The sequence below is a fragment of the Bombus flavifrons genome, chromosome 18 (genome assembly GCF_040668555.2).
Source record: "Bombus flavifrons isolate JBK064 chromosome 18, iyBomFlav1_principal, whole genome shotgun sequence".
Classification (NCBI taxonomy): Eukaryota; Metazoa; Arthropoda; class Insecta; order Hymenoptera; family Apidae; genus Bombus; species Bombus flavifrons.
Window position 1 is genome coordinate 1,020,370 of NC_138459.1, and position 576,716 is coordinate 1,597,085.

Genomic DNA, 576,716 nt, shown 5'->3' on the forward strand with positions numbered 1-576,716 from the left:
CATACAGCGATTAAATGTACAGAAATAAGCCCTGGCAAGGAGATATGCAGGGAGTGTGGAGGGAAGGACCACACGATAACAACCTGTACAAACGCGCCATGCTGCGCTATCTGCAGCAAGGAGGGAGGGGGGACCAAATTCGACCATGTCACGGGGTCGTTAGCGTGTCCCGGTTATAGAAGGTTAATTAGGAGAAGATAAGGAGCCTACAAATCAATCTCAACAGATGCAAACTAGCGCAGGATCTTTTGGGCCAGAGTGTGATGGAGCTTAGGCCGGACATCGTTATTATTTCCGAGCCAAACAGACAGCTCCCATACTGGTACAATGATGACAAAGGTGATACATCGATCTGGGTCACCTGCTTTAAGGGGAAACTCCCAGACGAGAGTACAGTGACAAGGGGAGAAGGGGTAGTGGGTATCGGTGCTGGTGATACGTTTTTTTATCAGCGGATACTGCTCACCCAACATTAGTAAGGAAAAATTTTATGTATATATTGACAAGCTGGCAACGGTGATTAAAGATGGAACCAGGAAATATGACAAAGTCGTCGTTGCTGGCGATTTTAACATCAAATCGACTTGCTGGGGAGGTACGACCAGTGACAAAAGAGGGAGAGTCTTGATAGAAACACTATGTGGTTACGGAGTGTTCCCACTCAGACACAACCAGAGATATACATTCAGTCGGAACGGGAGGACGAGTTGCCCTGATATAATCAGCGCATCGAACAGGGTCAACGAGACACATACGGGGAGCGTGGTTCTAGAATGGTACACGGCCTCGGACCACAGTTATATTTTGCACGGTTTTAGATCAAGGACGCCAAGAAAGAAGACAGAAATTTACAAGTATGCAACGAAGGACTTAGTGCCGGATGAAATTTTAAATAAATTCGACGACATAATGAGGGAAGACTTTAATAAGGTGGATGACGAGGACAAGGACGACCACCTGCAGAAAGGTATCGTGGCAACGTGCGAGAGTAAATTGAAGAAAGTGTGCGATCAATAGGAAGTACGCAAATTACTGGTGGAATCCGAGGATCGCGGAATTGAGAGCACAGACCCACAAAGCATTGAGTAGAATGACGAGAGAGAGGAAGAATGGATATGACAACATTGACCTATTCATCAGTGCCAACAAGGACATTAGGAAACAGCTGCAGAAGGAGATCGCCCGAAGCAAAGCAAGAGCGTGGGCGGAATACTGCAAGATATTGGAAAGCGACCCTTGGGGCAAACCCTATCGCACGGTGATAAAGAGGTGTAAGAGTAAGGAGCTAGCGAACGACATGCCGATCAGCATGGTGGAAGAAGTCCTGAACAGGTTATTTACGATTGGACACTGTCCTTCCCGTTACGAGGGCTACGAAGAGACAGCGACAGAAGAGGGCAGCAGCGACACTCTCATCATCGATAAAGGCGATGTCGCTGACATTGCAGGAAGATTGAATACGAAGAAGGCCGCAGGAGTGGATGGTGTCCCAGGCGAGATTGCGAGGCTGATAGCGAGCCGTAGGAGCGAGCTTGTGACCAACGTGATAAATGGCATTATCGACTCAGGACGGATACCCGAATGCTGGAAGACGGCCAGAGTGGTACTACTAAAGAAGCCGGGCAAGGACCCCAAACTCCCGAACGCGTATAGGCCGATAAGCGTACTCCCAGCCATGAGCAAGATATGGGAGAAGTGCCTCAAGGGCATGATAGAAAGATGCATTGGGGTGGATCCGTTCCATAGAAGACAGTATGGATTCAGGACGAGGAGGAGCACGGTAGATGCCATCACGCAGGTGATAAAGTTTGCCGACACCTGCGAACAGAAGAGGGTGATCTGCGTGATGATCTCGCTAGACATCAGCAACGCCTTCAACTCGCTGAGCTGGGACAGCATAAATAACGAACTGGACAGGAGGAAACTACCGTGGAAGTTGAGAAGACTGGTCGACAACTACCTGCATGGGAGGAGGATTATTGTGAGCAACCAGCACGGAAAGGTGGAATATGAAGTGGCGGCGGGAGTGCCGCAGGGATCTGTTCTCGGACCACTCCTGTGGAACTTGGTTTACGACCGGTTGCTCGAGAGGCTCGACAACATGGTAATGGTTAGGGCAACCGCCTTCGCGGACGATTTGGCCATCACGTGCGCTGTCAGGAAGAATGAAGGGGCGTCAGCGAAGGTCAGCGCCATGATGAGGATCGTCAACGACTGGTGCGCGGGCGTCGATCTCACGCTGGCAAAAGAGAAGACGCAAGTGATGTTGATCATCGGGATGCGGGTGCCGAGAGTGGTAGGACTAGATTTGGGTACCTCAGTCACCGAAACGGTCGCGTTGATAAAATATCTGGGAGTCACGATCGACTCACATAGGAAGTTTGACAGACATATTGAGACAGTCTGTAGTAAAGCCAAAAAATTCCGAAGAAGAAATAGCACCATAGATCGGTGCCGAGGTGGACGCCTGAGCTCACACGAGCAAAGAGGAAAGTCTACCGGGCAAGGAGGAAATTCCAAGGGGCTAGGGACCCCGCAACGAGGGAACAGGAGAAGCTGCGGTATAGAGACATCAGGAAGGAGTACGTAAAAGCCATCACAAAAGCCAAGATACAAAGCTGGAAAGAATTCGTATCGAAGGAGGGCAATAAAGAACCTTGGGGCATTGCCTACCGAACGGTTACGGGAAAGCTAAGAAGGGAAGAAACAGTGTCGACTCTGCGGACGCCACAAGGGGACACCTCCAACTGGCGAAAGTATGGAAAGTGGGGAACGTCATCGCTGTCCCGAAAGGACCAGAACGGGATAAAAGTAGCCCGAAGTCCTACAGGCCGATCTACCTGCTATCTATAGTGGGTAAATTACTGGAAAGACTAATGGCTACTAGGATGGCAACCATACTCCACGATCACGCTTTAACCTCGGACAGACAATATGGATTTCGTCCCGGAAGATCCCGGTGGACGCGATCACCAAATTTCGCGAGAAAGTCGAGCGAATGAGCGAGAGAAAGTTGTTCTCGCAATCCCACTCGACATATCTCGAGCTTTTGACAACGTGTGGCGGCCAAACGTATTGCACGAGTTGAAGAGAAGAGGCTGCCCCGACAACCTATATCGATTGACGAGGAGCTGCTTTTCGGACAGAACCGTGCAAATCGCGGGGAAAAATGAAATCGTCAGCAAGCCCGTTACGAAGGGATGCCCGTAGGAGTCGGTATTGGGTCCAAGCTTTTGGAACCTTATATTCGATGACCTGCTGGCTGAACTTATGACAAGCGCGACAGAATGTGAACCGGTCGCGTACGCGGACAATATAGTGATCCTGGTCGCAGGAAACGCGAGGATTGAACTACAAGAAAAAGGACAAGAAGTAGTCACACGCATTTCTACTTGGTGCGCCAGGAAGAAACTCTCGTTGTCGGCGGAAAAAACGGAAATGCTACTCGTCAAAGACAAGCTGAACGCGGAAAGACCACCGATCATCAAGATCAACGGTAGGAGCATAAGAATGGGACAAGCGATTAAGTACCTGGGAGTGTACCTAGAAAGCGGCCTGAAAATAAACAGGCATGTATACGAGACTACGAAAAAGTGCCAGAAACTATTCAACAGCCTCGCGAGAGTGGCCAAGGCGAAGTGGGGACTCGGACACACGGCCATGCGTACCTTGTACAAAGGGCTGTTCGAACCGATAACCACATACGCCGCAGCCGGCTGGAGCGACCTGTTGAAAGGAAAAGCAAAGAGCATGCTCATAAGATCACAGAGGATGGCACTCCTCCGAGTGACAAAGGCCTATAGAACAACATCAACAGAGGCACTCCAGGTCATCGCTGGAGCCATTCCGATTGACCTCCTGATCGAAGCCAGAACAAGAATATACCGAAGGAAAAAAGGGCAAGACGATGCTAGCAGCGAAAAGGCAATCGTCAAGCAAGCAATAGAGAAGTGGCAAGAACGCTGGCAGACCACGCGAAAGGGAAAAACGACTTACGCGTACTTCGACAGCATTAAGGACAGGCTTGAGAACCGCTGGGTAAGACCCGACCACTATACGACACAGTTCATCAGCGGCCACGGAAATTTCAGCAGTAAACTCAAGACGTTCTGTCTGAGCGAAGTAAACACATGCGACTGCGGCGAAGAGGAAACCCCTCATCACATTCTCGAGGATTGTCCACTCTTCAACGAAGACCGTCAAAAATTGCGGAACGCAATACAACAACTAGACTTGGACTGGCCAGAAGAAAAGTGGGAGTTCGTAACAAAGGACGTATACCCCCACTTCCGCCAGTTCACAAGGGGCGTTCTGCAGGCAAAGGAAAAGAAGAAAAGGAGAATTCTGCGAGAGATAGAGGGCACCCCGCTACAGGGACGACCCTCAAGGAGAAGATCAGCACAACTGAGTGAACCGACATACCGGCCTCCAAGACGGAGTCCAAGGCTGGCACGACGACGACGACCCGAACAGAACGGAGGGAGAGAAGAAGAAGAAGAAGAACCCGCAACGCTGAGCATACAGTTTTACCAGCTAGCCCGAGACGGTCCATTGTTCGCGTTCCCTCGCAGCCGAGACAACGCTAACGGCTGCTACCCTACCCACCATTCCGAAGTAGTAACATTACAAGCAAGAAAAATTACGAAGTGGCCGAGATCTTCCTTTTCTTTTTCCCTTTCCGCTTTGGTTCAGCAGGACGACTCGAGTTTCCTAGATTACCGTCGCGTCGATGACGCGATAATGTCTAACTTCGGACACCATTATTTCAATGCTTGCTCCTAGAGTGGGAACAAGCCTGGATCTAGGGGAAGAACTCGATAATGCGGGAGTCCTATTGCTGTTCGAAGTCGAAGTTAAGGCTTCGTTAGGGCATATATATGTCGGAGATGAAAGGAAATCGGAGCCTTCCCTTTGGATCTTCGGGAAAATTCCTTAACACCGTAATCTAGATTCTACCACAAGCGTAATTAAACAATTGTCGTCATTCGATCCGATTGTATTTGTTCTAGGTTTGCGATAATGAGCTTGGGCTCGAGGCGACAACCAGTCACGGAATGGATGCTTTGTTTAACAAAGATATGGAGTAATTCTATAGCTCTCCTTAAAAGAAATATTTTTTTTATATTTATTTATTTAAATTTTATAATTTGTCCAGTAGGACATTTGGTAAAATGTTATATCTTGGTGTTGTAATAATATAACATGTGGGTGGTTACCCCCAGCGGGGTACCATCTTCGTGTTTGTTAGGTTGTGTCCTTTGTGAGATCTGTTGGGTGTTTCCATTTTAGTCCTCTTTCTATGTTTGATGTGTTGATCGTTTCCGCTGCTAGCCGATTCCGGTGCGTTGCTACTCTTTCTCTGTACCTTCTTGCGTATCTACTAATCTCCTCCTTGACCGTTGGTATTCCAAGGTCTTTCCGTATATCTTCGTTTCTGACGTACCATGGTGCGTTTACTATTGTTCTGAGGAGTTTAGCTTGGATTATCTCTATTTTGTTTATATGGCTCATTGCTGCTGTTCCCCATAGTGGTATTCCGTACGTCCAGACTGGTTTTATAATTGTTTTGTATATTTTTAATTTGTTTTCTATGCTTAGTTTGGATTTTCGACTTATTAAGCATTGCATTTGTCTCCTTGCTGTCTGTATTTTGTATATTATTGATTTAATATGTTGTTTCCATGTAAATCGAAATCTAGGTGGAGTCCTAGGTATTTGACTTGCCTTGTTTGTGTTATTTGCGTGCCGTTTAGTATAATGTTTGGTGGTATCTGTTTTCTTTAACTTTCTGTTTCTTTAACTTCAGAATATGTGTCTTTAATTTTTATTACATAAGTTCTGCCGCTTAGGTACGATTAATTGGTATATTTATTCCGGGAATTGTTTCCTGATTGTTTGTAGAAGGCATTCGTGGTTTATTTTGTCGAATGCCTTCTCCATGTACATAAAGAGGGCTGTACAGTATTGTTTACCTCCTAATGCTGTTATTATTTCGTTGGTGAGTCTATGCATTTGCTCTATCGTAGAGTGTTTGTTTCTGAATCCAAATTGGTGATCTGGTATTAATTTTTCCTTCTCTAATATTGGTTTTAAGCGGGCGTAAATTATTTTTTCTAATATTTTAGATAATACGGGAAGTAGTGAAATTGGTCTGTAAGATGCTGTTTGGTGTGGGTCTTTGCGTGGCTTTTTGGTGTGTGCTAGTTTCCATAGTTTAGGATAGTATTGGATTCTCAATATTGCATTGTAAATTATTGTGATTAGTTGCAAACTATTGTGATTAGAATTTGTTGGTGATCAGGATAGTGCTTTAAAAATAATAAAAAAATTTGATGAGATGTATATGAAGGAATCAGCAGCATTGTAAATTTGTATAAGAAGTAGACTAGACATGATGAGGCTGAAGGACTTTGAAGAATCAAATTCATTTTTCACGGAATTTGAGAAAACGATAAATGAATTAAAGAGTGCTGGTGCAAACGTAAGTGAACGCGAAAAACTCGACTACATGCTGAAAACACTACCAGAATCATTGAGCTATATTGGTGACTTAATCGACTCAGTGAAAGAAAGTGATCGAACATGTGAATTTTTAAAACATAAAATTACAATGTGGGAAACGCGTAGCAAGAGGGAAAGTGATAGGACAAGGTCAAATGTATTCAAAGTTGAAAAAAGGGACATAAAGTGCCATGGCTGTGGAAAGTATGGCCACGTGGTAAGAAATTGTACAAACACGTGCAGAGGCGGAAACAATGGCGGAAATAACCGAGGAGCACAATGGCAAGGAGGTGCGTATCAGCCGCAGCAGAATAGGGGTCGCGGCGGACGAGGTTTTGGCCAAAGAGGACGAGGACATGGTCAACGAGGATATGGTCAACGAGGATATGGTCAACGAGGATATGGTCAACGAGGACGAAGCAAAGGTTGTCAACAACGCTACAACGGGGCAAGTCAACACGACGCAAATTATTCACACAACGAGGGCTACGACGACCAAGAAATTGGATCTTTTCTAACGAGAGTAGAGTGCGAAAATAGTAAGAATGAAATTACGGTATATACTAGCGATACGCGAAAAATAGATTGGATATTGGATAGTGGATGTTCAGATCACATTGTAAATGATGACTCTTATTTTGTTGAATACGAAAATTTAAAAAACGCGGTAAATGTAAAGTAAGGAGACGGTAGAATTTTAAAAGGAACAAAAGTCGGAAAAATTTTAACTTATTTTGAAGTAAACAAAAGGAGGATTAAAATTATAATGTCTAATGTATTTTATGTGAAAGAAATGGATAATAACTTGATTAGCTATGCGAGAGTAACGAATGAAAATAAGATAGTCTTAGCAGGAAATATTTCAAAGGTATATAACAAATACAGAAAGTCGATAGGGATCGCATTCAAAGATCATGGTTTATATAAAATAAGTAGTTACATTGAAAGGCGAGAATCTCACGCTAAAAATGTAGGAAAAATGATAAATAAGGAAAAATTTCACAGGATCTTAGGGCATGTAAACTTTAATTATTTAGATACAATGTGTAAGAAAAAATTAGTCGAGGGAATGCCAGAAAATTTTGAACAAGTACAATTAAAATGTGGTACATGTATCCAAAATAAAATGCACAATTTACCCTTCCAAAATAACCGTAGTAGAGCACGCGAGATTTTAGAATTAGTACATACCGATTTAAATGGACCTCATAAAAATACCGGGTTTGATGGATCTAAATATTTCTTAACATTTATAGACGATTACAGTAAGTGCGCATTGATTTATACTTTGAAATCAAAAGATGAAGTTTACAATTGTTTCCTTGATTATATAAACAAAGTTGAAAATCTTACTGGTAAGAAGATGTAATTTCGACCAATCGCGGGGAGACGCAATCGCGAGGAGAGACGTCAACGGGAGTCGTAAATTCCCGTTACGATTATACTAATCGACACCACGAGTTGATCGATCCCCTGATTTCCGTTAGGATAACAGGGGTGATTAAGTTTATACAACACTGTGATTCACAGAATTATAAAATATATATATTTCCAACACTTAGACTACACTGTTGAGTAGATATAAATCGTCGATGACAACTTGTCGCACGAAGATGAGATAGATATGAATAGTAGAGCAAGGCTCTTACAGTCGAATTTCGTATGTTAGTGGACGTAGCACTAGAGGATACTTGATAGACGTTAGATTTTGATGCTAGACTTCGACGTTCTAGTGTGTAGAAGAAGTAAGTTGACTTGACCTAGCGGTGTTGACGAAATAAGTTGACTTGACCCTCCTGATGTAGCAGGAGAAGTCTTCGACTTGACCCTCCTAGAGTCGTAGGAGAAGTGATGAGTAGGAAGCCTCCTACCAACGTGGTTCGTGAGTGACCTTGTGCCTGGGAAAAACCCAGCCTGTTCTATTAGATAGCTATTCGGTTTTTCCTAACGGGTACGTACCCGCTTTCTCCGTGTTTTTAATTGCGCCTAATAAACAAAAGGACATCTCTAAAAACCAGATGTGCGTCGAAAATATTTTTAGCCTTAAGAAATCTTTCAGGACAACGGATTGAATGAAGACACATGTGTACACAATGAAAGAGAAAAGTTATGGTTGGTCCTTAGGTTTATTGAGGGTCGAAATGACGTTACGCAGGCCATCGGCTGCCCGGTCGCGAGAGCTGCAGCGCCGATGTTTTAGGCGACGTAACAGAAGATAAAGAGGTTAAGATGCGATAATGGAAATGAATATATGAACAAAAACATGTACAATCTAACTAGGGAAAAGGGAATTGTCGTAGAACCACGTCCACCTTATGTTCACTGTTAAGGAAATCAGAGGATTTGGAAATACAAATAACTGACTTTATTTCACACACAACAGCTATACATCTATATTACACTCTGAAGAACGTCTTGCACGCACGCTTGTCGCCAACCGACTCTCCAGAATCTTCTAACGGCAGTGTTTTGTCTCAACTAAGACCTGGACGCCCTCTGACCCTTACACACACACTCTCATGTACAGTGTAAATGTATCACTTCCCTAACATTCACGAATTAAATGGAACAGCTGAGCGCTACAATAGAACAATCATGAATTAAACTAGATGCTTATTACATGATTCAAAGCTGAATATTAAATATTGTCCGGAAATAGTTGGAGCCGCGGCGTACTTAAAAAATAGAACCATTACAAACACATACGAAAATAAAACACCATTTGAAATATTTTTTAAAAGGAAACCGAATATAAATAATTTAAGATTGTACGGAAGTAGAATTTTCGTATGAATACCTGAAATTAAAAGAAATTCAAAATGGGACAAAAAAGCAGACACTGGGATACTTGTAGGTTATGAAAACAATGGATATAGGATCCTAGTTAATATTAAAATTATAATTGCATGACACGTAGAATTTATAGGTGAAGATGATAATTTAGTAGGATTTCAAGGAAAAGATGGACCAGACAATGAAACAGAAAAGGATTTTGACGAACATTCGGATTCAAACGAAATTCATGAAAATGAAATAAATGACGAAAAGGTCGAGCAAGTTGCAATAAAAGAAGAGAGAAATTGAAGTAACGAATCAGAAAGAAAACTTGAGGACACAGAAAATAATTTGAGAAGGTCAGGACGGGAAGGAATGAAACCTCAAAGATATGGCCAAACGAGCTCATATTTCATTTATGTGAGTGTAGTTAGCGTAGACAGTCCTCAAACCTATGAAGAAGCTTTAAGTGGAGATAACAGCGTTTCATGGAAAGAAGTAAATGGATGTAGAAACACCTTCCCTAAACGGAACTATAAAATTGGAAGTATTTGAAAAACAACCTATAGGTTACGACGATAAAAGCGGGAAAGTATGCAAATTATCAAAAGCGTTATATGGATTGCGTGAAAGTTCAAGAGCTTGGTATGAGTGTTTCGACGAGTATATGAAAAATTTTAGATTACTTTTAAGAATGATTTAATTGACTTATAAAAGGAAATAAATATGCAGCACAAAAAATTAAGGAGGTGTGTTGAGATATGTATAATTTTCTATGCTGGACTAGGTTAAATGCGTAGTAGAGATGATTGTGTGTGACTGTAAACTAGTCAGTCGGTTAAGAGTCGGGTATGAAAGAAAGTGCTGAGACGCGTGCAAGTGTGTATCGATGAATATATAAGGAATCGTCCATGAAATAAATATATTACTATTTTAATATTAATCCTCAGTATAAATTTAGTGTTCCTATAACATTATCTCGGCTTCAAAGATCCACAATTCTCAACAGTAAATATATACAAAACAATAATCAAACTGTTACGTCGCCTAAAACATCGGCGCTGCAGCTCTCGCGACCGGGCAGCCGATGGCCTGCGTAACGTCATTTCGACCCTCAATAAACCTAAGGACCAACCATAACTTTTCTCTTTCATTGTGTACACATGTGTCTTCATTCAATCCGTTGTCCTGAAAGATTTCTTAAGGCTAAAAATATTTTCGACGCACATCTGGTTTTTAGAGAGGTCCTTGGGTTTATTAGGCGCAATTAAAAACACGGAGAAAGCGGGTACGCGCCCATTAGGAAAAACCGAACATCTGTCTAATAGAACAGGCTGGGTTTTCCCATGCACAAGGTCACTCACGAACCACGTTGGTCGGAGGCTTCCTACTCATCACTTCTCCTACGACTCTAGGAGAGTCAAGTCGCATTCTTCTCCTACGACTCTAGGAGGGTCAAGTCGCAGACTTCTCCTGCTACATCAGGAGGGTCAAGTCAACTAATTTCGTCAACATCGCTAGGTCAAATCAACTTACTTCTTCTACCTACTACAACGTCGAAGTCTAACATCAAAATCTCTCGTCTATTAAGTATCCTCGAGTGCTACGTCCACTAACATACGAAATTCGACTGTACGAACCTTGCTCTATTATTCATATCTATCTCATATTCGTGCGACAAGTTGTTATCGACGATTTATATCTACTCAACAGTGTAGTTTAAGTGTTGGAAATATATATTTTATAATTCTGTGAATCACAGTGTTGTATAAACTTAATCACCCCTATTATCTTAACAGAAATCAGAGGATCGATCAACTCGTGGTGTCGATTAGTATAATCGTAACGGGAATTTACGACTCCCGTTGACGTCTCTCCTCGCGATTGCGTCTCCCCGCGATTGGTCGAAATTACACAAACCAATCTGGACATATGGAGTCCCACTATGGGGGACGGCAGCAATGAGTCACATAAATAATATAGAAACAGAGCAAGCAAAAATTTTAAGGACAATAGTTAACGCTCCATGGTACGTCAGAAATGAAGACTTACGAAAAGATTTAAAAATTCCAACAGTCAAAGAGGAAATCGCTAGATATGCAAAAATGTATAAAGAAAGACTTGTAACACACCCAAACCAGATGAGTGCTGAAACGAATAAAACCATAATAGAAAGAAGACTGAAGAAGAAGCATCCCGCTGACCTCACGATAGAAATAAAATAAACAACTTGGAAGATGGAACCCCGCTGGGGGTAACCATCCACATGTTATATTATTATACTACTAAGCTATAATATTTTACCAAATGTCCTACTGGACAAATTGTAAAATTTTAATTAAATAAATAAAAGAAAAAAAAAGGAATTTCATTCGGGGCCGAGGTGAAGGTAGCGTGACTGAAGGACGACAAGATAACAGAGGCACGTTAGAGCACGCCGTTGATATTATACCCGCGTCGTATGTCACGTTATCAGGGAACGTGCATGGAATGGGCCGGCACCCATACTCCAGACCTCCTCCGTTGAAATTCAATTCTCGTTAACTTACCGTGCCGCAATTGAAACGCAATACAACCGTCGACCTGATAAATATGGCTAGCCTCTCTCCCAAACTAAATTTGATCGGACACCTCTGGATTTTATTAAAATTTCCTTTACCATAGGATATGTATTGGACAGAGGTCCATTTTTCTTTAGAGTGCTTTCTATTTTGCCATTAAAATCTATAACGTAGTAAAAAGTTTTCTCTACTTTTCGTTCGTGTTTCACTTTAGGTGATCTTCGGCAACACTGAACAACTTTTCATACGTTACCACACCGATAAAACTTTACTCGAGATTGTAACTGGTGGAGTTCTTTTTGGAATTCCTCTAATTCGATGTACTTTTCTTTTCTTCTTTTCCACTCGAACGATCCATCTTAACGTACTTCAAATTAAATTCGATAGGAGCTTTGGTTTAAATTTCAAAATCCAGGTTATTGGCAGAATTTGTAAAATTGTATTTCTTCTGACACAAAGACGCTTCATGTTTCCATAGAGAGGATTTGTTTTAGCGCAGTCACTGCTGATTGATCATCGCGGTGAAAACAGGATGGAACAGCATAATCCGACAAATACGTCGTTATTTTGTAGTTGATGGTTCAACAAAACAGCTTCAATCTTCTAATTAACGACGCTTGTACAAAACGTCTCGAATCAAAGTGCTGTATACAATGGCACCAGTTCACTCTATTTCGAGTCCCGAGTATACAATGACATAATTTTAACTTCATGTCGCGTCTTTTAATTAACGCGAGTCACACACAACGTTTCGAATGCGAGAGTGTTGGTTCGTACAGCAACAAAGGTTGTACGAATGTCGTAGTTTACACGGGGAAAGAATTTACATTATTTTCTGAAAAATGTAATTTATTAAAGAATACCTACACTTTCAAAAACAGTACATATCGTACTACCAAAATCTACAAATTTCCCGAGCAATCTATTAAGTTTACCAGCTTTCTAATTTTTAGAAAATACAAACGTTAGCTTTTATAACTTGTTCAACTATTCGTTTCGGTGTACGGCAGAACCGGTGAAAGCTCGTAAAAATAGTTCATTTTCCCACTGTGAAACAACCAATTTATTCGATTACGCGCTGCAACTATTCTATGATATAAACGTCAATTCTTATTTCTTTATAGAAATTCTAATACGACAATTTTCATTCGCGCTTTCATAGCGATACATATCGTTCTTAGACTCATGTTCCTCTCGATTATCGAATTGTACGATCGGCACTGTGATGGAAATGAAAATATTTATTTACTCAATATTTAACGTAATAGTTTAATTGCACATTACAAAGCATTATCGTTCCCGTACAATTATCTTTCGACGTCGTTAATCGATAGCTGGATAAGTAAATATATCATCTCATAATGAGAATTGTAATTACGATCCATATTTAAATTAGTCATCTGCCAAATATGAAATTTATCAAATAATCATTCCACGCGTGATAAACGAAATGAAATTTTTTTATCTCAATATCAGATACATCAATAGTTTTATTCATTTTTTAACGGATGTCATAATTATTATATCGAGCGGACGTTTAAACGAATAATTATAGCGAATAAACATTGCAATAGAAGAAAAATGACCAATATCAGACCAATTAAAAAAAGAAATTGCAACGTTTACTTGCCCTCGCTTCATTTATTTTCTAACTTCTTCAAACATTTACGCTGACCAAAAACAATTTATAAAATATGAAGATCCGCAAACGCGCACGTCGAACGAAAAACTCCCTTTAACAAAAAATTTTACAATAATGAAATAAGGTAGTGATCAACGTACTTGATAAAATACACTCGCACGAACGCATGCACGCGCGCGCGCACGCACACACACACACAGAAACATATACGTATATGAAAACACATAAATATAACGCGTTCAAAGGAAAGCAGACAAATTTATTACTCGATGTATCATAATTTTCATTAAGCTGTTTCAAGCGGCACTTAGTAAACGACACGATAACGCGATTAGATCTCTTTATCTCTTATGTGAACAAAACGATGTATATTAAATAAAGTTTGAGACAGTATGGAATATCTAGTTCATTCGTTTTCTGGCTGGTCGTCTAGCCTAGAATGATTGATATATTCTGCTTCAACAAACTGAGACCATCGCAAACGATAAACAGGAAGCGCCTAAGGCTGACACCCAAACTTCACTCAATGCTCGATGTTTGGGTCGAGCGCAGTTCGTACTAGGTCAGAAGCGTTGATTTGTCTTGTAAAGTATATTTCAACATATATCGATACATCTCATGCGTGTCATGGAAAATGCGAATACATGACTTAAAGAACACTTTGAAATCATTTGCTTCGTATGTGTGTGTGTGTACTTGGCATGTTTATTATACGTCTCAATCTAGGCCGATTCTTCGGTATAGTACCGTGAAAATTGATTTTCAAACGACCTATAAATCGAAAAATTGAATATTCTCTATGCTTTTATTTTATGATTATCTTAATTTATCCAAAGAATCATGAACACATGCGAAAAGTCTGATCCGATGTATCGCGGTCGTGCGCCTCGTCAGCGGGCGAATCGTGCGAATGAACGTGTAGCTTATGTGCGTGGAGATGTGATTCGTAACTGAAGCCTTCGTTACAAGTATCGCATTTGTAAGGGTACAATTTCCATGGTTCGTCCGGATAATGCTCCAACTTGTTGTGATGATAAAACTTGTACATTCCTTGAAACGACTTACCACATATTGCGCATAAAAAATCATTACCCTTGTAATAATACGTGTTATGCTCGACTAAACGTTCGTAGGATTCGAATAACAAATGGCATATATTACAGATTGGTTTATCTTCCACAGCGCAATCGGAATTCAGCACCAGCCTAAAATCTTGCCCAATATGCAAGTGTCGTTCGTGAATTTGAAGACTCTGTTTCTTAACAAATCCTTGATTGCAGAACTTACAAAAGAATTTGTAGTTCACCGAACACGAAGGCGCATGGGTAGCAAGCATATGAAACTGTAAGAATCTTTTAGTGGAAAACATCGTGTTACAAACGTTACACTTTTCTGTGGCTGTTTGGCGATAGGTGCGCTCGTGTATGCACAAATTTTTAAATGTTCGGAATTGTGTTCCACAAGTAGTGCAAGGAAACTTTGTTCTGTTCACCTTGTCCGCTTGGTGACCCTTTACGCGTGCAATCCCATTAAGTAACCTTCTGCGCTTTGCAGCTGTATCGAATGACGAAGACAAAGTATCATCCGTAATAAGCGTACTCGTAGTCAAATAATTTTCCAAAGATCTTGTCGTCCCACCCGAAACATCCGACATTTGTTCCAAATCAGGTGACTGTACTATGCCGAGTTCCATGTCACTTGGTTCTTTCAAGGACCGAGACAAGTGGTTTACACAAGGTACACGTTGTTTATTTCTTAAGACTTTCATTCGACGACATACATTCTCGTGTTGTTTCAAACATGAGTATAGCCAAAATCGTTTGCGACAACCTTTGCATTTGTGCTGTTTCTTGAATGCATTGCAATTAATTTCAACATCAACCGGTGGAGCGTCCTTTTTTGATCTTACGGTCTTCAAACAATGCAAAATCATGTGCCGCTTCAACAATGCCGACGTGCCAAACTTCTCATAACACACGCAACATTCCCTTCGTTTAAACACAATATGCTGACGTAGATAATGAGTTAGTAACTTATTCATGGACGAGTAACGCGCGTTGCATATGCTCGAAATGTAAATCGTATGGAACAATTTCATGTGCTCGTGCAGGTTCTCCTTCGAAGAAAACGATTTTTTACAAATATGACATTGAATTATTTCCAGCCGATAGACTTCAAAGTTCTTTTGAAATTCAACCGATTCCTGTTGAGGTACGATTAACGTATCAGCGAAAGATTTTACAAATTCATTGAATCGCTTTGACGCAATCGTGTCAGCTTTCAAAGGCAAGTTACATGTCGAGCTTGTTTCACGTAAACCTTCAATTTCCTCTTTCACATTTTTCGATACTACTTGTTTGAAAGCGTCTTCGTTTTCCTTTTCGTTTTCGTCTTCGTCTTCGTTTGACACATAACTAGTAGGCTCCAAGAATTTGTCGCATTTCTCCAAACGGACCACGCATTCTTTACACTTAGCTTCAGGTGCAGATCTTCTACTTTGGCCAAATATATAGGGGGACTTGTTTCTTTTAAAAGATCGTCTTGATCTTCCAAAGGTCTCAAACTCCAATAAATCGTAAAAATCATATGAAGAAGAAGAACATCTTTTCACTGACCTAAGATTATATGGCGTATAGTGCGAGGTATTAGAGCTTCCAGGTTCAGCTTTTATTTCGTTCCTTAATAAAGATATCATTGTTTTTAAATTCACATGAGTTTGAACAAATGGTCGTTTCCTAACAGGAGATTCGATTCGCTTAACAGAAGTGGACATCTGAATAACTTCTGCAGCCGTTGATGTCTTGTTACTAAATGTGTCGAGCGTTGAAGTTGGAACAATAGTCGCAGTAACAGGAATATTCTCCGTATCGATCAAATTTTCCGGGTTAACCAATTTGTCATTCGGTTTGTCTTTGTACGGCGATACGAAGTCTGTAAGGACGGTCTGCTTCATTCTTTTCGAAGGTGTACCATGCGAATCGTTTAACCATTTCGGGTGCGTAGACTTGATATTGCTGCTCGAATCCTTGGTGGGTGTCCTGTTTGAACTATTAGATAGTTTCAAAGGTATATTTATTGAGCTATTTACGTTTTTTGGGCAGGGACTGTGTGAAGTATTTGATTCTGCCATAACTACACCATCCGAATGATTCGACTTTCCTAACGATTCAGGAGATGTTTTCGTGATTTTGCTTTCACCAGAAAATATTGCGTTCCCATGTGCATGGAATAAATGAGATTGGATATTTCTTTTATAGGAAAATCTTCGGCTACAAAAATTACATCTATATCCAGTCAATTGTTTCGAATAACACCGCTTCTTTAAATGACGTATCAAGGAAATATGCATAGTGAAAATCGCAGTGCAATTATTACACTTAAATACATTACAGGTATATAATTTGTTATGCTGATCAAATAAATGTTTAGTTTGAAAAGTTAACAAACAAACGTTGCAACTTCTTCTGTTGTTTGAAGGTACTTTATGTTTACTTTTTCGTTTATCAGGATCCAATTTCTTATTTTCCAGATACGTACTTTCTTGAGGAAACGCGGATTCTTTGTGTTTAGAATAATCGTCATCCGAAGATTCACCTTTAAACGTCGCTGTTTCATTCTCATTCCCTGTATTCGTATCAACTGGCGACAAATCATCGCAGATCTCTGGATCGATTGGCTCTTCTTTTATTCTTATTGCATAGTCAGAAGGCTGAAAAAAATATACAAACCTAACGTAATATTCTAAAAAACGAAAAATCTATGAAACAGTCCTAGTCTAGTAATTGAAGCCAATCGTGCCATAAATATCATGGGTAGGATAGAAAGCTACGTATAAAGCTACAGAACTAGATATTAGAAAGAACGGTTTATGACGCCATGTTTATGAGTTATCCAGGTTCTACCATTAAAAACATGAAATACATAACTGCACAAATCCAGAATACTACATACATAAGAAGGGAGGTGTAAATTTTGTGTAAATTTACAGCTTAATTAGAATTGCTAAGAAACTTTTCCTCAACTCCTAACATTTTCCATAGGACAGGGCCGATCGATATTTTCAAACTATTGTGTAGTGAAGTCGACTATACTCAACTCTAAATTATATTCAAATGTAAGAAAAATGAGATTCGCAAACAATACTTTTAGCATGGTTGTTTAACGTTATTTCATGAATATATTTTTCCAAGTAACAAATTGGTACAAAGCAACGAGCGGTTCTTCTACATGTTTAAGAAATTGTATATTATAAATGAGAAATGAAATGTACGACAGAGCAACAAACACCATGCAAAACTCTAAAAATACCATATCATTTGAAAATATAAAAAAACAACTCAGAAAGATTACAAAAATCACCATGAATTGTTTAAAGTAGAATTATTTGTATGCAATTCGATGGAAAATATTGTAGAATCAATTGCGATCAGTAACCGGTGTGAGAAACAGTCAATGGTAGTAACTGGTCAAACAAAAGGAAAACGTGACTGTCAACGGTGCTTACATATGCCGAAACACTGATGCGATGTAAGCAATCAACGTTTTTTTATCTTTTATGATGCATATTGGCTTGCATCGATTCAGAAAGTAATATATTTTCTTAATTGGTAGGCAAAGCCATTGGGTATATATTAAGTATATATTGATATACTGATGTCATTTCACGAGAATTTGGAGTCGATGCGTAGCGTCATTACGATACGTTTCAGCTTGTACAGGCTGCTTAATGAATTTTCTACTCTAAACTATACTAGAACTACTGTCCCGATGCTGTTCGGGCAGTAAGGAACATATGCAAAATTCCTCCCTTTCACTATGTTGCCAATTTGTATAAGAATATATATATATATATATATATATATATATATATATATATATATATATATATATATATATATATATGTATGTATATGTCGGAGATGAAAGGAAAGCCGAAGCCGTTCCTTGGAAATTTTGGGAACATCCTCTAGTAATCTAGCCTGAATTTTATCATAGCTGTAATTGTTCGAGATTTGTGATATCAAGATTGGGTTCGAGGCGACAATTGGTCGCCGAACGTAGCCACGGTCACGGGATGTACGTTTTGCCTAACGGAGGTCTGGAGTGATTGTATGGGTTCTCCGAGAAATGTGGTTGTAGCGGCATGTGACCTCGGGAGCGGGCCTAACCACTTGTGAAACAGTGGGTCATACATTGTATTATTAATCAAACTTCAGGCAGAAACTGCCTAACAACGGCGTTTGGAATTTTCTCGATGCTTCCAACGAGTCTGCCTAACAACGGCGTTTGGAACTTTCTCGATGCTTCCAACGAGTCTGCCTAACAACGTCGTTTGGAACCTTCTCGATGCTTCCAAACGGGTATAGAAAAACAAATGCAATTGTACAGCGAGAAAAATCTCGACGAGGCTGGCATTCGTCTTGCGACTGCTTTGGAGAGTGACACGTCGTGTTTCTGTGCTTAAGATCAGTCTACGCTTAGTAAAGAGTCATCCCGTTGGCCGTGGATTCGTTTGAACTCAAAATTATTGTTTATAACGATTATTAACTTATTCTTTGTAAATAATATTATTCATAGAACTTACTATCCGTTAAACGTATTATTCATTAGATTTATTATTTGTTAGACTTATTAACCGTTCAACTTATTATCCACTAACTTTATTATTTGTTAAGCTTATTATTCACTAGACTTATTATTTGTTAATCTTTGTAGTAGCCTTGTGTATACGTGTAAATATAATCTCGGTTGTGTAAAACAATGGTTAATTCACGTGAAGAGTTGTTACGCGCCCAAAATTCCAACCATACCCCGACATATATATATATATATATATATATATACGCACACGCGTATCTGTGCCTGGTTATAACTGTGTGCGAAAAAATCTTGTATACGAACTCACAGCAGCGATATTTTTCATAACGCATGTAGTGGAAATTTAATCCTGGGCATAAGGATACACGAGCGTTAAAACGGACGTACGTTTCACAGTCATTTGGCACGTACGGAGAAGTCACGGCATACGAGCGTCGCCTGTTTTGCAGAGTTGGCGGAACAATTACTCACGTCCTATCAGAGTGCTGCACGCAGATGGTTGAAACGCTAAATTTCTAGTTCTCAAAAATAGCGATTGTTCTTGACTATGGCGTAAACCATGCTTAACGGAACGTTCTTGACATTGTGTTGTAAAACTCCAATAATATTTTTCTTTAATCTGAATCGATATCGAAGTGCGTTAAAAACTGTAAATAATTTGATTTATACAAATGATTTTTTCAATACCAAATGATTTATAATAAACAAATCTAAAAATCTTTGCACAAAATAGAGAAGTTTTCATTCCGATACAACTATTCATTATAGAATAATCGCTGGACATACATAAAAAATACTTACTCATCGAACTGATAACGAATAACTAACGATACGTTCGTGTGACCTGCTCTATTTAAGGTTATACGATACAAAACATGCCTCAGCTGAATCCAATGCCCGTATTTATATAAATACATCAGTGAGAAGGTAACGCACGTTGCCAGTGATGAACGTTCCTAGTACATGTGTGAGTATTAATCTATTATACGGCAATATATTTTTTGCAACATACGTTGTTTCAACGCTCGTATGCTTCGACGCTTGTATGCTTCAACGCATTAATATGATAAAAATCTAATCTTTCATATTAATTCTCTTGGTATCGTACGAATAAATAGATAACATTTCACGATACATCAGCGATTTACATTAATATTACATAAAATATATTTATATATGCATAAATATCAATTTTATATTCTACAAGCCGAGGAAAATTAATAACAAATAATAATAACACAAATGGCAAACATAATCAGTGTACTAAATATTAGCATATTAATGAAAATCATTTGTAATTGAATATTTCCATTTTTATAAAATAAAATATGTAAATGAAATTTAATTGTAAAATCACATTCGTATAAACTCATTACTCTACAGCGGAGCAATTAAATATTATATTGATAACAATAATAAGCAAGGTTGCATCGATGCTAGACATTCTGCATTACTTTAGTATTTTTAATCCATGTATTATTATTGAGCCATAATATATAAAGCATAGACGCAAGAGATCATAACGCGTTGGCCAGAGTAATCTTACAATTGACAGATACATTATACAAAATTTTATGTACCATGGTGGAAATTCCTTCTAATTCAACAATTAAATTTCATTTGTATTACAAATCACAAGTATGCGTTACAACGGCCAAAGAAGCAAATCTTACTTTGTCATATTGAAATAGTTAAAGAAAGTGGTACATAAACATTAGCTTAATATGTTATATTAACCAAGATTTGTAGAAACAAATTATATTATTCAATACGGTCAAAGTTCTCTCATCGAATGATGTTTCAAAAGGTACTTACGTCCATTTTATTGTCCAATTTTATATCCATGGAGATTGCATCAACGGGCCGCACGTAAACTAACACTCGAGCCATTTGCTTTACGAAATTATTATTATTATTAGACAAACTGCTTGCCTGTGCACAAGGAAAATCTATTATTAATGAGTAGTAGACTTTAATAATATCCTCAAAGAACAATTCGCCAAATAAAATATAATAACTATAATAAAATAATAAAATATAATAATAATATAATAACTTAAAATATGCCATAACTGCACGATAACAGTAGCAACTGGTAAATGAATATAGAAATTGTATGAAATACAGTTATCAAATATATTTAACAAAACTGTGATTATTTGATAAAAAATCGTGAAATCAATGAAAAGCAGAAGACAATGGAAGATATTTTAGGTTAACGTGTCATACATGATCTTAAAAGTTGTTTACACTCTCTTATTATTCACTTGCATCCAGAACATGTTTTCCTTTCTTAATAGTTTGCGTCAAGATAGAATGTAAATTTTTTTTATACACACATAAACATGCACAGAGAGAAAAAATACCGTTCAAACTCGAACACCACCATGAGCAGCACTGTGGGCATTAAAATGGCATCCTCCACTAGTAGCAAACATGCCGCTCAGTTCAGACAGGTTCATGCGTGGATACAGCGCATGCGTGTTACTGAGTAGATTTTCGGACTAACTTCACGTTATGTCCAATACAATTTTTTTGTTCACGTTTTTATATAAACTCACGTTATATATGTATGTATACCTGTGCATCTAAGAAGCAATACCAACACACGTCAATGAATATCTGATTATTCCTGCATCATAAGTATTGCAAGCATCGCATTCGTGTACACAGGTTTGTAAACTCCAGTAGAGGGGGTAATGCTCTTAATATTCTGAAATGTGCTTTACAAATCGGCCGTTAGTCGCAGCGTTGGCATCGATTTGTTAACACTTTTGTTTGCATTATCACTGAAGGTAAAGAATATAAACTAAACTGCTTTTCATAATTTTCATCAATATACATAAAGTAGACATATAGTATTTCACGTGACACAAAAGAATGTTGTTTAAATAAATGTAGTTTTACATAATACAATAGAATTTTGTTATAGATACGATCGTGCTGCAGACACAAGAAGCGCTGCGCGGCAAAGTCTAACAAATCGATTCAAGTCCCTTACTCGAGAAATACTTTCTGGCCCCTAGGAGTCTTACCCACTCTAATGGAATTCTTAAATTTGTGTATACGAACATGGCAAATATGTGCATACATACACAGGCGCGCGCGCGCACACACACACACACGTGTACTTACTGTTGACTCTGTCGTCAAAGGCTTATGAGATACCACTGGTTGTTAAAATATTTGTCAAAATATCTGTTTTATACTCTAGCGTTAAGGATGAAAATCTTATTGCTCAAGAAATTAAAATGTGGTTAAAGAAATTATTATTTGAACCCTATGGACAGTTAACTTTTGCGGTCGGTAACTTACCGACAAGATATTTATATGTGTCGGGTTATCGCTAGAATTTAGGGCACGTAACAATTCTTCATTTGAATTACCCATCGTTTTGTACAACAAAGATTATATTTACAGGTACAAAAAAATGACTTTTACAAAGTTTAACGAACAACAGTGGTATTTAGACACGCAAGATGCAATTGACAATGTTTTTGGGTTTGATAACGAATCCACGGTCAACGGGATAACTCTTTGCTAAGCGTAGAATACTTTTTAAGCACAAAATACGATTGCTGGGACGCTCGGTATAAGCTGCTCGATGTGTAACTTTCCAAGACGATCGCGTGAATAATAGACTGATGAAAATTTTCGTCGCTTTACAATCGCGTTTGTTTGTTAAATACTCGTTAGAAGCATCGAGAAAGTTCCAATCGCCGTTGCTAGGCAGTTTTTGCCTGGAGTTTGATTGTTAATACAACGTGTGTCCCATTATATTGGCACCTCTGAGGTAAAATCACACGTGGCTAGGCCTGTTCTTGAGGCCGTATGCCGCCACAACCACATTTCTAGGGAGAACCATACAACCACTCCACACCTCCGTCAGCCAAAACTTCCATCCCGTGACCGTGGCTACGTTCGGCGACCAATTGTCGCCTCGAGCCCAATCTTACTATCACAAATCTCGAACAGTTACAATCAGACTGAATGACAACAATTGCTTAATTACGGCTGTTACGTCGCCTAAAACATCTGCGCTGCATCTCTCGCGACCGGCCAGCCGACGGCCTGCGTAACGTCATTTCGACCCTCAATAAACCTGAGGACCAACCATAACTTTCTCTTGCATTGTGTACACATGTATCTGCATTCCATCCGTCGTCCTGAAAGCTTCTTAAGGCTAGAAATATTTGCGACGCACATCTGGTTTTTTAGAGAGGTCCTTGGGTTTATTAGGCGCAATCAAAAATGCGGAGAAAGCGGGTACGCGCCCATTAGGAAAAACCAAACATCTGTCTAACAGAACAGGCTGAGTTTTCCCATGTGCAAGGTCATTTATGAACCACGTCGGTAGGAGGACTCCGACTCACTCCTTCAGGTTTCAGCATGGGTCACAGCCAATCGACATCGCGGATCGTTGCCCTCACTTTTCCTGACGAACAGCGTAAATAACGAATCCGCGTTCTTCATGCAAAGGGCACACCCACACCGAGCTTTCTTTCGTGCTAGCCTAAGGGTGACAATTAGTAGAAAAACAACGTCGACGCGTAGCATCTAACTCTCCCGTCCACTAACATACGAAATTCGACTGTACGAACCTTGCTCTATTATTCGTGTCTATCTCATATTCGTGCGACAAGTTGTTATTGACGATTTGTATCTACTCAACAGTGTAGTTTAAGTGTTGGAAATATATATTTTATAATTCTGTGAATCACAGTGTTATATAAACTTAATCACCCCTATTATCTTAACGGAAATCAGGGGATCGATCAACTCGTGGTGTCGATTAATATAATCGTAACGGGAATTTACGACTCCCGTTGACGTCTCTCCTCGCGATTGCGTCTCCCCGCGATTGGTCGAAATTACACTAAGTGACACTCTAACTTTATATTTTCAGTTCTCTGAAAGTTTCTCATCGACTGTCGGAATGATTCTGTCCTTCCAAAACTGTTCTAGCCAATGTACTTTTCTTATTCGACAGCGTTAGAATTGTCAACATGTAAGTAACGAGTCTTCTTCTGTCTTTTCCCTTATCGCGACGTCAACTATGACAAAACTCTAAGAGCTTTGCTCGATCACCAACGACTATTGTGCCAGTGTATCGCATCTCTATGCGCTAACTCATTATCGACGATATATATCATAAGTAACGGTGTAACTTAAGTGTTAAAAATATAAATTTTATAACCCTGTTAATCGCAGTGTTATACCCTCTCAAATACCCCTATTATCTTAACGGAAATCAGGGGATCGATCAACTCGTGGTGTCGATTATTATAATCGTAACGGGAATTTACGACTCCCGTTGACGTGTTTCCTCGCTCATTGCGTCGAAAATACAGGTATGAAAATTTCTGGAGAAAAGAATCTTTCCAGGTGGTTGCCAAAAGGGACACCTGCTTTGTTAAAGACTCAGAAATTAAATTAAAGAATGATCGTATAACATCAGTCGACCCTGATGAAGCCTTTAAGTACCTGGACGTCCAAATGTGACCGTGGCAGGGTGTCTACTGCGGAATAATAATGCCGGAAATTCTGAGCATTTTAAGGAGAATCAAAAAGCTCTCCTTAAAGCCACAGAAAATAGAATTAATAACAAAGTACATCTTCCCTCGTTTCATATACCATCTATTGATTAATCCTCCAAGTGACACCGTATTAAAATTAATGGATAGCGAGGTCAGACAAGAAATAAAGACAATACTTCATCTTATGCCTTCAACTGCCACTGGTTTCTTCTATGCCCCAAAGGCGAACGGAGGACTACGTCTACCTAGATTTGAGCACCTGGTGAAGCTTGGCACTCCAAAAAGTGCCATTAAAATTAAGAATTCATCGACCCAGCAGTTGCAAGTTTGATCGGCGCGGACACAGAATTGAAATTGAAAAGGAAAGCGAACTGATTGAGGATTAATTGGCCAACCACTTCTGAAGATGTGGGAAAAAAAAGAGGTTGAGGATAGAGCATATAAACCTATGGGCAGAACTTAGAAGTCAGGACTAGGTGTCTCTGATTTTGCGAAAGAGAAAATTGGGAACGCATGAATTAAAGAGTACCATCTGCTTAAGCATAAAGATATGCCAGATATTAAGAGTACCATCCAGATATATTTATGCCTTGAGATTGAGAACCAACACCTTTGAAGTTAAAACGGTATTGGCACGGGCTGACAAGAAAATGGATGTGAATTGCAGAAGATGTCATGCCCAGCCAGAAACCCTCGGACATGTCCTAGGGATGTGCAAATATACTAAAGACCTGCGAATAGAAAGGCAAGCAAAGTCTCTCCTGGCAAAGAAATTGAACAAAAACAACAAAGTATCTGCTGAGCCCACTTTAAAAGCAGGGGGTAATCTATATAAACCTGACCTAGTTATTAAAAACGAGGAACGGATTCGCGTAGTCGACGTAACTGTCCGCTACGAGAATAGAAATTACCTTCTAAAGGCTCACAAAGAGAAAACCGACAAATATCATTCATGCCTAAACCATCTAAAAGCAAAGTATAATGTGGATGTGCGAGAGATTTTGCCCGTTGTGTTGGACAGCGGAGGGGCTATAACCCCAAAGACCACTGAAACACTAAAGAGGTTGGGGCTCAACAAGAGTGAAATAAAAACAATTGAAATAAACGTACTGCGTGTTCAATATAGGTGTGCAATGTGTTTTTTGATGATTGAGCTGCTTACATGTTATATATGTCGCGTTTACATTAGAATTAGGGTTTACATTAAGTAGGGGCGTGAAACGAATCTTCATTTGGATTACACATTGTCGTTATACAATAGAGAAGACTAGTGCAATTGCGATCATTCTAGAATTGGACAAGTAACTGTGGTAATTAGATACTCGAGAAACTAATGACAATGATCCTAGGTTCAATAACGAATCCGCAGTCAACGGGATGATAGATGAACATGATCACAAAATCTAAGTCGGACTCTTTGTTAATAAAACGCGTAATATTTACTGGTCGTAAGTGGTTACTCTTTTCGTCCAGAACACTAAATCCTCCCGAAAGAAATTACTCAACCACTGAAAAAGAACTCCTTGCAATCGTATGGACAGTGAAACGTTTAAGACAATATTTGCTAGGGAGACATTTTCTCATAAGAACCGACCATCAAGCTTTAACTTGGCTTAAAAACTGCAAAGACCCCTCATCATGACTGATTAGATGGAGATTAAAGCTAGAAGAATACGATTACGAAATACAATACCACAAAGGAAAGGATAATACGGCTGCTGACGCACTCTCGAGACAAACTATCAACAATTTGACGACTGAAGACAATCTCCTTGACGAGTATAACAGATGGGAACAAGACACCGACACACTTCCTAAACTACCAAAGATAGTCCCCAACGAAAAATCCTTCTTCCAAATAACAAAAGAAACTTTAGGACCCTACGCAAAAAGAAATGGTTAAAGAAGATCGTAGAATCAGCTACAAAACATAAAAAGTTAGACATAGGAGACAAGAACTTCGATGAAATCGAAAAGGCGCGAATAAAAACATTTTTGGTGTATGTTAACGACAAAATAGAAGAAATAACCTTTGCATACGACCCGATTCAAATTCTAACAGACGAACAAGTTGACGCGATTATAAAAGAAAACCATAACGACGTTTCAGGACCCTTAGGTATACAGAAAACTTACACAAAAATCAAAGAACGATTTAAAATCCCACATTTGTTCTCAAAAGTAGAGGAATTTATAAAAAATTGCATAGCATGTCAAAAACAGGAACTTGTCAGAATCCGCGCGAAAGAAATTCCCGTAATACCTCAAATCCCCACTGAACCAAACGAAAAAATAGCAATGGATATAATAGATCCCATGCCGAAAACTAAACGAGGAAACCAATATACAGGGTGGTTGGTAACTGGTAGTACAAGCGGAAAGTGGGTGATTCTACGCGAAAAAGGAAGTCGAAAATATAGAATAAAAATTTTTCGTTTGAGGCTTTGTTTTCGAGAAAATCGACTTTAAATTTTCGCTCGGTACGCGTGCACTTTATCACGTCTCGTTATAACGGATCTCACTGTAGATCGCTGTCTCGTTGAAAAAGTTAAAAAAAAAGGAATTAAAAAAAATTTTTATTCTATATTTTCGACTTCTTTTTTCGCGTGGAATCACCCCTTTCCGCTTGTACCACTAGTTACCAATCACCCTGTATATTACCTCGTCATTTATTACGTAACACGATCATCTGCATCCCAGCGCTTAGATATTACGTGAGTAATTTAAAGGATTTGGCACACTGTATATTTTTAATTTCTCCGCAGAATTTTTTCACAGTTCAATAGCTAAGGCTTTGTTGTAAACCTTGCACTTTCTATATGGTCATCCAACAAACTAATGGCCCCCGCGAGTTACAACTCGTACCCTCTCGAATGTTCCATAACGATGTTCGTTCCACTATCTCGACGTACATCTCCACATATTACAGTCCGTCGGTTCAAAGGTAAGTACGACGTTCGATGTAAAGGAGGATACGACGTATTACAGACGCTAAAACAGCGCATTTTGAGCAGAATCTTAATCATATCTCTAAAAATTTCAGAAAAGTCAAATTGTTAAAATCTAAATTAAAAGTCAAGTTTAAGTCTCTATCCTCCTACATATCGCTTCACACGATGCAAAATCAATTGTGCGTAAATACAATACATTCGAAAACCATAATCGATTAATCGTAATCAATCTAACTCTTCTAATCACACATCACGCAACACGATTGGTTACACCCCTTGACCGACCGTACACCTTTCCGCTTGATCCTATGCTATTGATTCGGATAAGGAACTGTTGGAATACAACGATATCAATCGCATGCAGATAAGGTGGTTGATCGTATGGATTCTTCCCTTCGTTGTCCAACGCTATCCCCACTAGTGCGCGTTCGTAAGATGTACCATGGCGGCTAGCACGTGCATGCTCTTTCGAGAATTCGGCGGAAGAAGCGTAAGGATATGGATGGAACATTCTCGATGGGCACGTCGAGAAGCTACTAGAAGGTTCTGTGGCACATGTGACGCCACACAGACACCCACACAGGTCACACTCATTACTACATACAGAGTGGGGTTCTAAACCTTTTCAAGGGCCATGGGTCACTAAGCAAGTCAGTCTGAGAATAACTAGCCAACTGTCAACATTCATAACGCTTACTTGTATTTTACTATAACTTTGTTTAATAAAAATCATATAGTATTGTTTCAATACAAACATTGTGTCTTCCACAGTTTATTAATCTTAATTTCAAGATTAAATTCTAACAGGAACACCCTTCCGTACTTAAGAATACGAGATTGATTGCATGAAAATATTTTCACTCGTGGTAAAGCATTCGACGATAAGAATGGCGTTGGCGGTAACGTTGAATAAGAATTTCAATATTCATCCCCGGTATGTTACAACTGCATTTCTTCCAGGAAAACTGGAAGAAGAAATATTTATGGAACAGCCAGCGAGCTTCGTTTGGAGAATAATTTGATTGAAGAAAGTCATACAAGGGTTACGACAAACCGACGTATAGCCGCCCAAGAGAAAAACATTCTTGCCTTATTGTCAGATCGGGACCAGCATATTTATAATTAAAATCTCACATAACTCTATCTACTGTCCAAAATTTATATTTGTCATAGAAACTTTATATTTACTATTTATATTTGTCATATTTATCATTTGTCATAGAAACCATTATAGTAAATAATATTGGAGAGATATATGCAGAAAGTAACTAACGATTGGTAATCGAGCGAGACGCAACGTGCGACTGTAACAAAGCTGCATTATCCGACTCGTGTCACATTTATGTTTATTTCTGCGTTCCCTACGAAGTAAACGTAATAAAGCGTAGCCTGTATTCATCTGGAGCAAACTACTTTTCAATGGTGAAAGAATTATTCAAATTGATCGAATAATTTCTCAAACTACCTTCGTACACACCCGCACACACAGGTACCTTTGCTCTTTATAATATTAATATTATGATATTATTGGATGAACTTTTGGAATAATTCCGGAAATTATGGACTGTTCAAGTCTTAAAAAATGTTATAAGATTCTTAAGCTGCTTCCTATCACAATTACAGTACAATTTAAAGTTTCATCTTTGCTAGTATCACACTTGACATATGTATACCTCCTCGTTGGATTCGAATTTTAATTTTGTCCAACAATAATTCAAAATGATCTTCTAATATTCTGAATCTCCCAAGTATTCTGTAAGATCTTCTAATTCTAGTTCTCTAAAAAAAACTACTTTTAGCTCCCAAGGCCAGGAGTTTGTCCCACGTCTGCCTCTTTGCTACCCTGATATTTCACTGCAGAGGCCACGTACAAGGAGGCCACTGTGGCCCCATCTCCCTCCTCCTGCGGCCGGTTCGAGTGTATTTGCGCCGAGAGAAGATGCACGCCTCCCTGAGACGCACTATATCCCTCGTCTAATAGTACACCAAACCAGCGCGGCGCGGAGCTCCGGCTAGTCGCATGCATGCATCGCAAACGGCGTACATATCCCGCCTAAGTAAGATCATTCCAGCCTTCGCCCCTTTCTCCGCAGGAGACCCCACAACTCAGGCGACGGCTATAGCAGCTATAAAATCCCTGTCGCGGTTGGCTGATCCCCACCGAGGGAGACACGCCCGCGTCCCGGGCAAGCGTCCGGGCCCCGTGTCGTGGACGGGCCACCAACCGCCACGTCCACCAGGATATAGAGATGGTGGGGAGCACAAAGCGGGTACGGATTCTCGCGGAATAGGACCAGGCCGTAGAAAACCCCAATGAATCAGATATTCTCCTATGGTCGGGTGGCTGCCGATAGGTGCCTTCGAGCACTTGTCGGTGCGCCGATCCGATGCGGAAAATTTCGGAGAAGTTGGTGGACCCATACCCTAGTACCGGCGTAGGTGGTGGTAGTAAAGTAGGCTGTACTACGTTGTCATAATACGACACGGCCGTTTGGAGTTAGACTGCCAGGCGCTCGAACGTCTTTCTGCGTCTTGAGAGGAAGCACGAAAAGAGACTAACAGAAGGATCTCCGACATATCGGCGGCGTTGGGAGGGAGGAACCCTGGTTTCTTTGTGGTGCGGAAGTGGGAAGTTCTACGATGGCATTGGGGAAACGATCGTATCGGAGGATCTCCGGGATAGGCGATGGGAACGGCGGCGAACATAGAGAGCCAAAGACCAGAACAGACGCGGAAGTGAGCGAGGAGCTCAAGTACGGCTGTGAAAGTGAAGAAACCGCGTCGGTTCCGGAAAAAAGGAGGAGAAGCGCCGCCACCGTCGCCGGACCAGTATCCTCAAGGAACCACCTCAAGGAAGTTGAAAGGGACCCATGTGAGAAAGTTGCGATAGGCGCCCCGTAAAGCTAAAAGGTGATCGACGCTGAGCTTAGGTAGTGTACGACCGCCGCCTTTTGGGGTCCAGCCAACAGCGAAGAGATAGAGAGAGAGAAGGGACAGAGAGAGAGAGAGTATGCACGCCTAAGGCAGAGGGCGCGGTACCTCGAGACGAGGTCTGTCATCTCCAAGACACAGTGGAGCGGCAGACCAATGAGAAGAAGGGGGAGAGGGCAGAGGTGCCGAAGATCCCTATTGAAAGCGAAGGAAACTGTTGAGGTTATTCGATGTGTAAACAGAGAAAACTCGTGGATAAATTGTAAGGCAGAAAATATATTTAAATAGAAGTGTAATTATAAATAAGAATACAATTTGAGCTGGTCCAGATCCGCACGCTAGCTGTGTTACCCAATAACTGAAAACCCCGAAGCCAACGTCGCCTGTCTACTGTTTATGGTCTGACTTCGTCGCAATCTTTTGTCTACGCGCTGTCGATGGCTTCAGTGCTTGAGAAAACTAAAAAACTAAAAGTCTAATAAACTAGTGGTCTATATAAAAAGACCACTATATCCCTACAGGCCGGGGTGTTTGTTGGACGAGGCGGGCAAGCTGCTCGAAGGAGTGGTAGCTATCCGCCTAGAGGAGCACCTATCTAGGGTTATGCCTGGACAGCAGGAGGGTCAATAAGGTTTCCGGAGGGGGCGGTCCACAACCGATACTACCCTTTGGGTCCGCTCTTTTGTTGAGGGGGCCAAGCAATTGAAAGGGATTCAGTGACACCGCCAACGCTTTCAACAGCATGGCTTGGGGGAAGATAGAGAAGGCCACCATATCTGCAAGGCGTAGTTTGGGCACGTCTCCGGGACCATACCGGCCGGGATGGAGAGATGATTAGGAGGGCCGTGGACCGTGGGTATTGGGATCACTCTTCTAGAATTTCGCGTACGACGCGGTGCTTCGGACAACAATGCCCGCTTCGAGCGCCTGGTACTGTCGGTCCAGGATGCGGCGAACGCCTTAGGACGTTTGCTGCCTTAAGTTGGGGGTCCGGAAGGCGGGGGATGCCGGCTGTACGCTAGGATGGTGCGGTTGATAATCCTCTACGGAGCTCTGATCTGGACGGCGGACTTGAAGGCTAAAGGTCGTTGCCTCCCGCTGGTCAGGTGCTCGCGGGGTTTCCCCCGTTCGAATTGCAGGCTCTGAGGTGTCGTGAGATATACCTCTGCATCTGGAATCTGTTGGGTGTGGGGCTGACCCTGCAGGTATCGACGTTACAGTCCAGGCGCGACGGAATTTACTAGAGAGTTGGCGGGCCAGCCTCGATAAGAAAACGGGCTCGCCCGGGCTTAGAATCCTCGAGGCGGTCCTGTCAAACTGGGTCGTTTGGTTGGGACGGCGGCGGACTTCCCATGACGTACAGGGTTACGCAAGTACTCACCGGATGCGGATGCTTCGATGAGTACCTGCATCGGATCGGAAAGGAGGCGACCACCAAGGTGCTACCATTGCGATGAGAGAGTGGATTCTGCGCAGCACACTCTGGAGCATTTTCTGGAAGAGCGTCACGCTCTCACCGCGGAAATAGAAGTGAATCCCTCGGCGTCGGCGGTGCTTAGATCTCTGCTGTCGAGCGAGAGTGGTAGAAGGGCGATCGCCTCCTTTTGCGATGCTCTGGAAGGAGGCCGTGGAAAGGAAAAGGCAGCGAAGTTGCCATCCAGAGAGGATCGATATGCGAAGACGGGGCAGAGCCCGTAGAGGTGGCTTAGCAAGCCGACATCGGCACCGCGGTGTCGCCGGAATACCTGGTTGGGGAATCAAACAATCTTGCATGACGACACCGAGGGCGGGGGGCGCGATGTGTCATGACCACATATTGCGCCATCGAAGAGTGAGGATTGTTATCAGCGGTGGAGGGGGGCTCGTGAGTATGCTTTTGCGGTTCCTCCGCGAGAAAGAATATAGCGGTATAAGGTGCGTTTTGCTCGGTCATTATTGAGTTTGTTTTTATTAGATCCCTATTGTTATGTCGCGTAAGACATCTGCACTCCATCCCTCGCTGCTGGACAGCCAACGGTCCACGTACCGTCATTCCGACCCTCAATAAATCTGAGGACCCACCATAAACCTTTAACTTTTAACTTCATTGTGTCAACACATGTTTTTCAGTCAATCTATTTGTCCTGAAGGATTTTCTAATCCTAGAAATTTTTTCGGTTCACGGCTGATTTTTAGGAAAGTCCTTGGGTTTATTATGCGCTCTTAAAAATTACGGAGAAAGCAAGTAGTGTCCTAACGAAAAAAGCGGTTATTTATCTAACGGAAAATCCGGTTTTTCCCTTAAACAATGACACCAACTAGCAACATTGGTAGGAGGTTTCTTTCCCTCTTATCTCTCGTTAACATTGACTAGAACCAATGGACATCACAGATCGTTGCCCTCACCTTACTAACGAAAAGTGTGAGCAAGGAATCCGCTTTCATTGTTCAAAAAACCACATCCACACCGAGCTTTCCTCCGTAATTGCATGAAAGCGGAAAGTCAGTCAGTTCAATTGCTATTTCTGCTATACCAAGAAAGTCAACTTCTTCTTATATTCAACTGTAAGGGCCTTGCTCTACTACGAAAGAACAGTCAGTGCTCATCTATCGGAGTGTCATACTTCAACGTATCGTCTACGACATTTATATCATACGAAACAGTGTAACTCTTGAGTGTATTAAGTGTTGGAAATATAAAGTTTATAACCCTGTTAATCGCAGTGTTACACCACATCAATCGATGGTGTCGATTCTTATAATCGTAACGGGACAATACGACTCCCGTTGACGCGCTTCCTCGCGATCGCGTCTCCCCGCGATAGATCGAAAATACACCTGTCATTTAATTTGTTGTTTATTTTAGTAGTTATTTTGTTTCTGTTGTTCCAATAGAAAGATAGCTTAGGCTATAGTCATAGATAAATGCTCTAAATGATATTTCAGGAGTCGTTTGGTAAATTTTCGCTTCTATTTACTCATGCTAATATTATTCATTGTATTATAGATCGATAATAATGTAAGATTAACTTTATATTATAACTTTAAACAAGTCATTGGTATCTAAGAGTCTACGGCACGACTTATCACTTAATCAATATTATATTTAAAAAAAAAATGTTCGCACGTTATTCAGTTCACTGTTCACGCGCTAGTCATGCTTCACCGACTCGTGTACCTGTAATATAGCTATATTAGCCGGATCGTGTTTCTCCTTGTTGTGACTGGAGTACATGCTCTTACATTTTTCATTATCCTGCTCGGCAATTATAAATTGAACTAAATTACTGAATTTAAGTTTTTGACACAATAAATTTCCATTGTTATTTAAACTGTCTTCGTTCATTTTTCTTCTTTAACTTTCTTTCTTTTCTGGTGTAACATTAATCCCTACCATTTCATTCTGGCAAAAAGTACGATATTTAATCTTTTATAAACTTAATATGTATGAAGTAATAAACGATTTTATATATACAGTCTTTAAATTGGAAATGAGATAGATTCATATTAACCGAAACTATGGACGAATTCGACTTCTAAACTCCGAATAATATCTATCATGTCTGTCAATGTCATACATATACTGAAATACAAATATAATATGTAAATTAAAAATGACAAAACAATTTAAAATCACAAAATTTTTTAGAATAGAATATTTTATATAATATTTAATAATATTATATATTATGTTTAACATAAATCATTCCAACGACACAAAATTGGATGAATTACTTTATTTAAAAAAATTGCAGTTTCGGTAGCAGACTAAGGTTTATTTAAATTTTGAGTATACAATACACAGTGACATTATCATTAGTGCGAATTAAGAATCTAACAAAATGAGTTAAAATTAAATACCGAAGGGGAAGTGATAATATGGAAACTTGCTGGTAACTCAAACATTGTTATTAATTTTATAAATTACATACTATTAATCGTATATTCCTGAATTGTATATTCTTTACAAACGCATAGAGACTCGTAGAAAATACGATCAAAATCTATAATAATTTTTGTATCGAATAGGTTTTCATCGTCATACAATTATCCAAAAATAATAGACATTTAAAGTAATATTTTGAATGTATAAATAGTTTTCTTCCAATATATAAATAATATCGAAAACATCAATAGAATATGACATATCATACATATATATTGTATAATATAATAATATATATAAAAATATATAATATAATATATAAATAATGTATAAATATAATAATAATACATATTATTATTATTAATGTAATATAAATATTATATTATATATTATTATTATTATATACTATGTTATACATTATATATTATATATTACATATATACGTATATATAAATTGAAAATGTTAACAATATATACATTTGTATACCTAGACTGTGGATATTTATGGAAATTTATGTTTTTATAAACGTAATTTAAAAATGAAATCTAAATAGAGATTATGGTAATCCGTTACATGCTATAACATGTCCACTCGTTATAACGAACCTGCTTTGAATGCTTTATATATTTTTGCATATTATCTGCATCCTGTGAATTTTTACACATTTCCCATAAATTTCCCACAAATGCATAAAAATTCGCAATCTATTTATTGGATCATCACATCTATTTTCTTGGATCGTTAGCATGTAACGAAATTTTGTCACTAAAGAAAAACCCTACTATAAAACATACTCGATATTTGGTATTCCATATTATCATGTTCTCTCTTCCATAACGTTATAAGAATTTTCTACATTTCGATTTCGCCAAAATCGCGATCGATATTTCGGAAGATTTAATTTGATCGAAGAAATTCGCATCTTTCTCCCATCACGTATCACCTTACGGTATTTACTTTCATTTCCGCTTCCCAAATTCACGCCTGAGATTAAATCAGCGGAGACATGTACGTAACAGAAGATGTAAACATATGAGATGTTTCAGATTTATAGACGCGAATCTAATAGTATGATAATGTTATTAAATATAAACCTTAATATAATAAATAAATAAAAATAAAATAATTAATAATAAAGTAATAATTAAAAATTATATAATTTGAAAATGAAATAGATTTATAAAAATCTGCCTTAAATTGAAAATACAGTAATTATGCAGATATTTAGAAGATATGTTAATATACAAAGTGGTTCAAATAAAGCGTTACTATCTATTTTTTCAGAAACTAATGAATATCAATTTCATTTTTCCTATAATTAAATGGTACAGGAGGCCCAATCTTTTAGTGTGGAACCGATTTTTTGGAACGAGCCCCTAGATTTTTAAAAATGGAAGGTGGTATTAATGTTCTGCTATTTGGATTGCTTTTATCAAACTGAATTCCATTTACCTGAACCATTTTTTTATTATGCATAGTTACCGAATTATGTCGAAAAATTTGTTCTGGAGGGAAATATCGAGGAAGTGAAAATGAGGCTAAGAAAACGAAAAATATCGCAGTAGTTTTTTTACTAAATGTTCAAACTCATATTTTTAGATTTCTTAGAGACTTGTTGATAAGTTTTCTATTCTCTTGAACATTTGATAATATTCATGGAGTAACCGATATTGATGACATGTTTATAACAAGCAACACGTCAACAAAATATTCGCCATAAATCTGTAACTGTGTGCGATAGAAAAAAATAGTTCAAGTAAATGTTATTCAGTTTGATAAGAACTATCTGAGTAACAAAAAATTAATATCATCTACCATCTAAAAAAATTTAGGACGGCCTCTTTCTCATCGTAAAAGTCGCTTCTCACGCTAAAAGATTAGCTCTCCTACAGTATTTTTTATACCAAAAATGAAATCAGCATCTCCAGTGATTTTTAAGAAAACGGCTTGTAACACTTCATTTGGAGCACGATGTAGATTTAAATATCTTGTATAGTTTTATATGCAGAGTAATTGAATTTTCAAAGAAAAAATGCGATAAACATGTGTTTCGTAAAGAAAAGGGTGATTTGAATAGAATGGATGTTATATTATATAATGACCCAATGATTTTCAAGATATAATTTTTATTCCTTCTGCGATAAAGTATAGAAATATTAAAGATGTGAAATACAATTATTAAAAAACAAATACAAAAATATTCTAAAGAGTTTTAAAGAAAATTCATAATTCACGTTTGTAGTTCAAATATAGTTCAAACGTAGAAACATGTGCATTTCAAAATTTTCTTCATCTCTACGAATTTCAAAGATTAACTTTTTTCATTTTTTCCATTTTTTTCGCGTTCATAACTCTGTAACATCGTGCAAATCTGTTTGATTCAGAAGTAAAAGTTGATTGATACATATGAAATGGTTAAATTGTGTGCTTTTAGTTAGCCCATCCGTTACAATAATACGTATTTAATTAGGAGATATTCGTTATATAAATTTAACAAACAAAAGAAATAAAGTACCGAAGTAATTATATGTATATACATATAATACGTCAAGATTTAACACGACATTGAACTTGAAATAATAAGGTAAACGAATGTTGAACTTTTAAAAGTATTTTGGAATACTCACGTACTATAATATCTGTAATTAAAAAAAGATTGCTTGAAAATAATCACTATTGTTCCAAGAATAATATAAATCCAAAAGTATCATTTCAACAAAGCAATGCAAATAAATAATTCGAAATAAACAAATATGCAATGTAAAGAAATCTAAAAACGCGATATATAATTAGCAATTCAAAATAATTTTACAGCAAAAGGCTTTGGAAACTCGTGCATTTTCTTCAAGCGCATAAATCAATCGGTTGACCCATGAACAATGATTAATCGATCAACTGAAACAATTATTATTAGTCGTAACTGGTTAGATTAGTGCTCTCACTACTTGATTATCTTTTCTTGTTTTACGAAGTTACTATAGTAATAAGTATTGTCTGTTTTTGCAACTGCGTCCATTTTTTTTATCTTTTTTATCTTCTTCTCTTCCTCTTTATTTTTAGATTTAAGTGGTAGGCTGTCTTGGAACGTCATGACGAAACGTTCTCGAAAATCGTAGAATTTCGTATTTGTGTATGACATCAGTGGAAATCTTTTAGCTACGACTAATTAATTATAGGGGTTAACACGACTCGTTCTTTTGTGAACATTACGTGTGTGCATCTTAACACGTGCGCGATTAACTATGTTGTTAATTATCTTATATACTCTTTATATATGCGTGTGATATTGTAACTATGTATACATATGTATATAGATATATCTTCTATACATTATATAATTAATTTACATGTATATATGTATATATAACTCTGAGTACAAATAATGTTTACAAAAATATTATTTTGGGAAGGCAAACTTTCAATTATAAATCGCTTACTCTTGGATACTCACGAATGTAACAACAACACGACTGATTTATCTACAAACATAGAAGGAAATTCTCATGCCTTCCTCGAATTGAAAATCAACTCTCGGTTTCAAATTCATTAATTTTGAAAAATTTCACGTTCCCGCAGCAATCTTCAGTAAAAATTACGTACTAACTACAGCCAGTTCGGACAATGTGGTTTTTTGCAATATCTAGCAGCATTCACACATATATTTATCTATATTTTAGCCGCACGTTCAGCTTTCAAACATATAAATTAATGTATTCGGTATAGTGTGTAATAGCTGTCACTAAGCATTTGCCAATTGCTCGTTTGTGTATTAGCGCACTCGCTCTCGATATTTGGTTTTGTCAATGTATAAGATGATCCGGTAATAAAATCGAATCGGTCGATACGTGTTTTTTTTTTTTTTTTTTTTCGTACTTATAGAAGAATCATGGTATAGTATAAAGTGTGTCCAAAACGTGGAAAATGACAAAAATGAATAGGGAATTTTGAATTTCGTTGGTGGAACGAAGACACACTAGATGAGATGAAAGAACAGATTTATATAAAGATAAAAATTTAAAAGATGTAGTCCGAAAATATGTAATTCATTGGAAGAAGATAATGATGAAATTAATAGATCAGAAAAATAAATTTTCCCGGAAATGAAAAAAAGATTTGTCATATTTGATTTTTTAAATGTCTTTTGCCATCATTACATATATTCAACAATGATGAAATTTTAGAATTTCAAGCAAGAGTTTATAAACGAAAATGCACATATGAATATAATCACTGTTCTATCATAAGCCACACATCTATCATATAATCCTTCTAAATAATCAACAAATGAATCTTATGAACGAAGAAATTACAGTTCCGTATTAAACAAATATTTAAAAGATGATATTGTTGGATCCTACCCATAAGACTATAATATTTCGAAAAAGAAATTTATCAGTCTTAGAATAGTATAATTATTTTGAGATCTAAATTTGCGGGATTTTTGTGTAGATTATTTATTATTGAAAAATGATATGAGACACGCGAAAAAGGAAGGTTTCATATGTCATACTTACTAATGTATGAGAAATATAGGAGTCATACAAGATACTGAGGTGGTCACCAAGAAATTGATATATGTAACAAAATAAAAAAAAATTACGCATTCACTTTTACAAGATTCACTTAGCAAAAGACTGATGTGGATGGCAATATGGTTCACTGAAGGTACAGTGCTCATTTTACCCTCATGGTATTCAGAACTGAATCGAATAAAGTAAACAGTGTTTGCGTAGTCAAGGCCTTGTAGTTGCAACTTTTTTAGATGCAGGAACCACGAAGATTGACATTTTCGTTTTGCAGAAATTAAATAACGAAAATTTCGTCTGAGACTCGAAGAATCATACTGCAAGCAGAGGGTGAATGCAAGCAGAGGGTTAACAAAAATTAGTGTTTAGTGTAATGTTTAATGTAGTGTTTTATGCAATTTAAAAGATTAGATTATATATAATATGTATAATGTATATAACGATTGTATACAATAATAACAATTAAAAACTGTTCTTAACCATGCCATAACTTTCTATTCGTGATTAATGCTAGTCTCATAGTTATAGACATTGACATACGAGAATTTCATTTCATCTGTACTTAATAGAGACATGAGAATCTGATAGGAATCCAATTGATACCTATCTTTCACAACAGGATGTATCCAATATCTTCTGATGCTCCTTTTTCTCTGACCACTGTAATATCGAAACATGGTAGAAAACGTATTCATATCCATACCGTAAAATAGATAAACAAAGAAAGTAAGATCAAGAAATCGATCAAAATACCGTATCGTCTAAACTGGCTGTTACGCTTCGCATCGTGAACACGTCGTCGAAGCAAGACAAACTTCGCACTAGATTCGTCATAAACTTTACCTATGTACTTGGGTCGAGATCAAATTACTCAAAACGTTTATCTTTGGTTAGTTTCAAAACCGTTTTAAAATATAGGGTAAACATTCGTAATTTCACTAACGGCAAAGAGATATTTGCATCTTAACGGATTCCTCAAACCGATGTAAAATATTTTTCGTGGCAGCGAACATTATCTTTTGGCTGTAAATTTACTATAATGAACTTAGCGGGTTCTCTGTTCGTTTATGTCATTTCTGAAACGATGCGAAAATCTTCCGCTAAAATTGCAAATTTTTAGTCTCCTTTTCGGCGGCGAATATCTTTTCTTTCGTGATTTACAGTCGCAGAACAGAATTTACGTATGTTGTAATTTGTATAATTTATAAAATTTATATAATTAGTAATATTTTATGCAATGTGATAGGGCAGATTTGACAAATTTAATACATGTGAAAAATATTCGCAGTAAAAATTGTATACATAGTGAAAAATATTCAAAGTGAAAATTTCGCAATGAAAATTTTGTAGTAAAAATTTCATAGACAAAAATTTCACATAAAAAACTTCGCCGTGATAGCATTGCGTTGTTCCAGAGACTCTTTAACATCGCAAATTTAATTTGCCGTTAGCAAAGTTTGATGCAAATTCTTTGCTCACCGTGGTCATCTTGTTTATTTACGTGTCACAGAAAATGGTGTATAACCAAAAGTATAACGGAGGTAAAACAGAATCTTTCGGTTTAATTTCATGTTTAATCTCGTAATCCAATAAACCTTGAAGCATCAACATCGCTTTCCAGAATATTTTTGACCAAGCGGCAATTCATATTTATTTTTACATTGTCGAATTTTCCTTAATCTTTTTTCACTTTAATTTGTGATCTGTTATCGGTATATAATCTATTTTAAAAATTCCATTATATGAAAAAATGCAAAAAGGATTACACAATTCATAATTGATGTCTTTGAATTATATATTACCGTAATAGTTGGGGGTAGATTTAAAACATGTGTAGATCACTTAATTTTAATTCTTTGAAAATGTAATATAAGAAAAATACAAGCAATGCAGAAAGTTGTCAATTATATGTATATTATCATACATAACGTAATTATTAAAACTATTTTTGGAAATTTTGAAAAGCTGTAAGGAATATATATCTTTTATATTCGATATCAGGAGTACAAAAAATTTTGATGATATAATTATTAAAATGTACTGAAATTTAAAAAATTGAATTTGACGTCAAAAACACAAGAAAGCTTGATAAAGTGATTATTAGAATTTACTGAAATTTTATAAACTAAAAATAAATATTTCTCTATGTCTGAGAAATACGAGAAATCTTGATGATTATTTTCTAGACAACTATATTTTGAAAGAATTGAGGTACTTTATTTTAATTTGTGTCCTGTATCTGAGTGTATTGAAATAAAGTACTCTATGATGAAACGATCCAACTGAAACTGTAAATTGGCTACAACCCAACTGTACCAGTTGAGAATTAATATCCGGGAACTATATTCAATTTAATATATATATATTTTTTTTTACACAAGATATCTTTTCTACATTACAGTAGACATTCAATCTCAAACATCTCTCTGTAAGTAGATAGAAACTATACAATACGATTGTCGCTTGATCAGTTAAACGGCTAATACGAATAATTTCGTTCGTTACTGAAACCAGATAGTCCTTCCGATAGAAGGATCTTGTTTTATAATTACACAGAAGTTACATAGGCTTGATAAAAACTCCTCAGGTCGACTGTCAAGTATAACCTTCGCAATGATCCCGTTTTAACGAACAGTGGATTCGATGGATTTGGGTTTGTGAGAAGTTGCATGTTATTTATACGTTATTTCGTTCACACGAACAGATCCGGCTTGATAACTCGTGGATCTAGATAAAGATACACGGATAAAACATTCCCAATCTTATCATGTTCATTTTCTACTTCGATGTTCTCGTAACGTCGTCCTGACGCACTCGCTTCTTATGAATGTTGTATAGTAAATTACTAAATATTATTATACACTACATATATGTTATGAGGCTTTAAGTTTAGATTTCATTTTCCATGAATTTTTCGTGAATCCGACGATAAAGTTTCGATCAGCTTATGTCTTTTTTTTTTTGTATATATTTATGCGTTCATTCTTGATTCTTTCTTTTTTATCTTATATATTACGTTTCCGTTAGCGTTGAAAATTTACGAATAGCAAAAGACCGTAGTGACAAGAGTATCGTTGAACTTTATCGTTAACGTTTAAAACTTATCATTATTAACGATTCGATTTTTTAGTGCTTTGGTAAAAGGTAAACGACGGCGGCTCGATATCGCTTGTTGTCATTTCTCACAACCGTTCCACGTAATTTCCGGGAAATGTGCCAAAGTAACCAGTCCTTTGACTGGAACCAACGTACCAACCATCGTCACATTTCTCCATCACATACACCGTATCACCTTCCTTTAATTCGAGCTCATCTTCGTTCTGTGGTCTGTAATTGTAGAGAGCTCGGTATCTGAAAAGATATTTGGAAATACTGAAATATTTACTGATTCCATTAAATAGAAGTCTATTTGATAAGTAGACTATAAATTTTTATGTATTTATGCGAAATTTAAAAATTGGACTAAAATGCACAAATTGCATACATAAAACATACAAAATATAGTTCTCGTCATAGTTTTTAATAGATAGACTAAATGTCTGTTTAATACGATTATGTTTATTGCCATTTCGAATTTAAAAGATGTCTTATCAACGTTTAAAGAAACAGATATGAAATATCTACATATTATGATACACGAAACTAAACAACACGATATGTTTGAGGTATTAAGACGAAGGTTGTATAAAAGACAAATGCAATTTGTAATTCTACTGTCAAATGTGAAGGAAAAGATCAGAATACAGAATCTTACTGACATCAGAACTGGAGTTTCTTATTTGTTATTTTTGTTTTTATTTTATATAGAAGTTTATCTAATAATACTATGAAGAACCGAAATATATTTTGAAATATCAAGTAAATAATATGTACAACTTGAATTTTTTCAATAATAGGCTGATGTTAATAGTGAAGTAATTTTGTTTAAAAACAAATTTTCTTCCTAAATATTTTTGCCGATTAAAATGAGTAACTTTTTGAACATGGAGATTTAAATTTATTTGGAATTTTTTAAAGAAACTTACGGTATTGGTTCAGAATGGGTGTCGATATGTAATGCTTCGTTAAGTTGTGAAACATATAATTTGCTACCGCCCATCCGTGGCTAGAAATTGCAACAAAGAAAAGGTACATTAAAACAATATGAAAGTGAAAAATTGAGATAAAATCAAATTAAATATAGATAGAAATCGGGATTCGAACCGCGATAATCCGCTTGCTGGGCGGGTGTTTCCCTATTTTCCCTTGGAAATGCATTTATTTCAAGAAAGAAGGGTACAGATTTTACACAGAACTGGTTTGGTATAAACAAAGAAACCAATTTACTGAACTCAGTTATAGGTATTGCACTTGGTCCACGTGTGCAATCGTGTCTCACGCTTTTGCTTTTATTTGTATTCGTCTTTTATTTAGTGTACGTGCGTGTGTGCGCGCGTGTGTGTGTGCGCGCGTTTTGTGTGTATGGCAGGTGTTTCCCCAATTAATTGTGAGCTATACAGATCGTCGACGATTACGTTCTCCCCAATTCCTATCTCTCAAACCAAGCTGCCGTCTACACAAAGAAAATTTATTTGCAAAATGCAGTAGTATAAAATGTTTATATGTCTAAAATAAACTTGGAATACTACAAATGTCACTAATAGCCAATGAATTATTGCGGCTAATCACTTGATTCATAATTCAATGGCAGTTAACTTAAAAATTGAACTACATACTTTGCAAAGAGATTCTAATATTTCATTTTTTAAATTTCGATAGTCCTTCCAGGATAAATCGTTTGCCTTCCACTATATACATATTTTTTTTTGTTTTTTTTTTTTATTATTTAATTTGTACTTTACAATTTGTCCAGCTGAATATTCGGTAAATTTTTCTAGCTTAATCGCTAAATAACATGTGGATGGCTACTCCCAGCGGGATACCATCTTCGAGTTTGTCTATTTTATTTCTTTAGTGAGGTCAGTGGGGTGTTTTCTCTTTAGTCTTCTTTTTATGAGAATTTTGCTCGCTTCGGCAGCCAGCTGGTTTACCTGCCAATTTCTTTGTTCTGAGTATCTTCGATTGTAGCGACTCTAGTTTATCTATGTGGCTCATTGCTGCTGTCCCCCATAATGGTATTCCGTACGTCCAAATTGGTTCTATTATCGTTTTGTAAATTTTTTGTTTATTTTCCGTGCTGAGTTTAGAGTTTTGCCAGTACATCTGTCTTCTTCTTATCTGTATTTTGTCTATAATTGATTTAGTATGTCGCTTCCATGTAAGTTGTGTGTCTAAGTGGAATTCTAGTATTTAACTTGCCTTGTTTGTGTTATGTGCGTGCCATTCAATTGCGTATTTGGTGGTTTCCGTTTTCGTAGCGTAAATTTAATATGGTTACATTTACTGGAGTTTGCTTTATTTGTTTACATTGTAGCTATTTTGCTATTTTTGTGATATGCTTTTGTAGTAATGTGACATATACATGTCGGAGATGAAAGGACATCGGAGTCCTCCCTTTGGAACCCCGGGAAAATCCCTTAACACCGTAATCTAGATTCTATCATAGGCGTAATTAAACAATTGTCGTCTTTCGATCCGATTGTATTTATTCAAGATTTGTGATAATGAGCATGGGCTCGAGGCGATAGCCAGTCGCCGAACGTAGCCGCGGTCACGGCCTTTGCCTAACAAAGGTATGAAGTAATTCTATAGCTCTCCTTAAAAGAAATATCTCTGGCGACACGCGACAGTAAACATTCCAACGGTCTCTGTCCCGTGGCCACACGCAGTCCCTATTCTTCGAGTAAGATGATTGCCAGATGTCGATGTGTCTCCACAGTACGTGATCAGCTAGCCCGAGGGCCGTTATAAACACTAAGATCTAGTTACCTAAAGTCCTTCAAACAGATAAACAGTCTTTGTCCCAACTACGGGAAGATAGGGGAGATCTATTTCTTTCAACGAACGGCGTCTCCCACTAGCAACTTTCCCTCGAGGGCGGCTAGCATCTTTTCTAACCACCGATATGGAGATTGACCAATTAGCAGCAACGTTAATTTCCCTCACTTTCTGAACGAAGACTATCCTCGACGAATCCGATGATCTCGTGTCCTTAGACACACCCCATCATAGTTTTCCTCTGCAGCATCATCGCGACGAAAAGTCTTTCTCTCGCGAGATCGTATTAGCGACTCACTTAGCGTCTGTACGCTCGGTGGGTATTCACCGTTTTAACAAAGAGTCCGACTTAGATTTTGTGGGCACGTTCATCCATCACCCCGTCGACCGCGGATTCGTTATTGAACCTAGGATCATTATCATTAGTTTCTCGAGTGTCTAATTGCCACGGTTGCTTGTCCAATTCCATAATAATCGTATCTGCACTAGTCAATGTCTTCTCTATTGCTTATCGACAATGCGTAAACCAAACGACGATTCGTTTCACGCCCCTAATCCTAATTCCAATGTGTACCCGACATACATATATATTAAGAGTTATACACTAATGAAGTATATCATCAATAACATGTAATTTGTATAATACAGCTACACAACAAAATCCAAATTTTGTTATTAATTAATTTTTATTAATTAATCCAAATTTTCGAGGCTGATTTATAGTCATTTCTACTGATACTGATTTCTAATTATATTTAATAAATAACAGATTTTCTGACATTGGAAGACTCTAAAGTCAAGATACCGGCATTTAAATACAATATACTTGCTACTTTACAGAAGTGAATTTAGGCAAAAAATTCGACGGCTTTATATTTCGAGTAAAAGCGTCGCACACTCGTGAACATTGCAGCTGTAGTTCCAAAAGGTACCGGTGATGAAATTTGAGGTGAGTGGAGGATGGAGATGAACCCCAAACAAGAAATTTTAGCTTCAGGCATTTATTGGTTTCTGAGATATTAATAGAAAAATTCTAGTACCATCCACTGAATTCTGCTTATTGAATAACTAGGGATAGAACAACGATATCGGCTTCAGTATCTATAGGATGTTCCACTTACGTTGCAATACGTGGATATCGAGAGAATGACTTAAGCGATGGCCGAGCTGAATCGAGAGCGGAAGTGCGAAACCCAAGGAAATGTAATATTTCACTCAGATATTGGACGAGAGGAATACTTCCAAGAAAATGATCGGCGCATGTTGAAAACTGCGAAGCGGGCAGTCGTTCTACTCCGTCGCCCTAACAGCCTTTCGCAAATGAAAGAGCATGGCCAAAAGTCTCACCTCAACTCGGTTAGGATTATCTCGAACCTCGTGCTCTCGCACGCCACCGTACAAAATTAGTCGGAAGATCGACATTTGAGTTGAGAGTTATATATAACATATAACACTTAACGATATAACCAGCACCCGGACTTAGTTTTTGAGTTTTTGAGTTTTGAGTTTACATACACAAAAATATTCCGTCACTGAGCGTTAGTTTCAAAGCTGGGTTGGGTGAATAGTAGTATTAATCCGGTAGTATTAAAACAGCCGGCCGGTAATTGATTATTTAATCACTTTAAGAAATAAGTAAATAGCATATAAAACATCCTCCAAGCAACCGAAGTTGCAATAACTTATTTAACGTGAGACACTCTATAGATACTAATGCTGATATCGTTATTGTATCATCAGCTATTCGATAGACAACAACGACGACTACTGTGATACGACTACTGGATACGGTTATATTAGCAACTTCTGTATAAGCAGAATTCGACTTATAAAAAATTACATTTCACAATTTTACAAATTCGGTCACAGATATAAAAAAAATTTTAAGCACGATTTTTAAAGACAAAATAAGACAAAAATTAAGAAAAATTGCGCTTTCGACTTTCTTTCTTAACAATAGAAAATCGGCTGTAATATTCCTGTGCGCGAGCAACCCTCCCTACACGAATAAGAGAGAGCAAGACAGCTCGAGCACCGGGGAGCGCAATAATCCTCAATCCGAACACACGGGCAACAATACTCAACTTACTTCGTACAAATCACAGAGAGGAACACTATCGTATTCGGAGACAAAAATGATCCCATACGATATTTTGTAAGAAAAATGGTCGATTAAACATTAAATCTGCCTACTCATTAGAATCCATAACAACATATCGAAAATCCCCTATGGAATTTCTAAGTAGAAGGTATTAATGTAATAAATTCCTTCAATCCTCTCCCTTCATAAATAATTAATAAACAAAAGCACATACTAACAATATTTATATAAGGTTCACACACGCTCTGCGATTGTGTCGTCCGTGAATATCCACAGAAAAATCGTAACAGAAATAGTAGTCGTTCTATATTACGGTAAATGTGTAATATGGCCAGTTTTTCTGCAAACAAATTACTCTATGAGTACAATACGCGCACTACATGCACTACACACACAATACACACAGATCATTCGCGTTGATATTAAATATAAAAAAATAGAAGGCAAGGAAATAAAAACGAAAACAAAAATAAGACAAATAAAATGATTAATAATGAAAAAGTTCAAAAAGTAAAAAGGCCTGAAAGAATCTATATAAAGGAATAACTTTAATTTATACTAAAACTACAAATAACTTTCTAAAAGAAAAATTTACGATATCCTTCGTTAGTACTATCGTTTCCTTTGTATAACTCGAAATTAATCAGGAACAGAAATTAACAGTCACAATATCTGAGGATCTCCTTTTTAAATGCACGGGTATGGCTATTGAGAAAATCAACAGGTTGCTCACCAGATGTGTTTAAAAACGATTAGAATAGTCTTGCAAAGCTAGTATCATTTCGACAATGAAAGCGAAAACTTAAACTATTTATTCAATGCGATAAGTGTAATTTCTCATTTGATTGTATATTAATTTATATTATTTTATTATATTTATTATATTTATATACTTTATTCCTTAAAACAATGTCTTAGTTAATAAATTTTTTGTAGCTCCTTTTGTTCCTTCATTTCTTATTTCATACGTATGTATGTGAATATTATAATGGGCAATGACCACTTTTTAGTTACATTTGTATGGAAATTGCATGTGGTTCATGCAAAACTGTGCACAAACACATTCGGTAGCACCTCATTATATAATACATTGCATATAATATAATAATATAGTATGTATAATATATAGAAAATAATAATATAATATATATAATATATATATATATATATATATATATATTCTTACTGTATGCTTTTGTTTATTAATTATTTATGGAGATAGGGATTAAGGGAAATATTAATCCCACTATTCGGATCACATCTATTCGGAAATTCCATAGGGTGGTTCTCTACATGTTGTTATGCATTTCATAATGAAGTAAGCAGGTTTAATCTTAAATCTACGAATTTTTCTTACAAAATATCGCACAGGATCGTTTTGCTCTCCGAGTGGCATAGTTTTCTTCTCCGCGACTTGTATGAGGTAAGCTGCTGTTCATATGTCGTTCGGGCCGAGGATCACTGTGCTCCTCGAGCCACCCTACTTTCATTCGTGTAGGGTGGTTTGCTCGCGCATAGGAATATTGCAGCCAATTTTTTATTGTCAATAAAGAAAGCCGCAAACACAATATTTTTTATTCATAAACCTCGTTCTATTTTAGCTTCAAGAGTTGCCCCTTAAATCTTTTAACTCCTGCAGCTGGACACCCTGCATGATATTAAAAGTTTTGATAATTATTTAGAAAGCTGGCGCCGTCTTGAATTCCCATGATTTTTTGATATGTTGTGTAGAGCATGATCTCAAACAACTTTTTTCTACACATGTAATCGCCGCTCGGTTTTAGTTTCCGAGATATTCGCCAATATATAACAACGCATAACACTAGAGTAAATTCTGCCTATAGTCCGCAGCAACGTATGCGTTAGTATTGATTGGAGATCATTTTGCGGTGGGGTGACAAAATTAAGGGGAGCACGAGGTGGCTACGGGTTTTCAGGGCGTAGGACCACGCCCCGAGAAACCCCGATGAATCTGATGTTCTCCTATAGCCGGACGGTGACTGGTCGACGCCTTTGGCCCCCGCCAATTTGCCGATCCGGTGCGGAGAACCTCGGAGAAGTTGATGGGCCCGTATTCGCCAAGACCACTCACCTCACCTTCTTGTGGGGCTCCCCGTCACCCTGCACCGGCCTTGACCGGGGCAGGGTGCGAAAGAGTGAGTGGCACCAGGATGGAAACCCTTGTTGACGACCTCGGCAATTTTATACAATTACAATTTCAACAATGGATAAGAAAACGAACCTAAAAATCGTTTACGGTGCAGGGGAGGGATACCCCAGTACCGACGCAGCCGCGGGTTGTAAAGCGGGCCCCGCTGCGTCGTCATCGAGCAACCGTGGCCGTCCGAGGGTGAGCCGCCAGGCCCCTGGACACGCTCATGCGTCTGGCGAAGGGGACTCGCGAACTGGGGAGTCTCGGAGAGGGTTGGAGGAACCCAACGTTTTGACTATCGGCCCGGGACCTTCGCGGGCTGGGATGCGGCGGCACCGCGGGGGCGCGGGGGGTTGAGATCCGACGACGAAATGTCGTCATGCTCTTCCTATTCGACCGTCGCGGGCACACTCGGCAAGCGGTCGTACCGCAGGATTGCTGAGTCTACAGAAAACACCGCCTCCGCCGCCAACGGCCGCGGCGGAGGCGCGGGACGTCGCACACGGCGGGGGGACGCGCCCGCGGGGGATCCCGACTCCGCGCTACTTCCGGCTCCCGGTAAAAGGAAGAAGAGGGGCGTGAGGCGCGGGACGGATACCGACACCGATACCGACGCCGAGGCTGTCACCGTGGCCGCCGCCGCCGCCGCCGCCGCCGCCTCTACTATCCGCGGCGGTGCCGACCGCGGCGACGGCATGCGGAGAGACGAAGTGAGGACCGGACCGGTCGGCAAACAAGCGACCGGGAAAGAAGTGGAACCGACTCACGATTGGGAAGAGGAGGACGTCGCATACCTGCGAAGGAGGGTGCGTTTTCTGGAGGAAGAGGTCAGTCGTCTCCAAGAAACGGTGGAACGGTTGACCAGGGATCGCGCGGAGAGGACAGCCAAAGTTGGTAACATCGACGGCAAAGGACAAGAGGTGGGGATCACCTCTACGAGGAGGACGAAAGAAAATGCTTATAGGTTTTTAACTGGCTAATTAGGTAATTTATCTGGCTTATAGGTAAGAGTTCGAAAGTAAATCTAGAAAGCAAAATGATATTATACAAAGCCAAATTCTAGAATCTGTATGGACCTATGGGATTCAACTGTGAGGTACAGCCAATAACTCTAACATTGGCATCCTATAGCGATTCCAATCGAAAACGCTAAGGCTTATCTATAATGTCCCTTGTTACGTAACCGATGAAATCGTATATAGAGATTTAAAAATACCAACAGTTAAAGGAGAAATTTCGAAATTCAGTAACCGCTACAATACACACTTGACTAAACATTCCAATCCTCTAGTCAGCCAGCTTCTAAACAGAGCAGACCATCGGAGAAGATCGAAAAGGCATTATCACTGGATAATCTACACAATAGATTCAATTGGCGAAAGATACTTTAATTTATTAAGATACATCTCAAAAGAAGTAGCCTTACCGTAAGCTTACATATCACGCCATCAACACGACATCATAATTACTAAAACTTCTCTGTGATAACTGATTGTAATATTCTATCCAATAAAAAATAAAAGTAAAAATAAAAAACTTGAGGGTATCATAGATTACGATCTACCCCCTTAATGCGTCGTGCGTTAGCTAGCCTAAGCGGTTTTGTGACTGTAACGTCTAGGATACTCGTGCATTCTTTAAAAAATCGTCAACACGGACAAATATCGAAGAATATAAATGTCGGCGATTTTGGTTATCGCGAATCGATCAATGTTGCGCTTTATAAACGATTTTATACTTAACTCTCATAGCTTTGTTTCATATATACCGCACAAAATTTCTATAAAGTCATCTTTATTTTCGTGGATATTTTAAAAATATTACCAATTTTGTTGCTCCGTCGTATCTTTATTTATATTTTGTTGACATTTAAATATATGGAATGTGCTGTCTGGTCCACTATGTTTACATTCTGTATTTGGTTTGATTTTTCTTCTACGTGAAACACAACAGAAGTGCGAAATTTCTAAAAGTCACTTAGTTTCTGTTTGTATTCGAAGCAGATAACTACGACAAACTATGAGTATTTTGAAAGTATTGATATTCAACCTCATAGAAATCGTGTATTTGTAATAATTTGATTCATCTGTATTAGGTAATGCTGCGAGGAAGAGTGTTATCAAGAGAAAAAGGTTTATACAGATATGGGCTGTTCTAATCGTATAATTGCGAAAAGGATTAATCGATCATATACACTGATAAATAATTATGCGAATTGAGATAAAATATTGAGATAAAAACCATTTTAAGAGTGGTAATCAAAAACTGTCGAAGAGACAATGCTCATTGTTAATGAGATCTGCAGCTAAAGAAGCGAAGAGTGCAGCACAGGTTCGTGTTGAATTGTAACTACCAATAACAACGAGGTGTACGCAGCAAAATTTCAATTCTTCTGAAAAATGCTATGTGAACAAGTCCTTAAAGAAGAACATAAATATATTTCGATTTTGCTCGGGTAAACATATGCTGGATGATGGAATGGGAATCTATTATGTTCTCAAACGAAAAAAGTTCAATTTAGATGGGCCAAATGACTGCAAATATTGTAGGTACAATTTAAGAAATGAAAAAAGCGTGGCAGTGGTTCGTAATTTCGGCGATTATTGCCGTCCGAGTTCTATCTCATGTACAAAGAATAAAACCAACAGTCCAACGCGAAGAACATATTTTTACATTCTTAAAAATACCTAAAGTTTGCACGGTTTTCAGTGCTCTGCATTTATTTCTTATTTCAACTACCCGATAGTTCAGCTATTTGCTGCGGAATCAAATTCTAGTTCAAGTGTTTCTCAGTACTTATATTGCATTTATTTATGTGTACAATAACCAGAAATTGTTCATTATTATTCCATATAAAAAGGAATTTTTTTATTTTTATATTGAACTTTACATATTGTTAGAATAATAATATTTCTTAAATTTAAAATCACTACCTACAAGAGGGCGTTTACACTATTAAGTTATAAAAACAGCTTTTTTCTAATTTTTCTTCATGTGTAACATTTATATTAATGACAGACAACATAGAAAACAAACTTCATAAGGATATTATAATCCACATTTCTATTTGAGGTATTTTTTTATTCGAGCTGGAATTAAACATAAATTGATTTTATAATCTCAGCTGCACAACAATAGATATTCATTAAAAGAAATGAATGCAAATACTAGAAAACAAACACTGATGATTAGCATATACAGGGCTACAAATGTACAAAAATTTAAGAAATGATATTTTATAATGATATTTTATAATGTTGCGCTTTCGCCTTTGTTTTTCAATTATTCATAATTAAAAATTAACCGAAATATTCCTGTATGCCAGCAAACCTCCTTACACGAACGAAAGTACTCCTTACTCAAACGAAAAATTTTTATTCTATATTTCCGACTTCTTTTTTTCGCGTAGAATCACCCCCTTTCCGCTTGTACCACCAGTTACCAACCACCCTGTATATTACATACATATTACAGTAAGTGTTCAATATAACTTCTGCTTTCTCCCAAACAAAGTACACAATAAGCACGATATATACAACGCCCACTGTACATATTAGACACACTACACGCCCGATCACTCGTGTTGGAACGAAATAAATTTTTCTATAAACAGTCTGTAAACTCGCGGTGCATTTCTGATATTTCTGTGGGCACCAGCGGATGGAGCGGTGCGTGTTTGAAATTTGTATAAATATCGTTTATATGTGCTATTATTTATTAATTATTTATTAATTATTTACGGAGGCAAAGCATTAGAGGAAACAATAATCCTCTCTACTCGAAAATTCCATAAGGCGGTTTTCAATATACTGTTATGCTTTTTAATACGTAGGCAGGTATAGTTTTAATGTTTAATCTACTATTTTCTTCTATACGAGGTAAGCTGCTGCCTATGTTCGTTCGGTTTGAGGATCCCTGTGCATCCCATTGCTTAGCTTGACCCACTGTCGTTCCAGTAAGGAGGTTTGCTCACCATAGGGATATTTGGGCTGACATTTAATTGTCAATAACTAAAAAGACAAAGGCGGAAACGCAACTTTTTTATTCTTAACTTTCATCTTATTTTAGCTTCATCCCTTAATTTTTTACACCTGTAGTCGAACAGCCTGTATATACTATTATTATCAATAATATATATCAATTTAAATTATATTATATTACTCTTAAAAATTTTAGGACGCGTCAACATTATCGTTGAGTTAAAAAGCACTTTTTGAACGTATGTACATATTTACGTTATAAACGTTCTCAGATTTTACTGATTGTGTCTTGAAGTTAAAAGAATTAATACGTATACAGAAACAGTTATACGTTCTTATTAATTATTAATTAAATAATATAAGTACTCTTTATGTTTTTTTCAAATTACTCTTTCTATTCAATTAAACTTTCAAGTTTCTTACCTTACCTACGAATCGTTCGAATTAAAGTAGCAATTTTGAATCACGTTACTAATGTAAACTTACTAGTTAATACTTGATGTAAAATATTTTCTCAAGTTTCTAGGTTGGTCCTCTAATGAGATAGACACAGACACAGTCACAGAACCAAGTCACAGGATATGATACAATGATAACATTGTAGTTAATCTTGCTACAAAAGTGACACAATTTAAAACAATTAGTTTTTGAGAAAAAAAAACTATATTTATATTCTAGTAAGGAGAAAAAACCGTTGGGGAAATCTCGATGAACTACAGGTAAAAAACAATAAAAGCGCTGATAGACTGGGAAGGATGGGAAATCCCGATGGGCCATATACCCGTGCCCCTTTAAGATACTGTGAGGTTAAAAAAAAGGTGCACTTGACCAACAACAACTCTTGGGCTAACAGCTGTAAAATACTTGTACGTTGTAGGAGTATCGAAAACCGTGGTATAAAGAGGACGTTTTGGTTGAGAGTGTAGTCAATAGAATCCGGCACTACCTCGCGTCCTCTCCCCGGGGAGCGCGGGATGCCTATAAAGGTTCTCCCGATGTAAAAAAAAAGAAAAAAAGAAAGAGTAGTGAACAGTTGTAGTTGGGATTACGATTACTTGCAGTTGCGAGTAAGCTGCGAGTAGTTGCGAGTTAATCGTTACTCGTGAGTTGTGTGCTATGTTGTTAATTGTAAGTTGTAAGTTGAGTTGTGAATTATCAATTTAGTCGTCTTAGTTATATCACATTACTACATTAAGTTCTAATTAAATAGTTATAGTTCCCTGCTTCAATCGCAATAAATAAATCTATATAATAAATAAAGATCACTATAATCCTGATATCTATAATATATAATATATAGCTAGAACTCGGCATAGAATTATATCTAAATATAATAAAATATTACTTTTTTAACCAAATTTATCAACTAGAAAGATAATGCTTATAAACCAAAATCAAATATCATTCTTGTAATCTTCAATTTATAATCCTAAACAATCTTAAAAGATAATAATCTGAACCCTAATTCATGATAATAATTTGAAAAATAAATTAATTTTTTGTGCTGTGTCATTATTGAAACAAGGATGATATATTGTGCATATCATTTCGTTCAATCATTTTAGAATATTTTCTAATTATTATCTTTTTTGTTCAATATTTATAGTATACTATTGACCACTGAAGAAATTAATATAATGAAAGTGTGTTTTAAACTACTAACCAGTGAATTGTAATGTGGCTGGGTTGTGTTAATGTTAACTGGTATGGACGGCATATAGTGATGGGATCCCATACTCATTTTCCCCCCGGCTGATCCATTTGCCAAAAGACTATGCGCAGCTGGAGAGGCTACTGGTTTGTTTTGTGTTGGCGTTTCTATAATTAAAAAAAGTCACTTACAGTACTTATTCAATATCAAAAGTATAAGTAAAAAATATATTACGTGAAATAGATATAGAACAAAATAGTTAAACAAAATAAAGCATTATTTTAAACTCACACAGATATTATGTTTTTGCTGTAGTTACATAGTAGAAAGTGAATAATACCTGATCTAAGGCCAGGCTCTGTCATAACTTCAACGTAGGAGATGGGAAATATTCCCTTTCTATTTCCGATACGTCCCTCATACCAGTTTTCATCAACTCTTCTTGTCAAGACCACAAATTCCCCTAAATGAATAATGTTTTTGTATTGATGATGTACTGATTCCGGAAATTTTTCGTTACATTAATATAGTGCGCGTTGGCTAAATAAAAATACATCTTTCCTACATTGTCACTTAAATACTGATCACGTAAGAGCAGATATGTCTTTTTACATTAATATCCAGTATAAATGTTTGCTGCTGAGATATGTTGATATATTTTTTATATTTACCTTTGGCTAAGGATAATTCGAGATTTGTTTGGGCGACGAAATTGAATTTAGCTCGTGCTTGACCCTCGTGAGGTTTCTTTGGTGTCGTGCGCATACCATCGTAAGGTAAAATCTGTAATTTAAAAGATAGTGTTATTTTTTTATAAGTCGACATTTTTCAAATATTATTACTTTTCATTGTAAAGTGATTTATAAAATATGTGGGTGCGAAATCTTACTAGCAAAAGCTAAAGCTTAACAGGAAAAAATAAGTAGAAAAAGGAAATAGATTGTCAAGATTAGAAAAATAAATAATCTTATCAACGTTATCTTCTTTTTACATTAAACTTCAATTAATATTATTGAATCGTAGGCGATTCACAAGAAGGTGTCAATTATGTAATTTTAAAGCATTTTATATTAATTTGTGTAAATATATCAGGTAAACTAATCCAAACTTTTATCACCAATAACTCAACGATAGTAATTAAGAATTAATATAACATTTTTGACTTTTATAATTATTGAGCTAACTATAACATGAAGGTATTTTGTACATGTGTGTACTAACAAACAGCTTTATTTTAAGAATTTTTCGTTGTAATGTAATATTATCAATGTTTAATAAACATGAGTGTATAGAATCTAATACCAATATTCAATATACAGGGTGGTTGGTAACTGGTGGTACAAGCGGAAAGGGGGTGATTCTACGCGAAAAAAGAAGTCGGAAATATAGAATAAAAAAATTTTTTTTTTTTTAATTTTTCCATCGAGACAACGATCTACAGTGAGATCCGTTATAACGAGACGCGATAAAGTGCATGCGTACCGAGCGAAAATTCAAAGTCGATTTTCTCGAAAACAAAGCCTCAAACGAAAAATTGTTATTCTATATTTTCGACTTCTTTTTTTGCGTAGAATCACCCCCTTTCCGCTTGTACTGCCAGTTACCAACCACCCTGTATATACAATAACTCTCAAAACTGTTGCAATGATTCGTATTATGAGATAAAAATTCAACAAAAATCAGAAAAACGCTATTGAGAAAAGGCGAATTTTATTGAAAATTCCAATAATCAACTGTTCAGTTAATATACTTTTCAGCGAATTGTAATTCTAGTTTTCGATGTCTTGTGGTATGCGGCGATTTTTCTACTTTAACACGTATTATATAAACTTCAGGTGTTAAAACCTTTACGAACAATATGCGGACTAACGTCCACTCCAAAACAATTTTTAAGGGTTACTCGAATTCTCATTATTTTGACCAAGCTTCTGCGGTCATGCTCATTCAATTTTCGAGAATGACCATCCAATGATTTGCTACAACCTGATAGAACTTTTTTTCAAGTTTCTTAGCTACCTATCTCATTGATAAATTTTGTTTAACACTAGATTTACGGGTCGCGTCATTTTGACGCACTTAGAATTTCATGAAGAAAATGATAGAGACAGTTTGCATTTTTCTTCTACCATTTATACTAACTTTTATCCATTTAAGGAGATAATATATATCGTAATTTATTTTTTTCAAAGCTTTCTAGTTCTGAAGTTTCCTATGTGATATATCTATTTCTGTGGATACGTGTCAACTTGATACAATCATAAAGTAAGCATCAATAATAGTAAATTGGTATCACTCATCAAGGTATTACTGCAGTAATAAATATAAACTAAAAGAGTTACTGCAAAAAGAGTTAGTTCTTCAAACAGGTGAACGTGAAAAGTAAACATAAACAACGCATGTGTCCGTAGAGATAGGTATATAAGAAATGTCTATAAAGAACAGAGATGGACAACGTTTTTTTTTCCTTATCTATGCAAATCGAACTCATGGTGTTTAATGAACATTTTCCCGTGGCAAACCGTTCTGCTTTTAATGGCAACATACGCATGCGATGTACATTTAATACAAATTTAACTTTCTTAATGGAAAATTGTAAAATATAGCAGAATGTAATACAGTAATACAGTGCAAAAGTGTTGAAATGCACTTCTAAAACATGAAACATTATATTTAGCTTTAAAAACGAAATTAAATTTTTATTTTCTGAATATGTAAAAGCATAATAGTGTTATATTAATTTGCAATACAATCCGATCTTGATCAACAACATATATTTTTCTTGAATCTGTAACTCATAATGTCAATCATTGCAACAGTTTTGAGGGTGACTCTAGGTATTCAGAATCTCATTCGTAATTCTTTACGATCGAATAATACTACCCGCAAACGAGCATGACGTTATTCCTTATAAAAAAATAATAAGAAAATATAGAATAAAACTAGTATAATAATTCTTTAGAATTATATACTATCCACACCGATTTCGATTTTTTAATATGTTGTCAGAAGCATGATTCCGAATAACTTTTGCCTCTATATGTTACTGTACCGTGGCTTTAGTTTCCGAGATATTCGCTAAAACTATCAGTACCATTAAACTGAATTATGCCTATAATACGTTCGTAACAGTGTATGAGTTGACCACCTCACGGCGACCGGTTAAAATAATATCAATCCCAAATTTATATAAAGTTTTATAAAAAAAAATCGAGTTTGAAAATTTGTAGAGTATACTCTAACTTGGCTAAGTACCAACTAGGTATATAATAGGTCAAAAATGTAAAATAACATTTTTCAGTTAGGCTTCCTGGTTAGCCTCATTTTCAAGGAAATACGCATGTTTAATTACGGACTAACGGTACACGCGCCTGATACATTTTCAAATTTATTTTTCTCAGAAACGCAGCATTATTTGAAAATGTTTTATTCTGCAGTTTTTCAAAGTAGTAGGTAGAAACTCCTATCGATTATTTACTTATGTTGAGTCCGGTATTAGCAAAATTTAAGTAAGCCTAACAAATCCTTAAATTCGATTTTCTCGAAAACGAAACCTCAGACAAAATTATTTTATTAGGCTAAATTTTTTCTTATTTTTCCACATAGGATCACCATTTGCTGGACTATACTACTATGACCGTCCCACCGTGTATATGTACATGTAACACTTATTATGCTTGTATACAACATCCGCGTGGCATTTATGAGCTGTTAGATTCAAGAAAGCGCAAGAAATTTTCGATATCTCCACTGTAAACTAATTTAAGTAAAAAACAAAATAGTAAATTGGTGTAAATGAAACATTAGAAAAAGCGAGTGCATATGCAAGCAGTGAATTTTCAATTTCGATTTTCTCGAAAACTAATTCTTGGATGACAAAATTTTATTCTACATTTTCTCTTATTTTTTCATAAAGAATTCTAGGGAAAAAATCGTTGGAGAAATCCCAATAAACTACAGCTAGAAAACAATAAAAGTGCTAGCGGGCCAGGAAGGATGGAAAATCGCGATGGGCCCTATGCCCATGGTCCCTTAGTACATTAGGTAATTAAAAAAGGTGTACTTGACCACCTTAAGTCAACAACTGTAAAACACGTGTACGTTGTAGTAATATCGAAAACTCTGGTATAAAAAGAGTCGTCTTGGAGGAGAAAGCGTACAGTTAGTAGTGAATAGTTCTACAACTTGTAGTTGCGGGTTAATCGTTACTCATAAGTTGGTCGAGTCGTTGTGAGCAGTCGAGTTATTGTGAGTTGTAAGTTGTTAGTTGTAAGTTATAAGTTGAGTTATGAACCATCAGTTTAGTTGTCTTTAGTTGTATCACATTACTACATTAAATTCTAGTTAAATAGTTATAGTTCTCTGATTTCAATCACTGCAAATAAATCTATATAATAAATAGAGATCACTAGTAATCCTAATTCCTATACAATTATCTCAGATTCGCTTGTACATATTACTTGACCAGGCCCTGTATGAACAAGTATATGATCAAAATACTAATTTAATAAGAACCTCTTTGTTTGTGATGCATACTATAGTACAATTGTATTGTATACCAAGAAGAAAGTAATATAAAGGTTAATGTTTTCCAAGTGAAATTACCTCAACGTAATTCGATGGGAACAGGCCAATCATTGCATTATGTTCACCCTCGTACCAGTTCTTGTCTACCTGGCGACGTACAAATATTATGTCACCGCGACGGAAATTTAATTCCCGTGGAGATTGCCCGATAAAATTATAAAGTGCTTTTGCCACGAGCCGCGGTTCCGGTGTTTGCTCCTGGGATCTGCTTCTGTGGCTCAAATCATCCACGAAATCGTCGTAACGATTCAAGGGAATCGGTGATTTTTGTGATGGTCTGAAATCATTGATTATAAAAAATAAAACACATAAAGAAATATAAGGAATTTTAATCTTCCATTATCTGAATACTCTAATATTCGAACGTTCTACACTATCCGAGAATTCTGTTGCATCTTTTCAACAGAATCCCTACTAGTAACGGACTACTAGTCTTTTCCTGCTACAGATATTATTATTATGTACCAAGTGTTGCAGATTTTTCCTCAAAACCATACTAACATATTCTATGCGCAAAGGCAAGAAATGTTATATAGACATAGGCTCATAAATATTTTTATAAAAATATGGAATAACAAGAGATTGATTTATCATTCATATCAGCGAGATAAATAATTACTTTCAATTTCGTAATAACAGAACAAGTAATGAATATACTTTATCACGGCGTAAATTATTATAAGAAAGATTTTTATGTCAGTCTAAAAAATTATAATTTAACGATAACTTATTTCGATTCTTCATCTCTCCTAGGGTTTCTTTTATTTAATTTTAGTATAAAGCTACCTTAAATTTTCTAATAACTTCCATGTATGAAAGTAAAGGAGAGTGAAATGAGAGATTCTGGAAAGATTGCATCTGCTGAGATTAAAGATTTAAAAGATAGAAATAAAGAATAGAAATTATTTCGTTATAAACCTAAAGCACTATTGAAAATTATTATATGAAAATAGACGAATGCATTGAAATCTATAAAAAATGCATCATTTAATCTGAAAAATAGAATATTTTACTTTTTCCAATTATGATTACTATTTAAGATCAAGGCATATAAATTAAAAAAGTTCAAATCTACTTTTATTCTATATAATTACTCTTTTTACTTTGTAAAATAAACTCTAACAAAGTTTCTTTTATTAATGGAAATTGCATGTATGCTTTACTGTATGGCCTTACGATATTATCTCTTTATCCTTGTTCTGAACAATTCATAATTCTTATACGATATTTATAGGAAATGACTGTACATCTGTGCAAAGTGAAAATATATCAGTTACTTAAACAGGTAATATTTTACAAAGAAGATTGTTTTCTTTGTCTCACTGAATCGTAATTTTATGTTGAAAAAAATATACGTACAGAGTTCTATGTGACTTAGGCTATTAGAGCCCTATACGCGTGTACCACAATGACATATATGTGTTCTTAAATGCAAAATAGGTGCTAGTTGGTGCGACTATAAATGAATAAATAATAACGATACTACTATTACTACTACTACTAATAATAATAATAAGTAATTTATTGAATAGAAAAATAGCTAAATACAATAAGGATTAAAAATAAAATATTATTATAAAAAAAATATTAAAACGATGATACGAAGCCGCAAGTGCACAATTTAAACAAAATTGTATAATTTCAATGGAGGTCGATATTCAATAACAATATTTTTTTTATTAGTGAGATATAACTCTTTAGTTATAAATTACATAATTGAATAATAGTTGAATAGAAGTACTTATTTCATTTTTTTAATTTTACTAGCAATATTTAAATTTCAAATATTATGAACTGTTCATGGTGTTTCTTGCAACAGAGATAAGTCATACATATTTTCTTTGAGGTCATAATTATTGAATTAAGGTATTAGACTAAAAGTATGTTCAAAATTAATAGTTCAAAGAAGATTTTTTCACACGTGTAAAAATACATATGCATAACACAATTTTCTAAACTATTGTTTCATTCTTTCTTTACACGGATCGAGTCTTTACATTATATTGAGTAAGAAATTGAGGATAGTGTAATCGATTAATGATTAATTAAGTGAAATATTTTTAAGAAACGCTATATGGCAACATCATAAATATTTCTTATGTTACTTGTTCATTATTTTCATAACCAGATTCGTACACATTTTATCGTTCAATAATAATTCATATAAAAACGCAGTATACCTGCGGTATTTGTAGAAGTTGTAACACATAGTACATTTTATGGCAATTCGATAATAAAATTAATGATAAAGTAGCATACATATTTTTGAGACTCTGCACGGCGTGGATCTTGCGACCCAGCATCCGCTCGATCTAGCAAGACCAATATCGTTTGAGCATACGAAACAGTCAACAATGTTAAAAAATCGTCGAGTGTTCCCGATCGTAAATATTCTTTCATCATTCGGAGAGACTCAGAAATGTTTAAGCTTTTAAACAATACATAACTATCTCAATAGTTGACAATACGCATCTTCTCATCGTTTGCAGAGATTTTCTTCATTAATCGTTTGATAACCTAGTTTCGGGTAGGTGTCCTACCCTTGTTTCTTTTATTATTTTATTATTAATTTGGCAGGAAACAAAGTACAGTATCATCATCATCGGGCACTATATACGGACATACGTGTATTCAATTCTGAAACTCTGAACGTTTACATACGAAATTCTATATATAAGTAAATTCAATTAAAAAACTAATATTTTAATTTAAAAAATATAAGAATAAAATGCTTCTAATAATAATTATTAATATATTTCGATTTAATACGTAAACAAATTATCGTACAAACAATAGTATCTAGTATATCAAAATTAATGGAATTTTTCAAACTAAGTGTTTATGGTCCTAAACTTATACCAAGTGCGTTATAAGACTATTGTGATTAAGCTATTATGTGATGTATGACGTAATATAAGGTTATTTTACATGGGTGTCATAATAAAAGCGTGATTCACATGTATGTACATAAAAAAAGTACAAAAATATTGAAGAACAATATTATTTTTTATGATTTTCTTTAATCTTCTTTAATTTCTTCTTAAACTCTTTAGACACTTTAATTGACAATAACGAAACAGAGGGGACATAAGTCTCAAATTTTATAAAAAATATATCTGCAATATACGTGAAAATAACTATAAAGTATATTAGAATTATTATGTAATAATAAATTATTATACTAAAAAATAAATTTTAGTTATCCCTTGTCAATATTGTATTCATTATACAAATAAAGTAAAAGTAATTATTACGCTAAAAGACTAACATTATAAAATTGAATAATAATTCTTCATAAACAAGAGTAAGCATTTTTATGTATAAACTGTTTATAACAAATCTGTGTCTACTGTACACTAATTAATATTTTATTTTTATTTTTACTTACATTATATTTAGAAAAAGAATTACAATAATGATATATATATATATATATATACTTATACTATATACTCAAAGCACAAGTTGAATAAGAAATATTTTTCACATGAACACTATCTCTTTTGTTCAAAAAAATACTAACGCTCTGCAAGCAAAACACTCAACTCTTCAAAATCGTATTCCTCCTTGGTAACATTGTGAAGTATGTATAAATTAAAAGAAAAAAGGAAATAGAATAGTAAAACTTACATAAAGTTGTCAGTGTGTCGTCGTGAATTGATATCGTGTAATTCCTGAAGATATTTGCGACGACGTTCTTCTTCATAAACGCGTCGCATATTTTCCGCGCTTCGACGAGCGAGCTCTTCTTCGCTCAATGGTTCTTTTGCCTCTGTACGCACTGGTGAACGATAGTGAATTGTCACCTCACCCTCCACATAACGCCTCGGTGATTCTACAATAGAGAGCGTTTGTTATTATGCCTCGATATCATTCATTTCTTTTTAATTCGAGTACGTATTCTTTCGTTTAATGTTGTTAATCGGTTACTTATGCTTTCGATTATGTACTATACTCTATGTAAGAGAATATTAGGCACAAAGAATCGAAATTAAGGATTTATTGTATTTCAATGAACAGATTGTTCAGAACATTTATTTATCAATTGATTTTCTTAGTACTTTATTATTTGTCGAATTATTTGTTTGAAGATATTATTTATTTCAATTGTTGATTCAGCTCTTTTTATTTACGAAATCATGTTATGCTATTAGCACCACATATTAGGTGACTATAGAACGTGGAAAAAATATATAAAAAAATCATATATTTATAAATCCCCATCTTTTTACGTGTCGTTTAATTTTTATTACAAATAAATGATATATATCATTTATATATATCATAGTTTTTGCAAGAATTAAAACTAGTTTCACTGAAATTGATTTTTATCATTAATTTTTAACTTAATGATTATAGAAATTTCTGGTTAAGTGATGACGGTTAGCTATTCAAAAGAAGATTTACAAATATTTTACATAGTAACTGTTTTAGAAGTAATAGATTAGAAAACTTCAAATTCACGATCACTGAATCCTTCGAAATGTAAAATTGATTTTTTCCTGTACATACCTATCCGACAATTTGGAAAACTGAGTTATGATTCTAACTTAATAATACAATTCTATGACTTTTTTTTTAAGTTACCTTTTTTTTTAATTATAATTACTGTATTATCTTTAAATACTACTGAGTTTATCGTTTATATAATGAAAGTTAAAGTTCCCTAAATGTATACATATGTATGTTTAGTGTCAAGTTTTAAATAATCTCTAATGTTCAATATTATACAACGAATTCAAATCAAATTCTTCGAAATCTATACAAAAAATGACAATCATTACATTTAATGGCATTACATGGAATGTGTTAAGAAATGTGATAAAATAGATATCATCCAAATCTAAAGTGTCCGTTGTTATCATGCTCGAAATCAATCAAATGGAATATTAAGCCAACGATATCATTCTTCCTTGACTAATATTAAATTGAAACATACGCCCTCGCTAATGAAATGTCTACTTCGTGTATTGGTATACATATATCATAAGGACATATGGAATTAACGCGTAAATTATGACCATTAACCTATTATATATGACAGTATACATACATATATCCTTTATGTACACGTATGACATTCTAGTCATTAATAGCCATTAATAATATATTGTACATGCATATTGTGAATATATGTATATATATCATGTATATATTATAAATATTGTAAAGTTATGGTCAAAGAAGTATCAATTATCTTGCTAATAATTTAATCACTTTAATCACTTCAATATTTTAAAATACATTATATTTTATTATTATGTAGTACAAGTATTTTATATCCATTACATGGAACAAAGGGAAGTAATAGATTATTATGAGAAATCAAGGTATAGAGAATGCATTTCTTGCTAAATAAATTTTATTTGTCATACCATGAAATGATTTTAATAACTAAAAGAATTACAGAAATAAAATAAAGTAAGTCCGCTTTTTACTTTTTATAATTTCATGTACGTATTCTATTTTATAAACAAAAACGTGATTTGATGCAAGAAGGAGCTAATGGAAAATTATAAAACGACTTCGAATAATATGACACAATTACGGTAAATTGAAAAAGGGGAAAAAAGAGAGATATTAAAAAATAAAAAAAATATATAAATATATTCATGAAAACAATTAAAAAAAAAGAAAATCTAAAAATAGAAAAAAGATTATTGATCAGGAGGAATTTGAATTAGTGATGGAGTAGTTCACGATTCTAACCTTTACAACCAAAGCTGTTGCGATATGATTACATTATCTTGTATTTCTAAAAATCAATGAATTAAATATAAAAATATCTTCACAAATAATGAGTATTGACAAAAACGGCTTATTTTTTACTTCAGACTTGTTAGAAAAAATTTTATCAAAATCGATGACCCAACGACTTTGACTTTTCCTTGTTCGTATTAGGTGCTTTAAACTCTAGACGATAAGGAAGATGAATTTGAAAATGAATTCATGTAATAAAGTTTCGTTTGACTATATCATTATAATATTGTTATTTCTAAAAACATTATTCATATTGCCATTAATGATACAAATACTAACAAATACAAACACAAATATAAATTACAAACATTAATAGTCGTAATAAAAATTAAAAATTGAAAAACTGAAAATTTGATTTCTTTTTAGCCTCGTCTTCATCTCTAGGAACTCAACTTTTTGGGTCAATTTTTATACGTATTTGAAGTACTTGTTGAATAGAGTTCTAATAAACCGTTCAATGTGTTTCGAATTATGTTTATAACTATGCGTTTGTAGCAGCATGTGCGCTAGTATAGTTGCTGGACGCTTCACGGCAGCCGAATAAAATGACACCTGACCCAAATCTATATAAACTATATAGAAAATACGTCGAAATTTGCAATGTTTTTTGTATAATGATTTTTGCGTGGGAAGATTCTTAAACTCAAAATTGGTATCGTCGTACTCTATTCAATAAGTACTTCAAGTACGTATAAAATTCGACTTAAAAAATTGGGTTTCCAGATTGGTGAAGACCAAAAAATTCCAACCTGTTTTTAAAAGCAAGGACCGTTAATGATGCTTAAATAATTAAAATATATTGATGTACAGATAGATTAACATTCTATCTAACGATATGCAGATAGGCGTCTCTTCTTTCGTGGCGTTGCGTTACGAAATATAAGATTTGAAGATTTTAGTGAGAAATAATCATACGTAAACATACGTTTTACAGTTATTAAGCCATTATAGCATAGACAAATTTTATACGTTTCAATTTATTCGCTATTTTTTTTTATTTAGTTAGAGATAAATTAATCAGAAAAGAATTCAGTAGAAATTGGTCGATTTTGAACCTTGTTACCAACGAAAATTTCCTTTATGTCCTTATACCTTTTGAGGATTATAAAGTGTATAATTATTTACCCAGCGCGCGATGGGGGAGGTTGTGAAACATTGCTGTCTGTAATACTCATCTACTTAGCGTATGTATTTTGAAATTTCCCTCTTCGGGTGATCAAGTTCTTCATAGATTGATGTTAAGTATTTTTAGAACAAAGACCCATGCTTAATGCGTTTAGTCTATAGTACCATTATACTGTTTGTATGAACTCTTTAATGCAATAATGCTGAAGTTTTGACAAGATTCTTCGTTTAAGTTCAAGCGACATCATCTAGAAGAAACTTATCACGTTGTGTTCTAAAAACTAAAGTGGGAAAACGAACGAAATGAATGCTATTTTATGATAAATACTAGACTGAAATCAACACTAAGTACTTATACTTGTAAGCGAGTAGACAAATCCGTAACTCATCCTTCAATTTAATATACTTGATTATCATGATATAGTGCACAATTACAATCACAATAACAACTCCACAAAGTTATTGGACATCTTTCTATATTTAAAAACTCAAATGTAGAAACAGTTTTATTTTTTTGACAAAGATTAAAATATTGCTCCATACAGCGAACATAATGATAATGGTCTTTATTCCCACACAACGATAATTCTATAATTTTTCAAATATATTTGACATAAACATATGAAGAACTTACCCGCTATAATTTTATATTATTATGATTTTAATAATTATTTTGTATTTTACTATTCGAAGAATAGGGAAATGTTGAAATACGAAACATTACATTAACTGGGTGAATATTTACATTACAACTCTCGCCATTACCATAATTACCATTACAGATACATTATGTATTTATCTATATGTATGTAGTCTTTTAACTTCACTTCCTATATACTATTCCGCTTGTATCAGATGTTATCATATATTACAGAATTTATTAAATCAAAACGGCGCTAGTTTTCTAACTTTCTCACCGCGTGCCTCCTGGATATATTATGTACATTACAATATATGTATATATTGAAATAATCCTTTATATTAGAATAACTATCGTATTTTTGTATAAAATATGTTATTCTTTAATATTAGTAATGTAATAGTTTCATTTTCATATAATATGTTAATAGTAGAGTATTTTCACTTAAATTAGTCATCATTGAAGTACGTGCAATGATTTTAATCTTTTAAAGTTTACTTTCAACTTGTATAAATTCATGAATTCAAGGAAGAATTATTTTTCTTAAAATTCGTATAATTAAAAATTCTGATTCTAGCTAGATATTTACTTCAATGCTCTATTATTTATGTTTGAGATCCTAGGACGAAAGGATCACAGAATGTCCGAGGCCCTGGGCTCGAAAGAACGTAGGAGCAAAGATTATTTTTCACCGGAAAGATTATTTGCTAGTAAAATGAAAGATTGACAAGGATCATTGTGTCAGTACGAAAAACTGTGAGATTTATTTGAAATGGACCATCCATATGCAGATGCAGATGCAGATTAGTTCTAAGAAATAGTAACTAGAAGATAATCCTAGTTAGATAATCCTAGATTTAATCGATAGGCTTAAGATTCTTTTTTGTTTTTATCCCTAGTTTTTGTAAGCGCGTACAATAAAGGTTTTTTTTGCCTCGCAACGGTGTGATAGATTTATCCATTCAATAAAATAATAACTATTGTGATCCTACCTCTGAGTATAGAAATAACAACACTGTATATAAACTGAACGTGTTTGGTATGAATACAAAACGTTACCACACACGGTACAATCCGTAAGGGTCTGCACGGGAATTCCGCGATTCTTACATAACAAGCAATAAACCTTTATGAAGCGTCCTCACTCGATCAATACATACTGGAGGAATAGAAAATTAAACAGAAGGGAAAGCTTTTAAGTTTCTGACCGTTACAGGCAACTGCCAACGAATAGCAACAGCATAAGTGTTCAATGACTTCATAAAGTAAGAATTTCTTCGGCTTATAAACATAAATGTATAAAGGCATAGAAATATAAGTATAAAAACATAAGCATATGAAGACATATATATGCGTAAGAATATAGATGAATAAAGAGATAAAAATATAAATCCAAAATATAAGATGGGTGTAAGAAGAAATTATGACTTGGTATATAAAACTCCGTATATAATGAACCGCGAAGAATATCTGTGCGGAGCAATTTAAAATACACGGATTATCTTTTTATCATTAAATATCATTTATATTGTTTATTATATCTACATATGTTAACGCGTCTGAATACAAAAAATGGGGCTTTTGTGGAAAAATACAAAAATTCTATTTTATAGATCTCATTTCGGTTTCTGATTTTTGCTGACACACATATGTCTCGTACAAACAGTGTCTCAGAATCAATAGACGTTCATGAACGTTTTTGGATTCGATTCTCTCGAAATTCTTAGGGCATGCAGAACATACAACGGCTGAAGACCGGCTTTGTGTGCGAAAAATTGGATTGCAGACAAAGGATAGTGGCTTAACTCATATTGAGGTCATGACACGTTTAGTTCCTACAACAGGGAGTTATACGACTTCTAAGTTCGCACAAAGAAAATTTTAATTATTTAGAGAAGAAAATTTGAAGGAGACTAATAACAAAACTTGCATCATATATTGGCTAACATTTCCAGCAATTATTGATCTAAAGTTCTGCTCTCTATTTGATCAAATTGGAGGAGAATAATTTAAATTAAAAAAAAAATACTATTCCTACTTAGAAATTAAACATAGAAATTAACCATTTCGAGTTAATCAACAGAAAAAATATTTTTTTTTGACAAAACTTTGGACTTCGTTTCCAGAATATAGAAGACAGGAAAATTTTTTGAATTTTGGCTGGCATGTGGAGCTCTTTTTTTTTACATCAATTCACATCAATTACGAAGTTATTAACGTCACTATGGGAGAATATGAGAGAAAAACATAATGCACACTTGAATATATTCATTCGAATTTCCATTTTTCGCGAAGCTTCACGTATTTGGGATAATGTAAAATTAGGTAATCCGTCGTTGATAATTATATAATAATAATAATTTTTCATTTCATAAAGTAGGAATCTTTTAGGAGAATATTCAAATACGAATGATAACTGTGTTATCTCTCATGCGCAATGACTAAGTAGAACGTCAATGTTTCACTTTATGTCAGATCAGACTATGAATATACATATTTTGAATTAATATTTATTAATCTTTATTCAGATAAACCATATATTTCCAGTAATTTTTAGTAAACAAAAGACACAATAAATTTCTTCATTTTATATTAAACAATTAAGTATAACTTAATAAATTCTAGTTAAATATTATAAGTATTAGAATTTTGTTAATAGATCAATTTTTTCTAAATACGATAAAATTTAATTTGTGATTTTGATGCGACTGTAAACAACGAATTAAAAAAAATCTTTCAACAAATATCACTTTTAGTAGACTGACCACATACACACACAATAAATCCCTTTTCTCACGAAATACTTTATTACTACATATTCAAGAATATATGAATATATGAAGATAATGCAGATTTCCTAACCTCAAAAAAGGAAAGAAAGAAAGATCATAAACTAGAAGTAATACAAAAATGTTGTCTGTATACAGGATGGAAATAAGAAACAGTTACTGTGATATTACATCAAAGCGTAAGCAATCGATGCAAATGAGTGACGTGTCAACTACCTAGACTCATCCCTGAGTCTGCTTCTTAAGCGTTTACTACAATGGACACCTTTGTTCAAAGGGTTGCGAAAATTTATTTACGAATTGGAGGCGAAAGTACTATATGCACGACGCGCGTATATCCGTAAGGGTCAGCGAGATCACACGACTGATAAAGCGAATGCAACTGTAGGCTAGATTTGGTGAACACGAGAGAATCACAGATTGCGCGTGCGTGTACTAATACGAGTCTACGTTTAGACTATTGCGAATTGCGAGGCACATGCTAACTATAGTTATATATATGTGCTGACTGGATTAAAATACCAACTAATGCAGTTCTGGTGCTTCCAAAGATATTTAATATCTATATATTGTTTGCTGTTTCATTAATTATTCTTTACAATGTCGTTATTAACAGTTCCACACTCAATGTTCAACATTCGCATTCATTTCCAGCGCTTAATGTTACATGACATTGTACTTTAACGAGTTATTAATTAATTAAATGATCAATCTATCTGTTTTCAGTAAAAGGGGACACTTAACTTTTAATGCATTATGTCTTCTTCATAAAATTACCCGAAATGAAGGTATGTCCATTATTAATAATTAATAAAAAAATAGTTGAAAATCGTAGAAAAAAAACAATGTTTTTGTTGATTTTCCGATTGTAATGTCGTTCTATAATTAAACAGAATGTAATATAACGTAATTGAGGATGAAGACGATCTGTTAGGTTTAAAAATGTAAGATTTTCATAAAGTAACTCGTGTTGACAAAGTTTTGTGGAAGCTAAGGATACAATTATTAACTTTTTCGGGTCAAAGCCCAGATATTGCCCGGCATTGCAACTTTAGGGAGTCCAATACCTTCAGAAATTATGATTGGAAAGAGTTAAAAGAAACAATATTTTAATATCTTCAATATTTTAGCATCATAAAGAATAATATTTTGAAGATCTTAAAGAAGATGAAGGAACACATATTTAACTCTAAAATCAAATCAGAAGACAGCTTTGATAACGTTAGTATTGAACATAACGATGTACTGAATTTTAAAACTGCTTCCCCAGAAAACATAAGAAATGTGTCTTATCGAAGTCTTCTTTTGCAGTCTTCAATTTTCCTCATAAGCTAAAAAATTTGATGCTGAAGAAGTTTTGAAATTGAGGCTTTAATCGTGTCAATCTTGTTTAATTCCTTGTGGTCCTAATTCAGAAAACCTTCAACATTATATCTGTTCCAGGCGTATCGCGTATTTGTTAATAATGTTACGAAGCCAACTCATAACGTTTCCTGCGGCTCACGACGTTAACCATACATCGTATCACGACACGTCGGTTTGCCCACAATAACCAACATTTTGGAGCTCTTGACGTTAGCTATACGTCGGTTCGTCCCCCCGCTTAAATCCTTCGGCTACTGATGCGATTAACAACACTGGGTCTGCTGTACGAACAATTTCGTAACCTAGAAATAACCCGACCCTCTTCGGCTCGTAACGCATCATACATAACTATAATATATTGTCTTTATTGAAACAAAAACATAATTATATATTATATACTTTCTTATTTTCATTATCTAACTAGTATAATGTAAATAATTAATTCGAATTAATTATGTGTAGTACATTTAAGTACATTTAAGTACATATCAAAAGCCCCTTTACCGTTAATTATTAAATAATAGTTATATAACCTTCGATATTATTATTACTCTTTTTTGACTGAGAATCAAACTGAAATTAAATCTGTTACAATCAATGAAAACAATGAATAAAATATTTTTTACGCGAAGTACCTTACATGACATTTTCTACATATTCTACTACTAGAATTGTAAATTTTATACTATGTTTGCATTATAAACCCAAAATGACAATGAAGCATTTTCCGTTTAAAGTTTTTTTAAATATCATTAAAAACTTGAAAATAGACAAATGGATTTTTAAATTGTAATTGAAAATTTTTTTAGCTTTTTATTACAATATCCATTCCCAAAGTGACACATCCAAATACACCCACATACACATTAACGTGTTGTATAATGGAAACGTCAAATTCAATAATACTTTATTTCAATTTAAATTGATATTTGAAAACTACATTAAACTTAAATGTATATATATATATATATATATATATATATATATATACATTTAAGTATTATTAATTTAAGTATTATTAAAGTAAAGTTATTAAATAATTATATACATTTAAGTTTAATATAGATGTAACATTAATAGTTAGTTTAATATAACTTAGAAAAAGAAAATAATTATTGCTTAATTTTTTGCAATTAAATGAACAGCAAAATTTGACGTACAGATTTAAAAGAGAAAAGGTGGGAAAACTTGTGGTACAAATTATGTGTAAACGACCGATGCGTTTCGGTCTGATGAATCTCTGACCAGCTAATAAGATATTTCACCATCATGATTACATTTATTTCCTGAACTGTGTTGAAACAAAATACACTACACATATAATACATCTATCTTTAACAATTACAGTGAATAACTTTCTTGAATGAATTAAGGTATTAGATTTGCAAAAAAAAAAAACGAATAACAATGATGATGCTGCATGGCCTATTAAATATCGAATTTTATATACAAGAAGAAACGAAACAACGACAAGATGAATGATTCAGCCATTTAATCATTTAAATTTAGTTTAACCGAATAATTATTTGTAGGAAATCTAAAAAGTAGTATCAAAGAATATATATGACATATCATTCAATATGATAAAGAGTACAAAGAAACATATTTTTTGTAATTTGATTCAGCTTCAATATTCACAATAATGATATTTATGCTAAACCATATAATTTTATCTTGTTTTAAATTATCTTATCGTAATATGTTAACGGCCGTTGACGTAACAGTACGTTTTTTCATAACAAAGGTATAGCCAGAACACAATGTAACCAGTATTATTAGTGAAATTTTACAAATCATATCTGTTAATAGTGAAACGAATAAAATTTTCAAAGTGAATTTTATAAATTAACGTCGTCTGATCAACCTATTTCAACTAAAATTATAAACTTATTAAGAAAGAGTCTATAACCTATAATTTCCAAGTTTTTCATTCGTTTATATTATTAGTTGATAAATTATTGTACAGGAGAGTTTAGCTACGCCAATTATCAATGGAGAAAAAGAGAATGTCTTGTATTTATTTGAATTAGTGATAACAAGAAAACGCGCGCACGCATTCTTCAATTTCTTATCCTTGCTTTAATTAAAAAAACATATAAATTTCTACATTAGAATTTCTATAAAATTACTATCTGTGAATGTGTTAATTAATATGTTTTTATATTTTAAAATATAGCAAACATTCAAGAAAATGTTTCCAGAACCTTAATACCATTTCCTCACATTATATGTTCTATTAATATTGTATTAATATTATATTACAATACCAATTATCATATACATATATGTATACCAATATTTGTTATATTATTTAAGATGATATCATAATATTCTCCAATCATCCAATCCAATCATAATATCCTTTTCTATCGTGAAAAGTATTCTCAAAATCGTCCACAAACGCTTTAAATTGATATCAACAAACAAATAAAAATTTCACTCTTAAACCAACCAGAATATCATACAAATATATTTACTTTCCTTATAGTAGCCAAACTGAATACGTAACCGAATGTATTCATCTTTGTTGCAAACGAGTGACATCTTCCTCTATCTTCCTCTATCCCATTCCTGTTTTAATATCATATACAATTGAAATCCTCAATAAAACACGAAGAAAAGGATAATTTCCCACTCTTGCTTTAGTATCCTATACGGCTAAAATCTCCATGTTTATCATTATTAAAGCATCACTTTCCTCTGCTTAGATATTACATCTTCATTATCACAAGTGGATATACTTACGATCGAGAAATATACTCCAAACGTTTAGTAACGACAAGAAAGGCAGGAAGGGAGAGAAGAAGAAGAAGAGACGCGCAGAAGACGATCCTAACGGTACCCCGGATATTTATAGCAGAAAAAGAATTACTTCAGAAAAATTATGCGCATGTTTACTGACTGTACGGAATCGGCCCGTAAACCGAGGGAAGCGTGCTTCCGCTCCTAGCTTGTGGTCCGCTGATCAAATTCATATGATCGAACAAAGAGGCCCCGCTACTTCTTCCTTGAGACGTCTCGAGCTCAGCCACCTGTGAACTTTGCTCAAAATTTGTCTTAGAACCACTTGTTCGTAGATCGCTTATCGAGTTCTTGTAACTAGACATCAATTGTGGCGATTGTAGATCCTTCATCATAGTTAAATCCTCGTAGGATTTATGTAAATCTTGTTGGTTCGGTGAATGCTCCTTCGTCTGGTAAGATTGTTCCAAATTACATCTCCGAGGATAATTTCCACTTTCAGACACAGCTACCACCCGCCATTCGTCAAGACAGGAAGTTTTTTGAGATTTCTTTTGCTTACACATTATGTCTCGTCGATTGTCATCAGGAGAACATTCGTCCTGAATGATAGTCGCCTGACCTTCTACAGAGCGATCGTAATTTCGAACGGGAGACGCGTTCATCGTGTTCAACTGTTTCCTCTCAAAAGCTTCTATTTCTTCGTACTTTTCGTTCACTCTGAACAAGTCCAGAGGAGGTGGCACTTTTGTTATTTTCACTCTTTGTAAAGTTAAGCTCGTTGGTTCTCTGCAAGTATTTGGTAGATCGACCTGTGACGCGAAATATCTGCGAGTCTTTTTGTTTTCTTGTCTGCCTTGTTCGTTTGGGATGTTCGTTAATAATTCAGATTTTGTTCCTGATTTCGAATCACATTGAAGGGATAAATTTGTTGCTAAATTATTCGTAAAATTATTATCCGAAGAATTCGACATTTTTTCGTAAAAAGATAAATTTGGTAGGGATATGCAAAGATTTTGTAAAGAATTCCATCTATTTGTCGCTCGTGAAGTGAATTTATCTTTCATCCAAGTTTTGTCTTTGTTAAATGACGTTCCATTTGATCTGTTGGTCTCAGAAATGGACAAGTCCGATCCTACGATATTTTCTACTAATTTGTAATTGTCCTGCAATCGATACGAATATTTGGAATCTTCAGGTTCTATACTTATTTCTTGCTCCTTTAGATTTGAAATATACACATCTTTATTTTGATTTTTGCTCAAGGACCCGTATTTCTCAGATTTATTAATTTTGTTTGTTTCTTGCCGCTGTTGAAGTATATCTTTTGTCGTATACTTCTTATTGGTTTGAGAATTCGAAAGTTGATCGAGTTTTTCATTACTACCACTAATTTTACGTTCTCCATTTTGATACTTACTCTCGTTTTTATATTCCAAGTTATGTTGATAACACGTCCATGCATTTGCTTCGTATTGACTAACTGTATCACGTTGTTTAACGTCATCTAAATCATACTTGGAATTATCCATAGAACTGAATTTTTGGCTAGGTACTAAACTGTTATTTAGAGTAGAATTTTTCATAGAAACTGCATTATGTAAGCCCGTAGATTCGTTCGCTTGACATACCTCATTTCCTGATTCAATGTTCACTAACAATTTTCCATTTGTCGTGGTCGACATAATGCGTCCGTCTTCCATGTGATCCACGTTTACCGAACTCTTCGAACAACTGGTGTTGTGAGAGAACTCGCTATTGCAAATGTCTTCCTCGGCCCCAAGAGTAGTGACGTTCGATTGACACCTAGATTTCCTGTCGTTGCTACTTAAAGATGACTGATTGCTCTGACTGGTGATAGTTTCTGTACTTCCGAATCCGTTATATTTCAATGTCGAGCTAGGATTTTTGTTCTCAAGTTCCTTGGGAAAGTCACCAATATAATTGGTCGCATCGTTGTCTGGTGTGCTGGAGAAGAACTTTCTTCTCAAGTATCTGTTGCGCTCGAAGATCTCGTGCAGTCTCTCTCTGGTTCCACTATAAGCAGGCTCGTTGTCGTAGATTCTATTGTAAATCTGTGCGAAGCTGCCCTCGTTGAAAGAGTTTTCGGATCGATCTGATCGGAGCAACGAACTATGACATGTCTGATATTCATCGGATTCTTGAATATTTACATTTTGACTTAAAGATTTATTACAATGAAGAGGAGTATAATCTTTCTGCGTGTCATGCTGAAGATTCCCTTGATTGTAATCATAGAAAAAATAAGTTCTTTCGAATTCTGTCTTCGGTCTCCAGTTCCACCGATATGTCTCTCCAGTATTATAGTTTGAAAATTCATTGTTTCCTTGAAAATCTTCGTTCAATTCGTTACTAGGTTCTATCCAAACGGATGTTGCTTTTTGCATTTGTGGCATCGAATATCGATGATAATTATATCTCAATGGTTGCCGTCTAGGATGACGATGGTTATTCAAGCGACACAGTTGTTCCAGATCATTTATTTCATTGGTGAGAATGGTCCATTGAGGACTCTTCTCTAGGTCGTCGACGCGTGGTAAGTTTGCATTTGACATTTTCACTTTTTTTCGAGAAGTCTTTCAGTGTTCGAACATAACACTGTTCGAATATCGTTAAGGATATTTGCACATTGTCACCTTACATTTGCGAATAAAAATGCTACAAAAAGTATGTACTGTCTAATTGTAGAGGATTTTTTCGAGGGTATGACAAGATTATACGCTTACGAATTTCTATGAAATTGGTAGAAATCTGATTCCTCAGGCATTTTGTATTACTTTTATTATATTAGATTGTCCCAAAAATTTCTTTCGTTTTTCTAAAATTTTTCGTTGTTTTATTGCTACAAGATGGGTCAAACATAATTCTACAAAATAATATAAAGCAAAAAATGTTGTGCATCTGTTATTTCCTTATAAAACGAAAGCAACATTCGGGACAACTTAATACTTATTGTAATTTAATTGTATTTATATCATTTGAATTTTATTTTTACTACATGTATTAGTATTAAGTTGGTACATATAGAATGCCATTTTCCAAATAAAACGTCAAACACAAGTAGTTTCTTCAAAAAACTATATAGTTAATCAAAATAATTTCCATACTAATTAAATGCATTTTCCCAACAATTATAATTTGTAAATTACAAGTATAATAAGAATTATCAATTCTAAAGTTAAAAAATTCTTGAATATAAATATCAAAATTATTTATGGCTTAAAAAATTGTTTGGTTAGTATGAAGGATGGACTAAGGACACCTTAGTCAAAATTAAATTTATGTTACCAACAATTTGCATAACATACTTTCTAAATCAAAACTCATATAGGATAAAAGATGCTTTTCAAAGAAAATATTATCGTCTTCGAAAAACGCTAAAGGGTATGAAATAATTTCTATTTTATTTGTATTTTAGTTAGACACATATGCAACAACGGTTAATATAAATAAATATATCGTAACCTTCTGAAAAGCGGCGCAAAGTGCCGTAAAATGCTTCTAGTATAGTAACAATTTTCAACTTATTTATATTTACATTATTCAAATTTTCGAGAAGGTTGCAATATTCATAGTATGCTCTTTAGTAAGTAAATAAGTGACCTAGCCATTATTGTATATGTGTCTAACTAAAATACAAATAAAATAGAAATTATTTCATACTCTTTAGCGCTTTTTGAAGTCGATATTTGTTTTGACAGAAAGTCTTTTATTTTACATTTTTTAGTATCAAATGATCAATATTACAGGACCAACGTAAAATATTTTTCATTGTCATTGACAAGGCGATAATTCATTTCTCTCTATTTATTATTTATTTCAATTTTAATTATGACTAATAAATGAAATATTGCGAAACCCCGCATGCGAATAAGGAATCAATCAACTGTACTCCGCCACAGATATTGTATCTCAAATAATGATAAAAAAGTATATTTATATAACTTAACAATGTGTCGCATATCATTTCGCAGTAAAAGTAGACTTATCTCAAAAACGAAACCGTAGAATAATATTTCCTCTTAGGGAAACATAAATTGAAGCCTATATTGGGAAACGGAATTTCAAACCCTTCGCTCAGATCATCTTTGAAATCATCTCGATATCAGTCTAACAATTGCAGAGCAATCATTAAACACGAGTAAATGAAATTGATAAATAAAAAATTCCCTGCAATAACGAACCATTGTCATTGTTAACTATAACAAGGAAAAATGGGAGAAATTTTGCAAACGGAACCGATCGATGGACTATTTATAAAAGATGCAAAAAGTTTTATTCCGATAGCTTGATCCAATCCTGAGTAATCGATAAACATACATAAAAATTGAATTTTTGCACAAAATTATTAGTAAAATTATTCGTATTAATAATTGCATTCCTTTTGACTCAACGAAATACATATATGTATGATATTTATTCTATGAAAATGATTCCTGTATTCGAAAAGTATAATGAGAGCGTTATTGTCTCCCTCCCTTTCTTTGTTACTTCAGTTTTGTTCTAACGTAGTTCGGTATACCATCATACGAGAATCCAGGTAGTTCAGTGATATTTTTGTATTTAATTTATTTATTATTTATAATATATTAATATATCTATTATACAGAAAGATTGTAATGAAGTACTTCAACTCCCACTACGGTGGTTTTGAATCCAGAGACGTCGTATTGAAGAGACGGGACTTGTGACCATGGGAAAGGGGGAATGTTTGTCATCAGGAATGGGCGGAGAAAACCAAAATGAAATTTGGGTGACGAAACTATCAAACAATAATTGTCGATCATAGAAAATCGAGATGAAGTGGTACCGGAAAGACAAAGCACTATTAGACCTGGTTTGACTAATATCTAATTGAATCCGAGTGTCACAGAAGTGCACAGAGTAGTTGATATCGCAAATGAAAATAAGACACATGATGAAATAAGTGCACATGAAACGTGGAGTATATTAGAATAAGTGCACTAGCTAGAATCCAGAATACGGATTACGCGACTAATAAAAATGAAGAATAATAAAAACATGCCTGCTTATTTGGCCAGAATTAAAATAGCCGCGATGAATAATATTTAATAAAATATAAGCGATGAAGACGTAGCATATAGATACTTTATTAACCGATTTTCCGTATAGCTACGAAAACCTAAATATGCAATTAACACATTTACAAGACGGTAGATTCACTCCAGTTGAAGTAAAAAGAGTGTTATTGGTTGAATGTAATACGAGGATGTCAAGGGGAAACTGGAGGAAATTGAAGGTGAAATACCCAAAAAAGCTTTGTACATTAGTAAAAGAGCGGTTACGAAGAAACATAACTGTGCAGTGGCAAGATGAAATCGACGATGTACTTTATCTGTAAGGATAGCGTGCATATGACAAGAGATAGTCACACGAAATCAGAGAGAGAGACAGGAAAACATACGAATTCAAGCTAGAAAGGGATTATGATAAATTTCTAGTATCGCTAAATATCGTAGACATAGGGGACAAAAAGCTTTTAAATAGTGGATACATGCACCATGTGCAAAAGAAAGGAGTAGTTCATAGACTTTTATGAATTAAACTCAGAAATGAACTCGATAGCAGACCGAGCAGAACAAAATGGTACAATTTCAAAACAAAGCGCATGGAAAGCGTAATGCTGAAAACCCCTGTCAATATTAAGCTCACAAATCTCACAAATTGAAGGAAAGGCAGGCGAATCAGGTATGTAAGTCACTACATTCCGGCATTTATGGTCATTTACCAGTCAACTCATTAGATGAAAGCAGATATTTAATAAAATATAAATATAATACACTTACTGATGTTTTTTCTCGAAAAACTACTGTTAAATGCATGAAGACCAAAGATGAAGCACAAACGCATATCGGAGATTATATGTCCAAAGCGAAATGAGAATAGAACAAAAAGGTAAAAAGATTCAGGACGGACAATGCATTCTGCAACGAGGATATAGAAACTTATTTTAGAGAGCTAGACACAAACCCCGAGAGGTCTGATGTGGAAACGTCACAAATGGTGTCGCAAAGAGAATTAATAGAATACTGACATGACAAGATCAATGCTCACGTCAGCTTGTTTATCTCAAAAAGAACTCAAAAGTTCTGGGCCGAAGCAGTGACAACAGCAACGTACATTATTAACTGGTCATACGTCAAGTATACAGCATTTACGAGTACATAGCTGCCCAGCATATGCTAGGTTGTGTAGTATACCGTCAATTACAATGCAAACCATGATTACAGTCAAATATGTAAAGTTCGTCGAAGAAAAAATACGAGTGAATATATAAAAGAAATACTTAAAGTTGGAGATTTAATCGAGGCATGATCAAACGATGAATGTATAAATCAACTACCGAAAACCTTAATATAATCGCGATGCCAGAGAAAAAATTGAGTACCACAGGAAAGTTATCACAGAAGGAAATAAACGTCACAAAAAACAAAGAAAATACAGAAATAGTGAAGGCAGTATACTTAAAGAAGCTACGAAGGTAAGGCAGGCCAAGAAAAATGATGAAGAACTCGTATGTACGAAAGGGGCATCCGAAAGGGTCTGACAGCAGGGTACCGACATTGAGAATAAGAAAATGGAGAGCAACATTAAAGCAAATTTTGTGTAGTTAATAGAGCAGCAAAATTTAGCAGAAGCAGTGAGCTCGTCATAGGCAGAGAAATGGAAATACGTCATACAGGAGGAACTCGGCACTTTGGAAAGTAGAAAGACATAGTAAATAACGGAGTTACTAAAGAACAGGACAGCTATCGATTGAAGTGGGTATGAAAAGCCAAACGGACTCCGAAACAAAAATTATAAGATAGGAAATTAAACTGGTTATCTAAAGATTCTCACGGATGAAAGGAATTGATTATTCAGAAACGTACTTCTCAATAGCAAATTTTTCTATAATAAAGATATCGTTAGCGTTAATGGCGGAATTTAACTGGTGTGCTAGGCATGTGGACATAAAATATGCGTATTTGTATGGGAAATTAAAAGGAGGTATTTATATGCCAATACTGCTTTATGACGCCGAGACAAGAAAGAAAGTAAAAAAATTAAGGTTAAATACAGAAAAGTGGAGGATTGTAGATTGTTCCTGTGTTGCACAGTGTGACGGGGTTATTGTTTTGCTCTTCTTCCTTCCGTTACGTTCTAACGTATTTCGGTATATTGAGCGAATGCACGTAGGAATGCGATATTTTTGTATTTAATTCATTTATTACGTAAATTATTGTGCAAAAAGACTGATTAATTATTTGAGCGCTGCTATATTTTATAATTTATAATTGCAATTCATTAAAATCTACTTCACTAATACATACTGTATGTATATTTTCATCTTTAAACGGACGATCAATGAGTTTATTTTCTGATAGTACTAAAGAAGTAGTTACTGTGTCAGATTTTCTTTTGATTTATGAGGTTTGATAACATCCGGAAAAATTATGAGGTTATTTACCTACTTGTTAATAAAAACAAATTAAAAAAGAATAACGAGCTGAAGTTAAATGGGAATTAAATAAGTATCTATTTAATTAATATTTAATTGCATAATTTTCACATTACGCAAAAATTTAGTATTTTTTAAAATGTCCCAAGTGCTTCGTTTTATAACATTTCTTTTATTTTTTTAATTCTAAAACTGATTCTGTATATGTCGTTTTATTATAAAATTTATTATTGATAAGTTAATTGAAAATGAATAATTAATACAGAAATTGGATAATGAATTTCTATATTTCTACATATATGGTTACGAAAAGTATTGAATTCTCATTCCTCCAATGAATTTTTCTAATCATACAAAAGTTCTACTAAATGATACGAAATTCAATATATTTGAACTCGATCAATTAGTATGTAAATATAATACAGTTATGTCGAAATACTTTTCATACTTTTTCACCGTATATTATTAAATAAAGGTACAATCGATAGCATCGTACTGTACACAATATTAAATACTTTGGAAATGAATTGTATCAGAGGTACCGTTAATTGAATCGTAATCAGGAGAACTTATATAAAGTACTAAAAATATTTGTAAATAGATTCAAAGATTGTAATGTTTGGAATACAATATGGTGTCAGCAACGTTTAATGTTTCTAACAAGGCCCAAACATCTATGCTATTTTTAAAATATTACTTCTAATAACTTCTACGATTTTGTTATTAATTTAATTAATAACATTTAATTAAAGGAACTGCACTTTTTTCATATAGAAAAGGCTTCCTTATTTGCTTGATGTACGTCCATACCATAATCTGTTATACTTTCCTTACAATTTCTAATACGTGTACTTTTAAATGAAGTCAAAGAAAATTTTTCTATCTTTAAAATTTCTATTATTTATATAAAATTTTTAATAGGGGCGGTCTCACCAATTACAAAAACCTTGAAATATATTGACAAGATTAATATTCTGAACAACTTTTTCCTATAAACCGCTCGACTTTAGTTTACAAGTTATAAAGCAATTTATGTTTAATAATAATATTAAATGTGTATTATATAACAATGTATTTTATAAATTTTTCTTCTTGTGAACAATTTTTCAATGACAATAGACGTATTTGTCACATTTTTAAACAACTGATGATCGAAATAAAGTGCAACATTTCATACAATATATTCATTGAGAATTATTTCACGCTAGCGTAGCTAACGGTGCAGTGACCGGACACTACTCTAGCCCAACCTACAACCCATTATTATTTCTTTTTCATTTATACAATTTAAAAAATAGCTATCTCTGTTATCAGTGGGTTAAATTTAATTTGAGCTACATAAAAATGCACTAGCTTACTCCGTAAGCTTAATCATAGCCTGAAAATAAATCTAATTGATGTTTTTTGCGAATATCTTGAATATCTGAAAACTATGAGCGAGTAACAGAAATATGTATAGAAAACAGTTGTTCAGAGTGTTAGTCTTGATAACATATTTCAAGGTTATTAAAATCGGAGAGGTCATCCATATTCCCAATAATTATCGAATTATTACGTGAAAATTTCTCGACCTGTCAATCATTACTTGAAAGTTATTACCTGAAAATAATATCTACTCGAAAATTTCTTATTTTTTGTATTTTTACAATTAATGCTTGTATATCCTTGATCTATTTTGTATTATTTATAATATGAAAAACATTGATACCTTATCATTAATGATAAATAAAATACTTGTTCTTAATAAATTTAATGGAACATCTATAGATATAAAAAAGTCAGTAGATATTTTGTCAATTTTTATTTAATCGGTTAGAAATTTGAGGTAACAATTTTTCTTGGAATGAGAACTTTAACTAACGTCACGGTTGTCGCGCACTGTATGAGAGTCTTCGATATAGTAAAAAACTTCCGGAAGTTTGTAATACACCGCTTTCATGTTTTGATACGGACAAGTGTTTCTATCTATTGATTGCAAAAGAGAAGATAAATCAAAAACATAATTAGAAAACAATTATATTTTTTCTTAGCGAAGCAAATGAGATACAAGAGGCACCTAAGAGAGACAAAACACCTATTGCATGCATAGATGCTCTTCTTCCATGACAAAATTATGAAACTGCTCAAGTTTGGAGAAAACGAATTCTACAGAAAATAGATTAAAAATTTTTTAAATAATTAACAAATTAACAAGTAACTGATAATTTCTGTTGCGTTTATTTCTCTAGTTTCTTTAGCAGCGACATTGATTTTGATAAACAAAACTTTACTGAGAAGTTACAACAAAAGTTATCGATTTATTGATTAGTTAGAAAGAAATGTATAGAATAGTTTTATTGCGACATATGTACATATTATAAATATTAGAAAAATATCTGAGAATGTTTAATGATTTATAAGTATCACCTTCTGTTACAACTCATAATAGTCTGTGTCATAAATAGGATTTTAACATTTGTATAAAAATGAAATTCTGAAGATGTAAAATTTTCTATAAATTTGCACTCGTTGTATTAAAATTTATATTATATAGCTTTTAATTAACAATGGGGTATTATTTACAAGAGTTAAATCGCAGAAATAATATTTAGAGAAACTTTTCAGCCAGCTCCTTTCGATCAAGTGCAGGATTAATTGTATGATGATCAACGATGAAGAATGGAAAGTATATTTTGATTGAGAAACCGGTAGCCTCTCAAAAACTTCGTGGTCATTGGCATCGCGATCGACAGGGTTTTAATTAGTATCCTTAATTACATAACGAAAACACGCTTCACGGCATTGATAAAATAAATACAACTGATCAGACCTTCGCCACTTTAATTGGCTGCCTAGATTAAGAAATAGCTGGTTTTAAAAGGGAAACGACTTTCTGCGAATCAACTCGCGTAATAATTTCTAGAAACTTTTATTAGGAAGATATATAAGCATACCAAGTACGTTCTCCAACACATTTCTCTAAATAAATGATCGAATATAGGAACTTACATCAGATTATAAATCGTAATAGAAGAGAATTTTTCGAAATAATTTATAACATGAGTTCACAGTAAATTTATCGATTTATAACTTTATTAAATAACGAATTCTAATAGAAGAAGTTTTATTCCAGAATATTAATCATACATATATAAAACTTAGTAACATATCCTACAACCACATGTAAATTAAGAATTACATAATTGTGCAACTCTTCAATAATAGGAAAAGCATCCACCAGTTGCTATGCAACTTCTGAAAATTGTAGAAATTAAGTTTCACGAAAACGCCTTTTTAGTTGCTAAATAGTTTTTTGCAAGGACTAATAAATATTTAGGGATGAAATATTGCACACTCTTAAACTCAGAATGATAAAAACTATATTTTCACAAAGTTTCAATTCTGTATACTAAATTTCACATAAATAATTGACAATTGAAGATAGTGCTATTTTGAATGACATCTATCTATTTATTTTGGTGACATCTCATTTGATAGATGTTTTTAACACCTATAATTTTTATTGGGAACGTCTTGCGATCCAATTATTAAGTTTGTTATTATACACAAACGAACCTGTCTCTGACATCTTTGGAGATTGTTTACAAAGTTCGTGTAAGAAATTTCGGGTGGCAAATATACAGGATTTGTTTCTAAACACGATATTTATAAGTTGACACAAGAAAATTTCACAAGAAAAGGCAAACTTGACTGAACCTATTCGGTAAGGAACAGGGTTAATCGTAACAATACGGTGTTTCGTAACACTTTTTCTCTGCTTATTTAAGAATTATTATTTTGGAAAAGGATGCGGAGTGTACGGAAAAAAGAAAAATCTGAAACGACATCACCTTTATTCTAACGAGAAAATATTTGTAAGCTAGCAGTAGGGTCGTATATATTTAAATTCAGTGCTCAGCTCAACGTGGCACGGTTACTTTGTTACACTCGTGACATGATCTTTCTTTGGGAAAGGTGTTACTTATGCTCTCATAATCGGTATTCTATTCAAATAAGCAATACCATCCCCAATGCACATTCTGGAGCTGTTTGTTCTCAATTCAGAGAAACAATTCTTATCGAGAAACGATTTTACTATGAAGTAGCACGTTGAATGAAACCACTGCCCTAATGAACCGTTTCATTTTGTCATTTTTACCAGAATTTATGTAACGCCACTGTCGATATGAATTTTAATAGCAATTAGCGATTCACAAAATTTTATTGCATTTATTGCTGCTGCAAGTACTCGAAATTTAATTGTCTCTATAATTATTCTAGAATATTATTTTCTCAAATTATATGTTACTTGTAATACGAGGAATTTTAGATTATCAGCAAAAAAAGAAATAACATCGACCAAAGTTTTGGAAGAAACGCTTTTCCAATTCTTTTGATAAAAATAATAAAATATAAAATGTAAAATGTTATTTTCTACTTTAAAACAAAAATTTATGTGCGCGAAAATTGTTTTATAAGTTCTATATTTTATGAGTAATATAGATTAGAAGAGAATGCTTTTACTAATAGAAATAAAACTTGAAATAATTAAGAAACTCTTATTTTACTGTGAATTATGTTATTAACAATTTCGTTATCCCAAAAGTATTTTAGAAATTACTATTAATTGAGGAATATTATTTGAATTTTACATGACGTATTAACCTGCTATATTTTTTACGTTTCCATAAACGAAAAGAAATTTATTAATATTATGAAATTTTTAAATCTAGATTTATGAAATTTATGTCAATGCTAAAATTAAAGCAGTTTAATTTTAGTAAGTTATTTAATACGAAAAACTTTATATAATTTATAAAACTTAAAATATACAACACAGAATATATAATCATATATAAAGAATATATAAAAAATAAAACACAATTTATAAAATTTAGGATGCGTTCAGTTTCGATACTATTATGTCACGATAAAGCACATCTGTTCGAAATGTTCGAAAGTATTCTATGCATATTGACAACGAAGGTATGAACATCCTTTTAATATATTCGAATAAAAAGAGATATTCTACCTTAAAATCTTTCTCACAGTAATATTTTCGCAGGCCAAATATATTTAAAAAATTCATACACGTAATTATATATAGAGAATTAGGTCAAATGGGTGATACAGTTGGGTAAGGAGTGCTTCTACGTACAATAAAAAGAACGGGTTGAAAATGTGGAATAAATTTTTTCTTATAACACTCCGTTTCCGAAAAGATCGAGTTTGAAAATTTGTCAAATATGCTAAAGCTTGGCTAAGTACCAAGTAGGTATGAGTAAACAATCGGAAGGAAGTTGCTCTACATGCGGAAATAAGCCAAAAATTAAAAATACAGTTTTCCCGTTTAAGCTTCATTTTTAAGAAAATGAAGTTTGTGTGTGTTTAATTAAATGGCACATTTTTAAATTTGATTATTTTTCTCAAAAACAAAGCACTTTATGAAAAAATTTAATTCTATTCTTTTGACTTATTTTCACGTATAGCTTAATCTCCTCTCGATTATTTACTCCTGTTCACTGCGAAATTAGTCATGTTTAAAAATATTTGTCAACTATACAAATTCGACTTTCTCAGAAACGGAGCGTCATGTGAAAGAATTTTAGTCTATATTTACGACTTATTTTGCACACAGAATCAGCCTCAACCCGGTTGTACCACCGGCTACGAATCATCTTGTACATAATTAATCAAAATTATACTCAGATAATTAATATTGATTCGTTTGAATATTTAACAATTATATATTGTAATAATATAAAATTAAAATCAATCTGGATACAGTCAAGCGTCTTTTACATTATTTAGCATCTATTAAATTTGCCAAATCATTTTACAATAATATAATATTTCAACTTTTAGAATAACACGTTCATCTATCGACTCAAATTTCTATAAATTTAAATATTTAAAATAATCGTAAATAAATATTTTTCAAGTTATAATAATTTATAAAGTTTTACTTTATTAGTCATAAGAGTTATTAACTTTTTGACAGAATGAATAAAAATTTTCCTTCATAAAAATTATTGTTTCCTCCATTATTTGTTAAATTATTTTACAAAATTGCTGGTAGAGGAGCGAAAAAAATTCGCCGAATCCATCATGATTTCATATGATGTACAATCCATCGTAATTTCGTCACGTGGCTCCCATTAAATTTACCAATATAAACTTGTCATACGAAGCCTCGAAAAGTCACTATACCACACGTTTGTAATTAACATTCAAGACAGGAGCTAATTAAACTTGCAAGACATTATTCACTCATGACCTTGCACACGTTCTTCCAAAACTTTAACTATCCTTCAACTCATCACATTTAAAGGAACTTTATACCTATTTATAATCCGATATCTTTGAATTATCTTATCGATTACAATAAGATTTCGAGACCTTTGTTAAACTCATTACACTTTGCACTTTCCACGTGACATCACTTAATACAACTTTAAAACCATCTTCTGATTTACCCCACCTTTATGTTTATGAAAAAACTGAAATTCATGTTATATCACACTACTCGTATTTGAAATTGGTATTTAATGAACAATTTAATATTTTAAGAATCATACAGTATTATAAAAATTGGTAAATATATAGTATGAAACTACAGTATGAAAATCAAAATAAAAATAATACATTTATTCGTCAAATTTTAAAAAGGTCGGAAAATATAATTTTAATAATTTTCGTAACGTTTATTAAGTTTAAAGATTATCGGATTTAGTTATCAAAGAGTTCTTCATTCTTAAAAATATAATGTTAGTCTTCTTAAGTAATGTTAATCGATTTAAAAATTTACGAAGTTTAGTTATCGAGTTTATTAGTTTATCATATTTAAAAATTGATCAAAGATATAAGAAAATTTAGTCTATTTCGAATTTGAAACATTTTTTAAAAACACATAGGAGCACTATTAAACTTTATAACGTAGTCGGATTATTCAAGTGAAACAGAAGAAGAGAACGCGTTGATGGAAGACACGGAAGTAATACCACACTGGATAATGGGCGGGCAATAAACGTATCGTGTGTTCACGTCGAAACCTGGCGAGCACTCGCGGCACGTTTCACGCGAACAAAGCGACGCTTCTTCCAGACTACCTACACGGAGGCTTGTATTGCGAAACAAGCGCGCCGATGATCGTCTACTGCAAACGTGAATTCGCCGCGGCTTTTCGCGCTCCCTCCTCCAACTACGTTCACGTTCGCTTTCCGTGTCATCCGTATTTTTGCCACGAAACACTCGAATTCTTCGCGAAGGTCAGTCGTGCGTGCATAACCATCGCAATATTCTTCACGTTTGTGTGCACTCTTTATGTGCAAATTTATTAAAATATTGTATAATTATTAAGCAATCGATTTTTATGTAATTTCGTATTTTTATTAACATAACTAAGAAAATGAAACCTGTATAAAGATTTACGTGTATCTTGAAATTTTCGATAAATGTATAACATGCGAGTTAGTTAGTTTATACGTAGAATATTTTATAAATTACGGATTTAATCATTTAATTTAATCTACCTACACCAGTATAAGTGTAATATACTGGATTATGTGATTTTTGTTTCAAGATCCAATTTATAAAAACTTTTTCTTGGACGAAGGAAAATAAAATGTGGTAACATTTTTATCAAATGAATCGTAAATCGTGTATTTATCGCGTATTTATCGCGTATTTATCGCGTATTTATCGCGTATTTATCGTGTATTTATGTAAATTTAAATAAATTTAAATTTAAGAAAACAAGGACAATTGAAATAAGCAAAACGTACAAGATGCGCATGACATACAAGATATATAAAATATATATTTAAAACATGGTACTTGTTATAATATTTAGTGGATGAAACAAGTATCTACTTAATATATAAAGATATGATATATCTGCAATCGATTTATACTTAACAACTATATGTACTTGATACTGACCAAAGGAAAAAAGAATTTTTTTCGCCTTATTTTATCAGTTGTTTAATGTGACGTTGAAAGGATGAGTAATTAGTGGAATAATAGTATAAAAATGAAACGTGGTATTTATTTTAATTATGAAAAGAGAGCTTGAAAATAATTGCTACATTACAAAGCTACAAATTTTTTTAAACGTGAAACTTTGTATTGGTTTGTTTTACAATTCTATGATGTTTATTAGCAATGAAACATAAAACAATTCTTAGGGCAGAACTTCTAAAAACTTTAGAAACATATTCTGAAACCAGCGTCTTGTATATTTCTGTAAATTTCTTAAGATTTGAATGGCCTTGAAAATTTACAATTTTATACATCTTGAAATTATCGAGTTTTTAACATTTGATGTTTTATACTGAAATGACTACATGAAATACTTACAAGATAACATATGAAACAATTACAAGATACGTAAATGTTAAATTCTATAAACAATAAATTTTTAATATATTTCCTTTTTTAAAATCTTTTTTCCTTTTTGAATCTTTTGTAAGGCGTTAGGAAAATTGACGATTTCCAAAACATTCAAGTTTCCCAATTGTATTTTGGTTCTCAAGTAATGTTAAAACGTTTGAAAATATTATTTTCAGTATGCTTAAAAAATTGATAAAGATTGGAAATTAGCATTATAACTTATGGTTCGCATAATATTGCAACTAGTTGCTTGTTTAGTTTTCGCGAAGCAAGAAAATACCCTTTCAATGTTCAAGTTCTTCCAACGACCCTTTGCAATTTTAATGTTGTTATATCTCTTGAGCTTAGTAACATTTTATTTGAAATGAAGGTAAAAAATAGCGATTCGAGATAATGAATCTGTTCGGTTATTTTATTATTTTTATTTTAAAACTAATTTATATACAAGATGTATCACAAAACGTGATCAGCTCAGGTTATTTTGTTGTTAGTAAGTCAATTGAAAATTTTATCGAAGAGGGACGAATTTGGCAAGTATCAGAACAAACATTCTATTTCCGCAGAACCGAAGAAACATTTGAAAAATAACAATCTAAATTTGCTAAAATATAATTAGTTTGCCATCTACGCAAATGTATCGAACCTGGTAGATACTATTTTGAACATTTTCTCAATGAAGGTAAAAGATACTCTTTTGATGTTCTTTTGGTTCAGATGACAAAAACATATTTGCCATAATATTTGCCGTGTAAAAAAATTAATAAGTAGACTTATCTATGGAAAACTTGAAAACTTCGTAAAGAAGGAATAGAAAAAAAAGTTACTATAATTATCTTAAAACTTTCTTTGAATTATGTTCTACCACCTACCAGACAAAAATATTTTCGGGTGGCTCAGTTGATCATGTTTCGTGATTCACCCTGTATATGATATGTATACATAGAAAGATAGAAAAATTCAAGGAAAAATTATATACGTACTGAAACGAATCCATAATCATTTCATAATAACTTTCAGCTAAATTAAATAATATATTATCTAGATAATCAAATTTATTGAAATAATATTCAGTGTTGATATTTTCAACGATGTACACACGCACGCCTGATTTCCATAGTCGAGTATTTATCAATATGTGAGATTTGTGGTATGAAAGATCACGTGTACCTATTTGCTCGTTACTATAGACGATAATTGAAATTTTCAATTTGTGAACAGACTACATGTATTCTTATACTGAGTGTTTCATTTATTTTGAACACATAAATATCTTTAAACAAGCCACTTATGTAAAATGAAAATTTAAGTACCTCGTAAAATAATTATTTTCAGGCACTAATCCTTGAATACCTTTCTACAAAAAATAGAAGCACGTATACTTATAATGCATAAAGGGATATCAACGTATACTTTTAAACAATTCTTATTTTATCCTACTTAAAAATCTCGGAAGAAATAATCTCAAGGAAAAAGAATTATGGACCACAACGTACGTCATTCTAAAATAATTTTATTGTGACATAATTTTCTCTATCGATAAAAATAACTAAGCTTTAGAAATACAAAAAGAAAAAAAAAAGAAATGAAGCATTTTTTAAAATGAAACGCACATAATATATCTATAATCAATTTCTATAAATATTCAAATACTTTCGTGAGTCTCTATATTATCACTTTACATATATTTAAGTTATAACTAGAAATATGGACCACCATATCACATATGTACGTAAAGAACGGAAATTCATAAAAAACACACGATTCCACGTCGCACTTCTTACAACGTTTTAATATTATCTATCACGAAACATTTCTTGCGATAAACAAATATTTCTTGTTTTTAAATATATTATCAGTTAGTATACTTGAGTTATAATTAGAAATGCGAACACTGGTTTACTGGAAAACAGCCAATATGCAACAAATAACCTCGTAGATGCCGATACACCAATCAGATTATATACAAAAATGTTACCTAGACGAGGACCCTGCCGACATACATGGTCAGAGATTAGATAAGTCCTTACACATAATCGATATCACCATGATACGATCCGCTTCGCTTTTACAGCGTACGCGACAGCAAGATTTGATTGAATCAGCCATGATTCCAATAAAGAACAAACTTAAATAAACGCAGTTCTCACTGTCAAGGTCTACGTTTCACATGTGTGAGACGTATGAATGTGACCTGCATATGATGAATTCAACGTGAAATTTTTGGCGAAGAAACAAGCGTGTGATATTGAAAAATTGTAGTTTAATATCTTCATCTCGATAAAGCGCGAATACTGTTACAAATAGTTAATATACTGAAATTACTGTTTACATTAAATAGTTCAATATTGCTCCATCAAATGCTGTATCAATCGAAACCACGAATAAAATATATAAACCAATAATTTTCTGATATAATTGTAAAAACAACTTTGCTAATTACACCGATCAGAGCATCGATTCCAGAGATTTTCAAATATTTTGTCAAGATCAATGTTCTGAGCAACTTTTTTCGATATGTATAACTGCTACTCGGCTTTAGTTTTTGTGGTATTCATAAAGATATTTTCGATACTTTTACAAATTAATTAATAAGTTTATGTACAGACATGATTATATTATACATGCGTTTGTGATGTGCAATGCGTTTATGCGTATTATGTTTAAGTTTATAAAGGTGTACAAGAAAGGAACACAACTTAGGTCAAGATTTAAAAATATATCAGTAAAAGACAAACTTTCTTTGATACTTTCAAGTTTGATCGTAGGTTTAGTAAGATAATACATAAAAATAAGGCAATAGTACATAAATCTAATTCAAACCTAATTTCTAAAATTACATACTCAGAATAATGATCCTGATATACATATAATAATATATATATTTGAAAATCTTTGAAATCGTTGAAATGTGTCTATATAATTACCAAAAATTTTGATTTATATCTTAAATTTTTAGGATTAAAACGTAATATTGTTTGTAAAGATTGTGCAATTTTACATAATTATTGTGATTGCTAAATTATTATTCCTTTAAGTTGAGGACAGCATTTCATATTGTTAGATATTTGGAAATTGTGGCAGCTTTTTTGTAAATTGCAAAATATATCAGTTTATAAATTGCAATATACAGGGTGGTTGGTAACTGGTGGTACAAGCAGAAAGGGGGCGATTCTACGCGAAAAAAGAAGTCGAAAATATAGAACAAAAATTTTTCGTTTGAGGCTTTGTTTTCGAGAAAATCGACTTTGAATTCTCGCTCGATACGCGTGCACTTTATCACGTCTGGTTATAACGGATCTCACTGTAGATTTGAAAAAAATTAAAAAAAACGACCAACTTCTTTTTCCGCATAGAATCACCCCCTTTCCGCTTGTACCATCACTTACCAACCACCCTGTATATTAATAGTTTAAGTAGGATAAACTAAAGACTAAAATAGAATAAACGAATTATTTTAAATTGAGACAAACTTAAAGCTCAAAATATTAAGTCTTTATTTCCTACTTTCATTACAAGTTAATTTAAATTTCTTTAAATGTTAGAAGCAAAAAGTGTTATTATTGAAAGTCATAAATACTTTAAAATTGGGATAATTTATATTGTAAATTATACCTTTAAACGATTGAATAAAAAAGCTATTCCACATCAGGATGAATTCAAATATTAAATCTTCTTTCTACTACTACTGTAACATTTAACGAAAACTTCCGACTATCAATATATTTAATTTCTTCTCCAGGAATTTTAAAGGATTTCAGGAAAATAAGTCTAACATTTTAGAATGATATATTCATTAAAAATATAACTAACGTATTCTTAACATTAAAATCAGGTAATCTCTTCTGTATAGTATAAAACATCATTTTTTAATTTTATTTTTGCAATAAACTGTATTTTCTCAACACATATTAGACTGATAAAATGTCACCAAGAGTGGTATATTTTAGTATACAATATATTATTTTTCTTAAACGACAGTACACAAATTACGAACCGCATATTTTTATGTAATGAATTTTTAATTGTTTAGCTTTTATTAAAATGTTTCTTATATGTGTGTATCTTATATATTTTTTAATAATATTTTACGAAGGTTATGCATTTTTTAAATATATTTTATGTTTTATATATGTTACGTACATATATTTAAAATTCGAACAAGTGTTCTGGATTCAAAGTAACAATTATTTACCTCTATCAGTACGCACACAATTCTATCAGTTTTCTTGCTCGAAAAAAAGCATGTTGATTAACCAAGTACCCGTGGAATAACATTTTAGATACGAGAGAATTTTAAATAATCCTCAATAGGATGATAGTAGAGATAAGTTTCTTAATATTCGTGCAAACAATTGTGTCGTTGAATTGTAGCGGCACTCGACAGCAAACCTTTCAACGGTTTCTGACACGTGGCTTGATACACAAAGACCCTAACCTTAGGACAAGATGATTCAACTAGCCAAAGGACCCGCTATAAATCTTAGGATTTTTCTAGCTAAGGTCCTTCAAACGAGCAAATAGTTTTTGTCTTAGTTCCTCTACGTTTCTTGAGCAGCCATCATTTTAACTTACATCGCGCACTCTGCTCAATCGCTATCCTTAACTCATCGTCTATCAGTCGAGTTGTAACAGAAAAGTGCGAATCGTTAGTTGTAATCGCGAGTTCTACGTAAAGTGTCGAACGCGAGAATTGCTGATAAATATACTGTTTAAACATCTCCGAGTGTTTCCTTGTCACCTTACACGTCCTACATCAAAAACTACCTTAGAATATATTCGAGAATTACACGTATAATTTAGGGTATTCATAAGATAATTGTTTATTTAAAAAAATCATTTCTCGTACTTTCACACTAAAACTATCGACCAATATGTACTTGTATACAGATGATAAAAATTAAAGCGGTATCACGAAAGTAAACAAGTACATATCTAGTATCGTGGACGAAAGGCTTAAGAGATACCGGGCGAACATAAACAACGTCGCGAGGAAGCCTAAGTGCCGACAGGCCCAACAATGTATCGTCGGTCCTTCGATCGAATAGTTACGCGGAAAAAACCTGCGTGACCTTGGCTACGAGCGGTTGCGGGACACGTGCGTGATGGGGATAAGAGAGGAGACAAAGGGATGCTAAGGAAGAACAGTCGGTGTTAGTTGAGAAGTCAGAGAGTGTGAATGGAGAAGTCAGAGGGTGCGAAATGCGTTGTCGAGAGAGCGTGAAACCGTAGCGACGAGAGTTGCAAAATTAATTATTTAGTTGTCTTAATTACAGTACGTTATTGTATTTAGTTCACGTTCAACAACTATCGTTTCCTGTTTAACCAACACCTATTTAATCCATTTTAAATAAACTAATTGTAGTAAGATCCTGCACATATATATAATTATGCTTTTGTCTCAATAAAAGTAAACATTAACATCAAATGAATAATAAATATACGTGCATATTTTAAAGTAATCGCAAAAACAAAGTAGATATTAACCACTTTGATCATGGTGTGGTAGTCCCATATAATGTTTAATTATATCGGGATCATTTTTTTAATATTTACTATCTTACACATATGTTGTAAATGTTAAAAGAATCATCTGCCCACAAATTAATTTTTTGTGGTTTTATTCTGCATGTATTTTTTATTTATTTTTATTGCAATTTTACTATAATATTTACTATTTCTATATATAAAGATGTATCCTTATTTTACTTATTATCAAACTTTCCTTCGCTATTTCAAAGTTTATAAAATAATTCAGTCATCAGGCATCACCATAAATGATATTGTCAATGAACATAAAGTGATGTTAATTCCAATTTTGAACTTCCACATTTTCAACATAATACATCAATAATTCGTCGCGATAAACACATCATTAAAAAAGCAATAAACAATAAGTAGTAAAATCGTTATTTTAAAATTTCATTTTCTCTTTACGATCGAAAGGAATTTTATTTTATATTGAACATTAACTCCAATTTGCTTCGCCTCTCAACAAATTAATTTACCATTGGGGACTATTGTTTCATTTTCCAACATTTGTTATCGTTTGCCATAAGGACGAATTAACCTGTCGACAATCTTAACTCCCATTTAGTCAAATCGAATTCCTATGCAGGTGACAAACATGTCAATTCATCGATTATATATTAATCACAGTGAGATTTGCTTCTCAGTGCGGTTAAACATGCTAAACCATGCTAAAGGTGCGTATGTATTACCACCATCTGTATTCGCGGTTACGTTATTTTCCATCAAGCAAGATCAGTTAACGATATGTATGGGATTGAAATGAGAAATTTACGTGACCTAATACGAGGCGCGAGCGTTGTCGAAATAAATACGAAAACTAAATAAAAGAAGGATTTGGTAACACTAAGCAAAGTCCATTCGGTATTGTATCGCGAAGCTGAGAGCGCGTTGGCAACTTTCTAATGATAAAATTGTTTTTCCTTCAAGATTTTCTGAGTGTTTATATTTATAGAAATATAACACGCGTCTGCGTCGAAAGCAGTCTTAAACCTAAATCACACGAATTTTTGTGTAGACACAGTTTCGATCGATTAATGTACGTGAAATGCCATGCATTCTTACATCCCAATGTATGGAAACGATATGAATAAAAGAAATTTTAACAAACGATAACAGTGTCAGAAAATAGTACATACGTTGAATAAAATCAGAGTCGAACAATGTTAATTAACTATATGACGACTGACAATAATGTGGTCTGCAAAGTCGATATGCATCGGAAGAGAAACTAAATTATTTCTCATTGGTAGAAAATACAATGCAGTGGAAATACATACATAATTCTAACTGGTTTCTAACTTCAGGGCAGAGAACTTGCCGGTGATGATCGTGGGAGAATTCGTCATTGAACTCTCAACTACCTGCGAGCTCGCGAACGCCCTCGTCCCGAGCCCGTAACGGTTGTTTTTCGAAAAATGATAGCCACTTTGACGGATCTGGCACCGGTTAACTGAAAGTTTGGCAAGGCTCTACTCGTAATAAGATATTTAACGGGATTCAAATACGCAGGATTAATTCGAAAATATTTAACCTTGACGTCTAGATTCGTGTGCGATTACCCAGAATAAAACTTTTAAGAGGGTCTATTAAACCTTTAAAAATATTTAACTTTACAAGAGCCTTGATACGAGCGATGCGATTTCGTTGTGACGACATTCATTATTCAGTATAGATGAAAATACAGGTTTTGTTAGTTTGCTATGCCCCTCTGCTTTGGTCTACTAGGTTGGTGGAGATCGCTGTACTGTGCTCGCTCAATATTCATGCCTGCCGCCGTATCACGCCGCGCTAATATAACTGCGGCCGCCGCAGAAGGTGGGACATTGCATGCGAGACGGTACAGCCGGTGCTTCTCTATTGCTGCCTATGAGAAGAAGACTACCGGAGTGCCCGATCAGTACTCAGCAGAGCCAAGGATCAGTCTGGCAACGAGCTTTTATATTCTTGGAATCCGATCCGTACCGGCACTCATACGATCATCGTACAAGACCGTGATACGGAAACTGCGGCCTAGACCCCTCCCGGCAACGGAAGCATTGCAGCCTCGCACTTCGGAAAGGTGATTGACGCCCTATTTCCTCCGGGGAACCCACTAGATGGCGATTCTGTATTACACTGTTACACGCACTATTATTTCCAAAGGTCTGGATATTCCTGTGGTTGGGGATCTTATCTACCAGAAAATGTTTCTCAAATAAGGCACTTCAATCGGTTTATCAGGCTTCATTGTACAGCGCGTCTTATGCGTATAATCTACAACATGTCCGTGATTGCAAATTAATCTATTCTGTAAGCCTGCATTTATTTAAACAACATTCTTTAGTACATGAGAGTATAGAATACCGTATGTTTACTTTAAACGAATTGAAAAAGGTTAAAAAATAGTTTACCCTCAATGGCAAGACTGGCGAAAGTGGCATTAAATGTAAAAGATTAAGAAGTCGATCCCGGTGCTATGGTTAGCGGACAATTTGTAGAACGTATTTTTCGATATTAAGAGCCTTACTTCTACCACGTGAATTTTGACGACTGTGATTTAACACAACGTGACGTCAGATGAAAAGATTTTTCCAAAAAAATATTACCGATTTCGAAATGCGCTGGGAAGATAAAAATAATTTTCACTGTATTTATGCTAAAAGGTATGAAATAATTCCTATTTTATATATATTTCATTCGCACGCACATGCAACAACGGTTAAGATTACTCATAATCATTAATCGTTACTTTTACTAGACACCATATTAAATATATTGCAACCTTCTTGAAGGCAGCGCAAAATACCATACAATGCTTCTAGTATGATAATGCTGGAACGCCATACTATAAAATTTCAACTCGTTTATATTTATACTATTCAAATTTCGATAAATTTATATTTAATTGCATTAAATTCTAATATTTTATAGCGTAAAATCACCAAGAACATGTATTAGCAGTGGTCAAATTGAAAGACGCCGCTTGTATCCGTATTCATACAAATTACGCTCAATATATTAATACTGTACAAACTAATAGAATCATATGTACAGATTGCGAGGAAATTATATGTTGCGACCTCCATAGCGTGAATCTTCGGTTTGGTGAAGATTCATAGAAAGAATTTGCCACGAAAATTATTTCGACCTTGAAGATCAAGGCCAACTTTTCTTTATTCCATCGTACTGTATTCATCTCTATTCATTATTCGATTCCATTGGTTATTGCATTGACATTATTTACAATATGTTCATATTTCGCAGTGAAATAGAAAGTAATTAGCGTGATATTATTAACGGAGAAACAGGAAATTATTTGTTAGTACATGAAATAACCGACTCTAAATGGAATGAAGTTAACTAATCTCATAATTTCAAAATATTACAAAATTACTTATTCCATGAAGAAACTTTTATAGTAAAAGTTAAATGGCGTTGAAGACATTAACCCCATATCCGATTTAGCACCAAACAAAATTCTCAATAAAATGCATGACGAACGAGTACTTCTAGAAACGTAAAAATTATGTGAACTTCTTTCGCAAAGAAGCAACTAAGGTCTATTTCCTACGACCAATGTGTAAGGACACAGGTCAAACCAACTTTCAGCGACCAGTCTATCTACAGAAACGAACAAAGTACACCTCCAGAATCAATGTTATAAAGCAACTGTTCAATTCCATCGCATCCAGTAATGAGTTTGTAGAATGAAATCGGTAAATAATAAGTATTTTGCGATAAAAATAGTTAAGAAAGAAGAAATTGGAAAAATGTTGCAAACAGAACCAATGGAGTCACCTAGTTGTAAATCTGGTCGTTTGGTTCAATTATGAAGAAGTTAATGTGTTTTAAACAGTGTCCGAATATTAATTGAAGCCACCCTGGAATTTTTCAATTTTAAAATCTTTAAGTTTTCAAACATTTAAGTTTCATATTCTCTAAAAATTTTTAAATCGCAAAATTTTGTAAAGTTTTGATATCAGGATATGTTACTCATAATTAAATTGTGAATAATTACCTTCTTTTCGTTAAATACAATATTGTTGCGAGCCTTTGACAATCACATTGTAGAACCAAGACCAACGTGCGTCGCGACACACTGGGAATAAGACGATCGGTCCATAGCAATATCGATTTAATATTCGAGAATAGAGGTCACTTCTGGAACTTCGAACCGTGCGAACATTTTTTAATCTTGTATTATATTATACATATAAACGAGTTTGCTAAGTGTAAAAAGCGCATTCTGTCAAATCGTGCCACAGACACGCAACAATATATTAAATTATATTATGCTATATACTGTATAATTATGTATATATGAGATATGTCTACAAATATTTAGTAAAATTTTTACTACCTATAATTTTAACCATCAATTTAAAAAAATGAATTTTTTTCGTAATAGAAATAAATAAAAAATTATACAAAATGTAATTCCTCAAATTAGAACAGTTTAGCGTTTGTTATGAATCCAATTCCAAAATACAAATTTTTAAAGAACGGACCGAACGGGTACACCGTACAAGAAAAAATTTCCATACATGAACTTCAACTTTTGTTATAATCGATTTAAAAAATAAATAAAATTTAGTCACTTTGATTTTGTTAATTATCTAAATTTTGATCTGTAAAGTATCCATAATTAGTTTTATAATTCTAAATTTACAAAAATTCTATTTTGTTTGCCTTGATAATTCCGATCTTTTTTATATTTCGGAATAGTTTAGATCATTTAACGTATTCCTTTAATTAATTAAAAAATTAATTTCTTAACAATGTAATCTCTTTGTATTTAGCTACTAATATCTTGAAAAATTTAATATACTATACGAAGAAATAGGAAAAGACGCATCTGTTTTTACTGTAAGAGGAATCTTTAATATTTACAGCAAGTACTTAAATATATCTCTCTTTAGACAAATATAACTAACATAGTAAAATAAACTAGGTGTGTAATTTTGAAGGTGAACTTGTAGAACCGTTCCGTCCTTTTCCATTTGATGAACATTTTTGATGAACTTTTTTGATTTGAAGTTTTGATGAACTTTTTTGATTTGAAGTTTTGATGAACTTTTTGCTATACTTCTGTATTTCTGCCTATAGTTGTGCATTAGAATTAGTCGTCGCTTATGTTGGGTTCATAAACGAGAGGCAAATGAGCCCCATGCACAACGTGCATATGCGAGGCTGCAAGAAATGTTTATTCATTTAATAATGAGTATTATCAATATATTGGGTTTGGGTATAACTTTGAAATCGCAAGCAATGTTTGCGTGAGATAATAACAAATTAATTACAAAAATAATATGTGAATGAATATTCCACGCAAACGTTGCTGACCGCTCCGCGGTGACTGGATCGGAAGATCTAGCTCATACCTAGACCCCAATACATTGATATCTTTAATTGAGTCGTTTAAGTTGAGTCGTAACAGGCACGAGGTCGGTAAACTCGCCTAACCCTCGTTTATAAACAGAAAATACTGAAACAGAATGCAACCAGTGTTGGATACGCAGCCACAGACACACAGCTATAGCCACAATTCACTGTAGTACTACCGACAGTCTTTTGCGAATATTTTAGAAACTTAGGTCGACCGACGGTTACATATATAGAAAGAAGTTGTTCAACATATTGAGCTTTACAATATATTCAAATATCATCGAAACCAGAGAGAATGAAACTGTTTTACAAATTCAACATCTTTTAAAAATGAATCGAAAGTATATATTTAAATTCATGGTGATAAAAGTAAACATATCTATTTCTTTTTTCAATCAATTACATTAGGACAGTAACGGATGAAATCCTCAACTACAAGTAACACATGACTACAACAAATAACACAAAAACATGGATACTGCTGACTACAAAAATGTTCAATTAGACAAATCAACGAATCCAACGAAAACTGTAAAAATAAATGTATCTCTAATGTATGCAGTGGTTTCGCAGAGTGTCTTATCAATTAACCAAGGAACAAGTAATTGTTATGGATGCAATCGATAGTGTTTCTATTGAGGAATATGCTACAATAGCAGTGATTAAAGTAATTTCTCCAATAATATCAAATTTGCTTCTGGAGTCTCGAACGATAAGATTTGTATATATACCTTGCCAACCAATAACTCATGGAAAAAGTTATAGGCTCTAATGTAAACATCAACATTGGCATTCATCTGTTCCGTACTCGACTGCTTATCTGAAAGACTTACAAGGGAACCCGAAGTGACTAATATAAACAGATTTTGCTGAAATTCTCCACAAATGTTCATTGCAACGATAAAACAGTTGATTGAACAAATAACGACTTTAACTGATTACTTGATGAGATACTATTCAATAGTTTAGTTACTAACAAGGGAAGTTCGGCAACTCGAAAATTAAAAGAAATTTGGAACTTTGTACAAATATAGTAATAACGATACAATTTTTTTTCCTGCTGAAAAAAGATCTTAGGGATGAAAACATTCTCCCAAAAAAATTGGCTTTTCATATTATCGTACATATTTAAGAAATTATATAAGATATAGGGAGAGATAGTTACATTTAAAGTTGTAGTGTTTTTTATGGTCTATATTGTGGATATGAGAAATTTGAAAAAATAATTTATTTTCAAAATTTACTCCATGTTACCCCCTCCCATAAGTTTTATTTTTTGTTATCGCACAATTTCCATGAGTTGTTATATATACAGGGTGGTTGGTAACTGGTGGTACAAGCGGAAAGGGGGTGATTCTACGCGAAAAAAGAAGTCGAAAATATAGAATACAAATTTTTTTTTAATTTTTCCATCGAGACAACGATCTACAGTGAGATCCGTTATAACGAGACGTGATAAAGTGCACGCGTACCGAGCGAGAATTCAAAGTCGATTTTCTCGAAAACAAAGCCTCAAACGAAAAATTTTTGTTTTACATTTTCGACTTCTTTTTTCGCGTAAAATCGCCCCCTTTCTGCTTGTACCACCAGTTACCAACCACTCTGTATATAGTGTATATATAATAGTATATACTATATATAGTGTCAATGTAATAGAGCAATGTATCCGTGATGGTTAGAAAATCAAATTATGTTACCTAAGTCTGGAGCAGGTTTTCGGAAAAGTAGGATTTTGTTCTGATAATTTGGTTGCTTTCTTCCCTGGAAATTGCAATAAAACAAGGTGGGATATGCAAAGTGCCTTTTTGGATGACCAATCTATTTTTGACAATATTAACTGCACTCTGCTTACTCAAAAATTAATCAAGGAAGGTTGCTCTGTTAATATTATAAAACTCATTAAACACCTAATATTTGTAAGAAATATTTTGACTATTGAAGGACTATCGTAAGACCGATATGGAAAGGTCTACCATAAGCGGAGTACCAAGTCCTTTATTATATGACTTTTATATTAAAGTTATGAAAAACATTCCTAGGAACGTTCAGATTTTAGAATTTGCAGATGGCATTGCTGTTTACTGCGGCACCACTTCTACTGACGAAAGTAAGAAACAAAAGTTACTCGAAAATTTGATTAAGATTGTCAAATCTAATCTCAGATGTATCGGGCTCGATCTAGCGCCTCAAAAAATAATGTTTTAATAACAGATACACACTACCTGGAAAAATTGTAATTAAAGTAATTATTGGGAATAGGAGTAAACTCGTCAATTTCAATAACCTTACAATATGTTATCAAGATAAATATCCTAAACAACTTTTTCTTGTACATATAGCCGCCGCTCTACGCCATTGTTTTCAAGATATTCACAAAAAACTTCAATTAAATGCAGGTTATAGTTACATTTCATTTTGGGATAAGCGCTACATTTTTATATAACCCAACGTAAGCTTAACTCATTGATGAAAAAGATAACCTCCCTTAGTATTATATAAATAAAAAGAAAAGTCAAATGATTAAGCCGTGATTGTACCAGAGAGGGGCGAAGGGAGTGTCAGACAGTACAGTTGACATTTGTCGCGACAACATAGAGCGGCGTATGAACATACAAACGAGCGACAAAATCATGCCGCTATTTCATACTTTTTTCCATATTTTATCTGTCATAGATATATTTCTATAATCTTTATGATTGTTTTATCTTATCTTATCTTATCATAAAATCGGCTAACACTGCGCTTCAGTTATCAAACATTCGATATCAAAATAATCCTTCGTATTCATCGTTACTATCTACTTGGAGACTTGTTAAAATACCAACCATAATAAAAGAAGGTAGAGCAACAAAAAAAAAAAGTTCTGTCGCTTAGTCGCTGTATGGCTTATTTCTATGACTTCGGTTTATTTTTTGTCGCTTCATTGTCACTTGTTTTACCGCCCTTGTCGCTTGGCGCTCGCTGTTCTCTGCACAATCGCTGTCTTGTAGGCTTGCCTAGAGTAATATCCGGTTGCCATCGTCAGCGTGAAACAATTTTCAACGAATCTATTGATATATGGAATGCTGCACTTTTCTCTAATTTTCAATTACTCAAAAATGTAACAAATATAACTACCGTCATTGAAAAATTGTTTACAGATCAAAAATTTACAAAATAAATACTTAAATAATACATATATGTAGTATTAAACATAAATTGCTCTATAATCTAAAAACTAAAATTTATATGTATAGGACAAAGTTGTTCAGAATATTCACCTTGATAACATCATTTCAAAGTTACTGAAATCGGTGAGGTCGCCCCTATTCCTAGTAATTACCAGAATTGAAAAATGTGTCATTATCAAATCAAATAAATCTGTTGAGTTCAAGCGAGTCAGTTTTAAACATGAAGATTCTATGCGGAAAAAGTATATCAGCTTCTAAATATTATGAAATTTCTTTCCGGTATTCTCATGAAAGCCACACCTAAAACTTTGATGTCAATCCTTAAGCTCTTAAGGACGTTATAAGATCTATTATGGAATATAATCGCATTGTACACTGCAAACAAATATCTAATGCTAAAGTCGTACCGTATTCAATTTTCTGCAATAGGATTGATAATAGAATGTAGCATAAGTACGCCTACAAATATCTTGTTAAGTCTCTTTTCATGATAAAACTAATTTTCCTCGTCAAAAATAGCTCTTCAAATATAATTCTCTCGAAAACTTACTTTCAAACAAAATTTTGTTTAAGAAGAATGTAATAGATCTCGTTGGTTTACTAGAAAGCCGAAGCGCGAGAAAGTCCTTTAAACGAAAACTTTCTCAGTATAGTAGAGCCACGACACGATTCAGTGCCTAACGAAAAACATCACATTTTTACTTTCGACTACAATATCATTTAATTAATATTCTACTTTGTAATGTTAATTTCGGCGAGAAGTTAAGTGATTCCTCCGAACTTAATGCTCTAATAACATGTTTCATTAATTTTAGTTTTTCGAATACTGTTGTAATTTATATAAACGGTAGTAAAATAAAAAACAAAAATTGTTGTTCACAATTGAATGTCTCGCAAAAAATTTGCTCAAATATAAAAGTATCAATTTTTACAGCAGAGTGTAGTAACATTCATCGAGCTTCAGATATTACCAAATTATGTGATAGGACGAATTTTCTTAACGTCACTGACTCTTTAAGTGTAATTAAATCAATACAGAAAACAACTTTTTCTTGTAGCATCAATATCCAACGTATTGAGATTAAAAATAAATATGCTACATTTGTAGCAATAATAATCAGAACTTTATTAAGTTCATGGAGATTTTGTTAATTTGTCAACAAATGTCACTCTAATCACTATAATTTCGAGAGTTAATTTCGTTACGTATAACGCTTGTCAATGCGATGCAGAATCTTAAGTTCTGAATCATATCATCTGGCAATAACCAGACAACAAAATATAGACGTAGACTATTACTAAGGATGCTTCTTAGACGCAAGGTCTGTCCTTCCACTTTGTATTAATTCTTTATTATGTGGTTCTGATATCGAAGGTCTGAGGTTTATTTATAATTTGTGTTGTAATGTTCTGTAAGAATCTAATTACATTTAAATAAGTAATAATGAATTGCAAAGTTTTTTATGTTAGCTATCCTACCATAAGTTCGAAATTATGTATCCTGATAATACATATATTATCCAAACTCTGTGCGAGCATACCATATATGCTATATAAACTATATCTCATTTAAAGTAACTAATAAATAAATATCTATTTTTATTGAATAACCTTTGAAGTAACTTTGTATGTATGTATAGTTATTAATTATTATGAATAATTATTTTATTGAAAAATTTCAAAATACTATTTTATACTTCATAATTCTTGAATCATGTTTGTATTACAATAATTTAAATATTAATAATTAATTCCTTTAAATATAGAACGATATAATTACTTTATTGTGACTTTTACGTTTTATAGTGTAACATGTTATATATAAAATTTTACATAACATTGTAAAAGACTTAATGCTACAAATACAAAAATAAACAAGAGAAAATAAAAATTTGAAAGTGATATTAACTATGAAAATTTGTTCTTCTTTTTCATATTTTAATTTAATTTAACGCCTTAATAAGTTATAATAACACTCGTGTTGATCGATTGGAGAATATATGTTGAAAAATCATCTTTATATTTTAGAAAAATTTTATCGGAACAACAAACAAAATACATATATGTACAGAAGTTGGACAAAATAATGGAAAGTCCTCTTATATGTCACACGCGTGTAATATGTGTTGTGACATATAAGAGTGATGTTCTCATCATTTTGTCTGACTCCTGTAATTTGTTATGAGAATACTAGAGTATTAACATGTAATACTGTATTAACATGTAATGCATTATCTGAATTGAAGTGTTTTTTATTGTTTGTTAGTTTCTATCTTCTGTATATAGTATCCTTCAAATTTTTAATAATATTATTTACACGTGTTTGAAAAGTCCTATTTTTATTTTAAACGGATGTAGATATATTTAAAAATGTTCACTCTTATAGAGTGTCACGTCCCGCGCCCCGCGCGATCCGTAGCGAGAAAGTAAAATTGGTAATTTCTTTCAAATCAATGTAATTTAAAACGTTTATTTGAAACCGTATTTACAGTACTTGAAGTGAAAGACAGTTAAAGCCGCTAAAAACTATATCTTGCGAAAACTTATGTAACCATGTTTTTGTATTGACCTAATTATGTTTTTATAACGATATTAAGACAATTTAAATTGTAAACAAAGTGGGTACTTGAACAAACGTTGGGGATTTTCCCAAACATTTTCAAAAGGAACATCCCGACGTTTTTTCATCTCTGACAGATATAAATAAATGAAGCTACTCAGAGAAGTCAGTAACAATAATTACCTTTCGTCTATCGAATAATAATATTACTGTTCGTTTATCGAGTAGTAATAATTATTATCGTTCGTCTATCGAATATTATTACTTAATTATCGTTCGTCAACCGAATAATTACCATTCGAAGAGTTAGTTATTATTTTGGTCAACCGAAGAATCGTCATTTTGTCAACCGAAGAATTACCATTTTGTCAACCGAAGAATTTTATATCCGTCAGTTTGTCAGTCAATTGTCAATATCGAAATCGAGTAAGATTTGAATAAATTATTACATATTGTTAATTTACTTTTCGAACAACTTTAATTCTCTCCCATGCCAGTATTCCCGCACATAGCAGGTTAGCCGAAAGTGGAGCTTATTGCCAGTTGCATTAAACGTCAGTTAACGCTACCTTCTCGTCGGCAACTAAATAGAACGTAACATAGAGTATAAAAATTCTATTGATTTTTAGTGCGTTTTAGACACGTTCAAAATTTTAATAATTACAAAGTTGCACATTTCACAAGATGATACATGTAGTTCATTATTAATTGAAAAAATTTCTAATTCAAAACTGATGAAACATGCAACGAAGTGTCTTTTTGGTATGATCAGTTTTTGTAATCTTGTAAATCGAAGTAAATGTATATCTTCACACACGCACGCGCGCGTACACACACACACATACACACACACTTCTTCAGATAAGCTTTCTTACTACCAATGTCATGTCGACAATAAACTAATATCTGAGTCCCAAAACCACGTTATATTAAGCCCATTTTTTTTTTAAATAAAATTTTTTGCGTTTCCTATACCAAATTTTTCACTCTTTCTGGTGACAAAAATATTTCCGTTCCAGGTCGTCTAGTTTTAGATATAATAGTATAAAGATGATATTAAGTCCATATTTCGTTACAAGGGTTATATAACTTCGATTTGTTCTCTCCTAAAATTAGAAGATTGTAACTTAGTACACTCTGATTCTGGGATCTGGATATGTATTTATATATGTCTTGAATTTTTTTTCATGTATTATATATAAGTATTGAAATATGTATAATTTTATGTGCTAGACTAGATTGACCGCGTAGTAGTGATACATGTATGTGAATATGAGTGTATGGAAGTATGTGTGTGCGCGGAGCCTCGAAAACAAAGGAAGGTAAACTGCTCAGTTAACAGTGTGGTATGGAAGAATGTGACACGCGTGCAAGTGTGTATCGATGTTTGAAATCGTTTATCAAATAAATATATAACTATTCTAATATAAATTCTAAGTGTAAATTCAGTGTTCCCATACCATTATTTCGGCAATTAAGATGCAAAATTCTCAACAATAATATGTATAATGTTAATGCAAATGCTAGAGCCAAATCTTTGTATTATAACTTTCTTATCGATATACCTCATTTACAATGTTTTAAATCTTTCGTTAATTCTTAAAAAGTGTTTACTTCAACAATTATTTGTAATTTCCGAAAAAGGTATTGTATAATTCAAAATAATTAATTATGAAATAACAAATGTTATTCTAAAAATTCTCTCGAACAATTTTTCAATAAACTCATTTCATATTACTTACCATTTTGTTGTTAGTATTTTAACCAATTTATTTCCATATCTGATTTCCTGTCTTCTGATTGCTGATTCTAAATCGTTTCATATCTGTTCTATAACGTTTTATTCACAAGTATACTCATCGAAATATTTGTGAAAAGTTTATGAACCACGAGAAACTACAAACATACAGTGCCGTAAAAGAAACTTTGGAACTATTTCTTAAAAACATAATATATTATGTATATACGTATTTATATAAAACGTTATGAAATATGTCACTATCGTAGATGACCTACGACTTTCGCACAATACTGTCTATTATTAAATTGTCAACAACCATGCATGTATAATTTACCATTTACGAATGTTTTTATGCTACACAACGCCTCACGTTTTCCGTAATCGAATCCGCACTCGATTCGTTGCGAAACAATCGCATACTTCCCCTAATGTAAACGGTTGCGTTTCATGTCATGCACAATGAGCAAATTTCATGCTCTGTTTCGTTCGAACAGCGGTATGCCACGAAAATAATTCGAGCAGCTTCGCGTGAATAAAAAAAGAGAAGCGATTGATTATTTAAAAACTATGATTGCTTTCGTAAAATGTCCTGTAAAATCATTGTTCAGAAGATAAACATTCTTTACGCGAATAATCATGTGAAAAAAAGAAAGATGACAGGTACACTATGGAGCATATATATTTGGAATAATTTGTACACTTCTAAATTATTGTAAATATATAAAATATATTTCAAATGAAATTCTAATCTAATTTTGGCCTCTAATCTCACCTCAAACTGCTGTACATAGTTAGTATAGTGGCTCACGAAAGTATTTCAACACTTGCCACGGAAAACTTTTACATATGTGTACTGCACATCCATTTTATCTCGAAACGCTCAAATATATCGAAAAATATGATATTACACATATCTCGATAACGGATAATACGAATGAAACATCCGAATAATAAAAGTCTGAATAATAAAAAAGGCAGGTTCCTATTTAAAAATCTTAATGATCTTCATAGGACGTTTTAATGTCGTCAAAAGATCAATAGACAAGAGTATAGTATATTTTTCTCGATATCATACGCTCTTTTTCCAAGATATTTTTTCGTACCATTCGTATTATTTGGGTTATTCGAGCATTTTAAGTTAAATCGGACATACCATACATTCTACGTCTCATATAAGATATTTTGAAATTTCATCAGCATTGTAATGAGACACGACTATCATGATTATATTGATCAAATTTGAAACCAATCTGATACTATATATATGGTATTAGAAGTGACAAAATATTTGTGACTGTATGTATATAATATGTATATATAATAGGTGTTAAAAACGTAAAAATGATCTTTCTGAATATCCAAACTTTTTAGAACTTCACAAATAATTGACCGTTTAGATAATTTTATGATCCTTTTATTTGTGCTAATTATGTTGCATCAACTGCTCATGGTTTTATGATCTTTGCGAAATGTATACCCGAACAAACTATTTTATAACTTCCATATACATTTTCGGAGTTGTTTCAATTTAACGATGCAACAATGATAGTCATGCCTTGCAGCGCTAATGAAACATCAAAATGTTTCGCATCAGATGTATAATATATTTATAAAAGTTTCTACAAGTATTTGAATACATTCGTAAGTCGTTTGCAGATATTCGCAAAAACTTTGTATTAATGATATTGGTTGGTATTAATAAAAAGACAATATATAATTGATGGTGACACCTCAGTTGACATACTTCATATGTGTTTGTTCGGTTTCGAAATTTTAAACCGATTAAAGTGTTTTCCTAGCTTTCTAGCGACATTTCAAAAGTTCATATAGATTTTGTGCAGAGTGAGCTGCTTAATAGAGGTAAATGTGTAATTTCATATTTGCCACAATTGTCAAATTTGCAGTTATATTCTTTCTTTCAGTTTAAAGGTAGAACGTTTGATCTCACAGTTATGACAAGAGATCAGCAGTTAACGCTAGAGAAACGTTCTTCGATCATAATTTTGAAAATATAGCAGAAATATCGATTTCCTTATTTGCACCAGGTATCCAAATATTTATGCGCGGTAGTGTAGATGAAATGTGAATCTAACAGATCGCAAATAAAAAAAATGGATATAGATAGAAAAAGAAGAAAATGATTAGCATGTAGCATTACCTTGGCAGGCGTCTCTGTAGTGCTGAGATTTTGACGGCGGTGGAGGTGCGTTCGAGTATTCTATGGATGAGCCGAAAAAAAGGAAAGTAATAATTAGCCGCACTACGATTACCATGAAACAATTATCACTCAGCATTGTGAGTTCACTGTGAACATTGAATGCTGACTTGGGTTAATGGATTGCACTCTTGCTCGGCATTAATCGATATTGGTATCCCAGAACAAATCACATTTCCAATCAAGTATTTAACAGGAAACACATTTCAACATTCAGATTATATTTCCAAAATAGTTCTATTAATATTCAGCATTTGACACTTGCGTCGAGAAGTGTCCGGGTTCATGTCTACTACAGAATAAAGACCGATTGAGAAAAGTTCGAGCGGCATATCGGTATCTGCAGAGTGTACCCGACTGTTTAGGATCCCGAATGTTTCGGGATTCGAAAACTCGACTCGGATATAAACACGAATGAACATCGTAACTTCGAATTGGCTCGGCCAAAATTGGATGGGATCGATTCGAGAACCCGATAAGATCCAACTATTAAGAAGAATGGAAAGAAATATTCTGCATGCTAAGGCTATAAAACGTTTGACTTTTTGTATAAAGTTTCTAGCGGACAGTTTTAGTTTTTCTTTTTTTTTTTTTTTTTTTTTTTAGTTTACTTTTGTAATAAAATTTATATTAAATTTTTTATTGAATACTTTTATATTCTAGATTTATACTTTATTCTTTATGTAAAGTTATTAAAGTATTTTGTAATTAATTTAAAATTATTATCGAAGTAACAATAATCCTTCAAAATTTTAAATATAATATTTATTCATATAGATGTACTTTTTGTTCCATCTCTTTTTAATACATACATAGCTGAATCTATCAGGCTCTCCAACCGATTTCGTCCAACTTTCGTCGAGTCGATGCAAAGTTACACTGCCCCTTCATGCTCGTACCCGAGTCGAAACTCGGGATCCTAAAACTTTCGAGTATACTGAGATATATTGAGATCCCGTCTGAACTTCTCTTGGCTGGCCCATCCCTAAATTCAAGACCCCGATATTCGGGTCGATCCGTAAACATCTGGCGTCGGTTAATTCTTCAATTTTTAATTTCTTTTCGTTATTAATATATTCTTTTAGATTCTATGCGTATTTTTTCCTTAAATTATTACAATCTGCGAACGAGAGGAAGATGTTTTGGGAATTTGATATTTTTTTATCGTGTTTCTATGTGATGTACTAGATTTGCATTTTTAACTACAAACCTGTAGAAGTTATGTTATAAAATTTTATACTCATTTTAAGTTATCTAAACAATACTTCAAACGATACAAATTACATCCTTCTTAAAATTATTCGTAGTAATTTGAAAAATTAGGTAGAAACTATTAAGATTAATAATTGGAAATTAAAAATTAGGAATAAAAAGCATTTAGCGAGAAAATATTACTATCTAAGTATCAATTACTTCTCCTAATTGATTATTTGGTAAACAACAAAATAAATTATTCTTTTTGAAATGTTTATTACAATAAATGAAAAATTTTTGAATATTTGTTCATTTAAATTATTCCAAACTTTATATTGTACATTCAATTATTTATATTAACTATTTATATTTGCATCTAGAATATATTAAAAAAAGTTCTAAGAACTTGAATGATGATAAAAACGAAAGCATTTTAAAATTCAACAAATATGTTGCTTCCCCCAAAGGAAATAATGTAATTGTTTTACTACTTCTATCGTAAAATAAATAAAGTGAGGAATTTCGCATGAAAGATAATTTAGCTAACAAGAGAAATATTTTCAATTAAGCATAAAACACATGGTTATAGACCCAAACATATAAATATGAAACTGGGAGTAATTTTAGCAGTTATGAATATTCAGACCTTCGAAAGTGACAGTTGGTCGAGCAGTGTAGATGGGAATTGGTGACCACCAAGAAGTGGCTTTTTGTGGAACGGTCGGCGATAGTGGCGGAGGAAGCGGTTGATATCTAAACCTCGGCCTGTGTTTAGCAGGATCAAACGGTTGACTGGTAAAACCATCTGATTGTTTCAAAATTGACGATGGACCTTTTGATAAGGTGCGTACTTGGTTCACCACTTTACCTCTATCATTGATCTGTGTCTTTGTGGAAGCGGAATTCGTCCTACTTTTCGAGCAAACATATCTGGCAGCGAGGTTGGGTGGCGAGGACAACGAGCGCATGTTATCTCGTCGACTGGGATACCTATGTGCTATCCATTGACCAGCTAGATAAGGGGCGATATCCCTCAGCTCGTGCATATTCGGCGACGAGGTGAACATTTCGCCCAGGATCGAAGTTTTCTGAGTAGCAAACTCTTCGAACTTTTTTCTCATACGTCCAACAGACTTTCTCGCCTCCAGCTCGTCAGTCTCTGCCTTCCTAGCATTAGTCACAATAGAAGTTGCAGCTGAATCCTTCAATTCAGCTGTCTTACTGATAACATCGATGTGAGGCATAGACAAGTCCTCTCGTCTCAAAGGAACACGTGGAATCGGCGGAGACTCGCCTCTGCGTCGAGCTCTTCCTCTGCGAGGCTCGTACCTTCGACGCAACCAGGCTACGTCCGCAAATTCATGAGGCTTCACTTTACCCTCGTCCACCTTCCTCAGAAGACATCTGGCCAGTTCAGGATCGCTCTGAAATCTTTTTGGCACTGGAACCGTCCTCACTGTATTTCCACGAAGATCTTCGGCACTCTCAAATCTGGCCTTCAAACGTCTCACCGTACCATTTTTTACTAGCTTTAAATAGGCGCGCCAATATTTTCCCGGGTCTGGTGAGGAACTACGCAACCAGATGCTCTCGAGACTGCAGGATGAATTCGATCGCATGGTTGCACGACACGGACTAATGCTCTGAGGCCTATCATGTTCACGGTCGCATGAACAAGAGCGAAACGAGGGTCGCGTGTCCAGTTCCCTATCAGGGCTGCTTTCTTTCTCTTTAGTAACGAATGCTTTTGGGGAAATAGAACGTGTTCTGCACCTTGACGAAGACAAGGCGCTATATTTTGCCGATTCCGTTTCACCGAATAATTCTTTCAAATCCGCAAAACTTTGAGAAGAAGACAATCTCCCTGATTTCAACTTTGATTTTGATCTCGTTTGCTCCGCTTTTCTACGATCTTGATCAGTTTCTATTTTATCAACGTTTTCGAAGAATTCGATCTTCGTTGGAACATCTTGAGACTCTATATTTCGTTGAATAACCGTTCTTACAGATGTTTCGGAACTTTCAGTCATACTGTCTCTTTCACTGCCAGAATTTTGGGCTGAAATTTTGGTCTGAGTAGTCGTGTGAGGTATCGCAATCGTTAGAAGAGGAGGTTTTCTAGACCATTCTTCCATAACGTTTTCTACTCGCTGTCTATCAGATGGACTCTTACTGTTTGGGGTTAGAACCAATAGGAAGTCGCTTTCTTTGATCGCCAAGTCTGTTCTCGATGAATCTTCAACACTTGACGGCTCCAGAGAATAACAGCTTCTAGGTGATGTGCTGGTTACGCTAGGTGTAGCCGCAGAACGGGTCGCTTTTGGCATCTTCTTAGCCGCTAATGCAGCTGCTATGCTGCCTCGCGTTTCACGCGGAGCCAATGGAAGTGACAGAACCGACAAAACTTCTTTTCCAAGTGTCACAGACAGTCTCTTTTTCTCTAACTCACTCATAGACGGAGGGATTCTGAATAGAGTTTTATCGGATTCAAATTTTTCTGTACTTTTCCCTTGACTAATAGAATCACTTCTCTTCAATTTCAATTCTGGACGATCCGTCAACGATTTTTGATCCCTTGGAGATATATCCGATGTAATCATAGAGTGACATCGTACATGAAGACCTTTCCCATCATCTCGAACATCAGGCGATTCGACTTGAGGTGGAACGACAATTTCATATTTCGATAAAGAATCGTGTTTATCAGTTTCTCCTATTTTCTCTTGTCGTTGTTCTGTGATTTCAGGATTCATTTTTGAAGATGTCGAAGGTGTAAACTTTTGCAAATTATCGCTACCGTAAATTTCGTTTAGCTGTTTCTTCAAAGTAGCTACTTGTTCGATAGACAAACTGCTCCAAAATTTTTTACTGCCACCAAGATTTCTTTGTAAGAATGGATGATCTGTATGATCCAAGGATTTCTCGTTATGAGAGCTATTCGCTTTCTTCTGCATTGTGCTCGCCACGTTTAGTACAGAAGTGCCTCGCCAAAGCGGTTTATACGTATCTTTTCTCGACGAGATTTCTTTTCTTCTAGAATATTCTAGGTCACTCTCTTCAGATTGGAGCTTGTTGAAATGTTGAATAATATTTTCAACAGATCGTTCTTTACACCTTAAACTGCAGTCACCGTGCCATTTAAACTTACTGATATCTTTGGTGCTGAACAACAAGTCTTTGTTCCTCTGAACAGCCTTCAGCTTTCCATACAGAGCACTGAACTCCACTTCAGCTCTCTCGTGCGACCTTACCTTCTTCCATCTATCATAATCTATAATTTCTTCGTTTTTCATCCTTGGTCGTAAGTCGTTGGTAGAAAAAGTCCTCTCCAATTCGCCCAATCTTTCAAGGCTCGAATAGAAATCGTGCAGTTCCTTGTACCTTTTCGATCTCCTTCTGTCGTGTAACCTTTCCAGTACATATTGATGATACTCTTCATGACCAATTGGTGACGTGTACAGAGAATTCGTGCTTCTACTCAATGATAAATTAGAGCCAAACTTAGATCGGATATCTTGCAGTTCTTCAGTTTCTCCAGCACTTTTGGTTGTAACCTTCTTCGCGATAATTGTATTAGGAATTTCTGATTTTTCTTGCTTCAATGTACGAATGCGTCTACAGGCTGGTGATCTAATCGGAGATGGTGAAGAAGTTCGTGAAGATGAGTGTTTCGAGCCTGAACGTTCTGGCAGAGTCTTCAAAGGCGGCTCACTTGAACTTCTTTCCTTCAAACGCTCTTTCGCCGAGTCTGGACTTCGATTACGCAAAATACTCGATGATCCAAAGTCCTCGATACCTAGAAGACTGTCAAACTTGCTCACTTTATGAAATACAGATCTTCCAGGCCAGCTCACACCGTATGGGCTTGAACTCCTAGAAGAGATACTCTCACGTTCCCAGTTTTTGAATTTTGAATCTGATACTGGACGCTTGTGAGCTAAGTAAATACTCAAAGCTTTTAGTGAAGGTTCTGATTTGCTACCCTCTCTGATGTTTTCTTGGTATATCCTCGCTCGTTCGCTAACACTGTATCTCTTAAAAGAGACATTTTCACTTGAAACAGCTGAAGAAACTGATTTTAAAAAGAGATTCTGGAAAAATGTATCAGGACATGCTACCTCGTGATGTCTCTTAATTTTTTCTACAGCTAACACGGGTGATTGTTTACTCAGGGTTGATAACGGATTCTGTTTAACGTTAGGCTCCTCGTTTTCAATATTAGTTTTATTAATACTCTCATTTTTTGAATCTGACTTTTGTCCAGTTGTTGCTTTTTTCGTTCTCGCGGTAACTTCGGTCTTGTCCTTCTTCGACTTCTTTACTTCAAGTTTTTTTTTAGCCGAATCAGGATTAATTTTTATGGTCTCTGGCTTTTGTGTAGGAAACTTGACGATGGTATGAGGTCTTAGTCTCTTCTTTGCATATGATTCGCTAATTGCATCAGAAGAGGATGTAAACTTCCTGCTGGAACCTATTTTATCATGCTGTCTGACTATCGTTCTCGGTTTCCTGGTGTCTGTTAATACCGATCTACCCAGAACCGATGGAGAAGATGTGGCTGAAGAAGACTTTAAAGCAAACGTTGATTTTGCTGTTGAAGTTGAGTCTATTGGGTTTCTTAACATTTCCTGTCCTTTAGAAGACACAGTAACTATTACTTTCAAAGATTTGTCTTGCGGACTTTTCTGCTTTGCATTATTTAAAGCTGCAGAATACATCGTCGAGGAACTTTTGACAACAGCTCCTGATGGCAATACTGTCGTGCGAACATCTTTGCTATTCTTGTCTCTATATTTCTGCAAATGCTTCCTATTTTCTATAGAAGATAAATCAACCGGTGACCTGGCGAGTCTTTTAGAAGATTCTTCCTGCTCTTTTCTTGTTAACCTCCCTCTAACATTAGTTTTCTTAAGATAAGATACAGAATTACCGATTTCATTCATAGAACGCAACTTCTTTGATTTTGTTGGGGGAGGAATTAGATATTTCGAAGTCATCTTCGAAGAAGAAGAGGATGATTTATGTTCAAGTGCACGTTTCAAGTCAGGTTTCACTGAATATCCGTAACCAGTTTTCCATGAAGAAGAAGTATCCAGGCAAACGCGAGTTCGACTTTTGTCGGCCGCGAAACTTTCCATCGCAGCTGTGTCGAGTAAACTTTGTGACAACCATGAGTCCGAGTTCTTTTTGTTCAATGGAATGGACACCGAAGTAGAAACTTTAGACCGAGGCGAGATCGAGCTATTAGAGGACGTTCGAAATAAAGTGGAAGTTGAAAGACTTTTTCGACTCTGCTTGAATCTGTCAAGATTGCTGCAAAACCGTTCTTTCAGTGACTTAACCTTGGACCCGTCTTCTGTAAAACATTGCTTGTGTCTTGATTTAAAAGATTGCGTGTTATCCATGGTTTGATGTTTGAGATTTGATGCAGTTGATGCATACAGTTTCAATGTTTTGCTGTTTCTAGAAGATTGTCTTCGAGGTGGAGAAGGAGGTCCTGTGACCGCATTTGAGAGTGTTCTACTACCTAGTTGTGGATTGGTGAAACTGTCGTCTCTGAGACACTTTGATTTTGTGATAGTTGATCGAACGTCCATTTTCTTGCTCGTTCCACTGTCACTGGAGGATAATCTTTCGTGTCGCGAGAAAGTGGTTGACGATGAAGCAGGTGTGGTAGCAGAGACACTTTTTCGGTGAACACGGATCCGTGTCAAAGTGGGCGAGATCAGAAAATACTCGATCCCCGTGTCGTCTGTGGACAAAGTGTTGATTGTTTGCTTTGATCGCGTGTTCGTTTCGCAAATTGTGTGCCGCTCGTGGAACCCTCTCACCAAAAATTTTGAAGAAAAGAGTCTCTTTAAAGCTGGTGATGTTGCGTTTGTTCTATTTAGTTTCATTTTTTTATTTTGTTTTATTAGATATTAATCCGACGCAGTGTGAACATCAGAAAAGTCTTCTCAGGTGATGGTACTGCTTGTGCATCGTATTGCGGAGAAAATTAAATCGCAAACCAATATCGATAGATACCGAGAAGAGGCGGTGCGGTGAATAACCTAAAGAACTACTTATAAGAAGAATATCGTGAAAAAAGTATGCGTTTAAGCTGAAAACTTTTGGTTGGCACAGCTAAAATTATAGTTATGAATCATGCTTCGTACTTTTTCACTTGACGTATTATTCGAGGGAGGTGAAATTCAAATAATCGCGGGCTCCTATCAGATTGTATTACGTGGAAATTGTATCAGCTGGTTACATTGAACAGCGGTTATGCAGCGCTTACATTAAAATAATTTAATAGGCGAATGATAAGCGGCCTACAAACATCCTCGTATGTGACTCAACTACTCTTACGAGCAAAATAAAATTTACACGCTCATATAGTGGCTCATGAAAGTATTTGAATGCTTGTAGAAATCTTTTATGAATATACTATAGAAAATATTTTCAAATTTCATCAGTCTGGAACGAATCTGGAAATCTACGGGATAAAAGAATTCTTTGTTATGGCTTTAGCAGATGATTTTACATCACCGAATCAGTGGAGATCTGTTAAAAACAAGTAACCACAAAATTGACCTCAAATATCAAAATCAAATTTTTTAATTTCATCGTGTAGTACTTACAATCAGAAACAAAAGTCTCAAAGGAACCATGGTGGCAGCTCAACCGTTCCTTTAGGAAAAGATGTTTTATTAATTAAACATTTAAAAGTTAATTGTATACAATATAAAAGTGATTTTATTTCGAATATATTTAAATCTCGCAGTCAGATAGAACTTACATAACGTGCTATTGATAAAACTGCTAGAGATTGTCGTTTATCACGTGAAATATATGCGATAATATACGTATTTAAATATATAGTGGTCTGGTCTGCAGTATTCCTTATTATTAATTATCAATATATTTGACGTGTTAAAGGATGATTCCTAGCAGCTTTATCAATAATACACTATGTAAAATTTATCTGTGTGTCACATGTAAATGTATTATAAATAAAATCAGTTTCACATACATACATTTATATAATTGATTAAACTTTAGTATCTTTTTGCAAGAGTACGGTTGAGTTGCAATCTGTAGTTGCCTTGAAACTTTTATTCCTCGTGATGAGCACTACACGATGCAACGAAAAAACTTTGACCTTTAAATACTTTTTTTTGTTAACGGATTTCCACCGATCCGAAGCTGGAAAATCACCTGTCAAAGTCATGACAAATAATTTCTGAACGTCCTACGTTTTGAAGTTACAAGATATTTTGTTTCAGTATACATTACACAGAAACCCACAAAGGTATTTGAGCAGTCAATTACCATTATATTAATAAGCCTCGATATTCAGTAAGACCATTTTTAACTTATCACATATTTAAGATAGCTATTTACGCTGTATACTAATTTCTTGGTAAATATGTGTTTACAGTAAATGTCCTGTATCTTCTTTACACACATGTATATGTGTTCGTATCAGTTTCAAATTTTACCAATATAACAACGATAGTGATGTCTCACTACAGTGGCAATAAAATTTTGAAATAATGCACATAATACATTCATAAAAATTTTCTGCGTTATGTGTGCGAATACTTTCAAGAGCTGCTGTAAGTATCAGGACATTTTGGTCGATTTGTAGTAACAATATGTGAGTTTTACGGAAATATACAAATTATTGACGAATTAAAAATTAGAAGCAACAATCACTACCTTTTTATGGAATCACCAGGCTATAACCCTAAATTATCCATTAAAGAACATAGCAATAAAATATTTTACTATTTAGTGTATATATTTACTACTATATACATCTTCTATTTAAATATTACTCTTTGTGATTCGATTTTAATATCAAAGAAGTAATAACATAGTTCTATAATATTTAAGAGTTTCAAACATTAGATAAGCAAGGTATTCCGGTAATCATAGTACAGTAGTAGTAAGGTAGTTTCTACAGTATTTGAAAAAATAAATCGAAAATATAGAATAAAAATTTTTTCATCTCGAAAGATCAACTATGCATGAGTTAGTTTCATTCCTGACTGAATCGAAACGAATTGTTGGAAGAAAACTATTCTACTTGAACAAATAAATCGAAAATGCAGAACAAGATGTTCTCATTGGAATCTTTGTTTTCGAGAAAATTGAATTTGGATATTCGTCAAAAATGCATGTACATACGATGCTAATTCTTGACGTTTCATTTCACATTTTCAACTTAATTTCGTACGTACAATAACCTGGTGATTGTTGTCTGTTCACTCATATATATCTAGTCAAGAATTAAGCAAGTTCGCATATTTGTACTTGATTTTTTCGTAAACAAATCGTCGAACAAAATGCATGAAAAAATTGTATTCATCTTTTTTATGTTTTTCATACAGATTTACTCTCCTAGGAATTGTTACGCGTCACGCCTTGTACTATATAGAACGCTGACTTTCAAAATTCAATTTGTTTGATTTATAATATATCTACTATTATACGTAGCTGTGATGATTATAAAGAATAAAATCATAACAATTTGTTTGACCGTAGTTTTATTATGAAAATATGACTTGTCAAATATCAGCAAGTATCCAAATACTTTTGAGCAATAGTATTTCCTTGCGCTCTCATAAGTTGTTACTTCATTATTACGCGTGTAAACGTTATGAACAACGAAGAAAATTTATTAACGCTTTAACGGTAAAAAGTATTTCTTAAACGACCTTTAACGAAGATTTTTGAAGAAATTTACGATACCAAATGATAGTTTAGAGTCTCGTAGTCGTTGAAAAATAAGGACTCAGGTGATATGTAAAGATTAAAATCGTCATGCTTGAAGGCGTGAAAGTATAATTTCATTCGAAGCTCTGAGAATAAAACGAAAGTTAATGACACGACAACGACCATGCAGAGTCTTAGCAAAAACACAACTATTGTTAGTAATTAAATACGAGATACAAGAAACTCAAAGTGGCAATCGATCAATTATATGCTAACATGCCTGCTTAAATGATATCAAACCATATCAAACACCAAAAAAATAAGAAAAATATTCACAGAGAATGTAATAATAATTGCAAATGCCTTAAAGACATAGAAATAGGCTTAAAAAGACAAATAGAATTAGATCGATGAGTTTGAGAACTTACCCTTTGGTCGTTCTGGAGCGGGTTTACGAAAGCCATGAAGGGGTACGTCACCACCGCTTTGAACAGTTTTATAGGCCAGTCTTTGTTCAACTTGACTCAGCGGGCTGATATCTTCCTTGCGACGAAACACCAGAGTAGAATCGCTTTCGTATCCTGATTCTTTAAGAGCACTGTAAAAAAAAGTATTTCCATAACTTTAAAGTAATGATTAATTTTTAGAAGACTATAAGAACAATAAGAATAATGAACTAAGATATATCGTAATTAAATTACAATGTATTTTGTAAATAGTGACATTTCATTGCGTAGAGTATGTTCACGCTATTAATTCTTAGGATATTTTCATTCATAATTGATACATTTGTAAGAATAATAGGAAAAGTCAAAGGTTTACCATTTTCCATACATTATGCGACAGTCTTAACAGATTTATTTAATTTATTATCGTTTTCATATAATGACGTGAATATTTCATATAATGATGGTAGTTATACTCTAAATATCTCCAAATTATATGAAAGCGGAATAATTATCTACAAGCCCACCGAATGCCCGATTCCGCCTATTTTTGAACATGTAGAAATAAACATTTTGAACAACATTTTCCTATATATATAATTTCTGTATGGCCTTAATTTTCGAAATATTAGCAAAAAATTGTTGGTATCACATGAGAATAAAATTGGTATCACTGCAGTGAATTCTGCGAATTCTTTTCAGCTTGGTCACGCAACGCACTGGACAAGTTACGTCCAACCTCACTTCTTACCATGTGCCCTGTCTACCACGTGTAGCTCCGCATTTTCATACCTCTATGCAGTTGAACGATGTTCCTCCGATGTACAGAATGTTGAAAAATTATTTGGGAAATGATTCTACACTTTCGAATCGGTGGAGATCTGTTAAAAAAAGCGACCGGAAAATTGACCTTGAACATAATTTTCAAGATCAAATCTTTCTAATTCCAACATGCAATACTCATTACGAGGAATATGAATTTCAAAGGAAGCAAGGCTGACAAATGAACTATCTTTTAGAAAAAAATGTTAATGTTTTATTAGCCCTTACGTTGACATCTGCAGTTTGGTTGCATTTCAAACGCGGATGCAGAAATCAGTTAGATATTAGGCTGTTTATCTATCGCAAGAAATATTAGAATTATGGCAAAAATAACAATAAAAACACTATCTTTATCCTCTGATACTATATATCAACACTACACCTCAACACTAATACTTTTGTTTGACACCCTAGGCTTGAAAGGATGTAACAGCAAAGATTATTTGTCACAGGTATGATTGGCTGACAAAGATTATTTGCCAGTAAAATAAAGGAATTACAAAGATCACTCGCTAGTATAAAGAACTGCGAGATTTATTTTAAAGCGGACTGTATATAAATTGCATGTGTTTGGTGTGAAATGTTTCTAAATTGGAAATGAGTTAAGACTCAAGGAACTGATGAATAAGTTGTTAATACAGACTGACTAAACTCATCCGGGATAAAGCTCTTGTAGTCTCTCATACGCGAGACGTTGGCGGAGGTAAAACACGCAGATTAGTTGCCTAAGCATTTTCGATTTTTCAAAAGTGGCGAAGACTCGCGATTGTGAGCGGGTTGACGCAGGAAAAGAGTTGTAGGTCAGACAGCTAATTATAACTGTACGAAACGTATGGTTTTATTGGATGCGCGACTATTAAGGTAATGCCCTTTCTAGATACGATACAATATCGATTTTTATGTTCGACGGTCAAACCACGACCCGTGAACTTCGTAAGACGGAAGATGCGACTATACGACTAACTGTGCGTGTATGACTCTGTCGTGTCTGGCAGTTGGTCCACGACCTGGGGGTGTCATCAAACGGGGGACCACGCTGCTGTTGATAACTGCTCCTTCGCTCCTTTATCCCTCGTGTGGCGACCAAACCACGACCTTTCATTTTTGTCAAAGAGGAGACAACAGCTATTCACGACATTTCTTGCGTCTTCCCGGCTGTTGATCCCTCAAGATGGGGATGAAGGATAAAAGTTTGCTTCCTTTACCGATTGTTTTATGACACTGTTGGCCCTTCAAGAGTTTTCGGGCCTATACACCTCTCAGGGCTCGCTCAGCAGTGTCATAAATCCTTACCTTCTCAATGATCTTGAATAGGTGGTCAATTTAGTATGATTGGTAACTTTTCTTCAGTAGGTGACTACCTTCGCGTTATTAACACAAAGCGATTCTCGAGAGCCTGCACGGGAGTTTCGCAAGTTCTACTTAATAGCATGCAACAAACTCTTATGACGCGTGCTGGGTCGACCAATGCTGGAATAAAGGTTAAAAAAAGGGGAAACACCTGAATCCCTGACCGTGACAAGCAACTGCTATCGAATAGCAACAGAATAAGTGTTCAATGACCTTATGGTTATTGGTGTTAGGAAAGACAGAATTTCTTCGGCTTATAAACATAAACGTAGAAAGACATAAAAATATAAAAACATAAACATATGAAGACATATATATGCGTAAGAATATCAATGAATAAAGAGATGAAAATATCAATGTAGAATATAAGATGAGCGTAAGAAGAAATTCTGATTTGGTATATAAAATTTCGTATATAACGACGCGCGAAGGATATCTTTGCGTAATAAATTTAAAAAAATAACAAATAAAAGAAAGTAAAGAGATAAAATGAAGTGAAAAGGTATCTCTAAAATAAAAAATATAATCTACAAATAACTACACTAAACCCTAAAACAAAAATAGGGGGAAGGATATAAATTAAATAATTAAAAACACTAAGGATAAATTTTCTCGACGTTCATTGGTGGATTGCTGTTGTAAAAGTGCTGGTTTTAGAATTGAAATGTGTTGCGTTGAGTGGGTTATATCGTGTGGAATCGTGTGTTTTCCCATTCTTTACGAAGGACGACGAAAAACATATTTGTCATAAAATTATTTTCCAGTTCACAGGCGCGAGTCGGGAGGCAAACAAATATTTTACAACTTAATCCATCATCCTTCGATTGCTTCGCGGCTCGGAGTTCGAGGTCGCGGAGCTATAATATTTCAAAACATTGCTTCGCGTTTCAAAATTACTTCCCTGAAACCTTTTTTCCTCGTGATGAATACCGCAGCTTGCGATTAAAGAAAATTAGACTTTGAACATCATGCTCAAGGTAAATTTTGCAGTCATTTTTTTTAACAAATCTTCATCGATCGGAAGGTATGGAATCATTTCTAAAAGGCATAGCAAATAACCATTGAAGACTCTGTACATAGATATATATTAGTTTATAGTTTATCATTAAAACATTCATTTCCCTGCGACACCTACGAAACTATGTAATTGGTGAAAAATCATCCATTGGACGTCCCTGTTAATTTCTATGTTGGTGGTTGAAGAAGGATGCTAACCGCCCTTGAGAGAAAGTTGCTAGTGGGAAGAGTCGTTCGTGAGAAAAGCAGATTTCCCGTATTCTCCCGTAGTAGGTGGTAGATTTAGGGACTGTTAGGATAAAAACTGTTTGTCCGTTTGAAGGACCTAGGTTAACTAAATCCTAAGATTTATAGCGGGTCCTCAGACTAGCCGAACATGTACTGCGAAGACGCATCGACATCTGGCAATCATCTTACTCGAAGAATAGGGTCTGCGTGTGACGAGCCACGGGACAGAAACCGTTGGAATGTTTACTGTCGCGTGCCGCCACAAATATTTCTTTTAAGGAGAGCTATAGAATTACTCCATACCTTTGTTAGACAAAGCGTCCATCCCGTGTCCGCGGCTACGTTCGGCGACTGGTTGTCGCCTCGAGCCCAAGCACATTATCACAAATCTCGAACAAATACAATCGGATCGAATGACGACAATTGTTTAATTACGCCTATGATAGAATCTAGATTACGGTGTTAAGGGATTTTCCCGAAGTTCCAAAGGGAAGGCTCCGATGTCCTTTCATCTCCGACATATATATGTCGGGTTATCATTGGAGTTGGGCGCGTATAACGAATCTTCACTTGAATTAGCCATCGTTGTTATGTACCGTAGATGATGTTTTACTGATACAAATGTGATTATTACAGAGTTTAACAAGTAATAGCGACGATTGAATAGTCGAGATGTTGATGACAATGAATTTAGGTTCGATAACGAATCGTGGATTCGGTCAACGGGATGACGAATGCGATGTGATACACGATTCTGGTGTGACTCTACGTACTTGTCCACAGTACAAGTAGAACTTATCTGACTAAATCTCAGTCCAAGTATAACTGCCCTTACCAATCGAAAACGCTAAGATCCCTAATAGATGCACCTTGGTATGTTACCAACGAAACAATACATCGCGACCTCAAGATACCCACAGTCAAAGAGGAAATAGCAAAATATAGCGACAGATATAGCAAAAGAATCAACAAACACCGAAACCCCCTAATCACGGAACTACTTGATACGACGGACCAGATCCGCAGGCTGAAGAGACACTACCCGCTAAACCTAAACACTAGATTTAATTAGATACTTATACTAAATAATATTTATTTATCTATTAAGTAATATTTACCTATTTATAACAAGCACTTATAAATTATACTTATCTATAATAAGTATTAACTATTATAAATAATTAGCCATGTCACTGCGCCACGTCAGAAAAATTACTGAAAATTCTCAATGCGAGAATTGATTGTAAATTTTAATAAATAAAATAAAAAAAAATGTTTTATTATTTAAGTACAGCTATAATAAGAAGTGTGGACTGAAGGATTGGGGACCTTCCCAAACATTCCAAAAGAAAGGCTCCGATGTCCTTTCATCTCCGACATATAAATATCGAGGCCTGTTTATAAGATGGCTTATTCGACTGTGTACCAAGGAAAAGGCGTTACAAAGGTGGCGATCGAGAAACACGCATTCCTACGCTGCTCAAATATTAGCAAAGTTTCAATGTAATGATGTATAATTATTTATTTGATTAATAAGAAAATATATGTAACGAAAATATGAACTAATTGTTTTTAGTAACTCAAATTTTCATTTTCAATAATTTTTATAATAAAAAACAGGAACTTAACAACCGAATTATAGAAAGAATTTATTGTAATATTATCGATAGCTTTTTGGGAATGTCACGGAAATGAAGGCCGATGATTACATATACAGGAAAGGGTTATTCAGCATCATGTCGCCGGCAACATATTTGAAAATCATCGAAATCGGTGAAAGGGCATTCTTTCGACAAATACATCGAGAGTAATAACAATTTCATAACAGTTAAATATAATAACACCCAGTTAGCCCCAAAGAAATCATTAATATTAAAATGTGTTATGAACTGATTAAGTTCATGTTTCATATGTTTCGAGTCAAATTTTGTTTAAAAAGTTGTAGTTTTTGAAGTTTTTGAATACTTTAATGTAATCCTAATTAAAATGCGCTAAAAGAGATTTAATAATTTATAATATACTATAATAAAGCTGTATAAGTACCAGAAAATCGAAATCAAAGTTGGACACTTATCCAGTAAAGGTATCGCGTCCAACTATATATATAGAACGTAAAGAAGGATAGCGCTAGCGAAGGAAAAAGAGGTTCGAAAATCGGATTAATCAAAAGAAGCGTATCATTGAGACAATACCAAAGCAACGATGAAAACTCCTTATTTTGCTAATTTTCCTGATTAAAATAAGGCCAAACAGCATATTTGATTATTTGATAAATGATAAAAATTTTTTTCACCTATAAAACGTACGTAAATACATGTGTAAATGTTACTTAAAGTATATCGTCTTTGGCACCATCTAATACAGCCATCTAATAATCTAATCTACAGACCATCATACAGCATGTAATGTCGGAATGCGAGGAAATGATCAGAATGGAAGGTATATGAAGACAGGAAATAGCAAGAGGACAGGAAAGAGGAAAGGACTGGATGAGAGAAATAATCAAAATAAGAAAGGAGACATTCAAGTTATGTACTTGAAAGTAAATTAATGTAGTTTTTAAGAAAGATTTAATCACAATTCCCTTTTAAAGATAAGAAGACGAGAAAAATAAACAAATATCACTATTACTAAAACGATGTTTCGGTCATAAATCAAAAATATACTTACTGTGACATATATGGTTTCACTGGACGACTATTGCGCTGATCAAAAGGCTGAAAAACAAAAAGTTTATTTATTAAATTCATGAAATAAGTTCATACATAATGTTTAACATGCTTTTCATATTTTCATTGATCGATAACTTCAAATTCGTGATAGCTTTACATCGAGGATAAAAATGTATAATCAACGTTGTTTTCATATGTACACAAGACCACGCAATTATCGATACTGTGCCTACGAAACATCGAATGGCAGTTACACGATTCATGCAGCATTCGGCTATGTTAAGCGTAAATTAGTAACAAAGGATGCAAATAAATAAATGAAATGCTATTGGGGTGAGGTAATGTGAGTAAGGTGTTGGGGGTAACATAGTAGTAGCATATTCAGTATTGAACGGACAAAAGAAAAATAGTTTCTTAGAGGGTACATAGATAGCGATAACAGCAAAAATATAAGCTAAACGAAAAGAGAAGGGACTGCTTCGATCGATACAAATAAGTAGAATACTTAACATATCTTTCAATATAATGTTGCAATAGTATTATAGAATAGAGATAATTGACTTTATTAACAGGTTCTATCAATAATCTTTAAAGATAAATTGCAATAATTTAATTTTCTTGATACTAAGGCTGTTTATGTTGTTTATTAATTAAATGTTAATGGATATTATATAGAATAAGGTAGTAAATGGCAATAAACTAAGACTGTAATTCAATAATACTTCGATATTAAAATTAATTTCTCTATAAAATTTGAAAATGCGACAATATTTTGACTTTAGAATATGAAAAATATTACAAAAAAATTATACAAATTACAAGAAAATTTTTATTACTTTAAATTGCTAAAAAGAAAACTTTATGCAACGTTAATAGAAGCAAAGGATAACAGATATAAAAGACAGAGAAAGGAAAAGTATAAAGGACAAGGAAAGACGTATGCCACTACTTTTGTATTTGTTATCCTTGCTTTTCGTACGGTGAGTTTTACAAAATAAAAGTTAAAATAGAAAAGTCAATACATCTACTAAACTAATCATTTTTGATAGGAAAACTCAAGTTGAATCGATTAACGTATTAAAAAATATATAATTTCATCTAAAAAAACAAAGTTGTCCTTTACATGACCTTTACGCGCCCACCTACAGAAAAAATAATAACATCAAAAAAGGCCCGATTGGAGCCAATGAAATATTGTCTGAAAAAGTTTTCGCTACAGATAACACTAGAGATGCAGGTCAAGATGTTCCTATCTGATATTGCCATGTATACGAGGCGTTCGCGGCAATTTGTATCAACATTTTTTTCGTAAACAATAAGTATGAGGAAAAAATGAAAGAGAGAAAAGATGAATGATTCAAAATGAACTACGTATTAACAATAATATTCTTCTCGCAAGTGCAAATATGTATGTACATTTTGTACAGTTGTACTATTTCTTTAAATAAATGACCTTTCTTCTTTTTAATACATGGAATCCTTTCATTTTATGAAAAAGGTATTAGGTTAATATGGTAAAAAATTAATTAGTTTAAAAAATATCCTAACTTTAATTTTGTAAAATATCATATGATAAACGAAGAAAAACAAAACTCTCGTATTTATATCTTCTTTCTCTCACATATGATAATTTCTACACAATTGAAATTAGAATATCTTTTAAACTAATCAATTTTCGACCATGTTACCCTAACGCTTTTTCTCACAGAATGAATGAAAGGATTCATATATGCAAAAAAAGGAAGTTTTCCACTTAAAAAAATAGTGCAACTGCAAAGTGCACATGCATATTTGCATTTACGAAAAGAATATTATTGTTATTATGTAGTTTAGTTTAAACCATTCATATTTTCCTTCTTTTATCTATTCGATAAACTTATCGTTTACGAGAAAGACGCTGATCCAAATTAGCGCGAACACCCTGTACAGGCTATAATATTGGTTCAATAATCCGACCGAATGATCTTTTTCCTTTTCCATAACTTTCAAAACTGAAATTCTAATTCTTTTACGTTTCTCGTCTTTCGTCGCGACGAGTTCACATATAAAAGCAATATTGTGCTGTCTCTATATAAACTGCAAATTGTTACTCCAAATATTAAATTAAAAATCAATCATTTTTGAGTAAATTAAATTAAAATTATATTTTTATTAATAAATTTCTCTTCTTTATTAAAACCACTTTTCTAATAAAAGTATTGAAATTATAAATTAATAAATTAGAAAAAAATGTTAAAAATATTATAAAATATTGCATGTATAAGACATATTAAGCTATTTCTCTAAGTTCTAATCAAATGTCTATAATAAATAAAACCAAAATTCCTAATATTAATTATCAGATGTAATACTGGAATTTAATGATGAACACTGTATACAAAAACGAAAGTTGTCTATGTGAAGAATTATTTTCTCTTGATTCAATTAAAATATTGATAGTTTGACATTTTAGAATATCTATAGAATAAAGCATGAATATTTCTGATATCTCATGTTCAAAATAATTTCTATGAATTTCATTTGATGCATCAGAATCAGCTGTTTGAAATTCCTATAACGATCTTTATCAAAACATCTTAAAGAAGAAGGAAACATTCCTTCATAATCCTTTATTAAAACCAATAATATAAAAAAGTATAAGAAAATTATTTGCACAAGGAAACAACCTAGAAAAGTGAGACAAACCATATTGAATAAAAATTCATGTGTTCCTTTCAACTCGAGTAACGAACTGAAACTCGTTCTACGGACAGCGTTCTTATCTCAACAACTATTTGCGAACTTTACTGCGCTCGCAGCCCTTATTCTTCGACATATCTTCTGATAACAGAACGTTCTGGACATCGAATTGTTAAGTCGAGCAACAAGTTCTTGACGATTGACAAGCGCGCTAGAAGACAAGAGGTTCAAATAAGACAAAGATGATTGGAAGATGTTAAAAAGTATAGATAAGCAGAAGATACACACGTGCAACGAGAGATTCAGACAGCTACACGGAAGATAATAAATCAAGAAAAAGAAGTAAGAATAATATATATGTATACTGTAAGCATAAATTCGTGATACAATTGAAGTGAAGAAAATTCTACAATTCAAAATTATGTGAAAATCTAGAATAATCAAATTGCGTTGGAAGCTTTCCTTTTTTTTTTTTTTTTTATAGAAATCAAGGTTGAAAACTTGTCCGGTGTACAATAGTTCATGAAAGTATTTGATTATTTACCATAGAAAACTTTTACGTACATATTATATGTGTTACATTAAACATTTTGAAATTTCATTGGCATTATAACTAAACAACTATCATGATTATATTGCTGAAATTAGAAATCAATTAGAAAGTGCGTGTATACAAGTTACAAGATATTTACTACAAACTATATTTAGTAAAAAGATTAGTATACAGCATGTTCCACTGCATATCGAAGCTTATTAATATAATGGTAATTGAATGTTTAAATATTTTTGTGATCTCTGCGAAAGGTATACTTCAACAAAATATTTTGTTCGAGTCTCATTGCAGTGCTAATGAAATTTCAAAATGTTGCCTATACCATATATAATACATTCGTGAAAATTTTTAGAAGTATTCAAACACATTTTTGTGTTCCAAAATAAATCGATGTTATCTACATTTTAGAATAGCAGTATAAAAAATGACGATACGAAATAAATTATTTCAAATAATTATTTCCATATTTCAAATTCATATGTAAGGTCATCCAATTAACTCGGAACCTTGGCTCGCGAGAACATTGAAAATAAGAACAGAGTAACATGTGCATTTACTACTAGAATCAAATATTGTAATTGCATTTCAGGTAAGATAATTCAAGATTTCAGTTATTAAAAAAAAAATTAGTAATACGTGGGAACAGTACCAGAAGCGCTTGCTTGCTACAAAGCTTCAGAAACGCGCAGGAATATGAAAGCATCGCGCGAAAACGTGAGACTCATTTTCGCAGTGGCCGTCTTCTTCTTATTGTGACGTCCAATTTGAAGTTCTCCGGCGACAAATAAGCCGCTGTGTTGTCCTCTAATTATACTTCTAGCAACAACTCATAGAGGGCGAGCGACATTTCGTCCAAGTAATAAGCGTACGTTACAATGTTGCCATTCTGATACGTTTTCGCAAACGCGGGTTCTGAGTTAAGTGGATAACCCTGTATAACCCCTTGCCCAGTTATAGTAAGTTTTGTTAGATACAGGATTAGGTGTTTTACATGTGAAAATAAATGGAAAGCGTAGAATAAAATTTTATCGTTTAAGGCATTGTTTTAGATAAAACAGAGTTTAAATAAAACATGTTCGATCACCAGATTCCTGATTTTCGTTTTATTATGACCTATAGAATCTCCTTGACTTTACTTGTACCACAAATTTATACCTACGATGTATAGAATAAGGCTATCGTCACAGTAGATTTGTGTTCTGTGGAATTGTCGTTCTGACTAATGAAACATCTGAAAAACAAAATGCATATACGTATTTTCATCATAATAATGTATATGTATATGAATTATTTATAAGCCATGTCGATGAACTCGAAAATGAAAAAAACAGAAATGAAAAAAAAATGAAAAATACAGAGGAAACTGATAATTACAAGGATAATTTTGATTTACTTTGGCATTTGTGATTATTTATGCTCTCTCCCTGAAAAATAAATTTGTGGAAATAAGTCGGTTTTTTTAAACGTCGCATAACATTGACGACTTCGTAAAAAAATGAATTGATCAGTTTGGCTTCTGAAAGACATATGTTTAATCATTCTGATATATTTTTCAGAACAACAGTTCATCAGAATACGCACCCACGGTAACCACCATATCCTAAGACCGATAAAGAGAAAGAGAGAGATTCGAGTAATAGAGGACAACGTCATCGTGCATTCTACTTGTCGACGATGTTGCGGCCTCTAACCCGTGAAACAGCCGACGTCTGAACGTTGGCGGTGAGAAGAGAAGGTGTCGTTGATGATGGTGACGATAGCATAGTGTGATTGGTGCTGGAAATAGAAGAAGACGTAGAAGAAGAAGAAGTGGGCGAGACACGTTGGTGATGGTGATGATGGTGGTGGTGGTGATGGTGATGACGGTGACGATGACGATACTGTTCGTCGCTGGTAGCCTCTAGGAGCGTCGATCTGATAGCGGTCGATCTATCGCCTGTCGGCGAGCTCGATCGACGTAAGCAACGATCTGGCAACACGAAGCTCTTGGATCTTCCTTCCAGCATGCCAGCGTGCCAACCACAGTCGGCAGCAGCCCGTTCAAGAGGTCGTACAATCCGATCGATTTTTGAATCATCCTTGCCACTTTTCGTCCCGATCGTTCTTTCTGTCGATCGATCGAGATTATAATCGAACACGTTTATGCTCGACCATAGCTTTGAGCCGGTTTGACATTTCATGTTCTGGACACTGGCACGGGAGCTTTTCTCCACGAGACTCGAACGAGATTTCGAGACGACCTCGAGGGCTTTCGAGCTGCTGACCGCTGATACCCTTACATTGTAACTGCTCTCCGGTCGGTAGGAGAGGCTCAGAGCACGGTGGCTCAGCTGTGCATCTCGGAGCTCCTTCATTTCCATACCCTGGGGATGTCCATTCTCGTTCAACCACTGTCCCGTTGTTATTTAGCGTTGTTATACAGTCGGTGTCGGTGTCGTCGTCGTGGTTGTTGTAGGTAGTTGCAGTTGTCAACGGCATCGTCCAGGGACCAGGGAAAGACGCGTTATCCGGGACCGTCCAAAGTGCACACGAACGGACACGATACGTAAACACCAAAGACACACACACACACACACACATGGACATCGATCACGAGATATGTAGTACCAATAGAATAGTTTTTCGGTTAAACAGAGACAATTCGAGCGAATAATAGGAATTTTGACTTGATTTCGACTTGTTTTTAGAGAAATTGTCTCTAGGAATGGGAGTGTGAATTTTAAGTAGGTTCACATGCATGGGTCACCTCGTGCGTTTTTTATTAGGTGCAAGGGGCTCGATTGTATTAACACACAAAGATTCAATTGTTACATTACTCGAAGCTGTTAGTTTGAGAAAATTTGATGCTAAAAATGATACAAAAATACGACGGGAAAAGGAAATGTTTTTGAGTTTTTGATTATTGAGTTTTACGTGAAATTATAGTTCACAATACTTTGATGTCTCACTAATGTATTTTAAAAGTGAAATCAATTAGATGCTTCCGAAATGGACATTCTATAGCTAGATTAGTAAAATATTCAATAGATGAAAGATCAGATTTGAATAGAAAGAAAGGTAAATTTTAATTTTAAATGTAAGTATATGTATCGGTTGTATTCTTCCTCAATGACTTCGTTATGTAACTAAATATGACACTTGACGTTATTTAACGGCAAACTAAGTGACTTGAAAAATCTAAAGGCTGAATGCAATCCATTTCGACCGTACAAACTATCCAGATTGATAGGAAAGAGAGATTGTACAGGACTCGACATCGAAGAACAAGTGGAATGAGGAAAAAGTGGAGCTGATCCTTATTTAACTACGATTAAATATAAATGTGTCGTACCCCGTCAAATATATCCATGACCTCGTCCCACCACTAGAAACATAGAATTAAATATAGCGTTAATTTCTGCACTAACCATGTAAGGTTAAAAATGATACTAAAAATTGGATAAAAATAACTGAAGAATGTATTTTTTTGTGACTGCTTTTCATTCGCTGCATATTACATACGAATACATTTCTAACATATTTAATTGATCTTTATTTATATTTCTAACGAAGTAAACTACTGATTTAAATTTCTTGAGAAATACTAAAAATAAATATAGTGAAAAAAACATTAAAATAAATGTTAAATATTTATTTCTTCGTAATTCAAATGATATTTCTTTTATAATTAAAGCTAATTGCTCTAAATTCGATATCATTAAAAATTAATGGATATTTTCAAGTTTTTATATTTTTATCTGCATATTCTCTTGTGTCTGACAAAAATATTTTAATTTTTGGATGAAAAGCAAGTCACTGTTTCTGATCATTAAAAGCAGCGCTACTGAAGCTAATTAATAAGTAAAGAAATTAAAACTGAAAAACGAGTATGATAAAATATCGATAAGCATGGACGAGATTGCGTGCGCTCGATACTTCTGAAACTCTAAACACATCGAAATGTTTTTACACTCGAAAGAAACGTAACATGACGTTCATGTGGCGAAAGAACGTGTCACGCGTCAACAAAAGAAGCTTTCGAAAAACCAAGTAAGAAAAACAATTGTTTCGTATCGTAAACTGATTTCAATCGTTCGGTTAATCGTTACCTTCCTTCTCGTCCGTTTGACAGAAGTCGGCTAGAAGCAAAGCCATTTCAAACGATCAAGTTCCAGACACACTGTGTTCGGGAAGCTTCTACATACATACCGTTTGTATTGTCATTCGATAAAGTGGCGACTATTGTCGCATTAATATGCATTAATCAAGCGTCACTTTGATTAGAAATTCGCGAAAAAGCAGGCAACGCGGAATTTTCAGCCTAACTGGTCGTCGAATAAATTGAATAAGACTAGAGATTATTCCTTGGCCAACGGACAAAGGATATGACATAATATTTCTCTAAAAATTTCTAAAACTTTTTGTAATGATGGAATAAAAATAACACAGAGTGGATAATACCATTTCAACAACATTAGAAGTAGAGGCAAAATTACAGCAGAACAATTAATTTCTCAAATATTGAGTATACTGTGAGCGAGCATGTATACTATTTCAAATTCTTGTTCTGTTAAATTTCAATCTCTTAATCTAAGATACATTTCTCTGTTGTAATTTATTTCACTTTCAATAAGTCTCTTTTCAGATAATTATTAAATAATGATTTTTACAAAGAGGGGGATATAACTAGAGTCTAGACACGAAAGATGATAAAATTAGACATAATTGAGAATTATTTCTCCTATTTTTGAGTAGTAAAATAAACTTACAAAATACAAAATACAAAAATTATAACATATTAATTATTGTTATAAATTTTTATTTATTAGTTTCTAACACTTATAAATCGGTTCTTATAAAATCTCCCTTTTATCGATATAAATCATATTTTACTTCAAACGATAAAAAGGCAGTAAAATGTTTCTGAAAAACAGCACATATAAAAGTGTTACATTATTAAAAAGTTAAATAAATTTCAGTTAAATAATCTCCTTAGCAAAAGAATATTTATTAACTGACCAAGAATGTAGTTTTTCATGTCAACAATTGTCTACTATTTAACATGTTCTTAATTTACAATATTATGTAATATGTAATTTAGAATATATCTTTTACCTTTTGTACGTAATAATACTTTGTGTTATAGTTGTTACTCTGCTAACGGGGATTCAATCCGTTTAGTCTTTTGTCCTAAAGTCCTACATAGGCGTCCTAGTACAGTGACTTTTATAAGGTACGTATTGTATCCGATAAAAAAGTCTGCATTATCCTTCCCTCTGTCACTCGAACAGTACGAAGAGAGTAACGAAACATAGATTTTTGTCTTATAACACGTTTCATTCTAGATATTTGCAATTGCAATTATTTCCAATTTTACAAACTAAAAGTCTTAAATAAATATCTATTGTTCCACCGTCTCTTCATTAGCATAACAAATTCATTAAAAGTATGAATTCACTGGAATTACATAAATGCTATATCCTTCCTCTGTTAGGTGATCAAGGTTTTCATATGTTTTCCGCGGAATGATTTTTATCATAGTTATTATAGAGAAATTTCGATGAGGCATGTTCTCAAGGGAAATTCATGAAATAGGGTTGCACAAAGAACGATTACTTTTTTAAAACCGTAAATATGCATACCTCCTTGGCTTCCTTTTCGGCGATCGATGACCGTCCAGGTTCGTAATCCTCGATACGTCCAGGTTGATTTTTATAAATCTCTGAAGTATATTTTAATGTGCCATTTCTAAAATGAAAACGAAGAATTTTTATAAAAATTGCCGTTTAGCTGAAAATATTTTAATCTTTAATACATTTAAATATATATACGTCGGAGATGGAAGGCCAGCGGGATTTCCCGTCTGGGATGCTGGGAAAACCTCAATATACCCTAGTCCAGACTTTTTACGATAACGGCATTGTAAGCAATAAAGAGAAAAAAAAGAAATAAATAAGAAATAACTTTAATGTTCCGACCCGGCTTTATGACGATGTGTTCGGGTTCAAGGTGACATAGCAGGTCACTAGACGTAGCCACGGTCACGGGAGGGACGTTTACCTAACAGAAGTATGGAATGATTATATGGCTCTCCTTAAAAACAAAAATTGACCCGAGAAGTGGGGACAGGAATATATAAGGGCAGTTTCATTTGGATCGACAGTTAGAGAAATAGAGAGATAGTTAGTTAGTTAGTCGTTGTACGAATTGCTGATTGAGTTGCCCGAATCGTGTATTACGTTGATACTCGTCATCCCGTGGACCGTGGATTCGTTATCGTACCTGAATCCGTGGTCACTATCATCTCGACCATCCTATCGCCGCTATTACTCATAGCCTCTTGTAGTGTCCACATTTGTACCAATAAACCTTAGCTACATCCGCGATGGTAAAGTAAGTAAAGGTTCATCGAACACCCCGAAAATCCACCCTGACTCCGACATATATGTCGGAGATGAAAGGACACCGAAGCCTTCCCTTCGGAACTTTGAGAAAATTTGTGAGATTTGTGAGATTTGTGATAATGAGCTTAGGCTCGAGGCGACAACCAGTCGCCGAACGTAGCCGCGGTCAAGGGATGAACGCTGTGTCTAACAAAGGTATGGGGTAATAGTATAGCTCTCCTTAAAAAGAAATAGTTGTAGCGGCACTCGACAGTAAACATTCCAACGGTTTCTGTCCCGTGGCTCGCCACACGCAGACCCTATTCTTCGGGTAAGATGATTACCACATGTCGACGCATCTCCACAGTACATGTTCAGCTAGCCTGAGGACCCGTTACAAATCTTAAGATTTAGTTGACTAAAGTCTTTCAAACAGACAAACAGTCTTTGTCCCAACTACGGGAAGATAGGGGAAATCTATTTTTTTTCACAAACGATGCTTCCCACTAGCAACTCTTCCTCAAGAGCAGCTAATATCCTTCTCTAACTACCAACATGGAAATTGACCAATTAACAGCAACGTCAATTTCCCTCACTTTCCGAACGAAGACTTTTCTCCACGAATCCGATGAACTCGTGCCCTTAAACATACCCATCATAATTTTCCTTTGCAGTGTCACCGTGACGGAGAGACACTCTCTCGCGTACGATCTCATCAACGAGTTAAATTTTTTTTTCTATTTATTTATTTAAATTTTACAATTTGTCCAGTAGGACATTTGGTAAAATGTTATATCTTGGTGTTGTAATAATACAGCATGTGGGTGGTTACCCCCAGCGGGGTACCATCTTCGTGTTTGTTAGGTTGTGTTCTTTGTGAGATCTGTTGGGTGTTTCCTTTTTAGTCTTCTTTCTATGTTTGATGTGTTGATCGTTTCCGCTGCTAGCCGATTCGGGTGCGTTGCTACTCTTTCTCTGTACCTTCTTGCGTATCTGCTAATCTCCTCCTTGACCGTTGGTATTCCAAGGTCTTTCCGTATATCTTCGTTTCTGACGTACCATGGTGCGTTTACTATTGTTCTGAGGAGTTTAGCTTGGATTATCTCTATTTTGTTTATATGGCTCATTGCTGCTGTTCCCCATAGTGGTATTCCGTACGTCCAGACTGGTTTTATAATTGTTTTGTATATTTTTAATTTGTTTTCTATGCTTAGTTTGGATTTCCGACTTGCTGTCTGTATTTTGTATATTATTGATTTAATACGTTGTTTCCATGTAAATCGTGTATCTAGGTGGAGTCCTAGGTATTTGAACGAGTTAAATTAGCCACAAATTTTCGCAAAATCGGCTAATTTATCCCTTCAAAGTGTTCCAAAAAAATGAAAAATTGAAATTTCGGAAAACCCTCCCAGCGTTACCTGGGGAAAACTGTTACCTAACGAATGAACTTTGATTTTTTTATTTCAGATGATCCAGCACCAAGTTATGAGCAATTCTACTTTTTTCCGAGACACGTCCGAATAATTGCTGCCATTGCCGTATTTTTTAATATTTCTCCGTGAAAATTTTATACAATATTCTTCGAATGTCATACTTTAATGTACTATTGGTTTTAATAAAAAGATTTTAACTGTGTCGTTATAAATAATTCACAAAAACATGCCTTATTTTGTACGAATTAACCTTACCCCCCCCCCCCTTAAGTAACGTCTTTACGATCCGTGAATATTTCACATTTTAACATATAGTCCAACTTAGACTTTGACGAAAGTAATAAATTCGCCATCCCGTTGACCGCGGATTCGTTATCGAACCTGAGGCCATTGTCATTAGTGTTACGAATGCCTAATCGCCGGAGTTAATTGTCAAATCTGTTATATCTGAGGTGTAAGTGTTGACCGTGATAATTGTAGATGCTGGCTGTAGATGTCGCTGATGGGGTACTGCTATTTTTCTTCTAATTTAGATTTTTTTTTTTATTTTATTTATTAAAATTTACAATCAATTCTCGCATTGAGAATTTTCAGTAATTTTTTCTGGCGTGGCTCAGTGACATGGCTAATTATTTATAATAAGTTAATACTTATTATAGATAAGTATAATTCTAATTTAGATGCGTGGAAGAAAAATCGGACTCCGGTCGCCGGGATTTGAACCCGGGTTCCGGACGTTCGTAACCTGAGGCGCTAACCACTGCGCTGCTGTAACGTCAATTCACATCAGAGACCAGGCCACATACCGCGGACAGGATTGCACCCAGACGTCTGCACATCCTTGGCGCGTACCCTCAATAGTTTTAAGTACCCACCAGGGGTCTTGGAATTTTCATAGTTAAGGTTCTTCGGACCAAGCGAGTATCTCTTGTCTTAGATTCCCTTTTACGTCTATTGTTTACCACGTGTTAACATGGAAAGTTGGTTTCCCTCACGTTTGGTATGTTTCGTTAGCAACTTTCTCACGAGGGCGGCTAAAACCCTTCCTGGTCCAACAACCGTCTTATTATCCAATCGGAGACGGTGTCTACTACCCTCACTTCCTTAACCAAAATTTTCACCAACAAATCCGATAGTCCCGTGTCCTTAGACACACCCACCCCTAGCCTTCCTCAGACACAATATCGTCAGTAAGACTTACTTGTTCTGTATCCTTAGAATAGTCAACATATCTTTACCGGTCTCTACCCTTATAACAGTGGCGTACTTAACGTATCAGTGTAACTAAGTCTTACATAACGTGGTTGGAGTGAATTGTGATTTATGTTAATTCAGTGTGTATTCCGTTGTGATTGCTGAATTCATAATAAAGTTTAATTAAAACAAAATTAATAGTTGTGTTACGACTCAGCTATTTTATTTCATCATCCAACCCTTAAGTTTACGTGACACTGCCGTCGTCCGACACTAGTTAGTGTCGAGTGGTGGTATTTGCTGTTGAGTGCCGCCACATATCCATACTTGTGTTAACAAACTCTATCTTCATTGTACCACAACGATGGCTAGTTCCAGTGGAGATTCATCAAACGATCATAACCCTAATCCCAACGCCAACCCGACATCAGAAGTGGGATCAATGCCGGTTATAACAATGCAAGAGTATATGACTACCATGCACAAGTTAATTGAGACGCTGGTGCCGAAACCGAGTGCGGAACCTACAAATCTAGTGCTACCACGTTTTAACCCCGCGATCGCGGGCGCCGATCCAGCCGCATGGTGCACGACTGTGGACCTGCTTATGAAGGGTAATCCTCTGCAAGACAGTGCACTAGTTTCTGTTTTAAATAGTGCTCTAGAGGGTCGTGCAGCGCATTGGCTCACGCAGATAGTGACCGGCGAAGGGCTTACGTGGCCAATGTTTAAGCAACTTTTTATTACGCGTTTTGGTGGCAAAGATACAGCAAGCTCGACACTAATGACTATATTCAGAGAACAACCACAGAAGAACGAAAACATGGCAGCTTACGCTGCCAAGGACGAATTTCTAAGTGAAACGAGAGTTGTCGCTCTCCAGAAGAGGCCAGCGTCTTCGACAAGTAATACATCAACGGGCCCCGAAGTCAAACGACACAAGCCACCTGTCAGTCGGAATAAGTGCCTTTACTGTGGTGTCTTCGGACATAAAATAGCGGAGTGCCGCAAGAGGATAAGGATCGAGAAACAGAAGGATACGCAACGCCTAGAAGGAAGCCGACCAGCTACATCGTCCAAGGTGTTTTGCTTCAAGTGTCGTGGGAAGGGTCATATCGCGCCTGATTGCCCGTTACTGCGGGAAAGAAACTATGATTCCAATAACGAACGTGGAGTCGACTCCTACGCGGTGGAGTTTCCAACTGGTAGATTGAGTCATCTGGGTGAGTCGTTCCCATTTTACTTCGGTTCTGGAGCCGAAGTCTCGTTAATTAAAGAGTCCGCAGCCTCGAAATTTTCTGGCAAAAGAACGACTGATGTAGTAGTATTGCGAGGATTAGGAAATACTTGTGTTAAAAGTACATCTCAGATTTTGTCCACTGTATGTATTAATGGTTTTACATTGGACATAACTTTTCATATCCTTGCTGATAGTTATTTACACCACGATATCATGATTGGTCGCGAAATTGTAAGCCAAGGTTTTAACGTACATATTACGCGAAATAGCCTCGTTATTTCTAAAACAAAAGACAATTAACGCCTGTAGCAAAACCGCGGAAGGCTTCGGTGTCCTTTCATCTCCGACATATATAAAAAATATTTATTTATCAAACTTACAAAAGCAACAAACTCGGCAGAAAATCACAGCAATTTTGATCTTTATTTCCGTCTTATAATTATAAAAATTGGTCTTTTTTATAAAAATATTAATATTATAAATATGCAACAAATTTTCTAAAAAGGTATTTTTATTTACATTTTTTTGAAAAAACTAAGATGGAAAGTTTTAAGAAAGCTTAAACGTTTAAGCTTTCAATAAACAATATTGAATTATGAACACAAAAATGTAACACAACACAGACGTAAGAACGTTAGTATCATATTCAAGGACAAAATAGATTTATTACGTCTTTAAGGACTTATAGTATTCACTAAAAGGCAAAATATGCACTGAAACAACAAAGGTCTTAAAATCAATCCTTTCGACTTATTTTGAAATTTGTCAAAGTTTGTTCGTTTTTACATTTGCAAAAAGATATTTATTACAGCTTCTTTTCATTCCAATATAAAATTGATGTTTGTGGATCGTAGGTCGACACATATATTGCATATTTTCAAGTTATTCCTTCGTATTATAGGACATTCTTCTATTCGCATTCAAGAATTTCCTATCGTTGCTCTATAATCTGAAATCCCTCAAAAAAGAAATTCAAACTATCCTTATCTTTGCATCTAATATATCACAGCTTACATTTGATATTTCTTAAATCTTTGCAAATATGAAAATACAAAATTTTACATTGAAAGAATTGATTTTGATATTTAAACGTACGTAATATACATCTTAAAATGTCAAGTTATTTTCAATGAAATAATACAATTATTGATACAAATTATTATAACTACCTTTCTATCAATTTATCAAATTATTCACCAAAAATATGCAACTGATAACTAAAATCTGTTTATACTGCCGATCATAAGTATTAAATGACCTGCTAATATTGAAACAAATTGTAAGCTTCCCATTGTTTTTATTTTTCGAGTATGATATTATAATCTCGCTATTTTTTAAATTAAATATTTATCTACAATATTTGTAGATAAAAAGCACATAACAAGAGTAGGTACAATATTTGTATAGATAAAAGGTACATAACATTTTTTCGATAATACCTTAAATTTTTAAACAAGTTTTTTAAAAGCAGTTTTTTAAAAAGTTGTAAATATATAGGCAAGCCGATATATGATTTACATAACATAAAATACTAAGTAAAACAAAAGTTCAAGGTCTTGAACAAGAATAACAAATAGCAATCTTAATACTTGTCACTGGCAGTATCTGTTAATCAAAGGATCTGAAATATTGTCTTACCATTATTTTTTAATAAAGTAAAGGAGAAAGAGCTTTTTTATATTGTTTATGGTAAATCTTATAACATTATCAAACATCGTAACTTCGAGTATTTTCTGTTATTAAATTTGAATCTGTCACGCTCCGCGACCCGCAATAATTCCAAATACCTGTCATCTTATTAAAACTTCGATTAACGACGAACCGGGTACGCGAATCTAATATTGTAATAAATAATCCACTGTAATAAATCCAGCTATCAATACATTATCGCGTAGGATAGAAACCACTGAAAATCCTAATTTCTAACATTTCTGAATAAAGAATTTCTATAATATATTCATCCACGCGTTTGCTTCCGCTACTATTATATGCTAAAAACCTCAACACATAATACCAAATTATTTAAGATGATTCTGTTGTAAAATAAAATATTCTTTTTAGAAAAACAAATGTATGGACTATGTTAAGTAAATTTAAACAAAATTATTATATATTTATAAAGTATTCCACGAATTACGATCTGTTTCTTACTTTCTGGGCATAGTCGATGTGGCAAAATCATTTTCCTTGTTACGTAGACGCCGACGGCTGTCGAGCGTGACAGAACGATCCGAATATAAACGGTGTTCCGGTTCGCTTAAATATCCACTGCCACTTTCGTAACCATATCTCGTCCCTAGAAAAAATACGTTTACAATTTATTGAAATTGTAGGCACTGTAGGTGTTGAAATTGCCCGCATGTATGAACATGTTAAAATTCTACCGTTCATCCCTCACCAGCGATCGGAGAAGGAAATTGAAAAAATATGCACTCGTATTTACAATATATTTCGCGCCAATGAAATTTTGACTGGTTCGTTAAAGCTTCTGATACTGAATTGTAAATATATATATTACAATCAGTGGTTTTAATGGGTAAGTAGTGCACTTTGTTAAATTACATTTAATAATAGATTTTTTATTGTTATTATTACGAAATTATAATTATACATTATGATTATACAAGTGTATAATTATAATTATATATTTATAATTAAGCCAATATGCTTATATGTGAGGGTACATGCCTAAGTAATATCTAAATATCATTATAATATGGTTAATTAACTCGATACAACATTCATTAGTACAACTTTTTTTTAAATCAAATAATATCATTTCCTTTTAAATTTATTAGTTCAATTATGAACTTTAAATCTACTAATAGAAGAATAATTTTTATGAATTTCAAATATATACACCTTTGAATCGATCGACGTGGCCATAACCACTAGTTTGAGAGCGTTATTCTATAAAATTATTATTTTAACGAATATTTTATACGTCTATGTATAGCGTGTTATATGTTCTGTTATTGAAAAATTTGTGAAACAAAGCAACAGCAATAATGAATATGTCTTGAGCTGGATTTTGGTACTAGCGACTTAAATATTAGGTTGTCGTTTTCGTTATATAAGGAAATGATAGATGCATAACATTTGTTGTTTTATATTATTTTATTGAATTATGTATGATCCATTTTGTAGTGAGAAAACAAAACGAAAGGTGCTTTTCTGACAACCTAATACTTTTCTGTATAATGACCAACACGTAAAAAAATATGGTTTTATAAAATAAACGCAGGTCAGCTCCATATGCTCTCCGCGTGTCTACCTAAAGAAGAACCAATCTCATCGAATAATCCTCCTTCGGCACCACTCAACTTTTGTTTGAAAGGTCTTTTCGTAGCAATAGTTTACCTTTATTCGCTCACCTTTCGTCACATGAGATATCACGTGATAAAGAATAATTACCTGTTTATTCATGAATATCACGCTATGTACTTCCTATCAGAAAAGCCTAATGAAAAAATGCCCTTGAAATTCAAGGCTGTGCTGATCTTTACACATAATTTTTATACACAGTGTGCTAATACAACTAGATACTATACGTTGGCTGTAGGTATATGATACCATATCTATGAGAAAAATTTATTTTATCTTTAGTATATTCACTACAACACTTTTGTCATATAAAATGTCATATTTCTATCTTTGTTTCACACTGAAGGGTAAATGGTATCAACATATGAATAAAGTTAAACTAGCATAAAATTATTTCACGAACCTATCGGTGTATTTTTCCTGTATATACGCATAACAAGCGGTCTCGTGCCGTGAGGGGATCGGCAACCAATACTAACGCGTACTCTGGCACGGATGCACAATTTCGGACAGAATTTGTTGTAGATGGTACGACAGTTTTTCGCGAACATCTCGGAAACTAAGCGAAATCGCCAGTTATATGCATAGGAAAAAATTGTTCAAACTGTTGATTTCTACTATATATCCAAAAATCATCAAAATCGCTTAGGAGATAACACATCGATAGATTCGCCAACTATTTAGTCGTACAGAAAATAAATTACGAAAATGTACAAAACTGATAGTATTCTTTACTATACATATATATATGTGGAAAACAAATCAATCTAAGTTGTTTATTATATATGTTTGTTTATTTTTAAGAATGTAAATTCGTCAAGTTATTCTATCTATAATGTTTATTTCCTCAATTGCGATACTATTTTTGCCAAGATACGGTATTATAAAAATCTTTAGAAAGAAAATTTTATAACTGCAAACTTACTTTGGCAAAATCTCCTTTGTTGTTCAGTTATAATAAAAATTTTTAGTAATCGAGAGATACACTATAGTTAACGGAAAAGATAAGAAGAATCTTTTTTATTGCGCTATATATTTGTACTGATTTTGTATGAATATATATAGGGTGCCCAAATTTGTGCAATTTAACGTGTAAAAGACAAGGAAAGACACGAAACGGTATTTTTACGATTACGTTGTCTTTGGTTTTCATATACATGCGTTAAATTTAACAAATTTAAAAAATTAAAGAATTTCCAGCTGGATCGATTAATATATTAAATAAAAAGTATATAACTCCATCTAGAGAAACATTGGTGGCCTTCATCTGACTTCTACGCCTCTGTTCATAAACGAGAAAATTAATCATGTCAAATTATGTCCCCCCTCATCAACATTCAACATATTCCCGAAACATTTTTTTACATTATCAAGAATAAACGAGATATTCTAGTGATAAAATTAGGTGGGACACCTCGTATTGTATTACATAAAATGAATACTGAATAAATTACTGTACACTATTTGAAAATTATTAGGATGGATTTGTACGTCAAATGGTAAAAACTGTTTAATCGTTTCAAGTAATAAAACCATGTGTCAAATAGAAATTTTATATTCTCGGTATATATTCAGAGAAACCTTTTTTAAAAATAATGAAATTTGATGTTGTAGCGAGTTAATTAATAGAGCATGTGTCGTGACTCACGTAAAAAAGTTCCTTAACCGTCTCGAAATAAGATTAAAATGATTGTACAAAGTGTTTAGAAAAAGGAATTCGGTGTTTAAAGGGCTTATAGTGTTCACTGAGATGACTAAAAAATGTCCGACCAACAAAGAACCTGAAAGCAATCTTTTCGATGTAAAATCAATTTTTATTATTTATTAGCGCTCGATATCGTGAGTGAATCTCTTCATAGTACATCGAACGTATAGTTATTGGAGACGAAACACCGTTATTAACATACGAAATGCATATTTCTTCGTGTTTGACCGTGTCCGCAAGAACGCTATTTCGCTCTCAACGATTATACATTCAATATGTCAATTGAGCGGGGAAAGAGGGAAGCTATATGCGTGCTTCGCGGATCTAAAGGCAGCGTTCGATAGGGTCAACGGGAAGAAGCTGGGGAAGATGATGGAGAGAATGGGGGTGAACGAGAAGTTAACCAGAAGGATAGAGGAGATATACGAGGAGACAAAAGAACGTAGTGAGGATCAGGAACAAAAACACAAAAGAGTTTTGGACAGTGAGGGGGGTGAGACAAGGATGCCCGCTGAGCCCGACACTATTTAACATCTATGTGGCAGGGCTGGAAGAGGAAATAAAGAAAGGTCAGGTAGGAGGCATAGTGGTAGGAGACAAGAAAGTGTGGTCGATATCATACGCGGACGATATTGTATTGATAGCGGACAGAGAAGAGGAGCTAAAGAGTATGCTGAAGAGATTTAAGACATTTCTAAAGGAACGTGGAACTGGAATTGAACACCGAAAAAACGAAAGTAGTAGTGTTTGAAAAGAGAAGGAACAATAGGAGGCAAAGGACATGGAGATGGGGGGAGCAAGAACTAGAAGAAGTGGATGAAATTAAGTATTTAGGGTACATACATTCAATATGTTATGAAGAGATTTACTTATAGTATCGAACGCTATCGAGTTTACATCAGATACTTTAAGCATCGACCCTTTCCTTACACATTTTGCATATTCATAGACATAGAATGCTTAAAAATTGTATCAACAAATACCTGGATTACAAGATTATTTCAATCGTTATCCTGTTAGTGGAAGGACAAGCAAGTATCACGCTATGTTTTAACGATAATTATTTGGAATCGGATGCGTCTCACCGATCTTAACGACCTTCAAATGTGTTGTCAAGGTCGTAATTCTAAACAACTTTTCCCAATACATGTTATTGTCGCGCCGTTGGGCCTTAATTTCCGACATATTCACAAAAAGCTTCAATGGAATTTAAATTACGATTACTTTATTCTGGAGTAAGTAGCTGCATTCGCATGCAGTCCAACCTAAACTGAAATCACTGATGAGAGGTAATCATTTTTAATATTGTATAAATAAAAAAATTAATGGGTTATAAATTGGATTAGCGTACTCTCCGGCCTTCATTATGTGGTCGGCAACGCTAGTGTGAAATAATTTTCGATGAATCAATTGACATGTGGAATGTGTTGCACCTTTTATAAAGGACAGAAAGGGCAGAAAAGTATTATACACGAAATTAAAAAGGGTCCAAATATGCATTTCGGTTACAAAACTCGTTGAAACAGCGGCCAACAATTTTAAAATGGGTATTGATCTTGAATTATTTATATTGCAGAATTTTACAAAACAATGGTGTCTGTAGTAGAATTCCACGGGAGGAACCATTTATTATATAATAAATATAACATTATATTATATAATAATATGTAAATAAAGATAATGTTCTTTAGAAACAACGCTTTCTGACTGAAGCAAACTAAACGTATTTGCATGAGCTTTGTCATTGCATATATGCACATTTGGATATGGTTATGTCTGAAGAAAATTCAATTCATTATAAGAAATAAGTACTAAAAATGTACGTCTTATTGCAGCGCGTAGCACGCCGCTCGGCTTTGTTTATCAAGTTATAAATCAATTTATGTTTAATACTACATGACGCGTGCTATTTAACAATTTATTTTATACAGTTTTGTAAACAGTTTTTCAGTGACAATAGGTATATGTATTATAATTTTGAGCAACTGAGGATCGGAATAAAGTGGAACATTCCATATATCAATCAATTCATCGAAAATTATTTCACGCTATTATTGGCGACCGCCCAATGACGATCGGATAGTACTCCATCCCAATCCATAACTCATTCTCTTTTTTTTTAATTAATGCAATAGTAAAAATGGTTACCTCTCTGATTAATGGGTTAACTCTAGATTGGGCTATATAAAAATGCGACTACTTACATCATCATGAAGTATTAGGTTGTGCAAAAGGTTTCTTTCGTTTTATAAGGAAATAATAGACGCACATTGTTTTTTGTTTTATATTAGTTTATATTGTTTATAGTGTTTAATGTATAATTATAATTTATAATGTATTATTATAGTGTATAGTTTATATTGTTATAATGTTTTATATTGTTTTATATTAGTTTGAATTATGCGCGAACATAATAATTGAAATAGAACGAAATGGATCATACCTAATTCAATAAAATAATATAAAACAGAAATTGTTGTTCATCTATTATCACCTTATGAAACGAAAGAAACACTTCGGACAACCTAATATAATCGTAAGCTCAACTTAATTTATGTACTTTGCGAATAGATCTTAGAATCTAAGATTGAACGACGGTTATTTGTATAAGTTGCTGAATGATCATCTAGACAACATATTTCGAAGGCATCGAAATCATCGAGGAGACACTAGACTTCTAAATAATTAGCATATGGAATTCTATGAAATTTCAAATAATTGAAAAGCTAGTAAACAAGCAAGTACACAGCAAAACACAACGTCTTAAAACCGTAATTGAAGTCAAAAAAGGCTAATTATTAATATAAAATAAGTTGAATATAATTAATACGGTTTGAATATTTTATGACCCTGTTTCGACACACCCTTGCGATTAATGTCTCATAACTTTTACAAATACTGTCCGATTCGCTTCAAATTTTGTATACATATATGATTTTTATACTTTTGTTTTATTATATTTAGTATTTGTAACATTACTTTCAGAACTTAAATCTAACATACATATTTTTATTGTCAAAGTTTTAATATCAAGTGTCTGTATACTTTCGTAAGGCACTGTATTGTACATTGTAGCAACAATGATTTTTCTGTACCACGCTATAAATTGTACATACATAACAATGAAGCGTCGCGAACTCTTCAAATAAATGTGATAAGACGTTACTGTTATTAAACAATTTCCTATAATATAGAATTCATATTAACAAAATTTATTCCATATTTTGCACAATCATGAGGTATTTTTTAACGTTAAAAAAATACATATGCAACTTAGACTACAATGTCAGATAGAATGCTGCAAGGATAAAAATAATGCTAAAAGTAAATCAGTAAACCTTTTACAATGGCATAAATTAATTTTCCTTATAAAATACCGATTCTTTCATATAATATGTTTCATAAGATATAGCTATCAAGGACTAAAAATACTTGTAACATTAGTTTTGATTTTTAAATCAGTTATATAGAACCTTTATTGTGAATAAGTTCTATAAGATACTGAAATATTTATCTGCGTTACGATTCCTATATCCTATATTCCCATATGTCAGTTCTTATATTGCTTCTAAATTGATTTTTTGTTAAACTTTATAGAATCTAGAATCGATTCTTATATCGATTTTACAATAATCAGTAAATTTTTCAGTCTTAGATTTTACGTTTCATTAAAAATAGCGTGTATTGCATACTTTTCATTATTTATGTTCATTGTATAGATATTCACTAACAATGAATTATTATGACGTATTTAAACGTAACAATCGAAGATTGTATCTTACATAAAAAGTTAAATAAAGATTCATGTAAATTTACACAAAAGTTTACAAGAAAACCTGGTCTACCAATGATTTTACTCATTACTATATAATATACGTACGGAAACGATTAATCCTAGAAAAATTGGAAGGAAAATAATTGATCACAGTCGTTGATCTGTAGGTGGAGGTTAAATAAAGCTGGAAACTCGCAACAAACGATTGTCATATGTATATCGATTTGATCAGTTACTATTTTCACTCATTGATGATTAGCATGGTTAAGATACTAGGGGTATGCGGGTAATCGAAAATAATGGTTGGGTTCGCGCGGGATTGCGAAAGTTTGCCTGGCACATAAATATGTTTGCGTACGCGCAACTTCAGAAGCCGATTTACGATTCGGAAGCCGATACTGCATTCGAGATATGATTTTTCAGACTCGTCTTCGATTTAAATGGATATGAAACAATGACAGTATGTAGACTCTTTTAAACCTAATAATTTTTACCTGGAAAATCCTGCTCCGAATGCAATATCAGCTCCCGAATTGAGCCATCATTGCATTTTATATGTCGAGCAAATTTTCAGAATCCTGCTCTATCCGACCCCTACGAGCCCGAGAACTCGTAATTTCGGGTATCCGCACACTCCTATTTAGCACCGAATGCTTATGTACAATGTGTTCTGGCTCACGAAAGTATTCGAATACTTTTTAAAACAGAATAACTTTTTTAACATTGGACCAAATGTAAATTCTTTTGAAAAGTTAGGAAGGTTACTTTACTTACTTTTTAGGTGGTTGATGCGTAAACAAAGTTTCGAAAAAGTTGCAATTGGTCGGAATCGTGAAGAAAATAGCAAGATAGATCACTTTCTACTACCTTTCTTTTATCTTCAAGACTGCAGTGAAAATTTAAAAAATACTTTCTGTAGATATATGTTAGTTATACATGTTAGAAATTTCCGTAGATAACCTAGCACTTTGTAGGATAAAGTGACAGATCCACCGAAAGTCAATCGAATCTATGTCACTCTAAATTGTCGCTCTTGGGTCAGACCTTGTATTTTTTCAAGAGGGAATATGTCTAGCCCACGGCATTTTAGACGCTAAGAAGACCATCATCTGTACCTTTCCATTGCAGTAAAGTTTCTTCCCCAAAAATCAATAAATTGTAAGTTCAATATCTTAACAACTAATTGGAATCGATCGTACATATGTAAAGTTACTGAATTCGTCTTTAGAAGCACCATCAAATGATCTGAAGAAAAATATATAGTCTCATTTAGAAAATAAATTCGATCTTCGTATCTCGAAAAATAATGATATAAAAAAAATTTATTAGGAAACAAAGGACTGTCCAGAATTACCACGGTGTGATACAAATAACAATTAATATCATAATGACAAACAAATTTTCTGTCGTAATACTGCACATATGTCTGGATGTTACTATTTAACAGAAACGTTTTCACGTTTAAATTTCTTTAATGATTTTATTTATTGTTAGAAAAACACATAAAATGCAAATTAAATAGTTTTTCCGCGAAAACACGCCGCCGATTTTACAATTTACAGCTGATCGATAGCGGTGCTCTTTATTTTGCGAGGCTAGGCGAAGACTGTCTTCTTGTCGAAATTAGGCCTTTCACAAGGGCACGAAGAAGTTCTCGAGGGGCTGCTGCAAATTTATAACGCGCACGACACGCCAGAGTCATCAAGTCCGCCGCTCATGACCGCTCTTTGTAGCAGAAACAACAATGTCTGCAGTTTTTCAGCAGATAAGTCATAGGTTAGGTTGGGATTGATAAATTATCCATTATTTAAGAATTAAATTTGCTATCTGTTATTTATTATGTAGCATATTTATTAAATCTTCTTTTAAAATTAGGGTGTTCGATCAAACGAGTATAAAAAATTTTTCGAATGATTAAAAAATAGTCTCAAAAGTAAACAAATGTTGTGGAAATGTTGACAAACATAAATGAAATCATTAAATTTTGGGTTTCTGTTCAATATTAACAACCAAATATGTGTACTTTTCCATCATTACAATACTAAGTGCTTAATATTAATTGTGTATTTCTTGTTTATCGTTTATCTGTTATTCATCATTCGAATAAACTTGGATTGCTAATCGCAAGGAGCTTATACACAACTAACAAGCAGAAACACTAGTATGACGATCAATCGATTGGAGTTCGATCATGGATTAGGAGTGGGAAGAGAAAAAGACCCCCTTTGTGAGATCTCCGAAGAATTTCTCAAGAACCAATCCCAAGATAGTTCGAGCTAGATGGGCCTTCGAGGCAGTTGAGCTTGGTTTCAGTGTAAACGGTTCCATATATTTGTATAGAATCCATTTTTTACGTGGCTGGGTCAATTTAGCTTACCAGTGGAATTGGTTCCGTATGAATGCATTGAAACAAATACCCTTGGATTGATTTAGCTTGCCGGAAAAGCTCTTAGTGCCGGGCAGTCCTTCACAGTCTATTTGCCAAAAGTCACCACTGCTTTCCCTACTTTGCGGCCAGATTCCTTGAACAAAGTCTTTGTTCTTTGCCAATGCAGCATTATGCCGCTTGCCATTACTGAACTATCTCACGCCTATGCACGTATTTATATAGCGCGTAGCTCAGTAACTTCGAGTCGTCGACTTTTCAAACGTTCACTGAAGCGCCTTGGCGAGGTTCTTAAGCCGAATGTATACTATTCCTCCAAAATGAAACAGCGTAAATTCGGCTTTACTGAAACCTGACCATAAATTAAATAGCCCGGTTTTAAATAATCGTAAGACCAAATACGGGCGAGCTATTTGACATTACATATATCGCCTCGAAAATACATTACTGCTAATATACGCACGCTAAAAATTTTATCAAAATGGGTTAACGTTTCTATGCACAGGCGATGGAAAATGGTGAAAATAGTAGTTTTTCACGACTACCCGCCTATTACTGCAATAAATTTAAAAATATCGATCCATACCACTCGTTTCTGCATCAACCGATTTCGATGAAATTTCAGCACATACAGGGGCTACAGATCTAAGAAGATTTAAGGGGTGATTTCTGAAGCTAGAATAATATATATACCAAAAATTGAAAAAATGCGATTTTAGCTTTGTTTTTAGTTGTCGATTCTTAAAAATCAAGGGAGACATCCCTGTGCGCGAACAAACTTTCTAACACGAACGAAAGTAGGTCAAGTTTGAGCAGCTGGAACAGCGATCTCCAAATAGAACGATACATGGCCAGTAGCTTGCCTCGTACAAGTAGAGAAGAAGATTATGACATTCGGAAACGTAAATCATCCTGCGCGACGTTTCGTATGAAAAATCGCAGATTAAACAATTAAAAAAATCATTAAAATCTATAACAGATCTAAAATACAATCTATAATATCGAAAACCGTTTCATGAAATTTTCGAGGAAGGAGGATTACTGTTTCCTCTAATCCTTTGCCTCTATAAATAATTAATAAATAATAACACAAACAATGTTTATACAAATTTCACACACGCACTGCGATCGTCCTGCCCGCGGGTATCCACAGAAAAATCACATATGCATTAAGTATTTTTGAGGTGCTACTAAATGTGATCGAACACTGTCTTGCATGAACCAAACACACTTTTCACACAAATTACTGACGATGATCATGATCATGTGCAATGGCGCATTATAATATTCATATCTATTTGATCACATCACTCTCTACGACTTTTACGATGTAAGCTGCTGCCCATTTATCGTTCGATGTGAGGGTTCCTGTGTAGCCGTTGCTTAGGCTGACCTAATTTCGTTCGCGTAAAGTTTGCTCGCGCACAGCAATATTTCGATTAATTTTTAATTTGCAATAATTAAAGGACAAAGCCGAAAATGCATTTTTTTTTATTCTGGATGTCCATCTTATTTTAGCCTCAAGAAAAACCACCTTAAATTTTTTTATATCTGTAGTCGAACATCCTGTATGTAACTGACATAAATCTACAGAACATATTTGGGTAATTACATAGTGAAACTGTAGAACCGTTACGTTCCCTCCGGTTTCAATGACTTTTTAATACATGTCTGAGACATTCACAAAAAACAATCGGTATCAGAACAGTGGATTCTGCTTTATCATCGTGCATTCGTGACGGCGTCTGTATTGGTTACCAGCGGTTGGAAAGAATAACCTAGTCAAACCCTAACGTTTATAGTAAGGAGCAAAATTGAACACATACTCGGAGTTTTTACCCATTGTTTGTGTCGAGGTTATTAGATGTATGAACAGAGGAACGCGTGGATAAATTGTAAAGTAGAAAATATATTTTAACAGAAGTGTAAGTACAAGTAGGAATATAATTTGAGCTGATCCCGATCCGCACGCTAGCAGTGTTACCCTATAACTATCGTCGCCTGTCTACTGTCTATGGTCCCAGTCTATTGTCTATACGCTGTCGATGGCTTCAGTGCTTGAGAAAACTAAAAAGACCAGATGTAGGGTTTTCTTAGAAGTGGTGACCACTTCAAGAGTTTGCATATAGAATACGAAAAAAGCAAAATATATAGTGTTTTATATACCTAAAAAATTTTATCGTGCATGTTATAGTGATTCTTTCGATAAATAAAAATTGTTTTCGACGAATCAGTTTTGCACCGCAAGTAATTTTAAACGAAGATAGTAGTTTGTAAACTTAATATTTTGTAACCTCTAGAACACATTTTAACATGCTTGATGTAATATTCTCGCAATATTCCTGCGTGATGAAATACAATTGTCCCTGCTCTTGTTGCCATAAATCATTAAGGTTCATGGGGGAGCATCCTATCCATTTGCCAACTACATCAATGTATGTACTCAGGCGTTTTCTATAGGATTTAATTCTGAGCTTCGATCAGGTCATTCTATGGTTTGGAAGGGCTGAACCTGTAGCCAATTTTTCACATTCTTAATACTATAGGTTGTCTCAAAAGTTTCTTTCGTTTTATAAGAAGATAATAATGATGCTAACATTTTTTGTTTTATATTATTTTATTGAACTACGTATGATCTATTTCGTTATATTACTACAAAATGGGTCATGCACACTTTTGGGACAACCTGATACGATACTTAGGGTCGTTGTCGTGTTGAAATATGACGTCACTCTTTGATACCGACGTATTTTCAAGTGTTTCCAGTAAGTTTTCTTGTAATATGTCTTTATAGATGTATTGGTTCATCATTCCCTCGATTCGATGTAACGGACCTACACCGTATATTGTAATGCATCCTCATATCATAATCAAACCGTCATTGAATTTAATTGTTAGCTTAACATGACGTGGCAATAGACTAGTTTCACTTCTTTCCTTTCAGCACCACAAACGTCTATTCGATGAAAATCGATTTAGTTTAGATTTCTCAGATCAAATCATTTTTTTCCACTGTTTAATAGTCCAAATATTGTATTTTTTTGCGAAACGTAGGCAGGCCTTGATATTGTTTTTCGAAAAGACAGGCTTCTTTTTCTTTTCGATTATCATAAAATGAAATTCTTTTAGTGCTCTTCCAGCCGTCTATTTACTAATTTTCTTTAACATATCTAATAATTTTCTAATAATTTTGCAGTTATTGATCCGATTGTTGCAACTTCGGGTGTGATGTATCTTAATCCTCTCTTCTAATTAGAAGATAACAATTTCGGATGGTCTTAAAAAATGTAGGGACATCACTACAATATCGTTTCGATAAAAAAAGATTTCGCAAGCAACTTGTTTGGTGACAAACCATTTTTTAGTTGAAAGATAACACTATTCATCACGCTTCGCGATAATGACTTCATTACGAAATATTAAAGATTCTTTGATGTGTTTTACTGTAGAAACTACAACAGATTAATTGCTAATACAATTCTGATCCCGGGCATCAACATTAGTTGTTAACAAAGTTCATATTTATACTAGTTGATTCCGACAGCTCTCTTTGCGGTACAAAACTGATTTCACGAAAACAACTTTTATTTACCAAAACAATGATGATAACGTGAACTTATACAATACTATATATAGTCCTATATAATACTATATATTTTGCTTTTCTTGTGTTCTATATACAGACAATGAATAAAATACCATTTATATTAAAATGTTGAATGTGTGTTCAGTTTTGCTCCTTACTATATCTTCTGTTTATGTATGCGCACGAGGATGAACCGAGCTTAAGTAAAGCTGCGTGCACAACTGCATATGCGACACTGTAAGAAACGTCTATTATGATTAAAATAGAAATGAATATTATCAATGTATTGAGTCTGAGTTTGGGTTGAACTTTTTAAACTAGTCGGTAACAATTGCATGAGATGATTATAATATGCGAATAAATAATTGATATTATTTTACGAAATAGAATAACTTTTATTATTTTACGCAAAAGTTGCCGGTTTGCACTCACTTGGTTAAAAAATTAACGCATACTCGAACGTAATAAATATATTGATAATATTAATTTTTAATTAATATGTAACAAATATTTCTTACAGTTTCGCAGATGCAGTTGTGCGTACAGCATTACCCATGTTCGTGCTTTCATATAAGGATGCCGTTATTTAAATAATTCAAGACAATAAATAAATTCTTACTGAATAAGTTGTCCATATTCTCGAATAGCTATGGTAATTTATTGGTGTTGCATTATATATATGGTATTTCATTATAAATTGAATTGCCCTGCTTTATCTATCTGTTTTTACAAGTTGAGACGTGAAGACCTGTTTCATTATTAACCGTATTAGTATACATTATTAGACAAGAAGCTATATAAATTCTTGGATATCTACAACAATTACGGAAAGTTGATAGGTTTTTGATTAGCCAAACAGCGTTTCATGGCATGATGAATTTGCACTAAATGCAACAAATGAATGATGAAGATATTATGATACTTATTGTATCAAAGGTCGAAATAGAAAACGTATGAAGACATCTATAAATTAGTGCTTACAAAAATAACGTTTCACAATATACATCTTTGTGTATAAACTGCTCGCCGCTTCATTTCGTACCGTATAACACTGGGACTACCTCAGTAAGCACATCCTCGCGAACAGCTGTCGATTCTACGTAACATTCACGAAAACATTCTACGTAAACAGGAAGTGAAAACAAAATTGTCGAAACGAAACTGAAGTAATCGAATTATTGAAATAAAAATGGGGGGAAAAAATTTAACAAAGATCGTCTTGTGACTGGGCAATGAATTTTTGGCAGAATTCAGCGCATAAACAAGGAGATGTTTATTATATTAATTTCCGATCGGAGTTTCACCACTTTAGTCACCGTTATTAAAGAACAGAGCAAACCAGTATGCCAGTTATGTCTGACTGTTGGAATTCGTATAAATACTTAAACGAGGAAGGATACAAACATCTAGCGATGAATCATAGAATGAACTTTGTTGATACGGAGAACGGTGCTCATACATAAAACATAGAACGTATTTGGCGGCGAAAAACGGGAACTAATAAATGATTTCCTGTTACAGATCTCGCAAATATAACTTGAAATTAATTCCAATTTGATTTTAAAATTAACGATACGATTAGATACGAACGATAGATTAATCTAACCAAGACTCAAAAAAGCTACGTATCGTTAAATATACATATGTATAGTAATAAAAATATTTTTATGTATATCTCGAAAACTAAAGTCGAGCGACTGCAACATGTAGAGGAAAAAGTTGTTCAGAATGACCTTGACAACATGCTTCAAGGTCATTGGAATCGACGAGTCGCCCCTGTTCCATATAATTTCTTATATTTTTGCATACATAAAAAATTCGAAAAAACTACGCCAATTGTAGAAAAGTTATTCTGTTTTAAGAAATGTTGGAAGATTTTCGTGAACCAACGTATGTATCGTGTTACGTAAGTTATCGACACGTTTAATACACACTGTGTGGACACTGTATATACACGTCGAACGCAGTTAACTGGTTAAAAACAGCGAAATCTCGACCGAACAAGAAGGCCATTATCATGATTGTGTTAATTTTCTAAACTATTTCATTTATTAGTATTCGTTTATATCGTAATATGTTGAATTCGTTGGAGCGTGTATTCACCTCTTCTTTGTTTGTAATGAACGGTTATGTAGTCATCTGAAAATGAGATTAGATATTAATCTCAGCTCCTTGTGATTTTCTGATAGTTTGCTTGTTTTAAGAATTGGAATTCTTATTCGAATAATATTTTAATGCTTTTTAATCTATTCTAATTTATAATGTTTCGTTATTTAAGCAAAGATTCTAAGACACGTGTTTCGATATTAATATTGAAATAAAAAAGATTTGTTCTTTGAGAAGTGACGGTATTTTTTTAGTTAGAATTAAATTGCAGTAGATTTACATGAAAATGTATTCACGGAAAAACTGTAAAACTGCAAGAAGCCACTGAATTTAATTTGTGACAATACGAAATGTTATTCGAAAAATCGCAATGTCAATCAAACAAAATTAATTTGAAAAGAAAGTAGAAGAATGATAACCTTTAATGAGATAGAGGTAATTTATGTTAAACATTACTGATAGATCACTATATCATAACATTATTACGTGTATATTATTCGTTAGACTAGTTAAAAGAAAAAAGAAAAAAGAGTAGGAAAATACTGCTGAGCATTTTCGTAATATTAATCGCTATTACAACTTTCAATTGTTTCGTATAAGCATTGAAGCTGCGCAGTACATATTTGCCACACAAACTCACCGCTTCTGTCTGCACGATGCAACGAGTCGTACATTTTCTTATACCATTTTGTTTGATTATTCTCCTTGACTTCCTAAAATTTTAGTTCTTTAATCAAATGATGCAAACATGAAGAAAATTCATTAATTCTAAAATAAAAGTCAATGAGGTTTCTTATTCATAACAGCAGGATGTTAAAAAATGTTAAATATCATAGCTAAACGCATTAGTTTTAAAATGGCATAGTAAATGATTTTCGTGATTCAATATTATATGTACATATGTATTTTAATTGAATCGTTTTTGCGTCATTGAATCATTTAAATAATTTTTTCTCGTATACAGCATTCGACTGAGAAAAACGCAAAACTATCGTAATAACAGATCTTCGGTAATTTTGGTACTAGTATATACTAATTACTTTTGTTCTTAATTTTGTGTATGATAAGAAATTTACTTTTAGAATTTAAAATTGCATAATTCATTTTGCAGATATAAGATGTGTCTCAACAATTTTGAGTACTTTAAAGTTTACCCCTTCAAAGATATGGAAAAATTTTATTTACAGAATTTTTATGATGTAATGGAGCTATAAGACATGCCAATAATAATTCTTACTTCATCAAATGAAAGATTTCCAAAATTTTGAACGTCATTTTTATCTAAGAAATAAATTAATTAATAATTTATACGTAATAAATTATATTCTTTGAATTAATAAAGGATAATATATTGCTTTGTAAATAAAGATTTTCCATGCATCTAGATCTAACGAAGATATTCCAAGTAATCAAAATTTATCGAGACACCCTACATATATGTACATATTACACAAATCCTGATATTTATTTAATCCCACACTGTGATGTAAAGATTTTAGTATTTATAAATACGGTGCGGTTCATAGAATAAAATTAAATTTTATGAAAGTAAATAATAATGTGGAAAAATTACTTGTAATTGATCAACTTAATTATACAGCAGACGTTCATATGAATGTGACAGTTATAAATATTGTACATGATCCTCTATAACACTATGTGACATGTAAATAAAATACCTTAACGTTTAAATTTTATTTTTATTATATTAATATAATATTAATTAGTATTAATTAGTATTATTATATTAATATTAATATTAATTTATTAATAATATTCATTATTATATTAATATATTAAATTAATATAATAAATAAATGTATATTTTGCTATTATTAATCAATATTTTATTTATTAATTATATTTAGATTTTATTTCAATTGTTTATCACTAGACTGCAGATGTTCATATAAAATTTAAATATGTAAAGATTTACAGAATACATATTATTATAAAAAAATATATAAAAGTAGAGTATTTGTCATAATATTTAAGTAAATGGAACAAATTTCTGTATTCAATTTAAAATTGCATAAACATTCGTAGTATATTTATCACTATATATATATTTATATTAGTTTAAAATTATACAAAACTATACAAACGAAAAGAAATCTAGTTATAGAGGATTGATATAAGCATATATGGAAACCAAGTTATTAAGAATTATTTGAGCTAAAATTTAATATTGCAATAAAAGAATCATATTTTAAATTTAGTTGTTTCTAAATAACATAAGATACACAGTAAAAAGTCAGTAATACAGTAAGGGATTAATAATATGTTTAAAGAAATCTTAATACATTAATGAACCTAAATTCTAAAACTTTTCACTAACTCTTAACCAGTGACGGATGCAGAGACCTACCGATCTTAAAACGAGAGGAATACCCTCCTTAGATGTTGGGCCAATACCATTGAATTTTCGAGGACTCAAATCGGCCATCTTCTTTGGCGGTTCATTTTCTGTTTCTGGCTCGCTCTCGTACTCTTTCTTCACGTTGTAAACTGAGCGAACATCAGCTTAATTTCATAATGCGGTAACCGGGAAAGACTCGTTTCACACGAATTTTATCGAGAATGTAAAGAATGATTTATCACACCACGCGTAACGTCAACATTCACGGGAATTCTTCACACAACACAGGATGAAAGTAAATTACACTTTAAAAAGTAATTCACGGGTGAATCCACGAAACAGAGTTTATAGATATGGTTAAACTCAAATTACGTGCTCGGTACACGTCATAAAATATATATTGGACGGTTGCGAATCTATGAAAAATGTACTCACTGATCTCGCCTGGACTAATTATCGGCTTTTCGTCGCTCGGAGGTCGTTTTATCGTTTCGGTCTCATCCAGATAGGCTGCTCCTTTCGGTAATTGACCCTCTAAAATTGCGTGAAATAATAATTATTTTCGTATAAAAATTAGTAAGTAACGTTATAGAAATAAAATAACTTTCTTAAGCGTAAACCAATTATATAAAAAGGATATAATGTTAATAATATATAAGTTAATGTTCGAATAGAAACGAAAGATTATTACGTGATGCAAGTTCAATATTGCGTTTACAAATTATAGAGATAATATTTCGCTTGGAACAGATAATTTGTTTGAAAACATTTATTATATGTAATATACAGTGCGATAGAAAAGGTTCGCATACTTAAAGGACTTACAGTACCTAGGAATAAAAAATGTCTAATCGATATAAGTCCTAAAAGCAATGCTCTCGGTATAAAGTCAATTTTTATTATTTACTAGCGTTCTGTATCACAATTCTCTTCGCGACACATTTAATTTACACAAAAATTCAGGATGCACTTATAGTACAGATCTTCATAATTGATATTCCATATATCTTCTCTCTATTGCTACATACATCTATGGATCATACATCAATGTACAATTTCAAATATCCTTTCCTTGCCACGTATTCTTACAACGCGCATTTTCTATTCGTTACCATAAGTCCAACATATTATTTATCGATTATGAGTAGGCAAAAGTCTTTAAGCATTCCTACATAAAGAATCTAGAGGATTTAAGTCAGACGATCAAGACCATTCTGCCGGATTTCCTTGTCGCATCTACCTTTTTCCAAGGGTTTGATTTAGACTTCAACTTAGCCATTTATTAACAGGCTCTGATTTAAAAATTCAAGAAGAATCTTTCTTGATGCCTTGATTCAATAGTTGCGTAAGGATTTTCATGTGATCATCCATAGCTATTATGAGAATTTGTAACCCCATTCCTGCTACCCAATTCAGCTACGTCAGTAAAGAGTACAATATAAAGGGTATGGTTCGGTGAATCGATAGTTGAAGGCTTTCGAGTTCTTAGATTCTGTTCTACCATCCTCAAAACACGTTCTTCCGTATCAACGATAGAAACAGAAACAAATCGCAGCCAGCCAACGTTAGTATGACATGACGCAAAATAATCAAATTTACATACACGTTGTGAAAGCTTTTATGTTAGGAGATGGAATGTGGCTGTTGGCATTTTTCTGCGTACAAGTTACGGGTTGCATGTGTTCCTATTGGCAAGGTCACGCACAAAGTACATATTAGTCATTTCCATATTAGAAAAATAATGGACATTATTGACAATATAGGAATAATGAGTACCGAACTGGGCGAATACTAAAGATTCTTTGTTGATATTAGTAATAACCTTGTGTTTACAACATTGTACTCGTAATGAACACTTCTAATTTCTCTTTGTCAGAAGCGAGACGTAATCAGGATATGGAACGCTAATAAATGATAAAAGTTGATTTTACATTGAAAAGGATTTTAGGATTTTAGAATAGAATTTCATTGATTAGACATTGTCTTATTTTAGATTAAACTCTCAGTAAGTATTATACACACTTCAAATGTGAGACTTATCATCCTCTATATAATTTACTTGATTATTATGTGCATCAGTTTCATAGTGTATGAAGTATAAGTATGAGTTTTGTGAGTTGTGTGAGTTTCATGTACAAAATATAGAATATAAATATAATACATTTATATAATATTAAGTAATTATATGTAATATTATATGTATAATATATAATTGAACATATATATATAATTAAAATAGAAAACTATATATACAGAGAGTCATGTACCTTACTCGGAACCCGTGAAACAAGCGCAAGAACTCGGAAAATGGCAACATTGATCTAATAAAAAGACACATGAATTCCTTAAACTTAACATAATTGCTGAAATTAACGGTTGTATTACAATATTCTAACAATACATATTATTCTAGCCTTCGTTCACATCCTATTAAAGTTACTCTTACTATCTCACTTCTTTTCATAGTGTGTTGCTACATACGTACTTACTGTTAGTAACGTCGTTATCCTACAGTCCTGTGTGCCAGCTTTATCTACTAACATTAAGATGTTGATGCATTTTACATGTCGCTCGTACTCTAACGACTTTATAATACACCCGCTTTCATTTTTCTAGAACATGTATATCTTAAATTTATCCCATTCCTCATTTCATCCTTTAGAAAATAATCCTTCCACTTGATGTTTTTGTTCGACTCGTTACATTTTCCTTCCTAACTCGGTCAATTGTAGCATTGCTATCCGTTTTTGATCAGACTAATCTATACTTGTTTTCTAAACCTAGATTGTCTATTAAACTTACAATCCATTTAACCTAACTATCACATATTGCTATAAGTTGTACTTCGCACCTTGAAAAAGCCACCAAATGCTGTTTCTTGCTCTTTCTACTCACTAAGCTGGTCACTATTTTTATTGAGTACCCACTGTAGGATTTTGCGTCCGGCGTAACGCTCCAATTTGCATCTGTGGTCGCGTTTATGCTATACCCTACTCTTCTGTAGTGAAATCTACGATCTTTGGTACCTGTACCTCCTCGACGCCTTTAAATGGATTTAGGGTCTTGGCTGTATTGGAATAAGTTGCCTATACAGAACGATATGTTAGGCCCTGAGCCTACAAACAGATCCCCAAGCATTTCCCGATATATCTGCGTATCTACCGTTGTAGGATTATCGTGAATGTCTAAATTTTGTTGTGAAACGATCGGTGTCTTTACTGGATTGCACTAATTTGTATTAAGAATCTTATCTGTATAACCTGTCTGAAACAAACTTAATCCTAATTCATTCTCCTCGATCTTCATGTTTAAGAAATTAATATTTTGGTTCTGAAGTAACTCTATTTGCTTATTAATTCCTCTTACTGCCATAGGATGTCATATATTAGAAATAGTTCCAATTTCCTTGACTATATTAACATGCTTATGCGCATACACACACAACATATGCATATAGTAATATTATACTATTTCTATCCTAAATTTTATAAACGCGTGGGTCTTCCTCTAATCTTGGCATTCCTAAATCATTCGTTCCTAAGAACATTATTTATGTTTTGATTTCAGTGATATCCTAGCTGGGGTAGTCCATATATACTTCTATTCAACTACAGGCTTTGTCTCGAGCCTTTGTAAATCCTGGGAGTTATTCCACATTATAACATAAACTTCTTCATTTATCTTATTATGTAAATATGCGCATTTTACATCAAACTGTTTTATTTTTAAATTATGTATAATGGCTGATGCTGATATAGCCTTAACAGTCTCTAGTTTTATTACCAGTGCAGAGGATACTTCACAATGTACTCTTAACTTTAGCTGACAACCAACGCCTACCGATCTATTTTTATACAGTAGTACTTTGTTGAGGACACGGAATTTGACATGGAATATCTACTTGCTCTTTATAACTCCCATGTGAGTTTTTCTCGGTACCAAGTTCCACGCGTTACGCTGCTCCATGGACATTATTTATTCATTCATCGCCTTCTTCCAGGTTTCTGTTTCTCCTGAAGTTATTGCCACATCTTCATTGTTAGAAATCAATATGTTACATAACATCACATTATTTGCCTGTTCCATTTCCCTATTCCTCGCTTTTGTCTCCTTTCTTTTGTTTAAAACTTATTCTATGTTCTAAATCTGGTGGTTTTTCCTTTATATGTTATCTCATGTAATTCCTGTTCTGTACAGTATCATCACACAGACTATCACTATCTTCCTGCTGTTCATTCTCTACGTCCTCTTCCATGTCTTCAATCAACGGTGTTATCTGTTTTTCATCCTCACAGTATTCTTTTGTGCTTCCTTCAACATATCTTGTTTTCCCCAAGTCACTTTCATATCCACTTTCCTGTAACAGCTTAGAACCGCTGACTTTTTTATTAAACTTTACCGCCCTCGCCACCTATATTTCCTTACTTTTCGGATCATATATTCTGTAAGCTGTTCTTTACATATACTTACAGATATTCTCTTTGCTCTTTTATCTAACTTATTTCTTGCCTCTTTGGGTATATAATAGTATGCGACACTCCTAAATATCTTCAAATACAAAGCAGTCGGCTTCTTACCTACTTACTCTTCTAGCGGTGTTGCCATTTTGTTTACACCGGTTGGCGTTATATTTCTGGTACATGCTACAGTCACGACTACTTTTGTTCAAAAATCTCCCAAGAGATGCGCGTCTATCAGCATCGCTCGCATTTTGTCTTCCACAATTTTTCATCATTTGTATTCCAAAAGTGTTTACACTTTCTCTACTCCCCAAACGTTTAAAACTAAATCCCTTGAAACAAATGAAAAGGCTAGAATGAAACGTATTATAAGAGAATAGTAATAAAATCATGAATTAGTAATTATATTAGGTTGTCCGGAAATTTCTTTTCGTTTTTTTAATAGCAGGTAAGTATAAAATATATTTCCTCCTGTGTACTTTTCTTAAATAATGTACGATCCTTTCTCTTCTACCACATTTTGCCATCTCTCCGGGAGCCTCGTAATGCCATTTTTCACTGAAAGGGCACTTATCTCGACTCGACCAAGATCGCTTACGCGCGGTGTTGTCGTAGAGAATTCAACTTTCACGCCCAGTAATAAAGTGTTTTAAAAATGGCTCTCTTTTGTTGCGTTGAATTAGCAAATCGCATGTCGAGATTCGATTTAGGGGATTGCTCTCCGACAGTTGATGGAGAACCTACACTTCGTAACGATTAACGTACCCCAGCTTTGTTAAATGCTCATGAATCGTTGTTCGGGGAATGTTTAAAGTATCTGCTATCTCACGAACGCTAGACCTTGGGTTTTCATCGAGGTAGGCCTTGATAAGATCAGTATCAGTGGTGGATGGACGTTCGCTGCGATCTTCATCTTTCAGATTAAAATTTCCGGCTCTAAACCTCCTAAAACAATTCCGGGCTGTTTGAACAATTATAAACCGATCACCATAAACGTCACAAATCTCCTTTGCAGTGTTTTTAGACGTACTGTCTTTTTTAAAGCAATGAAACATAACGTGACGAAAATGCATCTTTTGGTCTTCCATATTTCATCACGCAAAGAACTCGATACACTTTCTACTGACGTCGAGAACTGTTCTCTTGCCTTACCAGAGGATAACTAGCGACCACACGATTGACGGTAGAGTGATCTGGTGGTTTGTTACTTAAGCAGAACGAAATAAGGCTCCGAGCGGCGAGCGGGAAAAGAACTTTCCTGACGACCTAATATTATCATATAATTTTATATTCTAAGGAATTCATGTGTTCTATATTGGAATTTAACTTCCAAAATCCATAACATATATGGTTATTATTACAATCATACATCGATTTTAAATCAGCCGTCTGTCCGAAAAGTAACTATGTACAATATTATTATTCACATTCTCACAAACATCTAGACTCTTCTTTACTTCGTTGAGCTAGGATAATTCATCATTAACATGTTAAATATTTTCTTTTATATACGTTGTAATTTAAAATTTGTTAACGACCGCATTCTATAAATTAGTCGCTATTATCTGGTTTCGAATTGCTCTGCTATGAATACATTGAGTGCAAGAATGAGAAACGAGGGAGCACGTGAGATACACCTTATAGAATTCATGTTCAGACAATTGGAAATTCTTTGTAATAACTTTTTAAAACCCTACAAAATTTGTAATTCATGTAACTCGACATGGCTGAGCATCTGTAGCCTGGTGTTGTAAATATTGATCGCGACGATATCAAGTAAACGAGCGAAAGGGACAATTCATTCGTCACTCTTCACGATAACCGACCATTACTTGGTCGGAGCTAATTTTCAAAAACACCATAAAGGATCCCGATAATTGTATTCGAGTGAATCGCGTGTTCCGAGATAAATGGATATATAACAATCATTTTTGTTCCAATTTTAAAAAATGTTATTCTGTTTTTTTTTCAAAGATGTACGATTACGAGTGACAGTAATTGTATACATTTATAAATGCCTCATAAAAAAGAAATAAAAAATATATAAAAAAGATATATACAATAATCATTAAATATGTATATATAACATATAATTGTCATATAATTGTTTCGTATATGCAATATAATGTATAACATGTAATTATATAACACATTTAATATTTATAAAATTATATAATATATATGTTTTATATACATATGCTATTTAATGATTATTACTATTATATATACATTCTTTTTATATACTTTTTATTTCTTTTTGTTCATACATTTATAAATTTATATTACTGTCACTCGTAATCGTACATCCTTTAAAACAGAAACTTTTTTAAAATGAAACCAAAAGAGTTGAGTTGTTCTGAAAAGTTGAAAGGATTAATTTACTAGATGACGTATAAAAGAATTTCGAAAAAATCGCAATTGGTTGGAATTGCGCAGAAAACAGTACAGATGGGTTTTTACAACTTTCATATCTAAGACTGCAATGAAGATTTTAAACATGTGTTTTGTAGATTTATATCAGTTATATACATTTTATCGAAATCGGTTAGCGTTGCTATGTGCTACAAACGATTAAAAATAGTGAAAATCGCAGTTTTTTACTAGCACTACTTTCAGCTTATTACTGCAATAAATTTGAAGATTCCGAAGGCTACGGCTTGTTTCTGCATTAAGCGATTTTGATTAAATTTGCAGCTTATGTATATGTATACATGTAACTGACATAAATCTACAGAACGTATTTCTTAAATTTTTATTACAAGCTTTACTATTTTACTACTTCACTATGTTCTTTGCAATTGCAATTAAATGTAATTTTTCGAAAAGCCCTTTGCACGTCATTTAGTAAACTAATCCTTCCAACTTCTCGAAAAAGCTCAAGTTGTTTGATTCAATGTTAAGAAGCTTATTCTGTTTCGAGTACGAACAAATTCGAGTACGTGCAACTGTACATGTAAATAAAAGCGAATAAATAGTAATAATAACAAATATAAAAATATACATTAAAATTTTTTTTAATTTCTTAAATAAAGCTATATTTCCGCGTGTTATATTTAAACGTTCTTTCGTATTATTTTAAAACATTATTATTCGTTCTTTTTTTATATGAAACTATTTTTTACGTTTAGGTTTGTCTTTCACCTCTTGCTTTCTGAAGCAGCGTTATAGTTGGATTCTGGGCACGTGGCAGATGAGGTGTTGAACTTAATGAACTTAATCCTTGCGAAGGTGCTGAATGCGAATTGACAATTCGCGTACTGCTGTCATAACAACTTCGTGACGTTTCTTTCTTTTCTTCTTCCGTCTCCCAAGGTGGTGGAGCCTCCTGTGTACTCTGACAAATGATATGAACGGAGAAAAAGCGTTAATAATAAATTGATATAAATTTCTAAAGCAATTCCGATTTCTATTAACACTCGTGTTGTTAAAACATTCGTACAACTAATGGCTAATAATAATAAATAGACTTAAATGATTTTAAATTTTCGAAAACTCAAAAGTAGCTGAATCCTAATTTTAATTCAACGATGTATGTAATACATTAATTATGTAAATAAAATAAATTTTCACAAATCTCGAAATATTATACATTACCATACATGAATATTCGTGTATAGTCAAATATCCCTTTGAAAATAAATGAGAGATTATTAAGCGATCATGTGCATGAACAACATACGAAACTAAATATTTGAGAAGGTATCTCAAATAAGTAAGCGTCTACTGCAAAAAGTTATAAACCAATAGTAATGAGTAGATGTCGAAAAAAATTCTATGCTTTTAAAAGTTCTGTAACATCGATGAAGGATACATAATAAAGAAATTATTGAAGGTTTTCAACAATAAAGGTTATTTCTGAAAAATTATACTAATTTACAAATTTATTCTTTGGTCCTTTCACCAATGAAAATACAAAAAATGTGTTTGTTCAAAAAGTGCATTTACGGCACTATATTACTGGTATATTATATATATATTGTTGTACGGGTTTCAGCAAGGAAACAATGTGATTATAGACACTTGAAGTTTCTTTGAGATGTATTTAAAACAAATAGAAATTTCCAGGGGCGGGTAGACCTAATAATAGCACAAAATTCTTTCATACATCTGATATTATAAATAAATACGTAAATATAATAAACCTTTAAGTAACGTTATATTTCGATCGTTTCAACGAACGTTTACATTTCGTATTTTTAGTGGGGTGGAAACGAGACTATTAAATCTCGTTGAATTTTGTGGGCGAACGAAATGGATCGTAGCATATGTCTCTTGATAACTTACTTCTTGCTGCGCTGGTTTTTTTCGGCTCAGAATAGGGCTTTCGAATTGCACCGGTCGAAATTCCTTTTTTTCAGGAACTGGACTGGTTCCGGCGCTGGAAGGCGTCCAGACAGGAGGGATTCCAGTATCCTTTGGAGGTTCTTTCTGTCCAGGACTCGGTTCCTTCGGGGGTGGCGGTGGCTCGCTTCCAGGTGACCAAACGCCTAATAGCAAATATTCGTATTAGTAAATTATAGTTATTAATATTTCGTACTCATAATTGTTAGACTGTAGATATTTATACATATTCATATTTTTATGGACACATTTAAAAAATGAAATGTGGGTATAGACAATTGTTTCACTTACTAAATAAAGTACTATACTTTAGGTATTTTATATATTTCGATATATTATTTTATATCAATATGTAAATGCACTGATAATATATAATGCATCAAATATATAATAGTAATAATAAAATATATACTGCATTGATATATTATGCATTCTCTGCATTTTTTCATTTTCAAATTTCCTATAAATCCATAAAAATCCGCAATCTAATAATTGTCATTTAACGTAATGTTAAAACTTGCACATTAATTACGGAAAAAGTATAAATACAAACGAAATACGTGTTAAAAAATAATTTATCATGTAAAAATTATACAATGGATTGTAATTTATTGAAATAAATTGTATTTATACTAACATATACAATGTGTGTGTGTGGGCGCGCGCGCGCGCGCGCGTGTGTGTGTGTATTATTAGAAATTTTGTGATGAAAAGCAAATATTTACCGAAAAACTTACAGTCGGTTTTTCAACAGTTCCTACGAAATGTTATATAATTCTTGTTATGTAAATGTTAAATGTATTCTTCTAATTTTTTCCTTTCCATGCTTGAAAAATACGACTTGAAAAATTGAAATATTTCCGAAACCCATCGAGTAAACAGGAAGTCCACTTTTCCAATGACCATCTCTAATAGATCTCTAGCTATGTACTCGGAAATTTTATAGGGTGGTTTTCGAAATGCTCTTATGGATTTGCACGAGTCAGCAGGTTTAACGTTCAATCTACCATTTCCTTTGCAAAACATCGCGTAGGGTTGTTTACGTCTCTGAATACTATGGTCTTCTTTGAGATTGAGTATCACTGTATGTCCCGCTGTTTGCGCTGACCTCCTTTCGTTCAATAACTAAAATAACTAAGTCAATAACTAGTCAATAACTAAAAAACAAAATCGAAAACTCAATTTTTTTATTCTTGATTTTCGTCTTATTTTGGCTTTAAGAATCACCTCTTAAATTGTCGGAAACCTGTAGCCGAACAACCTGTATATCGATTCTTCGAAACATTCTGCCTAACAAAGCATAAAGGTACATTGTTCTTCCCATGCTGATTTCTCATTCCATTAGATAAATCGATTCTAGAAAAGGACGGAAGAAATTTTTGGGCATACATGCTGACGACGATAATCATTCCCTCATTCGTACTTCGCGTGCAATTTTGAAATGGTCATTAACCGTTCAAGTTCTGTTCCAAAGATTTTGCCCCTCTTGTGAGATTCATTGGAATTTTAATTCTTGAGAGTAATAATAGAATATGTGTTTTTGCGACAGATTTAAATTTTGAATATTCACTACGCCACAAAATTAAAGGACCACTGAATTTGTTGGAATACAACGATATTAATCGCGTACAGATGAGGTGATCGATCGATCGGATTCTTCCCTTCGTTACCCAGCGCTATCCCCACTAGCGTGCGTTCGTTAGATGTACCGCGGCTGCTAGCGCGTGCATGCTCTTCCGAGAATTCGGCGGAAGAAGCATAAGGATATGGATGGAACATTCGGCACGTCGGTGTCGCGCTTTGACGGCATAGCGCTTTGTATCGCGAAGCTGCTGGAAGGTTCCGTGACACGTGCCGCTACAAAGACATCTACACAGGTCACACTCATTACTGCATAGAGAATGGGAGTTCAAAATCTTTTCAAGGGCCATGGATCACTTAGTCAGTCTGAGAATAACTAGCCAACTGTCAACATTCATAACGTTTACTTGTATTTTACTATAACTTTGTTTAATAAAAATCATATAGTATTGTTTCAACACAAACATTGTGTCTTCCACAGTTTATTAATCTTAATTCCAAGATTCAATTCTAACAGAATTTTTAAATTTTCAATATTCACTACGCCACAAAATTAAGGGACCTCTGAATTTTGACCGAAAAATTGTCAATATTTAAACTGCTGTAACTTCATAAAGAAAAAACTCTCTACCGCAGTTCATTTTAAATGGGGAATTCTTTGCTTTCACAGTCTTGAACTTAATCTTTTCAAAGATCCTTTTTTGTTAGAAAACGCCTTGGAAAATTAACTTTTCTTCTCTTCTATTTAAATTTTATAAATTCAAACGACTGTACGGAGTTTAAAAAATTTTCTTGGAGTTCGTTTTAAGGTGATTTTATAAATGGAAATCTCTCCTTTACAATATCCTCTAAAAAGTTGGTATACGATTCTTTTCGTCGTCTCATCGCATTTAGAGCAAAAGGTATGCAGCTAACATTGGAATAATTCAAAATAAACAATAAGATTCCGTGGTCCAACTTGTGCCTCGTGTAATGTGTATGTTTAGAATGCTTCTAGCGTATGTGTGCTTAGTATCAGTGCGTGTGTGTCAAGCATGTGTTCAGTGCACGTGTAGTATGCGTGTTTATAGTACGAGTATTTAGCGCTGAGTTTAGCATATTTAGAAACGAATATTACCCCTTAGTTGCCTTATCACTTCTTGGCATCATTCGTTTATACTAATACACAACATGTTAATCGATTACACATTAATTCTTATTCTTGAACAACGCCTACAAAATCTGGAAAAACATCTTCTAGTGATATTGGATGCATTGGGATTGGAAGATGCACTTCGGAGGGTTTGAAACAGTTTCCCCTAAGAATTAAAGGACGCTGTACGAATATGCACGAACGATGCCAAAAAGTGACAAGGCAATGAGAGGACAAAGCCGAATTTATTGTTTCACTTTGGAGGAATGCAACATTCATCCGCCCTGTCTCTACAAAGGAAGTGTAAATTCGATTTAATACTCGTTTCCAAACACACTATACTCGCACACTACAGAAGCATTACTAAACACACGCGCTTATCATACATATCACAAACAAGGTACAAGTTCTACGTAATTTCAAACACTATGCAATTCCGTGGTACATCTTGGATAATTACAATGTTAGCGGATACTTTTCATTTAAAGTGTGATAAAACAGCGAAAAAGATCGTATATCAAATTTTTATAAGTCGTTGTAAAGGAAAGACTTTTCTTAAAAGTAAAAAGATAAAATTTCTATTAAAATCAACATTTATTTGTTCTTCATCCTTTAAACATAGTTTATCCTCTGATTTTTAACCGATAGAATGAAACAAAGTTACTATGGCGGGAAGATAAATGGTTAAATTCATAAATTTGTTAACTGAAAATAAAAAGACGAAATTTCTGTTCTGTTACAGTTACCGTAGGACAAATGAGTTAAGTACATATATATGTTAATAATTGAATATTCAATTACAATATAATTAAATATATGAGTTATTTCCTAATATTTGAAGTAAAAATAAAAGAGACAAAAGAAACGTTTCCTTCGCATTAAAATTGTCAAGACAAAGTATCGTACATCATCATCAATGTAAATTTGGAAAAGAAATTCGGATAATATGGCAAATCAATGAGCAACATATCTTTAATTACAAGCAGTAAGAATACAATATATATAATTACACGATATAACAATAATTATCTGGATGTAGGAAACGTGAATAAAGGGAAGGAGAGAAATAGAAAAAAGAAGAGAAGGAGAGAAGAAGACAGATTGCACCGAACAAAATAAAAGAAGAAAATATGGCAAGCAAATTATGAAACAAGGTAATTCTTCTATTTTTTTGCGTTGATTATTCCTAAATATACATATAACTACGCAGGATATGATATATCGTGTCCATGTAGGATTTTGGTTCGAAGAAGTATGTTTATTAAATTTTAAAGAACGAAAATTGAACAAACCTAATAATTCGATGTTTTACAATTTAGCACAACACAATTCGATACAATTTGTATTGTACAATTTATACAACATAGCACCATAATAAACAACACGATTCAATACGTTTTTAAACAACTTCTTGCATAATACGTTGGTGCTCTGACAATTCTTGATTTGCGACTGATTATAATATAATTAAAATATATATATTTATTTATTTATTCATATAAATATATATATATGTCAGAGATGAAAGGACACTGGGGCCCTCCCTTTGGAATTCTTCGGAAAACCCCCAATATTTTAGTCTCTATAATTTGACTCGATTATAATTGTCCGAGATTTGTGATAGTGAGCTTGGGCTCGAGGCGACAAGTCGCTGAACGAAGCCGCGGTCACGGGATGAACGTTTTTAACTAACATAGGGTAATTCTATAGCTCTCCTAAAAAGAAATAGTTGTAGCGGCACGCGACAGTAAACATTCCAACGGTTTTTGTACCGTGGCTCGCCACACACAGACCCTATTCTTCGGGCAAGATGATTACCAGATATCGATGCATCTCCGCAGTACATGTTCAGCTAGCCTGAGGAGCTTAGAATAAATCTTAGGATTTAGTTAACTAAGGTCCTTTAAACGGACAAACAGTTTTTATCCTAACAATCCCTAAATCTACCACCTACTACGGGAGGATACGGGAAATCTGCTTTTCTCACGAACGACTCTTCCCGCTAACAACTTTCTCTCAAGGGCGGTTAGCATCCTACTTCAACCACCAATATAGAAATTAACAGGAATGTCTGTTTCCCTCACTTTCCGAACGAAGGCTTTCCTCGACGAATCCGATGATCTCGTGTCCTTAGACACACCCCATCATAGTTTTCCTCTGCAGCATCATCATGACGGAAAGTCATTCTCTTGTGAGGTCTCATTAGCGAGTTACATAGCGTCTTTACGCTCGGCGAATATTCTACGTTTTAACAAGGAGTTAGTTCGGTAATACTTGTACCAAAGCGCATTTTGTGAACCCGTTGACCGCGGATTCGTTATTGAACCTAGGATCATTGTCATTAGCATCTCGAGTATCTAATTACCACGGTTACTTGTCAAATTCTGCGATAATTGTATTTGTACTAGTAAATATCTTCTCTATTGCATAACAACAATGTCTAATTTAAATGAAGATTCGTTTCACGCCCCTAACCCTAATTGTAATGCGAACCCGACATATATATTTAAATATTTGTGAATTCCAAATTAGTAAATGTACACATATATGTATCTTCATTCTTTAGTTCATGTGTATGTATGTTAATGAGATATTTGTGTGGAAAATATGTGTGATTCGTGCAAGACAGCGTTCGACCACATTTAGTAGCACATCAAGAATGTTGAATGCATACGCGATTTTTCTGTGAACACCCGCGAACGGGACGATCGCGGTGCGTATGTGAAATTTGTATAAACATTGTTTATATGTGATATCATTTATTAATTATTTATGGAGGCAAAGGAAACGAGAAAACATTAATCCTCTCCACTAAACAATTCCATAAGACGGTTTCCGATATGTTGTTATGGATTTTAATGAGTAGCCAGGTATAACGTTTAATCCACGATTTTTCTTACAAAACACCGCGCAGAATGGTTTACATCTTCGAATGTCATAATCTTCTTCTCTACTTGTATGAGGCAACCTACTGCCCATATATCGTTTGATTTGAGAATCGCTGTTTCGGCTGCTTAGGCTGACATACTTCCGTTCGCGCAATTATTTCGGCTAATTATGAATAATCAATAACTAAAAAATAAAGCCGATAACACAATTGTTTCATCACTGATTTTAATCTTATTTTAACTTTAAGAATCGTCCCTTGAATTCTTTTACATTTGTAACTAAGCATCCTGTATAGTATAGTATATCTCCATGTGTAATTTGAGATCTTTTGATTTAATGCTAAAAGTGTTATTATAGTAAAAATACTGTAAATGAAAACATTTATTTAAAAATACTTTGCATTTCAAATTTTTCTTCAATGTACTTCAAAGCTATGTGTTATTTAAGAAGACTATTTTGAATTTCATGAATCATGAAATAGGTTACAGACATACACACGTAGATATATGTATACATATAAAACATAAAATGTTATTTATGTTGGCAAAAGCTTACAGGTCAAGAAGATTAAAATTAGTATCATCATACAGAGTGAGTCACGAAACATAATCAATTTAGATCATTCTGTTGTTAGTGAAATGATCGAAAAAATTGTTGTTTGGTATAACATGGCTTAATGACATCTTTAAGATGATTATACTAAAGTCACTTCTTTTCTTTCGTAATTTTCAAGTCCATTTTCAGTTTTATTATAGATGAACTTATAATTTTGTTCACACCTATCTTTTACTTGATATTTAGACGAATTTGACATGTGTCAAATATCTTTTTTCCACCTCAACCGAAGAAACATTACAAAGATATCCTTTATCTTGATTAAGACGATATTCAAACCGACGTCCATCAGCTGCAATACACTTGGGTAAACGCAAAATTAACGACTGCTTCACGAACTTAGATCGATATTTGTTAAATGTTTCCTCTGTCTAGATAGACAGAAAACATAATACATACCGAATGCGTCTTAATATATCTTATACCCGCTGAAAGGAAGTGCAAGAAAATTAAAAGTTTATTCATAAAAAATTGAAGACTTTGAAAATTCAAAAACAGGAAAACCTAAACAACAGAACAACAAACAACAAAAATGGAATTTATTATAATTATCTTAACGGTCTCTTTGAATCATGTTATATCAGACAAAAAAATTTTCAATCAGTCCATTAACAACAAAATAATCTAAATTGATGATGTTTCGTGATTCACCCAGCAGGTATGGTATAATATATTTATACATATATACAGAGTTATCTACTTAACTTGGAATCCACGCTTACGAGAACATACGAAAATGGCAACAGTGTAACGTGTACACTTACTACTACCATCTAATGTCGTTCGCCATCTACGAGCTGTTGCTAGAAGTATAATTAGGCGAGAACACAGAGCGATTTAGCTGTCAACGAAGGACTTTAAATTTGACGTCGCAATAAAGAGAAAACGATCGCTGAGAAAGTGAGGCTCGCGTTTTCGCCCGACGACTTCAAATTCCCGTGTGCTCCTCAGGCTTCGAAGTAAGCAAGCACAGTTCTGTTCCCAAATGTAGCTCAATTTTTTTTTCGTAACTGATATCTTGAATTATGCTTACCTGAAATGTGATTATAACGTAATTTTTTTCATTTAAAAATACATTCAACTGCCAAAATTATTAAAAAATTGAAATTATTCACATTCATACAAACATCGAGGTTCTTTTTCTGATTATCTGATTTTGGATCGCTCTGTTGTGAATACGTTGAATGCAAGAATATGGAACAAGGAAAGCAATTGAGATAGAATAAGAATCTCATATTTAATACAGAATTCAATCTAAAATTCATATTTAAACAGTGCAGTTTACAAAAACAGAAATTAATTTAACCTTCGTACTGTGGTACTCGAGTTCGTTCGGACTAGTCGACGAAGGATGGAAATTGTCTGTTCCTTGCTTGCTTCGAAGCTTCAGAAACGTAGAAGCGCATGAAATCGTTGAACGAAAACATGAAGCTCGCTTTCTCAGCGATCATCATCTCCCTGTTTTGACGGCAAATTTAAAGTCCACCGGCGACTACTAAACCGCTCTGTATTCTCGCCTAATTATACTTCTAACAACAGCTCATAGATGGCGTGCATGTTACACTGTTGCCATTCTCATATGTTCTCACGTGCGCGGGTTCCGACTTAAGTGGATAACTCTGTAGTAAACATTTCTTGTATCTTCGCACGGCGCTCACCCGATCCTTATTTATAAACAGAAGATAAGCGGCCAGTGGTCCGCAACTAATACTAACTTATACACCACCACAGACGCACAACTATAGACAGATTTCACAGTTCTGTTACTGGTTGTTTTTCACGAATATCTCAGAAACTACGCGAATTCAGCCCTTATGTATATAGAGAAAAATTGTTCAAATTGTCGACTTCTACAACATAGACAAAAATAATCAAAATCGGAGTCTAGTCAGTCTCTCTACAGATCTTTTAACAGAAAATCCAGTAGGATATTGATTATCCGAAATCAATTTTGGTTGGATGGTTTACTTTAGCGAGTTTACGTACTTCTGAATCACAGTACCTGGCACATCGACGCTATCACATAGCCGGATCACTCGTACCAACCACAGTCATATAGACTGGTGTGGACCACAGTCACATATCCGGATGTGAAAAGTCTTACGGGGCAGGTAAGGTTTTTAATAACCGACAAATGTCGATCAACTTATCCACAGAAAGACGCTCTAATCAAGTAGATAGGTTTCGTTGTGTAACGTGATCATATGTTTCCCACCTGAAACTATTATGTAAATCATCTAACGGTAAATCCATACATACAATCGTAACATATGTTGAATGAGCGGGCTGCGGCTCACGGTCTTGCTCCGTACTCCGCTGTTTCACAGAACTCCGTGAAAGAACAAAAGAAGCCGGCATAAAATGTTACTATTTATTTAGTGGGTGGAAGCTTTAGGCTTTAGATCAACTTTTAGAATTTGGAACACCAAAAATCTACTTCTGAAAATATAAGTTGGAACAAAAATGTTATATCATAATCATAATTATGTTTTAATATATCTTTATATCATAATTATATAATAATTTAGGTGAAATTGTAGAAACGTTAACTACCTTATAATTATAACTGTTACAACTCAATTAAAAGTGAATATTATCAATGAATTGAGTTCAGGTTTGGGTTAGATTTTTCAATCTGACCGCTGTGAGGCGACCGGCTACGCTTGCGTGAAATAATAACGATTATTCTATTTCATAAAATAATATCAATTATTCATTTCCTTATTATGTTTATAATTAATTTATTGTTAGTTCACGCAAGTATTCTCGGCCGCCGCGAGGCGGCCGGATTGAGAAATCGAACCCAAACATTGACGATATTCACTTTTAAGTGAGTTATAACAGACATTTGTTGCAGCCTCACACATGCAGTTCTGCACGAGGTCTTTAAGCTCGCGCAACCTTCGTTTACAAACAGAAAATAAATGGCCGGCAAACAACACAGCCACAAACGCACAACTATATGCAGAAATACACATGCAAGAGGTGGTATCGACAGTACCAGCTTCCTTTGTCGCGAATATCTCGGAAATTAAACGAGGCCGACGATTATATGTATAACAGAAAGGTGTTAAAAATGCTGATTTCTGTAACATATTTATAAATCATCGAAATCGGAGAGGACGGAATGGTTCTACAAGATCACCTATTATTTTCATCATTTCATACCTAATCATTCGATGTTCAACAAATGAAGTCTAGCTGTTTCTCGGTCTCTCTCTCTCTCTCTCTCTCTCTCTCTCTCTAACACAGTTATTGATAAGTTGAATTCGACTTAACGTGTTCCTCTAATCACGTTGACTGCCACGCGTGTTTTCAAGGAAATCTCCGTCAGACCACGCGTGCCGCAGTATCAAGCGTTCTCTGCTAGGTACTCCCATCGATATTTTAGTAATGCGAGTAAATAATTTTTTTAATAAACCATTTTCGTATTACTTTTATAACAATTCAATAGTTTTATTATTTCCTCTGGAATATCTTTTCAAATACCTACGACGATCCTTCGCAAGTAGTCAAATAAGCGACACCCGAATACGGGTTACGCGGCCCTACCAGAAACTTTGCTGACACCTGTATACGAGTGTCGTGGCAGTCAACGTGCTATGAGAGTTTCTAGACCTGTGTATACGATCGTGGTGTGGACTACAGTCATATTAACAGGTCTCGACACTCATACACCGGTCTAAGGAAAACCTACCGGTAGTGACTAATTATGAAAAATCAGCATGTAAGACGACAAAGTCCGGGTTCTTGCGGGACAGAGATGAGTAAAATATCTCTGTCTTTGTCTCAGACATTCATAGCATGTCACGCATGCGCAGGACGAGAACCTTCTCGTCTTTCATGTTAATTTTTCCCAACTAGTCACAACCGAATTTTCGGATCATTTTGCCTAGGCTTCAGTGTGAGCATCGAGACCTGTCGTATGATCATGGTCGTGATTAGTTGTGAAAATTCAACATGGAAGACAAGAAGGTTCCGTGCATGAGTGATATACTATAATGTCTCAGACAGAAATAAAAACATTGTACTTATCTCTGTCTGTCTCGTAAGAACTTTCTCGTGTTTATTTTCCAAAATTAGTCACGATCACGACTTAATTTTCGGACAATTTTCCTTGGACAGTATCGAAACCTGCTTATATGATCATGGTTTTGTCAATGCTTTTGATATAGGAAAGCCCAGATTTGTTTACATGACCTTGATTAAGAAATCTAATATTTCTATTGAGATATGTATAATTTTACGTGCTAGACTAGGTTAGATGCCTAGTAGTAATACTTGTATGAGAATATCAGTGAATGGAAGTATGTGTGTGCGCGGCGTCTGGAAAACAAATGAATGTAAACTGTTCGGTCGATTAACAGTCGGGTATGGAAGTGCTGAGGCACGTGCAACTATGTATCGATGAATATCTTTGAAATCGTTTATCAAATAAATATATAATTATTCTAATATGAATTCTAAGTGTAAATTTTGTGTTCCTATACCATTATTTCGGCTATTAAGATCGCGTTATATGTATCTTATAATGTAAGATACTAAATACTAAAATAATAATTTAAGATTTTTTATTTTTAGTTTTCCAGAAAACGTAACCAGGGTCCTAATACTTATGGGCGGCAAGTTACATAAAAATTAATTTCTGTCCTTGTTAATTTGAATCAAAAGCTGAATTTAGATCAAAATTGATGTTTAGTATCTCATTTTCTTTTTTCTTTTCTTAAAATTGATATAGAAGAATTTTTCTAGAATCGATAAATGATGTATCATTACTTAATTATCAAACTGAATCCTTCGTTGATTTGTACAAATAATAATTAACATTTTTCTCGTATATTGCAATATGCAATATGCGTATTTAGAATCTATCCGTTTGTTTTTTTTTTTTTTTTTTAATCATTGTCTGAAGCTACTAGTGGAAAAATAGGTTACAGTTTTTGAAAATAAAAATAAAACACCGGTTAAATATTACCTTGATTTAGAATGTTTCTATTGCCATAACTTAGTCAAAAATTAACTTGTGTTAAATATACCGATGTTATCACAATAAGATTTTCATTATAGTAACAATAATTTGCAGGAACACTATTATAATTAAAAGCAATTAAGAATTAGTAACCATGAACATTGTTTGGGATTTTGGGAGACTCTCAGTTAACGACTTGGACAGCACATCAGCCTTTTTTGGGAAAGTCCGAAGTTTGTACCTGCCACGTTGTAAACTTTACGATGAAGATCTCGTCATGAGGCTAACTAACAACCTAAGTGCTCGATGAATCCGCTCTAAAGTAAACATCTGGTATTATTCAGCAACACCAGAGAAAATTGGAAGGAATAGATCCCCATCCCATAAAAACCACGGTGAGAAGGAAAACCCCAGGACGGAGAGCTAGTATATAAGGACCAGGTTAGATTTCTTCCAGGAGTCCTCGAACAGCCTTCACCGCGCAATCATACTCTTCAAATAAATCAGCAAAGCACAGCATTACTCTGCATTCTTAATCTACCTCCACCTTAAGCGTTAATAGCTTTCCTAATTGGATGTTGTACGTTGACAAGTTCGATAGTCCGTGTCTATATACGTCAGACGCACGGATACTTAAAAAAGGATTGTGTGGAAGGAGCTGTGGAAGCAGGAAAAGACAGTAAATGTGATTAATGGCTGCGATAATGCGACGTAGAAAAAGGAAGATTCATAAGTGCAGCACTTGAGAGGGCTGCACAGTATGTGCGCATAGTGGGGGCACGTTTTCGCCTCCGTATCGACGGAGTAACATTAAATGCAATAACAAAACTTTTTTATTTTAAATCTTTTGTTAACATATTGATGAGATCTTCTCTATTAAAATAAAATCAAACATAACATTATTATAAAATTAAGCAATGCGACAATATTCATATACTTTTATATAAAATTTACTATAGAATTTTATAATGATATGGTGTTTGATCTGATTTTACTCTTGAAAATCTTATTAATGTATTAATGGGATTTTTATTAACAAAAGATTTAAAATAAATAAGTTTCGTCGTTGCATCACTGCTGTCTCGCCGATACAAAGGCGAAAGCAACCCCACTACGCGACCATCTTAAGCACCCGAAGTCAGGTCTATGATCATTTTCGCATGAAACGATCGCTACTAATGGTGGAGTTCCTTTTTCTACGTTGCCTTTTTATACGTTGCATTGTCCGTTGCATTGGATTTGCTCCTTCGATCTTGCACTATCCTTTTTTATGTCGTTGTATGCCTGACTTATATGGAAGCTGATTGAATGTTTATCGATCAGTCGGTCTTGTCGCTGTAGTGCTGTGCGACATCCAGCTATGACCTGGGATAAGACACAGCTTAAGAGGGAGAAACGATACTTAACGCTGAATTTCAAAATTATTACCGACTTCGGGAAAGAAGCAAGATATCTGAATTTGATGAGTCTTGTTTTTAATGTATGTTCGCCGATTTCTCCTAAATGGTTTGACCAATCAGGATGATTCCTTTTGCATCGTATGAGGTAGGTTTTCAGAGGCATATTCAAAAGGGTACGTTCTCCTATTGGTCCCATTAAAGAATTTTTCACATTTATTTATCGTCAAATACCGTTTACTATAAAAATCTAATTTATAAGTATGTTTGTCGATTGCTCTGTACTAGAATAAGCTATCGGGGTAAAATCTTCTGTATCTTGTAGGGGTACATCACCGACTGGTCTTGTTTACATTTTTTCAATTTCTTCATTTTTAACTATTGTTATTGCAAATGACCTATTATTCAGCAATTTCGTTTCATTGTGTCATCCATTTCTTTTCATAGGCTTATCTCTCAAAGTTGACTCGACCCGTTTCTGTTATTATTATCTCCTCGTTTTAAGCATACTTGGTCGTTTCTTTATACATTGGTTGTACGAAGTAGACTTCAGCTGTTTCTTTGTGAGTCTCTTTCGTCATGCAGTTTATTGAGAATTTTGTTCCATACTTAATTACAGCCCTATTCTGTAATTACGGTTTAAAAATTAAATTAAAGGCTCCTTGTAATTGCGGTTACTATCCAGCTTAGGACAAACGGTAATATTCTTCGTTCAATGTCCCCATCACTTTTTGTCATCTGAAATGTTGCTACTATCGGAGATATCAGAATGTAGCCACCGGAATTTTAAATATTGAATGCGACGCTCCTCCGCAATTACTCCTTCTTCGTGTACTGCATTGAAAGCAGCCGTCTGGGCAAGCGCTGCTACGATAATTCATTCCGTATGAACAAATCGTTCGACGGTAACGTTTCTCAATATAGACTTTAACTCGTGTTTCCATCGCAGGAGACATTGATCTGCAGATTCGTTTTCGGGCATAAATCTACTTTCACTGCGCGATGATATGTAACACACTATTAAGTTTTGAAAGACACTCCTCTATCACTATTCAAAATACATGTAATATCGGTGCGGAGTACAGCTGGTTTATTCCTTATCCGCTGGGGAGTTCACATAAATTTTTATTCTCTAAGAAGAATTAAAAATTGAAAGGAATAACAAATAGATACAAATAAGTGATGGCCTTCTTAGTGATAGTGACAATCATTTTTCGTTGGCTCTGTAATATTGATCGCTACACTAAAAAATGTGAAATATTTTTCGCTCAAAAATATTACTGAACTCGAAATGCGCTAAAAGGTATGACATAATTTCTGTTTTATTCCTATTTTATATAGATACGTATGCAACAATCTTTAACTCTTGAACTACCACGCCAGTCAAATTGGCTGGTTTTACAATTTTATTTTAAAATTCCTATTTCGTGTTATATTTTCTTTCCGCAATGATGTAATGACTTTAGCAACGATAACTAAAAGAATAATATAATGAATTTTATTTTGTTTTTTATGTAATCAAACTCAAAATAATTTCGTATCGAGGCTACTTATACCAAAACCAGTGAAAATGACCGGTACTTGTCAAAGTGTAAAAGGATCCTGCAATCTGTTTATCGAACTCCAATTAACCAGTTTCCTCGTTTTCTACAACTTGCCACACGTTTTTCAAATTTTTACTACGTATCATTCGATATGACAATGTCAGATATTAGGAAAATTCCTGATCGATCGCTAGAGCGCTAGATGCTAACGCTAGAAATACCACAGCAGTTAAAATGTTCTACAATTTTATAAATGTGTCAACTCTCGTTTAGGGATCATGGTCCCAGATGGATCAATAATACCAAAAATGTACTACATAACATGGAATTGCTTCTGTAAGAAAGTAATAAATCAATAAATATAAAAATATTCTATTATTACGTATTTTTTAAAGACCAGCCATTTTCATTGGTTTTGGTAGAAATAGCTTCGTGTTGACTAACGGTAGTTCTAGTGTTAAGTTTCTCTTCATTTGTAGTTTTTAACTCTCGAAAACCATTGTTTTAGTTAGCACACAACCCATAATAAAACGCATTTATAAAATACAGCATACTGTCACATGATTTTGCAAGGGCGAGATACACGTGTATGTAATTTCTCTCTACCCGTCAAATTATGAAGATAAATGAACAAGATTTTCATAATAGCTCGAAGAGTGCCTCTGCATTATTTGCATAATGACAACTCGAAAATCGCATTTTTTGAGTTATGTCGTTTCCATCGCAAGTGTGCGATATATACATATACACAAGGTGTCTGATTTTAATCTATAAATACGAATTACTGGTAAACTATATGCTATATGAAAAAAATGTTCAGACAAGAATCGAGTCGCGTAACTATTAGATCCAATTTCTCTTTCTACGGATGAACACGTAGAAATCATACAAAGCTGACACGTTTTCTTAAATGGAGTCATTTAATTTTTAATACACTAGGCCCGTCTTGATATTGTCTATAAAAAAATTAATATTCTTATTTATTTCAAAGAGTTTAGTTTAGTTTAGTAGAAATTTTAACTTTTATTTTATAAAATCTATCGTATGAAATACAGGGGAAGACGTGAGGCATGACTTTTGCATTTGTTTTTCTTGTCTTCAGTTACACATTACTTCACAATAATGGTAATTTAATCCATCGATAAATTAATTAGACAAATAAAACAAATATTTATGAAAATATATTTCTCAAAGTTGAAACACACGGACGAATAACTAAACTAAGGGATCAATTGCAATTTAATTATTTTTCATATGCAAAATGTCTGTGTATTAACCGAAAAGGAGGCGATTCCTCGTATAAAAGATAGTCGAAAATATAGCACAACATATTTTCATACTTAGGTGTGTTTTTGAGAAAATCGAATTCGCATTCAATTAGCCGCAACAGCTCGATTTACCCATTCTAACTACTGACCATCATTGTGCTGATGTTTATAAATAATATCAATCAAGACCAGGTATGATTGTCAATAACGTTATTAGCTTCAATGATTTATTTATTTTAATTGCTTATGAATTTAACAAAATCACGAATATTTTATTATACACATTTAAAGTTTCAAAAACTAATTTCTTAAGTTTATATTGTAGTTTCAGTAATTTTAAAGTAAAATTTTACAAAATCTAATCTCAATTTCAGAAATTAGTATATTTAAATCGTTGTTATGGTTTGAAATATGTTACTACATTTTACTCTTCCGCATTTAAAAAATAATGAGATCAATATGTACAAGAAAAATATATTTTTTCTTATTAAAATAACGATCATAAATAAAATATGCCTAAAGGACTTTTCATACGTAATTCGATTAAGGAGTACGATAAAAAATTTCGAATCAGGTGTACAATATGTCGACATAAACCTCCTATAAGTTAGAAATCTTTTCCAATATTACTTCAAATATCCGGTCATGTCGTTGGAACTATTTTATTGATATAAGAGTGGAACAAATATACCTTTTCATATTTTTCTATATTCCTTTATCACCAATTTACCCGTGAAAAACCATTTGAACATATATACGCTACTTCGTGAAAAGATCTTTTAATTTCTCAATAATTCTTACACAAAAGTATATCTAAAGTTTAACTTTAATAATATGTAGTGATCATGTGAATAATCATGTAATCATAATCATAGTGACTAACGTGGACGATTAAAATGAACAATCCATTGTTTTTCGCAGAAATTTTAAAGATTTATAGTGATGTATTTTTGGAAATTTGAATGATTTTTAGTCAAGTAGATGAATAAAGTTTTCTTTGATACTGCGTGCATTTATATTTTTCATATAGCTTTCAGTTTGATTTCTTTGGTATATGCTTTCACCGGAACTTCCGATATCAATAAAAATTCACAAGTAATTTATTAATTTTATAATAATTTGTGCTGCTCGTAATTTTGAAAAAGCGTCAGTATAATTCTAGAAGATACCTTTGATCTGAAGATTAATTGATTCACTGGCCTTTTCAAAACTTCGTTGTTTTAAATTTCATTCTGTTCTTATCAGAGAATTCTAAAATTAATTACTTTGAGCAGTGTATAATCTTTAATAAATTCAAAAATTTGATAAGGAAACGGCGAAGTCGTCTCGTTCTTTTCATTCATCACTCGAAGCAGTCTATAAGATTCGGGAAGACAATTTTGATTTTACAAGCGTCGATTGCGACAGTAAGATAAACAGCAGTTCATTTGGTGGGAACGTTCATAAAATTAGAAATTCGTGGGCGTCGGTATCAACATACGTCTAATTATAATTGACCGAGGAGTATATTAAAGTATAATGCTGTGGGGATTTTCTAGAACAATTTATCACGTTCTATGCCAATTTTTATTTCGAATTATTTAAAAATTATACGCCAGAAATTGAATGGCATTAATGAGCATTAATGTAACTTTAGACAAACTGGCTTGCTTACATGCAACAGACGTACTACAAAGATTCAAGCAAGAGATACATACTAATATTACACGGACGTGTTAGGAAAGATTATCAGAAAGATAAATTATTTACTATCTGTTTTGTTTTCGCCTTGTTTAATTGCAAACCGATTTCAGTAAACTAAACAATATTGTTGTTGTACATATGAATATATGTAAATATTTTGTCTTGTTACATATTTAACATATGAGACACTTAATGAAATGTTTAAACCGTATTGATTTCTTTTAGGGATACCTAATATTGTACGTCATTAAAAACTTATTAATATCTTTACCTGATTATATTACCTGATTATAATCTTAAAAGTATACAAAATCCATAGATACATTCAATATTTTAGTAAAACATTTCGTCACTTGTGATAAAATAACACACAACTTTTCCTTCTCTATATCACCTGCATCACTGGATTACTACTTTAATCAATTATAATACTCGTACTATTAGATTTTCTATTATGTTTATTGTCTTTTTTTTTTTTTGTTCTAAGTGTGTCAAAAAGTTCATAAAGAGATGGGTTTTCCATTTAATTTATTCCAAATTTTTTCAACGAGGTTTACATCGATAGTTCATATATTTATAATAGATAAGTATGATTTTAATTTATCATGTTCTTCTAACTCTTTCTCTTTTTCAGATAGCTTTCACATGGTTTTGCTGTATACCAGGATCATTATCTTAACTAATAATTTATTAGTAATAAAAATCTAAATATCTTGTATATATACAAATTGCTAAGGAATATCTAATATCTATGTGTGGTAGTGTATATGTATATGCAAAGAGATCGTTTCTATTTGAATTTAAATAGAAAAATAAATTGTATATGTTACAATTTTACGCATAACATAAGAATCATTTAATTAATAAACCACGAACAAATGAATAATCATGATCATTGCTTCATATTTCGATCTGTAACAAATCTTAATGAAATACGTAATGCTATGCGTCTGTATATCCAACTTTATTTGTATACTCCATATGTCTTAAAAAAATAATTTAAATTTTGTATGACAATCGCATTATTACTATTGGTTATAAAGATCAAAGAAATATTCATTCCTGCTAAAATTTCATTTGAATAGATAAGCTTCGATATTTAACACATATAATTAACAAGTAATTACAAACATGCATATCAAAAAATACAGAATATGTAAATAGTTAAAGTTACATTAGACAATTTTTAAATTCAACAATATCATACAAAATATTTTCGTAAAATCTCAAGTCTACTACATTTTAAACATGCAATAAATTATTCTCTGTTCTCGGTAAATAATCTGGATTCCAAATCTTTGTGAACGGAATTAAAAAATATTTCTAAGAAATTAATGTCATATATAGTAACGAAGTAATAGAACCACTTTCAAAAAATGACTTTACGTTGTTCCAGATTCGGGTAACGAATGAAAAATTCAATAATATTACAGAATTTTGACATAGAAATAATTATTTTGATATGAAAACTACGTGAAAAAATTCCGTCTAAAAATATTATAAATCCTACCTTAAATTTATTGCAAAATTGCCTTTTAAATCACAGAAAAATGTCATATTCTGTGGTAATATAATTATACCTTTGTAGCAATAATTACAATGCTAATACATACAAACGTATTTGTTAGATATCATATTTATTTTTTAATATACGATTTGTAATAATATAAAACACTCTGTTAGTCTCACACGTTTCGTTTGCAACTTTACCTGGTGTTGCGGAAGAAGCTTTAAACGTGGGAGCGAACATAACGTTCTCTGAAAATATCAATAAGTACTTTAAGGATCCAAACTCATAATTTTACTTGTTGTTTACTAAAAATACATAAGATAATTCGTAATAATTAATTTAGAAAATTCTGAACTATAAAAATATTTCATTTGTACGAAAATTGTCGAAACTCTTTGATTATAAATAATGACAAAATAAACGAAATCTATAAAATTTTGGACTGTTTTACGTATAATAAACCGAACACAAGGCTGTCCTTGCATATGGCGGATTGGCATTTGCGTTTCTCAAATTATAAGTACTTAAATATTTGACTGCAGACGTTTATGTACATTCACATTTTTGAAAATGTATTTAAGAAAATAGAACCTCGGTCGAAAATTGTGTTATCCACCAAAGTACTATACTTTGAATTTTATCTTTGCATCTTCATCATTGCATTTTCAAATTTTCTGTAAATGCATAAAAATCCGCAGTCTACTAATTATCATCGTCCTATAGAACTTATAAAATATTTTCTAATAACGTAATATTTACAAAATAAGTACTCAAGTGACTGTCGTATTTTATGATGTATTATTTTATTTAATTATTAAACAAAATATATTTTCGTAATATTTATACTTTTAATTTAATTCCACGCTTCTTTTAATTACTTTAACATTTTCAGGTATTTGCTATATTCCTGATCATTTATTACTGTATCTTAATATTTGATTTTATGGATGTGGAACTCTTTAGACGTATCTGCTTTCTAAGATATATGCTCATCAATCACTTTGTCTATTTCAAATACACTATTTAAAGGCGATATCCGCATTGACAGACAATGTGACCCGGGAAGTATGACATTACTTCTCTTGAAGGCACAGCGTGAGTTTCCGAACAAAAAACAGAGAAACTTTCCTCGAGCAAACTCTAAAAATAATAGATACATAGGCATTATATACTTACTTTCTCCTCCCTTCCGGTCATGAGCTTTAAAAAATTAATTTCCTTTCTAACCATATGCATACATAATCACATAATGTATGAGTAAGTACTAAGAGAATATAAGGACAGCGCTTAAGGACATTGACCTTAATCTTTATATTCACAATTAAACAAATGTCTTAAACATGTAAGTTTTGGATTGTATCATTCATAAACACATAGGTATATTTAGATAAAAATTTACTGTTCATAATTCGTAATTCATAATTTAGTCCATAATTCATACTTAAATTTTATTAAATTAAGATATTATATAATAGAAAGTATTGTGTTAAAATAATCTCATTATGGATTACAAATTTTAAATATTTTGTACAAATGAAAAATATTTTGCATCGATAAAATAAATGCATCGATATGGATGAATATAGTCCTCTCTTGTTTTGTTGGATAAAACACGTATAGGATAGATCTACTCCTATAACGAGAGCAGTTACTATTTTGTTACCTTAAATCGTGATAAGGAACGTACTAAAGAGGTCTTAAATTGCTTCTTTATAAGAACGATGCGGGTCATTAATATAGAAGCAAGCTTAATGAGCTTCGAAGCAAAAATAAAAGGAAAGAAAGGTAACAGGACGTACGAAGATGGAAAAGATCGCATGTAGAACATAAAGTATTCTTCAAAGTACGATATCTATGCAATGGCTTTTTACATTTTAGAGTTTCCTTAACATCGAGTCATTAATTGAACATAATTAAAAAATTAACTGTCATTACACTATAAAAGAAACTTTTAAACTTTTTATTACCTAATGTAATTAAGAACTAAAATTTATCATAAATTTTAATTCTTAACTATTTTGCCATTTCAGTAGGTGTATCTATGTTCTCTTGATTTAGAAACTATGTAAAATACTGAAACAGTATTAATATTCATATATCTAATATTAAATAGTATATTTTAATTTAACTTAAAGGAAAAATAGCAAAGAATTCTTCTTTTTTTTTCTGAAAAATATTAGGTCCATTTTATAGATAGGGTATGAAACCTTTCTGTTGCTGAAATAAAGCTTATCGTAAATTTCCATATTTATACGTCACAGATTGGAAATGAATATGCTGGAGATATATTAGATAATCACTTAATTGCTGAAATTTTGGACTATATAGATTTTTACTTTATCAACATACTCTACAAGTAATATCTACAAGAATTGAAGTTAATATTGAATATAAGATCATTGAAAGTAAAAGAAAACAGTACAACAAATAAACATTGTTATACATATAATTGCATAATATTAATTAAAAGTTTTTTAAAATAACATTTTTGGAATATGAAATAAACAAATTTATCTAACCAGAAACTTTTGCAGAGCACTGTATTCAAATCGAATAAATAGAATCAATTGATTGGTAAAAAGTAAAAGCTCAATCATCGTCGTCCAAATTGAATTTCGCGACCGGAAGGAACCTCAGGAGCGGAAGACGCCAGTCCCTGACAAACGAAAATAGCACGCGTCTTCTGCCTTGAACACACGTATATTGCAATTTCGTGCAATCTACGGAGCGGTAACGTGACACCTTTATGTAATCGAGGTTCGCCAACCAACAAGCTCTACTGCACGTTTTCCTCTATGTGTTTGCTAAACGCTATCAGGTATCACGAATTTCTCAGTTTTAACGCACAATCCTCGATGTTCTTAATAAATTCAATGTGTCGGCTCTCTTAAGTTCATATTCGTAAAACGTATTCAGGCAGCCTTTAATGCGTAACATGTAAATATTTACGAACGCTTCTTACAAATCCTTATTCGATAAAGTAATGAGAGTTGGGCTTGTCTCAAATACGATCTTGCGCTCTATAGAGTTTAAAATTTAACCGTTGCTTCGAATGCGGGGAATGGCGATTAACGCCACGAGTTAACGTTAGTAAAGTGATGAAGAAATACGTTTCGATTGTCATTTTCTTTTCTTGATTTAAGCATTTAATGTCTGAAAAATCAGTTATACTGGAGCTTCCATTATTACAGAATTATTTCTACTCTGGACATCGAATTTATACAGGGTGTCCCAGTATTAATTGTACAACCTAGAGGGGATGATTATAGATGAGGAAATAAGTCGAAAATATGGAATAAATTTTTTTTCATTTGAGGCTTCGTTTTCGAGAAAATCGACTTTGAATTTCCTCCGAATATGCATGCACTTGACTATGTCGGATTAAAATTTAAACGGATTACGGTACAAACCATATGCCATAGATTTACGCATGTAATTAATTAATTAGATTTACGCATAGATTTAAGCATGTAATTCTTAAGATTCACTTTATTAATGCAAAATTGTTGAAAATGCTGGCCACTGTACTGCATACACAGATGTGCTTTCCGAATTACATTTTCGTGCACGCTTTCTAACGTATTTTTCGTTTTCAGTTCTTCGAACGCAAAAATGACCCTCACTTTTAATTATGGAGGACTCGTGTTGTTTTCGAAATAAACTTTTCATTTAGTATGATCCCATAGATAAAAATCAAGGGGTATTTAATTTACAAATTTAATTCGGGGAGCACACCTGTGTATGCAGTACGGTGGCTGGCGTTTTCAACAATTTTTGCATTAATAAAGTAAATCTTAAGAATTGCATGCCTTGTTATTACTTATAAACCTACGGCATATGGTTTGTATCGTGATCTGTTTAACCACGACATGGTCAAGCGCATGCGTATTCGGAGGAAATTCAAAGTCGATTTTCTCGAAAACAAAATCTCAAATGAAAAAAATTTTTTCTATATTTTCGACTTATTTGTTTATGTACAATCACTTCCTTCGGGTTGTATCATCAATGCTGAGACACCCTGTACAGTTTAAATAGAATATTGATATGAAATTAAATATTTATGTATTATGTGTATAAATAAATAAATCCTAAATAAAGAATCTAAATTATAAATGAATTTATATAATCATATTTAAACTTCAATATTTGATTAAAACATTATTTAACGAAATTTTATAGTATAATTAAATAAATCTTTAATCAAAGCTTTAATATTTAAGGCGATGTTTATACTATAATAGAAATATAAAAAAAAGGAATATATAAAAACATAAACAAATAGATAGAATTGAAATACATTGTACATATTTACAAGTACGCATTAATTCGTCATTATATCTACAAGTACTTTCAATTATAATTTCCAATACAATTCCGAAACAATAAATGATTTTTCCCACAATACTACTAAAACTTGTTGGAAACCTACTTATATTTATACAAATTTAAAAATCACCTTAATCTTCATCCAAAATACAAAATGTATCATAGGAAGAATTAAAAGAAAAAGAAAATTAACATTAAAAGAAATTATTTTACAAATACTTGTTTTTCACTTATAACTTTCATTATAATTTTCAATCAATAAACCAACTTTTTAACGAAATTATCAAATATTATCGAAAGTATGTCTCTACAGGCAGAATTAAATTAACAAATACTTTAATTTTCATCGAAAACAAAATATTCACAGATTTGACGAATCAGTTGCAACGGACAATAAAATGAACTAAAAAAAAAAAAAAACAACTAATCTTGACGTGGAATATTCAATAAATAATCCAGTACCCTTGCAGAAATTATGCAGAACCGTTGGAAGCACATGTGTCTACACAAACATAGTCACTTTAAAAGATAAAGATGGAAATCCGTATAGCGCGCTGGAACGGAAACGTCGAGTAGTCGTTCGAACTTTAAAGCATCCCCCATTTTAAAGCGGCGTTCACAGGACAACCTGTTGAACGAGTCCTTAAGACGACACGACGTCGTGACAAAAAGTCCTACCTCCACACACACACCATATTTTTAAGCGATTGATATCAAAATTTTTCTAATAACGTAGACACTCACTTTTTTCCAACATTGTATGCGCTTTGTTCTTCCGGTTAATCGACGGAAATTTGCACCAGATAACGCGATTACGAACGAACTTCGAAGAATAACCGCGGACTGCGAAGCGTCACGATGCCTGATGGCAACGCCGCACCGCGCCGCTGTCGCGCTACCACCATCATCGCCGCGCTCTTCCACTCGTTCGACTACGCAGAAGCCGGCAATTCAAAATAGTAGCGTGACGTGGCTGCTCGTAACGCACGAAAATTCGTATCGAACCACGATCCTTGGTCTCGGGTCAAACATAAATGTAACACCGCGTATAGTGGCTCGCAAAAGTATTTGAACCCTTGCAATTCAAAAATTTTACCTATTTATGCTGTGTGTGTTACATGAAAAACACTTTGTAATAATTTCATCAGTGCTATAATAAGTAAAATTTAAAACTAATATGAAAATGTATATAAAAGTTGCAAGATATTCGTTGCAAATTATATTTAGTAGAAAATTGGTATAAAGCATAAACTGCCATTTTGAGCATACGGTAATTGTTAAACATCACCCACCGAATGTTTAGTCTTATTAATATAATAAATGTTTAAATACTTCTATGATTTTTCCGAAATACATACATGCTTGCACTAAATATCTTGTAACTTTTATATACATTTTCAGATTTATTTCAAACTTTACAACATAGCTATGATAGTGAAGTCTCATTCGTCTATAGGGTTAATATAATAAATAATAATAAACTCATAAGTTAATGAGATTGCAAAATGTTTCGTATAACACACATAATATATTCGTCAAAAGGTCTCTATAAGTATTCCAATGCTTTCTTGAGCAATTGTATATATTCTTTTTTTCCCTCTTTATTTACCTTCGACACGGTATCTACGGATGGTGTGTAGAACTTTGCTTTTCTTAACTTCGGTTTAACGAACAGTGACTATGGAGTAACGCAGAGAATAAATGCAGCTGAACCGTGTGCCAAACATCAAATTAACGATTACTTTTTAGGTAAAGCTTTGTATTTTACATAGGTTTGATGTAATAAAAATTAACGAATGCTTTTTAAATAAAATTTTGTGCTCTACGTTGGTTTCTTATAATAAAAACATATAATATAAATATAAATATATAAAGCGAGGCACTTTGTAAGTAAGCTATAGGAAAAAAGTACAATCGAATCTCAATTATCAGAACTCCGATTAATGGAAAGATTAATTGCTCCCATATCGATTATGGGGAAATTAAGAAATTAAAATGTTTTTGTTTCTGTTTAGTGCTAATAGTTTAAAATATGATCTTTCCTCAGAAGGAAACGAGTTGTTCGATTAATAAACTTTATCTTTCATTTTTCAAAATTCATAAATTGATGTAATATAATTAGTTCGAATAATTAAGATTCCACTTTAACTTAATCTAATGTCATCTAATGAAATTTGTTTCGACGTCACCTATACTGCAAAGTAGAGAACACTGTAACTATCTATAAGAACAAATATAGATCTGATTTTGTTATTGAAAAAGAAATGTTGTAACGATTCTTAATATTGCAAAGTGCTAACTAATTTTTGTTCATAACATTTTGTATCAAATTGCGGAAAATACCCAAAACGTCGTGGCAATTAGAACACTAGGAACATCTATTTTTAGTGATTTTACGATGTATAGCAGATTTTTTATGTTTCAATTGGAAGCATAATACTCTTGATAATGATAAATGATTGAAATGATAAATTGCTTTGATAGATGATAATTCTATTTGATTATATTATCGTCCCATTTACTCGATGATGTTCTGAAATTGTATTAATCTTATTCAATTTAAATCTATGTTACCAGCTTAAAACTGAGTGAGAAATTTATAGTATGGCATTGAATTATAAAATATTTGCAATTATATTAAATTCTTTATCGTGGGTACTTTTTGGTTTTGCTTTTCTTCCAATTCCTCCTAATTGATAAATAATACCAATAAATATGCTGCGATTGTTTATGCATCTACGGGAAGTTTAAATGTACGAAAATACACAAAACGTATAGAATATATAAGAATATACAAAATATCCAAAGTAAAATATTCGTTGTAATATTTAAAATATAACAATTTATATTTAATATAATATAATTTCTATTCTAATATAGTTTACTGATGACAAATAACATAATCTTTTATTTAGTGTACGTGCTCGTACTAAATAGTGTAGATCACTGTTGGCCTACATAGCACGGAATGCGTTAATTATATCTTTGAGTACAGTTTCACAAAAAACGTTGAACTCTATTCAATTACACGGGTGTAAATTAAAGTAACATTCGTAAAAATTTTACATTTCCCAGGTTGATTTTGTTACCCTCATATTAATTCATTATTTTTATTATTTTACTTACTTTTATAATTATTTGTAAAATTTCTCATTGTTCTATTATTTAAATATTAAACTGTTTCTGGTCGTTCTGTGTAGATTACATAAAAACTATAGTATTTTCCCAAAATTGTACTGATTTTTTTATATCATATATTACATATTATACGATGTTTGAAAAAATAGTTCATTTCCGTTTCTCATGTGTTACTGTAAAAATTAGTAAATATGTATTATTCATTACTGGAACAGATAGGTGTTTCAGAAATTCAAATGAAAGAGCGAAAGAAATCCATTATGGAGAACCAAGTTGCTTTGACTTTGATAAAAGAATGAATAATTCAACGGAAAAAATAGTTAATTAGAAGATGTACAAATTATAATAATTACAAGATGTCAGATTAGGTATTTCATAAAATTTTTAAATAAGTTGTATGCATACCTGAAATCAAAAACTGAAATACATATTTATAAAATAAATAAGTATTGTAAAAACTAATTTACTATCTATGTTATCTTCCCATAATATTTTTTTATATATTTTTCATTAATTTTTCAGTAAAACGCATGCTGTAATTAACTAAGCAAAATAATGAAACGCACCTTTCCCAAACAGAAATCCCTTGCCGAGTTTCAAAGCATTGTCAATCTCGTGCAGAAGATCGTTCTCATTATCACTTTGCCTTGTGTCAAAATCATAACCATATCCTTAAAAAAAACATGCCAAAGCGGCCCAAAGAATAAAATAAGTAAAAAATAAAACATATTACTACGATTTAATAATGTAAAATGCCATTCATTGATTTTTAAAAGCATTAGAAATTGTTCATGGAATATTTATTCTTCTCCTTCTCAGCCTAGAAAAGTTAAAAGTGATCTCATAGTTACTAGACTCGAATAGTTCTTTATTTTTAACAGTGATCGAGTAAGATTAGCTTCCAGAAAGTCTGAATCTACATTTTCTATGTCGCGACAAAACACTACAACTAATAGGCTTTATTATGAAATTTTAACTTCTAATTAATTTATGTTCGATATTATGTACACATAACATTATACTTTAACAAGTTATTAATTAATGAAGCAATAGATGTATTTGTTTTCAATAAAACAGTAAAATCTTAGTGTACTATATTTTCTTTACAAAACAGTATATTTATACTATTAATAATCGAATTAGCGAAGGAAAAATATTATACATAGTTTAAGAAAAAATCAATCCTGAAGTGATTAAATAAAAGATAAAATTCTTAATGTTTTATGATATTTATAAATGTCATATTAATATGTTCTACATACTGATATTTATTATAAATATTCCACTGTTATTGCTATGTTAACGAATCAATAGAAGCCATGTTACAAAGCGAGAAAAGAAGACAGATAGTTATTTCAAACGATTAAAAGTAAAATAAATAAATATGTTGTGGTAAAACATGAAAGATGAACCTAAATATTTATGACCTGAAGCTTCATATGTACATACAGTCGGAAACATTAATATTCGGACATTCGACTTGAGTTTTTTGGGGGGGAAGTTAAAAAGATTAATTTACTAGGCGGCGGATAAAAAACATTCTGTGGATTTATGTCAATTATGTACATGCTTAAAATTTGATCGAAGTCGGTCAAAGTTGCTATGAGCTACAAACGGTTAAAAATGGCGATAATTGCAGTTTTTCACGACTTCCGAGTAAAAATAATAGATCTAAGGATTCTTACATATTTCGATACCTGTTTTTTTGTTTCTGCATTAACCGATTTCGACGAAATTTTTAGTCAAATTAGTTCAAATTTTCATTAGCGGCTCAGATAAAAAAGTTGTAAAAAATAATCTTTACTATTTTTCTCCACGATTCCGATCAATTGCAATTTTTTCAAATTCTTCCTTACAACTTCCTGTTACCTTCTCAAGAAATTTAAGACATTTAGCCTAGTTTTGAAAAAGGTATCCTGTTTTAAAGAGTGTCCCAATACTAAAGTGATCGATTCTACATCTAAATGCTACATTTATGAAAAAGTACATTATTTTTTTCTTTTTTCTTATTTCTTTTCGAACTTTCTATCTTCTATTTTCAAATATAATTGTGCAAAACGATAAAAACAAGAAAAATTGTGTCAAGAAGAAAGTTTCAAATAATCCTTTTTCGTGCCTGACTTCCTTCATACCATATGTTTAAATTACAGTTTATTTAAAAAATTCGTGTATGATGTACGGATGCGCTGCATATTTTAATAATTCCAATTTCAATCTAGAATAATGGTATCTAAATTGAGATAATAAAAAGTCAGTATGTACAACAAAGAATTATATGAAGTACTGCTAATATTGATAACAGGAATTCTGAAGTTCAGTCGCGAAAACAAATTTTAAACTTGTTATTAAGAAACTTCACCTCATACATTTATACATATGCAAACGAATTAAGTCATTTCATTCATAACAAACATATATAAAATGCACTTGATTCTTATAGCCCCGGGCAAATAAGTTAAAATAAATTGCTACATAAATTTTGGTTGCGGACGAAACGTGAAATTTAGATAAATTGCACTTTGACCAACGAAAACTCGAACCAATCTAGTTTTTTCTAGTTTTCTAGTTTCTAGTTTTTTAGACAACAGACACACCATGAAATTAATTCTACAGCGATTCTTCAATTTTCATACAATCTCTTTTCTTAAATTACAAGTTATTAATTATTAATTAATTAATAACAATTCATTACAGGGTTATTAATGCCCGTACCACATTTATATACATATAGCAGGTAGTTAAAGCTAATATTGTTTAGAAACACTAGAAAACACTAAACTTCTTTTTTTTTTGCTTGTTCAGTGAATTTGGTAAGTCACGTTGTGCTCTTTTCACACCGAATTTAGCAGGTGATAATTGATATAGTTTTATATGTTGCAAGTATCAAAAATATTTGGTTCGGTTTTAATCTTTCTTTTATTTCAGCGATAAACAAGATTTTTAATGTTTTAAATAAATCTCTGTAAAGTTCTACTTGTTTAGTTATATTTACAGAAAAATAAATTTGTATAAACAACTGCGATCAAACAATTATTTGCTACAACGAGGAAAAAAGCATGACATTTTGAATCATAAAGCGTATTTTTTCTTTTCTTTCAGATAATTTTATCAATTTAGCCATTTATTATAAAAATTATAATAATTTGTAACAGAAATTTTATGTATTTATGGAAAATTTAAAAGTGTACAAATATATAGAATGCATACAAATAATATAAAAAAATACATAAAATATCCAATGTAAAACGTTATAATATTTAGCTCGAAGATATTTTTATTTAGGGAACATTTCTTTATTTGCATTCAGAAGAATATGGAATTGTATATTTAATGTTACAAATTCCAATTGTAAGTTTATTTTACTGTTTTATTACAACTTGCCTTACCTTGCAATACAGCCAGTAACATTCATAAATTTTCGCAATCTTAAACATTAACCACGATCAGATAACTAATCTGTTCCACATATCGACTTCTTCCTTTCCTTTTTCTTTTACGTAGAGGAAACCTTCATAGGCACCCCGTGTCCTCGGCGGGAGGACACGGGGTAGTGGCGGATTTCACATATCGATCTAGGAAATATTTATTTTGAACGTCTATTTCGGTGCCTGTCTATGTAAAACGTGGAATTCGACGCTGGTACGGCAACATAGTGAGTTGAAAAAGGGTGAAGGTCTCGAGAAGGTTCGGCGACTACTCGGTGAGTATAACAGTCGGTGTCGCAATTTGACGGAAATAACTAAAATCGAGATGGTGGTTCCGGCGCGTCGTGGCGTAAAGCTGGACGCGTCCGAAGAAACGTTCCACGAGCTCTGGCCTATTTTCTCGTCGAAGACTATATTTAGGTTCTCATTCTCGAATGAATCATAAACGCGTTGCAACTGATCGGTCAGTCACAACTGGTTCCCTTGATTCGACATAGAGAAGAAATAAATTGTGGCTAGCAAATATTTATCGCGACGGCCAAAGAGTATTTTTTTCTCTGTTCTTGCATAATATCAGCTAAATTTGGAAAGTATTCGGAGCTTTTATTACATCTGATTACTACTACCAAAGCAATCACAATGATCGGTATCAGACTTATATACACCCATCCCTCAATTTACGCGATACTAACCTTACGCGGTAAATTTTAACACAATTTACGCGGTAGTTTTTATACGCTGCCAGAAAATATATTTTCCCAGAAGTTTTAAAAGCAACAAATGTATACAGTAACTTATTCGGTGATGTTGAAAGCCAGTGCTGTATAAGATAAGCGTAAAAGTAGATTACATTGTGCTAGCGATCATATATGTACATATTTTTTCTTTTGTGCTGACAGATGTTATTTATGCGATATTTATGCGTAAAATGAATCCACATGGAACAGATACCTCGCGTAAATTGAGCGATAGGTGTGTACTTATGTTGTTATTTCTTTATTCAGAGGTAGGATCAGAATAGCTATTATTTTATTCCATTTTGAGCCGAAAAACCTTTATTACACATTCTTACATGGACTAGGGATAAACACAAAAGAACATCTTAAACCTATCGATTAAATCTATCGATTGTATCTAGAACTATCTTCCAGTTACTGTTTATTGTAACTAACGCATCTGCATATGAATGGTGAGCATGAACTCACGTTGTCATTTTTAACAACTTATTTATTTTCGTTATACTGCTTTAATCCTAATCCATTGTGTACGACGTATTAGGTTGTCCGAAAAGTTTCTTTCGTTTCATAAGGTGATAATAGATAAACAATAATTTCTGTTTTATATTATTTTATTGAATTAAGTATGATCCATTTCGTTCTATTTCTATTATTATGTTTGTGCATAATTCAATAAACTAATATAAAACGAAAAAACATTGTGCGTCTATTATTTCCTTATAAGACGAAAGAAACATTTCGGACAACTTAATATTTAGATATACAACAGAAGGTCGATAGTCTTAGTGTTAATGCAGCATACATATTTGAAATATTGTAAAAGTATGATTGCACATATTGTACAGAGGGACTATATGATCCTATAGAAATTCTCCATGAAGTCGAAAATATGAAATAAAATTACTTCATACGAGGCTTTGTCTTAAAAAAAATTGACATTAAATATTTGCTCATCAGTGTATGTGGACTAACGGCTTGACTTGTGTTTATGGTATTAGAAAACACATTCATAAATTATGCAACAAAATTATACAACAAATAAATTATGCAAAATACAATACTTTTCATAGAAAATGCGAAGAGCAATGCGTATTCAACAAAATAGGAAACATTTTCAACAATTCCTAAAGTAATAAAATTTATCGCGCATGACTATCCAGTTTCATGTTCTGTATGATCTAGTGTAACTATTGAGATATGTATAATTTTATGTGCTAGACCAGGTTAGATGCGTAGTAGTAATACTTGTATGTTAATATCAGTGTGCGGAAGTATGTGTGTGCGCGGCGTCTCGAAAACAAAGGAATGTAAACTGTTTAGTCGGTTAACCCCTTAACCTACGATTTACGTTCGAGAATTTTGGTCTGAAAACGTAAACAAGCTGTTATATATTATATTATATATTATATTTGACTCTATCATCGTACTACGGGCTATGCCCGTAATATTTGCCTTTGGTACGATCATCGTCTACGGGTTATGTCCGTAATATTTACGTTTGGTACGATCATCTACTACGGACTATGCCCGTAATATTTACGTTTGGTCCGATCACCGTACTACGGGCTATGCCCGTAGATGTAAGTTCAGGGGTTAAGGGGGAAAGTGCTGAGACGCGTGCAAGTGTGTATCGATGAATATGTGGCGGCACTCGACCACGGAAATTTCCAACGGCTTCGCGACACAAAGCGCTATACCTTCAAAGCGTAAGGCAGACCAGGCCTAATGTACCATCGATATCCCTACGGTTCTTTCGCCGAATAATCGGAAGAATGCATACGCGGCAACCGTCGCGTACTTCTAATATACGCGCGCGTAGTGGGGATATCGAGGGGCAACAAAGGAAAGAATCTGTTTGGTTTTGAACCAAAAGCTTCATTCTGTCCCGAGCTGTGAAGTGCGAAAGGTTAAGCGAAGCCAACTCAATTAGAAAAACGGGTTATTGACTCTTGAGAGTTCAGTGTTAATCGTTACTTGTTATTAATCGTTGTTAATCGTTAATCGTGGTTAATCGTTATTTGTTGTTAATTGTTAAGAGTTTAATAAACGTTATTGTTGAAAATCAAGAGTATTTCTTGTATTTCTACCTTTACCGACGATCACCTGAAATATCTTTGAAATCGTTTATCCAATAAATATTCTAATATTAATTCCAAGTGTAAATTTAGTGTAACTATACCATTATTTCGGCTATTAAGATCCAAAATTCTCGACAATAACAAATAAAAGCATAACTACTAATATTAGATTACAGCAATTCGCTAACACTAACATGTGACGGAGTCAGATTTCTCAAAAATAAAGCTTCGTATGAAAAAATTGTAGTCTACGTTGCTGACTTATTTTTTTATGCAGAATCACATCATAAATCAAGGCACCATGTATTCTATTATATTTGTAGTGACTCATTCTATCGTTTCAGATGGAGACTAATTCGTTTTATTTTGTTTAAATACCAAATGTAAAGATAGAAAAATATAGTAAACGCAATAATATAATAATTTCATCAACTAGTTATTCATGTCCGACCTTATCATTGTCACTCGACAATTTTTGTACGCAGAACTAATATTTTTGTAATATGTTGGCAAAAGCGGTGGATCAAATATAATGAAAATTAGATTAAAAAAAAAAAATTAATTATCAATGGAATTATGTATTTTTCTAAAAGAAACAAATAAAATATCGCATTAACATGTAGCAGCTCCCTCTGCTTGCCACCAGAAATCTACCAATGCCTTTCTCGCAAACGGTCACTCCAACCTATTCTAATAAATATGATTTCCAATATGACTTTTCCTATCGATATCTAAGACATCTTCCTTGTCTAAGGCACTGGCTTGCTAGGTAGCTTAAAGCTAATGATCCACTGATCTAAACCAATCCAAACTCAGCCAGTCCAAGCTGCGCCACGCAAAATTGTCACAGTTTTTAACACAGATCTTTTGTATATATTCGTTGCAAAAGATACGTCACCGATCCTACAAGGTATAGCTGATCGAGAGCGTTCTTATATCGAAAGGTATCCTTTCGCTTGCGAGGGCAGGCTACCTAGTCGTCAAAAAAAGAATCTTCTGAAGGACACAGTCCGAGAAGCGCTTGCTCCAAATTTATGATGCGCATGGTCCGCCCAGGTTCATCAGGTTTGCTGCACATGGCCCATTGTAGTAGTAGCAACAAATAGTTATATACATAATTCTATACATTATTCGCTATTTACGATTAAAATTTGTTATCTGTTATTTATTATTCATTAAATTTGCTTTTTTTCTATTAATTGGAATAGCGATTAAATAAATACAAGCTATTTTTCAGACGGTCGAATAAAAAAAAAGAAAATGTTTTAAAAGTATTGAAAAACATAAATAAAATCATAAAAATATTAACAACCAAATATTTATATCTTTTTATCATTATGGTATTTAATGTTAATCGTGTATTTATTGCTTATTTTTCGCTGTTACTCGTCATTCGAATAAATTTTGGTTACTAATCGTAACAAGTTTATAAACAGATATAATTGGCAAGCCGAGACAGTAGCGTGGCGATCAACCGATGGTAGTGTGACGTAAAATTCGTGTTAAAAAAGGAAGAGCTGAGCAATAGCTTAACTCGATTGTGCTTTTATATTTTTGTAGACTTTTATTCACAAAATGATTAAGTATAATATTACAATGAAGTAGCGAAGTTAAAATAGTTGTTGAAATCACGGCCAAGACTGTACACAAGACTAGTCTCGTGGTCGAATGCTTGCAGTTTTCATATGTTGCGTTTGCAGGTGTTGAGGGGCAAGGAGAGGATCCTGATTTTCCTACGTAATGAGGAAAATGTAATGTTGAGCCAAAGGTCAGTTCAAAGCCTAACGGTTCACTGTCAGGTAGTATGGAATGTCGTAGATTTGGGTATGGTCGTTGTCACAGTAGCATGAACTAGCGGTGCGGAGACAAAAAGATTACCTGCTGGGCTTTTGTTAAGCTGCGAAAAATTGATCAGAAAGAAATCTCATACTAGTTCGAGTTAAATGGGTCCTCGAGACACTTGAACTTGGCTTCGATGCAAATAGTTCTGTACATTTTTACAGGATCGATTTTTCAATAACTGGATCAGTTTAACTTGCGAATGCAAACAGTGTCATATAAATAGATTGAAGTAAATGCCTTTGGATTGGCTTAGCTTGTTAATGGATTTCCAGTTTAAAACCGGGAACCCACTGGTGAGCTAAATCAATCCAAAGACATCCGCTTTAATGCATTCATACGAAACTATTTCGATTGGCAAGATAGCGTGGCCGACAAAATCGGTCCTGTACGAATATATGAAACCGTTTCTATCCAGGTTCAAGTGTCTCGAAGACCCATTTATCTCGTGCTATCACGGTATTACATCGTGCGCAATTTTTCGAAGACCTCGGTAGGTCCACCAAGGGTGCCTTTTCCCACCTATACTCCCAGCTTATGCCACCATCGGCTGATTGCCACGCCACTGTTTCTGCTTGTCAGTTGCCAGTTCATGAACTTGCTACGATTAGCAACCACAATTTATTCGGAATACGAATAACAGAAAATGAGTAAACAATAAAAACAAAATTAACGTTAAGCACTTAATATCATAATAATGGAAAATTACAAGTAATTACTTGTCAATATTTGGCGAAAAGACAAAATTTAAACATCTCATTTATGTTTTTCAACATTTCCAAAATACTTTTTTGTTTTTTGACTATTTCAATTATTCAACCATCTAAAGGATACTAATAAAAATAATTTGGACCCATTTAATCAGCAAACATCCTAATTAAAAAAAGACGAATTTAATAAATATACAAATAACAAATAACAGATAGTTTAAATTTAAAATCACAAATTTTAATCACAAATTATCAATAATTTATATAATTATGACTCATGATTAATGATGGGTCGTGCACGTCAGATTTGATGACTCCGGCGCGGCGTGCGCATTATAAATTTGCAGTAGGTCCTCGTAGTCTTCTCAGGCCGCACTTTTATGAAGATCCTTTTCTCGGCAGCACGACGAAAACATCGTGTCGAATCAGCTATACATTGTAAAACCGGTGACGTGCTTTCGCCGAAAAATTTTTTTAAACGCATTTTACTAATAGATACACTAGCAGGCCCTGGACTCTTGTATTGAACCTACGTACACACACTTTCCTCTCTTTTTCCTAAATACTTCTCTGTCTCTCTCTGTCTCTTTCTCTCTGTCTCTATCTCTGTCTGTCTGTCTGTCTCTCTCTCTCCCTCTCACCCCCTCGCCCCTCTCCCCCTCTCCCTCTCTCCCTTTCTTTTACACACTCTCTTATAGCCCTAAAAACGTATAGAATCCGTTAGTTGCACTTTATTATCTATGCTGTACGTAATAAAAAATCGATCAGCACTGAATGTGTCATCATTGGTCTTCAATTTATTAGTATTATTATTGGGAATGTCTCTAAATTGATTCGGGTGTATCGTTGTTTATATTAAGTCTTTGTTCTTCCGAAAAATGTTACGTCCTAGGTAAATGACAGAATTATTTTCAAAATGAATTATTTTTTACATATGAGCTGTAAAATTTGACTTTTGGTATTTTATACCTATTGATGTTATACATAATATTTTGAAGTATAACATTGTTAAAAATATTCTTCGTTAATGAAAATATTAATATTATAATAGTTTTAATAAGAAACACAATTATTTCTATATGTATGTCACGAATTGCGTAATACAATGATGGAAATCTTCAGATATTTTTTTGATATGTTAAGATCTTGATTTTACTCATAGGTAAATTATAATGTAAGCTCGGAAAGAAATTCGTCATAATTTAACAATCCAGTCTGTGTATTTGTATAGCTTGAAATGTCAAAGCACGTGTCAGTGAGAAAAATATGGACGCACTCGAAGTGACATCTGCCGGAAAAAACACACAAAGTAATATGTAAAACTTGAAATCGTACAAGTTTCCATTCTCAAAAACTTTGTGCTTCAAGTGAGAACATAAGAAAAACCGACTGTGTTATCAACCAAAAGTATATTTTCAATGCAAAATCGTTTTATTGAGAACAAAATACGGATATATGACAGTAATTTAATTAAGTGCATAATCTCATACTTCTATGTACGAAACGTATTGTTTTTGGTAGTATTGAATTAATTTTGGTTTGATGCTATGCACCAATGAGAAGGTTGTAAACTCCTGATCGACAAGATTAAATATTTTGAAATTTCAATCCTTCAAGCTTTTTAAAAATATACTAAATATACTAATGTGTAAAATAATATAGATATACCTATAATGATATCTACAGAAAATTTGTGTTGTATAATCAAAAAATTGAAGAGTGAAAAAATAAAATACATATTTATATACATATTTAATAAAGATATTAAACTATTTGACCTATACTTTTGTATCCTTATTTAATTTAGGTATTTCAAATTTCTTATAGAACGAAAAGAAAAATATAACGTAAAAGTTTATGGGACACGAAAAAAGATATAAAAATTTACGGCAGTAAAAATTCTATCAGCTTTGAGTTATTATTTTATATTCTAGTCGTAACGATATCCTACGACCTACGCGAAAGCCAACAAACTTATCTTCCAGTATTTCCACATTATGGACAAGAAATCAATCCGCTTCTCGTCTATCGGTTCAGCATATAACGTTACGCAAACCTTATTTCCTGTTTCATTATGTTTTATGAGATCCCAGCGGTTTAAAAAACCTTTTGTAATTATGTTCAGATCGATTTCTTATCGATGCTGTGAAAATTAACTCGCGTATAGTTCGAATTACGTCTACTTTTTATCTCCCGCGAAAGATCTATGTTATACTAACGGTTATAAATAAATAAATACATTTTTTATACTAACAGCTATTCTCCGTAGTGACAAATATTAAATTAAAAAAGGCTCGATTTCAGAATAAACGCGACGTAAATAATAATCATCGTTGCTTGACCTCTACTCAACATGACAGTACATACAATTCAGATCAGCCACGCTATCTCAGCTTTTACAAAACGAATCGAGATGAAACATACTCTATTTTCTTTTCCAAACACGAATAAGCCATACAACAGAGAAAACACTATAAAAATCTCTTCAGTAGTTTATACGTGCTAACAACACATAAATTTCAACAATTCTTTTTTTGGACTCCATAACTTATGAGCTGTTCCTAGATGACCGTTTCATTTCTTTTTATTTAATTTATAGATTTCATATTCTATTAAACAAAAAATTTTATGTCACATCTCATATTAAACAAAGGACAAATTTAATATTTAGATCATGTTTTATATTGAATTAAACAAATGTAAAATTGTAATCAAGATAAATGTAATAATTCAATAAAATATGTATTGAATAGAAACAAAATTATGTGCTTTCAGTTTCATACTTTATTTCGTTATTTAAAATTTAAATATCTTACAGTTGTATTCACAGCGATGATATTTAATTTTTAAGAGAACATGACATCTAGTATCGTTATAACACAACTCAAAAGATGATCGGATATAGAAGTTGCTGAAGCTCCTGAAGTAATTAATTCTACTCTTATAACAAACATTACGAACATTGTAACGACCGATGACGCCACTTTGACGTCATCTGATTTTCAATGGTTACTCACATCTTATAAATTCTTAACAGGACTAGCCAGACCCTGATGAAAGTTACTTCAGAAAGAAACCAGTCGTCATAATATTACTGACAGTACCACGATGTAAGACAATATAAAAAATTCTTCAAAAGACTCCAAAAATGTTTGAGATCTTGAAACAACATGAGTTACATATTGAAATAGCCAATGAATGGAAAAAATCAGTAGTATCAACATACTTAAAACAGTAAGCATATAAAATACTTCCGTGATTGGAAATAGATCTCAATTTTAAAAATGTGACATTTGTATATTACTATGTAGTATCTATTATATCATATAATAAATATATAATAAATTATATATTTAATTTATCCAATATACATTTGTACATGTATCTTGTTTGTGTTTAACTTCATAGATTGTTAGTTCGAAGAAAATTTGTTGCGATTGAAGAAAAATATCTACGTACGTACTACAATATCTTATTACTTATAAATGTACGTACTTAAAAATCAAATTTTAAATTAAAAATAAATATCATCTTTCAATTCATTGAACGTATATTTTCTACATATTTCTACATATTTTCTATATATTTCCTACAATTCGTGTAAAATGCTAATATCATTTATAAGTTGTTGTTACGTACTCTATTCGCTTTTATCGCATGTTTTGTAACACATATATCAGCCACAGCTTTTCGGATATTGACGTGGCTTATCAACCTCGATATGAGAGACGAATTAAATATATGTTACAAATTTTCAAAATCACATACTTAGTTAAATACTTTCTGCAAATTGTATAAATATATATGCATGTGATATTATTCTGTGAGTGTTAGTTGCCACTTTTTTTTATTATTAAACACAGACCATAAATATTGTCGATTAAACATAATTATTCCTAAATTACTAAAAACTGAGAATACAATCCCGGAAAAAAATCACTAATTTGACCCAAGAATAATTATAAATGCAATATTATGTTTTATAAAAGACAGCTTAAAAATGATGTTTTATGAAAGACAGCTTTCAATCCTATCAAAAACAAAAATTGAAGATCTCATTCTCAGGAAAACACAGCTTTAATTATGTACTAGAACTTATCCACTTGAAATTAGTTAAATTCCAAATATAATATAAAACTTGATGCGTATGTGTATAGTTGACATCATTTATGTGTATATATTATTAAAAGATTTGAATTACATCTAAATTATATTTATATTTAACGATACTTCGTTATAATAATGATATAATGGTAATAATAAAAGATGTAAAAATTAATTAAAAAATTTTTAATTTTACATCTTTTGTAATAATATCACAAAATTTTTATTACAATTTTTATAATAAAAATTAAAATTGATATGAAAATATTCATCAAACATGAAATTTAAAATATTATTCCTGCAAATTCTGCTTGTCTAGATGAATTCACCTAACTCAAAGTTAAACTAAGCACACAAAATTTTATGTGAATAAAGCTTGCTGGTAACCAAGCAGGTACGACCGTATAAAGCAATAATTATTATTTTTATCTTATTAATTCATAGTTGAAAAATGCACGTCAAAAGCATGAATCATTAACAAAAACCTGCCAATACTAGAACGTCGTTACCTTATAATATTTTCTATTAACGATGATTTCGAACAAACTACACACCTACAACTACAACATATTCTTTCACTATGATTACCTGCAATCTGACCGAAACAACAGATTTTTACTACTATCTTATAAGTTGTTGAAAGCGTCACTTTCATCTAAGCAATATCAATCTGAGTTCGACGTTCCAACAAGATATGAAAATATGAAAAATATAATATTTTTAACATTTAATTCATCAAATATTTTGATTTTCGTTAAACAAAAATCTCTGGTGAAGCTGTAGAAAAGCTACTTGCACTTCAACTTTGATGTTTTTTTGTACATGTTTAGAAATCAGCATTTTGAACAACTTTTTCCTGTGTATGTAACTGTCGCTCGACAAACAAACAAAAGATAAACAAAAGATAGACGACCGACAACTAATACGATCGCGTACGCTGTTACTGCTACACAATTATAGGCAAAATTCACCGTTGTCTAGTATCGATAGTTTTTTAGGAATATCTCAGAAACTATGATCGAGCGACAGTTGCATACAGAGGAAAAAGTTGTTCACAATGTCGATTTCTACAACATATGCAAAAATCATCGAAATCAAAGAAAACGTAACTCTTTTACAGTTTCACCCTATGTCTTAATACTTTTCTTTGCTGCCTAAGATACAGTTTTAATCTGCAGTCATTTAAATAATGTAACATTTCAAAATCTTGACAAAATTCGTACAATATTATCGTTAATCTTAATAAACGTAGAAAAGAAATCGAAAAAGTTGCAGAAAATATAAGTGCAGAATAAATTTAATATTTTGAAAAATGAAGCTCTGTATGAAAAATATTAACTCTGCTCTTTTAAATTATTATTGCATAGGGAACCGCTTGTCGAATTTATAATATCCTGTCTAATAAATCTTCTATAGGACGCGAATATAAAATAACCAAAAAGAGAAATAGTTGCTAACCAAAAATACAACCAATATGTAAATGGCTGTCAACTAAAAGGACGAGCAAAGAAAGAAAAAAAAAATCATTCGTTCACCATGAATATCGTTAGTGACGAGCAATATGGCAAGCAACCTACGACAATGCAATCCACCACAAGGCTACGAACGTGCGTTAGTGACTGTTATGTATCCAATATCCGACACGTCATTCGTATCTTCCAAAATTCAAAAATCGGGCGATCAACACTCGAGCACGATATCTCAACCGTAGCAATGGAAAACAACGCTGAAATAACACTGCAATCCTCGATTCGGTGAGACTCACCATCGTCGAACGTGGCGGACATTGTAAGGAATTCTTGTAGATGCTTCGGTAACTTTTTCGCGTCTTCGAACTCCTTCCCGTCGATCAAACATTTCACCTTGACGATACTCTCCTCCTCGTTGCATTCTTCTTTCCTCTCATTCGTCTTTTTGTCACGTTTGCCTTTACTACCGCTTTTGTCACTTTCCGATTCGCTTTCGTCCAAATTAATGCCAAATTTATTTAGCCTGTTCCTTGCTTTTTCGATAAACTCCTTTTCAACGGTGCTCATGTCGCTTTTTCCCAAATTATTCTTCAATTTCTGAATATCCTCGTGAGTGCTGATTTTCACCACTTTATGATGTTTCCGTTCCTCTCGCTCGAGAACCTTGTGCACATACTCGTCGTACATTTTCTGTCGAAACGTTTCGCTGTTCTTCACGGCCGCGGGCACACTTGGTTTTTCGACTTTGACGGTTTTCTGTGAGTTAGACATCTCGGACGACGTATTTTCTTTGCCAAAACGACGCTCGTCCTTCGTCGTTTCTTTTTCCGTAGGTGCTTTTTTACAAGCGCCGCTCGCTTGCTCGGCTCGATCCGTTTTCATCTTTTCAGGAACTTTGTCACCCTTCTTGGTCATCACGGAATGCTGTTCCACGTGCTCGATTCGCTTTTCACATTCCTCCTCGTGGAAACCGTTCTCGCGATGCACCTTCTTCAAAAAATCCTTGTGACCATGTTTATTAATCGTCTCCGAATAATTTTCCTTCACTTCCTCGGACTTCTCCTGCCAGCTTTGGCTCTCTACCCAAGATTCATCATTGGAAGTATCTTGACAGGCTTTTTCTTTAATCTCAGGGGTATTTACTCGATCAAAAGACTTGTCTGAAGAAGGAAGTCTCTTCGGTACATCCTTCGTTACGCCTTTCTCCTGTGCCCGTTGCCTCGCATGTGTTTGGAATGTCTCAAAGGCTTCCTTCTCCTCCTCCTCGGCTAATATTACGTTTTTCAACTGATTCTCCAGCAGCTCTATGTATTTCAATTGCTGTACGAAATACTCTTGGGGTAGAGAATACTTTCGATGACCTTCCAATTGAGTTTCTGCCTCGGTTTGAAGCTTTTTCAGATTTTGCACGATTTCCGTAGCTGCCACCTGTTTCACATTTTCTTCTTCTTCGCTCTTGTATCGTCGTGGTTCCAGGTGACTTCTAGGTGGATTCTGATCGAAAATACTCGTCGTGTCGATACACGACTTGTCTACGTTGATCACACGTTTCAGACGCGGTGGCACTTCCACTTTATTGTCGATCAACGCTGGATTCACGTTGTAGCGCGGATCGATGGTCCTTCGTGGCGGTGTCCTCCTGTCCGCAGTGTCTGGCATCGCGGCCGATTTGTCGATGATAGCACTGTTCAGTGTAATGGGACTCTTGTTGAAAGGCGTCGGACTTCTGACGGGCGGCTCCGGTTTTTCGAGCGAATTCGCGATCAAAGCAGCGTTGATGAAATGAGCTGGCGTCGACCGTTTACCAGTAACATGTTCCTTGGTTCTATCTGACCCTGATTCTTTTGCAACCTCCGACTGATTGCCATGAATTCGTTCGCTGAATCGACTCTTATCACGCTCTTTTCCCTCACCCGACGATTCTATTAATAAATCATCGGAGAGCGATGTCGCGTGCCGCGCATTACTGACGGGTTCGCGTCTTGCTAAGTTCAACCAGTCGCATAGGCGAGTGACTTTGAGACGCTCCTGGCCATTGTCAGGAGTACTCGACTTTGTATAAGACGACTTTGTGTCGGAGTGCCTCGATTCGTCAAACTTTACCTTTGATTCGTTTCTCGATTTTGGTCTCGTGCTATATGGATGTTTAGAATTGTCAGAATTTTCTTTGATGATGTCTAACAGCCTGTTCGTAGTTAATTTTTTATCGTATTCAGTGCGAGCGTCATGAGCAGTCGATTTGGAGAATTCGATTTTTACTTCGCGTTTAACGCTTTCTTTGTTACTTTCGTCGATGGGTAGCAGTTCGACTCGATATTTAGGAACAGGGATTCGTGGAGGCGGTTCCTCGTCGAAATAGCTGTGTCTGTTTAGGAATTTTCTATGCAGATCCAGTAAGTTGTCCGCGCTCGTTTTTATTGCGGTTTTCTGCTGAGACGGTGATAAGCAAACGAGCAACCTGGGATCTTTGGTCGTCGATAAACCTACCCACGTTCCCAAACTATCTTTGGCCATGGTCATTTGCCGCGACTTGGGTAACTCGACGCCGAGATTCGAATCGAGCTGTTCTTTCTGTTTTAATCGCTCTGATATAGTCTGGTCTGAAACAGTGGTTTTACATGGATCAGAACACTTTGATTCTGACAAAGCTGTCGTTAGTTTAGCTCTTTCAGTTTGCTGCTCATTCACTGCATGCATATTTAATGGAATGTCTCTAATCTCATCACTCGTTACGTTATTAGTAAACTTCGGGATAGATCGTAGACTTTTAAAGATGTTAAATTTAGGCATCGTGATCTCGTTGATTACGTGAAAACCGTACGGCATCGACAAAATTTTCTTAATGCTAAGGTCTTTCAAAGACTCTGGTCTATTGGTAGTCCCGTCTTTCTGCGACTGACTTTTCACATAATTCGCATCGCTGTCAGTGGTCGCGTAACACAGATCTTCGACAGGTGAATAGGGTATAGGTTCAGGTGTCACTGGAACTTCGTGACAGTTCGTTGTGTTATAAAACGATTCATCGCTTTTCAGCAAAGGAAGTTTGTTTCTCAAGCTGGATGACTCCACTTTCTCCTCCGCCTCTCGCTTAAGCTTGCTTTTTCTTGCTTCTTCCGCTATTATCGAATAAATATCAGCTTGCCAGGCATCTGCCGGGTTATACTTCACCGTACTCAAAGTAGTTGCACTGCTAGACGAGTCGTGCCCTTGATAATCCACTGTCTCCAACTTATCTTTATCCACGAAATGCTCAGGGTGGATTTTTACGATAGAGTCTAGTATTTCTGATGGGCTATCGAATTTTTCACGTTCCTTCTGATCATGATTATCGTGCTTGCTAATTTTACGAACGTAAGACTGCACTTCGTCATTGTCCTTTGAAGTGGAATATTTGTAAATTTCTTCAAACTCTTCCTCGCTAGTAGTTAACTCCCTGGTATCTTTTGAATTTTCAACTTTATTATTACGCGATCTGAAGTCACGCATAGTTGATATGTTTTTGTGCGTTACAATCTTTTTCATGCTCGACATTTCACTCTTGATAACCTCCTTATTAACACGATGACGCGATGACTGTTCCGATTCAGTCTTGTTTCCCTGATTTTCATTCGTTAATGTTCCGATCTTACTCTCGGATTGCTTCTGATTGGATTTATCAGAAACTGTTGCTCGATCAGGTTCGTCCTTAGACGATTCTATGACCATTTTCACTAGTCGTTCGACCGGCTCGTGCGCGTCGGATCTCGCCGACGACTTGGACGCCGACGATTTTTCGTGTACGTTACGATTCAAGTAGTCATGCGTTATTTCAGGCGTTGCTCCATTGCCAAGCTCGGCGCCGTTCTCAAGGTAATTGTGCAATTCGGTAATGTCACTCCCGAGACAAGCCCTCCTCCCGCTTGTTCTTAGATCATCGATTATCTTGCGTACGTTCTCAGGCAGAGCCAACGAATCCACGGTGCTTAAAGCGTCGCGAATATTTCTGACGGACGCGTCACTGCGGGATATTATTGTCAATAAAGTTCTCAGGCTGCCAATATTCTTACGCATCGTTGGAGTCTCCAAAGAATGTATTTCCAAGGGTTGTCTGAAAGATGCATCGAATATACCGAGGTTTTCTTTCGGAAGAGGTGGACGACTGGGAGGATCGTCAACGTCTATGAGCTGTTTGACTTCCCTTTTTCGACGGACTGGAGGGGTTGGAGGATTACGATCGTAAATACCGGAATACGTTGTTTTCTCTTGGAAATCGATGTCTGACAGGCTAGAAGATCTTTTTGATGGCGTTAGGGTACAAGGTTTTGTCTTTATCACTGATACGACGTTTCCCGGAGTCTGAATTTCTGAGCATTTCCTTTCTATGCAACACGATTGTTCTTTTAATAATTCATCGCCTGCGCTTTTCGTTATGCTTGATTCGGAGATATTAATGTTTTTTTGATCGGTATATCTTACATTTTGCGTATTTTCTACACATGAATATTTCGATTCGGATGATTCGTTATTAATTTCTATAGATTTTGTTTCATTTTCTTTCGATGATTCTTTATCGACGTCTCTATGTTTTGTTTCATATTGCCATGATTTTTCATTGATTTCTGCAGATGTTACTTCGCACGATGATTCTTCATTGACTTTTGCGGACTTTATCTCACTTTTATGAGATGATTCTCCATTATTTTTTGTTCCATTTTCAATCGCTTCAGTCGTTCGATCTTCAGGCAACGTATTTACTTCGGAATCTTTCGCAACATCATCTCTCATACATGATTCCTTCTCTTTTACCGGTTTTTCACACAGTACTTCGTTTTTGGAACCATTATCGTCACCAATTGATTTTGATTCTTCAGTTTCCTCTGACAATGTATTTGCTTCAGAATTTCGTATATTATTTTCCAAATCCAATTTTTCTTCTCTAACAGGCTTTTCAATGAATGCTTCACTTTCCAAACGAGTACAATTACCATCCACTTCTAACTGTTTGATCTTTAATTCTTCCGATATTTCATTCGAAGTATCTCGATCTTTATCCAGTTCTAATTTTTCATTTTTGTTCTCTTCAACCCGTATTGTTGTACAACGTGCACTGATATTTAAATCATCAGAAAGTTCTGATTGTTTTTCTGACGTCTGTTCTGTCGACGTATCTTCTTGAACAAGCGATACTTTTTCTACTATTTTTATTCTAACATCATCAGTTAATGTTTCACATTTTTCGTTTAATTGCTTATTATTCAAATCTTCCAATTCATTATTTGCACCACTAAATAACATTTGACCACTAGTTTCATCTTCGACATTCAACTTAGAATCACTTTGACTTGTACTGTCATCACTCAATGGTTCGCTTACCACTTCCTCGATCTTTCCATTATTATCGTCCTTTTTCTCTAATATTTCTTCATCTTCTTCTATAATTTGCTCCAATTCCTCTATTTTGAATGACCCACTTCCTACAGACTCGTCTTCCACATTAACATTTTTCCCTTCTAACACTTCCGTATCATTATCTTCTTTCAGCTTGAAATTCTCTTCCTTCGAATCCCTCTGCGATTCATCATCTTCCTCAATCGGCTTCCTCGTTTCTCTAGTGTCAAGCTGCGTTTCCACTCTATCCAATTTTACAGTTCTTCCTATATCAGCATCTTCCTGTTTATCAGCATCGTCCTTTTTATCAGAATCTTCCTTTTTCTCAGCATCTTCCTTTTTCTCAGACATTTCTTCGTCCACGTTGATCACATTTATCTTCACACTGCGCTCTTCTCTTATTTCTTGCATCAATTCCTCTTTATGTTCTACACGTTCTGAACAGCGTTCTTTCCTCCGGTATTTCCCAATCTCCTCGTTAATAAAATCTCTTATATGCTGCTCTTCGTCTTCCGACAGTTTCTCGCCCTCCTCTTGAATGATGTCCAAAAACCTGTTAGCCGCTTGCAAGTGCGCGTGTTGCGCTTCGAAAGTGGCGCGTTTCCTCGCCTTCTTATGCGTCGAGCCACTGATCCGCTCGTGGTCCGTCGGCTTCGTTGGTTCCACGACGTCCTCCACGTAAGTCGGCAATTTTAGACTCTCGATGAAGCTCCTCAATTTCCTCTCTACGTCGTGCGGCATCACGCTGTCCCAGACACGCCTCGGTTCCACAAAATCTTGCTTCGACGCGTCAGAGTCATCGAAATCCGCTTCCAACCGCGTAGCTAGCTCCGTTGGCTCCCTTTCCACGTCCGATTCCATCTCAACGATAACTGGTTTAACGTTATCGGTCTCTACCGTGTCGCAGTCGCTGACATCGCGAATCTGCAGCTCGTTGCCAGTCAACATCGAATCTTGGTTCAGATCGTTCTTTCTGTCCACTTTCGTCGTAGGAGAAGAGAAAGAGTCCACAGGTTCGGAAATTGTCACAATAGCCTCGTTATCCGGCATCTTATCTTTACTACCAGTCTCTACGATACCGACCCCGGCAATGTGATCGATCTTTGCTTCCAGAGGTGAACTACTGATCGTTGTGATCTTCATAACTTTGATGCCAGGTTGCACTGTACCTATCTCTATTCTGCACTTTTCTTCTTTCGCGTATCTATGAGACTTCGATATAACTCCCTTTGGGGTGTTTTCGTTATCTGAATTCTTTCTCACGTTTACATCATCGTCTTCGACATTCTCCCGTTGAATTTTGCCACTGTGTACGGTATTCTCCGAGTCGGAGTCGTTCGTCTTCGCATCTGCGCTCGTCTTAGCTTCGTGAAGATTCTCTTCGCGTTCCTCGATGTTCTTTGGAATTTCTATGGTGGCGTTGTTATCTTTCGTAGCTTTATCCAGAGTTTGCTGCCTTTGACAAGGTCTTCTGTTGTTGCGACCTTTGCGATTTCTGCGGTTTCGCGCACTGTGCGGCATGTTAATCTCTTCCGTGTCGGTAGCGTACTCCAAGAATTTGCAAACTCCTATGGAATCGTAAAATCGGCCAGTTTCGACTTTTTCTCTGTTTTCTACTTTTCTGTTTTATGCTTCATCTTTTTTTTTTGTTTTTTCACTGCTTTTGCTTTTTAGTGTCTGGTGAAATGCAATCTTGTTCGTAGTTTATAGATAAGTATAGTTAAATAACGAAAGGGATTGTTAAACCGTTCCGCCGGAATTGTTCTCGAGAAGATGCTCTACTTGTCGCATAATTTTCTTCAGGGGAATCAACGTGTATTGACATAAGACGATAAAACGCAAAGAAAAGATGTTCGTTCCTTTCTATCAGGCAAATGCCACACTAACGAGAATCGTTTAATCGGTCGATAGTGCGATAATGTCAACAAAGCTCGCGGGATAAGGAAAGCAAAATAATGTGTCTATGCTATAATTGCTAGCTTGGCTCGATTATACTAATGAGAAGAAAAATTTAGAAGAAGATGAAATCTCTAAACCGAAAATTCTCTAACCAAAGCTGAAGTCTCTTTCGATAATTAGAGTAATTATAGTGTTGCCGTAAATATAAAGAACGATATGAAAAATAATCCTAATAATAGGGTGGAGCAATATTTAAAGAACAGCTTATGAATTGCTATCATATTTTATTTACTGTACGCTTTGATTTATATTTCCGAATTTTGAGATGACGTTACGAAGACTATAGTTAATAGTTGGGACGTATTTAATAATCTTATTTGCACAAGAAAGTAATATTAATGCGTAACATTTACATCTTCCCATGAATGAAACGAGAATGACGAATGCGAATGTGCACGGTAAATAAGGAAAAGAAGTTGATGTTGTCTTATGACCGTGCAAAAAGCATGATTCACCGCCAGGACAGCATTCCAAAGTAATATCGGTTATCAATTAAAGGGAGAAAGAAATATGATCGATTCTTACTTTTCTCGGTTTCGTTTCGTTGATGGATCAAGGAACTCTTCGGTTCACCGTTCTGATTGGCGTAGCTTTGGTCAGATTTTGTATCATCTGAAAAGTAAACACGACAACGGTAAAACACCAGCTGATGCGATGTCAAAATGTTTTTAATTTTTATAATTCAATTATACGTTCTTCTTGTATGTCCGCCAAACGAATCTGCGAAATACCAAATACATTTACGATGGTTTTTATGTTCCTTTAGTTTCTTCTATTTATTCTATTTATTTCATTCGTATTTAGTTTCTATTTCATTTTATGTTTTCTTATTTCAGATATTTTGATTTAAAATATAAACAGCAAAAACGATTCACATATATAATTAATTTATTATTTGGGATAATCAATACAATAAAAAATGGAGGAAAGTAATTGTTGCTAGATAGAAAGAAATTATAAAACAAGTAATCAAATTCTAATAACGTTGATGTTTATGTCGCATAGATTGTCATTCAGCACTATGAAAAATCAGATCTTTCCTCGCAAACAGAATTAAAAATCAATAAAGCCACTTTTCTATCGCTAGCAACTAATTTTAATTAAGCAATCCACAAATCATTATACAACGATAATTTTCAGAATACACTAAAAAAATGAGGTAAATAGAAATTAAATACAAGTAAATATATCGACACATTAAACAAATCGTATGAAATAAATTACTGCGTTCAAGGTATTGACAATCCGAATGACAAGTGAACTCATCGTTTCTAATTAACAGGTGGAATGATCGACTTTCGAAACGTTACTCAAAGATATACGAAATTACAAGGTAGGAAACATCTGTAAAATTATGAAAATAGCTTCGATGCTGGTGTCCACGGACCTGATGCTTACAAAATCCATGAACAATCGAGCTAAATTTGCGCGTTTCCACGCCACCGACAGTCGCTTATGAATTCCGAATTAAACGTCAACGGGCCACAAATCAGCGGCATGGCCGGTAGTATCCATGAATCGCAGGAATAGACTGAGCGCGAGCAGATCCGCCACCCGTAAAACACGCTCGTGTCCCCACCCACGCGTGCGATTCTCTGTTCGCGCGGGTATCGCCAACATGTATTGTTTACATAATACATGCTTACGAATATCAGGGTTTCTCAAACTGTTCTCCTGCGTTCGTTATCCGTTTACACGTTCGATCAGCAAATTTCAGGCTACCTCTTTCTTTATTTAGTAAATGAAAATAAACTTTCATTTTACGGAAACGCGATGTTTTCAAGTAGTTTGAATATTTTTGCGAGAAGTTTGTTTGAAAAGATATTGAAAAATATGTGACTATTTGTTTAGAGTAGACCTTGTGAACCGCTTCGATCAAATGACTTATTTCGGTTAAACAGAATTTTGATAAATAACGTGTTTTAAACTGGGATTTCCAGTCGATTCGGAAGTTGATATTTAAGTATTATATTGTGTGTGTGTGTGTGTGTGTGTGTGTGTGTGTAATTTATGGCCACAGTGCTTTAGACACATTGTATATGCATTTACATTTTCTATCTATGATACTATCTATATTTCTGTATAATATATGTATAATAACTATATTTCTTCTTTTCCAAATTTAGATGTTTGTAATTTCATTTAAAAAATTCTCTATTATAGAATACATAAATACATAATGTTCTATTTACTTGATCCTGTTATCAATTTACTATTTAGAAGTACATATTACGTTATCCTGAAAGCTTCACAACATTTGTTGTTTTATATTATTTTATTGAATCATGTATAATCTATTCTGTAGTAATGGAACAAAATGTCTCTACTGGATCCATTATTTCCTTATAAAGCGAAAGAAGCTTTTGGAACAACTTAATACATATAATTGAAAAAATTAATAATGTTCAAATGGATGCATCTATGTTTGGTAAACTACAAAAATTTAACTTCGTCGAAGAAAAATAAAAATCTGTTTCATGAAAAAATAAAAGCGTAATGATTTTATGTGATTTAAAGTTGACCAAGTTTTTAACGAAAAACTTGCACAAAATTATTAAATTAAACTACTTCGGTATTAGTATTTCTTTGTATATGAAACGATACGATGTTAATACTAATAATAATATTATTATTTATATCGTTACTTATTTTTATTTTCTCCTATATTACTATATAATATTACTTGCAGTTACTACTCAATTTTTAAAATTTTAAAAGTAAAAATAACAACTAGTCTATACAATAATAAATCAAATTAGTTCCAGTTTTCACACGGGCCTAAATATATTAAATTCAAATTATAGTTAATTTCTGGCGTAGTTACCGACTTTATAATTCTTTGTAAAGCTTAACGCATTCCCACGTTCAACTGTTTATGAGATATTTGCATAATGCTCGATTTTCTTGCTTTCTACAATATTAGTTTTGCGTATCGAAAAATAAAATTGTACGTTACGCTCAGATAAATTTTAATTACTGATGTGTATTGTAAAATTAATCCATCGCCAAAAGTATGCATTCTACTGTAAAGCGGGAAATGCACTCGTTAAGGAAAAACATATCGTCGGAAAAATTAATTTATTTGCAAAATAAATACTGTAACGTTGCATTGATATAATATCGTATACGGAAATACTGAAAAGCAAGTGCAACATCAAAATTCTGTTAGATAAAGTAGCGCAAGTACTTCTTGTTTACAAAGTTTACGAAAAGTTATAAACCTGTTTTGGATGTTTCATGCAATATTATCCGATATATTGCAATTTAGTATTAAAATATTTGGAATTTGCAACGAATCATATGTAAACCAAGTTAACGTCTTTACTAGTTACGAAAATTGAAAAATTATTATTTATATGACATAAACAAAAGAATCTCAGAAAATCTATTTATAAGGAACAAAATATTTTGTGCTACTTAATGATCAAATATCGTTAAGGACAAAAAATGCATCAGCCGAAAAGTTATTGTTCATACACTATGAAGAAAAAAATCGTTATTTTCACGATTATCTGTGGAAAATAAAAAATTTGGATAGATAACAATTAAATACTATTATTTTTTTCTGTGCATAATCCATTTCTAGGCACAGAAAAAGAATTATATTAATATTGATTTTAATAAAAATACACCAGTAACATGAACTCCTTCCATTAAAAAAACATAGAAGAAATATGTTAATATTTATATATAAAACAATTACTTTCTGAACGTAAATCATTAAAAATTGAATACTCTCACTTCCAATTATTCCCGATTATATTATTATTTCTTGCGCCAATCACAGACATTACAAATCATTTTTTGCTTTAAGAACGTACGTAAAAAGTACTTTCAAAAATATAGAAAATGAATTTAAAAAATTCCAACAATATTTAGCGATAAGTAGTAAATTAAAGCAACACGCTGAATAAAAGTAGTAGCTCAATGATACTCCATGCACTGCAAGATTAATCGGCGTTTCCACTTTTCCCTAATCGTATAAAAATCAACATCTGAATCCTCTTGCATATTAATTTAGTAACTAACAATGTACTGATAAATTGACGAGTTACAAATCAAAAGTTAGAAACTTCTATCTTGAAATTTTACAATTTTATGTGAAATAAGATTACTAGCTGACTTGTAATGTGTAAAAGTTACTCAACGCCTTCACTTGTCTCATTATCAAAAACCTGATGCTGCTATACAAGAAAATTTATTAGATTGCAGTTTTTTACAAAGTTTTAAATATATGAGCAAACCAATATAGTTATATGGACGGTTCATTTATTTAAAACATAGAACAAAATGTACCTATTACTTGTACAAATATTGTACTCTACTCTAGTTGCTCTAGTTACACGTACACTTGTGTCATATATGTACTTCTCGTCGTACAAACATTGTACCTACTCTAAACTGATTATGTGATTTTTATTTATCAAGTATGAGATTTCAAGTATTTCATACAAAAAAATAGATAATTTTTGAGTTTTAATAACTCGTAACTCGTAGAAAAGATTGAGAAACGCTGTTGTAGATCAGTCGACACTGATCCGTATACAGAATTTCAAGTTACGCTTGCGCAGCCAGCCCCTTGAATGACGTTTTTACGTCAAACATATACGCGTACGTATACATGTTGCATTAAGTATACCGCGCCTCATCTGTGAAACGTGCACTTACACATCAAATAATCTTTGTAGAGATCCTGACACACGCGAACACACGAGCTGCGTGTATATACGCCGCTCTGCCCCTCGTATGAGATTCATGAATAGTGCCACTTCCGAGTTGAACTTCCTTCCGAGTAAACAATACCGGCAGAACGACTACGATTCTGAGCACACCCATCCATTTTCCACACTTTTCATTACATCACGCATCACACACGACGAATTCAATCCGGAATAATTTGAATGGAAATCGAATGGCCGTTCGATTTTTAGTACATTGCTCTCTTTAGTAACTAATCGTGTTATTCGATCGCGCTATGGGTAGATAACTGGCCTGGGAGAGGACAATAAAAAAATGGAGAAAGCTTGTCACAAATTGAAAAAGTTATGCGATCAGATTTGTTAGTAGTCACGTTAGTAATCATGTTTCTGATGAAAACAATCAAATCAATGTTTCTCTTTTTTCAGAAAGACGGACAAAGAGTCTAACACTTTTCATTTATGTCCGAAAAATTTAAACTTTTTTTTTGTAAAGATTCATTATGTTACGTAGTTACTGTTGATGATATCTATAATTTTATTGCAGCAGAATTGTATTCAGCTAAATCATTGAGTTGTACATCTCACGATTAAGATAGTTTTTAGGTCAAATTATTTCCAAATTAAATTATTATAGTGAAGAATACATTTACTCGAGGGCCATTAGTTGTAATGTTCTTCCAGAACAAAATGTAATATACAAGCTTAATATTAGTAAATGTACCATAACTAAAATAATGTACTAAAATAATTTTTGAAAAACAAATAGCTGACTGAAGTAAACTTAAATATCTCGGGTACCGATGACAAGTGATAATTCATAATTCGTTTTGAATGACACTGTAAAGATGAAAGATATGAAATAGTAAAGATCGATTTTATCACTTTCTGTATTTATCAGATTTTCTTCCTAGTACACTTGTAAAAGTTTAGAACAAATTTATCATTGATAATATATTTACATAAATTACATTTATCAACGAAGACTTACAAATACCAAAATACCTCTCTCTCCCTACATTTTTTAAATTTTTCTCCTTCCTCTCAAAAAATGTAATGTCTCTCTCTCTCTTATGTTGGCGTATACAAGGTGTCTCAGCTTAACTCATCCATGTAATTATTTCTCGAATTCATTATTTATTTATTTCATTATTGATTTGAAATAGAAGTTATTTTGTTTCAAGGCAGCGGAAGGATTGTTATTGTAAACACAAATTTTATCTAAGTGAAGGTGCCTCAGAAATCTCAAGGTGACCTCCGTTTTATTAAATGAAACTGTATGTTTTCGTTCAGCCAAGTATGTAGCCCATTTCAAGATGAATTCATTGGCGTATAATATAACGCTCTTTGAAGGTCACTAGAGGTCAGTTATTACCGTTCAAAACTTATCTTCATTAAACGTTTCTGAAATAGTCCGTTAATCCCCCGTATTCGAAAGTACGACATCGGGCATCGATATAGTGATTTATTCTGTCCCTAAATAATAGTTCCACCCTCTCGAAACATGCATATTTACTTTGTTCACAGGCATCCCTAATGCAATTCTTCATAGATCGTCAGGAGATTTGGGTTCTTCTCTTCTTCCTCTCTTATAAAGTCCCACGAGAAAAACAAGAAAAAGTCTAATTAAAACTAAAAATGTTAAGACTGAAGGGACTCGGTGGGAAGAGAATTCTATTTCCTCTCCTTATGCAGCGGGAATATGAAAAACTATTTCGAATATAAGATACAAGGAACAATTTAAAAAATGTTTAACTTAAAAAAATGTTTTAATATAAATTTTAAACATGAATGATTGACCGATTGACGTTTAGAAACCAACATATCATACAGGATACCTCCGAAATGAAAGTACAAGCGGTCGCATGGTGGTTCTACATGCAAAAATAAACCGAAAAGTAAGAACATTTTTTCGTTTAAGGCTTCATTTTCGAGAAAAATGAGTTTGAAAACCCATCGGGTATCCGTGTATTAACAGGAAGTTTCGAATTATGAAACTTCTATTCCCGCTTGTATTTGTATTATTGAACGTCAATAATGTTACGATTTGCTTTCTGATTAATAAAATGATTCAATCATTAAAACTATAAAATTGAATCAGTTATTTGATATCAAGAGTTTGTTTATGTTATTTCATTTATAACATGCGTCAAATAATAAGTTGCGTAATAACACTAACAATTCAAGAATTTGATTTATGTAATTAAAACTGAGATTTTCTTTAACCACTAGCACATTAATGAACCATTGTAATAAGTTTAAAAGTCTACTTTTTCTAACTATATTATAACGTTGAAATTGTTATTTGTGTGATTAAATAAATCTAATAATATAGAAAATGAACATGCATGTAAAAACGCTTAAATATTATGGGTGTTCTAACAACATTTAATCCAAGTATATTGGATATTTTCAATTATCTTGCTCTTTTGTATAACTCGTAACGTAACGAATAAAGGAGAAAATTATATAAAATACTATATAATAGCAATACTAAGTTACACTTTAAAGTTTGTTGGATTGAAAAGAGTTATTAGAATAGCGAGAGAAATAGAACTGATATCCTTATTGAGTTTGAATAAAATACATTCCATACGACAACTGTTAACGTTCAGATAAAAAAGATATAACATTTCCTGGAACAAAGAAAGAAAATAGCAGCAAAGATAAATAATTGTTAATATGAATATCTAATTAAAATACTAAATAATTCTGTCAAATATTTAGTCAACTTGAATTTTTTATTTACAACTACTTAAATTACTATGGAATTTTTAACTTATAAGAAATAACGAAAGGAAAGAAGTATTTAAAAGTAACTGAACAATTTTGAAACTTCAATCAGTTCGACATTTCCTTATCGTTATTTCCAATAAGTCAAGAATTCTACGATAATTTAAGCAGTAAATTATATCGAAATAAATAGTTTAAAAAACAAATTTATATGAAAAAAAGGAAAAATTTTAATTACTATATGTTATCATAAAGATGAACATATTTACATTATAGTAAAATGCAATTAATTTCGCAACTACCATTGAAAAACTATTAATTTTCTTCAAACACGCACACAATTTTACAACGATTATTAAATAAATATGACATAATCCTATATTTATTTTTTTTTTTATTACTTATAAAATATCTTTATATATTTTTGTATATTCAAAAGTCTTTTTATATTGATTAAAGCAACGTAGGAAAATTTTCAAAGAAACTTGCTATAGTGGAAGAAAATGAAATTTCGTGCAAGACAAGAAAGGCAGTAATTTTGATGCTTCTTCGTCCGAACATTATGTGATTTCCCTCCTCTTTGTTGCTCAAAGACGAATAACTCCCTAATTAGGTTTTACTTTTCAAGATTTCAAAAGGTTGCACTGCTCCTTTTAAGCTACATATAATGCAACGACTCCCCGGGACTCAGACAGGACAGTTCTCACGAACAATATTGATTTACGTAGCGTGATATCTCTATTGTGTTATTGAACGATATCATTTTTACAGATTTTTAAAGAATATTCGATCAAATAATATAAGATTTACGTAAAAATACCGCAGTAGTACCTACCTTTTAAATACTTTAACATTATTATTTTCTAACTTTTTCTTTTTCTCACACTTTTCGTAAATTTTACTGTAAATAAATACTATAAATAAACCACGGATGTTTATGCAAATTTATATTTTAACCAATACAACGACATAAATGGAACTTACGTACAGAATTGTTTCACTGCTTAAATTTATTAACTCTTTAAATTACGAGTACTACACTTTGAATTGAACATTCTACACTACACTTGATTTTTATAATATGTTGTTGCATACTGTGCGAATTCTGTGTATTATTGTACCTTTGGCTTTCCCATAAGTGCATAAATATCTACATCGAATTACGATAAAAATGGTTCAAATGTTCCATTACAATTAGAATTCTATGATGATAATATTACTATATGATGTAATCAATTTAATATTCTATCAAAAAATATATATGAATTCTAAAAATGTTCATGTCTCGTGTGATTTAAGTTAGACGATTTCGATATAAAAATCCCCAAATTATCATACTATTGCGTTAGTTTTATAAAATGCAGTTAACAATACCTTATACTACAAACGAATTCTTCTCTTTAGTATTATAACTAAGAAATTGGTAATTATTGAGAACATATAGGAGCGACCTCATCGATTTCAATGATTCTCCAAATATGTTGCCAAGGTGAACATTCTAAATAACTTTGCTTTATACATTTCGCCGCTGCCCGGATTTACTTTTCAAGTTATAAACTAATTTAAGTTTAAGATTATGTGCATTATTTCGTTTCGCTCTGTAAACGATTTTTCAATGATAGCAGATATACTTGTTACATTTTTGACCAACTGAACATTAGAATAAAATACAACATTCCATATATCAATCGATTCATCAAAAATGATCTCACACTAATGGCAGACTGATCACGCCGGGTGGCTAATGCCTGCCGAACCTACAACCCCTTGCTTATTTTTATTTATACAATTTTAAAAATTGTTATCATTCTCATGAATAGTTCAAATTCAGATTGAATTTTATCCAAAATCAAGCGTAATCGTACCTTATCTACATTTCATTGAAGTTTTTTGCGAATATCTTGGAAAAATAGGCCAAGTGGCGCGGCGATTACACGAATAGGAAAAAATGTTGTTCAGAATATTGACCTTGAAAGCTTATTTCAAAGTCACTGAAAAATCGGTGAACTCACCCCTACTCCGAATAATTGTCAAATTTCAATACAACTAAAGATAATTCTAAAGTTTGATTTTAAATATACATACTAAAAAATCTCCTGTTTATTAGAATTTTATTGAAATTATACATCGCTACCAAAAAACCAAAGCGATTTATTTTTTCTTCGATGGAATATCACACTATTTTTTATATTATCGAAAGCTTTAAACATAAATACCGATCCAAGTTACGCAGAGCGTCTCATATTAATCGATCCATGCAAGTATCTTGTAAACTGTACTTATATTATTCGAAAAAGCGTTTCGAATGAAACTTACTTTGTTTGCGAGTGGACATCTGCTGATCATAAATCTTATCGATGTGAACCTGCCTTTACGCGATTGCAATGTAACCTTTGGCTTCTTTTTTTTATACGTCGTTCGATACGTTCGTTAATTCTTTATAAAAAGGTGCGGAGATAGGTACTTGTAAATAGGTAATTGTAATAAAATACCTTGTTAAATGCTTATTTCAATATCAATTTCATCGAATTAAGTGTATGAACGACAAAGAGAACATAAACATAAAAGCATTGCATTATCTTCTTATTTTGTCTTTCAGACCACGAGTCTTACAAGATTAAAGTTAAAATATCTTGCAAAGTAATCATTTTCTGACCAAATACTTTTTTGTAGAGAATTAAAAATGCATCGAATGATGTATAAAAAAAATGCATAGTTCCGTTTACGAAAACCGAAGGTCACCTTGAAGTCCCAGAGAGACAAGATTCGTGACTGTCATAAAATCATCCTCGAAACAAAATAAATTTTATTTCAAACACTTTTTCGAATAATGTACCTCCAGTGTAGGGAATATTACGTGGATTCGTTAATATGAGACACCTCGTAGAAGTCTAAATTATTATTCTCGTTATTATTATCATCATTCTTCGGTATTTGTTATTCTTCCTCTGATAAAATATTGCATTTAGTTTTATACTATTGAAAATAGCTTCCAAATATAATTACTCGTTTAACTTATATAAAGTTAAAACTTTCCATTCTGTTTGCTTAACTTTAGCTGAAAAGTGGCAGTCAGACAGCGATAACTATTGTATAACGCTTCTTAATTATGTAATCGACTCGATGACGAGAGTCGACTAACGTGAAATTATTGAAGAGTGAAGGACAACTGCAACAATTATAAAAGTGGGAGCGCCTGTTGTTAACCACAGAGGAAACACTATTAGTTCATCATCTGAATTGCTAACAACACAAAACGTATACATACCCTGTATCTTTAAGAATCATTTTGAAACAAATTTAGGACAATATAGCATTATGCATTAGTAAAGCTACCTTTTTACAATTTATTTATTTGAGCCTATAATGAAATTTTAAACAATGCACTTTGTGCACTTATTTAGCTATGTATAAAAAATAAAAATCTCATCAATATCGGTTAAGGTTTCTACGAGTTACACAGGCTAATGGTGAAAATAATATATTTTCACAACTTCCGGCATAATTCTAAATGTAAAAATCTAAAGATTCTTACATTTTTCGATGCCTTTATGTATGTTTATATACATATGCTGAAAGTTGTGTTCAAATCGGTTAATGGGGAAACAAGCTACAGGCATCAAAAAATGTAAGAATCTTCAAATTTTATGCCGGAAGTTATGAAAATATACTATTTTGACCATTAAAATATTATCAATCAAAGAGGAGAAGATAAAGGTCGCCTTTTACAACTTTTTTATCCGGACCTGTACTGATAAGTTAATATATATAGTATATATATAGTATATAATTAATATATATATATAACTGACATAAATGTTTAAAACGTGCTTTTAAGTTTTCAGTGCAGGTCCAGATAAAAAGGTTGTAAAAGGCGACCTTTATCTTTTCCTCCCTGATTCCGATCAACTGCAATTTTTTTCAAAAATTTCTTTCACGCCATCACGTCATAAACTAATGCTTTTAACTTCTAAAAAAAAAAAAGAAAGAATCTCAAGTCGTTTAGTCCATTATTTAAAAAGTCATTCTATTTTAAATAGTGTTTGATCAGTTACGTCACTATAGCTGTATATTTTATATTATCTTACATTCAATTGGACTTATGTTAATATTGAATTTATTTTATATTTTATTTTTGCTTCGATTATTATCTTGAATAAATATGGACCAGATCATGAATCAAGTAAAGTAATTCAAGCGAAAGGTATGAAAAACAGGAATTTGAAATATGCCACGTGCACAAAAATTGAATTTTGTCTGGATTGATTTTTCTGGCTGTATTGAAAATTAGGTCAGCAAGACTATGGTTCTGCACGCGTCCTTTACACGTTTATCGATATATCGAATGTCGTAGCGTACGTTGCTTTTGTTTCTCTTTACCCTTATCAAATAAAACTTAAAAAAGTGATTGTGGAAAATTTAAAAAATTAAAAACTAAAATATTTTTTAAACTTCATATAGCACGTACGATGTTCATTTTTACAAAACAAACGGCACGGCAGATATATTTTTTTGAACATATATATTTTGTTCAATTAATTGTTCACAGTCACACCAAGCCACATGATTGTAGATTAAGGTATAGGGTGGATTTTATAATTTTTGAGAAAAGTTGGTTGGTTGTAAAAATTTTAGTAGATGTAATGTTAAAAATACGATCTAGCGACTCGTTTCTTCCCATTTTAAGCTTTACATTAACTTACATAAATATTATTTCTATAAAAACTTGCCCTTCTTTCACTATACTATATTATACTTACTCTCTTTCTATATTCCATTATATTATTAATAAATTACTGATTTATCTGCAACTTAAAATAGTTTTATGAAACATTACTATTTATAAAGGAAAGGCACACTTTACTCCATTTTAAAAGCTTTGTTGCAAAAGCTTCAAAGTTTAAACCCATTATAGTCATCCTAAATTGACATAAGTTGTACTATAAAACAACAACGATAAATGAAACTGTAAACTGTAAATTGAACAAAAGGGCAAAGCATAAAATAGAGGAACAATGGTTGATGGTATATATCAGTAACAATTACATAAGCTATTATGTGACAAGCGACAAAAGACATCGAGCCGATTAATGACGTAACCGAAATACCGAAACGATCGTAGGAATTCCTCGTGAGGATTCGGCTTCTGAGCACCTAGAACGCAAAGAACGAAAGATGCAAGATAGGGCTGCGGAAATGCGGGCTTGGCCCCTTTGGGCCATGACGCCGCTCCCATGTAACTGGCGTTAATACATCACCGTCGAATTTATTCGACACATTCACCACTGCACACGAATCGTTAGTGGTCGCCTATAATATCTCGAACTTTGTAGCATGTAGATTTTGGATATAGACAAAGGAGGAAAACGCTCCTTCAGATATTAAGTATATAACAGTCTATTTAAGCTAGAACATTGTAATTTTTAGAAATATTAAATTGTTTCATAGATTCCATCATTTTATAATTATTTGTTTTCATTAAAAAGTTTTTCACTAATTGTTATTATACCAAAATACGTGCCAAGCATAATTTTGGTCTGCCGAACCGGTGCAAAGTTATTTGGTTGTAATATCGAAAGGTCCTAATGACCGATCGAGATGAAATTTGAGAGGGACGATGAAAAATGGGAACCCGAAGTATAAAATTTTAACTCCGGATATTTATTAGTTTCCAAGATATTAATAGAAAGCTTTCGATATTATACACTGAATCCTATACAGATATTACTAACAATAGCGACATCGGCCTCAGTATCTACAGCGTGTTTCATTTACAATCCGACCGCCTCTTTTTAAGCTACATTACGTTTTAATTTCGGTGGCCGCAAAATGTTGCGTTGTGTAACAGTATATAACTATATATATATTTAATTATATATAACTTATATAATTAAATATAATATATGTATCTATTTAACATATATATTATTATTATATTTAATAATTATTATTATTCATAATTAGCCGGCGATTGGCCCTAGCTTCCATTTTTCAAGCTGGTTTCGATTAGTAAAAATGTTAATTCTAATTCTGGCCGGTATTTGATTGCTTGGTCACTTTTAAAAAATAATTAGGTAGAATACAAAACATCCTTTGGACGACCGAAGTTAGAATAACCTGTTTTACGCTGAGTTACTGTATCATCGTCTATTCGACAGTCAACGATGGCAACTACTACAGCAGTTTGATAATGCCTGTATAGGCAGAAATAAATGTATAATACTTTTGTTAATATTTGGGAAACTAATAAATACCCCTTTTCCGCGAGTCCTCCAAATTTCGTGTCGATCGGCTAGCGAGACCTTTCGTAACTTTATCCAAAAATATTTATTTAAAAATTTCAATAAAAATTTAAGTAACAAAATATGTATAGATTAGTTAATACTAGATAGAAGAGTAATCTCCAAATGGAAAGAATAACGGAAAACAGGAAAAGATACGTTAGCTATTGATTCTGTACGCTTTTTGGTATTTTTATGTCAAACTTTTATTAAGAAAACCGATATCAATAGGAGACGATATAGAACAATCTAATACAAGGTATTTAGCTCTCAACTAATGTCGTTGAATCATAAACAGATTGTTTATATGTTTTATATGTTTATACATATAAAATAAGCAAGGAGCATATAAAATTTACGCACGTTAAGTATCCATCAAACATATACGTATATGCACGATAAATACAGATATGTAAACAGAAAGTATGTACAATTTACGAATAACGTGTTCAACATAGATTTACCATACACAACATTGTTTGATCCGTTACATCTGTATTTTATCTGTTTAGCAATTTTATTTTAATTAGTAATTTATTTATAGCGAAGCGTCAAAATTGGCATTAGGATAAATCATAAGTAACTTTTCCATATTTGTAGCACCGGAATACGGAAGAGAATGTAACGGATGCATTTTTGTAATTGGCCCAATACTGCTGTGGTAAATATATAATTTGGCTTTATCACCTAATATGTTCGAGAATTTTACATATTTCGGACAAACCAGGATTTCTTTTTAAAACTGCGTCTATTTTTATGTGTACTTGTTCATGGCAACTACTTACATAAATGTGTAATACAGTCCATGAATATTTATAACGAATATATGTACTATCTTTATTTATGATGATATATTATACATTGTCATCTATGATCGCAAAATGTGCTCATATGTGCATTAATATGCTCGTATAATGTTAGAGACTTTAAAAACTTACAGCAGCAATTTGTAATTTGTTCAGTTGTTTAAAAAAAAAATTGTAACCTGTCAATTTAAAAAAGTAATATAACTATAATTCGTAATTTGTTTTGTGACGAAGAATCTGTGATGTACTTTAAAATAATCTCTTCATGGAGATGACTAGACTAATTTTAATTAGAATTGAATTAAAAGTATACGATAAAATAATAATACAACCTATAAACTATTATAATTATTATAACACATGTTGTGGTTGAACTGGCATAATTTCCGAGATATTCGTGAAAAACTGCCTGTACGATTAGAATGTATTCTAAATACTTATCGTTGTACGTCTGTCGCAGAATATGCGTCGGTATTGGTTACCGGTCGCCAGTCGCTTATCTTCTGTTTACAAACGAGGGTCAGGTGAACATAAAGGATGCGTGCATAACGTGCATATGCGAGCACGCAGGGAATGTCCATTACAATTCGCTTAAAGGGTAATATCGTATGTTTTGTTAGTTTAATCGTTTTTTTAATCCGCGACGCTTGCATAAAATGACAATAATTATATTTTCTAAAATAATATCAATTATTTTTATAATTATTTTGTTATTATTTCACGCAAGCGTTGCTGTCTTCTGAACGGCGGTCGGATTAAAAAATTAAACATTAAATACATTGATGATATTCGACGATATCGCATATGCATATTGTGTACGCGGTCTTTAAAGCATGCTGACTCTCGTTTATAAACAGAAGACAGGCGACTCGTGGCCGCGAATCAGTGCTAACGCACACGCTGCCACAGACGCTCGATTATAGACCGAATCCAATGTTTTTCGCGAATATCTTAAAAACTAGGAGAATTGAATGGAAATAGATAGAATAGAAATAAGTTGTTCAAAATGTTGAGTTTTACAACATATGCAAAAATCATCAGAATACTTTATACTTTACTCTATATACTCATACTATACTCATACTTTATGCACGATGGTACTTCATATAATGCTAATCAAACGGTTTGCTAATGTTTGAATCAAACGTTTGAATTACGGTTAATCGGGTGCAAATCTGTTCCTCATTTGTCGAATCTCCATTCACTATAGTTGACACTAGCTATTCAAGAAAGTAAGAAAGAGCGGAAAAAAGAAGAAAGATATAGAACGTATAATGATGGTTCTATGACATCTACGTGCCACAATAGATGCAATCTTCCGTACGAAATGCAAGTACATTACAAATAATGTGTTTGAAAAATAATGAAACTTTAACATTTTTTCTCAAGAGCACGGTTGAGTTCCGACTCAGACCTTTTATCCTCATGATGAGTGGAATAACGATGCAATGAAATAAATTTGATCTCCAAGTTCAGATCAATTTAGTGGCAACTTCTTTTATAGATCTTCACCGACTGAGAAGCATAGAATAACGCTATGGTGACAAATCCTTTTCGATCGCCCGGTATACTAGATCTTTAACAAATTTTGTATTTTATTTATTGTATGTTTGATTTACTATTCAATAAATTGCAGATGATTCTTCAAATTATAAAGAATAAACTTTGCTCGTAATTTTCTCGATATATTTTTTCAGATAGTACGATCTCTGTTCCTTGTTCTATAGATTACGATATTATATCATACACATAAAATGAACAAAAGAACTTATAATATAACTATGTGATAAATAAGATAAACCCCTTCCCACGAATAATCAATTGAAACCATACCGTTCGTTACAGCGACATCAAATAGAGTATCGAAGTTTTCATCAAAACAGACATCTTCCTCCATCCATTTGTCGTTCAGCGAACTGTCACCTCCGACAATTTCTTTAACTGCATCAGTTCCCTCAAGTATCATGCAACGTTTCATCTCCTTCGACGTTTTCCTCAAACTTATGTTGTCTCGCTCGTCCTCGATATTCATATTTCTGTTTAGAAGCTCTTGTTCGTCTAGCAGTTCTCTGTCATCATGTTCGTCCTTGAAACGAACAGTTTTACTTTCATTGGTATTGAAGAGGATACCGCGAACAGCCTCGACATTTTTGTTCTTCAAAATAGGCGCTCGATCGAACAGATGGATCATGCTCCTCTCGATACTCGATCGCGTATCGTCTATCGCGTCAGAGTAGAATTTTTTAAAATTAGATTTTTTTATTCCAAGTGTTCCAGCGTTGCTATGGGGCACAGAATTTTTCATTCGCCTGTAACCCCAACTACGTAAAGCTGCAGTGGATTGGGAAAATTCACCGGTCGGAATGGCAACGGTATTCATCCTCCTGAAATCCAACGTGTTTAGTTTGTTTTCGAAGTTCTGCCTGGTTTCGTCGGTCCTGAAACAAGCTGGCGGCTCGATGAGAAACTTCAGCGCTTCCAGCTGTTCATAGTATTCGCGTTCGAACTCCTCCCCGTTGAGTTCGCTATTTCCCTTTCCATCTTTTTTCTTCCCGTTAGTTAATCCGGCTTCGACATTTGTCGCAAGAATCCCCGACTTTGAATCGACTTTTTTGGCCACGGGTCTCGCGAAAGTCACGCCTTTGCCTCGTTTCGACCTACAACTAACGTCAAATCTATTTCCTTCGTCGCTTTTCTTCGTCATCTGCCGTTTTCTAGATTTTCGATGACTCTCTAACCTTGTTCCCGGCCTGGAGCTCCTGTTTCGTTTCCACGAAGCGCGTAACGAACGAATCATTGCTACAAATCGTGATCCGGAACTGGCACATGTGACTTTTCTCTTGGATTTCGAACGTAGCACACGTCTCGACAGCTGTTTGTCGCTGACCAAAGGGTCCGTTGTCTTGAATGACGAGATTTGCGAGGAACTTGTTTCCTCCACGCCGGTCAAGCATTGCGAACAATTGAAAAATCTCATCTTCGAAACGGGGTTGTCAATTCGTCACTATCGCGTTAGTTCATTAATTTTTTTTATTTATTTTGTAACAGGTTTAACGTCACATCAATCGCAAGCACAATTTATCTATGGTTATTAGCGGTTATCTATGGTATCTTATGGTATCTATGGTTATGGTAAGATCGAAAGTACTACGGAGATATTGAATTCTGTTATCTAACATCGTGTTTTTAAAGCATTTGTTTACTGTCGCTTTCATTCAGAATATTATTAAAAGAGACTCTCTATATTTAAGACAATTCAAAATGTGTTCAACCGCTGTACAATATACGTTTCACAAATATTGCGTACAGAACAAAAGTTCACGAATAACTCACGATTGTCACGTTCCATTTCTTTCAGTGTTTTATAAGACATAGGAAAGACATATTACACTATACAAATATTGCTCTTTTTTAGATATACCGTGGCTCACGAAAGTATTTGAACACTTAGCATAAAGAGCTTTCATGTATTTGCTAGCTGCCGTTCGCGACTTCGTCCACGTAGACGATGTAGGAAAACTGATATTTTTCTCTATTTATTTTTTGATATTATGTATTGTCGAAGTAACTGCTTCAAGAAAAACTCTACATCTTTATTTATGTATACCCGTGACCTGGAAACTGCTATTACGCAGAAATATTCTAAATAAGGAGCGGTGCATATTATTGTATCCTTAAGTGTACATTATGTTTTGGGTTGCAAGGTCTAGCAACAAAGGAACTAGTAAACAGATTTCTATTTACGTTCCCTGTAGCCTCTAGCCAAAGCTATAAGGTTTACTTTTTTGGTAATGTCCTTTTGCTATAAATATGTGCTCCCCATCATTCCATTGTCCAGTAACACTAAGACAGTAAGGATCTGAACCAGCATAAACTTTACATTATGCATTGTGCTCATACTTATACCTTTAATTATTTCAATGTACTTTTCTATTACAAATTCATCCACTCGTTCTTCAATCAGTCGACCTCAACCTCAACATGTATAATATAAGAGTCGATTCTGATGCGAACGAAACGAAACATCTTAGAGAGTGACTCTCGTCTTAAATATTCGAGTTCGTTAGAGAAACGACCGCACGATTCAGCAATCGATATAATTTTGAATAAAATCTTGGTCATCTTTAGTGCAACGCAAAGCAACTTTCAGCGTCGCAATCATAGAGTTATAACGATAGTATAGTATCGTAAATAATTATGATTAGTTTATTAATAGTAAATGGATTGGGCAAATGTAATTTAAATAGAAAACAATGTTCATTTAACATGAAATAATTGCAAACGTATAATAATTAAAACAACTAGATAATTAATTAGCACTCTCGTCAACGCAGATTCAACTCTCTCTCAACAACGCTAACAACACTATTTCGACAACGCAGTCCGCACCCTCTGACTTCTCAACTCATACTCCTGTTAATTCGTTTATCGTTCCCTACCAACCCCTTGTCTTTTGTCTTAGCTCCACTACGCACATGATCAACAACCGCTTGTTTACAATCCCCTTGTCCAACCCCCCAGGCCCCTTGTCCACGATACTACAATAGAACACGCGGGTTATGACCCATATGTGTTTACCTGTAAGTGAACGCGATATACAGGGTGATTGGTAACTGGTGGTACAAGCGGAAAGGGGGTGATTCTACGCGAAAAAAGAAGTCGAAAATATAGAATAAAAAATTTTCGTTTGAGGCTTTGTTTTCGAGAAAATCGACTTTGAATTTTCGCTCGGTACGCGTGCACTTTACCGCGTCTCGTTACAACGGATCTCACTGTAGATCGTTGCCTCGATGGAAAAATTAAGAAAAAAAAATTTGTATTCTATATTTTCGACTTCTTTTTTCGCGTAGAATCACCCCCTTTCCGCTTGTACCACCAGTTACTAACCACCCTGTAGAAATAGAAAGAGAACGTTGCATAGGAGCGTCTTCTGTCCTTGTCTAATCAGGCATGCACACTACACGCCTCTCGTTCATCGGTGTTACATTTACATACGTATTTACTATACGAACGTGCATGCGTATTCGACAAGAATACAAGAGGTATATGCAAGAGATATATTCTCTTTCTATCCAACTCTATTCTTTTTCAGCTCGCTCACGCACTCTATGTTTAGATATTTATGGTCACAATATTGCTCCATCCCCTCCTTCGACGAGCTGTCTTCCCGAACGTGCGCGATTCAAAATTTACTGTCACTTGTCACAGAAAATATCCAAGTTCAGAAACAGATATAATATAAGAGTTAACAACCACCAAAACCCATTAGTTACCCAATTACTTGACACGACGGACCAGATCGGCAGATTAAAAAGACAATACCCGTTAGATCGAAGCAATAGATTCAACTAGAATCAAACATACTAAAAACTCTTATAATCCAAGTCACAGTACCACGCCAAAATAATTTACTTATAATTCTCAAAGAAAATTGATTGTAAATAGTCGACCAAATATAAAAAAAAAAATTGTCACAGAAATCGATATAACCAGGCGGTGAACACCAAGCATCGTTAATCCGATTCGTGTGGCGTTTATGCTCGCTGCTGTGTTCTCCGATGAGTAAGCGTAATAAAATATATTTTGTTTTATTTACGCTATAGCCCATGTCCATCTGGAGGAAATGTAATTTCCAACGGTGAAAGAATTATGCGAATCGATAGAATAATTTCTGAAACGGCCTCGAACAAACAGAAGAAGAGTTTCCCTCTTTATAATAATGTAGATTAGCATCGTCATATAGCACAACTGTCACGATTACGTTGTTGAAATGTGAAAGCAATCTGAAAATCTATATACATTAGGTCGTCCGAAAAGTTCCTTTCGTTTTATAAGAAAATAATGGATGCACAATATTTTTCGTTTTATGTTATTTTATCGAATTACGTATGATCTATTTTGTTCTATCAAGATAAAGATTACAACGTTCGACAGATTAGGTTTGTATAAAGATGCGTTGTTGTAAAAGAAAGACACTTTTTAGAACCAAAATTCTAGGGGGGCCCCAAATGTGCTTGTCAAAAAAGCTAGTAAACGGTTATCAGAATTACGTAAAATACATTTGTTAGTATGCAAAGAGTGGGTAAAAGTTTTAATCTAACTAAAACGATGTTTGCTGAATCAACACGTAGATTCGATCGAATGTTCCAGACGCCCTTACTAGGCATTCGATGGGCACGTTCTAAAACGTTCTGGAAAATTCTTGATTGGGTTTTCTAGAATACGTAAAAAATAATTGAATCAGTTGAAATCACAATTGCGTACGCGTGTGCGTATCTTAATCACTATCTTAATTACTACGCATGAAAATGATATTCACCATCCTTAGATAAATATGATATTCCCATAGATTAATGAAAGCATCTCTGAACGTAAATATTAATTTTCCATTGGTTTAGCAAACATCGACTTAGCATGGCTAAACTCCTAATTTCGGTTTTTGTAAGTCAATTGTAAGACAATTATGCTCCTTATAGATTTGACAGCAATTTTGTTAGTTGTCATTATCTAGTTTATTCGTTGGTATGTAAGCATTACATTTAAATTATATGAATGTGCAATATGTCAAACTCTGCAATAAAGATATCGTCAAATTTTAATTGTTATCTGCTTGAGTTTAGATGCTACAAAATGATTATTAGCTTCAGAGCTAAAGTTTAAATTCACCATTATTAATGTATCAATAAAACCGTGACAGATGGATATCATTACAGTGCTAATGAAATTCCGAAATGTTTTGTATGATATACATAACATATTCAGGTTTCCATAAGTATTCGAGATATTTTCGTGAGTCATTATGTTGTCATTATACTTAAATTATAACTAGAAATATGAATCTTTCCTTAATCTGAAATTTAGAAAGAAACTTCTTTATATTTAGCTTAAAAGCATGTGTTTATGTCTACTTGACCCTTGTAAATATCACACTCATATTTTTTGGACGATTACGGGAAAGCTATTGACACCTGTTTCACAGAGTGATCGTTAAAGTTAGAATTGTTTTGGCATTGTGTTCGAAGAAGCATATCCGTTTTCAATCACCGATGAATTCAATAGCTCCGACCTGAATTACGTAATTCAACGCGCGATGCGTTTAATTGTAAAGCGAAGCGCGAAAGTTATGCGAGTAGATTGCAATGCGAGAATTCGATCAATATAATCATATCGATCGAGATAAATTAGTTTCTTGTTTTATCATTAACGTTAATTATCGAAAGTATCAGATGCAACAAACGCCATTCATACAGAATCAAACATTGTTCCAATTTTCTTCTTTTTCCGAAATTCATACTATTCTTGTAAAGGCACTATCGCTCGAAAATATTCGGACATTGGATTATTTTTTATGAAATTTAATTTAATCACAAAATTACGGATAAAATGACTTTTATAGATCTTACCTTTTATAATTATTATAGCTATTTATCGTAGAATATTCTGCTGCTTTAAAATCCATTTTTAACATCATTTTGTTAATATACATAATAATAATAATAATAATAACAGTAATACATAATAATAATCCTATAATTGTAATATAGCTAATCTTATTTTATTCAGTACATCGTTATAATTATTGATCCCCGATTTTCAAATTAAACTAAAAAGCTATTAATTATTCTTGTTTCGATATTTTTCCCTTTTAAAAAACAAGAGTTTAGTTATAAACATTAAAAACTAACATAGAATAATATAATTGACATTCGTATGTGCCAATCTTGATAGTATTATATTAAAACTATTTTGTATAATTTTATACTAAGATGAAAAAGTTCTTTTGAAATAAATAAAAAAGATCAGCGACGTTAATTCAAGCGATGATATTTAAAATCGATATGTACACATCTACGAATTGTATATTTCAATGCAAAATACTATTCGTAAATGTATGACAGACAAGTCCATACTTTAATTCAATGGTTTTATACGAATCTAATAGTAACATTTATTACATTCTGTTGTTTTCTAGTAACAGACTGCCCAAAATGCCCGAATATATAGGAGCTATAATATTTTTACAAAGAATTTAATTTCTTCATGCTGTTAATTGCACGAACTTTAGTGCGTCTGTAAGTAAAGCTTTTCATGAACATTTAAAAGAGTTATATTTTTAAATCTCCATTCGTACAGAATCAACAATTTTTGACAAACTTTTCGAAAAGCTACTTCGTCATAAATTTGAATTTTTAATCACTTTGTCGCGATGCACATATAACAGAAAAAATAATAAAAGTGGCCGGTCGCTCCGCAATAACTTTGAAAAAAATAAAATACCTCGTTACTTGTCGGAAATACTTTCACGGATTTAAGAGGCATGTTTTTTTAAGGGGGTATCCTGAATTAGAATGTTCTAAAACAGCGTCTTTTTGTGATTTTTTTTTTAAAGGGAAAGAGAGAAATGAAATTATTGAATTTTGAGGTATGGTTTTGTATATACTTAACGAATACAAACAAATTTTGTTTAAAGTAAAGAAAAAGATTATAACAGATTTCTAAGCCTATTTCACGAGCTGCAGTTTTCATTCGGCGCGAAAGATTCACCTCGTAATTCTTGGCCAAAACGAAAAAACCAAAAAAGGATTAAATTATTATATATTTTTCTTCTCGATGAACTAAAATAAAAGGCAGAAAATAGAGTGAAATTACAAATTTTGGCGGGTTTAAAGAAAAAATGTGTTTTATAAAAAGAAAAAATAAACTTTAAGGTGTTATAACAATTATTTCAATAAACTTTTTGACGAACTTTTTTAGTTCATCGGGAAGAAAAATATATAATAGTTTAATCCTTTTTTGGTTTTTCGTTTCGGTCAAGAATTACGAGGTGAATCTTTCACGCCGATTGAAAATTGCAGTCCATGAAATAGGCTTAGAAATCTATTATAATCTTTTCTTTTACTTTAAAAAAAATTTTCTTGTATTCGTTAAATATATATAAAACCATACCTCAAAATTCAATAATTTCATTTCTCTCTTTCCCTTCTAAAAAAAAATCACAAAAAGACGCTGTTTTAGAACATTCTAATTCAGGACACCCCCTTAATCACTCTGTTATGGCGTACGAATAACAGAAAGAATAATTGAATAAATTCTTAGCATACTCACGAGTCATTAATATACAAATGCATTCGTTGAGAATCTGTATGTTGTCAGAAAGTAAAGAATAACCCAAATCTAATCTAATACTCACGAGTCGAGTTATATACGCACGCACAATCTGACTGATGCCCTTAATGTCGACAGAATTTTATTTTTTTCAATATCACTGGGATCCGACCACAGCTTTCTATTATCATCATCATCACGAGAAAGTGATTAAGTACCGCCGAATTTCAACTACGAGTCACCCTTCTATGTCTACCTTTCGAAATCGCTCAGTTTCGTTCGAAGTTCGTCGAGTTCACACGTGACGATCGGTCAAAAGCCACAGTCACAGTTTCCCACAGTATAGAGCATCGCGAACACGTGTGCTCTTACAACCACTTGCTCACCAATCCTGTACACCATCGTATTCAAAAACTGAAGCAAACGACACGGTCTGGTCTCTAACTTTCCCACCTTCACAGTATCACTCGACGGCCGAACTTTCGTTTCAGATTCAGAAAGTAACGATTCAAACGATTCTTCGATCGGTTTCCAGACGTTTCATGAGAACTGAGAAAGCACGCTGGTCAAGGCGCATTCGAACACTGGCAGAGAGGTGGATTGTACAGCGATTCGAAAAGAAGGAAGAGGGTCTCACCTTCTAGGGCGTCTTCTAAGTGAAGGAGGGTGCGGCATCGTCGTGGAAACACAAACAAAACTTATAAATGTAATGGCAGGTGCATCTCGCATGGTTGATCGTCCGTGTGACCGGTCAACAGGTGTGGGTTAGGTTTGGCAGTGTCTGAGAACGTGCATGGACGCAGGCTATAAGTGAACCGTGGTACACGTTGCTCATCTGCCCATCGTCGCGTGACGACACGCCGATTCGCAGGAAAGGGTCCCACAATCGTGAATCGAACCGAAAATATATACTGCCGCTCATAAGTACCGGGATAATTTGACTGATTTGTAGTAACAGTAATATTATTAAAATATGCAAATTAGTGACAAATTAATGGACAATTAACGTATATTATAATTACAGTCGTCGATCAGCGAATTCAAGGATCACTCGAGATTTTCAAAATTATTCACTCTTTTAGTAAAATCGATAGGTATGAACTCTATTTGTTACAATAGCAAAGCTTATTAATTATTAACATATCGTATAACGTACATATTAATAATCTATATTTCGCCTTTTTGAAGATGTTTCATATCGTTTAATCGTAAAGTGACATTAAAATCACAAAATCAACAAGAATTTATTTATCTGTTTTTCCCCTTCGATTTCAATTATTCAATTTAATAATTTCAATTATAATAATTGTGTATATTTAAAACTTGTATTGTAAGCGACGTAATATATTTCATTTTTTACGATATAAAATTTTCCAATAAGCAAATAAATTTAGCGAGTAAGTGCCGAAGTTCTGATGATTCTATAGATGCACACGTTAATTTAAAAGTATCCATTGTTTCGAATTCGAAATCGAAGTTGTTCAGGACATCTTTTTCTACGAGTTTCCATATCAACGAGTTATCAGTGAAATTGGTCTTAATCGCCGATGATCTTCACCAGGAAAAAAAGATCATGTGAATCAAGGTAATTTAAAACGTTTATTTGAAACCGTTCTTACAGTATTTGAAGTGAAAGGCAGTTAAAGCCGCTAAAAGCTATATCTTGCGAGAACTTGCCCAACTATGTCTTTATATTTACCTAATTATGTTTTTATAACGATATTAAGACAGTTTAAAACTTTAAACAAAGTCGGCAGTTTGAACAAACGTTGGAGATTTTCCCAAACATTTCCAAAAGAGAGACCCCGATGTTTTTTCATCTCCGACAGATATAAATAAATGTAGCTACTCAGAGAAGTCAATGATTAATTACCGTTCGTCTACCGAGGAGTTAGTTATCATTTTGTCAACCGAAGAATTTTATATTCGTCATTCTGTCAGTCAATTGTTGTTGAAGTGATCACCACTTCTAAGAAAACTCTACATCTAGTCTTTTTAGTTTTCTCAAGCACTGAAGCTATCGACAGCGTATAGACAATAGACTGGGACGAAGGCAGACCATAGACAGTTGACAGGCGACGATGGATTTGTCAAGTAAAATTAAGACTTAGGTTTTAAAGACAAGAAGGTTGAGCCGTAACTCAACTTTGTGTTTCTTTTCTATAGAACTTCATTGAATAACACAAGTTTATAAGCACAGTTTACGCGACTGATCTGAGAGATGTTGACTGATGAGAGTTTGTGATTTCTGTACATTTTCTTCTTTTCTCATACTTCTTTTTCCCCTTCTAATGAATTCTTTTTATTCTGTAAAATAGTTTTAGTATCTTCAATTATGTTAAGTGCAATTCTTATTTTTGATAATTTACTTTTATTAGATAATTCTTGTGAATCTTCTACTACATCTTCCATATCATTTTGAGTGTGGCTTCTACCTTCAGCAATTTTAATATTTTGAGCAGTATCATTAATTTCAATAGCTCTTTCGGTATCAAGAAAATCGCACTTATTATTTAATATACTTTTTGGACTGACTTCTGTCTCTGCAGTTCCTTCTTTTGTATTTTTTTCGACTTTTCCTTGTTCTTCTAATCCACTCTTTTCATTTTGTAAGATTTTTCTTGTATCTTCGTCTTTTTTAACTTCAACTTTATCCGATCTCCTCGGCCTGTCTTTATGTTTCGCTTCTCTCTTTGCAATACTAGCACCTTTGTTTTCTTTTGGTTGCTTTTTATCATCACAACTCTTCGATCGCCAACTACGTGACCACTCCAATTCGCTGTCCGCGAGGCGGATGGGCACGTAGCCCTAAAGAAAAAGCCAACCTGTTCGCTAAACACCTATCCAACGTATTTAAACCTTATTCCTCCAATATTGCCCCGGAAATAACGGAATACCTGCACTCTCCCTTCCAAATGTCTCCTCCTATTAAACCTTTCACTTCTCTAGAGGTTACAGAATTAATCCGTCGCCTAAATCCCAGGAAAGCATCGGGGCATGACCTAATAAGTAATAAAGCAATCAAGGAATTTCCCATAAAAGGGATTTCACTCATCACATCAATTTTCAATGCAATATTGTCGTCTTGAATATTATCCAAAGCCCTGGAAAATATCAATGATAACTCTCATCCCTAAACCCGGAAAACCAATACAAGAAACTAGCTCCTACCGCCCAATTAGCCTTCTACCCACTTTGTCAAAACTATTCGAAAAAATGCTCACGAATCGACTCCTTCCACTCTTAGAGGAATTGAAAACAATGCCAGAACACCAATTCGGTTTTCGGAAACAACACTCCACGATAGAACAAATTCATCGTTTAACACACAATATAAGCCAAAACCTAGTAAAGAAACAATACCGCTCTGCGGTATTTCTAGATATTTAACAGGCATTCGACAAAGTGTGGCACGAAGGACTTTTCTTCAAACTGAAGAAAATCTTACCACACACGTATTACTCCATCCTAAAATCCTACCTAACCAATAGAAAATTCATGGTCAAATACTTGGACGCCACAACCGCTACATTTCCAATAGAAGCCGGCATACCCCAAGGCAGTGTACTTGGACCCCTACTGTTCTCCATCTACGCTGCCGATTTACCAACCTTAGCAGAGATAACAACAGCGACATTTGCTGACGACACAGCGCTACTAGCATCCCACTCAGACCCAATAATGGCATCCCACACTCTCCAGCGAGGTCTCGACTCTATGGAAAAGTGGTTCCACAAATGGGGCTTCAAAATTAACGAAAATAAATCCACACAGGTAACCTTCGCGCTGCGAAAACAAACTTGCCCTCAGATGACCATTAACAATATCACAATCCCTAACTAGGATTCAGTCAGATATCTGGGCATGACTCTGGACAGGACATTGACATGGAAACAACACATCATAGACAAATCGAAGCAACTCGAGGCTAAACTTAAAAAATTTTACTGGCTCATTGGCCGTCGCTCCAACTTAAGCACTCAGAAGAAAATAATGCTATATAAAGTCATAGTAAAACCTGTCTGGACCTATAGGATTCAACTATGGGGGACATCGAGTAACTCCAACATAGAAATCCTTCAACGATTTCAATCAAAAACACTAAGATCCTTAATAGATGCACCTTGGTATGTTACCAACGAAACAATGCACCGCGACCTCAAGATACCCACAGTCAAAGAAGAAATATACAAGTTCAGAAGCAGATATAACACAAGAGTCAACAACCACCACAACCCATTAGTCACCCAACTACTTGACACGACGGACCAGATCCGCAGACTGAAAAGAAAATACCTTTTAGATTGAAGCATTAGATTCAACTAGAATCAACATAATATAAATTATTATAAACGAAGCTATTGTACTACGCCAAATGAAGTTACCTAAAATTCTCAACGAGAATTAATTGTAAATATTCTACCAAATAAAAAAAGAAAAAACTACGTGACAGCTTCGGGGCTTTTAGTTATAGGGTGACATTGCTAGCGTGCGGATTTGGACCAACTCAAATTATATTCCTACTTGTACTTATACTTCTGTATTAAAATATATTTTCTATTTTACAATTTATCCACGCGTTCCTCTGTTCATACATCTAATAACGTCAACAATTGTCAATAGCGAAATCCAGTGAGATTTGAATAAATCATTACATATTGTTAATTTACTTTCGAACAACTTTAATCTTCTCCCGTGCCAGTATTCCCGCACATAGCAGGTTAGCCGAAAGCGGAACTTACTGCCAGTTGCATTAAACGTTAATTAACGCTACCGAGCGCGGCAACTAAATAACACGTAACAACTTACAGGTCCCAATATACTACATAATAAACAGCAAAATTAAAAAAATTGTTTATATACTTTATATTCTTTCTACAGTTGCCTTACCGAAAGCACACCCTAACGGTTGTCGTTATGATGATGATGCCAAAAGCCAAAGCATGTTTCGGTCTTTTTCTAGGTGCTATTTATACAATGTTCTCACATTAGATGTTATTTTACACATATACTTTTTAAATACTATGCATGTGTCCGTTAAGGATTTCAATTTTATTATGCGATATTTTTGTTATGATTTTTTGTGGACACTCGCGGACGTGTATGGTTTTTCTGTGGATATTTACGGACGGGACAATCGCAATACGTATGTGAACTTTGTATAAATATTGTTACTATATGCTTGTATTTATTAATCATTTATAGAGGCAAAAGGTTAGAGGAAATATTAGCTTCTTTCGGAAATTCCATGCAGTAGTTTTTGATATTCCGTTATGGGTTTTAATGAATAAGTAGGTTTAATATTTAATCTACGATTTTTCTTACAAAACGTCGCGTAGGACAGTTTTCGTCTTCGAATGCCATAATCCTTTTCTCTACTACTTTTACGAGATATATTGCTGCTGTCACGCTCAAGAAGAACACCCGCTCAGAAACAGTAATAGGATAGGCTAGACATCCTGTATACCATAGCCATCGAAATAACCAAATAGTAACGGAATAGGCACCACTGAGGTACACCAGACGACAACCCCTCCAGAGGGACTAAAATCTCAGTATAAAAACCCTCCAAAATAAGCGTTCGCCCCAGTCTGTTAAAACATTTTGACCCAGTCTCTTGTAACACTTTGAACCGTCACTCTCTTGGATTTGCATAATAAATTCTATTATCATATATGTTACGTCGGGCGGCTTTCTACCGAGACCAGGCCATACACCGCGGGCCAGGCGGACACCAGATGTCCGCTCATCCTTACGGCGTACCCTCAGTAGTCTTAAGGACCCGTCATAAATCCGAGTAATTTGCTAGCTAAGGTCCTTCAGACCAAACAAATATTCTTTTTTATCACTTTTTAACGACTACTGTCTACTACGGCTTGATAAGGGAAAGTTAGTTTTTCTCACGTACGATGCTTCCTACTAGCAACTTTCTATCGAGGGCGGCTAAGTCCTTCATAATCCACCAACCTTCGTTTAGCCAATCAGAAGCAATGTATACTGCCCTCACTTTCCCGACCAACATGTCATGAACAAATCCGATGGTCCCGTGCGCTGGACACACCCATCCGCTAGCTTTCCTCCGACACAGCATCGTCGTCCAACTTTACTTGTCCTACACCGCTAGGAAAGTCAACTACTTCTTCTACACTGCTAGAAGGGTCAATTACAACGTCGAAGTCTAACATCTAAATCTAACGCTACGTCTACTAACATACTAAATTCAACTATAAGAGCCTTGCTCTATTGTACATCTTATCTTCGTGCGCCAAAGTGTCATCTAGGAATTATATCTACTCAACAGTGTAACTCAAGTGTTGGAAATAAAAACCTTATAACTCTGTGAACCACAGTGTTATACTAACTGAATCACCCCTATTATCTTAACGGAAATAAGGGGATCGATCAACTCGTGGTGTCGATTATTATAATTGTAACGGGAATTTACGACTCCCGTTGGTGTCCTCCTCGCGATTTGTCGAAAATACAATATACAAAGTTCAACTTCTGCACCTTATTCGTGAAACCTTCGAACTGCGACGCGAGGAGATTGTAATATCAACCAAATCTCAATCCACAACAGAGATCAGGCCACACACCGATGGCAAGATGGCATCCAAATGTTTACGCATTCTTACTGCGTACCCTCAATAGCCTTCAGGACCCACCAACAAATCTTGGCATTTTCATAGTTAAGGTCCTTCGGACCAAAAACAAGCATTTCTATTTCCAGTGTTCTTTACATTTTTGTTTACTACGAGAAGATACGGGAAAGATAGTTTTATCACATTCGGTATTTTCCGTTAGCAACTTTCACTGAAGGGCGGCTAAGAGCCTTCCTAGTCCACCAGGGTTCTTGTGCTCCAATCAAAAGCAATGTATATCGCCCTCGCTTTCCTAACCAAAATTGTCCTTAACGAATCAGCTCATCTCGTGGCCTCAGACACACCCACCCCTAGTTTTATCTCCACCTTTAGAATAGTCAACACCTTTTACCGAGTTTCTACCCTTAGACCGGTGGCGCGCTTAAAGTATCTGTGTAACTATTTTCTACATAAAGTTATTGGAGTGAATTATGATTCATGTGTGTTAATTCAGTGTATATTCCATTGTGATTGCTGAATTCATAATATAGTTTAATAAAAGCAAAATTGATAGTTGTGTTACGACTCAGATATTTTATTTTATCACCCAACCCTCAAGTTTACGTGACAAGATCACCGGCGATCTATCGGTTTCGTGATTTATTGTGTCTCCGACGTGACACTGCCCGTGTATCGTTTGATTTGAGAATCGCTGTGTACTACGCTGCTTGGGCTGACCTATTTCCATTCATGTAAGAAGGTTTGCTCGCACACAGGAATATTTCGGCTGATTTTTAATTGTTGACAACTAAAAAGCGAAGCCGAAAACACAATTTTTTTTTATTCTTGATTTTCGTTTCAAGAATCATCCCTCGAAATTTCTTACAGTTACAGCCGAGCCCTGTCTACTCCAGTGGTCGATAATACGCGACAAGGCTCCGTGCATAACACCATATGCGAGGTAGCAAGAAATGTCTATTATAACTCAATTAAAAATGAGTCTCGTCAATGTATTGGGTTTGGGGTTGGGTTAGTCTTCCCCATCCTGTTGCCGCGCCATAAGGCGGTCGACGTTACTTGCTTGAGATAATGACACGTTAATCATAAAAATAGTTGACGAATGAATAATCGATTTTACGAGAAAAATAATTATTGTTATTTTACGCAAATGTTTGGGCTGCCTCAGGGCAGCCGAGTAGTACCTAAACCCAAACGTAATACATTGACGATATTCATTTCTAATTATCGAGTTATGAGTTATAATTTATAATAGACATTTCTCACAGCCTCGCATACATATGCAGGTCCTTTAAGCTCACTCAATTGTCACCTAGCCATAAATTAGCGTGTAGCGGCACATGAGCAAGAGGACAATTCGAGCCACGTTGTTGTTTTGCCTCGGAGTACCGACATCGTTAGGATAGTCATAATGTAATAATAAACCAACTCCGGGCAAAACAATGTCGCAGCTACGTGTAACCGTCAAACAAAGGCGAATGGAAACTTTCCGGTACCCCCTCGACCAGTATAAATAAACGAACACGATCGTAAGGTGACCAGTTTTTCAGTCTCAGTCTCGAGCGATTTTATTAGCGATCAACACAGTCTTTAACGAATCAGTTAGTACCGAGCGTCTTAGCGAACATTCTTTTAACGACCCGTATCGAGCAATCTACGGTCGACTCTGTATTTATAATTATTTTCAAATATATTTGACGGCTTCGACATCGAGCAATCTCGTCATTTAAACTACCACACGACCAACCATCTTCTACAAGCGATAAAAAAACCAAGGTGGTCTAACGAACATTTCGCAGGCCATCGAGACGACAACGCAGGGAGTGTTCCAGTGTCAGAAAACAGTAAACGACACATCGCAGATAGATCCAAACAACTTAAATCAAAACTTAAAAAATTCTACTGGCTCATTGACAGACGTTACAACTTAAGCGTGCAAAGTAAACTAATGCTATATAAGGTCATATTGAAACCTGTTTGGATCTATGGGATCCAACTATGGGGAACAGCAAGTAATTCCAACATAGAAATTTTTCAACGATTCCAATCGAAAACTCTAAGATCCTAGATAGATGCACCTTGGTATGTTACCAAGGAAACAATACGTCGCAACCCTAAGATACTTAAAGTTAAAGAAGAAATATCCAAATTCAGAAACAGATTTAATACAAGAGTTAACAACCATCAAAACCCATTAGTTACTCAATTACTTGACACGACTGATCAGATCCGCAGGCTAAAAAGACATTACCCTCTAGATTTAAACATTAGATTCAGCTAGAATCAAACATACTATAAACTATTATAGTCCAAGTTACAGCACCACGCCAAAATTTACTTATTATATTATAATATACCTATTATAAAATTTACCTACGCCAATAATTTACTTATAATTCTCAATGAGAATTGATTGTAAATAGTCTACTAAATAAAAAAGAAAGAAAAAAAACTTTTCGAGAAGAATAGGTCTTAGTTGTGATAACTTTTTTTCTAGCTAAGCATTAATGATCGAATTAATTTATTCTTTTTGTATTAAAAAGGATAGAAAATAGTTAATTTATAAAAAAATTGATTGAGTATAAAATAATAAAGAGATAAAGATTGAGTATAAAATAGCAAAACATCCTATCAAATGTAAATTTTTATCTTGTTTCTTATAAAAGTAATTAGTACAATCTCTCAGTGTTTTACAATTCATTTACATAAAGTGTTGAAAGCTAACATTCTTCTATTATATATTTCGTGTAATATTTACGTCGAAGCCTTGGCTTAAAATTTCACGGCCAATCATGATATCGTATTTTATGTTGCTATCCGCAAGGACATGAAAAGTTATCTCCAATGTAAAACCGTTAATGCATACGGTGGACAAAATCTGAGATGTACTTTTAATACAAGTATTTCCTATTCCTCGCAGTATTACTACGTGAGTCGTTCTTTTGCCAGAAAATTTCGAGGTTGCGGATTCTTTAATTAACGAACATTCGGCTCCAGAATCGAAATAGAACGGGAACGACTCACCCAGCTGACTTAATCTACCGGTTAGGGCGTCTACCATGCAGGCGTCGACACGATGCTCGTCCTCGGAGCAATGTTTTCCTTCTCGCCGCAACGGGCAATGAGACGCGATGTGTCCCTTCTTATGGCATTTAAAGCACGATGTTTTTGACGATGTGGCCGGTCGGCTTTCCTCTGGGCGTCGAGAGTCCTTCCTCGGTTCCAACTTCATCCTCTTGCGGCATTCAGACATTGTACGTCCGAAAGTACCGCAGTGGCGGCACTTGTCTCGGAAGGCGGGTGACCTGCTGCGTTTATTTCCATAGCTCGATGGTGGCCTCCGTGGCGGAGACGTCCGCCTCTCCTCGTAGAAGAAAGGCTTCATTTCTCTTCGGAATTGTTCCAGCGACTTGATATCGCTCGTGAGTGCTAATCGTTTAAAGCGTCGGTCGTGCAAGCCCAGTAGATAGAGGACGGCGGCGCTGGCTACTTCCTCCATTGTTGAATTTCGCCACCTCGAGTACAAGAGGGAAACGAGACGATTTCCATACGCCCCTGATGTTTCGTTCTTCCGCTGTAGTTCCTTGGATACCTTTATTAGCGACGAGGCTGCTGTTTCTTGACCGCCGAAGTGCGCGATGAATTGTTCCTTAAAAGCTGGCCAAGTGATCCCTTCGCTATCCATTATTTGCGTAAGCCAATACGCTGCCCGACCCTCTAGGGCTTGGTTCAAAGCAGAATATAGCGCGCTGTCCTGCAGGGGGTATTCCTTCATAAGCAGACTAACGGCTGAGCACCAGGCGGCTGGATCTGCGTCTACGGCGTCGGGGTTAAAGCGCGGTAACGATATCCTTTTTACCCTGTATGCCTGTATCCTTTTCTTTGTTAGCGACTGAATTAGTTCACGCACGATGCTCTTATGATCCCGCATCGGCACAACCCGTTCGTATCCCACTTCTGATGTCGGGTCTTGCTCGTAATAAGGACTCGGGGTAGGTAATGATTCTTCGTTGGAGCTATTCATCTTCTTACACCACTGAAGTGACTTTTATTGACACAAACAAAGATGTTACAAAGTTGACGCAAACTCACAACGGTCACGCACTCGCGGCACTAGTGACAATGATCTCGGGTTCGATAACGAATCCGCGGTCAACGGAATGATAGATGTACTTGTTCGCGAAATCTAAGTCGGACTCTTTGTTAATAAAACGTGTGATTTCCACTGACCGTAAGGCGTTACTCTTTTCGTCGACGAGATCGCGAGAAGGAATGAATTTCCGTCGCGATGATGCTGCAAAGGAAAACTATGACGGGGTGTGTCTAAGGGTACGAGATCATCGGATTCGTCGAGGATAGCCTTCGTTCAGAAAGTAAGGGAAATTGACGTTGCTGCTAATTGGTCAATCTCCATATCGGTTGTTAGAAAAGGATGCTAGCCATCCTCGAGGGAAAGTTGCTGGTGGGAGACGTCGTTCGTTGAAAAATAGATCTCCTCTATCTCCCCGTAGTTGGGACAAAGACTGTTTGTCTGTTTGAAGGACTTTAGGTAACTATATCTTAGTGTTTATAACGGCCCTCGGGCTAGCTGATCACGTACTGTGGAGACGCGTCGGCATCTGGTAACCATCATACCCGAAGAATGGGATCTGCGTGTGGCGAGCCACGGGACAGAAACCGTTGGGATGTTTACCGTCGCGTGCCGCTACAAATATTTCTTTTAAGGAGAGCTATAGAATTACTTTATACCTCTGTTAGACGTAGCCGCGGCTACGTTCGACGACCGATTGTCACCTCGAGCCCAAGCTCATTGTCACAAATCTCGCAAAAATACAATAGGGCAGAATGACGGCAAATTGTTTAATTACAATTGCAAAACTTAATTACAATCTTTTATGGGTTTCCGAAGTTTCAGAGGGGAGGCCCCGGTGTCCTCTCATCTCCGACATATATATGTACTGTTATGTATTTTTTTATTATAACTTTATGTTAACTTAAACTTGAATAAATATTTTATCTAAGACCTCTTTCTTGTCAGTGAACATTTATTTAATATTAATTATTGTATAAAGAAGTTGAAGAGATCGTTGGATGCGTGTTATGTTAAACCACAGCGTTCAGTTTCTCAATATTTTATTTTTACACGGAAGTGTCAATATTCTGTACTCGTCGGAGGCTCTACGCTATTTAAGTTGCTTTGTTTGTACTTTCTCGTGGAAAACTTTGCGCACTTTGGGAGTACTTTTAATTAGCTACCACTAAGGAAAGAATTAGCTAATCAATATTTGCTTTCGACCGCGAGCCAAATCATGCTGCCCGCGCTGTGTACTTTTAACAGGATTATGTTTGTTTGTTTTTGTTTTTAGATACGATTTGGTAAGAGTAGTGTTACCAGGGGGAAGTTGACAACGTAACGGGATTTCTCTCGAGCCCCAAAGTTGCGACAGCGGATCGTGGCCACCTGGTCTCGTATTGTGGATGCTTTGCGAAAACCTAGGATTTTGTTGCTAGCGACACAAGCAATTTAAAAATTCGAGTACATTAAAGAAACGATACATTAAGGGGAGCTATTGAAAGCTAATTGGCTTGTTCAAAAATAGCTTTAGTATTTTCGTATCATAAACCGTGCTAGCCGTTTGCAAATACTTCTTTTGTTTATGCAACTAGTCACTGCAAAGTTATTTCAAGCAATAAGTTTAAAGAATTTATCGATTGTTATAAAACAAAAAATAAAGAAAAGGTGTAGTGACACATCCTGATACTACTCTACAAAATTTTCATCAATTTGAGTACAAGAATGTATTCGTTATTAACAAAATTTATTATGAACATTACAATTCCGAATATTTATTTCTTTTAAAATTTATAAAATTATTCATTTTCGAGATAAATTCATTTAGAGATTAAAATGGAACGTACTCTACCTATTACTTTAATTTTCTAGTTATTTGGAACAATTGGAGTGAAATAGGTAAATAATTTTTTCTTTGTACGTTTATCTTACGTGTGTATATATACTTTATACACACATGCATTGTATTTTCGACCAATCGCGGGGAGACGCAATCGCGAGGAGAACACCAACGGGAGTCGTAAATTCCCGATACGATTGTAATAATCGACACCACGAGTTGATCGATCCCCTGATTTCCGTTAAGATAATAGGGGTGATTCAGTTAGTATAACACTGTGGTTCACAGAGTTATAAGGTTTTTATTTCCAACACTTGAGTTACACTGTTGAGTAGATATAATTCCTAGATGACACCTTGGCGCACGAAGATAAGATAGATGCACAATAGAGCAAGGTTCTTCTAGTTGAATTTAGTATGTTAGTTTACGTAGTATTAGAGGATACTTAATAGACGTTAGATTTAAACGTTGTAAGTTGACCCTTCTAACGGTGTAGAAGAAGTAGTTGACTTTTCTAGCGGTGTAAAACAAGTAGTTGACTTTCCTAGCGGTGTAGGACAAGTAGAGTTGGGTGACGATGCTGTGTCGGAGGAAAGCTAGCGATGGGTGTGTCCAGCGCACGGGACCATCGGATTTGTTCATGAGATGTTGGTCAGGAAAGTGAGGGCAGTATACATTGCTTCTGATTGGCTAAACGAAGGTTGGTGGATTAGGAAGGTCTTAGCCGCCCTCGATAGAAAGTTGCTAGTAGGAAGCATCGTACGTGGGAAAAACTAACTTTCCCTTGTCAAGCCGTAGTAGACAGTAGTCGTTAAAAAGTGAGAAAAAAGAATATTTGTTCGGTCTGAAGGACCTTAGCTAGCAAATTACTCGGATTTATGACGGGTCCTTAAGACTACTGAGGGTACGCCGTAAGGATGAGCGGACATCTGGTGTCCGTCTGGCCCGCGGTGTGTGACCTGGTCTAGATAGAGGGCCGCCCGACGTAACATGCATGATAAACATACAAAGAAACATATATACGAATTGTTTTTTATAATCATTATACATAATCATTGTAATAATGAGTATATATCATACTCAGCGATTTATAACTATAGATTGTGTGCTTTGTTAAGCATCGCGTGTCGCAATGCTTAATTAACCGACAGGTATATTCTACTATCTAAACGTGTACTCCAAATCTATGCAATCAACTCAAATCATATTTCTGTTAACCCTATCAACATTAATTATATATTCGTTCAATCATGTATGGTAATTGTACGTGAAACTGAGAACGAGTTGAACAAAAACGCTAAACGAGACTGGAGAAGGTTTAACAGAACTGAAAGCAATAATAGAGAAGAGAAGGGCAAACGACAGGAAGGATGCACAGCAAGGAGGCTAAAGACCAAAGTTGCAATAGCTTTTAGTCATTAGTTGTTAATTTGTAGTTTCTAATTTTAGTTTTTAGAGATAGAATAATTAAGGGAATGCAATAGAATAGAGTGGAAAAGGGGGGAGGTAGACATATAAGGAGAGAAATAGACATAGGAGATGTAAAACCGAAAGTTCGTCCAAAGCTGAAAGGCACAGATTGAGAAATAATAAATAAAAATGTATAATCTCTTTTCTTTTTTTTTTTTTTTTTTTGATAATGATAGCCGTTACGTCTTTAATTTTGCCTGTCATCGTTTGTATAACGTATATCTGGAACCTTGGTATTTTAAAATATGATCTGTCTGCCTGTGCGTCTCTTGCAATAGGTAAATGTCGATATCATGGATAATTAAGAATATTTGAAGTTCTTCCATTTAGGTTTGTGATTCATCATAATTCTACGTCACTAGTTTGAATCTATTCATTGTGGGAGATAATTTTAGTTAATAACTGCATGAACGTACTGAATCGATTTATCATTTATTTCATGAATGAGGTTATCTTATCTGTTGGCTTCTGAATCGCGATATGCATGTCATTAAAGTCGTTATTTTGTTCCGGAAAAGTTTCTTCGACTAAACTCTCTGTTCTCGATGTATTTTTAGAATTGATATTTGTTATGTCTGCAAATGTTCCCCTATTATTTCTTCATCCTGTTTATATCGCGTTTGTTGATGTTTGTTTATTTATTCGCGAAAAATCAAGTGATCTTGACCTTTGTGCTATTGTTTTTCTAACTAGATTTTCCCTCATCTGGCGACCTTTATATTTGATTGGGTGTATTCAACTATAATTGACGCATACCGATTTACTTAATCTGTACGTGCTTGAACAATTTTTGGATGGATATGCACGAAAACATTTTCTGCGTCTGTATTCAGGTTATAATAACTGTGTGTGCGCGCACGCGTTTGTGTATGTGTGCCCATGTGTTGGCATCCGGAGCACTGCGTAAGATATTGGTTGTCTAAATAGTTCCACTTGCATCATTGCGCGTGCAACTTTAGTAATAAGAAAGATTGAACTGGAGCAAGTTCTATTGTAAATATGGGAAACAGTTTAGTCGTTCTTTTCCTACATTGATTACATTGCTTATGTATAAGATTGCATATCCCTGTTGCTCTAACTCTTGCACTCTGTAGATCCTTAATAATTGCCTTTGTTACGTCCGGTGACTACGTTCGAGGCGGCCACCAGCTGTGCACATAGAATTAAGCGGATCGCGATAAGTCTAAGGAACTGTCATAAAACGAGGCTTTTTGATTCACCGTTAAGGCCGTCAATTGGCATAAAACATCTTCGAATCAAGAGGTTCCTTATGATTATTGCTCCATCAAGTAAAAATTAGGGAAACGTGGGTTTTCCACTCGCAAGCGACCAATGGTGGAGCGATCACCACCGAGCGAGAATTTTTCTTTGCGACAGCATCGTCACCGAACTTCACTGGTTCATCATCTTTAAAACAGTCAACGTCTCTTTACCGGGTTTCTACCCTTCAATCAGTCACCTACTTAACTTATACCTTACGTACCAGCGTAACTAGCTTCTCTACAAAGTTGTTGGGAATATATAATATCTTTGAATTGTTAATCAAGTATTCTTACTCATCAAACCACCTCTATTATCCTAATCGAAATAGGGAATCGATCAGTTCGTGGCGTCTATCGTCTAATCGTAACGAGAATTTATGACTCCCGTTGACGCGCTTCCTCGCGATTGCGTCTCTCCGCGAACGGTCGAAGAAACAGCCTAATAGCCCCTTTCTGCGAGGTTGGAACGTGTAGTAGCTTCCTTTTGCATCTTTTCTTTTGAGAATTATATTGATTATATTCTAGTACGGTATGTATCAGGATAAAATGTCTGAATTTTAATTTCGTTTCCAATGGTTTTTAATGTATACGAGTCCTTCATCACTCGTGTTAATAAATCCGTTAACGATGATATATGATCGTCTATGAAGATAGGTGGGGGGAGTTTGTTTTTGTTAGCAACTGTTTAAATATTCTTTCCTGAGGCACATTTGCAAGAAATTCTTCTGTCCTGAGATATTCTGTAATACTTTAAATCTATCTGGAGTTGTGAGCTTATTGTTTATTAACCATTTTATAGTTGACGTTTTCCCCAACATCTCATACGTTGATATTATTTCTGTTTGGAGTGAGCGTAAATTTTTCTTGGTTGCAGATAAAGATAGAAATCGTTTGGCTAGAATTCTTTTTCTCGGTGTTTCTGTATCTGTTGTTAGATCCTGATCGCCTTCTTCATTGTTGCTAGGCATGTTGACGTCGTTGTCTTTTGCGTTATATTTTATGTCTTCCATTTAGTTGTTTAGATTTTTAATTCTTCTTTCCTGTCTCAATTATTTTAAATTCTATCCACAGTTTCTAAGTAGCCCCAGCTTTTGACGCTTTCGAATTGCAAGGCTCGGCTGAGGCCATGTGAATATTGAATGTATCGAACTCCCCATTTTCGTAACGATTCCTCTATTATTTTCAATACAAATATTCGCGTCCTTTTCGCAGTACGTCCGTTGCGTATGATGGCGGAAACAAAATTTGTATGTACCTCTCCCACGCAATAACGCAATAAGAAAATTTTCCGGCCCGGGACCAGTCGTTAACACGTTGAGTGCCATGGGGGTCACCGGTGACCGTCACTCAACTCGACCGTGGCGCTGTGAGGGTCACCGATGGCCGGCACACCAAAATTAGTAGAAATACATAATTTGAACAAATGTCAATAGCTATAAATTTGTCATCATTACCATCGTTACTACAATGGTGTGACGAAATTAATGCAGTATAAAACATAAAAATAGTTTTATTTATACATGAAATATAGTTCTATTACGTGCGCCCCCCCCCCACCTGCGGCTGTCGAACATGCGAAAACCCTACTTTTTCTGTGTTTTACTTCAATGAACAATAACCCTAATGGCGATTAATGGTCCTAATGGTTTGATGGCAATTAAGGGTCTTGACAGAATAAGTATGACCGAAGTATGGATTATGGTTTATGGTAGATCCCGGGACGTAACAACATAGGACAATTATTTAGCAGCGCGAAGAAATAATATGAGATATTTGATGCAAAAATTAAGTGAATCGAGCGCAATTGCACTGCAGCGCCATGGGGGTCACCGGTGACCTCAGTGAGATTATACACCGTATCTATAAGAGATTATATCTCTTGTAGATAATATTTCAACATTACATGTATCGCATAATAAAAAATTCATCGTCGCGCCACGGCTAAGCCTTGTAGAACTGGCGTGGCATTCAACGTGTTAGCCGTAACACTAGCCGTTTAAGTCCCAGGGGTCATTGAAAAACAGGGTGGAAAAATGGCGAACAGAGTGATAGCGCTTGTTTTAATCGATCGCGAGGAGAAGCAATCGGCGGAATAGCGCTCGTCGTATTTGTTACTTTATGAAATGCGTACTCCTAGTTTATAAATATTTCAGGTTTTGTTCAATACAAATTATTGAGAAGATAACAATGAAATATTGTTACCAAATATCGTCAGTCGCTCGTAGCTTTCAAATGTACTGGGACTTTTCGACACAAAATTTAAACAGCGCGATCGCGCTGCTTGGGACTCAAACGGCTGTACCATCGCGCCATGTCGCGCCGCGCATTGACTTATTGTTAAAACTTTCATTTGTTAATAAGTCAAGTGCGCAACTGAATCGACCGGATCAAATTCTTATCCACACCCAAAACACTACTCATTATTCACTAACACTATTCATTATTTATGAAAATTTTGAATTTTAGATACGATTGTAAAAAGTTTCGAGTTATCTGAATATAAACATTGAAAGACAAGTGTAAAAATATAAAAGTGTAGATGAAATTTTTCAATCAGCACTATGTGTAATACGCATTTTTATATATTATTCGAAAAGCCGAATATTCTCAATGTAAAAGTGAAAAGCTCATGATTGTGTATAAAAAATGGCATAGCAATATGAAAAATACTTACTTGTTTCGTTCTTCTTTGTATCGGTCGTTATAATCTGAGTATTCGATGTAGTTGTAGTTTTCGTTGTCGTTGTTTCTGTAACGAAACAAATCCAACATATTATGTATGTTAAATTTGTTATTTATAAAGAAAATACTTTGCATTTAAGATAGTACACTTTAATATTTACCTATTTATATTTATCAATACTTAAATATACATATAAGTGTATTTCTTATGCACATATTCAATTTAATTGTAAAATTTATTTTAATATCGAGAACAGTGATATACAGGGTGGTTGGTAACTGGTGGTACAAGCGGAAAGGGATATAGAATTATATATAGAATAAAAATTTTTCGTTCGAGGCTTTGTTTTCGAGAAAATCGACTTTGAATTTTCGCTCGGTACGCGTGCACTTCATCGCGACTCGTTATAACGGATCTCGCTGTAGTTGTCTCGATGTAAAAATTTAAAAAAAAAATGAAAAAAAAATTTTTATTCTATATTTTTGACTTCTTTTTTTGCGTAGAATCGCCCCCTTTCCGCTTGTACCACCAGTTACCAACCACCCTATATATGTTAGTTCAATATTCTAATTGTAATGATCATTATATGAAAAATTAGGCACACTTACTGCTGAGGATTTCACTAGTAGTATTTTCTTGTAAACTACTTCTATAAATTCGTCGTTTTGGAGAGCCAATATTTTCCCTGCAAAAGAAGATATATAATTTTTATGCGATTTACATTATTCTAAAGCTTTTATCTGTTATAGCTGTTGTAGCTTATATTTTTAAATATGACAATGCAGTTTTAATATATCTATATGTGTCGGAGATGAAAGGACATCGGGGCCTTCCTTTTGGAATTTTTGGAAACACCCCCAATACTTTAGTCTAGACCTTTCATTATAGCGGTACTTAAATAATGAAACTTAGAAGTAATTGTTTATGATTTAATCTAATTATGTGTGCCCAAAAATTATGACAATAGGCTTGGGCTCGGAATGACACAAATGGTCGCTAAAGGTAAACGGTAGCCACGGTCACGAGATGAACGTTTTTACCTAACAGAGGTATGGAGTAGTTGTATAGCTTCCCTTAAAAATATAGTTGACCCGAGGGGTACAGAGAGGTACAGAGAAGAGTATATAAGTGCAGTTCCACTTGGACCGAGTTAGTTAGTTGAGTTCCACTTGTACTGTGGACAAGTAAGTTGAATTCGACTTAGACTTTGGAAGAAGGCGCATTTGCTATCCCATTGACCGTGGATTCGGTATTGAACCTAAGGCCATTGCATTAGCATCTCGGGTATCTACTCACCACGGTTACTTGTCAAATTCTGTAACAATCATATTTGTACCAGTAAATGTCATCCATATTGTATAACAACGATGGCTAATCCAAATGAAGATTCGTTACACGCCCCTAACCCCAATGAGAACTCGACATATGTTAGAGACGAAGCCCGCAGAATAAACAAAGTCGGCTTTACACGGACAGTGCAATGTCAGCATTACACATCGCTCGCTACTTGGCAAAGTCCAAAAAAATAGTTGAATGGTGAACATGGACCGCTGTAATGTGAACAAAATTGCAATTACCCACCACTGCGTCAGCAGTTTCAGGAACTATTTTTTCTTTTTTTCGAACTTTGCCAGGTTTGAAGCGGTCATTGTGCGTGCAGCGCAGCGCTAAGTTGTTTTATTCATCCCAATCATATTATTTCTTTTAAAGCGAAGTATCGTTATTGGATTAGACGTACAGCAATCCCCGGTCGCCGGCAGCCAATCGGCGACTCTTTCGGCGATGGAAACTGGATGCCAACGCATGGAAAACACTCGGGATAATAGTTTTCGGCCGCAACTGTGGCCTCGTGCACGATTTGTCGATATTATCGGCGTGAGTTCCTATCGACCGTAAATTTTCGTATGTATATCTAACCCAGTACCGATACATATTTCGTTTTAAATGGAACGGTTTGACCGAAGAAAATAAAATAGAAGCAGCTCAGCGCGCTGTAGCCCACGTAGATCTATAATTATACACAATATTCACTTCAGCTTGATAAAGTTTGCAAGGAAATAATAGTTCTCGATTCTGCTCATCCAATGGTAGGCAATGTCAATTTTGCTCGTGTTACATTGAACCATGTTCGTTATTCAATTATTTCTTCGAACTTTGCCATAAAAAAATTAGCCATCAAAATACCACCAAATAATATACCAAATAACACCAAATTGGAAAAAATTGTACATTTTTTTTATAAATTATAATAATTAGTAATTTTTTTACACGATATGAATGAAACGTATATATTTGGAACTGGTAAAAGGTTGGGCGTCACTGTTAAAGAAAAGGCATAAAGGTGCGAAAGACAGGTTCTGTTAAAGCACTGAGATAAGTGCCCTGTAGTTCGATTTATAACGAATGATAGCACACGAATAAAAATTTTAAAGACTATTTAAGAACGATCCAATAATAGTGAGTGGTATAACATGATTTATTCTCGAATATACGATGTATTCGACTTAGCAAGCTAATTCACGCGTTACTATGACGCGATTTAATAATTATCAACTGAATAATATTTCAGGACGTTCTCTTAGTGATACAATGTCTACTGCTATACAGTTTGTAATTAATTTAGCACTAGAAAATGCTGAAGAATGTCGATTTTCTTTAAGATTTTGCTGTACAATATATACGCGAAGAAAAGCTTGATCTGTGATACATAAAAAACAAACTGTTTGAATATTTTGGCTAATAATGTGAAGATTGATTTTATTGGGATGGCAACTAAGTGATTGCGGATTTTGACATTAACACCCAATGACACAATCCGCAACCACTTAGTTGCCACCCAATGTAGTCCGTTTTCTTATCGTTAGAGAGAAAATTCTATTCAACGACTGATAAGAGCTGTTGCAAAATGAAGAAACGGAACGTCGCAGTCTAAGCTAGACTAAGACTATTTAGTCGAAGTTCTTATATAATTTTTCAAGACATTCGATGTTCAAAATTATCTGAATTGCTTTTTCCATCTTCATCATTTAATATATCATCTAATTTCAAATTGTTTCTTGACATCCTCATAAAAAGTAACAACGCATCTAAGAATGACAAAAATAACAGGTAAAAACAGTAAGATCATCACGCATGCTCGTTGCGTAATATCATCAGTAAGACCGCGGTCATTCGTATCGAGGATTTTGTTAGGCTTGTCTTTTATAATGCACTAAAAATATGCATCAAATTACAATACCTTATCGATTTGTTATCGAATAACGGGTTTTGTTCTTTATATGAAGAAACTACTTTTCGAGACATATCGATTGTGCGTGAATCTTATTAATATGTCGGAGATGAAGGACATCGGGGCCTTTCTTTTCCAATTTTTGGCAAGATCCCCGATACTTTAGCCTAGACTTTTCATTATAGCTGTAATTAAATAACGAAGCTTAGAAGTAATTGTTTATGATTTAATCCGATTATATTTGCCCAAGATTTCCGACAGAAGGCTTGGGCTCGAAGTGACACAACTGGTCGCTGAACGTAGCCACGGTCACGGGAGGGACGTGTGCCTAACAGAGGCATGGAGTAATTATATAGCTCTCCTTAAAAACAAAGATTGAGCCGAGGGGTACAGAGAGATACGGAGAGGAGTATATAAGGGTAGTTCCACTTGGACTGAGATTCAGTCAGATAAGTTCTACTTGTACTGTGGACAAGTACGTTGAGTCACGCCAGAATCGTGGATCAAATCGCATTCGTCATCCCGTTGACCGTGGATTCGTTATCGAACCTAAATTCATTGTCATCGACATCTCGATCATCCGATCGCCGTTATTACTTGTTACACTCTGTAATAATCACATTTGTATCAGTAAATATCATCTATAGTACATAACAACGATGGCAAATTCGCGTGAAGATTCATTATACACCCCTAACTCTAATGAATACCCGACAAATATAATTTAAACGATTCTTAATCAATAATTTTAACTGCAATTTTTAATCAATAATGCGGATCATAATACGAATGCCATATGAAAAGTGGTATAATGTGTTACTCCCAGTTCATTATTATACATATTATATACATTAAAAAACAAAAAAAAAAGATTAAAAAACTCATCCACTATCGGACAATTTGGTGTCTTATTTTTCGTTCTCAAATAATTTGAAAAAAGGTCCCAACAATGTTGCTACCAAAAATTTACATGCCGACAATCAAATTTCAAAAAGTTTTGATGCATCTTTGTTAAGGTATAGAGAGGATTTGAAAAAACAAATAGTTCAAAATTTATTTACAAATTATTCAGCTCTACATAGGTATACGTTACTCTCTAAAGCACTCGATAACCTACTCGCTTGGTTGTTTGTTTGCTTCTGATGATTCCAATCGCTTCTAACGGCTTTTAATCGCTTTTGTCTCAACTGAGACCTGAATGTCCTTCGACGCTCACATACACTTATACACGTACAGTATAAATGTATCATCTGCTTAACGATCTTCTACAAATTTTTCATGATTTTACGGAAAACGTTCAAATACACAACAAATTGCATGGGAACATGTTCAAACATTTTGAAAATGTAAAAGTGTGCAAGCTTGAAAGTGTATAAAAAATTACCATTTATTGATGCATCGTCTGGTGATTACAGTATTATTTTAATAGTATAGCGGCATATGAGTCAGAGGACAATTCAAATCATGTTGTTGTTTTGCCTCGGTGTATCAAGATCGTTAGGATATACGTAATGTAAGAATAAATAAACTCTGGGCAAAACAATGTCCCCGTTACGTGCAACCGTCGAACAAAGACGAATTTTCCGACTCTCCCCCGACCAGTATAAGTAAACGGACGCGATCGCGAACGAATCAGTTATTATCAGTTATTATACGAGTTATACGAGTTATACGAGTTATACGAGTTATCTGCGAGCGATTATACACTGTCTTTGCGAATACGTTTGTACGAGCGACTTTGAACATTGTCTATATTTATTTATAATTTGTTTAATTTATTTCAAATATATTTAACGGGTTGCAACAGCAAGTTCTCGTTACCGTTTTATCAATCCTCTACAATTCCACCACAATAGTATGGATTGAAACAGATGAAAGATGTAAAGCCAATAATCAGCAACACAAGTTCGTTACACTTGATCAGCGATTTTATCTAAAAGCTCGGAAGATCATAGTTTGTTCCAAAGTAACCGCAAATGAAAATAATTTGATTCGGTAATTATTAGGCTTGGCATGTTTCATGCGCTAATATCATTCCTCGGCTCGGTCGGATTCATTAGGAAAGGGGCGAACTAAAGGAAGCTTTTTGTTAATTACACGCCGAACCCTCGGCTGAAAAAGTTTTATCTGATCGCGCATTTTCAAGGGCTGTTACAAGTTACAAGTTAGAATTTGTCTGAAACTGACTAAAATATTGTAAATGGAGAAATAGACTAAGCCAAACCGGTTATGAGATTTTTGCGGAAAAACATGATCTTAAAAACAAGTTAAATACAAGTTTATGTTTCTATTGATATATGTATAATTTTATGTGCTAGACTAGGTTAGATGCGTAGTAGTGATACGTGTATGTGAATATCAGTGAATGGAAGTATGTGTGCGCGCGGCGTCTCGAAAACAAAGAAATGTAAACTGTTGAGTTAACAGTCTGATACGGAAGAAGGTGAGACGCGTGCAAGTGTGCATCGATGAATATCTTTGAAATCGCTTATCAAATAAATATATAACTATTCTAATATAAATTCTAAGTGTAAATTTAGTGTTCCTATACCATTATTTCGGCAATTAAGATGCAAAATTGTCAACAGTTTCATTTAGAAATAGCAGTTTCACTTAAAAATAATGGATCCACGACTCAACTGTGAGTTCGATATTCTATAATGGTACAGATCGGCAAAACAGTTGATACAAGTAAAAACGGGAATATATGCAACAAATGTAGCCATATTTTCACGTAAACGCATATAATTTCTATGCGAAATTGACCTATGTATATTTGCAAGACACGCTTGAATTCGAAAAAGTAACGGACTCTTTTGAATTTAATAAGTTTAATGATTTAAGTTATTTGACAATTAAACGTATTAAAAAATGTCGGTCGGTCATTTGGTCAGATACGATTATTGAACAAATGCTCACGAGACCAATAAAATACAGAATTAACAAGTCGTGGCATAACAAAGAACTATTTATGTAAATAGACTTTGTCCATGTTTGTTGTAATAGAAGTCATAGATGCGAGAAAAAATTTTGTGATTTATCGTGTTCGATTTCCGAGCAATATGCAGACACCATAAGAATATCCGTAAACACTGCGAGTTCGAAAAAATTATTTGAGCTTTTTAAAATGTATAATCAATTCCTTGTAATAAATAGAATCCTTTGTGTCAGTATCTACTTTAGAAATTTAAATAATAAGATATGTCTTATATGACGCCTATTTGTTAACTAGGTACATATATGACACTGAAAAATCATTTATTAATAGTAAACAAGAGATATAAAAAATCAAAAATCAAAAAATTAAACAGTTTAGAATTAGATATAATTTTTAAAAGAGTTGAATATAGTACTTGCTAATATGGTTGCTGAGATAATGTAAGTTCCAGTAATTTCAAAGCGCAAATTCAATTTCAGATGCGCTCGCAGGCGAACCACCACATATACCAGAACTTTCTAACTTTTATTAAAGCGCACAATCGATTAGTTCGAGAATTTAAGAACAGTTAATCCAATTCTTGCCCTACACTTTATGAAATTTTCAGCTTTTAATATTATTTAGAGTTACGACGACTTCTTGAAAAAAGAATTTTTCTCGGTTCCAGATTAATATAGAGCAAGAAACTGCTTTTGTAAATTCGTAAAAATATAGCAGTTATTAATTGGTCTTTATACCAATTCGCTACGATAAAAATGAAAAAGGATATTCCATTTTTTAGAGGTTTTAGACGGTTTAATTTAAGTAAATCGAACCATTTTGCGCAAAAAAATTACTCTGTACAATTTTCCCCGATTTAAAGTCTAATTCGACTGGATTACCAGGCAGCTCAGCGGTGTGGAATGCTAACATTGCCCGGGCAAAGCAGACTCTGCACACCATGCGGATTTCGCCCGTAGCGCATAGATACCTAGCACATATATGTATACATATACATATAGACAGAGTGAGTTGAAGTTGAAATATTTTTGTTGAAAATGACAACGTGAGTTCGTGCTCGCCATCCATATGCAGATGCAGATTAGTTCTGAGAAATAGTAACTAGAAGATAATCCTAGTTACAATCGATAGGTTTAAGATGCTTCTTTGTTTTTATCCCTAGTTTTTGTAAGCGCGTGCAATAAAGGTGTTTTTGGCTCAGAACCGTGTGATAGATTTATTCATTCGATAAAATAACAACTATTCTGATCTTACTTCTGAGTATAGAAATAACAACAATTTTTGATACTAGTATTTACATTGAAAAAGGCTTCGGATAAAAGTTGAATGATTACAAAGGAAGCATATTCTGATATCATTAGCTTTTTCAATAGATTGACGTGTAAATACCATCTGAAAGTCAACTTTGTTTCTTTAATAGAGTCATATATTTTTCAATACTTTAATCGATGCAGTTCGAGATTCTCTACACAAAATTATTAATTTATTTATATCGAAATAATAGTTTAATTTTTATTAATTAAGTTTAATTTTCCTTTGTAAAACTTATGAAGGACAAGGAAAGCAAATACAGAAGTCGTTACGTCTTTTCTTGTCTTTTGTATGTTAAATTTGACAAATTAAAGTTAATATATCTGTTAAACTGTAGTTAAAATATATTTTTTCGACATAAATAGATTAATACTTTTCTTTATAAGATGTGCCGAGATGGTTTGATTAGTGCATTAAAAAATATATAGTATCATTCAAAAAATGAAGTTGGCCATAAAATCTTCCTCATTACTTAACCCGTAAATAAATAAATTGCACTGTACGATATCCTTTTTTGAACCAAACAACTTTTGTTAATTTTCCATCCTTTTGATAATTTTAATGCCTCGCGAGATTTCATCGTTTCCAGTTAAACAAAACAGTCTACATATTGCATATAGCAAAATATGAATTTAAAATAATGACTTTTATTACTTTTATTATTATTGTTTGGTTATATTGTAGTTTAGACTCAGAGTATATCGCAAGAAGGTTGTTGCATTCTTCCTCTTAGTTTCTTGCGTTATATTAGAGTTTTACATCGAGTTCTTAATTCCTATATGGATTAAAATACTAATAAATAATATAAATATGAGATATAAATATAAAACATTTGATATTTTTGTTGATATTTGAACCCTGCTGTGGTTTTTGAATCATTTTTGAATTAACACATTTTATTTTTTTTGTTCACACATTTCTTAGATTCCTAGAAGGATATGAAAGAATTGTTGAAATTTCATTTGAATTTGTTGTTAAAGTTTATTTAAAAAAATTATAGGTCGTTTTACTAAATAAATCCCCTCATTGAAACAATAAGAGCTACTGCACTGTCATTTCAGGATTTACAATTAATATATTTATAAAATGTAATTCGTTAACAAATATCGGAAGAATAACGTAAAACGACTTACTGATTTAAACCGAGTTTCAAGTGTTCTCCAGCGTTTCGTAAGAGTGCATGTGCTTCGCTGTTCGTTAAATCCCGGGTAGTTCTTCCATTTATGCTACTAATCAAATCACCCTCTCTCACCCCCTGTTGAGCCGCTTTGCTGCCTGGATTAACCTGTAACGAAAATTCATATTTCTACCTTAATTAGATAAATAACATTTGTGAACCGCATTTCATGTACTTCAATTTGTTTATTAATTTAAATAAGCGTAATATGAAATTCAGGCGCTTTTCCTTTTTCTTGGAAAAAGATTATAAAACACTGTTCACGTTAAACAATTTATGCGATTAGATTTTGTAATAGCATTATATTGTATTTCACAACTATTCACAATATTAGATCAAGAAGAAGTTCATCTACCTTTTGTGCCAAAAATAAATTCAAATTGAAGTTCTTGTAACATTTCACAAAAATTATAACAGTGATAATATCGTTAAAAAATATCTATATATTTATCACGTAATACTGGATGTTAACGAAATTTAAATTCAAAAGCACCATCGAAAATTTCGATTCGAAATTAGATTTTTATCGAAAGAAGATTTTGATATAGGTATTTTCAAATTTTAGTCAACTCATAATTTCAGAATATTATATGTGATAACATTTCGGAAATGGAAAGTAAAATAAAAATTGTAAAATTTTGGAAAAATGTTACGCAATAATTAATACATAAAGTAATGTATACGTGAAGTTTTACAAAACAGAGATAAATTTTTTATGATGTTAGCTAATATAACAGTGTGATTGTGTGTGGGCGGGGGAGGGGGTCATAATTGACAACCCCCCTCCCCATAGTCAAGATATCGCTACAAATATTTATTATGCAGAAATTGATGAATCCCATTTCCAACTGGTGAGGGTCCTTTTTGGAATGTCATTTAACCATAATTAAAGGTGATATTTTTACATGTGTAGAAACGATTTTGTCAATATGAACGCTATTGTTAGAATAAATGATAAATATACGTGTTTCCTATCAAATTGGCACCCAAACTGTATATAAAATTGATCAGTACAAGTTCGACTGGTAGTTGAAAATGCGAAATTATTTATTATAAAAGTCAGATAACTTCATGTGCTATATTCTCTCAATTGACTAGTGAAGTTCTTCCATTTTGAGTGACGTAGAGGTAGTTATTCATTCGTTTTAGAGGTTATGGGTGTCATGCATAAATAGATAATGTTAATAAATATTTAGTATCCTATTACTGTCGAAGATATCGTTTTTTGAAAGTGAAACTCTACTTTTATTATAAAAAATTAATTGGTTTAACTAGCGAAAGTAAAATTGTTTATCAATGGATAACTTCATGTTAACATTAGATAGTGATATAGGTTATTAATGTAAGTAATAATTCTATATTTCGAATTAGTTCCAAGGTTGATACTATTTTAGATTTCAGAAACACAGCCTATTCATATAAATAAGTGAAATGTCTTATTAGAATCGAAAGATACAAGGAAAATAGATGTCAACTAAAGTGAAAAGAAAAAAGAATTATAGAAACAAATTCATCATCAGGCAAGAATGACATTTTAAGTGACACAAGCTTGAGGTTTATGATGCAAAATAATAATGAGAGAAATATCTCAAAATTAAGAAAATTATTTTAGATTTTCATTACCTTTATTATTATTGTATTATATTGTATTTATGTATTCATAATACATTAATTCAGCAGCAACTCCATTCAGTGTTCATAAAAACACACTCTTTCTCTGTATCTGTACAAAAATCATTGTACAATAAATTTAGATGTTTTAAAAGTCTATAAAATAGAACCAAAACTTTCAGCATTTGTTTATATTTTTTAATTATATAACGCAAAATTTTAAATATCATTATCTAAGAAAATGAAGTTGCCTCATCATATTCTCATAATAAACGGTTCAATTGACAAACGCTTTCATGATGTATTAGGTTGCTCCAAAAGTTTCTTTCGTTTTATAAGGAAATAATAGATGCACAACAGTTTTGTTTTATATTATTTTATTGAATTACGTATGATCCATTTTGTAAAACAAAAATTGTTGTGCAGCTATTATTCCCTTATAAAACGAAACAAACTTTTGGGACAACCTAATACATAAAAGATTAGTAATAAGTATATTATCTCATAGCGTAGAAGTGCAGACTTCAAATATTTTCCATTAGCGAGTTAACATGTCACGGTCGGTCAACAAATTAATCAATCATTCATTGTGCTAATATTTAGTACTATAATATTTATGCTGCTCTGTTAACATATACATAGTTATACATTTTATGGTATTATGGTTTTGTTTTAAGATTAATTTAATATTAATTTAAGAAATTTTCAGTTTTAATGTTAAAGAGTCAATAATGATAATATTATCCATTAGATCAATAACATTATCTAAAAATAAAATACTCAGTACTCTGTTGAACAATATTGTGTATCTTCTATAAAACGTAGAAAACCTAAACTCAAAAGATTTAAAAATACGATGTTTTGAACGCTGTATCTATCTGAACATAATTATTAAGTGTCAGCTTTAAGTAACAAAATTCTTTCATCGACCATAAATAAGTAACTTAAGTCGGAAATCTAGTAAAACTTATTACTAATATCAGTAATAATAAAATACATATTACTTATGATATTACTTTACGGTATAAACCTTGACAGCTTAAACAAACGTCAAATAGAAAATATTTGAATATTTACGATCGAAAACTTTTAGAGAGAGATAGAAAACATTTTTAGATAGATAGATAGATTTTTAATTAGATACATAAAATTTTTCGAAATTTTATTGAACATATAATAGCTACAAAATATTTACTGCAAACGTATGTATATTTCATCAAAGTGACAAAAATATTCGATACAATGCGAATAATCGTGTTAAACGTATAATTTAGTACTAAATTATAGTCTCACTTTAACTTAATAATATAGTGCATAATCGACTGCTCAAATAATTTTATGATCCCTACAATATGTATGTTTGTAGTAAAAAAACTTGTAACATCTACAGTGGTTTGCAAAATTGTATTTGAAACTCAACATAAAAAATGTATTACATACACAGGGTGGTTGGTAACTGGTGGTACAAGCGGAAAGGGAGTGATTCTACGGCAAAAAAAAAGTCGAAAATATACAATAAAAATTTTTTTTTAATTTTCTTTTTATTTTAATTTTTCCATCGAGACAACTACAGTGAGATCCGTTATAACGAAACGCGATAAAGTGCACGCGTACCGAGCGAAAATTCAAAGCCGATTTTCTCGAAAACAAAGCCTCGAACGAAACATTTTTATTCTATATTTTTGACTTCTTTTTTCGCGTAGAATCACCCCCTTTCCGCTTGTACCACCAGTTACCAACTACCCTGTATATCGTATATGTTATATAAAACACCTTAACATTTTATTAGCACTTTAATAAGATACGAATGTTATGATTATATACTTCTCCAATTGCTCGCTTATCACGATCGGATAACGATGACGGCCGACCAGTACTTTTCTTTTTGCCATAATCTTCAACATTTTCTAAGAAATTGTGTATTACTCTACAAATTCTTCTTATTACTTTCGATATTTTTGCTACTGATAACCGTTGTTGTTTTAGTTCAAGAATTTGCTTTTCTTCAACTCGTTTAATTTTTTTAAATTTATATAATATTGTACTGTAATCTTGACTCGTTGATAGATCATAAACTACTGAACAATTTCTAAAGATATTAACAGAGTGTGTTATCATTTCGACCTTAGTATGGAACAGTTTTTCTTTGTTGTATACAAACATCTACGACATTGTGACTTATTTTCAATGAACCGCAATATTCTGAGTTCATAATGTTTTGATATTACGTTACAGACAAAAAACTCTACACGAGTCATTGAGAAATTAAAGATAGCAGACCTGGCTTATTTTTTGACGAGGAATGTAATAGTAAAGTTTGAAATCAACCTGAAAGTCTATTTAAAAGTTATAAGATATTTGCTGCAGATATTTAGTAAAAAAAAAAGGTAATATACAGAATAGAACAGTGGATCTTGATATTCCTATACGAGATATCTTATTCTGAAAGTGTTTAAGATAGTTTCACAGAATTCCACTGAGTATTGAAGCTCATTACTATCATAGATAATTTTTATAAGTTTTTATAGTAAATGTTCAGATTGCGGGCTTATTTTCCTGAGTTATTGCAAATTTCTGTCCTATCAAAAATTCTATGTTCGTCAAAATATACCTGTCCCTAAACTGTTCGAAAGGCATGCGGAAAAAGGAAGCCCACTTCATCAAAATTTACTCATTAAACTGTACTTTGGCGTTTAAGATTCTCACCGTGTAGCTGCACTTTCGTTGTCCCGGCGCTCGAAACTTCAGCATGTTGTAAACTTTCTTCACTACCGGATCCTGTCAATATATCAGCGAGCAATTCGTGACACCGCCTAGTACCTTTCGTTCCTTTTTTCGAAGGTCAGCAAAGTTTCAACGGACGTTAATTGAAAAAGTAGTTGTTTTGGGTAAAAAGGTAGTCTTCTACCATCGAATCTATAATATCACGGGACGTGATTATTTCAATGCTGAAGTAGAAATATTCCAATTTCATAGCTGTATTCAATTTCAGAAATATTTTTTAAACTGAACTATTATTATATTTCTATCAATATTTATTGTATGTATTACTGTTGTTATTATTTCTATTATTATGTATTGAATATATCATTATATGTATTATTATAATATTATATTATATACATAATATATAATCTTATTAACTCAAATAGAATTCGAATATTTATGCACGTGAAACGTACAAATATATAAAATACACTGAAATTACATAAAACGTACTACCAACGTTTTCAGTATACATACATAACTTTGATATATGAAATATTATCTACAATACAGTATTTAACAATACTTTTGCAATTGTGATATGTTATAGTCATGTTATGTCATCAAGTTTGCAGATTACTGATAACATCTGCATGAAAGATATAATACTTGTCTGTTTTTTCAAATAATAAAAAAACGTTTTGTACGTTGCCTTTTGCTACATAGTGCATATATCATCGTCTACTGTTTCTTACTATACAAGGTGGGTGTAATAACTTTGATCGCCTTCTAGAAATATGGCGAAACTTTGTTGACAAAAGACGTACGGTATAGCAGTAATAATTTTCTTGCAAGGTGACCTCCATTCTTTTTTCATTGTTTGCCATATCTTTTTGTCTCTAGTTCGTTTGCATCGATGCAACTTTGCAATCGTCGGATTGCCGAAGTCCGTGCACTTATCCGGAAGTATCGAGTCGTACGGTGCAATGAGTTTTTGACTCACATCTTGTAATCCTCTGCCTGCATTGGTCATTGCACATAGTTACACGCGGATATTTGTATCACGAGGCAAAACATAACAGAAACGTAAGAGTGCTCCCTGTTATCAAATCGATGAATAGGACATAGTGATCCAATTTCGTAGTCACCTCGTTCTTCCGATATAACACCACTGGATTTCTTTTTGTGGAAAATATTAAGAAATACTACATACTATATGGAGAAGCTAACACCATTAGATATAAGACAAATATTCATCGCAACATGTACCATAAACAAACCAAAAGTAACAAGAAGTAGTTCCGGCAATCTTACGATTTCAACGTTGAATCGATGCAAACAGGCATCATTTCGAACGTTTATTATGATGTAAGATTTGTTATTTGTCTAGGGTTCGTAGAAATCGTCTAAACATTTTTTACTCTATAAGATATAAAAAAAGTATGTAAAGTGGAATGGGTAGGAATAAAAAAGTAAGGAAGCAAAATTTAAATTAAAAAATATGGAGGATCCTTGAAATCTCTGAAAACCTTTCACCCATAAGAAGTTATTATTGCTATATTATGGCCATCTTTGTACCGTACAACTTTTATAAGCAAAGTTTTTCTATACTTCTAAAAAGAACAGAGATATTTAAGGTGATCAAGGTTATTGCTAAACCATGCGTTACTATATTAGTTTATATTATAAGCTACTATACTTAACGTTTAATCAACAATTGAAAATTTTAAATTTTCGTGTGATCTACAGTTGACAATTTAACGAGATAAATGTATCACATGGATACAAGATATGCAATATATTCTTGCATGTGTTTTTAAATATAAATTCAAAAAAAAGAGCGAAAAATTCAAAATAAGGAACATATTCTTATAATCTTATAATCATATTCTATAATGACATTACAAATATCTAGGTTTCTACTTGCATTCTATAAAAATATATATTTGCATAAATATCTGTAATTTACATCAGAAAAATTGTTTAAAATATTGAGAATTATTTTTAAAGATATGTTGCTTTAGGAATTATATAAAATAACATTCGATCAAAAAATTGGGAAACTTTAATTATTTAAGAATCGTAATATATTCAAAGTGATTCCGTATTTGCTGGTATTTTCAAATGAAAATATTTCACCATAGTGATTAATCTCCAACAAATAGGAGATACGAAGAAAATATGCCAAGAAAGTTCACGTTCTTTAGGATGCTATGCTATTTCTTAATCGAACTTTCGATTATCCGATATTAGCTGTACAATTCGAATTCAATTAAACAATAATACTTTACCTCTAAACCTTTTTCTTCAATTTTTGTCTTATTCTTATCCTGATTCTATCGAACACAAATTAAAAACAAAACTTTTATCTTTGTAACGGTTGTTAATTATTGGAATAACTCTAATATATTAACCAAGAGCATCTCAAGAAAATAATAACTTTTCAACAAAAAGTAACTATAGCATTTAACACTTATGACGTTTACAACATTTACAAATTCAAGGTTTCGTGTAACATATCAATCCTAACTGATATAAGTTATTTTTCTCTTTAATTTAATCTCATGAATAAATTTTAGTTATCCAAATCCTAATAACTTCTATCCGTTAAACAATTGATTTATTTAATTCTTTGAACGCAATATGTACTACTTTGCTATAAAGAGTTAAAATATCACAATTCTTTAAGAAAATTCACCATAATATTTGTACTTAATACTCGTAGTAAATGGTCCTATGTAAAAAAATGTATATAATTTCCTAAATATGCAATCTCCGGAATTTCTATTTAATATAATAAATTAAAATTCTTCGCGTCTCACCAAAAACAACAGTTCTTGTAACATGTTATCGTAGAATTCCTCTGATATTCATCAAATTACACTACGATTAATCTTTATCAGCTACACAGAAACTAATATTACGAGCGAATAAACAAACCGAGATAAACTTCTTATCTGATGAAATTCGTGCGATAGAAGCACATAATTTCTTTTTAGTACCCCAGAGTCTTTAGAATTTGTCCAAACAGGACATTCGATAAATTCAAGCAAATTGCCATAACAGGCTGGGAATATATATCACGAAGACGCTTATCTTCCCTTTAAATGGCAAGGTTACGTTTATACACAAGCATATTTCATTGATGAATGTTGAACTTATCGTTGATGTAGGGTGTTTTTTTTTCGACGTCTACAGAATTAACACGTTGGTCGCCACGTCACCCAAGACGGGTGTACTTCCGTGGGAACCCCGTCATCCAAGTATGGATGACGCTCTTCTTCGAGTTAACACGTTCGTTGCAGCGTCACCCATATCTATGCGACGGATATACTTCCGCGGGAGCCCCGTCACCCAAGTACGGATGACGCTCATCTTGTTCGAGTTAATTAACACGTTCGTCGCCGCGTCATCCATATCTATGTGACGGATATACTTCCGTGGGAGCCCCGTCACCCAAGTACGGATGACGCTCATCTTGTTCGAGTAATTAAATATAGGATATTATATATAGGATATACAACATGAAAATATTAAAAACATATTATACCATACTTTTTATTAATTTATATTCTGGATAAAATATTACATTATGCTATATCGCATGGTATTTGTTAAAACGTTCCAAACACATTTGGAGTGAATTGGGACACTTCGAACAATAATTGTAGACTTCGTCATCACTACTCTCCTCACTTTCAAATATATTTTCACGCTGTTTATTGAACATTTTCAGGATGAAAAAATCGCTGATGTCCGTCTCACAAGTATGCTTCTCGACTAAATGAAAGATCTGAGATATCTGCCCTGAGATCCCTCGGAATATTCTAGCTGGAAAACTTATCGCTTTCTCCATTTCAGAACTAAATAATCTTTTCTTTACAATGAATCGAAGGCGATAAACAATGAATTCCCGCTTGTCGCTCTATTTACGTTCTGCGTACCGGCGGTCGGATTTAGGCTCCGCAGGAAACTTGGCCGAACCACACTGGGCGACCAACGTGTTAATCGTATCAACCTCTTGCTAGTGCGTTGAGATGATCATTTAGCCTTAAATTATATCGACTCCATAATCGTATTATTTCCTCTATAATAGAGTTTATCTGAAGACGTTTACTAATTTCATCGCTTCGAACGTATCATGGTGCATCTACTATCGTTCTGAGTATATTTTCGGCTATACAGTTTTAAGCTTTACCATTGTCACGTCCCGCGCCCCGCACGACTCGTAACGCGAAAACAAAATTGGAACGCGCGACCCGCGACTCGAAGGAAAGCTATATCTTGCGATGAATTTACCTAACGATATTAAGAAAATTTAAAATTGTAAACAAGGTCGGTAGTTTGTGCAAACATTAGGGATCTTCCCAAACATTTCAAAAGAAAGACCCCGATGTCCTTTCATCTCCAACAAATATAAATAAACGTAGCGACTTAGAGCAGTTAGTTATCATCATTTTGTCAACCGAAGAGTTTTATATCCGTCAGTCTGTCAAGTCAATTCGAAATCAATATCGAAATCGAGTAAGATTTGAATAAATCGTTGCATATTGATAATTTATTTCGAACAACTTTAATCCTTTCCCGCAAGTATTCCCGCACATAGCAGGTTAGCCGAAACGTGGAATTTATTGCCAGTTGCATTAAACGCTAGTTAACGCTACTCGTGTGCATACAATTTGTTGATTAAATCGTATCATCACGTTCAAGCAAACGCGGCAATTCAATAAAACGTGACAACCACGTGACTTTTCATTGCTATGTGCCACAACTGAAAGTCGTATGCGCCAGTTTGGTTCAATAATAAACTTATATGTAAGTAACTTGTTTTCCAAGCCTAATTCAGATATCTGCTGGTTTCATCAGAATATTTCTTTCTTCTTGAGTCGAATTTGTTGGATCTTTTTGCGTATAGATTAGCTTCGTGTTAGCTTGGAGTGAAGACGTAACGCAAAGTATTTAACCAGTTGGGTCTGGGATACAATCCATTTACGATATGTAATGGTGGTATGGTGTTCGTCCTTAACGTGGAAGTGATGTAATTACGTGTATCAGTATATTTCTTTTTCCACTAATTTAGTAGGTGCTCTGGCGATCGCATGTGCTGTTGCAACAATGTTGATAAAATCTTAGGATCTTCGTCGGTGGCTAGAATTATTGTATCATCCGCGAATATAAATAAAATAGTTTCATAGCTGGTCGAGATATCGGTTGTATACATATAGAATGTACAAAGCAGGCCAGAAGATATTACTATTAGACTATTATTATTATTATATTATACTATTATTACTATTACAGCACTGATAGCGTATAGGTCAGAAATAGTATCTTTATATTGAACAAAGAATATTCTATTTTCCAAGTATGATTTAATAAGCGATAGCAAAGTATTGCTTAATTTTGAAGTGTAGGGAATGATTGGTCGTGTGGTTTAAATGACGAGATAACTCGATGTTGCACTTAGCGGTGACACTGTTTTGCCCGGAGTTTATTTATTATTACATTATGTATGTCCTAACGATGTTGATACTCCGAGGCAAAACAACATGATTCGAATTGTCGTCTCATGTGCCGCTACAAAAGTTTCAATAAGGATTTTCAGATGTTATTGCAGTATATAGAACCGCCTAAAAGTTATTTAACCCATTTGCATCCAAGCGCAGATTAATTCGCGCGCTGCGACTGCTTTTTTTTTATTTCCATTTTAATCTAAATAATTTTTTGTTTAAGTAAATAATTTTTACTTTTTTCCTCTGTTACAAAGAATGTAACTCCATGAAGAATTCGGATGTCATTTACTGCACCTACGACCGACCGCGCGCAGTGATAAGGACCAGTCCTGTGAAGTAGGACCATGATGCAAATGGGTTAAAGCGATATTTGATTCATTGCATTGCAACGTACTGTGGAGTTATTCAGTGAATGGCATGATATTTTTAAGGGACTCTTCACCCATGTACCGTTCGCTTTTTGTATAACTGAAAGGGAACAAATTGTGCTTTTGTGCCTTCTGGTAGCTTTTCAGAGCAAATAGTTTATGTCCTCTTTAAGCGAGAGGCTTGAGATGTAAAATTAGAATTGGTCTTTACAGAGATTTTGTATTAATTGTTTAACTTCCTTGATAATTGCATTAAGCTTTTTCTTGTTTATGATGCTATTGTGTCTCTGTCAGATATATTTTACTTTGCGTTTAATTGTTTGAAGAATGTACTGAGATTAAGCGTTTACTTGTCTAATATCACTGAAGTGTTTAGTAGCGAGTCATCCAGCCCCTTGGATTAGACTGGTAAATTTGCTTATGGCTAATTTAATATGCTCAGGATTTTTTACCAGAATATTGCAATTAATGTTTTCTTCTAGGAACTTCTTGAAGAATGGCCAGTTTGTAATTTTATTGCAGAGAGGAAGCGTTTTTGCAGTGAGCACAGGTTTGTATAAGTAGACAAGCGAGATTGGCGAATGGTCAGAACTGAGAGCCAAGTTCGATTCGATCTTGAAAAGAGTATAATTTATTACTTTAATAACTGAAAAATCTAGTAGTGAAGATCTGTCGTACGCAGATGGCAAGTACGTGACTTCATCTATGGGTAGGACACTAAATGACCTAGGGTCGTATCTCTAAGCGAGTTTATCTTGGAGTCCCATAGGATATACTTGGCATTAGAGTCACCATCAGCGAGAAATTTATTTTCTAATGGTTTGGAAAAATTGGAGTAATGTTTTTCAGGTAGTCTGTATTTAGGAAAAAAGTATACTGCGGATAGATTAATTTAACCTTGAGAGGTTACGATGGTTGTTGTGGTAGGTTGTAGATAAACATGTTTAGTGCTATCATAAAAATGATTATAGCGGAGCCGCCACGACCTTCGCTCGATGGATATTTGGTATCGTGAACAGCATACAATGGTATTTTCACGTAATTTTTATCTGTTAACACCAGAACTACCGATAGTTAACACGAAGCTATTTCTACCAAAACCAGTGAAAATGACTGGTCTTTAAAAAATATGTAATAATAGAATATTTTTATATTTATTGATTTATTACTTTCTTACAGAAGGAATTCCATGTTATGTAGTACATTTTTGGTATTATTGATCCATCTGGGACCATGATCCCTAAATGAGGCTTGACAAATTTATAAGACTGTAGAACCAGTCGTTTTGACTCGTGTGGTATTTCTAGCGTTAGCATCTAGCGATCTAGCGATCGATCCGGAATTTTTCTGACATCTGATATCGTCATATCGTATGATACGCGGTAAAAATTTGAAAAACGTGTGGCAAGTTGTAGAAAACGAGGAAACTGGTTAATTAGGATTACGATAAACAGATTGCAGGTCCGTTTTACACTTTGACAAGTACCAGCAATTTTTGACCCGTGTTGGTATAAGTAGCCTTGATACAAAATTATTTTGAGTTTGAATACATAAGAAACAAAATAAAATTCATTATATTATTCTTTTAGTTATCGTTGCGAAAGTCGTTACATCATTGTGGAAAAACAATATAACATGAAGTAGGAATTTTAAAATAAAATTATAAAATCAGATAATTTCACTGGTGTGGTAGTTCTAGTGTTAAGAGCGTTTTGGACATGAGTTGAATATCTATTTCGTTAGTTTATAAGAAAACTTTTAGTTCCCGGATTTTTCGTAACAATCCACTGTCGTTCCAGATCGCAATCTTTAAATTAGTGGCCATTAGTTATTCTTTAGAATCACGCTGGTGAGTAGTTGTATCATTGTACTTGTCACTTGTGATTGTTGCTGTAGCAGTTTTATTTGTTCGAGAAGCGTATTGGTTATAAGTTTTGTGTTTTGTAATGATCGTTGTCGTGATCGGGTAGATCCTTCTTAGCCTTGACGAAGGCGACGAAACTGCCTGTACGTAAGTTTTGATACCATTAGTTTGTTGAATGTATGTATTATTGTTGTGATCTAATGTGCAGTTTTGCGATAGTGTATTATAATTATTACTAATTGTTTTAAGTTCAAGCGTGAGATAGAGTTTTTTCTGGGGGTTTCTTACTATATCCTTTATAACTAGCAAAATGATTTCTCTGGCAATTTTAGCAACTTACATTTACTATTTTGTGTTGCAAGAGCCATGCCGAGGTGAAGTGTTTATTAGCGCACTTAACATAGCTGCTGCTCCGAAGCAATAGTTTTTAGTACGGCCATAAGACACACATTGTATGTATTAGAAAATATCCATTTTATCTTTAGGAGACTCGAAAGGAACTATAGTGCTTAAAAGTCTATTTATTTTGTAAATCTTTTTGTTATTATCATTAGGTCCAAGTTCTATGAAGAATAGTAGTAATGGTTGTTTTGTAACGTATTTTATATTATTTATTTGCCCTACCTGCTGGAGTTTGTTTATTTCATTAACAATTCTACCATCGTCTGTTTTAAGGTGCATTTTTCTTACAATTACTACCATCTTATATTACGTATATGTCGGGTTTGTCGGGTTGGCGCTAGTTCTAGGGGCGCGTTGCGTATCTTCGTTAGGACAGGCCATCGTTGTCGTTCAATGAGGTTTATATTTTCAATTATATGTACAAGTGTTGACTTAACAGGGTTTAACAATTTAACGAGATTACTAGATACTCTTAAAGTAAAGACAATGTTCTTAGATTCAAACGATTCCACGGTCAACGGGATAATTCTTTGTACGATTGAATATGTTTTGAAACTCAAAATGACGTTAGCTGTGACGCACGGTATCTTTCTGACTGATTGACCAGACGTTGTGTGTAAACTATCCAAGGTGATCATAAGAATAAAAGACTGACACGATCACATTTGTCAATTGCGTATCGACCGGGGTTATCAATAAAATTCCAGGCGCCGTTACTAGGCAGACCCGCGTGAAGCCGTCATTGCTCCTGCCCCGGGGCTTGTTTGTTAATACAGCGTGTGTGCCTCAATATTGGTACTTCTACTGTCAAGTAAAAACGTTCATCCCGCGACCGTGGCTACGTTCGGCGACCAGTTGTGTCACCTCGACCCCAAGCCCATTGTCACAAACCTTGGGCAAACATAATCAGATCGTATCGCAATAACTACTTCTAAGTTCTATTATTTAAGTACAGCTATGACGAATAGTTTAGACCAAAGTATTGGGGATCTTCCCAAAATTCCAAAAGAAAGGCCCGATGTCCCTACATCTCCGACATATAGAAATTAGTACTTTTTTCTCTCACAGCTAGAACTATTTTGCTATAGATTTCTGTGAAATTGGCTTATATTTTAACATGATTGTTTTTTAGTTGTTTTACCGTATAATTATTACCTGCTGTTTCATCCAGTAACACCATTAAAAGGTTCGATAACTTGATCGAGTATTAATTAGCGATCTTACTTTGCGATTTATACACTGTACGAGCGACTCAGCGAATATAGTCTGTATTACTAATTTATTATTTTAAATACATTCGACGGTTTCAACAACAAGCAGTAACATCTAATAAATCTCACGATCAAACATTCTCTATACAAGTCCTCTACACTACTATCAGAAATATGAGGTGGTATGTCGTGATAGGTGTGTTAGGGATACTCAGATGTTTAACGAACAATAGTTTATTAAAAAAACAATTTAACAGAAGAGTCAACAAATAACAATTAACAGAAACGATCAACAAATAACTATTAACGGTTAACAACTAACAATTGACACCGAGAGTTCAATCGATGCGTTTGCTACGCAATGGCACTGAGGACTTTGTTATTTAACGGCTCAAGACAGACAGCTTGTCCTTTTGTTCCGGATCGAACGAATTCTTTCCTTCGTTGCCCATCGATATCCCCACTAGCGTGCGTTCATTAGATGTGCCGCCGTAGCTGGCACGTGTATGCTCTTCCGAGAATTCGGCGGAAAGAGCGTGAAGATATCGATGGCACATTGGGCACGTCGGTGTTGCGCTTTGACGGCGTAGCGCTTTGTATCCGGAGCCGTCGGAAGGTTCCGTGACCCGTGCCGCCACAAATATATTCGTTACACATTGTTGAGTTTTACCGTCAAAAATAAATAATGTAATGTCTAATTCACAATGTAGATGACAGTGTGACAGCGACCATACCCAAATCCACGTCATTCCACACTACCTGACAACGAACCTTTAGACTTTGATCTTACCTTTGCACATGGCCCAACACCAAATTTTCCTCACCACGTAGGGCACTCAGGACCCTCTCCTTGTCCCTCAACTCCAATAAACTCAACATAGAAAAACTGCGAGCATTCGACCACGAGACTAGCCTTGGGTACAGTCTTGGCCGCGATTTGAACAACTATTTTAATACTTTGTAACTTCATTGTACTTCATTGTAACATTGTACTTAATCACTTTTATGAATAGAAACATATAAAAATATAAAAGGACAGTCAAGTTAAGCTATTGCTCGGCTCTTCCTTTTTTTATCACGAATTTTACGTAACAACAGCCTGGTTTAAGACTTAAGAATTCTGAAGGAAATATTCGCCGCCGGCCTGGGTAGCTTCATTTGAAGAGCACCTACACATAAACGATTTACTTCAAATGTAAGACCCCATAGCGACAAAACTAAAGAGGCAATAGCATTCGCGAACGACCTACTGATATAGGCGAGAGAGAATAAAATATAAAAAGCTAAAGGTCAATTACAACAGATATTTAACGTAATACACAACTACTTCTACACGTGGAAACTAAAAATTAATATAAGCAAATGGGAGCAAATTTTATTCCAATCATCTCCATCTCCAAATATCCGACACAAGCAAAAACGTACGCACTTACGCCAACAAATTCCACCTACATAACAGTAACAATAGCAACTTATTCACATTTTGCAGAGAAGTAATTCGCTATTTGAGCGTACATATGGAGTTTAAGCTGAACCACAACGTGTACATAGAAAGACAAATAGAGAAAATACAAGAGCATTTGCTGCAGTAAAGTGAAAATACTATGCCACAAGCTATTGATGAGACCGATTCTAACGTAATATTTCCCGATTTGCAACATCTGCGCAAGCACGGTGGATAAAGTTACGTCTGTTTGAATGAAAGTGCCTCGGAGCTTGTCATCCGGAGTTCAATTACATCAAAAGTGTAAGAACAAATTGCATGAAGCTTCAACGATTCGCATAGATTTATTCCTACTAAAATTAATACGAAATCATTGGTCAAACATACACAATATCAACACAAATAGCCTAATATACAGCTCGATCTACCGCAATTCACAATATCACGAAAAACCAGACATACGCAATACACGATACCACTGGAATCATTCATATATCTAGATAAAATCTAAATAACCAGCCATTAATGTGCCTCTACAATAGAAAAAGCTATGATAAAAGAATAATAAAACATAAATTTCAACTATTCCGACATACGATTTAGATATAAGCTGCTTATACGACTTAAGCCAACCGAGCAGGGGAGATCTCCCCTCTGTGAAGAACATCGCTGCGTGACCGAACAGAGAGATCTCCCTTCTTGACTTTAGCAACGTGTCTTCTTTTTTCTTTTGTTATTATCACTTATTGCTTACTGGAATTGTTCCCAATTAATTGCGACACTTTTTCCGCTTTTATAAAGTACAGTATATGATAAAATACACCAATTTAGTGGCGTTAAAATGAATTAAAAAGTTACACTATCAGTTATGACTAAATAAAGTTATAATGGAACGATACCACGCTGTAAAAAAATATTAAAATGCATTATGAATTTTTTATTTCACGTTCAAGTCGTGTTATTTATCTTTAGTCATCTTTAATGTTTTTAATTTTACCTATATTTTTTGTACTTTTAATATATACTTTTAATTTGATGTTATGTATAAACAATATGTGAAATCGTTAAACGAAATCATTAGCGCAAAATATAATTGACGCTTAAGTAATTTTTAGACTTCTTTGTTTTTCAAGTAGTGAATATTAGTCCACGGTGGACAGCGTATAGGTTGGCTGAGTGTTACGAGACAAACGTAAAGAAAAGGCTAAAAAATAATGGTGGTCACATAAAAACTGATTATTGATCTTTTTCTAGGAAAGCTGTAGATACATACAGTTGCCTCGGAAAATAAGTCAATGGTTTTATATTTAAACTTTTAGCAGGAGTATTAATTTTCAAAACGTTAAATTAAATGCTATACGAATACCCTTCGTCCAATTATTCTAAAATTTTGCAGATATTATTTTCTCCTCAAACGTTGTTATTTTAGCAGATGTGGCAAAAAATTGAAAATCAGAAAACATGGTCTACCCTGATTGGTACCCTATTTGTTGTATTGTTTTTTTTTTATTTGACATGGCCTTATATGTAATACTAGTTAAGTTTCTTTCAGATATTGCTTTTAAAATCTAAAACGATAAATCTATCTGGCCAGAAGTTCTTGTACAACATTATACGTTAAAAATGATGCTGTATATTATAAATTTGTGTAATTACTAAACTCCAGTTATTTGTACATTTAAGGCGAGTTTAACTGTACAAAAATGTACAGAATGTACATTATATCCAACAATGTATAGGATATCTAGAGAAAATTGCATAAAATTTAAGTTATAATATTTAGAAAATGAAACAAATCTCTACTTAGGCCCATTTCTCCAATTGTAACTTCATAGAGATATGAATTTACATAAAAATCTGCAATCCAATAATTATTGTAGCACAGCTAATGTAGATATATGTACAATTATCATATGTTAGAACAGCGTTGGCTACCTTGCACTGTAATTTCTGCAATTTAAAGTTTCACTTCGTTTTTAATATTTATTTTAGTTGTTGTAAATAATATGTACTCACGCATATTATTATTATAGTATATAAGTATATATCTAGTTATTCTGTGTTAAAGCATATTTGTTCCATAAATATGGATTAAAAATACTATTGCTATTTCATTCCAATTTTTTAATTAAGTAACATAAATGGTAACAAATTATAGTAGTAAAGACTGAGTTTTAATTTCTACAACTAAAAATATAAAATCAATAAAATATCAAGAACAGATCAAGATGTAAAATTATATCTAAAAATTGAAGAGCAAAATTAACTAGAAAATATATAATATACATTCTATCCTAATATATGTTTTCAAATTTGTTAAACGCTTTCTAAATACTTTCAACAATACGTTTTGTAGAAATTTATAAGCAAGCGTTAAAACTCTCTTTAATGTGAAGTTAATATTCATTCTGGTTTTACTTTCTCAATGTGCAACCTCTCTCAACTTCGAATTTGGTACTTGAGCTAACCAAAACAGTTTTTCTGTTAATGTTACTCTTAGTGTTACCAATTTTCAAAATAAGCTGCTTTGTATATGTATAATAGAAACAAAAATATCGATATAAACATAAGATATTATTATGAAAAAATACAAGAAAACCTTCTTACAGACAAACTGTAGAAGTTTTGTTTCGTTTTACTTGCAATTATTATATCTAATAGATATGTATCTAACTTTCCTTTTTCATGTAATTTTTAAATTTTTGATCACTTGAATTTACGTTTAACTCTTTTATTAAAATTGTCGAATATTTGTATACCTAATGTAGAAAATTATACAATATTTTTGTGATTAACTAAGTTGGCTATCATCGATATTAGTAAACGAACTGACTTACCGACTAAAATGAACGCATAGCATAGCACGCTATTACCGAAGAATGCGGGCCATCACTGAACTAGAGTTGGAAGACTTACCGATTCAGAAAGGCTCGTGATAGAGGAAATGTGATATCACAGTGAGGTTTATTCATATTTCATGAAATTGACTGTATTTTTAATCTATTTGATAACTGACTAATTTTATGAACTTAAAAATTCGTGATATTAGATGTTGAAAATGACAACGTGAGTTCGCGCTCGCCATCCATATGCAGATGCACTAGTTACAATAGATAGTTATAACTAGAAGATAGTTCTAGATACAATCGATAGATTTAATCGATAGGTTTAAGATGTTCTTTTGTTTTTATCCCTAGTCCATGTAAGAAAGTGCAATAATGGTTTCTCGGCTCAGAACGGTGTGATAGATTTATCCGAAGAATAAAATAGCTATTGTGATCCTAACTCTGAATACAAAAATAACAATATTAGATTTATAAAAAAGATCTATAAAAAGTGATTAAAGATATTTTCCTGAACTACATTAATTTGTGACAGTCACTGAAGATGTATCAACGAAATTTTTATACAGTTTGAATTATGTTTCAAGTTGTATTCAATACTCAAAAAAATTATCCTCATCCAATAGGTATTTATTTATTAATATTTTCATGAGTTTTAAAATTCATGAAATTACGGAATTCATAAAAAATTGTTAAGAATATTTTTCTGATATACATTAATTCATGTATTCACTAAATATGCGCAATATAATAATTTACGAAATATAATATTGAGCATAAATAATTCATAAAAGTATAGAAATAAAATTTCTGGGCAATTGAATTTCAATTTCCATTTAATATACAGGGTGCTGTATCAACATTGCCCACCTCAAGTGGATAAATATAAGTGTAATAAATTTAAAGATTATTATTAGAAATATAAAATTTGTTACAGTAGCCATATTTATCTGTATTGAATTTTTCATATTTTCTCTATAAATAGAAAGCATATATACTTACTTTTCGAATGAAAATATCATATTGACAACGTTATCACTGAATGAAAAAGTTATTAATATGAAATTTCTTTCCGTTAAGAATTAATATGAATCTCTTCCTAAAAAATTTATCAGCGCCATAGTTTGTCGACATTATATTTTTATAGCGAAATAACTTTTGTAAATAACATACTTAATTACTACATAAAATATTTAATAAAACGCTCTGTATAAGAGCAAAGTTAAGAGATTTTTTAATTATTTCATTCATGGTGAAAACAGACATATATAATAAAATAATTGATAAGTAAATATGATTGAATCACAGAACAGAATATCCGAGAAATCCTTAGTTTTGAGAATTGGACTCTCCGATTGCACAGACCGTTGATAGATTCAAATTATCTACACAACTTTGATTTTGATACATTATATACACATGTATAGTTGCGCTTCCTCGAATGAATAAATTTATCGTTGGAAGACGTTATCATTAATTAAAATTGTTATATAAGTCGCAAATAAACCTGCATTGTCAATTATTATAAATTACGCGCAAAATATTCATGTTATTCTTTGTTGTATTTAATTGGAATATGCAAAACAGCAATTGATAACAAAAGCAACGATTGATAAATTGAAAATTAAATTTGAGTTACTGATGTAGAAATTAATTAAACGTTTCGATCATTCAGTATTTATTTTGATGAAACTACAGGAAAATTACTTAATGATAGTGACACTACAGTGAATTTTACTTCTAGTTATGCATCTGTGGCAGCATATACGTCAGTATCGGTTGCCGGCTACGGGCAGCTTATCTCTCGTTTCTAAACGAGAGTCAGGCGAGCTTAAAGGCCCCATACATAACTGCATATGTGAAGCTGAATGAAATGTCTGTTGTAACTCAATTATAAGTGTACACCATCAATATATATTGGGTTTCGGTTAGGGTTAAATCTTTCAATCCGGTCCGGCGAGGCTGCCGGCAACGCTCTCATAAAATGATAACAAATTAATTGTAAAAATAAGGACAGTTTTAATAAATACTAATAACAAATATAAAAAAACAATTTTTGAACGATGTTTGAACGAATTCCAACATCGAAGCGCAAAGAAAAACTAACATTTGAATGACACGGAAAAGAAAAATAGTGAACATTTAAAAGTGTCGTATATAATTTTTATAATTAATTTACTATTATTTCATGCAAGCGTTGCCGGCTCCCTAGCGGCGATCGGACTGAAAAATCCAATTCAAACTTAACCCCAATACATCATTGATGCTATCCACTTTTAATTGAGTTATAACAGGTATTTCGTGCAATCTCGCATGTGCAGTTGTGCACGGGACCTTTAAGCTCGCCTAACACTTGTTTAGAACCAAAAGATAAGCGGCCGGTAGCCGGCAACCGATACTGACGCATATGCTACCACAGACGTTATAGGTAGTATTCACTGTAGTGATACTGGCAGTTTTTCGCAAACATTTCGTAGACCAAGCGAGACTGTCAGTTCCACGTATAGAGAAAAATTGTCCAAAATATCGATTTCTACAACCTGTCCAAAGTCATTGAAATCGGAGGGTAGGTAGCTTTCCTGTAGTTTTTATTTTACATAGTGATACGAAGAAATAAAGGAACTGTTAAAATATACATTTTATTTTATTCTGGTTTTCAATACTTGCAATATATGGTTGCTTAATTTTGTTTCTTGCTATCACGCTTGTTGAAGCGCTAGTGTAGGTGCTGAGTAATTGTCAGGCGTGTAGTTATATGTATATGTAATACATATATGTATGCATGTTTGATTTACGAGCACGCTATACCATTTGCAAAATATGTTAAAATAAATTCAATTTTTTTTTCCTTTTGAATGCTGAGCGACCAACTATTAAAGATCTGATAACCTTTTAGTAAATACCAAGGCCCACCAGAAACAAACAGAACTAGAATACTCGAAGTAATTAATATAACATTGTAAAATACACTTTTATTGATCTTCTAAAGAAGCTCATAAAGAACGTTACCACGTGTATAATAAAGAATTAATCTATATATTATTTCACCCTTTTTTTAGTTACTACAAAATTAGAGTATTGCGTATCATAAATAATATGATTTATCTATAAATATTGTGTATCTGAATAATGCATCCTGCATTTTTCGATAAATGAGTACTGTAAATTGCTTCTGAGATATAAAATCTTTGTTCTTTAGTCTTAGAAAATTAAAATTAACTTTCTAGCGTGAGATATAACAGTTATTGTTTACTGAAAGGTGTTATCCCTCTTCTGCCGTTGTAATACAAATTTTTATAGTTCTGCTTATTTTGCAAAATCTTCTGTACTAATGTACGCTTTACTAAATACCAATATTTAATGCTTCTAAAAAGTTAAACATTTTTATAGGACATGAATAATATTACAAAATGTCTTTGTTCGTAGTTCATATTGTTTATGTGTATTCCTTTTTATTAATGGCTTTTGAACATTTTTTGTTAATATATACATAAGTTAATTTCATCCACGACGAAAGAAATGTCATGAGAATGTTAATATTAACATGCAATGTAAAAATAAGTATACATATATACAAATTGTAAATGAAATAAAATATAAAATGTAACGTATTTAAATATAGTTAGAATAATTACAATATGATGATAAATGCTCATAATAATAATATTAAAATTAGAAATCACCCTAGAGATCCCTGTTCTCCATCTACACTGCCGATTTACCAATATTAACAGAAATAACTATAACGACATTTGCTGACGACACAGCGCTATTAGCATTCCACGCAAACCCGATAATCGCATCATTCACTCTCCAGCGATGTCTCGACTCTATGGAAAAGTGGTTTCACAAATGGGACTTCAAAATTAACGAAAACAAATTCACACAAGTGACCTTCACGCTGAGGAAACAAACCTGCCCACAGGTGACCATTAACAATATAACAATTCCTAATAAGGATTCAGTCAGATACCTGGACATGACTTTGAACAGGTGATTAACATGGGAACAACACATCATAGACAAATCGAAGCAACTCGAGGCTAAACTTAAAAAATTCTACTGGCTCATTGGCCGACGTTCCAACCTAAGCATGCAGAACAAAATTACACTCTACAAGACCATAATAAAGCCTGTCTGGACCTACGGAATCCAACTATGGGATACAGCAAGTAATTCGAACATTGAAATACTTCAACGCTTCCAATCGAAAACACTAAGATCCCTAATAGATGCACTCTGGTATGTTACCAACGAAGCAATACATCACGACCTCAAGATACCCACAGTCAAAGAAGAAATAACAAAATGTAGTAATGATATATCAAAAGAGTTAACAAACATCGAAACGCCCTAATTACTAAATTACTTAATACGTCGGACCAGATCCGCAGGCTAAGAAAACACTATCCGTTAGACCTAAGCACTAGATTCAGCTAGATATTTCTAACAAGTAATATTTACGTATTATTTATAAATTATACTTATTTATAAATAATACTTACTTATAATGAGTTAATAAATGTATTAACTACACGCCAGAGAAACTTACTCAAAATTCTCAATGCGAGAATTGATTGTAAAGTACTCGTAAATAAAAAAAAAAGAAAAAAATTTGCAAGAGAGTGTCAAAATGGCGTCCAAGCGGGAAGCAATAACGGTTGTTGGCGTAAATCAGCACGTGGTCGTGACAGAGGAAGACGCCGTGACAGAGACGGTAGAGGCTATACGAGCAGGGGACGCCGAAACTTGCATCGTCAACAAGCAGCAGGCACGAACGAACAGAGCAACTCAGGAGCAGGCACATGGATGACAAAAACGCACACTCCACAGCAGCGAGGTAAACAATTTAGATGATGACGAAATAGTTTGGCTGTTAGACAGCGGTTGTACCTGTAGCGGCACCCGACGGCGAAACTTTGCGACGGTTTCGTCGATACAAAGCATATCACCGAAATATAAAACCGACACGCCTAATGAGCCATCGATATCCCTACGATCCTTCCGCCGAAGAAGGCGTACGTGGCAACGGTCGCGGACGCTTAACGAACGCGTGCGTAGTGGGGATATCGAGGGGCAACAAAAGAAACAAATCGGATCAAAGACATTCGAGTTTTACCGATCACATAATAAATAACGTGAACTATTTTGATAAATGTATTGATCTTAAGGAACCAGTAAATGTATACTTAGGTGATAATAGACCGGTAAAAGCAACAAAAGTTGGAAATGTCATAAGTTATTTTGAAGCATTTGGAAGACACGATGAAATAAATATGAATAAAGTGTTCTACGCGAAAGAAATGTCCGCGAATTTGATTAGTTTAGGAAAATTAACAGATATTAATAATACGGTTATTTCAAAAGGAAATATTGCGAAAATGAGAATAGATCAGAATCATAGACTTACAGCAGTAGCGTTCAAGGAAAATAGGACATGTAAAATGAAAAGCATATTGAAAAGGAAGAAGCACTTAGTAAACAGTAGCGAACGTAATATTATGAATCAAAAGGATATGTAGACAGGACAAATGTAATGTAAATTAGCAAAAACGCTTTATGGGTTACAAGAAAGTCCGAGGAATTGGTATGAATGTTTTGATAAGTATGTAACGAGATTAGGATTTAAGAAAAATAACACATACGCGTTAAGAAAAATAAATGTACGTGCGAGAGGGAAGGACGTAGAGCGAAAACACACACAAGTATATGTATCCCCTCCCTAGCATGTGTGTGAGCGTCGCATGATGGCCTAGGCCTCCGTTGAGAAAAAAGAGCGATGCGCAGTGTGAAATCTCGTGCCCTAGGCCTCTGACGAGTAACTCACGTGGCGAGCAAAGTTACGTGAATATTCGAATAAAGTTTTTTGTAATACCTTTTCAAATTCTCTCCATACCTTGTCAACTACAAACGTAGCGAAGTGATCCGAAACAATAAAAACGTCATTTCGTACAAATTAATATAATTGTAAGAAAAATTCTATTAACTTCAAAGACTCCTGCATTAAATAAAAATTTTCATATTAAACGAAATTATTCGTATTAACACCGTTTATCTCAAAACGATATTTACATATTATGTAGAAACCTAATACTCTCTTTTGTATGTAAATTTCAAAATACATTCTTCAATGCAAATAATATTAATTATTTAATGCTTTATTAAAAAATTAATAATTATATTTGTAGGTACATTAACTGCATATTTCAATGTCATAACTGAACAAAAGCTCGTTTTTAGTAACATACTTGATTTAAAATTATCTATAGTAGGTACTATATTTAATATTAAATGGTATTATATAGATGAATTGAGAGATTCAAATAAAAACTGATAAAACTAACAAAACTTTTAATTTAAAAAGGCTACAGTTAAAAGAAGAGATTCAGTCTAATAGAAACATCTACATATTGTATATATTTCCAAACACTGAAACACGCCATTATATATAATTGCTTATAAAGAACTGGAAATTGATAACAAAATTTTCTAAACAAATACAAATGTTATATTTCATTTCCTGCAGTTAACTCATTTAGAGAAAAAAAGGCCAAAAAATTGTACCGCTCTTTCATTAAATCTCTCAATTACACATAATTACTTGTCTGCAATTTGAATAATAAATTTAATAGAAAATTTAAATGAAACTTTCAGGATATACTATAGATTTTATACGTAAAATAATATCTATAAATATGATACGCATATATGCAGATATTTTAAATGTTATCGGTAATAAAAATTCATGAAAGTTCATATAAATTCAGAAAAAAGCAAATTGTTTTGATATAAAAATATTTTTCTAATATACTTAATACCTTTCATTCATCTGAATAAGAACATTTATTCGTCGGCGTACGTTTTTCGATCACAAAATGATCATATCCAGTTAACGTATTTTTCAATGTATGTAAGTACACAATCGCTTAAAGCTTTTCGACTCGCATTTCCGAATTCAATTCAACGGAAATCTTTCGCAGTCAGTCGTTCAGTTGGGGCGAAAATAAGAAAGCTTTATTTGTTCGTAGATATTTCATAAACGCTACATAGAGCAGGCAGGTATAATTAAATTTTCAGTCACGGGAAAACTTCGACGATAAACAATTGAATCGACCCAGTTTTTGTCTTTAACCTCCAGACTAAGCACTTTTTTGTCGAGATCGTATTTTTCACGTTTAAACAATTATGTTAATGTCAGACGAGCTACGATAAATTGCTCGAAAAATTAAAAGTACTTTCATCCGTTTCCCTATGTTCCCCGTTCTCCTTTTTTTGTAATTACAGCGCTTTCAATACAAGTGTGTTTGCGATTATTTTGTAAAATATTAGCTGTTTCTACAGAACTTTTGTATGTATTTGTTAAAGTCGTTTAATTTCGGGTGAAATAAAAGAAAGAGCAAAAAATATATTAGATAAAAGCTTAAAATGGTTAAAAAGTCAAATTTATTATTTGTATTTATATATTATAAATATATAAGTATATTTATTATTACTAATAATTATAACTTTGTTTAATATTTGAGATTATCGTAAAACTTAACTTATTAAATTAAACAAGACGTTATTAAAAAATGATCCCTTGAGAAAATTTGCTAGTATTTTAAATTAAATTATGTAGATTTTAAACATTAACTTAAATTGCGTTGTACTTTCAAACTAATTATTAATGTCGTGATATTATATTAGGTTGTCCGAAAAGTTTCTTTCGTTTTATGAGGAAATAATAGACGCATAATGTTTTTTGTATCATATTATTTTGTAGAATTACGTACATTCCATTTTATTCTGTTGAGATAAACACTGTGACATTTCACAGACTTGGTTTCACGTTTGTTATAAAGGTGCACTGTTGTAAAAAATACGTTTGCGAAAGAGAGACACTTTCTGGACAACCTAATACTAAAAAATATGCTGCTGATGTTATTTCCCTCTTACTAAAAGGGTTTCTTCATATGGTAAGTAATTCTGTAATATTTTGAAATCACAAAGTTAGTTAACTTCATTCTATTTAGGGTTGGTCATTTCACATATTTAGAAATAATTTCTTATTTCTCATACATGGCTACCAACTATAATCTTAAGAACAACCGCAATTATTCAATCAACTTTCCAAACTGTTCATTATTTTAGATACCTTCAACATAAAAAAAAAAAATCAAAAAAAAATCAAAAATCAAATTTTATTGATCTCTCATTTTACACTCCTTACGTTGTGAACTTATTCGAATGGTAAATATCCACTGAGCTCTTTCATTGCGATCACTTTTCAACTTCATTAAATATAAAACGTAATATAAATGCAATAAATATCAACACACCCAGATAAAAATATTACAAAGCCGATTGGATTCAGTTCCAAGTATTAATAGACGATGAAATTAACAGGCTTAAAACTGCAGATAAAACAAATGTATACCTTACAAATACGCTGGTTCAAAAACTTTCTGGTATAATCATAGAAGCAACTTCTGAGACTATGCCTCGAACTCGAAACAAGCGGCAAATTGCGAAACAGCTACATATAAAAGATGTCAAGTCATGCTGTAAATGTATTCATATGCTATAAAATTGAAACAAAATAAAGTATTAAAAATATCGGGTCATTGCTAAACGAAGTAAGTTTATGTTTCCAACTTCAATTGTAATAAACGAAATATAGAAACTGCACAAACAGAAATTTGGGAATATATGAACATTAGGAGTATTATCACGTCAGATAATCTATTAATATCTAATTTTCTTGAACAAATTATTACGCCAACGCGTTCGCCAAAAGCTCAAATGATAAGAACTTCAATCTACTTTATTTTGATATTGCTTTTTCGGAATACGCAATTGTGTTTGAATTTTGCACTTGCATTTTGGGCTGACGTTTCGTAAATATTGTAGTATGCACAAACACAATTGCTTGTCCCGAAAAACCAACATCAAATATCTCACCATTGTCAAATTTTGAAATTTAGAACTTAATCGAGCAACAGAAAGCACAGTAGTCTTCAGATCGAACGAAACATAGACGTACAGATCGTAGAGGAGAAGACTCTGTGCGACGTTTTGTAAGGAAAATCCTAGATAAAACATTAAATGTGCTCACTCATGGATATCCATAACATCGTGTTGAAAACTGCCCTATGGAATTTCCAAGTAGAGGGGATTAATGCTTCTCCTAGTCCTTCATATATAATTAATAAACAAAAGCACATATTAACAATGTTTATACAAAGTTTATACATGCACTGCGATTATGTCGCCTGTAAATCTCCACTGAAAAATCACACACGCACCGCAAATGTCCCGTCAGCGAGTGTCCACAGAAAAATCGTAACAAAAATGGCAATCGTTTTGTATTAAAGTAAATATTCAATATGATCTCCGTTTTCTTGCAAACAAAATTCAATACTTTTACATCTGCTCGCAAGTTCTACTGAGGAGTTAGTTTTCTGCGAAAATCCAAAGCAAAGGCACAACTGCGAAAGTAAAAATTGATTCACCCAAAATTTCTCTGAGTTGTGTTTATTGCACCCAAAGAACAACGACGCACATAAACATCAATCGACACAAGCTCGTGTATACAGTCGACACGTTGAATTTTAGCTTTGCGTTATATAATAAATTTTATAGTAAGAGGTAAAATTTAACTCCATATCCATAATAGAATAGAAATTATATTATAAAGTCTACAATAAATAGCTTGGAAAAGTTGAAAGAGAATATTTTAGAAGGAGATAGACAAAATAATACGGACAAGTAGGAGAACAATGCGTACAAACTAGAAAAATGCAAGGAATGCGGGAAATGTAAGCTAGAGTGGATGAGAGAGACAAAATCTCGTGAAATGTATTATGCATCGAAATAGTACTTTCCAAGTAGGTCGAGCCAGCTGTACAAGAAGTAGAGGCATTAATTAAAAGACAAAGTGAAAGAAAGCAATTAAACGTACTACTTGGAGAAAGGAGGAACAAATTCCGACGAATAGTGTTAAAGCTAGTTGGTTATTTTCTTGAAAAAAAAAACGTCCGAATATTCTGAGATACTAAATTTCTTTATACGATCTTGACCGAAAATTTGAAATTAGTAAGTACATAGGACCCAAGAATTTAAAAAAGTCAGTTTAGAATTTGTTACACCCCGAAGCTTACTATAGGCCGTGTTACTAACCGTCGCTCGTAGTCCTACAGTGTCGCAGACAGATCGTCTTATATGACCAGCGAAATATATACAATGTACATACAAGCGCATAGTTGTCGTCAAGCAGCGAATTCTAGAAACGTCGATTCGCCTTCGGTCCGGTATTTTATCTACACAAAGAAGGTGGTATACGTGATCATAGGCGCGAACGGTGGCGTGACCCGAGCGTGGTGGGGGTCATCTCCCAGAGAAGACAAAGAAAACAAATCGAAGGGCAATCAGTGTCATTTGAGAATTCAAACGGAATACATTGAGAGGTTCAGACGAATAGAATATCATAAAGTCGGGTCGAATTACTGTAACAAACTAATTGTATCATCGTTAAATCATTTGTGACGTGTTCATTATAATTTTAAATATTGTTAATTATACAAGTTTATATTAATCCTGTTAATTCAGTGTTAAAATCATTGAACTACCTCTGTTATCCTAATCGAAACAGGGGAACGATTAATTCGCGACGTCGATTATCAAAAACGTAGCGAGAATTTACGCCTCTCGCTGACGCGTTTTCCTCGCGATCGTGTCTCTCCTCAAACGGGCGTAACAGAATTAGAATAAAATATTATTTTAGAAATTTTATTGAAATATTATTGTCGGTATTTGTGACATTAATTTGAAGCTAACCCTTCGATAGAGAAAAAGGATAATGAAAAATGCAGATGATAGATTTAGAGAGTAATTATTTCCTTTTCATTAAGATTTCTCGCGTTTCTAGTATTAAATATGAAAATAATATATATAAATATTAATAATTAGTTTACTTGTGATATCATATAACATGTGAAATTTACAATATTATGTTTGGCAATTTGTTCGAATTTGTGTCGGGCTACACTGTGAAAGGATTAATAATGGAATTAGCAAGTGATTTAGCGTAGATGATTAAAAAAGTGATTCCAAATCTTTGATTAGCGTAGTAATTTATTATTTTGGGAGAATGGAAGAAAATAAATTGAAATTATTTCGTTAACCAAAATTGGGAAGAAAAAAAGGTAAAGCAAATATAATTCATTATTAAAATTACATTACTAAAACTAAATAGTGCAGAGAGAATTTAGATAAAGGTTTTAAAATTGCAAAAACGCACAGACACATGCATACTTTGCAAAGTACTTGAGATGTTGGTCTTGACAAGACATCAACAACAGAAGAGGGTAATACGTAAATTGAATAGAAAAACATACCAACAATATTTTGCTATTCTCTGATTACACCTCAAATATTATATCATTTTATGTGAATCAAATATTTTTGACTGTTATGAAGTATATTAGAAATGTTTAATCGTAATAAAAAATAAATTCTCTTTGAAACAAAAGTTTTAGTGAAACTGTATATTTTGCAAAATTCAATTTTTTGAATAACTTCTTCTTATATACAGGGTGGTTGGTAACTGGTGGTACAAGCGGAAAGGGGGTGATTCTACGCGAAAAAAGAAGTCGAAAATATAGAATAAAAATAAAAAAAAATTTTTTTTTTTTAATTTTTCCATCGAGACAACGATCTACAGTGAGATCCGTTATAACGAGACGCGATAAAGTGCACGCGTACCGAGCGAAAATTCAAAGTCGATTTTCTCGAAAACAAAGCCTCGAACGAAAAATTTTTATTCTATATTTTCGACTTCTTTTTTCGCTTAGAATCACCCCCTTTCCGCTTGTACCACCAGTTACCAACCACCCTGTATATAAGGGTGGACTCGCTTATTTTCCAAGATATTCGCGAAAAACTGCTGATACGAGTAGCGTAAATTCTGCCTTTAGTTATGCGTCTGTAGCAGTGTATGCGTCAGTATGGTTGCCGGCTGCTTTTTTCTGTTTGTAAACAAGAGTCGAGCAAGCTTAAAGGTCTCGTACACAACATACTTACATGTGCGAGGCTACAAGTGTCTGTTATAACTTTATAACTTATAACTCAATTAGAATATCATCAATGTATTAGGTTTAGGTTTGGGTTAGATTTCTCAATCCGCTTGTGTGAAATAATAACGAATAAACTATAAAAATAACAGGCGTGTGAAATAATTGACACTATTTCATAAAATAGAGTAATCGTTATTCTAACATTTTATTTAATCCAAGCCGAAACCCAATATGTTGATGATTTTCACTTCTAAGTGAGTTATAAATTAACAATATTATAATTACAATAATTAATTAAAGTATTATAATAAAACATTTCTTGCAGTTACGCACATGTAGTTGTGCACAGGGTCGTTAAGCTCACTCGATTCTTGTTTATAAACAGAACATAAGTGGCCAGCGACCAGCAGCCAATAGTGACAGATGCACATCTATCAACAGAAATGTACTTATCAACAGAATGTTGTTGTGTCCACAATTCTTCTTGTAGTTTTTCTAGTTTCTTTTGATTTCACCATTTGTTATTTCATGTGTATGTATAAAAATATGGTAATATGCAGTGGTCAGTTATTTGTGTGGAAAATGTGTATATGATTTTTGTGCATATGTGATTTTTCTATGGATTTCCATGGATGGAATGATCATGGTGCGCGGTGTGAAATGTGTTTAAATATTGTTTATATGTGTTTTTATTTATTAATTATTTATGGAGGCAAAGAATTAGAGGGAAAATTAATCGTCTCTACTCGAAAATTCCATGAGCCGGTTTTCGATATACTGTTATGAATTTTAATGAGTAGATAAGTAGTCGCGCAGGGTGATTTACGTCTTCAAATCTGGTAATCTTCGCTACCTTGTACGAGCTAAGCTGCTGCCCATGTATCGTTCGATTTGAGGATCCCTGTGCACCCCGCCTGCTTAGCCTGACCCACTTGCGTTCAGGTAAGAAGGTTTGCTCGTGCACAGGGATATTTCGGTTAATTTTTAATTGTCAATAACTAAAAAATAAAGCCGAAAATGCAAATTGTTTATTCTTGATTGTCATCATATTTTAGCTTCAAGAATCACCCCTTTAATTTTTACATCTGTAGTCGAACACCCTGTATATATTATAGAAAAAGGTTGTTGAAAATGTTGAGTTTTATAACATATGCGAAAATCATAGACATCAGAATGTGGTTAACATTTATACAGTTTCACTGAAGCTTTAAAATAGATTTTAAAGGGATATAAATTTAATGATTATCACAATAATTAATAATAAAGTAGTTTGAAATTTATAAACTATATAAAACTTTGAAATTCATCTCAATAGCTCTATAGAAATCATGCTGGTTTTCACGTATTTTATTAGAATGTGTACAAAGCTGTATGAAAGGTACATTCCAAAGCGTTGTCACGTCGGAAAAGCTGAGGATGGATTAGCTTCCATTTTGTTTTAATCAAGCGACAGCCTCCTAGAAATTCATTGACACCACGGTCGATGAACTTTCAACGTGAGCACAATGCAAAATTAATTTGATTATAACAAATTTAACTTTCATTATACTCTATGTTCTAAGTTTCTATTAAGAATACATAGTGCCATATATAAACAATTTTTAAAATTTCCTATTGGTCGCTGTTGACATAAACGTTGACGATATGCAAAGAAAATTATTTTTTCTGTTTCGATTTATTTACTCAGAAAAAGACGTGTAAAAATTCTTCTACCACTAAGTAAATATTCTTTTATAAAATCTTTTATTTTTCCCTTTCTATCACGAAACATAATAATCTAGAATAGTTCACTATTCGCTTGATTTTTGTAAAATTAATTAACGTAACGTTATCATAGTACTTTATATCTTTGAATTTGTGCATGTAGCGGGAACGCATTTTCCTTAATTGCAACCTTATCTTAATTTATGGCTGGACCGAGGTTTCGATAAGGACTTTGGCAAAAAGCTTGAGTGAATGTTGTGAATTGAAAGTCGGTAGCCGACGACTCGAAGTTGCCGAGTTCTGAAGCGTCGATGATAGGACTATTTAGAGTCCTTTGAGGATACGTAAGACAGCACAGTAATGACAAGTGACCTAACGTTCCATCGCCAAAGAATAGAAACTTTGTTTAAAGGTCTGGCCACGAAGTTGCATTTTGCTAAGCGGACGACGAAGGACGGCATGGTGTCTATCCCAGAACCTCGAAAAAGGGAATATCTCGAGTATTCTATCAGTGATTATCCTTCTAACGTGCGTTAAAAAAAAAAAAAAAAAAAACTTCAAACTAATAACTTTAAACATAAAAATTACTTTATGCATCCGTTCAAAATATTTACACAAATGTTAAAGTACATTTTCCTTCATATATCTCCTATTAATTTTCTATAATCAAAGCAGTCTTTCAAAGTTTGTAAATTGTATCTTTATCAACAATTTTAGATAATTATGATAATTCCCTAATTGTTATTATAATAACTAACAATTAATATAATAGACCAAACTAATAAGATTCATATAAAGCGAAATGAAATTTAAGGAACAAAATATGATATAGTTAATAAGAAATAAATTTAACGTAATAAGTAGACTGCAAATATTTATACAAATTCATATTTTTACGAACACAACTAAAGAAGCGAAATCCATGCAGACACTTGTTTCATCTGGTAAATATTGTAATGAGTATTATACCTTGAATATCTTGTATATCTTTTGATATAATACGCATTCTATGCATTCTTGCGTCTCTGAACGTTCCACAAATGCGTAACGGGAAAAATCTACAATTTAAATTGTCGAGTCTCGATTAGACTGTCGATTGTGTCGAACGTGATTCTAAACTTAGTATCGGTTCGTATGTAGTAGAACAGTTGTATGAATGTCCCAATTTTTTCTAATCAAACGTTGTCAGTATATTCTATAGGTTAAACCAAGGAAACTGTACATAAACATATATAGTCAGGAGCATTGTTAAAGGAATTATAACGAAAAAGCGATCTATGAAGTGTGACGTTATAATACAAACGTGTGATACAAAATATGGATAGACGCCAAAATAATTTGCTTGTAATTCTCAATGAGAATTGATTGTAAAAAGTCTATCAAATAAAAAAGAAAAAATTTGAATAAATCAGGAATATTTACATGTATTGCAATAGTAGTCACAAGGCATTGCAATGCTTCTTCAATTCCAATTAAAACTCCAAATAACTCCGTTATTAAAAAATTCAGCATTCCTGTCAATAGAGGATTGAACAAATTGAATTTATTACTCTTTAACGTCCTCGTTTATCACTTGCGAAATTGAAGCCGTAAAAGCATAATACCTATAATACCTTTTATAATAATATAATAAGCATAGTATCGAGGCAAAACCCTGGGCAATTAAGAAGGTCCACTTGACCATGGGTCATCCACGTCTGTGGAACTTGTGCGTGCCAGGTATACCGGAGCCATGGTATAAGAGGTAGCCGTTAGTGAGTTGAGGAGGGTAAGGTCAGTGTCACGTCGGAGACACAATAAATCACGAAGCCGATAGATCGCCGGTGATCTCCTCGCGTCACAGTTCGAACGTTTCACGAATAAGGTAAAGAAATTGAACTTTGTACATGATAATATAATTTATTATGTAAGTCTAACAGAGTGATGGCTCAAAGTGTTACAAGAGACTGCTTCAAAATGTTTTAACAGACTGGGGCGAGCGCTTATATTGGAGGGATTTTATACTGAGGTTTTAGTTCCTCTGGAGGGGTTGTCGTCTGTATCTCAGAGACGCCTATCTGTTCATGATTAAATACTTAGACGCTATAACCGCAACATTTCCAATAGTAGCCGGGGCATACCCCAAGGCAGTGCCCTCGGACCTCTGCTGTTCACCATCTACACTGCCGATTTACCAACTTTAACAGAGATAACTACAGTGACATTTGTTGATGGTACAGCTTTATTAGCATCCCACTCAGACCCGATAATTGCCTCTTCAACTCTCCAGCGAGGTCTCGGCTCTATGGAAAAGTGGTTGCACAAATGACGCTTCAAAATAAATGAAAATAAATCCAGTCATATAACTTTCACGCTGCGAAAACAATCCTGCCCACAGGTCACCATAAATAATATTCCAATTCCAAACAAAAATACATCCTGGACAGAAGAATGACATGGAAACAGCACATCTTAGATAAATCCAAACAACTGAAATCAAAACTAAAAAAAATTCTACTGGCTCATTGGCAGACGCTCCAACTTAAACATGCAGATTAAAACCTGTTTGGACCCATGGGATCCAACTACGGGGAACATCGAGTAATTCCAACATAGAAATTCTCCAACGATTCCAATCGAAAACTCTAAGATCCTTGATAGATGCACCTTGGTATGTTACCAAGGAAACAATACGTCGCAACCCTAAGATACTTGCAGTTAAAGAAGAAATATCCAAATTCAGAAACAGATATAATACAAGAGTTAACAACCATCAAACCATCAAAAATTAAACATTAGATTTAGCTAGAATCAAACATACGATAATCATTTATTATTCACGTTATAATACTACGCCAGAATAATTTATTTATAATTCTCAATGAGAATTGATTGTAAACTACTTCCAAATAAAACAAAATTTATACGATCCTGATATAGAAGATCCTGTTTTATTTCTAATTGTCTTAATTTTTTTCGTTAATTATATAATTATAAGTTCGAAATGATGCATTATCCAAACTATGTGCAAGCATACTGCATTTGATATATAAAGCATATCTGGTTTAAAGCAATTAATAAATAAATAAATGAATTAATAAGTAATTAAATGTAGATATATAACTTTACATATATTAAAGGTACTATGTACCTTTAAAGATGAAATATGCCAGGCAGCGTATATCTGAATAAATTAGTGACCAAATCATGGACTTTAACCTGATTTAACTTTATGATCCAAGAGTCAATTGCCAATTGATAGATATAAATTACGTTTAAAGTTTAATAGTCACTAATCTCCCATTAAACGAGAGATGTTCAACATTAGATATAGATTGTATTCCTTTTTAGATGTTCTTAATGAAACACTATTGAAAGACTAATCTTGTCTCCATTCATTGCTTTTATTTATTAGTTTTATGCTTAATATTTCTATATTTTTTTAATCTAATTAATAATTATTCTATATTCTTTAAATCCTTATATTTTTCTTACTTATGGTCAATTAATTGCCAATTTTTTTCAATTTGAACGAATTAAATCCTTGTACTCAAATTAGTTGTAAAAATAGTTCTGCTCTTAAAGTATATAAATCTAAAAACTTTAACGCAGCTATAGCTTTGTCAATAATGCCAATTTTAATAAAGAATTTAACAAATTGCATAATTATAATTTAATATGCAGCACGATGGAATGAATTATTTAGCATAAAAAGTTCATGTAACGATAAGAGAATATACAGTTTCGAATTACTCCAACAGTTAATAATATTATCTTGTTTGTATTTCATAAAAAAAATTTTGCTAATTACTGTTATTATAAATGCGTGTCGGATTTCGCCTGTTGCGCTGTGTCATAGCCGATACAGATATTTTACATTTATTCAGAACTGTATGAATCAGAATTGTATTAACAAAAGTGTTACTGCTGCGAGTTCTACATCTAAACGTAGATTCCACTCATTTAGGCAAAGACTTCTTACTTTTAGCGCAGTCAGAAGATAATAACAAATATATTTAGCTTGTTTAGGCGAATTAAGGGCCGAGAGTGTATATTAATGCCATATCTTCATGCTTGGTACTGCACGCACCTGAGTAAAAACTGTTTTTCGGTTTCGAGTTCGAGATCGTTACGTTCGATCAAACGTACGATTTGATTATATTCGATTTGCAGATCAAACATTATTTTATTCTCTTAAAAACATATTTTTGATCGTAAAAAGACAAATTTATTTTGTTGCTTAGCAGCAGTTTTTCTCTTGCTGATATATGTAGGAATGTTATATTATTAGTTTGTAGGTAACAGTATGATTAATAATATAACATTCTTACAAAATTGGGGGCTCGTGCCATGGATTTTTGTTTTTGATCGGTAAGCGATGTGATAAAAGACAATATCGTTAGCCGTTGAGAATAATATCGTGTGTATTCAAAAGACATTATTGAAAAGACTAAGATGGCAAATTGTGAAGAGGAACAATTTTCAAGCGAGAAAAATCTAACGCTGGAAGAATTAAGAAACAAGCTTGCAGAGATGAATCTACCAATATCTGGTGCAAGGTCAGTATTGGTTGCCAGGGTAAATCGAGCGTGTAGTGCTGGACAAGCAAGTCTCAAAGAGCCAGAAAACGGTGAAAGGTGCACGGAGAAGCGAGGTTCGGGACCATACCAAAAACTAAGTGTGATCGAGATGAAGGCGAAAATCTCGAGAGGCTTAAGACGGAAAGAATTAAGAGAACGTCTGGCTAGTATAGGGCTAGAGACGAGAGGAAGAAAAGCAGAATTACGTGAGCGACTACAGGCAGCCATGGAAGAAGAAGATGCGTCGTCGGAAGACGATGAAGAAGACGAAAGAGATGTACATCAGGATTGTGACAAATGCCGTAGAAAAACACGTGGGCAGAGTGCAACAAATTATAAATGCAAGCCACAACCGAAGTATTAAGAAGACACCATTTGAACTACTAATCGGAGAACAAATAAGACTTAAAGGAGACCAAGAATTAAAGCAGCTGATAGACGAAGAACTGGTGAATATTTTTGAAGAAGATCGCACGAAAATGAGATTAGAAGCCAAGGAAAACATTGCAAAAATCCAAGAAGAAAACAAAATAACATACAACAAACGTCGTAAAACTGCCACGAAATATAAAATTGGTGATTTTGTAGCAATAAAACGTACTCAGTTCGGAACAGGTAGAAAGTTACTACCAAAGTATTTGGGTCCATACAAAGTAACATCGGTAAAGGGCAAAGACCATTACGAAGTCATCAAAGTGGGTGGTGAGCAAGAAGGACCGCGGAAAACGAGCTCCGTAGCTGATCATATGAAGCCACGGGTTAAACCACTCGAATATGACGAGGATACTGAAGATGATGACGATTTTGAAGACAACGAAGGATAATCGTCATCCATTGAGGTTGATAGTCGATGCAGAATAGCAAGAAATCAGGAGCACAAGAGAAATTAGTAATGATGGGCACATCTGAGGGCAGATGTGCTTATCAGAATGGCCGAATTGAGAGTTGTGAGAGTCAGAGTTGAATTTATCGTTGTCGTGTGAAGAAACGGGGTTTTATATTCGATTTCGTGTGAGTGCAAACGATATTGTATTAATCATACTGTTACCTACAAACTAATAATATAACATTTCTACATATATTCATTATCTTGCCGAATTACATGTAATTAGTGTCACATCCCACGCCCCGCACGATTCGTAGCGCGAAAGTAAAATTGGTAATTTCTTTCAAATCAAGATAATTTAAAACGTTTATTTGAAACCATGTTTACGGTATTTGAAGTGAAAGGCAGTTAAAGCCGCTAAAAGCTATATCTTGCGAAAATTTATTTAACTATGTTTTTATATTTATCTAATTATGTTTTGATAACGATATTAAGACAATTTAAATTGTAAACAAAGTCGGCAGTTTGAACAAACGTTGGGGATCTTCCCGAATGTTTTCAAAAGAAAGACCCCGATGTTTTCTCATCTCCGACAGATATAAATAAATGTAGCGACTCCGAGAAGTCAATAATAATTACCGTTCGTCTATCGAGTAATAATTACCATTCGTCTACCGAAGAGTTAGTTATCATTTTGTCTACCGAAGAGTTAGTTATCATTTTGTCTACCGAAGAGTTAATTACCATTTGTTAACCGAAGAGGTTACGTCCGTCAGTCTGTCAGTCAATTGTCAATATCGAAATCGAGTAAGATTTGAATAAATCGTTACATATTGTTAATTTACTTTCAAACAACTTTAATCCTCTCCCGTGCCAGTATTCCCGAAAGTAGAACTTATTATCAGTTGCTTTAAACGCTATTTAACGCTACCCGTTTCGTATCATCACGTTCAAGCAAACGCGGCAATTAAATAGACGGTAACAATTAAACTATATTATATTATGACGTGTAACGTTGACCATATACAGGGTGGTTGGTAACTGGTGGTACAAGCGGAAAGGGGCTGATTCTACGCGAAAAAAGAAGTAGAAAATATAGAATAAAAATTTTTTTTAAATTTTTCTTTTTTTTTTAATTTTTCCATTGAGACAACGATCTGCAGTGAGATCCGTTATAACGTACCGCACGCGTACCGAGCGAAAATTCAAAGTCGATTTTCTCGAAAACAAAGCCTCAAACGAAAAATTGTTATTCTATATTTTCGACTTCTTTCTCCGCGTAGAATCACCCCCTTTCCGCTTGTACCACCAGTTACCAACCACCCTGTATAATTCTCGTATTCATATACATTTAGATTCCTAATATCTTTATAAATCTTATCTGCTTGGATTTTTCACTCCAGAATTCTTAGTAGTTTCTTCTTTATTGACTCTACTAGTGTGAAATTTTTTAATAGACAATCATGTCCACTTTTATGTGGTACTTTTTTTTTATAAATGAAATACCAGTTCTGTCGTTTCCTCTTCCATTTTTAACACGTAGCTCATAGAGTACCTCGATATATTGTTTGGGAAATGCATGTATCGGTTTTACTCTGTCTGTTTTACTTTGTTCTATACATTGGCAGTCACAGCATCCTCTTAGAGGATACATTTTGGATATTTTTCAGCTTGTCAGATATATCGTAACCTGTAAATACGTTGGGCGTACATAAGAGCGAGATTGATACAATTGCGTCGCATAATTTGCATTTTCCCCAGTTATAAGACTTTCCTATAATAAATGATCTCCAAATTGTTCAAAGTACAATTTCTTGCTTTTATTACAAAGTATTATAACTAGCTTTCCCAAAGGTTGCCTACGAGGAGAAAAGGACTCCCAAATAAGGCTATTACCGAACTCCTTCTCACGCTTTTCCATTAATTTTCAGTGCTCCTTATGTCCGCCACTTATGTAGTCCTATTACATGGTCCCCCTTTTTGGGTCTGGATGTCCAGATGTAGATGTCTTGTCTTTATAAAACATTCATTGCTTTGCAAGAATGATAAGAATTAAGATCAGAAATTTTAAAAAGGGCAAATCGTAGTACAACAAAATATACAAACAGTCAAAAAGATTGGTAAGATATTGGTACTGAGAACGGAAAAAATGTAATAACATAATAATAAGAGAAAAATTCGTAGAAAAAATTGGAAAAGTCTACCAGTGTTCAAACTACGAAACATACAGTAATCAGATACTACAATTTGTCTCGTTATTACAATTTATCTCGCGCGATGAGGAAGAGGCTTTCATACTACGCCACTAAATTCCTTTATATCTACGTCTCGCTATTGACAATGTTAACGCGAGTCGTCATGACGAAAATGGCTCGCTGCTGTTTCGTGGACAGATGCACATTACTTGATGCATACTACAATGACTGCTGCGTGCGTATTGTTAGCATCAAAGCGTCTAATACGCACTTATAAAGTGACGCTTTACGTATAATGGGCCGAAGAGTTCATAAAACGTCTGGACAACTATAAAGAAAACTCGATGCTAAAAAAATAGGACCTCACTCATCAGTAAGGAGGATTGGGAATTCTGTACTGAGATATGTAAGGTAAGAGAAAGATTAGGTACAAAGTGCTCAAAAATAGAAAAATGGCTACAAGATAAACAAATCAAAGCAAACTCGAGTAAATGCAACCATATTACATTTACACTAAGAAAACGGAAACCAACAAACATCCAATTGAATGGCACGCACATAACACAAAGAAGGCAAGTTACATACCTAGCACTCTACTTAGACACGCAACTTACATGGAAACAACATAGTAAATCAATTATAGACAAAATACGAATAAAAAGAAGACAGATGTACTGACTAACTAGTCGAAACTCTAAACTCAGCATAAAAAATAAACTAAAAATCTACAAAACGATAATAAAACCAATTTGGACGTACGGAATACCACTATGGGGGACAGCAGCAATAAGCCACGTAAATAAACTAGAGTCGCTACAATCGAAGATACTGAGAACAACAGTCAACGCCCCATGGTATGTCAGAAACGAGGATATACGCAAAGACTTAAAAATACCAACGATCAAAGAAGAAATTGGCAGGTACGCAGTAAAATACAAGGAAAGAATGGCAACACATCCAAACCAGCTGGCTGCCGAAGCGAGCAAAACTCTGATAGAAAGAAGACTAAAAAGAAAACACCCCACTGACCTCACTAAAGAAATAAAATAGACAAACTCGAAGATGGTATCCCGCTGAGGGTAGCCATCCACGTGTTATTTAGCAATTAAGATAGAAAAATTTATCAAACGTCCAGCTGCACAAATTGTTAAGTACAAATTAAATAATAATAAAAAAAAAAATTTTCTTACATGGAACTATACACGTATATTTTAGTATATTAATCGATTTATGTCGCCATTCCCTATAAAAAGGTATTCATTTATTTATATCGAAAAACTATTAGCTTAGCAGATATTTTTAATACTTTGTGAAATTAAATAGATGAAAGACAAGAAAAGACCCGAAACGGTATTCTTCGTTTGCACTGTTTACATTGTTCTTGTCTTTCATACGTTAAATCTGATAATTTAATGTTAAAATTAAACTAGTTACTAAATGCAAACTAAAGTTAAACTAATAAAAGCTAAACGATTTTTGTTCAAACATTTTTTCCATGACTTTAATCCCTCGTAAGATGAATATTAGAATTACTGTTTTCAGTTAAACGAGACACCTATCAGAACTTGACTAAAGAAGAATTTAAAAAAAAAGGTAGTGAAAGTAGATTTTAAAAAAACTACTCGTTAATATTTACATTTACATTTAATGAAACTAAGAGATAATGAGTAATTTCTGTATATACATATGTACATTACTTCCTTTCAGTTTTCCTTTATTTACCATAATCTTTTTTCTCATCCCAATTGACTATTTTCACTAAAAACAATTTGCTTCTGCTCTTAGTTTTTGCCTTATAAGCGCTGGTAATTTTTCCATCTATTTACTTGCAACTTCCTGTGTTCTTTTGATAAAATAAAATTTGCTTTATAAACATAATATTTCTAAAAGTATTTCAAAGTGATTCTTCGAAATATGTATTATTGTTTAGAAATATAAATAAAGGAAGTAAGAGAATTAAAGGAACGCATTATACTACTTCTTCTAGAAAATCTTGTTTCTAAAAAAATTAATTTAAAAATTACTGGAATATCTATACGTACTACGTAAAATTTAACGTGAATCTTCGTTATACATATTCAATGCCTATCATCTCTACAATGTCTATCATAATAAATAAAAAACTAGTTTTCCTGCTAAAAGAAATAAAAGCTTATAGTTAAAATAAAGATACATGTTGAATTATGAAAACTTCGGAAACGAAATTGTGACTAAAAATTTGCTAAATTAAAGCCTGTAAATAATTAAAAACAACCACAAACAATATTTCTATACTACAATCATCCTTTCATTCCATCCTCTCTCCTCGAATAATCAAAAGTTCGATTAACCATAAATATATAATATAGCAACGAGCAAGAAAATGTTTAAAATTGATACTTCCATGAATGTGTATTGGTAACTTTTATGCTAAATATGTTGTATCCTATTGACAATAGTTGTCTATTCTATGATATACATATAACTTACCCAGATCTTTTTATTTCTCACATCAAATACAATTCCGTTTTATAAAATTATGTCTTCTTTGTACCGTTCCTCTTTTAAGTTTCCTTTTGTATAACATTGTCCATATATGTAATAATTAGATTAGATGTTTATGCTTTTAAGAGAATTTAAAAATGCAATATATAAAAATTGATGAAATATCAAGAAAATATCATTATTTCACTCGTTAATTATTTTGGAAAAAGAAAGGTCAAGTTGAAAATACATCATTATATAAAATTAGAAAAAGAAAAGAGTAATTATTCGAAATAAGGACCTTGTCAATTACAGTGACCTTAAAATGTGTTGTCAAGGTCAACATTTAAATTTAATTGGTTTCTAACGAATGTCTTGGAAGCTAAGGCCATGTTCAACTGGACAAATTGCAAAGTGCAAATTAAATAATAATAATAATAATAATAATAATAAACTAAGGTCAAGCAACAGTTGTATAGGAAACGGTACGTATAGGGAAAAATTGTTCAGACTGTTGATTTTGACAACGCATTTCAAGGTTATTGAAATTGGCGAGGTTGCTTCTATTTCGAATAATGATTGATTACCAATAAAAGGAAATAAACAAAATATAATTCATCAATTCAAATTACATTGTTACCAAAATTACAATGCAAAAATGCACAGGATGTACATAACATGCAAAAATATATAAAATATCCAGAAACTATGGTTACAGTAATATTTAATGTTTATATTACATGTTTTTAATTATCAATAGATTATTGTAATTATTTAATCTCGATTACATTTTTTTTAATCCTATGTACTAAAGTATATTAAATCTCTGCAATAAAATATATTTTTTATAATATTTAACAGTTAAAATCTCTATATGGATTTTATAAAACTAAATTTCCATAAAATTAAAATTGCATAAACATTAGTTCAAGAGTGACAATTAACAACAAATATCGGCAAACATATTGGAGCAGAAACATGTATGCAATACAATAGCAGTGCAACTACAATTAGACGCATCTTAATCTCGAATGATTTGAGGCTCGGTAAGAGTAAGACGTCAATCAGGATAAGCGAGTCTGCAATATGCAGCGAGCAATGGAGACTGCTTGTCGTAAAGGCTGGTTCAGACGCGGCCAGTACATTAACCGAGTAGCAAGTAAAGCCGAATTTACACTGTCTCATCGCGGGTGATCATTGCGGATGATTCATGAAAAAAAGTTGTTTTCATTCTCGTTTTATTCGCGATAATCCTCTAGAGTGAACGGGTTAAACTCAACTTTACTGGCAGCTCTCTAGTAGTTTGACTAAACTACTGTCCGTGTGTGAACCAGCCTTAAGACGAACGCCTCGAAGGTTAAATGGGATCAACGCCGCGTTGTTCCTACTTGCCGTTAATTACACTATGCCCTCACGTCCTTTCAATTGTACATACGAATCATCGATGTCACTGTACGTTAATTCAATTTGGATGGAACGAAAGAAAGAAGAAGCCAAGGCACTAACCGCACGATTCACTGTCCAACTAACAACTCGTATCGCGCATAACTCGATCATGAAACAACTGGGTTAGCAATTTGGCGGCATGGATCGTTGATCGTCGACACAGGCAAGAGACGCCCACCGTGCATTATCAGAGGGAAAAATATGGATTTGACGAGAAGCAGATGTTACTTTTCACCGATAATCAGCACTCACGCCTAAAAGCTTACGCCGTTACGCTTTTAGTCGTTGTTTTAAATGCGGCTGCATTGCATCATGAAACGAAGCAACCAAGTGGGAGAAAAATCTGATCGTCGATATTTCAGCGAAATCGATGTAAACGGTCTCGATGTGTTCCGTCACGGTTTTCATTTCTACGAGGAATTACGTCTACGCTTATCCTGCTTTTTACAGATGCTGATCGTAAAGTTATTTTAATAGCTGAAAATGTTAAACTTTTGCCCTTTTTGGGTATATCTCTTGTTAATATTTACAGTTTAAGGCGCAGACTGGAAAGATTTGAGGATTTTATGACAGTTTTTTCAGTTTATTAAATATTTATCTTAAATATTGTAATATGTCATTTTCGGTATATTTCTTGTTGCCATTTTGATTTTAGTTGGAGGACGAGAAAGAATTAAAGAGCATAGACGCTCGGAAGTTGCGACAGTCTTTTCAAGTATTTTTCATATTTTAATATGCTTCCAATATCTTTTGTGTCGCTTGTATGTTAATTCCAACACGAGAAGATTCCTTTCAATATATATGTTGCTTTTTTGTACTTTAATCTTAACGCGAGAAAAGAAAAGAATTGGAAAGTATATTTATACTTGTAGATCACGCGAAGGATATTTTAAATATTTTAAATCTTTATGTCAGCACCTAATTAAATAATCAAAAATAAATGTTTTCAATCCTAGAAATATTTATACATATTTCTAAATGTCAAAATGTTTATAGAAACGTTTTATTTGTTAAATAATAAGTGGAAAAATTATAACCAAATCTTTCGATACGATAAGTCTTTCTTATATCGGAAAGGTCAAGTATTTTACTTTTTTCCCCGTTTATCAATTTTTTAATAATAATTGTGCAGGTATTACTGCAAATAAATAAAAATATAAACAAACAATTACATCAATGGAATGTTTGTGTATTCAACATTATAATATGATTATTTAAAATAATTTATTCTAGAGAAAAATATATATAGGTAAATAAATGAATCCATAAAGAAGAAAGTAATATCGTGGGCATTATCTCCAGATCCGTTTATCCAGGAAATTAAATATCATTTTTTATCAGTAACGAACATATGAAGCTGCGTTTGGAATAGGAAGATATAAAATTAATTAATTTTTGCTGTATTCATAAAGCAACTTCATCGTATTGAAAAGTTGTATTCTTCAATTTAATTTGCGTTTTTGTTTTTGAATACTATTGTAGTAATTATACATATTTCGTCCGCTACAACTTTTATTTAATGGTAAATTTCTTCTGCAATAGTTGTCGATAATCATTTAATTAAATAAGTTATATGGACACATAAAACTAATTATTATATATTAACAATCAAAATTAACATATAGCACTAGAATGATAGTAGATAACTTATTTGAGATAAGAAATATTATACTATAATTCCTTCAGTGTGTTATACTTTCTACTATAAAATACGAGTATATCTTACATAAGCAATATCTCTGTCTACATATAAAGGGACGTGGAAAAAATAGAGGAAAGAGTAGACGGAAGAGAAGAGGAAGTGATGATCATCGGCGGAGACTGGAACGCAAGAACGGGAGAAGAGGGAGGGCCGATAAACGAGAATCTAGAGAAAGAAAAAAACAGGCGATCAAAAGACAAGACGATAAACATGGAAGAAAGAACACTGCCAAAGTGTCTGGAAGAGAGAGGCTGGACGATAATCAATGGCAGAGATAAAGAAGGAGAGGAGTGAACCTATTATTATATTGGGGAGAGAGGAAACTCAGTAATAGACTATGTGTTTGGCAATCAGGAGGCGACAGAAGAAATAATCGACATGAAAGTAGGAAAAAGAATAGAGTCGGACCACATGCCGTTAGAAATAGAATATATCTATATATGATACCTAATCAATAACCTACGATGCTAGGATGTTAATTAAATTATAGCAAAGACAGAAATTATTGTATCGCAATATGGCATTACATCTTTGTAACTGCGTAATATCAGTAAGTGAAGACGAGCAGAAAAATATGAATCGACTCCATGAGAGATCGCGTCAGAGCATTAACATCAGGTTCAACGCTGCAAATGCAATCGTGCGTGTAAGATGCTGTGGCTGGTCGATGAGAGCTCGTCAGTGGTAAATTGGACGTATCAAGCCACATACTTCAACCAGTAGTCCTACTTAAGCTATAGTAGAAAAAGGTATGAAATGGTACACTCGGAGCTTTCATCGAAACATCAGATTTTCTCTATGAATGGAATCAATCGCATAATAGTGCTTTATGTTACATTTTAATCACAACCATACGATTAAATAACAAATCAGATGATGCATTTAGAATATCACATGATATGCATCGATCTATATAAATCTATATATATCACAAGAATCATATAAAATACATACAATTTAAGAATTTTCGTGAAATATTATAAAATATATTTTTTATTTGACTATTTTAACGCGGTCAGCATACATTAAGCAAGTCATTTTAAATTAAAAGGAACGGAATATTTCATTTTTATGATCCTACTTATATATCTTTGTAATATTATTAGTTTGTTACTTATATTTATGATACGTCTATTACCTAAGCTTGTAATGGAGGAAAACCTAACACAGAAATAATAGTAATAGAAAAATATATATTTCGTTTTAATTAACACGGAAAGAAAATTACTACAGACCTTGTTAACATTTCACTTTCGAATTAAATTAACAGTTTAATATCTATAAAATATATTTTATAATGTTCGTTCGTTCGAAAATGAGTTCTCTGAATTAGAAGTATAATTCATGTGAAACTCGTGTTTAGAAGCGATAGATACAAAATAGAAGAGCAACCGATGAGGTAATTGGTTTAAAAATATATCGTCGGCAACTGTGGCCAGTTTTACTTAATGCTTCTGTATTTCGAAAATGATTTCCGTCTTTCTGAATATCGTGATAAACATTCATATATTACACCATTTGTATTTGTAGCATAACGTTTCACACATATTGTTATGACTTTAGAGTATTATTTTCATTAATTTTTTAAATATTGCTACCGAATTACAACTCTAGAACTTTTCTTCTTTCAAACAAATTTTAATAAACTTTTTCGTATTGCAATAGTTTATTTATCCTCCACTTTTCATTTTTAATTTATTCTTCATTTTTTATTTTTTATTTATTCTTCGTTCGCTTTCAAATATTACAAAATTTACAAGAAAATAATTTTTATCCATCTCGTCCAGCATATTTTTTTAGTAAGTCTTGTGTAAAGTTCCTTATCAGTTGTAATTTTGATTTTACCAGGTTCATGCAAAATATTCTAATGGATATTAAATTCAGAACTATATTTAACGTATATAAATGCATAGAGAGTTATTAAACGTTTCTCGTCAATATTTATCGTAAAACATCGGAGAATAAAGAATTAATGCAAGTGATACGTTATTCTACTATTGATTATACCATGATTATATTCAATATATCAATATAATATTGATTCATTTTTTTATAAACTACTTTTATATTGAATCGCTTTTGTTTTTGTTAATTAAATATATACTAGTACTTTATCTTCGTCCCTTCTAAATGTTAATCATTATTTTCTTATCAATTTTTATGTTTTCTCCCTTCAAAATTTATTTTTTTCTTTTGATCACACATTGCAGAATTCTATCAAACTTTTTATCATTTATTAAATGCATTAATTACATTTTTCCTTTATTGCAATTTGTGCGTTTGTTATAGTCGTTTACTATAAATTCCAGCGTAAAATTAGCTTACTTTCCAATTTATTTCGTTACAATTTCCCATCATCTACAAATATATTCGATCTAGTGGTACCAGTACAAGATCTTAACGAAAACATACAGACGTGAATTTATAAAATACGCGAATAGTCGCATTATATGCACGATCATTTGAAAACCAATTGAAAACAAAAGTTCGCTTTTACACGGCTTCATTGTTTCTTCGCCCATATCAGTCGCAATTCGGACATTTTGCATCACTTCGTTCCAGCTCTTTTCACAATTCAATTACCCCTACCCTCCTCCTACATAAACATTTCGTATTCATTCGCAATTATTGTTTCATCTTGAACTACGTGCAGTTTCTTTTTCGCTTCTGTCTTTTTATTGCTCGTCGAGAGTGACCTTCGACCGATGAGCTCGCAGCGAGATTTGTCTGTTTTAAAATAGCTCGTTTGGTCGCCGCATCTCAAATTTCACGCGAATTCTGACGGAAGCCGATACGCGTGGCGCATGCCTTTCGTCTGCCTCCATCGCGCGTTCCTCTTCTTGTACCATATGCCATTCGATCGGCTTCGAATTTAGATGCGAAATGAAGGTGCGCACGCATGTGGAAAGTATTGATATGCGAACAACATATACCCAACGCGACACGCGCGCACAGTACACGCACGTTGAAATATATCAGCAATTGTTTAAACGTTGAACACACGCTCCGATTTCCACCGAACATAATGGCTATCCAATAAACAGGAAGTCAGCTTCAGGTATTTGTACCGTAGATTGATTTTCTAGCAATTTCTTTGAAATATCGACGATACGTGATTTGCTATATCAACTATAAGTGATTCAATTTTTAGAAAGTCTAGCTTTACCGAAGTGTAGATGTTGAAAGCTGAAAGTTATAACATATAACCTCTACAGTAAGCCGCAGCAAAAATCAGTTTGATTAATTCCGGAATAGCCGTTCTTACGAAGCTGTTAAAAAATTAATGGGTTGTGTAAGATTCTCTTTAAAAAAAATTTTAGTTCCAACTTCACCACTTCCTAATAAAAGTAATGTGAAATATGTAACATGGGTAATTTTGGCGTCTAAATTGTTGCATACATCGTAGTGTGAAGTTGCTGTTCTCTCCATTTCTGAATTGTTTGTTAACATGCGCGCGTAGAAAATAGTCAAGACATTTCTTCCTAAAGAGAGAATATCAGTGAGGTATGAAAAATATGGCTTTCGAATCTCGGTGTGTTTTACTTTGTGCGATATTGTCGCGTTACAAATATCTTAAGCAATTTATGTAGAAGTTATAATTGTCCAATCATATATATATATACAGGGTGGTTGGTAACTGGTGATACAAGCGGAAAGGGGGCGATTCCACGCGAAAAAAGAAGTCGGAAATATAGAATAAAAATTTTTCGTTCGAGGCTTTGTTTTCGAGAAAATCGACTTTGAATTTTCGCTCGGTACGCGTGCACTTTATCGCGTCTCGTTATAACGGATCTCACTGTAGATCGTTGTCTCGATGGAAAAATTAAAAAAAAAAATTAAAAAAAAAAAATTTTTATTCTATATTTTCGACTTCTTTTTTCGCGTAGAATCACCCCCTTTCCGCTTGTACCACCAGTTATCAACCACCCAGTATATATAATTATATATATAATTAAAATAGTCATATATATATATAACAATATTGTAATAAAATTTGTTGAAGATAGAATTGATTACTTAGATTCATCGTTTAATAAAATAAAAAAGCCTATTAATACTAAGACGTCAAATAATATGTTAAATTTTTCATTGAAAGTTGCAAGACTATTTTATATTCATTGATTCCACAATTTGTTCAGAATAACCACTATATAGAAAACTAGAAGGAACAATTATGGAAATTACTTATATTACCAAATTGGAATTAAATAATCAATATGAAAAATTCTAGATAAATGTATAAATATAAAAAGTGAGAAAAAATAACTGAATATATAATAATTATTTAATCAGAAGGTTTCTGACGTAGAATTATAAAAAGATTCTATTTTATGTAATATATTTATTCAGGTTTCTTTTTTAGAAAAACAATGAAAAGAATAATGTGGAATATTCGATAGATAATATTATAAAACACTTTACAACGATAAATTTTGTAATTTTTCAATATGGAATTATTTTTGCCAAATTTTTGCCCAGACGCACTACGAAAAAAGATAATTCCAAAAGATAAAATGAACAATTATTCGACTCGGAAAAAAAGCGGAGGAAAGTAATTGGAAAAGATAAAATGAACTTTTTAGTCAACGATGAAAATATTATTTTTAGGAAACACTTGATATACATTAGCCGAAATAATTGTAACAGTGTGAATAGCTTTTCCGAATATTTGAAATGATATAAATAGTTTGTAAGTGAGTCAAGTGGCATGCAAGTGTCTTCCGCAGTCTGAAGAAAAGGAAATGACAAGCATCCGACGAATTGGCACTGCCGTTTTAATTCAACACCGACTCAAGTACATACTTACAGTAGTATTTCCAACTATTTATATCTTACGATAATATTAATAATTTTTATCGTATACCATAGATTCAAGCTTTCTCCGAATATTTGGATAAAATGTCTAAGCAGAGAAAAAATAATTTTACTCCGAAGTTATTTAAATACTCTGAATTGAATTAAAATATTTCTGCTCCTTATAGTATAATATTTATAATTAATGCGAGGATCAATCTATTATATTAAAAAATAATTTAATAAATATTCCTTAAGAATCGATGTTAATTAAATTGTAAATGTATTTTTAATTATTTAAAATTTATAGATAAGAGAATTTTATTGTTAAAACGATTTTCTAAACATTAAATAATTTACATTGATCTATACAGCCAATGCCCATTTATCACTCAAGTGTTCATTACTAAAGTAGAACAGAATAAAAGTGCTCTATTGAAAGAATGAATTGAGATAACAATTCTAGAGAAAATAAAGCAATTAAGAAACACTGATTCTTTGATCAATTATGTATTTACAACCACAAACTTTTTTTAATGTATCCTAAAGTTTAAAAATTACATTTTTTTCCTTCATGAGAATACTGAAACAGGTAACTATAATTTTCTCATTTTCAACATTGTTTCACAAATTTTATCAAATCAAAACTCAAAGTGATTGCATTCCAATTACTTCTAAATCAATATATCTTGTACCTATACTATAATTATTTTTTTTATAATATACAGATCACATCATATATACTGCACGCTTACCATTTACCAATTTATTCATCACCAAACAGCTCCAAAGAAACCATCCATTAAAAATGCACTCTCCTCAAAATTTCTCATCTCAACATAAAAATTTATCCTCAACTGGCATCAGAACGACAGAATGTAATCATCATGGAACCACAAGTTGACAATTTATTAACAGCACCAAAACATCTCTCGTACCACGCTTACCGATTATTCTCTCTCGTACACCAAGAAGAGCTTCGAAGCACGTGGATCGGCTCACTAGTATCCTCGTGTGTCACTGTTCAGATCCAATCAGCTGAGATTTTCGCGGTCACTCGCATGATTTTCACTAGGATTTTCATGAAGACGAACGACAACGATGTTCTTGATGTCGATGGCGCCGAGACTATTAGTTCACTGCGACCGGCTTGTCGCGAGCCACCGGCCAGTGCCTAGGACAATATTAGAATCGTCAATCTACAAGCGTCTCCCTCTCCTTCTTGATTCGTCGTTACCCATGTTCTGACGTGCTTCGTCTAGTCATCTCTTTTCTACTTTACAGCTTCGTTCTCGCTCGTCTTCCTTCAGACGACTGTCCTCTTTTCGGCATCGTTTCATCGTCGACGCCATTTCACTTAATTTTGTATCTGATTTTATCACAGTTGGTTCATCAATTGGTTAAGGGGGTGTCCTCAATTAGAATGTTCTAAAACAGGGTCTTTTTGTGATTTTTTTTAGAAGGGAAAGAAAGCAACGAAGTATTTTGTATTTAACGAATACAAAAAAATTTTTTTAAAGTAAAAGAAAAAATTAGAACAGATTTCTAAACCTATTTCATGGGCTGCAGTTTTCAATCGGCGGGAAAGATCCACCTCGTAATTCTTGACTGAAAGGAAAAACCAAAAAAGAATTAAATTATTATATATTTTTCTTCTCGATGAACTAAAAAAAAGGCAGAAAATAGTGTGAAATTACAAATTTTGGCGGGTTTAAAAAAATGTGTTTTTTAAAAAGAAAAAATAGACTTTAAGGTGCTATAACAATTATTTAAATAAACTTTTTGACGAACTTTTAGGGCAGTCAGGATCCTCTCCTTGCCCCTCATCACAACTCTTACTACAAGAAATACAATAGCAGCAAAAATATATTATTAACAGCTTCATAATAGATTTAATAATAATAGTTTTAATTAAGGGAATTATTTACCTTTGCCCCTTGTATTTTCAGAGGGCTATGAAAAAAGTACATCTGCTTCAATAGGCTAATTAGAATACTTCCTATAATATACATTGCCACATTAAGAATCAAATACTTTCCAATCGAGCTAGAACCTCGGCGGGCCAGCCAGCTACGCTCGTTAAGGTCCAGAAGTGAAGACGACGCGTCGCGAGTTCGAATCCTCGGCATAAGAAACTACTACGAAAAACGGCTGATAAACCTAACAAACCTCACAATGCACAAACCGGCAAGCGGCCAGCCCCTCCCTTGCGTGTGCTGTGGACATACTTACTACTTTCTGGAAGTGCTTGACTAAAAATGTGCTTGGTATTAAGCACACAGGGGCCCGACGATCAACTCGCACAACACTGGTCTCTACTGTCGTCCCGCCCGTGGAGGTTTTAGCCGGTAAGAATCCGGCACTACCTTCTGCCCACTTAGCAAGGGTGGTAAGGTGTCTATGAAGATTTCCTCCACGTAAAAAAAAAAAAAAAAAAAAATTTTTTTTTGTAGTATAAAAGGAGAGACGTTTAACACTCCCCTAGACAAAGGTGGAACACATATATAAATGGTAAGACACTGTCGCCTTTCGGCGGCACTTACCATTTTTTCTCACTGGCGAATAATCATTATCAAACTTTTTTTGTGACAAAAGATCTTTACATCCTTTTGAGCATTGGATTTCGAACAATATATTAGACGCGAATCTAAATGTTTGATCCATTGACATCATGTAATCAAAAACGAAATAGATAAAAAATTTGATATGCAACTGACAAAATTTACACTATTAATTACCAAATTCCAAACTTGAACAATATAATCACAGGCAAAACTTGGATACATACTGGTTGTTAGAAAGTGGTGCCTACTGACATTCTGGATCAACTTCAGTAAACATATTTCTTTGAATGATGAAATTAAAAATGTTACAAGAGTAGCGATAATACCGTAAACAGTTTAAAATGTAATTAGAAATAATGTTACTTACAAGCTTGTAAAAACTTTCTATTTGTAAATTGATTCGTTAATTATTTTGTTTTATTTTATTTATATTACCATATATTACTTTATTTCTTTTTATTATATTTTATGTTTTTTATTTCATTTATTTATTTTATTTCATCAACCTAATTTTCGTATGCCCCAAGAAAGCATAAAATAGTCAATGCAAATATTGCAATTAAATATAAGAAATTATATTCTGTGAGTACACTAATTTTAAAGCCATTGGATTGGATTCATTATTTATTTTCAAAATTTTTTTGTATTCGTTAAACATATATAAAAGCATGCCTCAAAATTCCATAACTTTATTTCTTTCTTTCCATTGTAAAAAAAAATCACAAAAAGACGCTGTTTTAGAACGTTGTAATTCAGGACACCCCCTTAAGGTCCAAGGACTGTCTTCGACGAAGTACCCTAGTACCAATGTGACCTAATCGCATTCTCGCGGTTACGATTCATCGTTCGATCACCTTGAAACCAGTTGTTTTAAAGTTCAATAGTATGGGAACTGTTTGTATAATATCTTGTTCAGTACAGAGGATTCGGTCGAATAACCTTTACAGACGACCATGTGATGGTTCCATGTGAGAAGATAGTAAAAGAATATACGATACAAATTTTTCGTCCGTGGTTTAATTTCCAAGCAAGCAAGTCTGAAAATTTGTCAAGTACACTTGAACGTGGCTAATTATGGACTGGGTATGAATAAACAATCAGCAGGAAGTTACTTTATCTGAGAAAATGGCTTCATTTTCATGAAATTAGAATTTGAATATATTTAATTAAAAATTGTCCTAGTACACGAGTACGTTAAACTTCCGAATTTATTTATCTCATAAGCGATGCGTCTTCTGATGCAATCGTATTTTTTTCATTTTTGACTTATTTTCACATGTTGTATAACTTCCTGTCGTTTATGTACACCCGCCCAATCCGGAATTAACAATATTCAAGTATATATATTTGATACATTTCCAAATTAGATTTTATCGAAAACGAAGATTCTATATTTTCTTCTTACGTTTTCATAAGGAATGACCTCATTTGCATATCGATGTTATTCAGCCGGGTTTACATTTCTACGAGACTGCGAATTTTTAAGAAAATTCATACTTTTGTAAATGTAATCAAGAAAATTGAACTTAAGCAGAGATTTACTTCACCCTCTAAACATAGTAACAACTATTTTATTTCAGATATTTTATTGACAAGATGATTCTAATTAAATAATCGAAAGGGACTAAAACTCGATCCTAGCTGAAGTTAACACTAGAACTACCACACAAATGAAATTGACTGGTTTTACAATTTTATTTTAGAATTCCTACTTCGTGTTATATTTTTTTCCGCAATGATGTAACGACTTTCGCAATGCTAACTAAAAGAATAATATAATGGATTTTATTTTGTTTTTTATGTAATCAAATTCAAAATGATTTCGTATCGAGGCTACTTATACCAATACCAGTCAAAGTGACCCGTACTTGTCAAAGGGTAAAAGGATCCTGCAATCTGTTTATCGAACCCCAATTAACCAGTTTCCTCGTTTTCTACAACTTGTCACACGTTTTTCAAATTTTTACCGCGTATTATTCGATATGACGATATCAGTTATCAGGAAAACTCCAGATCGATCGCTAGATCGCTAGATGCTAACGCTAGAAATACCACAGCGGTCAAAATGACTGATTTTACAATTTTATAAATGTGTCAGCCCTCATTTAGAGATCCCAGATGGGTCAATAATAATAAAAATCTAATACATGTGGGATGGTGTGACGTCAGGGAAGGACGTCGCGCGAGGGGTGATTGTTTATAAACGTTGTCAAGATATTTTAATGTTATCAAGGAATGTTGTGAGCGTTACTAAGGATTGTTAAGGGAAAAATGAGCGTGGTAAATGCTGTCAGAGTTGAATTTTCTGACAAAATGGTCGAGAGAAGTTCGTCGTGTTGTTGTGACGTAGAATTAGTGAGTAAGAAATACGCGAAACACGATATTATATTCGATTTTGTGAGAGTGCAATGGTATTGTGTTTATCATACTGTTCTTTCTGTTATTTATAATATATCATTCCTACATACATAACATGGAATTGCTTTTGTAAGAAAGTAATAAATCAATAAATATAAAAATATTTTATTAGTAGGTATTTTTTAAAGACCAGTTATTTTCACTGCTTTTGATAGAAATAGCTTCGTGTTAACTATCGGCAGTTGTAGTGTTAAGGAACAATTGTAGAGAAAAATTTTGCACTGTTTTATCTATCACTGCATTTTTTCATAGATTTGAGGTGTATGGTGTAATAGGTACTGAAGGCTATCACTCGATAACAATGAATAACAATTAACAATTAACAACAGTTGATGCTTGACGACGATTAACAACAGCGACGATTGACCGGTCTCTGGAAAATAGCCGACTCGTTTCTCTTCGCCATTCGCGCTTCGCGGCTCGGGGTAGAATGTCCTTTTTGTTCCAGATCGAACGGATTCTTCCCTTTGTTGCCCATCGATATCCCCACTAGCGTGCGTTCATTAGATGCGCCGCAGCGGCTGGCGCGTGTATGCTCTTCCGAGAATTCGGCGGAAGAAGCCCGAAGATATTGTCACCACCGGCATACTTCAAATCCGATGGACTGACGATGGAGATAAAGATGCGGCGGCACTCAGCGACAATGTATATCGCTGAAGTGCCTAATGAACCATCAACATCCCAACGGTCCTTCCACCGAAGGTTCTAGAAAAAAGAGCACGTGGCGACGGTCACGAACGCCTAGCAAATGCATGGACGGTGGGTATGTTGAGGGATGACAAAAGAAAGTAATCGGATCCTCGAAAGTCAAATTGTAAGAGTTTCAGTCTTGGAAAGTCACGCCTAGAGTTCGGAAGTGGATTGTAAAGTAGATTGTTGTTAGAAAATAAAGTTTCTTTTTTATTTTTTTTTACTTCAAATTTCTTTTTTTTATTTTCTTTTTGTTATTTTACGTGACAATATCGATGGCACATTGGGCATGTCACGTAAAATTACACAAAAGAACAACAAAAAAGAATAAAAAAAAGAAACTTTATTTTTCTTCTAGCACTTGGTTTTACAATCTACCTCCGAGCTCTAAGCGTGACCTTTTAAGACTGAAGCTCTTATGATTTTTTGACTTTCGATCGGATCCGATCACTTTCTTTTGTCATCCCTCAACATCCCCACCGTCCATGCATTTGCTAGGCGTCCGCGGCCGTTGCCACGTGCTCTTTCTTCTAGAACCTTCGGTGGAAGGACCGTTGGGATGTTGATGGTTCATTAGGCACTTCAGCGATATACATTGTCGCCGAGTGCCGCCACATCTTTATCTCCGATTTTAAAGTGAGCCGGTCGTGACAGGCACGTCGATGTTGCGCTTTGACGGCGTAGCGCTTTGTATCGCGAAGCCGTTGGAAAGTTCCTTGACACGTGCCGCCACAATCGCTAATCGTGGTTAATCGTTATTTGTTGTTAATTGTTAAGAGTTTAATTTTATTTATTTATTTTTAGTCCATACCTTTCGGTTTTGGACGACTTTCGGTTTACATCTCCTATAAAATGCCTTTACATCATTTATATATCTCTGACACTAGCTCCTCTATAACTATATACAACTGCTTATACCTATCTATTGCACCTTACTTGATCTATCTCCATGTACTAACTTATATATAACGCTTATAACTAAGTGCTCTTTCCGTCTTTGGCTTTTGCTTCCTTGCTGTGCTCCCTCCCAGCCAGTCCTTCTCCAGTCTCATTTAGCGTTTCTACCATGTTCCTTGCTCCTCCTGTTATTTCACATTCCTCTAATATGCGTTTCAAGTCCTCCTCTCCTTTTTTGCATAATCTGCATCCTCTTTCTCCTTTCTCTTTCCAGTGTTCCCTTGCCCTGGTTTCGTTACCACATCTAAATCTTGCTACCATACTTCTGTCCTTCCATTTCATCTTTCCTTCTAGATACTTTGGCAGCCCTTCTTTTGCTATGTTTCTCTAATATCTATTGTATTTAGATTCCCTTATCCTTTTCTCCCTCTCCTCCGTTCCTCTCTTCCCTCTTTCTTCTATGATTTGGTTTGCTGTCATCCGTTCTTGTCCATCTCCTGCCACCATTTGTGTCCTTACCTCTCTCGCCTCCTCTAACCTCATCTTTCTTTTCCTTGCTCTTTTCCCTTCTTGGCGCTTTCCCCAATTCCTTTCTCTCTCCTTTATGCACTCCTTTACTAATTCCTTCTTCGATTCTAAGGCTTTCTCCTCGTACCTTACTGCGCTTTTCAGTGCCTTTTCTCTTATTTCCTCTCTCTCGCACTCCTCTCTCAAAATGTAATTCGGCGTTGTTGTGTCTAAGCCTAGAATCCATCTCACGTATCTCCTTTTTATTCTGTCTAGTCTCTCTTCTTGTTAAGAGTTTAATAAACGTTATTGTCGAAAATCAAGAGTATTTCTTGTGGGCACCTTCGCCGACGATCACCTCAGATATTTTATATGTTTCTTTGCATATTACGTGCAATTCGATATTTTTACAACCTCGAATGTCTTCGATCATGAAACACTTGATATTTGTATTAACGGATATTGATATTACGAATTTGTATAGAAAACTGATTGTATTCGTGTGAGACTAATTTAAAATGTAGCTTCAGTTCCAATTCCTCGATGTTAGATTATTATAATATTTCCATCTGATACGGTGTTACAGCAATAAATAGCAATAGTCACTTAAGCACAGTAGAATTTCTAACCTCAAACTATTAGGAGGAGGATTAAGCAATTCATATATTGGGTTGGCAACTAAGTGATTGCGGATTTTGTCATTAGGTGGCATTGACAAAATCCGCAATCATTTAATTGCCTACCCAATATTTACGGATAAATTTAAAGATACTTAAACTTATAATTTATTAATGACAAGTTTTTCATCTGAAATTATATATTAATTGTTACTTTTCCTAACGTCGCAGGCAAGCATAATTCGTTTTACGAAATCTATAAGATAATAATCTATAAGTAAATCGAAGTAGGCTCCTGTGGACAATTTCTCTGAGAATTCTGATTTCCTGTGGCACATTGCCTACACGATAATTGCGCAATCGTGAGTGTTTACTATCAAAGTACACGTATGATGGTGAGAAGACGTATGACATGCGATATATTGCCAAGAAATCTACAATAGGATGTCCTTAACCACTTAGGTACGATGCACCACTATAGTGGCTTTCGCGGATGTCACCTTATATTACGATGCGCCACTATAGTGGTTCAGTCTACCGACTCATTCGTTCAGCGTTTGAACTAATTCATCTTTTTCATTTGGCTTGCTTCACACTTTTCTTGTCCTCGCAACGTTTTATAACAATGTTAACAACATACAGGTAGAATATATAGTCTTTGTTCCTGATACGCCAATGTCAGATATCAATTGTTGCTTTCCGTTAAAATAGACATAGCATTATTAGATGCTCTTTTTAACATGCCGATCCGTATCCTTATAATTTTTTTAGAATCTTCAACCAGAAAATGTCGCTTCAGAAGAGAAAACGAAGAGCAATTTGAAAAACACTATCGCGCTATGAGTGTGAAAATTGTGGCGTGGGTCTATGTGCCGTGCCGTGCTTTAAAATATATCACACTCAATTGTTTTATTAATTATTAAAGTAAATTATTAAAGTTAAAGTCTAATATCTTGAAGAAAAATTATACTTTAATTATCAAAAACTTCATGCCAATGTTGTTGCATAGAGAACAGCATTATCTGTCACACATTGTAGTGCTATATCGTTTACACGTAATTCACGCCAAACTCTACCGTATAGAGAAACTGCCCAAAATTCAACCGTACCGAAAAGGTTGAAAGATGATCACACGTTTGTGTACACGTTGAAAAAGAAACTTAAATAGCAAACAAAAAAATTAACGCATCATATAACTTTTGTTTCTAAATAAGAATTCCTAACATTGTACACGTTAACTTTGTTTGCAATTTGAAAAGTTAATTGAAGCTTTTCAAATAAACATACAAACTTGTATATATAATAATATTATATTTAATAAATCATTTCATATGATTTCTTTTATATACATTTATGGATTTTATCCATTTTATATCGTGTTATTTTCATGCCTAAAATTCTTTGTAAGTGGGAGGTATGCTGTCCTTCCTTAACGCGAAAGCGATGTGATTACATCTGCCAGTATACCCTCTTTTCACCGATTTAACCAGTGTCCCAGCAATCGTACGTGTTGCTGCAATAATGTTGATACAACCTTAGCTCGGTGGCTAGAATTACAGTATCATCCGCGAACGTTAAAATAAAGTATTTTTAGAGCTGGCCAGTATATCGGCTGTATACATACAGAGTATACGATGTAGTTATGAAAACATAACCTTGAGTATCGCCAGCACTGACGGTATGTAAATCTGAAAGAGTGTCCGATATTCAGCAAAGAATATTCTATTTTCAAAGTATAATTTAACAAACAGAAAAATCTCGATAGGGAAGTTTTGTTTAATTCTGTCAAGAAGTCTGCCACATCATACTTTGTCAAATAGCTTTTCAACGTCCAAAAATAGGATAGTGCAGTACTGTTTCAGCTCCAGTGCATCGATGATCTTGTTTGTTACCTTATGTACTTTTTCGTGGCGTATTTATTCCTGAAACCAAATTGATCCGATGGAATTAAACTCCTTTCAGTGATTATCTTTCACACCCCGTTTTAAAGTACTTTTTTCAGGAACTTCACAACTTTTTATAGGTATTTTGGACATTGTTGGGAGCAATGAAATATGTCTAGGGGGAGTTTCCCTATTAGTGGACACTTATGGTTTTCCTTAGATACACAAAAGAAATAATGTCTTGTTTTTGTTTATTTTGCATTAATTACAGGTCAACTACAGTAGAAATCAAAGTAAAGAAATAAGATAAATAAAATTGTCATAATATTTAGATTAAATTAACATTAAACGTTGGTTATTGATTTTAAAAGAACATAGAATGGCACCTAATATCGGACATAGCGAAAATAGGTAACGCAGGGCAGCTTCAAAATGATTTACAACGATCATAAATATAGTCACCGAAAAGACTCAAAAACGTCGACACAAACCTCGAGAAGTCATTCTATCGTGACCATTGAACCCAATATTAATCGATGATCCCTAAGCAAACTACGCAGACAGCTTCTTTCTTTATATTTTCCGATTTCAGCGCACTGATTTTATATTATTTGGTCTGCTTATCTTTTTAAATCTACTTTCAAAATTCTTCTTCTATTCTTTAACACATTTTTCACTCTCTTTCTCTTAAAGAAATAATCTATAAAAATACGAAATAAGAACTTGGCTTTTTTTCCATTTCCTTTTCCTTCATTCGTAGAATCTTTTCATCTTTAAATACATAACATAGATTTTTCGAAAGATTGTTGCTAGAAAATGCATAACCACAGAGCCGATATTCGTGCAAATTCATAGTTTTCAAAATAACGCTTAAAGAATGGAACCAAAGTATTTGCTATCTGAAGTTACGACGTTGTTTCTGTTAAATAGTGTAATTTTATTGGATAACTACGATGCTTAAGAAAGAAGACATTTTTAGTTATTTTTTAAAAATGTCTAAAAAGTGAAATTTTTTAAAATCTGTTACTCTCTTAGCAACTCAACAAATGGATGCAATGTTTAACATGTGCACAAGCATAGTTACAGCGATGAATGCTACTTTACGTTTATAGGCGCAAATGGATTAAATATCGCGTCCTGTCCCTCTATTGGGCGGCGCTCCTATATTTGATACGTTCCATTAGCAGATGAACTGATCGTTTCCTCGAGTAGGGAGCCTTGAGGTCTTTCTAATGAATTACTAGAAAATAAGCAAAATATGTGTCGAAATTTACGTATTAAACATTTTTGTTTTCCTGCGTATTAAAAATTATAAAAATTCTTCATAACGTTAATACTAAAAATGGTTTCTGGAAGAGTTTAGTGTATTTTTTAACTTAATTATATATATATACAATAACTAAATATACGTTATATATATATGCTAGTATATATATTATATACTATATAATATTATACTATACTATTGAAGTTACTAAGTTATATATATAACTAAATTATTATGAGCTATGAAGTCTCTTAGAAAAAAACATGATTCCATAATATGTTTCAATTTAATGATTAAATATCGCTTCAAACATCCTCGATTTTGATTTAATAAACGGTAAATTCATTAAGGAACTTTCTTCTAAAGCAATAAGAATACTTACTATGATATATTATGTCACATCAACCCCTTCCCGTGCTTTAACGTGTCTGACTCGTGATGAAGATTTTGGCCCAAACACGAATATCACGAGCCACGGTCGTGAACGGATGGCTTTACATCTGCCAGAGTGTTTTAGGAAATATCGTACCATGGAGGCTTTTTAGAGTTGCAAGTATTTTCTTATTAGATATTGATTCAAGGTGAACATTTCTTACAATTGAATTTTTTTGTTTATAATATGCTATTTATTTTTAGGCGTAGTATCATTACTTTGCTTAGGATAAAATCACATATGAAGACTCTTGAATTTCTATTCAAGTATAGTTTATTCATGAAATATAATTTTGAAACCGTCATCTATTACAAAATATAATATATTTATCATATCCATAAAAGGAAAAAGGATTAGAGTTTACTTCCACAACAGCAGTGTCGCGTAAAACTGACTATATCATAGGTATTTGTATTTCGGCTCGTATTGTGACTGTTCTTGAGCATCAGTCTGGTTTGTTTACCACGCTTTGACACCTATCGCTTGGGCCAGTTTCGTCTAGCTATACGAATTAAATACTTCCCAAACAGCTAGAAGCTCGGCGGGGCGGCTGGCTATGCTCGTTAAGGCCAACAATCAAAGACGACGCATCACGAGTTCGAATCCTCGGTTTGCAAAATATATTTGCAAAAGGATGGAAAAGCCAAAATCTCTCTAAAGTAATATACAGCAGGCAAAGCAAAGCACCCAGCCCCGCCCTCCCTTGCGCTGTTGTGGGTGTACTTTCTGAGGAGTGCTTGGCAAAGTGTGCTTGTTGGTGTTATTAAGCACACAGGGGCTTCGACGAATCGACCTCGTACTGAATCTAACCCCCCCCCCCCCGTCCGTGGAGGTTTTAGCCGGTAAGAATCCGGCACTTCTGCCGCCCTGTGGTTTCGCCGTCCCTTCCCAGGGTGGTAAGGTGTCTATGAAGATTTCCTCCACGTCAAAAAAAAAAAATTTTTTTTCTACAGGCAAGGATGGAACACATGTATAAGGTAAGGCACTGTCGCCTTTCGGCGGCACTTACCGAATTTTTTGGAATGACCGCGGAGGGCTTCCGCTATCCTTCCGGACGACGCAGGCGCTCGCAGGACATGGAGTATTCGGGGAACACCTGCAGAAAATCGGAAGAGAGGTGACGAACACCTGTCACCACTGCGGAGAGTGCGAGGACACGGCCCAGCATACACTCGGGTTTTTTGCGGCGTGGGAGGCCCCCCGTCGTATGCCGCGACTAGCGATTGGCCAAAGATTGGACCTCACAGAACGGGAGAGGCTGAGAACGTCACAACCTTTGTACGCTTTGTGCGCTTTGTACAAATCGTATATTCTGAGATATAAGAAAACAAATCTTATGGCTATACCATATTGAAAACTGATGAACTTACGTATAGTGTATATATATATAGATAGATAGATAGATAGGAGCAGTTTGGCACTTGTTATATTTATCTGATTTTTCATTTTTATAATCGAACAGTAAAATACTGTCGATTGTATAAACAATTTAAATAGCACGAAGCAGAACAACGTGGACGTTGTTCAGAACAACGTTCAACAACGAACAACGAAAGAACAACGTTCTTTCAAGTACCTACAGTTTGATTTGAGTTTGCTGCTCACAGTCAGACTGCGGATGTTTATGTCAATAAAATATGTCAAAATGTGCAAATAACGTATGCTGAATATGTGTTAATAATGTGTCAACATATACGAGAATATATAAATATATGCAACATATACAGAAAATATGTTATTATTTAATAAATATTTTATTATTTAAATGTAATAGTTAATAATTACAATTTTAATTATTGATAACGTTTGATAAAACGTATGTGTACAACTTGCCGTATGTGTACTCGCGGACAATTTCAAGTAGGTCTTTCAATTCGAAGTTGTCTTCAAGAAAACTAAGAAACTGGTTATAGGATTCTGTGTTGATTGAGATTGACTGGGGTTTTAGTACGTTCAGACTTTTCATTGATTTGTTCTAACACTTCGATTTAAATTTTGCTACGCTTAACAGTATCGTTTCGTGATTTAACTGACATAGTATTACGTTCTATGGATAATGGTGTGATCGGCAATAGCTGTGTTGTCAATGTCTGTACTATACGCTAATTGTAATATTGGTGCTTATCTATGGATGCTCTTTTGTTTGAGGTTTGTGGTAAGATCAGTTCCACTGTTACCGAAGGAGGAAGAGGTTCTTTAAATTCCTCTGCTAATATGGTTAGTTCATTTACTTTTTTATTTTTCGTGGGGGATAAACAGATGTTCTCATATTCTCCATTTGGGCAGAGCTTGGCGATATGGCGGGCATAGTTAGGCTTATGTTTACAAATACTTTGTACCGAGTCTCTTCATATGTAAAAATAAAGAATTCTGAAATTTTAGATGTATTTTCAGGGTTTACGTATATTTGCCTTTTAAAACTTAGAATTTAGCTCTTGAAGGCTGGCTCTTAGAAAGGACAGCAGAGAGTTTTGCACGAAACGCGAAGCATAATTTCTTCTTTCGAATTAATTAACCACTTGTTCCTCGCTCGAAATTGACTTACCATTACTCAGAAATAAGCGATCGCCATCCTGATCGTCGAATTAATTTACTAATAATAATAGTGAAATTTTATTTAATATGTACGAATAAGTAAATCAACATGAGGAGCACGATACTTCTCAGAAGCACGCACACAACTGTAATATAACCAAACAGTAGGCGAAAAGATCGAAACGAAATCGATGAAACGAAAGAACAAATCCATCCTTTAAAAAAATGCTCCACCCAGTGATCTTTTGGTAGTATATCTTTACATATTGTAAAATATACTATACACCGCTTAGAAACGTATATTTAACTACATAGAATTTAAAAATTCCAAAAGTATGTAAGTATAAAAGTTATACAAATGACAACGACTGTTTGAAACAAATGATCTTAAGGAGCTCCATCTACTCATTAACACTAGAACTACCACACCAGTGAAATTGACTAGTTTTACAATTTCATTTAAAAATTCCTATTTCGTGTTATATTTTTTTCCGCAATGATGTAACGACTTTCGCAACGATAACTAAAAGAATAATATAATGGATTTTATTTTGTTTCTTATGTATTTAAACTGAAAACAATTTTGTATCAAGGCTACGTATACCAACACCGGTCAAAAATTGCTGGTACTTGCCAAAGTGTAAAACGGAGCTGCAATCTGCTTATCGAACCCTGATTAACCAGTTTCCTCGTTTTCTACAACTTGCCACACGTTTTTCAAATTTTTACCGCGTATCATTCGATATGACGATATCGGTTATGAGGAAAATTCCGGATCGATCGCTAGATGCTAACGCTAGAAATACCACAGCAGTCAAAAGGACTGGTTCTACAATTTTATAAATATGTCAAGTCTCGTTTAGAGATTATGGTCCCAGATGGATCAATAATACCAAAAATGTACTACATAACATGGAATTCCTTCTGTAAGAAAGTAATAAATCAATAAATATAAAAATATTTTATTATTAGGTATTTTTTCAAGTCCAGTCATTTTCACTGCTTTTGATAGAAATAGCTTCGTGTTAACTATCGGTAGTTGTAGTGTTAAGGAACAATTGTAGAGAAAAATTTTGCACTGTTTTATCTATCACTTCATTTTTTTCATAGATTCAGTTGCAAAAAGCAAAATTATACTTTTTTCTAAGATAGAATCCTACGATCTTTTCTGCATAAACCGATTTCTCAAATCACTTTAGGTATAAAATATATAAAAGAAGATCATAGAAAACTCAAAATTTTTCAGGATGTTTTATTGTTTTAGAAGTTGCTATAATTATCCTATATTTTTGCATACTATTTGCATTCTATGCATTTTTACAACTTTAACTCTTCTACGACCTTTCGGTCGTTTTATCCCAAATCATATTTCTATCTTTCGAATAACGAATTTTCTTGAATGCAAGAAAAATATGAAAGAGTCAGTATCAATATGCATGATTTTCCGTTTCAATTGTACGATATTTTATGGTTTTCTCAAAGTTTTAGAAGTTCTTTTTCCAATTGAAACAAAAGCACGATCGCAATTTTAAGAATTTAAGACTTAAATTTTGCATAAATGCATAAAAATTTCCACTCTATTTATAACTCAAAATTTTAATTCACAATAATTGTTCCGATTATTTATAATTTCGAGAATGTGTAATTGAGATCGTTTATTTAGATTACTGGTTGGAGATAATGGTTGGAGATGATAGTAAATGATGTTCTATGTACAGTGATTGAGTTGGTATCTTTGATACGTTCGTTATGATCTAATTTATCTGATTTAATTATGGAGCAAGCATTTTAGGTAATTAAATTATAACGTAACTAAACCACATATGTAATTGTTTTCACAAAATATTCTAATGAAACAAAAAGGGTAGTTTATGTACTTGCTCTGATTATTAATGACAATAATATTACGGTTTTTAAACAATACTTGAAAAGGTAGTTAATATAAGAAAATCTGCTTTTCATTGTAATATTAGCAATTATTGTACATTATAAGCTCCATTGTTCATTTTAAACTGCTACAATTATAATACACTTTGTTAAAAGCATAAACTAAGGTTCACAAAGATAGAAGGAAAATAAAGACAAGATAATGACAAAATAAAGGCTAAAATTCCTGTTTGGTAAACAAAAAATGCATAAAAAGAAATAAAATTGAAAAATCATTTCATAAGAAAGTAACCAGCATAACTACAGTACAATATTTTTAAAAAAGGAGAAAATGATACATCCTTTAATTAATTAAATTTTAAATATTTTAAGAATCGAATCACTGCTTAATATCAGTTTTTTAAATTCATTAAAAATATGAGAGAAAAAATATTAAATAAATACTTTTATATCGTTGATCTGTATTAGATTTGAAAGATTTAGACAACTTTTTAAACGAAACGTTTTACATTCTTTAAACAGGTTCAGGAGCTTTTGCAATGTCCCTCGTGTGCGTAAGTATAATTATTTATTTATGAAAAAATTCTATGAATAAATAGATCTAAATATTTTGTATATTTGTTCATATTATATGCAATCTGCAAATATATACAAATTTAACAGATTAATTATTCGTACAAGTACTATAATTTTCTATTATTATTTAAATAAATTTTATTAATGACAAAAATCCGTGCCTGTATCTTCTACTGAATCAAATTTTTAATTATTTATTTTAGGAAGCATGTGTGAACTTATTATTATATAATTATCGAGTATTTATTACAATTTCTCAACACTCTCAGTGAAAATGCACATTATATGGAAGAATTTCCATTTAATTTCCGTATAATTTTTAAGCCATTGAATATAATGGAACAAGGTTTGAAAATTATTATGATATAATCTCTTTCTAATAATTTATATATAACATATTTTCTATTTATTTAGTTAGTTTTTTAAATGTTAAACTTAATTGTTTGAAACAAATATAACAAAATAAACAAAACTGTTTCTTTGATAGTTTAGAGTTTTTATTTTTTAGGTAATTTAAATTGCAAATTGAGAACATATTTACTTCACAGATTACACGTGGCAGGGCACAGGAATCTGAACGATTTTTCAAATGAAATAGAATTTTAAGATTTCAATTTCTTATTAAGCTTTTGTGTTAATACAAAGACGCCATTTTATTTTTTGAAAACGACTCCAGCGAAATGTATCCCACTACTCTCCCGAATATTATTCTAGTTGATTTCAAAGATTTCCTATTACCCTTTGTATCATTTCGTTATGGAATGCTGCAATTTTATCTTTTCTTTCAATTCTTAAATATTGGCAAATGGAGGATCATATTCTTTGTTTTTTTGGTTTTTGAGGCAACTATCACTAATCGCAATAAATCAAATCTGCCGATCAAGAGAAATAAGAAATATCGTCGTATCATGAAACCGAATGTCCAGAAAACATTCCACGCACAAACATTTAACACACTGCCATTGTGGTGTGCAAAGTTGTATTAGGTTGTCCGAAAAGTGTCTTTCTTTTACAGACACATCTTTTACAACGACGCATCTTTATATAAACACGAATCCTAATCTGTCGAACGTTGTGATCTTTATTCTGCTGGAAACAAAATGGACCATACGTAATTCGATAAAATAATATAAAACGGAAAATGCTGTGCATCCATTATTTCCTTATAAAACGAAAGGAACTTTTCGGACAATCTACTACCTTAATGGGACCATACAGTGTTCAAGTCGATGCAATTGTGGTTCCAAAGAATTACACAGAATTTTCACATAGCGGTTTTATGTCACCGTAATAGCATAGCCTGTCCTCAAAGAAGAGGTAACGATACCAAACAATGCTGCTCCATATCATACAGTAATTTTCTGGGTGTGAAAACCTGAACTTCGTGAAGATTTTCAGGAAAATTTGATTTATTGACACAACCAAATAATACAAAATGAGTCTGATCTGACATAAGCAGAAAGTTCAGCGCACTATCTACACTCAAAATTTCAAGTAACTCTTGAGAAAAATTTAGCTGTTGGACGACAACTATATTGTATGGATGAAAGTTAGGGTCCTTGTGCAACATTCTACGAAGACTTCGACTTGAAAATAAAGCGCTTGCGTGTCTCCTGGTTGAACAGCGTTGATCTTGTTGCATTGCTATTCTCACATTTTCAATGTCCTCTGCAATTCGTATTGCACGAGCAACGGCGAGTAGCTTCGTGTTTAATGCAGAAGCACTGTGCCAAAAATTCCAAACCTGTAACTTGATGGAGTTACGGCAATGAACAGTGTCGTGGCGCGGAATTTAAAAATGTATGCGAAATAATTACTTTGTCCAACAACATAGGAAAATCGCCAAAGAAGAGTTACCAAAATACTTAGAAGGGAGGATGAAGTGGAAGGACAGAAAAATATTAGCAAGATTCAGATGTGGAAACGAGACCAAAGCAAGGGAATACTGGAAAGAAGAGGGAGAAAAGAGATGCAGGCTACGTAAAAGGAAAGAAGAAGACCTGAGACACGTAATAGAAGAATACGAAATAACGGGAGGATCAAAGGACACAGAAAAAATACTAAACGAGACTGGAGAAGGACTAATAGAATTGAAAACAATAATGGAGAAGAGAAGGGCGATACAAGACGGGGAGGAACGTCAATAAGGAAGCACAGCAAGGAGGCAAAAGCGCAAAAATTGCCATAGTTTTAGGGACAGATTATATAATGGAGTGCAATATAATAGAGTGGATAAGAGGGGAGGTAGATATATAAGAAAAGAGAGATAGACAAAGAAAAGAGTTTAGACAGATATAAGGGAGGAGGCAATAAGGTGATAACGCCATAAGACTGATAAAATGTAAAAAGCGTAATAGGTAAACGAGATGTAAAACCGAAAGCTCGACCAAAGCCGAAAGGCATGGACTAAGTAATAATAAATAAAATAAAATAAAATAAATAAATAATTACTTTGTTCTAATAACTGATTCGCTATTTCTAAAAAACGTTTCTGATAGAAATGCACGATACTATTCGGTTCATCGTGCCATCATTACTGAAATTGTCGGCAGGTACGCAAAGAAATACGAGGAAAGAGCTCATAAAAAGAAGACTAAAGAGAAAACACCTCAGTGACCTCGCTAAAGAAATAAAATAGACAAACTGGAAGATGGTATTCCGATGTGCGTAGCCGTCCACATATTATTTAGCAATAAAGCTAGAAAAATTGAACAAATGCCCAGCTGGACAAATTGTAAATTACAAATTAAAAAAAACATTACAGAAATGTCATTATATAAACTATCCTTTTTCTTAAACTCCACAGTACGATCGTATATACATGTATGGAAATACCCGTGGTGGGGATAAGGCTCTTAGCGACAGAAAATGTTTCAAGCAAGGCACATCAATCGATTTGTTAGGCTTCGTCGTGCAGTCTGCGTTGTATCTGGAATCTGCGACACGATCATGCCTGTAACTGAATTCTACTCTAATATGTAGATCTACATTTATTTAAACAACATTTTTTACTCTATATTTACTTTAAATAAATTGAGAAAGATTATGAAAAATAGTTTGGTTTATATCCCTTTTAAAACTGGTTAAAAGAAACTTTTCCGACGACCTAATATTTAGAACTCGAAAGAGATACCTTGGCAATTGTAAAGAATTTTAATAATTTTCTGCGCTTCATAAAGCTTTACGTTTTTAATCCATTACGCACAATGATTTTAGTTGAAATTATTGTTCCTTAACGGAGAACAATATTTTTTATTGTAGTAAAAAGCCGCTAGAAGAAAATAAATAAAAATATTCCATGTGTCCTTATTTTCAAAGAAAATATTATTTCTTAAAACAGTAATCACCTTCCATAAGGCTAAGAATATTATAATTTCTGCGAAAGAAGATTAAAAATATGTTTGACAAAATTATAATAAATTTTCTGTATTAACTTGGGAAAACAAGTTTGCTTTTCGGCACTGAACAGCTTTGGAGCTAAAGTTACTTTAAACGTCCATCTAGCAACATTGTCTTCTGGCATTTTGCCACTATTTCTAAGCTCCATCGAGAATCACGCTTGCTCGAAACGAGATAAAACTTCGGAAATAAGGCAAATATTTTAAGCCAAGTTCTATGTATCGAAAACACTAAGCGCAAGCTTTATCTTTATTGAAAAGGCCGGTCGAAACTTTTGCCAATAAGTTTTAAATTGCTTAAACATGCAACTTTGTGACTTACGTCTGGTTGATTTAGTATGAATTAACTGTTCTGTTTTACGAAACTTGATACAAAGTTTTATATGTAACGCATGCTCGGAAACACTGCAATTAATAAATCTTCGGAAGGTTAAATCGAAACTCTTTCTTATTAATACGCCGTAGTCGTATCTAGTAGAAAATAAATAATTAACATGTAAATATTAAATACTTCCTGTTCAAAAATACTTTATATCACTAAATATATGGTACAAATGAATTAATAAAATTTAAATATGCTATGTGGATATGCGTACATAGAAACATAAATAGTGAACATTGGAACTGCTTAAAAATTAGTTTATTTTGTATAAATGTTATTACAATTTGGAAAAAGGTAATAGCCTCTCAACCAGTTTTATTATATTTTAATCCGGCATAAGTTTATATTATATTATATTAGAACAAACTTATTTGTGCAATAAAAGTATTTCAAGCAGCTTAATTCATTACAATATTCTATAAGTATAATATTATATAATATAAATTCTATATCTAATATAATATTCATAACGCAAAAACTAAAAGATACAACGTTGACACGTGATTATTTCGTAATTATATTATCTTCTAATAATAAAAACAGAATTATATCGATATAATTACTAACGTAATTACAAATAGATGTAATTATTACTAATAACACGTTACGAAACGGGAGTTCGAGCAATTAGAAGAATGCAGATGGGAACCGGATGTTCTGCATCCGTAACGAATAATTCAATTTAAATCATATATAATCCAAACGCAATATGAAAACTAAAATGCAGAAAATTTGAATATGTTATTATTTAACGATTATAATATAAGAACTCCACGGAGAAAGAGAGAAATGACATACATTAGTATTTCTCAGAAAATAAAAATTTATTTTTCAGTATACAGAATGTTCGGCTACAGACATAAAAATATTTAAGGTGTTTTCTTGAGGCTAAAATAAGATGGACATCAAGAATACAAAAAAATGCATTTTCGGCTTCGTTTTTTAATTACTGGCAATTAAAAATGAACCGAAATACCCTCCTGTGCGAATAAATCTTCTTACACGAAGGAAAATAGGTCAGCGTAAACAACGGGGCGCACTGCGATCCTCAAATTGAACGATAAATGGGCGGCAGCGTTCTTGTTCGTTCTTGTAATGAAGTTTGCTGGCATACGCACATATAACCCGATAACATGTAAAAATGAAGAGTGCGCTCTACACCTCAGTTTCTTATAACTATCTTAAAATTCAAAAAATTTTTATTCAAATTAATACGACATAACCAGTGATAAAGAAAACACACAAGGCATACGAACGAATTAACGTTGAACTCAAAGTCGTTGAAATTGTCGTTCTTCCTTTTCTTGTGAATCTTTCATATAATGTACCGGTAATAATATTTATAATATTTATAAAAACAGAGAAGGTCTGTGCATAGGTATATATGTGCTTGTGTCCGAGGTAATCTGAAAAACTACTTAAATGATTTGATAATAATTCTTTCACAATGAAAAGCGGAATATATTCATTTTCTGCGGAATATAGGGTACATTTTATTACGCTTACTTCTCAGGAAACCGGGCAATGAATGTAAAATATGACCAAGCAGGCCTCTATTGCATGGTTGCGTTTCGCTTGACTGTCAGTTGATAGTCACTTCCTAGAAATATCTCTCGAATACTATTTACTATGTTGATTTTTATAATAAATAATAGTGAGTCTTAAATCACGAAACTAATTGTGGGGAGTAAGCACGAAATATTCAGTTGGCGCAGTCGAAACGGTTGCACATTGAAGAGAGAGAGAGGGAGAGGCAATGTTGCCACATGGTTACAACGCTGTGAAGTTGCTTCGCGTCGCACCGAAGATGCTTTCGAGATGTCTCGAGTTATAGAGATTACCAGATCGTGCAATAGTTTCGCTAACGACCGTGAATATTTAAAACGGGAATCGCTCTCTGACCACTGACAAGTGCGGACCCGGCACTAAAACAAGGTAACAGAGTATTCTCAAGTTTAACGAAGCTGAAGGAAAAGGGGAAAATTGTTTACGAAAAGACGATATATAGATAGTAGCCTCAGCTCGAGAAACTAGCGATAGAGACTTTAAGCGATTTACCGACGATAGAGTTCGAACTTTTCAGACTCGAAATAGAAAAATCAGCGCTAAATGTAAGTACTCAAAGAATTAACGAACAACGAGAACGTCCTACTACAATTAGTCCTAATACAAATTACTGCGCAATTAAGAAATACTGCGCCACTACGCAGTAACAGTATATTAGCATTCAACCGTTACGATCAAAGTATCAACAATTATTTCGTGTGAATGGTATTCAAATAGGTAAAATGCATAAAATATGCAATAAATGTATGATTCTCTCATTGGTATATATATATATATGTAAATTCGATAGAATATAAAACATCAATCGACGGTTTGACTTTCTTCCCTGTGTTTACTAGGAGTCGGTCGAACATAAATAGACAAGGACAGGGACTTAGCAGAGAGAATAGAACAGGATTTCAAGAAGCGAAGATTGAACAAAGAAGAAGAAAAGCAAGTTTAAAAGTTAGAAAGGGAAAGAGAAGAGAGATTAGAAGCGAAGAGTTTTAAGGAGACAAGGAAAAAGACTAAGTAAATCGATTCTTGAGTTTTTACGATTCGATCGCCTAATTTTCAAAATATTACACCATTACATAAATATATATATAAAATTATATTATATTATATATATATGCAGTTTATAAAAATGTAGTTTAGGTAAAAGTATTATAATTATTGCGATATGTATAATTTTATGTGTTAGACTAGATTAGCTGCATAGTAATGATACATGTATGTGAATATGAATGTATGGAAGTATGTTTGTGCGCGGCGTCTCGAAAACAAAGAAATGTAAACTGATCAGTCGATTAACAGTCTGATATGGAAGAAGGTGAGACGCAAGTGTGTATCGATGAATATCTTTGAAATCGTTTATCAAATAAATATATAACTATTCTAACATAAATTCTAAGTCTAAATTTAGTGTTCGTATACCATTATTTCGGCAATTAAGATCTAAAATTCTCAACAATAATATCAAAAAATAAAGAGAAAAAAATATTATTCTGGACTATCTCATCTTACACTACAGCAAATTTTCTGCTACTAAATCAAACTTTAATATTAATTCCACATAATAAAATACAACTTAAAACATTACAATTACTTAAATTTTTTAAACAAATGAATCTGTAATGCGACTTTATGTAATCAATAAGAAAAAGAAAAATTGAGCGACATAACTATTTTAGTAATTTTCTTTTAATTCATTTTGTGTCTTTTAATTCTTTTTGTGTATTATGTATAATACACAAAATTGTAATGTTTAGTTATTAAAAGAAAATTTTTAAATTTTTTAATGAAACTGTATCAGACACAAGCATATTCAGTGTAAACCTTACGTAAAGGTTAAAATAAAAATAAAATGTCATCTATGAGTGTGCAAATACGTATCCTAGATAAATTTTAATAAAATTTCGTTAGTACTTGATATACATTACGTAAAATGTAGCATGAGATTTGTCTAAAAGGAGGATAATTTGTAGGGCAAAGATATAAAAATTAAATGAAATATTGATAAATATACAAATTGGATAAAGTATTGCGGAGATAATAAAAAGGACAATTTTATTTGAATAACCACTACCTATTAACGATAATCATCTAAACGCTTTGGAACTACATTGACATTTTACGTAACACGGTACTACGAAACTTTTATCTTTGAAATCTCATGCGCGAACGCCCAAACATACTGTTCGATCGAACACACCACAGATTCGTGACGTGAACTGTGAAAATTTCCAATGACCTCGTGATGTACATATGTGATTAGCGAATAACAGTAACTCTCAGCGTTATATTCGATGTAGGTGCGGCGCGACGCAAAGTAGATGGGTGCGGTTTACGTGAGGTAGATCAGCATTAACATAGTAAGCGATTTTGACGTTTTGTTTATTCTCATATTTTAATGAGCAGAACACACGATATTTGAATCGGTTTAAATTATATTTATTCCAGTTCAAAGCGATAACATCTTAAAGATAACAAAAATTTTAATCAAAATACTATCAGTACTTTCTATTTTACCATATTACCATTGTTATGAATAGGCCTCCACATATACTTTCTCAATTTTTGGAAGGGATATAGAAACGTCATTATTTTACAAATGTTAGTCTAAATATTGAAACACAGCCTGGCATATCACTGCTGCTAAACATCTGAGAGGGTACCACTCTCGGAAATCTTAAAGAGTTATCATATGCATACAGTAAATCCCTTGAACCACTCCCACTATGGACACTATTGACATTATAGACATTATAGACGCTATAGACATTATAGATCCTATAGACACTATAGATCCTATAGACACTATAGACACTATAGACATTATAGACACTATTGACATTATAGACACTATTGACATTATAGACACTATTGACATTATAGACACTATTGACATTATAGACACTATTGACATTATAGATACTATTGTATAGACTCCCACTGTAGAATTTCGACATTTCATTGTATGCAAGGAACTGAAAAATTACGCTTCCTAGGCAGATCGTGATGAAATGTAAGCTCCGTAGAGGGAGAGGGAGGGAGGGAGAGAGAGAGAGAGAGAGAGAGAGAGAGAGAGAGAGAGAGAGAGAGAATTCACGAATCCACAAATAGTGGCTGAATGTGGTTACCGCAAAAATATTAAAATATGAGGCAAGAAAGAAAAGTGAAGCACGTAACGAATGCCGCTTTCGTTTCGAACAAATAAAATAGAGTAGAAAGAACAGAAAAACGGAAAGATGGATATTATAGCGATGTCATTAAGTAAGGTAGAGCGATTAATAGATAAAAAGTATCAAGTATGGCTGTTGAAAGTAGGTGCAACCTTGAGAAACTATAAACTCTTTAAGGAACTTATAGAAAATGATAAACCTGCACAAAATGCTCAGGAAGCTACTCGAGAAAATAACTGCCTGATCTGGGAAGTGAAAAATAATTATTATAATAACCGAACAGGTTGGACTGTGCTTAGGTGAGACGAGCGCAAAAAGATATGGAGCGATTTAAAATATATTTATGTGGGGGAAGCTGAAGATCAAATAACAGATATAGAGTTAGAGCTAAAAGGTATTACAAAGGGAAGTCCTGAAACTGCAATGAAATATATAATCCGTGCAGAGAATGCTGCTCAAAGGAGCACATTTCTGGCTAAAGTAATAGAACCCGAGAAATAGCATACCGTGTAGTTCGGGACGTACGTATAAAATTTGAAAGGATGGCTGTAGTGTAGAGAACTCAAAGCGTAATCATCTTAGAAGACACATAATGCACCTTATTACGAAGAAGAGAATCGTATGAAAGTTAACAATAGTAATTACTATTACGAAGCGAATTCAACTAATGAAAAACGTACAATATGAAAAGACATATTTCTCCATAAACCAAAGCAAAAGATTGCTTTTACAGAATTGACAAAAGAGATGGTACATTAGAAAAAAGAATTAATAAAAGAAGAGGAGGCACAAGAATTAGGCGAGAATTTAGCAATAGCAAGCAGCAAATAAATATGATTATTGAAGCCCACGAAGGATATGCTTTTCATGCATTTGTATATTTCAAAATATATACTAAGAAGGATAATAACTCTCGACACCCTGAACAAATATGGATTGTGAATTCTGACACATCATCACACACGTCACTGGATGCTATATGCTTGACGAATGTTGGACCCTACTTGACCAAAGCGAACCTAGCACAGGCAGTGCTATTTAAATGCCATTAGTATCTAAAGGCAGAAGTGCCATACATGTAGGTATGCCAGTAATGAATGAACATAGAAATATATACATCAAAGGAATCCTGCATATTACAAGCTTACGTACCAATCTGTTATCGATAAGGTACCTAAACAAAAATTGGCAATGAAGTTACCTTTTCAGGGAACTCAGTAAAGATAACAGGATCAGAGAAAGAATTAAGACTTGATAAAGAAGAGAATAGAGGTTATACACTGGAAGCCAGGTTAAGGAATGACAATAAATCACAGCTGTCTTCTGAGAAAGTAGTCTTAGACGAAAAGGAGTATATACTGGTGAGATCAGACATAAGAAATGTTAGAGGTGCAAAAGTTGATATAATGTCACAGCATCGCAGACTAGGCCTTGTATGCGAGGAACACTGAGAAAAGATGAAAAGGAAAGAGATCGTAAGAGGTCTCAATTACTCAGTAGAAAAACTAGAGATATTTACGAGTTGTGTAGAATGGGAAAAGTATGTAAACGTTGGACCTTATACGCGTAGCCTTATGTAGGCTAATGCCAGTAAAATCTCTCAACGATAGTCGGTACATGTTTGTGCTGGTAAATGATTACAGTAAATATGTATATTTTGTGCATATTTTTCTAATAAACCAACATGAGGCAATAGGTAGATTTAAGGAATACACGAATAGGTACGAGTGTATGTTAATTAAAGGAATAATAGCCTTAAAATCTGACAATGGCAGAGAATTTATAAATACCAAGTTTCAAGCATTGCTTAGGAGCAAAGGAATACGATACGAAAAGACTGTTCCATACAAACCGGAAAGCAATGAACAGAATCGTGTTAGATAAGGTAAGAGCGATGTTAATTGATAACAGACTTCCTAGGGCGTTAGGTAATAGGTTCTGGGCGGAAACCGCCGCTACAAAAACATCCATATGTCCAATAGAAAGAGCTACAGTAACATCGATAGTGGCATGGGAAGAAAACCGACTGCGCTGCGAATTTTATTTCAACAGCTCCCAACGCTTTTAAGTGTTTTATTTGAAATTTACTTTAACTAAAAAATAAAACGATTTAAATAAATAAAGGAAGAAAGAAATTCACTTATATACCAGTTTTATTCACACTATTGTTGTATTTTGTAATTTTTAAATGTACGATATATCTTGAAACAATTTCCAGGATGCAATCTTGGTTTTCTTTCGCACGTTTCACAAAAAAAGGTGGACATGAAAGAATGTCGAGTGGGACTCGACAAAGGAGCTGCTGAGATAAAAACTGATGTCGAGTCACACTCGACGTAGGACTGCAAAGGGTTAAGGTATTTATCTGTACAACGTATTATTATATACCAAAGAATTGTAGAAATAAGTTTGAACTAATATCAAAAAGGACAAGATTTATTGGAAGTTTTGACGATAGTAAAGGATGCCGAATATATGATATGCTGATAGTGCTAAGATATACGCAGCTCGCTCAGTTTAATAAAGTTTAACGAAGACATTATAGGATTACAGCTATTAAGAAGAAATGTAGAACAAAATGACCTAAATAATGTTATATATGTAAGTAAAAGAAATGAGATAAAAGAAGGGAATAACGAAGCAGTTAATAATGAAGAATATATGTGTTGAAGTGGATCTCACTTCTAACAAAACTACATCTTCTGTAGTGTTTGGTTTACTTAGTCCCACGAAAGCTGCAACTAGCGACGAACGCGACGCGTTTGTCACGTAGAATTCGTAATAAAAAAGGAAGAGCCGAGCAATCTTAACTTGACTGTCCTTTCATATTTTTATATGCTTTTATTCACAAAAGTGATCAAGTACAATATTACAATGAAGTAGCGAAGTTACAAAGTATTAAAATAGCCGTTCAAATCGCGGCCAAGACGTACCCAAGACTAGTCTCGTGGTCGAATACTCCTAGTTTTTATATGTTGAGTTTGTAGAAGTTGAAGGGCAAGGAGAGGATCCTGAGTGACGTACGTAATGGGGAAAATTTGGTGTTGGGCCATGTTTAAAAGTAAGATCAAAGTTTAACGGTTCGTTGACAGGAGCTCATAGTGTGGAATAACGTGGATTTGGGTATGGTCGCTGTCACACGTTTGTCACGCAAAATCACAATTCACAACTCGGATTATATAAAAATAACAAGGTTGAGCCGTAACACAACTATTAGTTTTTTTTTTATCAATCTTTATTATGAATTCAATAATCACAATTGAATATACACTGAATTGACACGTATAAATCACTGTTCACTCCAACAACTTTATATAGAATCTAGTTACACTGATGCGTAGGTATAAACTAAGTACGCGACTGCTTTAAGGGTAGAAACTCGGAAAAAAGATGTTGACTATTCTAAAGATAGAGAATAAGTAAGTTTAGTGACGATGTTGTGGCGGAGGAAAGCTATAGGGGTGGGTGTGTCTAAGGCCACGAGATGAGCTGATTCGTTAAGGACAATTTTGGTTAGGAAAGCGAGGGCGATAGACATTGCTTTTGATTGGAGCACAAGAACCCTGGTGGACTAGGAAGGCTCTTAGCCGCCCTTGAGAGAAAGTTGCTAACGGAAAATACCGAATGTGAGAAAACTAACTTTCCCGTATCTTCTCGTAGTAAACAAAAATGTAAAGAACACTGGAAATAGAAGATGCTTGTTTTTGGTCCGAAGGACCTTAACTATGAAAATGCCAAGATTTATGGTGGATCCTTAAGACTATTGAGGGTACGCAGTAAGGATGCGTGGACATTTGGATGCCATCTTGCCCTCGGTATGCGGCCTGGTATCTGATGTGGATTGATGTTACACGTTTGTCGGCCCTGACACAACGATTCTCTTTCCAGCGGCTTTTTTCGTCTCTATTATAGTACCGCGGAGAGATCACCGACATACAGACAACGTCGACGACAAAGCGCAAATGCCGACAAGCCGAAGAGGTCGGAAACTTCAATAGGTCTAACGGCCATCGATATATTTCAGCACCGTAGTTGTTGATATTCGGTTAGCCACCGAAGAGTCAAGAGTCAAGAGTCGTTCATCCACAGTTGTCACATCACACTACTGCATGAAGTTCACGTTAAATAATCATCCTTCATATTATTGTAGTATCATCGACAAGGGGCCTGGGGTTGTTGCGCGAATTGTAAACAAGCGGTTGCTGAGGTGTAAATTATAAACAAGCGGTTACTGAGGTGCGAATTATAAACAAGCGGTTGCTGAGCATGTGCGTAGTGGGGCTAAGACGAAAGTCAAGGGGTTGCTAGGGGACGATAAACGAATTAATAGCAGTATGAGTAGAGAAGTCAGAGAGTGCGGTTTGCGTTGTCGAGATAGTGTTGTTAGCGTTGTTAAGAGAGAGTTGAATTTGCGTTGACAGGAATTGTTAATCAATTATCTAGTTGTTTTAATTATTATATGTTTGTTGCAATTAGTTCATCTTTAATAACCATTGTTTTCTGTTTAATCGACATCTGTTTAATCCATTTATCATTAATAAACTAATCACAATTATTTACAGTACTACATTATAATAAATAAATAATCATCCATTTTCTGTTTAGTCTATTGTAATAAATCCATCTATAAATAAATTATCATATAGGATAGAAACCATTGGAAATCCTAATATTTCTGAATAAAGAAATTCTATAATCTTGGGTTGGCAACTAAGTGGTTGCGGATGTTGTCATTAGGTGGTAATGACAAAATCCGCAATCGCTTAGTTGCCAACCCAATACATTCATCCACACGTTTGCTCTCTCTATTCCGAGATAAAACCTCAACAATATGGAAAGCCAAATTAACGAAGGTAATACAGGGAGCAGAAAATACTAACCAGAAGCAGAAGAGTTTCAAGAAAATATAAAACGCGGACGCAAACTAGGATGGCTGAATAAAGTCGCGCGAGAAAAGCATGACAAGTTGCTAATGGAAAGAGAAATGCGCTTAAGAGAAGAAGACGTTTCGAAAGATTAGAAAAGCGAAATGAGTGAACGAATGTTATTAATACACAGGACACATTACTACCAAACGACTATATGGCAGCGATAGAATCAGAGATCGTGTCTTACCATGATGAGACGACAGCACACGAAATGGAGATTCGTGCAGCACGAAAAAGAGATAGAAACGATAGAAAGCAATTGGGTGTACAGTCAGAAACATTCGCAAGAAGGAAATATAAAGTACAAAGCAAGATTATTCGCAGTAGGACGTAACTAGAAATCGGAATAAATTACGGGGAATTATTCGCTCCTGTCAAACGATTGGACACGGCAAAGGCTATGCTGGCTCTAACACCGATTGATCGAATGAAAATCAAGCAATCTAACGTCAAATCGTCATACTTATACAGAAATATAAAGGACAGAGTATATATGGAACAACCACTAGGATTTATAACCGACGGTAACAAAGTATGCGAGCTAGAAAAACGCACATATGGATTGCCTTAATCTGGATACCATTGGATATATATAACACAATTATATAACACAATTTGAAGGAGAATCGTGTGCATATAAATTAAGGGACAGAAGCAGCCGATCGTTGAAATATACGTAGCTGACTTTTTATGGCAACAAATGATAAGATAGTTGAAGAACTCGTATCAAAATTGAGATAGCACTTTGAGTTAACGAAATTGGAGGAAAATAATTCCTTAAATATAAAAATTATAAAAAATAAGGATGTGATATAATTATCGGAAATATTATACAAAGAACAAATTTTAAGGAAATACCGCCTAGAAAGTTGCAATCCAGTAAAATAGCCAGTAAGAAAATTTAAATGCGTTTAAAACAAGATTTAGATGCATATGAGGTTCGCCGAAGCCGGTGTCTCGTAAAGTGAAAAAAGAAATGGAAGGTGAAAATAAAAAAAGAGAGAATTTATTTGCTAACATCTTGTTTACACTAATGACAGTTTATTTCCGAACTCCAGCCGTGACTTTCAAAGACTGGAGCTCTTACAACTCGGCCGCATCCCTACACAAGTGGTTATCTTATGAAGTAGGGAGGACCCCCGGGTGTTGGGTCTGGGCCCTGGAACCCCTGCTGCCGCGTGCATTCCCTTGCCGACTGGTGGGTATCCGTCATTAGCCCATCGGTTTTGAAGTGTGCCGGTCGTGACACCGGATAAGACCGAATACCAACAGTTACTGAGACCACTGATTAGTGGTAGTAGATTTACTGCATTGGCAACTAAATGATTGCGGATTTTGTCAATACCACCTAATGACAAAATCCGCAATGACTTAGTTGCCAACCCAATATATAGCTATCGGAACGAGACCTGATATTTCTTACACGGCAAGTAAACTGTCACAATATAATCGGAACTCAAAAGCAATACATTCGACCGCTGTGAAAAGGGAATGTAGATACCTGAAATTGTAATTGAAAATCAGTAGACGCCAGTTGGATGGAAAAAAAAATTAAATTTGTAGAAAGAAGGAGAGAAAAAATAGATTAGACAAGATCAAGTCGTGCTTTATTCGCTTTACAATTGAATATGTTTGCAGAACAGCAATGAATATTTCAGTAATAGCATTTTACCTCCACTTGAGGTGCCGTTACTGTGGTACCTACGGACACAAAGCGACGGAGTGCCGCAAGAGGATGCGTAGCAAACAGCAGAAGGATACACAACGCTATCCCGACATATATTTACCAAAAGTTTCGTGTATTTTTCTAAATTACAGTCCTGAACTATAAATAGCTATCTGTAAATTCACATTCAAGCCTATAATAACATTTTTTTTCCAAACTGTCTCTTCTCCAAATCTTATTTGTAACACCACTTTACTTACAATAATTTTCCTAACTTATTCAAGCTATTGTCACGTAAAAGAACAAAAAAATAAAAAAAGAAATTTAAGATAAAAAAATAAAAAATGGAAACTTTATCTTCCTCTAACACTTGGTTTAAAATTTACTTCCGAGCTCTAGGCGTGACTTTTCAAGACTGACTCTTACGACTCGACTTCCAATCGGATTCGGTTATTTTTCTTTTGTCACCCCTCAATATCCCCACTATCCTAGAGTTTGTTAGGCGTCCTCGACTGTTGCCACGGTCGCCCTCCTCTCGAACATTCGGCGGAAGCACCGTTGGGATATCGATGGTTCATTAGGCACTCCGCTTCGGCGATATACATTGTTGCCCAGTGCCGCCACATCTTTATCTCCGGTTTTGAACTGAGCCGGTCGTGACACTATCATGGTTTCTTTTATTAATTCTACTTTCAAACGAATAACTTTAATATATCATATACTTTTGTTATAATGTACGAAATAATTATAATTTATCAACAAGCGTCATTATAAATATCATTCTAAACATCATAAGAAATCATTATAAACATCGGTTCTTTTTATTGGTATAATTATGAACTACATATAAGTTTTGGATCTGTATATTACTACATTTTATATGTAGAAAACCGAAAAGTTTACCTTTTAAATATATGCATATAAAAATAAATATTATTTATAATAATATTTACTCGCATATGGTAGTAGTTAAGCTAATCGTTTTATAGGATGTCTATATTTGTTTCATGTACATTAAGCAATAAGCTGCGCAACCTACCTGAGCGATAAAATGTGTGTATATTCACGTATTTGAAAGTTCTTCGATAAAACGAGAAACTATAAATTAGCGAAGTAAAGTAAATTAGAGAAATATGAGAAGCAAAGAGAAAAATGTAATGCCAAGAGATTGAAATAATAAGAAAAATAACATGTCTAGTAATCTAAATAATCTACGATATAATACTATGTTGATTGATCTCTTTATCATTATATTTAACATTACATCATATAAATATTTGTATTTTCGGCCTATCGCGGGGAGACGCGATTGCGAGAGTGCGCGTCAACGGGAGTCGTAAATTCCCGTTACGATTGCAAGAATCGACACCGCGAATAGATCGATCCCCTTATTTCGGCTAGGATAATAGGGGTGATTGAATAAGTATAACACTGTGATTAACAGAGCTATAAACGTTATATATTTTCAACACTTTTACACTGATATGCAGTAACGTAGACGATGTCCTAAGATATGACGTAGTCAAGGAACGAGTAAGAGAGACAACCGAAGTAGCCTCGTAATCGACAGGATGAATGTTGTAGGAAAAAACTGTAGTTCGTTTTCGTAGGATTACAGAAGAAAGCTCGGTATGGGTGTTCCCTTTTTATTAAGGACGTGGATTCGTTGTTCACACTTTTCATGAGTAGAGTGAGGGCAACGGATCTACGATGTCCATTGGTTTAAGTCAATGTTAAAGAATGACTAGAGAGAATGGAGCCTCCTACCAATGTTGCTAGCTGATGTCTTGTTTAACGGAAAATCTGGATTTCCCGGTGATTAAACATTCGTTTTTTGCTAAGTCACTACCAGCTTTCTCCGAGCTTCCTAATAGCGTGTAGTAAATCCAAGGGCCTTTCTAAACTGGCTATAAACAGAAAGCATCTCTAGGATATGGAGCTTATTCCGTAAATTGACGACATATGTCAAAACAGTAGCGTTAAAAGCTATCGTTTTACGGGTTCCTTGGATTTATTGAGGGTCGAAGGACGATGCGTAGACCGTCGGCGGACAAGTAGTGCCGGATGGCGTGCAGATGTCTTGCGCGACGTAACAATATTAAAACATCTCTGCAAGATATACCCAAGTCAGCTCTTTTCTGAAACTCTCTTCAGATCACTCGCTTGTAGCAACAAGTAATTCAACAATTATTGGAAACCAAATAAAACTACTCACAACGAACTCACAAATTATCAGTGCTTTCGGGATGCTTTAACCCTTTCGCTTCGGGTGTCGCTTATAGGCGGCGACCACGCGATATATCGAGCATATACCAGTGCCATCTTGTAAATATGTAAATATATAATGTATTACCTGTAATTTTGTAAGCCTTTTCATATTAAAGATGTAAATTATACTTATCATATTGGAGCAAAGATTGTTTTATTATTGTTTTATTCAGCACAATTGTTATTTAAGACTGAGAAAAACATTTATACAGCAATCACGCCACTGTGCGCATTTGTGGCGCGCGCCTCCGTACAGGAAGAGCACTTAGGCGGACTGGACTGCCAAAGCGAAAGGGTTAAACATCTCAAGATCGACTTCAGTGCCGCTAAGGACAAACGAAGATTTTGACGCAGGTATGGAATATTTGAATAGCAACATAATAAATGCGATCCGTTCTACTACACCTGATGAAGAGTCCGTAAGCAAACAGGACTATCCAGATTCCATAAAAAGGAAAATTACAGAAAGACATAAGCTCAGAAGAATATCGCAAAGCAATCGAGAAGCAAGAGGAAACGTAGGTTAAACAAAGCAACGAGAAAAGTGACAACAATCCTTCGGAAATTCAAAAACAACTATTTCCAGAAGTATCTAAGGAACTTGTCTCTTACAGCAGATTGTAACTATTCTCTTTGGTAGATATTCAAGAAATTCACTTGTTCATCGTAAATTATTTCTGCAATCCATTTGTCGCAAGGACACGATACCCCACACAGTTAAAGCTAACTTAGTTGTGCATTAGCCGAACTATTTAAGTCACTTTCTTCTATTAAAATCGGCAGGTACGCAGAAAAATACAAGGAAAGAACGACAACACATCCAAACCAACTGACTGCCGAAGCGAGCAAAACTTTGATAGAAAGAAGACGAAAAGAAAACATCCCATTCACCTCACTAAAGAAATAAAATAATCAAACTCGGAGATGGTATTCCGCTGGGGGTAGCCATCCAAATGTTATTTAGCAATTAAACTAGAAAAATTTACCAAATGTCTAGCTAGACAAATTGTAAAGTACAAATTAAATAATAATAAAAAAAAATCACTTTCTTCTACCAATAAAGCAGAAATATTTGTATATCTATAAATCATATTTGTGATAATACATGAAATTTTTGTAAATCGCCTTTCTAAATATCTTTTCCTATAAAACCATTTACAACCTCAGAGGTCAAAGAAATGATCCATTACCATTTTAACCCCCAAAAAGCACCGGGATACGATATGACAAGTAAATAAAACAATTAAGGAAGTGTCCTGAATTAGAACGTTCTAAAACAGCGTCTTTTTGTGATTTTTTTTAGAAGGGAAAGAAAGAAACGAATTTGTTGAATTTTGAAGTATGATTTTATATATATTTCACGAATACAAACAAATTTTTTTCAAAGTAAAAGAAAAATTATCCACCTCGTAATTCTTGACCATAACAGAAAACCAAAAAAGGATTAAATTATTATATATTTTTCCAATAATCTAAATCTAGATCTTGAGGTTAAAATCTTCTGTTACAAATTATTAGTTAGACCTATTTATAACTTATGCTAATCCCATATATTATAAAATCTCTGCCAGTGCGATGGAAAACGCAAGGCTAGGCATCTTGAAAATAAGTGCATTAGAAGAACTCTTAGAATTAGAATTAGAATTCTAGAATTAGAAGTGAATTAGAAGAAGAGGAATTCTTCTAGAACGGCCATCTCTTACTACAAGAAATACAATAGCAGCAATAATATATTATTAACAGCTTCATAATAGATTTAATAATAATAATTTAATTAAGCGAATTATTTACCTTTGCCCCTTGTATTTTCAGAGGGCTATGAAAAAAGTACATCTGCTTCAATAGGCTAATTAGAATACTTCCTATGATATACATTGCCACATTAAGAATCAAATACTTTCCAATCGAGCTAGAACCTCGGCGGGCCAGCCAGCTACGCTCGTTAAGGTCCAGAATTGAAGACGACGCGTCGCGAGTTCGAATCCTCGGCATTTCAGACGAGAAAGAAAAAAGGAACGGAAAAACCAAGATTTCTCTTCACGACAGGCAAGCGGCCAGTCCCTCCCTTGCTTGAGCTGTGGGGGGTGTACTTTCAGGGAGTGCGCTTGGTAAAGGTGTTTGGTGATAAACACCAAGGGACCCGAGGACCACACTCGTGCACACTGGTCTACCATCGTCCCGCCCGTGGAGGTTTTAGCCGGTAAGAATCCGGCACTACCTTCTACCCGTCTGCGCAAGGGTAGTAAGGTGTCTATGAAGATTTCCTCCACGTAAAAAAAAAAAAAAAAAAAAATTTTTTTTGTAGTATGAAAGGAGAGACGTTTAACACTCCCCTAGACAAAGGTGGAACACATATATAAATAGTAAGGCACTGTCGCCTTTTCGGCGACATTTCACTTTTCGGCATTTCAGTCAATATCACACGACTATGTTATTATTATTATTATATTATATTATTATATAGTTATTATTATATTAAAACTGTTTTGTGAATACACGCTAAAAAAAGTACACGTTATACAGTTGTTTGTCGAAATCGTTACAAAGTCACGTAGTATCCAAACACCCGACGCAACATTTAAAACTCGTTTGTCAAAAAATAGCGGCATTGCTGTCAATGATATTAGCATAGTCGTCTGTGCTATGTGTATCAACACAAGCGTCGCACGCGTATATCAGCTGGTGTTGCTATGTGAGTGGTGCAGACAAGTGATGAATGTTACCAATACAATTCGGATTTAAGACTTCGACTGCGGATTTCAGACGCAACCGCGTAAGGCGCGACAGTACGACTAAGGAAATTCCATCTTTAGACAATGGGGCCTTGTCTAGCACTTTTTCCAGGAAAAGCGTGCTCAGATTGCAAAGCACCTCACAACAAAAAGAAAGCAGTAAAGTAAGTTGAATATAAAGGGGCGTTCCAAGCGTTAGGTGAGATTAATTTCAATCAAAAATGAATTTTTAATCAATATTCAAACGTGTTACTTTGTGTATCAATTGTATAAATAACAAGAGAGGATTAATATATCCTTTTAAACTTTGCACGCTGCACAAAAACACAAAACACATTTACTCGCAATATATTCTAATAGAGTTTCATTCGCTTGAAAAGAAACAAAAGATTTTGATTGCAATATACTTGCGTCTGCAGTTTACTATTGAAACAGACGATTATCAGACATGTACTTACACACGTTTGTTGTACACACTCAATATTAGAAAATTTTTGAAAATCAGTTACATGTAAACTTTTCAAAATTGAAAGACAGATGCGTGTTTATTATTTCCAACATCTCAAAATATTGATTCTTTAATGCGAACAAAATTTCATTTAAATACGTTAAACCATACACGTTAAAACTGCAAAGGAGCAACTCGATTACAAAAATAGTTTGTGAATTCCATTTTCATGAAAATGAGCAACTCACGTAAATTATATGATATTTTGCTGAAAAAATTTTTAACTTGTACGTCAAAAAATGATGGACTCGATGTGGAATGAGCCTTATTGGAAAACAGAAGCGTGTTTCTTCATTGTTTCAGTATATGCAAATGGGTCTGAGCCATATATCAGACGCTACCATCTGATGTTTATACTGTCTTTTCTATCGTTACTTAGTATTCTATCTGGCACTTGGAGGCTGTAAAAACTGAGATTTTACATTTTCTTCCTGTGATTCTTGCTTTTCTTTACTCGATTTAATTTAGGCAGCTTTTCGTAACAACCAATACCTACAATTATAACTAAGCGTACAGGTAGATAATACATAGATAATAGCAATAGATAATGAAAAATAAATAACAAATAAGTAGATAATAATGTATTAATTAATTAAATGCTTCAGATTGAACATTTTAATTTTATAAAAGGAGCGAAATAGGACATTTTTATATAGAAACGACTTGAAAGCATATTATTGAGATATGTATAATTTTATGTGCTAGACTAGGTTAGCTGCGTAGTAGTGATACATGTATGTGAATATCAGTGCGTGGAAGATCGTGTGTGCGCGGCGGCACGAAAAGAAAGGAATGTGAACTGTTGAGTTAACAGTCTGGTATGGAAGAAAGTGTTGAGACGCGTGCAAGTGTGTATCGATGAATATCACCGAAATCGTTTATCAAGTATAAATTCTAATTGTAAATGTAGTGTTCCTATACCATTATTTCGGCTATTAAGATCCAAAATTCTGAAGATATATTTAATTAATATTTTTAAATATACGTACAACTTATACGTAAACACAAACATAGTAAGGAGAAAATAAAGAATAGAAGTGAAAGCTAGAATAATTTGTTAAGAAATTAGTGGTTTCAACATATGTACGTGGTATTGCGATAAAATGTCCTATCGATTTTTAAAGGTAGGACCATTTAATTTACGACACTTTGTAATACAACATTATAAATTGGTAAAGACATCTAAAAAACAATTAGAGTAAATAAATCATGCTGTTTCTAGATCCTTACAAGCTGCATAAGATTTTCTGACTTTGTTTAAAAGGTTAAAAGTACGAAGAATTTGAAATACTTCAACTAGTGGCCAAAAATAATAATTATTCGCAAAATTCTTACTTACTTAAAAAAAGAAGTTACTTAAAAAAAAGTTAACTCTCCTTGGCAATAAAAAAACCCTACTAAATTATAAAAGATGTTTTGAAAAATTAAGTGATTAAAAAATATTAATTTTTGAGTGTTCTGATTACGAATAATCATTACAAATGATGGACTTTCGGTTTGGTTCAGGGCGAGGGTAACACGCGGATGGAGAGCTCTGTGGAGAAAGTGAAGTGTGAAGGGAAAAAGGAGAAGGAAACACAAAGTGACACGAAGAAGGGAAAATAAAGGGTGAGCATACGACGAGAAAGTGAAAAAAGGCGAAAAGAAGACAGGAACGAGAGAGAGATACAAATAAGAAATACTAGAAGCGAAGAGGTTCGGAAGTCAGAAGCACGGAAAACAAAGTAAGGCAGGAAAACGACAGATGGCGACAAACAGAGGAAGACCAAGGAACACGGGTAAAGCGGATAATAAGGCAGATTTCAAAAATACATTGGATATATACAGCTTGTGAGAAAAATAGACACCAACCAGGGAGAAGGGAATGGAGGTAATGATGGAAAAAATGGAGAAAATGGAAAGAGGATTCGAGACAATGATAAAGGAAATAAAAGGTATATTCGAAACGCAAGTGGAGGTGATGAAGAGGGAAATGAAAGAGGAAAGAGAAAAAAGGGAAGGAGAGAGAGAGAGAGAGAGAGAGAGAGAGAGAGAGAGAGAGAGAGAGAGCCAGAAAGAAAGAAGAGTGGGAAAGGGAAAAGAAAGAACTATTGGGCAGAATCAGAAGAATCGAGGAGGAGAAGGACGGGGCAGAGAGAGAGAGAAAAGAAGAAGGAACATAGTAATCAAAGGAGTAGACTGGAACGAAGGAAGCAATGAAGAGACAGTGGAAGAGATCATAAGAGAAAAAATGAAAATAGGGGCAGAAGTAGAAAGAACACATATGATAAGGATGGGGGACAAAAGCACAATAATAGTGGCGACGATGAAATCAACGGAGGAAAAAATAAGGATAATGAAAGAGAAAGGCAAATTGGAAAAGGAGGTATACATAGATGACGATCTGACAAGAAAAGAAAAAGAGGTACAACAACAAATGAGAAGGATAGCCAGAGTAAGAAGGGAAAAGGGCGAAAATGTATGGATAGGATATAAGAAACTGAAAATAGAAAACAGATGGTACAGGTGGAACGAAAATGAAGGAAATGCTGGAGGAAGAAAGAAAGAGAGGGGAAGAAAAATGAAAAAGGGGAAAAGGGGGGGGACTACAAACGGGATGAAAATGTGCTTCTGGAATGTGGCAGGGTTAATAAGTAAGGACAAGGAGGTGTGGGAATATTTGAAGAAATTCGACGTGATCGGACTCACGGAAACATGGATAGAGGAAGACAATTGGGAAGAACTAAAATATTGACTACCCAAAGAATTCGACTGGAAATGCAGGGCAGCAATGGCAGTAAGGAAAAAAGGAAGAGCAAAGGGGGGAATAATAACGGGTATAAAGAAGGATCTGAGAGAAATGGAATACAAAGAAATAAGTGATAATATAGTGGAAAGAAAAATAGTATACAATGATAAGACGTATAGGGTAATGGTAGTTTATAATCAAGACACAAAAGGGACATGGAAAGAAATAGAGGAAAGAGTAGACGGAAGAGAAGAGGAAGTGATGATCATCGGCGGATACTGGAACGCAAGAACGGGAGAAGAGGGAGGGCCGATAAACGAGAATCTAGAGAAAGAAAAAAACAGGCGATCAAAAGACAAGACGATAAACATGGAAGGAAGAACACTGCCAAAGTGTCTGGAAGAGAGAGGCTGGACGATAATCTATGGCAGAGATAAAGAAGGAGAGAAGTGGACGGACCTATTATTATATTGGGGAGAGAGGAAACTCAGTAATAGACTATGTGTTTGGCAATCAGGAGGCGACAGAAGAAATAATCGACATGAAAGTAGGAAAAAGAACAGAGTCGGACTACATGCCGTTAGAAATAGAAATAGGGGGGCCAGAATTATAAAAAATGAGGAAAAGAAAGAAGAAGAGAAGGAGAAAAGGGAATGGACAAACGAAAGTGTGGAAAAATACCTGGAGGAATGTAAAGACTGGACCTGCAAGGGAAGAACAGTAGAGGAAATGTGGACTGAAATCAAAAAGAAGATAAACGAAGCAATGCCAAAGAAGAAAGCGAAGATAAGGAAATGGGGCATGGGAGAGAAAGCGTGGTACGACAAGGAGTAGAAAGAAAGGAAAAGAGAGATGAGAAGGAAGATGACAAGTTTATGAAAATGCAGCAGAGAAGCGCTCATAGAGGAAAAAAGGCATTCAAACGGTGGTGCAAACAAAGAAAGGAAAGACACGAAGAAGAAGAAATGGAGAAAATAAAGAAGATCAAAAATAAAGAAGAACAAGAAGCGTGGAAATACATAAATAAATATAGAAGAAGTAGAGAAGGTATAGATGAGGATGTAAGCGAAGAAGAGTGGAAAAATCACTTTATGGACATTTTAGAAGGAACAGAGCACAAGGAGGGCAGAAAAACGGAGGGGCATAGAGCGGAAGAGAAAATAATGGAGGAGAGAGAAGATAATATAGAGAAGGAAGAGGTGATCTACCAGCTAAGAAACTTGAAAGAAAATAAAGCAATGGGGAAAGACGGGTTAGAAAACGAGGTATGGAAGTACGCACCGAAGGAAGTGAGGGAGGCGTTATAGGAGTTGTTAAGGAAAATATGGAATGGGGAAGGGATACTAGAAGATTGGAAAAAAGGAGTAATATGTCCGATATATAAGAAGGGGGACAAGAGAGTACCGAAGAACTACAAAGGAGTAACATTAATGGATACAGCATACAAGATCTATGCAGGGATACTGGACGAACGACCGAAGGCAGTGATTGAAAACAAACTGGAAGAGATCCAATCCGGATTCAGAAAAGGAAGAGCAGTGACCGACGCGGTATTTGTGATTAACCACATCATAGACAAGCAGCTAGGTAAAGAAAAAGGGAAATTATATGCCTGCTTTGCGGACTTAAGAGCGGCGTTCGACAGGCTAAACAGAGAGAAACTGGAGGAGAAAATGAGGAAAATGGGGATTAGCGAAAAACTAACCCGAAGGATCAAAGAGATATACGCAGAAACAAAGAATGTAATGAGAGTCAGGAACCACAACACAAGAGAATTTTGGACAGTGAGGGGAGTCAGACAAGGGTGCCCGTTGAGCCCTACGTTATTCAACATCTACGTGGCAGGACTGGAAGAAGAAACTAAGGAAAGGACAAGCTGGGGGCATAGTGGTAGGACAAAGAAAGGTGTAGTCACTAACATATGCAGACGGTATTGTGCTGATAGCGGATAGAGAAGAGGAGCTAAAATATATGCTAGAGAGATCTAAAAAATTTTTAAAGGAAGCCGAATTAGAACCGAGCACGGAAAAGATCAAGATGGTAGTTTTCGAAAAAGAAGGAACAAAAGGAGACAAAAAACATGGAAATGGGGAGAGCAAGAATTAGAAGAAGTGGACGAGATAAGATACCTAGGGTACATACTACAGAAAAACGGCAGTGATGAAAAACAAGTACAAGACAGGAAGAGAGCAAAAATAGCAATGAAGAAAACACGGAGTGTGGGAGAAAGAATATTCAAACAGGACTACAAGAGGAGAATGAAGATGTTTGGAGCACTGATAGAGAGCGTGGCGCTGTTTGGAGCAGAGGTATGAGAGATAATACCGAATACCAACAGTTACTGAGACCACTAATTAGTGGTAGTAGATTTACTGCATTGGCAACTAAATCATTGCGGATTTTGTCAATACCACCTAATGACAAAATCCGCAATGACTTAGTTGCCAACCCAATATATAGCTATCGGAACGAGACCTGATACTTCTTACACGGCAAGTAAACTGTCACAATATAATCGGAACTCAAAAGCAATACATTCGACCGCTGTGAAAAGGGAATGTAGATACCTGAAATTGTAATTGAAAATCAGTAGACGCCAGTTGGATGGAAAAAAAATTAAATTTGTAGAAAGAAAGAGAGAAAAAAAAGATTAGACGAGATCAAGTCGTGCTTTATTCGCTTTACAATTGAATATGTTTGCAGAACAGCAATGAATATTTCAGTAATAGCATTTTACAATCAATTTCAAGTCTAATACAAAAATTGAAATGTAATATATCGTAATAGTAAAATAATTAAGAAATATGATAAATACAGGCATATATGTATGAGTAACATTTTGTATGTAAATTAATTTTTAAGAAATGAACAGGTGCTATATTTTAACCTTTCAGTTTCGACAAAAAAGATAATTCCTTTAACAAATTTTGTAGAAATTCAAATGAGAAAATAAAATTAAAAAGTATACAACTTTCTATTAACTTTCGAAATCATTTTAAAAACAATTGCAAATAACATATGAGTTGTATGAATGAAAATAGTTACATCAGAATCATTATCCACGCTAAACCCTTATTTATTTAGTATCAATTCAAATTTTTCTTATAGAAAAGAAATGTCACGTGAAAGTATATAATGCAAAGAGTTTAATTAAGAATTTTCATGCTATTGATCATTCATTTGCGTATACGTTTGAACGTCCCTTGTGATAGGCTCTTCTTATTGTTTTATTTACATCATTCTTAAGAATACGAGTAAAACTAACGTAGAAAAAATTAGTTATTGGTATACTACTTGTAGCAGACTGCAGAACTAAAAAGAAGGCAGAAAATAGCGTGAAATTAAAAATTTTGGCGGGTTTAAAAAAATGTGTTTTTTAAAAAGAAAAATAGACTTTAAGGTGCTATAACAATTATTTAAATAAATTTTTTGACGAACATTTTTAGTTCATCGAGAAGAAAAATATATAATAATTTAATCCTTTTTTGGTTTTTCGTTTCAGTCAAGAATTACGAGGTGGATCTTTCACGCCGATTGAAAACTGCAGCCCATGAAATAGGCTTAGAAATCTATTATAATTTTTCTTTTTACTTGCAAAAAAATTTTTTGTATTCGTTAAATATATAAAAAACCATACCTCAAAATTCAATAACTTCATTTCTTTCTTTCCCTTCTAACAAATATCACAAAAAGACGCTATTTTAGAACATTCTAATTCAGAACAACCCCTTAAGGAGGTTACTAAGAAAGGGATAGGACTTATCATATTTATTATCATATTTAACGCAGTCCTTCGCCTCAAATATTACTCAAAGCTGTAGAAATTGTCACCCATTACTCTTATTCTTAAACCAAGGAAGCCAATCCACCAAGCAAATTCAAATTGACCATTCGCTCTTCCGTCAAATTTATCCAAACTCTTTCAGAATATCCTAATCGGACGACTTCATTCTTTTTTCGAGGATTTGAAAATAACGTCAGATTATCAATTCGGTTTTCGGAAGCGACATTCAACAGAACAAATTCATCGGATAGTACACAAAATCAGCCAAGATCTAGAGAAGAAAAAGTTCTGCCCTGCAGCCGTGTTCCTGGGTATTAAAAAAAAAAAACTTATACCTACTTCTCTATATCATAGTTGTACTTAGTCAATAGATTTTTCACAATAAACATTTAGGAGATGCCACTAACTTTTTTATTACATATATTTTTTCTCTCTATATTTCTTTATTATTATTATCTATATTTATTTTACTATAATTTTAGTTGGTAATTGAATTGAAAACTATTTCATATTCCATATCGTTGCTATAATTTAAGAAGTATTGGTATTTGATCTTAGATATCGAATGAAATAAATTTCTTAATTATTACTTCCACGTAATTATCGATTACTGCTGCAGAACATTTTAGCTGTACACTATGTTCATAATTCTAAATTTTTCGTATTTTGCCCTTAGCATTCCTATAATATTTATAAATTAAGCGTCCTATTGCTGTAATAAAATTATTGATATAACAATAAATAAACGTACTAATAACGACAGTACCTTTAGTTATGTCTTAGTTATTTCAATCCGACGTGATCAACGAGATGTCCATAACAAATTTCAATGTTACTCACCTGAAACAACAAATACAATAATTAAGTTATTAATGTGACATATTGGAATGGAGGGATTTACGAATTTTTACATATATTAGGTCATCCTATAAATTCGTGCCGACTTTTGTGTATACATTTCATGTGTCGATTTATAAACATACGGCGATAAGGGACCAATGCACTTGAGCTTAGCTGATCGAGAACAGGCTAGAGCAGATTTTCGTGGGTATAAGATCGTAATATAGTGAACACAGTGACTTCTAAACAGCAAAAAATCATGAGTGAAATGCGTATCCATTTTCGACATCTCATGTTATATGAATTTCGGAAAGGAAGTTCTGTAACAATTGCCACGGACAACATATGTGCTGCTTACGGAGAAAATGCGCTTTCATCTCGCACCTGTAGGAAGTGGTTCCAACGTTTTAGAGCTGGGAATTTCTGTTTAGAAGACGAGGAACGCTCCGGGCGTCCTCCTCAGACGACGAAGATAAAATTCGAGATCTTGTTGAAAAATCACGAAGTTTGACAGTTCAAGAGATGTCAAATGCACTCAGTTAGAAAAATTAAGGGAAGCACTAGCTGAAAAACGACCACGTTTAGTGAATAGGAACAACGTTATCTTCCATCACGACAACGCTAGACCGCATGTGGCGAAAAGCGTTACAAAAAAAAATTGTCTGAATTTAATTGGGAAATTTTACCACATCCCCCATATTCCCCAGACATTGCCCCATCTGATTACCACCTGTTCAGAGCATTCCAACACTTTTTAGTAGGTAAAAAATTTGAAAGTATTGACATTCTCAAAAATAGCTTAGAAAATTATTTTAAAGAAAAACAAGAGAACTTTTATCGAGACGGAATAATGGCCCTACCAGAAAAATGGGAAGAAGTTGTACAACGAGAGGGGGATTACATTTTTTCATGAAACTGAAAGGTATGTAAACAATCTTAATATATATAACCGCTCGAAAAACGGCACGAACTTATGGGATGACCTAATAAATTAAAATTCATTTTGTTCTGTTAGAACATATATCATTTATACGTAATTCAATAAATAAATATAAAGCAAAAAATGTTGTGCCTGTGTAATATTTATAATCCACTGTATTAATATTTATGTCGTATAAACACATGGAGAGAGACTATTAACATGTACATGGTTTGCGAAGACACGTTTAAATTTAGTTAAAATATATCGCATTAGATGATATTCTTTAATGAAAAATTTACCGCAACAAAAACTACTGATGGCAGAAATTTAAATATTTTCAAAGGTAGTTGTGGTTTGAATTAACTTCTGTCGTATAGTAAATATGAATTAATGAATTTAAAATAAATTGTCACATTATCTTATTGAATGCAATAATGTTTTACTGTAGATAATAATAAATTATATGTTATAGTTACTGATAGATCGTTCGCGGAGAGATGCGATCGCGAGGAAGCGCGCCAACGGGAGTCGTAAATTCTCGTTACAATTAGACAATCGACATCACGAAATGATCGATTCTCTATTTCGTTTAGGCCAATAGAGGTAGTTGAATTGATTATAACACTGAGAACAACAGGTTACAACGTACACTTTATTCCAACAACATTATCGACATAGACAGTTACGCCAGGTGCGTATAGATATAAGTTAAACAGATGACTGATCTAAAGATGGACAATCAGTCAAGAAGATGTTGACTTATCTAAGGATGACAACTAATGAAGATATCTTGACTGATCTGAGGACGATGAACCAGTGAAGTTCGGTGACGATGCTGTTGTGACAACAGCCATACCCAAATCCACGTCATTCCACGCTATCTGACAGTGAACCGTTAGACTCTGACCTTACCTTTGCACATGGCCCACAACTAAATTTTTCTCATTACGTAGGGCACTCAGGATCATCTCCTTGCCCCTCAACACTAATCATACTACAAGAAATATAATAGCAGCAATAATATATTATTAACAGCTTCATAATAGATTTAATAATAATGATTTAATTAAGGGAATTATTTACCTTTGCCCCTTGTATTTTCAGAGGGCTATGAAAAAAGTACATCTGCTTCAATAGGCTAATTAGAATACTTCCTATGATATACATTGCCACATTAAGAATCAAATACTTTCCAATCGAGCTAGAACCTCGGCGGGCCAGCCAGCTACGCTCGTTAAGGTCCAGAAGTGAAGACGACGCGTCGCGAGTTCGAATCCTCGGCAGAAGAAACTACTACGAAAAACGACTGATAAACCAATCCAAACCTTTCACTTACAATGCACAAACCGGCAAGCGGCCAGCCCCTCCCTTGCGTGTGCTGTGGACATACTTACTACTTTCTGGGAGTGCTTGACTAAAAATGTGCTTGGTATTAAGCACACAGGGGCCCCCGACGATCAACTCGCACAACACTGGTCTCTACTGTCATCCCGCCCGTGGAGGTTTTAGCCGGTAAGAATCCGGCACTACCTTCTGCCCACTTAACTAGGGTGGTAAGGTGTCTATGAAGATTTCCTCCACGTAAAAAAAAAAAAAAAAAATTTTTTTTTGTAGTATGAAAGGAGAGACGTTTAACACTCCCCTAGACAAAGGTGGAACACATATATAAATAGTAAGGCACTGTCGCCTTTTCGGCGACATTTCACTTTTCGGCATTTCAGTCAATATCACACGACTATGTTATTATTATTATTATATTATATTATTATATAGTTATTATTATATTAAAACTGTTTTGTGAATACACGCTAAAAAAAGTACACGTTATACAGTTGTTTGTCGAAATCGTTACAAAGTCACGTAGTATCCAAACACCCGACGCAACTCTTAAAACTCGTTTGTCAAAAAATAGCGGCATTGCTGTCAATGATATTAGCATAGTCGTCTGTGCTATGTGTATTAACACAAGCGTCGCACGCGTATATCAGCTGGTGTTGCTATGTGAGTGGTGCAGACAAGTGATGAATGATACCCATACAATTCGGATTTAAGACTTCGACTGCGGATTTCAGACGCAACCGCGTAAGGCGCGGCAGTACGGCTAAGGAAATTCCATCTTTAGACAATGGGGCCTTGTCTAGCACTTTTTCCAGGAAAAGCGTGCTCAGATTGCAAAGCACCTCACAACAAAAAGAAAGCAGTAAAGTAAGTTGAATATAAAGGGGCGTTCCAAGCGTTAGGTGAGATTAATTTCAATCAAAAATGAATTTTTAATCAATATTCAAACGTGTTACTTTGTGTATCAATTGTATAAATAACAAGAGAGGATTAATATATCCTTTTAAACTTTGCACGCTGCACAAAAACACAAAACACATTTACTCGCAATATATTCTAATAGAGTTTCATTCGCTTGAAAAGAAACAAAAGATTTTGATTGCAATATACTTGCGTCTGCAGTTTACTATTGAAACAGACGATTATCAGACATGTACTTACACACGTTTGTTGTACACACTCAATATTTGAAAATTTTTGAAAATCAGTTACATGTAAAATTTTCAAAATTGAAAGACAGACGCGTGTTTATTATTTCCAACATCTCAAAATATTGATTGTTTAATGCGAACAAAATTTCATTTAAATATGTTAAACCATACACGTTAAAACTGCAAAGGAGCAACTACGATTACAAAAATAGTTTGTGAATTCCATTTTCATGAAAATGAGCAACTCACGTAAATTATATGATATTTTGCTGAAAAAATTTTTAACTTGTACGTCAAAAAATGATGGACTCGATGTGGAATGAACCTTATTGGAAAACAGAAGCGTGTTTCTTCATGGTTTAAGTAAATGCAAATGGGTCTGGGCCATATATCAGACGCTACCATCTGATGTTTATACTGTCTTTTCTATCGTTACTTAGTATTCTATCTGGCACTTGGAGGCTGTAAAAACTGAGGTTTTCCATTTTCTTCCTGTGATTCTTGCGTTTCTTTATTCGATTTAATTTAGGCAGCTTTTCGTAACAACCAATACCTACAATTATAACTAAGCGTACAGGTAGATAATACATAGATAATAGCAATAGATAATGAAAAATAAATAACAAATAAATAGATAATAATGTATTAATTAATTAAATGCTTAAATTTTATGTGCTAGACTAGGTTAGCTGCGTAGTAGTGATACATGTATGTGAATATCGGTGTGTGGAAGATCGTGTGTGCGCGGCGGCACGAAAAGAAAGGAATGTGAACTGTTGAGTTAACAGTCTGGTATGGAAGAAAGTGTTGTGACGCGTGCAAGTGTGTATCGATGAATATCACTGAAATCGTTTATCAAGTATAAATTCTAATTGTAAATTTAGTGTTCCTATACCATTATTTCGGCTATTAAGATCCAAAATTCTGAAGATATATTTAATTAATATTTTTAAATATACGTACAACTTATACGTAAACACAAACATAGTAAGGAGAAAACGAAGAATAGAAGTGAAAGCTAGAAAAATTTGTTAAGAAATTAATGGTTTCAACATATGTACGTGGTATTGCGATAAAATGTCCTATCGATTTTTAAAGGTAGGACCATTTAATTTACGACACTTTGTAATACAACATTATAAATTGGTAAAGACATCTAAAAAACAATTAGAGTAAATAAATCATGCTGTTTCTAGATCACTACAAGCTGCATAGGATTTTCTGACTTTGTTTAAAAGGTAAAAAATATGAAGAACTTGAAATATTTCAGCTAGTGGGCAAAAATATCAATTATTCGCAAAATTCTTACGAGAGAAGTTATTTAAAAAAAGAGAGCTCTCCTTGGCAATAAAAAGAACCTACTAAATTATAAAAGGTGTTTTGAAAAAATTAAGTGATTAAAAAATATTAATTTTTGAGTGTTCTGATTACGAATAATTATTAGAAATGTTCTACGATCTCTACGGTTACCGATAACTATTATCAACAATAAACATTGTTTATGGTTATCCATAACCATTACTGTAATGTAATTTTTAGTTATTGATAATCATTATGTGACGGAATTTGTAACTAAAGAAGTTTGAGTAATTATAATGATTATTTCTGATCAACACAATTTAAAATAATTGTAAGATGCTAACGTTTATACTATAACTTTGTAAATTTGGGTTACAAGTGTCATAGTCCCTGATTCGAACATATTTTAAAAAATGAAAAATGCTACACAGAACATTTCAATTAATTGTAAGAAGCGCAGTAAAAGAAATTTGGTCTTAAAGTTCGTTTTTCTTTCTTCTTTAGAGAGAATCCAAGAATGTGCTGTGTGGAAATACCTGAAGCCCTTTCCAAGGCACCTCGAATCGCGTTAGTCACGGCCAATGTAAGGAAGCAAAAGGGTGGCACTTAGGGTCGAAGAAAAATCGGAAACCACTGTGATTACTACGGAAATGGATGGAGTTAAAAAGACAAGAAAATCGAAAATTGTCCCAAGGATACGTCTGTTAGTTTCTAATTGAGGGTACTTTCCCAATTGTTTCGCAAAAGGTAATGTTGATAGTAACTGCTGGTAAATATGCATTTATATCCATAAACGGATATTCGTGAGATTACAGAAATTAGGTAACAATGGTTGTAAGTTGAGTTTATAATATTTACTGATCGTTTTGGCGCGTTTACGGAACATTTTAGAGCACTGAATAATAAAATTTTATCATAATACAGATCTGAAGAAAATCATGTTGAATTTCTGAAAAATGGTATCTAAATGTGTAGATCTGAAGAAAATTGTGGTAAATTTCTGAAGGATACCTAGTATAAATTTCTTGCACAGAATATTGTGTAATTATCGTGTAAACGATAAATGTATCGTGTAAACGGATGTAATTAGATGATGTTGATTGTAAAGATTTTGTAAGTTTCACGGAATATTTTGCAGGAGAGAGCATGATGATAAGAATCAAGATCTGTGTGTAGGTAATGCAATTTGTACTTGCACTGACATGGAAAGAAGAATAGACGATATAAGATAATATTTTTTCGTTTGAGGCATCATTTTCCAAGATAATTAGGTTTGAACTTTATACATTATGTAAAGTATAACATATTTTGCTTGACTAATTAATTTTCCTTTTTTATTTATTATTTACTTTTTTTTTTTATTAAGTTTAGGCTGGACTACATAAACATGCGTCTACTCCAAAATGAAGTGTAATCGCAACATAAATTATATTAAAGCTTTTTGCGAATATCTTGGAAACTAAAGCCAAGTTGCGATAACATGTATAAAAAAAAAGTTGTCCAAAATGATGACCTTGACAACACATCTCAAAATCATGAAAATCGGTGAGGTGTGCCCTTTCGTATGTAATTACTTAAATAAGTTTTATATTTACATAATGAAAAATAATACGATATATATCTCAATCTTTACCATTTATTTATTAATAATATTAACAAGAACACCATTATTGTTGACAAAACAACAACGTATGATTCGTATTATTCATTTCGATAATGTATTATTATTCAAGACTCGAACAATTTCTCTAAATAGTATAACATGAATATATATTAGCAGATGATATAATGTAGCTTTGTAAATTTGGACGGTAATACGACTGAAAATTGGGCTGATGAAGCAAAAACTTACGGTTGTTTGAAACTGGCAACGTATCTAGATATGCATGCGTTCAATTGCATGCACTCGACAAATTTCATCGATTAATTCCGAAACTAAACGTAATATTGGAATTATAACTTGGAACAATGTTTCCAACAACTAAAACAATCTAAAACAACCTTTAAACGCTCGATTTTCAAAAAAATAGGCCTAGTGAAAAATCACTTTTTTCGTCATAAATCATTATTTGTTTGAAACAATCTAGGACAAATGTAGAACAACTTGGAACAACAACAAAAAATTCGAGAATTAAGAAATGGCGTACTAACTACATATACCGAATTTATCTTATCTAAAAGTCTGCCTTCCCAAAATACCTGATACGTAAAACAATGCATATAAGTTTTTGTTACTATAATTGTATAACTATTTCGGAACATTTAATTAATGTAATAGCGAAGTATACTTGATAGCATCGAAGTAGAATTAGTTTAATGATAGCAATACTGAGCATTGGATAATTCGTAGGAATAAATAAATATTAGAATTTTATTTAGAAATATAAAATCTTTATATTTGGCGTTGTTTGTGAAAACATTCGTTAAGGATACGTTCGTTCGCTGATTAATACTAGAACTACCGATAGTTGGTCTTTAAAAGATACGTAATAATAAAATATTTTTATATTTATTGATTTATTACTTTCTTACAGAAGCAATTCTATGTTATGTAGTACATTTTTGGTATTATTGATCCATCTGGGACCATAATCTTTAAACGACAGTTAACACATTTATAAAATTGTAGAACCAGTCGTTTTGACTGCTGTGGTATTTCTAGCGTTAGCATCTAGCGATCGATCCGGAATTTTCCTCATAACCGATATCGTCATATCGAATGATACGCGGTAAAAATTTGAAAAACGTGTGGCAAGTTGTAGAAAACGAGGAAACTGGTTAATTGGGATTCGATAAACAGATTGCAGCACTCTTTTACACTCTGACAAGTACCTATCATTTTGACTGGTATTGGTATAAATAACCTTGATAGAAAATTATTTTCAATTTGAATACATAAAAAACAAAATAAAATTCATTATATTATTCTTTTAGTTATCGTTGCGAAAGTCGTTACATCAGTGCGGAAGAAAATATAACATGTAGTAGGAATTGTAAAATAAAATTGTAAAACCAGTCAATTTGGCTGGTGTGGTAGTGCTTGTGTTAAATAATAGGTTCATTCATTGTACGATAATTAAAAGTATACAACAAGAATCCTTTTAGCTAATTTATTTAATTAGATTACAAATTCCTTAAATTAAGGACATTTCTCTTCATTTTGATAATAATACCGTATGATAAAAGAATCTTCTTTTCTTACTTCCTCTTTACCTACAACATTAGAACAACTCAGAACAAAACTATGAAAAGTGGAACACGCATATAAGACTGATTTTGCTCTTGCATGGATGTCGTTTGTCGGCCCGTGTTCCAGTTTTCAAATTTTTGTTCTGGGTTGTTCTAGTGATGTAAGTATGTGTTCCAAAGAAGAACCTTTTACCGTAATACTATTCTATATAAAATCAAAATATTCACTATGAAGACATTCACTTTTTTTGGAATTATTTCTGAAATCTTCTGAGATAAATCATTATTTGTTTGGAACAATACGAGATTTAAAAACTTAGATGCTAACTTCATACAGGCGGAAAGCTTGCAGTTTATTTTTACGATCATTTTTACGTAACTTTAAAAGTTCAAGACATTGTATAATATGTCACGTGTTTAATCTTCGTCCCATTGGATCTTTAGAAAGTTGCACGAATAGTTTTCGTGAAACGGTCTCATATCAACAAAATAGCTACGAATAAAGACTGTAAACAAATATGTTTGATCGACAGATTGAAAATTTAAACAAATTTCCTGTTGCTTCAAATGTCCTAATTTTAATGTTAACGTTACTCTTGCTTCTTTAACACGTTGACTGCAACGCGTGTTTTCAAAGAAATCTCCGTCAGGCCACGCGTACAGCAGTACCAAGCGTTGTCTGCTAGGTGCTCCCATCGATATTTTAGTACTGCGAATCGCTCAAGCGGTGGTCTCAAGAATGATCTTTCGTTTCGTTTGTTCGCAACATTAAAACCACTAGCTGTTGTTGAATATAAGGAAGGAAAGTGTGGTATAGATTATTCCGATCAAATGGTTTCTTATGCTACCTCAATTAGAAAAGGAATCAAATGGTACAGAAAACTTGGCATTCGATTCTTTCTGGGAATTTCTGTTGTAAACGTTTTGACGGTTTACAAAATTGCAACATGAAAAAGTATAAATATTAGAATATTTAGACAATTATTAGTTGCAAAATTATTATGGTTGTCTGAAAATACAAAAAATCCTTGTCTTCGACGAAGTCAGCATAATATCGCCGTTCGGAAAAATGATTCCGGAAGAAGCATTAGACGCGCATGCAAACTATGTTATGCAAATAAAAGACGTCGAATGGACCGAACAAAGGCACAAAAAAATTTGAAGAAAACAACAACTTATTGTCCAAATTGTCCCGACCAACCTCAGCTATGTATACAATGCTTTAAAGTTTTACGTTCTAAATAATTTTTTTAATAAACCATTTTCGTATTTTTATTTTATAACGATTCAACTATTATTACAATTATTATTAATTAACAATTTATTATTATGGAATATCTTTTCAAATATCTACGACGATCCTTCGCAAGTAGTCAAATAAGCGACACCCTAATATGGGTTACGTGGCCTGACCAGAAACTTTGCTGACATCCGAATACGGGTATAAATACTATAAGTAAATTTTACTTTATGTATAAAAGGCAAGCTATTTTCGATCAAAATAGATAATAATTCGATTATTACTATAGAAATCAGAATTATAGTGATCTTTGTTTATTATATAGATTTATTTATTGCGATTGAAATAGAGAATTATAACTATTTAATTAGAACTTGTTATTAGACTATTGTTGTGAATTAGAATGTAGTAAGTAATGTGATATCAACTAAGGACAACTAAATTGATAGTTCACAACTCAACTTACAACTTACAACTAACAGCCCACAACTTATGAGCAACGATTGACCCGCAACTACTCGCAGCTTACTCGCAACTGCCACTAGTCACAACTCAGTCATAACTCTAACTACAACTATTGACTACTGATTATTGACCCTTCTCTCCACCAACACTTCCTTTTTATACCAGAGTTTTCGGTATTACTACAACGTACACGTGTTTTACAACTGTCGACTCAACATGGTCACGTACACCTTTCTTAACACGTTGAATGCTCCGCCAGTTTTCCAAGCTTTGGCCGTGGCGCCACAATGAATCTTTTATTACACGATACATATAATGTCGAAATGTTACTACAAGAGATAAGTTACGGTGTATAATCATCAATTTCACTCGATTCACTTATTTTTAAGATTATCAATTATCTCATATTGTTTCTTCGCGTTGTTAAATAATTGTTCTATGTTGTTACGTATGGGGTCCTGCCCCAATATCAATATTGTTGTAAGTTTCCCATTGCTCTTTACGACAGTCTACTATAATTTCTTTAGCCCTTTTATTGTTGAGAATTTTGGATCTTAATTGCCGAAATAATGGTATAGGAACACTAAATCTACACTTACAATTTATATTAGAATAGTTATATATTTGATAAAGGATTTCAAAGATATTCATCGATACACCACTTGCACGCGTCTCACCTTTTTCCATATCAAACTGTTGACTGGACAATTTACATTCCTTTGTTTTCGAGGCGCCACGCACACACATCCTTCCATACACTCGTATCCACATACATGTGTCACTATTACGCGGTCAATCTAGTCAAGCACATAAAATTTTTAATTCATTTAAATTTGGAAGGAACGTTTATCGTGGATTTGATATTTTTAATACGTTCAATATCAGTGTTATATTAATGGATATTTTCTTAAGATCTGAAGTATGATATTAAAATAACTTAATTTACATTAAATTATTATTATATAAATTATCTTACGGTTGATAGCGTACGTGATAAGGATTACGAAAGAGTATCTAATTTGGTATAGCCTTTACCACAAAAAGTATTTCAACCTGAAAAAGTTGTGTAACTCATTTTCGTTGATCCGAGGTCTTATTCAAAAGATATTATTTTTTTAAAACTGTTGCCTATTATTTAATAACAATTGTGTCACTATTACTGCAAACTTTTCAATTTTACATAACGTAACGCAAAAAAATAGAAAGAAACAACGAGTAATTTACTTATATATTATTTATACAAAATCTGTATAAAACTCTAAACATTTATACAACTTCATTTTTTACACTAATGCTATTACATTCATCAAATTGATTGTTATCTCAAACTTTTTATTTATTTTTGCAATATATTTTTTGTAAAATTACGAAATACATTTATTAGGACAGGAACACAATTACATATACTTATTTTCATTAGATTGATTTAAGTCTAATTAGTTATACATAGTATATGTAGTTATGCATATTAAAGATGTTGCAAACACTGTTTTTTAATTTATATTGAAATCGATTATCATTTATGTCATCTTTTTGCAATACATGAATTTTGTTTTCTAAAAATGGTAAATCCTAATGGCAAATCGTATTTGATTATGAGATCACATGTGCATTTTTGCACCTACTGAACACTTCAAAAATGTCAATTATTATAATATTAAATATATCCTTGATTGCTTGCACAATTCCATAGATTTATGGCTTTAATTTTTTCAAATGTAGCCACTAAATAATTTAAAAATAAAAAATGAACTAAAATAATTTCTGTACGTGTCCTTCAGTTACGTGCAAGTTATACGAATGCGATGACCAATGACATTATTTGGCGTGTCGATGTAATAACAGTGCGATAAGGAAGAAAACTGTGTAATAAGAGACCCAGAGAAAAATTATATCGTGTTTTTAACATGTACTTATACCAAAATGTTATCATCTTTTATTCCAACAAAAAATGGCAAGTCTGCAAAAAAAGCGCGTTTCCCAATAGTAGAAACACGTGCTGCACAATGTATCTGCTGACGATGTAACGTGAAATGATCTCAAGCTTTGATTACGCGCGTGAATTCTAAAACGTGACTCTGTCTACACGCTAAAATACGTAGAACACGTTTCTGTACGGGCTGTTCACCTTGTTCTTTATAAGACGATCGAATTGCTCTCTTAGACCACTGTAATTAGATCGCCCAATGCTACTTTGCAAGCTGCTTTGCTTCTAAATTTGTTGCTGAACGAAGCCATGATTTAAAACAATTTAATCAGCGTTATGATATCTAGTGCCCAATAACCTATATATATATATATATATATATATTTAGTTTAGGGTCTGCACGGCCCTTTTAACAAGACTAGTATCGTTTTATCATTCAAAATAATAAATTCTCTAATATATATGTCGGGTTCACATTATGGTTAGGGTTAGGGGCGTGAAACGAATCCTCATTTGGACTACACATTGTTGCTATGCAATGGAGAAGACATTGACTAGTGCAAATACGACTATTACAGAATTTGACAAGTAACCGCGGTAATCAGACACTCAAGAAGCTAATGACAATGATCCTAGGTCCAACAACGAATCCGCGGTCAACGGGGTAACAGAATGCGCTTTCTTCCAAAACCCAAGTCGTACTCGACTTGCTTGGCTACGGTACAAGTATTGCTAAACTAACTCTTTCTTAAAACGTGAAATATCCACCGAGCGTAAAGATGACAAATTACTCGCTAATACGACCTCACGAGAGAGAAATGACTTTCCGTCGCGATGATGCTGCAGAGGAAAACTGTGGGGTGTGTCTAAGGACACGAGAGATCATCGGATTCGTCGAGGATAGCCTTCGTTCCGAAAGTGAGGGAAATTGACGTTGCTGTTAATTGGTTAATTTCCATGTCGGTGGCTAGAAAAGGATGCCAGCCTCCCTTGAGGGAAAGTTGCTAGAGGGAAGCGTCGTTCGTTGAAAGAAATAGATCTCCCCTATCTTGCCGTAGTTGGGACAAAGACTGTTCGTCTGTTTGAAGGACTTTAGGTAACTAAATCTTAATGATTATAACGGCCCTCGGGCTAGGTGAACATGTACTGTGGAGACGCGTCGGCATCATACCCGAAGAATAGGGTCTGCGTGTGGCGAGCCACGGGCAGAAACCGTTGGAATGTTTACTGGCGCGTGTCGCTACAAATATTTCTTTTAAGGAGAGCTATAGAATTACTCCATACCTTTGTTAGACAAAGCGTTCATCCCGTGACCGCGGCTACGTTCGGCGACTGATTGTCGCCTCGAGCCCAAGCTCATTATCACAAATCTCGAACAAATACAATTATATAGAATGACGACAATTGTTTAATTAGATTACAATTTTACGGATTTTCCCGAAGTTCCAAAAGGGAAGGCTCCGGTGTCCTTTCATCTCCGACATATATATTATGTAAATTCTATAGGATTCAAACTACCCGCCAACCGATATTTTTTACTTTTGTTTTGTTTTACCGACAGTCATTTGCTGAATAGAATAGATCACGAGAGAAGAACGGTAATTTAGGACGTAGAAAATCGATTCTCCATTTTCCAGGTGAAACTTGTAGTAGATTTGTTATTAACTGTTACTGTATTTAATTTAATTGTTCCTAAAATAAACTCGATTTTCCAGAATCGTTCGTCTGATTTACCCTAAGGATTTACGTTATTACATATACATATGTTGTTACGTCGCGCAAGACGTAACTTGCTGCGTAAATCCGGCGCTGCTTGACCGCCGACGGTCTACGCATCGTCCTTCGACCCTCAATAAATCCAAGGAGCTTTCTAACGCTACTGTTTTGACATATGTCGTCAATTTATTGAATAAGTTCCATATCCTAGAGATGCTTTCTGTTTATAGCCAGTTTAGAAAGGCCCTTGGATTTACTACACGCTATTAGGAAGCTCGGAGAAAGCTGGTAGTGACTTAGCAAAAAACGAATGTTTAATCACCGGGAAATCCAGGTTTTCCGTTAAACAAGACATCAGCTAGCAACATTGGTAGGAGGCTCCATTCCCTCTAGTCATTCTTTAACATTGACTTAAACCAATGGACATCGTAGATCGTTGCCCTCACTCTACTCACGAAAAGTGTGAACAACGAATCCACGTCCTTAATAAAAAGGGAACACCCACACCGAGCTTCTTCTGTAATCCTACGAAAACGAACTACAGTTTTTTCCTACAACATTCATCCTGTCAATTACGAGGCTACTTCGGTTGTCTCTCTTACTCGTTCCTTGACTACGTCATATCTTAGGATATCGTCTACGTTACTGCATATCAGTGTAAAAGTGTTGAAAATATATAAAGTTTATAGCTCTGTTAATCACAGTGTTATACTTATTCAATCACCCCTATTATCCTAGCCGAAATAAGGGGATCGATCTATTCGCGGTGTCGATTCTTGCAATCGTAACGGGAATTTACGACTCTCGTTGACTCGCATTCTCGCAACCGCGTCTCCCCGCGATAGGCCGAAAATACATATGTCGAGTTCACATGGATGTTAGGGGCGTGTAACGAACCTTCATTTGGATTAGCCATCGTTGTTGTATTATACAATATAGATGACATTTACTGGTACAAATATGATTGTTACAGGATTTGACAAGTAACCGTGGCGATTAGATACTCGAGTTGCTAATGACAATGATCTTATGTTCAATAACGAATTTACGGAATAGCAAATGCGCTTTCTTCCAAAGTCCAAGTCGAACACAACTTACTTGTCCACAATTAAAGTATAACTCAACTAACTCGTCCACAGTACAAGCAGAACTCAACTAACTAACTCGGTCCAAATGGAACTGCACTTATATACTCTTCTCTGTACCTCTCTGTACCCCTCGGGTCAACTATATTTTTAAGGGGAGCTATACAACTACTCCATACCTTTGTTAGGTAAAAACGCCCTCCCGTGACCGTGGCTACGTTTAGCGACCAGTTGTGTCACTCCGAGCCCAAGCCTATTGTCATAATTTTCGGGCGCACATAATCGCATTAAATCATAAACAACTATTTCTAAGTTTTATTATTCAAGTACCGCTATAATGAAAGGTCTAGACTAAAGTATCGGGGATCTTCCCAAAAATTCCAAAAGAAAGGCCCCGATGTCCTTTCATCTCCGACATATATATATCTTTGAGTTAGGTTTAGTTCATTTCTTAAAAAACATATACTGCCTGTTATAAAAGAAAGAAAGAAGTTTAAAAGGAACAAATTGCCTTAGTCGCATCGAAAAGCACAACATTATGAAAATACCACAAACGTTTCACTTATGTAATTTCGTTATGTAATTACGAAGGAATTACAGGGAAGAAATAACTGGCTTGCAACATCCAAGCAACAAATGCTTTCTCCTCGAGCGTAAAGCTGAACGTGATGTGACACGGAGTACAGACAGGAGAAGTCTCTTGTAATTAAACGATTGTGAGAACGTAGTCGGTCGATTCACGAAAGAACACTCGGTTAACGCATCAACCGCTAGTTTCAGACTTTCTCATTTACTCTCATTTACTACTGTAAGAAAAAAAGGTTGAGCGAATTGTGCTTTCGTCCACCTTTTACGAAACTACCTATAATTAGAGAGTCACTGACTTTGGTCATTTGATTTTTATTCATTTATTTCCACAGGCAAATTTTAAAGTTATTTAGGGAGAATTATTAGTGCTTAAGAAGGAATGAAAAGTATGGCTATGGTTTTTTGATGGACAAGGTCGTAGTAAGCCTTTAAAAAATTCGAAAAGATAACATCTCGTTGCACTTATTTTCGCAAAGATGAAACTTAATATAACAATCGATAGTATCATGAAAGTCGCATCAGTACAACAGTATTAGGATGTCGGAAAAGTTTCTTTCGTTTCATAAGGTGAACAATTTCTGTCTCATATTATTTTATTGAATTAGGTATGATCCATTTCGTTATATTTCTATTATTATGTTCGTGCATAATTCAATAAACTAATATAAAACAAAAAATATTGTGCGTCCATTATTTCCTTATAAAATGAAAGAAACTTTTCGGACAACCTAATACTAATATGCGATTGGTCCATTTCGAGACGTATTGGATTGGCAACTAAGTGATGTTTAAGGTCATTACCTCCTAATGACAAAGTCCGCAATCACTTAATAGCCAACCCAATACATAAGTACAAGGCTATGGTAGAGATAGCCTGGACAATTATATAAATAGAACAGCGGACACCTTACCGATTTCAATAAGCTTGAAATATATTGTCAACGCCACCATTTTGAACAATTTTCACCTATAAATGTAACCGCCACTCGATTTCTATTTACGAGATATTCATAAAAAGCTTTAATTAAATTTAGTTTCCTTACACTTCATCCGGGTATCTAGGTGACTGTATTTTTATATAAACTAAACTAGCTCAACCTAAATTTGACACATCAATGCTAATTATTTTTAATGCAATTAAAAAAAAGGAAGCACAGAGGAAAAAAGAATAGATAAATTGGAGTACATACTGAGAAGAGACGGAGAAGAGGAAGAGAGAATAAAGCTGTTATCTGTGCGGGATAAATTCGGTAACCTATAACAACTAACCTGTATAAAAATAGTCCACCACTTCTTAAACTTCGAATATTTGTTGCCACTTCGAGTTGTCAAAGTATCAAATTCTACGTTTGTCCTACATTCTTCCAAAGAAATAGTGATTTGTCTTGAAAGATTCCAGAAATAACCTCCAAATAAGTGAATTTTTTTATTTTATGTATAATAGCATATAGTAAAATGTTATTTGAAACACATATCTACACCTCTAGAACAAACCAGAACAAAAATTTGGAAACCGAAACGCGAATACAAGGATGATTTTACTTTCGCGTTGTTGTCGACGAGTGGCGATTTAAGAAATAAAAGAAGACAGATGTATCGGCTAACTAGTCGAAACTCTAAACTCAGCATAGGAAATAAACTTAAAATCTACAAAACGATAATAAAACCAATTTGGACGTACGGAATACCGCTATTGGGGACAGCAGCAATGAGCCACATAAATAAACTAGAGTCGCTACAATCGAAGATACTGAGAACAATAGTCAACGCCCCATGGTATGTCAGATACGAAAATATACGCAAAGACTTAAAAATACCAATGGTCGAAGAAGAAATCGGTAGATACGCAAAAAAATACAAGGAAAGAACGGCAACACATCCAAACCAGGTGGCTGCCGAAGCGAGCAAAACTCTGATAGAAAGAAGACTAAGAAGAAAATACCCCACTGACCTCATTAAAGAAATAAAATAATCAAACTCGAAGATGGTATCCCGCTGGGAGTAGCCATCTACATGTTATTTAGCAATTAGGTTAGAAAAACTTACCAAATGTTCAGCTGGACAAATTGTAAAGTACAAATTAAATAATAAAAAAAAAAAAATTCTAAGTGCTAGATGGTTGGAAAAGTCGCCCGGCGCCACTCACCCAATTTAACGTCGGATTTCTTCAACCGAACCGTCGGTCAACGACGACGGTCGTACGCAGCTGCGTTTGAAGCACTCTTAAACCCGAATCAAATGGACGACATTTATATCGTCTGTCTGGGCCAATCGCATAGTGGTACCAGTTGCGATATACACACCCGTCGCTTGTATTAATACACATACAACTTGTAATAAACATGTGAAAATTCCGCTAACGGAAATGCAGGGCTATGTTGGCTAATAAAAACCCCTTTTATTCGTGTATCTTAAGGGTCGGTGCAGATGAGCGATATTTTATCGTAGGACATCGTTCCAGTGCCGTTGGAAAAGCAAAGAAATAAATAAAGTTCTCCTGTTTCAAAAAAGAAGGATGCATACATATGTATTTTCTTGTTCTTTCAACCCATTGCCGTTGCGGTCATTTGTTGCAAATTCGATCGTTTGCATCGGACTTAAATCTTGAGCTTAATATCTTCCGTTACAAATTATTAATTAGACCTATTTATAACTTATGCTAATCCCATACGTTATAAAATCTCTGCCAGTGCGATGGAAAACGCAAGGCTAGGCAACTTGAAAATAAGTGCATTAGAAGAATTCTTAGAATTAGAATTAGAATTCTAGAATTAGAAGTGAATTAGAAGAAGAGGAATTCTTCTAGAACGGCCATCTCTTACTACAAGAAATACAATAGCAGCAAAAATATATTATTAACAGCTTCATAATAGATTTAATAATAATAGTTTTAATTAAGGGAATTATTTACCTTTGCCCCTTGTATTTTCAGAGGGCTATGAAAAAAGTACATCTGCTTCAATAGGCTAATTAAAATACTTCCTATAATATACATTGCCACATTAAGAATCAAATACTTTTCAATCGAGCTAGAACCTCGGCGGGCCAGCCAGCTACGCTCGTTAAGGTCCAGAAGTGAAGACGACGCGTCGCGAGTTCGAATCCTCGGCATAAGAAAAACTACTACGAAAAACGGCTGATAAACCTAACAAACCTCACAATGCCACAAACCGGCAAGCGGCCAGCCCCTCCCTTGCGTGTGCTGTGGACATACTTACTACTTTCTGGGAGTGCTTGACTAAAAATGTGCTTGGTATTAAGCACACAGGGGCCCGACGATCAACTCGCACAACACTGGTCTCTACTGTCGTCCCGCCCGTGGAGGTTTTAGCCGGTAAGAATCCGGCACTACCTTCTGCCCACTTAGCCTAGGGTGGTAAGGTGTCTATGAAGATTTCCTCCACGTAAAAAAAAAAAAAAAAAAAAAATTTTTTTTGTAGTATGAAAGGAGAGACGTTTAACACTCCCCTAGACAAAGGTGGAACACATATATAAATGGTAAGACACTGTCGCCTTTCGGCGGCACTTACCATTTTTTCTCACTGGCGAATAATCATTATCAAACTTTTTTTGTGACAAAAGATCTTTACATCCTTTTGAGCATTGGATTTCGAACAATATATTAGACGCGAATCTAGATGTTTGATCCATTGACATCATGTAATCAAAAACGAAATAGATAAAAAATTTGATATGCAACTGACAAAATTTACACTATTAATTACCAAATTCCAAACTTGAACAATATAATCACAGGCAAAACTTGGATACATACTGGTTGTTAGAAAGTGGTGCCTACTGACATTCTGGATCAACTTCAGTAAACATATTTCTTTGAATTTCTTCGAAAGTTTCTATTCGTAAATTGGTTAGTTAATTATTTTGTTTTATTTTATTTATATTATCATATATTACTTTATTTCCTTTTATTTTATTTTATGTTTTTTTATCTCATTTATTTATTTTATTTCATCAACATAATTTTCGTATGCCCCAAGAAAGCATAAAATAATCAATGCAGATATTGTAATTAAATATAAGAAATTATACTCTGCGAGTACTCTAATTTTAAAGCCATTGGATTGGATTCATTATAACTAATATTTTATTGATCCGCGGCATTTCAGTCAATATCACGCGATTATGTTATTATTATTATTATATTATATTATTATATAGTTATTATTAAATTAAAACTGTTTTGTGAATACACGCTAAAAAAAGTACACGTTATACAGTTGTTTGTCGAAATCGTTACAAAGTCACGTAGTATCTAAACACCCAACGCAATACTTAAAACTCGTTCGTTTTAAATATAAATTCCTAAATTCCTAATCAGTTTGGATCATTTATCAATTTTATCTTACTCATAATTATTTCTATCTTATTTAAAAAGAAAGAGAAACTATAATATAAGATTATTAAAAAATATGCTGTATAATTTCACGATATATTCTGCATCAAACAACTACATGTTTTTAGATATAAATTCCTAAATGAATATATTAAATTTGACTAATATAAATGATAATACGGATTCTTGTAAACCAAAAACAATTGTATGGCGTACGCAAATGAATATATATAATGTTTTTAAAGTAGCAATGGTGAAAGAAGCTATAACCGAAGTTTTCGAGAAATTTTTTAAGAGAAGAGCAGAATACCAAGTCGATGAACGTAAAAATGAGAGAAATTAAAAAATGCTTTGCTCAATTAATAAAATGCAAAATTTAAATAATAAAGTAAATGTTTAGTATAATATGAAGTTACAAATATCGTTCAGCTTTTCATTTCCTATTTAATTGAAAATTTAATGAAAGATTACATTCGTTAAGAATGTTTTCCAGAAGCAAAAGATTTAGTTACGAATAATATGTTTTCAGTTCCAATGTAGACAATTTTATTATAAAAAGGAGAAAGTCGAAAATGTATAAAAAGTCCCCTTACTACTGTAATTACAAAAATGTTCACAAGAAACCAAGAAACAATTTGAAAAGAAAAGAGATAGCAAATTTTTTAAAGACTATATCTAATCTTTTTTCCAAGCATAAGGGAAAAATCAATAAAGATAAAGATATTAATTTATACTATAAAAGCAGTGCATACATACACACGGTAAATAGAATATAATAAAACTTCAAATAAATAGAATCAATAACTTTTCTATTTTGTTTATCGCATTTTGTATATTAGCGACTAATTATATATATAATAATCATAATATGTAATATAATATAATAAATAAAATATATAATAATCTAATTATATATATAATGGCATGATGAAACAGTCCGTTTTTTTAAACGCATATAACCCTCTCCGTTTCTTAAAATTCATGAAAAATGTTCAATATCTCAGCCTCATTTATTTAAATATCGTTCGTCTCCGTAAATGCACAAAAACATGTAGGTACTTTACTCTAAATTATCATCATGCAATAACCTAGTATTTAATGAAACAGAAATATGCAAGTTTCTTATCCCTCGAAATCTAACAGTTCTCATAAAGCAGAAATAACTTCGAATTAGAAAACAAAATGACAAGGCAGGTAACGTTTGACAAGCAAAAAATAAGCAGCGCTTTGAACCACATTATCAAGTGTTTGACACGTGGAAATGATATCACGGCAAATAAACATCGGTAATTCTTCGTAAAACTAATCTATCTGTCGTATTGTATCCATGGAACAAGCAAAACGATTTCTCGCGCTTCGCAAAGTTCAAACATCATTGGACGAAACGCGATTACGAATTTACACCGACGCGAGTTCGATCTGAATTAAGCTTATAAGCGTGGAATGTACGCACTTCTAGCAAAATTCACTGGATGTTAACCTATCAACATCTGGGGCACAGCTTCAGTCGATGGGTGATCTTTCACGGCAATGTTTCATGTATATCCAAATTCAGTAACTGATATAATATAAGAGTTAACAACCACCAAAATCCAAACAAGGAAAATTAATTAGTTAAGCAAAATATGTTATACTTTACATAATGTATAAAGTTCAAACCTAATTATCTTGGAAAATGATGCCTCAAACGAAAAAATATTATCTTATATTGTCCATTCTTTTTTCCATGTCAGTGCAAGTACAAATTGCATTACATACACATAGATCTTGATTCTTATCATCATACTCTATCCTGCAAAATATTCACTAAAACTTACAAAATCTTTATAATCAATATCATCTAATTACATCCGTTTACCAATTGCATTATTAATTATACCATATTCTGTGCAATAACTTTATACTAGGTATCCTTCCTAGGTAGGTACTAGGATCAGACTCGCAGGCTAAAAAGACAACACCCTCTAGATTGAAGCAATAGATTCATCTAGAATCAAACATACTATAAACTCTTGTAATCCAAGTTACAGTACCACGCCAAAATAATTTATTTATAATTCTCAATGAGAATTGATTGTAAAAAGTCTACCAAATAAAAAAAAAGAAAAAGAAATGTTTCATGGGAATCACAAACATTCCAAACGAACGTGTAACGAAGAAATATTACGCGCGACGATGTATGCGCGCGGCATTGATAAACTATACTGGCAACTAGATTGGAGAAAAAACACGTTGAAACAAATGTACGAACCTTGTTCCGATAAGTGCTGGGCAGGCAAGCCCATTGCGCGTAGCTCATATGAACCATCGCTCAAGAATTTCTTGTTATCTCGTGAAATCTTTCCTCGTTGTACGTATCCCTTGAACTTGCACTCACATCAACACACCATTATACACTGTTCAGTCAATTTAGAGTTAATCGACACTGGAGTTATAGAGTGAAAGATGAAACGAAAAATAGTTTAAACACGAGATTTAGGAAGAATTTAACCATACATAAAAAATTAGTTTAATAATAATAAAGTGAAAAATAAAAATAGTTTAGAACCAATGGGAAATTACAATGAAACGTAAACTGCTGGACAGTTGCGCGTCAATTTTCTATTTAACTGTCAGAGTGTGATTTTAACGCTTACTCTGTATAACTTTCTCCGCGAGAATGCCGATTTCCGTGAAATAAAAATATATTGCGATAACTGAATATTACTCGATTAAATCCTCGTATCGCGGTATTTATCACGAGAAACGAACGCGCGAATAATCAGTTTGAAGTGACGCCGCCTTGCAACACGATAATGAACTAACCAGGATGAATAGGATATCGTCGATTATAAGCGCACTATTCGCTATACGACTAACATTCAGTCGCGAGATTATGATAGAAAATTATGTTAACGAGTATTTTGAGGGGTTTTCTTGATCACACGAGTGAGAAAACACGTGCACGTTTCAAAGCGTTACTATTGCTACTCAGCGCGCGAAGGATACGCTCGGTGATTGTACTGGAGAGTCAGCAACTGCTGCCACTGGCCCAACTCAGGGAACCTCGACAACTGCTCGTTACGCGCAGTCGAAGCATACGGGACCCTCAGGCCCGTACGAACAAGCCAACGAAAATTTCGAGATACGAAGACCGAAATTTCGATCGCTCCATTCTTTCTAGTATTTAGGTATATTTTTCACTGTTTGATACGTCTGAAAGATGTTTTGAAATATATCGTACGAGATTTGTTTATGGAGTTTAAATAAATGTTTAAATAAATAAGTAGAAAATTGCTCACCACGTCAAATCCTAGAACGAATACTATATTTCGAATATTTTATATATTTTCGCATACTATGTGTATTCTGTGCATTTTGCCTTTTTCCTTATAAATGTATAAAAATTTGCATTCTAAAGATAATAAAATGAAGTACAATAAATTATAGCCAATTGGGATTGTATCAATACACTGTATTAATGCATGCTTATTTGCAAACAATTTCAATAAAAATATTGTTTTTCTTCATAAAGCTTTGTCATGTTTTCGAACCTTCTTTGTAATTAATTTATGTAATTGAATCTTTATTGACTTATAATCTATTTTTAAATGTAATTCAATAGCCTCTTTCTGTTCTCGTGTTTTGACATTGTACAGTGGTGTGAATAATTATAAATTCAACGCCACTTTTTGATTTTTCACGATATTCAAAGAAAAATTGACAAAATCGGTTATATAATAACATTTTATAATGAAAGACAAAACGGAAGATATAACAAACAAAAATTGTATTCTTTCGAAGTCTGGAAAAAATTAAATTTTCTCCTGAAATTATATCTCGTTCTGGGAAATTATATTGTATGAAAAAATATAAACTCAGTGTCAATTTTGTTATGTTTTCGTTCAATATTTAATGGATTTCTCTCTTTTTTAATTAATTCTATTAATCTATTAAATATACACTATCCACTACCTTATTTGAAGTTTCATTTTGAATATCCGTCCACGCAAATTTTATTCCTTTTTTTAATTCAACGATGTTTTCTGTAATTATTTATACAGTGTTAAAATAACAAATTACTTTTAAATGCTTAAAATTAGAAATTCTACTTGACGATTGAATATATTTGATTAAATATCTTGCGCAACTAATAGCCTTCCACACGCAGAATGATGAGTATGGTATTTCAGAAAATTTAGAATAAAACATGTATGTGATAGTGTAAAGATATTTTAAGGTATATCACAATACTTCATCACAGATAGTTGATAATTTTACATAAATTAGATGAAAATAAGTACCTCAAGATCATTGTATTTATTAAAATTTATTTTGATTTCCTCCGACTTTTATTTAATTCCTAACAAATCGTACTATATTATATTTGAATATTTTTCCATATTTCCATAAAGCAAAATGCAAATTAATACGAAATAAATGAGAAGTAGGATTTTTATGTTTTAAATTTCCGACTCAATATGCGATCTGTATTTTCATTATTTCAAATATGTAATTCATTTGTGTAATTCACACAAATTCAACATTTTAATTTCTTTAATAATCTGTTACGCTGTTTTTCGAACCTTGGAAAATTTCTCTATTAAATTTATTTTTACGACGTTATTTAACCTTTCAGAAATATTTTCAACAATGTTTTAAAAATGTTTCAACTGATTTCATGTAGTTTCATACGATCCTCTTTACATTGGAAGAAATTACATTATTTTATTTATTTTAATTGTCCCGCGCATATGTACACTAACTTCATTTTTAATTTCTTTAAACACAAGTTAAGCAAGCAAATTTTTGTGATACGTTCGTAAGGTTTTTAACCATAAAGTACCGGATACATAATGTGGTCTTGTAAAATGGCCCCAATATGCGCTGATCGTACCCAGGATGCATCTGACTATCCAATTTCTTTAAACATGACACTTAAATATAAAGCACAGGACACACATTTGGTATATGTAAATATTACTCAAATAACATAATATGTTTGCAAAAACTGTCTCACTCAGAACAAAATATTACAATACTTGTAAAACATAGAACTTCATTTTCTTTTCAAACTTTCAAACCAAATTAGAAATCTTTAACGATAAGGCTAATTTTACACCTAAACTTTCATCTTTATTATAAACTCTATGTACATGTAAAGAATTTGAATAATCCTAAATCATCAGACTAGTAAATAGCAATACAACAACTATTCATATTATACGAATATGTAGTTACCATTATTATTTTCGACGCCAGAAAAGAGCAAGGATAATTCAGCTAGTATTCTTATTATCACGTTTTGATTGTAAGTTTATTGAAATTATTGATCAGAATAATTTCTCAAATAAATAAACTCACAAATACATAATTATTGTTTATAAAAGATTTAAGAGAACTATTATTTGTAGATTTCTCAATAAATTTTTAAGACACGAAGGAATGAAAATACGAGGAATAAGTTACAAAGATAATTTTCATGTAGTTTAATAACAATAAATGTTCAATCTTGTAAAGCAAAGTTAAAATTCTGTACGACTGGACAAATGACAGCTTCAAAAAACTGTACCTCCTGTACTGTACTTCCGTCCAATTATCTATCTAAATCAACAAATTAATTTCGACAGCAAGTCTACTCAAACTTTTTGAGTTTTAAATTTTGATATTCTAATTTCATTGTAGCTTTAACAGATAAACAACCTCTCAACGCTTCAAGTAAAACTTTAATGCAATGTTACGAATAAAAATTGTAAAACGAAAAATCACGCATATCATAACATTCTTACACATTTTCCTCAAATACAACATAAATAACTTTTTGATACGATGATAATAACGTCAAAGGCGTAGAAATATTATTCTTCCCATCATCAAAAAGTAATCATAAAATTACAATCGAAAACTAATGGTAGCTAAATTGTATTCCATTTATAAACAATTTTTTTGCCTTTATAAATCTGAAGATGTTTATACGAATCGCTTATATTCGCCTTGCAATATGTAGAATGTCATCATCTAGATCGTACACTAATAGATAATTTTCACGTACATAATACACATAGTCAGTCAAAAAACACTCTTTGAAGTAGAGTAACTTTTTTAAAATTGAACCAAACGACTTGAGCTTTTTCGAGAAATTGCAAGGATTGTTTCACTTGACGATGCGGGATAAAAATGTTTAGAAAATTGAAATTGATAGAAATGGTGATGGAAGTATCAAAGATCACGTTATATAACTTTTTTCCCAAGCTTATAATGAAAATTTAGAAAGTACGTTTTATAAACATATGTCAATTACATGGTGAAAAATTCACCGAAACCGATACGAAAACAAGCAACAGATATCAAAATTTATATTGATATTTGAAATTTATTTTTACGGTCATAGGCCGAAAGTTATGAAAAACTGAAAAATTCACTATTTTTAATCGCTCGTAGTTTATAGTAACGTTAACTGATTTTTATGAAATTTTCGGCATGTATCTAACTGACATACATGTTCAAAGTGTGTTCGAATTTTCATTGCAAGCGCAGATAAAACTTTTATTTTTATAAAAGTGAGTTTTACTTTTTTCGTCGTCGTACCTACCAATTTCTATTTCCACAAAATTTTATGAACTAATTTTTTTAACTTCTCAAAAAAACTTGATTCGTCTGGTGCAATTTTAAGTTAGTTAATCAAGTTATACAAAGTTATTATTTTAAAGGGTGCACGGAGAAATTTTTGTCTGACTGTATCGGTATATTGTAAAACTGTAGGTATTTGTTTGATATCAATTATTATGCAATTTTTCTCTACAATTTCATGATTTTTAATCCACATCACATTTGTGTCAAGTGGGAACCATAGATAGCTATAAATTATAGATATAAATACCGTCAGCCAATATCATCATCTACTCTACTTCATATTATAAATTACGTGATACAAATGAAATGGCAGATTTATAACAAAATAATTAAATAGCAAAAAAGATAAAACATATTTAATTTGTACTAAACTCTTGTACAATCGAATTATAATTATTAATGGCATTTTATAAAGTCATAAGTTACAAATCATAAACATATTAGATTAACATCAACAAATATATTTAATAATCTGAGAGTGATAACGCTAAATATCCTAAAAGAAAATAGCATTTCCTTTATCTCCTGATTGCACCTACTTGTAGATTTCAAAATTATTACTAATTCAGATAAATCGTTGCTGGACTAATTATACAACACGTTCCAAAGTACCTTTTAGAAAAATGTGTTATATTGTTTTTACATCGTTACAATTTTTCTGACTCGTCTAAATCCCATGGGAACATAGAATGCCATTATAAATGGAACTACATGTACCATTTTTTAAACTTGAATATATTACGCTATGCACTATAACGTTATTTGGTCTATTCTTGAAAAAAAGCTTTTCCCTCTTCTCAATTTAATTCCTGTATCTATATGACATATGTATATATAAAATAAATATAAAATATGCAGGGTAGTTGGTAACTGGTGGTACAAGCGGAAAGGGGGTGATTCTACGCGAAAAAAGAAGTCGAAAATATAGAATAAAAATTTTTCGTTCAAGACTTTGTTTTCGAGAAAATCGACATTGAATTTTCGCTCGGTACGCGTGCACTTTATCGCGTCTCGTTATAACGGATCTCACTGTAGATCGTTGTCTCGATGGAAAAATTAAAAAAAAATAAAAAAAAATTTTTATTCTATATTTTCGACTTCTTTTTTCGCGTAGAATCACCCCCTTTCCGCTTGTACCACCAGTTACCAACCACCCTGTATATAAAAATATATATAAAAATAAATAATATATAAAATGACATATGTATATATAAATACAATATACAATATGGATATGTGTGTGTTTTTATTTATAATTAGTATACAACATTATAAAAGTTGTTTTTATATATATTAGGTTGTCCGGAAAGTTTCGTTGTATAAGGAAATGATAGACGCACAATATTTTTTTGTTTTATATTAGTTTATTGAATTATACACGAACGTAATAATAGAAATATAACTAAAAGGATCACACCTAATTCAATGAAATAATACAAAACAGAAATTGTTGTTCATCAATTATCGCCTTATGAAACGAAAGAAACTTTTCCGACAACCTAATATATTTTCGCCCCTGTATTTTCTCTAGAATATCCTGAACCACAGGGTGCCACGACTACGTACAGACGGCCCTGAGCAACGGTCCGCTCTACAACGCTGACTATCGAGAGGGCAAGGCATAGACGCGTGTTTCCTACGCTTCGCGTTATGCGGGCGTAACGATCGAACGAGCGTTTCATTTTGAAAGGGGCGAAGTAGTAAAACGAAGCAAAGAAAGGGGCAGACGCATGCCGGCTTGCACATGAGTCACCGATTTACCCAATGATCAATGAACTAAGCATGGCCCCTCCTTGCACTCGGAATGCACACGAAACACGCACTGACAATGCATGGACAAACTAAGAGAAAGAGAACCAAGAGACAGTGATTATTCGAGAGAATGGTGCAGTGCGAGACAGAGAAGAAAAGAGGCTCATCAAAATGCTATTAGCGACCATTTGCCCCTTTGCTCGTTGAAATTGAAAGCATATGTATCCTCCCTGCTGGCGATTGTTCTTGGAAACGCGTGTCCGTACGTGTGTGACGTTGCTCTATTCATTATCAATAAAAGAGCAAGACAGCACATTGAGCAAGCTGTCCGAGAGTGGCAGTGGATGAGAAAGATCAAACGGATAGAGAGCTATGCGCATATTCGAGGCAGTAGTTGATTCGTGGAAAAAAATTTTGTTGGAAAATTCTCGAGTACACAGGGCGTCTGTGGAGAAAACCAAATGCGATAAATGGAAATGTGGCGACATATGACCTAGAGGACAATTCGAATCATTTTGTTGTTTTGCCTCGGAGTATCGATATCGTTAGGAAACACGTAATGTAATAATAAATAAACTCCGGCCAAAACAATGTCGATGCTACGTGCAACCGTCGAACGTAGATATTTTGAATTTTCCGGTTCTCCCCGACCAGTATAAATAAACGAACGCGATCGTAAGGTGAGTAGTTTATCAGCCTCAGTCTCCAGCGATCTTATTAGCGATTTATACACAGTCTTTAGCGAATTCGTTAATATCAAGCGTCTTAGCGAATATTCTATGTATTTGTTAAATATTTGTGGCGGCACGTGTTACGGAACTTTCCAACGGCTTCGCGATACAAAGCGCTACGCCGTCAAAGCGCAACACCGACGTGCCCAATGTGCCATCGATATCTCCGGGCTTCTTCCGCCGAATTCTCGGAAGAGCATACACGCGCCAGCCGCTGCGGCACATCGAATGAACGCACGCTAGTGGGGATATCGATGGGCAACGAAGGGAAGAATCCGTTCGATCTGGAACAAAAAGGACATTCTACCCCGAGCCGCGAAGCGCGGATGGTGAAGAAAAACGAGTCGGCTATTTTTGAGAGATCGGTCGATCGTCGCTGTTGTTAATCGTCGTCAAGCGTCAACCGTAGTTAATTGTTAATTGTCATTCAACCGTTGTTAATCGTTCATTGTTATCGAGTCATAGAGTCTAATAAACTTTATTGGTTGTTGAACATATTTGAGTGTACCTTCAGTACTTATTATACACCGTACCACCTCATATTTTAAAATATATTTGACGGTTTTCAACATCGAGTTATCTCATTGTAAAATTCTTCCAAATAAAAATTGCAGACGTGTCACAATCGTCAATTCGCAATGTAGCTCGTAACTTTTTTTTCAAATAATCGTAAACCACCTGCATAAACGAAAAAAAATTTTTCGCAAATAAATGAACGAAACGCTGCTACGCTATATGGCACAATCCGACACGGATTCTTGAAAACCCCTGGCACTAAAACGGTTAATGAGAGACAGGCGGCGAAAACGTGATCATACAGTTTTTCTACCCGTGTTGAATTCCTGCACCCATTGTCTCATGAATGATTCAACCGTAACTGCTAATTTCTCCTGCGTGAATGTTTTCAGCATTTTAACACTACAACTACCGATAGTTAACACGAAGCTATTTCTATCAAAAGCAGTGAAAATGACTGGACTTGAAAAAATACCTAATAATAAAATATTTTTATATTTATTGATTTATTACTTTCTTACAGAAGCAATTCCATGTTATGTAGTACATTTTTGGTGTTATTGATCCATCTGGGACCATAATCTTTAAACGACAGTTAACACATTTATAAAATTGTACAACCAGTCCTTTTGACTGCTGTGGTATTTCTAGTGTTAGCATCTAGCGGTCAATTCGGAATTTTCCTCGTAACCGATATCGTCATATCGAATGATACGCGGTAAAAATTTTAAAAACGTATGGGAAGTTGTAGAAAACGAGGAAACTGGTTAATTGGGATTCGATAAACAGATTGCAGCACCCTTTTACATTTAGACAAATACCGGTCATTTTGACTGGTATTGGTATACGTAGCCTTGATACAAATTTATTTTGAGTTTGAATACATAAAAAACAAAATAAAATCCATTATATTATTCTTTTAGTTATCGTTGCGAAAGTCGTTACATCATTGCGGAAAAAAATATAACACGAAATAGGAATTTTTAAATGAAATTGTAAAACTAGTCAATTTCACTGGTGTGGTAGTTCTAGTGTTAATGAGTAGATGGAGCTCCTTAAGATCATTTGTTTCAAACAGTCGTTGTCATTTGTATAACTTTTATACTTACATACTTTTGGAATTTTTAAATTCTATGTAGTTAAATATACGTTTCTAAGCGGTGTATAGTATATTTTACAATATGTAAAGATATACTACCAAAAGATCACTGGGTGGAGCATTTTTTTAAACGATGGATTTGTTCTTTCGTTTCATCGATTTCGTTTCGATCTTTTCGCCTACTGTTTGGTTATATTACAGTTGTGTGCGTGCTTCTGAGAAGTATCGTGCTCCTCATGTTGATTTACTTATTCGTACATATTAAATAAAATTTCACTATTATTATTAGTAAATTAATTCGACGATCAGGATGGCGATCGCTTATTTCTGAGTAATGGTAAGTCAATTTCGAGCGAGGAACAAGTGGTTAATTAATTCGAAAGAAGAAATTATGCTTCGCGTTTCGTGCAAAACTCTGCTGTCCTTTCTAAGAGCCAGCCTTCAAGAGCTAAATTCTAAGTTTTAAAAGGCAAATATGCGTAAACCCTGAAAATACATCTAAAATTTCAGAATTCTTTATTTTTACATATGAAGAGACTCGGTACAAAGTATTTGTAAACATAAGCCTAACTATGTCCGCCATATCGCCAAGCTCTGCCCAAATGGAGAATATGAGAACATCTGTTTATCCCCCACGAAAAATAAAAAAGTAAATGAACTAACCATATTAGCAGAGGAATTTAAAGAACCTCTTCCTCCTTCGGTAACAGTGGAACTGATCTTACCACAAACCTCAAACAAAAGAGCATCCATAGATAAGCACCAATATTACAATTAGCGTATAGTACAGACATCGACAACACAGCTATTGCCGATCACACCATTATCCATAGAACGTAATACTATGTCAGTTAAATCACGAAACGATACCGTTAAGCGTAGCAAAATTTAAATCGAAGTGTTAGAACAAATCAATGAAAAGTCTGAACCTATTAAAACCCCAGTCAATTTCAATCAACACAGAATTCTATAACCAGTTTCTTAGTTTTCTTGAAGACAACTTCGAATTGAAAGACCTACTTGAAATTGTCCGCGAGTACACATACGGCAAGTTGACCCTAATGATGATGTTGAAAGGGATATATCCTCATCTCAAGGCAAAATTTTAAATTTGGCAACATTTGCATTAAAAATAGACTCCATAGAAACTTAGAAAAGACTTAGAACTAATTCATTAACTTCATAATCAATTTATACTGACGCTTCTATGTCGACAGACTATGAATTTAAATCTCTCTCCCCATCACCAAATATCCATGGTTAGGTTAAAATTCCCTAAATAATTAGGTATCGATCCGATACGCCTATCTTTTACAATTTAACTCTAGCCACTTCTTCGCCCTACAGATGACTACAGAACTACAGACTCGCAATATTAGTCAAACATTCTTGCAATAGTGAGGAATTACAAGTAGATAGCAATATGGACGTAATAGCAACAAAAATCCATCTCTTCCCTCAAATGCTTGCACATGTAATGTATATGTGTACATCCCGAACAATTATTCATTACATGAGCCAGAGCGCAACAATGTATTCAATAAATTATCAAAATCTTACATCCTATTGGATGATTTCAATAATCACAACAATATCTGGGGATGGGAAAGATTGATTTAAGAAGCAAAATTAATGTACGAGAACATAATGCTAAATTATGACATGCTCCTCCTCACTGACTTCAGACCAATTCATTTTTATTTAGCCAGAGGAACCTTCGATGCTATTAATCTGGTCTTCGGCATACAGGAATTGCATTTCCCTGTAATAACAACAGTATTCCCAAATCGCCTCTTAAAAGTCTCAAGCCTACACTACCACGATGGAAATTCGAATTAGTCCACAGGAATAAATATCGTCTTCTAATCCACTCAACCATCCCGAGAAACTTGCACAACCATTGGTCACGAGTGCACTGCAAATCGATGACTTAGTTAAGGATTTTACGTTGATAATAAACAATACAACTGACCTTTCTTTCTCGAAATCTAAATCTGAAACGACGCCAAAAAATCCCAGAGTTCCTTGGTGGAATAAAGCTTGTGAAACGATAATTAAGAATACCAAACAAATGTTGCCAGACTTTTGAAAAGCTCGTCGTCCTATACAAGCAAATAGCTACAAGAATAACGTCAGCCTCCTAACTAAACAAAGTAAGTCAACCACTGCTGATCCCGCGGAAATTGGAAACTTATAAAATCTTATAGCTTACAAATCCATAAAGACTCGACGTATAAAAGTAAGGGCAATACCATATTATCACAATCTTTAGAAACAGAGAATCGAATCCCATAAGAATTTCCCACAAGAATCTTATATAATCTTATGTAAATAAGAAATATTTTCTTATTTATTAATATTATATTTAACCATATATGATAAATATATATATACATTTTTGTGTATTTAATTATTCTTCAATTGTATAAGGGGCCGCCTAGTGGCGCTTAACAATTTGGAGGACTAGGTAGCTTAATTGAGGAAGTAACCACAAAATCGCGCGGGAACAACCAAAACATCGACACCTCTGGTCAGTACGCGCAACTTAACCTCCAAAGAATGTAACAGTGTACGCCCATGGTAACTGTGTGAGAAAAATTGGTGGTCTCCGTGATAGGGATACCCTTTACTACAAGAGAAAAATAAAAAAGAAAAAATATCGTGTACAAAGGTGCAGGAAATCGACGAGTCTCGCCCACCGCGCCGCACGAGAACCATAAAATGGCGCCGTGCTGCACACGAAGTGCAAGCAAGACTGCGCTAAAAACAAGCACAACAACCAAGAAGCAGTAAAAGCAGCATCCAACAGCTTGACAGGACATATTAGAATATTAGAATAAAGCTCTTAAAGAATTGGACGAAGACATCACCGACCTAAAATATCAGCTTAACATAAACGAGAGAGAAAAGATTCCTACCCTACCGACGGCGACAAAATCAGAGAAACACCAACCACACTTATCAATCAATAAGAAAACAAAGAAAACATGGAAAGAAGATGGCTCCAACCAAAATGTTCGTTAAGTCAAACGAAAATGAAAAACACAACAATGATAGAGCCGATAGAACTAAATAACCAGTTTAGCTATCTACGAAACGAAGAATCAAAAATGTAAATTCAGCAAGCAAACGAAGTGAAAGCGGAAAAGTAGCGAAATACAGATGCCCCACAGCATACTGAAAAGAATCAAAAACAAATTCGTAAAGAATTCAGAAAATCAACATCCGGAAGAGAAGCAAAAGCTCATCAAAAAGTCATCGATATTCACATACATACACATGCAATAATACGTGAAGAAACACAAAAAAGTCACAAAAAAATTATTTCGATTTATACCCGAAGGATTAATTAAGCTCTCGTTTTATGCAGTAATGTGTAATAATATCGATTAATGTATAATCAAATGACAAATTATATTTATCGCGTTGAATAGCTCTTTTAAGTTCTCGCTTTCGTTGCCAAAATAATACTAGCTTTGCAAGGCAGTTCTAACCATTTTAAACACACCTGGTGTGCAACCTATTTGTTTTCTCAATAGGCACACCCAACCATGCATTTTAAAGGAAATATCTTATATAATAATAGTTAATTAAACTAAGAAATATCTTATATAATTATACAATTATACAAGGTGGTTGGTAACTGGTGGTACAAGCGCAAAGGGGGTGATTCTACGCGAAAAAAGAAGTCGAAAATATAGAATAAAAATCTTTTTTTAATTTTTTTTTTTTTTAATTTTTCCATCGAGACAACGATCTACAGTGAGATCCGTTATAACGAGACGCGATAAAGTGCACGCGTACCGAGCGAAAATTCAAAATCGATTTTCTCGAAAACAAAGCCTCGAAAAAAAAATTTTTATTCTATATTTTTGACTTCTTTTTTCGCGTAGAATCACCCCCTTTCCGCTTGTACCACTAGTTACCAACCACCCTGTATAATAATATTATATAAGATAATATTTTAGATACTGTGGCTGTTCCTGACTAATTTCGAGCTATACAAAAAACGAAGGCGTTAGGCGAAGGATGTAGTAAATATCTTTTCTGAATGAAATCTCCACTGGTACCTTGTCGCGTAACACGTTTTAGTAGTTTTAGGAAGTTGGTAAGAAGGTAAAACAATTCCGAAAAGATAGAACCATTTCAACAGCCAAAGACAATTAGGAGAATTCTATAAACATAAAGTTAAAGCTAATTATAGATTTAGCATAGGTTTAACTTATTCCGCTGTAGATTTTTTTTAGCCTTTTCATTTCTAGTTCTTTGAAAGTTTTTATTTCCTTTATTTTTGTATCTTTTGTTACTTTCTTAATTTTTTTATTTAGTTCCAACGCGAGTGATTTGGACGTGTAATTTGTGCAGTGCGTATTGTATGTATTCTGCTTATACTGCATTTCGTTATATCGAACATTTACTAAGAATACTAAATATAAAACGATTGCTATTTCCTTGCGTGATTTTCCTGTGGACATCCGCGGATGGGACAATCGTGATGTGTGAACTTTGTATAAACAATGTTAATATATGCTTTTGTTTACTAATTATTTATGGAAACAAAAGATTAGAGGAAACATTAATCCCCTCTACTCGGAGATCCCATAGCAGGTTTTCGATATGCCGTTATGGATTTCAATCAGTAAGCAGGTTTAATGTTCAATCTACGAATTTTCGCTGCCGCAAGAACGTTTTCGCGCAGAATGGTGTACGTTTCCAAATACCATAGTCCTCTTCTCTTCGACTTGTACAGGATAAGCTGCTGTTCATGTTTCGTTCGATTTGAAAATCACGGTGACCTACTTTCATCCGCGTAAAGAGACTTGCTCTCGCACAAGGTATTTGCTATTTCAACCGATTTTTAATCGTGGATAAGTAAAAATGAAGCTACAAACGCAATTTTTTTATTCCTGATCTTTGTCTAATTTTAACTTCAAAAATCACCCCTTAAATCTTTTTACACCTGTAGCTGAATATCTTGTATGTAGGAAAAAGACAAGTTATCATCGCGCTATGTGCTACTTATCGTGTCAATAATTACGCAGCCCCAATGTGGTTCAACTTGAACATAGCCGGTTGGAAAATAATCAAAAAGTTCGAAAGAGCTTGCCCCAGATATTCCATTCAGAAACACCGATCAGCGAAAACTCTCTTAAATACATAAGCAACAAAAAGACACATAAAGAAGCAGAGATGCCAAGAATAAACAACCACGCCATCGGAGTAACAAGAAAATACAATAATCTACAGTCTCGCAGAAATAGGCACCGCATACCTAAACAAATCCCTCGCCATAGGCTACATAATAGCTCAAGAATACACCAAACTAAATCCTATGGAACTGATACCAGACACAGACAACGTTCCAATTCTGTACCACTGACCAAGAAGCCACGGAGGCAAAAGAAACCAGACAAAGGAAGGAACCAAACTTTTCACACGCCTACTGTTACGTCCGGTCACTCTTTACGTTAGAGGCGGTCACCAGCTGTGTACATAGAATTAAGCGGATCGCAATAATCCTAAGGAACTGTCATAAATCGAGGCTTTTTGATTTACCGTTAAGGTCGTCAATTGTCATAAAACATCTTCGAGTCGAGAGGTTCCTTATGGCTATCGCCCAATCAGGTAAAAATTGGGGAAACGTGGGTCTTCCACGCATTCCACCCGCAAGCGACCAGTAGTGGGGCGATCGCCATCGAGTAAGAGTTTTCCTTTGCAACAGCATCGTCACCGGACTTCATTGGTTCATCGACTGTAGAACAGTCAACGTCTCTTTACCGGGTTTCCACCCTTCAATCAGTCACCTACTTAACTCATACCTTACGCACCAGCGTAACTGGCTTCTCTACAAAGTTGTTGGAAATATATAATATCTTTGAATCGTTAATCAAGCATTCTACTCATTAAGCTACCTCTATTATCCTAATCGAAATAGGGGATCGATCAGTACGTGGCGTCGATTGTCTAATCGTAACGGAAATTTGCGACTCCCGTTGACGCGCTCCGCAAAGACACCAACAGTTATTTAAATATTTCAGAGAAACGCCAACATGTAACAGAGGAGATACTCACAGGACACACGAAGGATACAGATGGCTCACAAAAGAGAACAAATAAATACAACACATATGGAAACGAGACAAAAGAAATCAGGAGACAAAGATGCAACGATCACCGCAAGTCAGGGGAGAAGACGCAACAAAAAAGCACATAACAATAAAAGCAAAATACATCACGTCGTCAATAGCGTGCAATATATAAATATGTAAATAAACCTTAGTATATAGTCTAGGATAGAGCTTAGGATAAGTAACCTAATCCAACAGAGTAGTTTAATGATTTTTGTTATATACTATTATATATTTTTCCATAAGAGTCTCTGACATAAAAAACAAGACAAAATGGCAATTTGTACACAAATACTATTTGTCAAAATACGAACACAATTATACATCACACACAACACATACCGAGATCTATATGAAATGTTTAAACCGAATATGTATAAGGATCAACAGTATAAACAGTTAGGGTCTTACCTATTCTTATTGATGCAACCAAAGGCTGATATCCGATGATAAATAATCGTTAAAAAAAGAAAGATTACGATGTAACCACTCGACAAGTGGAAGCTCTGGGTTCAAATCCCGCTCCAGCAACCCAATCGGCTGATTTTATTTTTTTTTCCTACAATATCAATAGTAGGTCCCGTACGCCCAAAGTTATGGTACTGTACCTATTTCTGTGTAATTCTATGTAGAAGTGTACGGGTACGCGTATGTTTAGGATCGGGACGAGTAGGATAATAATGGTAGATAGCATATTTTATCCTTTGGCCATAATAGAAAGTTTCTACAAATGCTTCTTAAAGTGAAATTTACTTTGGTATATTTTATGATCTAAAAAAAAAAAAGAAAAAAGGTAAGTTATATAATGATCATAGTTTTAATATATCCAAAAGTATTTGAAGTGTTTGTGTTTTGATTGTAATACATAATAAGAGAAAATGAAATGCAAATTGGTAGAAATATAAGGTTCTTGATTGGTAGATTTTATTATTATTTATTACAATTTATTACATATTATAATGTTATTATAATCATAATTATAATTAGTTATAATTTTATAATTTATTTATACATATTATAATTTATAATTAAACTATAAAATGGCTTCAATCATTTCTTCAGATGCCACGAACGAAACTGAATAAAGAAAAGGAAGGTTTAAGAAAGAATTATTTTGGAGAAGATACGATACAAGCTATTAAAGCTGTCAAATTAAAAAAGTTTGGCCACTTTAAAACAGCAAAAGTATTTAACATGTCACGATCAACTATAATTCCATGTGTGCTCTAAAATTAATAAAAGTATTAGTATAAGGAATGTAGCTTGAAACAATTTTAGGAGATGACCTCGAAACTCAATTACTTAATTACATCTTGAAAATGAAATAAAAATTCCATGGAGTAACTAATAACATATCAAATTAATAGACCATTAACTATCAGTTAGAAATGATATCAAGTATCCTTCTCAGAATAACACGGTTGGAAGAGGCTGAGTAGACTGTTTTTTGACCCGTCATTAAGATAAGATTTCACTGAAGATATTGAACAGACCCTTCAGCTGCCAGAACTATCAGTTTCAGTAGCTTGTAAAATGTAAATGCTTCTTCGATACTATTGATTAAGAGTATGACAAATATTGTTATACTCCTCATTGAATTTACAACGTTAATGAGACAAAGCTTACCACCGTTGCACAGTTAAAAATATCAAAAGTTGTTGGCCTAAAGGAAAAAGGCAAACAAACAGCAGCAAAACCTGGTATATTGATAATGGTTGTGTATTGTTGATTACCTGAATGTAGAAGGAAATTTTGTGCCACATGTAATCACTTTTCCGAGGAAAAATGAAAATAGTGTACTTATGAGGAGGGCACCGTGTATTTGGTTGGTAACTAAGTGATCGCGGATTTTGTCGTTACCATCTAATGGTCACCTAACGATCACTTAGTTGCCAACTCAATAGATCGATCGGTACATATTATCCATCTGATTGAATTCAAGCACCACTCTTTACAAAGTGGTTCCCACACATCACTAATTTTATTAAACCTTTAGAAGAATCTTTTATCTTGTTGATATTGGATGGGCATTACAGCCACATCCATAATGTAAGTATAATTGAATTGGTCAGAAAGAATTTTGTATCAATCGTATACCTACCATCACATTCTACAAAGCTTTTACAAAGCAAAAGCTTTTTAATGAAACTTTCATAAGGCCATAGAGAACTTACTCTGTGGTAAGTTTTGAAGAGATGCGATTATTTCTGCGTCAAAAAGAAAAAACATCGAGGCCTTTTGATATTTGATTGAGGCAGGACTATTAAAGAAGACGTACGTAAAAGTACAAAGAGCTGAAATAGCAATAAACTGAACCCGAGCGACTGAAATTTATCCACTGAACAAAGAAACTTTTCCAAAAGCAGATTTTACTGCATTAACTGGGAATGCAGCTTCTTTGACTGGCGAAGGAAGGCAATTTGCATCTGAAAATAATAAATAGAATATTAAACTATCCTAACTCCATCAACAACTGTAGCTGATGCGATGCCACAGAGTTCTTCTTCAGGCATTTCCAATATTCAGGTTCTTCCAGACACCAGCCTAATATCAAGCATTTCGATCGAAAGTCCAGATCAAATATCGCCAATCCCATCTATTAACACGTTGGTCGCCCAGCGTGATTCGGCTAAGTTTCCTGCGGGGTCCAAATCCGACCGCTGGTACGCAGAACGTAAATAGAGCGACAAGCGGGAATTCATTGTTTATCGCCTTCGATTCATTGTGAAGAAAAGATTATTTAGTTCTGAAATGGAGAAAGCGATAAGCTTTCCAGCTAGAGTATTCCGAGGGATCTCATGGCAGATATCTCAGATCTTTCATTTAGTCGAGAAGCGTACTTGTGAGACGGACATCAGTGATTTTTTCATCCTGAAAATGTTCAATAAACAGCGTGAAAATATATTTGAAAGTGGGGAGAGTAGTGATGACGAAGTCTACAATTATTGTTCGAAGTGCCCAAAATCACCCCAAATGTGTGTGGAATGTTTTAACAAATATCATGCGATATAGCAAAATGTAATACTTTATCCAGAATATAATTAATAAAAAGTATGGTATAATGTGTTTTTAATATTTTTATGTTGTATATCCTATATATAATATCCTATATTTAATTAACTCGAACAAGAAGAGCGTCACCCATACTTTGGAGACGGCGACCCCACGGAAGTATACCCGTCACATAGATATGGGTGACGTGACGACCAACATGTTAAACCCAGGGCTGTGAATCGATATCGTAAAGCAGGAAGTTCTGCATTATTAACGATATCATCGTATAAAGATAATTGTCTTTGCGACATCTCGAAAGAACCTGCATTGCTTAGTAAAAGAAACAGGAAATCAATAACGACACCAATTAAAGTAGATGGTTTGGCTAATACCCAACCAGACAACTCAAATAGTCAATCAGAATGAAATGATGCAATGTGCATATTTTACAACAAAATATTTCCTGAAGATCAGAAAAACGAATTGATTCCGGAAGAAGCATTAGACGCGCATGCAAACTATGTTATGCAGATAAATAGACGTTGAATGGACCGGTCAAAGACACGAGAGAATTTAAAGAAAACAACTTATTGTCCAAATTGTCCCGACCAACCTCAGCTTCGTATAGGATATTTTAAGGTTTTACATTCTAAATAATTTTCTTAATAAACGATTTTCGTATTACCTTTATAACAATTCAATAGTTTTATCACTTCCTGCGGAATATCTTTTCAAATATCTACGACGATCCTTCGCAAGTAGTCAAATAATCGTCGCCCGAATATGGGTGACACGACAGTCAACGCGCTAGTTCTGTGTTCTGTGTTTAGCCCGAGTGACAATTTATATAATTGTTATATAATTATGTTTCTAAATTTTTTGTATGATAATATATGCAAATAATTTTTACATCCTTCTTTCTTAAATTTACTGATTGCAAAAGCACGAAAAACATTATTCTAAGAGAAAACTCAGTAATTTCTAAAAATATTCGACCTAACCCCTTAAGTACAATGTACTGTATCGATTCACAGAATTTTACAAAAATTCGAGACCAACGTAGCACAAATTTCCCAACGTTTTACAGAGTTTTATGCTATTCAAAGAATACTTACACAATTCAATTAATGCTATTCACTAAAAAACTTGCTTAATATTATTATATTGGTGAATAGATTAGCAGTGTTTAATTTTTTGGCATACCTAAACACAAGAAAAATAGTATACAAAATATATAATGAGCTTAAATCTTTCCTTCTTTATATTATTCTTATATAATATATCTTCCTCTTTATATTCTTCTTATTATTTATATAATCCTATGATGCGTTATATATTTTCTTTATATGTATTTTTATTACATTAAAGTCATTAAATTTAATTAAAATCCTATATTTTATAAACTTTTTCACTAACTTTTAAAAACTCTATTACAGTTAATAATAATAAAAATCTCTGATATATATATTTTTCTCTATCTTTTTTCTGTTTAAATAATGTATTATAATTTAAATAGAAAAAACATAATGATCCTATTTTTATTGTCTTCCTACCTTTAAGCAAGAAAGTATTTTATATGAAATAGTTGAAAAAAGATGTTGACATTTAATATTATTCAATATTTTTCAAGAGCTTAAGAAAGGCAAATAAAGAGATAATATTGATGATATGGAATTAGTTGACGTATTGAATTTTAAAATCACGACATATTGAATTTAAAAATTACATACGTCGTATCATTTTTCATAGCCTATTATAAAGATCTAGAAATTCGAATTTAAATAAAATTTCTACCATTATATAAATTTTCAGAAACCAGGGTCGTCGTTTGATCATACAGAATATTTGTAAAATCGCTTCGTCTCATTTTTACACGCAGTCCAGTATATTGCGTTTAGTTTATCGTAGAAAATTGTAGATACGGCAATTTTTATGTCGACTCGTCGTGGAGATAGAAACAGAGAGAGAAAGAGAAAGACAGAGAGAAGTGTCCCTATCAATATTCACCGCGAGACCTTGGGAAACACGGTGGAACGTTCTTTGGTCGTGTCCAGAGGTAAAAGTAATCGATCGCGACGCCTGCAGACTCGCGCAGCAGAACTGCAGACCTGCATGCCGGGCTGCATAAGAGTAGGCGTGACTCAAGCAGCTTTAAATCCAAACTACGCCAATATATGCTGTAATCATGGAGAAAAGTGTTTGAGCGGTTCAGAAATCGAGTTCGTTAATCGACGCTACAGCAGATTTTTTACATCTAGAAAGACTACGGTTAATTTAACATTTTTCAAGCTGTCATTACCACTTTCGAATACCGATATCAAGTTAGTCGTCGTGAAATTACTAGTCTTTTTAATAGAGCTATACCATTTTCTAAACAGATGAATATCAATGGAATTTGTTCAAATCTTTGGAAGACATTTGAAATGAAGTTTTCTTTAAAATAGCAGCTGGGAAATAAAAATATCCTGTTTCTCATTTAACACTTTCAACACTGTAACTGCTGTAGCCAAAGATTGATATTTTTCTTAAATAACAATTGATAAATAAACCAATTCTTTTAGTAATTTAACACCCTCTGGACCGCAATTAATTCAATCATCAATCAATTGAATCAATTTGATTGCTGTAATATACAATTAATAATCCTTTCGCATATCTGTAGCATCTTTAAAAAAAAATAGTGTTAATAGAATTTATTGAAAGAAATTAGGAGTAAAATTTTCTCTTAACAATTAAGAATTAATTTAACTCTTTTTACATTGTTATTAATATTTTTTAAAAGTGATAACAATTTAATTGTAGTGAATTATAAATACTAGATCTTGTAGTTAACGTTTTGTAAAAAGATTAGTATTACATAATAATATTTTTAAAATTGATTCCAAGTGAAATTTAAGCAATAATATTACATAATAATAATGTAATAATAATAACATTATTATTATTATTCATAATAATAATATAAATATATTATAATAATAATACAGAAACAAATAGTACAAATATATCAATAAATTTATTGATTTCTTTTTCTCTTTCGTCACTTTTATTGAAGTTATCTAACAGCTGTTACGTAAACGAAAACTTCGGTTTTGGGTAGATTATATAAATCTTTTACCATTGATTTAACAAAAGTTTTCCACGATTTATTCAATACTGACATACGTACATGAACGTTTAAATTTTTAATGAAGTTATTGGTTTATTTGAATTATTAAACTCAAAATTTGGTTTGACTTTTATCGATTATTAAGTTTAAATCAATTTCAATACAAAATTACCAATGAAAGTGACGTGTAATTGAACGATTTAAGTGCAAGAATCACGATAAAATTCATATATGAAATTAACAAAAAATAGTGCAAGTAATTTATCATAAAAATCACTTCTTTCTTTAATACTTTGGAAATTTTATCCTATTTATAAGGCAGTAAAATTTCCTAAAGTATTATTCAGCAAAAACTATTAATAATTTGTTTTCATTAGTTTTGTAGTTCACTGATTATTTTTCTTAAAATGTTAGACACACAATAGAGATGTAAAAAAAAAATAATTAATCACTCTATACACATGTTTCAAAGGCTGCAACATAATACAAATGTTTTGTTTACAATTTCATAAATAATGATATAATAGATCAAATTACAAAGAGGATTTATCTCCATTTCAAGTTGTATACATGAAACGTCTCTCTTTTTCACTCGTTTTGTCACGCTTGACATAAATTATATTTCATAACCAACCATATCATAAGATTTTAACAAGTATCATATTTCAAGTAAATATTTCAATCAAAATATATCGAAAATATAAATAGTATATATAAAATGTAATATGAACAAAAATATATAAGAAGAAAAATATAATGCTAGTTAAAATCACTGATATATGCTGGAATTTAAAATATTACAGTACAATTCTGTAAAATGTAAAAGACATACTGTTGTAAAGAATCAAAATTTCAGAGAAAGAACACGCCAACCATATTATCCATTTTTTTAAAAGATGCAACTTCAAATTTTTATATATTGTTATATTATCGATCAAATCATCTTACAAATATCCTTTTCTTTTTCGTTTTGGGACTAAACATACATTTTTCCAGCCTCTTCGTAACGTTTGAAATACTCCTTGCCATAATATTCGCATATTACTTGCTTTAACAGTTATATCTTTGCCTTCTACGAAACTCTGTCAATTATATTTTTAAACCTGACTGATTCCTCCCATTTCTAACTATTTTAATAGGTTGGCAACTAAGTGACTACGGATTTTGTCATTACCACCTAATTGCTGCCAACCTAATAGTAACGAACAACGATAAAGACATACGCTAGGTATATGCATGGACTAGACTTTCTTACAAAATGCTGAGTAAATTTGTAAAACATACGATGCCTTATTTAATTCTTTGGCAAAATAACTTTCCACTCTAAAGTATAAAACTAAATGATAAAAGATACTTGTATATTGAACTGTTTTTATAGAAACGTAATGTTTCAATTACTATAAAATCGATACAAGAAACAAGAAACAATTCTAAGACTGTCTCGGAAATAACGTTTTGTAAATAATTAATCTAGAAACAATGTGTATAAGAACCAAAATAGAAATCGTTATAGAAACAGAAATTCCTTACAAGAATTACTCAGAATAGAAGTTCATAAATATCGTAAAAAGCAAAATCAATACCATAAGTGTCTTCGACCTCCACTTCTTATATTTTACAAAAAAGTTAAACAAACAATTGTATCTTCTTTAACGAATTCATATAAAAGTTTACAAAACAAGTCAAACTGTGCCAACACTTTCATTGATCACTATAAACGCATAACTAATCGTACTAAAGACATCTACCACGACATAAATATTATGGGGTTGGCAACTAAGTGTTAGTTGCCAACCCAATATATCAAAATCCCCTTTTAGTCATAAAGTGACATTAAAATCAGGAAATCAACAAAAATGTACTTATCACGTTTTTTCCTGTAATCTTCACATTTTTCAAAATATAAATTATAAATTATACAAGCTAATTTGCAATCTATGTATTTATAAATTTCTCATCATTTTTATCTTCGATTAAGTCACTTTGCTCGTTTTCTATTCCAAAAGCTAATTTCCAATTGTAATAGAAAATCGAATCCCTAGCGAAACAACTTCTCGCTTCTTCTAATTAGGTCGAACCCTTAATTCGTCTACCGAGGATCTCAAATAACAAGTTAGAGCAATTTCCAAACCCCTGGTGATCGCATCCGCAGCGACCAGCTCCAACTGGTTAGCTACAGTTACCTGATAGCGCAGCAACTTTCATTGTAAATGCTTGTCAGCTTAAATTACCGTACAAAGATTAATTTCTCGAAACACGTGAATCGCCGTAGCCGTTGCGACACGCGGCAGAGAAATTTCACTTCTATTTCGGATTTGTGGCAGACCCTTAGCCCCGACGTGTTCAACGCATAGAGGGCGACCAAAGCAATCGGTTCGCATGTTTCGAATTCCGTACGAGATGTTCCGATGCGAACACTCGCACCTCGTCAACGTCTAATTTTAACGATCGCGCAATTCGAAATTCCGTTTAATGTGCATGTGGTATGAGAGAAGAAAGGCGGAAAAAACGCCTTCGCTTTTTATTTAACCGTTCGACAATCTGATAAAACAACGAAGAATTCAGAGTAAACTGTTAGGAAGTAATCATCCTTCGAACTTTATGATTTTTTGGATTTGATATTAAAATTATTATTCTATAGGAACCTTCAATTTTTTATACAGAAAAAATAAATGACATACTATAAAAATATGATTTTTGTTGATACGTTGATTTTTATGTCGCTTGATGGTCAAGAAGAAATATTTTAATATGAAAAAATTAAAAAAGGGGAATAACCTGATACATTCCAAAATACAAGCCTTTTGAAAATGCATGATAAATTCACAATATTTTGTAAGACTTTAATAATTTTAATTTAGTTGTTTTATTACTTTAATTTCTCTTATTCTCTCTCTCTCTCTCTCTCTTTCTGCTAATGTTATTTATATTTTTTAAATGTTCAAGAGGGTGAAAAAATACGAGATTTAATCCCAGAATAAAATAAAAAGATAATTTTGTTGTAGAATTAGTTGACAATGTGTTACGCTTTTAAAATAATTTTGCGTACAAGATAGGAAATGTAACTTATGGTGTTTTTTACTTGTGGCTTTCAAATATTAAGAATTGCGTTTCGTATGATGATATTCAAGATGTAAAATTTATGATATTATATTTGACAACTTAGCCGAGTTTTGTTTAATTATTATAGAATTACTCAATGTGGTAGTAACGCTAAAAACTGATACAAACAAACAACTATGCTTATACATTAGTAAACATTTAGTATGACTTTCCTTGTTGTATCTATATTTTTTCCATTTACAATAATTTACATACCATAATTTTCTGCTAATTATTGTTATATATTTATTTGAAATTAATGCCAGAAATATCACACGTACAATGATAATTTTTTTTACTCCAATAAATTTTTAACTAAAGAATTTTCTAAAACAACAGAATTTCAAGTTGATTTGTTCTTTCATTTCTTAGATTCCATAGAACAAACTTTTGACTAATAGTGTATATGTGTATAGGTAACATGTATACAATTAGTAATTAAAAATTAAAAAGTACAATTTTTATAGTAACCATATCCTTACTTTGATGATGAAAATCTTTTAAAATAGCGAAGCTATTTTGAGACATTGAATTATCATGAACATTAAATTATCCTTAAAACAATGTTTTCAAAAGTGATATCAGAAATATTGTAGAACTTACTGAATTAATTTTTTGAATGTTAATTATATAATAATATTAATATTAATTTTATGCTTATAAATAATTAAATAATTTTAAATACTTTTTTGTCAGAATTTTTCGATACACAATTTGAGTTTTATTATAGGAATCATTATATAATAATGTGTGATTAGAATGTCAAATGAGCATTGTGCTTCGAAGAGCGATATATAATATAAAATATCTGCAAATAAGTGATAGTCGATTTCTTATAATTAGTGTTGAATGTACTTTTTAAGTATATGTAGTCCCTTAATAGCAAATACTAAAGATTGATAACTTATACCAATAATTAGCATATTTGCACAAAAGATATGCATTACATTGAAGAAATTACATTTTTCAATTTGGCATGCATTTGACATTAAAAGAATACAATGGAATACAAAGAACATTTGATATAATAATAATTTGAAAATTGAAGGATGGTATTTCATAAATAATACATTTTAGTTTCATGTATCTATCGTAATAAATCATTTGCATAAATATTTTTCATTTAGAAGTAATAGGAGAGCAGAGACGAAACCATACGAATCGAATATAATTTAATTTTGGACAGAACGTTTAAATTGTACGATGTTTTTCATACACACAATTATTAATTTGTATTTATTCTGGGAGAACTAAATTATACGAAACATTTATAAATTGACGAAAAACTTTAATTTATTGATTTTCATTTGTTTCTTGACATTTCTATAATTTTCTTGTATTTTCAATTGTTTAAAATTAATAGCATGTAATAGAGTCTGCTTGAAGTACTTAAAATTTGTAAGGAAAAAACACACATCTAATGAAGCCATAGGTTTTGAATTTTATAAAACTTCCGTTTCTTTCGAAACTGTCTATCAGTAAAAATACACATTAGTCAGACTTTTCTATCTTTCTTATGTGTTGTTATCATTTCCGATTTATAATTAACTGTTCATAACTAATAAAATTATTTTTTCTCACAGGCTGACAACAAACTCGATATTAAAAAGACTAACTACATATATCTTTTTATATTCTAACTAATTAAGAATACATTTATTAGAAATGTATCGTTCGATATCAATTACGTTTTAAAATGCAACAAAAATTTCAACGTTCTTTCATAGAGTCAAGAAACTGATTGTACCGTGTAGACTATCCTTCATAACCTTAACAGTGTTAAGCAACGCGAGCTGCATAATAAGGGCGACAATCTACGTTTCTGATTGGGGTCATACAAACCGCTATTAAATAAGCAATGCGAGTCAACGATGACTAAATCAACGTAACCAGTATTCATTGCTTATGTTTCAAAAGATATGACTATAACCAGCATAGAGTTATACAATAAACCCGACAAATTCGGAATTAAATTTTGGTTGGTATCTGATGTTCAATATATGTTGTAAATAGATTTCCTTATTTAGCAAAAAGCGAAAAGGACCTACCTGAAACGGTGGAATTTTATAACAAAACAAAATTTGGGATAGATGTAGCAGACAAAATGGCAAAAAAAATATAGCGTGAAGTCGGGATCAAGAAGATGGCCACTTCAAGTATTTTTTTAATATTTTAGATTTAGCTGGCATAATTGCCTGGATTTTATATAAAAAAAAACACATGTGAGCAGATATCCGGACAAGATTTTATGTTTCAATTAGCAGATAAACTTGCCGCAATGAAAAATCACGGATAGAATATAGAGCATTTGAGATCCGAAGTACGTCAAAGAACTCACCTTATTCACGCAAATCGTGTCAGATAGGCTACTGTAATAATAATAAGACCACCACCAGTTGCAATCTTTGTAAAAAATATGTATGCGGAAAATGCAGGCAGAAGAATGTTTACGTTTGTAAGAATTGTGATGAATGATTAATTCTGTACCTAATAATATAAGTTATATTTGTATTTTATTTAATCTATTACGCTTCTTACTGTTATTATTATATTATTATATTATACTTCTTATATTTACCAATGGAAATTTATTTTAACATTCTTGTTACCAAAGATTACCAAAGGTTTTGGTACTGAATATTCTTCATTATTGTACTTATTGTTATTATTAAAGTTGTTTTTATGATCTCATAACATGGAGTTCCTTTTGTAAGATAATAATAAATCAATAAATAAAAATATTCTACTATTACGTATTTTTTAAAGACCAGTCATTTCGACTGGCTTTAGTAGAGACAGCTACGTCTCAAATACCGCTAATTCTAGTGTTAAAAAACACGGCAAAAACTATTAGAGACAACCTTCGATCTCTTCAGGTGATTGCGATAAATATAGCGATCACGCGTTCCTTGGAACTCATTTGTTTTAAACGAAGCGATTTATTGTAGCTTCTGTGTAAATTGTCTGTTTCTGAAATTCTGATAGGTAAACATTTCGATCTAAATTTTCTAAATTGGTTAAATCAATAAACCGTGTATACAGGGAGTTACCTAACAGTAGAAATAAACTGAAATATTTGTTCAGGAAAATATTAGGTTGGTATGATCACTAGTTCCTACATGTAAAGTTGGTACGACTTCTAACGACGCTCTTTTGTTTTTGGCGTCCGCCACGGGTTAATTATTTGAATGTATCCGATGTGTTCATATGGTCGTACATGGTGGTGAAATACAGAATATAAAAACTGAATCTATGTGAATTAATTAAATATCGAACTCCAAAACCTATTTAACAACAATATTTTCGATAATATTATACAATTATATCGGAAAGTAACCAACGATATTAGTTTTTCTGTAGATAGGAGCGTAAATGTCGTGTAAAGATCAATTTTGCTCTTTTAAATGCAATCATACATTTTTTAATGCATTTTCATTAATTGATGCAACTCGGTATCCTTTATAAAATATAATTAATCTACAGATGTCGAAAAGCTATTAAATTAATAAATATTTTAACTTTTTAACAAGGAAATAATCTTGTCTTTCGTATAATAAATTTTACAAAACACAAATTAAAATATCTGCTTAACAGTTTTTTGGCATAAGTAGGTCAATATTTTTTCATAGAGCATCTCGAGATCCTCCGATTAATACATTATAAGATATATGTTTCCATTTAGAAAAGCAAATTTAATCTTCAAACGTTTATTTTATATTATTGTTTTAATATTATTAGTGTCCGACTCGGAACTATTCAACTTATGTTTGACTCTTATGTTTTCGACATAATTGAAAATATTTCAGCTACCATTCGTAGGTGACTTCTCATGTATGTGAGAAAATATGTATTGTGTAAGCCCTACTTTTAGTAGCTCTACGTTTTAAATACTTCATATATACTTTTATATATACTACATAATATTTACATGTATATACATTGTCATGAAAAAAGTTTTCCATGCAATTTGCCGATTTAATTTAACCTTGTTCGAAGATTAGTGGAGTGTTAATTTAACTTTTAAAAGAACACGTTTTATGTTATTATCAGATTGCTAATTTTTATGTAAATTTCACCTATTAATTTTTACTGCCTACTAATTTATCTAGTAAAGATTATGACGAGAACTCTGCTTTGAAAATATATATTTTTACATTGAATTTCGTATTAATTTCAAATAAATATATAGCAATAATTAGCAGAAAATTATGGTATGTAAATTATTGTAAATGGAAAAAATATAGATACAACAAGGAAAGTCATACTAAATGTTTACTAATGTATAAGCATAGTTGTTTGTTTGTATCAGTTTTTAGCGTCACTACCACATTGAGTAATTCTATAATAATTAAACAAAACTCGGCTAAGTTGTCAAATATAATATCATAAATTTTACATCTTGAATATCATCATACGAAACGCAATTCTTAATATTTGAAAGCCACAAGTAAAAAACACCATAAGTTACATTTCAAATGCATCAAAATCCAAAGTCTACTCATCACTATTACATGAAGCGTGAAAAATTTGTAACTATGCTATAAAATTGCTTTTAGTTAGATAAAGAAAAAAGAATCGAGGAATTTGAAAAAGATAGAGGCCGTATTAAGACACATGCAAAAATTGCATTTTAACACTTTCAATTTTAACAAAAAGTTATACATAGTATAACATTTTTTTTATTGCATAATCTCCGATTATCGAAATAATATTTGTATTTTTATTACAAATATTATTTTTTAATTTCCTCTTTATGCTAGAGAAAACGATTAAGACCAAGCATTATTTTTGCAATATGAAGCTACACCGAAAAAGTTAACGAATGGATTTAATGGCATTAGTTAAAATGCTATGAAGTAGTAACTATTTCATGAATAATGTATTTACGTGTGATAATAAATATTCCAGGAACACTTTAATGATCTGTAGGTGTTCTGAATTCTGACCGACTAATACATATTCTTGGATCTATTTCAGTTGAATTACAATGGCGTCATCGCCGAACATAAAAGCAATATGTAACCACAACCTCTGAAATATAAAACTAGATATAATGCGTGCACTGCCTTTCAAGCTAATCGATATAATAACAATAATTACATCGAATAACATTTTTACTGTACAAATGCAGTATTTAATGTGTTGAAAAAATATTTGGCAAGCATTCGACCTTCTTATAAACAGTTAGATATAAGTACACGTATATTTTTAATTTCTAGCATTGTTTGTCATAATTTCATTACTAATTTGAAAAGGAACTTTTATTGTTGTAACTGAAACAGGTGTACATCCTTAAATTATCAAACAAATGATCACCTAATTTATGAAAGACACTACTAGTACAAATACTTTCCAAAAGAATCAATGACATTGATAGTATCTGTTGACTTATTAATTATGTATAATTATATATAATATCCTTTATTATGTATTCAATAAATTATTGTATTGAAAATTTTTATCATAGTTTTTCAAATACATTCTTCCTTTATCTAAAGGAAATATTATAATCATCTACACCAAAGGAAAATGTAAGAATTCCTGCTTTGGTTTTAATAAACCTTTAACCAAAAAATTAATTGCACGAACTTTTATTAAATATTTCTAATTATGCTACGTTCCTGTATATAACGAAATTGTACAATTATCCAATAACTATACAACAACGATTATAAAATTTGCAATATACGAAAGAATATTAATCATTTGAAAAGATGTTTTAAATGTCTATTAAATCATACATACGAGTATAAAAATTAATGTAAAAATTAATCTAAGATGTAAAGATACATTATTATTATATATTACAAGGTACATTATATATTAAGATGTTTAACATAATTGACTTTTATCCAATAAAAAATTATGTTCAAAGTATCATTTTGCAAACAGAATAAGAAATAAGAATTTATTTCGCCAATCTCTCAATGTCGCGCTACGTCGACAATCGAGGTGTGTCGACGCATCCGACGTATCGTGATTTCGTGACGCGTAACTTGTTCTTACTTCCGGTGTCGCCTAAGCAGAATTAAGGTCGATTTATACACAACCGTGCCGCGTCCGTTCCGTGACCGGGCGTTTATGCGTTAATATTTCTGCACGATCGTCCGGAACGTGCTCGAGATAAATGTGTCACTCAGTTGGAAATCAAACATTGTAAAAGAACATACAACAAAACGCCATTTTTAATTGAAGACTTACAGTTAGCTATGATAGTGATACTTCCGGATGAAGAAGAGGAGGAAGAAATAGAGCAACAAAGGAAGAGAAAACGATTTAATGTACATTATGTATGTTGTGGGCAAAACCGAGAAGGAAAATTTCGTCTTCAAAAGCAATTAATACGTCAAGAAGAGAAATTTCACGAATATTTCTGTGTATTCTGTAATTATTGATCCATAATTTTTAATCGCTGGCGAAATGATTAATTTATCTTTTACGAATTGCGGGATTTGTCATTAGGTGGTATTGACAAAATCCGCAATCACTTAGTTGTCAATCTAATATGTGTGTATATTTATTTATTATTACACCTTAATATTATTAATTGCTAAGCGAGTAAACGGAAACGAATATTATTGTTAATATTCTCAAGCCGACACACAGTCGTGATTTTTGTTCTATTGCAAGCAAGCTTTGCCAGTTGGAATAGTGCCTCATACTGAAATAGTACAAAGAATAGAGTGTGATTTGCTTAGTCAGTGTAATTCATCTTATTAATTAAAAGATACTTTTTGTATGGTATATTGATTTGCTCAGCTTTATTAGAATAGTGAAGAATATCCCGAATTTGTCAATCCAACATGTTCGTTCATCATCAAATAAAATATCGTCATAAGTAATAGAAAACAGCATATCGATGGCGATTCCGGAGGTACAGAAATAAAACTTTTAGTAATCGTAGATAGTCAATTTTTTAAATACTTACCAGAGAAAGGTGAAACGAATTGTGGTAAAATTATTTAGATTAAACCGTAAACCGAAGAATGTTTCAATAAGCTGATTTGGAAATTTATTATTTGACTTTTTCATGCATCCTAAACGAGAACATGAAAAAGAAACATTGCAATAATACAAAAGGCATAAATCTTCTGTAGAGCGAGAGCGCTCGGAAACAAGAGCTTCCCTACCGAAGCAATCTCAAAAAGAAGCATTTCAATACTATCGAGTTGGCAACTAAGTGATTGCAGGATTTTGTCGTTACCACCTAATGATAAAATCCGCAATCACTTAGTTGCCAAGTCGAAGAAAAGCGCGCGATACTTTGTATCGTTAATTGCAATTGTAGGAAAAAGATCTTGCAATTGTCCTTTTATACTACATCGTGTACTTTGAAGCATTATAGTAATATCAACACAATATAGTACTAGTTCAATTAATAAATTAACGCGGAATTACGAATGGACTGTTGATCTTTATGCAATATTATATTTTAACAAATGCGACTTAAATTACATTTCACTTTGGATATGTGGCGGCACTCGACCACGGAAATTTCCAACGGCTTGGCGACACAAAACGCTATTACTTCAAAGCGTAAGGCCGACAGGCCTAATGTACATCGACATCCCTACGGTTCTTTCGCCGAATATTCGGAAGAATGCATACGCGGCAACCGTCGCGGACTTCTAATAAACGCGCGCGTAGTGGGAATATCGAGGGGCAACAAAGAAAAGAATCTGTTTGGTTTTGAACCAAAAGATTCATTCTGCCCCGAGCTGCGAAGTACGAAAGGTTAAGCGAAGCAAACACAATTAGAGAAGTGGGTTATTGACTCTTGATAATTCAGTGTTAATCGTTATTTGTTATTAATCGTTGTTAATCGTTAACCGTTGTTAATCGTGAGGTGGATAGGTCGTAATAGGTATTGAAGGTACACGCAAATATGCTCAACAACCAATAAAGTTTATTAGACTCTATCACTCGATAACAATGAACGATTAACAACGGTTGAATGACAATTAACAATTAACTACGGTTGACGCTTGACGACGATTAACAACAGCGACGATCGACCGATCTCTCAAAAATAGCCGACTCGTTTCTCTTCACAATTCGCGCTTCGCGGCTCGGGGTAGAATGTCCTTTTTGTTCCAGATCGAACGGATTCTTCCCTTCGTTGCCCATCGATATCCCCACTAGCGTGCGTTCATTAGATGCGCCGCAGCGGCTGGCGCGTGTATGCTCTTCCGAGAATTCGACGGAAGAAGCGCGAAGATATCGATGGCACATTGGGCACGTCGGTGTTGCGCTTTGACGGCGTAGCGCTTTGTATCGCGAAGCCGTTGGAAAGTTCCTTGACACGTGCCGCCACAATCGTTAATCGTGGTTAATCGTTATTTGTTGTTAATTGTTAAGAGTTTAATTTTATTAGTTTAGTGCTCTTTCCGTCTTTGGCTTTTGCTTCCTTGCTGTGCTCCCTCCCAGCCGTTCCTCCGCCTCTTCTGCTACTCTTCACTTCTCTATTATCGCTTTCAGTTCTGCCAGTCCTTCTCCAGTCTCATTTAGCGTTTCTACCATGTTCCTTGCTCCTCCTGTTATTTCACATTCCTCTAATATGCGTTTCAAGTCCTCCTCTCCTTTTTTGCATAATCTGCATCCTCTTTCTCCTTCCTCTTTCCAGTGTTCCCTTGCCCTGGTTTCGTTACCACATCTAAATCTTGCTACCATACTTCTGTCCTTCCATTTCATCTTTCCTTCTAGATACTTTGGCAGCCCTTCTTTTGTTATGTTTCTCTAATATCTATTGTATTTAGATTCCCTTATTCTTTTCTCCCTCTCCTCCGTTTCTCTCTTCCCTCTTTCTTCTATGATTTGGTTTGCTGTCATCCTTTCTTGTCCATCTCCTGCCACCATTTGTGTCCTTCCCTCTCTCGCCTCCTCTAACCTCATCTTTCTTTTCCTTGCTCTTTTCCCTTCTTGGCGCTTTCCCCAATTCCTTTCTCTCTCCTTTATGCACTCCTTTACTAATTCCTTCTTCGATTCTAAGGCTTTCTCCTCGTACCTTACTGCTCTTTTCAGTGCCTTTTCTCTTATTTCCTCTCTCTCGCACTCCTCTCTCAAAATGTAATTCGGCGTTGTTGTGTCTAAGCCTAGAATCCATCTCACGTATCTCCTTTTTATTCTGTCTAGTCTCTCTTCTTATCAAGAGTTTAATAAACGTTATTGTCGAAAATCAAGAGTATTTCTTGTGGGCACCTTCGCCGACGATCACCTCAGATATTTTATATGTTTCTTTGCATATTACGTGCAATTCGATATTTTTACAACCTCGAATGTCTTCGATCATGAAACACTTGATATTTGTATTAACGGATATTGATATTACGAATTTGTATAGAAAACTGATTGTATTCGTGTGAGATTAATTTAAAACGTAGCTTCAGTTCCAATTCCTCGATGTTAGATTATTATAATATTTCCATCTGATACGGTGTTACAGCAATAAATAGCAATAGTCACTTAAGCACAGTAGAATTTCTAACCTCAAACTATTAGGAGGAGGATTAAGCAATTCATATAGTGGGTTGGCAACTAAGTGATTGCGGATTTTGTCATTAGGTGGCATTGACAAAATCCGCAATCATTTAATTGCCAACCCAATATTTACGGATAAATTTAAAGATACTTAAACTTATAATTTATTAATGACAAGTTTTTCATCTGAAATTATATATTAATTGTTACTTTTCATAACGTCGCAGGCAAGCATAATTCGTTTTACGAAATCTATAAGATAATAATCTATAAGTAAATCGAAGTAGGTGTCACGTAAAATTACACAAAAGAACAACAAAAAAGAATAAAAAAAAAAAAGAAACTTTATTTTTCTTCTAGCACTTGGTTTTACAATCTACCTCCGAGCTCTAAGCGTGACCTTTTTAGACTGAAGCTCTTATGATTCTTTGACCCTCGATCGGATCCGACCACTTTCCTCTGTCATCCCTCAACACCCCCACCATCCATGCATTTGCTAGGCGTCCGCGGCCGTTGCCACGTGCTCTTTCTTCTAGAACCTTCGGTGGAAGGACCGTTGGGATGTTGATGGTTCATTAGGCACTTCAGCGATATACATTGTCGCCGAGTGCCGCCACATCTTTATCTCCGATTTTAAAGTGAGCCGGTCGTGACATACCCCCCTGGTTAGATTGATCTTGGTCCTCTAAGATCTTAGTAGAATGGAATTATTTAAATGTAGATCGAAGGATATGTTTACGCCCTTTTTTTTTCAGGGATCACTATGAATTGGTTTTCTTCATGTAATGGTACAAAAGTTATTTCGTTAATCTTAAATATAGCAATTTTACAATATTTGTTAGTGTTCGGGAAGCTAATAATTTCAGAAGCGTAATCATGTTGTAGTTTTCGATCGTGAATTGGTTGGGTTTGTTTACAAAGCGTAATTCCTATCCCGTGAATTTAAGGCATCTAATTAAGGGTATTATTACTAGTGCTAGGGTCAGCATTATCCTGAAAAAAGTACGCTTTCAGTCGGTTACCATGTATCTTTTTCTTAGCATTGTCGATAGAAATAATGTAATAAGGAGTTTTCACATCGTTAATCCTGTAAGGTCCTAACCATTCAATGTCCAACTTATCTCTTTTATGGTCGTTGTGAATTAAAACAAAGTCTCCTTTTCTAAACACGGTCTGAGTTTTAACAATCTTTCTTTCTTGGTCTCGCTTGTATCGTTGCTTATTCTGAATAAGCGTTTTGTGAGCTGTTTCCCAATATTTATTCAACTGTTTTTGCCAAAGTGAGTACATATCATCATAGGTAAGTGTGGGGAATTTGGATATTGCGGAAGGTAAGTTAGCTTTTCGCCCAAAGGTCAATTCAAAGGGAGAGAATCCTGTTCCTTCATGTTTCGCGGTGTTGTACCCTAAACAAATGAAATTAAGTACTTCGTCCCATTCTTTGTCATTGTCGTGTAATGCAGTACGAATTAAATCTTTAACTGAGGCATGCGTTCTTTCGAGAGATCCGTTACTCTGTGGGTGAAATGAAGTTGTTTTGATGTGTTTGATTTTAAAAGCTTCTTCAAATTTCGTCATTAAATCGCTAACAAAATTTTGTCCCTGGTCTGTTAGGATCGTTTTTGGTGCCGAAAATATGTAAATATAGTGTTCAATGAGCGCATTAATTATGGATTCAGTTCGTTGCGTTTTAAGGGGAACTAGTATCAGATATTTCGTAAGTTCGTCGTGAATTGAAAGTATGTATTGGTTTCCGCGTTTGGTTTTCGTCATCGGTCCTATGATGTCCATAGCGATTTTGTCGTTAGGGTTAAGTGGCGTGTCTGAGATTTGTGGGGATTCTTTGGGCCTGATACGTGTTAGTTTCTCCTTTTGACATGTGTCGCATGTTTTCACAAAGTTTTCTACTCTTTCTAAAAGTCCGGAAATTTTGAATTTATCCTTGATCCGTTGATACGTTTTTTGTATCCCTAAATGTCCTACGGTGTCGTTATGGTTTTCCTTTATTGCTTGTAGTATTTCGTTTTCATCTAGTTTTAAGATGGGATTAGGTGCATAAGTAATTTTCTTGTACGTGTCGTTAAAATATATTAGCATGAGTTTAATCTGCGTTTTCTCTAATTCAGTGAAATCGTTATTTCCTATGCCGATTTTTGTTGTATCTTTAAGAATTTTGTAAAGTCTTCTGATCCAAAGTGTCTCGTCGTATTCTCCTAAGTCGTTTCGAGTTAACTGGTAAAATGTTTGGTCATTCGGTTTAATTTCTAAGAGTTTCGGATTTTCGTTGTTGTATTTCCATGCGTTGAATGAATTAGTGTGATCAATTACTAGGTCGAGGTTAACTACTTCGTCGCGAGTTACCGCGTGAACTCTGGATAAAGCATCTGCAGCTGTGTTATCTTTACCTTTTGTATATTCGATTTCATAGTCATATTCTTCGAGTTTAAGTCTCCAACGAATCAGTCTGCTAGAAGGGTCTTTGCAATTGTGCAACCACTTAAGAGCTTGGTGGTCGGTTCGAATAATGAAGCGTCGTCCTAACAAGTATTGTCTTAATCTTTTCACGGCCCATACGATGGCTAAAAGCTCTTTTTCTGTCGTGGTATAGTTTCGTTCGGGTGGATTCAGTGTTCTTGAAATGTAACAACAAGGATGACCGTCCTGTGACAGTATTGCTCCTAGTCCTTCGTTACTTGCGTCGGTAGTTAGGGTAAAGATTTTGTTAAAGTCTGGATAAGCTAATATTGGGAAATTACAGAGTTTGTCTTTTAAAGTATCAAAGCTAGTCTGGTGTTTGTCAGTCCAATGAAATGGTGTGTCCTTTTTTGTTAAGTCTGTAAGGCTTTTCGCGATTTTGGAAAAGTTTCGAATGAATTTGCGGTAATAACCTGCTAAACCTAAGAATGATTTCACGTCCGTGGCATTGCGGGGTAATCGAAAGTTTTTTACAGCGTCTAATTTCTTGGGGTTTGGTTTAACTCCTTCGGATGAAACTACATGGCCTAAGTATTCTAGTTCCGGTTTTACGAATTCACATTTGTCCGGTTGCAATTTAAGTCCTAATTCTCTGAGTCTCTGAAATACTATCGCGAGGTTTTCGTTATGTTCTTGAATCGTTTTTCCGAATATCACTATGTCGTCCAAATAAACAAAGCAGTATTTTCCTACAAGTCCAGTCAAGGCTCTGTCCATTAATCTTTGAAAGGTAGCGGGTGCGTTTTTAAGTCCGAATGGCATTCGATTGAACTGAAAATGCCCTTGCGGTGTCGAAAAAGCGGTGTATTTTTTAGATTTCTCGTTCATTGGAATTTGGTGGAATCCTGAGGATAAATCAAGTGCCGAAAAGAATTTTGCGTTTCCTAGTTGTGTTAAAATGTCGTCTATATCGGGTAAAGGGTAAGCGTCTTGTTCTGTGAGTTCATTTAGTTTCCTGAAATCGATAACTATCCTCCATTTCTGTTTTCCTGAGGCGTCTAATTTTTTTGGAACTACCCATACCGGAGAGTTATAAGGAGATTCGGATTCTTCTATAATATTTTTCTTCAGCATGTCTCCTATTTGTCGCGAAATCTCGTCACGGTGACATTCCGGTGGTCTATACGATCGTGTGTTAATAATTTTGTCTTTAGTTAACGAAATTGTGTGCTGAGTTAAATTAGTACAGGGCAAAAGATCGGTTTCTAAATTAAAGATGTCAATATAATGGAGAATAATCTTTTCGATGGATTCACGGATTGGTTTTTCAATGTGATCTGTTCTCACTAGGCTTTTTAGTTTTGATACGTTGGAAAAGTCATGAGAATTTTGAATATTGCTAGAAATTTCAATGTTTTGCTCACCAGTGTTGATAAAACATACTTTAGTTGGTTTGCCTTCCAGATAGATTGTTTGAACTCTGTTTTCTCCAGGAGTTAAGTGTATTGGTTTCTGAAATAAAATGGTTTTGTCGTTTAGTCGGATTTTGTCATTGGATATTGAATAGTTATACTTCTCTAAACATGGTAGCCCAATGATTCCATCTTCGATAATAGGGAAGTTGTTCGGTACTATGTGAAAAATGTGATTTTGTCCAAAAATTCGTTTCGTTACGTATTCGTTAGTTTCGTATTTGTCTCGTCCCATAGAAAATTTTTGTTTAGGCCCTATTTGTATCGCGTTGACAGTTTTGTTACGTTTCACCAGGTTTATCCCTGCTCCTGTGTCGACCAGAAATACTCGCTCTTCGGTTCGGGTTGACAAAGGTATTGCGAGTAGTCTTCCCGTGGCGATGTTGACTCGTATGTCTCGTACGGTTCGTCCATCTGCTGGTTCGATGTTGTTTCTTGTATTTCGCCCCTTTCCTGGACTGCCTGAATCCTTGCGGGTGGCCGATCGCGCTGGCTCGGTAGTAGAAAATTTTGACACTTGTTGGCAATATGTCCCAGCTTTCCGCACTTAAAGCACTTCATCTGCGCGCGTTCAGCAGGTGGTCTATTTTCTATTTGGTTAAATGTAGCAGGTTTCTGAGCTGCTGGCGTGTTAGGCGATCTTGATGGTACATTAGGTCGTCTTACCTGCATCGGCTGGTTGTTTGCGCGATTACTAGCGGAAGGTAAGCGATTACATGACCAATTAGGTTGTCGTTCTTCTCGCAAGTAGCGTTCTACATCGGCTGCCTTTTTTTCAGCTTCCGAAAGATTCAAGGGTTCACTGCTTAATAATATTCGCCCTATGTCGCGTCTGAGTCCCTTTAGGTACACACGAACAGTCTTCTTCGTGATTTCTTCGGTCATAATTTTACGTGTCAGTGGTTGTGGGTACTCATTAGTTACTGCGTACAGCAAACGGTTGAGTATTCTTCTAAACCGAATATTAAAACTTTGCACTGATTCCTCGCGCCCTTGTCTCAACTCTCGTAATTGTTCTTGGTACTCATCCGAAGTCACTTGTGCTGCTAAGTTATTTCTTAGTGCGTCGTACAGATCACTGTAACACTCAATAGGAATGTTGCGAATACTTTGGGCTGCTTTCCCCACGATTTTTTCCACTTTTATTGCTTTTAGCAACAGATCTTGCTCCATACAGCGATCCTTCATACTTCTCACTTCTTTGATGAAGTCTTCAACTCCTACATCATCATCTCCGTTGAGCGTTGGGATGTAGCGTATTGCATCCTTAGCTCGTAGAGTGGGAGAAGCGGGCGGAAAATAGCCTCTTTCTTCCACCTCGGGTTGTTCGATGTTGAGGTGAACAGGTGGAATGTCTGGAGCTGCTAACCCTGACAGTTTGCGTGCTTTTGCCATATTCCCGGTGCGATTGATTGCTGTCGATGCACTTTCATTGTCTTCGGTGATAATGGAAGCAAAGTCATCGGTCGCAGGGGATCCGAACCCAGTCTGTAGCGCTGCGACGGTTTTCCCGAGATTCTCGATTTCTGCTGCCCTGTGTCTGTTCTCTTCGTCATTTTGCATAGACAAACGTAACATTTCCTCTCGTAAAAGGGCAATATTCTCGTTCTGTTTTTGAATACTGTCCCATATTGCTCGCAACATTGGGTCAGTTGAGGTTGAAGTTTGAGATTCGTTTGCCTTAGACATTATTGCGCTGATTTCACTTTTATTGTCACTTCGCTCGGTTCGTGATAGTTACTTTGTTGTTGCGGATGACCGTAGTCCCAAATAATTCTATCTTCCGTAGATGATGAATGTCTTTTGGTTTCCGAACAAACACTTTTCACTATCCTGGCAGGATCGCCAAAATGTCACGTAAAATTACACAAAAGAACAACAAAAAAGAATAAAAAAAAAAAAGAAACTTTATTTTTCTTCTAGCACTTGGTTTTACAATCTACCTCCGAGCTCTAAGCGTGACCTTTTTAGACTGAAGCTCTTATGATTCTTTGACCCTCGATCGGATCCGACCACTTTCCTCTGTCATCCCTCAACACCCCCACCATCCATGCATTTGCTAGGCGTCCGCGGCCGTTGCCACGTGCTCTTTCTTCTAGAACCTTCGGTGGAAGGACCGTTGGGATGTTGATGGTTCATTAGGCACTTCAGCGATATACATTGTCGCCGAGTGCCGCCACATCTTTATCTCCGATTTTAAAGTGAGCCGGTCGTGACATAGGCTCCTGTGGACAATTTCTCTGAGAATTCTGATTTCCTGTGACACATTGCCTACACGATAATTGCGCAATCGTGAGTGTTTACCATCAAAGTACAAGTGAGAAGACGTATGACATGCGATATATTGCCAAGAAATCTACAATAGGATGTCCTTAACCACTTAGGTACGATGCACCACTATAGTGGCTTTCGCGGATGTCACCTTATATTACGACGCGCCACTATAGTGGTTCAGTCTACCGACTCATTCGTTCAGCGTTTGAACTAATTCATCTTTTTCATTTGGCTTGCTTCACACTTTTCTTGTCCTCGCAACGTTTTATAACAATGTTAACAACATACAGGTAGAATATATAGTCTTTGTTCCTGATACGCCAGTGTCAGATATCAATTGTTGTTTTCCGTTAAAATAGACATAGCATTATTAGATGCTCTTTTTAACATGCCGATCCGTATCCTTATAATTTTTTTAGAATGTTCAACCAGAAAATGTCGCTTCAGAAGAGAAAACGAAGAGCAATTTGAAAAACACTATCGCGCTATGAGTGTGAAAATTGTGGCGTGGGTCTATGTGCCGTGCCGTGCTTTAAAATATATCACACTCAATTGTTTTATTAATTATTAAAGTAAATTATTAAAGTTAAAGTCTAATATCTTGAAGAAAAATTATACTTTAATTATCAAAAACTTCATGCCAATGTTGTTGCATAGAGAACAGCATTATCTGTCACACATTGTAGTGCTATATCGTTTACACGTAATTCACGCCAAACTCTACCGTATAGAGAAACTGCCCAAAATTCAACCGTACCGAAAAGGTTGAAAGATGATCACACGTTTGTGTACACGTTGAAAAAGAAACTTAAATAGCAAACAAAAAAATTAACGCATCATATAACTTTTGTTTCTAAATAAGAATTCCTAACATTGTACACGTTAACTTTGTTTGCAATTTGAAAAGTTAATTGAAGCTTTTCAAATAAACATACAAACTTGTATATATAATAATATTATATTTAATAAATCATTTCATATGATTTCTTTTATATACATTTATGGATTTTATCCATTTTATATCGTGTTATTTTCATGCCTAAAATTCTTTGTAAGTGGGAGGTATGTAAGTGGGAGGATATATTCCTTAACGCTTAAGCGATGTGATTACATCTGCCAGTATACCCTCTTTTCACCGATTTAACCAGTGTCCCAGCAATCGTACGTGTTGCTGCAATAATGTTGATACAACCTTAGCTCGGTGGCTAGAATTACAGTATCATCCGCGAACGTTAAAATAAAGTATTTTTAGAGCTGGCCAGTATATCGGCTGTATACATACAGAGTATACGATGTAGTTATGAAAACATAACCTTGAGTATCGCCAGCACTGACGGTATGTAAATCTGAAAGAGTGTCCGATATTCAGCAAAGAATATTCTATTTTCAAAGTATAATTTAACAAACAGAAAAATCTCGATAGGGAAGTTTTGTTTAATTCTGTCAAGAAGTCTGCCACATCATACTTTGTCAAATAGCTTTTCAACGTCCAAAAATAGGATAGTGCAGTACTGTTTCAGCTCCAGTGCATCGATGATCTTGTTTGTTACCTTATGTACTTTTTCGTGGCGTATTTATTCCTGAAACCAAATTGATCCGATGGAATTAAACTCCTTTCAGTGATTATCTTTCACACCCCGTTTTAAAGTACTTTTTTCAGGAACTTCACAACTTTTTATAGGTTTTTTGGACATTGTTGGGAGCAATGAAATATGTCTAGGGGGAGTTTCCCTATTAGTGGACACTTATGGTTTTCCTTAGATACACAAAAGAAATAATGTCTTGTTTTTGTTTATTTTGCATTAATTACAGGTCAACTACAGTAGAAATCAAAGTAAAGAAATAAGATAAATAAAATTGTCATAATATTTAGATTAAATTAACATTAAACGTTGGTTATTGATTTTAAAAGAACATAGAATGGCACCTAATATCGGACATAGCGAAAATAGGTAACGCAGGGCAGCTTCAAAATGATTTACAACGATCATAAATATAGTCACCGAAAAGACTCAAAAACGTCGACACAAATCTCGAGAAGTCATTCTATCGTGACCATTGAACCCAATATTAATCGATGATCCCTAAGCAAACTACGCAGACAGCTTCTTTGTTTATATTTTCCGATTTCAGCGCACTGATTTTATATTATTTGGTCTGCTTATCTTTTTAAATCTACTTTCAAAATTCTTCTTCTATTCTTTAACACATTTTTCACTCTCTTTCTCTTAAAGAAATAATCTATAAAAATACGAAATAAGAACTTGGCTTTTTTCCCATTTCCTTTTCCTTCATTCGTAGAATCTTTTCATCTTTAAATACATAACATAGATTTTTCGAAAGATTGTTGCTAGAAAATGCATAACCACAGAGCCGATATTCGTGCAAATTCATAGTTTTCAAAATAACGCTTAAAGAATGGAACCAAAGTATTTGCTATCTGAAGTTACGACGTTGTTTCTGTTAAATAGTGTAATTTTATTGGATAACTACGATGCTTAAGAAAGAAGACATTTTTAGTTATTTTTTAAAAATGTCTAAAAATTGAAATTTTTTAAAATCTGTTACTCTCTTAGCAACTCAACAAATGGATGCAATGTTTAACATGTGCACAAGCATAGTTACAGCGATGAATGCTGCTTTACGTTTATAGACACAAATGGATTAAATATCGCGTCCTGTCCCTCTATTGGGCGGCACTCCTATATTTGATACGTTCCATTAGCAGATGAACTGATCGTTTCCTCGAGTAGGGAGCCTTGAGGTCTTTCTAATGAATTACTAGAAAATGAGCAAAATATGTGTCAAAATTTACGTATTAAACATTTTTGTTTTCCTACGTATTAAAAATTATAAAACTTCTTCATAACGTTAATACTAAAAATGGTTTCTGGAGGAGTTTAGTGTATTTTTTAACTTAATTATATATATACAATAACTAAATATACGTTATATATATGCTAGTATATATATTATATACTATATAATATTATACTATACTATTAAAGTTACTAAGTTATATATATAACTAAATTATTATGAGCTATGAAGTCTCTTAGAAAAAAACATGATTCCATAATATGTTTCAATTTAATGATTAAATATCGCTTCAAACATCCTCAATTTTGATTTAATAAACGGTAAATTCATTAAGGAACTTTCTTCTAAAGCAATAAGAATACTTACTATGATATATTATGTCACATTAACCCCTTCCCGTGCTTTAACGTGTCTGACTCGTGATGAAGATTTTGGCCCAAACACGAATATCACGAGCCACGGTCGTGAACGGATGGCTTTACATCTGCCAGAGTGTTTTAGGAAATATCGTACCATGGAGGCTTTTTAGAGTTGCAAGTATTTTCTTATTAGATATTGATTCAAGGTGAACATTTCTTACAATTGAATTTTTTTGTTTATAATATGCTATTTATTTTTAGGCGTAGTATCATTACTTTGCTTAGGATAAAATCACATATGAAGACTCTTGAATTTCTATTCAAGTATAGTTTATTCATGAAATATAATTTTGAAACCGTCATCTATTACAAAATATAATATATTTATCATATCCATAAAAGGAAAAAGGATTAGAGTTTACTTCCACAACAGCAGTGTCGCGTAAAACTGACTATATCATAGGTATTTGTATTTCGGCTCGTATTGTGACTGTTCTTGAGCATCAGTCTGGTTTGTTTACCACGCTTTGACACCTATCGCTTGGGCCAGTTTCGTCGAGCTATACGAATTAAATACTTCCCAAATAGCTAGAAGCTCGGCGGGGCGGCTGGCTATGCTCGTTAAGGCCAACAATCGAAGACGACGCATATCACGAGTTCGAATCCTCGGTTTGCAAAATATATTTGCAAAAGGATGGAAAAGCCAAAATCTCTCTAAAGTAATATACAACAGGCAAAGCACCCAGCCCCGCCCTCCCTTGCGCTGTTGTGGGTGTACTTTCTGAGGAGTGCTTGGCAAAGTGTGCTTGTTGGGGTGTTATTAAGCACACAGGGGCTTCGACGAATCGACCTCGTACTGAATCTAACCCCCCCCCCGTCCGTGGAGGTTTTAGCCGGTAAGAATCCGGCACTTCTGCCGCCCTGTGGTTTCGCCGTCCCTTCCCAGGGTGGTAAGGTGTCTATGAAGATTTCCTCCACGTCAAAAAAAAAAAAAAAAAATTTTTTTTCTACAGGCAAGGATGGAACACATGTATAAGGTAAGGCACTGTCGCCTTTCGGCGGCACTTACCGAATTTTTTGGAATGACCGCGGAGGGCTTCCGCTATCCTTCCGGATGACGCAGGCGCTCGCAGGACATGGAGTATTCGGGGAACACCTGCAGAAAATCGGAAGAGAGGTGACGAACACCTGTCACCACTGCGGAGAGTGCGAGGACACGGCCCTGCATACGCTCGGGTTTTTTGCGGCGTGGGAGGCCCCCCGTCGTATGCCGCGACTAGCGATTGGCCAAAGATTGGACCTCATGTCAGTTATAAAAACGATGCTGAGTGATGCTCGTAAAGGAGCGAACAGAACGGGAGAGGCTGAGAACGTCACAACCTTGTAGGGTTCCGCGTCGGAGGGGGGCCCTGCGTCGCCCTAGGTCATCATAGGGGCCGACAAGCCGAGGAGGATCTGGGATCTCCTCAAACTTGCACGACGGCCCAGAGATAACGTTGAGAGGGGTGGTTCCTTCCAATGTCCAAACTAACTTAGGAACGACTCCCTCAGACGGGAGAAGACGCAGGAGTGTTCCAACAGTAATTCGAAAAAGGTCCCGGGGCATCCCCATTGAGCATCAGGCGGACCACCGTGGGGTTCTAGTCGGTAAAGTCTGACACTACCCCGCCGCTTTCCGGAGCGGCGGGGTGTCCACGAGGATTTCCCTACGTATAAAGAAAGAAAAAAAAAGCTAGAAGGTAACTCAAGTAATCATGATTCGCAAGCACAACAAAGATGTACACTTGACATCATTTAGGGGGAGTTGTCCATAATGTTGGACGGCGCTTAATATCGGACACCAGTTACATTTAAAAAAATTGAAACGCGACGGAATAGTTTTAACTGTGAAAGCAGAGGAGGAGATAGAACAAAAGATGTGCAGATTTTTCCACGTTTCCATCGCGTAGGTGTAGACAAAAAATCAATCGATCGTTGGCGTTTGACTTAAAATCAATGCACTGTAAAAGTTAAAAATTATATCCATTGCCTGATGCAGTAAAAAGTGATGTACGTTTTTGTACAATAAACTCTGAAATGTATTTAACGACGTCTAATACATACGGATGAAGAACAGGAAATGAAAATAGAAAGATCAGATACTTAGATACAGTAATATGTATATAGATAACTGTATGGTGTGACTCTAATGATAATTACGATTATAGCGATTATAGCGCTGCCGCTAACGGTCTTTTCTGTACATGTATATCAATAACTCTATAATATATATGGTTCGATGCATCATTCAACTATATAATATATATAATCAATAACTATATATATATATATTGTATATATGAAATTTACAACAGACATGTGAAATAAAAATGTTAAATAAAATTCGTTAATAGGTTACTATGTATTAATATCTGTGAAGTGAAACTCAAAGGAAGGACTTTGGAGCATACTTATCGCTTTGTACAAATCGTATATTCTGAGATATAAGAAAACAAATCTTATGGCTATACCATATTGAAAACTGATGAACTTAGGTATAGTATATATATATACTATACCTAATATATATATATATATATATATATATATATATATATATATATATATATAGATAGATAGATAGATAGATAGATAGGTAGATAGGAGCAGTTTGGCACTTCTTATATTTATCTGATTTTTCATTTTTATAATCGAACAGTAAAATACTGTCGATTGTATAAACAATTTAAATAGCACGAAGCAGAACAACGTGGATAGAATAACCTCATAAATAACAATGGGTTCAGTGCTGTTTTCTAATGTGTCAGTTAATTGATCAATTTCTTTCAAGTACCTACAGTTTGATTTGAGTTTGCTGCTCACAGTCAGACTGCGGATGTTTATGTCAATAAAATATGTCAAAATGTGCAAATAACGTATGCTGAATATGTGTTAATAATGTGTCAACATATACGAGAATATATAAATATATGCAACATATACAGAAAATATGTTATTATTTAATAAATATTTTATTATTTAAATGTAATAGTTAATAATTACAATTTAAATTACAATAAGTTACGAGTATTTTTTCAAGATTATGGAGCATTAATTGATAACGTTTATCGCTTAAGATCAACTTATAAGCTGAGAATGAGCGTTCATCATCACAAGACGTAATGGAGACATATTTAAATTTGCTGCAGTAGCATACTTTTACCTCGTCCAATTCTTCAACTGTCTGACCTCGAAAAATTTCATTAACTTTCTAGATTATTTAGAATCTGGTATTTCTTGCTAAAACTGCATTCCACTTTGATACAATTTTGGCTGTGCAAGTTCCAGGAATGCTCCTAAAATATTTATCAGTGTGAGTCGTTACTTTCACCGATTCAGTGAAAGACATTCCAATTGTTTCTAGTTTCTTTACATTATCCGAGAAAATCCCAAAGTGGGTTTTGATAAACATTAGATTTTGAATTAGCAATTCATTCTGAAGAAGGCCTTATGCTGTTTTAATTACTAGCACATCATTCGCATCGAAAAATTTAACAACATTTTTAATATTTTCCAAATACCAGTGTGGTATAAAATATAACTGTCTCAAGCCAAGTATCTCGTCTGGTTAAAATTGGTTCAGGTGGTAATAGAATGTTCTACGATATACTCCACGATAACATTCGATCCAAAGTGGTGCTATTATAAATACTTTATTAATAGAAGGTACTACATTATTTACTAATGGTGTTACGTCGCCTAAAACATCGGCGCTGCAGCTCTCGCGACCGGGCAGCCGATGGCCTGCGTAACGTCATTTCGACCCTCAATAAACCTAAGGACCGACCATAACTTTTCTCTTTCATTGTGTACACATGTATCTTCATTCAATCCGTTGTCCTGAAAGATTTCTTAAGGCTAAAAATATTTGCGATGCACATCAGGTTTTTAGAGAGGTCCTTGGGTTTATTGGGCGCAATTAAAAACACGGAGAAAGCGGGTACGCACCCATTAGGAAAAACCGAACATCTATCTAATAGAACAGGCTGGGTTTTCCCATGCACAAGGTCACTCACGAACCACGTTGGTCGGAGGCTTCCTACTCCTCACTTCTCCTACGACTCTAGGAGGGTCAAGTCGCAGACTTCTGCTGCTACATCAGGAGGGTCAAGTCAACTTATTTCGTCAACGCCGCTAGGTCAAGTCAACTTACTTCTTCTACATACTACAACGTCGAAGTCTAACATCAAAATCTCACGTCTATCAAGTATCCTCGAGTGCTACGTCCACTAACATACGAAATTCGACTGTACGAACCTTGCTCTACTATTCATATCTATCTCATCTTCGTGCGACAAGTTGTTATCGACGATTTATATCTACTCAACAGTGTAGTTTAAGTGTTGGAAATATATATTTTTATAATTCTGTGAATCACAGTGTTATATAAACTTAATCACCCCTATTATCCTAACGGAAATCAGGAGATCGATCAACTCGTGGTGTCGATTAGTATAATCGTAACGGGAATTTACGACTCCCGTTGACGTCTCTCCTCGCGATTGCGTCTCCCCGCGATTGGTCGAAATTACAAATGGGAAATGTAAACGTACTTCTCTTGCACCTCTATATAATTCATCAATTATACACGTTAGATGCACCATGTTTGGATAAAATATCTGAAGTGTTTTCCAGCTGTCGTCATACCTACATCTGTTATCAACAATAACACTGTTTCTTCGTTACCATCTGACCATAGTATTCGTATTGCCTAATTTACACAGTTGCGTAACTTGTTTGTTTTAATTCCTTAAAAAAAGATATATGGGAAGCTGATATTCGATTCTCAGACTTTTGCAATCATTAATTTGGCTATGTCCCGATCTATTTTATCTGTTGTCTCATCAACAAAAATCCACACATTGTTTTCAGCGATATCTTCTCTAATATTGTAAGTCGCCAATTTACAACAATCACCAAGGTAATTTTTACGTAACGTCGAATCATTTAGAATAGTTTGTTATATTTAGCCAAAAAATTTCGTCGTATTTGGTTGTCAGGGTTTCACCAAGATATATTAATAACTATACATGTCCATATAAAGTTTCTTTTCATAAATGTACAGATCTCCAATTTCGATGAATTTCCAACATGTGGTAACGGGCACCACTCTGAACTGTTTCCTACACATGTTACTGGCGATCGGCCTTAATTTTCGACATACATATTTGCAAAAAACTGTCGGTGCTACTGTAGTGAATTCTGCTTATAGTTGTACGTCTGTGGTAGAGTATGTATCAGTAATGGTTTCGGGCCGCCGGCCGCTTATCTCCTCTATATAAATGAGGGTCAAGCGAACCCGTTAAAGACTGCGTGCACAACGAGCATATGCGAGGTCCTAAGAAACGTCTGTTACAACTTATAATTCAGTTAAAGGTAGATATCATCGATGTATTGAATTTGTATTTGAGCTGGTTTTTTAAACTCGGCTGAAGCGGTCTGCAACGCTTCCGTAAAATAATAAGAAATTATATTGTTGTCTGTTACCTAAATCTATGGCCATATTTTAAAAAATTAAGCCAAAACCGATACATTGATGATGTTCACTTTTAAGTGAGTTATAACAAACATTTCTTGCAGCCTCGTATGTGCACGTTGTGTATGGGTCCCTTAAACACTCCCGACCCTCGTTTATAAACAGAAGATAAGCGTTCGGCGGCCAGCAACCAATATTGATGTCTACGTTGCCACACATGCACTAACTATGGACAGAATTCACTGTGTCGATACCAACAGCTTTTTGCGAAGATGTATCTCGAAAACTAAGGTCGAACATCACCAACGCATATGCATAGGAAAACGTTGTTCACAATGACGCCCCTCACCACACATTAAAAAATCATAAAAATCGGGGAGCTTAAGTTCGATCTACACATTTACTATTGTTTTTCGACCGTTAGTATCTTCCAATTGTGAAAATTCTCCCATATTATGTTATGCCTGAACTTTGCTTTTACGTCCACGAGAATACATATCTCAGTGATGTATCAACTACGATTTCTTCTCACAACGAATTTTGTCATACTTTCACACTGAACAATATTTCCGCAACTCGTGAAACATTGTTCTGTTATTAAGACGATCTGTTCTTTACTTTAAACATTTCGTATATTTCATTTCAGTGGTATTATATCTTACTGGCAACAGCAAATCGCGATATTTGATTTAATTGGATCTACAGGGTGGTCTAAAAATTAGTCCCCACGATTTTTCAGGCACTTCCAACAGTCGGAATAGTTCAATAGCTTCCCATCAACTACAAATGCAATGTTAAGAACTTAAACAAAATTTTACTTCGATAAGAAATCAAAATCACAAAATTTAAATGGGTTAATACAATTTTGCATACGGCATTCAATGAATTTATAAATTCTTTGCAAAAAACTGTTGGGTTGAAAAATGATTAGTTAAAAGATATTTTAACTGCAATGTTGTGTAACTTATTGTATGAAAGTTTTCTGTTCTTATGTTTCCCTTGTCTTTCATGAGGTAAATTTTATAACATTAAAGCTAAAACATTTGTTAAAGTAATGGTTTTCGGACCTTGCTACCATAATATCTTTTTATAGAAAATTAAAAGTGCATTGAATGGTGTATAACAAAATGCATTGTTTCATCTTAAAAAAAAAAAAAAAGAAAAAAATAGAGGTGATCTTGATTTTTCGTCAAAGGAAAACTTTTTTTGAAATTGATAATATTATAATTTATAGTAGACAGAAAGCTGATAAATTTTATTCGAAACATATTTTTGTCCGGCTATCGGAAGTGTCTAAAAAATCATGGGTACACTGACTTTTAGATTATCCGATATATTTAGTTTCTACAAATTGATTGTAGCGTGTATTATAACTTATATAATATATTATATATATGGTATACAAATGTATGGATTAAGAATGATTCATTAAAAGAATAACACGCACACACATAGAAAAAGAGGGAGAGTATATGTATGTAAGTATGTATATGTTTATGTTGTTATCCTTGTAACGAGTCATTATTAATCCATACATTTGTGTATAATATCACTTAATTAGACAACTTAGAAAGATGATACATGAATGGAAAAACGTTAACATCAGTTTTATGAACTCATAAATATAAAAAAATGATCATAAATGTATACGATATATGTAATATATCTCTACATATAATTTTATAATAAAATATGAGGCAAACGTTGACAAAAGTGGACCCAAATCTAATGATCTTAACCCTGGCATACGTTGTCAAGCACATTTCCCTAAGTAATCTTCGGATATGTATGGTAAAGAAACACAAGTGTTGCGTGCTTGCTTCAATCGCTCGTAAAAATCTAGTCCAGTCCAATAACAAATGCACACATAGGCAAAGCGGGCGAGCGAGGAATTTTTAAGAAAGATGTTTCTTGACCGAAAGTAGAGCCACTTCTCTCGTATGTGGAATTAGTATTGGGTTGGACTAGACTTTTACGAGCAAACGGAGCTCGCGAAGCAAATGGGGCAATGCGTGCGATGTTTCTTTAAAATAACAACTGGGAGATAAATGCGACTATCGCGTCGGCTACGTCCGTGTTCGCAGATACATACTAGAAATTTATGTAAAGGCAGACTGCAATGTACTTAGTAGTACACATTTCTATATTTTTGTAAATAACTGAGGAATATAGGGCGACGACTAAACCCTTCTGAAGGTAGCATATATCAAGGTCAAGATCATTGGGTCTGGCTCTCCTCTTGTCAATATTTACTAATCGTTTGAGTTCCAAGCGGCGCGATTGCATTGTTTAGGTTTTGTGTCGAGAAGTCCCAGTACATTTGAACGTTACGGACGACTGACGGTATTTTGTATTTCATTGTTATCTTCTCAATAATTTTTATTGAACAAAACTTGAAATATTTATAAACTAATAGTACGCATATATGATAATATAGATGTATTTCATAAAAATAACAAATATGACGAGTGCTTTTGTTTTTTCAAAAACCCCAAACGACTCAACGACTCAAACGAGTAAATACGCTAATCATATGCAAAATATGCAACATAAAAAATACATTTCTGTAATAGTCTAGCGACAAAACAAATTTTACGTACTTATATCCTATTGAAATATGCATTTGCATAAACATCCGCATAAACGTTACAATTGCTAAACCAGTCTTTTCCAGAAATTATAAAACTCAACTTATGATATCAGCTGTATTGCTAATCAACTATTATAATACTTGAAACAACTCTAAACAAGCAATTAAAAAGAATGACTATCTTCACTATTACAAATTTTATATTCTACGATATTGATCTCGCGCAACATGACGTTTGAATACTATGTATAAATGTATTCATAGCTCATGAATTCATTGAAAAATAAACGTCTGATCAATTATGCATCCGCTGATCTCGATACGGACACATGTTTTCCTTCACTACTTGTACATTATTCTAACCGCCATAGAACAAACAACGATATCTACTTATAATGAAACCTATATGTATCAACAAATGCAAAAATTAATCGTTTTTCGATGCATTAATTATCATAATAACGATATAAGTTAGAAGAATTTTCTATTTGTTGAAAATGATTTATTATAAATATTTATATTGTACATTGTGCATAGATATATACATATACAGGGTGGTTGGTAACTGGTGGCACAAGCGGAAAGGGGGTGATTCTACGCGAAAAAAGAAGTCGAAAATATAGAATAAAAATTTTTTTTTTTAATTTTTCCATTGAGACAACGATCTACAGTGAGATCCGTTATAACGTATCGCACGCGTACCGAGCGAAAATTCAAAGTCGATTTTCTCGAAAACAAAGCCTCGAACGAAAAATTTTTATTCTATATTTTCGACTTCTTTTTTCGCGTAGAATCACCCCCTTTCCGCTTGTACCACCAGTTACCAACCACCCTGTATATATATATATTTCCCATTTCAGAAATTTGTTAACTGATTAAATATTTATTACTCACTGACATAATAAATTATAAATATTAATACACATTCTTTTATAAAAATTAAGATTCGACCTGTTTTCCGTAAATAACCATTCAATAAAAATTCTCATTTATATATAATCGATAATTAATAATGAGAATATTATAAACATTTGAACTTTCCCTGATATAAAATTCAACAAAAGTATTCGGGGAACTAAAAATTAGGGCGAACTTGCCAATTTTAATTACCTTGAAATATGTTGTCAATACAGATTAGAATAAAGTTCAATATTCCATATATCAATCGATTCATCGAAAATTGTTTCATGTTAGTGTTGCCGGCCGTCTAATAGTGTTCGGGTACTATTCTAGGCCAATCTACATATATAGTATTGATTTTTGTTTTCTATTTAGACAATATTATGAAATTATCTCTCTCGTAATCTAAGTTTAGATAGAATGAAGTGTAATCCTAACCTGAATTTAATTGACGTTTTGTATGAATATTTTGGAAAAGAAAACCGAGCGATGCGGGGGTTATGTGGATAAGGAAAAGGTTCTTCAGAATGTTGACCTTGACAACATATTTTTAAGGTCATTGGAATAGGTGAAATCGATCCTAGTCTCAATAATTAACAATTGAACTGCTTAGAATTCTTAAATAATTAAAACATTTCACTGATTTTCCATTCTACATATAGCTCATTAAATAACAAAAATGTTAAAATGTAATGTTAAGATTGCTTTGTCTAGAATTTTGGAATAATTTAATTGGTTTTCCATTTTTATCGTCAAAATGAAATTTTCGTACTTTTCTATTATCTCTTCTATAAATATGATTCCATTTTTTAATGTACTTGTAGTTATTCAAAAATAAACTGATGATGAAATTTAAAAATTACTCACATGATATAAATAATTAGTCTAATTGGCTTTACAACAAATATTAATCTATATCACTAATGTTTTCACTTATTATTAGTATTTTCAACACATTTATTCTCTTTATTTCGTTAGTCTTATCGCTCACATAAGCAACTTCAAATTTGGTGATACCACTGTACGCTTTTAAAAATGGCACAACAAATAGTCAAATACATAATCCCACTTTAACGTGATCTAGTTAAATTCGATTTGATAGACATTCCCTTTTTTTGCCTAGGAAGAATGACGTCCAATTATTATCTTAGAAAAAAATAGATAATAGATTGTCCAAATATTATTTATTAATAAATCCAATATGTCTCATCTTTAATGTGTTAAACTTATACAACTACACGTTACATCTTTTATGGAATAACTTGATAACATAATTTTTGCTACTAGTAAAAATAAAGGAAAAGTAAATCGAAAACAGAAATTACAAAAACTAACTTCCGCTACTCAAACTATTTCAAACAAACCTAAGAAATTATTTTACAAGGAAATAAGTGAAACATTTTCTCTGATACATTAGCATTAATCCATGACTCCTTCCCCATATGTAAATATTATTATCACTTTTTAACTGAAAAAGAACAAATAAAGCAACATTTGAAGTATTTTTATACCGATATTAAGAAATTTCAGAAGTTTTTCGAAAAACAGAATAAACGCTTCCAAGAAGTTATTTTTTAGTATTATCTTATTACAGAACAATATTCAACCATGTCAAATAAGTGCAAGAAATTACTTTACAAAGCAATCAACGAAAACATTCTTCTGACACGTGAATCTATGGCTCTTTCCCTGCATAATGTCAACAGGAGTGACTAACGTAACTAATAATAATGTGATTATTACATTTAGATGAGGTCAGTTGTCGTTTAAGAATGAGTCGTGCCAATTATGCTATCCGCTTCTCTCTACTTAGTCACAGAACATTTCAAGCTTCGTTTAATGCTGTAACAGTAAGTTGCAGATATAAACATCATATGTACGCCCTTGACATTGCCAGCAGCGACAACCGTGACACGTTAATGCGACTAGTTGTCAGGACAGATCGCGCTCACCTTTTGCGTTGTTGCGTAACCGTACACGATGGACGGAGCTAATTGCACAAGGACCTCGAGGCGCTCTTATACCGCGCGTGTCTGCGCACCGCGTTACGTCATAAAGTGCACACGGTTATTTCACAACGTTCCTGTAACCTTGAAACGCGATGCCAATGCCGACTGTTAGCCGTTAATAACGTATTCCGCCGCAAGAGTTCCGTAACAGGTATTAACAACGATTAACACGAATAATAGTCGAAGCTGTTCTCCGATATTTACAAAATTTCTTTAAGCTATTACATTTAGATCACGTAACAGTATCAAATGATTAGTAATTTGTAAAATAATTTTGATAATTATTTACAAAATGCTTAAAATATGTTATCAACATCGTCGTTCTGAACAGCTTTATCCAATACGTGTCTTTAAGCAATTACATTTAGATACCGTAACAGTATCAAATGATTAGTAATTTGTAAAATAATTTTGATAATTATTTACAAAATGCTTAAAATATGTTATCAACATCGTCGTTCTGAACAACTTTACCCAATACATGTTACAGTTACTCGGCTCTAATTTCCAAGCTATATGCAAAAATATCTTTATCTCTATGTACTTTTAATACTACGCACTTTTTTTTTAATTTTCACTTAAATTATGGCTAATTAGTAAGAAATCAGTATATTAGACTTGTTAATTGTTAAATTTATTGATCCATATTATAATTAATATTATGTGACTAGAAATATTTCTAACAGTATACCGAAAAATTCAGTTATTTGATTATCAGAACTATATTACCGCCGAAATAAAACTTCTGCAGTATAACAAGCATAATGTTGTTTACGAGTACCGTACATCTTGTCTGTCTGTTCGTCACGTACATATGTATTAATAATAAGAATCAATAGATATTTATACATGTATACATATACACATATATGTTCACCATGCGCAACCTATCGATAGTCTTAATTTTGAGCTATACACAAAAGTATTTATGATACATTTACAAAATGGAATGAAATAAAAAGTAAGTCACGCTAGCGTTACTGGCCAGCGTGGGCAGAATATTACTCTACCATCTAACTACATCTATAACCCATTGATTTTTCTTTTTTTATTTATATTAAAGATGATTAACACCAATGAGTTAAGTTTAGGGTGAGCTATATAAAGATGTGGTCGTCGCGAGGCGATCGCCAGAGTGAAACGTAATAGAAATTAAATTTAATTGAAGCTTCTGTGAATATCTCGGAGCATAAGACCGACCGATGATAACATATATAGGGAAAACCTATCCAAAATGGTGATCTTAACAACATATTCCAAGGTTATCGAAATCGATAAGGAGTACTTCTCTTGTAAATATTAGGTTGTCCGAAAAGTTTCTTTCGTTTCATGAGGTGATAATAGATGAACAACAATTTCTGTTTTATATTATTTTATTGAATTAAGGTATAATCCATTTAGTTCTATTTCTATTATTATATTCGTGCATAATTCAGTAAACTAATATAAAACAAAAAACATTGTGCGTCTATTATTTCCTTATAAAACGAAAGAAACATTTCGGACAACCTAATAACTCACATAATTTCGGTTGATGCAGGAACAAATGACAAGCATCGAAAGATGTAAGAATCTTTAGATTTATTACAATTACAAGTAAAAAGTCGCGAAAAACTGCGGTTCTCATCATAGCAACGTTAACTGATTACGATGAAATTTTTAGCATGTATGTAACTGACATAAATCTGCAAAACATGTTATTTAAATTTTGATTAAAGATTGATGGTAACATATGTAGGGAAAAGTTGTTCAGAGTGTTGACCCTGATGAAATATTTCAAGGACATTGAAATCAGCGAGATCGTTCGCTTTGTAAATAATTACTAAAGTGGCCTTTCCTATACTCTTCGATACTATACTCTTCCTATATTCCTATATCTATCTATATGTCGGGTTTACATTGTAATAAGGATTAGGGGCGTGAAACGAATCGTCGTTTGGTTTACGCATTGTCGATAAGCAATAGAGAAGACATTGACTAGTGCAGATACGATTATTATAGGATTGGACAAGGAACCGTGGTGATTAGATACTCGAGAAACTAATGACAATGATCCTAGGCTCAATAACGAATCCGCGGTCGACGGGATGGTGGATGAACATGCTCACAAAATCTAAGTCGGACTCTTTGTTAAAACGTGGAATATCCACCGAGCGTGCAGACGTTACGTAACTCGCTAATACGACTTCACCAGAGAGAATGACTTTCCGTCGCGATGATGCTGCAGAGGAAAACTATGATGGGGTGTGTCTAAGGACACGAGATTCTTGGATTCGTCGAGGATAGCCTTCGTTTAGAAGGTGAGGGAAATTGGCGTTGCTGCTAATTGGTCAATCTCCATATCGGTGGTTAGAAAAAGATGCTAGCCGCCCTCGAGGGAAAGTTGCTAGTGGGAGACGCCGTTCGTTGAAAGAAATAGATCTCCCCTATCTTCCCGTAGTTGGGACAAAGACTGTTTATCTGTTCGAAGGACTTTAGGTAACTAGATATTAGTGTTTATAACGGCCCTCGGGCTAGCTGATCACGTACTGTGGAGAGACATCGACATCTGGCAATCATCTTTCTCGAAGAATAGGAACTGCGTGTGGCCACGGGACAGAGACCGTTGGAATGTTTACTGTCATGTGTCGCCAGAGATATTTCTTTTAAGGAGAGCTATAGAATTACTTCATACCTTTGTTAGGCAAAACGTTCATCCCTTGACCGCGGCTACGTTCGGCGACTGGCTATCGCCTCGAGCCCAAGCTCATTATCACAAATCTTGAACAAATACAATCGGATCGAAAGACGACAATTGTTTAATTACGCCTATGATAGAATCTAGACTACGGTGTTAAGGGATTTTCCCGGGGTTCCGAAGGGAGGACTCCGATGTCCTTTCATCTCCGACATATATATCTATCTATATATCTATCTATATATCTTCCTATACTCTTCCTATACTCTTGGACTGTAGGATCTTATACTACAATTAATTTATTTGCAATAAATGGATTGTACAGATGTTGATTAAGCAGGAAACGATAGTTGTTTAACGCGAACTAATCACAATAATTAAGACAACTAGATAGTTAATTTGCAACTCTAGTCACCACGGATCCGTAAATATTATTTTGTATTGTATATGACATTTATAATTATTATTTTTATTGTGTTTAAAAAATCACTTTTTACGTGTCTCCCATATCAAATTTTTCACTTTCCTCGATAAACAAAATTTTTCGTTCTATGCTGTTTACTTTTCAATATAATAGTGTAAAAGTGATATTAAGACTATATCTTGTCCGCAGTCTTTTACAACTTTGATTCACTTTCCTCTAAAGACTGAAAAGTGTGGCTTAATACATTCTGGCTCTGAGGTCCAGAGATATATGGGGTGCAATTCTGATTAACATTAAAGTATCAACACATCATCGATGATCAGAATTAAATTAAATTAGAATATAAGAAGATGAAAGCTCAACGAATTTAATATTTTTCTGTGATCGAATGTTTTAACTCAACTTTTCAGGACAGGTTTTAAGATACTATGAAAAACAATAGAGGAATCTTCAAATGACTAGTAATATTACTATTTCCTAGTATAATATTAATCTTCACTATATTTACCTTCAGAATTTCCTGAGCTATATATTTCCATACATTTCTAAATTAATAGCCAATGATCAGAATAATTATACAATTAATAAACACGATATTGCAATTTGAAATATAAAAAATAGATAGAAATTCTCGCATTACGAGGTTTAAATCCTCTTATATATATAGAATAGGTTTGCGTATTAGCTACACCACATGCTCTATGTAATCTCTTGCAACTTTGCTCTTCGGATACCTGGTAATCTCTATTTAACAGACACGCCTCGACATCGTATGTCCTCGTGCAAGATAGCGCGGCTACACAAAGCGAGTGCAAAATATTAAAATGTTCTTTATCCTTTTGAAAAGCACAATGAAGATACACATAAAGGATGTTATACAGATAACAAGTGCAAACGGTCTAATCGTTAAAAAAGTTAAGGTTGTGTATTAACGAGAAAAATGTACGTTTTAAATTTTATGGCTATGATTGTGGCGACACTCGACCACGGAACTTTCCAACGGCTTCGCGACACAAAGCGCTATACTTTCAAAGCGTAAGGTCGACATGCCTAATGTACCATCGATATCCCTACGGTTCTTTCGTCGAATATTCGGAAGAATGCATACGCGCCAACCGTCGCGGACATCTAATAAACGCGTGCGTAGTGGGGATATGGAGGGGCAACAAAGAAAAGAATCCGTTTGGCTTCGAACAAAAGATTCATTTTGTCCCGAGCTGCGAAAGGTTTAGCGTCATAGCGAAGCAAACACAATTCGAGATACGTGATTCTTAACTCTTGATTGTTAATCGTTCATTGTTGATCGTAAATTGTTGACTGTTGACTGTTAATAGTTTATTAAACTCTTTTTGTTGAACATCAAGGGTATTTCTTGTGGGCACTTTACCAACTACCACCTCGTGATCTACGTGATCGTATTACATTATACATATATGGGTGAAATATCTATTTTATTAAAATCTCCGTTACTTTTAATGATATGCAAAAATGTCAAAGGAATAAGTCGTTCAATTCGAAAAATGCTATAATAAGTAAACAATATTCTCAAAGTCAGATTACAATCCCATCAGTGTTCTCTTTTAACGAGACTACACATTTCCATCATTGAGACCGAAAACCAATCCAATGACCTATAACACTATGACCCTGTGGCCCTGAATACGAAAAATTAAAAAATGTTTGCTAATAGATGCAAATAATAAACAACTACAAATACAGAGATTACCGAAGGAAAGTTTATCGTAACAAGTGTTTAAAATTATTTTCGTTAATTTCTATGCACTTGCTAATTTGATTGCGAAATAGGCATTTTCCATTCCCGAGAATTTTTGCTGTTACAGAAGTACAAGCTTATATCTTCACGTGCTTTGAACTTTGTTGAAAAAGTCTTCTCTTTAATAAACTTCATAAAAGAGATTCAGACATTGCAATAGGAGAGTTAAATTAATTTCCATTTTGTTAAAGTGGCTTGTGTAAATACGAATTCTGTGAGGTGTTTCATCGTATCTCAATTGCTTTCCTTGTTCTTTGTTCTTACGTTCGACATATTCACAGCAGAGCGATCCAAAATCAAGTAATAGTAATATTAATTTATAGAAAATGATCGTTAATAAATTTTGAAGTACGACGTGGAAAAAAAATTTAATGCATTAAAAATGAAAATTACCGAACAAAATAGAGAAAAGGTCTCGATATTTGTAAGAATATGAACAATTTCATTGTAATTCCCCAATAACTCCTCGCAAAAAAAAAAAATTGAATGCAATCTTAAATTAAGAAAAAATTACATGGTAATTACATTTTAGATAAGCATACTACAAGATAAGGTTATTTAAAAACTTGTTATTTGCTACGAAGTTTCAGGAGCTCGTAGGAACATTAAATCGTCGGGCGAAAGCGCGAGGCTCGCTTTCTCAACAATCGTCTTTCGTTTATTGTGACGTCAAATTTGAAGTCCTTCGACGACAACCAAACCGCTCTGTGTTCGCGCCTAAAATTATGCTTCTAGCTCATCGATGACGAGTGACATTTCATTGTAGCAGTAAGCGTATATGTTACACTGTTGCCATTCTCATATATTTTCGCGAGCGTGGGTTTCGAGTTAAGTGCATAATTCTGTATTGCGACGATTCGTTCGTCTGAGAAGAATATTCCTGACAAGAATGTACTATCCTGAGCTAATTTCTCTATCATTCAACTACAACAATTTATTCTCTGGATAGAGTCAATTTTTGTTATTTCTTGCTGTAAAGGAATGTGATATGGATGTATCCTATTACTGAGTAAAATAAAAACCTTGAAATTGAAGATTTACTGACGCCATTATCCCTATTTATTTCTTTAGTAGATAAGTGTAGATTTACAGTAATTGCTGCCAAACCTTAATAGCATTATTAATGTTATTTATTGCCGGACATGTTCTTTTTTATTTTGATAGTTTGCAAGAGCCGTGTCGCCAAAGATGTTTCTCCATACGCTTAAATGCTATGTGTGATTTCGCTGATTTCTCCAAGTATGTCTAGATATTTTTTTAGGTATAGTTGGCATTCACCTAGTACTAACGTTACATATATTCAACTTTACTCGAAACTGCACAACTGTTCAAATGAATCTGCACAATACCGAAAATTGACTAACCTCTGATCATTATTCTAAGATTGCCATAATTTAGCATCAATAACGTTCATTTATACCGAATGTAAACATGGTTATGTTATGTTCCTTTCGTTAATAACCGCTTTGATACGACGCTTAATAGCAATACGCAATACTGGATTAATATATTTCTGAATTTTGTATATTCACCGTTACGTGAAAGTCATATTATAAGGTCATGTATAAGGTTTCAATTTCAGCTATTACGCGATGATGATAGAAATATGTAATCCCATTAAGGGAAACATTGATGAGATTAGAGTCCCAAAAAATATAACCTTGAGAAAATTTTTTGTTTACCATAACATTCTTCGAACTAAACAGTTTAATCCTTTGGCATTTTTGCATATCATTAAAAGTTACGAAGATGTTGCTTTGTAACAGAGTTAACTACATATCCATATTATAACATGATAATTATAATTACCAATTAATATTGAATTTTCGTATTAAACAAAAATAAAAGCGAGAAATGAAAAGCTTTATTATAAAGATTTGTAATTGAAACATTTAGCAAACCTTTTATTAAACAACTGATGAATAGATTGTTTTTTACTGATGAACATTGCTGTTCCACACAACAAATGAACTAATGAACAGCAATAGAACAACGTATTAATCTTGCAAATCGTTTGATAAGAAGATTGTGATTTATTAAAGCGTATTAAAATCTCCAGAGTCAGCATCAGTGACCTACCAATGAATAAGCATTGGTGGATAGCTCCATACTCATGACAAGCTCCATATATATGAAACAATCACATATGTATTTTGAATACATATTCAACTACATCACAGACTACAAAAATATAGAATATTTGAAAAATCTAGATAAATAGAATACTTCCAATTTTAAATTTAAGTAGAATAATATGTATCAACTCTTAAAAAAAAAATGTTAAAATGATATTTTTGATCATGTGGAAGTTTTTACATATTTCTATTCATAAAGAAAACATTTGTTGCAATTTATATAAGATAAATATAATCGCAAAAATATGTCTTAGGACATTAGCAAGAAGATTAATATCTTTTCTTTTTAAGACAATTGTATGTATTACTTTGACGTACAGATATTTATTGTTGAGGTTGACTGATAGAGGAACGAGTGGATGAATTTGTAATAGAAAAATATATTGAAATAAGCACAGGTATAAGTATAAATATAAATACAGGTATAGTATATGCTGATCCAGATCCTCAACTCTTACAGTGTTACAATACAGTAGGAAGAAAAGCGATACGGAGCACGTTCTTATATTTATAGCAGAGAACATTACCAAAAAGTTAACTTTGTAGCTCTAGTTGAAGGCTACAAGAAACACCAATAAAAATCTACTTATAGCTCTTTTGTTTCTAGATCTTGTAATCCAAAACAAAATTTATATTCAAGGGCACAATAACACGAACCTCTCCTTATTTCGAATTTTTTGTTTCATTAAATTTTATTCTCCTCGTAACAGCGGTCTCCAGGTCACGGATATACAAAAGAAAAGGTGTAGAGTTTTTCTTAAGGTAATTACTTCAACATTTATAATAATCGAATATTTGTAATAATGTGTATTCGGTTTAGAGTATTTAGATGGAATACATATTTATTTTGTTCCTTATATGCGTATCGGAAGATATGCAACGTAATGTCTGCATTTCTTCCAAGCTGATAAACGCAATAGGTACTTTCTACACTTCTACATAGAAGTGTATATAAATGTTAGAAATATACAGGGTGGTTGGTAACTGGTGGTACAAGCGGAAAGGGGGTGATTCTACGCGAAAAAAGAAGCCGAAAATATAGAATAAAAATTTTTCGTTTGAGGCTTTATTTTCGAGAAAATCGACTTTGAATTTTCGCTCGGTACGCGTGTGATACGTTATAACGGATCTCGCTGTAGATCGTTGTCTCAATGGAAAAATAAAAAAAAAAAATTTGTATTCTATATTTTCTACTTCTTTTTTCGCGTAGAATCACCCCTTTTTCGCTTGTACCACCAGTTACCAACCACCCTGTATATCTGTTATGCTCGGACATATTGTGAATACGGGCATCGATTAAGCTCCTACCTTTCTTCTTTTTACTAGGAATCACAAAAGATGGGGGAAGAGTATTATTCCGTACCAAGTACCAACGATATTCAACTTTGTGATAAATCGCGTGAATGAAAGGCATTCATTGTGTCCTTTGCCGTTCATCATTCTGATGTGAGCGGTTTCAAGACAAAGAACCAACAAGCTGGAGGAAGACAGAATTTAGATGGTCAAAGAGAACTGTAAGTAATTTTCATAATAGTCAGAGACTTTCGCCAGAAAAAGGTAACGTTTCTTTACTAACAGAGTTCATTTGTAACAGGCTGTTAAAAATTGCTACATCTACACCGATTCTACACCGATTCTACACCGATCGATTCTTCATCTGACCGATCTGTTTAATTGAAGATCTGTTTTAAAAAGGGTGCTGTAAAAATATTCATCTCGAATTTGAATTTCAAGATCAATTTTTTTTTTTTTATTGCATTCCCTTATACTCGTCACGAGGAATACAAGCCTCAAATGAGCCGTTATCTTGGAAAATGGTCTTGGATGATCCATTGACTGTTACAATGACGTTATTTACAATATGTTTACATTCCCCAATGATATAGAAAGTAAATAATGTTATATTGATAAGGAAACAAAAAACTGTATTCCTTACCTATGACGCACCTATTTCATAATTTTCAACTTGTAAAATTACTTATTGCATGGAAGAACTTTTTAAAAAGCAGTTGAATGTTGTCAATAAGGGCACGATTTGATGTTATTAGTATTATTTCATCTGGATACGTAGAGAATACATAAACGTCAACTACATTCTTTTTAAATATAGTACAATCACATTCCTGTGTTGGTGCATGCATTTCATAATTTCATCTGAGCGCTTAATAGCAGTTTACGTCAAAAACCATTAGTTCATATATCAGGAAATATTTTAATATATGATAAACACAGAGTGGAGCATTTAAATGGGCACACTTAATAATTATATTAACAATGGAAATGGTTATATGAAAAGTTGCAGAGAACAAAGTTATCTGAAGGGGCACATGCAATGATAGATAACTGTTTTTCATGAAAGTCATGTCTTTATGAGATTTCAAGCTCATTAACATTTTTTAAATGGAACTACATATTTTTTAATACATTAATCGATTATTTAGGTTGAAATGCAGTGTATTAGTTTAATAGATATTTTAGCTTTGATTTTATCAAATTTAATATATGAAAGAAACACAATGTAGAAAAGGAATACCACTTTGCGCCTTTTCTTGTCCTTCATATATTACATTTGACAAAATTAAATTTAATATGACCGCTAGACTAATGACTTTTTTTACATAAATAGGTTAATATTTTCTATAAAAAATATCGTGATGGATCAATTGATGTGTTAAAAAATATATGGTTTCATTAAAAGAACGATGATGATCTTGAAATCTTTTTAAAGACTAACTTGCAGAAAAATATCACTTACCATTATATGTGTCCCTCTAAAAAGTATAACTTTCATTTCTAAAGATTTTCCATACGGAAAAATAATAACGGAGATATATATTTAGGTGTTCCTATTTAAATGCTTCGGAGGAAAGTATTAAATTTAGGAGATATTTTAATATATTATCACAATATTATACAAATGAAGTACAATATTATTGTGCTTTTGAAACGAAAATAACGAATATCTCCTGATTTGGTTTTTTGGCATGGTCAACTTAATACTTCCCTTTATGGAATAACGAGATACATCAATCGCGATGTAAATAAATTAATAATAATTTTATAATGTAAAATAAATTTAAATAATTGTATTTAATAAATGTAAATAATTTTATTCTTGGAAACTGTAGTTGATCTACATATTTCCCCTACGTGCCCTCCTGCAAAGAAACTAATAACAAATTATGCCCTCTATGACGCCATTTAACTCCTGCTTGAAAGGGTTCTTCGTACATTAACTAATTTTGTAATAGTTGAATTTGTTTTAGGTGATCTATTTCTTGTGCTTAGAAATAATTTCCTGTTTCTTCATTAATATGACACTGTTTACTCTTTTTTCGTTCTTTCTCTCTGACTGCAGAATGTAAACATATTGTAAATAATGTCAATGTAAACGCAAATGGAACATTAAGGTCATTTCCTAACGGAACGGTTCATTTAGAGCAAATGAGCCGTACATACCAATATTTTTCTAATTTATTTGTAATTTCATGTAAATATCTCAGGAGCACATAAAAAATTAAACAAACTCTAGATTTTAATAATTGTTGATGCTATATTGTAGATCTATGATTCTTTTCTCCTAGACTTACATCGAGTAACTTACACTACTTGAAAAGCTATCAGATGACCATTTTCCGGCGGGGCAACCAGCTACGCTCGTTCAGGCTCCTTACTGAAAACGACGCGTCGCGAGTTCGAATCCATCTAGCCAGGAATATATTTTCAAAGGACGAAAAACCCAAAAATCTACCTCTTAGAAGTAATATACAACAGGCAAGCTGAGCCTACTTGACTGTTGTGTAATACCTTTACTACGAGTGGGTGTAACTGTTCAGAAACCCGGGCCGACGAATTTTAACTCGCACTGGTCTACCGTTCCGCCCGTGGAGGTTTTAGCCGGTAAGAATCCGGCACTACCTTCTGCCGCCCTGTGTCCCTTCGCTCACAGGGTTTGGTGAAAAGGTGTCTATGAAGATTTCCTCCACGTAAAAAAAAAAAAAAAAAATTTTTTTTTATAGTATGAAAGGAGAGACGTTTAGCACTTCCCTAGACAAGAATGGAACACATATAAGGTAAGGCACTTTCGGCGGCCAAACTTCACCAAATTTAAGGAGCGGACAGAGAGGGAGAGAGAAAAAAACTCTTACCATTGTAGGGTAACGCGGCGGAGGATGATGGCGGTCAGGCGGCCCAGGGCCGCTCTACCATTACCCCCCTCAGGTCACGACTAGCAGGGAGGATGGCACTAGGGGCAATGGCCTCCCCTAGCGTCAGATTAATCAGTTAGGGAACTTATAGGATCGGCTCATTATCAAGAGGACGCAGGGAGGGCACCGGCAGTAATTCGCAGGAGGCCCCGGGCATTCCTGTCACACGCGTAGGCAGGCCATCGTGGAGTTTTAGTCGGTAAGAGTCCGACACTGCTCTGCTGTTGCCGCAGCGACGGAGTGTCCATGAGGATTTCTCCACGTACAAAAAAAAAAAAAAAAAAAAAAAAATTATCATTTTCTATTTACGATGTTGCAAAGCTATTGTGACCCTCAACTAATTTAAAATTTTATATATTTGATTTATAAATCTTATAAATTTATATGCAATATATTTATGATACTTGAATAATGTCTCTCATACAAATATCACAATATTTTAGTGTATAAAACCGTATAAAATGGATATTGAAATAAATGAAAAATAATAAAATAAAATTGCAGGCTCCTCAGATTACGGATGTTTCTCGAGATATGTATACCTTTTTTCTGATTATCGCATTTCTATAATCTACATACATATACAAATATCTGTAGATTTACATATATACTATACAGGGTGGTTGGTAACTGGTGGTACAAGCGGAAAGGGGGTGATTCTACGCGAAAAAAGAAGTCGAAAATATAGAATAAAAATTTTTCGTTTGAGGCTTTGTTTTCGAGAAAATCGACTTTGAATTTTCGCTCGGTACGCGTGCGGTACGTTATAACGGATCTCACTGTAGATCGTTGTCTCGATGGAAAAATTAAAAAAAAAAAAAATTTTTTTATTCTATATTTTCAACTTCTTTTTTCGCGTAGAATCAGCCCTTTTCCGCTTGTACCACCAGTTACCAACCACCCTGTATATGCCACTAAATTACCTATGATAATTGTACTACAATAGCTCACTTAGATACAAAAAAGTTAAACAGAAAAATAGTATTTCTCGAGAAACGTTCTTTTCTCATTTGATATATTGCCAGTTACAAACAAAAATACATTTTTACAGAAATTTTAATTTTCAAGAAAAGTCAACACAGAATTTTTATTATTTTCCATTTAATTACTTTTAGATAAATCTGTATTTTTTTAAAGCTTTTGTACTTCGAATAAATGCAAGGAATTCAATGAATACTTTTTGTGTAAAATAAAAATAGGTGAAATTTTGTCTGCAGAAAAAAACTAGTTATCGTTTTTGGATAAAAGCAATGTTGCAAAATTACAAAATAACATTGAAAATTAAATTTTGATACAAAAATATATTGTAAATATTTTTTCCGTTATTAATATAATTTGACATTGAATTAAGCTACAAATATAATCTTTCCCTCATATTTGTTTTTGTTCCATAAATATTTTGAGAAACTATTTTTATCTGTATATCTCTATTTTTATCGCTGTATATCTATTTAAATATGGGTTTAATAAGATAGTGCATAAATGTAGTTACTTTCAATATTGCAATGTGATGAAGAAACCCGTTATTCGGAAGGAGGGCGTTCAAAATCATTTTTTTGAGCTTTATCATTTTTTATTATAAATAAAAAAATCGCTGTTTTCGAAATCATTTTATTCTATATGAAAAACGTAATTTGTTTAGTATTTTAGTAGCTTGTCGTAAATATGACAATTGTATAAACGAAAACGAGATACGCCAGTATTTCAAATAAGTCCTCCATTACAAGATTGCAAAATATCTACATATTTATTTATGCACAAGAGAATGTTGCTGAAGAGAAAACAGGAATCACTAAACGAAACAAGTTGTACAAGGTCGAAAGAAATCGATAGTCATTCTTTGGAAGATATGCTTACAGAATTCCTAAAACTCAAGGAAAGCTGCTTTTAACGATTCTTAGAATAATCTACCATAAGGAAAGAAATACAACAAACAGTTCACAATACGATTCTCAAATATATACGAATTTATCGCATTTTGTTGTGTCATTTTTTAAAACTTTCATTCTATTCGTTTTTTCTATACATTTATTAATCTATGTATAACTATTTATACATAATTTATGTAAAACTAATTAAAACTATTAATTTATGTAAAACTAATATTGATTATATCCAACAATCGAGCGTGAACTATGATGTGTGTATAAATTATACGGATATCTAATGTTTATATTACATAAATACCTAATTTTTATGAAATGTTTATAAAAATTTAAAAAAATTTATATCAAATGTTAATTAGATATAACTTAAAATAAGAATTTAAATTAAATATATATTTTAGACTGAATATAACAAATGAAATGAACTAACTGACGACACCTAGCAGAATAAAAATATGATACATCTTCTAACTGGTGCATCTACCATTCAGGCACATTTGTTCATTTTAATCTTAATATACAATATGTATATGCATTACTGGTCTGAAATATTAGGTTACCTATTTGTTACATTTATTGTGAAAACTCAAACAACTAACAAATGTGTGTTTATTAAGTATTTTATATTAAATGTATAATACGAATAAAATAACAACTAAACCTAACCCCACCTAACATTAGGTGGTAATGCGCAATCACTTAGTTGCCAACCCAATAAAATAAATAGAAAATAAGGACAGTAAAAAGCACTCAATTTCTATTAAAACATGTGTCTTAACACTACTTGTAACCGGTAAAGTAGTATATATTCTTTAACAATATTTTACTAAAATTCACCGCAATTCATCTCGATACTTCGCGAAATTACTAAGATCAAATTACAATAATCTACAATACATACTTATCGACCTAAACTATAAAATTATTCGTATTAACAATAAAAAAGTATTTGTATTAAATATTAGCAACTATCTTAATAATTATGTTTGGCAGAGTATGTGCTATTATTGAAAGCGCTAAGAAATTTTTCACATGAAATTTGTTTAACTCGATAGAAGAAATTTAATGGGATATTTAATAATTATTATAAACCTAAATATTCTATTAAAATTCGTCTATAAAATCAAATAACTCTTCTGTGAAAAATTTGTGTCCGTAGATTTAGTGAGAGAAGCAATAAAGTATACATTTAAATGGAACATATACAGGGTGGTTGGTAACTGGTGGTACAAGCGGAAAGGGGGTGATTCTACGCGAAAAAAGAAGTCGAAAATATAGAATACAAATTTTTTTTTTTAATTTCTCCATCGAGACAACGATCTACAGTGGGATCCGTTATAACGTACCGCACGCGTACCGAGCGAAAATTCAAAGTCGATTTTCTCGAAAACAAATCCTCAAACGAAAAATTTTTCAACAAGCTAATACGTCTAATGTATTTGAACCGCATATTATAGACGTAATATATTACAAATTACAAAGACGTGCCTTAATGCGAAACAAAAATGTTAAGTAGCAGCTTAGTCACGATTTGATAGTTTAATAGTTGACATTCAGATAACTACCTGAAACCAGTATTCATTATACCTCTATTGTACCTTAACAGTAGTTCAACATCGTACAAAGCAACGTTATTTGGAACATTCATTTTCTTATAGTACCTACTCACTTTCCTTTCCTCTCTGCTGCATTACCTGCCCTACCAGTATTTACGACCTATCTTCTTTTATTTCATTGTTATCCTTCTCCTATCTATAGTCTCTTTCACCGATGTTTTTAGATTTTCCCATTCTTGTACTAAATACTTCTTCCTCCTCTTTCAATATTTTGACGTTTGTTGAAATTTTATACCTGTTTATGATTTCTAAGTTACATTATACTTTCTCTTCTTCTATCTTTTTGCCTTCTAATCTTATCATTATGATTAATGGTTAGTAATCAAATTCTACTCTATTTCTGTCAGTTGTGACCTGTTGTGACTGTCGTCACTTCATTGATCGCTGATGTTTCCTTCTTCTCCTATTCTTGCTTTAAAATCTCCCTCCAGTATCAACGATTCCTCCTCTGTCTATTCCAACTTCTGCTTTACTTTTTTTCGTTATCCTTCCAATCTCTTTATTGCTATACATTGTCCAGACAATCCATATTTATTCTTCTACGTTTATTTTTCTTCCTGCTAGTCTATTTCATTATTCTAACCTAACCCCACTCTCCTTTAACTGCTGTCATAGCTCCACTGCTTGCAGTTCCCTTCCTTTTCTCCCTTTTTATATAATAAATTGGATAAGTTATCGTCCGTTGGTTTGTTTAATAATGAGACGAGTGATGAATTCGTAATTAAAATTAATATATGTACAAGTACAGAGATAGTGTATGTCGGTTGTAATCGTCGCTCGCTCGAAATTTGTGTATCGATGACCGCTATTCAACGGTATATGACTCGCCTTAATGGTTGTCCTAGAGAGCAATCTAAAAAAAATTCGTCTATTTGTATCGACTGGTGTTATTATAAGAAGTTCAAATGTAACTCTGGTTGACGATTACGAATACCGACGATAATATTTTGTCGGGAGTTCGTTTATCATTGAACCTAGCAAACCAAAACAACGTTGGTATTCGAAGGCAGAATAATATGAGGCAAGAACTTTTCTTTCAATTGGGAGAAGAACTTGCCACCGAATATCAAAAAGAGCAACAGCTGGTCAAAGAAGATCCAGCGGAACCAGTCATAAATGTAAGTACACGTGAACGGAAAACATGCAAGATAAGATATTGCAAAAACAATAAGAGTAACAAAATCTGAAAAATGTGAACAATGTGCTATCCAGAAGCCTATAACTTGTAAAAAAAAAAGCGGTGGAAAAGAATAAAATGTACGTTATTTATTTCCAAATAGAAGAAACTATATTCTTTCATTATCAAATTGGTTGTTATCTTCGTTCTATATTAAGCAATATAAGTTGTTTCAAAGAACGATCATTTGACCGGTCACGATTAAATATCAATTAATTTTTATATTTAAACAAAAAGATCCAACAGATGTATCAATTGTCGATTTTACATCCCCGAAATTTTTATTCACCTTCTCCAAGACTTCTATTATTAATTTTTTCCTCTGCTCCTCTACCTGCTCTCTTCCATTTTCTATATTATTTCTTCCATTTTTCTGCACGACTCCTCCCCTTCTTTTTCCATTTATTCTATATGGATTTTATCCTCCGGGTCAAATTACTTATTTCATTCTTTACCTCCTTTGTAACTTTTCTCTTCCTTGTATGATCTCTGTCCTAAAATTTACCATTCTGTTTACTGTTATCTACACTTTTCCCCCTTTCGTCTCTTCTTTTCTCTGAGACAATTTCTTCCTCTACGTCTCCTTCAGTTACGGCTTTCCATATTTCAATCAGTTTTCTATCGTTAGAACTCTTTTTATCTGTCCCTTTTCTTCTTCTCAAATTTTGCTCTATCTCCGATTTTGTCTTCTGCTATTCATTCATTATTTTACTGATATTACACCTCATATTGTTAACGGCTGTCCCTATATTTCTTTACCTTTAATTCGCCTATTTTTTACATTTAACCTTGACTCTTTATGTAAATGTAACCTTACTTTTCTATTTTACTTCATCTTACTTATCTATTATTTGATTATCAATAGACTTAAAGTCTCAATACTTTTAAATATTATCTACTAGAATTTACTGTAATTCTTTAATATTTAATATTTGATAATAGTGTTATTATTATAACAAACATTTACAACTCAGAAATAAAATACCATATAATACATGCTAAAAAAATAATTCAAAATAAATAATTTTCTACAAAAAAATAATTTAGATATCTTTTATTTAGAGATATTGCACTAATATGGAATGTGAAATCAACTTCTGAAAAGAATATCATGATCAGAATTTCACCCTAAATATCCTTGGTAATAAGATAAGATAAGGTAATAAGTAATAAGATAAATCACAATTATAATTCTGCTAGCGTATCTATAACATTGTTAGACGATCTCTAATCTCATGACCTAAATCTCAAAACTTAATATCATGTAAAGATATTTAAATAGACTGAATAAATCATAATACAGTAGAACCTCGTTTACCCAATAGGTCTTTTCGATAATAAGTTAAATAACAAGTTCGTCGTAGGAAAATAAAATTATTTGCTGGGTTATAGATTACTCCTTTTAATTTTAATTTTTAATATTGTAATTATATAAGCTTGTCTTCTAATAATTATTGTTTTTGTAAATTATAATACTATGCCAAAACTAATATTTTTATATTTAATTTTACAAATATTAATTAAACTTATTAAAATGTTTATGTCGTTAAATTATTACGACGTTTTTAATGAATGCAATATTTTGAAAGAGAAACGAAATATAAAATTTTTAATATTTTGTACATATATTAATATTAGTAGTAGCAGATCTCTAGTGTTTTAAGACGATTTATCTCTAATATAACAGGTACTTTGTTTCAATGTGATCCTCTTTAGACTTAGTATGTGCTGAAAATAATATAATACTGCGATGTAGTAGTGTGACATTGCTCTTCGAGTATATTATTTAAACTATTGAATTGGCGACTAAATGATTGCGGATTTTGTCATTAGGTCGTATTGATAATAATTTATTTCTCAAGTAAAATTTTGTAATTTATTTGCAAACAAGTTTATTTTCAAATAAATCGAACTGTTGCTTTATTTCGAACAATTATTTGGTCTTTTTTCTTATATTTAATCCTCACGCGTTATATTTTATATCAGAGTTTATAAATAAATAGATAAGTTTATTTTCTTATTCGTTCTACAAAATATGAAGAAAAGATTTAATAAACTGAACAAAAGTATTGTATCTGTATTACATCTTAACCAAACTTCGATAATTCTGACTATATGTGTAACAAACATGGCGTGGTTGAAATCGATGCGTCTTATTTGTCCGTGCCAAGTATCAATTTACTGGCAACGTTCAAAACATCGATGGCTCGATATTTATAACAAGATACATTCAAGTTGCATGCCAACATTTTTTGGACCGAAAAGTTTTCGAAATACGTTTCGAACTTTAAATTATCTAAATTTTAACACTTTACTGAAGTTTTATGTATAAAAATGTATTTTAATTAGAGAATTACGGATGAATCAAACTGCACTTATTATTTATACTTTATAGTCGTCAAAGCTACACATAATAATATATTATAACCGACAATAAAGCTGGCGTTTGTAATTGCCGAACTTTACAGAAATAGTTTGTTGCTTGATAAACTTTTCATCTTCAGACTTTTCAATTTTTGAATTACAAGTCAGATTAAAAAGGGTTTAAACCAATAGAAATACTTCCTATGTTAATCAATGATATTTAAACAGTAGAAATATGTAGTAGTACATATAATAAATAATAATATATATCACATATTTCTATGTTCTCTTAATAGGTAATTTAACGTTATAGTCTGATAATTGTATAAAGTGATAAATATTGCTTATAATTATTAATTCATTATTAATTTATATGCTTCGGTAAAATGTACATATTGTTATTATAAATAGATTAAAGTGAATATTTACGTATAAACTACTTTTAATATCCATACATTGTTTTCAGTTCATCAGTTTCAGTACTTTAGGTGTACAAAATTTAATGTCTATATACGCATGTATTTTATTTTATTCTCACTGTTATATTTTATATAACTATAGCTTTATTCATCTATTTACGGGGTACGTCATTTTCACACAAATCTCCAGAGGATGCGCGAAACATTAAAGAGAGAGAAAATCACAGTATTTTAAAATAAATTTGAAATAAAAATATAAAATTGTTTCATGCTCGCTTATATAAAGTACTTCACTGGACATTTACATTCTCTTTATTGTTTATTATTTTAAACAGCTTTAGCTCTAATTAACCTTAATTTCATCGCAACTTTCCTGATTCTAATATCAGAACTAGCTTCAATTTCGGATTTTCCAGATTTATAAAAATAGAAATCAAGAAATTTGAAGAAAAATTATTTTTTGTGTACTCTAAAAAAATTAATTTATCGAATTATCTTTCATAAAATCAAGTTTCATTGTACTTAAAAAATATTTCATAATTCACAAGACCAAAACTGTCAAAAGTGTTAAATTAATAATTTAGTAGTAATTAAAAATGTATAGCTTCAGGTCGAACTAAGACACAATACACAGAAATATTCCTATATGTATAATCCAATAATAATTTACTCGAATTGAAATAATAATAATGGATATATTAAGAATAACCTAACAATAATAATTAGTCTATTACATAAGTACACATCTACGCAGTACTGACAATTATGTTATTATATCTAATGAAAATGTCTCTAATCATATTAAACTCCTACTTTAAAATATTTATTAAAGAAATTATTTCAATTGGAAGAAATAACTATATATTGTAATATATTAATTATAAGCTTCCTCAAAAAACGTAACATTAAATTAAATACCACAGCAGTTTACAAACTTTACAGTTTATTCACACCCTGATATAACGCGACTGGATCTGAATAGTTATCAATGACAACACTACAAAGGTTGTCGCCACGAGCCTGAGTTAACGCATCTATGTCCGAGCAAACGATGCTAAAATACGCGTGACATTGAACAACGTAGAACCAACGTCAAACGATATACGTAAGTATACGCGTGATAAACGCAAAACAAATAAAACTAACTGTAGTATATATATTAAATGGTCGATATTTACGGTTAAGTTACGTTCAAAAGATCATTAATCGGCGTTAGTGAAACGGTCGATGAATAGACTTACCCTAGAGATACGAAGGGGTTGATGCAGGTCATGCCCACCATGCATACGAAATCCCCACGGAGAGCCTCCAACAAGGGTGACTTCTCTTGCACTCATCCCGCCTCTCTTATCACTCCCCAACGACCACTCACTCGCGTTTCAATCCGAACGCGAGACGCAGCTACGCTGTTTGCTGATACAGACGCCACGCCGTCTCGTTTTACTCGTCTCGAGTTGACCAACGAGGTCGTAGTTCGCGCTCCGCGGCGCAAAATCGTTGATCGCGCGTAAATTCGTCTTGTCAACGCTCACATTTCTCGAATAACGCCTCGCGAAATTTGCCTGCTATCATATATTATCAACGTTTACTCAAATGGTAGTCAGTACTCCTTAATCAGCGACATTACCGACCATGCATCATCTTTCAACGAACGAACGACGAAAAGGTTACGGACGAAAAGTTCATGGACGACGGATCATACAAATTATTAGTGTTATTGATAAAACAAAAAATAAATTTAATGATTCAGGATGTTCTCGGTTATCAAATTACGAACACGAATATATAGTGAATGATGACAAGAAAATTGGAACGAACCGAGACACGAACTACACTCGTCGATGGTTCGCGGAATACTGACGTGACGGCGCATTCCCCTTCCCTGTAATCGACGCGCCACCCTCACTTGCCATCCTATGAAACTCAAGCCACCCGGCGAACACGCGTGCCCTCTCCTACAGCTACGATCAACATTTCTTAACTTACGATTCGGATGAACCACTTGTAGCTAATATTATACATATAGAGTAGACGCATTACCATTCGGTCGTATTATTTAAAGGTCACAAGAGAAAAACTTGATAAATATATTTTCAGCAATATTTTTATTTATAATAAAAACTTATTTGAAAATCGGATGAACATCTTAGATATAAAGGTATACGTCTTTTAAACAAGGACATATTTTATAAACCGAAGATATAACTATAAAAAAGTAATACTTTAATATTATAACAAGTACAACCTCGAAATAAGCAACATAGAATCGAGATCGACTGGTTGCTTATTAGGGATTATATATGCTACTCGGCTTGACTTTGTTTTCGAACGCAATAAGAAAGAACACGCAGAACGAGCGACAGGTTGGAGATAGCGGTGAAACAAAAAGTGATTGGCCGAGGAGCATATAACACTTCAGAATCGCTAATGTTAGAGTGAGAAGACATTATACATATTCTATTCGTCTTCTACTAAACGATGTTATTGTTCGTTCGATCACAAAAATTGATTGCTTCTGGCTTTCGCAGACCTCTTACTCATGTTTGGAACTCTCACTTTGTCGCCGGGTTGTATAAGAAATAAAGAAGAGGGGATAGTGAACTGCTTATTTCGAGTCAGAAACCAGTTGCTTATTATTTATTATACGAGCCAAAACTGTAACACATAACTTTAAAATTACAAAAAAGATAGAAAAACGCGTTTAGCTTTAAGATCAAATAGCAGACATTTTTGGTAAGAACTTTGGGATTGTTTGATAATGAATACTGAACTTTAAAACCACGTGTAACAAATGAAAGACATTAGTTATCGCGTTCTTTTCCTATACTCTTCATTTATCATTATTTTTGGAACATACTTGCAATTTGAAAAGTAATTATTATATCATTCTTGAAAATCAATTAAATTCGTACCTCTAAATTGACAATTACAAAATCAATGCTACAGGTTTCTAAACAACCATCAGTAAAAGACAATGTAAATTGATATAATCTTCCATCTTCATCCTTTTAATTAAAATTTGACACTTTGTTTAACAATTTATAATCGCCAAATATATTTTGTAAAATTTGTAAAAAAATCTTATACAATAACTAAAGTCTTTCAATCCTTTGTCATCAGCTTGTAGCATCAACTTATATTATAAATTATTAAACGATATTATTTTACTTATAAGTATTCTCAAAATTAATTCGCACTTGAACAATACTTGGATATTAAACTGTTTACTTTCGCTTTAATACTAAAACATAACATTTAACTAAAATAAAATAAAAAGGAGGACTGTTGATTTTTGATATACATAAAGGTTCTGCTAATAATAATACATACGTATTAGAATAAAATAAAAAGTTATATAAAAAAGGGACAATATTAATTCTATATATTTTATAGAATGTCAAAAAACTATGTTTATCCTTTCATTACTTACAATGCAGTACTAGTGAAAAAATATAATTCTGATTGAAAACAATTATCAATGAAAATCTTTTTCTTGTAATAACATTTCAGACATATTTTACTTTGTTTGTGAAATAAATTTAGGTATATAATAGGTAAATAATATTTTTTAAAATGTTAAAAAAGAGCTTGTTTAACATATTTCACAAAATTATGAAATAGACGAATATAATCAACAATTATGACAAAAGCATAAATTCAAGTATATATGAAATATATATTTATCTGATTGTACAGTAGCAGACAAAAGTTTAAGACAATTATTTGTAAACTAGATTACAAACATCTTATACGCATATTATTCTTCTATTCGGTTTGTCTCTTTGGAATAACATAGCTGTATGTTTGACCTTCGTAACCTCAGACCGTCAGTTAAATACACACAATGTAGCGGTAACAACAGTTAGTTACCGCTTAGCACTTGTAAACAGTGGACATCAGTTTAAGAAGATCTGTGTAAAACATGAATATGAGTACAGTTTTTGAACATTTTGATTTTCGAATGTCAAAATCATTGTTTAGTGCACCTTTTATTGCTTAAAATTCATTTAGGTAGAAACAGACTATGGGGTAAATCAAAGAATTTCGTTGAAAACGAAAGGAAAGAAATCGTAAGGCTGCGAAATCAAAGCAAAACCTTCACTGAAATAGCAAATATAGTGAACAGGTTAGAAACGGTTTGTAAGCAAGCTTGGTATAAATTTTTAAAGGCAGGCATGTATTGCGATCAACCGAAAAATGGAAGACCACGAAAACGCAACGCCGAAAATGGATGGCCGGATTCATCGATTGAGCAAAAAGGATCGTTTTCGTAGTGCAAATAATATTGTTGCGGAGATAAACTATAAAAACGATACACAAATTAGTGCTAGAACTGTTAGGAGAAGATTAGAAGACTTTACCTTAAGAGGACGAAAACCCCGAAAAAAACCACTGCTGAGTTTTAGGAATCGAAAAAGACGACTTGCATTTGCTAAAGCTCATAGGCATTGGACAAGTGAAGATTGGCAAAAGGTATTGTTTTCAGACGAATCGAAATTCAATCGCATCTCTTCTGACGGGATACGGTATGTTAGACGTCGAATTGGCGAAAGTTTGAAAACACAGTGCGTTTTAAAAATTCTTAAACATGGTGGTGGGAACGTTGTGGGGTGGGCGTGTCTTTCTTGAGGCGGTCCTGGTCCGATATGTCGTATCGATGGAATTGTGGCGGCACTCGACCACGGAACTTTCCAACGGCTTCGCGACACAAAGCGCTATACCTTCAAAGAGTATATCCCTACGGTTTTTTCGCTGAATATTCGGAAGAATGCATACGCGGCAACCGTCGCGGACATCTAATAAACGCGTGCGTAGTGGGGATATGGAGGAGCAACAAAGAAAAGAATCCGTTTGGTTTCAAACAAAAGATTCAGTCTGCCCCGAGGTGCGAAGTACGAAAGCGTTATAGCGAAGCAAACACAATTCGAGATACGTGATTATTAACTCTTAATTAAGTTAATCGTTAGTCGTTAATTGTTAATCGTAAATTGTTGACTGTTGAGTGTTAATAGTTTAATAAATCTTTTTTGTTGAATATCAAGAGTATTTCTTGTGGGCACCTTCACCAACAACCGCCTCAGAATTATGGACCGTTTTCAATACATGGACATACTCGAGAATACGTTTATTGAGCAAAATATTAGGTTGGTACGATCACTAGTTGCTACATGCAAAGTTGGTGCGACTTCTAACGACGCTCTTTTGTTTTGGCGTCCGCCACGTGTTAATTATCTAAATGTATCCAGTGTGTTCATATGGCTGTACATGGTGGTGAAATACAGAATACAAAAACTGAATCTGTGTGAATCAATTAAATATCGAACTGCAAGACCTATTTAATAACAATGTTGCCTTTTGCACGCAATAATATGCGTGATGATTTTATTTTTCAAAATGATAATGATCCGAAGCACACGTCTCGGGTTGTGTAACAGTGTTTTGGAGAAGAAAATATTACCGTGTTGCCGTGGCCGTCGCAATCACCAGATATTAATCCAATCGAGAATTTGTGGAGGATCATAAAAAAGACAGTACAAGGTTATAAACTGAGAAATTTAAATGAACTTTACAATTGAAACAGCTTGGAGAGTTATTACGGTAGATCAATGTAAAAAATTAATAGATGCTATGCCAAGAAGATGTACCGAAGTGATAAGAAATAACGGATATTGGACAAAATATTGAATTTAAATAAAAATTGTGTATATTTTCTTACCAAAAATTAATATTTTTTGTGTAATCTTAAACTTTTGACCGATGAAATATACAGATTTCGTTGTCTTTTTATAACTTAGCTACTGAGCAAAATATCAAAATGGAAATTTTTTGTAAGTGTACAAACAAATGTCTAATTAGTCAAAAGTATAACACTGTATTTATATTTTTTATGGAAAGTAAATCAATCATCTATTTTTTCCATTTCCTCTTAATCTTTTGTCCGCTACTGTATGTTAGGACAGTCCTTTTTTCTACTTTTCGTTTTGAAACTTTTTAGATCTCTCCTATCATCCCTTAAATTCCACTTTGTAAAAAATAAGTTAAGTCAAATAAGTCCTAAAGTTCCTCAGTTTTTAACCCTTTGGACTCGACGGCCTTTTCCGTCGGGCGTAGCAGTAACTCGAGGTAAATTTGCGCGTATGTGACGAGTGTCTTGTAGATAGGTGGTTAAGTGGCCTTCCGTTCTTTTGCTTTTTTAAAGAATATATGAATTAATTCAACAAATTTTCAAATCCATTCTTTTTGAGCTTCTAAGTTTACAAAACTATAATACTTCTGCCACGATCGTCAAATCTGAACCAACGTCGGAGACGTTACTAGAACCATGGTTTCGGAAGAATTTGAGCATAAATATTTCATCTTCGTTTTAATGCGTAACATTTCATACTTCATAACAAACGATATAAAGAGCTCAAAAGTCTATTTACGAACCAATACTGCGTTCTCATCAATTGGAGAGGTCAAAATTTAGCATAAACAAGGACTGTCGCCTCTCATTCTCCTCTCGACTTGCCACACGGAACGCCGTGGTGACGGAAAATAGCCTCTCGAGTGCAAAGGGTTAATCTGGAATGCGATGCAACTGCAAAAAGCTACTTTAAATTTTGTAAAACAAAAAATTGCTTATTAGTTAAGAAAATATTAAAATATTTATTGTTTATAAATTAAATAACAAACAAGTATAAAGAGTTTGATAGAACAAACATAGAAGTTAATTAAATAACAGAGATTAATACATACAATTTTTGTTGTTCTATCTTTCTAAGACTATAATAAGATTTAAGTATGCTGTTTAATTTGATTTTATCGGAGAGGTAAAAAATAAAACATTTATAAAAATATACTAATTGAAATGAACTATTCTAAATAATTTTCAGGAACCTTTTATCCCTTAACAAATTCAACAAAAAGTAGCTGTGAATTGCAGTAACAGACATTATATAACAAACATTTATATCTAAAAGATCATAGAATACATTTTACTGCTATCACATAAAGCATATAATTATCAACAATTATCTATCAGTATAATTTTTTATAATATACGTAATACGAATAAAATTTTTGGTCCATAGGATTTTGTTTCCTTAACTTACAACAAAGGAATAAAGAGGCGTATGACAAAAAATAAATTTAACACGTTGACGCCGGCGTGCGCCATCGGTGGGTCACGCGTATCTGTCCCGTGAGGTGGCGTGCACTACCGATGGGTCACTCGAGTTTGTTTGGTGTATCGCGATGGGTCACACATGTACATATTTCACAAAATTGATAGTACAAAATAGGTTTGTATTATTTTATCTCAACATTATAACACATCTGTGATTTTTGGAAGTAGCTAGCATACATACTGGCCTTTTGTCAGTCCATTTTAAAAATTTAACGTAACCTAACACTATTTTCGTCGTGCATGTTCCTTACGCGCGCCGTCGTTCTCCGACGAACACGTATAACTACTTTTTTTTTCTCTACGGAATTGAAAAATTTTTTGATTCGCGCTATGAACGTTTCTTATAGAAATTAGAGTCTCGTCAGCTTTACTTAACATTTATAGATATATGCAAATTGATATTGCCAAACTACTGTATATCAATGTATTAGTTGAAGTCCACGGAATTCATTGAACCCAACAGGAATCTTATAGCTTTTGTAATTTTGCTATAAATTGAGGTGAAAGTTGAAAAATTGTCAGTCTAATCCGACGCTGCGCTGCCCCACGAAGCAGACCGTGTATTCGGGCGCCGCCTCACAGAGAAAACCATAAATATCGGCGCCGGCGTCAACGTGTTAATTCTACAACATGTTATGAATGTAACTCAAGAAGCATCAATTTGAAGGCTTAGCATAATTATTAAATTGCGGATGTTTATGTAAATTTAAATTTTTAAAAACACAGAACTGGAACCTTACACATAATTCATTCTTGCATCTATAACCCATTTGCATCATGGCCCTACTTAAAGGGCCATTTGAAGGCATCAGCGGCGTTCAACTGGCGACTAGTCCCCATTACCGCGCGCGGTCGGTCGTAGGTGAAGTAAATGACATCCGAATTCTTCATGGAGTTTATTGAAAATTTACTGTTCAAAACGATTGCTAGACAATGTTAGTTCGCAAACATCGCATCTTACATTCTTTATAACAGAGAAAAAAAGTAAAAATTATTTATTTGAAAAGAAATTATTTAGACTAAAATGGAAATTAAATCATATTATTTCTCGTGGAATTCTTTAAAACGGTCAATACATAATGGTACATCGCAAATATGGCATTTAAAGAGCGTTTCTCTTCGAGTACGTTTAGATAAGCATGCAACGCATCGCTTTGACGTTCTGCTTCCCTTCGCTGCAGTTGGACGTACCCGAATAGGAAAATGCCTGTCAGTATATCGCGTTATCGAACCATTAGACGCCTCACTTACTTTTATATTTGGTAAATAATTTCTCCGGCCAATTGTTGTTTAAAAATATGAAAAGCTCGATCCTTTTTATGATTTTTAAAAATTACATAACCGTTCAGTAACATCGTGTTTATGAAGTAAAAAATATTTTCTTATAGGCTTTTTTACATCTTCGCATAGTATGAAATTTACTTAACATTTGATCGTCAACATCAACTCCACCCATATTCTGATTATAATCAATTACTATTGTTGGTTTTACACATGTTTGTCCGGTATATCGGTTTGTTTTTTTCCGTTTCAGCAAATCCTAAGCTAAGCATAGTTGTTAGTAAAACGACATCTTTTTTACATACATTTTTTTTATACAGAAGACAGTCGCAGATCGCGTAATAATCCGCGGTTGGTGATAGAAGACGGTCGCAGCGCGGGGATTAATCCACGCTTGGATGCAAATGGGTTCAATTTTCCATAAATATATAAACATCTGCAATATAGTAATTATACTTTCAGTAACATTAATTTTCAACCGCTTAAACCATATATATAGAGAGAGACTCTTATGAAAATATATGAAAATAAAATATAAAAGTATGAATTTTCTTTAATATTCGCACATAGACTTATTTTTGTAAATCCTTTTCTTTTTTATCAACCCACAAATCGTATTGATCACGTAAGTAACGTAATGCTTCCGATTCCTTGTACTTTTTATTTTCTTGTTGCTGTTTCCTCTTCTTCTTTTCCTTTTCCTTATTGGAATAGTTGCCCACATTGTCAACAGGTGCCATTTCAATTGTATTAAGTATCACCTGTGGATTTTCTTTGACAAATTCTGCAATTTGCATGAATGGTGTATCCACTTTTTTGTTGGAATTCTCGTATTCACTACGTTTAATGCGGATAAAGTCTATCTGGCTTTTCTCAAATTGATGTATATCATTCATAGTCGTCCATTTTATATTATCTAGATCCTCGCTGTTTTTATTATTAACGATATATTGATAAATTTCACCTTTGTCCAAATGACAACGATAATAGTACTTTTCACTGTCTTTGTTTAGTGAAAGAGTTTCCATATACTCCGTCATCAAATATCCTGTCAGATTTCGTTCATCGTGAATTTTATGAATATCGGATTCGTGGCGTACAGAACAAAGACCAATGTATAAGAAATTAGCGTATACACACTCGGTACTAAGCTCTACTTGATCTTCGTCGATCGTTCGTCCTAGAGTAGCATGATATGTCAGCGTATATGGACGTAAAGGAAATTGCGATATATCATTTTTATCGTGTATCCTACTGGTTTGATATAACCAATTACGATAATCTGGTAAAATCTGATAATAATTAAGGTTAACCCGACTAATTGTTTTAACGCGATTTTTATCTTTCAAAAAACTGATTTTCAAACCCTCAATTTCGTTGTTTTTAAACAGTATATCCTCCAAGAGAACATTGTGATGGACACCTGCTCCAGTAACGTATATATATTTGTATCCTCGTACTAACAGCAAGGTGGGAAAATATTTATTTTTAGGACTATGAAGAGGAAGCTTGGTATCACCGGTTCCAAAACGAAATGGTACTTCATAATACGCTGTGCCAGTCGACTTCAAATGTTCAACGAAGCGATATAAACGTCTTGTAATGTTGCGATGAGTTTGAGCAATGTAAATAGTATCAAAACGTTCTTCAGTGAAATATTTCGGTCGAAACTGAGTGTATAAATGGTAACGTAGTTTATAATTCAACGGAACGTTCCCAGCAGGTTGTACTTGCTGCAGAAGTTCATAAAAACGTGCTACTTTCTTTTTAAACTCGGTATCACATATTCGCATGTTTTCACTTAAATTACTTATTGTCAAGTCCTTCAATATCTGAATAATATAATAATTACTTTCCTTATGAAGTGCAGATTTATTGATAGGCTGTAATTGCATAGCATCCCCAGCAAATATTAAGTGCAGGTTATGTTTGAGGGACAGTATGTATAATAGAAGCAACATGGCCGGTGAGGGTATAGTGTATATGTCCAAAATAAGAACGGATGTGTCTTCAGCGACAAACTTTTTAGAGTACACGATTAACTTATAAAGTTCTCCAATCTTATCTTTATCGAGCGTTCGAAACATTTGAAGTGCTTGATGATACAGTAGATCGAAATGATGCATACAAAAAGATACAAACGTGTACGACTGTACATTCTTCAACGAAATTTCACTTGCCTGGTCTTTCCGGAATATAATAACCTTTACTGATTTCTGGTACTTTACAGCCATAGTGCACAGAAGAAACGTTTTACCATTTCCGCTTGGAGCATCGATCGTGATAATCGACTTAGTTTTTTGCTTTAATAATTCGCATATATCATGGTACGCTTGCTTCTGGTATTTGTTTAAGTTTTTGATATCTAGCTCCTTCTCTTCTCCAGTACATCTGGTACAATTGGATTGACCGATACTCAATGAACCGAATTGTTCTTTCAACTCTTGCACCGCAGCGTCGCTCATTCTGTTACTTCACATTTGGATGTCGATAAAAAAAATATTTCTCTATTAATATATACTTCATAAAATTACAATGTTTAAGATAAACATTTGAAGAAGAATCTTTCTTACCCTTCTAAATAATTTTATCCACTGCGTTGTTTTCCTTCTTCGGATGCTTAAAACATCTGCAAGTATAACATAATTGTTAGATCAAAATCTAAAGTGATATTAACACTTTACCGACCGATAGCCTATTAATCGACTTTTTGTCGCCGACTTTCTTTCTCATTATTTGAGCAGTAATTTGTTATTTAGTACTAAGGTACCTTGCTCAGTTGCGTCAGTTGCGTTGCTTTGTAAGCTCCCACAGTTTTATAACAATTTGAAAAACGTATTGTTCGCGATGAACGAAAAGAATGGTATTAGAGAGTCTAAACCGAAACAGAGCTGGCGCTAGGGAGAATCTGCGCCTGAGATGCCGGTCGGACATGCGTATGCTGTTGAATTCTCCAGCGGTCGGTAAAGTATTAAGTATCGAATATATAGATATTTTTATGCCTCGTATCTAAACCATTATAGATTACCTTCTCGCATTCTTTTTATCTTCTTAATTTTTTCTCTTCATTACACACTAACATTATAGCAACTATTCAGCACCGATAATAAATTAAGCGATAATTTAATATTCTTGGATATAAAGTGTCAGTGATTATCGAATGAAAGGCAAAATATGAATTATATGAATTGTCGTACGAAATTAAAGGATCATTAAATTTTCAATGAAAAATTGTCAACATTTAAACTGTTACAGCTTAGTTAAAAAACTTTACTACAACAACAGTTGTTTTTACCTCATATAACCTTCTTTTCGAAAATTTTACAAATTCAAACGCCTTTATGGATATTGCAACATTTTTTTTCATGACTGAAACCACTATGTACCTGAAGATCAAACATTTACCTTCCTTCTCTTTACAACGACCTCTTAAAACTTAATGTACGATTTTGCATCGCTGTTTTATTGAACTTTGAATGAAAAGTATGCCGTCAACATTAGCATAATCCAAAGTATATACCACAAAACTTAAACTATAAATGTTATACCTCGAAATTAAAAAATTATAATATAAGAATTAATATCTCTGTTTAAATGATTTTGGTTACGAATAATCATTATAAATGATTATTGATGATAAATTGTTTTGTTGGTTACGAATAATCGTTATCAATGACGAAAATTTTATTTTAGTGGTTACCGATAACTACTATCGATGACGCGAATTCTTTTTTGTTACCGATAACTATTATCGATGACAGGAATTTTTCTTGTTATCGATAACCATTATCGATGACGGGAATTTTATTTTGATTACCGCTCACCATTATTATCGACGAGATACAAAATAGATATGACACTGAATGCTTTTTCGTATCCGACATTTTGAGAATTACCCAAGTGATACACTAATATCACAAACGAGTATGTCTATTCTTCAACAGTATGGGACGAACTTGTGGAATCATTCTGTCCCTTCCAATTTCGTGAATTTTTAAATATGTTGTACAGCCTTTTGAACAACTTTCTCCTATATATCGTATAGATAACCGTCAGTCGGTCTTAGTTTCCGCGATATTCGCAAAAATATGCCGGTATCACTACAGTGAATTCTGCTTATAGTTGTGCGCGTATGACAGCGTATGCGCCCAACAACTAACACTGACGCAATATGTGATATAAATTAACATTTTGGGCAACTTCAGGCGGCGTATACCCAAGTATTGGTTGTTGGACGCATACGCTGCCTTAGACGCATAACTATAGACAGAAATACATTGTATCTTGTATCTGCAGTTTTTCGTATTTCGAAAACTAAACGAACGGACGGTTATATGTATAAAAAAAAGTTGTCCAAATGTTAATTTGTACAACATATTCGGAAATCGGAGAGGACGGAACTCCTCTACGAGTTCTGCAAAATTTTTATCATTTATAATGGTTATTCGTAATTAGCACAGTTAAATATAATCTTCTTTAATCATTTTATTTTTTGAGAAATTTCTTTAAGTTTTTTAGTGGTGCCTTCTATTTAAATACAAATTAATTTCTATTTAATAATTTCTCACAAAAAGAATCGAAAAAAAAACAAATAACTATTATTTTGCGGCTATACCACAAGGAGCTCACACAATTGAATTTGCACGTGTCGTGTGCGTGTGTTTATTGTTTAGTTCCTAGACTTCGCAATTATCGTCCAAGTTTTCCGCAATACTAAGAAATCATAAGGTAACGATATTATTTACAATCGCATCAACTTCTATATATAAAAAAAAATAATAAAAAAAATATGTAGGTTATTAGCGACTTACAATTAGTTAAAATTATAAATTGAGATTTGCAATTTTTGGAAAAAATTGCTTTATTTACTAAGTTTTACATAATTATCAGAACCCAATACATTAAAGTGATTAGATGTAGTGTAGTATCTATGCAGAAAAATTGTTGATCTGAACGTGTACTTCCGATGATATTTTAGATCGCTAAAGCCGAAAATGAGCGTCATTTTCCACTGTAATGAACGGTTTTGAAAATTCGAGTTTATGAACATTTGACAAAGGTCTTAAATGTAGAAATCTGCGAAAGGTCGTGATCATACAGAGCGCTAAGCGTTACGGGGCAAAACAAATCCTGGCACAGCCAATGCGTTTCTCTGTTGCTTGCCGCTCCGTGTGTTATCGGTGCCTAACCGGACATCTCACGGTGTAACGGCGTAACAGCTGGAAAATAAAACATAACCTAAACCTAATCCAATGCTTCTGCTCAGGATTTAACTGCATACGCAGTAACCAATACAGTAGGCTAAGAGCATCAAATTTTAAAAAAGGTATCATCAAAATCTACTAGAGCATTGATCAACAGATTAATCGAAATTTTGTGTGCCTTATTTCCGCGAAGAACTACTCCCATTTTCGGCTTCAGAAACCTCACGAACCCTTAAAAAGTATTATTCTATCCAAATATTTTGCTGCTTGGATACTGTACTAGAGCTAAGTGATTTGTTAAAAAGGAATTATAATAGTATGCTTTAAAGCGTATATTCTCTAACAGTAATCGAGATATTTTAACACTCTTTAGCATATTTATAGTATTGACATTTAACTTTTACAATTATCCTTATTTGAGATATAACTCAAGAAACTTACTACTATAGCACATATACTATATCACATATACAGGGAGGGACGATAATCGTTGTACAATCGGGCAGGGCGTGATTCGACGTGCAAAAATAATTAAATTTGGCTAAGTCTGGACTGCACATGAGTCAATAGTCGACAGAGGTTTAAACTATATTTGAAAATAAGTAAAAAATGCGCAATAAAATTTGTTCACGAAATACTCGAATTTAAAAAAAAATAAATTTGGAAGTATATCATGTATGTGTACAGAAGCAGTTCGTAATTAAACATGTTTAAACCTTATTTTTTTCTAACGAGGTCTCAAAGAGGTTTCTGAGAAGTCAGAAACGAAGCGTCATATGAAACAATTTTATTCTATATTCATGACTTATTTTTCACGTAGATTTGCTCCACCCTGTATGTACCCACAATGGCAAACAATAAAGTGTATTTAGTTCGAAAAAAACATTCTCTCCTGCCGTAATATTAAGATTGAACTTGAACTTGAAATTCTTTAATATCTCTCATTACAATAGTTAAGAGAACAAACAATATTATCTTGGAGAGACTATTTTTATATTAATAAGAAAATGTATTGTGTGTGCGGTGGGCGTAGTGCGTGTGTTGTGCAGGTAGTGAGTGTTGTATACAGTGTAGCAGTGTTATACGTTGTTTATTATTTATGTCACCATATTTATTACAAAATGTTACATACATTTGGAGAACTTTCGGACATGCATTTTTGTTACGATGCGGCGGACGGTAATAGCACAAAAGCGCAACGTTTATACGGCAAAAAATATAATGAGAGTATGCCCAGCGCAAAGACATTTCACAAAATAGACCAGCGATTGCAGGGTACCGGTGTGTTAAGACCTGACGGACGAATTCAGCGCGACAATGTAGGAGATAGAATGCTGCACCATATTCAAGAAAATCCCAGGTTAAGTACGATGATTATTGCTGCTGAAGAAGGTATCGGCAACAGCAACGTATAGTCTGTATTGAAGAAGAAAAATCTACACCCGTATAGGTTTCAGAAAGTTCAGGAGTTAAAAACAGAAGATTTTCTCACAAGAAGAAATTTTTGCAAATGGACGAGTTGGAAAATCCAACGCAAATCCTATTTCCCCGTGAGTATATTATTTACTGATGAGGCAATATTTAATAAGTGTGAAATAACAAACATAATTTTTTTTTATTATTTAATTTATACTTTGCAATTTATCCAGCTGGACATTTGATAAATATAACAAATATATGTAACGAATATTTCTGGGCACGTAAAAATCCACATGTACTAAGAGATGATTCATGCAGGATGATGCACCATCACATTCTATCAACGCACTGTAAGAGCATTTGACCAGCTGTTTTGGAAACAGGTGGGTCGATGGAACAGAACCTGTGCTTTAGTCTGCTCGGTCCCCAGATTTAAATCCCCTCGACTTTCACTTCTGAGTACACATGATGACACAATACGGCAAAATTTTAAGAGAAAAGTCAGGCTCTGTTTACGAGGAAGCAGAGGACATATCGAACATTTATTGTAATTTCATGTATTTTTTGTGGACACTCGTGGTCGAGACAATCATGACGCGTGTGTGATTTTGTTGTGGATCTTTGCAGACGGGAGAATCACAGTTTACGTGTCTGAATATTATAGTCTTCCTCTCTACGAGTTATAGGAGGTAAGCTGCTGCTTAGGTATTGTTCGGATTGAGAATGACAATGACAGTGACCTCCTTTCGTTAATGTAAAGAGGTTCGATCGTGTGCATGGGTATAAAACGATAATAAAACCAATTTGGATGTACGAAATACCATTATGACGAACAGCAACAATGAGCCACATAAATAAACTAGAGTCGCTTCAATCGAAAATACTCAGAATAATACTTAACGCCCCATGGTATGTCAGAAACGACGATTTACTTAAAGACTTAAAAATATCAATGGTCAAGGAAGAAATTGGCAGATACGCAAAATAATACAAGGAAAGAATGGCAATACATCCAAACCAGCAGGCTGCTGAAACAAGCAAAACCCACATAAAAAGAAGACTAAGAAGAAGGCATGCCACTGACCTCGCTAAAGAGATAGATAAGCAAACTGAAAGATGGTATCCCGCTGGGGGTAGTCACCACACGTTATTTAGCAATAAAGTTAGAAAAATTTACCAAATGTCCAGCTGGACGAATTGTAAAGCACAAATTAAAAAAAAAAAAACTTTGACTTTCGTCCACGCTGACGATTGTACAAGGAGTAACCTAGTATATTCAGAGTCACAGCCGTAAAACCGTTGAAGCCCGCTAGCCTGTGCGCTAGCAAGGTAGAGAACGTAGTATATGACAGTCTCAAGTGGCTTCGCTATCGGTTCCTAGAAACAGGGATGACGGAATTCAAGCAATGGCTGCGAGCGTTCGAAGCTTCACGTTTTCACGCAAACGTAAGGCGTCAGAGCCCGCTAGCTCACACACCATATGAATTTAATTGTGCTTAATTTATGGCACGCAAGTGTCTTTCCACAGCCAAGGGTAACAAAAACCAGGCGGTCGTCCCAAGCGTTCGAACTTCACATTTTCTTACAATAAAAGCTCATTTGCATAAACTTATGCCAATACGAGTACTTAACATTGAAAACTAGCTTTACGATGATATGATGATACGTTGAACAATATCTTAATATCAACTGAGTTGTAATATAAACTAATATCAACTGTTATTTGTAATACTTCCTGCAGAAATTTATTACAAATACCATTTGCTGTTTATCTATTTCTAAATATAAGCTTCCGGATACTTTTATGACTCAACGATTTCTTTTTATTATTATTATTTAATTTGTACTTCACAGTTTGTCCAACTGGAATTTCCGTAAATTACGTCATTTATTGATGATGTAGATTTGTATCAAATGTACTGTGAGTGCTATATATATATACGTACTATGCGATGTATATACATTGTGTCAACCATTTGACGCATGCGCCGCCGCAATCCACAACTATAGGCAAAATTCAATGTCTGATGCCGACAGTTTCTCGGGAATATATCGGAAACTAATCCGCTTCAATCCTTATATGTATAGGAAAAATTTATTCAAAATGTTAAGCTTTACAGCATTTCCAAAAATCATAAAAATCGGAGTCTAGTCAGTTTTTCTACAGTTTCAGCTAAAATTGGATACTATTATACTATAGTAGCTTATTAAATTCGTTTTGGCAACCTTTTTTATGTTAATCTAAAAAAATCTAAAGGAATTATATGACGTGATCCTCTCGCTAATTAAACCTTTAGATTCTAAAGGCAATACTGCCGATTACAGTGCCACGCCATGATAATGCAGTGAATACATGTGAACTATGATCAAAAACTGATATAAAGCTTTTATTATAGCAGAGTAGCTATGTATATGTGCAAAATAAAAACAATGTACTATGATCTGCTATGTGATTGACGGCACTGTTTCGGATTAACTAAGAGAATCTTTTCTATAATTATCAATTTATAATCATTTATGGTCTCCATCTACAATTTAGTTGTAAAAGATTTTTAACAGAAAGAAAGAAATTTCATCTCTCAATGGAACCTCGCATGGTTTTAAATAATCAAACACAGTATCAGAAACTTTATTTTACTCTAAAGAAATGATAACATATTTAATTAAGTCTCTCCGCTATACATATCTATATTCTAGAATCACTCTATATATTATATTTCTTCTATTTTTATGTTATTATTATTATATACCATGTAATCTACAAGTTAAAGCATTTATTATATTGTAAAGATGTTATCTTTTTAGTTTTTTCCCGAATTCACTACTTACATATAAGAAAATCACGTACATATAACAAACTAATAAAATATTTAACTAAAATATTGGACTTGTCGAAAATAGCAGATCTTTCGTTCGTATCATAAATTGAATAATTCACAATTAAATATATTTATAGAATAGAATGAGACTGAACTTTTCTTTGGGGGAATCTGGTTTTATTAACCCTATTTTATTTGTTTTTGGAAACCACCAGATCAAAAGTAATACATATATGAAATCAAAGGAGAAATTTCATCTGGAAATAGATGCACAATTGGGTTAGGTTTGGACACGAAACAAGTTAAAGTAACGTGAAAATTACGCTAAAGGTACTTGATTTAACTTTGTTTTATTTAATTATTTTTATTATTATTTTATAAGTATTTTATTTATTTAATTCTTTATTTTTTCGTGGTAAATTTTTAAATATAGTAAATTTTGGACAATTGGTAAATAATTTGATTTAACATACGCATAACTTTTGAACGGATATATTCCTAGACTTAAAACTTGCATTTTTGTATTCCACTCGTTGAGAATTAGACAATATAAAAGAAAGTCAATAATTTCTGATCTCCCAAGGTGAAGTTTAACTACAAAAGTTAAGAGAAACATTATTGTATGTAATTATAAAATGATCGATAACTACATACAAAAAAAAAAAAGTTCGAATCAGTATAATTTGCACCAAAATTTCAATTCCAACATATTCCACTAAATCAGTCATGAAATTTAATATTTAGATTGTTTACCGCTTGATCTAATTAAACCACAACTATACTATAATGCAAGTTGATCTTCGATTCTGGTCTAGCATAACCTCTCTGTTAATTCGCGCTGTTGACCGATAAAGATACGTTTGTCAAATCATATATCAGGGATTTCCCCGGGAATGATTTATCGTATCACATAATGATTTATCAGCGAATCAAGAATTGCCCTTTTTGCTATTATATTTTCAAAATTAGACAAAAACTAAACATATAATGATGCGATCGATTTAAATATTATTTTAACATTTAATTCATAAAACAAAAAATGTTCATAAGAGTAGATATATGCAGTTGAAGATTTGTATTTGTTCCTAATACTAAAATATCGAGTATAAAAAAATACATCAACATTTTTTTCATCAAAGTTTCTTTAGCTTTCATTAATTTGTTTGTAACATTTTGTAACATAGGTTATATAATGAGATCATGAAAAGCAATTATTATATAAAGACATAAATTTGTATCTCTGCACTTTTAATCACTTCATAATAAGAGAACTTTTGTATGCAGAACAGAATAAAATTAAATATTATCTACTTACCGAACACTATTTTATAAGAATTTTAGTTTTATTCATCCAATTTGAACTTAATTATTTGCAGACACTATCCACATAAAGAAAACGATCAAAGCAACAGTTTAACATAGGAATAAAAAGACGCAGGAACGACTCGAGATACGCGCTCTACGAAGTTATACGGTTGAATGCGACGTAATCCTCCTCAACAAGAACGCATGCTGACTCAACTTTAAAGCCCTGAACGTGGCATTGCTTTGACGTCCTGGCAAATCAGATAGGCAGTTTGTCTGTATGTGTTAACTATGTGCATACATACTTCGTTAGTATCAAGAGATAAGAAGTTTGTTCCTTTCACAGATCAAATTCTACTATGCAATCCATAGTTAATTTCTTAAAGTATGATCCAACAAATTAATTTATTCTTTTAAATCTTCGCGCATATTTTTTCATGCACACTAGCTAATCATTACTAAAATGATTGATAAAAAAATACCATACAAATAAATTTATTCTGAATACACATATTTTTACATATATACATATTTTTTCATGCACACTAGCTAATCATTACTAAAATGACTGATAAAAAAATACCATACAAATAAATTTATTCTGATTATGTTAGGGCATGTATATACATATGTTTAATACAGAATTATCCACTTAACACAGAAACCGCTCGCACGGAAACGTATGACAATGGCAACAGTATAACAATTCTCCCATGTTGCTTACTACACAATCATATGTCGTAACTCATCTATGAGCTAGAAGTATAGTTATATGTATATCTTATAAACTGCAAACAGAGAGAAAATGGCAGTGCTTACGCTTGTGGTTCTGATTGTATCCGGACTAGTGCTGCACCACGCGGTCAAGTGCTGAACGTATCACATCATCATTACAAGATTTTATAAAATAAGGGGTCTGCCCCGTTTGGTTGCACGCTAGCATAGACAAGAACTTATTAAGTTCCACGTTGCAAGAACCTATTTAATTGCACGGTTCTACGAAAAAATTCATATCTACTTTTCTGTCCGAGATAGACAAATATGTGAATAAAAGATAAATTAATTGTTTACTATTTCTTTTTGGAAAAGAAAAGAGAATATTCCCTTTCAAATGATTATGGGTCAATGGAACGATGCGGCAATTTTAATATATTTTCCATACACCATTTATATTTAATATTAACTCTTGATATTCGACATGTCAATTGTACTAGCATTGATATTTTTTCATCGTTGCATGGAATCACATTTTTTTTCTTCGTACGTACTGTTGACACGAATTCAACTGTTGTAAAATGTTATAAATTTGTCAGTTCCTAAGGAATCAAGTGAGCCAAAGTTGCTAGCTACCAGCTATTAGGTTGCTATAAACGCTGTAAACAAATATCGAATTTCTTATCTCTCACGATGCTTCTCAAATTGCCAAACATTACTGAATCGTCAAAACTCATTTTAGTCGACATACTTTAATGTTCGAGTGGGAATAGTAAATATGTGTATGATAGGTCCACTTTATTTTATTTGATGCTTTAATTTTTTTACTAAACTTCGTTTCCGGGACCGATCTTTTTTAACTTGTTTTGCATCTTCTGATAGTACTCGATGAATAGAAACTATAATACATCATATTTCACACCAGACGTGTGATATCACATCTGAAATATAAAAGTTTTTAGTGTATTTTAGAGACAAAATTCAATTCATAGACAGTCCGTGGATAAAAATCTAACCTATGTTGACAATTGTCGGCAGACATGCATTCACAATCAATCTACAAGTTTAGACTCTAAAAAAAAAAAAAAAAAAATAAAATGAAAATCAAGAATAGAAAAATTGAGTTTTCGGCTTTGTTTTTCAGTTATCGATAATTAAAAGTTGGCCAAAATATCCCTGTGCGCGAGACTTCCTTACTCGAACGAAAGTAGGTTAACATAAACAGCGGGGATCCTCAAATCGAACGATACATGGACAGCAGCTTATCTCGTACAAGTTGTACAGAAAAAAATTGACATTTGAAGACAAAAACCATCCTGCGCGACGTTTTGCAAAAAAAAAATCGTAGATTACTTTATATCTATATTATTACATTATTCCCTCCTACTCATTAAAGTCTGTAACATCATATTGAAAACAGCCTCGTGGAATTTTCAAGACAGTAAAATCGAAAATGCAATTTTTTATTTTTGATTTCCATTTTATTTTAGATTTAAAAGTCACCCCATAAATTTTTTTACACCTGTAGCCGAATACGTTACGTTGATTCCTCTGTGTGATTATGACCCAGTATTTTCTATTATAGCAAGAAAAGGCAAAAGTAGAAAATTTAAAAATACATGCTCTTTGTCGAAATGTCGTAAAAGATTGTTCAGAAATCTGAATCAGAAAGCCAACTTCATTTTTTTAAATGGAACTATACAGTTTTTAATACATTAATCAATCATGACATTCCCCAAGTTGTTTCCTACATATTTATGTCGAAAACCTATTAGTACTGAACAAACAAACTTTTGGAAAAGTTGAAATACATAAATAAAATCATTAAATTCTTGATTCCTGTTAAATATTAGTAGTCAAACATATCTATGTCTAGCTAGCATTTTATGGTGGAAAATTTTTTCGTCATGTTAATATTAATTATTTATATGATATATTTATGATATCCAGCTCCAGAAGTGAACGTATGTATTTATTGCTTAAAAGTCGTTGCATATCATAATTGTGTGCATACGTATCATTTGTTTGATGTGACGGCCGTTGCTGTGACAACATTGCGTATCAAAAGGTAATCCAAAAATACAGAACGAACCCACCAATCATTTATCGATTTTTTGTCGTTACATCAAAGGCGGTGAGTGCGAACATACAGAAGATCAATGTGGTAAAGCGATTACGGCAGAGCCAAAGCAAGTAAATCACTTTTCTGCATATCTATGGCCGACAGCTGTAATAGTCAGGCACAATAATCCAGAAACAGCAGCCACATTACTACAAGAGCACATCATAAAAATAGAAAAATGGCTACAAGATAAACAAATAAAAGCAAACCCTAGTAAATGCAACCATATTACATTTACACTAAGAAAACGGAAACCACCAAATATCCAATTGAATGGCACGCACATAACACAAACAAGGCAAGTTAAATACCTAGGACTCCACTTAGCACACAACTTACATGGAAACAGCATACTAAATCAATTATAGACAAAATACAGGTAAAAAGAAGACAAATGTACTGGTTAACTAGTCGAAGTTCTAAACTCAGCATAGAAAATAAATTAAAGATCTACAAAACGATAATAAAACCAATTTGGACGTACGGAATACAACTATGGGGGGGGGGGGCAGCAGCAGTGAGCCACATAAATAAACTAGAGTCGCTACAATCGAAGATACTGAGAACAATAGTAGTAGTAGTAGAGAAGGCATACATGACCACGATCGCGGGCGCCTAATGAATGCGTGTGTCACGTAGGAGAAATCATGAAATTGACAGATCACCGGTGATTTCCTCGCGTCGTAGTTCGAACGTTCCACAAGTAAGCTAAAAATTCGGACTTTATGATAGCAAAATTTTATTGTACGAATCCAACAGAGTAACGGTTCAGAGTGTTATAACAAAAAGATGTTGAAATGCTGATTTGGAATGTTTCTTATACTAAGGTTAGGTCTCTCTGAAGGGGTTATCGTCGGGTGTCTATCAAATGCGGTTATTCTGTTAGTATCTGATTATTGTTTCGACGGCTGTGGCGTGCAGGATCTTTTGTCTACACTGTTACTGTTTCTGAACGTGTGGCACTCGCATAGACAGTATTTGATATAAATAAAAAGAAGAAGAGTAACTGAAATATGACAATTACGTTCTAGGATGAGATTTAGCCACTATGCTTTCGTCAAGAAACCCAAGTTCTATAATCTATAATATACATGATACTTATGTCCTTTTAATTTACTTTCCGTTTGTCATTCTGCATGATGAAAAATACGAAAAAGCAAAGATATTTGAATACAGTGTGTCCATTTTAAATATGTACGCGTGATTATTTCTGTATCCGAAATAAGAAAAAATGTTTTAGATGAAAGTTGTTTAACTTGATATGTTGTATGTTGTCGGGTGCATGATCCTAAACAACTTTCCCGGCAAACGTATTGAAAGATCATTCCTTCACCGATTCTAATTGTTTTAGAATATGTAGTCTGGAGCATGACTGAATCATCGGTTAGCCCCAGTTTCCGAAATATTCGCAAATGTAAGAACATGTGAAATTCGAGCGCGTTGGACGGTAACTTGGCCTTCGTTATTCTTGGATATGGAAAGAAAAAGCGTCAACATTTGATGGTGTCATAAGTTGAAGTAATGACGTGGGCTAAAGGGCTTCAACGTTTTGTGATTGCGATGCCTAGTACATATTTTCAAACATTCTTTGTACAATCGTTAACGTCGAAGTAAAACCACACGAATTCGGCATTTCCAAATCTACAGAACATGCTATAAACGTGACTACCTTAAATCGCTTTCAGTATTTTCTCGCACAAAAGCTGCCGGTACCATTATTCTGCCTATAATTATACGGCCTAGCAGTATATGCATTAGGTTGGTTTCCAAACTAAGTATAGAAAATTCCAAATTAAGTATAGAAAATAAATTAAAAATATACAAAATGATCATAAAACCAATCTGGACGTACGGAATACCACTATGAGGAACAGCAGCAATGAGCCATATAACCAAAATAGAAACAATTTTTTTTTTATTTTATTTATTAAAATTTACAATCACTTCTCGCATTGAGAATTTTCAGTAATTGAAATAGAAACAATGCAAGCAAAAATTCTTAGAACAATAGTAAACGCCCCATGGTATGTTAGAAACGAGGACATCTTGAAAGACCTGGGAATACCAACAAGGAGAAGATTAGCAGATGTGCAAGAAGGTACAGAGAAAGAATAGCAACGCACCCAAAACGGCTGGCAGCGGTTCGGGTTACACATCAAGCATAGAAAGAAGACTAAAAAGGAAACACCTAACAGATCTCACAAAGGATGTAACCTAACAAACACCCGCTGGGGAAGATGGTACCCCGCTGGGGGTAGCCACCCACATGACAATCAAACAGCCAAAAAATTCTACCAAATGTCCAAATCGGACAAATTGTGAATGTAAACAACTAAATAAAATAAAAAAAAAATAAATTAGGTTGGTTGCCAGCCACTTTGCGACGGCCGGGTGCCACGATTTGACCCAAACTTAACTTGTCTTTTGTTTATAGCATAGACAGTGCTGCACGAAAGAATTTAAATGCCCTTTAGAACATAAAAATTTTATTAAAACCAAACCAAAACTAGAATTTTTTAAAGGGGTTAGAAGGATTAGTTGATTAGATGACGTGTGAAAAGAATTTTGAAAATAATTGTTCAGAATCATGTCCCTGACGAGATATCAAAAAATCATTGAAATCGGTGTGTGATAAGGACAATGATTATCAAAAATTAATCACGTCAAATTATTTTCTCCTTGAAACCATTCAACTTTTATCTGAAATATTTTTCATTAAAATCGTTATTTATGCAGTAATCAAAGTGGTTTCATTCATACGTGCCACACGTTGTATACATACTTGCACTTTTCTTTTTCACTAAATCTTCATATCGTCAATGTTTTGTGGTTTATGTTACATAAATAATTGTTATGATAGTATGGATTAGTAAAGGTCATTTTAGTGAGATTGCGTTTAAATAATGTATAAAAAAGATCTCAGAAATTGATAACATTTTCGTTATGTTGTAATAGAAAATATAAATTGATAAATACATTTTTAGTTGATGTATAATTGAACTTATCTCGTACGAAAATTTAACTGCTGTCGTCAAATCATTAAATATTCTAAAACGCGATGTAATACATACATATACATATACCGTTATTAGTGTAACCGTGTAACTACATATAATGTATGTCGGAGATGAAAGGACATCGGAGCCTTTCCTTTGGAACTTCGGGAAAATCCCTTAACACCGTAATCTAGATTCTATCATAGGCGTAATTAAACAATTGTCATTCGATCCGATTGTATTTGTTCGAGATTTGTGATAATGAGTTCGGACTCGAGGCGACAACCAGTCGCCGAACTTAGCCGCGGTCACGGGATGAACGCTTTGTCTACAAAGGTATGGAGTAATTCTATAGCTCTCCTTAAAAGAAATATTTGTAGCGGCACGCGCCAGTAAACATTCCAACGGTTTCTGTCCCATGGCTCGCCATACGCAGACCCTATTCTTCGGGTATGATGGTTACCAGATGCCGACGCATCTCCACAGTACATGTTCAGCTAGCCCGAGGGCCGTTATAAACATTAAGATCTAGTTACCTAACCTCTTTCAAACAGACAAACAGTCTTTGTCCCAACTACGGGAAGATAGGAGAGATTTATTTTTCAACGAACGACACTTCCCGCTAGCAACCTTCCCTCAAGGACGGCTAGCATCCTTTTCTAACCACCGACATGGAAATTAACCAATTAACAGCAACGTCAATTTCCCTCACTTTCCGAACGAAGGCATCTCTCCACGAATCCGATGATTTCGTGTCCTTAGACACACCCCATCGCGACGGAAAGTTATACTCTCGTGAGGTCGTATTAGCGAGTTACTTAGCGTCTGTACGCTCGGTGGATATTCCACGTTTTAACAAAGAGTTAGTTTAGTTATACTTCCATCGTAGCCAAGCAAATCGAGTACGATTTCGGCTTTGGAAGAAGGCGCATCCTGTTATCCCGTTGACTGCGGATTCGTTATTGAACCTAGGATCATTGTCATTAGCTTCTCGAGTATCTAATTACCACGATTACTTGTCAAATTCTGTAATAATCATATTTGCACTAGTCAATGTCTTCTCTATCGCATAACGACAATGTGTAATCCAAATGGAGATTCGTTTCACGCCCCTAACCCTAATTTTAATGTAAATACGACATGTATAACTAGAGAGATATTTTTATCACAGATTTTTATTCCTTTCCTTTATCACACTTGTCTATGACTTTATCAACTTTATTAGTTGAATTGAATATAATACCTACACTCATCGCTATAAATAAAATAAAAAGAGAAACGAGCCTCTCGTTTTCGGTAGATGATTTCATGTTCCTGCACACTCACGAAGATAATTATTCGCATTTTAGTAAACGTCATAAGCCTTTTTTTATTTTGATAGGGATTTTTCATTTTTAACTTTACATCGCATTTTTATGAATATCATAACCATTTTTCAAAATGTTGAGTTTTACAACATATCCAAAAATCATCTAAATCGGAGGGTAATTAGCTTTTTCACGATTTCAACAAAAATAGAAATTAATTTGTTTGTAATTAATTAGAGTTTTTATATCTCCGTGCCTCGTTCTCAATGCCTTAATTGTTTATACTCTATACATATAACCTGATATAACTATACTTCTAGAAATTTTTAGCAATAGATGGCGCACGACATGTAATTATGCAGTAAGCATACATGATATACCTTTTCATCCTCTTATGTTCCCTAGTGCGCGAGATGAAAGTTAAATTGATAATCCTATATATGTACATACAGGGTGTTCGGCTACAGATGTAAAAATTCGAAAATTCCATGAGGCGGTTTTTGATGATAAGCTGTTAGAGACTTTAATAAATAGGCAGGTACAATGTTTAATCTACGATTTTTCTTACAAAAACGTCGCGCAGGACGGTTTACGTCGTCAAATATCATAATCTTTTTCTTTAGGACTTGTATGAGGGTGCCCATGTACTGTTCGATTTGAGGATTCCTGTATACGCCATTGCTTAGCCTAACCTATTTTCGTTCGTGTAAAGAGGTTTGCTCTCGCACGGGGTATTTCGGCTTATTTTTAATTGTCAATCACTAAAAAAACAAAACTGAAAACGCAATTGTTTTTATTCTTGATTTTCATCTTATTTTAGCGTCAATAATTACTTCTCAAATTTTTTCCACCTGTAGCCAAATACCGTATACATAGGATGATTCAGAACTGCACTACACACTAATATATACAAGTAAAAAAGGTCATATGGGCATGTGCTCTATATATTTTAGTTTTCGAATGGATTTTCGAGTTATGAATGATTAAATGAATATCCGGGATTTTCGCCTCGTTTTCTTTTTACAGAGTGAGATTGAAATATGAATTAATTAGGGTTTTATTTTTGCGGTCATTTCAAATTTATTGTGTATTCAACGCAAGTGAACATTGTACACGACCTGCGAGGATGTATAGATGTGAGACTATTCGAAAAAGTCGTATTTTGGTGCGAGTACGGAACTTAATGTTAACCTGATTCCTTAGCTGGCTATTTCACAACGACAAGGCCAACTGATCAAAAAACAATCGATTAAGATAATACGAGATAGATAATAGGTAGATTAGATAGATAATATTAATCGATTAACAAATGATACAAGAGTGCTCAGTCAGGATAAGGAAAAGGATAGTAAATCTTCCATATGACAATCCGACATAAAAAAAAACTAACGTAGAAAAAGAAAAATTCATAAGCCCAATCAGCAGCGACCGTTTCATGCGAAAGTAAATATATAAAAAGTCAACAATGACAAACATCTAACAAATACAGTTTTTCTAACTTGCGCATGTGGTCTGCAGGTTGGCCTGCTAAATAAATTGCTAAAGAAAGAGGAATTAACGGAATTGAAAATAGACGACGTTTAACCGTATCATAAAGTCATCCCATTACTCTTTCTAACATTTTTTAAGAATAGTCAAAACAGTGCTTGATTAGTCTAACATGCGATAGAGCAGATATTTTTGCTAAGGAAAGCATCGAGAAAAATTAGAAAATCATGTTTTGAATCTAACATAAAGGCGGAAAAGTGTGGCAAAACACGCAATGGTTGTAATGATACTTAATAACGGTGAGTAACGGTCGTGCGCGTTTTGCGGTTTTGTTATGAGGGAAAATATCCGTCAATATTGAATACCACTGCCGCCGCCGCGTGTTTTGTTAAACTGTTTTGCTTTTTTATTAAAATCAAAACATAATTTTCTAGTTTTTTATGCTTTCCTTAGCAAAAATTAGAGTTAGATTTTCTTCTAATAAACTAAAAAATATAAACAAAAACTGGTGCGTTTCAGGTGTCATTTTTACTTTGATTGTTATTTAAACATGTTTAAATGTTTATAGTGCAATAACAATACATATCATTTTATTCCAGAGTGTCCACAGGATCTTTTCATCTCAATAGCAACTCGATAGCTGTTACTGTAAAAACACAAAACATATCCAAAGTTGAAAATTTGTAATTTTTTTCAAAATTAATTTTTTTGAAAATTAAGTTCTGGGGAAAAAACTGCAGATTCGCGTATTGCTCGCAAAAATCTACAAGAATATCCTATTGAAGATTGCAAAATTAGATACCTATTGAGCAGTGTAATTAAAAATAAACATTGATTAGATTACAGTCATTCAAAAGAGCTGCTTTTGCCTTGCTATCGGTGAGGAAACACTAATACAACAACGTAAGCTTTTTATTTTAAAAATATCATGCTGAAATTTCGTACCGACAGTTTTTAAGAATATCTCGAAGACTGGAACGAAATTTTCTTTTCGCGACGGATACACATACGAAATGTATGTACATATGAAAATATTTTTAATATTTTGACTTTGATGTACGTTGGATGCCGCTTAAGTTTGGGTTAGACTTATCTATTCGGGAAGATATTACATACTCTAGCTAGGATGAGTTTATTTATCTCACATTTCGATATTTAAACAAACTTTTACAAATTGTACAATCTTTCTTCCGCATCACATCTACATGTTCGGGTCGTGATGAGCTTGAGGAAGGTGAGAAACAATTTTTAATTTCTTTTTTATTAAACAAATTCGAGAGTGTTGTACATTTCATGTACAGATGATTTCAAATTTCGCTCCTAGTTCATATATCGCAAAACAAAAAGTCAAGTTCATCAAATAGTAGTAATTTGTATGCAATATTTGTATGCATATGTATAATCACTTTCTATGCAGGCGGACCAATGCCGAGTAGATAACGTGATCAGTTATCGTTTACCAAAATGTTCCAGGTTCGAGTCCTAGCGGATATGCCGTTTTTTCTAAAGAATTATTATATATAGTAATAATTGGCTTTACTCGCGCAGGAACCACTGGGTTCTCATAAGAATATCGAAGTAAAGCTGTGTTTGGAGACAGTTAACCCGTAGTGAGGGTAACCGGGTAACCGTATACTGATAGCACGAGAAAGATAAAATGGAGAATGAGATATAAAATATAAAAATTTGAAAAAAGAAAAAGGATATATGAGAGAAAGAAACAGGGCTAAAAGTGGAAGAAATGTTTTCCATTGAGCAATATAGAGGCAGTTAACTTCGGCAAACGCCATCTTTAGACAACTAAATCATAAAAAATATAAATCATAAAACATACTTTCTGTGCATCACAGTTACATTGTAAATCAGCGATATTTTATGAAACAAATATTTTCATATATGCTTTTCATATTCATACAAGTGTTAACTTTTCTTGTTCGTAACAAATCTTACCAACATTTTAATTTATACGAATTGCCTTTCCATACATTATTTTTAATACAATTTCGTTATACAGGCATCGAGGTATCGTTGTTGGTACAATCAGCAAGGAGGCGCTTCAATGTGAAAAAAAATCTAAGATACAGAATAATGTTACATTAAAAAGTGCATTTACTCGTGTACAGGCAATAATAATGATATTAAAAAAGGATAAGAATACAATATAATGCATGCAATATCATGATTCAAAAACAATACGATACTGCTAATGCCAAGTACACCGCTTGATTGCTAATGAATGTTAACCGTTTTCTATCGGTGCTATGGGTCAACTATCAAGATCCGCGAAATTCGATTATAACAATAAAATTTTTCATATGACGTTTAAATTTGTTTTCGAAGAAATCGACTTCCAAAATTTGTCAAATATATTTGAACTTAATAATTGATAGATTATTCTATTTGTGAAAATAACTAAAAAATCTAACCCAACATTTTTTCATAACACGCTTCGTTTCCGCAAAAGTAAACTTTAAGAATTGATTAAGTACACGTATACCAAACCAGCTCTTAACTAAATATATTCAAACTCTGTTTTCTTGAGAACGAGGCCACGTAAAATAACCTTGTACTGATTGTTTACTCATAGCAGCTCATATTTAGTCGGTAACTAGTCAAATTCACATATACCAAACAAGTATTTCAAGGCGGTTTTCTCGAAAACAAGCCTCAAATGAGAAAATCTTATTCTATATTTTCGACTTACATTTTTCTTATGTAGATTTATATTTACTCTACATATAATTTGCACATTTTATGCAAATTGTACATATATACATATTTATATAGACAAACAAAGGAATAGAACCTAAACAGTTTATTTTATTTCTTTACAATGATGACCAAAATTGAACATTTTTAACAATATGCACATTAATTCGGGTACACAATATTGTATTGCAACTAATGAAGTGGTACATAAAACTCAACATCATATACTATCTTCCAAAGCCTTACAAAGCTTTTTTTATATTTTTTATATCCTTGAAAATAATAAATTCTTTGTACTCAGTTTTGTATCACTTATATATTCAGTTGCTTACTAACATCTAAGCATTCATCATTACAGGAGCTATTGCAAAACATTGTAACTTTATGTTATTATACTTTTCTACAATATCAATTGTGTGATTCATGAAGTGTTTCTTAACTTTTTGTAAACACAAAACCAATCAACCAATTGAAAGAAAACCAAGAATAAAATAATTAAAAAAAAAGTTATGGTTTTTCCAGAAGAATAATTGCAAGAGGATATAGTGTTAGTCATTCTCTAGATCAGAAAGAAAAAGATTTTACACTAAATAATCTTTTTCATATGGTGACAAAAAAATTTTGTGCCAATGCACAAACATCATTTAGAATCTGATCAGTTATTAACATCATAAGAAAAAAAATTATTTGGCAAAACGTTTTTTTGTTTTCCATTTCTAATTCCAGATCTAACTGCAATTAATATTAAATAAATACGGATTATTGCACATGTATTTAACATATGATTATCATATATGTATAACACATGTATATACATATGTATACAAAAAAGATTATTGCCTTCAGAATTTTTTCAGGAACTTTTACCCAAATTTTTATTAATTTTTAAATATTATGTTTGACATATGACATATAAGTACAAATATTGATCATTTCTACAGAGGAATTAATTGTAAATATCAGTGAATGAAATTAAAAAGAAATATTGAGGTTAAATTTACTATATTTATTAATATCTGTTAATACAGTAATATTATATATGTATACATTTATGGTTCAAGGCTGTGATTATATGTATAAGATTACTATATCGTAAAGAAAATTATTGTTACATGACGAATATTATAAATGCATACATAGAGTTATAAAATTAAATTCGTATTAAATATTGGTTATTTACCAAATGTCAAGCTGGACAAATTGTAAAGTACAAATTAAAAAAAAAAAGAGAAGAAGGTTGCTTACTCAGATTTTATCTAAGCAATAATGGCAACTATACTTTCCACATTTACCATCAGTAAAGGAACTGTTTGTACACACATAAACAGTTGATCTCGAAAATATTCGAACATTAGCATAACTTTGATTTCTATGTCCTATATTAGAAATAAATACAGATAATGTTGAGATAAATGTCAGGTTGGTATGATCATTAGTTCCTACATGCAGGGTTGGTACGACTACTTACGATTCTCTTCTGTTTTCCCGCTCGCCATGTGTTTTTTTTATCTGAGTATTCGGTGTGTTGTAATGGTTGTGCATAGTGGTGAAATACAGAGTATACAAAACTAGTCTGTGTCAATCAATTAAATATCGAACCCCAAACCTATTGAATAACAGGTTATGGGCCCAGGGTGGTGAACTGTGCTATTGAAAATACTTATTAGTCGATTTTTGTTTCTGTCAGTATCCGAGAAAAGGTCACGCCATGGCCCACCAGGAGAAGATGAGCGATATGGACAAGGACAACTATGAGTACTGGAAGACGATAACGGAAGTTTCTATGGTTTCCCTGGGCTGCTGGGATGCGGTGGATCCAGGATTGACTGCAGCAGAAAGGGCGAGATCTGAGTACGTCAAACTGGATAACAAGGCGCGTGCATATATTTCCCGGCACGTTCGCCCCGAGTATCTCGCGGACATTAGAGGCCTGAAAACAGCGAAGGAGTGCTGGAAAGCACTGGAAGAGATCCATGGGAGATCCACATCAATGGACATTGCCTTGTGCGTGCGGGAACTGGGCACTATCGAGAAGACTCCCAGCATGGATATCCTCGCGTATTGTGGAAAAATTCAAGTTCTATTTGACAAGTTGTCTAAAGCCGGTATTAAATTTGAAGATAACGTTGTGGCATCTTTTATTTTGACTGGACTTGCGACAGATCCAGATTATTCGACCTATGTCAGAATAACAAAGATTGATAAGGATCTGACCTCGAGGTCGGTGAAGGCCGACCTCCTACTCGAAGAAAAAAGAATTAATGCGGTTGCGGAGTTGTTCGAGCTAGGCAACGCGTTGGCACCTAGAAGGCAATGGAAACCCAGGTCAGTACCAAAACAAAGATGGCGCGAAGCCGAAGAGCAGAGACACAAGTGATCAAAGATGTTACAAATGTAGAAAATGGGGCCACATTTCGTACCAGTGTCGAGGGGAGAAAGGAGATAGAGAAGACAGGGCCAACCTTTGAAAGTGTTTCGCGATTCAGATTTTGCAGGATGTTCAGTAAATAGAAAATCTAGGAGTGGGTATGTTTTCATACTTGGTGGTGCAATATCTTGGTTGTCGAAGAAGTAACCTATCATATCTCAGTCGACTTATGAAGCAGAATTTGTAGCAATGCAGGAGGCAGCAAGGGAGACTGTGTAGATATCCTTACTGTTAAGGGAGTTGGGTCAATTGTCATATTGTCCCCGCTCATGCAAAATTTTCTGTGACAATATTGGAGCTATTTCATGGTCCAAGGATGAGGTAGTCGCTAAGAGTTCTAAGCATGTTCAAGTTCGTTACTTCTATGTTAAGAATTGTGAATCAAAGGGTATTTTAGATTATGTTTATGTGCCAAAATGTTGCAGATATCCTTACCAAAGGTTTAAATAGTATTAAGACTCAGTGTTTTACCAAAGCTATGGGGCTTGCAGAAACTATAATCAAAGGGGAGTGTTGAGATAAATGTCAGGTTGGTATGATCACTAGTTCCTTCGTGCAGAGTTGGTACGACTATTTCCGACTCTCTTCTGTTTTCCCGTTCGTCATGTGCTTTTTTTATGTGAGTATCCGGTGTGTTGTAATGGCTGTACATGGTGGTGAAATACAGAGTATACAAAACTAATCTGTGTGAATCAATTAAATATCGAACCCCAAACCTATTGAATAACAGATAAAACAACAAAAACGTTTTGCAGTATATTGGAGTATAATATGTATAGATCAGAAAGTAAGAAACTTTTAACTTAAAACAAGCTTGTTGAAATGTTGAAAAAGTTGAATTTTCATGTCTCAAAAATATTCGGACACTTATAAATTGATAAAAATATTAAAGTGGCAATTTTATATCAAAGTCTAATAATAATAACATGTTTTAAACAGTTTAATATGTTGAAGATTATTTTTTTATTAGTAATCGATGCTGTATTTTATTGCTTTGTTAGAGGAATTTATCATTTTTGTTTAGTGTCTATTGTTCTTGTTTACTAATTCTCACATATGGCCGTACATGCGTTAAGAAGCTCGTTATCTTAGTTTGGTAACTTAAATTTGTAATGTATTGTATATTTGTACATATTACATATAATATAATAGCACATATAACATATAATGTAATTACATTTATAATGTAATTACAATACATTACATTATATGTAATGTATACATATAATGTAATGTATTTGTACATTTTTCTTTGATTTATGTTCCAATACTAAAAAAAATTTTTTAATATAATAAACTGCTTAAAACATGTTATTGAATAAAATATTAAACTTTTATAAAAAATTACTATGTTAGTTTTCTAACATTAATTTACGAAGTGCCCGAATATTTTTAACATATCAAATTCAGTTTCTTTTCAACATGAAACAACAGTTTGTTTTAAGTCAAAAGTTTTTTACTTATGATATCTATATACTATATACCAATATACTGCAAAACATTTTTGTTGTTTTATCTGCATCTATTTCTGATAAAGAACTCAAAAATTGAAGTTATGCTATCGTCCGAATATTTTCAAGACTAACTGTATGTGTGTATAGTATATGTGCACATATATAGTATATAAGTAGTATGTTATATTTTATAGGTATGGTATATATATATATATACATATACATACATACATACATGCATGCATACATACATAGTGATAGTATATTCGTGTTGAGAAAAACAAAAATGACGCATTTGTAATATAGATTATACATGTCATGCCATAGTTAAATATAAGTATGGCGCAGGGCGGTGGCATGTGTTGTGTCTTGTCACTATTTCGATCGATAATTATTTTGAATATTCAAGTCGATCACTTAATATCACCTACTTCTTGTGTTAATGAATTTTGCTCATCTTTTCTCTTATACATTACCTTTTAAAGACTGTCTTTATTACGTCCACAGAAAGGAAGGTTGACTAGATAGGATAAGGAGATTGAGGTTATATAAGGTTTTCGTTTTGACAGACGCGAGGCGCGAGCTCCGATACCCGTGGTGGGATGGTAAAGGAGGCGATTAAAAAGTCGAACAGCAGAGAACGACGTTGTCGTTAGTTGAGTGGACTAGTTCAAGTTCGTAGCTTGCATATTTTATTGGATTTTAGTGTTCTTGTTATCCATTATTTATTTAGTGCTATAAAAAAATTGCTTGTGTCAGATAACAGATAAAGTGAACGATTCGAAATGGATGATAAAAAAACAGGTCAGTGTATAAAAGATAAGGATTTTGATTCAAATAGTTTTTATTAAATGTAATTTAATGTTACAATTTAATATAACGAACTGTTTTTTTATATAATTGTATATGTAACAAGAACAACTGGTAACATATTATATGTATATTTATAGAATTTATATTGATTTTGATATATTTCTTTTATTTAAATAAAATGATATATGATTTTTATAATTCTACTTCTTTGTCATGTATAACTGTGAAGTGTTGATGAGCTTTATTCAAATTCTCTTTTTCTATGTTTCATTTATTAGAACACATTGTCATGACACCAAAATGTAAGACTGCAAATTCTACAACTCTTATAATAGAAAGGCAGGCTTTAGAACCCCCAACAGAAAATGGAAATGAAAACAATGTTCATATTGCTGGAGGAGATCACAAAGGAATAGTTATTAATAAACAAGCAGTTGCTGGTACATAAAGTTCTATCATTATTTAATATATTAAAAACAATGTTAATAGACAAAATGTTATCAATATTACAACATTAATGGAATATTATATCATAAAATTTTTATAGTTACAAATGGTGAAATTCATCCAGCACATCTTTGCTTACAATTCAGAGTATTCTTAGTGAGTGCTCAAAGTGGAAAACATACACAAGAATCTAGAACTCTTCAGTTTTGGTTTGTAGATACACTTTCAGAAGCCGAACACCCAAGTGTGGCACAAGAATTCTTCAGAGAATTAGTTACACCTCAAGAATTTCCAAGAGGTAAAATTTATTTAAGTAGTTGATAACATATAAATTATAATACTGTCTATAATCTATAATTAAACCATCAAGTTTTTATATATAGAATATTGATCTATTATAGTATATAAGTATAAGGTAGTTCTAATTTTGTTAAGCATTACATATTGGTAAACAACAATAATCTATTTTTATATTATCATTCTGAAAGAGTATATAGATTATTGTTTCAGGTAGTGAGAACACTATTATAACTATAAAATGATTAAAAAATAATATGAAATACAAATAAATATTTTCTAATATAAAAACTTTTTTTGTGCACTTATATTGCAATAGTACAATTGGGTCACCAGATATTTCTCTCAATAGTACTATAGTAATATGTAATTATAGTATATTTAATTCCAGTAAGCTATATGGGTTTGTTACAGATTATGTTGGATTTATCAAGAAAATAATGAAACTAATGTTGCATAAGTATTCTACAATTAAAAAGATAGAAGTAGAATTAAAACAGCTTGAAGAACCTGTTAATCTTCCAACTAGACCATGTAAGTACAATATTACAATTCTCTTTAATTTTACAATATCTTTTTAATTTTATTTATGTTTTATTTAAATTTTTGTATAGTTTAAGTAATATTTTTCTTTGTAAATGATATCATATAAGCTAACAAGTAACAACTAAGTGTTCTAGTTGAAAACATCATTACTTATATACATATCATACTTCATAACTGTATTAATTGTTTAATTTCAATGTTAAAAAATTATTCTCAGACAAATTTACTGATATATTCATTTAATCATTCATGAAAATTATTTTACACACATACTTCTTTTACATTATTAAAATAACTTCGAAGTAAAGAGTAGTACCAAGATTTATTTGATTTGATTCATTGAACTAAGTGATCTTTATTGAAAGATATTGGAGCAGTGTGTCTCAAGTATACATTACAACTGAAACTAAAGGAAATGTATATTTAACATTTGTGCTGCTCATGTTACTTGTATATATGTACATGTTCATTCTATATGAAATAAATGTGTTATTTTTAATTTCTGTTATTCACAGCTGATACTGGTCATATACTGTTCACAGTTCTTCCATATAAGAAAATTAGTTGGAAATCAGGTTGGAGATTATGAAGAAATTACATATTTTATTACGATTTATGTTTTTTGATATTTTATATGCAGGCTATTATATAAAATACAATAACAATTGAATATTTGCCGGTCAAAAACTTGAAGAAAAGTTTCTCATAGAATTTCTTTATCTATTTAGTTTTATTCTAATTTTATCGAATTTATTGCTATTTACTTTATTAGTGATAACTAGTGATAAACATATGTATGTTGGAAAAATAGTGCAAAAGCTTTTAGAAAAAATAAGTAAATATAAAAGCTGTTTATCTGCACATTGACCGGTAAATACATATTTTATTGGTTCATGCAATATAGTAGTTATTATAACAACATTGGCTTAACATGATTTTTTCGCATTAATCCAATATTAAACATTTAATATATATTTTAGTGTTTATTTTACTTAATAATGAAAACAATCATTTGTGATTATTCAATTTGCTTCTTCTCCTATAAAATATGGATTGATTGACTAAAAAGAAAAATTGGATATACACCATTAGAGATATGTACATATCTTATTCATGAAGTATATCATGTTTGTAATATGAATGCATGATTATGAATGCCATAATATTGTTATTTTGTTTAATTCGAAATTTTAACACGATGTAAAACTAATTAAGTTAAATGATAAAAAATAATACTATACATTTGAAAGTAATATAATCAATTATTATGTCTAAAATATTATTATTATTTGTAAAAAAAGTATATTTTTTAAGCATTTCAGAAGATTTATTTACAGTTTAACATATACATATTAGTAATTTTATTATACCATATGCAATACTCTTTATTGTTACTTTGATCTTAGTATAACATTAATGTGTCTATAAATAGTATTCATGGTCACTTACTACCATATAAAATTTTTAGACTTCATTTCTATGTTATCAATTCTACAAAAAGTATTAGTAATATGAATTACATTTTTATTCTAAGTTTGATGTCACATATGTTTAGCACACACAAGTAGATACACAAAGGCTGTAGTTCATTTTATTTATAAAAAAACTGAAAAATTTATCACAAATAATTTACTTTTTAATGAGCATTTATATATATTTTGCAGAATCATGAAATATATTAATGGAATGTGATAATATTTAATTTTTTTGTTTGACAGTATCAACAGATGAAACAGTTATTGGTCAGGTAGTTGAACTGACTTTAGAAAAAGTGTTGGAACTTATTGAATCTGCTTATCCAAATCCAATTACCGTGACTGATATAGCAAAGTATGATTTTTACTATAAGAATTTTATTAATTATTTTTGCACGAAAATGTTAATGTAATTGTAAATAATGTGTGGTAATTATTGTAGAGAACATGGTTGGGATTCTTCTGCTGTCGAAATAAAATTAAAAGAATTACAAGAGAAGGGTGTTGTTAAAGCGATGGAGCATGGAGCTTTTACTAGAGTTGTACACCAAGATACCCAAATTCAAGTAAATTTTATTTTTACTATTTTGCAGTAAATTTATAGTATAGTGTCGATGCACTATTTCATGTATAATTATTTGTGGTAATTAATTATTGGACATTATATATGAAAAATTATTGTATCTCTTTTCTTACCTTTTCTTAGGTTGTAAAACAAATGCCAACAATGGCAAGTGCAAAACAACCTACTATAGCAATTATTACTGCACAGTATTGTGAAAAGTTGGCAGTTGATTCTATGATTGAAAACAAAGAAACATTTGTTCGTTATACTACTGTTGGTAAGATATATTTCATTTAATAACTCATAATTATTCACATAGATTTTATGAATTAATCTTCAATTATATGGCAGAAGGAATATAAAATAATATGATATGATAATTTATTTTCAAGATACAGGTTGCTGTTTATATTTTAATATTAAATGATTAAATGTAAAGAAATGATATTGTCAAATTTTAAGATCAAAGCAGACTTTATTTACGTTTTTTTACGTTATTTAAGGTCTCTTTATCTTTTTTAGAAGTTAATGTATGTATAAGAAATTTCGAATTTCAAGTATAATTATGGAGCTTTTTAGTGTATTAAAGAATTTGTATTAACTAGTTTGCATTACGGTATTATAATTATAGTATCATATATTAGTTGGCGGTAAAGGTACAAAATGTACTGCCTATATATATATGTATATGACAAAGCATGAAACTTTAGGTACGGCAAGCTCACCTGATGCGACAGATGGAGTACCGCGAGTGACATGTCGTTTTGGTAAAGTAATTTGTAATATAGTTCCTCTTTCGTGTCAATGTCCTTTAACGTTATAGCTTGCCAATTGCTTGTATTCAAAGCAATGAAGTGTCTCAATGGCACTACGCTGTGAAAAATACATATTATTAGATATTTTTATTAAAATACTACTTCGACGATGCCGCAGAAACAATATACATACCATATTGCTGTGTTGTAATGAAATTCATTCAGATTATCATCTCATGTATCATGTCTTCATCTTCAACCATTTACTTTCTCAGCAATATTAGCAAATTAAGTTAAATTTATAGCACACACATATTGAAGCCCAGTGCAGACATGCGACTGTTGCCGTTACGATCTTGCTACGATCACATGTCCTTCTTTGCTGTGCCTGTTAAGGACATGGTTGGGTTTCCATGTTGGGATTACTGTTAAGAACAGTAAAGATAAGCATATGATTGTAACACAATCATAACAATGAAAGAGGCACGTCTGCACTAGGACTAAAGGGGTATGGTTCAGAACTATCACAGGTTATATCTTTTGTTCATGTGTTTTTTGTTTATGTGTTTTGTTTGTATAAAAGATACTGTTATATCATTTTATTTCCTTCTACTTAAGACTGGTATTAACTTCTTTGAATTATTACTTCCATTTTTAAAACAAATAACTAGTTAACACTTACAAAACTAAATTTTATTTTCCGTTGCTTTTAACACAATTTTTATATATAAATAAATTTATAATATAATGATATTAATATGTGTAATATATATATGCATTTTACTGTGTATTATTATCTAATTAATCCAGTACTAAATACGCAATAATATATTATACATTTTTAATTATTATTATATGTACGTTTACACATACATTGATTACATGAATATAAATGTTTGGAAAATACTGAATTATTTGTGGGATGTTAGTTCAATTAGTAACTTTTTCTAAAAATAGGAAGGGTGTGCAGGAATTAAATGATAAATTTTAGAACTATATTTTTTATACCAAATACAAATGTGTTATAATAGTTATTTATCACTTCTTTCATTTCAACTAAAAGAAAGTTATAAAGACAAGTTGATAAGTTTTCGGTGTCATCGCTAGGAGTTTATTTTCGCTTTATTTCTTATTGATATTCTCATACCGGAAACTTCTCAATCTGCCCTTGTATTTGATATACTGATAAATATATGAATTACTTATATTTATATCTAGTAATAGGTACTGAACACAATTGCATCTGTATGGAATGAGTCATTTTTAATCAATTTAGTCACAACATATATACACAAATACAATACCAGTTTTTTAATAGTAGCACAGTGCACATGTATCATACACATATTTTAAAATTACTAATGGTAGAGGATTATTTCAATGCAAAATAAGATTATTTTTGTTATAGGTGAGTCAAATGTTTACACATTAGGTAATATTGGTGCACACAGAATTGTATGCACAAAGTTACCCACTGTAGGTCATACAAGAGAAGCAATGACTGCAGCAGGAAATACAACTACCAGATTATTAGGTAGCATTTAAATTGTTCTTGGTTTAGTTATAATTGGTATGCTTGATTATAATCAAATATTTTACCTTTTCTGTAGGTACATTTCAGAAAGTTGATTTCGTTTTCTTAATTGGAATTGGAGGAGGTGTACCACATTATACAGATTATAATAAACACGTGCGACTTGGTGATGTGGTTATATCTTATCCTATTCCTCTTAATAAAAAGTATATTTATGTTTATTGTGAAAGTGCAAAGACAAATGAGAGTGGAGATTATCATTTTGAAACCAAAGAATATTGCCCACCAAATTTATGTCTTCAAGAAATTGCTGTTAATCTTAAAGATCAGGTAGGTTGTTACACTTTTACGCCTAATGCAGACGAGCGACTTTTGCTCGCGCGATATGGTTGGATCATATGTCTTTTTTTTGTTTTCCTAATTACGAACATCAAAGACAGGCATATGATCGCACCGATATCGCGCGGACAAAAGTCGTTCATCTGCATAGGTCCTTAAATTTGCAACAAGAATCTAGTACAGTTATTAATGATTCTTATTAGTCAGAGAATGAGACAAATCCTCCATGGCAAACGTACCTGAAGGAAGGTTCAGATATTTTAACTAACCAGACGGAGCATGATTTTAAACCACCTCCACCAGAGTCTGATAAGTTATACATGGCTATTGGCGAAAGAGATGTTATTGAAGTTGCACATCCTACTGCACCTGCAGATGCGGCGAATAAAAGGTTATTGTTGTTTAATATGTTATTTTTAGTATATAAGATTATTATTTTTCAGCATATAGTCATAATTATGACCTAAGTAAATATACATGTATATTTTTTTAGTTATACAATCTTATAAAATCTTCAGCAGTGTTTCCCGTTTCAAATATAGTAAATGTTGATAAAGGGCACTTAACTTTAACATATATTGTGAAGGATACTCTCCTGAGTTGCCTCTGGAAGGTTTTAGCCACCGCTCGTTATTTCTTAAAAGGTTACTAACAAAAAAGAATTTATAAAAAGCAATGTATGGTAAAGAAATACTACACGCGTTGATCGCTCGCTCTACTCGTTCGTAAAAATCTAGTCCAACCCAATTTCAATTCTACATATGTGCAAGGAATTTTTAAGAAAAAAGAATTTTGTTTAAAAATCGGGCCTCTTTTGTCTGTAGAATTGATATTGGGTTGGATTAAATTTTTACAAGCGAGCAAGCAACGCACACAATGTTTCTATCAAATGAAGACTGGGATATAAACACGACTATCGCGTCGGTTATAATCACATACGTATATTTACATATAGGCATACATATAGGCAGAATACAATGTACATAGTAGTAGTAATATATTTCTGCCAATAACTTTTTGAGGAATAACGAGTGACGATTAAAACTTTCTGGAGATTCACACTTAAGGTGAGTGTCCTTGATAATACATGTCAAGATGAAGGTCATTAATGCTAGGTCCCCTTTTGTCAACATTTATCATTATGTTCTTTTATGTCCAGAACAAATGGCTGTCCACGAATTCACTTAGCACCTGTAGCATCTGGCAGACATATTGCACGCGATGATCAGCTTAGACAGAAATTTGCAGCCCGATTTGGAGCCCTTGCCTTTGATGCAGAGATGGATGCTGTAGTCGAAAGTATTTTGGGTAATTGTCGTGAAAGTTTTGCCGTTATTCGAGGTATTTCTGATTATAAAGATGGCTCTCGTATAAAGGAATGGCAGCCTTACGCGTCCTTAGCTGCTGCTAGTGTAATGAAATCTATTATTTGTGCTATGGACCCACCTACTAATGTGTAATACACAATTTCTGATGCTCGTTTTATTTCATTCCGGACAGCATTTTATGCGATAGTTGGTAAAAGTATCATCATTTCGTGTCTTTTATATCGTATCGTCGATTTTTTAGTGCAAAGTGGACCAACTTCTTTTATTGGTTAAGAGCAATCGTTGTTTCAATTAGCGCACAAACAGCATAATTCAGAATTACTTAAGGAATAGCTTATTCTTCTTTTTTCTTGTATTTTTTAAGTCGTATTTAATGTGATATGGATCAGTTATTTACTTGATAAGCAGGAGAAAATAAGATCGTGACCAAATATATAATGGTCATAAAGTAAGATGCACCAAGTGCATTTTAATTATTTAAAAGAATTGTGGTTAGTATGAATGATTTTAATCTAGTGACTTTAGAATCAAGGACAATTCAATTTCACGTTTCCAAATCGTTTTCAAAGAATTTCCAAACTGCTAAAAAAATGGAATATGTATATGATTGATAAAAGTGCTAGCTTACTTTTAAAATTTATTTCAACATGGCTATTTGAAAAATATTTTTACAATTTTTATATCTGAACATAACTTTTCAATATTATTTAATAATATATTTATAACATCGATGCTTCGATTATTGCTACACTTATTCATTTCCTAACGTATTATAACATCAATTTTATATAATTTGATGGAATATTAATGTATGGTTTTGCAGAATTATTTATATACTCTTTGTACTTTTCATATTTCGCTTATTGCCTATTGTATTTATTTAAGTATAATATCGAGAAATTTATGTACTCAAGAAAAATCAGTTCAATGATTCTAAAACTGGTGCCATCTTTATCCTTTTGAACACAAGATCATCAAAAAATTTTTACACAATGCATTTTTTTGAAATGAAAGAACCATACTTTTGATATAATTACGTAATTTAAATTATAGCAATGAGGCTCTTGATTATCGAATATTAGCAGACAGGATCCGAAATAACGTAGGTATGGGAACCACAGAAAGCTTTAAATAAAGTCTCGGTATAGTCAGAAAAATAATTTAGATATAGAATATGATATCTAAGAGTAAGGGCAGAAAGTACATTTGGCAGTATTTATCTGATCACAATCAAATTATCGTTCAAAAAGTAATTGTCCTACAAACTATTATATGTTTGTCAGAGTATATTACCATTTCACACAAGTCTGTCCGCTTTCCCCATGAAGCGTATAATAAATACATCTATACATTCAAATTTGATGAAAGGAAGAAATATAAATAAATAATGCCGCCCAAAACTTTAATCGTATTTCAAAGGAGATTAAGAATTTGATCTTAATAGTTATATTATTAATTATTATTATAAAATATGTTTACTTTCTAACGTGTTATGATTTTGAATGAAAGATGTATGATTTTGAAACAAACATAGATTTTTGTTTCTTAACAAATTTTAATTTGATTTCTGAGTTATGGCAAAATATTTGCATATACAGGCTGTGTCCTCTAGGATTAACCACTATTTTTCAGATATTTCTAATAATTCGTCAAAGAAATGTTTTGAACAAAAGTTAGTAAAGTTAGTAAGTAAGGTTCACTACACATTTGAATATTAAAAATTTCCAAAAATTTTATCCAATAAAAAAGTCAAGGGTACCATATGTTTTGGATTTCACGTAGTTGTAGTTTGCGTCAAAATGAATTCAACGGTCTACTATACAATGACTTTGAGATGACTTTGCATTCAGAAACTAATAAATTAAACAAATCTAACAATAACAATCATACCGTTTTGCATTACACGTTACAATGTACTATTACTAAATTTCTGATTTTCAGCTCATTTCAAAGTCATCTCAAGGTGATAGTATAGTAGGTCGTAGATTCGTCTTGATGTCAATTATAATTCTGTCAAGTCCAAAATATATGGTGCTATCTAAGGAAGTCAACAATTTTTTGGAAATCTTTAATATCCAAATGTGTAGCGAATTGAAAACTGATTAACTTTTGTTCAAAAAATTTTTTGGTAGATTGTCGAAAATGCCTAAAGGATGGCGTTTAATCTTAGATATATCCTGTATAGAATATACGCTATATAAAATATAGTAATATTAAAAACATGTACATATTTATATTATAATAACTCATTTCTAAATTATGAAATATTTTGTTTTAGTATATGATCTGTGAGTGCAGAAAGCATTATATTTATTTTTATAATGTTCTTTTTAAAGTTTATTATTATTTTGCTATTACATTGCTGTCGCTACTTTGACATTTGTAAATGTACATCTATTTTGTTTTTACTCAGAATTCTTAACATAGACCAATTTTTATTCAACTAAAATTATATAATTAGCACTTTAACATAAATGGTAACATGGAGAAAAGATGTTCGTCAGGATATGTAGAAATGCTGGATAGAACTCATTTTTCTTCTGCAAAGTTTGTTAAAATGTATCTATTGTTGTTACAACATATTTAAAATCTGTTACAACTTTATAGTTTATCTTTTTGTACTATATTTAAAGACACGCATAATTTGCCATGTACATATTTTGTATATTTATGAAATAGATCGTCTTTACATATTTCCAAATGATAAGCAATCTGCTACAGATGGTTGTGATTACATGTTCGTGCTTCATTCTCTTAAAATTAGCTTAACTGTTTCCTCTTCTTGATATTGCATATTCATATATTCTGATTGTATAGCCCTACAAAATCAAATTGTTGATACATATAATAAATCAGTACACATTCTCATATACTTATGATATACTTACATATATACATATATACTTGTTTACTAACAATATATAATATTTATATGTTTTTATTATCATTTTATACAATTATTATTTAGAAATGAGTATGAATTTTAGAGCCAAAAGAAGTACATGTGGAATTTCACTTTTACGATGGATAGTTTATGAGATATCAATACATACATAGCCAATATTATTAAATTATATTTGTATTTTAGAAGTAACTATTTGTGCATATATATGTATGTATTTCAAAAGATATCGTTTTTTAAAATTATTAGATAGCGTTAATCAAAGATTTCACGGTCATTGTATGTACAAAATAAGGCTTTCATTTTTCTATATATAGTTTTCTTTGTTGCTTCTGTGCAATATATTGTTGCATCTTGCACATATAAATTCTTTCCTTATTTTAAATCGTACTTTTCTATCTATTTTCTTTGATTCTATCCCTTCTATCACGTTGCCAAAGTAGATTATCTCTATGATAAATAATCCAAAGTCTGATTTTAATAGATTTAACAAAATTTTATCAATTAACCGAATTATTATGAATTATGCATTTTTCTAACACAGAGTATAAAAGTAATATAAATATTTTAAATTTGATAGATTTGATTTTCAGTTTTGTTCTAACTTCTTTGGTGCGATTAAACGTTTGGGCGATGATATATGCACCAAATATATTAAAAATTGTACAATTAATTAACATTAATTAAAGTGCCAATGTGTTCAATATATTTGGGTAGTGCAGAAATAAGATAGGTTTTTCTGGAAGATGAACGAATATCTTTATGTTATTATTCAATTCTATCTCGATGCATTTGGTTTATCACTACTGTAATTTATTTGGTATTAGAAGCAATTGCTACAGTAATAATTATGTATAATAATATTCGGGAAGTAATAAGTTTTTTCTTTCGAGAATGTTTTATTCGTTTATCTTCTAGATTAATATTACTGTCGTCTGCATTAGAGACCAACATTACTGAATTCTACTGCCTATTTGAAATTCCAATATGGATATTCAAATACTTGAAAATTGTTTTAAAAAGAATTCGATAATATCTAAGCTTTGTTAATAACTTTAAATGTAATTTCCTCGCATTTTAACGTCTTTATAGATTCTAAAGCACAGGGTAGTATACGAGAACTCTATATTTAAGTGACATTGAAATATTCAATTCGAGCATAAATCTAAAAACTTAGGAAAGTAGTATATATACATTTAAATATACCTACATACGTATCGTTGGTAGCATTAAAACCTTCCAATTCTAACATCATGGTGATAATCTGCAAATTTTACAAGTGACATTGATCGAGTTTCTTCAATGATACTTGACCGCTAATCAAAAGTCATTATTTATTTATTTATTTATTTATTTATTCATCCGTTACATTTGAAACAATTACATTGTTTAGTGCGTTCCACTGAACCGTTAAAATACGTCTAGGGAATTTTACTTGCCTTTCGAAAATGCTATTTTATATTGTTTTAAATATATGTGCGCGTGGATGTGCAAACAGAAGAAAAAGATAAAGATGTGTAAAAGATTTCTAACGGTAGGGGGGGGGGGGGGCTCAGGTCAATTTAATCGATGAAAAGTATCACTTGTTGCGTAGAAGCACATTTTTAAGAAAATTCTATGAGATATAGAGAGTATCAGCTATCAAATATATATGTACGTATTATAATAAATATAGTCAAATACGTATAGGTATATATCTTTATTTCAAATATTTAGTATATAATACATAATATAATATATAAATCGTGAATTCTATTACGTGGTGAAACATTAAATTCAATTTACCTGATAATACAGATTCCTATGTAAGGCCTAAAATATTACGTACGAAAGGAACAGAACTTTGTTACATATTGTGTTTTAAGCGACGAGGTTGTCAACTTCGAGCTTCCAAAATATCTATGTATTTACATATATTTACGTTAGTATTACGCGCTTTCAACGCTAGTCGCACTATTGTGTTTTCCGTCTATTTATATGTAGGTATGTTTTAAATTGCAAATACTACTGCATACGCATACATATATAGTGTATAACTACGTCCATTTAATTTATATTTCAAAGAAATTTATTAGCATCTATAATGAACATATAATCGCAATGGATTTCAATTTTGTCCGTTCAGGAAGGTGATTTTGAATATTAGCATCTCATTTCGATGTCTAAGCCACAGAAATTGTTTTCTCCATTATTTCACGCCATTGCTTCACAAACTGAACGTTTGTACGATTCCAGTTTAAGAACTGGCAAATGTACTTGTGAATGCTTATTTAGTACATAGTGTGCGATGAAGTGAGCTTGAAGACTTCAGAAATGAAAAATCTATGCTTTTAGCTTGTAATCCGAGTAGTCTTCCGGCCAAAAAATCATTAATCATGAATGTCTTTAAGTAAGACCTTGGCATTTGAGTTTTGGTGTTATCTGTCTCGAATACGAAAAAATGCCCGATATGGTCAGATGGTAAAATGGGTATTACCAAAATGTTTTCACAATACGTTTCTCTGATATCTTTCTCTAATTTAAGTAAATACATTTATTATGGAAAAGCTATGCATATATGTGTAAGATAAGTCGAGTTGTTTTACAAATTTTCGAATGTTTCTTTACCAGATACGAAACTGTTTTGCTTTTTTATTTGTCGTTTTTCTTTCCTTTCCTTTTCTCCTGATCCTTTTTGTTAACTGCTTTTTCCTTTTGCGTTTTCTATTTTTTTTTTTTTTTTTATCAAGATTAGTCGCTTCTTTAGGGACTTTTAATTTGTTTCTAACGAATTGATATTAAATTCATTCTCTTATGATTAAGAATTATTCACTTGAATCTAATAAACACCTAAACCTAACAAGATTCCATTAGAAGTTATTATTAGGTAATTTTATTTTACAGTTTACATTTTTCTCAACGATAATTTTACAATTTGATTTTTCTAAAATAGAATGTTCACCTACATGTACTTCGTATCACGTTCGATTATCTATATATTGAGCTTATATACAGGGTGTCCTAATATTGATAATAAAACCAATACATAAAATAATAAGTGGAAAATATAGAATAATTTTCTTTTCTTCTGATGCTTTGTTTTCGAGAAATAAATGTAAAATGTTGAATAATATTTTTCGTTTAAAACCAAGTTTTCAAGAAAATAGATTCTGAACATGTGTAGGTCAGAATTGGCCTGGTATAGGTGTAATAGATTAATTTTCAAATTTTTACTTGGAAACGAAGCGTTTTCCGAAAAAATATTATTTTACATTTTTAACTTATTTTCATCTGTAGAGTGGCCTTTTATCGATTATTCGTTCCTATCTAGCCTGAAAGTAGACAAGATTAAATATAGTTGACATATGTTCAAGTTCGATTTTTTTGAAAGCAGGCGTCATATGAAAAAACCTTTTTCTATATTTTCCATTTGTTTTTTCGCCTAGAATCATTTCCTTGGTCGATTGTACTACCAATAATGAGACATCCTGTATACAAATATTAGAATTTATATATTTAGATGCCATTAATTTCGCGAAATTAATTTGTACGTATTGTTACTTTGAAATAAAATTTTCTAATATTGCACTGGCTATAGAGTATTTAAAGTTACGAATTATTCGACAAATATTCTGGTTGTACCCATTGCCAATGGTGTTTTGCTAGGATTGTAATGTCTACAGGGGAAAAGTAAAGAAATTGTATCTAATAGTAAGTTACTTCACCGCGGAAGAGAAACTGTGATACTATCTGGACTTTTCTGCGTGAAGTAAGATAATACGTGGAAAGAGCCATAGCATTTGATTTTGTTACGAAATAGATCGTTAAGGAAGTATTGTAAAACTGAAAAACAGAAGAACGAACGTATCGCTGAAGTCTTATTAGAAGAAGTTCGATAGAGATACATAGTAAGCTCTGGAAGCAAAGAACCAAACAGTATCGTATACTTTTGTTTATTGCCAGCATTTTTTACTACAATTAATTTTTTCTTAAAAATGGTGATGACAATTCTGCAATAATATTGTACGTAAAAGTGTTACACATGATGTGTTTATCAAGTAAAATTTGATATTTAGTTGCATACAATCTGTACAGTAATAAATTGTCTTTATCGGTTGAATGATTAGAAGAAATTTCAACTTTAGATCTTATTGCATGTTTTAACATATTAATATAGTAGAAATATATATTAGGATTGATAAATAATTTTTTAAAAACAGTTTAAAATATAAATACTTTATAAACACATCGTGTAATTTATGTTTTTCTGTAATGCAATGTTGCAAAAACTGCATGTATTGTTATGTAACTCTTATGTAAGTTATAGACAACTACTTTCAGTTTAGATTAACGAAAACTTTTCGTGCTGTAAAATTCAATTTTATGTAATAAGATCTCTGGTATTTGATGGCCGAAAAATCGTTTCAATAAATAGAGGTCCATTGTTCTTATGTTTATCAACATATTCATGTCCAATTAAGATTCCTTTATAGTAATTCCAATTTCGCTATAATTAATCTAAATATCTTCAATAGTTTGTTAAAATAGTTTGGCAGCATTGAAACTTTAAGAAGAGATTAATTTCTTTCTTTATAGTGGTTTCTTTATCTTTAATCTTTTATAACAAATGATTTACAGAAAGTGATTAACAAGCCGGACAATAAATTGTATATACTTATGATGAATTTTTTACCAATTATTTGCTTTCATATAATTCTTGTATGTTCATGTCATACGTTAGTTTCAATACTGAATCAAATATCTAAAACCAGATTATCTTTATTCATCTAAAATATTTTACTATCATCATTTTACTATCTCTTTACGTTACTCAAGTGTAACGCACCGATTTTGATAAAATTTTATAGATACAGAATATAGTAAAAAATATAATGATGACAATGCACCAATTTTGTATCTTTGAACGAGAAACAACAGATTTTTAAAAGGTCTATTTTCTTAAGTAACACGTCAAAAGTCGTTACTGTTCCGTTAATATTTCTTGTCGACATTTGTTTATGTCGAGTATACATTTAAACTCAGAAAATGGATAAATCAAAATTTTGATTTTTCCCTATTCAACGAATATATTTGAATTATTATCGAAATTTGCTTATACGAACTATTTTCCACAAGGGTGGTCTGTATTGTTGCATTCTATAGTAAGCGGCGCACACGGGTGGTCATTTGCCATAATTGGCCTGGATTTATACAAAGATGCTATAATGCACACCGCCTGTTGACATCAGTTCTCTGTCTTGAATAGATTCCCACATACTTTAGAAAATACGTTTTCAACACCTGCTTTGACAGCTGTTTTTACCTTCTTCATATTATACAAATTCTATTATACAAATTATATTATACAAATTATATTATACAAATTATATAAATAAAAGAAATACGTGTTGAATATTTTTGCTATGGTATGTGTCTTGTAAGTTTCATCAGAATCGGTATGTCACACTCGAGTGATGTTCCTTGTTAATGACATTTAATTCTAAATGTTTTTTAATTACAATTGCTATTTAATTACAGTGAAATTTCATGTATTTTTATCGCGCTCATACATGTTGTTATTAGAATACAAACAGTTGCAATAGTTTCAGAAGTTCTGTTTCTTAATTTTGCGTAATTTTAATGAAACAAAGAAACTATTTATTTTTGTGTAGACTATCAAAAACTCATATATACAGCAAGTATCTCGTATGATCAATTGCTGTTTCTCTCTTTTTCCTACACATTTCTTTCTATTTTTTATATTAAGGATTTCAATTTCCGTGCAATATATCATATACTCAAAGTTGATGTGTTTAGACAATAAAATCAACCTGTTAAATAATTTATTTTCATACTTAATGTTAAATTGTTTTAGTAAACTAAATCGTTCAACATTTTTATGTGGAAATACGTGAACTATTATAATTTTTCACATTTAACAACTTGTAAAGATATTAGGAAGACACAGTAATTTAAATTTATTAAGCAAAACATAAAACACCAGATCTTTCTATGAATTCGATGAAATTAATGTGAAATGCTTGATTAGAATACATTGATATTCAAAATTAGAGCATGATCTGTAATTTATTATGATACGCGACATTTGATCAGTCTTCTAGAAATTGAGAGGTATGAAATTTTGAACAATACGTTTCCCTTTCATTTTTTTCTCTAATTTCTCTCCTTATCAGAATTCTTTCAGTTGGTAATTCCTTCAACTGCAAATCACGAAAAACCGAGGTAAACGTTATTGTTATTATCGTTAGTCGTGAACACATGTTGTATTTTATTTCATTTTACAAATAACTCAGACACATGTGTATTTATTTCTCTTGTTCATCCGTAACCATTCCATCTTTTTCGGTCGTATCCTTTTTTTGATTTTCCTCTTCGACTTTTATAAATGGCGTCACTGTCAATTTTTGCAATTCTTGCGCATTTTGCTTGTTTGACTTACCATACTTATTCCACGGTTGTTCTTTTGATGTTCCAAAGATCAAGCATATAACAGTCCCGACGATAGAATTAACAGCAGCTATGATGAAAACTAATCGCCATTGCGATACAGTTTGCTGAAAAAGATAATGTAAATGATAAAACGATATTTCAAATAATTTTATTTTTTAATATAATGTGTATATATTGGTCTGTAATATAAATCTGTCTGTTTGTATAATGGTCCGTTTTGCGAAATTTTAAACAGTTTCAAATTACAAATTTACAGATTATTTCTTACTATATTATTCCATATTATAATGTTTATACAATGTTGTAATTTGTTGTAAAATGTTATATAAATATTATAATAAGGAATAGCATCGTTTTAAATTTCAGAATAATGTCATTTTACATTTAGCATTGATTTTTTAGTTTTATATACTTTTACATAGTATTTCTATTGGGTAAGTATCGTTTTTTAAAAATATTTATCCATATATACTGGATCAAAAAAGTTTCCATACAATGGAATCTTTTTTAATGTTAGTAACTTTATTATTTTTATAAATTATAATTCGTTAGGAAAAAATGTTTACAAATCTATTGTAGAATTGGAATAAATTAATTACGAAATTCTAGTCTGGTGTATGGAAACTTTTTTTATCTAGTGTATAAACAATATTAATTTGTATTTAATTTGGTAATTTTCAACGAACCAAAGGCATTTCGCTATAAGTAAAGAGTGTTTAAGAGGGAAATAATTAAAGGTAAGCAATTATACGTACAGGAAATTAACACTTAGCCAACTGAATAGGGAGATCTCCCCTTTGTGAAGAACATAGCTGCATGACCAAACGGGGAGATCTCCCTTTTTGACGCGTTTTCGTTTTTTGTTGTTGTTCTTATTATCAGTTATTGTTTACCTGGAATTGTTCCCAATTAATTGCGCCACTTTTTCTGCTTTTATAAAGTACAGTATATAATAAAATACACCAATTTAGTGGTGTTAAAGTTTATTAAAAAGTTACACTATCAGTTATGATTAAATAAAGTTATAATGGAACGATACTACGCTGTAAAAAAATATTAAACTGCATTATGAATTTTTAATTTCACGTTCAAGTCGTGTTATTTATCTTTACTCATCTTTGATGTTTTCAATTTTACCTATATCTTTTTATACTTTTAATACATACTTTTAATTTGATGTTTTCTATAAACAATATGTGGAATCGTTAAATAAAATTATTACCGCAAATATAATTAATCGCTTAAATAATTTCTAGACTTCTTTGTTTTTCAAGTAGTGAATATTAGTCGTCGATACTTGGAAAAATGCGCGGTGGACAGCGTACAGGTTGGCTTGTCCGAGCGCGGTGAAAACGTATAGCTCGCTGTGGCGCGCGTGCTTGGCTAAGTGTTAATCCTTTGCACTGCGAATTTTATTTCAATTTCGTTACCAGCAGCTCCCAACGCTTTTAAGTGTTTCATTTGAAATTTACTTTAACTAAAAATAAGAAAATTTAAATAAATAAAGGAAGAAACATATTCACTTAACCCTTTCGCTTCGGCAGTTCACTCTCACTGAATGGTATACGTGGTTGCTGTATACATGTTTTCCTAAGTCTTAAATAACAATAATTCTTGTAAGAACCGTGTATGAAATATCGTTTCACTGTCAATGGATTTAACAGATTTTTTAGCACGAAACAGTATACGATCGTTTGGATGTTTGCAATATATTGCGTAAAACGTTTTGATATAGTTTCAACAATGAGTAACTTTTAAGAAGTGATTAATCCAATATATCGATAAATTCAACAGAAAATGTTCTGCCGATAACGAGAAAATATATTATTGACTACAGATGGCACTGATATATTCCCGATATATGGGGTACCGAACCCAGGATTCGTCGCGTGGTCGCCGCCTACAAGCGGCGCTCGTACCCACAGGTCATCTCGCGGGCGCCGCCTATAAGCGGCACTCGAAGCGAAGGGTTAAATACCAGTTTTATTCACACTATTGTTGTATTTTGTAATGTTTTAGTGTATGATATATCTTGAAACAATTTCCAGGATGCAATTCTGGTTTTCTTTCGCACGTTTCATAAAAGAAAGGTGGACATTATTTATTTACTTTATTTTTTTTTAATACAATTCTAAATGTTATAAAAATAGAACGATAAAAAATTGCAAAGATATACCTGTTAATGAAAAATGCATCAAAATATGCGTTATCATGTATCTTATCATTATATTTGTCATTATGTTTTATCTCAAAGTGTAAAAAATGAAAATAAAACCATTTATCTCACAAATACCTTCGACTATAACAGAATTGATTCTTTCGTTCATTCTTTTCGCATTATCACTGTTTATATTGACATATACTCTAGCAATTTTTTGTGTTTATATTTTTCCATATTGAAGTTAGTTAAATATTTGAAAAGTATTAGAATTTAAGCATCGTAATATCTGATCATTAATAAAAAAGTAATTATTAAAATTTTATGATTTAAAATTTCACATGAATCATATTCTGTTATGTCGGAATTTAGTTTAAAGAAAATGTAAACATGTGTGCAATTTTTAGGTAACTTTTGAAACTAGCTTATCGAGTATGGATTAGTTGAGATAAAATCTCGAATGCTGCATGGATTATTATATCCATGCTGTTGCAAAGGACTAACCTATATTCGCATAAGGCAAAATAGAAAATTACTTTATATTCATACTTACGTTATTGTTCGTCAAAATACCAACCACTGCTGGCGAAATGAATCCAGAGGCTATTACTATCATTCCGCAAAATCCAAGAAGAATACTAGCATAATTCGGACTCAAATCCACAAAAGTCGCCAAGGGACCAGCGGAAATCGCACCAGTTACAGTTGTTCCCGCCATCACGAAGACCACTGCGAGCGTCGGATGACATCCGCTATAGCCCAAAGCCAAGATGAAAATCCCGTGCATACCAGTGCATACGAACAAAGCCAGTTTTCTAACGTTGGTTAAACTCATTTTGTTGGTACGTATGAGCCAGTCGCTCATGATCGAGTAATAATACGAGAAAATCATTCTTAGTATATGCGGGGCTCCAGACAAAAGTCCAGTCTGCAAACAAATTTTCATTATTGATTAGTAAACTGCCGAGCAAGTTTAAATAATAATAAATAGAGGTTTATTTCATCATCTAAGTAATCTAAATATTGAATACGTTACTGAATGAGAAATCTATGCAAATCAATCTCATTTTGTAGCTGACAGACAAAAATTAATAACAATATATATATATATATAAATATAGTAAATAATTGTCTTTTTGGCTTTGCTATCACAAGATACGTAATAGAGATTCCTCTCTATATATGTATTAAGTTGTCTGAAAAGTTTCTTTCGTTTTATGAGGAAATAATAGACGCACAACGTTTTTTGTTTTATATTATTTTGTCGAATTACGTACGATCCATTTTATTTTGTTGAGATAAACACCGCGATATTTCACAGACTTGGTTTCACGTTTGTATGAAGGTGCACTGTTGTGAAAAACACGTTTGCGAAAGACAGACACTTTCCGGATAACCTAATACATATTGTATATGTTATCTACAGATTCGTTTTTTCTCTGAAACTTAATCTTTTAATCGTTCACTCAGAACCACTACATATATCTTATACGCTGTATTGAGCAAGACATTATTTAGAATATTATAGCAAGATAATTATTTAGAAATGATTTCAATGATCTTGAAACATGTTGTCAAGGCCATCATTCTCAACAACTTTAGTCAATTTTAGTCTCCAAGATATTTGCGACAAACTTTTGTTAAATCTGTCTTACGAATATTCATTGTGGCGTGTATTTTGACGTAGGCGAACACGCTTAACGGTGACCATATTCCTATTAATATAACCTAACCTACACAATAAAGGTGTAAAATTAATGGGTTATAGATTGCACTAAATTTATGTGTAGCAGTTAATGCTATCGTAGAGATTTCAATGTTATTGAAATCTATGAGGAAGCCACACTACTAAATAATTACTTGCTGTTTTCGACTACTGAAGAGAATTAAAGGGAATTGATAAAAAAATTGTCCATTCTCAATAAGATAACGATAGACCTCATATACCGATGAAGAGTGCACTCAAAGTAGTGGAGTTTAGTTGAAATTTTCAATTTTACCCTCTAGCCTTGTTCCAAAAATGGGATATTTTAAAGATTTATTTTTGTTGATATCATCGTATTTCGTGAAGGAATTCATTTTCAGAAAGGAAGACAAATTTATCAGTAAAGAGCCGGTGAGAATGCTGGATAACAAAAAATTATCGAAAGGAACAGTGGTTATGTTATTGAAAATTAAAGTAATAGTTCTATAAATATGAAATCTACATTTTATGTCATACTTTATAAAATTATCACTTGTAGAATGCTTCAATTCGACACAAAACGTTTTAAGCATTCAAAATTTTAATAGAATTGTAATAAATAAATAAGCTATTTACGAAATTATGTTTCAGAGGATATGTTTTTACCGCATTGATATTCCATCCGTGAATGAAGTTAAAGTAAGTTGGAGCTTGAGTCATTAGGGTGAGAAAGCCCCACGCTCCACTCCAGTGAGCTGCGATTGTAACCCAAACTGGACCAGATGTCAGTATATGTTTCCAAGGTATAACAGTTTGTTTTTCGTCGATCGAACTACCAAGATGTTCCAAAATATATTTTTTCTCTTCGTCAGATATTCGAGGATGTTGCTGAGGTGAGTCGTGTATGAGGAATAGCCAGAAACAGTACCTTGGAATTATTTCTTATGTCAAGATCTGTTTTTTGTAGTATAAAGAATATTACAGTATAGTATAAAGTATAGTATAGTGTAGTATAAAGAATGTTATATATTTTGGTAAGATTATCCTCCCAGATTAACCACCAATTTTTAGTCATTTTTTATAATCTACTAAAAAAATGTTTTGAGCAAAAGTTAGTAAATTTCTTATACACTACACATTTGAATATTAAAAATGTCCAAGAACTGCCTTTTTCAATAAAAGCGGAAGCTGACGTTAAAGCAAATTTGACGACTACTATGCTATGATCTTACCAAATGACTCCAAGTAATGATGTTATATAAAATGCAGTACCCCAACCGAATGTACTACTAACAACTGCGCAAAGGGGGTAAGTTATAGCAGCACCGACAGAACTACCTGAAAAGTGACATATTTAAAAATCTGTCGTAGGGCGGAACCATTAGCAGTTTTTTCTCTTAAGAAATGACTTCAGTCGTTATGATACGAGTAATTAAGAATTAAAACGTTGAGAGTACAGGTGGATTAGTCCCACTACACAATATACTTGATAATTTGTCGTCTACAATAAATGTGAGCACAAATTAGTGTAACAAGTAATTTTGGTATAGTAGCTAGATCTGATTTGGAAGAAACGAATGTCTTCATTTCTGTATGATTAATACAGTTTATTAGAATAAATTAATACCGTAATCTCACATTCAGAAAGATGTGGTTTAGTCCACTTTTCCTCTCAATGTCTCAATTATGATCATAAGAAAGACCACTTTAGATTTCGTAACTAAAATTAGTTAATACTAGAGTTATATGATTACAAATAAATCACAGTATACCTGAAAGACAATAGTTGCTCGTATTAGGAAAAATCGAGAATGTAGAATGGAAATAAAAATTTCAATAGGAAAATTCTCGAAAAATATCGACATAGGATTCTAGATTCTATATATCAGAATCTGGTATATAGACAATTAACTTTTAATATACATATAAAATTAAATTAGTTAACTTTCACTGCAATTGTCTTTTTTGCTATATTACCAAGATAACAAAATTTAGTGCGTCAGTTTTAAGTTCAATGCATTTTTTCTGACAGAAGTCTCAAATCCTTTTGATATTTCATTATTTTAAAATAAGAATAAAAATTTAGAAAACATTTCTACTGTAAATAACAAACGTTTCTATCATTTTTTAATCGAACACTTAAAATATGTTTATATGTATAATATAATAATTATTATGTTACACTGAAATATCATAAAATATTTCAGATATTTTATGCAAATTGTCTGTTAGAAATATACATATATAGTAATATGTACAATTATTATATATAATTATTAAATATACATATAGATAAGTACACATATGTATTATGACATTGTAGATACTTTACCCAAATAGGAACTAACAAATTTGCTTCTCTCATTCTGAGGAATCCATTTGGCGGTCATGTCATGCATAGAAGGCCATACAACACCCTAAATAAATAATTTTAATCGAAAACTGTCCGAATATTTTTCGTTTGAATAACAACGATGGTTTTATACATAATGCTCACAATTAAATTTAGACTATTACCGAAATATTTTATTTTAATTATAATATTACCCATTTTTATTTCATCGAGTTTTAATGCTTTTGTTGACTTACCGCGACCAGGCCCTGGAGAGCCCGTAGTGTCACAAGAGCATAAAGGTGGTAATGGGTCATAAACGGAATAAAGAAGCCAAGAATCGCTGTTAAGAGATTTCCTAAGCCGTAAACAAGTTTTGTACCATAACGTCTTGCTAGAAGCCCTCCAGGAAGTTGCGATGTCCAATGCAACCAGTAGTAAGCTCCCAAAGCTAAACCTTGCTGATGCTCGGTCCATGCAAATCGATCATCGTCCTGAAAACAATATTCAAACCCAGAAATATCATTAATACATTTTTTATTATTTAATTTATACTTTACAATTTGTCCAGTTGGACATTTGGTAAATTTTTCTAACTTAAATTAGTACATTTGTCAATACAATTTACATTTATTGAATTAAAGGATTATATTATCTATATAAATATGAGTTATAAAATTAGTCACTTTCATAAAATAACTTTGTGGATTTTTGAAATTAATTTTTCAATAATGAAATCTTAAATGAAATGAATTTGCTTTCTTAATATGCCTTTAAATAAAAAATGGCTTAATTTTAGATTAAGGACATATATGTTTCTATATATACCTATATTTTTAATAGTAGTAACTTATTTTCAAATAGATGAACAAATGATACTTTCAAATCACAAAATCAACAGGTATCAATTTATCAATTAGAAGGTAATAAACATCTTACACAAAATATTTCAAATTTTAAGGTAAACTATTTAAGTATTTGTTCTATCTTAACGTTAAAAGATTTTATTTTATTTTACGACATCAAATGAAAGAATATATGAAAACTTGCTTTTATAATATTTAAACATTTTTTTTTTTTAAATATTAGAAAATGTTAAGCCAGACCGAAAATAATTCGACACTAGAGAAGCTTGTTTAGGTATATGAACATGAAAATGTTAAAAGATGAGGTCTGAAATATATAATAATCATCAAAAAATGATGAAATGAACAATGATTACAATTATAATTATTATTATACAGAAAAAGTATAAAAATATACGTACAATAATATCTCGCTCCGAGTGTGATGTAGGTATTGTAGTCTCAAGTGTGTTGTTACTATCGTCTGTTTTGTTGTATAACCGTAGATTTTCGATGTCACATTGAGAATTTGTTGCCAGCTTTGGACGAGGTATTACCATCGCTACTATCGTCAGATTCAAGTTGATCCGCAGCATATAATTTATAGCGAAACCGCAGAAAACAAGATACCAAAGCACGTCCCGGCATGATATCAGTTCTTTTTCTAAAATGCGTTTAATTTATTTGAACACATTCATGTATAATAAAATATAGTTGGTACTGATTTTTTATAATAGAATTAGATAATTATTATTTTAAAATTAATTTGAATCAACTGAAATACAAATTTTAATAAAGTACAGTATCTACATATATATGTACATACATACAATGCAATTCTTTTACTTTGAAACTTTCTATTTCATTTGTTTTATTACCACACCTGTTTCTGCTATGCGAAAGAATTTATTAATACCGATAACTTGTAACTCATGATTTGTAAGATTCCACTAATAGTATTAACTGAATTGTGCTAAAGGACGCTGGTTTTATTGATCGAGATTATCAAGAAGACGATTCATTGACTAAAATTTTGTATTTAAGCTATTGAAACTATTTTCAAGAATTACAAAAATATAATAAATTATAATTACCTATTAGTATGCATGGTCTCCTAATCTGAATCTTATCGGAAAATCTGATTGATGATTAAAAAGATGAAGTAAATAGAAAACATCGGAAAGTTTGTCCAATTTGAATAAAAAATAAAGAATATATAAAATAATAATGTTGAAAATGACAACGAGAGTTCGCGCTCGCCATCCATATGCAGATGCACTAGTTACAATAAATAGTAACTAGAAGATAATTCTAGATACAATCGATAGATTTAATCGATAGGTTTAAGATGTTCTTTTGTTTTTATCCCTAGAGAGTGCAATAAAGGTTTTTCGGCTCAGAACGGTGTGATAGATTTATCCAAAGAATAGAATAATTGCCAATATGATCCTATCTCTGAATACAGAAATAGCAACAAATAATATAAATATCAATGTCAATGAAATCAAGAATCAGAAGATATCGCGGCGTATGTAGACTAATAGATAAAATTAAATTAAAATAAATTTTAGGTTATGTCTGTATCTCTTAGTCTTACAGCAGGATGAAACAAACATAAAGATATTTAAAGTAAAAGGATCGTAACGTAATATAGTTTAAAAAAGGATCTACAGTTAATTAATTGTAAAATATCGATATCTCTATCGAAAGTACTGGACTGTCTCACTACAAAAGGTTATGATGTTTTCTTTGCTACAACGAAAGAATGATTGAAAGATATGTAATATTCAAACGTGAGATACTACGAAATATCTTCTTCCATCGTGTAATATATAAATAAGTTTCTTCGTACTATTTTATTTCATGGTAAAAGATATGCAATCAAAGTGAAGAGTCAATCATTTCATTGACTCATTTACATGGGAAGTACTCGTTCGAATTCGCTAATGATGATGAAAAGTAAGAATAAAATCATTAAGCGATAATTTGTACTAATACTGGCATCTATCATATCACGAAAATTTCAGACAACCAGACGAAATCTATGAGTAGTAAGACAATAAAAAGTCTATCACCTATAATAACATCTGTTATTATATTTTATTCTTCCTTATCACGATCATAGGAAGATTAAGTGATATTTTAATATCTGTTGATATCTAAAGATATAATATGTAAAACAATCATTCTTATGGTTACGTAATTTGATAAAAAGAAGATGAATGAATATTAAACATTGACAGACTCGTAACAAACACAACCCTTTTCACACTTAATTTTTATTCAATATATTTCAATTGAAGATTAAAAAAAAACCATCATAACCGGAAGATTTCGTTGACTTTTTTATTTTAATATATCAATATAAAATAGTTAAAAATGGAAATAATTTGTTGGATATGGATGAAAATACAATTTTTTAAGGCAAATGATATTTTAATGCTTTAGATACTTAATGACTCTAATACTTAATGACACGTAATATTTTTTAAATTATAAGAAGGATAGAAAAATATATGTTTAGCTCCAAGATCAAACGAAAGGATAATATCGGTAACATAAGATCGATTGACAACATACTAGATTGAAAAATTCCTGTTGTGTAAAAAAAGAGAAATGTGACTTATAGTATTGTTTCCCTAAAGTGACTAATTTCAAAAAATAATGTATCAATTGAATACACATAATTTTCATAAATACACTGTAATTATATACATATATCTAATTGAATGAAAATGTTGTGGACCTGAAAACACAAAGCTCTTTGCATATAACGAATGTAGATGTAGATGATTTTTTATTTATAACATGACATAGATTCCACCACGTTGCGATTTTAGTTTCCGATTACTACAATAAAATACGTTATTAATTAAAAAGTCAAACAACTTAACAATTAGTGTAATAAAATAAATATAAAATCAAATAATAATAATAAATTCAATCGAACAAATATTTACATTAATTAGAAAAGCTATGATCTGAAATTTATATGACTGAAGTTAACGATCATTCTCTTCAGTACAGTTGCATTCATATGCAATTTCAATTACTGATACTCGGCAATCTTCGCGTGGAATCGTGCATTTCCCTTTTTAAAAGAAAATTTTACTTACTATTGGCCATTTCGTCGATTTCTTTGCCTCACAGGTTACGATACTCCGCCAGTTAAATCGAACGAAGAAATTACGCACACGCGATGTCTTCCGCGAATAAAGTTTCTTAAAGAAAAATCTTAAAGATCATTAACGTCTTTATTCTACGTTTAATTGATAAAAGCAAACTTTATTCCGTATCAATATCGAAAGGATACAAAGATAGTCGAACGTTTCTTGGAATCGTGCTGAGGTATACCGTTTTCTGTGAAAATACCTATAATTCCATTGATTTTACAGGAAGTCTCGCGTCACGATGTTTATTCATAGGAATATTGTCCTTTGACAGATTTTGTTAGACGTTTCGTGTATCTCTAAGTGTGTGTTAATCAGCTAGTGTCGCGGAGTATACTGCATGATTGTTCTTCGGCTATAATCACGCGTACCCTGAGGAATCTTTCTGCGAACCTCCACCCATGCAAAAATAGTAGATAACGAAAGTTACGCTCTGTTCCGTACGTTTAAAATCCAAGCTTGTTCGTTTCTTTGTCTCGTTATTCCACGAGGCTTGTGTCTGGCTACGCTCGTTATTTATTGATCGTTAATTTATTTATTGATAGAGCATGCCTGTAAATCGGTCATTCCACGAGATATCTGTCCATTTCTTGAATACATAATTTTAGACCGGACTTTTGTGTAGAGAACTGAATAAATTTAGAGTAACGTCGCTAGCTTACAATAATATTTTCATCATTTCTAGATATTCAATAAAAAATATTATATTACTATTATGCATAGAAATATAGTACGGAAAAGAGAAACAGAGCTTGTTCTACTTATCGTGTTTTAAAAATGATTGAACGCTAATTAAGTTCCAGATTTAGTGATGGAGATTGAATGTTGCATATTTATATACTGTGTTCTCTTATATTATTATAATTTATGGTAATAACAGTGTATCTGAAATTATAATCATATATTTTAAAATTATTTTATTATATTTGAATATGATTGCATGTATCACTCTATGTATACAGGGTGGTTGGTAACTGGTGGTACAAGCGGAAAGGGGGTGATTCTACGCGAAAAAACTACGTGAAAAAATCTACAGTGAGAACCGTTATAACGAGACGCGATAAAGTGCACGCGTACCGAGCGAAAATTCAAACTCGATTTTCTCGAAAACAAAGCCTCAAACGAAAAATTTTTATTCTATATTTTCGACTCCTTTTTTCGCGTACAATCACCTCCTTTCCGCTTGTACCACCAGTTACCAATCACCCTGTATATTTAAATGATTATTATAATTTGTAACACATATTACGTATAAATTAAGTATCATAGGAATATAAGTTTTTAAATTATACATAATTTATTGATATAAATGATCAATATTTTTTAAATATTATTCTTATTACACAAATCGACGAGAATCGATCATACGTTTCAAAACCATGATTTCTTCAAAATTACTGTTTTCTTGTAAAAATAATTTATAATAATATGCATTTCATTTTATAATTGAGCAACTACAATGTCAAATTTATTTATGATTTACTTAAAATGCTAGAAGATTAACTTATATTATGAACATTTAATGTAATGTAACGTAAAATTTTCATATTTATCAATATGTTCATTCAACCATTTCGAGGTATTAGGTATTTCGAGTTTTATAAATTGTAAATAATATTCTCATTCCATGAAATTTTATAATATTTCTTTTGTTTTATGAAATTTTGATATCTGGGTATTGTTATTCGAAATTAAAATATATTATATTATGTGATTTTATATTATATCGTGTATTAAACCTGTATACGTACATTTTGATATTTCCGACGTGTATCAGACGTTGCGAATCTTTTTCCACAGTTTTTCACAAGAAAAAAATTCAGTGTCTCAACATTTGATAATTGAGGATCAAAGAATCAACTCTCAATACCTTGTTCCATAATGAATAATTGTTGAGAATAATGTTCATTTAACGTAATATCGTTTCGAAGGTTATTTTGTTATTATATATTTTTGCTATAATCTGTTAACAAATTATGTACAGATATAGAATATATGTACAGGGTGTATAAAAGGTGAGAATAAAAACCACCATAACCAAACCAGCGACTCTATACCTCTGTATCGATGAAGATGTGTAAAAAACTGTATGTACAAAATTGACCTTCAGTATGATTTACAATGTGAAGATTTTTTAATGCAACGTATTCTACTCGTCACGAGGAACAAAAGTGTCAAAGGAACCATAGATCGCAAATGACCGTATCTCGTGAAAAACACGTTAAAGTTTCAATGATTCTTAAACTTCATTCGCAATGTGTTTCCATTTATATTTACATTTGATGGGAATGTAGCGTGCTATTTCCGTAGTAACAGGAAATTACAGAACAGTTTGTAAAATATATCAGAATATGTTAACAATTTCGTATACAAGAATTAATATTAATATTATATATTAATATATATTATACATTAATTATATATAATATTATATAATTATTATATATTGTATTGTCAGTGTATGTACTATATTATATTGTAATAATTATATTATATATTATATATTAATAATATATAATATTATATTATTATATTATATAATATATAACATTATATATTATATATTATTAATATACAATATAATATTAGTATAAGAAGAACAGGTTGATTATCGCTTTTACTTGTGGTTATCCACTGTTGGACGTATATAAAATAAATCACATGACAATGCGACGAATATTAAAATTACAAAAATACATTATAAAATTCGTCGCGTTCAAGCACTCTAACCAAATGACTATGCTCTCGACGAAGTTTATATCGTTGGATGCTGCATAAATTGTAACGCGTTCCATACTTTTTAAATCGTATATTATTTACGGATAGCAAAAGCAATTTCTCTAGTTGTAATATCCTCAATCGACAAAATGTCAGGATTTGAGCTTACAGAAATCCATATGCGATGGTTGAAAGATTCACCATAAGCTTATGGTGAGGAATTATTGGAAATCATATTATTGGCTCTAACTTTTTGTCTATATCGATAGGAAGATTCTTACGCTCACATTTCCTAAACGTATTACGTGAAATTATACCACGGCAGAGTCGACACTTCGTCTATTTTATGCGCGATGGTATTTCGTCTCATAGCAATGTTATAATTTGAACAGATAACATCAGTTAAATAATCACATCTGATTGAATGTAGTTTCTACCATAAAAAGTCAATACGTAATGGTGAGAAGAAATTTAGTGAAAACGTAGAAATGCGACGTTAAATGTTTAAATATACAGGAAGAGAAAAGGAAGAAAAGAAGAAAGAAAGGAAAGGAAGATATGGGATATATTAGGTCGTCCGAAAAGTTTCTTTCGTTTTAGAAGGAAATAATGGATGAACGACATTTTCCGTTTTAGATTACTTTATCGAAGTACGTACGATCTATTTTGTTTTATCAAGATAAAAATCACAAAATTTGACAGATTAGGTTTTACGTTTGTATAAAGATGCGTCGTTGTAAAAGACGTGTCTATAAAAGAAAGACACTTTCCGGACAACCTAATACAGTAATGCTATTTTTATAAATGCTATTTTTCTTTCATTCGACTGCAGAATGTAAATATGTTGTAAACAAATCCAGTTTAAAAATGATTAAAACTTTAATATTTTTTTCCCAGGAGAAGAGGTCATTTACGACTCATGTTCCTTTGAGATTGGGGTTATTCGTGACGAGTAGAAACGTGGCAATGAAAAATCATGTTCAAGATCGATCTTACACGAAATTTTTTTTACAAATCTCCTCCGACCCACAGGTGATTTTTACATTTACTTTTTATACACCTTGTATGTAGTATATATTTCTTTCTTACTTTTTCTCATAGAATATGCTGTTACCGTTTGACAAGCAAAATCTGAGACAACTTGTACGTTAAGAAGACTAAAAAGAACACTCCGCTGACCTTACTGAAGAAATAAAATAGTCAAACTCGAAGATTGTATCCCGCTGGGGTTAGCCGTCCACGTGTTATTTAGCAATTAAGTTAGAAATAATTTATCAAATGTCAAGCTCGACAAATTGCAAAGTGCAAATTACATAACAAAAAAAGGACTTGTACGTTACAGCACATTACCGTACACGTAAGATGGAATTACGTTTTGTATGTATTTTAGTATACGTGCAACTATCACTGTAGACAATAGAACGACAAAGATTTATAGCTGGTATTACGCACAGCGGATTTTTGGGTCTATAAATCACCGATATCGTAAAATTTGCTGATTGTATGTAGTAATAGTATTTTTGAATAACAATACGTTTATTGATATATCTTCCGAATATATTTATTTTATTTTTTTCGAACAATTCAATAATTAATTAAAGCAAAGGCAATGTTTTGGTAAACAAAATTTATTTTAAAAATTATTCCGGAGAATATAATTCAGAAAACTGATAAAATCGTAAATGAATTCATTTTGCATTTGTTACTTGTCTTTTTGAGGCTCGAGTACTTTTCATTTTTAACTAAAGCAATTAAAATTCAAATAAATTCAAATCGTGTATTCTCTTCAAATTTTGTAATATAATTCTGATAGTTTACAAATTAAAATCATTTTCGAATTCATACTTTGCTTATTATCTGTATGCTTTAACGAAAGAGGAGGAAATTTTCTGTCGATGGAAAGAAAATGTACCGCGTAAGCGATTACTCGCAACTAGTTTGATCATTGTTAAAAGTAATTATCGTTGAATTACTTATTATGCAATTTTTAAAAATATCTTTGCTTTAAGCCAATTATTGCATTCACGTATGAAATTATAACGAAACGATCGGTTGCACGAATCGGTTTGTTACTGAAATTCTCTCACTTTTTTAATAACCTTGAAATAGATAAACTGTATCGATTATGCATTCATCCTTAGTAATAAGTGACAGTAGTATGAAACTAAAAATGCTAGAAGATTTGTGAAAGATTAGAGTTTATAATATCGAAGCAATTACTGGTGTAACTAAGTGATTGCGGATTTTGTCAGTACCACCTAATGACAAAATCCGCAATCACTTAGTTGCCAACTCAATATATTGCAATATGAAGATTTGTTGAAGTTGAAGACTTGTAATCGAGAACATAAAATGCGTTCATGCACGTATGAGCTGCTCATTTGCTAAATCGGTTAACTTCACAAAATAAAAAGTAGACAAAATTGATGTGGTTATATTTATTGTCTTTTAAAATTGCTTCTATAATATATGTATGTCGGAGATGAAAGGACATCGGGGCCTATCTTTTGGAATTTTTGGGAAGATCCCCGATACTTTAGTCTAGACTATTTATTATAGCTGTACTTAAATAATAAAACTTAGAGCTAGTTGTTACGATTCAGTCCGATTATGTTTGCCCGAGATTTGTAACAGTGGGCTTGAGCTCGAGGTGACACAATTGGTCGCTGAACGTAGCCACGGTCACGGAATGAAAGTTTTTACCTAACAGAGAAGTGCCAATATCGTGGGACACGTTGTATTGACAATTAAACCCTGGGCAGGAGCAATTTTAGCTCTACGCGGCCTAGCAACGGTGGCTGGAATTTTGTTGGTATCTCCAGCCAATATGCAACGAACAAACGCGATCGTAGGGAGAGGAAAGTTTCTATCAGTCTTTTATTCTTGCGATCACCTCGGGGAGTTTTCACATCGTCTTTACGTGCAGTATTATACCGAGCGTCATGGCAAACGTTACTTTGTGCTTCAACATATATTCTACGTTTAACAAAGAGTTACGTCGTTGACCGTGGATTCGTTATTGAACCTAAGAACATTGTCATTAACATCTCGAGTGTTTAATCACCACGGTTATTTGTCAAACTTTGTAAAAATCAATATTTATACCAGTAAATATAATCTCTATTGTACAACAACGATGGCTAGTCCGAATGAAGATTTGTTACACGCCCCTAAACTTAACGCCAACCCGACATGTATACAGGGTGGTTGGTAACTGGTGGTACAAGCGGAAAGGGGGCGATTCTACGCGAAAAAAGGAGTCGAAAATATAGAATAAAAATTTTTCGTTTGAGGCTTTGTTTTCGAGAAAATCGACTTTGAACTTTCGCTTGGTACGCGTGCGGTACGTTGTAACGGATCCCACTGTAGATCGTTGTCTCGATGGAAAAATTAAAAAAAAAAGAAAAAAAATAAAAAAAAAATTTTCGACTTCTTTTTTCTCGTAGAATCACCCCCTTTCCGCTTGTACCATCAGTTACCAACCATCCTGTATAATACATAATATAAATATACATAATGTATATTTATGTACATAATATAAACTTAAATAAACATTGTTGAATGTATTATTATAAATGTAATTTTTATCTAGCCACCTGCAAAATGTATGAATAGTATGCTGGGAATATTATTAATATTATAACAATAATATTAATATTATTACAATTTTCGCATAATTAAGGGAGTTAATCGGCTTGGCTAGTGAAAATAAAAAGAAAATGCTTAACACCATCAAATTCATATTTAAACAAAATTTTATTACATAAAACTATTGTTACTAGTGTGTGTAGATTTTAATGTTATTATCATCAAGATAAATAGTGTCCTTTTTGTTAGACCTATTCAAGCACTCATCATCATGATTTACGCTGAAATCTTTTTAATAACTGTGTTTAATAGGAGGAATTTATTTCAACAGGTTTAGCACATCTCTCTTTTTGTCACAAATCTGCTACTCTGCCATAGGATATTGTACAGGTTGGTCCACATTTTCCAGAACTACTGGATCTATCTGTTACCAACTTAGCTATTAATGACATTGAACTCTGCATCTTTGTTAAAATCATATTTGAATCTTGTGATGTTGCGTTTTGACCTTCCTAACTTTATCCAATACATTTTAAGCCATTTTACTGCTAATCCTGCACCTGTAACCTTTCCTTTACTGATTGAATTTTCTGATGGCTTTGTACAGAAAAAATCCTTCCGAGTTGTTCCAACCACACGAAACGCTATTTCCTCTTTACTGGTTTTCAGCAGTTTTTTAGATATCAATGTTTATAATATGGTCAGAAAAACAATGAAATATGCATGGCTAAAGACAAATTGTGCTATACATAGATACAGCTCACCTCTAGCGTTGACTTTTGACTGCAAAGTGTTAATTGTATCTCTTTTTAAATGTTACTTTTTGTTATAACAGAATATGACAACTAGTTTGTTTATTGTCTAATATGTACAATTGTATTAAAAAATTACGCAGATAAATTCTCATAAGTATTGAAATGACATTATTACAACAATTTGAGGGATGGATTCTGGGTTACATAAAGAGTCATCTTCTATAAAAGTTCTAAAAGTTCTATAAAGATAAAACTAATTGGATCTCCCATCCAACTCCTTTTATTTATAGTTGGCCGTATTCCGCTGGATCGGGTTGGCTCGGTAGCAAGGTGAGCCGCTTGAAGCCTCGATCCAGGATGCTCGTTGTCGTCTGACTGTGATCGTTCGGATGATGCCGCCGTCGCCAGGGTGAACTTGATAACACGGTCGAAGGGCCGTTGCGTTGAGGACACATCGTCTACCTCGTAGTCTGGATCGTCGTCGTCCCTGTCGTTGCCAAGAAAATTCCAGTTGAAGTCCACGACCCAGGAAGTGTTGACCTACCTTGGCCCTGGTACTGTTGTCGAACAGCTCAGCTCAGGTATTGTCGTGGAACATCTCGGCTCAGGAAGTGTCGTTGAACACCTCGTCGATTTCATAAAAGCAAATGAGATCCATATGAAGATCCGTCGTGGAGACGCGAAGGATGTTTACGGTTGATTGGGAGACAGAGCTCCCTCCGCTGATCTTAATGGTTGCACTAGCTTGGCCCGTGGACTTTTCTTCGTCTCGTTAGAGCAGAGTCTCTTGGCCCAATTATCCGCGGAAGACGAAATCAGAGGCATCTTATCTGCCGTTTGTTCAGATTCCTTCAATTCGATTGGATGCAGTAGATTAGAATTTACAGCTGCTAGCGTTTGTAGCCATTCTGGTTCATTGTGTCGATATTTATCTGGTGCTGGATTGTCCCGACGTAGTCTTCTTGATATTATCGCCGCTTTGCGTGCGATAGCGTCCGCTGGTTCAGCGTAAAACGGATTGTACTGACTAGACTCTGGTTTCACGCGTCAGTTACGCTCTAAATTGGTCAAGTGTCACCTTTTACCATTGGAGGTGTCGCCATGCTGGGACTGTACAAGGAATGCGCTGGTTCGTCCTTCCTGGCGAGTTCGTCGGTGGACCTGGTAGGCCAGGTTTCCACCTGGTTTCATTGCTCGAGAGGGGTCCAAATTTCTTCGTAGTCTGATAGTTGATCTCCCGAAAGAGATACAGATAGTGTGACTCCGAAATATCAGATCCTTGATCGTGTTGTGAGTTCGTTCGAGCATCTCGTTCTCGTCTTTCTTTCGGCTTGCTTGTGCTGGGTGTCATAGTTGGTGAAGGAACGTTGGGCGTCGTGGCGTCCATGATTGGAACTTGCTTCGACATTGGAGAGTGCGCTGACTTCGCTGGTGGCGAGGGCAACTCCAGGGAGAAGTTTAAGATCAGAAACTTGTTATTGCTCTCTGTGGACTCAGTAGAGAAGCGTTGAGGTCCGATGGGATGATCTGTAAATTGCTGATACTATTTGAGCGATTCGTCAATAGTAATAACCATAAGGAACATCTCGACTTGAATATATTTTATAACAAGTAAGGGCCCTAACTATATTTGCATAGCTAGTGACCGCCTCGACCGAAGGATGGATTCTGGCTGGGTTACATAAAGAGTCACCGGACGTATCACAACAAATTCAAAAAAATATTAATCATGTTCTTTAACGTAAGTTTGCTTTGTCGAATGTCCCTTTGACAACAATTCTAAGCAAAAGTAACTAAATAGAAATTTTTAGTAAAAGTAAGCTTGACATAAAGGAATTTATTTTATTTGATAGATCGTATCACAACATATTTCTATTTGGTTGACCTAATTAAATAATCGTAACTACGCTATAAATAACTATAACTAATAATTGAAGAAAGAGACTATCGGAGCAGAAAGCACTAATTCAAATTCTGTTCATCACTTCCTGCAGTTCCCATTATTTGCTTCAAGATACCGTGTTAGAGAATAAAGTGTGCAACACATGATATTAAATATAGTAATTTCTTATCATAAAGCAACCGAGTCGCGATAACAGTTAATGTATGCATTTCAAATGCGCAAGGTATTTCACAATTGCCTGTCATGATGTAGATCTTATTATCTTCGATTTGAAAAATACGTGTACTTCTCCTTTGGCAAACTAGTATACATTATCTTATCTTACTTTCTACTTCTTATCGTGAAAATTCAAATATGTTTCTTCTATCTCTTTATTAATGTTTATTTATATTAATTTCCATATTTGCATGATCTGACATAAAATATATTTATTGAAATAAACAAAATCGATTGATAAATAGAGAAAGAATGTTATTATTATAATGAAATAAAATAATAGACTAAATGAAACTAATATTACTAATAATTAAATAAGATGATGGCCAAAAGTTACGTTTATTATTTTTTAAAATTAATATTATTTAAAATATATTTATTATGTAAATTAGCTTATTATTTCTGCAAATTAACTATGGTTTATCTTTAGTATAATTATATAAATTTAATAATTTGTGGTAAACATCCTATCAAGAAATTGGAAATCTTTATAAATACATCACAGAATGTTATTAACAATGTTTTGATAGTATTGTTTATTTGATATTTAAGACGTTCGTTATGTTCGAAGATTGTATTTTGGCATAAGAAATACCATATTTTGGAAATATTATTGGTATAAAGCATAAAGAAAAAAGTCACGGTTATAGGTGACAACAAAATGTTACGTAAACTATTTACAATTAGATTGCCTTAACGATGGAAATTGGTAGAATATTTTGCGAAATGTAACGTAAATTTAGTACGATCTATCATTGCACGTGGATGCATCAGATCTTCTACTGTACAGGGTATTTCACCTAACTTGTTCATTTTAAATATCTGTCTTATTTCTTATGATAAGAAAAAATATTGAAGAAAGAGAATATTCGGTTCGAAGGGACAAGTGTAGCGATAGGCAAAAAAAATTTCTTAAGGTCACTTTTTTTCGAGATTTCAAGGTCATCGAAGTATTTTTAAACGAGACTACATATTTTCATTACAACGATCTCATGGTTCATAAGAAAATAAATTCAACGGTGTGCAATATGTTGACGTTGAGAAAATTTTTTTGTCTATCATCACATTTGCACTTTCGAACCGAATATTCTCTTCTTCTGATATTTCTCCCTATCATAAAAAATAACCGAGATACTTAAGACGATCAAGTTAGGTTAAGTACCCTATATATTCCATATTTTCCTTTCTTTACTTTTTCTTTCTTTTTCTCCTCGATATTTCCACCAGGTTACTCCTTAAAATACGTATTGACTTTGTACGGTAAAAACCATATTCTATCGGAAGTTGTAATTGTTCAACGGATGTAATTTGTTTGCTTGAACTGTAAACAATTCCTTCTTTCACAGAAAAAGTATCACTGACCTCGAATCTCATGAACAAAGAGGATGCATGCGAAGAGCAAGTCTGCATTCTGCCCACGGTGACCAGTTAAAAAATTACGTTCAAAAATTGGCGGAGCGGCTCGTGATATATAGTAATTTCATGTAGTTCGCTTAGGAGAGTGAAGCGTAGAAGTTGCAAACATGTTGTACTTGTTATCTGCAATGACAAATTAACAAGACGAATAATGTAGTTCCTAATAATCCCAACCTTCATTGATTGTGAAGAGTGAAGAGATTAATTACGGGGTCATAAAATGACAATTGGATCGCCCTGTGTCAAAAGAGAAACATCCTGCAGGTCCAAAAGACCGTGACCAAATGACAGTGGGAAGGTGGGCGCTTCTGACTTACGGCCGGCGACAGCCCCTCCAGAGGGTCCAAATTCTAACATATAAAAACGCTCCCAAAATCAGCACGCGACATTGTATTGCAAGACTCTGAATCGTACACACTCTGTCATAATACTCCGAGCCGTTATTCTGTTGGATTCAATAAACTTTATTATCATATCTAAAACTCCGAATTTATTTGCTGATTTGTGAACGTTCGAACTACGACGCGAACCAATCACTGGTGACCAGTTAATTTAGTGATTTCTTGTATCTCCTACGTGACAACGTCAAAGGAAGAATTAAACCAAATATTATTAGAAGAATGTAAGTGTATCATGCAAAATCGTTTACAAAAAATTATAACATACATGCCAAATCGATTACAACATGTAATAAAACAAAAGACTATCCAAGAAGGTATTGACATTTAAAAAATTCATATAATATATGTGTTTTTTTATATAAAATCATTGTAGAAAATTAAATGTCCGAATATTTTTGCAAAATAATACATTCAGTACATACATACAGTACGAAGAATACGTTTCCTAATATGTTATTTGTTACGCCACAAATTATTTGGTTTAAGTAAATGAAATTTGCGTTATCGTCAATGTACAGATAATCTGTAATTTCTTGTTGTAAATAACACACTATTTTCTCATTAAATATTAATATAAATGTATAAATGTGATGAATAAATTCAATTTCGGAAGAATTAAAATTTCAACATTTTTTCTAGAGAAATAGTCGAGTTGCAACATATGATTCTTTTGATACTTTTCATCTTCGTAATGAGAAGAATACGATGCAATAAAAAAGAATTGTCCTCGAAAATCAATTTTGCACAAAATTTTGTTTACAAATCTTCACCGATTTAGAGGTGTAAAATCACTCAATTGTGATTTTTACACTTACTTTTTGTACACCCTGTACATACTTCCCTTGTTACCTGTTCTGGTGTTGTAATCCCCCCCCCCCCTCAACTATCATTACTTCTTCGCCTATCTCTTCCTGCTCAGTCCGGCGTTAACCTATGATAATAATTTGTGATGAATACCCTATACACAGTGTTTATGTGAATAGTTGAAATGTAAATATTTCCATTATCCCATTTATTTTTTATTTGTTAGGCGTCTTCAATGTTATTTGAACATTAATTTCCTTTCAATTCTATTCTCACTTTTCTGATTTCCATTTTTCTCATCTTAAAAACATATTCTATCATCGTCTAGCATAAAATGGAGAATATTTTGAAAATCTTTTATGAAGATTGTGCAGAATTATTGCGATTCTTTATCTAATAAAAAAGTAATGTAAAAAGGTGGAATTGTTATTTATTTTACTTCATAATCCAACAGTGACTACAAAAATTAAAGTAGTTTGGTTTGTATCACTTAATTTTCTATCCTCTACTTTGGAAATAGTAAAACGGAAATAAATTTTTATTTTAATTAAATACCTTTTTAAGATGAAGTCTATAAAAGATGGTCTGATAAAAAAATATCCCATATAAAAGTATTTTCTTTTTTCCCCGTAAAATGAGAATCTGAAGACAAAAATATAATTTCCATTTAAAAAGAGGAAGTTAAAAAAAAAGTTGATCTAATAAATAAAATTTACTCTTCGAAATCATGGAATATTTATGTATCGTAACATTAGACTTGAAATTATCTGGTAAGTACATTCGAATTAATACATACCGTATACATATGGTATATTCCGGTACTATCGATGGTTACTTTTACTGTTACGTAATCATAATTTATGAGCTGGTCTAGTCGTAATTGAGCAAATATAAAAAATTTGCTAATGGATGTAATTTCCCTCTGTCGCAACCTGCGTATATGGCGAAACATACAATTTTCTTTTTAACATTCTTTGAGCACGAACATGACCGTATGTAGATACGAATAAAGTCAGAGTTGGGCAAAATGTAGAGAATAAATATTTGAAATTCTATTTTAAATAATAGGTTTACAGATCAAATAAAGCGGTATCAAATTTAAATAAAATAGTACTTTACATGAAGTGAAACAGAAAATAAAATATTTTTCTTTTGATAACCTTGTTACGGACAGAGAATACCTGGCCTCCTACTGCACTTCTTGAATTCTATGAAACGGAAACAGAAACGCCTTTATTTTCAAACATTTACCTATACAATGAGACACAATTGCGGTTACGCTAGAATAACGGTTTTGAATAATTCTGATGAACATCTGGAAGGTGTTGTCCCAGGAAATTTTAAAGAATTATATTTTTCATATACGTAAAATAAACTCTTCGATCCACTCCCACCTGAATTTTGATAATTCCACCTTTCGAAAAATTACACTCCTCGAATGTCACCGGGTTGTTTCGCATCGCGTTCATTAAGAGCTAGTATAGTGAGATCGGACTAAAGCTTTCTTTCTATTAATGTTGACCCTACAGAATCCGCAAGATAACCTAAATTCTGCCCTTAGTCGCAGAAAAGTCCCAATGCGTCGAAACCATGTGCCGAAGAAAGGAAGGTAACACATAATCACACTCGCTTATTCGCAACTTACACACATTTGTAATTATCATTTGATTACAATACACATATCTATGTTTCTGTATCAATTCGAGTATAATTATTTAAACTCTAACATTCAAGCTGCAATCCTATATAACATAGTTGAATGTATCCACACGATACGACTTTGGCATTCGAAATGCGTCGATTTTTGTCAGATGATCTTGCATCAGGGTCGTTTGCATCTTGCAGCTTCCTGATTCGTCATTAGATTCGTCTGCATTTTTTCCAAACTCCCAACAATTCTACGGCTTCGTGTCGGGTTTGTTTGTCCTATTTTCCAATCTATCAGCTTTTCGAGTTTATATCGAGATCGCCTGTGCTCTCTTTCCCAATGATTTCCCGATTTCGCATTATGTTCAGTCACGTAATTTCTGTGACTTAGCTTCGGGTTCGTCCGCAAATGATTCCATTCTAAAGGCTTCCTAATTACTCGTCAGCTTTGTCCTCGCGAACAATAATCCTAGTGGCTCCCTGACGCGGCGTCAGGTTTGACCGTATCCTGCTACACTGCTCGCACGCGACCATTGAAAATGCTGTGTTTGTTTAGTATTGTGTTGGTAGGTCGGTTGGCTTGTCGACTTCAAGATGCGATATGCAGTTAGGACGTAGCGTAACCTTACTTAATGTATTTGCCTTTCACGCTGGTCAAAACCCAGGCTCGTAAGAATCTGAAGCGTAAAATAAAATATTTAAACTTTGAATTTAGATATTAAAGTATTAATGTATTTTTTGACAATGAAAATAAACTGAGCATAGAGACAATGTCAAAGCACAAAAATACCATAACCTTTACTTTAAGTATTGATTATTCGCATAGGTTATAAATTGCATCATTCAAAGTTTTCATTACACAGGTTCGTTACTTTGTGGATAAAAAATTAATTTAACGAAACAGTTTTTCAACTGCAGCAGGCCACGTTGTATTATGTATGCCTTAAAAATAATTTCTTCATATGTTTGTATTAATTTGTTAATACTTTAAATTCACGATTCATTATCGTCACTAGGTTTTTCTATAATGGAAAGTATTTATGTTTCATATGTAACACGAAATATTTCATATTTATGTTGATGGTTATAATGAAATATACTATATCAATATAGGATCATAAATATGCTTCATCAAAAGGATTATAATAAAAATAGGAAATAGCATCAAATTGCTATATTTCGATAGAGCACATGGACAGATTGGTGACATATTTACTTTAATAATATAATTTATTTTAATAATACTATGCAAGTACGATACACAATAATAATACTTTAGTAATAATATTCATTTAATACCACCTCAAAGTGTTGCTTATTTTTATTTTTGTGAATTACGAATAGGATTGACTTTCTTACATTTTATTATGAAAGATATTTTATATACTTATTTTGATTTCTATTATGTAATAAATCTGATATTTTTCCTTCAAAGTTTTCCAGCAAAGAAATTCAGTGATGCGATGTTTGAAGACCAAATGAATTAATTTTGGAGACCAGATAATTGATTCCCAATCATTAATTATCAGCAATATCGCCATCTGATGTTTTGATAAAGGAAAAGGTGTAAAATACTAAAATGTTAAGAAACTGTGTATATTAATAAAGATATTGTAAATAGATTAATATATTTTTAGGAATAATATTTGATTAAAAAAAATAAAATATCTATTTACATATGCGCTGTCTCCATCCTCCCTCTCTCTTTCTCTTAAGTTGAAAGCAGCATCAGTTCAGTGACACATTATGTAATATGGCATTGTATAATATATCATTAAAAATATATGATGATTAATTACTTTGTTCAAATTTAATTAATTAATTAAAATTTTTACATTTCAATATTTCATAATTCTACGCGATATATATTCATTATTTTATTTTTTGTTATTGTATTTTATAATTATATATATTGTATATGACAATATATGAAAATGAAATACAATTAAAAAAATTATTGCTTATATTTACAGATATGTTAAAAATATTAAATATGAAACTATGAGAAAAAAATAATGACTTAAATATAAATATTAAATACAACATACATTTCGATAGTAATTGAAATTTTATTTATCAGAAAAAAGTAATAAAGATATATTTTCAAGTAAACTTTTTTTGAATAAATAGCTAATATAAACATAATGTTAAATTTCTGGGAAAAGTGAAAATATTGATATATAATTTCTAAGAAAAGTGACATTCTATCATATTAATTACGCACACACATTTCATATGTTTACATTTTATAAATCGCAAGCCTTCTGTTTTTTTATTTTTTGTCTTATAAAACTACTCAGTTCTATATATAACCATAACTTAATTATAGTGCATATATGTACGGGTGGTTGGTAACTGGTGGTACAAGCGGAAAGGGGGTGATTCTACGCGAAAAAAGAAGTCGAAAATATAGAATGAAAATATTTCGTTTGAGGCTTTGTTTTCGAGAAAATCGACTTTGAATTTTCGCTCGGTACGCGTGCGGTACGTTATAACGGATCTCACTGTAGATCGTTGTCTCGATGGAAAAATTAAAAAAAAAAAAAATTTTTTTTAAATGTTTATTCTATATTTTCGACTTCTTTTTTCGCGTAGAATCACCCCCTTTCCGCTTGTACCACCAGTTACCAACCACCCTGTATATTTAATTATGAGCATGTATATAGTTTATTTGTTTATATGTATATAGCTTAGATTTTGCTTTTAATGATTTTAATATCTTAACTAAATAATTTCTTTGATCGCTATTATTTTCCCAACTTTTCGATGCATATCGCAAAATTCATGAAGAGGTACATAGAGTGTTCGTTATACGCAGTGCCGGCCCTGCATTCGAATGACATATATTTATGTACAATGTACATTTTTATATTGCAAACTAGTCACTGACTACACAACTTTCCGTGATTTCATCAGAAATGTCTGTCGCTCAGCAGCAACATAATATAAACAAAATATCTTTTACTCGGCACAGAAATTAAATTGACTATTGTATCTTCTTATTCGATTTAACAATTGCGTACGGTAATAAATATTAAAGCCCCAGTTGCCTTCTATAAGGCATAAACTAAATCAACTGCATAACTAAATTATCGAATCACCAAATACAATTTATTTTTATTATTTTATTTATTAATTATCAAATACAATTACTAAATAGTCGCAGACGTTCCATTAAATTAATGTACAAATATGACACTGAAAATTTGATAAAATCGTCTTTTAATTTGTTATAAGATATAGTTTTATATTATGCTATATTAGAAATAATTCTTGATACATAATTCTGTATCTATAAATTTCTACAAGTTATATATACTGTAGTATTTTACAGTTATATTATATACTGTTATATTATATGCTGTTTTGTACAATAATCTTGATATTTTATATATTTGTAATAATTTTATTTTGAAAGAAGAATCAAGAGAAAAACAGAATTTGTGTCTGAAATAATTGTGACATGAGACTAATTTTGAAGGATATTGTTTTGGCATAATAATACTTTTCACAAAAATTTCACAAAAATTATTAGAAGTAATAAAATATAGTGCGATATTTAATATTTTTAATTAAAAAGTGAATTTTTCAATTTTTACTTTTTACATAATTTATATTGGTTATATGTTATAGGTTATGTAGTAATTGGTTATGTAGTTATACTTAAGGTGTGATGTCTCATTCTTCATTGCCTCACGAAGTCAGTAAGAATCAACTTTACTTGCAATACATAGATGGTAAACTAAATAAGTTTGCATGTTTATACAAAGTCATTAACCTTTTGTGTGTGAACTCTAATCGTTGCAAACGTCATAATTTGGGTTTAATTCTTGCTTATGACTCTGATATCATGAATGAGATACATTTATCAAACAGAATTAAAAATAAGATAGAAAAGTTACTACAATATATGCGTATACTAACATAGAATAAATAAACTTTGTTCTCCTTTATATAGACTTGATAATTACGTACAAATCTAATGCATTTTGATGCCAATGTACAGAAATATATTATGTTTAATAATAATGTTTTCACTTTCTTTACTTTCTTTCATATTTTGTGAAAGTAAACTGTTTTTTCTAAAATTATACATAATTTATAGAAATAAGTTATTACTTATTAATAAATAACATAATCTTCATTTTAATATAAATTTGGCAAATTTTTTAATCAGTGAATCACATTTTTACTTATGATATTATTCGTGTTTCCAGCAAAAATAACAAGTTTATGATTGAACGATATTCTTGCATCATACCATTTACTCCAGTTCACATATGAATTACTGAATGATTAATTAGGGCAGATATTTTTTTGTTATAACGAATAAAGATATCTACTACATTTTGGAAGAACACAAATAATTTTTTTAGAATGTTATTACTTTAATTTATTTAACACGTCAAAACGACGGGGTTTTAAGTTTTCTGTTTTTGCAATTACCAAAACCATGCTCACATTTTTTACTTAATTGATGTTTTCATTGAAACAGAAATAAAATTATATGTACCTATTTATTTTCATCATATCGCTTGAATTATAAACATCCGTTTATTCAATTACAAAATTTAGGCATTTAAGCATTTAAGTTTTATTTCATTTTAATATTTTGATTGAATTATTTTATTAGAATATGAAAGCCAATATATGTACATTACAGATTAGTCATCCCAATGTTAGTAAATATTGATAGAAATACAAGTTATATGGGTTACAATCATGGTCCACATTTATTACAATCTTCTATTGTATTCATTAATATTCATTACTATTTTATCTTAACTAAATTGCACTTGTACTATATAATTTATTAAAATATCTAATACATACTCCACAGTATCAATCAATTAAGTAGACTATCTAATGCAATTACTTAACACTAGCCATATTGATATGCTTATGTAGTATTGAATGCTCGTCATTTACACTTCAACCTTGACAGCGTTATTTTTAATGCAGACAAACTCGGCATACCCCATATGATTTCATCGGAAATGGATTTAACAAATTTACCATTTTATCAGTAACTTGATGAAATTGCCTTGGCTTTGCATCATCATCATTCGGACGAAGCTTTAATGTGCTTGCATGTATGTTATGTTTCTAGTAAAGAAATGTGCGGATTGAATATACGTATCACAGGATGTATGTATATATGTGACATATAGTAGTATGCACATAACTCGTATCAACCTGACACTGATTTTGTACTCGTCGTGATTTTATTTGATGCAGTTGGCCCACGACCCCCACACTGGCAATGAACCAAAATCTAAATAAAACAAAGACAAGCGAATGGGTCCAAAAATTGACATAGGCTGTACCAAAGTTTGAATAATGTTTTATGAAAAAATATTATCCAAAATATACTTTTGAAAATATATAAAAATAAATATAATATAAATATAATATAACGTTATATAATAACATTTAATAATAATATTTATTAATTCTAATATGTCGCATAATAAATTGTAAATAATGATAAATTTGTAAATAAGTTGTAAATTATAAATCGCAAAATTATAATTAATTACAATATTTATATAATAAATAATATATTAATATATATGTAACATATGTAAAAATTTTTAGTTTCTGAATTTTGTTTCTGTTATTTTTAGGGTATAACAATATTTAATAGTTAGAGTATGGGCGTTTATGAAAGTTCATATATTTGTAAATATGACTAAAGAAATGGAATTTAAATAAAGATTTATTTCCCTGGCATTATAATGAATACTTTGGATATGTTATATATTTTTGCATATTATGTGCATTCTATGCAGATATCTTCAAACTTTTCACAAATCAAAATCAGTAATCTATTAGAGACAGTTTCCAAGAAAATATCCGTGAAAATATGAGGTGACACAAATTTATCACTTTGAAATATTTTTTTGATAATTTAATAGCCTGCTCGTATTGTTTATATATCATGTGTGCTTTGGCATAATTTGCTATCCTTGTCACATCGTGGTAGTTTTTACGCTCCAGTTTAATTAAAATTATAGATAGAAATGAATATTATAAATCGTTGACTTTGAAGATTGCTTCTTAATATATAATATTATAGCAATAATATCAAGGAGGAATTGCAGTGTGCTCGCTATATCTCTGAAACTTATCTTTTATATCTCTCATCTACTATTTAAAGGATGTCTTGAAAATATTTATTATAAAAAATGATTAAAAATTATTTTGAAAATTATTATTTTTATTAAATTTCTTTCATACGTATCTCTGTGGAAAAATATGTTTGTTTTACGTATTTGAATAGATATTTAGTTTTTAGGTCACATCGTAAAAGTTTTAAGTCATGTACATTTAAAACCGATTCAAAATAGATAAGAATATTAAATGATAATTCAGGTTATCATATCGACTGACATTATATTCTTATTAGCTTCCTAATGAAGTTCCCATTACATTTGACAAGATGTAGGACTTCTGTTATTTATGCGACTATTCACCAAGACATTATAGTGGAAAGCATTATACTTCACTCGGTTGATATTCTAATGAATTATTTCCTTAATAATCTATGTAATACACGTAGATTAGATTTGATTTATAAATTTAAAAGAAAATAATTGTATACCATATTTAAGGAGAAAAACATAACTCTTGATAACTATATGTGTAATATGATGTATTACAGTTAATTATTTAATACTTATACCGATTAAAGTTCAATTTATGTTTTGCCGTTTTAAAAAATAATTTTTCTCGATTAATTGAAAATATATGTTTAACTACTAAAACAAAATATGTGTATACATATCAATTATAACAAAAAGAGTATACTAGCTAGTTTATTAAAATTATTTATTTAAATAATTCATCCAAAAATTCTATAATTAAATTACTGAAACAAATATATATATATATACCATTTCGCTTATTTTTTTTATATCCCTTACAAAGTCATATTCTTTATTTAATATATTTTATACGAAAAAATTTTGTTCAATAATGTTTCAATTTTAAGACAAAGCACTATTTTTTTCCCAAGTTTTATTCGACTTACTTTTTACATGAAAATTCAAACATAAATGTTTGTATCTTTTTTTCAACACTTTTATCCCTTTGTTTGCTATGGAAATTAAAAGAAGCAATTTTTAGATTGCTACTTGTAATCTTGTCAAGTTTTGTACAATTTTGGAGATTAATTTTATAATCATATCTTTTTTGTTTATTTATCTTTATGTTAGTTGAGCTGTGCCGCGCGACAAGTTACAAGTATATTTCTAGAAAGAAACGTTTCCCGCATTTACGTAAGTCATCGATGATCGGAGGGGAAGCTGGCCATAGAGCATCGACGCCGTTGCATCTAGCGGCTTGCTTTCGGGTGGACAGTCTTAATTCTGCTCCTGAGCGAGTCGCTTCGTCATTAGTTTTCTTCTGGTACATCGTATTCAGTGACGTCTCCATATTTATTTCTTTTTTTCCGTCTCTGTTTCCTTCGACAGATTTAGCATTGCACGCATAATCACGACGTCAAAGCTGCACAGATCTATTATTTCCTCCTTATCAAGAGTTTTTCTTGAACGAAAAGAGAAAGTCACGACAAGTATTAAGATAATGTACTTAGTTTAATATTCGACAAGTTATAGTTAGTTTGTTTACTTTGTTTGCAAGCGGAGTTTCTGCCTTGCCAATCGAACGATACCTGTTGGACTACAAGAAATCGATCAACGTGCACACACGATTCTACGCAATGTACGTATTCATTTTATTTAATTCATATTTTTCAAGATCCTTCCTTTTACAATTTTATGTCCAAGAGTTATGTCAAAGTTCGTGTCAATTTTATGTAGCGGTTGCATCATTGATGTGTTTAATGTGTCGGAGATGTGTTTAACAGATAATTATTCATTTCTTAAAATTTTTTTTTAGAACTGTTTTCTTTAGTAATGTTTTGTAATGATTGAAGAAATAATATCTTTTTAATGTCGTAAAAGTTTTATGTTGAAATACATATATAAGATTGGTGCAATGCTGTCAGTTTTCTAAGTTTCCTAGGAATGTCAAAATTTTTAATTTGTTAGAAAATCATGGCAAACGGTCACAGTAATTGAACACACTGTACTTTGTACATATGTAACATATTAGTAGTAGTAGTCGTAATAGTTTACTAGATTCTTTATAAAGTTATAAAACTTCCTGTTGACATCTTAACCTCTCCTTATGCACAACTTCGTATCAAAGAATTATACATCGTACGTATCTTCACAGCTAAAATCCATACAGAGAACGAAAAGAATATACACCTTAGGTAAACTTTAAACTATGCAAAACTATACACAATTCGTCAAACGAATCAGAAATTTTTGCAATATCTACAAACACTTAACCAATATGAAACATATACAGGGTGGTTGGTAACTGGTGGTACAAGCGGAAAGGGGATGATTCTACGCGAAAAAAGAAGTCGAAAATATGGAATAAAAATTTTTTTTTTTTTAATTTTTCCATCGAGACAACGATCTACAGTGAGATCCGTTATAACGTACCGCACGCGTACCGAGCGAAAATTCAAAGTCGATTTTCTCGAAAATAAAGCCTCGAACGAAAAATTTTTATTCTATATTTTCGGCTTCTTTTTTCGCGTAGAATCACCCCCTTTCCGCTTGTACCACCAGTTACCAACCACCCTGTATATATATAATTGGCAACGTAATAACGTTTTCGATAAAATTTAAATTTGTAATAAAGAAAAAAGAATATATATATAAAATATTATATAAAGTAATTTAAAAATACATATTAAAGCTGTATAATTTTTTATCAAATTCCTGTGTTCCCTCCTTATTTATGATATTTTTTAATATAAAAAATATCTATAATATTTCTAAAACTATTTAATAAAAATATTAATAAAAATTTAATAAAAAAGATCAATAGAAGCGTTCTTTGCTTGTTAAGCATTTGCTTTCTTAAACATAATAATACATTTTTAATAACTTAAAATTAATAATGTTTCTAATTATTACAATTTTGCCACACGCATACTATACACATATTGCATCTTTAATCTCGTTGCTGCGATAGAAAAGATGTACGTTTATGCAATCAGAACGAAATTAGTTTTACATTTCTGTTGCCATTCAAATCAACAAGTGATTTGTAAACACAAATGGATTAATTTTTCCCTTTCTATTCCTTTTTTCTTCCTTTTCTATAATTAATTAATATAATTAATTCTATATTTTAATTACCTTTTAATGATAAAGCCATGAAAGAATGTGTACAATTGCGTTGTAATGTTATTGAGAAGTGTAAATAAAGTAACTTACATATTGTTTTACAAAAATGTACTAGAATAATAGATATTTTATAGAAAATATCTTTTTATTTATTTTTTCGTTCTATTACGAAAATCAGAAGAGATAAAGAAAGAGATTTAAAAAAAGATATTATATAAATTTTTGGAAGTCTTTACCATGATAAATATTAAGACACAGTATTTAATAATGTAAAGTTACTGAAAAAGGATACTAAATGAAACGTTACGTTAACACAATAGTGTCCATTGCTACTAAAGCTACCGGCGGCTAAAGTATCAATCTATTGGGCTGGCAACTAAGTGATTGCGGATTTTGTCATTAAGTGGTAATATACCAACTTAACCTAATATACCAACGAAATCAAAATAGGAGCTATGCGTATATTATATAATGCAAAGAAAAAGTAAACTTTTCCATAAATTCTATAAATCCATTCAAATATCGAAAGATGCATCGTTGTAAATCTGCGAACTTTTCATAAAAAGTTATAAAATAGCTGTTTTGATCATTATGGCCTGTATTTGTACAACACTGATTACAAACTAAAACTGAAAGTTATCCAGCGTTTCCTTGTATTTCATTTCGATAGATTTCAAGGAATTTCCTGTTGAAAACATGCCGAGTAGCAAAACCAGAATCGCTATAATTGGTGGTGGAGTAGCTGGACTGGTGGTAGCTCGTCATACAGCCGCCAAATTGGACACTTACAGTCTTACGTTATTCGAGCAAACCGATCAAGTTGGTGGTACATGGATTTACACTGACGAAATCGATGTCGACAAGCATGGACTACTGGTTCATAGTAGTATGTATAAGAATCTAAGGTTAGTGTAACATTTCATTTGACATTCTAGTCACCCTTGACAGACCAAATCTACCGAGTAAATCTCAGCATAGTTTGCCATTCAATGTCTTCACATAATTATAATCTTTCAATTTATGTTAATTTCAAAATTAAATTTTCCAGGTGACTACTTAAATTTATAATATATTTTTAAATAAAAATGAAAATTTTTAAGTTTTAATGTCAATTTCTAATCTATATATAAATTCATAATATACATATGTATTGAAAGTTATTATTATATTATATTACATATACAAAGTTATAATATACATTTATAAAATTCGCAAAGAAATAATAATTCCTGACACAGTCCACTGAGTGGTGGGCAATGTGGGTAGTCTACCATATGTTCACTATTCAACAATTTCTTTGGACTTTGCCAGGCAGCAGTGTGTAGTGTGTAATGCTGACATTGGCCAGGTTACGTCGAGTTTACATACCCCGCACATACAGTAACATATGATAGTGGCACAACTAAAAAAATTTCAAATTTACTTTTATTGAATGTCTACATTATGTTTGCACTCTCATCATGTAAATATTTATAATTCCATCAGTTTTGATTCAGAGGGTAAGATTGTTATTTATGCCGCTATCAGTCTGGGCTTAGTTTTACCATAAGTGGAAGAAAGTACTGCTTTCGAGAATAATAGCATATTTTGCGTCAAGTCAAACTTATAATATTGTTAAAATTTCTTTATAAATTTTGAATCGCCTCTCCACTAAAATTCACGTTTTCTGAGTTCTGTTACTATGAAGAACGAAGCAGTGATATGTCTACATTGAAAGACGGCGTTTACGAGATTACATTTATTAGATAGTTAATGATTTAGATATATATACTATATAGCCGTAATTGATACGTTCTGATATGAGTCGAAGAAATATATTTGCGTTATTAATTGAGGAGAAACGATAGGGAAAAATTACGATGTTGGTTAACGAAAAATTGATACGCTTGTGATACGTTTTTACTTCGCAGACATTACCATAACTTGAAGGTATTGTTACATTTTTACATTGGATAGGTTTAATGCCATTGAACTTGCAATAATTAAACTATATTCGCGTTAAAACTCATAGCTTAATGGATAATATGAAAATTTCTTTGGTAGAACACAAAGATGTTTCCGTTTACATCGTTTGGCGAACAACTTACCAAATGAAATCTTTTAACGGCACCGTTTTCCTGAATAAGATCACGTACAATTTCGCTGTAGTGTAAAATTATACCGAAGGCGTTTTCGTATATTTTGGAGAAGTTTTTTTAAAAGATGAAAGAAGATAAAATGTCTGAGAAACAAAAAGTAAATAAAAGGTAGAAAGTAAAGTAAAATGTAAAAAGTAAAGTAACAAGTAAATAAAAAAGAAAAGTGCAGAAAATGGTTTACGAAGTGAAAAATAAATGAAAAGAAAATAAAGTTGTCTATGGGCGATAACCTTTAGGTATGTATAAGAATTGTGCATAGATTACAAAATTAAACTACACAGATTGGAAAATAAAACGATGCTATTTTTATAGTATTTTTTATTATATTGTTATATTTTATAGTATTTGAGTTCCAATTTTTTTTTATTGTTTCAATTAATTTTATATAGTTGAAGTGTGCAATAACAGAAAGATTTCAATTAATTATTACAAATATGATTGCAATGAAAAATGTGGTTATATAATATCTTAAATCTGTAATAATGTCAGTTTGAACAATTGTGCTTTATCTGTTTTGATATTTTAAATAATTAAGTAGTAATAACATATGAAATACTTAATGTACGTCATGGTCTTAGAAAAATATAAACAATCAAAATGAGTAATAATTAGGAATTATAATCTTTAGATATTACGTTGTAGAACTTTCTTGCTTAATTTTTCTAATCCTTAAAGCTTAATTTCTAAGAAATGAATACTGTTGTTCTAAAGTACATATAAGCTTGAGCATATAATTACATAAGAAAATTTAATAACAAAGCCTTAAAATCTTGTAAAATATTAAGATGTTAAAAAAAGTTTGTCAAACATAATACGTCAACATAAAACAAGATGTAATTAATAATGCATAAAATACAAAAGAAAGGAGAGAAACAAAAATAAAGAAGTGACTAGTGCGGTTATAATAAAACAAATTATCGAATAATCGTTATATTTTTTAATCTAATAGTAACAAATCACAAAAATTATTATACATTGCTTGCATAATTAGTATTGAAAAATATCTTATCTAAGATAAGAATAAGAAATACTTAGAATTTACTGATAGAAATTGGAATAATTGCTTTTACACGAAACGATTTCCAAAATGATATTTATATTGATCTTTTTATTTGTACTATACTATGCGACAATATACTATATTATGCTACTATATTATACGATACTAGACTGATAACATTCCATTTGAATGGATTAATTTGTCACGGTGGAATAGTTCAAATGGCAAAATACAATAATTTCGGAATTAAATTCGAGTGCAAACCAAATCAGCGATGCAAACACAGGATCATCGATCGTATTTGTTTTTACGCCATTTATACAGTAAAATGGTTCTAGACAGTCTAGCTGGTTGCGATAAACTTTGCTCACACGCGATACACTTCTTGACATAGTAATGAGACAATCGCTTTGGTAAGCTGTTCCGGAAATTGTTAGAAGTGAAATAAAAACATGTGATAGTAATAAAGCAGTAAAATATTAAGCGCATAGTTTCAAGTTCCTACATACAAAATATGTTTTTCTGCTTGGTACTGAAATATTGCAATTTTGATTTTGGTAGCCTGTATTTATGAAAAAATTAAGAACCCTTGGCATATAGAAAATGACAAACTGGAAATGATTGAAAATTAAATTAAGTAAATTAGCGTCTATGTTAATGCAATAAATAGTCAATTTTAGAATAGTAGTATAATAATAAGTATTTGTATAACAAACAAAACATGAATGTTGTGAAATACATAGGAAACCTCGAGGATACATTTCTGAAGATAACATTGGAGGTTAGAATTACAATCGAGGAAGTTCATAACCCAATAAAGTAGTTTTCTACCGATGGTTATATTACTTCATTGATTTTGCTATTATCGCGACTAGTCGTTCCTTTCAGTTCATTCCGTTTAGAGTAATACTTAATCTAAACGTAACTATAAAAAGAAGTCGCGTCATGATTCAGACTTAATGAATCGAAAAGTCATCTTCAAGTTTAGAGTTAACGAACAGTTACTAGAATAATTACTTCACGATTATGCATACAATTCGTTGGAAGAATATTTTACAGCTATTCTACGATTTCAATCGTATAAAGTATTTATTTTACTTAATATTTCAACTAATAACTATAGCGAATAATAAATAACTTGGTTGATTAATTGATTTCTGTATTTTATACAATACTTTCAAACAAACTCTGCATTAAAAAGAACAAGTCACTGCCAATCACTGTCAATCGAATTTTTCTTATCATTTATGCTGTAATCAATGTAACGTGTTAATACCAATTAAAAACATATGTCATAACGTATTATGTACTGTACTATTTTACTGATGAGATAAGAATAGGAAAAGGAAATGTTTTTCTATTTATTTCAATTAATTAATATAAAATAAGTAAATAGCTATAACGCATGATATTCGAAAGCAAATGTTTCAAATTTTTGTCTTAGTGCAGAATTTCATGATTTTCTCCTTTAGAGTTTCGATGAAATTCTTGTTTGCAAATATTAACAAATAATCTTCGCGTAAATTTTAGTTCTGTATTGTAAAACTGTGTATGTCTTATTTATAAATTATCACAAAAACGTCCTTCAAAATTTCGTGATTTGTAATTTACGTATTGTATCGATTATATTTGTATCGATATCATATGCATATCGTAAAATTACCTGCTAGCTCGGATGACATAGCGTTGGCGCAATGAATATGTCAAAGAAAAATTTGTTTATGAACAATTACATCTTACTATTTTTATGTCTGTATTCTGCATTTTTATTTTTAGTTCAAACGATTCATTTTTACCTAAAATGAAATTACTTTTTAAAATTATGATTACTCTAGTTTCAATAAATTCTTTTGTACAACTTGATCTACGTACCATTACTGTTTATATATTAGAGATATTCTCTCGTAGAATGCGGCGATTTTAATTTCCATAGCAAAGTTCCTTCTTACTAAAGTTATGACTCACATATACATTCGTAATGATTGATATTTGTACATTTTGACGATTGTTAAAGGTTACGCAAGATGTGTATTGCGCATATAAAATTTGATAACATACGATAGTACGCGTACATATATGGGTCATATGTAATTACACGTATACAGTTTTCATGATTTTTGTTTTATTATAATAAGAAACATTCTTCGTCGATTTGTATGGAATATAGATCCTAAATCCTGTATGGAATAAAGATCCAAATTATACCTAAACATACCCAAGTACCAAATGATGAGAATGTTTCTTAAATAAGAGAAGAATTCTGTTATTCTTACATTCTTGACGGTTCTTACCTATCTTCTGGTAAATAAAGAGCGCCACCTAGGCTTCCTCTATAATGAGCGACTGTTTTACCAAGCATATCACTAACATTATCGACAAGGCAAACGAATGAATTTGTACTTATCTTCTGATTTTCTAGGGATTTCAGAAATCCCTACGCTTTAAAAATTCTGTATAATTGTTTGGTCGTATCTTACTTAAAATATATCGGTGTCATACGGTCAAGTTCCTCGTTAAAGCAAATATATACATTCAGCTTATTATAAAGACAGTATAAATTCCTACTGCGATAAATTTACATCAGGCGTCAATGATTATTTCTAAATACAGTAAAATGCAGTACTGACACGTAGTTGTGATAGTTCTGCACTGTGATTGTTCAATACACAATCGTTATCACAACTACGTGTCAGTACTCCACAAAATGAATATGCTGATACTGCAGGAAGATTGCTGATATTATTTTTTTATGCAAAGTTATCAATGATCTCATTGACAGTCTTCTGCTACTTCAGCTTATTATTAACTTCAATGCTTGTTCACATCCTTTACGCGATACTCCGGTCTTCGGTGTTGATTTCTGCGTGAATGATCTTACATTTAGCGACCTAGTTAGAAGAAAATGCAATTATGTAAATGGTATTCCTGACTGAATAGATCTCTTTTCTGGTTCTTTACATAAGCCCAGACGATCAGCTTTGACATTTAACATTGTAACGTCTTTTTTCTTTTTGTAACATGTTTGTAAATTTTACGTATTTTTAATTACAATTTAATTACAATTTAAAGTACAGAAAAAAGGAAAATTACGTCTCATCGATTAAGAACTAGAGAAATTAGAAATTGGGGAATTTCTGAATTAATTGTTGCATATTATTTTACAATCATTTCACAATCGACTCAGTATCGAGAATGTAATAATGAAAAATAAAAGTAAATATTTAAAAATAATTGTTAAGTAATTATAAATTTTTAATGTTAAGTAATTAATTACTTGTAAAAATGTTTATTTATTTATTTTAAGGTTAAATAATTTCTTTCATAAACTATCATAATATGTTACAGAACAAATCTTCCTCGGGAAATAATGCAAATACCTGATTTTCCAATGACACATGACGAAGGGCCATCATTTGTTCATCATAGCGTAATTCGAGAATACCTTTCGGATTATGTAAAACATTTTAATTTATATCCGCATATAAAGGTAACGAGGCAGATCAATCCTTAAATGACAAAATTTCATTTTAGTATCACGCATATATGTATCTTCTCTTATTTTTAAAAGTATATTTTAAAGTATTAAGTAATTCGTAAGTTTAGCGTACCATAAAATAAATAATTTGCGATATAAATATTTGCACAGCAAATTATTTGTTATAAATTGTTGTTGAAAAACTCCTTTTCTATTGTTTACATTGTTAAATTAGGAACAGTGTCCAAATTTAGCATTTCGTCATTTGGCAGAGATTCCAATTCAACTATGTATATATAATATAATTATATATAATTATCATATAAAAATATATAATTGGTATCTCTGTCAATTGATGAAATGCTAAATTTTGACACTGTTCCTAATTTAACAATGTAAACAATAGAAAAGGAGTTTTTCAACAACAATTTATAATTTCAACAAGTTTATAACAAATAATATAATGGAAGCTTTAAATATTGATTAACAGAAACGTTATAGACTTCCCCAACATAAAAATATTTCATTTTAAGTTTCATATATTTGGTATTTTCACAAAAAATTAATTATATTATAAATTATATTTCAGTTAAATACACTGGTAAAGCACGTGGAACCAGAAACTTTGAGAAACGGTCAAACAATCTGGATGGTCACGTACGAGGATTTGGAAAGCAAAATAGAAACAACTAAAACGTTCGACGCCGTGGTCTTGTGCAATGGTCACTATACTGTAGGACATATTCCACACATTCCAGGTATTGAAAGTTTCCCCGGCGAATCTATACATAGCCATCAGTACAGGGTACCGGAAGTGTACACTAGGAAAAGAGTTTGCATCCTTGGTGCCTCTTGGTCTGGTATTGATATCGCCATAGAAGTCTCGCAATATGCCGAAAAGGTACGCGGAATTTCATTAAACTTTTCATGTTACTTTGCCGTAGCTATGCACATATCTTTTCTGCCAATTGACGTACAATAGTTTATTCATTCCAGTTTTGTTTCTAGCTTTAAACGCCTGAAGTAATATACAAGAGCTAAATTGAAAAGTTTCCATGTATATATTAAAAACTATTCCTGATGATTTACTTCTCTTCAAAAGAGAACCAGTTTTATTTTTGTTATATACATTTAATTATTTTATAATAATACTTTATAATTTTGTAATTAATATTCATTATATTATAATTGTCTTGGCTGTATCCAATTAAATCACGTGGATGTGAATCTCGTGACTAAATCAGGCTAATATTCTTTATAAACGGGAATATTGCTTTTTCTTGTTGGTGTTATTAGTTCGAATCACGTAAATTATGGTTTAAGAAAGCAATGGTTGTGGTATTTTAAAATAAATGTCTTGCTAACAGAAATACAAAAACAGTCCTACACTAACTAAAGCTTGTTTTTGTAAACTCGATGAATTTTCATTGCTCGTGATATAAATCATTTTTTAATTAATGCGTTATTATTTTAAAAATTGAAAAATTTGATCTGCGTTGTTTTTGTTACGAATCTCCCAATTGTATCAATGCTGAAACTTACGTGATTCTGTGTTTTTTAAGATTTCTCTGTATACACGAATAAGTTATTTACGACCATGATATAAGGCATCGCCGTTCGCAAAAAATTATTCCTCATTATCAGTATCTGCTAATTGATTGAAGAGTCGTGTTGTAATATGCAATTTGTTTGTTCTCAAATACAATGTTAATTGCTTTGAGATTAATTAATCAAAAGTGATTTTTTATTAATTGTATATATATCTAAGTAAAATATTGTAAGAAATAGTTTCAAATTTAGCTCGTTATATATTATATATATTACATATATTATTATTATATTATACTTAGTATACAGTGTAACAAAATGATATTCAATTCATTCTAATAATGAAAAGATCATTTTCATGGTGTAAGTGATTTAGATAGAGTTCCTATATTATGTTACATGCGAGATCTTTTTTTTATATAAGTGAAATACAATAATACGCAAATATAAACGTTACTACAGCAAGCTTTTATCTTATTTCAAAAAGACAATATTCGAAAGATTGAAAATTCAAGTCTACTTAAAATAAGCTTTTTCTGCGTGCGTTTTCTCTATAATTACATTGTTGAGAATATTACCTATATTTTTACCAATCCAGGTATATTTAAGCCACAATCTACCAGAACCAGTTGATTCGAGAATATCGAAAAACGTAGAACAGAGGCCTGGAATTCAATCGATTCAAGGAAACATATTCATCTTCCACGATGGTTCCACGGCTGAAGTAGACAACTTCATATATTGCACCGGTAAAATGACTTGATCTCCTTCGTACATATAAGTGATCGAGGTATCCCAAATTAATTATACATAAGTAAGTGGAAGTTTGTCAGGGCCCTGTCGAATTTTCATTTTTTAAGATATATTGAAATATTTGAAATTCTTCGTGTCTTTCTATTTTCTAAGTAAAATTAGATTATACAGATTGTTACGAAATAATGATTAAATATTTGAAACAGAGATAGCAGAAAAAAGTGATAAAACTTCAGTTGCCTTCAGTTTCAAAATAGTAAATTTCAATTAAGGAGGGTTTTACAATACTTCAATCTATATATCATATTTTATTTTTATCATAAATCATCAGATTTAGCAATATATTCTAATATTAATTCCCACTCTTCCATTCGAGTTGGTATCTTTCTCTTAATAATTTAATTTAATTTAATTATTTTATCAAATTTAATAAAATAAATTACTCCAACCTTATATATTTGTTTAGTCCCTCGGTAGGACCCTGACTTTCTCAACTGACCATTAATTGATACCCCCTTTCAACGAAATCTTATGTTTTCAGGCTATAAATTTACGTATCCCTTTATGTCGACTAAAGTTGAGATGCGTACGGACAACAACCACGTCGAGCCGATTTACAAACACCTAATACATATGGATTATCCGAATTTATTCGTAATGGGACTGCCTGGAATAGTAATTCCATTTCCTATGTTTCACCTGCAAGCTCAGTATATTTTAAGCATTCTCGAAAATCGCATTAAGTTACCTTCTACTGAACAAATGCGTGAAGAATATCAGATGGAAAAGAAAGCTCTTCTCGACCTCGGAATTCCGGTATACATTTTATTAATTTGCCTAATATACACAATACCATTATACTTTTTTTTTTTGTGATAAGGATTGAAAATCACTGCAGCAATTTTTCATTTGTATTTTTAATTTCTTAAGTCATAAGATATTGAAAAAATTAGATATCGACTCGAGGTCGAAGAGATATTTTTTAATCATCAACAGATTCAAAGTAACAGATTTTCATTTTCTACGGATATCATGAAGAAAACCGCTGTCATACTTATATTAAATTATATTAAATCATTGATTATCTGTTATTTACAATTTGTATTATTGTATAATTATCATTATTTACAAACCTCAAGGAAGGTATTATGTTTTATTTTACAATTCTGATAAATAATAATTAATAATAACTAATCCACGACCATTCAAAACGATATGTCGTAATCAAATTTTGTCTTAAATGGTACATGTCAATTTTAGGAACCATAATTAATAATTTTCGAATTAGTAAATAGTCCTGCAATAAGATGTAAGATTTTTGTTTGATTTTATACTATTTTCACAATAAGATTAACTTAAAGAATACCTATAATTACAACGATATCGCAACTTACTATAACATAATATTGTTTTAATATCCAAAACACAACGAAGAAATAAAAGAAATTAATATTTTTACAGCTAAGACATATCACCAAACTAAAGGAACGGCAATGGGCGTATTACGACGAAATAGCTGCGGCTGCGAATATTGCAAGTTTCCCACCAGTAATCCGAAAAATTTACGATCACTCGAACCAAATGCGTGAATTGGATTTCACCACTTACAAGAACTACCAATATCGCATAATTGACGATGAAAATTTTGTAGTGTGTTATTGTAAACCTTGTTAAGCCTTAAACGCGGAAATCAAGCAGAGATGTTCTAATTAATGAATGTTTTGCATAGAAATCGTTGAAAGTTCGCCATTACTTGGCGTTCAATGATATTTCTTGTGTTTTTTGTTCTATTAAGCTCAAGATCACTTTAGCGTCTTTGTTTGTTTAGCACTGAAATACCAGCGCACTATGTCTACAGTCTAGATAAAACAAGTTGAAGGATGATAACGTTTCGCATACTTCTTTACGAAATAAAGCGTGTGTCGAGACTCGAATGAACAGACATAGTTACGAAACCGAACGCAGCAAACAAAGCTTAAGAGCGACTATTTGTTCTGTAATGCTGTTTGATATATTTCAGTATCGTTTATATATTTGAGCGAAACTGCGAAGCTTGTACGCATATGTGCATAAGGAACACGTCAATTGCATTATACCGTTACTCGTATCAATTAAAAATTGAGCAATTTTGTGAAATTTTGTAAAGTAGAAACCTATGTTAGTATGTGGACTAACAGGTTAATTTACTACTATGACTTAAATCTCCTTATTCATTATATAATTATGTTATCTGACTTTAATCATTTCAGAGTAATATATTACTATTTTTTTAAACCTAAAATTAAGTTTTTGAAATTTGATATTATAACAATACTAGATTTAATCATTATTGATTCTTTGGAGAAATTCAAGGAACTTTGATTGGTGGTATCAAGATTCGTATTAATTCTTTAAATAGCTTCAAACAGGAAATGAGTACAAAAAACAAAATATAAACAATAAATTAATTTGGGAACAACGAACGAAATAAAACGAAAGTCTCTTATCTATCTGCATCTCTATCTCTTCTCTATATAACTGTCCGGCTACAAGTGTAAAAATATATGTAATAAGATAAAAATCAAGAATAAAACAATTGAGTTTTCGGCTTTGTTTTTTAGTTATTAACAATTAAAAATTAGCCGAAATATGCTCGTGCATGAGCAGATCTCCTTACACGTACGAAAGTAGATCAGCCTAAGCAGCATGTTTTGTAAAAAAAAAATCGTAAATTAAGCACTATACCTGTCTATTTATTAAAATCCATAAAAGCATATCGAAAACCGTCTTATGGAATTTTCGAATAGAGAGGATTAATTTTTTTTGTCTAATCGTTTGCCTCCATAAATAATTAATAAATAATTGCACATATGAACAATATTTATACAAATTTCATACACGCACCACAATCGTCCCGTCCGCGAGCATTCACAGAAAAATCGCATGCGCATCAAGTATTCCTGAGATGCTACTAAATGTGGTCGACACCTATTTGCATACAAATTACTAAACACTGCATATTACAATATTCATATACATACATACGAAATAAAATATGAAGAAACGAAAATAAACTACAGAAAAATGGTTTAAATTTATGCTCGCAGGATTAATAAAGGTTCTATGGAGTAATGTGTAATAATGCAAATTAATATACAGCCAAATTAAGAGTTATATTTATCGCGTTGAAAAGCTCTTTTAAGTTTTCGTTTTCGTTGCTGAAATGATACTACGCTTGCAAAATGCTTCTAATCATTTTTAAACACATCTGTTGCGTTACCTGTTCGTTTTCTTAATAGCCATACTTGTTGTTGAAAGAATAGATCTCAGATATCGTGACTCTCTCTGGATAATTTCGAGAAAATTATACAAAGAAAACAAAAGCATTGGCAAAGAACAATGTAATTCTTTTTCTGAATGAGAACTTTCCACTATTACCTTGTTACGTAATATGTTTTAGCGATTTTAATAGTTTGATAAAGGGGCAAAACAGTTCTGGAAGGACAGAAATATTTCGACAGTCAAAGAGAAACATTAGAATTGTATAAACATAAAATTGGAGTTAATTGTTAATTTGATATAGGTTTAAGTCATTCTTTTATATCTAGTATATCTTTTTTGAGCCTTTTCATTTTTAGTTCTCTGAACTTTCTCATTTCCTCTATTTTTGTATTCCTTGTTAGTTTTTTAATCTTTTTTATCTAGTTCCAACGCGAGTGATCTGGGTGTGTAGTGTGTGTAGTGTGCACGGTGTGTGTTGTATGTATCGTGCGTATTGTGTACCTTGTTTGCAAGAAAGTAGCTGCTATATTGAATATTTACAGTAATATAAAACAACTACTATTTTCTAAGCCTGAGTAATGTTTCCGATACATGTGTGAAATTTGTGTAAGCATCGTTTATATCTGATTTATGAGACAAACGATTAGAGAAAACATTACTTCTGTCTACTCGAAAATTCCATGAGACGGTTTTCGATATGTTGTTACAGATTTTAATGTGTAGGCAGGTTTAATGTTTAATCTACGATTTTTCTTACGAAACGTTGCGCAGGATAGTTTACGTCTGAAAATGCCACAATCTTCTTCTCTACAACTTGTGCAGCAAGCTGTTGAGGCAAGCTACTGGCCGTATATCGTTCAATTGGTGGATCGTTGTTCAGCCCGCTGCTCAGGCTGATCTACTTTCGTTCGTGTACGCGTATATCTTCTCTATTTGCTCATGGATATTTCGGTTAACTTTGTCAATAATTAAAAAACAAAGCTGAAAACGCGATTTTTTACTCTTGATTTTCATCTTATTTCAGCTTTAAGAATCACTCTTAAATTTTTTACACCTGTAGGCGTTTCGTATATTGTACATTGTTTCAAATGTACAACGAAGAACTTATTTTTAACTACCATTTGTTTTCGATTTGGCAAATTTAATATATACTCGGTGAATATAAAACGAACTAAATTCTCTCTACGCACGTAAAAATTATTATTACTCAAAATAATTGCATATTATGCTTTTGTTTCTGACATCTAAACTTGAACATTGAACACGGAAAGGATTTACGAACATATTCACTCTTTCCGCAAAGAAAACGATTAAAACGCATTTCTCGAATATCATTGCGACGACGATGATGATCGTGCCACTACTTATTAAGTAGTAAGAAAGAAACTGTAGTACGCTGTAGAGTATTGACCTCAATGAGTTTTTGTAACCTGGAATTTGTCTTCCGCATCATATGCAATAATATTATTCGAAGCGTTTAGTTGCCGCTGATCAGCCAAATCACAGCTCTTATCGGCAATGTCGTGACTACGGTGCAATAGCAACTCAACAAGATATTGCAGTGTACCGAATGATTTTGCACTAAATCTTGGCAACGCTTTGCAAGATTACGGACGACTGAATAAACTATTACAGCACATTGTGATTTATCATGATGGCGCTGGAGAGGACCAAGTACGTATTCGATCATAAAATGGAACATACGAAGACCAAGCTAAACAGTATTTACGAAGGAACTTCTGCACCTGTTAAAATAATGTTTGTAATAATTACCAAGCGAATTAATTTCTTTAAAACTTCTTCTTATTTTCAATAGAATCGTCAATAGAATTAATACTCGTATATTGATTCATATATTCAATAGAATCTAGAGGTAACAAAACACCAGGTACTTACAATAATCGATGATGTCACTTATAATTAATCCATTTTTCTGTTGTATCTCATTTTAAAGAGTGGGACGAAGTGCAATAACATCTGCGCATACAGGCTACTGCGTAAACGTAAAATGCAGGAAATGACTATGTTTCTGTATCATTCTGTTTACTTACATTACTTACTTGGCACGTTTTGAGATTACAATCACAGCCACTAAACGAATAATATTTAACACTGTATAGTGACTGATCAAATTATTATTACAGTCACAGTGCGTTGATTTCTGGTCTTTGGATTTTAATCCGCTGTGTCAAATTCGACATGAGATAGAAACTATAGAAAGCGCGGTTATCTATTATTTATAATATATATAATACATATGTCACCTTAACTCGCTTTTTGTTTGTCATTTCGCACGCTAACAAAGATAATCGGAAAAGGCATATTTTTTTATATTCTGTATGTCCATTTCAAATGAGCACACGTGATTATCTCTGTAAATATAAAAAATGTGAAAAATGTTTCAGATGGGGGTTATTGAACTTCATGGGGGAACTTAACGAGATATTTCCATTCTTTGTACATTCTCATTCAAAGAAATTTAAGTGCCAATGTAACTTTTTTAAATGTAACGTATACACTTTTTTATAACCTATACGATGCAATATTTAATATTCTACAAAAATGAAGATACTTAAAGCCGAAAAATTATTAATCTAAAAAATATTTTAACTTTAATCTTGTAAAACTTATCGTATGAAAAACAAGGAAAACATAAAAGCACTGTGTTGCCTTTCCTTGTCTTTTAATACCTTAATCCTTTGTTCTGCCTGCTAACTCCCGATTACTCGGACCACAACAAACAAGGTCGGTCACGCGTCGAGCCATTTAGCTGTTTAGTCGTGTGCTCGAACTTGCGCAAAATGTATGCGCCTTATGACATACGTATTTCTGCGCAACGAAAGGAACTGTGAAATAATAAACACGTTTGGGCACAACTAATTCTTTTAAAATGTCTGGCAAGTAATTATGATCGATTCATCAGTGAAAAATAATTTATTATTTGAAAGTGTATGTATCAATGACAATGTATCAGTAACAATTTATGAATGTACACTTAGTTTAAATTAATAATGCTTTGAGACAACTCGTAGAAAATTAGTAATCTTCGACTGTGTGATGTTTTTCGAAACAATGAAACACAATAGGAAACACAATATCGCTACGATCACTAACATTATCAGAAGAATCTACCGAATCACTATCCGCAATAATAACATACTTCTCACTACTATCATCAATTTTAGATTTTCTATTTACTGACATGGTAGGTATAAGTGTTGTTTACTTCTTTTAAGGAATTATAACCTAAATGTGCGAACGTAACAAAAAATTACACGTGACTAAAGTAAGAAAATATGAAAAACAACTGAACCACGAGTCTGACACGTGTTGTTTACGTTTGTCGTGAACGAAGTACCACGATTTAGGCTCGTGCTTATTATTTTTTGCCCAAATTTCTTACCATGAGCCTCACTCGTTGTAGGTCAAAGGGACAATAAGCTTAAAGTTACACTATCTTTTAAATCAATTATTTTTCGATCCAAGCACCTTAATGCTTCTTTGTAGAAATTAAAAAATGCGTTGGCTAGTGTAAAAGACTGTATAGTTCTATTGTAAAAAAGGTGTATGTAATATTACACCAATAATGGCAAATAAACAATCGTAACTTATGTATAACTGCTCTACAGATATTTCGGGTGAGGATATTGAAATGGAAAATACCGTCAGAGAGCAATGGAAACTAATTAACCAAACAAAAGAAGAACAACTGCTGATCCGGAAGATGCAAGTACGAAAATGAGACCTAAGAATAAAAATGCAAAGTATAATTACAAGTGGTTAGAAGGCTCGCAACCAGCAATAAAAGATATCACGTATTGCAAAATCTAAATGATGAAGATATAGAAGAAGCTAATTCTTTAGTGATTAAACCTCCACCTTTTTCCATAGAAACTCCTAATATTGACCCACTAATGAAAACACTAAACAAGCTTGTAAGACCCAAGTGATTTTTAATGAAATAATTAAAAGATAAACAAATCAAACTGCAACTTCAGATGCATACAGTTATTGAAGCACTTGAAATAAAAAATTCAAATTATTACACTTACCAACCAAAGACTGAAAAGAAATTTAAGATAGTGATAAATGGACTACACACACAACTTGGCACAAAATATATTGACAGACCTAATGGAAAAAGGACACAAAAGAAATAATATAATTAAACTGGTCAAGAGCAGCACATCGACACCACTACCGATGTTCCTTATAGAACTTCAACGAGCCAAAAACAACAAAGTATTTTTACTACAAAGGTTCTGTTGCTTAGGTATGATTTGAGTAAGTGGTGGATTTGTTCCGGGAAGAGTTTTTTTTATCGTTTGTAAGAAGCTTCCACGGTTCACTTTGTCAAATGCTTTCTCAATATCCATGAAAAGGGTTGTATTGTAAAGGCAGTATTGTTTCTTTTCTATTGCTAGTAAAACTCCGTTGACGAGCCTGTGCATTTGCTCTATCGTGGAGTGTTTGTTTCTGAATCCAAATTGGTGATCTGGCATTAATTTTTGTTGGAATACAACGATATTAATCTTATACAGATGAGGTGATTGATCGAACGGATTCTTCCCTTCGTTACCCATCGATATCCCCACTAGCGTGCGTTCATTAGATGTACCGCGGCGGCTGGCGCGTGTATGCTCTTCCGAAAATTCGGCGGAAGAAGCGTAAGGATATCGATGGCACATTGGGCACGTCGGTGTTGCGCTTTGACGGCGTAGCGCTTTGTATCGCGAAGCCGTTGGAGGGTTCCGTGGCACGTGCCGCCACACAGACACCTACACAGGCATATGAACAGGGCACTTACACAGGTCATACTCACTACTGTATAGAGAGTGGGGTTCAAAATCTTTTAAAGGACCATTAACCTTGGCTCAAAGAAAGTACGACTTATCATTAGCAGAAATTAAAACTGCAAGAGGAATGCAATAGCAAGGACTTGAAAAAACATATCCACGAAAACCACATCAGCGGAGAGAAGAAATCCTAACACTTTTGGAAGGACACCAGCAAAAATGAAGATTGCAGCGTCCGCAAAAATAATTATGTGTCGAAACTCGGCGTATTCGTGGAATAAACGGTCACATGACAATTATCGCATGATAGTTTGTGGTATAAATAAGCGTAGCCACTTAGAGTCAGCATTTATTAATCGTCAACAACTCATATAGTTAGTCTTTCAACAACTATACTAACTTAATACGACATTCCAAGAGTGCTAAAAATTGTAACATTCTCTTTTTCAATAATTTCAGACTTTTACCATATGTGCTACTCGAATAAAATTATTCATTCACTATTATTGTCAACGATCAAGAGGATATTGAAATAATTTATTTGTTCCAGGAAAACTTGAGTCTTGAACGTGGAAACTTGAACGTGAAAGTTTATTTACCAGTGGAATTGATACGCTAGTTAACGCTACCCACACTGTTATATTAATAAATTAGAACATCAAGGATACAACAGTTTGGAAATTCAAAATAGTGCCGCGCTTTAGAAGGATGCAACAAGTTTTTGAAACCATTCCATTCGGTCGTTTGCCTTGTTTCAAAAATTAACGAACAAGAATCCAACTAATTGAAATAATTTAAGGGCTATTTCTGGTAGCAGCAACCACCGTTTTGATTTAAATATAATTCAAGAAACCCAAGATTCGACATTTACAGTAACACATGAAGTGGATAGGTCGTGATAGGTACTGAACAAGTACTAGAGTATAATTAACAGTATATTTATTAACAACACTCGATGTACACTTTACGTAGCTCGCGATTGCACTTAGCGGTTCGCGGTTACGAGTTGCTTCTAGACGATGCGTTATGATAGCGATTGAGCAAAGTGTGCCGTACAAGTTCGGATGATGATTGTCCAAGATGCGTCGAGGAACTCTGGTCAACTATCAACTACCAACTGACTTTCCGTCACGATGATGCTACGGAGGAAAATTATGATGGGGTGTGTTTAAGGATACGAGATCATTAGATTCGTCGAGGAAAACCTTCGTTAGGAAAGTGAGGGAAATGGACGTCTCTGTTAATTGGTTAATCTCTAGGTTGAGGAAGGATGCTAACCGCCCTCGAGAGAAAGTTACTAGCGAAAAGCATCATACGTAAGAAAATCCAGATTTCCCGTATCTTTCCGTAGTTGGTAATAAATTTAGGGAATGCTAAGATAAAGACTATTTGTTCGTTTGAAGAACCTTAGTTAGAGAAATCCTAAGATCTATAGCGGGTGCTTAGGCTGGTTAAAAATATGCTATGAAAATGTTTCGACATCTGGCAATCATCTTGTCCGAAAGCTAGGGTCTTTGTGTAGAAAGGCACAGGACAGAAATCGTTGGGAAGTTTGCTGTCGAGTGCCGCTACACACGTATCGATTACGAACACCGAAGATGATGACAGGATCGTGAAACTATAACACTTACTTATAAACTATACTTATCTATAATAAGTATTAACTTATTATAAATAATTAGCCATATCACTGCGCCACGCCAAAAAAAATTACTGAAAATTCTCAATGATATTTTTATTGAAGTTGTAGAGAACTGTAAGAGGTGTACAAACTACTACAAAGTTGAAAAGCCGGAGGTTTTTTCTAACAAAAGTTGCCTTGTAGTTTCTCGTAAATAATTTAATTATTATTACAAATCTTTTGAAAATAGTTGTAGCTTCTTACAGTATCTATACTATATTATTTTAAACCGAAATTTTACTATAGAAAAGAAGGTAAAACCAATTTGCATATAAATTAATCTCTTTTATTTGATTTCTGCATATATAAAATAGAATATTAGATAGACTTCTATTCAATGAAAAGGAATTTTTGTGAAAATAATTCAATAATAGTCAGAGTAATAGTCCTTCTTTTACATCGTCTCCAGAGAAATTAATCTTTTTTGTCTCATTAACAATCATCTAGTTCGACACATTTTTGCCACTCGTTTCTAACATATCCATCTACACACTCACAGCCTGGAACGCATTGCTAAAATATAAAATAATATTTAATCTATTGTTGTATTCGATACGAGTAACTTATGATTAAATAACTATTGGTATATAGTACTGTAGTATTATTTTATGTTATACGAGACTATAATATGTTTAACACATTTTCCATAGACTTTAAATACCAACCAATGAGCAAATTCTGGGATTAGGATCCTCGCAAGTTAGCGGGCAGGCAGTACCGCAGTCATTCCACACTTCGTTAACTGGGCAGCTCGCCTGGGTCACTGTTTTCATTTGTCAAATGATATTAGAAATTTTTAAGCTTGTTAAATAAATAAATCTTTTCAAATTTATAATACTAGAAATTAATATTTTTAATTTAAAATTAATATTCTCTCATAAATGACTCGGACTCAATGTTGAACACTATTCATTTGTTAAATGATAATAGAAATTTTTAAACTTGTTAAATAAATAAATCTTTTCAAATTTATAATACTAGAAATTAATATTTTTAATTTAAAATTAATATTCTCTCATAAATCACTCAGACTCGATGCTGAACACTACTCCTACAAGAAATTTTCCACAGTCTGCTACACGCTTATCTTTGTTCACTTAAATATTTATACGATATTTAAAAGTTATGTAAAATATAAACAAGATTCGAAAAGTATTTTAAAGACAGTTATGAGTTGACAAAGCATACGTTACAAATAAAGTTCTAAAACTGCGAATTTTATTTAAATGGAACAATATCTTAAATTAAAAAAAGAATGATAAAGATTATAAAAGGAATGCAATTCTGATTGATGATTCATTTAGAACGAATTCGATAATAAATTTACGTGTGCCTAACTTTATCTATGTAATTTTGTTTCTCCTATCCTACAGTTCTATTTAGATTATTTGGCAACAAGAAATGTAAATTTTGTTTGTTTACACCAATAATAAATATTACAATTCTAAATAAAATAACAAATATTATCTATCCAGTATATTCTTTAATAAAACTATACAACGCTATTTAAGATACTTTCTTCACTGAATATAGGTATTGCAGAACTTTTTTTTCAAAATACACAGAATAATTTACTTATAATTCTCAATGAGAATCGATTGTAAAATTCTTCCAAATAAAAACAAAAAAAAAAAAAAAAAGAAAAGAAAAATACACACAACGAAACGCCTTATATATGCACATGCAAACAAGTTCAATAATTATTCAAAGTAGATACTTACAAACAAAATAGGTTGCCATGATGACGAACAGAGCCAGAAGGAAGCGATACATTTTGATTATATGTATGTTATTCGTTGGGTGGTGTGTCTGAATGTATTAAACATTTAGTCCGTGGCTGGTTTTATATAGTCTGAAATATCCTGTTTACCTTTTTACATTTGGTACTGTTTACATAAGATTTATACGGCGACGACGTGAAAGAATGAATAACAGATTAAAAACAGAATGCTTGCATTTTATCAGCATTTTGCTGTATTAACACATATTGACGATTTTTCGTGCTGATTTATTATTTACGTAATTAAGTTTTATTGTAGTTACTTGTTTACACCTATTGGGTTGGCAACTAAGTGATTGCGGATTTTATCATTAGGTGGTATGGACAAAATCCGCAATCATTTAGTTGCCAACCTAATAATACGTCATTCATTCAAGAAATATGTTTCGTTTTCTAAATTCTATTAGAATGAAAAGCAAAACAGGTTTATTTAATGGGTTGTCCTGAATTAGAATGTTCTAAAGCTGCGCCTTTTTGTGATTTTTTTTAGAAGGGAAAGAAGGAAATAAAGTTATTGAATTTTGAGGTATGCTTTTATATATATTTAACGACCACAAAAAAAATTTTCTTTAAATAAAAAAAAATTATTACAAATTTCTAAGCCTATTTCATGGGCTGCAGTTTTCAACCGGCGGGAAAGATTCACCTCGTAATTCTTGACTGAAACGAAAAACCAAAAAAGTATTAAATTGTTATATATTTTTCTTCTCGATGAACTAAAAAAGTTCGTCAAAAAGTTTATTTAAATACTTGTTATAGCACCTTGAAGGTTATTTTTTCTTTTAAAAAAAAACACATTTTTTCCTTAAACCCGCCAAAATTTTTAATTTCACACTATTTTCTGCCTTTTTTTTTAGTCCACCGATTGAAAACTGCAGCCCATGAAATAGGCTTAGAAATCTGTTATAATTTTTTTTACTTTAAAAAAAATTTTTTTGTATTCGTTAAATATATATAAAACCATACCTCAAAATTCAATAACTTCATTTCTTTCTTTTCCTTCTAAAAGAAATCACAAAAAGACGCTGTTTTAGAACATTCTAATTCAGGACATCCTCTTAATACATCTACAGAAATACGAAAGGAGCAGAAATATTTAATTAATTCCGATAGATTTCAAAATATATTAATTCATAGATAATCATGAAAAATTTTGCACCGATATTCATATTGTACGTTTTGAAAAATAATTAATCTACATACATGTTATCTTTTCTAGATTTAAGCATTAGATTCAACTAGAATCAAACATACGATAAACACTTATATTTCAAGTTATAGTACACGCCAGAATAATTTACTTACAATTCTCAACGAGAATTGATTGCAACATAAAATTCTTCCAAATAAAAAAAAAAAATGTTATCTTTTCGATACATATTCATACAATATAACATGACATGATGATAAATTTTAAACAAAATTTTGTATTTCATCGTGTATACTATTATCTTTATTGTATATAATTTTCACAAATAGTTTCATATGATAATTTCATAGCAATAAATAAAAATAATAGAAATAAAAAATAAATAAAAATAAAAAATGGAGATCAAAAATAGAATTTAGCTGATTTAAAATACAGCTGAAATAATTTTTCTATAAAGATGACAATTTTTTCTTACCTGTATCGAAGTGTAAGAAATTATGTAAATATGAGATTTCAATGTTTGACACTTACAGTAAAATGTATTTTATAACTAGAAATGAAGACAGAAATTATAAGTGGTAATATTTTCATTATAAGCATCGTAATTGATGTTATGATTGATATATATATATATATATATATATATATATATATATATATATGTCGGAGATGAAAGGACATCGGAGTCTTCCCTTTGGAACCCCGGGAAAATCCCTTAACATCGTAATCTAGATTCTATCATAGATGTAATTAAACAATTGTCGTCTTTCGATCCGATTGTATTTGTTCAAGATTTGTGATAATGAGCTTGGGCTCGAGGCGATAGCCAGTCGCCGAACGTAGCCGCGGTCACGGGATGAACGCTTTGCCTAACAAAGGTATGAAGTAATTCTATAGCTCTCCTTAAAAGAAATATCTCTGGCGACACGCGACAGTAAACATTCCAACGGTCTCTGTCCCGTGGCCATACGCAGTCCCTATTCTTCGAGTAAGATGATTGCCAGATGTCGATGTGTCTCCACAGTACGTGATCAGCTAGCCCGAGGGCCGTTATAAACACTAAGATCTAGTTACCTAAAGTCCTTCAAACAGATAAACAGTCTTTGTCCCAACTACGGGAAGATAGGGGAGATCTATTTCTTTCAACGAACGGCGTCTCCCACTAGCAACTTTCCCTCGAGGGCGGCTAGCATCTTTTCTAACCACCGATATGGAGATTGACCAATTAGCAGCAACGTTAATTTCCCTTACTTTCTGAACGAAGACTATCCTCGACGAATCCGATGATCGTCATTCCGATGAATCCGATGAAAGTCATTCTCTCGCGAGATCGTATTAGCGACTTACTTAGCATTTGTACGCTCGGTGGATATTCCCCGTTTTAACAAAGAGTCCGACTTAGATTTTGCGGGCACGTTCATCCATCACCCCGTCGACCGCGGATTCGTTATTGAACCTAGGATCATTATCATTAGTTTCTCGAGTGTCTAATTGCCACGGTTGCTTGTTCAATTCTATAATAATCGTATCTGCACTAGTCAATGTCTTCTGTATTGCTTATCGACAATGCGTAAACCACACGACGATTCGTTTCACGCCCCTAATCCTAATTCCAATGTAAACCCGACATATATATATATATATATATATAAAGAATAAGTTGATTAAAATTTTGAACGTAAATACAAATTTAATGTTAATTATTCTCATTTTTTTAACCCTTAACGCTCCGATTTTTAATTGTGAATATCGACCGGCAACTCCAACTTATCATATCATACTTCGACTTGCAAGTTTTTAACACTTTACCGACCGATAGCCGATTAATCGATTTATTGTCGCCGACGCTCACCGACAGATAGCCTATTGATCGACCTTTTGTCGCCGACGCTTACCGACCGATAGCCTATTGATCGGTTGTTATTATAATTAAAAGTTATTATTTATAATTCTCAATGAGAATAATCTTTAAAGAGAGTAGAGCGCTGCACATCGGTGCTGCTTGGTGCTATAAATTTGTAAATTTATCAAATTCAAAAATATTATTCAGAAATACTTGAAAAACTTTGACATTTTTTAGGAAAAAACACGTTTTGCAACACACATTTAATTCTTTATTAGGTGCCAAACGAAAATGAAAAAATTGGACAATGGAAGCTACCCACATTAAAAAAGTAAAGAGGAACAAAAGATTTGGAAAATTCACGTACAAAAATAAGACTAATTAACGTAAAAACCAATATCAAGTGGTTAGAAGATCCGTAAACGCCAAACAGATGTATAACATTACAAAACCTTAGTGATGAGAATTTGCAAAATCATTATACTTTTATATCAAAAACTACACATTAAATCTAATGTAAATTAAATTAAACAAGGAAAGATTAAAACTACATATAAGAACCAAAAAACATATAATGAAACAATTGGAAGAACAAATGAAACTACAAGAGCTCGATTCAGACGCATGCAGGATAGTAAGAAAAATTCTAAAAAATAAAATGTGAATCACTATACCTACTAAGCAAACATAGAAAAAGGTTTCAGGCGATAATAAAAGAATTACACCCAAAACTTTTTTTTTTATTTGGTAGACTTTTTACAATCAATTCTCATTGAGAATTATAAGTAAATTAAACACCCAAAACTTAACATAGAATTGCAAAGGAGACAAGCTACACAACATAATTTACTTAAGCAAAAGTGTCGCATTAACACCATTGTCAATATTTCTCTCTGAACTTGAATAAGACAAACACAACAAGGAAATTTATGATACCAATGTGGTATGTGATACGTTCATAAAAGTAGGAACGCCAAGAGCTAACAATATTCCACAGTGTGTGAACGACATGGACGCACGAAAAATTATTGTAATAAATTACCGACTCGTGTCAAATGTTCAGGTATGTATCTCTCGATTAATTGCTCATATGTAAAAAAATAAAAAAAGGTAATCTGTGCAAATTGCAGAAACAATCATCCGACAAGCTACAAATGTCGGATTGTAAGGAAGGAGTTGCAAAAAAATTATTTCTTTAAACACATAAGAACCAAATATCGACTGTATTAACAAGTAACAAATCTTAAGCAAAAATGATAAAAGAAAGCAATAATCAAGAACTTAAAAAAACAACAGAAAAAACCTGAATACGATATAATAACAGCAAAAATATTGAAAGAAATTCCGAACAAAGGAGTAAGATTTTTATCTTCGGGTTAGAGAATTTTCCACAGATATGGAAATGTGCAGAGATAGTGTTATAAAACACTAAATAAAAAGCAAACAAGAATTTAAAACCACCATCCGCTTATAAACAGTAACTTTCCTTCCAATTATATCTATATTGTATTCTGGCTTTTCCTCGAATCTGTTAATCGTATGTTGTGTCGTGTCGAGTCGCTACTTAACCAGGATCATTTTTTCAGCCATTGTTTAAGAATGGATAGCTTTAAGCCAGACGTAAATGTTGAACGAGACGAAGACCAGAGACACCCCCAGCAGCATCAGGCTTTTAACTTTTCTTATTTTTTCTCACTCAGGAATTTTACAAAAACTCGTCCAACCATTTCATAACCAGCTATCGACGCGACAAGCCAACTTTCTTTTTCCAAAAATTCTCCGCGAGCCACGAATAGGATAGAAACAAGAGGAATCTTGTACTATTGGGTAGGCAACTAAGTGATTGCGGATTTTGCCATTAAGTGGTAATGAGAGGATCCGCAATCATTTAGTTGCCAACCTAATATATTATAGTTTAAATGTATATGTTAATATAAAAACTATTCGATTCTTCGATCCATACTATGGAATCCAACATCCAAAATAGTAGAGAAGACAATTGACAAAAGATAAATGGATGAAATAATAGCTAAATAGCTATTTTATAATAATAGCTATTTTATAATAATAATAATAATATAGCTTTTTTTTGTACGTGGAGAAATCCTCATGGACTGCAGCAGCAGCAGAGCAGTGTCGGACTCTTACCGACTAAAACTCCACGATGGCCTGCCTACGCGTGTGACAGGAATACCCCGGGACCTCTTGCGAATTACTGCCGGTGCACTCCCCGCGTCCTCTTTATATGGTGAGCCGATCTTAAAAGTTTCCTAACTGATTAATTTGGCGCTAGAGGAGGCCATTGCCCCTAGAGCAACCGCCCGTGTTAGTCGCGACCCGAGGTGGGCGGCGGCGGAACGTTCCTGGGCCTCCTGACCGCCATTACCCTCCCCGACGCATTAAAAAAATTTTGTTTTTTTTCTTTCTTTTCTTCTTCTTTTTTCTTTTTTTTCCTTTTCTTTTCTTTTATCTGAATATCGGCCTGCGCGCTTTTTATTTTTTCTTTTTTTGAATGATTTTATGTATTATATGATAAAATGAAGGATTTTAAGGAAGTTATAAACAATTCTGCCGAATAGCACATATAGAATTATTTTCTCCCACATTACGAATAAGTATTTGTATGTTAAAATTAGAAGTGTAAGTGTCCTCTCTCAAAGGAATTTACGGTTCCACAAGAAAGTGTCCTCGAACCCATTTTCTATTTTGTTTATTGCTAACAACGCTGAAAACGGAAACTTATTCCTTCGCTACGTTCACATCTGAAAATAAGCTAGAAAAATTTGCCGAATGTCCAGCTGGACAAATTGTAAAGTACAAATTAAATAATAAAAAAAAGAAAAAGAACATCTGAATATACCCCATCGAAGCATGCAAACATTAAAATAGCGACAAGAAACCTAAAAAGCAGTTATATAATATAGAACGCTAAACGAGAGATAACAAAATCCAATTAAACTCAAACAAGTGTTCGCACATTGCCTTCATTTTTAAAAAGAAAGAATCTTCTAAGATTAAATTGTTAAATCAGGAAATCCAACAAACGATTTCGGTTAAATATCTTGTACCGCATTTGGACTGGAAACATTAAACACCTTGAACACCTGAAACAAGTTGGACTGGAAAACATTAAACACCTAATGGTAATGAGAAAATCGTTACACTATCTTACAGCAAGAAAATCTATATTTAACATGAGCAACAAATTACTAGTTTATAAAACCATAACAATAACTGTAGCAGCTAACTACAGAAACGAAGAAGAAATCATCCTGCCAGCGGCTAGTGTGACATCAATCACATCTCAACCTACATCAGAGATAGAATACCGACCCCCGACCTTCGGACACTTTTCCACATCATAATCTACACCGAGCCCCTCAACATCCTCAAACCAAAACGTATATAAACAGAGACAGCTCGGGCAGTTCTTGTTCTTGTTCTAGTCGCTGTTCTCGTACAACCCCCTTTCTACGGTTCAGTGTTATTCTATTACTGTAAGTGCTAAAATTTATAATAAAATTTGATAAAAGAAAATTAATAGTTGGGTTACGACTCAGCCTTCTTTTCTCTTACAATCCAAGTATCAATTTTACGTGACACTAGCATGGTTTATGATATGGAAACAACGAAACTGTTTCTGAGAAAGCCGCTAACAGTAAACAACTTTCCTTCGTACGTGATTTCGTTAGAGTATTTCATGACGATCTCGATAGCAAATATCCGATTAAATAGCACGCACATAACACAAACAAGGCAAGTTAAATACTTAGGACTCCACTTAGACACGTAATTTACATGGAAGCAACATACTAAATTAATTATAGACAAAATACGGATAAAAAGAAGACGGGTGTACTGGCTAACTAGTCGAAACTCTAAACTCAGCAAGGAAAATAAATTAAAAATCTACAAAACGATAATAAAACCAATTTTGACGTACGAGATAACACTATGGGGGACAGCAGCAATGAGCCACATAAATAAACTAGAGTCGCTACAATCGAAGATACTGAGAACAATAGTCAACGCCCCATGATATGTCAGAAACGAGGATATACGCAATGACCTAAAAATACCAACGATCAAAGAAGAAATCGGCAGATACCATCGGCAAACCAGCTGACCGATAAAGCGAGCAAAACTCTCATAGAAAGAAGACTAAAAAGAAAACACCCCACTGATCACACTAAAGAAATAAAATAGGCAAAGTCGAAGATGGTATCTCGCTGGGAGTAACCATCCACATGTTATTTAGTGTAAAGTACAAACTAAATAATGAAAAAAAAAAAAAAATACAGTGCTAAACGAAGTACAGAAAATTCTAGATATGATGTTTTAATTATTTTGTTGATAAAAGTAAAATTTCAGTGTGGTGAATAAACACTGATAGCCCATGGCGCATATGTTAGTGATGCGATTACTTTCGAATACTTATTAGAGTCACTTAACAACCTTTTTTACATTTTCAATGTTATAAATGCCGTTCAATCATTTTTATCCTGTATTACGCAGTGAAACATTTGTTTCGGATAAGGCTATTTAGGATTGTATCTAAAGCTGTGAGTAAAGCATATCCAAATTGGTTTATTAAAAATGAATGTGTTGGACATCAGAAAAATATGGTCTATTTAACTATGACGATGAAAATTCATAAAGGTATGGCGTGGATATTGAAAATTCTATAGAAAAATTATATTACGCTATAGCGCTTTTGATGCTTCAAATACCTACAAAATATGAACTTCTACCAAAAAATATGTAAGCAATAACACGATATATAACGAAACATTATTAGTATAATAATTACCTCATTGATATTAGCTCTGTGGCGGCACATGAGTCATCGGAAGATCGGCAGGGACTCGTATTGTTGTGCCTTGGAGTGCCAACGTTGTTTTGCTTTGCTAGGTCTAAAGGTAAACAAACTCCGGACAAAACATTATCGCCGTTATTTCTAATCGTCAACCGGAGTTACATTTGAACTTTTTACAATACCATCGGTCGATACAAATAGACGAACGTCCTCTCTAGGACGATCGTTATAGCGAATCATTATAACGAGTCATACAGTGGAATAGCAAGCGTAGAGTTGAATAGTAGCACTGAGCGAGTGTCACGTAAAATAACAAAAAGAAAATAAAAAAAAGAAATTTGAAGTAAAAAATAAAAAAAGAAACTTTATTTTTCTAACAACAATCCACTTTACAATCCACTTCCGAACTCTAGGCGTGACTTTCCAAGACTGAAGCTCTTACAATTTGACTTTCGAGGATCCGATTACTTTCTTTTGTCATCCCTCAACATCCCCACCGCCCATGCATTTGCTAGGCGTTCGCGACCGTTGCCACGTGCTCTTTCTTCTAGAACCTTCGGTGGAAGGACCGTTGGGATGTTGATGGTTCATTAGGCACTTCAGCGATATACATTGTCGCCGAGTGCCGCCACATTTTTATCTCCATCGTCAGTCCATCGGATTTGAAGTATGCCGGTCGTGACACGAGCGACGATTACAACCGACATACACTCTCTGTACTTGTATTTAAAGTGATTTTAATATACACTGACTGTTACAATATTATCACTCGTCTCTTTAATAAACCAACCAACACGTAGAATAAACCACCTCAGCTCGTAATCTTTGGAATAAGATGCGAGATGTTCCACATAATCCACATATTCCTTGTCTTTGTTTTCAAACTGAACAGTATCTAGAAGTTACCTGCAAATCCGGATTTATTCCATCTGAAGCATTTATTTTCTGAGATTACTTAGATTTAATGCAGCATAAGAAATATTTACCGATTATGCGTATCACTGTACGACAAATATTTCTTATATACTCATAACAATTATTGTGCCGATTTAAAATATTCATAACCAAGGTTATATATATATAAATTATATATTATTATTATTATTATATTTATATTATATTATTAGTATTATTTAATTAATATTATATAGTATATATATATAATAGTGATAATATTATAATAATATAAATATAATAATAAATAAAAATAATAATATTGTTGAAGATTTATTGAATATTGAAAACCGTTAAATATATTTTAAAATAATAGATACAGAGAATGTTCGCAAAGACGCTCGGTACTAACTGATTCGCTAATAAAATCGCTGGAGACTGAGACTGAAAAACTGGTCGTGTTACGATCGCGTTCGTTTATTTATGCTGGTCGGGGGTCTACCGAAAAATGTAAATTCGCTTTTGTTTGACGGTTGCCCGTAGCGGCAACGTTGTTTTCGCCCGGAGTTTACTTATTATTACAGTATGTATGTCCTAACGATGTTGACACTCCCAGGCAAGACAACAACATTATTTGAATTGTCCTCTAGCTCGTGTGTCGCTACAATATAATATATATGTCGGGTTAACATTAGAATTTAGGGCGCGTAACGATTCTTCGTTTGGATTAGCCATCGTTTTACGAAGCAGAGATTATATTTACACGTATGTAAACTCTCTAAGAGTTCAAATGCGGATAAACAAAGGGACTTTCTCTGTTTTACGAACAACACGACTTCTTTTGTTTCACGGACAGAGCGGCTTTCTTTGTTTTACGGAGAGCCATTTTGAGAGACGCGCATTTCCCAAACGGACGGACAGAGATCAACATCTGAGATAGACAAGATCACAGAAGAAAGAGTAATTATTTAAAACATTGAAGATTGACGGAGAAAAATCGGTAGCTCAGGATGTTGAAAATCGATTCTCGATTTTCAGGTAGACATTGCACAGAACTTGCTATTTATTGTTTACTGTTATTAATTGGTCGTTGTTTATTTAATTATTACTGTTATTAATTATTGTTTACTCCTATATTTCATTTAAGTATTTTCACAATAAACTCGATTTTCAGAATCGATCCCTGAATTATCCTAGAATTGAACCTTATACGTATATACAAGGCTTTTACAAAGTATAATGAATATTAAGTTTGACGAATAATAAGTTTAACGAATAATAAGATTAACGAATAATATGTTTTATGAATAATAGTTTAACGAATAATGAGTTTAATGAACGCTGTTAACAATGTTCTTGGTTTCAAACGAATCCACGGTCAACGGGATAACTCTTTACTATGCGTAGAATAATTTTGGGCACAAAATACGATTGCTGAGACGCTCGGTATAAACTACCCGATATGTCACTCTCCAAGGCGATCGCACGAATCATAATCTGATAGAAATTTTTCTCGCTGTACGATTGCATTTGTTTGTTATATGCTCGTTGGAAGTGTCACGATCGGCATACTTCAAATCCGATGGACCGACGATGGAGATAAAGATGTGGCGGCACTTGGCGACAATGTATATCGCTGAAGTGCCTAATGAACCATCAACATCCCAACGGTCCTTCCACCGAAGGTTCTAGAAGAAAGAGCACGTGGCAACGGTCGCGGACGCCAAGCAAATGCATGGACGGTGGGGATGTTGAGGGATGACAAAAGAAAGTAATCGGATCCGATCGAAAGTAAAATTGTGGGAGCTTCAGTCTTGGAAAGTCACGCCTAGAATTCGGAAGTGGATTGTTGTTAGAAAAAGTAAAATTTCTTTTTTTATTTTTCCCCTCAAATTTCTTTTTTATTTTGTTATTTTACGTGACAGAAGCATCGAGAAAGTTCCAAACGCCGTTGCTAGGCAGTTTCTGTCTGGAGTTTGATTATTAATACAGCGTGTGTCCCATTATATTGACACCTCCAAGGTACAATCCCATGTGGCCAGGCCCGTTCTTGAGGCCGTATGTCGCCACAACCACATTTTTAGGGAGAACCATACAACCACTTCACACCTCCGACAGGCAAAACGTTCATCCCGTGACGTATTCAAAGAAGAAATAACAAAATGTAGTAATAGATATATCAAAAGAGTTAACAAACATCGAAACCCCCTAATTACTAAATTACTTAATACGTCGGACCAGATCCGCAGGCTAAGAAAACACTATCCGTTAGACCTAAACACTAGATTCAGCTAGATATTTCTAATAAGTAATATTTACTTATTTGTAATATTATTATTTATAAATTATACTTATTTACAAATTATACTTACTTATAATAAGTTAATAAGTTTATTAACTTATTATAAATAATTAGTCATGTCACTGCGCCACGCCAGAGAAACTTACTCAAAATTCTCAATGCGAGAATTGATTGTAAAGTACTTGTAAATAAAAAAAAAAAATATATACGTATGTAGCGGCATTTGAGTCAGAGGACGATGCAAATCGAGAACGACTCATGTTATTGTTTTGTCTCGTGACATTGACACCGTCTTGACATACAAAACGTAACGATAAACAAACTCCGGGTAAAACAATATTGCCGCTACGTGAACCGTCAACCGAAGTTGAATTTAAACTTTCCGCTACTCCCCCGAGTATAAATAAACGGACACGATCGTTAAGACAGTTAGTATCGAACATTCTTATAGCGAATTAATATCGCACGAACGTAAGCATTACCCTGTATACACATATCGAGCAACACTAAACGAACGACGACTAACTCTGTACTGCAAATAATTTTAAATACATTTGACTACACTAAGTATCGACTCGTCTAGGCATTAATCAACAACACGTTTAATCGTCCTCCACATACACGTTGTATAAGGTACTATGTGTATATTTATTTATGTTTCCCATAGTACAGACGTATTCCTTATTTTATTGTAACTGTGTAATTTCAGTATTCTTGCATAAAAGACATCTGTTCTGTTACAATTGTATCAGCTATTAATTGTAATACTTAAAGCATTTGTATCTTCTTTTTTTTTTTTTAACGTGGAGAAATCCTCATGGACACTCGCTGTTGCAGAGCAACAGCAGAGTAGTGTCGGACTCTTACCGACTAAAACTCCATGGTGGCCTCCTGACGTCTGTGGGAATGCCCCGAGTTCTCTTACGAATTTCTATCGATCGACATCCCCCGTCTTGTTCTTCAATAGAGACGACCTTGTTGTTGAATCACCAGGGGGGCCACTCCCCTGGCGTCGTTACTCCTGGTTGATTACTCCCACTTGAGCTCCTCCTCTTCGTGTCCTCCTCTCGTTCCTGTCAATCCTCGCTGGGTGGCCAGTCCTCACTCTTTCCCTTTCCGCCCGCTCCTTTGCCAGCATTACTTGCTCGCAGAAGGCGCGGACAGCAGAGTGACCCTGGCGACCCCCGAGGACTGCCCTAATAATCAGTGTCTCCGGGCCCAGATCTTCACCCACCTCTATCCGCAGCATTCTCCTGGGTTCTTCCCACACCGGGCAAGATGTCAGAGTGTGCTGTGCCGAGTCTTCCCCCAGCCGACAGTGGTGACATATGGACGTCGATTCCTTCCCTATACGCAACAGGAATTCCCCAAATACCCCGTGTCCGGTTAGTATCTGGGTCATCCTGTACGTTAGTGGAGCTCCTCTCTGGTTCCTCCACTCCTCCCAGTTGGGAAGCACGGCACGTACTGCCCGGTGTGGTCTTACCCGGCCTTCTTCGATCAGTTCCTTCCAGGACCGATCCTTCGCGATCTTGATCTCCCGCTGTAGCACCTTTCTTGTCCTCCTGTAGGCTGCGTACATACGGGAGATTTCCTCCTCGCTTCTTGTCCACCTGCGACGTTGAGCTCGGGCAAATCTCCTGCGAGCCTGGTTGCATTGCTCCCTCAGTTCAGCTATTTCCGGATTCCACCAGTATACCGTCCTCCCGGTGTCCTTACTCCTGGAGACGCGTGGCATAGCGGTATCGCATGCTGCTCTTATCGATTTCCAGAGGTCCTCTGCTTCCTCATCCACTGTCCGTTGTTTGGTGGCGTCTCGAGCGTCCCAACTCCAGGATGAGACGGTGACTGCCGCTCGTAGCGCTTCTTTGTCCCTGTCCTTCAAGCGCCATCTGGGCGGTCTAGGGCCGGTCCGCTTCGCTTCTTCCCTGCGGGTGTTCTTGTTCTTCTTCAGTGTCAGCTCCATGCGCATATAGAGGTGGTCGGCTATCCTGCTCTCCCGGATGGTCTGGCAGAGCAGGTCCTGTGCTCTTCTCGCATGCCCCAGGTTATGCACTCGCATGCAGTAGTCGCGGAGTGAATTCTATTCAGTCTCCATGACCTCCCCCGGGCCGTTCCCCGCCGCTCTCGTGGGGCTCCTTCTGTAGTTGTTGTTTATCTCCCTTCCAGGGGCTCTCTTTCTTCTGGTCTTCGGGTGGGGGGGGAGGGGGCGCATGCTATTCCAACCATTCGGTGCCCTGCCGGTACTCCTAGCGCTTCACACAGAGGGCAATTCGGTTTGACTGCCGTGCACTCTTTGGCCTTGTGGCCACTCCTGCCGCACCGGTGGCACAGGTTACCCCTGTCCACCGCTGATGTGCACGTCGCTCTCACGTGCCCCAGCTCCAAGCACCTGAAGCACTGTAAGGGCCGCTTGGGGATGGCCGTAACTGTTGCCCAAAACCATCCCACTGCTACCCTTCTTTCTCGGGCTAGCCTCCTGGCTCCGGCTACCGGGCATCTCACCCATGCCGTTCCGAGTCCACCTCTGGCTGTACCGATCTCCTCCACCTGGATCCCCTCCACCTGGATCTCCTCCCCCTTGCATCCAGCTGCAAGGACCAGGGCGTAGCGTAACTCTTCCTTATTGACGGAAACGTCTATTCTCTCTACCTTGAGTTCCGCCCTCCCGAGTAGTGCCGCGATCTTAACTGCGGCTGGGTCTAGCACGCCCGCTAGTTTTGATGCCACCTTGGCGGCCTTATCCCTTTCCTTATCCCCGGGAACCCGGATTATTATGGCTCCCGTCGCCGCCTTGCGCATTTCAACCTTTTCTACCCCCAATTCCCTTAGGGATATTTGGTTTCTTGCTTGCGCCAGTACTTCCGTATATGAAGTTTTGGCGGCCCCACTCAGGGTTACCGTCAATACCGACGCGCGTGGGGTGTGGGGTAGTACATTCATCCTTGCTGCCTGCCCTTGCACTCTTCTGCCTTCTTTCCATGCGCCACTAGGTTTTGGCAGGTTTATGCTCTGGGTCGGCATAACCGCCGCCCTCTCCCTTCTTTTGATTTCTCTAGCGGTGGTGAGGTCTTTTTTCTTTCTTATTCTCTTTGGCTTCACCACCGTCCATTCCCTCTCCTGGTGGCCTGGGCCTGATGGTCCACCCTCGAACGGCCGTGGTCATGAGATGACGACGTAGCGGGGCCCACTTTACAACCCACACCTGTGCCGGTACTGGGGTCTCCCTCCCCTGCACCGTAAACGTTTTTCTGTTTACTATCAAAATCCATCATCATTATATAAGTATATGTCGGAGATGAAAGGAAAGCCGAAGCCGTTCCTTGGAAATTTTGGGAACATCTTCTAGTAGTTTAGCCTGGATTTTATCATAGCTGTAATTGTTCGAGATTTGTGATATCAAGATTGGGTTCGAGGCGACAATTGGTCGCCGAACGTAGCCACGGTCACGGGATGGATGTTTTATCTAACGGAGGTCTGGAGTGGTTGTATGTGTTTTCCGAGAAATGTGGTTGTGGCGGCATGCGGCCTCGAGAGCGGGCCTAGCCACGTGTGATGTTGCCTCGGAGGTGCCGATGCAATGGGACATACATTGTATTAGTAATCAAAACTCCAGGCAGAAACTGCCTAGCAACGGCGTTTGGAACCTTCTCGATGCTTCCAAACGGGTATAGAAAACAAAATGCAATCGTACAGGGAGAAAAATCTCCACGAGGCTGGCATTCGTCTTGTGACTGCTTTGGGGAGTGGCACGTCGTGTTTCTGTGCTTGGGATCGGTCTACGCTTGGTGGGGAGTCGTCCCGTTGATCGTGGATTCGTTTGAACTCAAAATTATTGTTTATAACGATTATTAACTTATTGTTTGTAAATCATATTATTCATTGAACTTACTATCCGTTAAACGTATTATTCATTAGCTTTATTATTTGTTAGACTTACTAACCATTCAACTTATTATCCACTAACTTTATTATTTGTTTAATTTATTATTCGTTCAATTTATTTTCCACTAACTTCATTATTTGTTAAGTTTATTATTCACTAGACTTATTATTTGTTAATCTTTGTAGTAGACTTGTGTATACGTGAAAAATATAATCTTAGTTGTGTTAAACAATGGATAACTCACGTGAAGAATTGTCACGCGCCCAAAATTCCAATCTCACCCCGACATATATATGTATAAGTATCAGCATAATCGTATGTTGTCCGGTCGTCTTCGTGTTTCGCCAAATATATTCGGAAGAATGTATACGTGGCAACCGTCGCGGACATCTAATAACCGCATGCATAGTGGAGATATCGAGGGGCAACAAAGAAAAGAATCCGTTTGGTTTCGAATCAAAGATTCATTCTGCCTCGAGCTGCGAAGTACGAAAGGTTAAGCGTCATAGCGAAGCAAACACAATTAGAGATACGTGATTATTGACTCTTGATAGTTAATCGTTAATTGTTAATTGTTAATTGTTGTTGACAGTTAACCGTTAATCGTTCATTGTTGATCGTAAATTGTTGATCGTTAATAGTTTAATAAACTTTTTTGTTGAACATCAAGAGTATTTCTTGTGGGCACCTTCACCCACTATTCACCTCACATCGTTATTCTACATATGGAGGGCAAGATTGATATCGAATTCGAAAGACAAACCGCAGAACTCTGGTCTCTGCTATTATCACGAGACCTTCCGAGACCACGCAAGGAAGTGCCGGCCCCTTGCAGCATGCGGCGACGGCTTTGATATCCCGCCGCATTTTCGTAACGGACAGAGCATCAAGGATCTCTTTCCTCGTGGACACCGGTGTCGATATAAGCGTATACCGCGCAACAAATCACGCAGAGCTGCGAACAGAGATACGTACGAGCTGTTCGCGGTCAATCAAGTGGTCGGAGCAAACCGAAAACGCCTTTCGCGAGACGAAACGCGTCCTCTCTGACGCCACGATGTTAGCGCATCCGGTATCGGCAACAGCGCGTGAACGACAAATGGCAACCGCTCGGATTCGTTACAAAATCTTTGTCTCCCGCGTGATTAATTCTGTACTTAGAATAATTTTACAATATCAATTATCAACTCGTCTCGTCATTATTTAAATCATCCACCACAAATCCAAAAATAAAATAAGGAAAAGAGAGAAAAGGACAAAAAGAAAATTAAATTGCTAACATGTTCTTCTATCATAATATTTTAACATCAATATTGTAATACGTAATGTGAAAATGAAAAAATTGGAAGCAACCGAGCTACGAATAAAACTGAATCACTTCGCTGCTCGTAAAGATAACTTTTAGTGTCATAAACAAAAGTCAAGTAGCAAATAGCATAAATGGAATTTACTCAAACTCTTCTTGAAATCTGACAAAATGATTCTTTATTTTGTCAAAAAAATCTTTACGTATTTTCCATTCGCATTCATCGCTTTTTTCAATGGCGTGTTTATCGCTACATCGAAACTCCGTCGAGTAGCAGTTAATTTCATTTAAAGCAGAAAACTATTCAAAAACGTATGCACACAGCAACAAACCAGTTGCCCTGTTATTACCTCGTTTTCAACAGTTCAAATTTTAGGGACAACCGACTACTTCAGTTCTGCCAGAGCAGTCGAGCTACACGGTCGTGTGAATCAGTGCTTCCGTAAGTGCGACAAGTGGGAAAACAAAGTGACATATAATAGAACCAATCGCTAAATGATGGAAAACATGCAAAAAATACCACCAATAAAAATTCTAAATAAAGGCGAAACATATTCTATAAACAGAGCTATAGATAAAACAAATCCAAATAAACCAACAAGCGAAGTTCAGGATTCAGAATGGTAAAACAACCATTACCGCTATTTTTAATAGAGCTTGAACCTAAAAATAACAACAAAGAAATTTTCGAAATTAAAAAAATTTTAAGCACAATAATTAAAGTCGAGCCACCCAGACACAAAAAAGACATACTACAATGTATGCGGTGTCAACAATATGGACACACGAAAAATTACTGCAACAGAAACCGGGCGTGTGTCAAATGCGCAGGAAAGCACCTAACAATTAACCGCCCGCACACGGGAAAAATAAATGATGTAAAATGTTACAATTGCGGTGAAAATCACCCAGCCTGCTACAAAGGCTGTATAGTCAGTAAACAACTTCAAAACAAACTTTTTCCGCCTCTTCGTAACAGGACATATAATAACTACCACACACAACAGGATAGCACAGTAACCGAGACATCAACAAACGTACAGCATGTAATGAACATCAACCATAATAATGCCAACACCTTTGGTAGCCGAAGCTACGCGCAAGTAGCCAAACAGTCAACGCCATTAGATAATCAAAACCAGAACAATAACATCGACGACGCTACGGAAATCAAAGAACTGTTAAAGCAATCCATCAAAAACACGGAAATGCTAACAAAAATGATAAGCGAACAAAACGCAGTCCTTAGACAGCAAACGCAACAAGTCACACTTATGCTACAACTACTTACAAACATGCTAAGCAAAAAATAAAAATGGACACGCTTAAAATAGCAGCCTGGAACTCTAACGATCTACAACAAAGGGCCCTAGAAACTAAAACATTCCTGTATAACAATAATATCGATATACTACTTGTTTCAGAAATACACTTCACTCCAAAAAGCTACATGAAAATACCGTACTACACCATATAGGATACCAAACACCCTTCAGGAAAAGCACACGGAGGGACCACAGTGATAATAAGAAACGATATCAAACATAACTTACACAGCCAAGTTAGTAAGGAATATATCCAAGCAACCACCGTTACAGTACAAACTAGCAGCAACTATTTACAGCTGTCAGCAGTATAC

The 576,716-nt window shown here is 33.3% G+C and overlaps 8 protein-coding genes, 5 long non-coding RNA genes, 2 other non-coding genes and 3 pseudogenes across 23 annotated transcripts; 11 read left to right on the forward strand and 7 right to left on the reverse strand.

The window, feature by feature from the left end:
- Nucleotides 1-12,665: 12,665 nt before the first annotated feature.
- On the reverse strand, nucleotides 12,666-21,543 carry LOC138188977 (zinc finger protein Xfin-like). Of its 5 annotated transcripts, XR_011175776.1 has the most exons (4): nucleotides 21,330-21,497; nucleotides 20,893-21,009; nucleotides 13,953-17,188; nucleotides 12,666-13,785 (listed from the first exon to the last, which is right to left on the reverse strand). XR_011175776.1 is itself a non-coding variant. In XM_069131119.1 (3 exons), the coding sequence occupies exons 2-3, from the start codon at nucleotides 20,965-20,967 to the stop codon at nucleotides 14,318-14,320; spliced, it is 2,946 nt and encodes a 981-aa protein (XP_068987220.1). In that variant the 5' UTR covers nucleotides 20,968-21,009; nucleotides 21,444-21,543; the 3' UTR covers nucleotides 12,666-14,317. The 5 variants fall into 5 exon arrangements, 4 of the variants coding, with proteins under 4 accessions (XP_068987220.1, XP_068987218.1, XP_068987217.1 ...); XM_069131119.1 differs by having other exon boundaries at nucleotides 12,666-17,188; nucleotides 21,444-21,543; XM_069131117.1 differs by having other exon boundaries at nucleotides 12,666-17,188; nucleotides 21,345-21,497.
- A 20,183-nt stretch (nucleotides 21,544-41,726) lies between these two features.
- Nucleotides 41,727-455,601, reverse strand: CAP (Cbl-associated protein). The gene is made up of 30 exons (XM_069131258.1): nucleotides 454,976-455,601; nucleotides 265,921-266,072; nucleotides 257,918-257,994; nucleotides 257,301-257,375; nucleotides 216,287-216,373; nucleotides 208,732-215,370; nucleotides 204,249-204,251; nucleotides 194,640-194,744; nucleotides 186,810-186,857; nucleotides 167,965-168,167; nucleotides 166,822-167,014; nucleotides 159,656-159,754; nucleotides 159,230-159,369; nucleotides 157,502-157,574; nucleotides 156,859-156,894; nucleotides 142,131-142,275; nucleotides 135,372-135,477; nucleotides 133,082-133,114; nucleotides 132,030-132,140; nucleotides 126,517-126,563; nucleotides 120,412-120,581; nucleotides 111,927-117,032; nucleotides 110,030-110,089; nucleotides 62,864-63,068; nucleotides 59,252-59,510; nucleotides 55,321-55,432; nucleotides 54,990-55,112; nucleotides 54,662-54,816; nucleotides 42,914-42,993; nucleotides 41,727-42,239 (listed from the first exon to the last, which is right to left on the reverse strand). The coding sequence occupies exons 1-30, from the start codon at nucleotides 455,069-455,071 to the stop codon at nucleotides 42,071-42,073; spliced, it is 14,907 nt and encodes a 4,968-aa protein (XP_068987359.1). The 5' UTR covers nucleotides 455,072-455,601; the 3' UTR covers nucleotides 41,727-42,070.
- LOC138189110 (uncharacterized) lies at nucleotides 96,852-98,716 on the forward strand. The gene is made up of 4 exons (XR_011175904.1): nucleotides 96,852-97,095; nucleotides 97,179-97,325; nucleotides 97,440-97,678; nucleotides 98,435-98,716. It is a non-coding gene; the product is annotated as an uncharacterized LOC138189110 (long non-coding RNA).
- LOC138189098 (uncharacterized) lies at nucleotides 231,893-234,129 on the reverse strand. The gene is made up of 2 exons (XM_069131257.1): nucleotides 233,017-234,129; nucleotides 231,893-232,935 (listed from the first exon to the last, which is right to left on the reverse strand). The coding sequence occupies exons 1-2, from the start codon at nucleotides 233,253-233,255 to the stop codon at nucleotides 232,047-232,049; spliced, it is 1,128 nt and encodes a 375-aa protein (XP_068987358.1). The 5' UTR covers nucleotides 233,256-234,129; the 3' UTR covers nucleotides 231,893-232,046.
- Nucleotides 244,055-285,931, forward strand: LOC138189108 (uncharacterized). Its single transcript, XR_011175902.1, has 5 exons — nucleotides 244,055-244,103; nucleotides 274,891-275,096; nucleotides 281,129-281,386; nucleotides 282,480-282,561; nucleotides 282,636-285,931. It is a non-coding gene; the product is annotated as an uncharacterized LOC138189108 (long non-coding RNA).
- On the forward strand, nucleotides 318,116-318,221 carry LOC138189190 (U6atac minor spliceosomal RNA). The gene has a single exon (XR_011175954.1). It is a non-coding gene; the product is annotated as a U6atac minor spliceosomal RNA (small nuclear RNA).
- LOC138189186 (uncharacterized) lies at nucleotides 351,614-351,724 on the forward strand (annotated as a pseudogene).
- On the forward strand, nucleotides 362,437-362,547 carry LOC138189187 (uncharacterized; annotated as a pseudogene).
- LOC138189107 (uncharacterized) lies at nucleotides 364,062-367,140 on the forward strand. Its single transcript, XR_011175901.1, has 3 exons — nucleotides 364,062-364,415; nucleotides 365,121-365,363; nucleotides 365,755-367,140. It is a non-coding gene; the product is annotated as an uncharacterized LOC138189107 (long non-coding RNA).
- Nucleotides 378,261-378,366, forward strand: LOC138189188 (U6atac minor spliceosomal RNA). Its single transcript, XR_011175952.1, has one exon. It is a non-coding gene; the product is annotated as a U6atac minor spliceosomal RNA (small nuclear RNA).
- On the reverse strand, nucleotides 386,672-408,593 carry LOC138189111 (uncharacterized). The gene is made up of 3 exons (XR_011175905.1): nucleotides 407,802-408,593; nucleotides 407,562-407,710; nucleotides 386,672-386,947 (listed from the first exon to the last, which is right to left on the reverse strand). It is a non-coding gene; the product is annotated as an uncharacterized LOC138189111 (long non-coding RNA).
- Nucleotides 446,078-446,173, forward strand: LOC138189191 (uncharacterized; annotated as a pseudogene).
- Nucleotides 455,602-462,755: 7,154 nt separating the features above from the next.
- LOC138189154 (uncharacterized) lies at nucleotides 462,756-473,130 on the reverse strand. The gene is made up of 3 exons (XM_069131304.1): nucleotides 472,941-473,130; nucleotides 464,757-464,812; nucleotides 462,756-464,655 (listed from the first exon to the last, which is right to left on the reverse strand). Exon 3 carries the CDS (start codon nucleotides 464,646-464,648, stop codon nucleotides 462,756-462,758), a length of 1,893 nt encoding a protein of 630 aa, XP_068987405.1. The 5' UTR covers nucleotides 464,649-464,655; nucleotides 464,757-464,812; nucleotides 472,941-473,130.
- A 12,844-nt stretch (nucleotides 473,131-485,974) lies between these two features.
- LOC138189155 (uncharacterized) lies at nucleotides 485,975-486,643 on the forward strand. Its single transcript, XM_069131305.1, has one exon. The coding sequence runs from the start codon at nucleotides 485,975-485,977 to the stop codon at nucleotides 486,641-486,643; it is 669 nt and encodes a 222-aa protein (XP_068987406.1).
- On the forward strand, nucleotides 486,012-498,760 carry LOC138189096 (uncharacterized). Of its 3 annotated transcripts, XM_069131250.1 has the most exons (15): nucleotides 486,012-486,143; nucleotides 486,207-486,792; nucleotides 488,718-488,952; nucleotides 489,240-489,401; nucleotides 489,509-489,706; nucleotides 490,120-490,239; nucleotides 490,767-490,826; nucleotides 491,970-492,081; nucleotides 492,169-492,292; nucleotides 492,433-492,568; nucleotides 493,002-493,058; nucleotides 494,455-494,580; nucleotides 494,657-494,910; nucleotides 495,123-495,310; nucleotides 496,079-498,760. In XM_069131250.1, exons 3-15 carry the CDS (start codon nucleotides 488,934-488,936, stop codon nucleotides 496,377-496,379), a joined length of 1,857 nt encoding a protein of 618 aa, XP_068987351.1. In that variant the 5' UTR covers nucleotides 486,012-486,143; nucleotides 486,207-486,792; nucleotides 488,718-488,933; the 3' UTR covers nucleotides 496,380-498,760. The 3 variants fall into 3 exon arrangements, with proteins under 3 accessions (XP_068987351.1, XP_068987352.1, XP_068987353.1); XM_069131251.1 differs by lacking the exon at nucleotides 490,767-490,826 and having other exon boundaries at nucleotides 486,012-486,792; XM_069131252.1 differs by lacking the exons at nucleotides 490,767-490,826; nucleotides 493,002-493,058 and having other exon boundaries at nucleotides 486,012-486,792.
- LOC138189097 (sialin) lies at nucleotides 493,145-516,166 on the reverse strand. 3 transcript variants are annotated; one of them, XM_069131255.1, is made up of 9 exons: nucleotides 515,735-516,166; nucleotides 513,041-513,282; nucleotides 512,031-512,267; nucleotides 511,774-511,858; nucleotides 510,674-510,779; nucleotides 510,108-510,369; nucleotides 508,311-508,685; nucleotides 505,589-505,703; nucleotides 493,145-493,164 (listed from the first exon to the last, which is right to left on the reverse strand). In XM_069131255.1, the coding sequence occupies exons 1-9, from the start codon at nucleotides 515,742-515,744 to the stop codon at nucleotides 493,160-493,162; spliced, it is 1,437 nt and encodes a 478-aa protein (XP_068987356.1). In that variant the 5' UTR covers nucleotides 515,745-516,166; the 3' UTR covers nucleotides 493,145-493,159. The 3 variants fall into 3 exon arrangements, with proteins under 3 accessions (XP_068987356.1, XP_068987355.1, XP_068987354.1); XM_069131254.1 differs by lacking the exon at nucleotides 493,145-493,164 and adding an exon at nucleotides 498,835-499,066; XM_069131253.1 differs by lacking the exon at nucleotides 493,145-493,164 and having other exon boundaries at nucleotides 504,674-505,703; nucleotides 515,735-516,165.
- A 20,421-nt stretch (nucleotides 516,167-536,587) lies between these two features.
- On the forward strand, nucleotides 536,588-549,945 carry LOC138188974 (uncharacterized). The gene is made up of 7 exons (XM_069131115.1): nucleotides 536,588-536,961; nucleotides 539,119-539,353; nucleotides 544,932-545,073; nucleotides 545,651-545,962; nucleotides 547,208-547,358; nucleotides 547,904-548,178; nucleotides 548,824-549,945. Exons 2-7 carry the CDS (start codon nucleotides 539,145-539,147, stop codon nucleotides 549,034-549,036), a joined length of 1,302 nt encoding a protein of 433 aa, XP_068987216.1. The 5' UTR covers nucleotides 536,588-536,961; nucleotides 539,119-539,144; the 3' UTR covers nucleotides 549,037-549,945.
- Nucleotides 549,946-557,572: 7,627 nt separating this feature from the next.
- On the reverse strand, nucleotides 557,573-558,932 carry LOC138188985 (uncharacterized). Its single transcript, XR_011175785.1, has 3 exons — nucleotides 558,822-558,932; nucleotides 557,766-557,863; nucleotides 557,573-557,613 (listed from the first exon to the last, which is right to left on the reverse strand). It is a non-coding gene; the product is annotated as an uncharacterized LOC138188985 (long non-coding RNA).
- Nucleotides 558,933-576,716: the final 17,784 nt, after the last annotated feature.

Bases quoted from the DNA above. Each gene is read 5' to 3' on its own strand.
- LOC138188977 (XM_069131116.1), bottom strand. From the start codon at position 21,359: ATGTTCTGGATGCAAGTGAATAATAAGAGA. The intron at 21,010-21,329 runs GTGTAAACAACT...CCTTGTGCACAG, and splicing joins TGCAAGTGAATAATAAGAGA to GCAAGCAGTTTGTCTAATAA. The intron at 17,189-20,892 runs GTAAGTACCTTT...TATTTTTTTCAG, and splicing joins AATTGGACAATAAAATGGAC to CCTTCTGACTATGCAATAAG.
- LOC138189098 (XM_069131257.1), bottom strand. From the start codon at position 233,255: ATGAGATTTTTCAATTGTTCGCAATGCTTGACCGGCGTGGAGGAAACA. The intron at 232,936-233,016 runs GTTAGAGAGTCA...CGTTAGTTGTAG, and splicing joins AGCTCCAGGCCGGGAACAAG to GTCGAAACGAGGCAAAGGCG.
- CAP (XM_069131258.1), bottom strand. From the start codon at position 455,071: ATGAGTGCAAGAGAAGTCACCCTTGTTGGAGGCTCTCCGTGGGGATTT. The intron at 216,374-257,300 runs GTAAGTATTTTT...TTTACTTTTCAG, and splicing joins TACAAAGAAGAACGAAACAA to ATGATACAAAATCTGACCAA. The intron at 132,141-133,081 runs GTACGACACATT...ACAACGGGACAG, and splicing joins TCATGGATATATTTGACGGG to TGGTTGAACGAGAATGGACA.
- LOC138189154 (XM_069131304.1), bottom strand. From the start codon at position 464,648: ATGAGCGACGCTGCGGTGCAAGAGTTGAAAGAACAATTCGGTTCATTG.
- LOC138189155 (XM_069131305.1), top strand. From the start codon at position 485,975: ATGGCCCACCAGGAGAAGATGAGCGATATGGACAAGGACAACTATGAG.
- LOC138189096 (XM_069131250.1), top strand. The intron at 492,293-492,432 runs GTAAATTTTATT...ACCTTTTCTTAG, and splicing joins ACCAAGATACCCAAATTCAA to GTTGTAAAACAAATGCCAAC. The intron at 494,911-495,122 runs GTAGGTTGTTAC...GATTCTTATTAG, and splicing joins CTGTTAATCTTAAAGATCAG to TCAGAGAATGAGACAAATCC.
- LOC138189097 (XM_069131253.1), bottom strand. The intron at 510,370-510,673 runs GTAAGATCATAG...AATAATTCCAAG, and splicing joins TCATTACTTGGAGTCATTTG to GTACTGTTTCTGGCTATTCC. The intron at 505,704-508,310 runs GTAAGTATGAAT...TATCTTTTTCAG, and splicing joins GTATTTTGACGAACAATAAC to CAAACTGTATCGCAATGGCG.
- LOC138188974 (XM_069131115.1), top strand. From the start codon at position 539,145: ATGCCGAGTAGCAAAACCAGAATCGCTATAATTGGTGGTGGAGTAGCT. The intron at 539,354-544,931 runs GTTAGTGTAACA...AATATGTTACAG, and splicing joins AGTATGTATAAGAATCTAAG to AACAAATCTTCCTCGGGAAA. The intron at 545,963-547,207 runs GTACGCGGAATT...TTACCAATCCAG, and splicing joins TCTCGCAATATGCCGAAAAG to GTATATTTAAGCCACAATCT.